The following is a 576,716-nucleotide window of genomic DNA, read 5'->3' on the forward strand; positions in this document are numbered from 1 at the left end:
CAGAGGAAAAGCAGCTGCTACGCTACCTGTAATTGATGTCCATGAATGTTGACCACTTTTCCCTCTCTAGTGTCGATTTCACCACATTGGATAAATTACTGTTTGGAAGCACAGCATTCAGGAGCTGGGTACTTGCTCATTGTAGCAAAAGGATGTACGTTTGACCTTGGCTTTCTCATCCCATAGACGCATCTTATTAAATGATAACGCATTGTCGTACCTGCAAGAGGTACTAACAAATCGTGCCTTCTCCTGTTCTGAGGGTAGATGACATACATTTGGATCAGCCTCTTAATTATTTGATGAGTCTTCACTAACTAGTAAATATAGTATGTGCCCAGCACATACCACCAAGTGACACTACCTGATTGGTTTGATGAGGATTAATTTAAAAATCCTTGCGCAAGTCTATCTGCAGTTAATTTTCACTCAAGATGAATGAAAGGAAAATTTACAACAAATGCTTGCTCCCTCCCTGTCCATATTTTGGTTGGCGCAGCTGGTATGTTCTTGATCCTTAGTGAGACTACCGCCCTAGCGAAGGAGTTCTGTAATAATATTTCCATATTGAATCTTTGGGCCCAACCAATATTCATCCTTACAGCCCTCCTTAGCTACTAAGGGCTAGATGTAATAAGTCTTTTTGCAGTCACAAACAGCCCGATTCGTAGAATTGGGCCGTTTGAGAACGCAAAAATGCATTTTCTAATGTGTCAAGCCCAACTAGCAATTCGGTAACACTTACCGAGTCGCAATATAGGGGTTGCGACTTAATAACGATTTGATATTTAGAAGGGGCGTGTTTATGGCATCCTTTGACTATTCGTTAATGGCTATTATGAATGTACTAAAGTGGAATCTGGCCCTGATTTCCAAATTAGCGATTCTTAGTGAGTCGCAAATAAACCTAACCTCATAAATATATTAATTAGGTAGGTTGCAATTTATGACCCACTAGGACTCGCTACCATCAAATGAATGGTGGCTTGTTGGGATCTACAGACCACCATGTCTGTGATTGCTTTAAATAAAGCAATCTTGAGGTTTTTTTTAAACACATCCCGTTTCCTAAAGGAAAATGAAATGTGTTTCAAAAGAAAGACAAACCATGTCATTTTTATTTCCCTACCGACCACTGCCTGTTCAAAAAAAATATTTTGTCAAATATTTTCAAAGGGGACAGTGTCCCAAGGGGCTCCTTCCCATTTGCAAATAGGTTACCACCAACTTTTAATGGATGGTTAAGTTCAAATGTTTTGTGGCTGCATTTCGGTCACAGAATATTAGAACATTCCATTCAGTCTTATTTGGAAGGGATGCCCTGAACGCACACTTCCAAATAGCAGTTCTGTTTTTGTTCTTAAACCCAAACTGCGATTCGGTTACAAGTTCCCAATTCGCAATTTGGTGTTTGTACATTTCAAAAATAATTTTTGCGGTTGCAAATGTCTCGATTTTGCAAATCGGGCTGTTTGCGACAGCAAAAATGCTTTGTATATGTAGTCCTATGTCCTCAGGGCATGCCCCTCAAGAATGTATATGTATTTCTACAGTTGATGAAGTCAAATGGGGTGAGGACCAATGGCAAGTGAGAAATAACACAGTTACATCATGAGACATTTAAATGTCTAAGAATATGACAGGTTCAGATGTGAAAACTTTAAAAAAAACTTTTTAAATGTTTTTATGCTTCAGGAATATCATGGTAATTGAAAAAATATTTTATGTTCATATTAAAATGTGGTCAAACCAGCGACTATCCTGATTGCAATGGTACTTTGTCATGGTGTTATTCACAAGCAGTATGTATCTTGGACATATGTTTTATTTTATTTTATTTTTATTTGTTTTATTTTGCATATTATTATGCTTGGCATCAACAGAACACTATATATCATAAGGAGAAAATAAAACTGGGCATATACAACATGGCGGTGACCTCTTGTGGAAAAATAATTCTATTAAAAAGTTATGCAAGAAGAGACTGGCGTGCCTTACCCAGCGGCAACGTTGTTGCGGTTCCAGTTGGGGTGCCTAACGATCCTGGAGACGGAGATGTACTGTTCTGTGCCTTCGTGCACCTGAATGTTATGGTCGCCCAGAACCACGCGGAAGTTCATGTTACTGTAGAGAGGCAAAAGCAGGCAACAAGGATCAGAAGTGCTCACTAGTAGTGAATATTGCTACAAGTTCTGACTCTACTGTGGAGGGTGAGGGGGGCTAAAGGTTTCGCTGCACTCTACGTTGTCTTCAGGATCAAGCAGCCCAGGATCAGACTGGCCTATAGGGCAATCAGGCAGTGCCCAAAAGGGTTGGTCTAACAAGTCAGTGTGTGGGCTGTTTTTTGGCTGTTTGAGTTTTTTTTATGGTCTGATGGGCTATTTTTTTAAATATTGATTTCCCCCATATAAAAGAAATATTGCCTGCAGCAATCTCAAATCCATGGAGTCTTTCATACTTTTGAAAACGCTTATAGAGCGTGTCTTTCTAAGTAGGCAAACATGGGCCACTTTTTTACGACTCTAATTCACCAATCAGGGGCTACTTTTATTTTGGGGCCCAGATCTATTTTCTGTCCCAGTCCGATCCTGGAGCAGCTTCTTTTTGTTGGTAGTCGCCCTAACCTTGCCTACTAGTGGAAGAAAGGAGTGGGGGCTGTAATTCCTTACTCTTTGTTACCCAGATGACCCAAGAGTCACCAACGTCGCTATTCATGTCAAATTTGGAAAGCTACAAAAGGGTTCTCCTCTCCACACAGAACGCAACTCTTCACTCTCATGAACCAGCGACTTAACCCAGTGGGCGGGCCCTGGTGAAAGGTAAAATTTTAATGCTGTCAGCGGATTTGAATGGCCACCATATCTGCACTTGGTAAAGTTACAAAAAGTTGGTAATTTACTATTTTTACACAAAAGAAACCCGTTCACGTTGAAAAAACGTGCCACGAAAGTTGGATTTGAAAGCTGATTTTGAGACATATAAATTAAAATACTGCTAACGCAGTTATACCTATTTTGCTTAGTTTCTCTAAGCAAAACCCATTTTTGCGGCTCTGTACTCCCATGAATGTTCATTTTTTTCCTCAAACATCACTAAGGCCCATATTTATGAAGTCTTTGCGTTGTTCTTGCATCATGCGCGGCGCCGAAAGGACAACGCCAAGGCTTCAGTGATATTTACAAAGCCATGCAAGTCCTGATTTGGGTGGTCGTGCATCACTTTGTAAAGAAATATAATGCAAGGCAGCTGCTTGCACTGTTTCGATACATTTTTTACTTGGGAGGCATTCCATGGATGGAGTATGGGCATTCCCATGCACCCACCCAAGGATTTTGTCACGTTTACAGATTTACAAAGATTTGAAAACCTGGGAATGCGTCAAAAGGCTACGACTTCCCAAGTGAGTTGTAACTTTGAGACATATCTTTATTTGAACTCCTTCTTTCTTCTTTCTACGTGTGCTGCAGAATGCAGAAAGACGAAAATGCCTCTAAGGATTGTTTTGTGCAGGAAGGTATCCCTTCCTGCACAAAAACAATCCTACCTTTAACGCAGGAGCCCTTGCACCATGGTGCAAGGGTGCCTGTGTTGGCAGTAGGTGGCACGCAGTGCACCAATGCAAGGGAAATTGCAAAAATGTTCCATATCTTTGTAAATATGGAACATTTCTGTCCTCTCCATTTCACGCAACGCTGTGTAGCAACTTTGCCTGCTGCCCTATGTTGTGTTAAATTTTAGTAAATGTGTCCCTCAGTTTACAAGGTTTGCTAGTTAATGGTGCGGGTGGGGGATGGGTGGAGTGTGTGGGGTGAGTGTGCGCGCGTGTGCGTGTGTGTGTTTTTTTCTCTTACTTGGCCCCCTGGGTGGTGGAATTCTCTGACAATACAAATCAGTCTTGATAATGACTATCTCAAATTCTGATCCCTTCTCAAGGTTTGTCTGCCTATAGAGAGTGGCTGAGCCTTTCTCCCTTCCTATCCTGTCACCATGTGATATGATTTTCCAGCAACAAGAGGCTTTTTAAATGTATTGGTCGCAGTCTAGATGTTCTAAATCAATCAGTCAGCCAGTCATCGGCAGGCTTTGTGGCCATAGACGGAGGGATGTTTGTTTCCTTTAACTCCATTGGTTACCTGTCCACGCAGTGAGCAGCCGTCATCACCCAGTTGTTCCTGATCAGGGTCCCGCCGCAGGTGTGATACCAGCTGCCACCAGAGTTGTACTGGAGGGAAATCTAGGAGAAAAGACCCAAGCAGATATGTGACATGCAGTACAATAAGCAGGCAAAGCTGTAAACTGTTAACAAACATGTGTAGTCAGCCCCAAACCCCCTTTTCTGAAACCATTTTCTGTCTTTTAGCAAATAAAAAGGATGGTAGTACATGGTTTGGCAAACGCCAGCACGGTTAGGCAACCAATCAAAGACACAGCTGTTCACACCTACATAAAGCTATAGTACTTGTCTTGTGAAAATGTAGGCAATGTTTTTTTTCCAGTTGAGGCCATTTTTAGGACTGGCGTTAACCAAGACTTTTTAATGACTTACTTATTGAGGTTTTTGTACTACTCTCTTCATCCACTGGTCTGTTGTTGTGTCCGTCACATTTTTCTTCCACTACAGCATGGGGCAGTCCCCATCAATCATTGGTTAACTTCTTAATGATTGACGGCATTCCCTATTTTTCAAATAGCACATCTATATCCATTTTCATATTGGCTTGGACCCAGCAGCTCCAGCCACATTGTTTTATAAAAACCGTTTCAAAACAAAAGAAACATTACCAAAGCCAGAATGCATCCAAAACCAGCTTGATTGGCTTTGCAAATGCATGTTATCTCAATTTTTTTAAAATTGTGAAATGGCACTCATCTTTATTATAGGCACCCTGTATGGAATGGTGACATTGGTTCGGCGAATTAGGAAGCTTGGAATGCAGGCATTCATTTCTCTTGCTTGCCTGCCTCTACGCTTTGTAATATACCGGGCAGGGACTTAAAGCAAATAGGGAATGAGGGTGAGTTATCTGTCTGTGTTAAGTGTCATTGGGGCGAGCAGTGATAAGTCCTATCAAACACATGCTGTGAGGCATTAGGACTTGATTATTTTCTTTCACCCAAATGGTGCGCCCTTGCACACGGATGGGGCGTACAATTGTAGTTCTGGAAGTCATAAGGAGTTCACCGTTCTCGAGCGTTTAGCCCAACTCTTGAGTTCCCTGCTCAGTTTCAATAACTTAAAAAAGGAGGGTTCTTCTCCCAGAGCTTAGTTCGTCCTAAATCACTCTTGGCTAGTTCATGCAGTCTGGCTTATTCTTTGCATACTCAAAGTGTGTGGTTTTGCATTCCCCATTAAACAGACAGGGATGTAAGACCCACAAAGCACAGAAATGACAGAACTGGGCTCTGAGGTCTTTTTTCCCCAAGAATTCTAGGCAGAACCCCCATCTCGTGTTCCACAGCTTCCCAAAATCTAGTCTGTGGGACCTTGGTTTCTCATTACGCCTTTATGGGCTTCCGGAGTAGCGTGCTTCAACACCCCATCAGGGGTAACAAGCGCTATATAAATACAAACCTTTTTTCCTCCTCTATCCTTCTGCTATCATTCCAAATCCAAATAACTGACTAACCTATACACCACTTAAAATGTACTTGCGTGTTTCACTATACTATTTCAACACTAATCCTCTATGGGTCCCGGAGTAGCGTGCTACTCGCCGAAAAAGAGCGTCGACGCCTCGTCAGGGGTAGTAAGCACTATATAAATGCAATTACAATACAATAAAATTCAATCTGTGTGGCTATTTTGTTGAGTCTCCACCACTTTGGTTTGTGAAATAAATCAATAGGTTATAAAACACACTAAAAACACTAATGCTAATGACTTCCATGTTATGTATTTTTTATGTACACTTTTGTGATTATCGTGAAATATTGAATAAAGTTTTACTACCACCACTAAAAATAGTGCAGAGTAGAATAATCCATTGATAACCCTTGAAAGTTTCACAGAGCCTCGGATGGGCTAAGACTTACTTGGGTCGGCCAGGAGTTCTTCTTGGCCTCGCTGCCTCCTACGACACGTACAGCGACATTGTCCTCAAAGTTGGCTACGAAGCAATGTCCTGCGAAGACAGGAGAAGAATGAGGTGAGTTGGTATTTGAACATTCTAAAAAATGATGGCTACTACTGAGTCAAACAAAAAGTCAATTCATGTACTTCCCCATGCTAAGGCTGACCACAATAAGATTGAAACACCATATTTGCTCGCAATCTTGTGTTCACTAAAACGATCTGCCGCAAGCCACATTTTCAGGAATTCTGCACCATCAAGAGACTACCAGCTGAAAGCCTACATTTTCTGCACAGGCTACCACAGACTGGAATGTTTTTCCTCTGCCTCAGCACCATCTGTTGAATCACCTCGTTGCATGTGCTATGGTCACTGATCTCAATGTTACAAATTTTCAAGTTATCTACAGTTCCTCCAACAGAGTAAAGCACACTTCTTATTGCATCAGAGGAGTTCAAATGGTAGCCAAGGCCACCTAAACAAATTCCTTCCAAGTACAAACACATCATAAACATGAATCCTTCATAAAGTGGGTTTAAAAATGCAGTAAACCCACACTAAAAAGTGCACACCTTTTTAAGCCAGAAATGAAAATGTCTAGAGAACAGATCTGAATCTGGTTAGATCATTTACAAGGCCCATGAACCTAGACTAGAGAGGAAGAAGTACATAGCCAAGAAGTGAGGTTTAAGGGACGCACTCACCTGAGAGGACGAGGGCGGCGAGGGCCAGGAGCCTGAGCATTGTGACTGAGCTGTGGCTGTAGTGCTGTGAAATCTCCAACTTGTGTAGCCCTTTTTATAGCCTGACAGTAATATCAATGTGATTAGTCCCATCCAACCCTGAGGTTTGGTTCGCGTGGGACCCCAGCACCTGCATCTCTGGGAGCGAGCCCAGGTGACACGTAGCGTGCTTGTGCAATGACAGATGTGTGTGCTTTTTTCCCTTTTGGGCAGGCTAATTTTAAATTCAATGATAAACTCAATACAGCGGGGTCAAGGCAGAAAATTAGTCGATCTGTGTGCGATCATGGCTCTGCAAATTTTCGAATGAGTGACAGAATCAAGAAATAAGAATGGCCTACCATAAAAATGAAGAGAATGAAATATATGTGTAATCATCTAAACATTCAGCATCACACTCCATAAAAGTTTCTGGTAAAAATTCTAATACATTGAACACTCACCTTCAACCAAGAGGCGATTAGATTATGCAAATGATTACTGATTGTCTGACGTTATATTAAAATCTATAGAGTGCTTTTTTATTATCTATTGTATTGATTTGCTGTATTTTCCTATAATTACCTTGTGGTGTAGTGGTATGACAAACAATGGGTGTGATATGATTGCAATGCTAAATAATGGATGTCATATAGTGGAGATAACCCGTGATTACAGACTGGAGAGGCTTGCCATAAACTTAATGCGATTAACGAGGAGAATTTGGTGGTTTACCCAAAACGCATTCTATGACTGGTGACAATCTACCCCAGGGATTTGGGCTCGTCCTCTACTCTAGTCTCACCAGTTTGTCAGGACTTTGTTGGTTTATTTTATCAGGATCCGTCATTGAACCCGCAAGCAGACTCAGTGGAGAAAGCTGTTTTGTTTTTTCATCTGCATTCACTTCGTAGACTACATTAGTTTCTAAAAAACATGAAATTGTGTGCACATCTAGCCAAAGGCTGACGGGGCCCTGAATAATACATTAGGTAAATAATCATACAATTGCAATTGTCATTTTATAGAAAGTAGACAGAAAACAAAATTGGATCTAAAATGAAGCCTGCTGTTCTGACATACTGATCTCTGATATTAAGAAAAGGTGGGGAGATCTTCCGTATGTGCTTTTTTACTATCTAGGAATGGTTATAAATGAATTGATGGTACTATAGAATACCCAGGATAACCATTGAACAGTCTTTTTTTTACTTAGCTGGATATAGAAATGAGTGTGCTAGATGAGTTAATCCATATCTGTGATCTGTAGATTGAACCTGAAGGTGTGATTATCTTTCCAGGATCTATCCCAGAGTTTTGAGATGATCTACTTATCTTTGGTATAGCCATGTTTTCAACTCACTCCCGAAGTTTATATGCTCTTTGATTCTTCAGATCTTGGCTGGTAGTTTGCTTCATACCATGGCGGCTCGGACTGAGAAAGCAGTGCCTCCTGTGCATTTCTTATAGCAAGGTGGTATGATGAGTTGTGGTGCCGGCCTTGAATGTGGTGTCTTGTTCTGGGTATACAGTTTGAATTTAACTTGTAGGTATAGTGGGGCATATTATCAAGGGGGTTTATCTCCGCTTTTTTGGCTTTAAAAGCCAAGAAAGCGGAGATAAAATTATCTCCCTATTACCTAGCTGTCGCTAACACCAGTTAGCGACAGCTAGTAGGAGATAGCGACCATCTTGGGCCCCACTTTGCATGTCAGTGATATTTATCACTAATGACATGCAAAGTGGGCGTGCCAAGATGTTAGCGACTGGAAAGAGTCGCTAACATCGCTATCTCCTATTACCAACTTTTGGAGATATTCACGCTAAGCGCGAATATCTCCTAAAGCTAACACCTGCCCTGAGCAGTTCTTAGCCATGTTATCCAATGGGAGGTGGATAACATGGCTAAGAGCATTAGCTCGGTAATGCATGAATATCGCTGACTTTTCAGCGATATTCATGCATTGCGGCCGATTTTTATCGCATTTGCGATAACCCTTGGTAATACCAAGGTTTATCTGCGATAAAAATCGCCGCAGCTCAGCGATAAATTTTTGTCTCTAACCAAGCAATAGCGATAATTATCGCTATTGCTTGGTAATATGCCCCAGTGTTCCCTTTTCTTGGGAGGCTCTGTGGACATCGCAGAGTGAATTGAACATTGCCCTTCTAGTTATATGTACCCAGTGAAGTGACTGGATAATTAGAGCTATTCGTTCTCTTGGGTGAGGGTGGAAAAGTAGTTTTTCAGCAGCATTTTGGATTAGCCGCACTTTACGTATGTTTATTGAAATGCACACCTCTTCCCACCGATACTGTGGCATTAATTTGAAGGTTAACGTTTGTCGGGGTGGAAAAGAATAAAACAGTGGAACGAGCCAGAGAAAACTTTACATATTCCACAGTGCAATGTAAGTAATCCTTGGTTCTCGCAACAATATCCACAGTTTCTATTTGAAAAGTCCAGTTTCAAAAAGAAAAATGAATCTGGTGTCAGTTTATCAGAGAGGACAAGCATATACAGTGCCTGTGGGTCAAAGTGCCATTCAGAGCTCTAATGGCAGCATTTTTGTCCTTGTCATCCATGGTGTTTGGGAGGTTCACAAATGAATAACCTGTATATATCTCCCCAGCAATATGTAGCAATAGAGACTGATTTATCTCGTTGTCGGTTCCACTGTTGTCCCTTAAGTAATTGTTTAGGTTTCCCAGCCAGGTCTTCCATCTCAGGGCTACTATGGCTTGGCCGGAGTACTCACTGAAAGGTGGAAAGGCCCATATGGACAAGCGAGCTTATGTGCCTGGGCATTGCATCAGGTTCATGTAATGCACTTCCTCGTTGCTGTTCATCTGCCATGATGGAATGAGTTGTGGTAGGTCATAGGTTTTCCAGTGTTTGGTGTGCACTGTCTCTGGGGATTGAATTAAAGTCTCTATGTGCCAGTATTTTCGTTATAAATAGCTTGTTTCGTCTTTAGTTTCCTATTGATTGGTCAGGGCGGGCAGTTTTGCTTTTTATTTTGTTTTGGGCCACAGTCTCAGTTTTCAGGTCCTAATTTGAGCTGTGCTAGCAGGCCATGACCACTGCTCACCTTTCTAACTTCCTGTGTTAGCATGTCGCCTCCGTGTTGAACATATGGAGTTTCGGAGTGGCCAGCTTACCCTCTTTCTGCCTGAGCCGGGTGGCGTGGGTCAAACATACTACACACCTTATGCATCTTTGGCAATCATGGTGTGCATGCATCTGAAACTTTCTCTTCCTTATGGTAAAGGATACCAGCACTGGGTTCCTAGTGACTCGGTTGCCTTGGAAGTGAGATACATTGGGGTAAATACCAGGATCCCGTCCTCGTCGCCAATGGGGTGCTCAGCCTCAACTCAGGGCCAGGGCAGGGATCAGCAGCTGGCAAAGGCCACAGACGCAAGGGCTGCTGGATGTGGAGTGGGCCAGGAGTTGTCCCGACTCCTTTTATTTTCCCTACAGCCAGGTAACCTATTAGTTTCTTGTAGACTGCATTGTTAAAATTAGAATGTACTGCATCATTTAGAATAGAATAGTTAGGAAGAATGTGGAATGCCAATCATTTAGTCTGTGTTTGTATTCAAGGCAGCAGTACCCTTTTTGTACTAGCCTGGTACTCTTTTGAATAAAGATCTTCCAGACTTCTTCGTGTGAAAGGCATTACTACAGGTGGTTCTGTGATTTAACATCCACCATGCGGTGGTAAGGGCTGGCTCACAACAGGGGACAGGGGTAGCTGACGGCACCACAGGAATCGGCGACGTGCCGGAGACCAGGTATACAAAGAGTTCCATATCCGTGTTAAATGAGGGGCCTCTTGAAAAGATGGCTGTCAGCTCCCTTCGTAGCAGCAGGCCTCAGAGTGACCCGGTGAAAACAGGGCAGGGAATGCAGCAGGTGTTGGTGAGTTATTTTCAGTGTCCTTGTACTGAAGGATGTTTGCGAAGGAGAACGCTGTTCCCGCCGTATCCAATGAGCCGTGTACAACCTGCTCTGCGCATGCGCGAGGGTAACACGTGCATGCCTGTGTCATGTCTGTTAGGCGTACACTTAACTGTTTGCACAGTCTAGGTTAAACAGAGTCTCTGTGTGCACTTATTCCTTTTTATTGCATACATGCAGGCATGGCTTTTGGCATGGGTGAGCTAGACCCAGGCTGCTGATCTTCCGAGGGGCAGACAGGGCTGTCTGCATTAGAACCATGCAAACAGCAGCACCCCTCTCACACGGGTCCAGTTATTCAGTGTAAAGTACTTTTAATCATTTTTAACATGGTGTATGCGCTGCTTTAACACTCTCAGTCAATTTCATTGCCTTCCCTTCTCCCTCTGAGTGGAGTGGTCTGGCTCACTTGTTAGAGGCGGCAGACCCGAGAGCAGAGAACGGCCCGGGACCAGGGTTCAATTCCCGACGCGGCAGGGTCGTGGACCTGGGTCAGCGTAGTCGTGGACCAGGGTCAGCGGACTCGATAATTCTCGCCTCGGTGCCTACTCTAATCAGGGATCACACTCGGCAACTCTGGGTATTAGCTTGCCTCATCTCTACAACGGCCCCCACATTCGCTGGGGATGCCTGGTTTCATCTTGGAGATACCCAGTAGGGACCATCTCACAGGAATAGCCAGGAAGGGTTCCCCAGCGGTCTACAGCGCCACGACCCCTCAGGGCATCAGTGCGCTTTACAAGATCACATACATTACATTACCTCTCACCTCCTAAAGGCGCATATCACAAATCCTACCTTCCAACAAACAATGTGGCATCACCATGATGGGGGTAATGCAGGTGAGTTGGGGGCAAGGGAGTGAAGGTGTTTATGTTCAGAGACCAGCCACTGTTGTTATTACCACTCAAAAGGAGCTCCATGCTGCTTCATTTTACTCAGGGGCGAGGGCACCACGTATCTGTCTCCTTAGGGGCTATCCGAGCGAGGGCTGGCTCTGCAGCTCTGCATACATGCCAAAGTTTAGACGAGGAAAGTCTTGCCTAAAGGGAAGCTAAAACTTGCACCTTGTGTGCCGGAATTTTACCAGCTCACCCACATGCTGTCCTTTGTGTCTGGCTCCCTCCTGTTTACTGGCCCATGTGTTCGGGTCTTTCCATCATTGGAAGGAAACATCCTTCACTTTTTTGAATACTTAAGTTTGTCGCCGTTTGTTGGACGGTCATGGGAAAGCGTGGGTCCTGTGCACACTGTGTCACTTTGAATTAAGCTTTCTCTAGCTGATGAGCCCAAACTAGGGCGAAACTGGTTATGGGTTGCTTGTGTTTTCATTCAGCGAGGACCTGGCCTGGCAGTTCGGGCTGTACGGTTCCAATTGGAGCAGTGTCAAGACTGATTTGCATGTGACTAGGTCCAAAACGGGGTGGCATGGTGTGCAAAATAACGATGTACTAGGATGCGGCCTGAGTAATTACCAGTGGCTGAGATTAAGTCAAGCATTCCATCCATCACTTTTTTGTATACATCATCGACTGGTGACAGTGCAGTCCACTTGGGGTGATAGAGAATAGTGTCCACAACCCAGGGACCCAGGCATTCTATGGCCAGGCTGGTGGGTATGTGTGGTGTCTGCCTGTACTTTCCCAAGGAGTAAACAGCCCATTTTACTATCAGTGGCATGAGCTATATGAATATCCTTGGCCAGAGTATTCATGAATCTCTTGGCTATGCCATTAGCCTGAGCCCACTGCGCCATGATTTTCCTCTGCTTAGTGTGTCTGGACCGGAGACACTTTGTTACCTCCTGTCCATTAAATGGGGACTATTGGAAGCCCAAAGCTCCTGGATGAGGCCATGTTTGGCCATGATCTTCTCCAGCTCTGGGTTTACCTCATTGGCCGCTGTTGACAACACGATTTCCACCTCCATGTATTTTAAATACTCATCCATGATGACCAACATGTAGCATATTTCGGGTAAACTCCCAAAGTTCTCACTAGCATGGTACCAGGGCACTCAGGGAATCACTTCAGTTATAAGTAAGACAGGAGGCTCACCTACCTGCCACTTGGTGTACTACCTGTTGGGTCAGGCTCTGGGATAGTCTTCCGTAGCAGGCGCATTGTGGTGTGCCCCTCTTCCCCCTCAAAGAGGGCTCTCAGGCAAATTGCAGGCTCTTTAGTATTGCCTCGCCCCTGGTGTGTTGGGAGGGAGCCAGAGCCTGTTACTAGATACACATCGTATCTCCTCGCTTAAAAAAAAAAACACTTACCTGATAACCGCATCTCTCTTCTGTCTCTCCCACATCGTCCCTCCGCTCCGAATGGAAGAAGGAAACACCTAGGTTCCGTTGAGCCTATCACAACACTGCAATGTAGTGTTGTGATTGGTCTGAGCACTGTGGTACGACGCCCAGACGGGGAAAGGGGCCCTGGGCTTGTTCTCCACCCATGCTATAAAGCAGCCTGGGTGGAGAACATGTGAAGTGCGCATGACGATTTGGCCAGCCGAAGATGGCCGACCAAACCATCATGTGCACTTTAGAGTGCAGCAACCACTCCTCCCCCCTCGTCACGGGAGCCTGTCCCGGCCCGCCACACTCGAACCTGTCAGATACTAAAAATAAAATGATAATAACATATTATCACTTTTTGTTTTCTTTTACACTGCTGCGTAAGCAGTGGGCCGACACTCCTCCGCCTCATCGGAGGAGCCACCACTGCCCAAAGGAACAACAGAAATCTGAGACCTGAAGAATCTACCAGAATAAAAAACATTAACATAAATCCATGTTATGATTGTCGTTTGGAGAGTTCTGTACCCACGAGGATTGGCTTCTCATGTTAACCTCTTGAAATTCAATTCTTCTATGGCCAATGTTTGCTTACAGTCATGCATTGCTTCAACAGCACAAAAGACAACAAAATCAGGCGGCTGAGATAAGAGCGCACCCACTCCAGTCTTTAAGTAATTCTACTCAATAGTGTCCAAGAATTAAAATTAACACATGTTGACAAGGCAAGGGCGAATTTACGAAACCTCTGAGAAAAAAAAACTTACTACCACGAGTGCTAGCAGGTCCTGTTTGGTTTCATCAGAACCTTTTCCACCAGAGGGAGATGAGGCGACTCTTCCTCCTCCTCAAGCACTGGACACGTTTTGAGAATTCTTGGACACTATTGAGTGGAAATACTTAAAGACTGGAGTGTGTGCTCTCTTGCCGCCTCATTTTGTTGTCTTTTGTGTATTAAGTTGGGCAGCGGCACCACTCTAACCGTGATTGTTATGGATACTGTGCTTTGCAACAAGGTCGGATATATTGGATCGGAGAAAATAGCGGAGGAACTTTTCAGACACCTGAACGAGGGCATGACACCACCCAATAAGGTTGCTAAAACGGAAGGATGCTGTGTTTTAATGTTTATTTTGTAAAATGTTCTTGATAATGGCACTTCATATGTGGAATATTAGTCTGAATCATTCCCAAGAGTGTGGGCAGCGGGATAACCATAAGACCAGAAGGGTGATGTTTGGGTAAAGCCTTTACTGATGTCAAATGAGTGCATACCCCATATTTTCTCGTATGGCTCATTCTGTCATGTTCGCTGCATTGTCTTGTCTCGTCCCTATAGAGACGTATAGAACTTTGGACTGCTCATTATCATAAAGTTTATTTGGGATGACAAAAGATAGGTCATTATCTCTACATGCATAATGATGCAGATTGAATATGTGTAGAAAACCATGTGATTTTAGTGCACATTATATTTTGCCCTTATTGAGACTCTCTTCAATTGTATATATTGCGTTTAGCTTAATTGTAAGTAGTTCTTTTTTTTTTACATTTCTGTCTGTATTTATTCCTATTTATTTTTGGGTCATTTTGTCTGTATTAATCCACATTTATTTTTGCTGCAGCTAGTATTTTTTCACATTCATTTAAATAGACAATGCACACTGCTATTTATTGTGTAAAGTATTGCTATTGCTTTATCCCCTGTACAATATGTAACATACACATGTGTGTATATGTGTATAGATATACATCATATGCAGAGAACATATTGTGCTACTTATTAGCACTGTGGGGTCCTGGACTCAATAATAATACTTTATTTGATTTAAAACAAATCATAAAAGGGTGGACTTACCACCATGCAAGAGATATTTACATCATAAAAACAACACAGAATAAACTTTGACTTGCGATAAAAATTAATAACATGCTCTGCAAAAGTGGCGGAAAAAAAGATCTAAGAAGAGGAGAAAAAGTATAAAAGAATAATGGTTATTCAAACAAGAGGCTCATTATTATTAACTTATGCTGTGTAAAAACAACCATTGGAAAGAAGGGAGGAAGAGTCTGTGGTCTGCCAAAGCCTGGCCTATTGTCCAGGAACCTCTTTGGATGGTGCTCTTTTTTCCAGCTCTATGGAGGCAAGGTTCAAAAATTTTATGGTTTTGCATGATAGTTCAATCCAAGACCCGCTTAGGCATTTTATCACCGCCGCCCTGCAAGTTCTCACCTGGGCTTCTCTTAAGGGAGATCGAAGGAGCGTTTTTCTTAGATTTTGGAGTGCCGGGCATATACATATGAGGTGCAGTAAGGACTCTGCACCGTTGCCGCATAGGCGGCAATCGGGAGTTGCCCACTGCCGTAGCCATTTGGGAGTGAGGTCTTTGGACGAGAAGCAGCCCAACCTTAGAAGGCTTAGTTTCCTTTTATAGTGGTCCCTGAAGCATTCTTTCAAATAATCCTGTGCTTTTAGGTGGGTATATGACGGCAAGACGATCCAGGTATGGCTTTTGCCAGCCACTGCTGCTTTGTCCATGAATAGTGATGATTGCTTGACTGCTTTCTTGGTTAGCAGTTTAAAGGCAGAATATGTCATGGGCAGATGCCAAGATTCATCTAGTTTTAATGCCTCCAGCGCTTGCCTCAAGATCTTGTATATTGAGTCTGGCTGCCCGGCCTGTTTTTCGACTTCTAACCAGCAAAGGTGGGCCAGGGATTCCTCTTCTGCCTCCCTCATGCGCCAGTAATATTTGACGAGTGCTCCTTGTCTTGCTGGGAGCTGGTTAGTGAGACCGTACTCCAAACGGATTTGGGCTTGCGAAATGTGTCTCGGAATTGAGAAAAGAGTTTTGAACAGCCTAGATTGGGCGAGATTTAACGCTGTAGCGTCTCGGGTTGCCAGTAGTTCGGAACCGTATGTCAGTGATGGCAAAAATTTGGCAGCTACGATGTTGAGAATGTGGCCGGTGGAATGACCTTTTAATTGCTTTTGGACTGTTTTGAAGGCAAATTGGAGCTGCTTTGCTTTGGATTCCCCCTGGTCTTGGTGCAGTTTAAACTTTAATCGGTGGTCTAGTAAGATTCCCAGGTATTTGTAATGATTTACCTGGATTAGAGGGGTAGAATTAGTCCTCCAGACAAAGTTATTTTTTTTTTTCTAGAGCCACAGAAGCATATGATGTTGGTTTTCTTTAGGTTTATAGTCAATTGTGCGTTCACAAGGTACTGCGACAGTTTAGAGATCGAACGTTGTAAACCGATGGGGGTTTTTGAAAGGAGAACAATGTCGTCAGCGTATTGGAGACTTGTTATAGGCGAGTGGGCCAATTTTGGTGGATCCCCCTGGATGGTGCTTATGACACTTTCTAGGTCCGCAGTGTAGATGTTAAAGAGGCTTGGGGCCAGAACGCAGCCTTGCTTTAAACCGTTAGTTGTGTGGAATTTCCTGGTCAGGCGTCGACCATCTCCTTTTTTCACTTGGACCCAGGTATCTGTGTAGAGCTCAATGATTGCTCCCAACGGCTTTGGCGGCACGTCCTAGGCTTTCATTTTTGCCCAAAGACTTGATCTAGGCACTTTATCGAAAGCCGCTTTTAGGTCCAGAAAACAAGTATACAGCGGGGTGGAGTTATGGATAGCTTTGTTAACAAGGAGGGTTAACGCAGATAGATTGGTCAAGGTGCCCAGGCCTGGCCGAAAGCCTGTTTGTGTCCGGAGTAATGATCCCAGTACTGCTCACCCAGGATTCCAGTTCTACCAACAAGTTGGAAGCGTAGATCTTAGCCTCCACGTCAATTAAGGCTATAAGCCTATAGTTGTTGGGGTCTGACCTGGGCCCAGATTTGTAGATTGGATGCAGAATGCTGCCTCTCCATGATTCGGGGATGTTCCCGGTCTGTAGGCTCTGACCAAACAAAGGTGTTAGTTGACTGGCCCAAAACGATGGGTCTTTCTTAAATAAGGCGTTGGGAAGTCCGTTTGGACCGGGCGCTCCATCTGCTCTCAGTGATTTTATGGAGTTTGAGACCTGCTTTAATGAGAACAATTCTGTGTCTCCTGTAGCCTTTAATATCTGTGAATTCCCAGTGATTTTTGGAACTGGCATTTTACTCTGGCTAGACCGGGAAAGCTCCACAAGATGCTCAATGTTATTGTCCACACATGACATGTACGAGGAGTTATATAATTGGTCGATGTGACTACTCCAGAGATTGTCAGTCATGTCTGAGTTAAACTGGCGATGTTTGCCATTTAGCATGAAGTTTATTTTTGCCCAAAAGTCTTTCGAGTTCTGCAATTTGCTTGCGTGAAGTATGGAACATGCTAGTTTTTCCCTGTGCATTCGCTTTGCCAAATTGGTCTCTCTTTTTAGTTCTTTTTTTAGAGATTCGATTGTATTCAGCACGGGTTGTGAGAGCTGGGGATCTTTTGTGCGTTCGACCCGGAGGAAAGCATTTATTTGCCTTTTAAGTTGACGCAGTTTCGGTGTGTACCATTCCCCACCTCCCTTTCTTATGGGTTTGCCTCCTCTGTAGTTGGATTGATGTTTTTTATTGATCTCCATTACAAAGTTTTCCCACGTTTTGACTGTGTCGCTCGATGTTTCTAATAGAAGGAACAGATCGTGGCATGATGCCATTAAGGTAGAGAGATTTCCTTCGTTCCAGTTTAGCCGTTTTAAATTGAAGATTTGTGTATGCAAGGTCAATGGCGCCGCCTTCTCTGACTTTGTGGGTTGAATGGTCAGGGTGAGGGTCTGAGGAAAATGATCGCTTTCTACGCGTTCCTGTATCCGGAAGTCAATTCAATTCAATTCAATAATAACTTTATTCGGTAGTTTTAAGAAAAACACCATAAAAGTTCACAATGAGTAAAATGCAAGTATTACAAAATATAAAATCATTAAGAAATACGTTTGTTAAAAAGTAATTAAAACGAGCAGCAACATCTCAGTTTATGTAAGCTTTTCAGTTTTGAATTTAACCTACTGTTTTCCAGTTAGCTAGCTTTCTTTCAGTTGTGCAAGGCAGCGGTATAGTTTATGCTCAGAGATTTGTACGATGACGTATACAAAACTTGAGAAAAAGTGCAATTGCTTTGGCATAATTTTCGTTTTCAAGGTACTGAAGTGCCAGGTATGCAGGACGACACTGCCGTAGGCCCCAGAATTTCAGGATGGGCAATATCCAACGTTTACGGGGTTCAGTAAAAAACTTACAGAATAACAGTGTGTGGATAGTTGTTTGAGGGGACTGCAGATCACAGGGGCACATAGAAAATGTAGATGACCAGACATTTTGCTTTGGAAATGCAACCATTAAATGAAAGAGATCAAATCTGAAACGGGTGAGCAGCATTTTTTCATATTGTGTTAGTTTGAAGTTCAAATAGGGTTCTGCATTAAACACAGTCTGCGCTAGTAATGAGTGTTGGACAGATGGTTTGTGGATCTCCGATAGTAATCGTACCTGACCCAGATAAAGAAGACATTCCCTTTTTAAGTTCTTTTTTGGGATTTCTTTTATCAATAGTGGATGATCAAAATACTTCCTGTAACCTAAATCTGTTAGTAGCGCTTTGACATAGGACAGCCATTTGATTTTCTTACATTGATCCAGTTTTAGGATGTCTTGGATGATCGCCCTAGTCAATTGACACTGCTCAGTAACCCATATTCTACGCCACAGCATTATTGGCTGTAGTTTTATAATGTCAGTGACGTAGTCAATGCCAAGCTCTGTGTGGCAGGCAAAAGTGGAACAACTTTTTGGTACCGCCAGCAGATATCTCAAAAAAGAGTTCTCAATTTTTTGTATTGAGTCCACATTTGCAAAACCCCATATCCCCGCCCCGTATGTTGCCGTACTTATGCATTTTGAGTTATAAATTTGTAACAGTTCTTTGGGTGGTCGCTGCCCCAGTCTTTGTGAGAAGCTTTTTAGAGATGATGTCTCTCGAAGAAATGACAGTTTCCTTGCGGTGACAGCTGGATTCCAGTTGAATTTTTCCTCAATAACAATCCCTAGGTAGGGATAGGTTGTAGTCCTATCCACATGTTCACCCTGTACATACAGCTTCCTATTTTTTGCGTTTCTTTTCTCCCCTGCATGCATTGTGTAAGTTTTTTTTACGTTTAGCTTCAGATTCAGGCTTGCCATGAAGATGGAGTATCTATTCAAAGCCTGTTGTAGTTCAATTGGCGTTCTTGCTAAAATGACAGCATCATCGGCATATAGGAGCGCTGGTATCTGCCGAAGTGCTATCAAAGGAAGATCTTTGCTGCCTTGGAGCATGGCAGCCTCCAAGCCATTCGTGTAAAGGGTGAATAAAAAGGGGGCCAGTACACACCCCTGCCTGACCCCCTTTTCCACCCTAAAGGTGTCCGTGAGCTCGCCTCTCACCCCGAATCTTACCCTGCCTGTAGTACCTGTGTACAATTCTCGAAGAAAGTCCACTATTGGAGTAGGAGCTCCCATCTTCAAGATGATGCTCCACAGCGTTGAGTGTGCCACGCAATCAAATGCTGCGGAGAGATCTACATATACCATGTGAAGAGTAGAGCCTTTAGCTTCCACATATTTTCCCGCCAATAAAGACAGATTTAGGGCCTGGTCAACGGTTCCTAGCCCCTCCCGGAAACCATATTGTAGGTCTGAAATGATTCTATGGTCAGTGGCCCATTCCTGGAGACGCTCAAGGAGTATTCTTCCTGCCATCTTTCCTAGCGAGTCCAGGAGGGAGATCGGTCTGTAGCATGATGGACTGTTTCGATCTCCTTTTTTGAATATTGGTACCAACGTCGATGTTCTCCAAGAATCTAGAAGGCCCACTTCAGTAGTGGCATTGAGGACGTTGGTTAATAGGGGAGTCCATAAATCTGGAAGGTGTTTGAAAATATCGACGGGAACGCCGTCCGGTCCAGGGGCTTTTGCTGTTTTTGAGGATTTTAAAGCTTTTTGAACCTCTTCATGAGAGAGCTGAAGATTTATTGGGTAAATGATGTGTACCGTAGGTTCAGGTTGGTCTATGTCTTCTATCTGGTCCTTAGAGAAGACTTTTGTAAAGTGTCTCACCCATTCTTGTTCACTTATTGCTACATCAATAGAGGGGGAATTGTCTTTATCTGTTAGAAATGGGGAACGGACTACTTGCCAGAACGTAGTACTGTCTTTTAGTTCTGAGCTTTGGGTAAGGCGGAACCATAGTTCGGCTTTTAATTCTTTTTTCCTATTATTTAGGGCAACCGTGTACTCCTTTCTAAGTCTACTAATTTTGACTTTGTCCCTATGGTCACTATTCAGGGCTTTCTTTAACGATGAAGATGCTTTTGTGCATGCTGTGTTGAACCAGCCTTTCTTTGTGTTAGGGTTTAATTTATACGTCCTGGTTAGTTCCTTTTGTATACTTTTTAGGATTACCAGGAAGCTCTTTATAACTTCCCTTGGTTGTGTAGTGGGGTCCAGGCAGTTTATAATGTCAACTTGATTGTGTGTGACTATTTTTCTGGTTGTTGTTTCCTTATCAATACTACCCCACTTTAGTGTATAGCCGTTCAAGGAGCCTAATGCTAGCTCACGTTGGTTTAAGGCGGTCATGGTATCATATAATTTATTTATTTTTATTTCGGCAAGACCCATAGCTATTGGAAAATGGTCACTCAAAGGATTTTTAAGGACCTCAAATTCTTCTATGGCACGTCCTGCGGATGTTGTGATTAGTATAAAGTCTATAAGGCTTGTTAGACCTCTTCCATTAAATGTGGGCTGGAAAGAGACAGGTGGAGTTTTTATTTCATTAGCGAAGCTGAGATCTAATTCAGCCATGAGTTCAGTCATTATTTCCCCCACATTGGAGTGCGTGAAATGCGTGAGATTTACGTCAGCCTCGTTACTGATCCCACATTTATTGTTATTGCTGTTAGTACATAGGTGAAGATTGAAATCTCCTCCCCAGATTACCGTGAGTGTCTGTTTAATATATTTTGTACGTTGTTCTTGTAGAATTGCCGAAATCTCTGGGAGAAGAGAAATCATGTCTACCTCAGATAGATTATTATAGAAATTGACAATTAGATAAAGTCTTTGTTTAGTGACCTTTATTACTATGATCTGAAAGTTCACATCGAGTCTTAGGGGGAGTACCTCATCCAGAGGAAGGGTGTTTGTAATATAGGTAACCAAACCTCCACTGTTTCTGCCAGAAATTGATTTCTTTGCAGGTGACCAATAAGTTTTAAAGCCCACCATGTGTATTGGAGTTATAGCCCAAGTTTCCTGAAGGCAGATACAACCGCTCAAATTGATCTGTCTCAGGAAATCAGGGTTTGTCTTTTTTGCGGAAAGGCCTGCAATATTCCAAAATATGAGATGGATCTGCACGGTATTTGGTGTGGGGTCAGCAGCATTGCTTATATCAGATGTCAGATCTACAGCCTCCTGGGTAGCGGAGGCCAGTAGCTCCGTTACCAAAGCATCTATCTTATGATGTTTTGTTATTGGACAGTTAGCTATATCAGGAGTTAAAGTAGACTGGGTTGGCTTTTTTTCAGGGATAATACATGTTATAGATGGTAGAGTCATCTCTGTATTAGAGGGTTGTGAGTGTTCTCTGTTCGAATGTGAGTCGGGGAGTCAGTCGTTAATATCTAGCCCAGAGAGAGCATTAAACCTGTTGTAGGTCGGAATATTATAAGGAGTGGCTAGCGGTAAGGCCGCCTGCCTCCATCGGCTGTCTCCATTCTCTCGATAAGAGATTTCAGAGAGATAGGGATGAATAGCGGGAGGTATGAGTGTTTGACTCTGGTGCCACTGTACCGAACCTGTTGGATAAAGAAATTTAGGATTCTGGAATGGAGTGGAAAGAAAAGAATCGGAAGGAAAGGGCTCTTTTGGGAACACATTCATAGGGTTAGGGAAGATGTTATTGTTTGTATTTAGTAAGTGCCTGTAGAAGTAGCCCAATGGGAGAAGAGTTGTATTAAATTCCCATGTAGATGGTGGGGGAGCTTTGGCTGGTGTCTTTTCGGCCCACTGAGGATTTCTAAAAGTAATCGCTACACAGTCCCCCTCGAATTTTTTCCGTAGGGGGCCTATCCAGCCTACTCTTTGAGTGTGGGAGATTTCCCCGGCGCATTCTATTGGAAAGTTACAGTTTAGACTTAACCAATGTATTATTTTGTTTTTCAGGGATGATGTAGTTTCACTCTGTTCTTGTTTGAGTGTTGGTACGTTTACCAATACGATTACGTAGGCTCCACATTCAGGGGGGAGGGTAATGCGTTTAGGGATCTGTCGTGACCTGTATGGTTGTTCATACGGTATCTTTGGCTGTTGAATGTTTGCAGCCATGTGATTAGATTGCGTAGATACCTGTGATCCTTGTTGAGGTGGTACATGGGAATTTGCTAGCTGGTTAGTTGGTTGGATATTCATATTAGGGGTAGCAGACATGCTGTTGGATGTTGGAGATTTATTTGCAGCTATTAAATTATTGCTAGGGGGGTTCTGTTTCGGGACAGTTGCTGAAGTAAGGTTCGGTTTTGGTTGGGAGATATTTGCTTTACTACTATTTGTTTTAGAATTTCGGGGTGCTATAGTGTTTTGAGGCACAGTAGGTACGAGTTTAGTGTTTAGGGATATTAGTTCTCCAATTTGTTTTTCCAGTCGAGCAAGTCTAGTTTCGACTGGTGACAGGTAAATACTGAGAAGGTCCCCTATTCGCTCAATCAGGTGATCGCTGCCTATGGTGGTTTCTTGCTTGTCCCTATGTTCCTCTCCTACATTTATATGTGAGATCCCTGAGGGTTGATGTGTTTGATTGGATGTCTTTTTTCTTTTCTGCTGTCTCCCACGATGATTATTCTTTTGAGGCCCAGGGGCAGCCAGAGTCAGTTGGTTAGTTGATTTCGGAATTGCTCCCCCTTGTGTATGAGTTAAGTCATTTACTTGTGTATCGTCCACAATTTCGGGTGTTAAAGCCACATTAAGCGCTGGGGATCTCTCTAGGTCTGTGCTTAAATCACAATTGGTAGAGGTGTCTGACACAGAAAGATCAACCTCATTTGTCAATATGCAGGGGTTATTTTGAGTTTCCTGGATGGTTACTGAGTTGGTTGTGTTAGGTTTGCCAGGAGTTGTAGCAAATTTGATGTTTCCTAGAGAGGAGCGTTTGGCGATACTCAGATCTTGTGATACTCTTCGCTGTAGAAGTGAGATGCTAAGGTCAATGGCGTCATGTGTTCTGGTTATGAAGCTGTCTATTGGCCCTAGAACAGCCGCTGCTCCCGCAGCTGTCTTACTTCTGCTGCCTCTCGTGGCCATATTGTAAGTTGTTAAGTTGTAACAGTTAGGTATAATTACCTTTGGATCTCAAATGACAGACAGTGAATGTCTACTGATATTCCCAAGATGTACAGTAGGACGAGGTAGGTAATAACGAAAGATATAAAGAAAAATCAATGTCCTACTTGTTTGGATGGCTTAGATGTTAAGGGGTGGGACCCAACCCGACCTCTACGTCCTCGGACGGCCACAGACGGCCCGCCCTTTGTCCGGGCTTCGTCCGGGCGTCCCGCTCGCGTCCCACGTTGCGGGCTTGCCCCCGTTTTGTAGCGCCGCCTGGCGCTTGTAGATGATGCGCTCCTCTGCGCGCTGTCACGGCCCCCTGGGAAGGCGAGTTTCTCTCTACTGCTGCCGCTGATGGATTTGCAGTGCGGCAGCAGGAGGACTCAGCCTGGATGCAGCAGCAGGGCGGACGTTTCAACGAGGGTGCTCTGGTCACTGGGCGGCAAGTCTCTGGGGGCTTTGGGTTTGAAAACTCTCCGTTCCGTTTTTGTTAATGCAAGGTGCCTGGATGGCCGGGCTTGCCCCCGTTTTGTAGCGCCGCCTGGCGCTTGTAGATGATGCGCTCCTCTGCGCGCTGTCACGGCCCCCTGGGAAGGCGAGTTTCTCTCTACTGCTGCCGCTGATGGATTTGCAGTGCGGCAGCAGGAGGACTCAGCCTGGATGCAGCAGCAGGGCGGACGTTTCAACGAGGGTGCTCTGGTCACTGGGCGGCAAGTCTCTGGGGGCTTTGGGTTTGAAAACTCTCCGTTCCGTTTTTGTTAATGCAAGGTGCCTGGATGGCCGGGCTTGCCCCCGTTTTGTAGCGCCGCCTGGCGCTTGTAGATGATGCGCTCCTCTGCGCGCTGTCACGGCCCCCTGGGAAGGCGAGTTTCTCTCTACTGCTGCCGCTGATGGATTTGCAGTGCGGCAGCAGGAGGACTCAGCCTGGATGCAGCAGCAGGGCGGACGTTTCAACGAGGGTGCTCTGGTCACTGGGCGGCAAGTCTCTGGGGGCTTTGGGTTTGAAAACTCTCCGTTCCGTTTTTGTTAATGCAAGGTGCCTGGATGGCCGGGCTTGCCCCCGTTTTGTAGCGCCGCCTGGCGCTTGTAGATGATGCGCTCCTCTGCGCGCTGTCACGGCCCCCTGGGAAGGCGAGTTTCTCTCTACTGCTGCCGCTGATGGATTTGCAGTGCGGCAGCAGGAGGACTCAGCCTGGATGCAGCAGCAGGGCGGACGTTTCAACGAGGGTGCTCTGGTCACTGGGCGGCAAGTCTCTGGGGGCTTTGGGTTTGAAAACTCTCCGTTCCGTTTTTGTTAATGCAAGGTGCCAGTCAATTCGTCTATCACTCTACCTGCTACTTCAAAGTATCCGGAAGTCACTTATGTGGTGGAATAGTTTGGGGTCAGCCAGAGTGTAGTCTAAGGTAGAGCCTGAGTTCTTAGAGACCCTCGTTAGGGCGGCTGGTCTGTCCAGATGGCCTCTCCCATTTAGGGTATACAGGTGGAGAGCTTCCAATTCAGAGGCACATTTCCTTCCCAATGCACTTTGTCTGCATTGATTGCCCTGCTGTGGCTCAATATGAGCGGGGAGGGTTCCCTCCTGTCCGCGAGTTAGGTTCAGATTGAAATCTCCCGTTATTATCATGTTTTCGCTTGGGTAGGTTGATTTCAATATCTTAATTGTAGTGACTAGTTGTTTTATCCTTTTTCCTTTGTGTTTTCCGCTAGGATGCAAGTAGAGGTTCACGATCAGGAGCCCCAAGTTGGGGGAAACTTCCACTTTGATGCATTGCATCCATGTTGAATCCAAGTCGATGCAAGTTGGTGACCAGGTGAAATCAGTTGATATAAAGATGGATAGACCCCCTTTGGCCCTTCCGGGACGTCCCTCCTTCTGGGCTGGGACAAAGAATTCTTTGTATCCTACTAAAGGCGAGTTTTTAGTCTGCCATGTTTCTTGGAACAGTAGTATTTTAAATTGAGTTATGAACTCAATGAAGTCGTCTTCCTCCATCTTTGTGTTCAAGCCATTGATGTTCCATGAGCAGATCCTGCAACCCTGCTTTTCCCGCATCGTTGATCTACTAACAGTTCAAGCTGCGTTCCTATGGGATTGAGCCCGAATAGTGTGTTGAGGTCTTTCGGGCGTATCTGCCTCTTGGTGAGCGAAAGTGATTGCAAATTGTCTAAGTCGCTGCACTTCCGCTTTGGTGCTGCTTCTTGAATCTGGCCTTTTGGCATTTTTTAAAAGGCTTGTTTTTGTGATTTGTTTCCACAGCGGGCTGGGATAGCGTGCAGGCTCCACTTTTTTTAGTTCAATACACCATGCGGTGAAAACCTCCCTGTGAGAGAGGATTTGATCTGTGATGGTATGATTGGTCCAAGTTGTTATCGTCGAGTCTGAGCCTGATTGCAGAGGGTTTGGTTTGAACTCTATTGATTCGAGGTCGCTTGATTTTAAGTGACGTAGGCCTGGAATTTCTTCTAGAAGTCTTAAAATGGCCCCTCTATTCAGGATATCATAGAGCCCTCTTGAACAATATTGTGGAATAAACTCGATTTTGTTACTTGGAGTGGGCCACTTTTGCATTTTTGGTCGAGTGCTCGCATCATTAGATGGGAGGGCCGTTCCTGCCTGGTCAACCACTAGCTCTAATGTGTGTGAGTTTACCATATGTACGCTGTTGGCGAGGTCTTGTCCATTGGGGACTGGAACGTGAAATTCGCCACCCTGTGTGTCACATGAGTCACGTGCGTTGACTCCCTTGATCTTTGCGGCTTTGACTAAAATAACTTGGCTGTTGATGTCTGGGGCTTGGCCAGTTATATTCTTGTCGCTTAATTCCGTCCTTTGATCGATGTTTATGTTGGTTCCAGACTCTTGAGGTGGTTCCTTGCTATCTGGTTTTTGTCCCACCGGTTTAAAGATACTGTACACTTTTAATGCGTTCTGATTTGTCATGGTGTGACCTGTTGTTCCTTTTGAGGTTGAGGGTGCCTTAATGGGTAAGGAATCCCTCGACATGGTCCCTTGCTCTAGCATTGTTTTGGTTTCGAGTGGGGCGCACTCCAAGTGCTGTTCGACTTCCTTGGTCACGGAGTTGTTGATGGAGTTTCCCGGAGAGGTTTGAGGGGCCCTTCGGTTGTGTGCTTTTGCCTTTTTGCCTTTCCTTAGTCGCTTCCGTTCTCTCTTTGGAGCCTGTTTGGTGTGATTAGGGGTTGTCGCGACGTTGGGAGTTGGCTCCTGAATTAACTCGGCTGCCTCTATGCGGTTTACCTGGTTGTTGTCGTCTGGGCTTGCTAGCGACCTGTTTTCCCTTACTGGGGGGATTGTAGAAGATCCTGCGATTCGAGACTCTCTTCACCCCTGCCAGCAATGGTCAGCCTCGTCAGCCTACCGTGGTCCTCGTTTGACTTCTGGTTGCCGGTTAAATCACTTGATGTTGTGGTTGTCTCCGTGGGGGCGGCATTTGACGAATCCTTGACAGCCCCCAGTATTTGGGACATCAGACTGGGAACTGTAGCCAATTTGTCTATTATGTTGGAGCAGTGACAAGTGTAGAACGTCTGATCTTTATTCAATTGAACCTTTGTAATCATGGTGTTTAATTCTTGAAGGTTTGCTTCAATCCCCTGGACGTGAGATGCCAGGAGATGGAGGAGGTCGACTTGAGTGTCCAGTTTGTCCGCGTGGTAGGACATGGCGACTCCTATGGTTTCCATTGTCTTTAATAATTGCGGCCAAATGGAAACCGGTTGACTGTTCGCTGGCGATTCCCCCTGAGAGTGTCTGTAAATGGAGATCGGAGATATTGCAGAGTAGACTAAGTGGTTTGGTTGGATGGGATGTTCACACGGTTGGTCGCACCCTGATCTCTTGTCGGTGCTCTCTTCCATCCCTGGACCTTGATGGTGTAAAGCTGATGACTTACGTGGGCTTCGTTCGAGTTTTTCGGTCTCAAGTGCTGTTAAATTTGGTTGCTGTAGTTTCAATGTCGGACTATCTTTGATAGCGTCTGTGTCTTCAGTGACTCGTCCGATGGAAAGAGAGCGCTGCTTTTTTTTCAAGCATAACATTGGGTGACTGGACATTGGACTGTAAGAGATTGCCTGAGGCGTTGGGCACGGATTTTCAACGCGGGGATACACCTGAAACTGCAGAGGGGGTTCCTCAGTTTTGGTTGTGGACGTGTTCTGAATTAGATGTACGTTCTGCAAACTCGGCTCTTCAAAGACCGAGTCATCAGCTGAGTCATCAGCTGCGTCCGGGGCCCAATGTACTAGGGCGCGCGCCGGCAGTATGTTTGACATATGTGGTGACTGAATGGGTGGTTCCCCCTTGGCTTGCTCTAAGTCCTTAGCTATTTGTTTGATTTTTAAATCGTTTAGCCAAAGAGGGCCGGGCCCCTTGCGCCCAGAATTCGTTCTTGACCTTACGGTTTGGGCTTTGCAGGGTTCGCTGTAACACCTTGGCCGGTATAGTGGTGATACGGACCGTTTGTCTTCCTTATTTGTGCCCTCCATGTGAGCGTTATGTTGTGAGCTGCTGCATTTGGGGCCGGAGTCTTGTGGTGGCAGTACCTTCCCGCTCCCACCCCCGGTGGAAAGTTTTTGACAGACTTTGAGGAAGTCAGTGATCAGGGCTCTTTTACTTGCTTTCAGTGGCGGCTGGTGGAATTTGAAGCTGGTGGGGCGTAGGCATAATGAATTAACGTATGCGAGCATCAGCCCTGGCTGCATCCTCTATCAGACCAGCCCACGCTACGATCCTGCTGTCACCTAGCGCTTCGACTAATCACTTCTAACACGAGTACACACTAACACCAGTACACACTTCAATGCTGCACATTCCCTGGCAGCGAGAGGATGAAATGCTGCATCAGCCCTGCATCCATCAGACCAGCCCCCGCTACGAGCCTGCTGTCACCCAGCACTTTGACTAATCACTTCTAACACCAGTACACAGTGACCTCAGAACATTGTGGAAACACCTAAAGATTCACACAAACGCAAACCTACGCCTAGTGGTCCGCTTACTGTTTCTAATTTCTTGCAACTTCTCCCCTTTCCGTGCACCGTCCCGTGGCTGCCATAGAGCTTGGTAAAAACAAATACATACAAAAAATGGTTTCACGACTGATGTCACTCCTACGCTTCCGTTTGCTCTGGCAGAGGCTTTACAAAACACATCACTCGTCACACTCCAAGCCTGTGCTCTCCCACATCTCTACAGCAAACACCCGGGCCTGCAGGGAGTGCCAGCCCACTCTCCCCTTAGCGCACTGCTTTCCAAAGCAGGCCCTCACCTTCCCTCCTAGCCTGTGCAATCCCACATACCCACGGCAAATACCCGGGCCTGCAAGATGTCCCAGCCCAGGCCATTCTCACCTGCAGGGCACACGCTTTCCTGGGCAGCCCCCCCACCCTCTTTCCTCCTGGCCCCTCACACTTCAAAACCTGTGCTCGCCCACACCTCCACAGCAAACACCTGGGCCTGTAGTGTATGCCAGTCCGTTCTCGTCTGCAGGGCACAGGCGTTTCAGATCAGACCCTCCTCTTTGCCCCTAAACTCCCCAACCTGTTTCGTCCCACCAGGCACCACTCTGGGCAAAGATTTCACCTTGTCAGTATAATACCGAAATACAGCAAACAGCAATTGCCGTGCGTACACGATCTTCATTCAGCATGAGCACCAGCTGAGCCGCAGGAGGTTCGGAACGAAAAGCGCGCGAGTTGAGCATATTTGAATTAAAGTGAATTAAAGGCAGCGGCGGCCGAAATGCTCGAGGGAGGGGAGGGGTGGTTGCGACCCAAATACAAATTCACCGCATTAAAAATTATAAAAGTAAACGTACCTGAGCCTGAGGGCTAGGAACCTAGGAGGATACTACCTCCACTCTGGCCTGTTCCGGTGGGCCCGCGACGATTGTTCCTGCCCTACGCAACGCAAGGAAGCAGCGCCGGCCAATCACGGAGTTCATGGAGCAGGGCTAATAATGCCCATAATGAGACCCGGCTCCCCCGGGTCTCTGCCTGTGTGAGTGCAAGGAGAGGAGGAGGAGGGAGGGGGCTACTGCGTGTGTGCGCATGCGTGGGCAAGTCAAAAAAATGACTTGTCCTAAATGCGCACACACTTCTGCTGCCCCCTGCCCTCCCTGCCACGCTGCTCTGCTGCTATCTGCTAGCCCAGCCTGCCGGCTGCCACTCAATGCCGCAGGCCCGCCCCCCACACACCTTCCGCGATGACGTCACTATAGTTAGTGACTCCGACCGACGGCGACCTCAAGGCTCAATAATAATTATCATGACTCGCCTCGGTAATTAAATTGGTATGTATTTATGCAGCGGAGGTCGTCCATGGCTAGTGGGGCAACGCCCCAACGCCCCCAATGGACGAACCGCCACTGCTTGCTTTTAAGTGCGGGGCCTGTTCACTGTGTGCCGGGAGTGATGTTGCATCTCTCAAATTATTTCCTTCATTATTCACAGCAGGGCTGCTGGTTGTACTGTCCTTGTCCTTGTTCTTATTGGCTCATTCGTCCGAGCTTAGTAGACCAGGAATATCAGATTGATGTTGCGTGCCCTGGGGTTTTTTTGCAGGGTCCGCGGAGTCTGTTGCAGGGGCTCTTGTATTAGAGCCTTGAGCTTCCTGGGCTGTCTTTGCGGGACTCTTACCCCTGCCCATGGCTGCCCCTTCGATTTCCTCCTCCATCTCTTCTGCCACCCCATTGGTGGTCATACATGGGGGACCCCCCTTAGCTTTCTTTGTCTTCCCCTGTGGTAGGAATGCTGCCGCATCCTCGCCTCGTAGTCTCCCCGACCTCATACTGCTGCGTAGGGGGCTGTACAAATTGGCCCTTTGGTTGGCGCTTAGGTTGACAGTGAGGAGGAAAGTATGCAGGCTGCCTTGATAAAGCAATGTTAGCCTTCTTTGTTGCTTGTGTCTCTGTTAGCCGTTTGGCAGCTGGCTTATTAACTCTGTTCGCGTATGTAATGAGTATATAACGAGTTAGAATGAACGGCGTTGTCAATTTGCTGTCAATATATCTGGGTTGATGTCTAATTTACTGCTGGTTTTGTTTAATTTGCCGCTGATGAGTGAGAGTGGTAGGGAATGGCAAATGACGAAAAATGGCAGCAAACGGCAACTGGCGATTTGTCAGAGGTGGGCAAACAAGCGGAGCACACGGGGGGCCACAGGCTGGGAGGACCTAGTCAACCCGCCTCCCTGGGTCCACCCCCGGCTCTTACTTAGCGGCGGTCTCTAATGGCTGCCGCGCTTGCTATTCTTCTTTTCCTTCCTTCCCTCCCTCCAGCCTCGCTTCTCACCTTGCAAGCACCTTGCAGGCACCTGATCTCGCGTTTTCTCACGTTTTCAAAAACGCGGCTGCGACTCCTCCGTTGGCCACCTGGATGATGGAAAGTTTGTCAAGTGGTGGTTGGGTGGGGCACAGACCCACGGGGGTGGCTTGCTGCGGCTCCTGGTTCCCAGCTGCAGCCTCCGCCGGGCCGCTCCCGCTACTCTCACTGTAGCTCGCCGTAGTGCCTCACTCTGTCTTGGGCTTGCCCCCGCCGCTTCCGCCGCCGCCGTTCCCGCCGGCGTTCTCAGCAAGAGCACCTGGTCCTGGACTCATAAGAGTCTATGCCCGGCCCCTTCCTCAACTTTGGCAATAGCAATTGTGGGGTAAAAGGTAAATGGTGTTGGTTACCTGCAACACTCTTTCGCGCTTTTATTCCTCTGATCTAAACTAACATTACTTGATGTCCTAAAACTTCTGGTCTCCCTGAAACCAGCTTCAGTGGTGCTAGCTCGAGGTAACCTGGAAGAAGCAGGGGCCAGATGGGCTACATACCTTACAATGACAGACTCCAAGTCTAAAAAAAAGCAAACCTGCAAGTGTGCAAGATGCCCTCCAAAAATAAACAGGTGAAAACATTTCCCTTTAGGCCAAGAGGGTGCAAAGCACCCTTCTGAAAGTGACCGACTACTCTTTGGGGAGAGCTATTAGGGCACAATGTGCCATAATGTTTTAATGTGCCTTAATTACTCCCATTGTATTCTCTGCTGAACGGGAGAGTGAGGAGGGAGAATTAGGGAACACTCTGGAGGAGCACTGCAGCCTGTACAAAAGTGCTCGAAAACCAAAAGAATTACACGCATTGAACTGGATTTTACACGCGCACAGACTGATACCCTTCACCCAGAGAAAACCTTACTGTTCCTAAAGCTGTGCATGTCACTCTGAGGCCACTCCAACCTGACTCACAGCTCCTCTCCCTGTGAACGAATGGGGAATGGGCGTGTTCCTGCCTCCATGGAAAAATAATGCAGATAGCCCCCATTATCCCACGTTGCTACCCTGTCAATTTCTCACCTTGCAGCATCTCCTGACACTTCTGGACACTCCTCTTCTCCTTTGTTCTTGTGACCTCCACTTGGATACTGTCATTTTATGGACACTGTTATGGGGAAGAGAGCAGACTTCACCATCAAAGCCGATTAGAGAAGACCTGCTCAGATTTGTCAGCATTTTTTTTTCTATTTATAAATACAGAGAAAGGATAAATAGTTTTTCGTCTAAATTTATGTGTAAAAATCCCTTTAAACAGAAAACCGGGAGCCTTACTTGTAACACTAAGGGCCCTATTCCGATTCGGGATAAAAAAACGTCGTACGATTCGTATTCGTAGCCGTCTCCGTACGATTTCAAAAAGACTGTCCGAACTGCGTAGTACGATTTGTATCCCGAAAATACGTCCGAATATCAGCGAACCATAATGGAAGACCCGTACGAAATGGCGTCGTAACCCAAACCGTACGATTTGTAAACATGCCGTACAAACTAACAAGTACGATCCAGACCAGGGACTAAGTACGCGATTTGTACGGGCAAACGTTGTCGCACAAGAATCATGATTCGTACGGAAAACATCGCGTATAAGCGAGCTGCACCAACATATATGACCCGCACACCCTTCAACGAAGCGTACGCGATCCCCCACCCAGAAAACGAACCATAACAGCCAGCCGCACCAGTAAATACGACCCGCACACCCCTCAATGAAGCATACACGAACCCCCACCCCCCAAATGGACCGTAACAGCCAGCCGCACCAGTAAATACGACCCGCACACTCCTCAATGAAGCGTACACAAACCCCCACCCGGAAAACGGACCGTAACAGCCAGCCGCACCAGTAAATACGACCCGCACACTCCTCAATGAAGCGTACACGAACCCCCACCCGGAAAACGGACCGTAACAGCCAGCCGCACCAGTAAATACGACCCCCACAACCCTCAATGAAGCGTACACAGCCCCCCCCAAACGGACCGTAACAGCCTGCCGCACCAGTAAATACGACCGGCACAACCCTCAATTAAGCGTACACGAACTCCCACCCAGAAAACGGACCGTAACAGCCAGCCGCAACAGTAAATACGACCTGCACACCCCTCAATGAAGCGTACACGAACCCCCCCCCAAACGGACCGTAACAGCCAGCCGCACCAACAAATACGACTGGCACACCCCTCAATGAAGCGTACACAAACCCCACCCCACAGACCGTAACAGCCAGCCGCACCAGTAAATACGACACGCACACCCCTCAATGAAGAGTACACGAACCCTCACCAGGAAAACGGACCGTAACAGCCAGCCGCACCATCAAATACGACCCGCACATCCCTCAATGAAGCGTAGACGAACCCCCACCCGGAAAACGGACCATAACATCCAGCCGCACCATCAAATACGATCCGCACACCCCTCAATGAAGCGTACACGAACCCCCACCCGGAAAACGGACCGTAACAGCCAGCCGCACCAGTAAGTACGACCCGCACATCACTAAATAAAGCATACGCGAACACCCCTAAAACGTCCCTTATGAGCCAGCAACAACAACAACAACGAACTGCACACCCCCCACTAATAAAGCGCACACAAACCTCGAAACCAGCACAAGGAGGGTTCAAAGGAGTCGCACAACCCCACAAAACATTTCTCTTGTGCACACACCATAGGAAAACATTGTCCTGGCCACATGCAAACAGAGGGCCCACGTCACACCCACCCCTTATAACACACCCACTAAACATTCCACAAAAGCCACACCCACAAATGGACCAATAAAAGGGCCCACACATACAACCCATCATCCTTTGCAACATACCTATTTGCACAAAGACACTGATAGGACACCAACAACTGCAGCCATACACCTTCACACATACACCCTATCTTATTCACACACCACCCCCTTCACAATCAGACCCACACACCCTCATCTATACATAGCATCAACCCCCAAATCACACACACCCCACACCATGACCACACCAAAGAATCCAAAGTTCACTAACCCGGAGATGGAGATCCTTACAGATGAAATCATCAGAGTTGAGCCACAGCTGTTTGGCGCATTGGTCAGACAGACCAGCATAGCGGACAAAACACGCCAGTGGGTGAGGATAGTTGATAAGGTCAATGCTGTTGCACCCATCAAGAATACCATGCAGGAATGACAGATCAGGTGGTACGATATGAGGAGGATGGTCAAGAAGAAGATGGACCAAGACTACGCCAATGCACACCACACTGAAGGTGGTGCTCCCCTGCAGACCTCCACAATACCATCCCTGAGAGAAGAAAGTCATGGCCCTGCTACCACCGGTGGGAATTGAAGGAGCTGTGGAGCCTGGTGAGTATTGAAACAACTCATGTAACATGTGCGGACTCCCAGCAGTGCCTAACAGTATGGGGGGTGTGTGGGGTGGTGTGACCATGACTCCCAGCAGTGCCTAACAGTATGGGGGGTGGTGTGGGGGTATGTGGCCATGACTCCCAGCAGTGTCTAACAGTATGGGGGTGGTGTAGGGTGGTGTGGCCATGACTCCCAGCAGTGCCTAACAGTATGGGGGTGGTGTGGCCATGACTCCCAGCAGTGCCCAACAGTGTGGGGTTGTGGCCATGACTCCCAGCAGTGCCTAACAGTATGGGGGAGGTGTGTGGGAGTGTGGCCATGACTCCCAGCAGTGCCTAACAGTATGGGGGGTGGGGTGGTATGGCCATGACTCCCATCAGTGCCTAACAATATGAGGGTGGTGTGGGGGTGTGGCCATGACTCCCAGCAGTGCCCAACAGTATGGGGGTGTGGCCATGACTCCCAGCAGTGCCCAATAGTATAGGGGTGGTGTGGGGGGTGTGTCCATGACTCCCAGCAGTGCCTAACAGTATGGGGGTGGGGTGGGGTGGTGTGGCCATGACTCCCAGCAGTGCCTAACAGTATGGGGGTGGTATGGGTGGTGTGGCTTTGACTCCCAGCAGTGCCTAACAGTATGGGCGGTGTGGCCATGACTCCCAGCAGTGCCTAACATAAGAAAGCGAAACATCAGCGTCAATCACTGCAACGACATGTGGTCTGACGGAAACATACACAGACTTTGGTGCTGACAGGCGAGGTTCAAACCTCGTACCATCCACTGATAGCAAGAGCATATATATTTTTTCAGTCAAGTTTACAACTCCTCACAAGTAGGCACATGTGGCTGCTCTATTTGCTTGACCCATTATTTTTCTATATATTCTTTGCCAGCAAGATCCACAGCTTCCATCACCAGAGCGTACATCACATTTCCAACAGCTGCCTGTCCTTTATCGAGGAAGCAAGGGATGCTGTTTTCACATTTCTGAAAGAGACCAGTCGTGGTCAAGGATGCTGCAGTTGTGCGAGTACACCGCCTTGAGCCGGACTACTGTTCAGCTTTCGTTTAGTATCCTGCTAACAGCTGCCTAAACTGTGTTTACCTAAGGTTGGAGTTCAAACTTAATAATGGAAAGGAAGATCTAGATAAAAGAATAAAATGAATGAGATGTGTGAATATAAGTAGCATGACCTGCACTACTTCTAGGCGCTTCTCTCCTGAAGAGGGGTGCCCTGATTGTTAGAATAAACATGCTTTCAGTTCACTTCTGGGTGCTAGGTGGTTTGCCTGAGTGGAGCGCCGCTGTGTTGAAAGGCGGAGTTCGTGAGCATTAAATTGGCATCCACCTTTGGACTTAAATATTCAGGGGGACTTGGAGTAAGTAGTTTTAGACTGGCAGCACTGAAAGTTGTAATGCTATATTGTGTTTTGATATCGATTCATCTGTTCGTGAGCTGGATGAGTAGGTGGCTAGCCACAAATTAACAAGGAGCTAGTTTCCGCAGGGTGGGGGTAACAAAGCCAGGGACAGGAAATTTGGCATTGCAATAGATGCATCACAGATAAAATGAGTTTCCGTAGCAGGGACAGACATTTTTAATATTATCGCATTGTACTGCTGGGGAAGTGACATCAGTGTTGGAAATAATCAACTTTTCTTGAGGGGCGGCTGAGCCAGGAGAGAAAGGCTTCTCGAGTACAACTACAAAAAATCTAGCGTTGTCATGTCGCGCGATGTTATGTCGCCGATGTGACACGCGATCCTGTTTCAAGGCCGCATTTGCGGCGCAACGTCGTGCGATGAGAAAATGGCCGATGTAAGTGCCATTGCGACGTTTTGTCCGCGATGCGAACGCACGCGAGGACGTTGCACGCGATGGATCGTCATACAACCTGGCGAGTACCAGGTCAAACAGGGTTTTTTTTATAATGGGTCACGATTACAACCTTTGGAGTTGAGGGTGAAGGCAGTGCAACATTTTCACAGTGGCTGTCAGCGGGGCTTAAAACTGTTCGGAACACATGCTCGCCCAAACCTTGGCCTCTCTCCAGAGCGCACAGAGCAATAGTTACACATTGCAATTGCAATTCAGTGCGAAAGTGAGTTAAGAAGATACACAGCTGTCAAACTATTGTAATAACTAAAAGGGAAAAAAACAATGCTTACAGGTGAGTGGATGGGTTGTGTATGTGGGGGTAAAGTCTAGGAGAAGAAAGGAAGTACATGCAGGAGAGAATGAAAAGAGGGAGCTGAAGAGGAAAGAGGATGCATGAAATTCGGACTTCAGAAAGCTGTTGGGGAGAAAAAAGTAGCAAGTGTGTAATATAGCGAGAAATAGCAGACAAAAGTGGTGCGAACGGAAGAATGGGAGTGATTGAGACACTTCAAAGATCACCAGCTCTTTTACAGACCATAGCAATGTACAATTTCCAGCCTCATATTTTAAAAATTAAAAAATGTCAATTCTAATTATTCACAACAAAATCACTGTCACTCTTTTATGTGGTACTGCTTATAGAAAATGGCAAAGCCAATAGGTCTGGCTTCTTTTAGGTGCCTGCCCGTTAGCGTGTGATACGTCTGGATGCAATAACAGAAAGCTCTGAGAAGTGAAGGATTTTACGTTTTAAAGTGATAAGCTTCGCCCGGTTTTACGTAGGCCACACTAGGTATTAATTCCTAATCCACGCCCCTTTCCCAGAGACCCCTCCCCTACTTTTTGTATCCCACTTTTAAGCCCTGCCTATGGGCCCCATCTCTAGGGTGTTGCGCGAGAGCTATAAAATATGATCAATCCGATAAGAATAATTCCGCGGAAAGGGAGCCTGCATTGTGCCTGCATTGTATGTAATGGCTACTAGGTGTCGCTCATAAACCAGGAATAGTAAACCGAATTATATGAATGACGTGGCTTAATTTGTAATGGTTATAACTCCACTCTCCTGACCTGTGCCTATGTGTGGCTGTTGCACGCCCCAGAATCCTGCCTATCGTTTATTGACATTCAAGAATGTGTGTTTCTATCTAGTAGTTGTATCGTTTTAAACAGAGTGTTTATTCTTCATCTACATGCGGTTAACTAAACCCCCAAAAACATACTTTCCCGGCAGATGCAGCTGATCGCTTGACCCAGCAGGCATCAAGAAGGACAAAGGCTCTTTACAGCTTTTGCATGTACCACGAAAGTAAAGCACTGAGCAGTTAACACTTTGCAGATCTAAAACTGCACACGCAAACACGCCTAGTTCATTAAGACATTAAGTATGGCCCACGGCAGGGAAACAGGGAAAGGGAAGAAACAAACAAGCATTGCCAAAGCCAATAGGACTCGCCTATGCAAGAGCTATTGACTTTATGTGTTGGCAATGTTGTACACCAGAGAGGCTGGTGTACGGCATGGCTAAAAGATATTAGGGTAAAGGAGAGTGTGGCTGGACTGGAGTGTCGTAAAGTGGAATGAGGTGTTATGGAGTGGTATAGTGTCGTGGAGTGGTGTAGAGCAGAGTGGAGTGGTGCAGAGGGTGTTGCATAGAGTCTTGTCGAGTAGAGTGGACTAGATTGTCAGAGTGGAGTATTGTAGAGTGGAGTAGCATGTCATAGAATTTAGTGGAGTAAAGTGACATAGAGGGAGTTGCATAAAGCATCATAGAGAGCATCTTAAAGTGGAGTAGTGTTGTTGAATGGCACAGAGTGGAGTAGAGTTCTGTGGAGTGGCATAGAGTGGAGTAGAGCATCATAAACTGGGGTATCATGGAGGGGAGTGTCACAGACTGGAGAGTAGTAGAGTGGTCTAGAGTTGAGTGATGTAAACTTCATCGGTGTAGAGAGCCCTGTCGTGGAGTGCAGTGACATAGAGTAGCATAGAGTGCAGTGGCATAGAATAGAGCAGTGCAAAGGAAATTGCACTGGGTACAGTGCAATGGCGTAGAGTGGAATGGGTGGCCCACAGTGGAGTGGAACGGTGAGGGTAGAGTGCAGAGGCATAGAGTGGCGTAGACTGCAGTGGTTTTGAGTAAAGCGGTGTAGAGTGCAGTGGCGCAGAGTAGTGTAGAGTGCAGTGGCAAAGATGAGCGGTGCAGAGTGGATTGTAGTGGTGTAGAGTGCAATTGCTTAGAGTGGAGTGACAGAGTGGTATAGAGTGGCATAAAGTGGAGTGGTGCAGGGTAGAGTGGCGTACAATGAATTGACTTTGTGTAAAGTTGCGTAGAGTGCAGTGTCAGAGTGTAGTGGCAGAGCGTAGGGTAGATTGCAGTGGTGTAGAGTGCAACGGCTTAGAGTGGCAAGGCGTAGAGTGGCAAGGCATAGAGTGGCACAGAGTGGAGTGTCACAGAGTGAAGTGGTGCAGGGTAGAGTGCAGTGGTGAAGAGTGCATTGGTTTTGAGTAAAGTGGTGTAGAGACCATTATTGTAGAGTGCAGTGACTAGGTAAAACGGTGCAGAGTAGATTGCAGTGGTGTAAGGTACAATGGCGTATAGTGGAGTGGTGTAGAGTAGCGCAGAAAGTGGCACAGAGTGGAGTGGTACAGGGTAGAGTGCAGAGGTGTAAAGTGGCATAGAGAGCAGTTGCGTAGAGTGCAGTGGTGTAGGGTGCAGTAGAGTGGCATAGAGTTAAGTGGTGCAGAGTGCAGTCATGCAGAGTAGAGTATTAGAGTGCAGGGTCAGAGTGTTGCAGAGTACAGTGTTGCAAGGAGCAGTGACGTAGAGCACAGTAGAATACAGTGGCTTAGAGAGCAGTGACGTTGCATGCAGTGACTTAGGGTGCAGTGGCATACAGTAGAAAGTTGTAGAGTAATGTGTCGGAAAGTGCTGCAGTGCAACTCAGTTTGCATAGGTGCAGTGGCATAGGGTGCAGTTGTTTTGAGTAAAGTGGTGTAGAGTGCAGTTGTGTGGAGTGCAATGGCACAGAGTATATTGTTTGAGTGGAGTTGTGCAGGGTAGAGTATAGTGGTGCAGGGTAGAGCACAGTGGCAGAGTAGAGTGGCACAGGATAAATTTGAGCGACGTAGAGTGGAGTACAGTGGCATAGAGTAGAATATTTCAGAGTAGATTGAAGTGATGTAGAGTGGAGTGGTATAAAGTAGTTGCGTAAATTGCTTTGACGTAGAGTGCAGTGTTGCAGAGTGGAGTGGCCTAGACTGGAGTGGTGTACCGTGCAGTGTCATAGAGGGCACTGGTGCACAGTAGATTAGAGTGGCATGGAGTTCATTGGCGTAGATTGGTGTAGCGTAGTGCAGTACAGAGGCAGAGTAAAGTAGCTTAGAGTAGAGTGGCATAGAGTTCAGTGGCAGAGAGTTCTGTGCTGCACAGTATAGGGTCTTAGAGTGCAGAGGTGTAGAGTGCATTGATGTAGAGTGCAGTGGCATAGAATGCTGCAGAGTAAAGTGAGAGGGTGCAATGGTGTAGAGTGGCATAGAGCGCAGTGTCATAGTGTATAGTATAGTGGCGCACAGTGCAGTGGTGCTGTGTAGATTGGTATTGAGTGCAGTGGTGTAGAGAGCATTGGTATAGAGTGCAGTGGTATAGAGTGCATTGGTTTGGAGTAAAGTGATGTAGAGTGCATTTTTGTAGAGTGCAGTAATGTAGTGAGCAATTGTCAAGAGTAGAGCGGTGCACAGTAGATTGCACTCTGCTGTCTGGTAGGCTGTGGCCTAAAAAGAAACAATCAGACATGGAGGAATGGGAAGTGGGAGCGAGAGATGTAGAAAGACTGAAGGAGCTAGGGCAAGACGGGAAAGAGACATGGAAAGGAAATAGTGCCAAACATAGAAGGATAGAGAGAGTCAACAGCAGAGGGAGTGATTGACAGGAAGGGAGATACAGACAATGTGAGACATAGAAATTGACAGGTGTAGAGATATACTGACAAGAAAGACAGATAAGTCAAGTCAAGTCAAGTCAAGTCAAAACAAGCTTTATTCGATTACATTTAAAATCATAAAAGCAACAAAACAACATATAATTAAAAAGATTGATTACAATTTTAACAAAGTTCATAAGGTTAAAAAACAATCGAGGGTTCAGATCTGTCAAGGTACCCACTGTACATACATATAAAGATAAGTCAAACACATGGAGAATCATAGGAAAGAAATTGGGAGAGACAAAATTCAAAAGTCAAACAAAGAAAGAAGCATGAGAAGACAATACGATAGGAGGGTATTATGAAGGAGTGATTTAACCGGAGGGATGCAGCGAGATGCATATGGGTTGGAGAGGAGGGGTGAGGACGTGTGATGGGTTCACTGCCGGTATGACAGGAAAACGTTGTTTGCACATAGGCAAATCTATGAGACCTGAGTGATTTATATTACCGTATAATATGAGGTGACTATTATGGGGCCCTTTGAGAATAGTTGGCAGGACAGTACTGCTGGTTGTATATGGGAAAAAGATGCAAAACAACATGTTTTACTTTTACATAACGTGATGTACTGTATATTAATTTTGATTAATTTGTTTAATTGATCTTTCCAGTAACTCCTGACGAAGGGCCCATGGAGGCCTGAAATGCATTGGGTTTTAAATAAACTGCTTCAGATGAAATTGGCTTTTTTACGTATTCTTGAATGAAGAGGCACGGATGGCCCATCGGGAGTATGAGAAGCACAGGAAATTGGCATTTCCTTGCAAGTGGATGAAGAATGATGTAAGAATGAATACATGATAAAATGAGGAATAATAGTGAAAAACATGACAAATAAGGATTCAAATTGAGAAGTGGAACATTGACTTCTGCTTCCACTATAGCTACAGTGCCGTGGCCAGGGGTACTATCTAGTGCCCCTACGTTGCTATGTCTTACCTTCATGTGTCTTTTGGGCTGTGCACGTCACCATTGAGCACGCTTGGTTTAGTGAAGTAATATGGCAATTGAAGTATAAAAAAGGTGTGCAATCTACCCTTACACGAATTTACTATATATCGGCCCTACTAGGTCAGCACCCACTGGAAAATGGATTACGAACTGTCACGTAGAAGGAGCTACGACCCACGTGCAAGGCGGAACATCTAATTTCAAGCCGCAAGTTTATTTTGGAAGTGTCGGCAGCACGCTGGATACGACTTCATTATATATGGGTCTATGTTCACGTTGTTAATTTAAAATGTACTGAAAATGTTTTCAAAAAAACAATCTGGACTTTAAGAACGTACGTGACCTGCCTTTGTAATAGTGTTCCCTGGGAGTTGAAGTGTGGGAGGTAGTCAGTAGTAATCGCATAACGTCAGGTGTGAGTCCTGTTGCGTAAATGGGCGGCACAGACTGGGAACCAGGGGCGGGCCGAGGGTTTAAACACCAGGTGTTTGTATTATCAAGAAAGATTTTCTCTGTTGGAGCGAGAGGAGCGCGTCGGCGTCAGTGGAGCAGGTATGCAATGGAGTTAGCGGGTAGTTAAGTATAGCAGATGGGGCAGCAACAGGGGGTTTCTAGTGGTCCGTTGTTACTGTTATGGGCAGAATGTTTGAGAGAGCTTAGGAAAGCGGTTGCGGAGTTGATTTAATATGAAGCATTGTCTCAAGTGAATCCCGTGTATGACAGCATAAACATGGCGCATCATTGGGAAATCTGTTGCTTAAAACGTGCATTGTAGCTGGGTATTATGAAGGAGTGATTTAACCGGAGGGATGCAGCGAGATGCATATGGGTTGGAGAGGAGGGGTGAGGACGTGTGATGGGTTCACTGCCGGGATGACAGGAAAACGTTGTTTGCGCATAGGCAAATCTATGAGACCTGAGTGATTTTTATTACCGTATATGAGGTGACTATTATGGGGCCCTTTGAGAATAGTTGGTAAGACAGTACTGCTGGTTGTATATGGGAAAAAGATGTTTTACTTTTACATAACGTGATGTACTGTATATTAATTTTGATTAATTTTGTTTAATTGATCTTTCCAGTTACCCCTGACGAAGGGCCCATGGAGGCCTGAAATGCATTGGGTTTTAAATAAACTGCTTCAGATGAAATTGGTGTTTTTACGTATTCTTGAATGAAGAGGCACGGATGGCCCATTGGGAGTATGAGAAGCACAGGAATTTGGCATTTCCTTGCAAGTGGATGAAGAATGATGTAAGAATGAATACATGATAAAATGAGGAATAATAGTGAGAAACATGACAAATAAGGATTCAAATTGAGAAGTGGAACATTGACTTCTGCTTCCACTATAACTACAGTGCCGTGGCCAGGGGTACTATCTAGTGCCCCATCGTTGCTATGTCTTACTTTCACGTGTCTTTTGCGCTGGGCACGTCACCATTGAACACACTTGGTTTAGTGAAGTAATATGACAATTGATGTATAAAAAAGGTGTGCAACCTACCCTTACACGAATTTGGTATACTGTAGGGGCATTTTCAGGAACGTAAACGCAGCAACTAGACCCAATCAATTTACAGACTCCTCCTCTATCTGCAAGGACAATGTCTAGAACCATTCGGTTCTGCAAAGTCATAAGGCGATCCGCCTGAAGTTCAGCTGTCAATTTACTCAATGCTCCAGAAGTTACGTTTATGGTAGGATCGACCACACGAACTAGGCGTCTGATGTTTCTACTATTAACCATTGGACCCCAAAAAGGAATAAACCCTTTCAGAAAATCTCCTCCCTCTTGTCCGGCTGTGTCTTCCGCATCAAAAACCCCTTTACCAAATCTTTTTCTATGGTGATCTGCAGGAGCAGTATATGTCGGAGGAAGAAGAAAGGCTATATAACATGTTCCCGAGAAATATGTGGGAAGCCATGTATAAGCTCTGTCGTGACAGATAAAGTATGTACCTTGAGATGGCACTAACGGTGAAGGAATCAAGGGTGTATAAACGTATGTGTAGGAACAATTACTCTTTTCTTGCTTAATTTTGGTATTCTGGCCATTTAATTTTAAACACAAATTACCTCTTTGGGGTAAAACCCAAATTGGTGCAAATCTCTTCTGTTTAACCTTATCAGTAAGACTAATGATATAACGAGTTACGTTCCATCCATCGTATGCTCTCTTCTCATCCTTGGGAATTTTAACAATATCAGCAATTTTTGCCATAGTTACTATTCCCTTTATCAAAGAACTGTGACTGAAATCCACTCCACCATTATAGGACCCACCAGGAGGATATCGGAGTTGGTTCTGGTATGTATTAGAAAACATAGCCAGATAAGCCCAAGCAGAACCTTCATACGAAAATGGAAGGACTAAATACGGCATCCCTCTCTCTGTATTATGTGGTATGAGCCCACAAACCCAACAATCAGTAGTATTTACTACCAATTGATGCTGATGTAACAATTGGATAAATGAATTGTTGAAATATTCCATTCTTCTCATCTGCTCATGGTCTGGGAGTGAGTAAAATTTGTGCGGAGAAATAGTAGTAGAGGAAATCAAAGAAGTAGAAGTAGGGACAGGTGTCAGCTGCATACTGTGTACGATCCATCCTACACATGCTAATAAACTACATAAACATACTGAAATACATAATGCTATGCCACAACGACTGAATAATAATTTCTTATAATGATTTCTTTTCATTATCTTAATATCATTCTCTTTTCCTGCGCTATTCATTACTCTAAAGGCGTTGCTCACGGTAATCTTCCTTAATCACTTGGCTGTGATTGTTAGCCGTCCTATGACACTGCAAGTCCGGTTGACCTAGTGACTATTCAGGTCACAGCCTAAGACTCCTACCGTGACCCTGCAACTTGATGGATAATGGAAAAGGAATGTTTTTCTTTTTAACAAAGGCAAAATTATAAAACACAGAATTTAATTGTTTTTAGGCAACCTTTTTCTCAGGTTGTACCATGTCTTGCCAGGTATCGTTTGGTCCTTAAACAAAGTCTCTGGATCCAATGTGTTTAGTCGTAGGTGTGGAGGTACAGCTTCCTGCAAAACGTCGTCGTCCTCTTTCTCAGAACTAGTCCAATCCAGGCGTGCACTGCTGAACCGTGTGAAGTAGTGTGGCTCACTGGTTAGAGGCGGCAGACCCGAGAGCAGAGGACGGCCTGGGACCAGGGTTCGATTCCCGGCGCGGCAGGTTTCTGGACCAGGGTCAGCGGACTCGATAATTCTCTCGCCTCGGTGCCCACTCTGATCAGCGATCACACTCGGCAACTCTGGGCATTAGCTTGCCTCATCTTCACTAACGGCCCCACCAGACCGCCGGGGATGCCTGGTCTCACCCTGGAGATACCCATTAAGGGACCATCTCTCAGGGAAGCCAGGAAGGGTTTCGCAGCGGTCGAAGCGCCTTGGGACCCTACGGGTAAGTAGTGTGCGATATAAATGCCTATACATTTACACAACCGTACAAATATTTGTACTTTCTCACATTCACTATCACCAACACCTTCTCGGACCCACTGGTCATAAGGTAAAGGTAATGGTACCCTTTTGCAGTGCACGCCGTGGATCCAGTTTTTCTTTCTGATGACTTTCACTGCTGTACGGGTGGTTAGTAGAACTTGTCTTGGCGGCCCCCAACGAGGTTCCAGATTCTTTTTCCTCTGGAAATTCTTCAGACAAACCCAGTCCCCAGGCTGGATGGAGTGTCCTGGATCTGAGGAGGCCTCCGGCAAAGCGTTTTGGACCTGTTGATGAATAACGCGCAATTTAGTAGTGAGGTCATGCAAATAATCAACCAACAATGGATACGGAATGTCTGAATACTTCTTGGGACGAGGGGCTCCACAGACATTGGCTGGGCATCCAAAAACAATTTCGTATGGGCTAAGCCCCAAACGAGAATGGACAGTCGTTCTTGTTGAGAGAAGTGCTAAAGGCAAGGCATCAGGCCAGGAAAGGCCTGTGCTGGTCTGGATCTTTGCTAACTTAAGTTTGAGAGTGCCATTATAACACTCTACCAAACCCGCTTACTGAGGGTGGTTTGCCGCATGAAATTTCTGTCTAATACCAAGACCCACACACACCTTTTGCATAATTTGACCTACAAATTCACTCCCATTGTCACTTCAGACAATGCGCGGCAAACCAAACCTCGGGAAGAATTCCTTCCGAAGGACTTTGGCAGTAGACAAAGCAGTATTGTCCTTTAGGGGGTAAGCCTCTATCCATCTAGAAAAGGCGCAAACCACCACCAGGACATACTTAAGATTGTTGAAACGTTCCATATGGATGTAATCTATTTGCAGTACCTCAAAAGGATACGTAGGGGGAGCAAAGTGACCTGCTGGAGTTGGAGTTCCCTTTCCTGGATTATGCATCAAGCAAACAATACAATGCTTCACTACATTTTCTGCACATTTAGGAATACTTTCATTCTGCCATACTGGAGCTAGGAGTTTACATATACCCCTTGCATTAATATGGGCTGGTTCATGAGCCATAGTAACTACAGGTAATACATACGCATCTGGTAACAACCATCGCTGATGCTCTGACAATTCCGTCCAACATCCGTCGTATCCAACAATCCCGTACTCTCTTTCCACTTACTCAATTCTTTCTCAGTTGCCTCCTTCTGAATCATTTTCACGCTTTCTACTGTGTCTTCACACATACCAGCATCTGGGACCTAACTTGCCGGTCCTGCAACATACATGCGACTTTCAACATTTTGTGCCATATCTTCATGAAGATATTAGACAAAGGTTTTACTTAAATGAAAATGTTGTATTAACAGATTTATACTGTTGAAAAATCGGATGTTTGTTGAAAACCAGCATAATAATGAAGAAGAATTGCAATGAGCAGACTCAGATGTAAATAGGTATGCAGTACTAACTAGGAATATTCATGACTACTCTACCCTCTCCTGTCGTGTTAATTTGATCACTTGGAATCTTATGGCCTGCCCTGCTTGATTTGATTTTGTTTTCCTGAATTCTTACTTCTAAATAGTCAAACTCACCGTGCCTGCTGCTTCTATAGATAATTTTCACACAACTAAATATGAAAACTACACATGTTCACCCTCTTTTCTGTCTGGTATCAACTTTTTCCCTTGCCTCTTACCTTCAAAGTTTGTCAACACTGCTCTTCCCAACAGTGGTTAAAAAATCAGGAACTTCTAAATGGAAGTGCCACCGCAAATCTTTAAGGAGCACCTCCTTAAAAACCTGCACCCTCCCCCTAATAATCACACCATGCATGAAAGCATCGGATTTAAGAAACTGGAGTCTCTCTCGCTTCACCCTAATCACTTTCCTTTTTTTCTTTCCAACACTCTATTCACTTTTTTTGGGGTCAAAGGTCATTCTTTGGCATTTTATACTAAATATATACATGTAGTTCTGATCTCTTACAGCCTTGAAAAAGCCCTGGCGCGAATCGCCAAAGGGGGCGAAACACGTGTCGGCTGTTCATGTTTTTACCTGAATCAATAAAGCTCTCCTTTCTATATAAAAAAATGGACTTTTGACTCAATCTATATGAGTAAGGATTCAGCCTGATGAAAAGAAGAATTGTTGTAAGCACACACGCCACCCTTTCAAAGACTTTATCTGTCTATGGCTGTCCTAGCAAGTGAGGAAATCAGCATTCTCACTATCTGTGCAATAATCGTCATTGTAATATTGTGCAGACTGAGAATTCCGCTGGTCAAAATAATTTGCAGAGTCCTGGGGGGGAGAGGGACGTCGTTCCTGAGACAACGCACCACGCCCTCTACCTCTGGACACTGACCGAAAATCTCCACGACCCCGTGGTGCTAATGATCCGCCATAACGCTGCAACAAAATCGGACAACTATTCTTAAAATGACCTTCCTCTTTACAACAGGCGCATTGATTAGGACCCAACCGAAATCGCGGAGCTGAAGATTCAGGTTTTTGCAACAGCTTCTGAAACTGTGGGGGCTGTTGAAATTGCGGTTGAGTAGAACGAGGAGAATAAGCCTGTTGAAGAAGAACCATCGTTTTTAATTCTTTAGTTTTCTTCTCTGCTTTTTCCTTATCTTCCTTATCCCTATTCTCTTAATATTGAGCAGTAGCTAAAATCTGGGCAGTTAAAGAAACAGCCCATGCACTCTCAGATTGTTTCAATTTATGCAATAATTCTGGAAGTAAATTAAAAACGAATTTATCTACAAATAATCGCTGTCCACCTTCATTACTCATATCTTGACCACTATGGTCGATGAAAGTCTCTTCGAAACGAGTAAAGAAATCGGAGACGCTTTCATCAATCTTTTGTTTACACGCTGCTAACTTATCCCAGCTAACGCGTACAGCAGGCATCATCATTTTCATAAGATCTATTATTCTACCGGGCATCTCCGTAATCAGATCATCAGGTTTGGCACCACCTATTTGTCCTGCATCTGCGGCTGTAATAGGAGCCCAATTACCACCTAAAGCTTGATCATGGTCTTGTCTACGAATTTTAGCCCACAAAGCTTGTGGGACTACATTTCCCATAAGTATTCTTACGAGGGTCCGGTAAGGACTGCTTAAGTGCCAACACTTCTGATCTTTTCCAAGGATCATGTACCCACATGCGCTGAAAATGAGAGGTAACAGGCGGATGAGCGTTTGGGTCCGCCTCTCTCCATATTGGAGGAACTTCTCGCATAGGATATTGTGCCATTTTACGATGAACCGCAGGATCAGGCTCAAGAGAATTTTGAGATAAAAAGGAAGATCGGAAAGTAACAAGCTTCTGAACAGCAAACTCTACATCAGGACCCACAATAAGTCCCTTATCAAATTGATCCCATATTTTGAATAAATCCTGAGGAGGTGAATCCAAATCCATATCTTCCCACCCTTTGATAAGAGTGTTGCACATAGTATTAAAGTTATACCTCTGCGTAGGCGCGTTCCATTGCAGAAAGGTGTCTAAAATGTCACGTACACTATACTGTAGACTACTCATGATCCAATTACGAGCAAGAGAATCTAACTTAGTCCGTTCTTCCAAATATGGAATCTGGTAACGAGATTGCCTTCGAGATGAAGCAGGAGAAAAGAAAAGAGGTCCAAGAAAAGGTGACAAAAAATGTCAACTAAACGTTTTCGAGCTGTAGGGGAATCTGATACTAGAACAGGAGACAACGTATTCTGTAAAACAGGAGAAGAACCAGTAGCAAAAGAAGGTAAAGGTAAAGGAGATTGAGGCACAGAAGATTGGGATACAGAAGTCGGTGGCAAAGGGGGCGGAGGTGGAATCACAGGAAGAGACAACTGTGCAGGAAGCAGAACAGCTGGATTAGCAACAGGTTGTAATGGAGGTGCATTAGCGCTTAACACATATGGTGGAGGTAACGTCAAGAGATGAGACACAAAAGGATCTTTGTCAGAACCCTTACTCTTTGAGACAGTTGGTAACACAGGATAACATCTGTCTATTGCCATATGATGCTGTCTTTCCGAAACCTCAACCATCTGATCATCTTCATCATTTTTAAACTGTTGAGCAGCCTGCAAAATCGTCATATTCTGCTCTTTCTTATCTTTCTTCATTTGCTTAATTTCTTTCTGTTTGGCTTCTTTACGCCAGAGGCGGAAAGAGTCAAACATTGCGGGCCGGGCTTTTCTCTTAAATAAAATCACTTCCAAATTATCTAGTATAGCAGGCTCAAAGGTGCCATTTTGTGGACACCGTAAGACACCATTTTTTTAGTATATCGAATCCATGTTTCATTCAAAATAATAGGACCTAAACCATGTTTTGAATAAAGCTCGTAAGTGGGAGTTCCAACCGGAGGAATCGGACAAGAATCCTCTAGCCGGGAATCCCTAGTACAACCAAAACAACAAAATTTCTTAAACTTACTAAATCCAGGGATTTCGTAACGAACTGGACTTCTTACAAATGTCAAGGGATTTTAGACAATATAGTCACAGCACAAACGTACTTACCCCTTGGCTTCGGTTAGTGCACTAATCGAATAACAAAAAACAAAAAACAAAAAGTGGGCGCTACCCACGAATACTTAACGAAATGTTTTCTCACACCAACAGATGTCCGTCTAACGTCTCGCAATACTAATCATCAGCAGGGGGGCCAAAGCAGGACGACAGTCAGGGCAGCAGTCGTCAGCAGCCACCGGGAAGGAGTAGCCGCGCTTCAAAAGACCTTCGGTCCACTTCGAAATACAGGGGTCGCTCACGTGGCTCGCGAAATCCTCCGGAATTTTCTTGCGAAGCTCCTCACGACCCTTGGGCAAAACTACTACCACTGAAGTCGCCCCACGTTGGGCGCCAATTGGAGAACCTGACCTTATGGGCCAGGTGGCGCAGGGCACGCCTAAGATATCCGGGTTCACCTGCCTTGGCTGACAGAGACACGTGACACTCTGTTAGGCATAGAAAAGCAGATTTATTAGCTGCAGCGAAGCACAGTTGTCCTGTAAGTACACCAATGGTAGGTTCTCAGGAGACTGCCACTTCATTCCGTGGCGCACAATCTGTTATACTACACAGGTTTACAATGCCAACTCCCAAAACATACAAAACTGACAAATGGGAATAGTTTGAAAACAAGCTATCGAATGTCTAAAACACACCCTCCTTTCAGACCCTGTGTGCTCTCCTCCCCTCAAGTTAATCAACACTAGTGCCCGTAATTTAATTGGCAGGTGGTAGAACATGTTTGAATGCTTCAAAAGACAGTTTATGTAACAAGAGAACACACAAAGAGAATAGCGAAGGTCAGTTAAACAAGATAAAGTCAAGAAGAATGGTGGGACCCAAACAGTGGAGTAAGACATGGATTAATCAGCATAGACATGGATTTACAAACTCGGGTAACCCTGACATCGGTTTCGTAAACATGAGCAGGAGTTACTCTTTAACGAGAGAGACACGTAGCAGCTAAAAAGGCTAAAACATCGCGTTCACCACGTCCGCCGTGCTGCCTGAGTGAGGCAACACAAAATGGTGGTTAAACACAAAATGGCGGCTAGATACGAAACAGAGTCGAAAACCACTTAACCTCACAAGAAGAGTATGTGAAACCAAAAAAAGGATTCATAGTACTTGTTTGACGTCATCACAAAAAATGAAGAGAAACTTCCACAATAAAAACCCAATTTAAGAAGAAGATGGTTGCAGAAATTTTGCCTAAATATGCAACACATATTGGGAACTCTCCTTCAGAACAAGACATGGGCAGTGACTCTGCTAGACAGCGCAGCAGAGATCCCAATAGTTCACCGAATCTTCAAGAGTTTCTGAATGCGAAAGCAACTAACTACTTCAAGTCGAAAGTCCAGATTAGAGCGTCGGGCAACCAGACAGAGGTTATAAATTACACAAACAGATTGAGGGTGACATAATGCAGACCATTAAGGTAATATTCAGGCAAAATTTAACATTTTGGTATGACATTCTCCGGGCAGACGTCGATTGGCCACCGGAGTTTGCAAGAGCAGTCCCACAAATAGAGGAGGTAATTTTACCGTCTTTCTCTGTGCTTGCCCCATAGATATTAAACAAGCATATGTCGCAAATTTGGCTCTTGCAGAAGCCCGAGTATTATACAGCAAACATATAGGCTGGGATAAAGAATCCACTTATCACATTATACCCATATGGCCCAGTCCGCAAGTGCTTCCAAAATATCCAATTATACATGAAGCGAAAGCTCCTGTGAGAAAAATGATCTCACATTAGAGTACAATGGAATAACTGAACCCTGTGTATCTCCTATGAATAATTCCTTATTTCCGGTAGCTAAACCAGATTATTCCTATTGTATAGAGTTAGACTACAGACATTTAAACGTCAGATACTCACTTTGCAATCCAAATTTCAAATCATACGGCTTTAATGAGCAACATAATCTGTAAAAAGATATAAAAATACCTTGTATATTTCCAAAAGTTTTTCTGCCAAAATATAGTGCCTGATAAGCAGAGATTTGACAGTGTTCTCTGTGCTGGGCTTAACACAGTTTCAGTTGGCTTCGTCATGGGTATAAGAACAGTCCTGGATGGTTTGTTGCCCGAGTAATGTCAATTCTGCATGACATTGACCCAGAAACATTGTCCTTTGTTGATGATATATATTTATTGGATGAGGATTTAAACACATATTTAGCCAAAGTAGATAACAGAATCGTCTCTCAGTGTCCTATTTTTAGGATACAAGTTATCAAATGAGGGCAAGAGCCTGGCACCACATTTCTTGGAGAAATGTGCTCTTTTGCAACCTCCAAACACCATTAAAAAACTGTTTTCCTTGTAAGGCTTCTTCAATTTTGGCAGAACATACATACCACATTATGCACAACACATAAAACCATTATACGATTTAATTCACCCTGCCTTTTCCAGTTCACATTGGACATCAGAACATGCACAAAAACTCAGATCACCATTGATAGACATCATTGCATCAAGGCACTTACATACAAGTATCCATAAAATAATTTGGTCATCAGTATAATTGCTGTTACCATTGGCTTTACACACGTCACAGTCAATGAGGGTGACACAGTGCCAATTGCATATAAATCGCATTTACATTCATATGCTGAAATGATAACTGATGATCCACTGAAAAAATACTGACTGCAGTTCAGATGGCTGTCATAAAGGAAGAACCTTTGGCTCAATGAAAATGTGTAATTGTTGTTGCTCCAGTCCAAGCCTTGGAGGCTGTTACAAAGGCCAGCATTCCTAACGTGAACGCCTTACATCCTAGAGTACAATGGGCTACTTCCCTGAAGGCTACTGATGTAGACTATGTCTTTGACCCTACTTTACAAACTCAAGAATTTCTCCAATATGAACATGAATAACCCATGCCAGTAATATATTGCCTCTTGAACTGTATAAATACATTCTATATACTGATGATTCAGCCCAGCCAGCTATAGACTCCAAACACCAATACTCAGTGGCCTGAGCTGCTGTACATGGATGTCATAATGGATAGAAAATTCCATCCTCAAAAACCTTTTGTGCAGTCCCTAGGAGTTTGTACTGCACAGCTGGCTGAATTGAAAGCATTGATTCTGGCACTAGAAAATAAGGATCCTGAATTCCCCAGACTCATAATGTGTGACTTGTATTATTGAGTCCTGTCTTTTGTGAAAATGTACATTACTGGTGCTTGAATAGATTCAGAAACTCAAAAGGGGATGCTCTACAGCATAAGCTGCATAAGCTGCATAAGCTGCATTGGCAGTTTGCCACGAGCTCTTGCCATAAACACATACAGTCATCAGCCTGTTAGAAAACATGTTGTCTGAAATTCATTAGCTGATGAGGCTGCCAAATATGCAGTTACGACTGCTACAGTAGCTGCGATTACTCGTTCTCAAATGAATGTAGATGAAGATATCACGTCTGCTGTCAATGCTTTGTGCAACGGCACCCTTTACCTAAAAAATATCCAGCAAAATGTTCCTATCGCTTAAATGCCCAAAATATTCCTACTGCCACCATCCCTGGGGTGGGTGATTGTGTGATTCCCAACAAAGACCTAAGTCTAGAATTAATATTAGCTGCTCATTAGGGTGTATCATCTGATGTGCTGGCTACAGTTTCTTTGCTACGGATGTGTTCTTGGTGGCATGGTCTGTACAAGCAGGCAAAACATAATTAGAATTAAATTCTTTATTGCGCGATTAATAAAAATCATTGCAATCAAAACATCTTCACAATCACATAATGTATGAAAAAAACAGAAAGCTTCTGTACTGCAAATATTATTAACATTTGTACCAATACACTCATAAATATATCATAAAATCAAACATGGACCAGATCTTTTAATAAATAGTAATTCCATTGAAGAAACAATTTTTTTTTAAAACATCAATAATTACTGTAGCAAGATAATACAGCTATTTAGAGTTGAAATGCCAGCGTGCCATTTAGTAGTTCCATAGTTCAAGGACAATTATAAAGTGCATTAATAAAATCCGTCCCAAGATAGTCTCAATAGGGGCGCTAGAGGGCGCACGGCAAGATGACTGTGCCTTAGTGCAGCTCTGCCAGCTGAACACATTGGCCCACATGCATCAAGCATTTTTGTAGTCGCAAACGGTGCGATTACTTAAAATCGGCCGTTTGCGAATGCAAAAGTGCTTTTTGGGATGCATGAAGCAATTTTAGAATTCGTAACATTGTTGCGAGTTCTAAAATTGTGGGTGCTTTTAAGAAGTCGCAGATGTGCGATTTCTTAAAAGCAATGCATCATTACTTTCACAAGTGCAAAGTCGCAATTAGGGTGCCAAATTTACCGAGTGGTTGAACCACTCGGTAAATTTGGAGAAAGTGTTTAAAATGCTGCAAATGTTTTTTTTTCTACATTCATGTTTCACACACACATGTCCTTAGGACATGTGTGTGTGTGAAACATGATGCGAAAAATACATTTCAGGGGTGCATGGGGGGGTCCTTTGGACCCCCCCCTGCACCCATGAAATTTTCCAAGTGCCACTCGCAATTTGCTGATGCCTTCCCATTGACTCCTATGGGCCTTTTGGCCCATAGGAATCAATAGGAATTGCGAAAATGCACTTAAGAATTCGGTATTCATTTGGGATTCGGTAAAAATTGCGATTTTTACAGAATCCCAAATGAATACCGAAAACAATGATGCGTAGAATTTTGCACTTCTTAATTTGCGATTCCTTATTTTTCGCAAATTAGGAAGTGCAAAATGTAACAATGATGTATGTGGGCCTATATCCGCTCATTATCCTGCCTTCATCTTGACATCTCTCCCCCGCACTCCGGGGTGAAATTGCCACGACACGCGAGTCGAAGCTGGGGCGGCAATTGAGCAACGGGGCAGGAAGACAACCATGATTTGCTGACCCGGCCTGGACGGTCCTGCTTACAACATGGCGGTAGGTGGCTTTACCCGCCAGGGCTGGGAGGCATGAGTGGAGAGGAAAAGCTGCATGGACCTCTGCAACTGCGTTCGGCGTCCGGAGAGACTCTCTGAGAATGGATGAGGTGCTGCAGCACGCATCTGTGTGAGAAGCCTGGCTCTGGAGGCTCCGATAACTGAGTGATGGCCTTGGGCGTGGGAGAGGCCACCCGCTGCAGGTGAGTGCGAGCAGACGCAGTGAACTGTGACCCGGTAAATGCAGTGGAGGTGAACATTGGTATGACTCGCCACCCCCTAAATTAGCTTGCGGAGTGTATCCTACCTTGGAGGACTCCCAGGCAGCCTTCCTGATCTGACTCCTGGGCTGGTGGAGCCACGCCCGGTGAGTCTCTGTCCTGGAGGAGGCCCGCTGCACACGAGGAGACAATCGTGGGTGGTGCTGCTCGATCGGCGGCGCCCTGCCTGGCTGCATTTGGGGAGGAATTGTGGCAGTTGAATATTTGAGTGATCTCCCAGGTGAAAACAAACAGCAAAAGTAATAATATAATAAATGCAACTGCTAATTTGAAAAAAAAGGGAAAACAAAAAACCAAAGAGACAACACAAATGTAAACACATAGATCTCTGGAGGTCTGGAGACTCTTTGAATTTATGCTCACTGCTAGGCTTGGGCTTGGTTTGGAAAGCAGCGCTGCTTTATAGGTCTACCGGTACTCCCTCACAGGCTTGTGAGACTGTGATACGCCTGGAGAGATTGAGAGAGGGGAGGACATTCCTCTGTTGTATCCATGAGTGGCGCGTTGCAGCTGGACAGTCGTGGAGCCTGGGCAGCATACCTCCCACGCCACTCCCGGGACTCCAGTCTAGCAGGGGCAACTGCAAGCTGCAACACTGCCTGGGACAGGAGCGGTACAAAAGGGGGTGGTGATGGACGGAGCATCTGAATCAATCAAACACCCACACCCAGTGAAAGGATCTGGGTTTAATCCATCACCATTCTTTAGCCCACTCTGCCACCCCAGTTCAGACATGGCTATATGCAAATCAGTCTGACCCTGTGCCTCATGGGAACAGTCCAGCCCGAACTGCCAAGCCATGTCTTCCCTGGACCGGAAACAAGCTTCTGAGGACCGGTTTCTGGCATTCCAGCCGTCTTCAGCCTGGCTTGCTTGAATCCAGTGGCAAAGTGAGCAAGGGACTCACGTCTGAGCATACCCTGCCACACTTGTGGCGGCCAAAAGCGGTACAAAAGGGGTTGGTGATGGACGGAGCATCTGAATCAATCAAACACTCAGACCCAGTCAACACAAACGTAAACACATAGATCTCTGGAGGTCTGGAGACTCTTTGAATTTATGCTCACTGCTAGGCTTGGGCTTGGTTTGGAAAGCAGCGCTGCTTTATAGGTCTACCGGTACTCCCTCACAGGCTTGTGAGACTGTGATATGTCTGGAGAGATTGAGATAGGGGAGGACATTCCTCGGTTGTATCCACGAGTGGCGCGTTGCAGCTGGACAGTCGTGGAGCCTGGGCAGCATACCTCCCGCGCCACTCCCGGGACTCCAGTCTAGCAGGGGCAACTGTAAGCTGCAACACTGCCTGGGACAGGAGCGACGGCGTGGCCCGCAACACCTGATCACAGAGGACATTGCTGGGATCCCTAAGGCGGCCTGTGTGGCTCTGGGCACTGGAGGTGAACGAATCCATGCACCCATTGAACTGTGAGTAACGTACTGAACGGCCCGCTAAGGCGCATAATTTATTGTGACCCCCCACTGTAACTACTCAGACACACAATGGGAAAACAGGACAAAACTCAACCCCGCCTCAACTTTGAAGCCCAGAAATTAAGCAAGGCGCAGCTGGGGGCCACGTCTGATTCGGAGCTTGATGCACCCACGGAAAGTGTAACCCTGCTAGAATCTACATTATTAGCTCTGCAGAGCAGCCTACAATCTATAGACTGCAAAATTGATGCCCTTAACCTTAGAATTGATCATATGTTTGCTGAGCTAGATAAACAGGGTGCTAGACTAGGCTAGCTGAAAATAGAATATTGGACGCTGAGAATGGCCTGCAAGCAGTAACACTGGATATGAAAAAGGTGGTGGCTGTAATCCAAGTGAAAAATTAGGATTTGAAAGCTAGGTCTTGCCATAATATTATCAGAATCGGGGCCTTCCGGAATCAACCAACACTGGTTGGATGGAGACATATGTGGAGGATATGTCACGTGACATCTTTGGATCTAAGCACTTATCAGCAATGTTGGTGGTCGAGAGAGCTCACAGGGCCTTGGCTACCCACCCCCTGCCTGGGGCCCCTCTGAGGCCTATAATCGCTTGCCTCCTGAGCTGCCAGGAATTGAACTTGGTCCTGAGAATGTCCCGCAAGAAGGGCGCAATCACATATCAGGGCAACAACCTGTCTTTCTTCCCGGATTTCACGGTGTTGGTCCAAGCCGCCAGGTGGGAATTTCAGGCTGTTAAGAAGCTGCTGATGGCTGAGAAGGTGCTGTATGCCATGCTGTATCCCACCAGGCTGCCTAGGTGCAGAGGATAAGGCCAGAATCCACACTAATCCCAAGTCTGCCATGGAATATGCTCAGACACTAAAGCGATCCCAATGAGAGAAATCCAGCACTCCCCATAATGAAGAGGACTAACAGCATAACCAGCTACGCAACGAACTGCAATGACTGTGATTTGCCAGGTATACTGGGAGGTTGAGTCTGCTCTAGTGACCCACTATGGGTCTACCCCACATCTATTTCTTGCACATGTTTTTGCAATGGGTTATATTTTTCTTCTTAGGGCATGGTTTTGGCATGTTGGGGCTGCTGAAGTGGGTGGGGGATGGGGTTTAATGTTGGGAAATGTTACAATTGCAATATGTGAAGCATGTACTAGATGATTCCAAACTATACAGGGTGATACTCTCAAATGTTTGCTGTAGAGATATTCGATGAATGGCTATAATGTGGAGGCATTGGCTCTATTAAATTATTGACATGGAATGTGCAGGGCCTCAAAAATTCTAAAAAGATACATCACGTGCTAGCGTATTTAGACAGAAAGAAAATCCAGGTGGCTTTTTTGCAGGAGACACATCTCACTAAACACACAGAACACAAGGTGAGCACGCACTGGGCTACGATCAAGGTGGCATCATCATACTTGTCCTACTCCAGGGTGATGTTAAATTTGATTAAACGGGGAACTCCATTTACCCTGACACACATTGAAATTAATGATCAGGGGAAGAGTGCTTCCGATTCAGATCTGCCTAGGTGGCACAAGGCTGCTGTTCATTTATATATACGGCCCTAATATCGACGACCCTGCATTCTATAACGATGTATAGAGACGAATGACCGCATTACCTCCTTCGGCAGTGTTATGGGGTGGGGATATTAATGTCTAGTTGGACCCAGATACGCATGGGTACGCGGACACAGCGTGGCATGTAAAGCTGGCAGCACAAAATATTAGTGAACTACTGGATGTGGAAGGCCTTGTGGATATATGTTGGGTAGGGAATTCTAGTGGCAGGAAGGGTACATTTGAATCTTCTGTACATGGTACGTGGTCGAAATTGGATTATTGGCTGGTGTCTCATGAGGTTGCCACATGGAACACATTTGTCCGACACCTAGCAAGAACACTCTTGGATCATTCCCCTGTGCTGCTTGAGGTCAGAATGCCTGCTTTCCAAAAGCCGGCATTTCAGTGGCACTGCAACCCTCTGAGCTGCTGGATCAAGTATTTCGGGTTCAGATCGGAACGGCAATCACTAACTATTTCTCTGAGAATGAGGGAACGGTCGCGGGGTCAGGCCTACTGTAGGAGGCATTTAAAGTCACTATTCACGGAGAATGCATTGCAGCCCAAGCGGGGGCGTTCAAAGCATTGCAATCCAGGCTAAATACTCTAGAAGACAAGATTAGCGAACTAGAGTGCACATATGCGCGACTGCTGGACTCTGCACTGCTGGCTCAAACTAGGGAACTAATTTCCAAATATAATGAAACAGCTGAACAAGAAACGGGCCATAGATCTATGAGATGGGTCGCAAAACAGTTTGGCGAGGGTAGGAGACCTGTCGTTCATTAGCTTGTAAACCCAGGCCTATAAGTAGCCAGGAACCTATTGTTGAGCTGCTCTATGATAACTCGAACCCTCAATACAATACTTCGAATATCGGCGCAGTGTTTATGAAGTTTTACTCCAAGCTATATGGGCCTACGCCCCTGATTGAGGAAGCAGAGTTCTTGCAATATGTAGCAGATGTTGCACTAGGCTGGCTGTATCATGGACAGCGAGAATATCTTACGCATCCCATCACAGTGGAGGATGTGAAGGAGGCAATTACATCCCTTCCCAACGGTAAAGCGGCTTGACTGGAAGGGCTGCCAAGCGAGTTTTACAAAACATACACAGACTCACTTGCTGGCGGTGTATGCGGAAGCTTGTGTGTCTGATGTCCTATCCCCCTCTCTCCGGGAAGCCCTAATCATAGCATTACTGAAACCTGGCAAAGCGGCAAATATATGCGAGTTATACCGCCCCCTCTTTTGATAAATTGTCAGGAGTCATGTTGTGGCATCCATAGCTGGTCAGGTAGTTTGTAAGCGACCACGATTGAACCTTAAGCTTAGCACAGTGAATGTGTGGTATTACTGTAACTAGTGATACAACCTCTCCTAAGATGGCCGCCAGTAGGAACAGTAACGGGATCTGTTGTCATTCTATGCCACAGAGTGTTTCTTGGGGAGCGCGAGCGCTGTTTGCTGCGCACTTCAACGAACGTTTTTCCTGAGAAGCCAGCTTGAGTTCGTTCCTCCGCTAAATAGTATTAGCGGGAGGGATATTTTCGTGATTACAGTATTGACACTTCTTCTAGTTGGGAAGTCGTAATTCAGCCAAAGACTTCCGAGCTTCATAGTCCTCAGTTTGGGTTACTACGCTCCTTTGAACTGTTGAGTGTGTATTCAACGAGGACTTTTCCAGACAACTACTTCTGCCTCAAATGCCAATGACGAAATTGGTGTGGAGTCAGTCAGAACTTCTTCAGGAGGGAGTTCCGGTGAAGCAGTCACAGTCTCGGAGCCACTTCAACTACGGACCTACAGTAAGGCAATTGTTGTGGCGCGAAGGAACTGTCAAATTGCCTATCTTCTCGTACCCTCCCAGCTTGCGCTTTTCCTATTCTATCCTTTCCTCTGTTCCTTCCCCTATCCTTTTTGCGCGCTTGTGGAGGAGGCAGTTACTTTAGACATTTGTACCATAGTTCCATAAGAAAGTCTTCTTGAAAACTGAGATTGATACACCGCAGCAGAGGGAAGCTCACAGGTAATGAAGGTGAAACTTAGTTAATCCCTCAAGAGTGAACTGCCAGTTAGCTCCGTAGTAATAAGGTCTTTCTTTTACAGACAGGGTTTCCAGTCAAATATTAATACAGAAGAAAGGCGCAGACTCCCACACTAGCTGGTAGGATAAGTGCTAATTATTGAACAGTAATTTGAGTATCTTGGTAGGTGTGTTTTCTTATTTCCCCTTCTTTGTGCATTAGACATCCATGCCAAGATGGTCGGAAGAAACCATTAGAAGATTCCAGACCTTGACCTGGGTGTTGAGCAACAGGAGTGTCTCTTCTCTCTATCCACTTCCCCTTTCCCCTCTCGGCTGGTCTAGGAGCTTAACCGCTGCGACACCTGTCGGCAGGAGATTGGGATTAGCTACGGTCTGCCTCGGCAAAGCATTTGGAGCTTCATGACATAAATATAGACACCAAGATTTTAGCAAAAATCATAGCCAATAGGCTTGAGCCTCTAGTCCCTAATCTGGTATTGCCAGACCAATGTGTGTTTATACCTAAAAGATCTACAACCCACAATTTGCTTACCCTTTTTGCGGGCTTTGAACAGCAGCATCCTGAGCTTCCTGTGGCTGCAGTCCTTCTGGACGCTGCCAAATCCTTTGATTCCCTGAGATCGGATTTCATGTTTGCAGTGCTATACACAGAGGTACTCGGCAGGGATGCCCCTTGTCCCCACTGCTGTTCTGCATGGCGCTGGAACCCTTTGCGCAGGGGCGGCCTTAGGCATGTGCAAGCTGTGCACCTGCACAGGGCCTCCAAACCCCAGGGGCCACCACGCCATTATATATATCCTTAATATAATAATCCTCTGAGGATGGATACATATTTGCGTGGCGGTCACTGGCAGGGATTTGGAGGCCTCCAGCTCTGTTGCACTTCCAAACACCCTGACCCCCCCCTCTTCACTGGCCTCCACGCTCTGCCCCACCCGGACCCCCTCTTCCGGGGCCCCCTACCTACGCTCCCTGCCCAGGGCCACCATGAGCCTAGAGCCGCCCCTGCTTCGCGTGTAAGATCAGGCAGAAACGCGCTGCTGGAGCATTAAGCTTCAGGCAGCGACCATTGGGGATCTCCCTATACGCGAACGATATGCTATTGTACGTTAGGGAACCTGCATTGCACTTGGAGGCTCTTCTTCTGGAATATGTTTGCTTCAAGAGATATACGGGACTTGGCATCAATTGGAACAAGCCCACGGTGCTACCCCTCACTGATTGCACTAAACAGATGGAGCTGGAATTCCAGCTGGAATTGCCTTGGGAGCCAGTGCACTATTTGGGTGTCCGGGTGCATAGAGATCCGAACACTGTGATTAATATGAACTACGGCAGGGTGCTTGCTAAACTAAATGACCAGGTTGCTTAGTGGACCCGCCTCCCCATGTCACTGGCTGACAGAATAGCGGTCACAAAAATGACGATACTACCCAAATTCCTGTACCTTTTTATAAATATCCCTTTAAATCTCAATAGAGCCACCTTCCAGTCCTTACAGACCTGTCTGCTAGGGATGGTGCGGGCTGGGAAACCACCTAGTTGTAGCTGGGAAACGCTAGTGCTGCCGTTTGCCAAGGGCGGCTTTGAAGTTCCAGATATGCGCCTATATTATCTCTGTGCACATGCCCAGTTTGCGCATAATTGATTCTTTCCACAACGCACACCAGACGCCTCTGCCCGCCATGATACTACAATTTAATAAATTGCAGGATATGGCTGACTTCGACACGGTAGCATGCACTGTTAGAGCATGGGGGAAGCTTGTAAAACACGCTGGACTCCCAAACCTGTATGCACCAGATATGCTGATTGCTGCGGGAAACATCATTTACCACAAAGGCATTACCACTACTCACGTTTACCACGTGACACTTACCACGCAGGGTGCCTTCCACGCAGGGTACCTTCCACGACGTCTTTACCACGGGCTAGGGGGGAGACGTGGTATTCCTTCAAGTCGATCTGCGTGGGCATGGGGGGGCGGAGGGGGGGGGCTCGGAGGGGGGCTGGGGGGGTCTCCCCCCCCAAAAAAACAAGCAGGTTACTTTAACAAAAAAACGAACATAAATTTAAAAGAAAGAGGAAAGAGCCTCCCCCAAAGACGTGCATTGTACGTCAAAAAAGCAGTCCTTTTTTTATTTTGGTATACGTGTTTTGACGCTTGTTTCAAAGGAGGATGGAAGTAAGGGCTCGTGGAGAAAGACGTGCAGGTAAGACGTTTCTACGCGTAGTAAAATGCTACGTTGTAAATACCAGCGTGGTAAAGCCACTTGCGAGGTAAAATTCGCGTGGTAAAGCCATGCGTGGTAACTGAAATCGTGGTATAATCATATATTCATTGCTGCACACCCGGATTTCTCTTCCACACATTGGCTCTACTGGCAAACGCGGGTATCACAAGATCGAGGGATATGTATCAATCAGGCATGCTTATAGGACCTGATGGCTTTGGGAGAGGGTCCCAGTGCACCCAGATGCAGCGGTTCATCGACTCCAGGCTGCGGCTGGCCGTCAAAGCATTGGTACCTGAATTTCCAACTGAGCCGAAAACGCTGAAAGCACTGCAGGCGGTGTTGTCACAGAGGGACCCTGCCTGCCTCATTTGCAGGTTTTACAGTGCCTCGCAAAGGTAGACTGAGGTACATGTATCCAAATCCCTAGATAAATGGAATGTGCAATTGGATAGGCCCTCTCATGGGAGGACTGGGTAGAATGATGTGCACTAACTGGTCGTCTCATGGCCAATTGTAACCTCCGTATAATTCACTTCAAATTTCTACATCAATTATACTACACACAGCTGAAGTTAAAACGGTTTGGGTTGCTTGATGATGCCACATGTACTAGGTGTGGGACAGAGGGGGCCGGCATTGTACATCTATCTTGGGCATGTGCACTTATTCACAGATTTTGGCTGGATGTCACATGCACACTGACAGCGATTATAGGTGAGTTTGGAATGTACAGCCGAGATTTGCCTACTGGGTAATGTAAAAAAAACTTAAGCCCTGTAACTGATGTATAGTAGCTGTTACTACGCTGCTGGCCCAACAATTGGTTCCAAAGCAATGGGGTGGAAGATACGCACCCAAACTGTTGCAGTGGCTTAAAGAGATTATATACTGTGAGGTTGATGGTGATATACCCTTTAAGTCCGAACAAGTGCATATTAACCAAGCTTTGAGTTCTATCAATGAAAGTGCAATTGATGTTTATGCGACAGCATGCTCTAGGATACTCTGTAAATACTCTGTCAATCATCAATTGTTTTCATTCTAATTTATTTATTTATTTATTTATTTAATGGTTTTATAAAGCGCGTAGTAACTCAGGGAGCATCCCAGCGCTAACCTGCTTCTCCAGGGGGTTCAGCCGTTTAGACGGGGTTATGTTTGCGGGAAAAGAAGAGTCTTTAAAGTTTTCCTGAACTGGAGGTGGTTCAGTTCTATCCTAAGTCTCCGTGGTAGGTGGTTCCAGTGATTGGCCGTGTGGACCGAGAAACGACGGCCACCGGTCTTGGCCTTTTTGACTCTGGGAACCGATATCAAATTTTCTCCACTAGAACAGAGATCTCTCTCCGCCTTGTAGGGGATTAGGAGTTGTTTAAGAAGGGGGGGGGCGTTGTTATTGAGGGTTTTATGGGCCAAGCAGAGGGCCTTAAAGACGGCCCTTTCTCTGACTGGAAGCCAGTGGAGAGACTTAAGCGCCGGCCTGGCAGAGGATCTTGCCGGTGTGCCCGTAAGAAGGCGGGCAGCAGCGTTTTGGACTTTCTGCAGAGTGTTAAGGGTGGCTTCGGGAGCTCCCAGGTAGATGGCGTTACAGTAGTCCAATCTTGCCAAAATTAGACCCTGAATGAGGAGCCTCCTTGCGGTTTCGGGGAGCAAGGGAAAGATCTTCCTGCAGGCTCTGAGTAGACCAAAGCATATCCCTGCCACCCTTTTTGCCTGAGTTTTGAAGCTCTGTGAAGCTTTGAATGTACTCTGTGTTTCATAAAATCTATAAATAAAAATAAAGAAAGAAAAACAGTCTCAGTAATTACACTGCTTAGATATTACTGTTTTAAAGTGCCAATGTGCCATAATTAGTAGTTCCATAGTTCAGGGACAATAATAAAATGCATCAATTGATATTTGACCCAGGATAGTTCCACTGGGCATCCATCTGTGCAGAGGAGCTCTTAATATCAAGTGATTCATATTTAATACAATCAAACTGGCAACAGCAAGCATTTTTCAGCTGCATGTAAAAGTTCTGTCGGCCGGCATAACAGCAAAATCGACTCACCAGACAGGGACCTAATAAGGACCTGGCGTGCTGATCTAACCCCAATCTTCAAAAACAGTTTTTCTTTAAAAAATCCGCCGAATGGTAATCAATTTAGAATGCACACATACTATATGAACTAATGATTCTTGTGGACATCCGCATAATCTGCAGTTAGTATCCGCCCACTGCTCAACCCAAGGCCAAATACACCCTTTTGTCGGATTTATTCCCATTCGTAAATTTAAAAAGCAATTTTTTATTTTAGCAGAGAAATATGCTGTCAGATAGGGCTGAATACAAAGGACTGGTATGAGTTCATCACGTACCATCCATGCATGATTTTTCAATGCTAATGCGGTTTTATCCAACTTAAGGGATTTAACTTTCATTTGTTTTTTTCAGATCAACTTATAATTGGGTGTTATCAAATCCTGAAGTGCTATTTGCAGACCAATGTCCCTTAGGCATGTTGAAATGTGAGATCTCCATTTAACAGGGTAAGCTGACTTATTTATTTCAATCCAACAGCAGTACCCTAGTGAGACAGGGGCAGAGGAAAACATAGAGAACATACATTTAAAAAAAGTTCCTGCTGACACCAAGCTCTGCCGTTGGAGACCAAACTAAAGTCTTATTCCTGCTAGTCCTACCAATCTGGGGATCCCAAAAGTTGATTTCAAAGCCTTGACCACCAGTTAATCCAGGAGCTTTGCATCTTTCCCCCTGGTAATGGGTGAGCCATACAGAAGAGTTGGTTCTAACTTGGCTTTCATGATGTTAAGGATATAATCATAAGATTGACAATTCAACAATTTTTAAAAACGTTTAAAAGCATGAATTAGGACTACCTGTTTTATCCCTTAGGTCTTTAAAATTAAATTTAAAAGAGACTCTGTTGTTGAACACCACCCCTATCTGTATGTTTTAACAACTTCAATTGGTCCTGCTCTGGCTCTCCAAGAATTAAACTTCTGTTTAGCAGGTCCAATTTTCATAATTTTAGTCTTTTCAACACTCATTCAAGACCTTTTTAAAAAATATATAGTCATCAAAAGCATTTATATGTCGTTGGAGAGAGGCTCAGAAGAATAGTGTCATCAGCATATTGGAGGTAGCTAATTTGCACTGCCCCCGACCTTGGCGTGTGAGCATTTACAGAGTCTAAATGCTGAGCGAGATCTGATCTGATAACAATAGATTAAAAAGGCAAGGGGCAAGAACACACCCTTGCTTTAGGCCGTTATATGTATTAATTTTCTTTGATAAAGAGCTGCAATAACCCAGCCTGACATGGACACAGGTATCTGTATACAGAAGAATAATAGCCCTCAACAATTTCCCTGGGATACCCCAGCCAAGCAATTTTTTCCATAACAGATTTCGAGGCACTGAATCAAAATCTGCCTTTAAATCAATAAAGGCTATAAATAAATATATATATATATATATTTTTTAAGACAGCCCGTTCTGTAAGTAAAGGGAGCGCCAACATGTTGGTAGTGGTAGATTGGCCCTTCCGAAAGCCAGTTTGGTTAAACAGAATGATGTTTTCCTGCACAGCCCAATTTCCCAATTCTCTCAATAGACTTGTGGCAAAAACCTTAGCATCAACATATGTTAGCGATATTGAAAGATAGTTAGCGGGATTGTCAACCTTGCCATGATGCTGGGACAATTTCCAATGTCAGTATTTCATTACACAATTTGTGCAGAATATCCGCTCACATGTCAGCATTAGCACAAATAAAAGCATGAGGCAGCCAATTGGGACCAGGTGCACCATTTGTGCGAAGCCCACGGAACAGAGTTACTAATTGATTACAACTTACACATTCTAAAATAGAATTCAGATCAGGACAGGAATACCCAATTTTCACTGAGGTAATCATCTCCTTGGACATGCCACTCTCCATATTAATTGTTGATGTACTATCTACTCCAAAACCATGGCACATACCTTGTTGATTTGCCCCTTGACCCACCATACCATACAGATTTGTGATAAAAGTTACCCAACCAGTCTCAGATACATTTACACAGAATGCCCTGCTGCCTCCCTTTCATGTTTAATTATTGCCCAAAATCTTTTTGCCATTATTTTGTTTGGAGGCAGATAATACGCTGTTCCAAAGTCCTATTTGATAATTAAGTTTAGCCTTCCAAACTTCTTGTTTGTAGACTTTTCTAAGATCCTTCATATATTCTTTATAAACAGAGTAAGATTCATGGAATCTATGGGCATACACATCCCGAACAGCTCTATTAAGGGATTGTTTGAACCTAAGTAGCTTCGAGGTAAACTATTTGTTTGTACATCTTAATAAATTAATTGGTTTTCTTCACTGTTGGGCAGCAGATTTCTATACCAGGGAAGTAGTTATGAGGTTCTATTGTTGATCATATTGACATCCCCTAGATCACACTGGTCACCTTCCTTTATTAGTATTTTTACTATATTTATTATTTCCTCTTCTTTATCCATGTGCCAAACTAACCTCTTCAGATTATACGAGGAGTGGGCCACGTTGGGAAGTTCTTTATATCTAGGATTGTGCTTCACTCATGAATTGAAAGCCACTATCTGAGGATTGTGGTCACTTTCGAGCCGGGGGATTACTACATATCCAGGCACTTTTCTTCTTAAATTATCTGAGATAAACGTATAGTCGATTATTGATCCTTGCTTTAAGTTTTTGAATGACGGAGTGGGCCTAGATTTTTCTTTTAACAAACAAAAACCCTGCCTGAGACATAATATCAGAGCATTCTTTTGCAGTTCCCCATGTTTTACCTTTAGCTAAGTGAAACTGGATCAGGTGAATGTTTGTTTATTTATTTTTTAAGCTTGTAAAGCGCACAGCTACCCCCAACGGGGATGTCGCGGTGCTAGGACAGACAATAGATGCTGGACCTTATAGAGGGCTAAGAGTTATAGAACAGCCAGGTCTTCAAGTAGTATCAGAAAACAGATTCAGATTTAGCCATACGCAGGGACTGAGGCAGGCTGTTCCAAGCTTTGGCCGTAATCACTGCAAAAGCTCTGCCACACATTCTGGAGCGGCCAAAACGGGGAGTCACCAGGAGGTGAAGATGGTTTGATCTGAGTGAGCGGTTTGACTGAACGTGCTTGAAATCAATAATACCGGCTTCAGAGTGCTTGAATATTAATAAGCTTATAATTTCTCGTACAACATACAGCTGTATAGATTTATGTGTCCTAGCACTTAAGTATACATTGAGTATGATTAGACTAAGTTCAATGTTATATAACACAAGACGTTGTAGCCAGTCCAATTCCAAATCAACCACTTCCACTACTAAGTTTACATCGCTTGCTATAGAGCCAGAGAGCCCACACTTTGCACGGCCCAGTTTGTTGGTTCGTACTGCCTGAAGACTATACTCATTGAACCCAAACAGGGGGTTATTTGTTCACTCCATGGTTTTTGAAGTAATTAGATTTTAAAATAATTTTTAAATGATATTGTTTCAGGGTCAGACAATAGATGAATCAACCTATGGATATTCCAAGAGCAGTCGTAATTGGTTAGCGTTAACATCTGTATAAAAAAACTTTCAATTTCCATCTCCTCGATGCACATTCGCAATGGTAGCTGGTAGCCAAGACCAATCCTCTATTTGCACATTATTTTTTGGCGACCACTCGTAGATTCGGCTCCCTGATTGCAAGTTGGTAATCAGCAAGCCTGTACTGCAAGATTGGTTAGCTGATGGACCTGTCACTCCTCTAAGTAATGGATTTGACTTATTACTCTCCACCTTACTTTTCTCCTTTTCCTCCTTAGGGGCAAATACCTCTTGGATCGGTGGATAATTAAGAGGGATCTAATTCTTAATCTTAATACCACATTCCAGAAAATACAGACTTGAAGCGAAGATTTTATTCACAATTTCATTGGTGGTCCAGGTTGCAATTGTGGACTCACGAGAAGTGTATGGTTGTATTTGTTTAAACTAGAATGACACAAGACTGCTTAGCCTTATTTCAAACTTTCCGCAACCGTTTTCGTGCCCTCTTAGATAGTGGGGGAATATCGCTAAAACTATCTCCAGGCCTTGAACATGGAGGATTAACAACCTGAGTCAACTTGATTTCCATCTTTCTTTGAGGAGTGTGACCTTCATCATTTTGGGTGACTAAGCCCAAACAGACATCCCGTGCCCCAGCTGATTCCTCTGGCTCCCTAGTAATATCATTTCTCACATCTACCTGGGGTTGTTGCTGCTTCATCTTTACACTAGATGCACTCACTCCCAGGTTGTCATGGAAAACTGGGATTTTGTCCGGAAATGTGTTCTCCACTGACTTTTTTCACTTTATTGACAATTGATCATAGGATGATTGGCCACCTTATCTAAAATGTGAGAACGTATGCATCTTATTAATTGATCATATACCTCATTTAGAGCCTTGACCACCAAACTTGTCAGATTCTGCAGTTTTGTATCAATGCCGGCCACATAGATAGCTAAAGTGTTTAAAAGATCTACCTGTATTTCAAGTTTATTAGAATGGAAGTCTAGTGCAGTTGCTATAGCATTCATTGCATTTAACAAACTTTGCCACACACCATTATTATCTGCATTTTTAGGTATAGCAGTACGCTCATCGAATATAGGCAGAATGTCATATTTATCCAGGAATGAGAGATCTACATAGTTTAATGAATTATCCATTAGCTCAATGGTCTGTATACCATGTTGACTATTTATGGCATCACTTTCTTTTTAAGGGTGTTAAAATCGGATGAACATCTGATACCTGTTCCCCATCACAGATCCAGGAGCCAAATGGACTCCATATACCCTTGGTAATTGATGACTCCAACATAGATGAACCTAAACTCCCGCATTTCCTCCTGGCCCCAGTCTAGGGAGGTTGAGATTTCAAAAGGCTTTGATTTACTAGATTTACATGCAATTCACCCAAACTGACAACAGAAGCATCACTGTAATTTAAGAGATTATTACGCTAGGATATATCCAAAAGAGTATCATCCACCTGTTGCACACAGTTCAAACTAGGCTTCAAATTCGATTGGCTAGTCAGCACCTTTACCTGCCCGGTTTTGGGGTTGTTATGAAATTGAGCGGTAACTACTACTGCACTAGGTAAATTTGTTGCCACTGGTACGTTTAATTCTAGAGGCGTACAACCCGCTGGCTGTTTTTCAGTGTCTCTCAGTTCGTCGCAATTTGTTGCTGCAGGAGCAGTTGATTTTAAAGGCGTACAATTTGCTGACTGTTTGCTAGTGCCTCTGAGTTTGTTGCTGTGGAATATGGTGTCATCACAAATTGCCTGGACAATAGATACACATATTTTTCAGGACAGGTGTGGAAAGGGGAAGTTCGGCTTCACAATTGCCATCATGCTGAGCGGCATCTTTCAGTTTAAAGAAGTCCATTATACTTGCCTGGGAAGAATGGGCCACCCTGACTCCCCCCTGGCGGAGGACTGGTTGTAAAATACCCCGCAACACTTGGTTCCCCCCCCCGGGCTTAGTGAAGGCCCATCAGTGACCTGCAAAACTTCAAGGTCGATATTGTGTGCTTGCAAGTTATCTTTATGGGAGCGAGTGGGAGTATCCCTTGCTGCTTAACACTTCTTTTGTAGTTGTACTTGAAATGAGGGTTGCACTTGCCCCCTTGTACGTTCTGACCTCATGGTGTGAACGTAGGTAGCCCAAGTATATACCAGTAACGCAGTGCTACTGAGAGGTAATATCCTAGCAGCAGGCTAAATTAACCACTATTATTTCCAACCCGTTTGGAGGAATCTCTAGTTGAAGTACACATGGGTTCCTTCACTGTCTTCTATATCCCCTGCAGGTTTGGAGCACTATAAACAGGCTTAAACACTCTAAAAGCCTGCCAATATTGAAAAACTGCAGGGCCAGGGGGTTAGCGGGCAGGAGGACATTAGCTCCGGTGCTCCGAGCCTTCCACAGTGCCTCAAGCTGCTTTTATTCTTCCTTGAAGCCTTTATTCCTTTTTTGTTACCCGCCCAACCCAACCTCTCCCCAGCCTTGGGCCCCCGTCCTGTGCTAAGTACTGTGATACCGGGAGGCGTGGGGGGTGGAAGGGTGCAGTGGCTGGCCGGCAGGCACTCATCCACTCTCCAAAGAGGGCTCCCAATGAGGGTATAATATCCACAATGGCCAAGCGGCAAAACAGCCAAGACAGTCAACAGCCAGTGGAAAGACAGACAGCAGTGAGGGTTGCAGGCGGCTATGAACCACACTGTCTTGCAACCCGCATCCGCGAGGACGGGTGGAACCACGGCTCTGGGTACTAACTGTCGCTACCGCACTGACTGCTGTGCCGCCGAGTCGTACCTCTAAGCCGGCCCCAGGCCGGTCCGAGGTGGGGGCAGGGTGATTAAAACAGATTGAGGGTGATGCCACAGATTGCTCTGCAATGTCCGAGCAACCGGCACCGTCCCCAGTCAGCTCCAGTGAGCCCGCACTGCGTCTCTTCACACACACTTCCACTAAGTGATTCTGTGCGGACAAAATAGTAGGCCCTTAGCTGTAACATTTGGCAACAAATTCAAATCTCCACCATTGCATACCCACCCCAAATAGCCCTCTTAGTTTCATATAAACCGCTCCAATGCGTGTACCTCGATCATTGCAGGCCTTTAAATTAGGATGGTGCATTTAAATTAATTATACTTATCATAGATTCTTGTTCCAGATTCCTAAGGGTGGGAACACAATTATCATCTGGTACTCGTCCTGTTATTAAAGATATGCAAGTCTTCATCAAGTCGTATGCAGTAGCTGCATTCCATGCAAACCAGGGCCCTGCTTTTGCCTCGAAGGCTTACATGGATGCTATGGAACCCTGGGTATTGCTGTGCATTGTTCCTCACCATATCATTCAAACAGTAATTTGATTGTAGAGAGGAAAAACAATGACTTAAAGCAATCATTAATAGCTAGAGTATTAGGTTCAGGTAGTTGGATCCATCACTTGTATGTAGTTTGGAGAGCATTAAATAATCTGCCTATATGATCTTTGGGTAGCCAGACTCCATACAAGGTCCTGTTAGGCATTCAAATGTACTTTCCAGATCTCAACAGTCCTGCACAGATTGCAGGCAGCACACCTTTTGACATAAATGAAAGTTTTGCTGTCTTCCAGGAGCTACAAGACAACGGACTGCTTCTGGTTACTTTGTCGATGTGGAAGCCTTTTCCTCTGATTCTTTGCACACTGCACTACATGGTGTATGTGATATTCATCTTTGGCGGAAATACACTTATCGGATCGCTCCATGGCTCTACATTTGAATTGCCATTTCATTACTTTTACTGCTTCGTTGAATTGGATTTGTGGCTGTTTTCTTCTTGCTGATAAATGGACATTATCTCCTAGAATGTTCTTATACAGAACTGGTAATCTAGGTGTTAAAACTTCACTCCTATTCACACAAAGTGTGAAGAGAGCTGTCCCTTGTGAACATTTCTGCTATTTAAGTGCCTGGTGGAAGTGTTTAGGATCCGGTTCCATATGATATTTTTGATCCTACAGAGACACTGCAGATTCCTTATGTTTTTACAATAGCATCGGGTAACGCAATTACCTTGGCTTTACTACGGATTGGGATACAAAAACTGTTACCACAATACTCTCAGAGCTTGAATATTATACTGTTTTTTAAAGTGAAAATCTGTACCTTAATTTTGCTAATTATGGAGAAATGTTTTGTCATCTCTAAGCACATCACTATTTACACAGAGATAGTGTTCTACATACAGTTTTCCATTTTACACAATGTGAACATTGCCTATCCTCCACTGGGTAGTTTCTAAACATATGGACAAATTTACATATTTCTCTAATCGTAATTTGTTAGACCCAGTTTCCTTTTATTTTAAAGTTCCTCCCTCACAAGCAAAAAAACCATGTAGATAAACACAATATTGATGTATTCAGATTCATTCATTTACCATTTCAAGTTTATTAGAAAGGAAGTCTAGTGCTGTTGCTATAGTGTTCATTGCATTTAACACATTTTGCCACACACCATTATTATCTCCATTTTTATGTATAGCAGTACGCTCATCGATTATAGGCAGAATGTCATATTTATCCAGGAATGAGAGATCTACCTAGTTTAATGAATTATCCATTTGCTCAATGGTCTGTATACCATGTTGACTATTCATGGCATCACTTTTTAAGGGCGTTAAAATTGGATGAACATCTGATACCTGTTCCCCATCACAGATCCCTGAGCCAAATGGACTCCATATACCCTTGTTAATTGAGGAATCCAATATAGATGAACCTAAACTCTCGCATTTCCTCCTGGCCCCAGTCTAGGGAGGTTGAGATTTCAAAAGGCTTTGATTTACTAGATTTACATGCAATTCACCCAAACTGACAACAGAAGCATCACTGTCATTTAAGAGATTATTACACTAGGGTATATCCAAAAGAGTATCATCCACCTGTTGCACACAGTTCAAACTAGGCTTAAAATTCGATTGGGTAGTCAGCACCTTTACCTGCCTGGTTTTGGGGTTGTTATGAAATTGAGCGGTAACTACTACAGCACTAGGTAAATTTGTTGCCACTGGTACATTTAATTCTAGAGGCTAACAACCCGCTGGCTGTTTTTCAGTGTCTCTCAGTTCGTCGCAATTTGTTCCCGCAGGAGCAGTTGATCTAAAAGGCGTACAATTTGCTGACTGTTTTCCAGTGCCTCTCAGTTTGTTGCTGCGGAATATGGTGTCATCACAAATTGCCTGGACAATAGATACACATATTTTTCAAGACAGGCGTGGAAAGGGGAAGTTCGGCTTCACAATTGCCATCATGCTGAACGGCATCTTTCGGGTTAAAGAAGTCTAATATACTTGCCTGGGAAGAATGGGCCACCCTGACCCCCCCCCCCCCCGTGGTGGAGGATTGGTTGTAAATTACCCCGCAACACTTGGTGTCCCTCCAACCCCCCGGGCTTAGTGAAGGCCCATCTGTGACCTGCAAATCTTCAAGGTCGATATTGTGTGCTTGCAAGTTATCTTTATGGGAGCGAGTGGGAGTATTCCTTGCTGCTTTACACTTCGTTTGCAGTTGTACTTGAAGCAAGGGTTGCACTTTACCCTTTGTATGGTCTGACCTCATGGTGTGATCATAAGTAGCCCAAGGATATAAAAGGAAATCGCAGTGCTACTGAGAGGTAATATCCTAGCAGCGAGCTCAATTAACCACTAATATTTCCAACCCGTTTGGGGGAATCTCTAATTGAAGCACACATGGGTTCCTTCACTGTCTTCTATATCCCCTTTGGGTTTGGACCACTATAAACAGGCTTAAACACTCCAAAAGCCTGCAATATCGAAAAACTGCAGTACCAGGGGGTTAGCTTGCAGGAGGACTTTAGCTCCGGTGCTCCGAGCCTTCCACACTACCTCCACTCTGCCTCGAGCTGCTTTTATTCTTCCTTGAAGCCTTCATTCCTTTTTTGTTACCCGCCCAAATCAACCTCTCCCCAGCCTTGGGCCCTCGTCCTGTGCTACTGGGAGGCACGGTGGGTTGGAAGGGTGAAGTGGCTGGCCGGCAGGCACTCATCCGCTCTCCAAAGAGGGCTTCCAGTGAGGGTAGAATATCCAAAATGGACAAGCAGAAAAACAGCCAATACAGTCAACAGCCAGTGGATAGCCGGACAGCAGTGAGGGTTGCAGGCAGCTATGAACCACACTGTCTAACACGCTTCATCCGCCTAACACTGGCCACTTCCGCGAGGACGGTGGAACCACTGCTCTGGGTTCTTAATGTCGCTGCCGCACTGACTGCTGTGCCGCCGAGTCGTACCTCTAAACTGCCCCTGGCTGGTCCGAGCTAGGGACAGGGTGATTAAAACAGATTGAGGGTGATGCCACAGATTTCTCTGCAATGTCCGAGCAACCAGCACCGTCCCAAGTCAGCTCCAATGAGCCCGCACTGAGTCTCTTCACACGCACTTCCGCTAAGTGATTCTGTGCAGACAAAATAGTAGGTCCTTAGCTGTAACATTTGGCAACAAATTCAAATCTCCACCATTGCATGCCCACCCCAAATAGCCTCTTAATTTCAAATAAACCGCTTCAATGCGTGTACCTTGATCATTACAGGCCTTTAAATTTGGATGGTGCATATAAATTAATTATACTTATCATAGATTCTTGTTCCAGATTCCTAAGGGTGTGACCACAATGATCATCTGGCACTCGCTCTGTTATTAAAGATATGCAAGTCTTCATCAAGTCGTATGCAGTAGCTCCATTCCATGCACACCGGGGCCCTGCTTTTGCCTCCAAGGCTTACATGGATGCTATGGAACCCTGGGTTTTAATGTGCATTATTCCTCACCATATCATTCAAACAGTAATTGGATTGTAGAGAGGAAAAACAATGACTTAAAGCAATCATTAATAGCTAGAGTATTAGGTTCAGGTAGTTGGATCCATCACTTGTATGTAGTTCAGAGAGCATTAAATAATCTCCCTAGATGATCCTTGCGTAGCCAGACTCCATACAAGGTCCTGTTTGGCATTCAAATTTACGTTCCAGATCTCAACAGTCCTGGCACAGATTGCAGGCAGCACACCTTTTGACATAAATGAAAGTTTCGCTGTCTTCCAGGACTTACAAGACAACTGACTGCTTCTGGTTACTTTGTCGATGTGGAAGCCTTTTCCTCTGATTCTTTTCACACTCCACTACATGGTGTATGTGATATTCTTCTTTGGCGGAAATGCACTTATCTGATCGCTCCATGGCTCTACATTTGAATTGCCATTTCATTACTTTTACTGCTTAGTTGAATTGGATTTGTCGCTGTTTTCTTCTTGCTGATAAATGGACATTGTCTCCTAGAATGTTCTTATACAGAACTGGTAATCTAGGTGTTAAAACCTCACTCCTATTCACACAAAGTGTGAAGAGAGCTGTCCCTTGTGAACATTTCAGCTATTCCAGGGCCTGGTGGAAGTGTTTAGGATCCGGTTCCATATGATATTTTTGATCCTACCGAGACACTGCAGATTCCTTATGTTTTTACAATAGCATTGGGTAACGCAATTACCCCGGCTTTACTACTGATTGGTATACAAAAACAGTTACCACAATTATACTGTTTTTGAAGGAGAGGCAAGATGGCGGCCGCTGCTGTGGCCGGTGAAGTGCTGTGAGTTGCGTTTTGCATGACTCCTCACTAATCCCCCCCGCCAAAATCTTCCCTACACCCCTTTTACCCATCAGACGGCGGCGGCTTACTGAGGGTACCGACATCGTCTTTTGCCCGCGGATTGTGAGGCTTCTCGAGCGGGTGTCCTCCGGGCACGGAGGTGTCGGTTCCGGTCGGCAGTTTGGAGAGGCGGCTGGAGCTCGGGGAAGAGGCGGCCCCTGGAGTTAGCAGGGAGTGTTCGGCCGTTAGCCGGCAGATGCATTGCAGCTATGGTCCCGCGGCCAGTCTTCGGTGTGAGCTCGACAGAGGAGAGCTGTAACACGGCGGCTGGGACGTTATCGCAGTAAAAACCAACTCTGATATTGAAACTTGCACGGAATACGGTGAGCTACGCTGGGGAAAAAACAATTGGTGCTGCACATTGTATTTCGTTATTTAAGGCGTATCGTACCGTATGCACAGAGCTCCAGTGCTCTGTTATAAAGGAGAATTCAGTATAAGCTACAAGTGGGGAAACGCCTGACTGTTTTGAGGTCTGTGAAGAGAGACCCGTACTTATATTCATATTGACATTGGAAACACAAATGGCGAAAGGTAGAGGTGGCACGAGGAATCGGGGTGCGGCAGCTATATCAGCTCCTGTGAGCACGCCAACAGAGGGGGGTGCAGAAGGGAACATTGCAGGTAATTCATCACAACCCTGTATTGTAGATGGAACTTTGGTGACTGTATCTAATGGTGCACATTTGACGGGAACAAGTAATGCGCAACAGGAAGCATTATCAAGCCAAGGCCTACAAGATGGGGCAGTGAGACAGCGAGTCGTCCCGGCAATCTTTAATAAAAAAATAACGAGTCCAAAGTCGACGTTTCCAATTTGGAGCCTCATAGTGATCAAATGATGGCTGGATCCCATTATGACCCGCAGAAAGCTCCGTTATCTGATAACGATCCACCCGTAATAACCCAGCCCGAGCTGACGGAGGAAATTGGAATTGTCAATAGCGAGGAAGCGGTGGATAATATTATAGGTCCAGATACTCATCTGGGGACTGAGAGCGGCAACAGGTCAGAATATGCAGGCTCAGATGGAAAATTTTACTCAATGTCAGATCTGACAACTCCATCAGATAAGGAAAATGAAGGAAATGATGAAGATAGCCTAAGTAGCCTTGGTGATTGGGGTACGATGCCAGATGAGGAAGAACATGATGACTATGAACAAGGCGCAACCTGTGAGACAGTCAGGAAAATGACAGAAGCGGTAGGAAACTCAGACCAGAACCAAGGTACTCCATGTGCCCAGTTTAATTTGGATGAAGAGGAGATTAATGAAGATGCAGTCACTCTAGGGCTTATATACAAAAGAGTAATGGCTCACCGGAATGAGACCAGAGCTGAAGGATTGCGGGCACAAGGAGCCGTGAAAAAGCTCCAGAATACTGTGAGGCACCTAGTGAAAACTTGTACCGAGGTAACCACCAGGGTGACGGAAGTGGAACAGCGAGTTTCCTCAACTGAAGATAGCCTGGGAAAACATCAATCAGCCATTGAGACACTGCAAAAGTCAAAGTCGGACACAGACTGGAAACTTACAGATCTTGACAATCGCGCTAGACGCAATAATTTACATGTCCTGGGCATTCCGGAAGGTAAAGAGGGTTCGGACCCCCGTAGCTTCATCATTCAGGTGTTCAGGGAGGCCTTTCCGGAATTGAAATCCTGGAATTGGGAAATTGAAATTATTCGTGCACATAGGTTCCCTTTTGTGAATCGTCGGCGTGCCAATGGACAGAAAGCATATCCAAGGGCCATTCTGATCTGCTTGAACAATTTTCTTCTAAGAGAGGCTTTGTATGATCTTGCACGTCCAGAGAAAAGGAGGAACGGGGGTGGGTGTGAGTTTTTTGTTCGCCCAGACTTTTGCCCAACAACGGTGAATGAGAGATGGCAAATGCGGAAATTAATTGTACCGTTCCAGGCAAAAGGTGCTCAATGTTTTCTACTCAATCCGGCCAAACTGAAGACTATATTCAAAAGTCAAACTCGATACTTCACTTCTGGGTCGGAGGCTCAGCTATATTTGAATCAAATGGACAAACAGGCGAAAACTTAATTTCAACTTAATTTCAACTACTGAACTCTAAGAAATATGCTATAATTGACACGCTGCACTTTTGAGAGGGCGCTGGATTTGAGTTGTAATCTAAGAGGGTGACTATGGGCGTAAAGGGGTGTAGGAGTTGCAACTTTGTTTTGTTCTTAGACTATGGGCTATAGTACATTATGGGCTTGTTCTCCCCCATCTAATTTTCTTTAAGGTAAATTCAATTCTGGAGTCAGCATTGGAAATTTAGTATAGTAATATTGAGTAGGTAATTGGTGTCCTGGGGTTAAGGGCCTGAATTGCTACAAATATGATGGAATGTTCGACTTAGTCGCAGATAGAGGCCTGATCCCTCTGACTATCTATGCATGAGAGAAATACTATATGCATGATGTAATGCTGATTTGCTGGCTCTTGAAGTAGCATTCATGGGGGACACATTGAAGAGGATACAATATGAGTGTGGAACGATTAAATTTGTGGGGGGAGAAGGGGAGTCATGATACGCAGTGAAGGCACTTCTGCATTGCAGAGGACATGGTCCTTAAGCCTCGTGAAGGGTGGTGGCCAGGGTGGGGTTGGGAGGGGGGGGGAGCCATTCTTCTTCTTGGAAACTGATGCTTCGGCCCTAGTGATCTTGGATCCTGGCTCTTATAATACGAACGCACTGTTGGCACACACCTTCAGCATTGGTTGATGATGTGGACCACGTTTGCGCTTTGAAACTTAACACAGCCATTGCGGAAACATTGTCTGCAGATGCAGAGTCCATCTTGGATTCTTTTGACCCTGAGGCATAGATTACATCTTGGTAGCCTCCTTTAAATGTTAATCTACCCCTTGTTTTTATAAATTGTTTTTACATGTATTCTTTTTATAGCACTTTGTAATCTGCAATATTTTGAATGGCTTATATTAGCTTAGATTGCGAATGGTTTGCCTTTTAGTATAGGTTTTATATAGAAGCCTTAGTCTTTTTACGGCGAAGAGGAGGGTGTTGAGACATTCTTGGCCCAATTTGGTTCTCTATTTTAGTTTTACATTTTACACATTGTGTTGTCATCACTTTAGAACTGTTATTTTATATTCACGCTTGCACAATAATATTCTGAGAAGACACTGGACATGCTGCTTGTTTTTGGAAAGCCTGTCTCGTCATGTAAACTGTACAAGCCGTTCAAGGCTAGGAACACAGAACAAGATATCTTAGTGCTTCTGTTGCCCTTTCGGCGACAGCTGCTTCTAACATCTAGACATATTATTGCATCAGAGCTGTACCTCTAACAGAGTGTGGGTTTTAGTATATAAGCAGGCAGCCAGTGAACTTAAGAGCAGGTCACCAATTTAAGCCCTACCAGTTTCAAAGTAGCTGAGCCTAACGAGAAAGCCTAATTTACCTATGGGCTTTCTGAAGATGTTCTTTTCAAGAAAGTTTTGAAACAGTGAGTCAAATTGTACTTTTTGCAATACAGTTTGCACAAACGTTTGTAAAAAATAAGCTACAGGTTTTACAGACAGCCCTTAAGGGCACTCATCAAAATATTAACTGGTGGACTTCTACAAGTGCTTTAATTTGTACATAGAAATTAAGTGCCGGTGTCGAAATATTTCTAAGAAGGCCACCACAAACTTGCACACGCAATTGCTGCTGGGCCTGACAGACCTATGAACAGCGAGCTGTCTGAGACTGGCCATGGCCCAACAACTACGCTGTGAGCTGATTTACAGCAGTGTTTCAGTGCAGGATTTCCCTCTGCCACCTGCCCTCCTCCCCACTCCTTGGATCCAGTGCCTCGCCTTTGAGGGAGAGGGGGTTTGCACTTCGCGGCCCATGAGCTCAGATCTTCTCCTTTCATAGAGATGAAAGGAAATAATACTTTGTTAATAGCAAGCAACTCAGGACGGACTCCAGTGTAATAATCAAAGCAAGTGACTCGCTCAGTACAAACTCTGGTTTAACAAAGGCTGTCAAAGGATTATGGTTTGTTTCTGTGATTTTTTTTACTGAATTACATTGAATGCAGGATGCAAGTGCCACTGCCTGCAAAAATCCCCATTAGCCGTTTTTTTGCTTACGTATTTCTCTTGCTGTCTTCGAACTTTCGGGACTGTCACTGCTCAGTAAACCTTCTAGGTGACGTCGACACGCCCCTGCAGACACCGGAACTGGAGCTCAAAAAATGACGCTTGCACCGTCCTGTAATTAATGGCAGCGCGGGTATAAGACACCTAGAGTCTGCGCAGTGTGTAATAAACTGCGCAAACTCGATTTCTCAGATTGCTACCTGTCTGCAGCCTCTACCCCACCCTTTCCCAACTCCTCACAGGACGGGACCCACCCCCCTGTGACGAGTTGGGAAAAGGTGGGATGGCCATCCTTTCCACTCCCTGACTGATGTGAAGCCCCTGTGAATCAGGGCTTCAAGCTAAAACGCCTGGGGCAAATTTCATCCCCATGCCATCATTAGGTGGAGATTGGTCGTTAAGGCTATATCTGCAGAGCTGATGACCTCTCAAGCCTCAGGGGCTGTGAGCTCGTCAGCCCGGCAAATACTGTAGCCTATGGACCCACCCACAGGCAGCAGGTTAGTGAACGCATCAGCGTCGCCTACTCCCTGGGAGTGTGTTATCGTGAGAGTAATTTTTGTGTCCTAGCCGATGGGGTTAATCGGCTTGGAGACGCTTTAGTCACGTGACCTTGTTATAATAAAAAGAATCTACGCACGCAGGTACGCCAGTGAGGCGACGGCGAGCCAGACGATCGGAGCAAACTAAGCCTGGCCTCTGTGTCCCTTTATTGTGTGCACTAAGTGCCCCCAACAGTCCCTGACACACGTGTTGTGCAGTCCCGCACAACATAACTGGCGCCGAGAGTGGGATTGCCCTCGCCATGTTTACCGGCATATGCTGCTGTGAGGCGGCCATGAGCCCAGACTCTCGCTCGCGGCGCTCGTGCCCGACTCCCACTGGCGGTGTGCGCCTGCTACGTGCACCGGAGTTTAAGGGTAAAGTTCGCATCGCGGCTGCATTCGGCAGCGCGCGGACACGGTGAGGCGCGTCAGCCCGCGATTAGAAGGGGACATTGTTGGTTCGCGCATCTGCGCATAGGCCTGGCGCTGCACGTGGATGCATGCGTGTGGAGGAGGAGTACCTCGGATCCTGGGAAGAGACCGTGATTACATCGCAAATAAACTCATCGCTTGGCCCTTTCTGCAAACAACACAAAGCGAAGGCACTTGCCCGGGCCACAAACCCCAGCAGGGCGCTGTGTGCGGAAGGAAGGAACACTGAGCCCCACAACCAGCACAGGACATACCACGTGGGGGTAGGCCCAATAAACCCAGGGGCCTTACGCGGAAACAAGCAACACGCTGAGGGTGAAAGGCAACAACGAATGGCGCCGTACTAACCCATTCACAGTGCAACAAACAAACATTGGTTACGCCACAGAACGTCAGGTCGCTCACCTTGCAATAAATAAGTACTGGCAACGCCAAAGAGAGACAGGCCTCTCCAGAGGGGTGGCCAAGCAAGGATCTGTACGGAAGCCCACAGCAAAGAGCAACGCTAGGTTACTGCATTGACTACCGTGCTCCCTGCACCAGCCATGGCCACGATAACCCCCCATTGAACCGTTCGTGGTGGAGGGATCACCGTTGTCGCTAGCCCCTAAATGGAAGGATTGGGTGGACCGGCTGCTAATCTTCTTCGAAGCCACGAAAGTTCACAAGGAACAAAAGAGGGCCATGGTCCTTTATTTGGGAGGCAAGGATATTCACAACATTGCGAAAACCATAGTGTAAGTGACTCCAAAAAATCACCACACCCTCATAAATGCCCTGAACGCGCATTTCGAGCCTATGGCTAACCAAGATTATGAAAGATTAATTTTCAGACAAGCCCGACAGCTCCCAGAGGAGTCGCTAGACACGTATCATGCACGCCTGAAGAACCTTGCGTCGACATGTGGGTTTGCTGACAATACAGAAGAAATATGTGGTCAGATCATACAAGGCTGCGCCTCTGCCAAATTGAGAGAGCGAATCCTAGAAGAGTTGGGCAAGCCACTGGCGGAGATCCTAACGCTGGGATGCACCAAGGAACTCTCCAAGGCCCGTGCCGCACACATGGAAGCAGCACTTCAGGCGCCCATGAAGGCGGAACCAGTCAACAGAGTAACCATAAAATCTCCAACAAAAGGGGCAAAGAAAGGCCCCGGTATATCCCCATCGGGGCAGCCAAAATCGTGTGGCTACTGTGGAGGTCCACCACATCCGGCAGCAGAATGCCCAGCAAAAGGGAAGCGGTGCTCAGGATGTGGGCGCTTCAACCATTTCGAAAAAGTATGTTGTGCAAGGAAATATCGGAAGCCCCGCCAGGTGGTGAACACAGTACCTGAAGGTGACCAGAACCAGAGCGGCATGGATGATGAGGACGAGAAGCGGACGGTGCACAAGGTGCACATGATTAGCACCACCACTAGACAGACCAGACGCCTCCCGCAAGGTGGAATCAAAGTCGGTACCCAAGATGTCATGGCAGTTGTGGACATGGGTGCCACCATCAATCTGATGGCCACAGGCCTCCATCAAACACTGGATCCGGCACCGGTACTGACACCGTCAGCCATCACGGTATTTGCTTATGGGCAAGATACTCCTTTGCGATTAAAAGGAAAGTTCAAAACATTGATCTCACATGGAGACAGATCTATCACCACCAATGTCTTCGTGTCAGAAGATGGGCAAGGCATGCTCTTAGGGTGCAGAGCGGCAGAGGACCTAGGAGACGTATCGTTTGCGTTTGGGGTCCATCAGGAATCCATCCAACAGCTGCTGGTGGAGTTTTCTGAAGTGTTCCAAGGCATTGGAAAGTTCCGCGGGAAAGAGGTGCATCTACACATTGATCATACAGTGCAACCAGCCGCCCTCAGACACCGCCGAGTAGCGTTCCACCTGCGTCCGCTTGTGGAAGAGGAACTCAAGAAACTCGAGAATGCCGGAATAATTGAAGAGGTGACTGGTCCCACCCCCTGGGTTTCGCCAATAGTGGTCACACGGAAGCCCAAACAGCCGGGGGCTGTGAGAATATGCGTGGACATGCGACTCCCCAACGCCGCCATCAAACGGGAACACCACATCACCCCAACCATTGATGACATCATAGGTGAAATGGCGGGAGCAAGTTGTTTCTCTAAGCTAGACTTACGTGCTGGTTACCACCAGTTGGTGTTGGACGAGGACTCTCGCAACATTACCACATTCTCGACACACCTCGGGCTCCGGAGATACACTCACCTGAGCTTTGGGATATCCAGCACGGCGGAAGTATTCCAGAATGTAATACAAGAACTCATCGCCGACGTTCCGGGAGTGATCAACGTCAGTGACGATATCATGATTCATGCCCGGAACATACCAGAGCACAATCACCGCCTAACACTGGTACTCAGGAGATTGAGAGAAGCTGGCCTCACTCTACACCGTGAGCGCAAGATCCAGTTCTTTGGTTACACATTCTCCATTGAAGGGGTGAATCCGGATCCAGAAAAGGTGAAAGACATAAAGTAAGCTGTACCTCCCACCTCTGTCATGGAAGTCCGCAGCTTCCTAGGAATGGTCAACTACTGTGGACGGTTCATAAGAGATTTGGCCAACCTAACAGTACCACTGAGGAAGCTGATCAAGGATTCCACGCCTTGGAAATGGGGCCCAGAACAGGAGAAGGCTTTCCAAAACATCAAGGATGCGCTGTCAGAGGCGACCACCCTGGCTTTCTTTGACCACCGGAAAGGTAGATGCTGGCCGGGTAGGACTAGGGGCGGTGCTGATGCAGCGACATAGAGCAGACGAGGATTGGGCTCCGGTGGCTTTTGCCAGCCGGTCCCTCACGGACACGGAACAAAGGTATTCCCAAATTGAGAAAGAAGAGATAGACATACACTGGGGATGCAGACATTTCCACCTGTACATATATGGGAAACCGTTCGTTGTCGCAACTGACCACAAACTGCTGGTCGTCCTATTTTCTGGCACCTCCAGCAAGCCTCCGCCGAGCATCAAAAAGTGGATGTTGCAGCTTCAAAACTATAACTGCAGAGTCGAGTACCAACCAGGATCTCGCAACCCCGCAGATTATCTATCCCGGCATCCCCGCGCAGCAACCAGGGAGGAGATTGAAGATGCGGCCGACACGGAGGAGTACGTTCGATGTGTCACAGCTCGGTCATTTCCACTGCCACTCTCCATGGAACTCATTGCGGAAGCCACCAAGACTGATGACTGTCTCCAAAGGGCCATAGCTGCAGTACAGAATGGAAACTGGCACAAGGCCAAGGAAGATTGGAAGATTCTGACGCCAGGGGCGCAACGCATCATGGACAGCCTGTACAATCTGAGAGAAGAATTGAATGAGGACAACACAGGATACTTGCTGAGATGACACCGACTGGTGATCCCCTCATCACTCACAGACCAAGTTGTTCAGCTGGCTCATGTGGGCCACCAAGGGATGGTAAAGACTAAATCTCGTCTTCGGACCAAGGTCTGGTTTCCCCTGATGGACGATCTGGTGGAGTTGAGGTGAGATCCTGTGCGGCCTGCCAAACAGGGGAACCTCTCAGACCAGCGTCGATCCTGGCTGAGCCTAGACCCAAGTCTCCGTGGGAGTGCGTCAACCTAGACTTTGGCAGCCTTCCAGATGGCCGACACACCATGGTGGCCATTGACTATCATTCCAAATATCCAGAAGTAGAAATCATAGCCACCACCAGTGCTGCGGAAGTCATTCCTAAATTAGAGAAAATCATGGCGGCGCATGGTCTGATGCAAGTACTAGGGACAAACAATGGCCCTCCGTTTCAAGGTCAAGAACTAGCGGCATACCTGAAAGCGGTGGGTGTCCGGCATCGGCGGATCACTCCAAGATGGCCGCAAGCGAATGGCGAAGCGGAACGGTTCATTCGGACCCTGAAAAAAGTGATTTGCATTGCCCATGAAAAGGGGCAATCTATTGAACTAGCCATCTTCACGTTCCTAAGGAGCTACCGACAGACACCGAACACCACCATGGGTGTCGCGCCCGGGCATCTACTCATGGGGCGCGTGGTTCTGGACTCCATACCTCATCATCCACAATGGCGGCCCGAATCGCCCAATGAAGGGCAGGTTGAATTCAGACGTCGGAGGACTTATGCCCAGATCAGTCGCCGGAGAAGAGCCCAAGTGCCGCAAATAGTCCAAGGGGTCCAGGTGTTGCTAAAGAACCGAGTCACCAGCGGCAAGTTCAGACTTGCGTATGAGCCGGAGCCATGGACAGTGGTTGACGTCAAGGGCACCCGGGTGAGTGCTACTAGAGGAAGGAACATGGTGACGCGCAATGTGTCCCACTTCAAAAGGTATCAGAGCAGATGGACCTATACCTCCACACCCTGCGGGGCAGACAATGCTGGATCCCCGTCCCCGAGTCGAGCTGTTCCTCAGACGGCTAGGGACTGTTCGAGCCCGGTGTCCATGCCGGAATCTTCCACGTGCCTCCCTCTCCAGAGTGATGGAGAGAATCTAAAAGGCGCCAATGGTAACGGAGATGATTGTGACCCCACAGCTGAGCTGACGTCGTCCCCGCCTGAGGTCAGTGGTGGTGAACCAAGCCACATAGGGGGGTCCCAGTACCTGCTACGACGGAATCCGGTGCCCTCCTGCAGTCTACGAGATCACCTAATGTAAGACTGTTCCTCAGTGTATACATATAGAATGTTACCACTCAAGTGAAATTGGTGTGCAGAGACTGCCGCTGATGCGTTTGAGTGACTGTTTTTGTTTTTGTTTTTATTTTGAGTTTTTGTCCTTGTTGGGGAGGAATGTTGTGTCCTAGCCGATGGGGTTAATTGGCTTGGAGACGCTTTAGTCACGTGACCTTGTTATAATAACAAGCACTGGCATTGCCAATAGGTTTCGCATTTGGAAAGTTGGAGCTATTGGTTTTGTAAATGACATTTTATATTTATATATTGTTATTGACAATGCCAATAACGATATATAAATATAAAATGTCATTTACAAAACCAATAGCGCCAACTTTCCAAATGCTATACCTATTGGCAACGCCAGTGCTTGTCTTCATTTTGTTTTTTGCCTTGTCCATGACTAATCCAACCCTTGCCTCTCCCAGCTACCACTATGCCCCATTTTCTTCTTTTCCTGCCGCTCAGCTGCTGTCCTGCCTCTTCCCGGTGGCATTCAGCCTTCCTTTTTGGGACACCTTCCACTTCTACTGTGCTGTGCTGTGCTAATTGCCCTAGATCCTGATCCATGAACTGCCTCTTGCCTATACTATCCTAATACCATGCCATACCAGATGTCAACACTGATTGGTTGAAACCTTTGCATCGCAGAACCATTGTCACTTGTGGCATGCTTATGATCAACTTTATGGCATTGGTGCCCAGCCCTCAACTCTCTGAGCTGGTTTCCAAATGAAGGTAGAACGACGTAAAAGATAGCATGCATCATTGCAAACTCCTGCAACACGATTACACACTACCTAGCCAAGAAACTGTAGCTTTTTGAAGGTCTAGTCATCTCTGGCACTCAAGACCTTCAATAAAGCACACACCGTGTACTAATCCTGTAATGGTCCCTGACTCAAGACCTGGAACTCCTCCATCCGAGCATTCTTGCCACTACCTCTTCACCTACATCTATAAGGAACCTAACCATTTGCTCCTTGAACTATATTTCTTTCCAGTGTCTCATTAGTGATTTGTAGCCTTTCACTCTGGCTCAATCCACCGCCCATGTTACAGAACCAATGGCTATTTTTCATGCCTGCTTCTGAAGCTCCAGGTGACTGGCTCACTCTTTGTGAAAAGGTTGATTCTTGCTCACTGTAGGTGTTATTATTATTATTATTAATGGACATTTATTAAGCGCCTGGTTACGCCACTGGTGTGTCCCCGCGCTATGACAAGTGGAGTGACTGTCCCCCCTCCTCCCAACCAAGCTATCTGCTGAAAAGGTGCGTTTTAAGTTTTTTCCTAAACTGGACTTCGGAGGGCTCAAGCCGAAGTTCCAGCGGAAGAGTATTCCAGCGCTTGGGAGCAAGGTATCTGAAGGATCTACCTTCCATGCGAGCCTTGAATATTCTTGGAACTTTTAACAGCCCGGTCTGCAAGGACCGAAGACTGCGTGCAGGCTCATAATGGGATACTAGGCTCTGGAGCGGAAGAGGTGCTTTGCCGTTCAAGATACGATGACAGGTGGCAAGGGCCTTAAACTCCACTCTCCTCTCAATGGGGAGCCAGTGGAGGGCCCGTAAGGCTGGTTTGGCGGATGATCTCCTAGGAAGTCTAAGGACCAGCCGCGCCGCCGCATTTTGAAGAACCTGCAGGCGGCCGATGACCCTGCCTGTGGCCCCCAAGTAGAGCAGGTTCCCTTAATCAAGTCGGGAGGTGACCAGGGCATGCACCAGTGTCTGACGAGCAGAAATGGGAAGCAGATCTAATACTTTCCTAAGGGCTCTCAGAACACTGAAGCATATCCCTACCACCCGACCGACCTGTGGGCCAAAGGTGAGGTCCTTATCCAGCCACACGCCAAGGTTCCTGGCCTCACGGCAGGGAGTAGGAACTTCTCCCAGACAGGGTGGCCACCACGCCGACGACCACGCAGACGGTACACCCCCCACCACGAGCACCTCGGTCTTGCTCCCGTTCAGCTTTAAACAGTTTGCAGACATCCAGGCAGCAAGGTCTTTCATGCAGTTCCTGAAGATGTCCGCCGCATGTCCGGGCGCGCGCGATAGGGAGATGACCAACTGCGTGTCATCGGCGTAGGACACCAAGCGGAGACCATACCCCTCCACGATAGCCGCCAGGGGGGAGACGTAGATGTTGAATAGAGTTGGGCTCAGGGACGAACCCTGAGGTACGCCCTGGCCCAACTCAATCTCCCTGGAATAGCAGTCACCCAATCTGACTTGAAAGCACCTCTCAGAGAGGAAGGACTTGATCCAGCCAAGCGCAGCTCCTGTCACCCCTCCTCCATTCAGACACTGTAGCAAGGTGGAATGTGCTACAGTGTCGAATGCTGCGCTTATGTCTAATAGGATCAATGCCATCGTTTGGCCCTCATCTACTCCCTGTCTGAGTGCCTCCACCGCCACGAGGAGAGCAGACTCCGTCGAGTGACGGGGGCGGAAGCCAAATTGCGAGTCGTGGAGTAGCGAAGCCGTCTCCACGAACTGCATAAGCTGTAAGTTGGCTATTTTTTCCGCCACCTTTGCCATACAGGGAAGGAGGGAAATAGGACGGAGGTTATCCAGCTTTTCGAAGCTAACGTTGGTCTTCTTTTGCAGAGGAAGTACCACTGCCTGTTTCCAGGCCTTCGGGACCACCTGAGACTCAAAGGAAATGTCCAGTAACTGACGCACATAGGGCTCTAGTACTGGCAGGCTATCCTTTAGCCGACTGGGAGTGGTCGGGTCTCTAGGGGAACCGGATTTTATGGATCCACAAATACAGAGAAGCTCCGTAGTGGAAGGAGTAACAAAAGTAGTTAGCTGATGTTCCCCTTTCATTCTTGGGAATTCCGAGGGGGCAGGACCACTGTCTGTCCTCTGGGGGAAGGAATTGTAAATGTTGGAGACCTTGGTTGCAAAGAACTCAGCAATTAGATTGCAGCCCTCCGTGGTGCAGAGTTTCTTAGGCACTGCGGCGGGTTTTCCTATTGCAATAGATTTATAAATAGAGAAAAGCTCCTTGGTGGACTGCTTTGCTTCCTCTATCTTACTGCAGTAATACAATGATTTGGCCATCCTAATCAGCGTGTGATAGGCACGTCTGCAATCTATGTAAACTGTTTTGGCCTGCGTGGAATAGGCTACCCTCCGTTGCCTTTCGGCGCGTTTACATGTTGCTTTGGCCGGTCGCAAATCCTCATTGTACCAAGGTGCCGATCGTTGCACTCGGCCCCCTGATTTCGCCATACCCAAAGGTGCCACCTGATTCAGGGCTTCCAGAATACGCTGGTCGAGGTTGAAATTAATTTCATCAACCCCATCGCCCCCAGGATGACCTTTCTCGGTGAGTGCCAGATTGAATTTGGCCTGGGAAAACGCTGTCCATCTACCCCTAGGGTGTTTATCAGCAGGAGGGTCATTGGGGCGTGGTCCCTGTATTTCGATGGTAAAGGGGACGAGAAGATGGTCGGACCATGCGATGGGAATCGGGGTTTGGGCATCCACTTGGTTCCAGTTAGCAAAAACTGGGTCCAGAATTGTAAGCTAGCCATCGTGTGGCACAGCTCACTCGCCACCCTGTCCGTGGGGGTATCTAGATGTAAATTAAGATCCCCTAGGACCAGATATTTGTCCGAGCGTAAAGCAGCTTCTGTGACGTCTTCCACTAATTTTTCAACAAAGGCTGCGGTGGAGCCTGGAGGGCGGTAAATTAACAGGCCTTTCAAAGTGAAACAGCCATTAATAGAAATGGAAAAGGCGCCAGCTTCACTGTCGTCAATCACAGTGCGATCTAGCTGACATTGGTAGTCTTGTCGAGCAACAATAGCTATGCCGCCCCATCTCCCCCGTATTCTGTCTAGCCTTTGCAGACAGTAACCTTCTGGAATGGCCTCAATGATCTCCGGCATGGAGTCTTGGTCAAGCCAGGTTTCCCTGAGGAAAAACAGATCCCATTGTTTCCCCGTGAGAAGGTCATGAATGTCGAGGGAGTGTTTTCGTAAGGAGCGTACATTTAGTAGACCACATACCAAAGTATGCTGGCCTGCGGTTAGTGCCTTACCTGTGTTGAAGGTGTAATCACAGTGGCTGCAGCCCGCATAGTTCCCTGCCTCAATGCTGTGAGGGCAAAGCCCGCGCAGCTCTCTGCGGAGGAGAAGTAAATCATCTCGACTCCAGCAGACATGACCGGAGGGAGAGGCAGGGGGTCTGGCCCTGGGCCGCAATCGGCCGCGGACGGGCGCAGACGGGCTTAACTCAGGCGCAACTCCGGCGCGCCTTCGTCGCACCCGCTGCACTCGTCCGCTGCGCTGACAACAGCACATCCGCCTTATATCCCCCCCAGCGTTCCAACAACTAGAGCGCTGCTGTTCCCTACCGGAAGTGCCTGGCTCGGACCCTCCACGCCCTCTGCTCAAACGGCGCTAATCACCGGCGTCAGACCGAGGCGGGAGGGAGGGGCGAGTCCAGCACTCCGTAGTCCGCCTACCGAAGCGCAGCCGAGCCAAATGCTGAGGACACAAACAACACGCTGACAACACGCTGTGCAAGCAGCCTTCCCAGCCAGGTGAGGAGAAGTAATGTGCAGAATTTAAAATAGCATTAAAACGCTCACGCGCCGCTAAGCAGGCGAGCTACACGCAAATGCGCTTAGGTTTAAAAGCGGTAGGGACGCTGCCACAGTCCACTTACCACACAAGGCTCCTGTGTCCAGTGCCTTATATCCCCCCCAGCGTTCCAACAACTAGAGCGCTGCTGTTCCCTACCGGAAGTGCCTGGCTCGGACCCTCCACGCCCTCTGCTCAAACGGCGCTAATCACCGGCGTCAGACCGAGGCGGGAGGGAGGGGCGAGTCCAGCACTCCGTAGTCCGCCTACCGAAGCTCAGCCGAGCCAAATGCTGAGGACACAAACAACACGCTGACAACACGCTGTGCAAGCAGCCTTCCCAGCCAGGTGAGGAGAAGTAATGTGCAGAATTTAAAATAGCATTAAAACGCTCACGCGCCGCTAAGCAGGCGAGCTACACGCAAATGCGCTTAGGTTTAAAAGCGGTAGGGACGCTGCCACAGTCCACTTACCACCCATGTTGTTTGACATACCTAGATTGCAACACCGCTGTTGATTTTCTTTTCGGGATGGTTGTCTCAAAGTACTTCTACCTCACTTGGATCGAGCTAATTATGTTTCCTGTTTGCGTAAATGTGTGGCTTCACGTTCTCCTTTGGGCACACTAATGCACGACCTTCAATAGATATGGATTGTGATGTTCCAGGTTCTTGGCTGTCTTGAATTGTAAAAACCTGTATGTCTTTCTGTTGTACATAGCCTGGTTTATTCGTTTGCTCTTCACGGTATATTTGTCCATCACAATTGTTGTGTAAGGCCTCACATAAGATAACTGTAAAGTGCTCTGTAGCTCTCGGCCGTGAGCGCACCATATGAAAACTACTCTAAATAAATATAATGCACAGCGGTATGAATATGGGAAACCTGAGCAGAAATGCACAACAATCTGAAGACATTCCCTTGTTGAGGATATATTACTGGGTAGGAGATGCAGAGTGAGTTTGCCGGAAATGTTTTTCCTTGTGGAGGGTCGTGTGAACAAGATAGCAAGTTCTATTGCAACGGTCAGGGCAACGCTAAAATATTTACGAGGACCCTGCGGTGGGCGTCACATCCTGCCGGTGCCTAATCTGATCGCAAATGTGTTTTCGTGCTAGATAGCGATCACTGACTCGAAGAGAGTGCGGAAGCCACTCTGGTGGAGTCAGGATGTCTGTGCTTGTTGCAATTTGATGAGATTATCGTCCGTTGAGGGGCCATTTGGGAAGCAAACTGTTCTTTTTTTCTGCATTCAAATGTACTCGCATTAAAACACGCCTGCTGGATTGACTATTGCCATGATTCAATTAGCCCCTTCGCGACAGGCCAACACACCGCAGTAGTGCTCAGAAGCTTCAAGAACAACACGCCGTCAGAGTAGAGTTTTAGGCTGCGCGTGGCATCCTCGAATAGCATGGCATGCGCCTTTAAAATATATATTAAGGTTTAGCCAATATGTAGAGAGATGTATTTATCTGCGTCAATACTTGCTACCACATATTTTCTATTTCACAGCACTGTGAAAAATTAACCTCTGTTTTATCGACCTAAGCAATATATGTCTGGGTTGCACAGCTCGGATTCTAACCTTTGCATGGGTTATGCAGAGCAGGCTAAAAAGCACCACCCACTTCAAGCCGACCTCCAGAAATTGTCTGCTACGTTACGACCCACCCCAGACATCTAAGGGAGAATCTGCCCTATGGGCAATTTCTGCGACTACGGAGGAACTGCACAGAGTTGAGTGAATTCAATCGACAAGCGAAAGACCTAAAAACTAAACTTATGCAAAGGCAGTACCCCACCAGAACCATTGAGAAAGCGATGAAGCGCGCGAAGAATAATCACAGGGAGGCACTCATAGAAGAAAATCTCCAAGAAAAAGAAACAAATAAGAGGCCGATCTGTGTAACAACCTACTCTACCATATCAAACCAGGTATCAAAGGTCATCAACAAGCACTGGGGCATATTGAACTGTGGAGACTTAAGTTTTGAGAAACCGATGCATGCACATCGGAGGGGCAAAAACATAAAGGACATCGTGGTCCATACTAGACCACGGGAAAACCAGACGGCAAGACTTAATGTAACTGGCATACAGGGTCACTTCCCATGCGGGGATTGCAGTTGCTGTCATCAAACCCAGAAAAGCAAAAATTTAACCTTCAGAAATGGCACAACATGGGAACAACGCCAATTTTCCAACTGTAATACGAAGAATGTGATTTACATAATAACTTGCCCATGTGGACTGGAATATGTAGGCATGACCACTCGACCCGTCAAAATAAGGATAGGGGAACACAAAAGCAATATACGCTGCAAGAAAACAACAACCAAGATGGCATCACATTTTTTATCACACCAGCACTGTATCAACGATCTACGCTGGACTGTCATCGAACGATTACCCTCGGAAGCAGGCCTGTTCCAAAAGGAACAACGTTGGGTGTTCCGCCTGGCGACTCATATCACGGGACTCAATGATGACATTCCGTGGAGCCAAATCTCCTGATCACCCCCGGAATACGTGAGAAATAACAAATGTGAACCTGGGAACTCACACTAGTGGCCATCAACGCTAATCATAGGGCCATTACATGTATTACCCTCTGTACAGATAAAATGTGGTTAAAATGCTGAATACATCTGAGTAAAAACTTCCTTCTAACTACCAAGATATGGCACTGAATCCTTGCAAATAAAAAACAGACGTGGTTATTCCAAACTGAAACCAATGCCCTTATCTGTTTAGAAAACTATCTGGCAATCAACGACCGGATGCACCGTGAATGAGGATATATTTTGGTTAAATGGAGACAATGCATCCTCAGTGACTAGCGCCAACTACACAACACCATCGCGCATGCTCGGTCGACATCCGGTTTTCGCGCATGCGCGAAAAAAGTACCGAAGAACCGGCAGTGCACATGCGCGTACAAGAGTCAACCACGCGGCAGCTGCATCGCATGGGCTCTCGATCAGCGCGAGTCACAGCAACAGCCAGTGAATGGCTGAGGAGCGGAAAGCCCATATTTGGACGTACCGAAAACCCGGTAATAAACGAATAACAGAGGGTTACATGTTACATGTGACTAGACCACATGCGTGGAGGGGGCGGCAACACAGGTATTCTCCATACATGGTCATTTGCCATTTCCGCTAATCAACCAATGGAAACACACCCTATCCTCCTTTATATACCGCCTAGCTCATCCGTACTCCATTCACGGCGGAGCAGCACAGGGTGGTAGAAGGAGGCCAATATAGGCGGATTTCGTGAGTATTTGTCAAACAAAGTCCAGCCTCTCTAGGTGTATGACGGAGTTGAAAAGTGAGTAAAAGCAACAACACTGAATCCACTCCTCTATCCTTATAGATTGTGGATCCACCTACCTACCTTGATGCTCAGGACTTGCTCATGAGGCAATAGTCAACTAAGACCATAAGAATGTCGAAAAACAAACAAAAAAACTCTAAATGTGTCTTACATGTTGTTGTGTGTTGTGTGTTTTGTATGTCTGTTTTCCTTTACAGGTTTAATGAACTGTTTGGGGCTCCAGGTGACTGCATCTGTCTGAGCCAACCCTATATGGTAACCAAACCTAATGGTTTTTTCTTTTTTTCAGGACATGTAATTACATGATCCAGAGAACCGCTGTAGGCACATTGTAGCCGTCTTTAATGAGCGTTATCACTTTTTAGAAAAATTAAAACAAAACCTATTTTCCTTAGAAAAACGTGAGTAGGGTTGGGAGTTGTGCCCCGTCCTGAAGAAGGTACACCTGTACCGAAACATGTCGACGCACACCAGAGGTTTTGTCCCTAATTAAGACAAAAAGCCTCGTTCTTTTGCACACTTTTTAACAGCACCAGCCAGGGGTACGAAATAAAGTTTTTTCCATTTTACCCACTAGCCAGGTACTTTTTAATTTCTCACTACACCTCCCACTCACATCTAATTCCCTTCACTTGCACTCAACACACACCACACATAGTCTGATTTGTCAACGCTCCCGCGTAGTCGCAGGTCGAAGCGTGCCGCATCCCCTTAGCGGGGTGCGAAGACCCCGATGATGAAGCATGACACCAAGGGGCCTGTTGGTGTGTGAGGGGTATTTTACACAACACTGTGTGTCCCCCCTTCTTTCCTTTTTCCTTTCACACTGGTAGTAGGATTCTCCTTGTTTATTTGTCTGTGCTTGTTGCCATTTGATGAGATTATCGTCCGTTGAGGGGCCATTTGGGAAGCAAACTGTTCTTTTTTTCTGCATTCAAATGTACTCGCAATAAAACACGCCTGCTGGATTGACTGTTGCCATGATGGGGGCGGGAGAGCCTGGTGGGGGGCAGGAATGCGAGCAAGGGGAGGAGAAGTGTGGCAGGCAGATGCGCGGAGGGAAGCCGGATGGGGGCGGGGGTTTCTGTGTTTTTGAATGAATGCGGTTTGCGGATTAGGGAGATGCGCGTGCTTGTGTGGTCACGTGACCCGCTTTTGTGGTCACGTGACTCGCATGCACTGTGAAGAAACCGCAGTGGTTTGACGAGTGGATCGAGCCCTTGAATTTTCGCCTATTACATTCGCAAGCGAATGATAATAGGCGAAACCTAAAAAGAGTCTACGCACGCACGTACGCCAATGAGGCGACGGCGAGCAATACGATCGGAGCAAACTAAGCCTGGCCTCTGTGTCCCTTTATTGTGTGCACTAAGTGTAGGCCCCAGTGCCCCCAACAGTCCCTGACACACGTGTTGTGCAGTCCCGCACAACATAACAAGTAATCACAGCCCTGGCCCCAAGAACGATGTCTGTATGTTTGTTTTTTAAACAGATTTACAGGTATTGTTTTAAACTTGTTAATGGATGACCCTGGGGTGAAACTAAAGGGGGCTGAGCCCCAGAGCCCTTGCTCAGAAACTGCCCCTGGTGGACAGGCCTTTTACGGGTCAGAGGAGCACTCCGGCAACGACTGTCCTGGAACTAATGCGGTGTTAGATATGCAACTCTGCTGACGCTGATCTTCCATCATGCAGAGAAGGATTGCCAATCCTACTCCTGGCCAATTACCTGGTCAAGTTATCCAGGTATGTGGGTTCAGGCTAACCTAAGAGATCAGGCACAGGGTACACCCACTATGCTCTTCGAGTAGGGGTAGTGATAGGTAGAACTATATGTAAATCAGACTGTTATGGTTGGACTGTTTATTCTTTTCACCATTTTCATAATGCTAGTTACATTGCTTTGTTTTGTCTGCCTAATAATTTCAGCTCACTCTGTATGCAAGACTACGATTGTTTCAATAAATGTATTAAAAACATTATGCATATCTTTCTTGTGTTTACAATGGGCATGCATAAGTAAACAACTAAAGGGGTAAGATCTGTTTCCATGATTCCCTCTGGGAGCAGAGTGTCATGTTCGAGGATGCCAAAATCACCTGCCACACCAGGAATGTTAGGGTTCAGGTTAGGCACTGTGAGCTAGCTAGGAATTGGGCTAATAGTCTCTGATGGTGTAGATGGACTCAGCCCCTACATTCTGAAGTTCTGTTGTCCTAATACTCAGTCCTACCTTTTTTAATGGAAACCATATAACACAATTTGGCTGATTTAAGCAGATAGCGGCAAACTGTAATCAATCAACAAAGACAGTGAGGCTGTGTATTACCGTGGCCTGATACTGGGCTCTATTTTTATCAGGGCTTACCAAGGTGAAAAATGTCACCAACTCCAATGAAGTTCTAAATGTTTTCAAATTTAGCACACTTCAAGACTTTTATGAAGTTTACAAAGTTCAAACATTTTGAAAAGTGGATTTTTTCAGGGTAACAATGCAGCAAAATGTCTTTTAGCAGGAGGTCTGCAACAATATTTGGTCAGCAACAAAAAGAAAAATCAACCCACGGAACCAAACATCAACACAGGCGAAATAGAAAACTTCAACTGTATGAAGTGTGAACGTTCAGACCTTTGCTGGTAAAATTATAAGTTCGTAGCCTCTACTTTTTTCCTCCTCTGTGTATCTGTACCCATGTGCGGCACACAACCTTTATAAAAGTTCAACAAAGAAAATCTGGCAGAGTAAACAGGTGGGTGACAAGTCAGCTTCTGCAGCGTTAAGCACCAAGGTTAAGGGCATTCCACGATGGGGCTGAGGAAAAAGGTTTAGGTGATTAAGTAAAGGCAAAATCTAAGACAAATATTTAATTACGCAGCAAACTTGTGTAGTCCCCATTTTTATTGCAGTTCCCATCTTTTAACAGGCATGTCAACAAAACAATAAAAAGAAGAATTAAGGCCATTCTCAACATGAGAAATTAAGGCCAACGATGAAGGGGCTGCATCAGCAAACCTGGCAAACATTCCCCGATACTTTAAAAAGGCCGAGCCCGCATTTTTCATATATTTTTTCAATTCCGCAGAAATCTGATCTTCGTCCATAGATTGCGTCAGGGCGATGTAATTGCCCCATAAAAATAGATTCAATATCAAAAATGAGTACAAGATTTTGGACACCTCTGAATAACGAAATGTAGTCAAGACTTCTATACACGTTGGGCAACCATGAGAGAATGCGTGTCTTTGGTCAACCAATGGCATCTTCGAAACTAGAGTGACCCCATGCTGGCTTGCAAGGTATCCATACGAGATGAATTTCTATATGATGAATCTAAAGATTTAAATAGCTTGGGTTACACTGAAAATCTGATGGACCTATGTTGGATAACTCCCTCACTGTTCGAGGCATTTGGAACTTAAGGGTTGAAGTCCCCCAAGAGAAAGCTGGACATGGCCAAAATTGTATGAGCACTGCTTTCAATCATTTGAACTAGACCGGAAACTGAGGGACGGGCCTATCCTTCTTGGAGTAAAAACTCAGTAAGTTCATAGGCGTAGAAGTAACTGACACTATGATCTATGTAAACAACGTCAACTAGTTCCAGAAGTATACAGGTTATGCCTTCTTGATTCACGATCTGTTCCCAGCTTTGCTGGGAACATTAATTATTGCCCCCCCCCCCAACCAAGCCCCATAGGCGCTACATGCACACCTGTAGTTATATCACTAGCTTGAGCTTCCCACAGACCACAATCGTACTGTTGCAACCCCCAATCTTCTTTCTCCTTTTTTCTTCTCCCTGGATTTTGTTTGTACAATCTCCTCTCCTATGAGACCACGCCTCCTGCCAACAGCCATCCTGTGCTATCACAATCCTTGTGGCGATACCACACTGATTCCTGCATAAGACCCTCACGTATGAGATGAAAACCTCAGTTACTAAACCCATGCAAAGACTACCCCACTCGGCAAGTATACCCTGCACATACACTCAACCTACTACTTGGCCACAGAAAATATGAGGCCACTCCACACCTCTGACCTTTCACCCACATTTAAGGTTTTCAGAGTAACTACAGTGTTCTATGTCACTAAGGACACCAGTTACCGTACAGGGACTTTCTTTTAGCAGCGTAAAACATAGTGGGGGTGTTGGCTTGCTTCAGTTAAACCAATTTGAGCGTCTCCGTTGCAGGCCTGATTTTTCCCAAATTTCCACACAAGGTTGGTTTACATTTAATGAATCTAAATAGAACTTGTTTGCATAAACAATGTTTGGTTCCATGTGCCATGGACCTGGCCTTCCTGGAACTACATTGGACAAACCAGTACAAAAGTGAGTAGAAAGAGATAACTTCTCTACAATAAAAACAAGATTGTTATCATAAAGGGAATATTCGGCGACATTCTGTATATATGGACACCAGAGATACAACGCCATACTGGACTGGTCATGGTCACGTACTCTTTGCCAGGTTAATCCAAGTAGAAACTTAACCACTGTACTAAAAATCAAGATTCAAGGCTGTGTTCAAAGTTTCTACATACTGTCAAGGATGGTTCATATTTTTTTGAGCAAAACATAACAATTTCAGGTTTTGAAGACAACATTCCAAAATAATGTTACCCGAAGCCTTCGATACTGGGTTGGGGACTTATTTGACAATTCTGCTTTCTACCCCCAAAAGCGAATAGCCTGAAGGAAATAGTTTGCCAGATATGCCGAGTTCAGCTTTATAAAATCTTATTTTAGTGCCGATCTGGAAAATACAAGAATCTATTACAGCTTTTATATACACATTGATTACGCACCCTCCGCCACACCCCCCCCCCCCGAAAAATTGCTTCTTGTAATAATTTAAAGTAGTCCACACAAATCAGTGTGTGCCAAATGGGTTATAGTATCCTTTGCTTTTTCTCTTTTCACACTCTAGAGCCGTCTACAGGCAAATTGTTTTGATCGTGGATAAAGTTCCTTCATTCCGAGAGAGAATAAAATGTACCTACAAACCAAAATCATAATAACACAAACCTATGATCAGCAATCGTTGCCCCTCCACCAATTAGTAAGGAGACGCCAATTGTTTAAACTCCGAAAAAAAGGACCCTTTAAAATATTTCCCTTTCTGAACCTTTCAGATCCCATTAACTTTCACCAACACTTGACTACTTCCACTCCATATGACCAGGTCTTCTGAGGGGCTGTATCAGGAGGGCCCCTGGTGTAAGTACCATCAAGTAATCCATGTCCGCCACTAGAAATTTCATGGACACCACTTAATTGGGAATCTAGAACTAATGTACAGCTACCACTAATCCCAGCATGCACTGCTTCAAAGTTTCAGACTAGTCCACCCCCAAACTAAAAGAATATATATTTATGGCACCCAGGATAAAATGTGTGCACCTGGTATTCGGACTTTGGAAGTACAACAAAAATGAAGAGCCGCCATTAAGCTTCTCACCTTATGTTAAAAGGGGTTGTGTGAAAAGTAAGTGCAGCAGAGAATCCACTAATGCACGCTTACTGAACGCAAACAATTGTAGTGTGTAAAAGGCATATTGGAAAATGCATTACTGGACAACCATATCTCTTGAATTGCAATGCCCCACAAGTGCAGCACAAGTGTCTGGTAGGGTTAATGGAGTCCAAACATTAGACGGGCCTATAAAACCAGACTTTGCCAAGAGCCCCGACACTGGCACACTGTTGAAATCATGCTCCACATACAAAGCTACAACGTTTCTTCAGCTCATCTTTGTAAATGTTCTCTGTCGATGAGAAATTCAAAAGAAAGCCAATTTTATTGCAAAGAACTTTAGAGCAGGCCTCATTGAAAGCCAAGAGTGAGCTTGGAAGCATGTGACCATGTGAGCTGTGTAGCCAATGTTTCAGGTTCTTGACTTTAAATTCTATGAACCATGTGAGTCCTTAGGCCAAACTGCCCAGGCAAGATGACTGATATAAAGATTTATCCGAACATCATCCATGGTGTGCTGAGAATAGTGAACTGCAATAAGCTGTGGGCAAAACTAGCTAACTTTTGATAGCAGTATTTTGATGGACATAAGTTGAACATCCATTGAAGCTCATTAAAATGGTACCGTTTGATTGTGGCTCCCCAAATCCTCGTGCAAAAGGTTCGTTTTCACAGAATAAACTAATGGCACCTGTGTTTTTCATCTCAAGGGAGGAAAATAATATAATGGGAAACTATAGTTAAATGCCTTAAAGGAGAGGTTGTGACTGGTAGTTGGTAGGCACGCATTATTAGGTTAGCTCACATTGGGGTTCCCCAAGGCAAGGGGAGATACCTAGAGAACAGAAAACCTTAGGAAATGAAAAGGAATGAAGCACAAATAGTGACCATTCCATATAGAAGTATTAAAGATTTTTCAATAAATCAACAAGAAATCACTGGAGAATTCTGGATGTGATTGATGCATCAATGGTTCATTAATACCATGAAGTGGTTAAAGCCCAGGGAACCTCCCTGACTCCTTGAGGCTATTATAGAAGAATCAGCATTTCTCTTAAGATCTCATATTAACCATACATTATATCATACCATTCAGTGTACTGACACAGACAGGACTGTTGCTTCTCATGATCATTTAAGAGGGGTACTCATTTTAGGATGGTTTGCTTGGCCATAGGTACACGTAGATGTTTACACTAATAATAGGGGGCTGCCCTAGAACTTGCCCAAATAACCACTCACAGACAGCTTTAAGCATGCAAGGATCAGTACATAACTTCACTCTGACTAAGCTGGAAATTGAGTTCTCGTCACCTAGCAAGAGCAGAGTGGTGGTTTGGAAATGTACTGCAAAACGATTCAATGATATGGTGGGCTCATCTCTTTTCTGCAAGAACTCTTGGTCTGCATGGTAAACGGGGTCAGAAAGTTTTGAAAGTATGATGAAATGCCATGTATGCCCAAAAGGGAAAGAAAACGACACCATTTGCACGGGTTTAGCTATTCCAAAAATAGTGCGTTTTATGATTCGATATCAAGTAGAAAAAGAACAATGGGTTTTGCCTGATCCAACATAGGGAAGCAGCCATTTTCTCCCATAAAAAAGGATATTACTAGGTTTCACATTTGTAGGCACTTTCAAGTCTACTGAGATAAAACGTGGATAATCTCAGCTCTATGAGATGATCTACCACCTGGTCTTGCTCTGACCTTCCCACAAACAGAAGCTTCAGTTTCACTGTGTTGGCCATTAATACACCTTTAACTCTCTCAGGGTTAGGCCAACATTGAATGTTCTCCCTCAAGGCTGGGTTCATATTCAAACTCCTCTCTCGTGGGCTTTGGTCAACATAGATCCCTTCTCAGTCAGAAGTGGGCTAATCTACAATATCTGGTTTCTAAGTGTTTGGCTAACAATCTTACTCTGGTTTGTACTGATAGAAGTACTCTTTTTGAGTTAGTCTGCCAGAAAAACACATTATATCAACATTTCTATATTTAATTTCTTTTTCTTTTGCCTCTGTTCTATACTTAGGATGTCTTCAGCTGTGGCAGCTTGCATATGCATCGCATTAGCCCACGAGTGGCCAGGTTATCGGATACGGTTCCAATGCTTTATGCAGCCAAGTTCATTGGAGAGTATCATGGTAGAGAATATTCCCCATCACTTCCCAGTGCCTCAGGACTCTACAAGCCGAGAGAGACAAACCTAGTGTCCTAGCACTCTTTAACTCTTTTTCAAACATACTCCAGCTGTTGTTTTGCCTCAGCAAAGTGGTAGTATGCTGATGTCCTTTGGATACACGAATTTAAGTTTTTACAGATTGAAATGGTCTTTTTTGAAGGCCATGCCTCATGAAACAAAATCACAGTAGCTCGCACGCCTTTATTGCAGTTACTTCCGTTGCTGCCCGGGCAGTGGAATTCCCTTTTTAGCCTCTCCCACCCCCTTTCAAAAGCTCAGTGTAAGGCACCACTCTGGTAGACTCCACAGTCAAGTCCAAGTGCTTGGAATCCAGGCAGGAACTATTGATTTGGCACAAAGCAAACCCAATTTGACAAAGTCTGGAAGCACCCCAGTCGCAGGAGATGAGGTCATGTAAATGCTCTTCGAGGAGGCAACAATATATTGGCAGATTCCGGAGTCTGGGATGGAAGGAAGAACTGACCTATTCAGATCACCAGAAGACATCAATAATCTCTTCCCAAGCTTGTTCAGATCCAGAATCCCACAGGGCCCATATCTGCCCTTTCATTTCTTGTGTTTTAGAGTATGAGCAGCATTCGGATTTCTTTGCATTCCCTCTGCACCACTTTCATATAAAATTTAAGGCAAATGTGAACAAACATAAAACAGCTTAATAAAGTGTCTATTAGCTTGTTTTTTTTCTTCAAAGGACAAGTCTAACTCAATGCCTTTCCTTCCTGAGTTTTAGTAGGTCCAAAAATGCTCTTCAAGAGCTGCTGATGGGTGTGCAGTATTTGTGCTAGGGAAAGTATCCCCTGTTGCTCCCTTTTCTTCCTTAGATGAAAGACCAGCGCTGGTGTATGTCGCCAGGATTGCAGGGCATCACCGTTGGATGCTCTCCTCTTGCTGACAGGCACATGTCCAGGGCCTCATTTTTTAACAAATGATCCTTAAAAGCAAAACAGAAAAAAAAATGAATGTTAGTAAAATTGAAGAAAATCTATGGAAGAATGCACAGCTGAATGAACTTTCATAAATATGAGGACAGACACTGCAGACCTAACACATCACAGCAATAAATATTGTCTTGAGTTGTCTTCAGTGGACTCTGGGGCACTATGGAAACCTTTGGTTGGGTTTTAAAAAAAATATAAGCATATACAAAAACACAGGGTTTTAGAGAGAGGCGTCCAGAAAGCCTTTATTTAACAACAAATCCCAACCCACAATTTTATTGTCAAATTGAATTTTCTAAACTTTCTGGTCACCTGGTAAGTCAGTGGAAAGAGATCTTAGGACCAGCATGGTATCATGCAGCACTGTGAAATGCCTTAAATTCTTGCCCACTCTGTAAACCAACCCATCAGAAAAATGCAATGAAAGCCCATTTCTCTTAGAGATTGGTACATGCAGGGTTCAGCTTCGGAGCATACTGTGGTGCCTAATCACTGCTAAAAAAGAGGGTTGGACTACCAGGTACATACATTAATTGAGGGGAGTCAGTGCTTTTAAATGGGGAGTCAGATTTTAAGGCTCATGGAAGTGCTGCAATAAGAGTGCTTTGCAGCTGGAAGCAGAAAGTGAACTTCAGTACTAAGGAAGGCTGGCTTACAAGTAATCAGCTTTCAATTCCTTGGATCAAAATATCCCACTATAGCAACTGGAACAACACACAGTCTTAACCTCTTAAGTGCTGCTGACGGCCAACGGTCGTCAGCAGCGCTACCTCCCCAGTGCTGCGCACGTCCATTGGACGTCCATTCAGCACTACTTCCAATGGACAGCGCAGCACTGGGGAGGGATATTTACACGCAGCTAAGGTGTTAAAGTACATTCACTTATTTTTAATGAGACAGGAAAAGATTAAGAGAAAAACTTCCTACTAGACAGTCACAATTACACCTGTAGTGATCTGGAAGGCCCGCCCTCTGGCCTAAATGTTTCTAATGCCAATAGGTCTACATTGGGTCAGCTGTTCCAAGATTGTGGTCCGCGATGTCAACAGTAGGTCTATTGCACCTAGGGTCTGCTGGATGCCCATAGGGAGCCACAGGTTAGGTAGGCTCTTCAAATAAGGTGCAGCACTACATTAGAGGTAAAGCTAAGATTTAACTGGAGCAGAGGTGCTTTCTAGGTCCTGAGTAGTACCAATACACATTGGGTACACTTCTTATAATAAGGACAAGTTGGTGCTACCAGCCAAGTTGCGAGCAGAAAATATCTTGGTGGTGTTTTTGATTAAATCGACTCACCATGCACTCGATCAGTTGTCTAAAACGTGTCCTTGTTGGATAGTTAACATCAGCAAATGCTACTACAAGAAGTTACGTTATCTTAAATTAAAGATAGTGGGTTGAAGTATCTAAATATTTAAAAAATATATATATGGAAGGGCCAAAACAAAGCAATTTAAACTATTAGGGATGATGGAAAGACTGTCACGTAGATGAATTAAAGAAATCAAAGAATTCGTTAGCAGGCGAGAAGTTAATTTCGGAGTTGCATGTATTATTTTGAAAATGCTTCATGATAACTTCCGAAGGTCCCGCAAGTTTACTCAATATGCTCGATGAAAGTGTGAAAAAGCAATGCACTGTACCAGATTTCACAGAGAGAGAAATAGTAAAACGAGAGCAGTAAGCAAGCTAGACCATAAAAGAAAAGAGAAAAATATAAAGTTAGAAAGTTAGGTAGTTCGAGGGAATAAGAGACATAAGTATAAAAAAATTGCTTTAAAAAAATAAGATACAATCTGAAAAGGAAAAAGTTCGATTAAGAAACAAGTGAGAAAGGGATGAAGAGAAAGTTTGAGAAAGAGTGAAAATGAAAAATCGAAAGACTAAAATAAAGTCCAAGAAAAATTAGGGAAAACATTAAGTCAGAGAAAGTAAGGAGGGCTAGAAAGTGTGAGAAAAACAGTGAGTGGAAGTGAAAGAAAAAATGGAGACAGCAAGAGAATGGAAAACAAAAAAATTAATAAAAACAATTACATTGAAAGAGAGAACGAGAAAGATGCAGAGAAAGAAAGTGGTAGCCATATTGATAAAGTGTGAAAAAAACAGAAAAAGACAGATGAGAGAGCAACAAAGACAAAGTGAAAGAAAAAGAGGCAATTAGAAATTGGTAGAGAAAGCAAGAAAGAATTAAAAAGAAAAGTGAGAGCAAAAGAAAGTATAGGTGAGAAAGAAAGCAAGAGAAAGTGAAGTGAGATAAAGTAAAAGGGGAATAGAAGGAGACCGGGAAAGAAAGTGTGAGAGAAGGAAGGTGAGATAAAGTGATAGAGAAACATAAAGATTGTGGGGGAAAGAAAGAGCTAGAGGTACTGAAAGGGAGAAAAAGAGAAAGTTAACCTTTGTGCTTGCAAGAAAGAGAGAACGAGAGAGAACGAGAGAGAAAGAGAGACAGGGCGTTGCTGGACATTCTGACATTACCATTTTGCCGATGGTCTGCTTTCAGAGTAGTATGGGCTGCCATGACACTTTTAACACTAATCTAGATGCGGCCTCTTGCAGAATGGGGCTTACTTAAACATTTTACTGGGGCTGGTTTTGGTGTTCTACCTGGTACTACTGAGCAAAAGCATGTGTGAGAAAGAGCGAGAGAGGTTTAATTACATCGAAATCTTTGGATTTAAAGTAGGAAATAACCTCCCCTTCGCAGATGGTAAAATCTTGACGTGGAACAAGGTTATTGCCTAGAAGGGTGATATAAATTGTGCATCGTCTGCGTTCTACATATTTCTCTTTTCTTTTACGGCTTGCGAGTTTGTTATGCATTCGGACTCCATTTAACCGATTGTCTTCTATTCTGTCGCAGCACTAAGAAACAGTTTTTGGCATTTTTCAACAAGCAATTACAATTCAATGGTCTCGGCATTATTAAAGGTAGAGCTATTGGCATTGCTCATGACTTTTTTTTTAAAATCATAAATAAATGGCATTGTCATTTACATTGCCAATAGCTTAACCATTAAATAAATGGCATTGTCATTTACAATGCCAATAGCGTAATCACTCGCAAATGCAGGACCTATTGCATTTACACTCAAACAGAGCCACACTGTGCGTGGCGCCCGACTTGTATTTTGCTGTTTCCGTCATTGCATCCAAATATGTGATACAAGTCACATCATAAGTACAAGTCAGGACTATTGGCTTTGTCAGTGGTTCTTAGTTGCACAAGATAAATAAACAACAAGTATGGCTTGTATATAATATTGAAAAAGCTTTGTGCTTGATGGAGTCAGAATGCCACCTGGGACCATGAGCCAAAACTGTTACATCGCCGACCATCATAGATTAGAATTGGGCCTCCCAAGCCATCACGTTTGGCGGAGTTATTAGACTCTGGCAAACAAAAAGCGTAGTAACGGGAGGCGATATCATCTACTGCGTTGTAATGCCACTAACCATCTGGGACACAGCAATCACGTGGTAACGGCATGCGATGTAATTGCGTGCTATGTAATTGTTTTTCCGATGTTAAAACTACGTTGTAATACCATGCGTTGTTACGGTTTGTGATGTATCGTCACACATCCGTGAGCCGCCCGACTTGTATTTTGCTGTTTCCATCATTGCATCCAAATATGTGATACACATCATAAACACAAAGTGTGCCGCCCGACTTGTATTTTGCGGTTTCCGTCATTGCATCCAAATATGTGATACAAGTCACATCATAAATACAAAGTGTGGCGCCCGACTTGTATTTTGCGGTTTCCGTCATTGCATCCAAATATGTGATACAAGTCACATCATAAATACAAAGTGTGGCGCCCGACATGTATTTTGCTGTTTCCGTCATTGCATCCAAATATGTGATACAAAGAGAAAGCAAAGAGTAAGCCAGCCTCTGGGGATCGGATGTGGGGAGGAAAAAGACTAGGGCTGGCAAAAGTGGCTTCCCGCTGCGGGACGCCCGAGTGATTTTTATGGCGCTCCGGTGCCTTTCCAAAACGTTGTGGCCGCTCCTCCCAGGCCGGCAGGCAGGAAAAGATGCCCACTGCCACACCAAGAGCAGAGATCCGGGCAGAAGAAGGGTGCAGGCGCCGAGGCTGGGGACATAGAGCTGCGCCAGAGCCAGCGTGCTTGCCGCATCGGAGTCTGAGGAGAGACCGAGGGAGCGGGGTCCAGGAAGCAGCGGGCAACGGAGATGTTAGGGCACCAAGAACGGAGCAGCTGACTGAGCCCGGGCACCATGAGCTCGCCCTTCCCTCTGCCCCGGCCGCTGCGGCGCTCTGTCAGGCTGGCCCCCGCTCGCAGCTCGCACCGTCCGCCTGGTGGTGCTGGGGCAGAGCGCCGTGGGAAACACGGGTAACTCGCCTTCATTGTGTGTGTGTTGAGCCGAGGCAGCATGGCCGCTGGAGAGGGAGGGAGGGGTGCAGCCCAGCGGCGAGGGGGAGGCGGCGAAGGAAAACATCCCGGGCTGCCTGGCGTGTGTGAGATCGCCGGCAACAGAAATTGCTACGTCCATCCTGGCAACAGAGACGCTAGCAATGGCGAAAAACATCCCTGTAAAAAAAAAAAAACATTACAAAGTAAACGCCCAGAATGGCCCACCTCTGAATGGCAAAACAAAGGGGGCGGGGCTTAAAAAAAAGACAGAAACGCCCACGGATCTGCTCCAAGACTGATTGACATCATTCTCTTCCAATGGCTAGCCTCCATTTATGGAGCTAGCCAATGGAAGAGAGAGGCGGGTTCAACCCCAGTACTGAAAAACATAAGATCTTGGCCTGCGCGACACTGCTGCACAGTGTACGCTAGGCCGAGCCCTAAAAAAATGTATGGTAGCCAGGTATGGGATACCAAAAGGACGAACTAACAATCTTTAGTAAGTAATTTATTCGATCAATTTATGATAATTTACTTCACCAAGTAAAAACATACTCTTAAAATACAATTCTAAAAAGAAATATTTTACAGCACCATTAATATAAAAACTATTATACAAAAATAAAAATATATTTTACTACTTATTTGATATAAAAACAACTATATAAAGAAGACACTTGCAGTAGTTTCCAAACTACTTAATAGCCATAGGAAGAGTAGTTCTAGTGGGTAGCTAAAGTTTTAGTCCTAATTCGCCATGCATAAAGCAAGTACCTTGATATGCAACCCTCTGTAGTAAGGGTTCACTACAAATAATCCATAGTAGAGACTTCAATATTCAAGTGAAGGGGAGGAGCTACGCGGGCATCCAAGATGGTCGCGTGAGCAGAGAGCTCCTGAGACCCGCGCCGCCCTTCTTTATCTATCCTGCAGATATCCTGGTCACTTCGACGGGCTTTTGGAGTGCTACTCTCACTGATGCTGTCGATCCTTTTTTGGTCAAAATCGGACCTCGGGGACCATTTTTACATCGTCTCCAACTTTCTGGCCTAACCCCGACGCGACCGGGGTCTCAACTGCCTAGTATGGCCGAGCTGTAATGCAACAACAACGGCTGCCTGGCATCTGGCCCACCGGTGGTGTGCCACTTTCACTTTCGGTTTCCAGCCCTCTCGTCTCTGACTCCTTGGGACCTCCTACTCTGTCTTGGCCTGCCGCTCTCACAGCGACGGCTTTCTTTCTTTGTGCTGGCAAGGAGGCCCGTGGCATCCTCTCGTGAAACTGGACTTTTGAGGTCTGGGACTTGTCACCGTCCCGCTACACCTGGGTGTCCCCGGCCGGCGCTGAATGCAACATGGCGACGAAACCTGAGGCGGAGAAACGCAGGAAGAACATTACTCGCGGGGGGTCGATCCAGTCCAATATGATCGAGCGCTATACCCAACCGAGAGGTTCCCCCGGTGCTACCAGTGTTGGCTTGGAGGACCCGAAGACCGACATGTCGTCTTCCTCAGAAGTGTCCCTTCAGGACCTGTTGGCCGCCATTTCTGGACTCAAGGCCGATATGAGTCAACAATACGAGGCCATCGTGTCCAAGATAGACACGGTGGCAGTGGATGTTACTCTTATTCGAGCCGACTTGGCCAAGACGAATGAGAGGGTCAAGGCATTGGACTTAAAGGCATCGAGTTTGGTGACGGACATGGCGGAGGCGCAATCCGAGATAGGGAATCTGCGTTCCTCACACAACCTTTTGCTCAAACGCATGGAAGACTACGATAATAGGGCCAGGCGGAACAACATACGCTTGGTCGGAGTGCCGGAAGACAATGGTGCCGCCTCGATCGATTAACTGGTCGAGGAACTCATTGTCGCTAAACTCTCTCCAGCAGGTCTCAGCAAGTTCTTTGCGGTTGAGCGTGCCTATCGCTTCCCAGGTGGTCAGGTGAAGCCAGGAGGCCCTCCGAGGCCTATCATCGCTAGGCTGTTTCACTATCGGGACAGAGACGCTATCCTGCAGGCCGCTCGTAAACACGGCCCCAAGTGCAACGACAACGTTCTGGGTTCCTTGGAGTGAAGCGTCGTCTGAGAGATCTGGGACTGAAGTACGTCATGCTGTTTCCAGCTCGCTTGCGGATTGAGTTCAGAGAACGAGCTTATTTCTTCGATCAGCCGGATCGTGCTAGTGACTGGTTGGACTCGTTGCCGAAAGATGAGAGCGAGAGTGGAGGCCCTGGTGGTGCGGAAGGTGGTGCGACGGCCCAGGTTTAACGTGGGCCCCCAGTGGTCCGACTTGAGACTATGAACTTTACAGAGTAATCTTTACTGTATACTTTATGATTATGCCCGTGGTGGTGCGGGTACGGGTGATTTCTCCCTTCCTCCTCGGGGGGTTCTTTGTGTAGATCAGATGGGGCGACAGGCACACTGCAGTTTGGGGTGGCTTTCTAGTCAGCAGGGGTGCAGGGTGGGGGGCGTTGTAACGGGCTCTTGGTTCGGGGGTGGTTTCTGGGGACTTGGTTGTGTTTTATGTTTTCTGTTATTTCTCTTTTTTTTTTTCATGGTATGTTACTGATTGCAAGTATTCTGGATCTGTGGTTATGGGAGGGGGTTGGATCGGGTCGCTTTTCCTGGGATGGGGTGAGATGCAGGTTCTTTCTTGGAACGTCAACGGTCTGGGTGACAGGATTAAACGCGGCATTGTGTTACAATTTATAAGGCGCCATGCCCCTGATGTCGTGTTCCTTCAAGAAACCCACTTGATTGGTAATGCCTGTAAAGCTCTTGACCGTCGGGGCTATCGATTGGCCCCTCACGCTGGTTTCACCTCCGGGTCCCGGAGAGTGGGTATAATGGTGAAATCCTCCCTGGCCCTTGAGATTGATGATGTTATCCTAGATGATCGGGGACGGTATGCTGCTGTCTCTGGGAGATGGGAGGGTAAGCCAATTGTATTAGTGGTTGTGTATATTCCCCCGGGGCTGCAGGCCACCACATACGCTGATCTTGGCAAGACTCTTCTTGGTCTCCCTGATGGTCTGCTGATCATGGGCGGAGACTTTAACTCTGTTATGTCTGGCGAATGTGATCGGCTGCCCCCTAGAGTGTTGCCGCAGTCCCAGATGTGGCTCAATGATATGACTGAGACTTTTGGTCTGGTGGATGTTTGGCGTTCGCTGCACCCCGCCCTGACGCAGTATACCTTCCACTCTGGTGCGCATGGCAGCCTCTCTCGGATAGACTACTTCTTTATGCTGGCTTCTACTCTATCCTTGGTACGGGAGGTTCGTCATCTCCCCCGGGGTATCTCGGACCATTCCCCCTTGATGATCAGGATTTCTGTGGGTGGTCTTTTTGGCAACAGAGTTCCCCCTGTTCCCGCCTGGCACTTCCGGAACCCCCGGCTCCGCTCAGATATGGTGAAGGCTATTGACTGTTACTTTGATGAAAATGTGGGTTCGGTGACCTCTCCTACGGTTCTCTGGGAGGCCTTTAAAACTGTCATTCGGGGATCCGCACTCTCTCTCATTGCTGCTGAGCGGAGGGCTAAGAGGGAGGCCGTTCTGGCCCTCGAGACTGAAATTACAGTGCTTGAAAGTGAGCTGGGTGGGGATGACACGCCTGCGCTGTTACACACTTTGGAACTGAAACAGGCGGATTACAAGGCTTGTGTTACCGATGCTGCTAAGTTGATGCGAGCGAATCAATTGGGCCGGCTGTATGATGTGGGTGACAAGGCCAGCAAACTCCTGGCGTGGCTGGATAAGGCTGAAAGAGCGAGTCGTGTTGTGCCCGTTATTGTTCGCGAGTCTGGTGAAAGTGTGTCTGACCCGGTGAGATTGTTGACTGCTTTGTTGATCACTTCCGGAAGGTTTATACCCCGGTGAGTGATCGTGATGAGGCTGATTCCCGTCTGCTGTTGCGTGATATAGCTCTTCCTTCTGTCTCGGAAGAAGAGGGCCTGGCTCTGGAGGCTCCCTTTACGGTGGATGAGATTGCCCTCGCTATCCGATCTTTGCGCTCAGGTAAGGCGATGGGGCCCAATGGTTTGCCCATCGAACTTTACAAACTTTGTCCGGACAAGATGGCCGCCCATCTGCGCAACATGTTTCTTGACGCGTTCGAGGCAGGAATCCTTCCGCTTGAACAGTGCCTAGCTACAATAGTGGTCATTTATAAGGATGGCAAGCCTCGTGATCGCTGCACCTCCTATCGCCCCATTTCCCTGCTAAACGCGGAACCTAAAATCCTGGCCAAGGTTCTGGCCAATCGGTTGTTGACGGTGATTTGTGACCTGATCCATCCGGATCAATCCGGCTTCATACCGCACAGAAACACGGCCCTTAATCTGCGTAGGCTTCATGGTGTTCTCGCGAGAGCTGCGACTCTCACGGAGCCTGCGGTGGTGGCCTCTCTAGACGCTACGATGGCTTTTGACACCATTGAATGGCCTTATCTTTGGGCGGCCCTCTCCAAGTTTGGCTTTGGCCCTAACTTTATTGCCTGGGTCAAGCTCCTTTATGAACAACCACTGGCTCAGGTTGTGGTAAATGGCAGAAGCTCTGACCCCTTCCCTTTGGGCCGCGACACCCGTCAGGGATGTCCGCTTTCCCCGCTCCTATTCGCGTTGGCACTTGAACCCCTTGCGGCGTGGCTCCGGTGGGAACCCTCGATTAAAGGGATCCGGTGGACGCCAGATCTAGAGGATCGCGTCTCACTGTATGCCGACGACATCCTTCTTTATTTCACTTCCCCTCAAAAGTCCTTGAACGTACTCTTCGACGTTCTTACATCCTTCGGTAAGAACTCTGGATTGGTCATCAACTGGACCAAATCCTGTGTTTATGTCATAGCCGGGGTTCTGCCGCCTTTGCCTCGCAGGTTCCCAATTTTGGTGGCGGCTGACGGCTTCAAGTATTTGGGGATTTATGTCTCTATGGTTTCTGCGGTCCGTTATGAGCGAAATCTGTATGCTCCGCTCCGCCGACTCAAACAAGATGTAAGACGATGGCGTGAGTTGCCCTTGTCTCCATTGGGCCGAGCGGCGCTTTTTAAAATGATGTCGCTCCCCCGATTTCTCTATGCCTTGCAGAATTTCTTCGACCCTGTCCCCACTCGCTACTTTCGCGAGATCGAGAGTCTACAGCGGCAATTGATCTGGGATGGTCGTGCCCGTATTGCGCTGTCTAAGCTCACCCTTTCCTGGTACGATGGTGGTATTGCTTTGCCAGATATCAGACGCTATTACTGGGCCTCGCACTTGAGCGCCATTAATCATGCAACGTACTCATCGGAACCCGCTCCCGCCTTTGCCTTGGATACATTTTTACTGCCCGGTGGCAACTTTAATAGGGCTTTGTACTCGAAGTCGCCAATCCGTCTCCTTACGGGTCCTACGAAGTGTGCAGTGCGGGCCTGGAGGGATGCAACTGTGGCTACGGGCTGGGGTGGCAAGCTGAGGCGTATGAAGCCATTGTATGATTCTGATCGATTGGGCAACCTTTGGAAGATGAAAGGGTTTGACAGGTGGGACATGATTGGGATCAGCAAGGTGGATGATCTTTGGGCCAGGGGCGCTGTGAAGTCCTTTGAAGCCCTGAAACTGGAATACCAGCTTGATGACAGGGAGCACTTTCGGTATATGCAGGTTCGACATGCCTTGTCCTCCGTCTTTCCCCCCGGTACTGATATTCCACAATCCTCCCCCCTGGAGGATCGTATCCTAGACGGCCATGTCCCCAATAGTACGATTTCCTTAATATATAAGAAGCTCATTATCAACAGGGCTGACCAGCTGGGGAAACTTCGTGCTTCCTGGACAGCTGACGGGCTTGAACTAGACGATGAGGACTGGCAGTCAGCTGTTTCCTCCCCTAAGGAGGTGGCTATTCCGGCTCGGCTTCGTTTTGTCCAGCTAAAGATCCTCCACCGTGTGTATGTGACTGGTATGCGTCTGGTGCGAATGGGGTTTGTGACGGATGGACGTTGTAGGCGTGGGTGCGGTATGGATGGTACTTTTCTCCATGTTCTGTGGGAATGTCCGATTGTCTCGGCCTTCTGGTCTAGGGTGCATGATGTGATGGGACGTGTCACTGGAGTCCCCCTCCTTCCTGAGGCACGACGTTGCTTGCTTAATGTGTGGGAGCCTACGGATTGTACTGCTGCTCAGACGTTCTGGGTCACTCTGGGCAACATGGTTGCAAAGAGGGATATAGCTCAGCTCTGGGGCTCCGCCAGACCACCGCTGCTCAGTGCCTGGAAGGATAACATGGACTGTGCATGTTTCGAGAAAAGACGGTGCATGAGGCACGGGGGCGTCCCAAGAAATGGTCCAGGGTTTGGGCTCAGTGGAATTCGTACCGTGGTGATATTTGTTCCCCTCCACTTGACTACGAGGTTCCTCTCCCCTCCTCCCCATGATTGACGTTCCGTTTTCTGTTTTCTATATCTTATGCGTCCTTTCTTCCTTCATGCTCGCTCCCCCTTGCCAGATGCGTTCCTTTATACATTTACTCCTTTTTCCCTTCCCCCCCCTCCTATGACCCTTGCCAGTATGATACCGTGTGTTTGTGTGTTGTTGTTTTTCTTCGACAAAATCATAAAATTAAACCTTTAATATCCTTTTGCTACGGTTCCATGCTCCACACTATAATGTACGCTCAGAGATCGTTTTAACAGTGTAATGTCCTTTTTTATTCTTTCACTATATGTCATAGCGGACGGCCCTGAGGGGTTGTAGGCAGACGCTGTGTAATGTGCATTTCACAAATAAAGGTTTAAAAAAAAAAAAAAATATATTCAAGTGAAGTATTTATTCATAGAAGGACCCACGACAAGTACTTCTCAGAAGAAGTCTTCTCCTTTGAATAACCACATAGATACTACTGACTAACAGAATGTTCTAACACTAAACTCTAGAACATGTATGGAATCACATAACATCAACATTCCTAACAGTGACAGTCTTACCTACATATTACACACCTCCCTCTTTTTTTTTAAATTCAACATAAAATAAATACTAATACGATTATATAAATATCTGCAAAGAATGAAAATAAAAACAACAAAAAAATGTAATAGTACACATACTCTCTGGAATGAGTAGTAGCGGATCTTAATCGTGTACTGCATCTTGTAACATTTTCTCCACTTCCGCCAGCAATATTACTGGAACAAGCAGGTACAGATCTAGAAACTTCTGACTCTGACTCATTCCTGCAACATGAATCACCTCTATCAAAAACATGTTCGACATTTCCCAGATCCAGATGTTCCTGACGCTCTCTGACTTGATTCTGTTAATTTATCAAGATCAAACCAATCCTGTCTATGACAGGGTGTCATTGATTTAACCTTTTGTGGAATAATATTAGCTTGTTCAGATGATACTTTGACCAATGCATTACTGTTCCACCATTCTTTGTTATGTATCAAAACAGATGTTTTGATAATCTTCAAAACTCTTACAGGTTCAGTAAATTTAGATTGTCCTTTACTTACTTTAATGGGTTTTTAACCAACACCCAATCACCCACTCTGAGAACACATTGTATATTTTTTTGCTTCTCCTCAACATGTTCCCTCACCCAACTTTTCCTAACAACCAAGATGGAGTGATTGATGAAATAGGTTTCCTGCCCGTTAATAAAATGAAAGGCGCAACATCAGTAGTACTCTGGGGAGTAATATTATAATTCCAGATCTTGAATTGTAAAGAAACAAGTATTTCATGTAGTTCACAGCAGTTCGATTACTAAATTTCCCAGTAAGTTTCTGAGCTTCTTCCTCAAATTACAAAGCTCTTCCAACTGCTGAATATATCCAAGGTCATAAATCCAAATTTCAAATATGTCGGTGGGTCCAGTGCACAAATCCCGTCGCCAATAAATGTAGTAAGGGTTCACTGCAAATAATCCATAGTAGACACTTCAATATTCAAGTGAAGTATGTATTCATATAAGGACCCACGACCAGTACTTCTCAGAAGAAGTCTTCTCCTTTGAATAACCACATAGATACTACTGACTAACAGAATGTTCTAACACTAAACTCTAGAACATGTATGGAATCACATAACATCAACATTCCTAAAAGTGACAGTCTTACCTACATATTACACTCTCTGAATCCAAATACTTACTAAACTATCCACCACTCAAATTACTTTCATATTTCACTATACTAATCCTTTATGGGTTCCGGAGTAGCGTGCCACTAGCCGGAAAAAGCGATTCAACGCCTCGTCAGGGGTAGTAAGCGCTATATAAATGCAATTACATTACAATAGAAAACCCCACCATACGCAAGTGAAACCACTTCAATGAACAGCACAGAGCTGGGGGGAGGGATGCCATACTCCTCCTGACACCCCTTAAGCTTACCCTCGTTATTTGCCACTCCTCCATTCCGCTTACAGACGTGCCTTTTCCTCGAAACTGGCATTCAGAGAGCTCGACGGGGGCCGTAGAGCGCGGCGCGCGCAGGCACAGCTGCTTGGCAATGTTGTGTCGCAGTTCTTTGTGAGTACTGTACTCGAAGTACTGCAAGAGAGGTGGGAAAAATCTCAGTACAGACCAGTGTATAAGACTGTTTTAGCAATCCCCTTAAACTGCGTGGGATGACTTAGAGGACAGCGGACTAAATCAAGCAATACCGCTCAGCATAGAAATTAGGATTTAAAAAAAATCTGTCTCATTACCACTTTCATTCACCAGATTAAAAAAACACATCCCTTTCAGAGACAGTTCAATGAACATCACAAGAAAGGAGAGGCCCAAACGTTAAGGTCTACTAATTGGGTCACCTTATGTTTTTTTTATGCTGGTTATTTTTCCTGGTACCAAACATTTCACTTCATTGGCATTTCAGAGCGTACACACTTACAAGACGTTTATTGTTATTTGCTATTTGAGGCTTGGTGTACAGTTTTATGTATGTTATCTTAGTCCATGCTCTCGTTGTATCAATAAAAAACAAGTGTAGGGACCTATATAGTTTTCTTAGGCCTCCATCGCTGGTGCTGCTGAATGCTGGGGTTGCCGAATACCAGGACCAGTTAGTCTTGTTTCCACCAATCAGGCTAGAGGGTGGGCCAGGCCCACCCAAACATGAGCCTTGCCCACCCAAACATGAGTCTTGCCCACCCAAACATGAACCTTGGCCCTCGCAGTGACGTCAGGCTGACCCCTTCAGCTGTATATCAGATCCGGCTGTAACACAGAGTTTGAACAGTGCAGGTAAGAGAATGTGTGGCTATTGTTCTGTTTTTTTTTAAATCTGTGAAGGCCCAGCTAGATATATACTTTGTGTATGCTTCGAGGATGTGTGTATATTAGTTAATATTATAAAAGTCTGTGAGAGCCCAGCAAGACACATACTTCGTGTATGCTTTGCATATTTAATTTATATTGTTGTATCGTTATCATGATTGATGTAAGACACAACTACTAAAAAGCAATATTTTATCTGTTCATAATTTTTGAATGCAGATAAACTGTATTTTATGTGGATGTAGATAGCTCAATGGGTTACTTGCAGTACAGAAGTTACAATGCTAAAATAGGACAGTTACCTTTAAACTGACATCAAAGAGCTGCATACAAACCTGAATGGTATACTTAGAACTTTTTTTGTGTGTTTCAATATAGTTAGAAATTTCCCTACTCTCATTACTCTAATGTTGCTATAGTTTGTTTTGACAGATATACATTTTAATCAGTAAAGCCAACCCCGCAAACACTAGGGTATGCTTTCAATCCTGTGTTTGTGCTTCTCCAGACCAAACCCTCTTAAAACATATTGCCCACCAGTATGGATGACATGGGATTCCTACATATTGCAATACTCATTGGCTTATGTGACATTCCCTATAGGCTGATTTACATACATGTATGATTCATTGTCTCTACATAATGTGTGCATGATGTAAAGTACTATGACACCCTACACTATGAGTATCGCTATACAACAAAAGAAATCGAATATGAGAGAGGGTCTACGGAGAGATGAATGACACTGTTGGAGGGTGGCAATCAGGGAATCTGAGGAGGAGGTCATCAGGGGGAGAGGCTATGGAGTGATGAGGGGCACTGTTAGAGGGTGGCAGTGAGGGAAGCCAAAGTGGAGGCCATGGGGAGGGGGGGGGGCTTGGCTACGGAGCGATGAGGGGCACCGGTGAAGGGTGGCAATGAGGGAATCCAAGGAGGAGGTCATGGGGGAGGGGGGGAGAGGCTATTGAGCGATGAGGGGCACTGGTGAAGGGTGGCAGTGAGAGAATCCAAGGAGGAGGCATGGGGGGGCTGGGCTACGAAGCGATGAGGGGCACTGGTGGAGGGTGGCAATGAGGGAATCCAAGGAGGAGGGCCTTTGGGGAGAGGAGGGGTGCTGTTGGAAGGTGGTAGTGAGGGAATCCAAGGATGAAGTCATGAGGGAGAGGGTCTTTGGAGAGATGAAGGGCACTGTTGGAGGGTGGCAGTGAGGGAATCCGAGGAAGAGGTCTTGGGGGGAGGGTGGAAGATACTGAGAGATGGGGGGCACTGGTGGAGGGTGGTAGTGAGGGAGTCTGAGGCGGAGGTCATGAGGGAGAGGGGCTATGAAGAGATGGAGTGCACTATTGGATGGTTGGAGTAAAGGTATCTACAGAGAAAGAGGTCAGTGGTGGGGCCCCAATAAATAACTCTCCACATGTTCTGTATACACACAGAAGCAATCCTTGTATCATAGTGACTTTTGACAAGTAGATATGATGTAATCTATGGCTTGTAGACTACCTCCAGAAGTGACAAATTGGGATGGTAGTGGCCCACCCAAATGTACCCTTGGCCCACCCAAATAAAAATTCCTGGAGCCGGGCCTGCCACCAATGCCTATTTCTTCCACTACCCTACACTTCCTGTCTCTTTATCTAATTCTTCCTTGTATCTTTTCATCCCTGCTTTCCTCCGTTTTTTTTTTTAAATAACACAATTTTATTATTTTCAGAAAAATAAGTAGTGCATCAGACAATAATTTTTCAATATCAGTGCCATATTGCTCAAATAGTATCAATATGTTTAAGCAATTTGCTGCTCTTTCACCAATTTTATGATTTGTCTTTTTCGACAAATTTGTTGTCACTGGTGTTGTTTGGAAAAACACTAGTAAACCGAGTCCCTGGGGTTAGCATTAAGTAGATAACGTCTCTATTCATTTCCCTGCTGAAGTTCTTATAGTGCTGTGGTTATAGGTTTATAGTAGTTGATCTGCAATGCATACTAATCACCGTAAATACCGCCCCAATACTTGCCTATCCCTGTGGCCCTTTCCACGTTTCAGTGGTCTGATCATCTATTACCTGTGTCACTGCCTACAAATCTAGATATTACCATGTCCCACATCTATGCAAAGTCAGGTTTCTTCATCCCCCTCTTGGTTCCACATGTAGAAGATGCTCTCAAAATCCGTCCATCACATCACATCCCGTCACCACTTGCGCAAACGGGGTCCATCTCTTGCTTTCCAGGTCATTGCTATCAGCAGTTTGGCCAATATTAGCCCTGGGTCTATAAATCTTTTAGAGACCTTTTTAGTCTTGGGGCACGAGTAGGCCCAGGAGGCAGATGTCAAGTGTACAGTTAAACGGCCTCTCCCAATATGTTTTCAAGTTAGCCCAGTTCCAGAACATATTCCAGAAGTGTGAGACTTCACACCCACATCTAGAGCATTGTGCTGATATCCCTGACCTGGCGAAACCTAGTGATTCCCTTGAGTGTGATGGATATTCCGTGCAAGCAACTGAAGTGAATCAAAATAATTTGGGTATTTCTGGAACTCCTTGTGGAGTTATTTAGAATATGCACCCAGTCTTCATCACCTAGGTCCTTACCAAGATCTGTGTGACCCATTTCACCAGCAGGCTAACCAATATTTGTTTGTCTTGATCATGGAGTGCTTGATATAATAGACCGCTCTAGTTCTTCCAGTAGTTGTGCAGAGTATATCAAGCCCTTTAATTGTGGGTGGTTCATCAACGCTTGCCCCCAATATCTGTCAGATCATGGCATTTAGCAAACTCTACAGTTGTGTCCAAGTTTGTATCTCTACGTGCCTGGCTAGTCTTGGAATTCCCATATGGCACCTCCTCCATAGAAGTTACTAATACTTGCAAGCCTGTTTTTTTCTCAATTCAGCTAACCCCTCCAATTCACTCTGTTGTAGGACAATTCATCCAATTAGTGGAACTCCAACTGTGTAAAATGCCCATGTGCGTGTCCTTGCAGGCAGCACATCCAGCAATATTTGAGAACTCCCAATTGTCTCAACAGCTGTCCCTCGCTCTTGAGTCTGAAGAGTAAAATCTGTCAATACCAGTAATGTGGGAACATCTGTGGCCCCCCTGACTGTTTCTCTGTTCGCCTGTCCATCCAGCCATTAATGTGTTTGTTCATTGCCGCTACACTCCTAGATGATATAGTTTGTAAGCTGGACTCGGAGTCCTCCATCTGCAGCTGGGAGCCGGAGTTTGGACAAAGCCACCCTGCGCCGTTCAGCAATCCAAATTTAGTGTTTAAATACAGTGTCTAAATCTCTGATGATTTCTAAGGATTCACACATGTAGACCTGCAAAGCAGTACTATAAACGTAGCAGGGCAACCACCTTCGATAGTGTAAACCTCCTTGCTGTTGACCAGGGTAGCATTTTCCAAAATGAAAGCCCATCTCACATTACTTCCATTGTAGGTCTTATATTTTCTGTCTAACAAGTCTCTGTGGATTTGTACCCCAAGATAGAAAAATGTCCTGGCCTCTCATTTCACTCTATGTCAGCCAGGGTAGTAACCTCTTCTTGCTCTGCAATTGACTCTTGTGCACTGTCTGCCTATTTGCTGCTCCCTGCCCAGGCAGCACAAACAGAGCACTTACTCCATCCTCCATTGTAAACAGGATTGCTCGTTTTTTTCTTTGAGAGTTTTTAAAGCTCTGGTTTGTGCCACAGCAAACCAAGCACTTCCATGGGGGTCCCTCATCAATGTTGTTCCTTCAACTTTATCTTTGCTAGACCAAGGCCCATGGATTTTGGGGGATTTGGTACCAAATACAATCTTCTCATTGTTAATACATCACAAATGTGGGCTAGGCCTTCTTTGATGATGCATATCTAGACATTTTGCAGGGTGGCACCAGACAAGTATGCGGCCCAGGATAGATAGACTGCCCAGCCCCGGTCACAGCCATGTCGGACCACATTCCAGCTAACCCAACAAGGATAAACATTTTGTGGCTTTATTGCTCGACCCCACTCACTATTCCCCACATACCTGATTGCCTCCCATTCCATGGCAGGGGTACATGATGAGTGGTTTCCCTCCGTGATTGTTTTCACCAACATCAAGGCAGTTCTGGGTTCCTTCATTTTTAACCTGCAAGAGAAAGAAGCAAACGCCAAAGGGATTAACTGCACATTTCAGCAGAGCCATGTATCCAACATGCATTTGCTAGTGGTGACCAAGTTCCATTTAACTTGGAGGGTAACGTAATGCATAGAGAACAAAATGGCTTCAACTGCCTTATTACCAAAGCAGAATATGTACACGAGACATAGATCTAGGGCAGATTAAGAGAAATGTGGTCATTATAATGAATTGTAGGGGATTAATGTAGGCATATTGACTTCCAGAGTCTGGACCTGGTATAGGTATTCTCCCTCCATCCCTTCCTCCTCAAAGTAGAGCCATTCTTAGGGTACATTTAATAGATTGTGGACAACAAGTAAAGTATGATTTGGAAATTAGTGTTAACTTGCAATCTTTGAGTATTCCAGGTCTCTTCAATGCAAAGTTGACCACACAAACAAGGTTTATTTAGAAAACTCAAGGAAGCAAAGCAATTCAGATCATGGGTGCACAGCTCTTAAACTTCTTACGTTCACAAATGAAGGACCAAAAATGATCAAAAACCTTCAAAACTATCTGAAGGCAAAAATGTCCTCTCTTCTCAACACCGAGACTCCCTCCATCTTACACTGGGCAGCAGTTCACAACAGTGTTTCCCGACCATCAAAGTGCTCCAGCCTGAGGAACTGAGGAAATGTGGTCTCACTCTTACCCCAGACAGATATACAAAAGGCTGATTAATCGCTGCAAACGCACTAGCACTGGTATGTGGCTTTTAGGCACAAAATGGAACACACAAAAACAAACAAGTACTTCAAATGCGTAGGAAGTTTTTTTAAATTTAGTGGGCCAATGTAAGGGCACACCATACAAAAATCTAGAAGACTCTTATTGGATTATAGGGTTTACTTTAATAACCGCAGATGCTCTATTTGTGGTAGTGTGGTCAAGCAGTTTAGGCTTATCAGAGGGGAGTGTTAAGCATTTGTTGCACACAGAGTCAATAAGTGGTACACACTCAAGATGCATTCCAAGACCAATTTATAAAAATAACACATTTTTATATATTTTAGACACCAAGATAATTGGATTCAGGTAAGTCCTCTTGAAGTTATGAATTTTACAAGAAAACAATCAAATACACAAATAACGTTTTTGAGGAATGAGCCTCGAACATGGTAATGTTATCCTATGGGAGGAAAGACATATTGCAAACAATACTTGTATTCGAAGCTTGGGTGTGCTTTTGAAATTAAGGTGCAAGTGGGCTATTGACCAAAGAATCACCAGCAGGTTTACCTGCCCTGGCGTGTCCCGGTGTGGCAGGGCTGGACGGAATGGTAGCCTCGAGCGATACACCGTTGAAGTCAATGGACACCTGGAAACAAAGGCTGCAAGGGGGTGCTTGGGGACAGGTCTGGCAAAAACCAAAGGGGGGCTTGTGTGTGAGGGACTTTGGAGCAAGGGGGCACAGTTGGTTGTTGGGAACCTGATTTGATGGGCTCGGGAGCTGATTTGTTTGGCCAGCTGGCCACTTGTGTTTGAGGCTCTCATAGTTCTCAGTTAGACCATTAGAATGCATGGGGGAAAACAAGAGCGCAGGGTCACTCTTGTAGTAAGCCTCATTGGTCCTTAAGTCCCTCGGCGTGCAGGTCTCTTTGACGGCAGTGGTGTCTGGGCTACACACTCAACAAGACTTGTTTGCTGCAAGTGCTCCGGTAGGCAGGGAATTGGTGCAGGGAGGCTCCTGGAAGGTCTACTATCTTGAAACTTGATGGCGACATAGGGCTGACCTCTTGAAACCATGAAACTGTCTTCCTGGAGTGATGCTCTCTCGGTGGGCCCGGTGACCAGCAAAACAATGTAAAAATCAAGTGTGAGTGGTGTTTGCTGATGCAGGGGGTGGCTGCTTCGTCCAAAGGGAAATGCTAAGTGGTTGCTGATGTAATGGGCAGTCCTCCAAGTGTCTGAGAGGATGCACAGCTTTCAGACGAGTCAGGTCTTTGCAATTGTCAAGGTGCCTGCAGTCAGGCAGGGTTAGTTTGCCAAGTTCGGTGTTGGTCCTCTGTTCTTGTGGTGACTGCCCTTATTTGTCCTTCATTTATTCCCAAGTAGACAAATCGGTCTTTCTAATGTCGGGTAACCCCTAAATACTGAATTAAGGGTTGTTTAGGTGAGTGTATGGCAGTAGCCAATGGGCTACCTATCCATGGGGGGTCTACCCCTATATGACCACTTCCTGCAAGGAGTGGGCAAACTCCTGACCCAGAGTTCCTAGTTTCACCAAAACCAAAGATGATAAAACCCTTCTTTCACTGTCCACTGCAAATGCCCACCCACCCCCTTAGAGGTGTGCCTAGCCTGTAAGTGTGACACGCCTACTGACTATCTAATGTCCAGCCTGCTCTGGTGCCAAATGGGCCTCAGAACAGGGGGGTGGTTTTAACCAGGTCTGGGGGGAAGCCAAGGTTGCAATTCAAAGGTTGGAGAGGCTTTTAAGTATCTGGCCTTGAGATGCTAATTTGCTAGCCATCCTGCTGGACGAGGTGTGAACACCATCCGCCAGAGCAGGCATTGTTTCTGACCTCTGAGAGCAAGGGCTCTGCTTTGCAGGGGGTCAGACCCTAGTCTGTGGTGGCACGCTGTAAGATGCCAGTGAGCCAGAACACTATGTGACTAGTAGGGTTTCAGGGGGCACGTTTTTGGTGCCCTCGAGGTGCTGTCATAATAAATCCAATACTGTTATCAGTATTGAATTATTAAGACAAGGTGTTTGATACCAAACACCATTACTTTCCATGAAGCCATCATGTAGCTGGGTAACTTGCATTGCCCAGTGCCCAGTACATGTCCTGAAGATGACTTCCTGATCACTTTCAATGTCTATAAATGGAACTAGGCATTACAGGGACACATATGCTCATGCAGTTGCACCCTCAAATGTAATATAATGCTCCCCGCCTTAGGGCTCTAAGGTCTGCTGTAAGGGTGACTTAAGTGCAGAACATGCAGTGTACATGGGCATGGCACACAGTTAGGGGTCGTGTTTTCAGAATGGTTTGCACCACTTCACTCATCCTGCAATGGCAGTCTGAATGCAGTCTGTGTGCTGGCTCGGTACAATATATACTTCAGCTCTTAGGGACCCTCTTTAGTACCCATGCCCTTGGTACTATTTACTAGGGACTTACATGGGTTCTAACATCCTTTCAAATTGGGTTACAATTGAACATTTGTTTTGTTTATAGGGAAAGAACACTGGCCTGGTGCCTGGTTATCAAGGACCCAGTGCACTACCAATCAACATCAGTACCAGTGAGCAAAACAGTGGGGGTGACTGTCGAAAAGTGGTCCTTTCCTACAAAATGTACCTAAGAGGCAGATGTGCATGATATTTAAGATTAACTCTGAGACCTGAGTGGACCGATTCTGTGCTGAATGAAATTGGTGTACCCGAAGACCCTTATGTTCAGTTTTGCATCAACAGACATGCCCACCTTTGATATCTGCTGAAAAATGATGGTGATTTACGGGGTAACTAATGTAGGGAGGGGGATAAAAATACCCTAAAAGTACCAACTCTGTGTTGATGTATGTACCCGTTGCTAACCTCCATTACTGAACAGAAAGGAATGGAAGAGATTTATTTAGCAGTTTCATCTGGTTATTACTATATAAAATCAGTCTATCAAGGTGTCGTTTTTGGTAACTAGAGGCCACCTCTTTTTTGCCTGGGGTAAGTCTACATTAAACAAATTCTTTCATTTAACACCATTCCTGGATAAGAATCAACAAGAGTGGCCCTCTTGCCACAGTGACTGCTTACCGCTCCATAGAAGGTTGGTGTCAGGTCTGGGATGAACATCTCTGGATAGATGTTCTGCAGGTACCAGGTGAAATTCTTGCAGTGAAGTCTCTCCTTCATTTGGTACCGCTCAGTGAGATCACCGAAATTGTTCTAGTCAAAAGCACAGAAAGAAGGAAACAAAATTTTTTTAATTCAGCAAACATAGCATAACTCCTTAAAAAAAGAATGAAAAAATTGTTTTAACAGAAACAATCTCCGCTGCAGCGAGGCCTTACTCCAAACCCATTCTGACCGATCCATGTCAACTCCTTTATGTAACGCCTGATATTGTTTGAAAGTTGTTGCGTTTGGGTCAAATGGTACTGGATGCCACAGTCTTGTAGTATTCCTTTTTTAATTCATTTGGTAGCGGTTTCCCTCAATGGGTTTACATAGATGCTTAATGATGGCCAAACATCTAAACTTGAACCAGAATCTTCTCTAACAGTAATCTTACAGGGATGCTTCATGGACTATCGCCTTTAGTCACGTCAAAGCACCAGTCCTCTTCCACCTCTTTCATTTGCAATGCTTTGAAGCTGAGCAACAGATGAGTATCACCAATATTTGACCAACAATCACCACATACAGATCCCTGAACCAGAAACATGGAGACTGCCAACTGGCATGCTTTTTCTAAGCTATGAAACGAACAAAATAAGAACATTCAACACTTTAAAGACTACTACAAGCAGTGATATAAAAGGTAACATGGAAAGTTAGGTACATATTTACAGAGAGGAAATATTATCTAACGGCTAAGTAGCAAACCATTGATCAAGGGGACCTGGATTCTAATCCTGGCTTCGGCACTTGAATTTGTGACTCTGAGCGAACTGTTATCTCCTAATTGCTCAAATTGTAAATTAGAGCAATTTTAAGCCTAAGCGTTCAATGTGCGGTTTACTACTGTTCAAACTATCTTTTTCACCACCTGTTTCTGCAAACTGAATTATCTACCTTTACTCGGAATACTATTTCTGTCTATATGGACAATTCAGAGAAGTAAAAAATTCGTTGGCTATACATAGGATCACAGAAATTCTGCGGCCCTGGAGGTGCAAATTATGTGGCAGAGATGACTAAGCTGTGCAGCATAATTTGGCATGATCTGTGGATATGTTATTTTTCTACATTAGCATCAGTGTAACACCGAAATACATGGCTCAGCAAATGAAACTAATCTTTACAGAGCTTATATCGGTGCGGCACCACATGCTTGGCTTTTATTTATTTAATTTTTTTACTTTTGAAGTGATGGAGCTAGAAACGAATTATTATTTAGACCTGCAAGTTATGGAGCTGGTGGTCGATTATGTGGCAACTGCAGTAAATCCATAATTATCTGTAAAAAAATGTTATCCTGGTTAATGTTGTTGCTTTTCAGTGATAAAGAGAAACAAGCATTTGCAATGCAATAGGTCTCACATTTGCGAGAGTTTGAGCTTTTGGCATTGTAAATGACTATGCCTTTTAGTTATGTGTTTTGATGGCAGTGTTACAGCCCATTGTAAAAGGGGTCACTTGGATAGTGAGAACCCTGCAAATATATACAGTGAAAGACATAGGACTCTATGTAGGACAGTCGATCTGACATCGGTTTCAATTATCCCCATTATTAATTGCAGAGGATTTTCATTTACGTCCCTCGCCTATAGTGGTGGATAAATTGCATGGTGAAAAGCTGGAAGCACACAAAATACTTGGTGATTTTTCCAAAACGTTTGCTGTGGGGGAGGGGCACCACTGTGGTTTAAGTGCCTAATCAAGGCAGGTTTTGTCTGCTTAAATGCCCACTTCATGCGTGATATGCAGTAGCCCACACACACACATATACATATATACATATATTTATGATAGCCATTTCATGCCCAGTAGACTAAATATTTAACCAAGCTGTTCCTTGAAAAGTCCAAGTCTTTTAGAGTGATTGAAATTATTAGGAGCGATCCAAGGGCACACAATTCCACACAAAGGCAAACTGTGATCCCTCTAGAAATTCCCTTCCTCAAACACAGGACAATGAGAATTGGCGATAAGTATATGGTATTAGTGACACAATATCAATCCTTTAATGGATCTGTTATGATGGAGGGAGGCCCAGAGGATTTGTTGAAGTGGTATGAACAGACTATTGCAGAGGTGGTGGATTGCCTGACACCTTTGATTGTGAAGAGTAATGCTTCAACCACCAGGAAGAAAGTCCCACTTCGTAAAAATTGCTTGTCCCTGGCCGTAGTGATAATACAACAGTAATAAGTACTTCACTGTGTAAACCAGGCAAAGTACAGTAGAGTGGGACACTAATTTCCATTAAAGGCTGAAGACCTCTGTTATACCTTAAGCGTACCCGGCCTTTCGGTGTCATGCATCAGTGTGCTGAAACCTGCAATGTTCCAGGCATGACAGTAACGTTCAGACTATACCAATACCATTGTATACACAATCGTATACTTTGTACAAAGATTTTGGACAAACATAACTTTAAAAAAATTTATTCAGAATCTTGACTCATTCTCTAATTTAAAAAACACGTTTTTGAAAAATGGATTTCATCCATGAATTGTCAAAGACAACAATTGTTAACAACAATCTGTAATGCAATGTTTCTAACAGGCACCTATCCATCTGTTTGGAAGAAGGCTATCATCAAGCCACTTTTAAAAAAGCCCACTTTGGACCCTCTTCTTCCTGCCAGCTACAGACCTATTGCCTGTCTCCCTTCCCAGCAAAGATTTTCGAAAAAATCATGAACACGCAACTCTCGAAACTCATCAATGACAACGACCTACTTGACGACACCCAATTTGGGTTCAGACAAGGTCACGGAACGGAGACAGCGCTACTCAAAGCAGCAGATGAGATAAGAACCACAATGGACAAGGGAGGATCTGCGGTTCTAATACTTTTGGATCTCTCCGCTGCTTTTGACACGGTCGATCATGTCACCTTGATCGACCGTGTCTCGGCTTTAGGAATAAGAAGCAAAGCCAAAGAACTCCTTGCCTCGTTCTTGGCCAACCGTCCGCAGACAGTTAAGATGGGCAATTACACCTCCCAGACCTTTTCTCTCCCTTGCGGAGTACCACAGGGCTCCTCGCTAAGTCCGACGCTTTTTAGCATCTATGTTTCGGACTTAGCGAGGGTTATAAAATCCTACGGAATTGCCCTAACTAGGTATGCGGATGACACCCAACTGGTGTTATTGGTATACAACGATGGTACTTCAGTCGCAGCCAACTTTCAAGAGGGAATGAAGGCAATAAGTTCCTGGATGTCATCTAACTGTCTCAAATTAAACTCTGATAAAACAGAGGGTGATGACATTCGGGAACTTGCAGCCTATCTGGTCCCCTCAGTGGTGGCCATCTCAGATGGGAGCGCCCCCCCCAACCGGTAGTCAAGGTACGTAATCTGGGAGTCATATTTGACAACAAGATGACTTTCCTCCAACATGCCAACTCAGTGGTATCCTCATCCTTTTATATTCTAAAAAGGATTAAAAAACTACTTCCATACTTACCGCCGTCTGCGGGCAAAACTCTAATCAGGACCCTGGTGTTCTCGAGAACAGACTACTGCAACGCCCTCCTTCTGAATGCCCAAGAAAAAGTCCTCAACAGATTACAGACGGTGCAAAACGCCGCGGCCAGAATTCTACTAACCATCCCCAAATTCACATCTACATCCCCCTACATTAGAAAGTTGCATTGGCTCCCAGTTAGGAGTCGGATTAAATTTAAGGCTTTATGCATAGCCTATAAAGCCATCAATAATCCAGGCCCACTGTTTCTAAAAAAAGCTCTCTGCCCGCTTGAGCATTCCAGAACCTTACGATCATCAACAGCCCATCTGCTGAAGGTTCCACGCACAAGAAAGACCAATTGGGGAGACAGATGTTTAACCATAGCGACAGCAAAATTGTGGAATACATTACCATTCCATATTAAAACCGCCCCCACGCTTCTAAACTTCAGAAAGAATCTCAAGACATGGCTGTTTTCAGCATAAATTACCTTTTTTTCTCAAGAGAGAGTTCTGTTACGCCAGCGCCGAGACACCGTAAGGGTATTTGCGCACTTTAAAAATCGCATAAAATAAATAAATAAATAAAGACGGTACTAGTATTAGAAACTTGAGTTTCACAGCTCAGCAGCTGCTGCAAGTGAAGACGCCTCTGGTACCTGTCTTTCTGGGGTTAAACAAATTAGGTAATAACTAAGTATGATAAACGTTGTAGAGAAGCCGCTGTTTTCGTAAGATATAATGTCTAGGACTAGGTAAACCAATGAACAAGTCAAAATGTATCAAAACCAACCCAGCAGCAGGGCGTCCAGTCCCCTACGCTCACTTGTGATCCTGCTAAGTAATTTAACTATTTAATAAACTAACAGGGGTGGGGCTCCTGTGTGTCTGCTTGGGTGTGACTGACACCTTCTGGGGCATATGTCACCGCACCATTTGGGGCAGCACGCGCTCAGAGGCTGTGTTTACATTGACGCCTTTGGGCCTGTGTGTGTGTCTAGGGGCAGCAGGGGCATAGCCACAGATATAAAGAGGCCAGCGCAGGCCTGAACGGGTCAGAGCATCCCGGACACACTCGGAGCAGCAGCTACAACAGCACGAGAAGAAACAGATACCACAGCTGGACCAGGCTCGTGCTGAAGCAACAAACGCACCAGGAACTGCAGTACAAGGGACCACGGCATCTGGATTTACAACAGCACCTGGACTGCAGCACAAACCACTGCAGCAGCATGAAGAACCCGAGGCTCGCTTCCCGCCCGGTGCCGGCCCGGAGGGGCCTCTACTGCCAGCAACTCGTGGGACCCACAGCAGCAGCCGACAGGACGCGTGAGTGCCATTAACGTTATGATACCAAGAAACCTCAAAATAACGTCTAGCGATTGCAGCAGTTAACAGGGGCGGGAAAGAGTAGGAGGGGCGAGTATGAGGGAAGGAGAGCATGGTAGAGCGAGGAGCAGGGGGAGCCGGGAAGAGGGCGAGCCTGGAAGGGGGGAGCAAAGAGGGTCGATACCCTGCAGAGGCGGCTCGGATACCCATTGGAGAGAGGGGCCCTCACTCTGGCTGGCCGGGGGGGGGGGTCAGGCCATTCCTAGAAGGAGGGGTCTCAGGACAGCAGTGACACACAGGCCACAGAAGGTGGCCCCTGCACACCGAGGGCAGCAGTGGCACACGCCCTTGGTTAACAGATGGCAAGATGGCACGGCGTGAACGACGCATAACATTTTAAACGAGCTAGATTAAACAGTGAAATATTTGAGTTTAGCACACACTACCTCAAACAAGAAAACACAGAGGGGAGGGAGCGCGGCAGCGAATGTGCGCTGCTGCGCGTGCTAGCCACCATCGGGAATGGGCGTTTCAAAGGCCCAATCGCGTGACGATTTTTTTTTTAAAACACGCGCAAGCCAATGCCAGATGGGGAAAGCAAAACCACACGCACGAGCGTGTGGGTAGCTTTCTAAACCCCGTACAAGAGGTCTCGAAGTGCGCACGCACTGCTGTGCACTGCAACGCTAGGCGCAAGACCTAAAAAGCAATGCTTTAAAAAAGGTAAAATACCAATAGTAACGATATGGCTAATTGTACAAAGAAAGCCACTGCAGACCTCATTAATGGGGACACAAGCTAAGTCCCCTTAAGCTGTTACTTTGCTGCTGGTGTGGACACCATTTACTTAGCAGGACATCTGTTATAATGGAATGTATTTTAACCAGACATGGTTGCTCACCAAATACTAATTTACCAGTAAAGGTCAAGGGAGAAAAATCAGAACATGGTCTTCTTTCTCTTCGGCAATTCACAGGTTAAAATTGAAATGGGACTTAATCTTGAAACTAGAATGGAAAGAATAATAACATTTAGACAGTTGGGTTTAGCAGAGGAGATATAAAGCAGCTTCTGAATCCCCAGAAATGGTTTGGAGCAGATGGAATCTTGTGCAGCACAGGATTGCCTGGAATCGTCCAATCGCTTTTATAAACAAACTGCCCATTTTGGGGAGTCTTCGATTTAGAGTAGGGTAGGAAAGTAGGTGTTCTAGCCGTTACTGACATTCTATAAAGTTGGACACAAGACTTGCCTATTGCGCGGCCTTCACAAAAGGTTTTTGCCTGGATGGTTTGGCCTCCTACTGGTGGAGGGTCAAACGTATTCACATTTTCGAAAGCTCATTATGGAAAGACTGCAAGGAAACACAAAAAGGGTGAAATACTATATGTGGAAAATATGGAGATGGCTGGATCACTGCACTCTTGTTTGTTATTTAAAAAGGCAGACAAATTGGAATCTATTTAACATAGAATAGTAAAAAAAAAAAAATTGTATGTTCCAATTCTCAAATCCACTTCATTCTCAGATCTCTCCCACCGAAGGGCAGGTATCCATTTGGCCCAGGAATTGTACCGCTCACCTCTTTCACCAATTTTGCTGCCTGCTGGTTCCGCCGGTAGAAGATCTCCTTGTACCCGTCCATCCAGACCTCTGCCAGCCGCACTTGGTTTTTGGTGATGACCTGTGTGCCCTTCGGGAAGGAATGGGGACTCTTTGTGCGGAACACGTGTCCTACGACAGAGCAAGGGATGATCTCCAGCTGCCCCCCACACTGCCAGACCTAGAAAACATAAGACATTTGTCACCAGTGATGAACATATCACAGATGGAGCACATCTAAGGAAAAAATCGTGAAAAACATCAAATACCCTAGGCAATATTGTGCACCAGGAAATGTAGCTAGCACAATATCCAGTGACAAGGCCATATTGGTTATTGAGTCTATCATATAAATGATAATTACAGTAATTTGGTTGACTAGTATCTAAACATTTTCAATCCTCCACCCCACTTTGTCAAACCTCACATTTATGACTGCATTCAAATAATAAGAGGACAGTATAAAGACATTTGTTTTTATTGTCGTGATTTCAGCCCCAGGCTTCTGCCACACAGAAGTTCATAGAGCACAGACTCTACCACAATAGTGTCATCTAGTGTTTTGGATAGGGAGTTGAAGTGTCTTACACGCCACCGGCCACACTCTAAATGACACTCTCCCCCTCCCACCACCCTCCCCCCTCCACCGCCCTTCCTGCCTCTGGAACACGTCCTCACTTCGCCATCTGCCCACAGAATGATCCCTCTTCTTTATAACACTATGCAGTGTTCCTCCCCGGTTGTATCCCCTAGGTAATGTGTGGCTTGGGTAAAGTACATCTCTCCGCCCCTCTCGGACGAGCAGTGGTCCTTCTGCTGTGGCCAATTGGAGTTTCTCTCCACCAACTATAGACTTCGGCTCATTCACTTTATATTTTTAAACCACCTAAACCGCACCCCAACAAGACTGTGGAGAAGTGTGGCTCAATGATTAGAGCGGCAGACCCTGATGCAGAGGTCTAGCCCGGGACCCGGGTTCAATTCCCCGCCTCGGTGGGTCTTGGGCTCAAAAATTCCACTGACCTGATAATTTTCGCCTCGGTGCCTATTCCAATCATGGAGTCCCACTCTGCAACTCTGGGCAATAGCTTGCTTAATCTCCACAACGGCCCCCACAACGCTAAGGATGCCTGGCCTCCACCTTGGGGGTGCCCAGGAGTGGACGCCTCACAGGGAAAGCCAGGATGGGTTCCACAGTGGTATTCATACAAGCGCCTTGAGACCCTTGCGGGTGAGTAGTGCGATATACAAGTGTCAATTTACATTTACATTTACACTGTTCAAAATGTGGTTGGCCCTGGACCCTTGCTGTCTGCACTGTAATCGTACCCCTGCTTCCTGTATCCACCTTGCATGGAGTGCATGAAGGTGGCATGCTTCTGGGCGGAGGTTTTTGCCACCATCCACATGATCACTGGGCACTCACTTCCTCTTAACCCTTTTGGTGGGCTATTGTGGTATGCTAAAGATACACCCAGATCCTACCGCTGCCAAACCACCATGTTACTCCTGCTGTCTTGATGCAGGGTCGCCATACACTGGGGTAGGAAGCCCAACCCCTCCTCCAAAGCAGGGTTGAGCGATGTGGCGTATTGCCAGGAATAATTGTCTCACTTTTGGGAACGTATGCCTTTGCGCTACCTACCCCGGGATATCTGGGAACCATTTGCCTCTTTGCTCCACGACAGGGAATCTACTTCACCTGCGAAGGAAGCAGCTGAAGAGGGGGATCAGCCAGTAGGGGACGGGTGAATGTTGATCGCCCTATTGCATTGTTTGTTGAACTGCAATGTGATACTTTTCAGCCGCTAATGCCTCTTGTCCAGTGTTTCCATATGCAATTTCAATACTATTCATACACTCCACTTGTAATCCTTTCAATGTGCCTATAACACTCTAGCTCCGTCACTCCGGGTCGATGATACCAAAAATGCCTTACTGGTCATTTCTGCGGCTTAATATGTACCTCTTCATGTCCTGGATTGTGTGTGCGCCGTGGCTAGTTCCCGGATTAGTCTCCCTGCCCTGTCGCCCTTCTGGCCCCGAACTCACCTTCCTTTATCCTGCTTTCTCCCAGTACTGTCAAGTCAAGTCAAAGTCAAAAAAGTTTTATTTGCTTTGGTACTCAGCTGAGGACCACAAATATAAAACAGTTTACAAAATATATGCATATTCAATACAATTTTAAAAAGGATTTTAAAAATTTATAGAAATTATAGCAAACCCATTCGTCAGTCGGTCGTTTACATAATGCTAGTAAATTATTAACTGTTGTAATATTGCATTTCTGGTATATCGGCTTAAGATATCTTGCGTGTGCTTTAACTACGGTTGCATGAGGACAAACAAATAAAATATGCACAATATCTTGATCACCGCCAAAACAGAGTTTACAGATGGGGGAATCTCCCGGAGACCATTTAGATGTAACAGTGGAGACTGGGAGAATGCCTAGGCGCAACATAGTTATGGACCTTCTTGCTCCATGTGAAAGGGAGAGCCCCAGGTATGGCCGTAATTGCTTATATTCCAACGACTCTATGTAAGTTTTGTACGTGGATAACTTACTACAGTGCATGAGGTCAAGATCATAACTTAGTCTTGGAATAGAGCATTTCAAGAAGAGCTTTAATTGGGGTTTTGTCCATGATGACAGAATATTTTCAGTCAGGTTCGCTATTTTAAATGCTTCAGACATGTTTTTAGAGAAGTTCAGTTGCCGAGAATCTGTTTTAAATATCTCAGTCTTTAACAAAAATCTTAGCGTTCCTTCCTTAGCGTGCAGAATGTTGTACGCCCATCGAATAACGTTTGCCATAGCTGTTGCATATGAGCTTGTCAAAGAAAATTCCAATCTCAGAGCTTGTACAGATGTAGATGTAGAAACCTTTAGTAGTCTTTTCAAGATCTTTCCTTCAGTAATGTCCATAAAGGACCATTGTTTTGTAGGTAAATGTTCAGTTGCATAAGACAGGACCGAGGGTATTTTTACTTTATACACCTTGAGTAGTGAGGAGAAGTGCCTACTTCCTGTGGCAGTATACATTCTAGAGATTGCCCCGGCATGGATTTCAGATTTTTTCTTTAAATTGTTTATGTGTTTAAAATTTTGTAAGTTCTTAGTGAAGATCCTGCCAAGGTAAGTGTACTCATCTACTTCCTCTACTCTTTTCCCGTCAAGGTTCCAATGATATTTAGCGCTTTTTTTCCGGCCAGAAAACGCCACTACTTTTGTTTTTGTTAGGTTAGGGATTAAAAAATGATCCTTCGAATAAATATTTAAAGAATCCAGTAAATTTTGGAGACCAAAAGGAGTGAGGTCTAACAGAACTATGTTGTCTGCATAGAGTAGCGCGTGTATGCTCTGAAGGGCAATCTTTGGTGGCAGGCTCGAGCATTTTTGTAAATATGATGGTAGGTCGCTCAGATACAGTGAGAAAAGAATTGGTGCAAGAAGACATCCTTGTTTAAGGCCATTCGACGTATTAATTGATTGCGTCAGACCTTTTTCACTTCCCATTTGTACCTGGGACCAGGTATTCGTATGTAATTGGATTATGATTTGCAACAAATTTTCAGAGATCCCCAGTCTTCTCAGTTTTTTCCACAGCGTTGGTCTATCCACGCGATCAAACGCTGTGGAATAATCTATAAAGGCAGCATACACTGATTGTGATTTATTCCCAACGTATTTATCGAGGATAGTCTGAAGTACGGAGATGTTGTCTGTTACCGAGTGATTAGGACGAAAGCCAGACTGATACTTCGGTATTATTTCATTCGAGAAGCACCAGGCTTTTAATCTGTCCAGTACCTCTGCTGCAAATATTTTACCTGCTGCATCCATTAATGCGATCTGGCGATAATTACTAGCAACATTTCGATTCCCTTTTTTGTATATAGGGATTATTGTACTTCCTTGCCACGATTTAGGAATTCTCCTAGTACAAAAGATAAGGTTAAAAAGTGATGTTAACATCTGACTCCATTCCTTAGGATTAGACTGTAGAACTTTAATCGGTATCAGGTCAGGGCCTGACGCTGAAGTGCTCCTGGCATTTCTGATATGAATTTCAATAGAATGTGCTGTACTTTTTTCTATTAAGTTGCTTTCCAGATAAGTTTCAGCAACATTACTGTCGGTCTCAGTTGGGTTCGCTTTATAAAGATCAGTTAAATAGTCTTTCCACTCTTGGGGTGGTACTGGAATGGCAGATAGTTTCTTTTTACTTCCAGTTATTTTGGCTATCAAAGACCAGTATTTTCTTTGATTGTACTGTTTCGCCGCCTCTTGAATGTCCACCCAATTTTTGTCTTGTTGCATTCTTTTTTTGCTTATTTTCTCCCTTCTGAGTTGATTTTTTAACTTGTTTATCTCTTGCTGTATAACAGGTGAGTAATCTAGAAATTGCCCTCGTATAAGTTTATTTAATTTCCTCCTGTGTATGTTCTCATTAGAGTTATTATAAACTTTGTTTTTGCGTGGTTTCTCCCCATTAAGAAGAAGTCTTTTAAGGATTGTCATAATACATTTGAAGTTTATTATTTGATCTTCAGAGTGTATTTTAGTTAGAATGTTATTTTGTAGAATCTTTCCATTTATGTAGTCTAGTGTCCCTGAGTTCCAAAAGATTCGTCTCTGCTTTTTATCAATTTCAATTTTTCCCTTAAGGTACATAATTGGGTTAGACGGAGCTGCTTTTAGTGACCAACCAGTGTTTAGGCATAAGAGCGCATGGTCGCTTTCTTCTGTAAAATTTACTTTCAGGCAATGGAATGTGTCCGATATCTCTATGCTACATATTAGGTAGTCGATGATAGAAGAGGATCCATTTCCCCGCCTTGTGTCAGATGCTGGTCTGTCGCCTTCTACGTTACCATTCAGGATTAATCCGTTTATATTTGGAAGTGAAGCTAATAACATTTTCCCTCTTTTATCGGCAACTTTTCCTTTCGGGAATATTGGAATAGGTAAATCAATTAGCTCATCTTCATACATTTTTGCCCATTTGCCAATTTCAGTATTGGAAAGTTTCCCGTTCACATCACCCACAATTAAGTACGGAGTATTTGCTCGTTCTTCGATTATTTTGGATATTAGATCTATGGTTTCTATAAAAGATGCATCTTGTGATGTGCCTGGAGGGTTGTACATATTGAAAAACAAGAAGGCTTTTTTTTGATCAGAAGTATTTGTTTTTGTTATGATCTTGATACATTGAAATTTGTTAGATTTGGAATCGATTATTTCTTGAGACCATTGATGTTCTTCGCTTAAAAGAATAGCCAAGCCTCCCTTGGCGTGACCTCTGCTAGTTGTTATAGCTGGGATATCGTAAACAAAGTAACCCTTCTGTTTAAATGGATTTATTGCCCATGTTTCCTGGATGGCTAGAATGTCAGGGTTATCTTTCAGCGCTATAGTCATTTTATTGGGTAACTTTCCAGCCATATTCCACGAGGTAATCTTTAAGCTACTGTTAAACAGTGCATTGCAATCGTTGTTCTTGTTTGTTGCTGTTTAAGGCCTCTGATATCCAGGCCCAAGATTCTGTTGTTTTTCTGGCCTCTTTTGCTTCAAGATTTTGGGTCCATACATTTCTTTGACCATTATTTACCTGAATTTTCAGAATATCCTTCCTAGAGCTAATTCGCTCCAGTTCAGCAAGATCAGTGATGTTTGTAGTCCAATTGTTTGTGTGGGTGTTGGTAATAATATTTTGAGGACCAGTTGATTTGAATATGGAGTTCTTAGATGGGAATATTTCGATAACATCGTATCCATATTTATGCAATGTTTCTTTTTCTCTTACAATGATCCTGGGAATAACAGTTGACCAGAAGGCTACTTTCGCGATTTTTTGATTTTCTTTTTCAGGAAATGTAACTAAATCTATTTCTTTACTGGTGATGGATTGTAGTGTGTGAATTTGTTGCAACAGATTGATTACCCTTTCTCGATTTAACGATAAATCATCCGTGGGAAAAAGTTCTTCAAATTGTAGATATTTCGTCAGTGGTTGATCATCACCGTGGGGTTGTAACTTATTAGTTGTGCTTTCTCTATTTGTTTGATCAATGCTATTTCTAAGGGGTACATATTCAGGTGCTTTATGATTCAGATGCTTTGTGGGCACTATGTTTATGATTACATTTTCCTCCTCTACCATAGATTGTTTAGTTGTTACCTTTTCCAGAGAACCCTCCTCATTATTCTGGTCAGTGTTTGCATTTTCAAATCTGATCTTTTTGTTTTTCTTTTTATGGATTCTTCTTAGTGGCCTCCTATTGCTCATTTTTCTTTTTGATCTTTTGTTACTTTCCTTTTGATAGGATTTTTCATTTCCAGTCTCATCTGATACAGATACTAAGGTAGTTATTTCATTCCCTTCAGCGGTATCTTATCATTTTGGTATTCTTAATCGAGAAGATCGGAAACTCTTTGGTTGGCAAAGAAGGTTCCTCTCTAAACAGTTTCTTCAGAGAGTATATTTGATCCCCGTTGGAATTTTTCTGGGTAGATTTTTGCTCGGTGGTTTGAGTACTGTTATCACATTTGTCTTGAGATTCAGGAGTTGGAGTTTTTGTAGAAAGGAGCAATTCAGAGAGATCTTTTCTTTCCTCTTGAGACTGTATACTTTGTGTTATTTCAATATGTTCTTTTTTCCTCTTTTCTTCTACCAGAAATTTCAGAATGCCAATTTGGACATCCAAGGTTTGATCTGAATTTTCTAAGATGTTACCTAAGAAGGAAAGGACAGATTCTAGTATTTCCTGTAAGGTATGTAAAGATTTTGAGACAGGTGTCGCCATGTTAGTAGAGTTCATGTTATTTGGCAGAAATGTGTCCAATGATATATCCATGTCTGTTTTGTGATCAAGTATTTGATGATGAGATTCAATTTGCAGATCGACTGAGTTAAGTAATATCTCAGAAATGTTTTCTGTCGGTTTCTTACCGTTTGGGTTAAGATCCTCGGTGTCAGAAGAGTGATTTATTTGTTTCACCGGTGTGATGGTAGTTAATTTTGGAGAGTCAAATATGGATGTTGATGTTTGAGACTCCTGTGTTGAACAGGATGGTTGAGGTTTAAGTTGGGAACCTTGATCACTTGAGATTGAGGTAGTGTGAGCATCCGTAGTAGGCAGTTCAGATGCCTCTTGAGGTGGATTTTTTCCCAACATTATAGACGGTTCACGATCAGGTAGACAGGATTCGTTTTTGGGAGTAGCTAAGAAGTAATTACTAATGGCTGGCGTGCCAGTTAACCGGCCCCGTTTTACTGCTTTTATGGAACTTTGTCTTACTGCTTCCTCTGTACCCATTCTCTTCATGAAAATGGTACGCGATCTTAGTTTTTTATATGCCATATATAATTGTCACTGTAAATAAAGAATATTATGGAAAGTTACCGTGTTATTATCAGATGTTTTGTTTATCGGCGTCAGTGGGCAGCGACAAGTACTTTGCTCAGAAGAAGAAGCTTTTCCACGTTTTCGCAGATTTCTCTTTTAATCCGTATATTGTTTTCACAGCGGTGAATACGTAGTTGAAAGAGGGGTGGCCCGTCCCGTCCTTGTGCGACCTTGGACGGCCTTAGACGGCCCGCCCTTTGCCCGGGCTTCGCCCGGCGCCCTCCCGCGCGCTCCCGCGCAGCGGGACTCTGTAGTTGATAATATACTATCAAGGAAGGAAGAGGAGGAGCCTGCAGGGAGAGCGTCCCAGCTGCTGATGATTGGGAGTTGTGGGGGCTCCTGGGACTTTGAGTCCTGCGCCCACAACACGCTCGCAGCCCTGCAGGTCTCGATGCCCAAGTTCTTGATCCAGGTGGTAGCGCTATATTCCAGGCGATAGCGCTATTGCAGAGTGCCCTCTGGCGACGCGGGACCCGCGCAGCGGGTACCGCTAGCTGTAATCACGAAGGTGAAGGCAAAGTCTCAGAGCCACAGTGCAGAGTCAGCGATTGAACGCAGCAACAGAGTGAGTGGAACAGGAATCCACTGACACAGGTGAGAGGGCGGATTTTACCGCGTTTGGTCAGCCAGAGGAGGAGCCTGCAGGGAGAGCGTCCCAGCTGCTGATGATTGGGAGTTGTGGGGGCTCCTGGGACTTTGAGTCCTGCGCCCACAACACGCTCGCAGCCCTGCAGGTCTCGATGCCCAAGTTCTTGATCCAGGTGGTAGCGCTATATTCCAGGCGATAGCGCTATTGCAGAGTGCCCTCTGGCGACGCGGGACCCGCGCAGCGGGTACCGCTAGCTGTAATCACGAAGGTGAAGGCAAAGTCTCAGAGCCACAGTGCAGAGTCAGTGATTGAACGCAGCAACAGAGTGAGTGGAACAGGAATCCCAGTACTGTCGTATTGTTATGTTGACAAATGCCAATAAAAACAATTTTTTTTAAAAAGAAGTGTCTTTCTAGCATAATTGCTTCCGGTTCCAATAAGGCGGCACGTGACAATAAGCACTGGCAAAGACAATAAAATGGCCATTGCAAGATTACGGTTTATTTTTGTTTTGCAAAACATATTCAATGAGCAATATAAGCGTACAAGTATCAAAAAAATGCTGCCTTCTAAAAGTGATGTGCATATGCTGAAATAAAGAAATAAGGGAAACATTATTAGAAAAAAATAAATGTAAAAAGCCATAAATGAAAGCAGAGAAAGATTAGCATACCAACCCAGACACTAAAGTGGACTAACTTGTAGCAGATGTTCACAAGCAAAATACCATCACTCACAGTGAAGCGAGCGGACCCATTACCCCATGCAGTGGTGGGTGGAAGCAAAATGTGAATGACACTAGACTAAACCAATCTATGAAGATGGATGGATGAAAGCCCACTTATATTACAATTTTTGGTAGTGCAGCTTTGTACAGGAATTTTGTAGGTCTCTTAATTACAAATACCGAATCTGCATATGCAACAAATGCAAACATTCTACTCCTTGCTCCTAAACTGTCCATTGACACTTGTGCTAAATAGGTCTAAAAACAGATCAGGCAATAAGACGGTTGATGCAACTTGGTGGGGGAAAACTGGGCGGTGGCCCTGGGGCCACAAGGCTCTTAATGAACTCGCAATGCTTTCTCCGGAATACTGGCGCGACATTATGAGGGCCCGTGACAGAGACAGGGGAGTAATGCTAGCGAGAGACAGAAGATGGTGCTGGAGATGAAGTCAAGTCTACGTTCTTCCTTGCAGGTAGAGCGATGGATCATCGACATCGGTGGCAGTCGTTGCCCTTCGAGAAATAAATGCTGAAGTTTTCCGCTACCATTCATCCCTCATTTGAAACTAAGTACTGTGGCAGTTTTATTATTTTTAAATCCAATCTTAATTTTTTTTCAAGTAATAGTTCAAGTTGGAGTCTGCACTTTCTTTACGGCCACAAACAACTCTTCTTTCCTGCGATATTTAGGAGAAGCGCTGTAGCCATCTTTGACCAGGTCAACACATGACTGTTTTCATCAGCATCCTGGAAGAGTGTCAGGGGCGTAAGGAAAAGGGACATGCAGATTACATAGAAATCTTGTGTTATATTCTTGATATAGGTATTATCCCTTGAAGTGGAGTCATGCTTTGTATGGAAGGTTCTTGCTTAGTTCTGTTGCCCCATCTACTACTAAAATGCTTGCTTTTAAGTGTGGCAGATGGGCAGTTTCCTTTACGAGCTGCACTGTGCTTGCATGCATATAATAAATCTGTTTATCTTCATGTTCGAAGAATTGTCAATATAACAGCTGTGCAGCAGCTCACTCATAGTAGAGTCTTAAGCATGCAGAGCACGTTTGTCTTCCTGCTGTGTTCTTTCTCTTCTCATTATTGCTGTGTTTGTCTCCGGGTTTGTTACTCATTTCACGTGTTTGTCCCATTTTTAAGCATTTTCTCTTGTAATCTCTCCCTCCCTGTTTTTCGATCTTTCTGCTGATTTCTCTTATCAATATTCTGCTTTACTTTTGCATTGCTCCTGCATTTTCAATCAACTTTCGAGAGGTTTTCTCAACTTTTACACGTTTTGCAGTTTTCTTCCGGTGTTGCTTTTTTTCTCGCCTCTTTTTTTAGTTCAATCCATGTTCTCTTTTTGTTTCCTCTCTTACTGTATATTTCTCTTTACTTCGTGCTGTTTTGCTCTACTTTTCTTCTCATTACAATAGTATTTTCTCACATGCACTGCCAGGAGAAGTGACAAATTCAGTTCCCAATCCGAATAGTCCCACCTGTACGCACTTTTATGCTCATGTAGCAGGTCGTTCTGACTCCACAACGATCACTGTACAATCCAAACATGCAGGAAAGCTCAAGGCGCAGAGGGTCATGAGTCAGAGCTACAATAGTCATGATGGTTGGATAGTGGACAGCCTTGTCCCTGTGTTAAATCTATCCATGTAGGGGCGGCCAAATTTGTCACTGGAGGAATTAACTACGACCAGCACTGGTATTTGGAGTTAAAAAGACATTTTCAGCCAGAGGACAAAGCCCAAAGAGACATCCTAGAGAGAAGGAAGCCAGCAACTACATTTAGCCGGGGCTGGTCTCCAGCCAGTGTATGATGAAAAAAGAAACAGGAGGAAAGAAGAGACGTCCTGGCGCAGTAGGAAAAAGTGACATCCAAACAGAGCATATATCCAAATGAAATATCCATTAAGAGAAGGGCAAAAAACACATCCTTCCTGCGTAGGAGCAATGAGAGTACAGCCAGCTAGAATAGGGAGGCAAAAAAGAAATCTAGCCAGAATAGGAGGCCGGAAAACACATCCATCCAGAGTCAGAGGGAAAAAAAAAGACATCTAGCTCAAGTTCAGGGAAGGAGGAGGCATCAAGCCATAACAGGAGTCCAGAAATGGTGCTAATTCAGATTGGGATCACTGAAGAGACAAAGCCAGAATAGAAGACAAGAAGACACATCAAGCCGGAGTAGAAAGCCAGAAGGGAAAGCGACATTGTCACCGTAGGAAGAAATAAAAGACATTAAGTCAGTGCAAAGGACAGATGAAACATCTAGTCAAAGTAAGATGCCAGAACAGATGTCCAACCAAAGTAGGAGGTAAGATTAGACTTTCAACCATAGTAGGAAGCCAGAAGAAACATACAGCCAATTTAGGATACCAGAAACCCGATCTAGCCAGAGTAGGCAATAAGATACAGAGAATGAGATAGAGGAATACAGCGAGCATAAGATGGAAGCAAAGTTCTATGAATAGATCAGAATGCTGGAAGAAACATCAGTTGGGAGTATGTGACCAGAAGACATGTCCATCTAGAGCAGAAGTCTTCAATCAGGTGGGGCGTGACCCCCAGGGGGGCCATAGAGTCTTGGGAAGAGGTCGCGCATTCCCAGTCCTCACTTTTGCCTAGAATCCAAAAGTGTGCTCTAGGTTTTGGAGAATGACTACGGTTTGGGACGCTTCATTCCTATTGTTAAAATGCTTTAGCTGAAGTTAATTGAGTCTCCTGTGCGGTCACATGAAGAGGTCGGGCAGACAATCCTTTGTGCCAGGGTGCCTGCTTGCTTGAACTAAATGCAAATGTGCGCTATAAGTTAATCTACATATTTAAAGGGTGCTTGGGAGCAGTTCTGGCTTGAATTGCCCGAATCACTCCAAGCATTGTGATGGCAAAGATTTTTTTTTGTTGTGGTAGTATGAAGTTAACTGGGTTGTAAAGTGCATGCTTTGAATCGTAATTCGGTTTACACAGTTCTTAGCCCCCTGAGGAGGTGTTGAAGGGACAGTTATGTATAGACTTATGGCCTGGTATTACTAAAATCTAAATTTTGGTAGCTCCTAAAAAACTAGCAAAATATTTTGGGGCCGATATAGGAGTGTCTTGCACTGCTGTAGCATAATTGTTTATGAAGCTCCGGCGGCACAAGCGTCTCAATCATATCTATGAGGTGGGTCAAAGTCACCCTGCGTAGCTTTGCATGGCCTCATAGATATGGAGTAAGACAAAGCAGTGCAACTCGCTGCGTTGCCTTACTCTATGTCGAGTAGGTGTTCCATGGGCATTGCGATGGGTGTTCTCAAGCAACACTCGTGGATTTTGATGCTGCCCCAGATTTAAAAAAACATGTAGACCTGGGGAAGCGCCAAAACCATATGCCTCCCCACAGCAGGCGTAATGAAAAGAACGGTTTTCATTTCTCCTAGTCTTTTCATGTGTGCTGCATTCTGCAGCACACATGGAAAGAGGAAAATGCCTCTCTGGATTGTTTTTGTGCAGGAAGGTTCTCTCCTCAGTGGCGGCTGGTGACATTTTGAAAGTGGTAGGGGGTAACATTATTGTCGTACTGCACTGTGTACTGGGGGTTGGGGGGGGGGGGGTTATCCCCCCTAGAAATTTTTGAAAAGAGTGGACAAACTGTGCATTTTTTAGCAAATTTGAGGAAGCAAGAAAATTATTATTATTATCATTATAACTATTGTTAGCTAGCCTTAGAGTTAGTGGACCTCCCTGAAAACATACGTTTTCATTCATTTGTTGTTCTTACAAGTTTCAGCAGCAAAAAGCCCCTGGGGATATTCAGCATCAAAAAGCAGAACATCTATCCTGCTTTCTAGCGAGCGATTCACTCGTATTTGTGCATTTAGTGGGGCAGAGTAAGAAAACAAGTTACTTACCTGTAACTTTAGTTCTCCAGTATTGGTATCTTTCATAGATTCACATGCCTGAATCATTCCCCGTCGTCGAGACGGGAGTCTCCGGTATATAAAAAAGCAGTGCTTAGTAGTATAGCAAACTGAAAAGAGGCCTAGGCCCATTTCCCTTTTGCAACCCATAGCCTTTGTTATGTAAAAAGGCCCAAACGTTTCCCTGAACCAATCAGAGCTCCTCACCTTCTAGAACACTCCTGAGAGAACCTTCTGCCCCTCAGATTTTTCGCGCACTTGTGCATATAACACATCTTGTGCTAAATCCGAGGTGAGCCTCTCAGGGGAGGAGGGTGGGTGCATGTGAATCTATGAAAGATACCAATACTGGAGAACTAAAGTTACAGGTAAGTAACTTGTTTTCTTACTCCAGTATTGGATCTTTCATAGATTCACATGCCTGAATCAGAATAGCGAGCAGTGAAAAAACAAAGCACATTTTCCTGATACATTACATAATCATGCAATACCATTAGAAAATGAGGCATAATCTCATATACACATACATACTTATATAAAATGTGACTTTGTAAACAAGAGATTATGGATGGAGGGATGTAAGAAAGGCTCACCGTTACTGGATGGTATTCCGCAGTACCACCTCTCCCACCGCCGCATCCGATTCTGCGGCTGCCTCCAAGCAGTAGCGCCTGGTGAAGGTGTGCGTAGATGCCCAGGTTGCTGCTCTGCAGATATCCTGGATTGGCACTCCTCCAAACAGTGCAGAGGATGTGGCCACCGCCCTCGTGGAATGGGCACGGACTTGTGCATTTAAAGGCTTTCTAGCATCGTGATGACAGTAGACAATCTCACTGGAAATCCATCTGGCAATTCCCCTCTTTGACAGAGGGAAACCTTTCATGGATGCGCTGAAGGCGACGAATAACTGGGAAGACTTGCGGAACGCCTTAGTTTCTTTCAGGTTAAATTTCATACATCTCTAAACGTCCAGCGAGTGCAATACTCGTTCTGCCACTGTCGATGGATGAGGAAAGAAACGTTTCAACACCAATGGTTCGTTCAAATGAAAATGAGTTGGCACCTTCGGAATGAACTTCGGGTTTGTCCTGAGAATCATTCTATCCTCCTGAAACTGTAAGAAAGGCTCCTGAATCGTGAGCGCTTGTAGTTCACCTACTCTTCTCGCTGAAGTCAATGCACTGATAAGAGCAACTTTCCAGGACAAGAACTTCAGGTCTGCCCTGTGTATCGGTTCAAACGGTGGTCTCATCAATTGAGAAAGTATAACACTCAGATTCCATAATGGTGGTGGGGAGGCTTTACTGAAGGAAAGACTCTAAATATCCCCTTCATAAATTGTTTGATAGTCCTTGAGGACCATAAAGATGGGCCTGATGATGACCTCCTGTAGCGGGATAACGCAGCCAAATGCCCCTTATGGAGGCATGTGCTAATCGTGACTTTGCTAACAGCAGAATGTAAGGTATAATTTGATGAGGTGCAGCAGTAAGATTATGAACATCATGTCTCTTACACCACTGACAAAACCTCTTCCATATCATCCTGTAGGTTTTGTTCGTACTCTCCTCTCTGGCCTTGGACAGGATCTCCCTACATTCGTGTGAGATGTTCAGATGGCTAAACTCATAGTGTTCAGGAGAAAGGCTGCTAATCGCAAGGATTTCGGGTCCGGATGGAGCACTTGCCCCTTGGACCTTGTTAGAAGCGATGGAATAAGGCGCAACCGAATTGGACGGTCCTCTGACAGCAGCAGTTCCGTGAACCAGTGTTGTCCGGGCCACCACGGGGCTACTAGGATCAGCCTGCACGACTCTTTCTTGATCTTCACCAGTACGCGGGTGGGAAGAGGAATTGGAGGAAAACCATAGGCCAAGATGCCGGACCATGCCATGGAAAACGCATTCCCTCAAGATCCCTTCTGGGTAAGCCAGCTTGCGAAGTACTGGCATTTTCTGTTTTCCCTTGTAGCGAAGAGGTCTACTATCGGTGTTCCCCATCTTCGAAAGACGCTGTCCAGGATCCCCTGGTATAGCTCCCATTCGTGGCAGGACAATGTTAGCCTGCTGAGAGTATCCACTTTGACGTTTTGATCCCCCGGGAGGTGATCTGCTGCCAATGATATTCCTTGCTGAAGAGCCCATTCCCATATCTCCTGGGCTTCCTGAGACCGGGAGAGAGATCTCGTTCCCCCTTGCTTGTTCACATAATGTATTGCCGTAGTGTTGTCTGTTCTTACCAACACCGGCGAACCTCTTATCCTTGGCAGAAAAGCCAGTAATGCCAAGCGGATCATTCTGAGCTCCAGCAGATTTATGTGTAACTGCAGCTCCTGTGCCTTCCAACGACCGCTGACTTGAAGGTCCTGAAGGAAAACTCCCCATCCTTCCAAAGACACATCCGTCGTTACCACTAGCGGAGCCGCTCTTGCCAGAAACGTCAGTCCGAGACACATTAGCTTTTTGTGTCTACCACTTTGCTGCCTGTATCATCACTGGTGCCACCCGTATTGCATCGTCGAAGGATCCCTCCGCCTGATGCCATTGAAGATCGATCTGTTTCTGCCATGGTCTCATCCTTAGCCTGTAGCAAGGTACCAGGGGAATACAAGAGGATATCGTGCCCAGCAAGGATTTGTACCTGCAGACTGAAAGAGACTTTCTTTTTACCAACTCTTGGAAGAGGGACACAATCCTCAGTTGTCTTTCCTCGGAGGGAAACGCTTTGTTGCATTCCGTGTCCAATATTGCCCCCAGAAATGTCGCTGGAGTCAGACACTATATAAAAATTAATGGTCCTCCGGCTACTGCCAATCGAAGATACAGTTTAAAGGAAGGATGAAGGGGATGTGAAAAATAAGCATCCTGTAAGTCTAGAGTGGTAATATGATCCCTTGGGTTTAAGAGTAGCCGAATGTCTAGGGACAGCATTTAGAAAAAATTGCTTCTTATGGTAAGTATTCAGAACTCTCAGGCCTAGAATAGGGCGCTATTGCAGGGCATTCTTCCGAACTGGGAAGAAACACAGGAGTAAAAAACCTTTTTGTTTTTGGAAGATCGGCACCGGTTCTATTGCTCCCTTTCGGAGCATTGTCCGAATCTCCAAACGCATCTGAGTTAGATGTTTTTAGTCTCTTGACTTGTCTGCAGTGTTGGAAGGAGGGAATTGAAGAAAACTGAAGAGTGTGTGAATTTTAGGATATTGAAGCCCATCTGTCTGCTATCTTCAGTCCACAATATAGATGGGAAGCAACTCTCCCACCCATGGAACTCGTGGAGAGGAAAAGCAACATGCAGCCAGATCCCGGAGGTTGTCATTGTCTTTAACCAATGTTATTTATTTATTTATTTTTCCCCCTGAAGAACTCCTAGTCCTCTAGGAGCAGACTTTGTATAGTTCCTTGTTTGTTGTAACTCCTATTGTTGACAATATGGTTGTGATGATGAGGAATAACAGGGGTAATCTTCCCTTGTTGATAACTACCCTTGTAGGATGATTGGCCTCCTTTCCAGTCGCCTCGGAAAGGCACCTAACGGTATCATAGTGTACCCAGGGTATTTGTATTCCCTTTAATACCTTGAAATGACTCATCCACTTGTTTCCCAATAAATCTTCTCCATCGAAAAGGAGATTCAGGATCCTAATTTTGGACTTCTGGTCTTAAGGCAGTCAACCGTAACCACGTCTGACTCGTTAGCACCGTCGCTCGCCTCATGTCTAATGTTCTCTAGGAAGAGATCCAGGTTAGGCGCCATATTGCACCATATATGCTTGTATTAACAGCCCAGAATAGCAAGGGCATCATCTGCTTTGCCTAAGAGAACAGACATGGATGAGAATCTCTGTCTTGCGTTGTCCAAGCATCTCCCCTCCCTGTTCGGAGGTGTTGATATAGGTGCAGAGGGATTCTTAGATTCCTGTTGCGCTATTGCTAATACACGAAATGAGATTTTGGATGGTTTTGAATGGCTACATGAAATCGTATAAGAAGCAATCCGTTCGTATTGTCGACATAGGAAGCTAGAATCCCTCGCAGCTGTTTCCATTATATTATGGAATCTGCGGAGAATCCACCCGTCCTGGTGAGGGAGATGCTGGAGATGGATTCAAGCAATCATCCCATTTTTTGTTGGGATCTGTTATTTCTCCCTCTTCCTGGTCATCCTCATCTGTGGTGACCGGATTCTGGTGGTGTATTATTCGAGGAGTTGCCAGCCTACCTTCTTGTTGTGGCGCCCTGTTTCTAACTGGAGTTGTAGGGATGGGATTTCCTGAGCAGCTGGTGCCGGCGGAAACCTCTTTCCATAGTCTGCCAGCATAAACTGCAGATCTATCATCATGAAGCATGGCATTCCAACCATTCCTTCCTGGCACTCATGGCGATAGTGCTGTTGGTGTGGTACTCCCATATCACTCCTCACAGTCCTTCTTCTCATACTTCACATGTAATTGTGAGGGACTAATAGCGTATCCCAAAAGGTTCTTTTCCTATGAATCCTGCTCTTGAAGCAGTTGCTGATGATTTCTAATCTTGGAATTTTCCTCGACGAGCCCGTTGAGGAGATTGTCATCGTCGACACCAGGTATAAAGAGCTATCCGTCGTCGACGACAGTCACCGTTGCTGGTGACCTCGTCCTCGACAGTCGTCGTCGCTGCTATCTCGTAGACGACCACCGTCGTCGACTGCCATCGTAGACAGCCATCGTAGACGACCACCGTCGTAGACAGCCATCGTAGACGACCACCGTCGTCGACGACCCTCGTAGACGACCACCGTCGACGGCCATCGTAGACGACCACAGTCGACGGCCATCGTAGACAGCCATCGTAGACGACCACCGCCGTCGACGGCCATCGTAGACGACCACCGTCGTCGACGGCCATCGTAGACGGCCACCGTCGTCGACGGCCATTGTAGACGACCACCGTCGTCGACCATCGTAGACGACCACCGTCGTCGACGGCCATTGTAGACGACCACCGTCGTCGACGACCATCGTAGACGACCACCGTCGTCGACGACCATCGTAGACGACCACCGTCGTCGACGGCCATCGTAGACGACCACCGTCGTCGACGGCCATCGTAGACGACCGTCGTCGACGGCCATTGTAGACGACACCCTCGTCGACGGCCATTGTAGATGACACCGTCGTAGACGACCACTGTCGTCGACGACCCTCGTCGACGACGGCCATCGTAGACAGCCATCGTAGACGACCACTGTCGTCGACGACTATCGTAGACGACCACCGTCGTAGACGACCACCGTCGTAGACGATGCCATCGTAGACGATGCCGCCGTTGACGGAGAGGCTGCCTTAGTCTTTACCTCAGAGGTATAAAAGACTGCTTCATGAAGGGTTCTTTGACCAGAGGAAGTGATTGACGGCTCAGAAGTCGTCTTTTTAACATGATCTTACCCCAAAAGCATGTCCTTTCTTCTCCTTTTCCACAGAGTGAGGAGATTTTGAAGGACTGCGCCCATAAGACCCATGAGTGGTCTTTTTGAGGGCCTTCTCAGGACGTTCCCCTGAGGAATGAGTTTGAGGAGATTTTTATCTCTTATGAGATCTCCTACATGTTGAGGACGCCGCCTCATCACTGTCACTGGGGAAAACCTCCTTTCTGGCCTTAGCGTTTTAAACCCTATTAAAAGGCGCCCTCCACGACCTTCCAGAACTTACTTGAGAAAATGCGATATATCTTGCGGTCTGTGGCCTGCGGGTATAGACAGTAAATTTAGTCAGTGTGAGGTTCATCAGTGTAGTGCAACCTCTTGGAACAAGTTGTACAGGCTCTAAATGATCCTTTCTTCTCCTTTCCAGACATTCCTTAAAGAATATATTTGAAGATAATCCATAGAACAGAATCCAGAAGAATTCCTAAGAACAAAGTTCTTTAAAGAAGTTAAAAAACACTGAGTTTGAGCAGAGCTCAAAGGAGACTCCCTAGCACAACGTGCGGTAGAAAAATCTGAGGGGCAGAAGGTTCTCTCAGGAGTGTTCTAGAAGGTGAGGAGCTCTGATTGGTTCAGGGAAACGTTTGGGCCTTTTTACATAACAAAGGCTATGGGTTGCAAAAGGGAAATGGGCCTAGGCCTCTTTTCAGTTTGCTATACTACTAAGCACTGCTTTTTTATATACCGGAGACTCCCGTCTCGACGACGGGGAATGATTCAGGCATGTGAATCTATGAAAGATCCAATACTGGAGTAACAGCGTGTGTTGTATATCCGAGTGTGGTTTTCGTTTTGGTCTACCTGCCGTAGGTGCTCACCCAGGACTTGAACATCCATTAATGAATTACTAGTTGTAAAGGATAGAGTAACAAATAGGCGCAAGGTCAGGCCTTGGGAACATCTTTTCTCAGCCCCCTCTGGCCAACACAGCAAGACTTATGGGAAGACAGACACTAAGGACAGACATACTTCACCTGCACAGACACACACAGGCGTGCCGATTCTCAAATCCGCAAAGCTCTAATTCACCTCAGCCTTAACCCACAACGCCTGCTGCTATTACATGTGGGGCTGCACTAAGATGCCACAGACAACTCTGTAAAAGCATCTCTGATCTGCGCCACCCCCTGCTGTTCAGAGGCCGTAATACAGTTCTAACAATTCACCTAATTGCTCACCTAGAGCACTAGGCTATTGCAGTAAGATTTTACACCCAACACAGTCATAGTAATGACCCCTCACCCCTACACGCTATGGCAGTATGCTCTAATTCAGACCTTCAAGTTTCCTGTGTACACCACGAAAATGTATTACGATGCAAGAGCATACCGGCCTCCAACCAGAGCAGACACGGCTCGCTCAGAAACAAGTTTGTTTTCTATTGGCTGGCTATGTAACTCATCCATGAACTCAGTGGGCAAAATGCTCTGTGGGCAGGGGGCGGGGGGGTGGTGGGGCACCTTGCAAAGCATCTCAGACTTGCAACTTAGCAGCGGTTTTAACGAAATGCCAGGGTAAGGTCTCCCCATGAACTATTGCAGGCAATAGAGAGGTTTTCATACTGACACCCTAAAAAAGTGGAGGGGAGACAAAACTCGCAGGATGAAACTTGTATGGGAGGCATCCAACACTGCACTCTACACGTGTGTGCAGTTTCCTCGTTTAAAAACAAGCGCTCAAGTATGGTTCCAACTTCCTGGTGAATCTAGAAGGATAAGTGGGCCCTACACTCAGCACTGCCACACTCCTCGTGCCCCCGCTTGCCCGCCGCCCGCGATCACCATTCACCAATGTCTCTCTTCTTGGCAATGCATCGACACATCAGTGTCTGTGAGTCCTGGCACTGTTGTGTTGTGTCGCCGCGCCGCCGCCGGAGACAGTAAAGTTTACTCGGGGTATTCATGGTGTCACTGACTCTCGGCGAGTCCCCGCCGGTCTCTGGGCTACCACAGGCAGTGGCAACAGGGGTAATTTGCGGCGCTGCGCACGGAGCCTGCCACAGGATACTTCCTCTTCTGGATTGACACTTGACAGGTCCTAATTGTATTCGTGTCCCTAATGACATGTAACTATCCCCCACACCCGGGAACTCAACAAAAGTCAACCCCATATATTTATTATCAGTCACTGATCATCACATTAAGTATACAATACGAGGGCCGGCCAAAGGGTGCGCCGATGCCGGATCACACAGAGGGGGCCCTAGCCCGTTTCTTACTTGTTTCCAATGGTCGATGGATTCACAGCAGCAGATTTAGCCAAGAGCAGTAGACTTCACTGTAGTAGACACTACAGACAGTTAGACACCGGCGCGACTCACGAGGACTGCTGCATGCGCGGCGAGGACACAACAGCGAGAAATGGCCAATCACTACTGCCTGGCTTTCCCATAAGCCACTGTGATTGGCCATATAAGTGCGGCAGTACCACCACACACACAAGGCACCCATACAGCGAAGCCTGCTCTCAGGCTCAGGCTACGCGGGGTCTTAGCTAATCCTGGCGCTGTATTAGAAGGGCCACTGTGCCACAGCGCCAGGATTGGCTAAGAGTAGGGTTACTCCCTGTCCATTACGAGACCCGGGGGCTGCGGTCTGAAGCAGCACCCTCTGGTCTCTCGCAGGCTCGCACTTGACTCGCTGCCTATAAAGGGGTTTAGGGGGCAGTACTACTGTGCGCATGTTCGGGCTGGCCATTAAATTGACCAGCCCGAAAAAACACATGCGCACTGCTGTGCAGTAGTGTCTGCTGCGCTATAGTGCCGCCTGCGCTCACTCAAGCAAGCTGCCGTAGCCCCGCCCCGCCGTCAGATAGATTGAGTCGGGCATGTCCTGGTAGCAGGTAGACAGACGGAACTGCTAGAGAAGATTACTTGATATTGTAAAACGTTTTACTTTCAGAGGGTATTATTACGCCAGTCAACTTCAATGGCTCTCCTATTGGGTGGCCGGTAGGAATCTCCACGAGATCGAATTCACGCCGGAGAGACTGGCACGAGGAGAGTTACACTCCCTGCTGTTGCCGAAAGGCAGGATCCCCCCGGACAGTCACCCACTTCTCCACACGGCCTTGCTATGCTGGAGAAGAGCACTGGCATACACCTCATCGACAAAGCCATATGCGACGAACAGTCCTTTACTGGGTATTCCGACACCGCAAGGCAGGACCACAGGACATGTACTGCGCCCATGGATAGAGAATGGGCTCGAGGAAGTGGGTGCATTCTTTGGGGACGGGACCCTGCTGGACCACGAGTCTTTTCAACAGATCACAGGCACCCCCCAGATTGTATTTATTGCATGCCGCAATATCTCACTATATCCGGAACACTTGGGCGCCACAGCGACTCCAGCCCACATAACACAAGTTAGTTCACTTATTAGATTATATGGGAGCAGGGGGACACTTGGTAAGATGGTTGTATACAGGGTTAATGGAACATGCAGCCATCCCACTCAACACACTCAGACATACGTGGGCTCGGGCTACAGACGAAGCACTGAATGATAAGGCCTGGCAGATTATCATTGAGCACCCCAGGAGAGTGTCACGGAATGTTAAATTTAGATTCATACAAGCAATGGTGCTGCACAGGGCATATCTGACCCCGAAGAGACTGCATAGGATGTTCCTGAACTCCCCACACACATGCCCACGTTGCGGGGAAGAAGAGGCCGGATTCCTCCACATGCTCTGGGCCTGTGCACGCCTGCGGGGATACTGGACGAGGCTATGTCAGATACTGGGGACGGTTACTCAGATGTTGGTACCGGTGGAAGCCCTATACTGCTTAGTGGGGTTTCGTAAAAGACCCAAACAGCTGAAGGCCAAATTGAAATTCTTAGATCTGGCACTCTTATTAGCGGTCAGGGCATTGACAATAAGTTGGAAATCCCCCCGGACACCCCAAACGCCCGTGTGGCAGACGGACCTAGTGAAATGGGGCCGAGCGGAGGGGTCAGCCCTGAGGAGAGAGGAAGAGAAAGGACTGAGGAAATATCCCATAGCACAAGACTGGGAGGTAATGCTGATGGATCTGGAGGGGATGGACCTTATACTGTCACAAGGAGATAGGGTGTGATACTTACAAAGGGTCTAGAGTTGGTGGGACAAGTTATTCTGACACCCAGGGTAGCGTACAGGACACTAGTATACCTACGTTAGGATCTGCATGGTTCCGTGAAGAATCAGAAGGCACTACACTATAGCTGTTTAACTGTAACCAGGAGACGAGGGTGGGACTGGGTGAGACTGTTGGGGAGGGAAGGGAGGGAGATACGGGCTGTTTTTTTTTCCTTGATATGTTTAGCCGAGCTGCAAGACTAATGCAGACAGTACCCATAGTGTCAGCACTGTACACGAACATGAGAATGTTGGACTTTATCATTGGTGGTGTTGTGGGGAAGAAGGTCAACACGGTAGCTGCAGTTAAGATGATTGACTCTTCAGCTTTTGGGAGGGGTGAAAAGATAAAAATGGGACTGATGGAAGATTCATGTGGTCATATTCAAAAATGTCACCTTGATGCAATCAGTCTTGAATAAAGAGTTTTTAAATATATATATTATATATATATATATATATATATATATATATATATATATTGTAAAATGTTTTACTTTACTAATACTTAATGTAATTTTAGCGTGACGGTCGTCCATGTGACTTAGTGGGGCAACGCCCCCAATGGACGCACCGCCACTGATTTTCCATCCTGCACAAACAGTCCTGTCAACATTGGCGCAGGCAGAAATTTGTGCGCCAATGCATGGAGAAAGGGAAGGAATGTACCATATTTCATAAATACAGTGATTCCTGCCCTTTCACGTTGGTGTAGGCCAGCACAGCAAGAAGACTTCTATCAGAATTCCTGATAGATGAGGCCCTTTGATTTCAGCCACACCTTTGACCATGCCCTCACATTCACGGACCTTTGGTTTGCTAAACACGGTCTAATATTTCCGGACTGCAAAATGATTTGCTGTTGGAATTGTGGTTCTTAATAGTGGTCAACGATGAGGAGCACCAAGTTCTAGAAATTTCTTTCAGGGGGGTCCTTACGGCTAAAAAATTTTGACTGGGTGTCTCAGCATCAAAAGGTTTGAAGACCTCTGATCTAGTAGGGTGACCACCTCTCTCCAGGTCTTTCCTGGCACCATTTCCAGACCAGGACTTTTGTGTGATAGCCTAATGCATTCTGCATGCTTTAGTCTTATTTTACTTCCATTTAATTAGCCTAACACACTTGAAATCAGTATTTTAGTGAAATGCTCACAACTGGAAATGGTGCCCACAATGACCTGGTGTGAAGAGATCACCCTGAGCCAGAGTTACTTCAAAAATAGGGATAAAAGAGTCCTCCCTCCATCAATGAAGTAGGAAGCAAGCATCAGGCCAAGGTACAACAAGCATGTCCTCATCATCGCTGCAAACAACATAGTATCCACATTTATGCAGTACACATATAAACACACAATGCAAAAACTCACCCGGAATGACATCTCCACATTCTCTCCTCCCCAGATCTCCATCTGATCATCATATGAACCGATATGATAGAAATACTCCTTGGAGATGGAGAAAAGACCACCGGCAAATGTGGGAGACCTGAATTGGAAGACAGAAGCACATCACTGTAACATGCTGTGGTTTCGCTTTTTCTCCTCAATGGCCTGTACACCCAATAAACGTATTCCCGTGCACATGCAGTGTTCACCAAGGTTCCCCATAGTCCATTTTTTACTTTTTATTATTTTATAAGCAGAAAACAACAGCAAAAACATTTATTGACAACATATTAAAGCAGATGGGGCCAATTGGATTCAAATTATATAAACAATTTTCTTGCGTGCCTCATTACAATGTCATAAAACAAACACAAGGAGATGATGGACGGAGCGCTGAAACTTTTCAGACACACGCCCCCTGTCACAGATCTGGATTAAATCAATCATCGTTCTTTAGCTCACTTAGCCACCCCAGTTCAGACCCAGCCATATGCAAATCAGTATCGACCTTGTTCCTCATAGGAACAGTCCAGCCCGAACTACCCAGCCAGGTCTTACCTAAACCGGAAACAAGCATCCTGGGATGGGATTTGGGGCAACAACCCTCATCAGCCAGGCTAGCCAGAATCCGGTGGGGAAGTGAGCAAGGGACCCACGTCTGGGCATACCCTGCCAACTCAGAGCGAACAAAGCAAACACAAAGAGATGATGGACGGAGCGCTGAAATGTCACAGCACCGCATGCCTACCCAGGGTATACATCTTGGAAATGGTTTCACAACCTCCACCAGATTTTCTTATTTTGCCTAGAGCAGTCCTCATTCTTATACTGTACCCTCTAGCAAAGCACAATAATCCATACACTGCAGCTATTCTGCCGCAATGGGCATGCGTCAATATTAGGTAATATCACTCTCTGCCCTCAAATACCCAATGTGCAGCAACTTAATTACTTCTGGTAAGTCCCAGTCCAGTGATACCCCTAACAAATGCGTTCTAGGATCCCACATGAGGGGAACCCTGATCACAGTCTGCAAGATTGCATGAATCTGGGACCAGTATGCATGAATCATAGGACACTCCCAGATCATGTGAAGAAAGGAGCCTGCTTCTACCCCACAACTCTTACAATTTAGGTTGGATGTCTTCTCCATTTTAGAATATAATACATGTTATGGAAGTATTTAAACTGGACAGAGCAGAGATTGACTACTCTCTTGCAGCGATTTTGGCCTCCTGCCAGTAGTGTCTTCAAGGGACTCAAATCTACAGTCCACCTCTTCCTCAACTGCAAAAGAGAGCCCAATATATTGTGGATATCCACTTGTTTTTAGTATTTTGCATAGTCAGTTCAGGTTCCATCAGGCTAAAATCAGGTAGTTGGATTAGGTAATTTTAATAATTTTCCAGGACATTCCCGAGTTGCAGAAATTAGAAAAAGGGAGACCTATACATCCCATTTTCCTTGCTGAGTTCTGCATTTCATTTGATGTGTGTTGATATCCACAGACGGATATCTCCGACGTGAGAGATGCAGACATTGCCCCAAGGGCCAAATCTCTCCAACCTCCTGCATTTTAACATTTGTAGGTCATTGATTCATGCAGGAGCTGCTGCCCATTTGATGCTAAAATGTTAGGAAGGTCAGATACCACAAATTCTAGTGGATTGACACAGCTCTTCAATCTTATGAGGTCAAAAACAGAGAGGTGAAAGCAATGTGTTTTTATTTCCATTGTACAAACCTGGCCAACGGTCATTACAGCACTTTACAACAGAATAGGAGTATGCTACACATTTGATTTCCTTTTTCGATACAGTGAGAGTAAGTGATTTGACTGAGAATCAATCACAGGAAACTGCGCCAAGGCCAGACTCGAACAGGAAACCCCATGTTCGAAAGATGGTAGCTCTAGCCACTGGGCCCTATCTCCTATACATTCATCATTACAGGTGCAATTTTAGCCTCTGGCAAAGTCAATTTCCATAAAAGCTATTTTTTTCTGTAGCAAGTCATATTACAATTATGGTTATGAAGAGCTACATCATCCCCATGCAGTTTTGTTCTGGGGTGAAATCTCCTGGTACAATGCTATATCCGGAGGTGTCAAACTCGCTCTGATTATCAGGGAGAAATACGCCTCATCTCTAGGGCTGTGAGAAATGTGCTCTATGTAATCATGTGAAAATTCTGTAAAAAATTACACAAAATGCCACCATTTAGGATGTGAGGACACTTCGCACACAAAAAAAGTACAAAATAAACAAGCACTGCCAACAGCTTGCTTTCTGATCATGCACACTGTTCCTTTGCACTTGTGAAAATGTTTTCCAGAGAACGGAATGACATTACATTACGTGGCATGATAGAATATTTTGGGAATTTCGCTTTACAAACGTAATGCAAAATTACTGGAATTAAACAAGTTTACGCCCGAATAACAAAGTTTTCAAGGGCCAGTCACCTTCTGAACATCATGAGCGTCTTCTTTAGCATCAACCTAGCCAAGGCAACTTTAATCTCAAATGACATCAACATCATCACATTGGCAAGCCCCAATCAATTCGAAAAGCATGTAATTATTCCATATCTTTCAGAGGTGGTCATCATCAGATGACACTGGGAATGCTGGAATGGCCATTATCGGTACAAAAGGGGGTGGTGATGGACGGAGCATCTGAATCAATCAAACACTCACACCCAGTCAAAAGATCTGGGTTTAATCCATCACCGTTCTTTAGCCCACTCTGCCACCCCAGTTCAGACATGGCTATATGCAAATCAGTCTGACCATGTACCTCATGGGAACAGTCCAGCCCGAACTGCCAAGCCATGCCTTCCCTGGACCGGAAACAAGCTTCCGAGGACCGGTTTCTGGCATTCCAGCCGTCTTCAGCTCAACTTGCTTGAATCCAGTGGCAAAGTGAGCAAGGGACTCACGTCTGAGCATACCCTGCCACACTTATGACGGCCAAAAGCGGTACAAAAGGGGGTGGTAATGGACGGAGCATCTGAACCAATCAAACACTCAGACCCAGTCAAAAGATCTGGGTTTAATTCATCACCGTTCTTTAGCCCACTCTGCCACCCAGTTCAGACATGGCTATATGCAAATCAGTCTGACCCTGTGCCTCATGGGAACAGTCCAGCCCGAACTGCCAGTTGGTCCATCACCACCCTCTTTTGTACCGTTTTTGGCCGCCATAAGTGTGGCAGGGTATGCTCAGACGTGAGTCCCTTGCTCACTTTGCCACTGGATTCAAGCAAGCCAGGCTGAAGACGGCTGGAATGCCAGAAACCGGTCCTCGGAAGCTTGTTTCCGGTCCAGGGAAGGCATGGCTTGGCAGTACGGGCAGAACTGTTCCCATGAGGCACATGGTCAGACTGATTTCCATATAGCCATGTCTGAACTGGGGTGGCAGAGTGGGCTAAAGAACGGTGATGGATTAAACCCAGATCTTTTGACTGGGTGTGAGTGTTTGATTGGTTCAGATGCTCCGTCCATTACCACCCCCTTTTGTACCGGAATAGCCATTATGGCTTTTTGTGATTGGTCACAATCTAGGAGATAGCTGCTGATAAGGCTCAGTGGCTGCCACAGTTCAGCAGGGGAAACTAGTCAATTTATTTGAAATATATATATTTTTTCATTTTCATCATTTGGACAAATTCACCAGAGAGCTACAGGCTCAGTGGTAAACTTACTCACATATTGCAATTTGGGGAAGTTATTGTTTTTTAAAATATTTTTTTGCGATGGCTAGTTTTGGCGCATCCCTCCACTCGGTCTCACTTACAGGAAATCCACCTCCTTGGACTCATCATCACCCTCCAAACAGGCAAAACGTCTTCATAGACCGGAAGATCACCCTCCCTATAAACCTTTCTTACCGTCCGTCCCAAAAAAATCTATTCTTTATTAATTTCAATTGGATCACCTTCCAAAACCATTCACCCTCACCCTCCATGGGAGCCTCCAAACGCTGAAGGGTTATAAAGGAGCCCATTACGGCCATCGCGTTTAAAGGGGTGTTACTTTTCTAGCAGACAATTTCTAAGGGTTTGAAGGGATGTTAAGTAGGGTTTCTTGTTGACACGGTCATGCTCGAGTCCAGCTTCGAAAGGAAGGCATTGGACCTTCCCAAGACTTCCAGCCCACGGTTACGTACGTGACGTTGACGCTCTCTTCTATGGCACGCACACAAACGCAATCACCTCAGCGGTGAGCGCTCCAGCTGCGCGTTTCCGCTGTAAAGCAGCAGGCCCTGGCATGCACTCTAGACGGAGTCCCACCAGCTGGATTTCGGAGATAAAAGTTGAAAGTAGGCGGCTATTGGGACTAATGAGAGGCTGCGGCGGAGACCAAGGCTGAGGGCACGGGGTTTGTGAGTCAGTCGTGTACTGCAGACATCCTTCCAAGACTCATAATCCAGGTGTTTGCAACTCGGAAACCGCCGAGTGAGCCGTAGAACTGGGTACAATCAATAAAGAAAGTAAAATGTCAAGAGCTCGCCCAAACCAGTGCCATGAATGCCTGCCTACAAGAAAGGAGAAGCACCGGCAAAGCCAACAGGTCTCGCTATTGGGATTTATTGGCTTTGTCAATGGTCTTAAGTGATACCGAAAACTAAAAAAGAAAAAAAAGCGCATGACGCAGCTTTTTTTTTAAATTGTATTTACCGTTAAGACTTCAATCGGTAAGTAATACTCAATAAATAAAGCAATGCATTGCTTGGTGAGTTTTGAGTACTTCCACTTCTCTCAACCGTCATAAGCCTACGAAACAAATCTTGGACCATCACACTAAACATTGCCTCTAAAAGAATGGACAGAAGCGATGGCAGCCTCTCTGTGAAATTGCAAAAATACGAAGGGGGAACAATTGAAATAACCAACCCCTTGGCTGTCTCCTTCCTGATTATATAATACTGTCCCTACGCACAAATGACAAGAGGTAATGAACAGCAACATAGGTTGGAATGAGCGAAAAAAACTGAGCAACTTTGTGAAATTAAATACTGCACGTTTTAAAAGACACCATAACTGGCTCAACAAGGTAAAATTCATCCTCTTTGGAAAGTTCATTAAAAAAATTACATAGTGAAAAGAGTAATGGGCCATGGGTGTAAAAGGCTTCAGTTTGCTACACCGCTGTAATTAACTCTATCCGTGCTGACGGAACCGCTCAGTCATCAGCTGCGGTGGCGCTGTGCTGATGACGGAGCGGTTCCGTCATGGCCCTGCCGTGATTTTGCGCCTGCGCGGCGCGTTCTATTGAGCGGGCGGGGCCATGACGGAACCGCTCCGTCATGAGCACAGCTCAACCGCGGCTGGTGACGGAGCGGTTCCGTCACCAGCACGGCCCCGCCGCGCGGCCGCCCTGCCCCCTTAGCACTGCGGCGGAATAGCCGCCGCAGTGAAGGGGTTAAAGGACATATCCATTGACCCCCTGATCCCTTCCCCTCGTGTTGGGCTATTGATTCGAATAGTTAAGGTATATTCATCTGCTACGTTTCCTTTTTATCATCACCATATGTAAACTGACAGACTTCGTTGAAGTCATTTATACATCGCTGTTTTAGAGAGAGAGAGAGAGAGAGAGAAAGCGTGCCCCTTAGGAATGAGCATGCTGCATTTCATTCATGGTATAAGCTCTACGCTGTCTCAGTGTCCGGCCTCCCAAAAGAGATTCGACTTTCAAGCTTCTCAACAGTGGTGGCTCCTTCGCTAAGGCGGAGAAGAGTCGCCCCACTGCTTTCCAGCAGTGAAAAATGAAAAATAAAATGATAATAACAAAGGTTATTTTATTTTTTCTCGCTCACTTCCTGCTACCAATCTGAGGGCGGGAAGTCCATTCTGACACGACACAGCTGCAGGAAGGAGTAGTGGTGGAACTGCTTCAAGTGCACATGACAGTTTGACCAGCCATCTGATGCCGGGCAAACCGTCAAGCGCACTTTGATCTCTCCACCGGAGCCGTGCTGTACAGCCGGGTGGAGAGCAAGCACAGGGTCTTAGTGAGCGCCTAACTGGGGCGCTCACACTAATCACTGTGCTGCTCTCATGCTGGGTAATACCAGCATGAGATTAGCATAGGGGAGCCTGTTGCTTGCCGGGAGTCGAGGACCTGTAGCCAGAAGATCACAGACACTGCAGATGGAAGGTAGGCATTTTAAAAATTCTTTTCCCCACGCTGCCCACCCACTGAGCTGCCTTCCCTGCACTGCCTCACCACTTTTAATGCACCAGCAGCCACCACTGCTCAGTGGCAGCTGGCATTGCTTTACAGTCGGGATGGTACCCCTACTTCACAGCCCCTGCTAAGTAGCATAAAGGCACTCTAAATAAGCAGGAACAGCTGAGAAATATTCAGGATTGTGTACATGTGAGGGAAGAATTCAGGAAAATGGTGAGTGTGATACAGATATGGAGAATAGATCTTACTCCAAGACTAAGTGATATGGTGGCATGGGTGGGGTGCTCTGCATTTGAGCTGGGCTCTCTGCATCATCAGCTGGTTTCTCAACACTGAATGCATGCAGCAACCAGGCTTCCCAGAAAGCTGACAACTTTCAGAACAGCTCGAGATGCTATCCTTCTTCCTGCCCTGCTGACCCTGTGGACTGGAGCTGGCCGATGCCCTGCGAGCAGTGTCCCACAGAAGTGCCAGCACACGGTCATGTAGGCAGCAAGGCAACAGCCTCCCACAAATACCCATACCAGCAGCAATACTGTACTAGCAACTCTCTGAAATGGTACTGAGCATTAGCAAAGTCAATGGATCTAGCGTATGTGAGCCCTATTAGTTTGGTCAATGTCTTAGTTATGTTGTAAAGCAGCATGGCTGCTGTGGTATTTTTTTTTAAAAGCGATGTGACGCAAGGAGCTAAAAAAAAAAAGTGAGTTGGCGCGGCCAAGCTTGGCCACATGATACCACTTATGGTAGGGGGCCACACAGATAATGGGAAGGTGATGTGGTGAGAGGGAAGAGGCTATATGGACAATGGGGGTTGGTTGGAAGAAGAAAAACAATAGGAGGAAGAAAAAAAGAAAAAAGGTCCCTGTAAAGTGGTGGGACCCTAGGTCCCCATATACTAACAATGATGACACAGACACCGTAATGTAGTTACTGGAACTGACCCAGAGCACGTGCGTCTGGCCCCTTTTATTAGCAGGTCACACGTCCTGGGACGCCTGTGTTGGATGGGTGTTGAGTGAAGTGAAAGCCAGCCCTTGGGGACTGGCTGGTACAACAAACAATAGAACAGTGACCAGCCGGTCACTACATCCCTTCCAAACTTTATTAAAACTGGAACAACAAGTACAACATGTAGGAGAGAATAAAACAACAACAGAAACTCCACAGTCTCTTTGAATACTTTCAGAACAGGATGATAGGACAACTGCAGCTAGGATCACCAGTTCTAATTGGCACAGTTCAGCAGTGTACTGCAGATCCTGTATTCTTTGGACTCGGTGCGTGGACTTTTACAACAAAGGTCTATATGTGAATGTAGAGTGATTGTGAAAACGTAAAGCCACAGTCTTCACTAAGACATCCTGGCTCCATGAACATCAAGCCTCCTACGACGGATGACATCCTATTTATTGTTGCAGAGTCTTTCACAGATGCAGCAGTGCTTCCAGCTGCTGATGGGACAGTGTTTTCCGACATCCTTCTCTCACCAGAACTTCTCTCTCCTACTAGGATTCCCCTCTCATGGGATTCCCTCAAGGTCCTCTTCACCAGACTTCCACGGGACTGGGTGTACTTGGCCGTGTCACTCCAATGCCATACTCTAGGCACGTGGAGGAAGCGCTTCGAGTCCCACCTTCAAGTCACTCTGGCTAGTTCTTTCCAGCTCAAATTACTCCTGCCCAGGGCCGGCCTGGGAGCCAAAACCGGCCCTGGCAAAGTCCTCGGCCGGCTTTACACCCCCCAACCCCGAGCTCTTTGCCGCACAGATGGGGGCCTGTAACAAAACCGGCCCCCACCTGTGCGGCGCACTGGGGATTGCACAGTGCCCACTATGGCCAGTCCGGGCCTGCTCCTGCAATCCAGACTGTGGTGCAACAGCATTGACAGGATAGCCTTTGGAGGAACCACCTTATGACAAGAGATCTTTGTCTTCCTTGGACCTGCGGGGTGAGCTGCTGTAGACTGATTTCTCGTGTCAGGATCTCGCATTCACTGTAATCCCTGAGGCTCTTGCCCCTGGACCGCAACGGTCTGAAGTTGTTGGATCCTCTTTAGATCCCACGTCGAAGGCCACTCAGGACATCCGAGCAGGACCACAATCCAGTCTCCCGTGTGACCCCAGAGGTGGATGGTATAAATGGTCCAGCTTGCTCTCATCTGCAGGCGCCAGGTTTGTTTGGTTTAACCGAAGACTTTTGAAATAGCCAGCCTCTCATGGTGCCATCAATGTTACATAGGTACTGTGCTTCACTCCCGATGTCCAACACTCCTAAGATGTTTTTGCACTCAGTCATCTTCTGTACCTTGCGGTGTGCCAAATGTCTATCACACACTCCTATCTTCTTTCTTTCGACTCATCATACAGTCGCTTTGAGCCACATTATTTCCTTTTCCTTTTCTTTCACTTCATGATGCAGTCTATTCCCATCTTGTCTTACTCTTCTTTTCTGACCTAGCCTCTCCATGTGACGCGCACTTCACACGGGTCTCCCTGGTCATGTCCTACCCCTAGGACAATGCTTTCTCCTCGTCCAAAGCCCAGACCTCTCATCGTGACCTTCATTTCATGACCTCTCCTAGGTCTTCTTCCTTTGACTTCAGGTAAATTTATTTTGACCTCTCGCAGGTCATCTTCTCAGACCTCTCGCAGGCCTCTTCTTCTCAGACCTCTCGCAGGCCTCTTCTTCTCAGACCTCTCGCAGGCCTCTTCTTCTCAGACCTCTCGATGGCCTCTTCTTCTCAGACCTCTCGATGGCCTCTTCTTCTCAGACCTCTCGATGGCCTCTTCTTCTCAGACCTCTTGATGGCCTCTTCTTCTCAGACCTCTCGATGGCCTCTTCTTCTCAGACCTCTCGATGGCCTCTTCTTCTCAGACCTCTCGATGGCCTCTTCTTCTCAGACCTCTTGCACGTCATCTTCTCAGACCTCCCATAGGTCTCCTCTTCGACCACTTGCAGGTCTCTTCTCTTGAGAATGCACTCCTGCCACCTCAATACCACACCAATGTGACTCTCTCTGCAGCCTCAACTCGGGCTTGCTTCACATGATCCGTCACCCCCTGTGACAACATTGGGCCTCTTCCTTGCTGGGCTCTCACTCTCGGGCTCCAGCCTGGACAATCAGCTTCTCTGATACAGTCTTTGGCACGCTTCTGACTGTGCGCCCTCCATCCTTCACTGGAGGGTACTCCTACTTCTGGTGCCTTGCGCACTCGGTACCTCCTCCTGCGGTGCAGTCCTTTCATCACTGGACGCATCTCCATGCACTTTCTTCAGTCTTGCATGGACTTGCTGCCTGGGGTGGTTGCCCTTTACACCACATGCCATCCGGGTGCAGTAACCACCGGTGACCTTACTGCTGCAGTGACCACCGATGGCCACTCGGTGTCACTCCAAATCTCCTCACAAGCCATGGCAGGCTATCTCCTCAAGGTTCCCTTCGTGCCAGTGTCCTTCTCACTTGAAATGGCGGGTTGCAGCAGCCTTTTCTGTGCTGCAGTCCACTTCTCTATATGCTGTCCTTCATTGATCTTGGTCCTCAGCAGCAGCCCCTATGCTGCAGTCCCTTTTCACTGGGCACTGTACATATTCTCATTCCGGCCGCCGAGTTCACTACTCCCCCGGCCGCTTGGTGGCACTGCAGCTCTATTCCCAGCATGGGCCTCAGCAGCTTTCCTCCAGCTTTGGTCCTCGTGTTGTAATCAGTGAGGATACATAGCCCTCACTAGCCACCATGGAACTCTCACTTGTAAGAGTCCAGGGTACCTCCAGCCACTCACTGTTCCACCCTATTATAAGTCAGGGCTTTGTTATGCACTGGTGTATCTGTTTTTCTTCTAGAGAGGCACAGCTTTAGCTGCCTCTTCCCTGGCGCTGATCGTAGGCCACATTAGTCAGTATTCCACATGCTACAGGCCTGTCAATGATAGCCACTGCCTTTATTTAAAATGCGGTACCGCAAAATGGCCACTAGGTGGCTCTGCAGGGCTCATCATTGCGGTCCGCAGCGGTTTTAATTCCTGGAACCTCAATGGGTTCCCTGGTGCCTCCAATCAGCTTGCCCACACGGGTGTCGTTGGGGCAGAGGCAGGGAGGGCAACTCGTGACGAGTGCTGCCTCTTTCTTCATAGCCCAAGGCCCACAGAGCTGCACACACACCTCTCACACTTCAACCTCCCCGGGCCTCAGTGCAGTGCAACAGCTGTCCTTGTGGCTCCACAGCCACTCTGCGCATGCCGCAGTAGCTGCTCTAGCAGGCAGTCTCTGGCGGTGTCACCACAAACAGACAATGCTCTCCTTTTACTCACAGGTAAGGACTCGCGTTGCCGGCATATTCCCAGAGGATGCCACAGCTTCTTGCCCTCACATTCTTTTTCTTTGGGGACTCCGACTGGCAGCTCAAATCGAGAAGAGCCAGTGCAGGGCTACCCGGAATGGTGATGCAGCGCTTTACTCGCTTGTAGGCGGTGTCCTCCCTACAGTCAGCTGGGTCAGGCTCCTCCTCATTCAGATCGCTTCTCCAGGATCAAGACAGTACGCCGCAGGAAACCTCTCGATCTTTCTCTTTCCTGCCTGCCATACCGTTGCCTCACATCTGACGCAGTTTGCTACCATCACTGGGGCTCACCTTACGCCGGACGACTCAGCAGGCACTGCAGATGCGGGGTGGGCTCCCGCTCCGCTCCATCTTTTATTACACTGGGGAACCGGCACAACTCCTCATCCATGCCTCAATGCTCCACTCATGCCCTGCATGCATCTATGCGCTACTTAAGACTGCTGGAGGGGAGGCCCTCATCATGGGCCAAACTTCCCCCCCGCTTTTCCCCACCGCACAGCGGCTGCACATGCGGGTACACCCGCTCTTTGCCAATGTAAAGTAGTGGGTTCCTAGGTCCTCATATACTGGCAATGATGACAGACACTAATGTAGTTACTGCGTGCGTCCGGCCCCTTTCATTAGCAGGGTCACATGTCCTGCGATGCCTGTGTTGGATGGGTGTAGGGTGAAGTGTAAGCCAGCCCTCGGGAGTGGCTGGCACTACAAACAATACACTAGAACCGTGACCAGCTGGTCACTACAGTCCCCTCAGGGGAAGCACAGAACTAAGATTACAATAATGAAAGTCAAATAATCTTTGTAAAGAAAGCAAGAATATAACTAAGACAAAGAAAACAACAGAGAAAGATAAATATAGCACAGTACTTTGCACCACCCCATTGTTTATAAAATGCGAATAAATGAGATCTAAAATACTGTGGGTGAAGCGCCGGGTTCGAAACGCTTACTACACTTTGAAAACATTTATATTAGTAACTCCCATAAGCAGCTTGAGTAGTAGAAGGACACTAATCAAGAAGAAGCAATCAGTACTTGGTCATGTTTCACACAAAAGAGGAGGCAGTGACGGTGGCACGTGCTAGCCAAATACTAGGCAGCAAGTAAGAGTGACAATGAAGCCAATGAATGCTAAGCAGTGGGGAGTCAACAATCCCCTTTGAGAATACAATCTCTTTTGCAAGTGAATGCTCTAGCACATGTGCTGTCGAGGACAATGATGGAGAAAAGGGATTTGAAGGCAACACCTACACCCACAGAAAGGAAAAGGTGACATGGTAGCTGGAGTGCTTTGTGGGAGATACAGAGTGGGTGTAGGAGGAATCAACTGGAGGGCCGGGGGAGACCCACCCACAACACCGAAGTTGCAGGTGGGGAGGCAGTAGCACTGGATTCAGAGTAAAACAAATAGACAAAAGAAAGCAACATGGAGCTGGGGGAGAAGCAAAAAGTGAGAAAGCAACATGGGGTGTGTGAGAGAAGCACACAAGGAGACCTATTGCTACTTATTATTTAAAATATACAAATATCAGGGTTTGGCTCCACACAAAGGAGAATTTCTCTCTTACCCCATGCTATTGCAGTACGCACATATGGAATGCTTGTATTGCAATGCATGAAGGGCTATTTTACATCTCAAAAGTACACTGATTCGCCATACATTAAAATTCTTTACCTTGTAGATGTTATATATACATAAATACTTTTTTGTATACATTTTTGACTGCAGCTGGCATTTTAAATGTTTTAGTTAGTTCTCAAAGTGCAAGCCAGACCGTGGTCTTTACAGTGCTTGTTAAGGTTGGTTGCACAGGAACAGTCAACGTTATTAGCAAAAAAAGGCACTTAAGTATGTATAAATATACCCAACACAGGAGCCAAATGTGCAGATAATTTGAACTTTGCTGAAAAAATGCATTTTCATAGCCCCCTGAAGCAGTGGAGTCCAACATTGGTTCACGACGCTGCATCCATTTAAGATTTTCAATATTCCCAGTGACAAGGTCTATAATTGACATTTAGATTCATTTTATGTAAATGTATCTCATGTGGATGTCCTCAAAAGAAGGCTGTAATGAAGCCCCCGTGGATCAACGTGAGACACCACTGCCTTGGAGGATGACATTAATACAGGAGTGTCTAAAGTAAGTCCAGGAGGGCTGGATCCCCGTCATATTTACAGGATTCAAAATCTTCATTGAATTACTCTAAACAGAACTCCAACATAATTAATGGAAATCCTAAATACCTGCCCCTTCTAGACCTATGTCTAATACCCTTGGTTTAAATTAATACACGAACAGTGGTTTAGAACACCAAAAGGAGGGATATGTAAGCTTAGCCTGAAAATCTGGAATCTGGGGAAGATCATCTTTCTGGATGATTGCCATGAAATTTAAAGGTATTGTCTTCTAGGAAAAGTCAGACCAAGTAATCACGATGAAAGCAGGTGGAAATCATTTAGAAATTCACATTTTAGGTCACAGAGAACGCTATAAAAAACAGCTTTCAGATAGCAATCCTGGTCTATGTTCACGCATCATCAACAGGCAAATGGCATGCCAACTCGAGTTTACAAAGTACCTGTAGGCTACAACATGACTTGACAGACAAGAAGACTGGACTCACTGTTTAGTTGCTCTATCGAACTGTTGGGGAGTAGGCTGATTTTTTAATTGCCATTCTGGAATGGGGTTCACCAGTTTGAAAAGTTGTGGAGTACATTTGCCCAAAATGGAACACCAGTAAATGAGGTATTAACCATAGTCCATTCTTCAGTTTTCAATAGTTTAAAAAAGTGCCTGCAGTGTCAGACTGGGACAGGAAATAGGCCCAGGCATCAAAACACAAGTGACCCCACCCCCAATAGTGAATGAGATATCTCATTAATGGCCCATATTTGCAAAAAGGGGCTGTATAAGTGTTTTGCACAGCATGTAATACTGCATGGATTAGAGCTTGCTGCAAGCAATTTTTACTTTAACATCAGGGAAATAAACAGGAAAAACTGGTCCAGCAAACCATAAACATTCCCACAAACAGCAAAAAAAAATGCCCCACACCCTAACCTGTCAGACCAGCCCATCAGGCACTGTCTGATTGCCGTATTGGTCAGTCTGACGCTAGATGCCACAGTTTTTCTTAGGAGCCAGCCACCTGCGCTCTCGAGTATCAAGAAAGCCTCATGTTGATGGAGCACCTTTCTTCTTTGTCCACCATCTTGTGCTTCTTGTCTCTTTATTAGGCCAGGGCGGAGTTCACAGAGTTTTGCTACGCGGAACTTTGTGAAGTGACAGAAAAAAATTCAGCAGAGTTCTGCAAGCGACAGAGCGAGGCGTGAACTGCCGTTCCTGCTGATCTTCCTGCCACTAGGGTAAAAATTCTACAGAGTGGCAGCGTGCGCTCACCAACTTACCTTCGGAGCAGAGTTTTCTGTGCTCGGTGGAGTGCAGAAAACTCTGCGACCGGAGCGGAGTTAATCACCCAGGCCTACTCTTTATTTCGCTTCTGCAGGCTCTGTTTTTTTTCAAAAGCTGCTTTCTCCCTTAGGCACAGCTTGCCTAGATTTCTCTTCCTGCTTCTTTCTCCCTTTTCTCCGTCTCTCTTTTTTGGTCTGGGTCAAAGTCTGATGATGAAAATTAAAATGAAGTCTAAGTTCTCAAAAATGAGTGGTGGTGGTTCATACCACAAAGATCGGCATAAATTAAGCACTGGTCATAGTGTAGATAAACAAAGTAGTCAGCAAGGCCTCAAGACTCCCACAAGTGAAGCAGTTGCGCTTTACAAATCCCGTTTAATTGAGAGATCGATCGGTCTTAGGGTCTGGTACATAATGGTCTCTCTTGAGCCAGTGGCCTACTCTGGTAATTCATCTTCTCATGCTTATGAAGGCTGGTACCCCACAAAGACTGGGGCTGTCGGGTCGCACTTGACCGGGGCAAATCCGAAATTTCAGTCCAACCACGATGGAGCGAAGGCCAGATATAGGAGACCTGATGACAGTACCATGGATTCATTAAAGCTCGGGGACAATGCGTTGAGCATAGGAGGTTCTGCGTCACTGTTGAAGGTGATGCATTGCTTCCGAAGTCAGGCAACGTCATTCAGGCGTTGATGTCAGTAGTGCTGTGTGTTGGGACAATGTGTCAATGTCGACCTGTTGGGCTGTAGACAATGCTGATGGAGTGAAACCATGCAGGGCCAGAATGCATCAGAGGTGGAGACAGTGCATCATAGACGTCAGCATTGCAGTGTCGGAGGCTCGTGCATCAGTGGTGATGACAGGTTGCTGCTTCGGCAAAGTCAGGGCTGCATTGTAAGTTGAGGTCTTTGCGCCACGCAGTTGCTAAGCGGCGCCCACAGCTTCGGTGCAGGAAGCGTCAATGCGTCAATATCTCAGAGAAATGCACCAGTTACGATCGATGCTTTGGTAACGATGCGTTGGTTTCTTGAGTTGCAGAACCAAACGCTCAGTTACAAAGGCCCAGAACTGGAATCCGCATTACTTGTAGAGCAGGACTCTCAGAAGAGGAGCCATGGTGCTGGTAGCAAGATGTAAGTGAAGTCTTTAATATACCGGAGACTTCAGAAACAGGAGGCAAGCTCAACAAGCCCTTTGAGAAGCTTTAGAGATGCAGATTGTAGAGAGGCAAGTCCAGTCCTCTCACTACCAGGCAAGAAGCAGCAGGCAAACACAGCAAAGCAAGCAGCAAAGTTGCGTCCTTCTGGCAGCACAAGCTCTCTCCTTTCTGGTAGACTAATCTCAGTTCCAGAATTTCTCAGTAGATGGTGTCAGAGGTCCAGTACTTATACCCATTTTAGCCTTTGAAATAGGGAGACTTCAAAGAAAGGTGTTTGTAGTTCACAAGACCTTGCCCTATCCTGCCCTGTTTGCAGACACGCTACGTGGGTGTATGCAACTCTTTGTGTGGGGACAGTCACAGCCCAATTCAGGTGCAAGTTTCAGCATCTCCCTCTCACTTTAGCTCAGGAAGACCCATCACCCTGGTGATGGGCCATCAGGATATGCAGGGCACACTTCAGCGCGCTTTATGTGTGATTGTCTAGAGGGAATGCACACAGACCAGCTGTCAACCGAACCCAGTTATGTATCCAGAGATAGGCATAGAATGGTTAAACTAAGAACAGGCTGTCTAAAAGGGTCCTTTTCAGATCTGTAACATAAAACCAACTTCGCTAAAAAAATTGTTTTTAAAATGAAGGGAACCCAAATGTATTTTTCCCAACTGGAATTTACACTTGTAAAGCGTTACAAGGCAGCTCAATGCGAACCCATGGGAGAGATAGTCCTTGCTGTAGTAAAAAACAAATGTAGCAGATTTTCACTACTTGGACATGCAAACCTCAAAAGTACATGTCCTACCTTCTAAATACACGGCACCCTGTCCAGGGGACCACCTTAGGGGTGACCCTTATGTAATGAAAGGGAAGGTTTGGGCCTGGCAAGCAGATCGAAATGGCAGTTGAAAACTGTGCACACAGGCTCTGCAGTGGCAGGTCGAAACATGTTTGGAGGGCTACTCATGTGGGTGGCACAATGAGGGCTGCAGGCCCACTAGTAGCATTTAATTTACAGGCCCTGGGCACATATAGTGCACTATATAAGGGGCTTCTCAGTCAATCAAGAAGAAAAGAAACGTCATTACATTTTAGACACAGAGCACATGCACTTTAGCACTGGTCAGCAGTGAAAAAGTGCAGATTCCAAAAGCCAGAAAATTCGGGGTTCAGCACACAGTCAAATCAGGAGGTCAGAAAGCAAAAAGTCAGGGGAAACCACGCCAAAAGAGGCCAGTTCTAACAGTAGCAAAGTAAAGTGTAATGTGTAAAATGTTGGTAAAGTGTTGCCTGAATCGGTTAACCTTTCAACTGGTGGGCATCCTTCAAATATCCAAATACAAGTGTTGAGGGTGTGATCAGCAATAACATCTGATATGGGTCAAATTTCAAACTCCACGAACAATGGAATGATCACAGTCTCAACCTCAAGCATTAACAATGCTCTTAGAAAGCTGTTCTCTACTGCTTGTAACAATTTGCAGTTGCTGGGTCTCTGAAGTTCAATGCCATATATTGCAGTTGCCACCATTTTCTGTTCATAAACTTGTAAAATTATACTCAAAGAACTACTTCCGACTTTATTTTTTAGCCAAAAGATGGTGTTTGATGTGTTTTTTAGAAAAGCAGCAACCATGTCGATTCGATCTTTTCAATTCAATTTATGGTTGAAATGGATGCTCACTAAGGTCACTAAATTAACCTCAACTTCACTCTGAATTTAGAGCAATATTTGTGCAGTCCAAAAACTATACTAAATTTGAAATGCAAAACAATAATAGTCCCAAACTGAATTAGAGAAGTACAGTGAAACTCAATTAAAAGAATGGATAACGAAATGATAAAAGTCCAATAAGGGGTATCGGAGAGAGAATTTTTTTAAGTTTTAAGCAGGAGTAGCATCAAGAAGTATTAAGCACCAATGATAGTCAATGGTTGCAGTAAAGTGGAACCTAGGCGCAATTTGATGCGGACCACGATGAAGTGCAGGATGGATGCACAAATCCGGTTCACCCTGCTCAAAGATTTTACTCTCGGACTGAAGTCCTCAAGCACCAAGCCACCAAAGGCGTACTCTTCGAAAACTCTCCAGGACGGCACTTCGAGACTCACAGCGTATCAGGCAAAGGCCAAACAGCATGGTTCAGTCAAGGTCCAGTTGCCTCTGGGTAGCTGTGAATATGCAGGAAAAGGCCTTTTGTTTGTGATCTCCCAATAGCTATAACAGGATGTCAGCCTTATGGACCTTGAAACACACTTATTTGTCTTAGTTACAAGAGAGAGAAGGTTTAGTCCTCCGGGGCAATTCTCAGGTTACACAAAGTAGGTCCAGTTCTCTTTTGATCTTTCTCAGGACGAGAAGTGTTCTCAGGTGGATGCTTTGAGATGCCACTATTATGCTTGGCACAAGATAGTGGATGGGAATGACTACAAGATATGCCCTAACCAATGAAGTAAGTTTTCCGGGGGCCAACCCTAATCACTTTGGGCGTTTTCAAGACACCAGAAGTCTTTTGCCCTGCTAAACTTGGATTCTGAGAGCCGGAGGGGTGTGTGTGGGGAGTATATTATGGTAATCCTAGTGTCATCCCACTTCTAACATTAAAATACAGTCTGGGTCAGCCACTGTACCCCCCAAAAAACCTCAGATAGAAATATGGTAGAATCCAGCAGGGCTTTCCAGCATACACACAAATTGTTTTAACATTCTGTTCTTGCACCTGTGTACTGTGGCCCAAATGTTTTATGTAAATTACCAGCAGACATGTCAAACAGGTTTTCAAACTCTAGCAAGATTTGACACAGTAATGTAAAAAAAACAGGCCCTTTGTGATTTGTGTGGGGGAACAAACAAGGCTCCTGCCCATGTGCCGCCTACCTAGTGCCTGGGAACAGCCCACTGGCCATTGTGTCAAGTGAACATCTCCTCACACTCAATCCTTAGTTCTCAGCTGTGGAATCAGATTTCACTCCTCTTCAAATGCTAATTACAAGCTGGCAGAAGTAGGTTAAAAATACAAAAAGGCCTTCAGAGGCTTTAGGTAGGGAAAATGTAGCTTTCTAAAAGTACCCTTTCCTTCATAATGATCAAAAATCCAAATTCACAGTTGAATAAGATTTTAATAACTATTAAAGATAGTTGTTTAATTATTTTTCTGGCTGTTTCCTATCCAAAATTAATATTATTAAATGTAATAATGTAACCCAGTGTTTTCCTATAGGGTAGCTTGCCTTGCTAAAGTGAAACTAGCATTTGGGGCTTTTTCACTAAAGGGACATGTTTAACATTAAATTCCTACATGTCCAACTTTTAAGTACCACGCACCCTGCCTTAAGGGCAATGAGCTAAATAGGGGTAACGTATCAACATTTAAAAGGAAGGTTTGGACCTGTCAAAAAGAGTTTATTTTGACAGGCTGAATTTGCAGTTTAAAGCTGCAAAAGACAGGCTACAGCTGGTAGGCCTGCAGTCATGTATGCACAGTCACTGAAGAGAGTGGCACAATGGGTGCTTCAGTCCACTAGTGACATTTAACTTACAGCCTTTGGGTACCCTTTGTACTCTGTATTAGAGACTTACAGTGAAGGTAAACATGCCAATGAGTGGCATGCCAATTTCACCATGTTGAAAGGTAGAACACATCCACTTTATCACTCCTTAGCAGGGGTAAAGTGCACAGAGGTCTAAATGGGCTGCAGCTAAAGGTGTAAAATCTGGGCCGATCCGGAAAAAAAGGCAAAGATCATACAGTACTGGAGATTGTTGTTCCTCATCAGTGCAGAAAGTCAGCAAAAGCTTCACTTCATGTACAAACTGTGTTCATAGCTTCACTTCATGTACAAGTAGTGTTACTAAGAGTTAGAATGTAAATGGGGTAGCAAAGGTCCAGGGATTTCAAGGCTTGAACAACACTTGAATAAGTAGTGTTGATGGGTGGGTGGAGACACACTCGAAGCTCTGGACCTCTTGGGCTTCAAGTAAAGAGACAGTTTTGAAAAGTGGTAAGTGTGTTCTCCACAGAAATTAACATCAGTTTTTCAAGATTAATATCCATTCTTTCCAGATCGTGGTATGGAGGACAGAGACATTTTAGTTGCAGTGAAGTTTCTTTATTTTTATTCATAGGACAAGGACAGCCGACACGTGTTTCGCCCCCTCTTGGCGATTTGCGCCGGGGCTTTCTCAAGGCTAGTTTAGCTTATTGACATAAATGGTTGTGGTTTCCATATAGTTACAGTGTCCCAAATGCGAAAATACAATTCTTCAGAAATAATACATTTTTTTTTTTTTTAGGCTGATGCCCCTGCTCCTAAAGTCCTTCCGACATGGTGGTTCTTGGGTTGAATCCCAGCAGGATTCAACCCAAGAACCACCATGTCGGAAGGACTTTAGGCTAAAAAAAAAAAAATGTTTTATTTCTGAAGAATTATATTTTCGCATTTGGGACACTGTAACTATATGGAAACCACAACCATTTATGTCAATAAGCTAAACTAGCCTTGAGAAAGCCCCGGCGCAAATCGCCAAGAGGGGGCGAAACACGTGTCGGCTGTCCTTGTCCTATGAATAAAAATAAAGAAACTTCACTGCAACTAAAATGTCTCTGTCCTCCATACCACGATCTGGAAAGAATGGATATTAATCTTGAAAAACTGATGTTAATTTCTGTGGAGAACACACTTACCACTTTTCAAAACTTACTAAGAGTTAGAGTTGTTTCCTGGCTGTGATCAGGTACTGGAGGTCAGACTGATCACATCCAAGACCTTAGACCTTGCCACCACACTAGGCACCCCATTAAGGGGTATATAGATAAACTCAGCATGCCACTTCAGAAGTAGTCAAGAGATAATGGCAACTTTAAAGACTATTATGTTTTCTCAAACTCTTCTGTACGAAAGTCAGCTGAACATCTCATTACACTAACTGACATTGCACAGTGCAAACTGAATTGCACTTTGGCCCTTAATAAACGTATTTATTCGTACCCTCTGGAAACAGTTGCATCGACTTTAGAATAACAAGAAATTGAGATCACATCTGCAAGGATTCAAGCGGATGCCTTGCTGGTTAGGAAATGCTGTTGTACAGTGACTTTAAAAGCAGGTTACACACAAATCTCTCCAACAATGTATATTAACTAACTAAACTAGGTTACATTGCAGTACATTTACTCCATGCATTCGTTTCTGAGGATTATGTGCTGTGATCAGAAATGACGTAAATCTAAACAAAAAAAGCCAGACAAAGATCTCTCCAGCAGGTGCTTTCGACTGCCCCGTCCCCCAGTTATATTTTAATGAGACATGTTAGTTACATAAGCCAGAACAGTATGACTAACCTTTTCCTTGTTGTAAATTTCTTTAGGACAGAATTTGTAGAAAAATAATGTATTTCTACTGCCCATCCAAAGGATGACGTGCATTGATCCTGCTCATGATTAAATACTTCGCTTTGGTCTGACTGTCCTGCCCTCAACGCACTGCAGCCGCTTTCTTAAACCACCCTTCCCAATTTGCTGGATCCAGAATTATATTTCATTTTCACATCCAGACCTAGATGAGATAATTATGGACTGAGCAGATCTGAAAATCATTGTATTCTTGGATTTACATCTCTTCTGACAGGACATGTGCTTAGGCAAATACATCAGTTTAAACATTTACCAAAACAGAAACATTTTGACCAGCTTTAAAGCAACATGAATTGGACCAAAACCTACTTGATGGGATAAGTCTCGTCTTTCCGACGGTTCTTCTCGTGCTGTGGGATGGCCTCCCATCCGAAGCTCAGGCTCCAGTCGAAGTTTCCACGGCTGTGCTGCTTTCCCTGCTGGATCGGCTTGGCGAACTCAAACGAGTTTAGGTCGATGGTAGTGATGTCCGGGCTGACCACGGCTGTCGGCTCCTCTGCGATCCGGGCTAAGAGAGGTTCAAGCCAGCCGTGGAAACACTCGCCTTAAGACAGAGGTAAAAGGGGAGGGACATCTTAAAAGGTCGTCTTGTTCTGATTTTTACACCCTATTGCAACTGAACCACATGGGTTGAACAATTCAAACAGCGTTAAAAGTGAAGCCTTGTCCGAGAGAATGGCTGACCGTCTTGGGAAATGTTCAGGCAGTCCAGTAGTTCTGAACAGCCAGTGGAACTGGCATAGATCCAATCGTGACACAGACAGTGACCCCAACCCCTAGGAACTCAATGCTTGCAAAGGGACGTTCAGCATGAAGAAAACGCCATGGTTGCAGTGACAGCCACAGAGCTCTCTGTATGAAACATATGTGCTTTCATTGCGCTTTCTGGGACCGCAGTCCTGGATTTGTAGTACTTGCATTGAGGGTAGCATGTTTATTAACGTCACTGTGCGAAGGTAGGCTTCTCAATCACTAGCCTAACAGACCTCAATCTATACCACAATTCATTACGTGACTGTAGCCTGGTGGTGCTTCTCGAGCTCTGCCAGGGGAACTTGGCGCGTGCCAGCTGGCTGCTGTAAATGTGCATCAATCCAGATCCACAGCAACCCCTTGCTGTTTGTCAAACGAACCTCACCCTGATTCCCTGAAAATAGCTTCCACAATGCATCCCAGCTTAAAGAAACACCCGCTCTTGTGCTCCAGTACTGGGGCTCAGACACAGCTCACCAGTGTATGTAAACACTGGCCCACTTTGAAACAGCTGCTTTCATGCCAGCTTTGCTGAGGACTGTCTTCAGTCACCTAATCTACTTATCCTTCCAATGGGGAAGGCGGGAAGAGGGCACATCTCTGTGCACGCTATCCACAATCTAGCATTGAATTGCTTCTCCATTACCGGAGAGGTGGGTTGGCCTCTCCAATCCACCTAATCCATCGTTCAGCCTCTCCCTGCACTCAGGACCCTCACCCGTGCTGTCAATGCGCATCAATCCTACCAAGTATCCCCACTTTGCAAGCGCTGGGTTTCAGGATCACACCCTCAATGGACCCCAGTCTATCCACCTCTCTGCTCTAGTACCAGCACCACACTAGAGCTGCCGGTGTGCCTTCACTGTCGTCCTTCAACCATTTCACTGTACTAATACCAGGAAGCAATATTAGCTGTTGAGTACTGCACTTCTGACCCTCGTCTGATTGCATTTCATTTCACCCTCGCAGACTCATCGTCAACTCAGTTTTCAGCAACTAGGCGCTACTTGAACATCTCAGTGCTACATGCAGTCCTATCACTTAATTTGTGCCAATGACTGCAGGTGGTGAGTACCTGCACTTATTTTTGGGAACCAGAGCTTCTTTTTTAAACATCAGATTTCAATAAAGAAGGGCAGACAAGAGAGAAAGAAGAAACTAGGGAAAATAGAAAAACAATGCCTAAGGGAGAAATCTGGGATGAAGAAGCACCTGCAAGGTTGAGATAGAGACAGGTGGTGAAGGCAAGAGGCAGGGGTGGGATTAAAACTAGGGAGATTTGGTATTCTGAAACCTCCACAGTGGGCTCATAAGAGATCCCATCACTTCATTGATTACAAATTAAGGCATAGATGCATCAAGCTAAAAACTGCTCGCAAAGGGGCAGATTCTCAAAATCTGCCCCTTTGCGACTAGTATTTTTGCATTTGGGATGCATCATCCCAAATGCAAAAATTGCAATTAAAGAAATCGCAAAAATTGCGATTACTTAAATTGCTCTTGCATTTAACCCTTTGAATGCTCATGAGGAGCTGAGCTCGTCATGAGCCACGGCGCTCCGGTGCTCATGACGAGCTCAGCTCGTCATGAGCCGTGGAACGCTCGCATGCGGGGATAATTCCCCTGCTGTGCTGAGCGTTCCACGGGAACGGGTGTGGCCGTGACGAGCTGAGCTCGTCATGAGCACAGGAGCGCCGTGCCTCATGACGAGCTCAGCTCGTCATGAGCATGTGAGCGCTGCGCGCGCCCCCCTCCCCCCCAGCACAGCGGGGGAATATACCCCAGCACAGCGGGGGAATATCCCCCACATCGAAGGGGCTCCGGAATCTCAAATTGAGATTCCTTAAATGCAGTGCATTAAAGTAAAAAAAAATAGCGATTTCGCTAATAGGGGGAGCAAATTACCATGAAGTTGAACTTCATGGTAATTTGCAAAAACTTTGAAAAATGCACTAAAGTGCATTTTTCAAAGTTCCATTTTACACACAAACATGCCCTTAGGGCATGTGTGTGAGCAAGATGTATCCATATGCAGATTTCAGGGGTGCAACAGGGTGTCCTTTAGACACCCTTGAAATTGCAATCTCAATTTGCGTTTCTTTAATTGAGAATCACAAATTGAGATTGTCTTCCCATTCATTCCTATGGCCCTCTAGGCCCATAGGAATGAATGGGGAGGTAGTCCTTAATTGCGACTCGCAATTTGCGACTCGCAATTAAGGAATTTTAAGAAATCGCTATTTTGTAGGTGAGTTCTTCATGCATAGCGTTTTGCTATTCCTTATTAGCAAATCCTTATTTTTCGCTAATAAGGAATCGCAAAATGGATGCTTGATGCATCTGGGGGTAAGCACTTTGCAGCATTCATTTAGATTGGCATCGACCTTAGAGCATATCAGAGCTCCGAGAATGCAATGATCCTGGAAGGGCTGACCTGCTATGCCTTCCGCCACCCCCCCCCCCCCTGCACATCTGCCATGCGAAGAACAATATTTACCACATTGTTTCATCTCACATTTAGGTGGATGACAACACTTGATTGGAGCCAGAAGCCACAACCTTCTTGAAATATATCACAGTAAATATAACATTTTGCAGGATTAGTGACACCAATAAGAACAACAGCAGAGACTGTCTCTGGAGGCGCACTGCCAAGAACAGCTAAGCTAGTATCATTATCATTAAAAGAGCAGGGAAATCGATACACGAAATCGAAATGGATATGAACACTTAGGGCCTCATTTAGTAGACAGATAGGCATTCCAGTGCCTTCAATGGAGTGGCCTCAGCAGCAGCTGCATTCAAGGCAGTGGTCCTTTGGGTAGAGGGACCATGATTGATGCGCCCACCCTGCAAACTATTTTGTTCTGCAACAACAACCCTACCCAGGACTACCATGTCTGACGTGGGAGCTCTGGGTAGGAAAAACAAGTGACTGTCGTGAGTATTAAAAACTGCAGGATGACTGCTGCGGTCCTGTAGTGGCTGGACCACGGGTCAAGGGTTTCTGCTTTCAGAATGAGGCTGTGGATCCCTGCACGAACAAACGCCTGTGGCAGGACTGTAGATGGCAGATACAATGTCCTCAACTCTCAATGGCCCCCTCAATTCTATCCCTCTCCCAAATGCTGCACAGGTTGACTACATAAGGTGTGAGCTGTCACTGAACCCTATTTGGATACTCCTGTGAGGAGGATGCAAAGCAGGTACTGCTGCAGCAAAAATAGTACAAAGCCAGCTAGCAGCTGCAAAATCCTGGGGTTTGCCATCGCAAAAAAGGCTTTTCTTATGGTACAAAAGTACTTTTAAGAGGCGGGAAATTCTTCAAGCCTTGTCTTTTCGATTCTTTCTGAATCCCAAATAGGAGGGGGCATGAAAGCGGTTTCATGATTTGGAAAAGATTATATCAATGAGTTGTGACTTCACTGCGGTCTCAAACTACTGATGAGTTACTGACTCCCCAAGGAGGTGAGTTAACTGATGTGCAAACGAGGCAGTGTCCCATTGGACTACCTGCTCCCTTCCAATGTCTTCCCAAAGGAAAAAGACAAAAAAGAAATCAAACGAAAACAAAAAAAACACACCTTTCCCATTTGGGAAGCAAGTGCCAGGACAGAGGTCTCCTATCCCTTGCAGGCCCCCATCCGGCATTGGTACCTAATCAAAAGGAGAAGGAGGTTGCAAATTACGACTGACTAATTAATATTCATTGGGCAGGTTGTTTTATGCTCTCCTGCCCCTTATGTGAATTGAAAATTTGCGGTGCAACCTATTAGTACATAGGTTGCAGCTCAAATTTCATTCACAAAACAGTCTGTATGAAAACCGTACATCTCTGGTTTGTGATTGGGAGGGATACATCTGCCCTTAATTCTCCAGCCCGCCACATGTGCAGGTAAATTGAGCAGGGTGGGCTGCTTAGAAGCCTTATTGTAGCGATGAATGCAACTTTCGTGCTATCATCAGTGCCTAATTTGAGCAGGTGGTTTCCGTGCTGGGTACCAGCACCTAATTAGCAACACCGGCAATGACTGGAGTCTGCCACGTGGTGGCATTGTTTGTTTTATTTAGAGATGAGCCCAACTACAGTTGTTTATTAATTCAATATACAAACTGACTAATACCTGCCATACAAGCCATTCTTATAGCTTTGGGGGCCTGGAATAGTCTGAAGTGCCACATTTGCTGCAGTGGGATGTTCATATGTGTGTTTGTACGGTCATCAGCAGCACTGGCTAGGGCAACAGATGGTGTAAGCTGCTCCTGACAACAGCCCTGACACTTATTTTCTTACAAATTAAGCACTAGCCATCATACTGTGCCATCGCATGGTGGCTGCCATTTTGGCTTGTGCACATGGCTCAAGAGTACGGGATACAGCCCATATGCTGTCCCCCTCAGCCACCCTCCAATCACCGAGGCTATAGCCTCTGCTTGGGGTGGCAGTCTATCATCAGTGTCTCAGATTAGGGGTTTTACAGAGCGGATGGGCCAGCTGTAGTGTTTACACCAAGCAAATGCCAAGCTCCAAAGTTCTAGAGCTGACCCTGGCCCTAGAGAGCTGGCCCTGCTCTAGAAAGCTGGCCCAGGCTCTAGAGAGCTGGCCCTGGCTCTAGAGAGCTGGCCCTGGCTCTAGAGAGCTGGCCCTGGCTCTAGAGAGCTGGCCCTGGCTCTAGAGAGCTGGCCCTGGCTCTAGAGAGCTGGCCCTGGCTCTAGAGAGCTGGCTCTGGCTCTAGCGAGCTGGCCCTGGCTCTAGAGAGCTGGCCCTGGCTCTAGAGAGCTGGGCCTGGCTCTAGAGAGCTGGGCCTGGCTCTAGAGAGCTGCCCCTGGCCCTAGAAAGCTTGCCCTGGCCCTAGAAAGCTGGCCTTGGCCCTAGAGAGCTGAGCCTGGCTCTAGAGAGCTGGCTCTGGATAAAGAAAGCTGGCACTGGCCCTAGAAAGCTGGCACTGGCCCTAGAAAGCTGGCCTTGGCCCTAGAGAGCTGGGCCTGGCTCTAGAAAGCTGGCTCTGGATAAAGAAAGCTGGCCCTGGCCCTAGAAAGCTGGCCTTGGCCCTAGAAAGCTGGCCTTGGCCCTAGAAAGCTGGCCTTGGCCCTAGAGAGCTGGGCCTGGCTCTAGAGAGTTGGCTCTGGATAAAGAAGGCTGGCCCTGGTTACAGCATAAACCAGGAAATCAAGAGCAGGAGAGCTACTGCAAGAGACAAGGGAACAAAACTCAGACCCTATGGAAGGACAGGATCTTGCAGGTTTTACTTACAATGAGCATCGAGAAACGTCAGCACCTCTCCAGACGCCACACTGGCTCCCAGCAGGCGGGCGGTGATTAACCCCTTCCTCTCCGCCTGCCGCACCACTCTCACAATCCCGAACTGCTTCACGTAGGAGTCCAACATGTCTTTCAAGTACACTGCAGCATAGAGAGAAAAAAAAAACAGGGTATGAGGGAAGAAAAATGTGCAAGGAGTATTACAGTTGAGGGCATCAGAGCAATAGTACGCGCTACATTTAGTTACAATTACAATACATTGTGGCGCGCAGTGAATCTGTTTATGGTCCAAGGATTGTGCCATCGTCTGCTGGTTCATCAAATGGGATGGAAAGACTAAGTGAGGGGCTCAGAATTAATGGGAATAACGGAGGCCCCATTTCCATAACTTATTGGCTTTTTTCTATTATAAATGGGGTCTTTAGTGAAGTTAAATTAACTTATAGACTTTACCCCTCGCCACAAGAAAATTGTGTGAAATTCTGCCTCAGTAAGACTGGCCAGTGATGTGAACCTTGGGTTTCTGGGGGAAAATGCGGAAGAAGTCCTTGTCTTGATGTAGATTCTCCACATAGAGTATTCATAGAGGACATGAAGTATGAAGGAAATGAACAGTTAATGCTTGAAATCGCTCACAACTGCATGACTTCAAAGGTTCCAGGCATTGATGCAATACTGAATAAAACGCATTTGTTGGTAAGGTCCTAGCCGAGGAGGAGGCAGTGACAGCTTTTTTTTTGTTTACAAGTGATCTAAGTAATAACAGTGGCAGTAAATGTGTGGAATTAAATCATTCCAAAGCAAAAAATGACTCTTTACACACTGATTGGAGTGGGGTAGATTAGGTGAATTTGTAGTCTCTTTATTGTAGCATTTATTAAATGTCATCTTGTACTATTTAGTGCCGCTTGGTGTGGTGGGTGGGGGCAACGATTACAAGGAGTTAGATCCAAAACTTGGTTTTCACATTCAAACTCCAATAAGAGTATATGAGTACTATCTCCAAGCCCCGTTCGAATTTGAACAACATGTGGCATTCAGGAAAGGGGAAAATCTTTTAGTGTAAATCGGTTCTGCAATTTCTGAAATAGTCAAAACAGAATGTTAAAAGAAGATGCTGTGCTGATTGGCTCAACAGGTGGCGAGAATGCGGCCTGCCCTTGGATCGCCCGTAAGTTAACCCACCATCATTACATATGTTGTATGTAATAAACCTGCAGCATTTTTTCCCAAACTTAACACTTGTGTCTGTGTGTTATTTGCGGGTTTGGGCATCACGGGGGCGGGGGGTTCTGTGGCCCTGATGTGACTATGAGAAGCTGAAAGCAGATGCGGAATGGTTGAGACGCGCTGAATATTTTAGCTTCAATTACCTTTGTCATGGATCTTGTGAAAAAAAGCAGGGCCTGGTGGGGAATGTTGGTTGCACACCCCTGTGAGAAGGCTGGACAATGTTCAGTTAGAGGAGGCAGACCTGGAAGCAGAGGTCAGCCCGGGACCAGGGTTCAATTCCCGGCTCAGCGGGGTCTTGAGTCCTAAAATGTCCATGGACTCGACAATTCTCGCTCCGGTGCCTACTCGATTCACGGGTTCACACTCTGCAACTCTGGGCAATAGCTTGCTTAATCTCCACAACGGCCCCTCGCGGCGGGATGCCTGGCTTTCACCTTGCGGATACCCTGCCGGGGTTATCTCACAGGGGAATACCAGGACGGGTTCCCTAAGCAAGCGCTTAGAAACCGCTCGGTGATTTGCGCTATATAAATTCCTGTACATTGGAACAAATACTGGTTTACATTTGCCAAGTGTCTATGAAATCCATTTTAGGTTCACAAACCAATACGGAAATATTTTCCTTTCCTGACAGATGTAGGGTGTTGTGACAGTGCATACATCCTGTTACCCTCCCACCACCCCCATCTGAAAAGTCTGCCCAAGGCTTTCAGTAAAACATATCTGTACCAATATGTGATCTGGGAAAGTGGGGCATACATTGGTCAACAGGAAGGAATTACAGGGGTAGGAATCCACAAGACTATATTTACCATTAAAATTCCTACTAGAAAGTCTTGAAGCGCGACACAAAGCAGATCCCTAAAGAGCAGGTAAATCAGATGCTGTGCAAGGATACCATAGTGCTTGGAAGCATGGTGGGAGCTATTTTTACAAAAGGCTATTGTATCGTTTAGAATTGAGTAGGTTCTTGGTGACTGTTGGGGAAAAAAATCCTCTCATGGTAGGAGAAATAAACCCCTCCCCCAAGTGCTCAAACTATTTTGATATCTGGATCCTTGGTAACAATTTCTGGTCATGAATGAACATGTTCATGTGTGTCTGCCTTGGCTTAGGCCGGTCATATGGACTGCCATCTGGTTAGATTGGGAGGGGGGTACCACTCGCTGCTCTCGTGGTGATGAAGGACTACCGCCCTCACCGGGAGCAGAGGAGCACAAGCACGGTTACGGTAGACAGAGCAATTAAGTATAATGGCCAGGCCTGCAGACAGGGCTGGATTGGCCGTACCAGGCATTGGGTTTTTCCCCAGGAGGCTGGAAGGGTGGGGGCTGTTTTTTTCCACAATGGGGGCCGGTTAAGTTACTGGGAGTTGGTTTTGCAATGGTGGTGCAGTATTGGCCCCCTGTATTAAAAGCAGCAGTGCTTGACACTTGATGATGAGTTTATACAATGTATCTAGTTACCAAGTTTAAAGGACGCTGCTCGAAGCTCTTTCGTTAGAAAACCTTGACAATCTGTCAATTATGCAAACAGATCATGTTGTTTTAACCTAATTGGACAGCTTTTGTGAGAACAATGTGTAGGTATGTGAAAAGTTAGAATTGTGCTTTTAACATAGTGCAGAACTGAACAGACGCTGATTACTTTAGACTTGTGACCGAGGTAGAACAGGCTTTAGTCTTTTCCTTTGAGGCATCCTTATACTGGAGTGTCCTCTAATCTAGAATGCTTTAATGACTTGGATTTGCAGATCAACTGCCAATACATTTAGGCAGACTCATTCTGGATACCATTAGCTATTAACTGGATTGATTTTTGGCTTCTGCAAATCATTAACTTCTAACAGAGCTTCATGGTTCGAAACTGAACATTATCTGTCATTTTTGTGGAGACTAATTTGCTTTTCATATTATCAAATGTATTTTAAATTTTTGACCATGCTTAGTCTTGTAAATTTGATCCATCAGAGTAGCGCTTTATCATCCCTGAAATATTGCACAAAGTTAAGTATTAACAAGTGGACACTTTGAAGCGGGCAACTAAACCTCAAAAACAGACAGTAAATTACATCTGTGTCTGGAAATGGATTATAAAGATCAGAGTTTGAGACTCCCAAGTTGTCAAACTGAAGTTGTACATCAGCACGGAGAAGATCAGCACAAGTTCTGCCATATTTGACCAGGACTGGGGACTGAGGGTCTGCCAGTCTCCCATACTGGATATGGAGACATCACCCAGGGAAATCAAGGACACTTGCCTGGACCCTCGCGCACCCGCTTTTGCCAAATTTGAGAACAGATAACCCTATGAGAACAAGGAGATTGCCTGGAGGGAGTGGGGTCCAGTTGTCATTCCGCCGAGTGGATCCTGGGAGAGGATTGTGAGCTTCTGGTTGATGAGTAATTTGGCACGGATTAGGTTGCACTTGCATGTGTGTAATGCGACCCCTGTAAGTCAGGTTGGGGCTCCATGAATCTAAAGGGCCATCGCCCTGGTGCAGCACTGTGTTGAAGATAGTGCTGTCGCCCTTTGGAGTGTCGTGCCCCAAAGAAGGACACCACCTTGAGTGCATGGTGCATGACCTCCGTATGCTAGGTCAGGCGCATGGGAATCTTAAGGGCTGTTGCCCTGAAGGAGTGCAGTGATTCTACTTACCGACCACCCACCTCGCGAACACCTTTTTTGAAAGCCCTTAATCTTTTGTTAGAACCAATAGCCGCCAATACAGAATACACAATACTGGGTGATTTTAACTTTCATTTAGAAAATCATGCAGACAAAGATTCTACTAGGATTATCTCTGATTTTCTGGCTGCCGGCTTAGAACAACGAGTCTTCTTAGCCACTCATCAAGCTGGTCACACCTTGGACGGTCTATTTACAAACAATTCATTCATGAATCAACCCACTGTGATCCCACTCTCCTGGACTGACCACTCGGCAGTAAAATTCTCTATATTAGTTAGGAACCATAAAAACTCTATGCCCACTATACGCTCTCAGATCAAATGTCGTGATTGGAAAAATATTGACTACCCTGTTTTCAATAACATTCTTAAATCCACAAAACCCAAAGACTCAGATGACCCATATGAAGCATCTAATAACTATGGGCGCTGGCTGAATAATGCACTGGACTGTGTAGCACCTGTCAAAAAACTGCAGCCTAACCGTAATAAACCTTCTGCTCCTTGGTTCTCAGAACTATTAAGGCTCGAGAGACAACAATGCCGAAACCTAGAGAGGCGTTGGAGCAGGAATTACGACAACAATGATAGAGAGAGATACAAGATAGCTCTGCATAGCTACAAAAAACTCATCATTAAGGAAAAATGTAATTTTTTCACTACACAAATAGAATCAGCTCAAAACTCGAGCAAACAGCTATTTCAGGTGGTAAAAAAATTATCTAACCCTCCGGTTCCCGATTCCATAGAACCATCTCAAATTTTTTGCAATGAAGTTGCAGAATTCTTTAAAGGAAAGGTTACAGATATTTTTGATAATTTCACTAAAAAAACCTCTGCTGCCACAGCTGGTCCAGATAATCCCCATATATCCACAAGGCCAATTCTGGAAGCTTTCTCCTCACTCTCTCAGGCCTCCAAGGAGGAAATCATGAACACTGATAAATCAGGATCACCCATGGACCCATGCCCCCCGCTCATTCTTAAATTAGTCTCTAATCAGATAGCCCCGGTGCTCACTAATATCTGTAACGCTATGTTCCTGACAGGTGACTACCCTATAATCTGGAAGAAAGTCATTGTGAAACCCCTCCTAAAAAAAACGACACTAAATCCAGCAGAGTTAAAAAGCTATCGACCTATTGCCTCGCTCCCCTATCCATCTAAGGTTTTCGAGAAGGCAATTAACTTACAACTATCAAGCTTCATTGACAAGAACGAGCTGTTAGATGATACCCAATTTGGGTTTAGAAAGGGCCATGGGACCGAGACTGCTTTGATAAAAGCTGCAGAAGAGGTCAGGATAATCATGGACCAGGGCGGTACAGCGGTCCTAATACTTCTAGATCTGTCTGCAGCTTTCGACACGGTCGATCACAACATCTTGATCGACCGTGTCGCTGCCATTGGCATTCAGGGCAAAGCTAAGGCTCTCCTGGCATCCTTTTTATCGGACAGAGAGCAGTCTGTGAAAATGGGGAGTTACTACTCGCCTGATTTCACCTTGCCTTGTGGAGTTCCCCAGGGCTCCTCGCTAAGTCCGACGCTTTTTAACATCTATGTGTCGGAATTAGCGAGGGTGATTAAGTCATTTGGCATTGGATTAACATCATACGCCGATGACACTCAGTTAGTCCTGGCTATCCACAAAAACGGAGCAGCAGTGGCCGCTAACTTCCAGGAAGGTATGAGAGCGATTAGCACCTGGATGGACCAGAACTGCTTAAAACTAAACTCCGACAAGACGGAGGTCATGCTATTTGGTGAACTGACCCCGTCCTGGTCCCCAGTCTGGTGGCCATCAGAGCTAGGAGCTCCTCCCCTACCGGTATCAAAAGTCAGGAATCTTGGAGTCCTATTTGACAATAGGCTAACTTTTGTCAGCCATGCCAACGCAGTGGTCTCAGCGTCCTTCTACACCTTGAGAATGGTAAAGAAATTACTCCCTTTCCTACCCCCAAACGCAGGTAAATCCTTAATGTCCACTCTGGTCCTGTCAAAGGTTGATTATTGCAACGGCCTATTGTTGAATGCACAGGAGCAAGTCCTGAACAAGTTACAGCTTGTGCAAAACGCCGCTGCAAGGATCCTAACCAGCACATCTACATTTTCATCCATATCTCCCATCATTCGCCAACTACACTGGTTGCCGATCAGATGTCGCACAAAGTTCAAGGCCTTGTGCATCATTTACAAAACACTGAATAATACTGGACCAGACTTCTTAAAAAAAATCTATCAGTGTCTACAAACCCAACCGATCCTTACGTTCTTCGGCATCTCAGCTGCTTATCATCCCACGCACTATGAAAGCAACATGGGGAGACAAACGCTTCGTAGTTGCGGCTTCGAAACTGTGGAACAAGCTTCCCCCTCATATTAAATCAAGTTCTTCCTTATTAATATTTCGGAAACACCTCAAAACTTGGCTTTTTGACCAGTTAATTTAGCAGGAACCCTTTGCAATCTTAGTGAACTCCAGCGCCGAGACACTGGAAGGTATTTGTGCGCTCTAGAAATTTTATAAACAAATAAATAAATTCATCGAGGGCCGCTGGCTTAAGTGTGTGGCTCACAACCCCCTTATGCCAGGTTGGGCTGCGGTGAATCTTAAGGGCCATCACCCTAGTAGAGTGCTGTGACAAAGATAAGGCTGTCACTCTGCAGTGTTGTGATCTGAAAACGAACGTTGCTTTGAGTGAGCAGAGAGCAACCCCATGTGCCAGGTGGGGTGGCTGTGAAGGAAGCAGAGGGTGGTTGCCCATGAACAGCATGCAATTGTGAACTCAGAGCTGCTACAATGTCATAAGAACTCACATCGAGGAACCCCAGGTCTGCAATTCAAGAAAGACCATGACAACGGAGGAACGCCTTGGAGGATTGTAAGGCTAAGATCTGTAGCCTTACAATGTGCTGAAACGAAATGTATTGCCTGCATGTTTAAATGCTGCCGCCATTATTGACAATATGTCATGACATCTGGTTGTGGCCATTGGTACTTCAGTTAGCCATTTTCATTTACTGGCTGTGAGGATATATGTTACATGTGAGTGGTGGAAATGCCTCTGCCTTTGCCTTTTACATAAACTCTGTGGACATATAGTGGCCAGCTATGGTTGTTTTATATGCGAGGCCACGATAGTGTAAGTTATGTATGTAAATAAGCCTAGACAATTCCTGTGATTTATTGGTTTTGGGATAGAACCATGATGCTGCTTCAAAGTAGTTTTTTTTTTAATGGAATATACACATACAATATTTGAATGAACCAGACACAAGTGGCGAAAGTAGTGGTTTTGGGAACAAGAATAGTGGGTGATATGCGGAAAGGTGACCCGAGATGCAAGTTGCAATTTCACCTTTCACTTTGAGTGAGTTGCCCAAGAAAAAGCAATTTGATCCAGATCCAGACTCCTAGTAGAAGGATTTTGTAATGTTTCAATTTCGAGTCATCATAGACAAGCACGCCTGCTACGTCTGACACTGTAAAGGCAGACATTCCATTTTTACCTACTCATCCAACATTAACAAGAAATTGTGAGGAATGCAACTCCAGTGACCTAATTTTCTGTCATTAGTAATGTTTTTAGGTCGAAGCCTACCAGACAGTGCAATTGTCTGGTTTGCTAATGGCAACTTGGGGACATTCAGAAAGCTGACCTAGGAATGCATTCTGCCCGTTGCTTACCATTGGCTTTGAGGTTTGTAGTTCACACTTTCTGGCTTTCTATTTGCTGGCTTGATTTGCTTTGGGCTGGCCAGCTTGAGTTCGGCCCTTCCGTTGCCCAAACCTTATTTAATGCATTTTTCCTCAAACTAGATTTCTGTAAACAGGCCTTTAAATCTTGTTCTTATCTTGTCACATTTGCTGTGCATTCAAAGACAGGGGTCAAACATCAAGCTCTCTTCAGAGGGAGCTTGGTGTTTACTTTTCTTTTATGTGACAATCCTACTGGGCATCCATGTAAGAGGAGAGGGTTTAAGATTTTTTCCCAGTGAATACAAATAAATGAACTATGCTGATGTTTCAGAATACATCAGAATCAGTACAAATGAAACACTTTATTTTTTAATTCTGAATAAATATTTGAAATAAATAGTAGAAACAAATATTTGAATACGATCAAAACACATCAATACACTAGGTGATGACATTAGCCCACATTATCTTGTTTGCAGTAAAACAATATTTTGGTGCAAATGTAATGGTCATTTAAATTATTAATGTGTGGTCTGTAATAGCAGTGCACTACCACACCATGCATACTCCACACTACACAACTTCACTTAATTCCTTTACACTTCACTTCATGCCACACCACTCCATTCCATTCTACAACACTCCATTCTGTGCCACTCCATTGTACGATACTCAATTACATGACCTACCACTCCACAGCCCTCCACTCTAAGACACACCAAACCACGCCACTCCAATCTACTCCACGACAACACTCCCTCCCCTCCACTTCACTTACCCCACTCCACTCTACCCCAATCTACATCACCCAACTCCGCTTTGCTACAATCTACACCAATCTACTCCACTCCACTTTACCCCACTCTAACCCAATCAACACCATTCCTATCTACCCCAATTTAGCCCGCTCCACTGTAACATAATCCACTCCAATCTACCCCACTCCACTCTACCCCTCTACTGTTCCATAATCCACCCTAATACACCTCACTCCATTCCAATCTGCACGACTACAATCCTGCTCCAATCCACCCCGTTCCAAACCACCCCACCCAACTCCAATCCATTCTACCCCACTCCAATCAAATCTACCCACTGCAATACAATGCACTCCAATGTGCCATAATCTGCTCCAATCTACCCTGCTCTGCTCCAATCCACACCACCGGCTCCAATCCACCCCACCCTGCTCCAATCCACCCCACCCTGCTCCAATCCACCCCACCCTGCTTCAACCCAATCTACCCTACTCTACTGTGCCCTTATTCGCTTCACTCCACCCCACTCTTCCTCGGTCTACCCCACTCCACCCTAACCTACCTCAATTCAATCTACCCTACTCCAATGTACCCTACCTGGCTCCAATCTACCTTACTCCGCGCCAACCTACCCTACTTCAATCTACTTTACCATAATCCACTCCAATCTACCAGACTCCATTCTACCCCATCCACTGTACCATAATCCACCCCACTCCGCTCCAATCTGCCCGGCTCCAATCCCGCTCAATCCACCCTGCTCCAAACCACCCTATTCCAATCCACCCCACCCCGATCCACCCCACCCCAACCACTCCGCTCCCCTCCAATCCGCTCCACCCCACCCCAATACAATCCACCCCAATCCTCCCCACCCCAATCTACCAAACTCCAATCTAATCTGCCTCACTACAATCAAATCTACTCTGCTCCACTGTACCATAATCTGTGCCAATCCACCCCACTCTCCTCTGCTCCAATCTACCCCACTTTGCTCCAATCCACATCACTGTGCTCCAGTCGACCACACCCCACCCTGCTCCAGTACGCCCGACCTCACTCCAACCCAATCTACCCCACTTCACTGTACCACAATCCGCTCCAATCCACCCCACTCCACCACACTCTTCCCCGGGTTACCCCACTCCACCCTAGCCTACCTCAATTCAATCTACCCCACTCCAATCTACCCTATCCAGCGCCAATCCACGCTACTCCGTGCCAATCCACCCCGCTTACCACCAATCCACCCTGCTACCCGCCAATCAACCTCACTCCGCGTTAATCCACCCCACCACAATTTAATCTACCCCACCCCAATCCAGTCTACCTCACCCCAATCGAGTCTACCCCACTGCAACACTGCCTACCTCAATTCAGTCTACCCCACTCCAATCTACTGTGCTAATCTACCCAACTGCCCTAGCTCAATCTACCCCACTCCAATCTACCCTACTCTATCCCCACTCCACTCCACTCCAACCTACCCCACTACAATCTATCCCAATCTACCCCACTCCAGTCCACTCCTCTCCAGCCTATCTCACTCAACTCTTTCCCTATCTATCTACCCCACCCCACCCCAATTTACCTCAGTTCAATCTACTCCACTCCAATATACCAAGCTAATCTACCCAACTGCCCTACTCCAATCTACCCCACTCCATTCCACCCTACTCTATCCCCACTCCACACCAATCTACCCCACTACACTCTATCCCAGTTTACCCCATTCCACTCTACCTCAATATACGCCACTCCAATCTACCCCACCCCACTAACTTTGTTGCCATGCTTAATAGCAGCCTCACTGTTGAACACAATGGCTAAACTAAAAGACATTGCCAAAGCCAATAGCTCTTGCATAGGAGAGACCCGTTGGCTTTTCCAAGGCTTGTTAAAGGTTGGGAAAAGTGTGAATTCTCCCAAAATGTTCTCTGACTGGTTAAGCGGGATTCCGGAGCTCAGCCTCCCTCGCACAACTGGCTATTATTAGTACAGCCCAAGGCGTTTCCTGAACAGAGGAATGCGTCAGAGGTGATTTTCAAACACAAAGGTACGAGTCATTCTAAATACATCGCTTTGAGAGTCCAGGCTCCCAAATGGGATACGATTTCACAATTCAGAACCTGATGGGGCAGATCACTTTCGAAGGTGGGGATACCTGTATCTGCAGCTTTGCCAATGACTGTCACTGTTAGCCACGTCTACCCCAGGAACTTCTGAGATTGCAGGCCAAGTCTGGAGGGCATCGAGAAAGAAGGAAACATTAAAGGCAGTATCTTCTGGCCAGATCGGCCTGCCTGCGATTCCTTAAATTTGAAAAATGTTGCTAGCATGGATAGAACTGTGCACTGAAGCTCAACCTTTGCTAGAAAACTGGATGTCCATGCAGTTTCGCACGAGGTCGAAGGCCTTTTGCTCCTTGTATAAGGACCCATATTCGTAGTTATTAGCATATAGTGCCACACAATTTCTTTCTATCAAACCTCATCCAGTTAGAAGATGACTGCACGACAAACCATGCTCTCTCCCTCTCATCACATTCAGTCCCTGAACTCCTTTGTCCCCGGGCGGCCAATGTCAACGCAAGAAAATTGACGTTTTGTCATGTATTCTATTTCTTAGGTCCAAAGCCACAGGACCTGTGCGATACTCTGGAAGTGGATTTTTCCACACAACTATAGATTTAAATCGTTTGCGCAGTTTCTATCAGTGGACATAAATTTGCAGATTTCAACCAAGCAAATTGTTTTCTAGGTGTAATAGATTAAACGTTACTAAAAACGACGTGCCAGACACAGTGTGGCTCAGCGGTAAACTCTTTTCAACAGTCAACTGATCACCCTTCAGTTGCTGATTGCTGCAATCCAATACAAAATTTGAAGTAAGGGAGGAAACCACTTGCACAGACAGTATTCATATATCCTTAGGGCCCATGTAGCAGGCTCTACTGGCCCGCTCCAGCGTTTAAGGTCTGAGCTGAAGGCTTGGGCCTTTAACAAGGGAGCAGGCCTTTAATGGCCGGTAGAGTCAGCTACGGGGGGCTCTAATTCTACTAGGACATTCAGCCCCTAGAGGGCAGAATGTTCTTATTTGTAAAACAAAGGCCTTACGGAGTCTGAGAGGGTTGAAATCCCCTTGGGCTCTTTAAGGCCTTTGTTCACAGCTGTTGCTGTGAACTAACAATGGAATGTTGATGCTCCGGGCTCCTACAGACCATTAGAAACCCGAGAACTCCATTGTTTTCAACGGAGCACTCAACATTCCAATGAATATTAAAAGAAAAAAAAGAGGTAAATAACACTGTATGGCAATGTTGCACATTATAATGAACAATTTATTGAGCCCTGCCATATAACTTCTTCTAAGGTGCATAATTTTACTGGCCCTACTGGTCATAATGTCTCTATTATTCCCACAAATCAGATTTTCTCCTCACTACTTATAAAATGTATCCACAGAGGAATCAAAAATTCTAGAAACAGGAGGTAATCACTCAAACTGAAAAATGTAAAGCCCTATTGTAAGAAATTCGATTATTATTTTGTTGAGTGACACAAGCCTCAAGGAATAATCACAACCCTTGTCAGGGTGAACCCTCAAAGTCACTAAATTAACCTGCGCCCAGCCTCTTGGTAGCTAGGGCACACAGCAGAAGGTTTAACTTATGGCAATATGTAAAGTATTTATGTAGTGCCAAAACAAAGTTGAAATGCAAAACAAAAATCCCAAGTCGACTTATAAAAATAGAGTACCATTTAATAAACAAAATGACAAAAAATGAGCAGATCCAGAGATATCAAGCTCAAGTTTATTTTATTTGCATAGTTACTTAAAACCATTGCAATAATAAAACCAGCAATAAAACATTGAGTACATGCATAATACCATGTTACACATGTTAAGATAAAATCTTTCTCATATGTTAGGATAAAAACTTTCTAATATTGAAACCAGTTAAAATTGATTAAGAGTATTGTAATAATTGTGCTAAAATAAAACCATACTATTACAGTATTAAAAGATGTTTTGCAAGTGCAACAAGTAGAAATCTTTCGTGTTGTCTGAGTGCCAATGAGAGAGTGCAGGAAGTGTCGAGTGAGTGAGTGAGGGAAAGGGAGTAAGTACAAAAGTGCGGGAGCAGAAAGTGCCATATGCAAAAGCAGAGACTGAAAGTCAGGGGGACCTGGTTGGAGGCAGCTTCACATGAGATGGGAACCAGAAATCCTTACCCGACTTGAGTTTTAATACCGATGTGCAACAAGTGCAGGAGATCAGAAAGTGCTATGTGCAAAAACCCTGTATTGGGAATTAGGCAGGTCTTAATCAGGGGATGTTTCATCTGGAGTGGTAGCCGAAGACCCCTGCCCAACGTCCCAGCTCCGAGCCCAAGTGCAGAAGGTGCTGAGTGCTAAAAGCTGCAGTAGTTCGTAGGTACAAGGCACGAAGTGAGAGAATATTGTATCCTTTTGCGATTTCCTGAGCACCAATGCGAGGAATTTTACCAGTTAACAGTTCAGCTGTGTGGTTATCAGGAGCAGACCTCTTTGGTTAAATGGAGCTTTCATCATTTGTCTTTATTCCTCCAGCAGTTCTTAACAGGCGCATAGCAAGTGTTGTATATCCTCAGTGTCAGTGCCACACAAACAGCAGATCTTGGTTATGGATTCTCTCAGTCAAAGGGGAAAATGGGGATATTCATGGTAGGAGACCTAGGCAGTATTTCAAAAAGTGCTCGTTGATGGATCTAGGAAGGCCTAGGCTGTAGTATTTATGGGGTGCTAGTGGGTGTAGGTGTTTAATGACATCCAGGTGTGTGCTCTGCCTGAGAATGCCGCCTTGTCTTCTACCAAAGAGAGGATTTGATTTCCATACTGATTTGTTGAACACAGAGTGGGTGGTTAAGGTTTCCCATAACTAGATAAACCCGGTCCTGGCCAGGGACTCCTTCAGATATGCTCTGGAAGGCGAGGCGTCCCTCTGTTGGAGCTCCTGCCATAAGTGGTGGTTAAGAGTGCTGGGAGCCACTTTCCTGATTTTTCCCCAGAGGTTCATCAAAGCTCCTCGCCAGGGACTGCTTTTATAGTTAGACCAAACACCAGCCTGATTTCTGCTGCTGAGGTGTGCTTAGTGAAGCTGAAGATGGACCTGTCTACTTTCACTTGTGTTCTGTCTAGTATTTTGGCATCCCTGCCTCTTTGGAGCTCGCTGCCGCATGTTATTGTTAGCTGCCGTTTGGCGTGCACTACCTGGAGAGGAGGGGAGAACGATGGCTCATTTAATTTAAATTTTAGACTCTTTACTGACAGTGCTAGTGCCAGGCCTTTCCTTTTTAACCGCATCGCTGCGGCGGTTATTTTTCCGCTGTGCAGCTTTTTTCTAAAAGCCGCATTAGATGACGAGCTCAGCTCGTCATCCGCACACGACCACCGTGGCTGATGACGAGCTGAGCTCGTCATCAGCAGCGAAGGGGTTAAGGTGTCCCTTTGTTGCACAAAGTTGCCTGGGTATCTGAAGTCTGTACTGACTCAATTTGTGTCTTTACCCAAAACTGTGGGTTTGTCCTGTTGTTGCCAATCGTCATAGTATGTGTTTTGTTGAAATTGAAGGTCTGTCTGTTTTTAAACTGAATATTCCTATGCTGTCTTGAGAAGGCACTGTAAGCCTACCTTAGTCTGACTGACAAGTACAACATCATTGGCATACATGAGGCTCGACAGCGCTAAGTCTCCCAGCCTCGGGGACTGGGAGTTGCAGGTGCTGAGTGCCAGCATCAGGTTGGCTAAGAACAGATTGAACATAGTGGGAGCCAAGACGCAACCCTGCTTTAACCCTTTGTTGGAATTCACCTGGAGTGGTGTGTTCCTTCTCCCAGCTTCACCTGCATCCATGTGTCCGTGTGAAGAGCAATTAGCAAGTCCAGCAGAGTACGGGATGCCCCAGCGCGCCAATTTGGTTCATAGCCTGGTCCTACCCACGTGATCAAACACTGCCTTGCAATCGAAGCTTAGATTAAGTGGCTGTTTTGAGGTCAGGAGACAGGAAATTTTAAAATTTTAAGTAGGAATAGCATCAAGAAGCATGAAGAACCAATGGTAATCGTAATCAATGGTCAGGGTGGTTCAGGACCTAGGGTTGGACACACACACACCATGTTCGTTCTAGGAAAAGATTTAACCTTCTAACTTTAGTCCTTTAAGTCACAATCCACAACAGGAGGGGACTTCTAAAGCCCCGATGCCCACAGGGGAGGCACGGAGAGACTCAAAGGGTGTCAGGCAGAGGTCAAACAGCATGGTCCAGTCCAGGTCCAGTTGCTACTGAACAGCATCAGAAAAAGGCATCTTGTAAACTGTTGTGTTCCTATAGCTTTAACAGGGAGTCAGCCATTGTGACCCTTGGACTTCACTTCCCTGCCCTGGGTACAAGCGAGAGCGGGACCAATCCTTCAGGGATCTTCTTAGGTTACAGACAGCAGGTCCTGTCCTCTTCTGATGTTCCTCAGGTCTTGGAGCATTCTTCTGATTTTCCACAGATCCTTGAATTGTTCTGAAGTAGGGGCCTGGAGATGCAACATATATGCCTGACAAGTGGATGGGAATAACTCCCTAATCAATGGGGTAAATGTTCCTTGGGTCAACACTACCCACTGTGGGCATTTTCAAGATGGCAGAAGAATTGTCCACACAAAACCTGGGCTCTAGGGGCTGGGGGGTGTTTGGGGAGTGTACTGTGGTAATCCTAGTATCCTCCCACTAAAATCCAGTTTGAATCAGCCAGTATACGCCCAGAAAAACCAGATGCAGAAGTCTGGTAGGACCAAGCTGAGTTTTCGAGCAATCAGACTGTCGATTCACAAGAACTATTTTGGCATCCTGTTTCCCTTCCTTTTAAATGTGTCCCCAGTATTATATGTAATTACCCATCAGACCCATCAAGCAGGTTTAGGCACTATTATGTCAAAAAGGGTGCCCACAGCCCCACCCTGCATATATTCTCAGGTTCAGAAGAGTCATCTCTGTCCTTTCAGGTCACCCTATTGGTTGCTCCTGGGAAGCACTTTGCACCTTTGTCACACCTATTCAAATGCACATTAATGGCTGGCAGAAGTGGGAGAGTGAATGCAATTTTAGCCTCCAGGAATTTCAGGCAAGGAAAATAACTTTCTAAAATTACCTTTCCATATTATTAATTAAAAATCTAACCACCATTGAATTGTTTTTTACTATTAAAATATTTGTTTAATTATTTTCCTGACAAGGCCCGTTCCAGAGATACAGTATTAGGATTTCACTCTGTACGCTTCTTTATTACATAGGACAATTGGCCTGCCACTGTGAAAATGGCTTTTAGGTTCTAGTCACTGTAAGGGCATGTTACCATTATATTCCTTAATCTGTCACTCTTTAATACCATGCACCCTGCCTTGTGGGCTACAAGGCCTACATAGGGGTGACTATTAATATTTAAAGGAGAGGTGCTGATCTCTCAAAAGGGTTTATTTTGTCAGGTTGATCTGCAGTGTTTAACTACCACAATCAGGCTACAATGGTAGGCCTAAAGCCATGCTTTACACTGTCAGTGTAGTGGATGAGAGACTAGGTGCTGCAATCACACTAATGACTTAACTTACGAATACTGGGTATGTTTTAGGCCATATATTAGGTATTTATAGTGAAGTTAAATATACAATTTAGAAGTATACCCATTTCATCATGTTGAAAGGAGGAGCACAGGCACTATACGGGGGTAAAGTGCACTGAGCTCTAGAGCCAGCAAACATGTAGGGCCCAGCAAAAGGTAGAAAATACGCAGAAAGGGGGATTTCATACACCTATATTCGACTTGTAGATGGCAGTGCTCATAACTACACCAGGAGAAATTGTATGTCAATCTGAAAAATTAAAGCTTTCTGCTGTCAAACCTCCCAGACTGTGTGGATCAGGGAAGGTAAACTAGAGTCTAACTAGAGTCTAACGGAACCAGTTCTTGGAACCCCATCAGGAAATTAAATTGATCTACATAACAAGATTGGTTCGATCAGCACAGTCAACAAATATACTCATCAAATGCACAAGGCTCAAGCAGGAGAAATGTATGCCCTCTAGTAGGCATCGCCGAAACTTGCTTCAGAAACCGCTTTCTCAAGATAAGACATTCACCAAGAGAAACAAGTAGAAGAACTGAGGTCATTCCCCACAGAACTCCCATGCACAGAGATCCCTATAACACCACATCAAATCTTTTGTGTGTGTAGTAGCAAAGTGAACGCTTAGCAGTCATTTTAGAGACCAGGCTATGGGAAGCCATTTTAAGCAATTTTCTTGAACTGAACCCAAAGGCTTGTGCCTAACAAATTCTACTGGCAGGGGCTTCAGCATGTGGATAGACAATGTTGAAGCAAAGAGAAGATGTGGTAATGCACATGGAGGCACAGGCCAGGATTCAACCAATTGCTAGAAGGGCAACCCACACAGCAGGACAACAGACTTACTCTTCATCCACAAGGTAAGGTAGGTCAACTCACAGTTCTATCCCGTGACAGACGACTCACTCACCAGGTTCCCGCAAACAAGGTCCACTTAACACCCCACTTCCCGACCCAGATTAGATAAGACGAGAAAACATTTAAAAACACATGCATAGTGGTTTAAAAAAGTGGCAAACCTCATTAAATAACTAGAAGAGTGCAGATAGCAAGATGCATCTCTAGAAATATGTAAAGGGTTGTATAAAAAAAGGTTTCTCATTAGAAGGGATCCAGAAAGCAGAACATTGCCCCTCCTGTCAAAACCAGTGCATAGCTAGCTGCTGTGGCGGTCCCTGCATTTGCTGCCTGGCGGCTGTATGTTAACAGCGGGGGGTGCTGGCGATTCCAGTGACCACCGCCCGACATGGCCGTAGGTAAGGGGTGGGGGCCGCCCCAAAACTCCAGACACCTGGGGAGGAAACCCACCTTGCTAGGCCACTGAAAAAAACATTGAATAAAAGTGACTAACGATCGTTCAGTGAGGCACAGGCTCTTAGGACAAGGATCGTAAGGAAGTTGAAACGGACAGGGCAAATATCCCACAAGGATGCAGATACGATCTGATGCAAACAATGCAGGAAGATGCCCTACAGAGCGGTTAAAGAAAAAGAACACTGCGTGCGTCATGGTAAGTGCTTGACTTTGTAACACCTTCCAAGAGCTAACCAAGCCAGAATGCGCGATAAACGACATTGTGAAACCTATTTTTGAATGTAAAATAACACACAAAAACAAAATCGAGATAATATAGCACCCCAGAAGAATTCCCACCTGTCACTTTCTGCACCGCCCTTGGATGCCACCTTCAAGCCTTTACAAACAGTGGAGGTAAGAAAACTGACAGACGAAAGCAAAGCCTCACACCCACCTCAGAGTCTTGGCCATCATCGCACGTCAAAAATGTAATCAAGCACTTCTCCTTCACATCACAGACCAATTAAATGCTTCACCAGATAAGACAACAGCACCTGAAAGTTTTGAGCAGGGAACAGTTACTCCCCTCTTAAAAGAAACCATTGCTGATCCTGAATTCCTAGTCAATTGAAGAATACCATCAAATCTCCCATGCCCAATAAAATAGGAGATCTAAGGACAGCTTCACAAATCTGCTGAACAGAAGCCACTCTATGGCAGCGGTCAGACCCATCAGGCGAGCCAATACTGCGGTAACTGACATTACAGGACACATTCTTATTGGCCTAGAAGAGGATCATCAGGCAGCAGTAATCCACTTAGGTCCACTTGTAAGTTATGGTGTACAGCGCTTCCTCATACATAACAGACAGTGGCCTTTAGACCCCGGCAGGTACCCTATCAGCCCATCTGGTAGCCTCGGCTTTCCTGGCAGCGCACAGCCAGCAAAATTTGGAAATCACGGCCCAGCAGGTGAGGATTTTTGTGGCTTCAGTGGAGTTTCAAGTGCGGTGGCTCTACCGAAGATGCTGGACATTCCTGAGTGGCCACAATGTTTTTTAAAAAACAGAGGGTGAGTTTGAGGGCGTTTACTTCCTGTGGCTCAGGTTCATTGTATGATCTCCCTATCCTGCCCGCCATGGCTTGTACAATAGTCCCTGGCAGAAAAATCTCGGGACTGTAACCTAGCTCTAAATAGAGTGGCGTGAATGTCACTATGACGTCAGACCAGAGCTTTTATTTCCATTCACTTTCTAAGTTGTAAAGAGATGTTTATTTTACCGAAAGAAATTAAAAAAATTGTCTAACCTTATGGATGTCAAGGTCATTGTAAAAGATGGTTTGAAATCTATAGTAGTAGTCCTAAAAAACAATGGTGCGTGCTACCTGAAGATCTGCTCTCGCCCCTAATAGACGCCAGCATCAAATGATATGTCCATTGTACTCCACAGAAAGCTACGGAAGAAGGGCTTGGTAGCTGGGTGTAGTACAAGGCGGCAGCATGTCAGCATTGCAGCACATGATCTTTAGCGCCATTGGTGAGGTCAGCTTGGAATGGGAGGACAGAAGTTTGTGGTTTAAATGTACAGTTGTTTGAATGATCACTGTGGGACAGCGAGGGAGCACCTGGTTGTTCTTGCCCCATTGCTGAAAAGTAGGGGGTTCCTGCCAGATTCGGTTTCCTACAGCTTTTCAAGCCGGATCCTTGATTGGGCAGGATTGGCCCGGGATCCCCTGCAGGGATCCGCCCAACCCAGGGAAACATATTGAATTTGTCCGGGTGTCATTTTCCAACACTGGGAATTAATTGAGCAGTGCCCGCATGTTGTCTGCAATCCATTCGAAGCAGGCAACCTGTAAGAGGCGAGGGGGATTTCGTATTTCCACATCCAGCCTGACTCAAACAAAGGCCTGATTTAAAGGGCCATAAGCCCTTCTTTTGCTCAAGCATCATTCTGTCTGGGAGCCATCTGAAGCCCAACATCTAGACGCGAATGCAATGGAAGAAAACAAAGGTCAACAGCTCGTTACAACTTCACTGGTACGTAAGAGAAACTATCTAAACCAGGTTTTTAAATTGAACTCCTTATGTAACAAAATGTGCTTGCACTGTAAGAATGCTAGATATTTCCTTCTGTGTGAGTAACTACACAAATATTGATTTAAAAAACACCTAAGTTTAATTTCTTTCTTTTATAGCTCTACTCATCCCAGTGTGGGTTGGCTGAGCGCATTACCTCACACACAGGCACAATAAATCACACAAATATATAAATCAATGTACAGGAAATGTTACATGAGACAATGAGGGCTATCACTTATCACCAGTACTTCTAGAAATGTTTAGAATGAATGGTCTAGGGAAACACAACCTCTGGAAATAAAAAATATTCCAGTGATTCTGGTTGACTGTACTACCTATACGTTATTACTTCCCAAAGGCACCCTTCTTTGTAATCTTTGAATAACAACAGATTGAGAAAAACACAATAAGGATCTAAACCCTTGACTTTTAGTTTGCATGCCGCGTATTGATGTCAATAGATTGCTTTGCTATTTTTGAAGGCTTGCAACTTATTAACTGAAAGTAACACAATTATTTCTGTGTTAAAAGAAGTAGCCTTCTCTCGTAACATGATGTGCAGGCACATTAACCCTCTATGCTACTTGAGGAGTCAAAATTGTGACTAAACAAGACTCAGAACTCTCCAAGAACTGTTTTAACAACTAGAGTTATCTTATCACTATTGTAATTCCTTAAAAATTGCCTGGCACACAAAGATCTCTGTAGCAGGTGTCTTAACCATATACAATATTTTAAAATGCAGCCTTTTCTGAACCAATGAAGTAATCTTGAACAGATTTTCTGCCACATTCGTACTTGTTTCAAATTTTTTTGCAGCATATTTTTTCAACTAAATGCGCACGTTGATTGTCAGACGCTGCGTTTAAAGCTCTGCCCCTCATGACTTCACCCCCTTTCCTCTGCCACACCTTAACCCACAATTTATGGATTCCAGGAGTATTTGTGTCCTTAAATTCAGCCCTGCCTGCGCTGTACATTGTCGTTATGTATCCGGAATAACTTTTCTCTGTGATATAGACAGGATCCTTAGCCATTCTAAAGATAATGCTAGATAATCACCTCTTTAAATCTCCTCTTCTCACTCTCTCTCTTTTTTATACTTTACCTTCTTATTTCTTGTATTTCTTTCCACCAGTCTGTTGAAATATGATAATACTCTTTCCTAACTGAGCCAGCTGTTCAGCAGCACTTGTACCATCTAGTACACTATGTAACAATGCATTATGTACTGAATGCACTCAGCTCTCATCTGTATGCTAACAGTTTCTTTTGTGTATTTAAAATCTTTAATAAAAATCTCTGAAATATTTTTTTTTATCCAGAATAAATATTTATAAAATGAGGTCTGTGTGCCCATCGACTTTGTAACAAAGAACACAGGCTTCAGCAGAAATTAGCACCTGGCTACATGCCCATCAGTAATCCTGTTTTAGTTAGTCAATATACAGGGGCCACCTGCCCTTGAAAGCTTGGATGAAACAGTGTCAGGTCCTTGAGAGCTCTTCACCCAACCTTCAGAAAAGTCCTCCCATACACTCACATCCTCCACCAGCACCCCAATGCAAGGGGACGATACAAAAGGATTTCCCTTAAACAGGTCATTTTTGAACATTCTAATATTATGATGGGAGGCATGGCTTGGCAATGACCGGGATGGCCGCCTTTCACAGAGCTCCGTGACAGTCGCAACGGAGAGACAAACCACATTCCTCTGATAGCAGACGCTTTCATGCGGTCTTATCAGGCCTCGACAAGGGAAACCTAGAATCAGCAGGTTCATCAGCAACCTTCATCTCTGCCCCTTTCGTGTGCATTTTACATAATATGCGGCGGGTGTCCGGAGAAGTGAGTTGCACCCGCCATTTTCTTTTTTCTTCTGAAGCTCGCAACGCTGCACTCTATGCATAATCACCTCAAAAGTTTCCAGCTTATGAAAAAACGGCAATGGGGTATTCAATACCAGCTCTGTTAATTAGTCCTCCATTTCTTATTTTTTTCTCAGATTTTGGCTTTAAATAAAGAGATTTTATTGATATTTATTTTTCTCATCTGTCTACCACCTGCTTTTAACTGCCATGCCCTTTCCCCCTCACTTCACTTTCATATGGGCAGAACCACGAACCAGCAACTGAACTCTTGGAGTACTAAGACTATTGCTAAAATTGTTTCTTTCAGCCCTTTTTCTGTACTGGAAAATGTAGGAGAGTCTAGGGGTGCTTGTCAGAATTCTCCTACTAATATGACAAAAGATCACCCAAACTCTACGAATAAGCTACCCTCCAAGCTGCCTACAGCGTCTAATGCATCAACCCATAAAAGAGTTTACATTTTGTTTTTAAACTCCCCCATAAAATCCACTACTGCGGTGTCAATGGAGCTACTACTGGAAGAAACTCAGGCACTTAATACCTACCTGGAAGACACCAATAGGAAATGATAAACTCTAATGAAAATGGTCTTTTGTCGATGATAGAGTTACTCAGATGGAACGAAGGGTTGAGGTGCTTGAAGATACTGAGGTAACAGTACAGTCATTGCATTCTGAAATCTTGTATTTGAAAAAGCATGCAGAAGACATAAAAAATTGAAACGAGGGAACAATTTGGGTATTTATGGACTTCCTGAAGGAATGGACAACCCAATCCCACATATTTTTTCTAAACCTTTCTTCCTAAAGTCTTGGACTTACCTATCTCCCACCCTTTGAACATTCAATGGGCAAACGGTCATTCTACTCGGACTGCGTCAACTTAACAGAAACCTGGAGGAGTAATCCTTTACTTTTTTAAATATTTGGATCTTCTTAAAGTCATCAAGGTGGTGAAAGCCAACGTTCATATTTTATTGTCCAGTTCCAACTTATTTTCTGCCCAGGATTTTGCCATAGTCACAGCAGACAGAAAGAACATTTTCTTGATGTTAGCAGCCCTCAATTCTCTCAATGACAGATTTGGTTTATTTCATCCATGTTTATTAAAAGTAACATACAATAACAAGATTACTACTGGTTAGGAACCCTCCCTACTATAAAAATGTATTGCCAACTGCAGAGGAGAGACAAAGGACACATCCAAATTTAATGTCACTTGATTTATGGTTTATGTTGCTTTGCTAATATTTTCTTAAATATCAGTTTTTTACTTACAATATATATAGAAGTTAATATGTTCTCACATCTTATTTATTCTAATTAGCTTTTCTTATGGTTGTATCCTTTCTTTAAGGCATATTCCATGTATCGTCGGGATTCCACAGCTAAGTCTTTTATGTGGTTCACTCTCCATTTGTCGACCGTTTTTTCCCTTTTTGCTGATTATTCTTTGCTTCTTTTTTATTTGTTGCAACATTTATATATAATTTTATATATGATTGCCTTTTTTTTGCTGTTCTTACAGTTTCAAGGTTATAATGTTTCGCTACCTTTTAAATGGCCATAAGAATTATTAAATGAAACTTTAAAAGTTTAGGCTCGCTTATAAAGCGCCAGAGGGTATTACCTCATAATTCGAAGTTAAGGGCTGTTATTGTTTTATTGCAAGAAACACATGTATATAACAAAGACATTTTTAAGATTGAAAAACAGTAGTTTAGCCAAATGTTTGCTTTTCCGGGTACAGGAAAACACAATGGAGTGGCTATTCTATTCCATAAGTACGTAGAAATTCAAATTCTATCCCAGGACACCGATTCTGTGGGTAGGTTGGTTACAGAATCAATGACTACAAACAAAATACCTGTTACAGTTTTTCATATTTATGCATTCACTACCTCAGATAAGATTTCCTGGCCTGAGGTGGTAACTAAACTGATATCTCTAAATGATGAATATTTCATTGTTGGTGGTGATTCTAGTATGGCTATGGACCCATTTACTCATCAAAACTCCAAATCCAAATGTATCCTATCACACATGCATTTAAAATTTACATTCACCTTAGAACAAAGATCACTTATTGATGCTTGGAGGATCACCAATCTTACCATCCAAGAACACACTGTTTTCTCCACAGCACATTCTTCTCAATCTCAAATTGACTACTTTTTTGTTTCAGTCTCTTGCACAACACATTATAGGTTCAGATATCAGCTCCATCTAGATCTCTGACCATGCCCCTGTTACACTAGATTTAGATCTTCCCATTACTCTTGGTACTAAACATTGGAGATTTAATAATTGTTCTTTTGGACCTAAATTTCACACACACTTTCGAAATATTTGCTACAACCTTCTCTCTTGAATATTAAAATTCAGTTATCTCCCCTCAGAGTATCTGGAACACCATTAAGGCTGTTTCTAGAGTGTCATTTCCTTTGTAGTCCACAAGAAAAAGGCTTTCTCCAAGAAATTATATTTAATTATAATCTGTAGTAAATGTTTAGAACATTTATCACCAATCTAATTCAAATACTTGTCTGGATGAATAAATAAAGACTAAATTGGCATTTAATAAGACACAGAGAATGCCACCTCATACCGTCTAAAACCTAGGGACAAAGATTATGGTGGACAAAATATGGTAGGGAAATGCCTTGCTAATTACCTCAACAACAAAAAAAAACTCTTTTAACATCCACTAATAGCAGAGTCCATAAAAACGAAGCTATAATATTAAAATGTACATTTTTCTTCCAGATTTCCCATGCTAACAGGAATGATATTCATTGATATTTATATATATCCTCTATCAAATCATCCTATGATCCTAATATAGATTTTTCCTCATTAGATGACAATATTTGCATGGATCACATTCTCACTGCTATGCATTCTATCAAACGGGGAAGCCCCCAGTACCGGTGGGTTTCACTATAGAATTTTACTCACATTTCTCCAAACTTTTTGCACCCAAGCTACATCAGCTCTTACCCATTTCATATCCCATAACTTCAGCTGTGTAAGCCCTAAAGAAAATAATGATGCAAAAATCTGCCCTTCGTCAGTCCCCTTACTACCTAATTTATTAGAAAGAGAAGTCCGGATTTATTTAAAGTAGACAGCTTTCAGACAACACCAGATTCTTTTTTAATGTTTCATGTAAGTCCAAATCATATAAAATTATTTAGCAGCTTTTTTTTAGGATGCCGAAAAGGCATTGGACCAAGTTAGCTGGCTTGTTCTTTTTTGTACTCTTTTTGGGTTTGGTTTCAGTGCTAAATTGATATATTTATCCCCCAAAGCATTCATCATAGTCAACGGCCTTATCTCTCCATCGTGGGCACTTCATCCAGGTATTTGGCGGGGATGCTCTCTTTCTCACTTATCTTTTGTACTTGCCCTGGAACTCTCTTCATCTAAAATTCATTTAAATTTGGAATTAAAGGGTTTCCAGTATGAGGACTAACAGCTAAAATTTCAGTTTTTGCAGATGACATTCTGCTCTCCATTTCACAACTGCTGACCTCTTTGCCAGCCTTCCTGAATGAAGTCACACATTTTGCATCCTTTTCAGGATACAAACTAAACGCTGATAAGTGTGAAGTTCTCCCTTTGAATAATCTATGCTTTCAGGCAGATTCCTCGGCTTCTTCCTTTCAATTGAATACAGAAAAAATCAAACATCTTGGTCTGTAGTTTAATGCTTCAATAAAAGACACTGTGTCCACAATCTGGAAGAGGCCCATGCACCACTAGCATCTCTTACGTCTAGATGCAACCCTTTGTTCTTATCTTGGTGGGATGCCTAGATATGATAAATATGATGATGGTTCCATTAATTAGGTTTTATCTTTCTAATATTCCTAAAAAATATATACTCAGTATTTACTTTAAAAAACGATACTCTTTTGTGTCCAAATTCTTATGGAACAATAAGAAAGCGTGCATGTCCCTTCAAAAACCTAAATGACCCAAACTTATGGAGGTGTGATGGGGGGAGTTAACTTTCCCTTATCACTCTTACCAGATCGCATTGTTGCTCAAACAAGCTTCCCTTTCACTAACTGAAGATGGCTCCATTAGAAAGTATTTCAGAGGACTGGTCTTCCCACTCGGATAACATTCATGTGCTTGACTTACTATGTACAGTTACATTTCAGCAGATTACCAAGGCATGGAATGGCTCTGCTAATATATCTTTTCAGGCTTGGTGGTATGGGGTCTGCTATAATCACAGACTTGACAGGTCATACGTCAATCCAATTGATCTTGCCATCAAAAGACATTTTCTTTAGTTACCGGTGATGGATTTGCTGGACTTTGCTGCAAAGAAAGCCTGCTTGCATAACGTTTGGATTGAAGAGGTACCTTAACCTCCATGGCTCTTTTACTGTCAATATAGTTAATTGATTTAACTGCGTGCTGGAACCCAACTTGGACAGAGACCCTTCTCGATGCTGAACCAAACCACAGATGACAAAGAAATCTGGGAAGTGATGAGGGATCTGGGCCTACAGGATGCCTGGGGCACTCAACCCAGAAGCTTTTCACATGTTATTCACCCACAGAGAACACACAAACTGGACAGGGTGTTGGTGATGGGGACGCCCACTTTTCCAGAGTCTATGGTGACTCATTTGGACCAATTCCTGTCGGATCATGCCCTGGTGAGATGTGTGGTACAATGGAACGCCCCTGTTCATGGGCCTCGAATGTGGAGAATTCCCTCAGACATACTAGAAAACCAGGTGGGACAAAGGCCCTGTCTCAAGCACTAACAGAACATATGAATTTCAATTGGGAGGGGACATACAGTAGAGCCACGGAGTGGGGGGCGAGGAAGACGGTTTTGCGGGGTGTATGCATGGGATTGATGTGTAGGGTCAGCTGCCAACTACAATGGGAATGAAGGGGAGGATGCCCTAGTGGATGCTTAGGCAGGGGATTGGACTCACCCGTCCGTGGGCAACCGTGAGCTGGCGCTGCGCATACAAATTAGTGATGTATGGGATAGGTTGGATAAATACACACTCCGCCGGTACCACCAATGGCTCCATGTAGAGGGGAAGAAATCTGGGCATCTTCTGGCCTAGATTTTATGGACGGAGCAGACATCAAGCCCAACGACCTGCTTGCACAAATCTGTAGGTGGCAGGGCACATACCAGAGGGGAAATTTCGGAAGTGTTCAAGCAGTTCTAACAGGAAGTATACACAGTGGATCCGGCTGTCCTGGTGGACCGCTATATACCGTTCTTATGGGGGTTGTCACTGGCGCCCCTCGCTGTCGGGGTTGAAGGAGCTGGATGCACAGGTGACAGTGGAGGAGGTCCGCGAGGCATTGCGGGTGCTACCTGGGGCCAAGGGACCAGAGGGGACTGATTTCAGTCTGAATTTTAGCATGCATACTCGTCAGTGAAGGAACAGGCCCTTCTACAAGTGTACTAGGAGGCGTATGAGTGGGAACCTTTGCCCCAAACCATGCGGGAGGGGGAGATATGTATGCTTTTAAAACTGGAAGGAGACAGCCTGGACCCGGCTGCCTTTCGCCCCTCACAATTATTAACTCGGACGTAAAAATATTGTGCAATGTGCTGGCGAAACATTTGGCACCACATATGCCCCACTTTATCCATGAGGACCAATACCCAGTCGTAACACTGGTATGAATATAAGGCGGTTAATTCACGTCATACACGAGGTAAAGCCCAGGGATGAAGAATTTGCCTTGGTGTCCATAGACCTCGAGAAAGCCTTTGATACCGTTGATTGGGGATACCTACAGGCAGTACTGAGGGTGGCAGGATTTGGTCCATGGTTATGCCGCTGGGTCAAACTCCTATATACCGTGCCGTGTGCCTGGGTCCGCGTGGGCCAGAGTCGTTCCAAGATGTAGTTGCTGAAGCGGGGTACATACCAGGGTTGCTTCCTGTTACCGCTGCTTTTTTGCGCTAGCTATTGAGCCGCTGGAGGTTTGGGTGTGGAGGGACCTTGAGCAGTGGGGATCCAGAAAGGAGGGACACCACATGCGATATCATTATACGCAGAGGACACCCTCTTCTATATTGCCTCACCCCGAGTGGAGATACCTAAGCTGCTGCAGCTCCTGGAGGGCTTCATAGTTATTCTGGATTTCGCCTCAATAGGAATAATTCCCTGCTCTTCCCACTAGTCCACTTGGCTGCCCTGCCCTTGGAATGTCATCCTTGTCTTGGGTTGCGCTGGGAGCCGGGACACTTCCGATAACTGGGTGTGCAGGTGGCGCTCAAGGATTCTCAATTATTACACCTCATTATGAACGGGGTGGTCAAAACACTGTGGCGGTCGGTGCCTTCTAGAACATACTGCCTCTCTCACTGATGGGCAGACTGGCAGTGTCCAAGATGGTGGTGCTATTGCATTGCCTGTAAATGCTTCAAAATGTGCTGTGTCCTATCCCCGGATGGGTATTTAAAAAGTTGAACTCTGTACTGGTGTCACTATTTTGGGCAGAACCTTGCAGTAGTGTTGCTTTGGACATTCTGAACCGGCGGTATGAGGGGGTGGGGGGGGGGGGGGGGGACATGGGGGACTGGAACCACTAGGTTGGATTTATACTACTATGTGACTCATTCACAACACATGGCCCGGTGGCTGGATGAAGGGGGCAACTGGGAGAAAAGACTGCTGGAGGGGCGGGTCCAGTCAGACAGGCTTCCGATGCCATTGATAGAGTGCGCAGCAGTTCCAGATGACATGCCCTATATAGTCAGACAGACTGTGAGCATCTGGCAGCAGTTTGTGGAACGAATCCTGGGACATGCACCATTTAATAGGGAACTTTATGTGTGGGTTCTTGCTCCGGTGCGGAAAATGTGGACATGTCATTCCAGGTGTGGAGAGAGGGGGATATGAAATATTAGCAGCCTGATTCCTAGGCGAAACATTCATCTCCTAGGAGTAGACTTATAAGGACTTTGGGCTGTGACAAGGCTACTATCTACATTACGCTGGAATCTCGGACCTGGTAAAGTGACCTGGTACACATATCCCTTCGTACCGCAGACAACACAAACGCTGGACATAATGCCCACTTGTTGTGCTGGTCGCAGACTCATCTCTCTCCTATATAACGCAATGAGGGTAGACAACAGGCGCCCCACTCATGGCACAGGCGGCATGGGATGCGGACATTACAGAGCCCCTAAGTGAAAGGATATGGAAAGAAATAAGTGCGCTCACACAAACGGTATCCTGCAATGCACTCTTCAAATTGATACAATACACCTACCTACACCACACATACATGACATCAGTGAAGTTGCAACGCATTGCCCCGGACCGCTCAGATGCTTGTCCTAGGTGCGGCAATGGTGGAGCTGGATTTCCTGCATTTAGCATGAGGGCGTTCTGGTGTAAATCAGTTCTGAGCTCAGGTGGTGGAGATAGTGCAGAGGGGAACAGGCCTTCGGGTGGAGATGTCACCACTGCATTGTTTACTGGGACACATCAAGAAACCCAAAAAGGGAAAGATAGCTTACAAACTCGGTGACGTAGCGGGGGGGGTGGGGGGGGGGGGGTCTGCCCCGTGTGGCACGAGTTCTGGGGAAGTTACCCCCTCTTACCTACAGCTGAACGCAGGAATCGCCAGCACACCCTGTTCTTAATGGCAGGCACCGCTGCTGGGCGGCAAAAGCAGTTACCACCACGTGTGGCAAAAAGTCTAGCTTTGCCACTGCAACTCTTGCAACTACTTCTAGTGGTGGGCAAGGCGTAGGCTTGCAATAACGAGGATTAGGAAGTGTACCCCTGATCTGGAATGTGCATGAGTGGACACTGGCGGAAGAAACCCATATGAAAGCCAGTCGAAGGGATGAAAAACTGGAAGAGGACCTCAGGATGTGGAGGGAACTGTGCGACGCGTACTTAAACTCTGTATGGAATGCGAGTGATCAGTATGAGTCAAACATAAGTGGGGGCACGACCGAGGGGGAGACAAAATGATATACCTGATAATATACTGACAGACTCTGATATATGATCATTTGTTTTGCCATAAGTTGGTATGTCCTGCTCGTATCTTTGTACTCTGCTGTAAATTACACCTGTCTGCTCCTGTTGTAACTGTACACCTGCTGAGACTTTGTTAAAAAGATAAGTAAAAGTTTATAAAAAATATATAGTTCATTAACCCGTTTGCTGCTTCGAACGTTCCGCGCCAGTGTGGCGCGTTCTATTAAGCGGGCAGGCCGCGTCGGCCAACGGGCGTGCGCAGCACTACCGAGGTAGTGCTTGCGACGGCCATTGGTCGACACCCGCAGTGAACCGGTTAATATAATCTGTTTTTGTCACATTTTGTTTCAACAATGATATGATATATTTGAACTTCTTCCGGATAACATATGGTTATGTTAGTTTTCTCATTTTTCTTTCTATCCTATCTTTCTATCCTATAACTGTTTTTAGAGCTTAATAAGATTTGGCATACTCAGCATATTGTGTTTATTGGCTTGTATTTTCTCTTAGTGTGCTAACTCAATCACTAAATACATTTCCTCTTTTAAACTTCTAATATAATGTTATGATAGACTTACAGTGGAGACGCGAGAGGCGTGTGCACTGGGTGGCTAGTTCAAATGTGTTCACCAATGATGGCAATTTAATTTACCTTCCCATAAATTAATAATAACTGACAAGAGTATCAGAAAGAAAACAGATTCCATAATATACTGGTCAAAACATGTCAAAGGCATGGGGTCACTGTACCTTAAGTTTGCACAGTTGCACATAATGGCGTAAATGCTATTTTGCATCATGAGTTGCTGCTTTGTCTCAGAGAATACCTAGCCCTGCACTTGGGAAAACACGTTTTCTGCGTTTAAATCAAAAAGGAAATTTAACTCAGTTTGGGACAAAACTCGTTTCCTTCATTTTGTCTTACAAAATCACTATAAGTCGTGCATAATAAATTCGTTGCATTTATTTCAATAAAAGCTATTCACAGGATGTACTTCTTTGTTAAAGGGTATAATGCACAGTCAATAAATGTTTAATTAATTAGCGGTTTCCCCGTCAACAAACTAACAATCATGAGGCCATGACACTGACAGAAGTATGCTAGAAAGTAACAACCACACATCTGTTACCGGCATTTATTTTCTGTTCGGGAGAAAACATCTGTTTACACAAGTGCACAATTAGCAATACATGATCAATGATGTTTATAGGTTCAGCTGTCTAACAGCCTGCCCACTGACGTCATGGCAAAGTCACTGCGTCAAATGCACAGTCTTGTAGGAATTTTTCAAATACAACAAGCTAAAGTGGCTGCATAAAATGGCGCTTGGAAGCATGCCAAATGTGGCATGTGAAAGTCGTGGCGCTAAATAAGACAGTCCGGTTAAAAGATGACATGCTGAGATCAAGATTGTGAATGCAGGCTGTTCACAGCCCGCCAAAAATTCCACGTGAAAGTCAATTGCTTTAGACTTATAGATAAGCTAGTCGAGAGGCTGCCAATGGGAAAGGGCAAAGTCTTTGTACTAAATGGACAAACTAGGAGAACGTCTGCCCAGACACATCCACAGTCACGTGCTAAATAGACAATCTAACATTGAAGTAAATCTGTCAATGTGACATGTAAATTCATTTCAGTAAATAAACAGTCGTGTACTAAGTCTTGTAATAAGGCTAAATAGCCATTTAATATGACAGGAAGGCTGCCAATGTGCCATGTCACAGTGAAAGTGATAAGTATCTTATTAATTGATATAAAGCGTAAGTGCCAGGGCGCTCCTCAGGAGGCCACTGCTGCTTGCACCACATATTGCCTCTGCTAGCGCTGCCAATGGCAGCACCAACACAATTACTAATCTTCATACTCTTACAAGTGTGACAATTCAGCCTACTCTAGGACCCCAAAGCTATAAGAATGGCTTGGACAGCAGTCAATATTCGTTTTTAGCAGCGCCACCATGTGGCAGAGAGGTACAAGCTGCGGGGTTGACAATTAAGTGCCGATGCGGAGTACCAGAAATCACCGGCTCAAATTAAGCATTGGTTGCATGGAGGCTCAGGCGTGCCTTGGCACATTGGCCCGAATTATTACCCGATTTCATTACCAAAATGTGATAGGAGGACCAGTTTTCTTTGCGTCCTTAAGGGCAATTGGCACCCTTACCATGCCACTGCAGGCTCCTAAATGGACAGCCTTGTTGCATGGCTCTCAAATGTCATGCCAGACAAATCAACTAATGGGTGCTTAGACTGGTTTCCTTTTCCAACCCTCAGTACTGGCTTCAGCACCGAAGTGTCGTTTGAAAGCAGCACCTCCGCTATACTGTGAGCAGAGTCTAGCTCTAGGAGATGTCCTCATCCTCTTATGCCAGGCTAAAAGAGTAATGCCCCGACAGGTGGAGCCCAATGCTTCAAACACTTGTAGGCACAGCGACATGTGCATAGCAAGTGGCATCACAACACTGTCCCCCATCGATGTCCCTAGTTTCACTTCATGTCCCACAACTCACCACCTCGCTACGTAGCAGCGAAGGGGAAATGGCACAGGTGGAAACTCCAGAAGGTAAAGAGAGCCTGTAGTGCCCAGCTTGCTGTCTGCTCTTGCTGCAACCTTCATGATCCACAAGACCGGGAAGAATATGACACATACAGCCCCATTATCTATAAACTGGAGATTTAAGAATAAGGAAAAAGCTTTTTTATTACATTGCTATGACTTTTTAAGATGTTTTAAAGAAAGGTCACATAAAGAATCATAAGTTTTTACTGTGTAATTTGTGTATACAAAGTTATGTGTATTTATTCATTTTTATATCAGAATTAAAATTACCTTTTTGATATCATTTCAGTTCATTGCACTAATTTTATCACTAATGTTTACATAATATGTTTTCCTTAAATAGCCAGCTTCTTGTACTGTAAGTCTGCCTGGTTATATACCTTCACATAAGAATATGCGCAGCACCAGGAGGGTACAATAGGCAAGGCCAGAAAAACAGTCACTTTTACAGGCTACCCTTAACTGACAGGGCCGTCTTAACAGCATTATAGGCCCCCGGGCAAAGCAATACATTGGGCCCGGCCTACACAACCACTCACAGGAATAAAAATGTTTAACGGAAAATTCGTGTTAAATTCTGCTCTGCATGGGGCCCCTTTGCTTGTGAGGCCCCTGGGCAACTGCCCAGCGTGCTCTTGTGTTAAGACAGCACTGCTAACTGATGCCCATGTGCAGTGGCTTTAATATACAAGCGGATCTTTAAGAGTAGGTGGGTGTAGGTTGTTCAGCTGCCACGTACTCAAGAGCAACCACTCTCATAAGACACAAAAGGCGGTCTTCCTTCTCCCACGTTAAATGCAGACACAACGAGGGTCATCAAGGGACAGCGGAGGCAATGGAGAGCATTTTTCAGGCACAAGCCGGTAGGTTGAGAGGACGGCTTGAATAAGGCCCCTTTCTCACAGGCTCACTGTTCTGCGGAAACTAGATATCTCTAATCTGGCCAAAATGAGTTGGAGCTGCAGCAGGCAAACGCTGCCAAAAAGCCTCAAAGGTAGCTGTGTTCGAGGAAGAGCGGCCGGCTCCAGCTGCGCCTGCAGAGAAGAGAAGTTCAGAAGGGAGCTGGAGGGCTAGAGCTTCAAATAATGTTGGAGCATCCACTCAACCCGGTCTCGCAGAACATATAGCTCAATGGCATCTAGTTGTATCAGGGATCTTCGATGACCTGTGTGAATCAGACTGGGAGGAGGGATGGCAGGCTCTCGACTGATCAGAACATGCTCCACCAGAAATGTTCAAGCGTCCCTCCCTTGTCTTTGGATTCAAACATATTTTGACCTCACAGAGTACCAATCCCCGCACAATAATTGCTTTCTAACTTAATTCAGCTTAATATAAAGGGGCTCAGTGTCATGAGTTGCTCCTGCATCAAGCGAACACCAACTGGAAAAGTTGATACCCCGGGAGGACGCCCCATGGGGCATGGTCATGGGCTCCTGCAACAGACTGGGATCTACTGATGAAATCTGGAGACAGGCTTTTGGCAAATGCCAAGATTGGAGGTAAAGTTGTGTTGGGAGGTAAAAGAAGGCCCCCTGGCTCCTACACGTTGGATTCATATACAAGTAATTTGGTGAGCCCTATGCGTTGGGCCAATCACTAGAGTGAAGACCAATCACTATAGCAAGTTGGCAAGGTAATGACCGACATTCTCCGCAGTGGTTTTTCCAGGGTTTCTTCTCCTTAAAATGTTTCCAGTTAAGGTCAAGCTGTTTGTTAATTACTGAACCTTTGTAACTTTCAGGTGCAACTATATACATTCTGCAGCATGTCCTTCTGCCCGCCCCCCACCTCCCCCCCATAACTCGGTTTACACGGAAATCTGTTGGACTGGTGGTTCGCACAACAGGGACTTATAAATATATTTTCACTTTTAGTGATGCGAATAAGGAGAGAAGTGGACACTGATTGGTTGCCCTAAACCAGCAGGCGAAGGCGGGCAACCAAGCGTCAGCCTGCTTTGCGGAATGGCGAGCCCATGCTGCACGAGGAGGAGGCAGGTGGAGGGGCGAGGAGGAGGCAGGGAGGGGCGAGCGGAGGAAGGCATGGGCCGAATTTAAGCAACGCAGGCGTGATAGGCATCATTTTGGGAGTTTCATTTCATGCAAAATTCCCAAAATGATACCATTATGTCATGCCATGTAATTATGCCATTTCACGTAATTACACCCCAGTTCATGGTAAAATTATAGAGCAGGAGCATGGAAACAACCGTAACACGAGCGGTTATTTTTCTTCCCCCTCACATCACTTGTGTTTTTCATGCTATGTTTTAGCGTGAAATGCATCCTCGTGTCACACATTTCACATAATTATATGTAATCTGCCCAAAAGTTCATGCAACTATGTGAAAACGAATTATGCGACATTTGAACATCCCCTTGTGGGTTCCAGCAGTTGAGTCTGCCCAAAGCATAAAGGTTGTTGGTTCTGTGTGCTAGGACCAGTGCTTTAAATGGGCCGGTACTCACCGGTACGGAGTATCAGCACTTCTTATTTTAAACCCTTCAAGTACCGGCACGTCTCCCCCCCCCCCCCCCCCCTCCCCTCCCCCCCCCCACCCCCGCCAAGGAGAGTAGAGGTACTATAGTCTGATGCATTGCTCATTGCTAATTCTGTGGAGGCAGGGTGGCGCCTGCCTCTGATATTCTGACAGCCAAAGTGCCTCTGTAGCCCTGTGCTGAGCCGCTGCGGAACTGAAACCGTTCATCAGCAGCTCAGTTAGTTGCATTATGTCTTTGACTTGTAGGTGTCCATAATTTCACCTTCAAGCGGAGCTTGACAGAGCAGTGTTCATACCATTCAGACACTGCTCTGTCAATCACATTTACACTTTGATGTGCATTGTGCGCACCCTGGAATCCATGTGACCCACTGAGAGCGGCAATTAAGGAAGCCACGGGAGGTAAGGAGGTAAAAGTGTCCTTTATCCCGTGAGCCCTTTGTGCGAGTGTGTGACGGATTGTTAGTGTTTTTTACGGCTTGTGTGTGCCTTTAGGTGTAAGGGAAAGAGGAAGATATAGAATCTGGGTAGTCCAAGAAGGTGTTTTAAAGAATGTGTGCAACTGCTTTGTACATGCATGTGTGCTCAGGCCTGTGTGAGTGTGTGCTCGGGCCTGTGTGAGTGTATCTGCACACGAGAATTTGAGTACTAAGCACAATGCAAATAAATAATAATAATCAGAGCCACTGTAATTATGCAACAGGGTTGGTTCATTTATGCAGCAAGAATAGACAACTTATGCAGCCTAATGCAGAATAGTTCCTGATTGTAGTACCTCCTTATTTTGTAATTTGTATACTTGTTAACACTGTCTGGGCATAGGCTGAACGTCAGTTTAAACATTGCAATAAGCAACAGAAAGGTGAGAAGGTAACTTTTGGAAAGGGCCTTCCACTGCGCAGAAGCACGTGTTAGTACGAATTTACTAACTTTTGAACTGTTAGTGGTAGATGATGTGGCAAATGCGGTAGAACCATAATTTATGTGAAAAGGAATCGCATAATCCCACTTTCCTGACAATGACAGTGTGGCATCAAGAAGCTGCACTAGATAAACAAGTATTGGCAAATCCATTAGCCGTGGTCTTGGTAACGTTGGTGCAATTGTTAAGTCAAAAAAGATTGTTGCACTAATATGCCACAAAAAAAAGAAAACATGCCTCCTATATGTGGTGAGCTTAAGCATCCAAAAATATATTTAAATAAAAAATGATTCACCATTGCATATAATCTAACAGTATCAGTGTGCCCCATCAGGCATGTGACTTAGAATTGTTTTTTGATTAGGGCAGGGAGTTTTATACAACGCAAACTAGGCTCCAGGGTATTAGAGCACTTTACATGAGCACCAGTTGCTTAACAGATGGACACATTAATTCTTCTGCAAGGCACAGGGATATTGATTGATTTGCCCAGAATCACAGGATGTTGAGCATCCTTGTCGAGACTTGAACCCGGATCTCCAGCTTCAAGGTCAACTGCTCTAGTTTTTCGGCAACATCCTCTCCTCAACTGGTTTAGAACCCCTTTTTAGTTTTAATAAACATCACATGGAAGTATGATTCTTAATGGTGCAAAGAAAACTACATTGGACCTTAATTACTGTGACCTGGAGACCTATTTTAAACAAACACAATGACTAAAAATTGATAAAAACGGGAAAGAAAAAAAAAAAAAAAAAAGAATTGCCAAACTAAAGTACTGGCCCACCAGCCTGGCAGTGAAGTGCACTTTTTAAGGCAAATTTGGCAATGTGATCAGGAAAAATGTCGTCACTCACAGTGCAAGGTGATTAGTTGCCTTCATGGGCTGCCGCTGTACCCCCCCTGCTCTTTGCTGTGGTGAGTGGAAGCAGAATGTGAATGATAGCTGAACAGGCCCAGGGATGAAGACGACTGAGTGAAATTCCCCTCTACAAGTGTATTTTTTATTTATGGAAATTAATTTCATAAGGCTGATGAGACAGCTAAAGCTGTCTCTGACCAAACCTTAAAATGAAAAGGGGGTTAGCCGGGCTTCATTTTCCTGCAGGATCTGAAAAAGGACAGATCTGTGATGTTCTTTTGCGGCATTTATTGTTTTCTATTGTCCAGAGTTAAGATGAGAGAGGACTAGGGGCGTATGTGTGTGCATGTGTGTGCGGGATGGTGGGTAGGGGACAGCAATTAATAGAATCTGGCATGGCTGCATAAAACGCATTAAAAGGGTTCAGTAGGTTGTAGGAGAAGGATGATCGTCTGCTCTATATTATAATTGTACCAATCTTTAAGATGAGGAATGGATGAATTGGGTATCATTCCAAGACATGTCCTGCAAGTAGCAAGACTTGCAGAATCCGTCCGTTGTACTTAGTTAGTTCTTTTAGGCTGTCCTTTCACTGTAGGCAACACACCCTTTTTAAATCCCCGTTCTGAAAAGGAAATGTAGGTTGTGAGCTTAGATTCCTTCTGATCCAGAAGACACCACAAGCCAGTCAGACTTGATTATCTGAGGCCTCAAACATATTTCCATGTGTTACGTAGGATAAGTAGAACCAGGACCCTAGACATTCCTAGATGCTCGTTGTCTTCAAGCAGAGGGTGGCAGATGCTAAGTATTCTAAAGTGTGGTGGCTGCAATGCAGGAATAGTAATACTGTTCAAAGAATGTAATGTCATCTTTAGGGATCACTGAGCTAAAATAATGAGATGTGCATAGTGTTACAAGGAATGTACCCCGGATTATTTATCTACTCACCTTCTGATACCAACTAACAACGATGTAAGAAGACCAGGTGTGAGGGAGACACGATTGCACATCTGCCTTCATGCTTGGCTGTGCCAAGCCTGGGCTGGGGGATTCACGACTCATAAAGAGAAATGGTTGAGATGTTTGACATCACCCTTCCAGACGCTAAAAATGTTTGTCATCGATTTGTTTCCATAGCGCTTAAAAACCAGGAACTAACACAGATCCCACCCATCATTGCCTCTACTCTGCTCCAAACACCTGCTGCAGACCCAGTATGACAGTGCCAAATTAACATACTAAAGTAACAACATCCAGTATCCCACATTGCTGAGATCTCCTTGCATATAAGAGGAAATGAAGATGAGCCCTTTAAAAGAGGATCTCTTGAAAACTATGGTGCTAAAGGAGGGACAATGCCCAGGACTGTACAAATACAGTTTGGTGTTACCTAGCTTAAAACAAAAAAATGGTAAAGCAGTACTCTAGGAGTGTGCATTCTAATGCTGCTGTGCCAGGGGTTTTCCTCTGCAATCCCCTTTCATGTATTAAAGATAGGCGGAAGGATCCTGGCCGCTTACATTGCAGACCATCAATGTACACATGTCAACCTATTGGGAAAACCTAATAGTTATTAGAGAGATACATTTCAATGTTATTTTCGGTTAGCTTTTTTGAGAATGAAAGAAAAAGGATGAGAAAGTTAAATTATAATTTAAAGCTAAAAGTCTCCCTTGTTTCACAGGTTTTTTCATGCATGCCATTATGAACTAAGTGCTATTCTTTGTCAGCTCATCCTGATCTTTTCGAGGTCTGTGTTCTCTGTGAAAAACAAGGTACCGAGCAAAGATCTGAAAGTTCAGAGGCAAGGTCTGATAGGGCTGAACCAGGACCCCACATCACTGGCACAAGATGGTACAGTGGTGGCCCAACATCACTCAGTGCTCGCCTAAATCACAGCAATGGCTCATGACCACACAAGGAAGGTTTAAAAATCACAGTGTGAAAACATTTCTGGCCAAAGACCACACAGAATATGTGAAGAATACTTTAAGTGCAATGGGCTGCATACTTATTTTAGTGGGTCATAACAGCAAAATGGCTATTACTTACTAAGCATGTATTATGTCATATGTGCAGAGGGAATCTGTACATATGGGGAATTTAAGATTACTATCAAGGACAATGCAAGTACAAAATGAATACACAACAGATGGAAGTGCCAGTGTATCATATCCCATCCCCTAACCCCGCCCACTAGCCACATACCTAACTCAATTTGATGAGTACCTGCACTTATTTTTTTCCATTTAAATCACTGGCTAGGACCTGAAACCTTTGTCGTAAAAGCCTCTCTCTTTTAATCGGAAAGGTACAGGCCGATACTAGGGACTTCTGCAACCTGAGGTTGTCTGCCAGACCTACTGAAAGATGTCATAAAGGGACAGAAATGTCACAATAATTCAGAATTCACATGAATCCCTTGTTACCCGACCTGAAAGATGCCCTTACGCTACTCGAGGCCTCCCAAGGCATGGGCAGAGTCATGCATGCCCTCAGGGATGGACACACAAAGGGCAACGTTTTTTAAGCGGGTCCCCCATCCCAACAGACCTCTGGATTTTTATCAAGTCCGATTGTGATCCAAAAACAGAATCTGAAAAAATTTCTTGAATTTCTTCCATTTGTATTTTATGTTGTTTTGTTTTCTTTGAGTTGGCGCTTTGCATTCGTCTTGTGGAGGCTGTTTCTGTATTTTTGTTCTGTTCCTTTGAACATTGTAATTTTCTCGGTGCTAAACCTATGCAATAAATATTACACAATAAAAAAAAAGTCTTTTTACTTCATATCACACTACTCCCATTTCTAAATTCTTTGAATAAACGTTGTTACCCAAATAAATGATGCATATATTTTACCGACCAATGTATGTATGATAGAGGACTGAGTTGATGGTGCAAGGATCGTGGCTTCTGGGTGTTACCGGGTGACAGAAGCTAGCATTTAACTCAGTCTGCCATCTTGGTGGCATAGCCCAAGATGTGCGCCATTTATTGCACAACTAACTGGAAACAATTACAACATGTTACCTGGGGAGAAAAACAGTATAAACACTCACACAAAAAAAACACGCAAAAAAAACCAAGCACTTGCAATTAAATAGGTCTTGCATTTACAAAGGTTTGAGCTATTGGCAATGCAATATCTTAAACTCTTGCAAATGCAAGACCTATTGCATTGCAAAGATTTGTTTGTTTACTAGCGTCCATGCGGCACTTTCACATTCATGGAGGCTGCGCCCCTTTCTTTAGACAAAGCAAACCCAAAGGGGATGATGGACAGAGTGTTGAACATTGCAAGCACTCACCGCCAGTCAACTGATCTGGGTTTAATCCATCACCATTCTTTAGCTCACTCCGCCACCCCAGTTCAGACATGGCCATATGCAAATCAGTCTGACCCTGTGCCTCATGGGTACAGTCCAGCCCGCACTGCCAGTTTAACTGTCAATTTGTTGTTTTTGCATTTGTCACCCCGAATGGGACGGGTATGCTCAGACGCGAGTTCCGTGCTCTCCATGCCACTGGAGTCAAGCTATCCTGGCTGATGAGCTGAAAGCCCGAAACCGGTCCTAAGATGCTTGTTTCCAGTCCAGGGAGGACCTGGCTTGGCAGTTCAGGCTGGACTGTTCCCATGGGGCACAGGGTCAAGAATGATGTGCATATGGCTGGGTCCAAACTGGAATGGCGAGCAAAAAAAAGATGGATTTAGGCCCAGATCTCTGTACTGGGGTGAATGCATGACATTGTTCTGCATTCTGTCCATAAATTGTTGTTTTTGCACCTTTCTTTAGACAAGCCACGTCTAAAGAAAGGGGTGTTGCCGACATTAAAGTGAAACTGCGGCATGGGGCGATTTGACAAAAAAGTGCATCTGTTTGTTAAGTTGACAAACAGATTATTTTTTGTAAAAGTGCCCATGCCCTGCTTTCACTTTAATAGCGGCAGCGCATATTTCTTTAGATGCGGCTTGTCTAAAGAAAGGGGTACGGCCTCCATGAATGTGAAAGTGCTGCATGGGTGATCGTAAACAAAAAAAATGTAAATAAATACGCACCGCCGCTAGACTTAAAGCGGACCAGTCTGCTAAAATAAATAAATAAATAAACACGGCTGCTATAGTTAAAGCGGACCGCCATTAGTAAATAAAATAAAAGCGCAACGTAGTGGGTGGAATAGGAGCAAACAATTAAACAAAATATTGCTCACAGCCAAGAGAAAGCTGACCATGTAACAAGACAAGTAAAAGGTCCAATTATTATGGGAGGTAGCAAATGTAGACAAGGCAGTACCAAGAAGGGACTAACAAGCGTAATAATGAATCGGAAGCCAGCGTTTATGAACGACAGTGACTCAAGTTAATTAAAAATATGGGTGGAGAGTGGGCGGGGCTTCAAGTCCATACTTCAATACAGCATGCCTCGCAGCAGCGCATGTGCTGCCCAGGCTCCACCTAAAAAACACACAAACACTCCCCCCTCCCCCCCCCACCCCCACTCCCCCACCCAAGTTGACGTTCTTGGAAAGCATCCAACAGTGATGCGACATTTACAACTTTGCCCAGCCAGTTCCTTACAGTTCCCTGCTACTGGAAATGGAAGGACCCAGCTTAAATCCTACAATCTAAGCTCTTGGGAAGTACCTCCTCCAAAATGCGCGCTTTCAAGTGTGGCACACAGAAGTGCAGCAACTTCTTGCCTGCGTTTTAGTCATCATAACTGGCGTTCAGCAAACCGATAGAAAGAGGTTAGCGATTGATCAATACTAGGGGTTGCAGGCTTTGGGTAGAGCAGGGCGGAGCAACATAGTTTGCTTTTGAAAATTAGCCTCCTATATGGTTTTCCCTCCAATGAAACGCATCACATGTAAATTCACCTCGCAAATATTAATTTGGGATATTTAGGTAACCTGCACATAAGGTATACCTGCAGTGAAAACACCTGCACACATTCTCCAACTTAGCTCAGTTTAGCTAATATTAAAATGGTCTCACGATGCGGTGAGGAGTATTTTGCAAAGCAGAAAAAAACGCTGCGAAGGTTAACTGGAAAACTTCACGAAGGGCAAAACTTCGCTGGTGGAAAAAAGGCTTTGCACAGACTTGCTTTTAAAACTGGTTGGCAGGCATGTCTTGATGGCACGAGTAGGACTGGTGGTAAGTGCCATCTGGCATGCGCGCTGAGCTTGGTATCACTTATGAATAGGCCTGTTAGCCCCTCAAGTCAGATGACTGGATCCAGCCAGATCTTTCGGTTCATCGAGATTTACCATGGAACTAGAGCTTATACAAAGTTTCTAGGTTGTCTTAACATGGCTCAAATGGCTTCATAGAGGCTTTAAATAAGTTGTATAAGTATGTATTTAGAGCTCTTACCTAGCGCTCTAGGACTCCTTGTGGTTAATTCTGCGCAGAAAGATACAAAAAAACTAAAGAAAAGAATCGTAAAAAAGAAAAGGGGGCAATTAAAGCACAATTGGAAAAGGAGAGTCCCAGCCCCAAATTTACCAACCACTGCCTCAAGAGACAGGAGTTTTAATTGTGAGCACAAAGCAACAACTTGTTTTTCAGGTCTTTCCTGAAGCGGGTGTAGATTGGTTCCACCGTTAGGCTTTAGTTCCAGGCTAGGTCCCTCGACTCCCAGGGATCTCGCTCCATGGTTATTTCATCTGCAGGCTCGTTGAGCTGAGCTGGGTCATCACCGGGCACAGTTTTCTGTAGAGGACGGCCGGCTTTCCCCAGATTTACCAGGATTGTGTCCATTGCACAAAACTCCTTGGGTCAAAGAAATGTGCACTTTATAATTGCAGCCACTGGGGCACAACAGTGTGCCCCTAAGGCAACTTTCATGTAGTTACGCCATCTCAGGTTCAGACTAGGTGGGGAAGAAATGAATAAATATTTCCTCAGTGAAAAATGTCAAATTCTGTGAAATTCCTTTGGCTGGTAGGTATTGAGAAGACTGTACCCTAGGGCATACCTCAAAAATCATGCTAGATCCTGGAAGGTGACTCACTAGAGGATAAAATATATTGCACAGATCATCATTTTACATTCTTCCCCTTATTCAGAGGAATATTATTAAACAAAAATGAATAAACAAAATAATGATGCAATGTGCTTGAAACCCTGTATTCGGAAATTATATTAGTTCATATTTGCTTAATAACGATTTGGCCAAGGCCTAATTCAGACCTATTCTAGCCACTTGGCTCTTGAGACCATGAAGTCTATCTATGATCTTCTGGAGGAGCCCGGTGTAAACGACGTCACAGTTTTACCGGGCCATCACAAGCACTCGTCAACCATACTTAGTGGTTGGTATTGAGAAGTAGAAGGATTCGCCAGAGAGCTGACAATTGATTACTGCACTGGCCCATGGACAGAACTAAGGAGAGTTCCAAGTTGGATCAAGCTCCCTGGATTTCAACTTTCAATAAAGAAGAAAGGATGTGCCCAGACACTGGCAAGCCACCAAAAGAGCAGAGAAGTGGCATAATGGCATCCCATAATCATTATTCCAGATTGGGCTGCGATTAGTGTAAGGAAACTTCATTCATCCAGAACAATAAATGGTTCAAGACCAGTGAAGCGGATGAGCCGGTTTGTTCGCCCATTTTCTCACTGAAAGTTGATTGGAGTGCCTTAAGTGCATGAGTAGTGGTGCACCTGCACTGCTCCGGAAAATGCAGCATGGAAGGGACGGCAGCTGGGACCTCTCGGTGATGCCTTCTGAGACTACAAATCACTCCTCACAAGTTAGACCTGTGGGATAAAATTAGGAATTAAAGACCAAATCCACTCAAAGGTGGAGCCAGAGATTCTTCCTCAAACTTTGAGTCCGATGAGTAGTATTTATTGGTCCCCTGTGTCATGGGCCGAGGAATACGAGGGCTGAGTTCTTGTTTTCATCCGTGATGTCCACAGCTCTTCTTTGTCTTTAACCAGTGTGGAGTTGATGCCTCTTGCCTATTTGGCTCCAGATTGGCCATCATGAGATTTTGATTGATGTACTGACTCCCAGGTGTCACACCGCTCCCAGTCCCTATTCATTAACACCCCTTCATTCAGTAATCCTGCCCCCCCCCCACCCACCCAACTGAAAATGGTAGCCTCTAGGATGCGGTGAAGCGGTGCCTGTTAAATAAAAAGAGATACGTTTGGGGATGTTAGATAAATTGCAGTTCACAGAAGCAGTAAAGCGAGCCTCTGTCCAAAGGGGAATAGTACAAGTAAAAAGCTGCACGAGACTGCAAAAAGCTGAAGTAGCCAACAAGAGTATTACACGGGATTGGAGGAAAATGGGTTTCACTTACAGAAGGAACGTTTGTGTGCAATAGCTTGAGGAATCGTGTAAAGTGGAGAACCCTACAGCCAAATCAATTGGGAGCACTGGTTAAAGAGGCTATATGGTGAATGATGTCACTACAGATCTCAAAACCCCAGCGGACATCAAAAAGTTCTATAATATTTATTGTTAGAGATACATGAAGAGTCAAACAACTGTGTTTTTATACACTGGATGGGCCCTTTAAAGTGAGGAGGGCCTTGAGTGAGAAAAGAGACCTGTGACTATGGTCATTATTAAAAGGCACAGAGATGACTGTGCTACTCACCATCAATACTAGCGTCATCCACCAAAATGATTTCCTTCAGCAGGATGGCCGGAGTGGAGTGCAGCACGCTGTACACGGTCCGCAGGAGCGTGGACCAGGCCTCGTTGTGGAACACAATGATGACGCTGGTGGTCTGGAGAGCGGGGCAGCGCTTGAATTTCTGCTCAATGCACCTGCAACAGGACGAAGTTCACATCACTGACGGAGCGGCGGCATTTCTGTAGATCAGTTCCCTGCTATTTTCAATCATTAGAGCAAATATTTCTTGTCTACGAACCATTTTTAAACCAATTTTGGTATATAAAGCCATTGAGGTGGTGGAGCAGAAGGACTAGGACAATTTAATTGGGTCAGTTTCACTGATGAGACAGATGACCTAGCGATTTCTGCTCCCCGATTACTTCTTCAATCATGATCCACCACTCTACACTGCACATGCAAACACCAAATGGAAAAGACAAAAATTCAAGTCTGGTAGATCACTGAACAAAGGCATCCCACTGCAAGAATCAATTTGATCTCATGATCACAAGTTCAAATCCCAACGGGGCCTCTGAGCCTTTTGACCTTCCAAGGTCAATAAAATCAATACCATTGAGTTGATTTCCAAACGTTTGTTCAGCTCCAAGTTGTCCATGGAGGTGATCTTATACCTTTCAAATACACCCTGTTCTATCCCCATTTTCCAGCCTGTTGGCCTCTGATCCCTCCTAAAACCTATGCAGAGGCGACAGGGCCTGCAGTTTGTAGCAGATAAAGAATCACGAGACGAGCCCAGAAGGCCTGATAAATGAATGGCATACCACCCCACAGAATGCAATTTAACTGAACGTATCCCCCCACACCTTTTGCATAAGGTTTTGGCCTCATGACCCTATTTTTTGCGCATCGGAACCTTGCCTCTAAAGCACTCCTCCATCCTGAAGAAAAATTAACGTGTGACATAGAACAAGTTTATGAAAACGAAGCAATAACGTTCCAGTAGCAGCCGCTACTTAAAAGACGGTACAAAAGGGGGTGGTGATGGACGGAGCATCTTAATCAATCAAACACTCACACCCAGTCAAAAGATCTGGGTTTAATCCATCACTGTTCTTGCGCTTTTGGCCGCCATAAGTGTGGCAGGGTATGCTCAGACGTGAGTCCCTTGCTCACTTTGCCACTGGATTCAAGCAAGCCGGGCTGAAGACGGCTGGAATGCCAGAAACCGGTCCTCGGAAGCTTGTTTCCGGTCCAGGGTAGACATGGCTTGGCAGTTCGGGCTGGACTGTTCCCATGAGGCACAGGGTCAGACTGATTTGCATATAGCCATGTCTGAACTGGGGTGGCAGAGTGGGCTAAAGAACGGTGATGGATTAAACCCAGATATTTTGACTGGGTGTGAGTGTTTGATTGAGTCAGATGCTCTGTCCATCACCACCCCCTTTTGTACCGCTACTTTAAAGACGATCATGAATGGAGAGCAAATTCAAAATTAAACCTTCAACTTTAGCCCCCCCATCGAGTCTGCCTCACCGCCAGTATGCAGTAGTAGGTGATGAGGAATTGATCCGACTCTTTAGAAACAGCAACATTTTGTTAACGCACCTTTTACCCCGCCTAACAGAACCATTCAATAATCCCTCAAGTGACTGCCTTCTGCAGCTTGTCCATCACGCCTGCTGAGTCCTCCTCTCCTCGAAGAGCTTTGATCTGAAAATGGCCAACATTATATTTGTGTAGCTTCCCCACCTCAGGCTAACCTCCCCATTGTTCCTTAGAGTTGTTGCTAGCAAGTCCACGCTGTGCCCTTTTAATTCTATAGAGGTACCGCCCTGTGGCAGTTTACTACCAGCAACAGAACTCAGACTGTAGGCCTGACTGGAATCCAACCCCCCTCCCTGGAACACCCCCTCTCCCGCCATTCCATGCTGCTGAATGCCTTTGAGACACCACAGAAAGAACCTGTCAGACTTCACCCATACCTTTAGGGGTCTGGCATGCCAAAGGTTAACCAAACACTTAAGAATAGGGATCGTGATTGACATTGAAGGGAGATTTCGGACCCAGCTCTGCACGGTCACACCTGTAAAACTTGAAGAGCAAGTTCGCCTTTCAAGCATTATGCAAAAGCTTTGATTCCAGCCAGCGGGGTGTAGAGTCGGCTTTCATCCAAATGAGCTGGAGTGAGATCCACCACTCTGGTTTCATTGCCTCTTCCACTATTTGCAAATGACAGCATTGGACCAGGTCACCCAAAGCTCCCAGAGGTGGGTCTTCTGTTTGAGCAGAGAAGCTTCGCCCCACTGAAATGCCCCCAGAGACGAAAAATAAAATGGTTCTGAAGTTATATAAAACTATCAATAAATAAATAAATAAATAAATAATTACCATTTTATTTTTCGTCACCCAGTCCCGAACAGAGTGTCAAGAGGGGGCGGGGGCTGCTGAATGGCAGGAGCAGAGAGCAGGGCACTTTCAGTTTGAGGTGCACATGTCTTTTTGCCAGCTGTCTTGCGATGGCCAGCCACACAGGCGCACTTTAAACCTCTCTAAACCGGCGGTCTTAAGACAGCTGGGTTAGTAATAGCAAAAGCCTCTAGTGCTCCTCTGAGCAGAGACCGCTACCACCAATCATGCAGCTGCTCTCATGACAGTGAGAGCAGTTCGAGGATTGGCTTGGAAGTTTGAAGCCTGCGTGCCTCGAGGAGAGAAGACCATCAATTAGGACGTCACACTCGCAGATAAGTGCATTTAATTTTTTTATATTTTTTATGTGCCCACTCAACTCTAGGGACATGCCAGCCGCTACCGATAGCTCCTGTCTTTCAGTACTCTGCTACTTTGACTTTCATAAGCCTAGGCTTCACTGACAGTACAGATTTGGGGCACCCAAAGTTTGGCGCTCTTGAAGTCTGTGTCCAGGGTGAGCCACAAAAAGGAAAATTAGGACTTAATGGAATGCTAGTTTTGCACCATGGTTAGCTGTCACACATTTAAGTCTTTGAACTGAACCCGACTCCAATTGACGGGACTGCAAGGCCCCAGTCAACAGAAAGATTGTGCTATGAAAATAGTTGGTTCACATTAGTTAGGGGTTATATTTGTTTAAAAAACAAAAAAGTAAAAAAACGTAACCATCACAACTCCTACCACCTCTTTCTAATTTGCTTTGACAATAAAGAGAGGAAGGGCCAGAGATGGTCCTTTCAGAGGAAGAAGTGAGGTTGTGAGGCATGTAGGAAGTTGTAAGTGAAGAAAAGCATTCATAGCTGGCAGTACAACTACTCCAAACAGATAAATGGACATTTTTCCCTATGGCTGCAACGTAACTGGAAGCACACAAAATCACGTTTTTAAATAGCTGTTAACAACAGAACCCTCTTCTGTTCTGGGGTGGTGCAGTTTGAAGAGATGGAAGATAAATCGTTCTTTGCCTGGGAGAGAACACAGGAGGACAATTCATTCCTCCAAGTACCACAGTTTTATTTTAAGGATATGCAGGGCCCTGGGGAAGGAATGTTTTAGGACACCCTGTTCAGAACAAATTAGAATTAGATTACCCATTTTCTGCTAATTTAAGCCCACATGATGCCAAACAGAATTGAATTATACCTTAACCTTCACACAAACAGCTGAGCGTCTTTCTTAGGATCCCAGAATTCCTTAAAATGACACTGGGTAGTGAAGTCAGACGTAGAGAGCTAAGCAGAATGAGTTCTTTTAAGACAGAGTTGAAGAAAGATCACTGCACCAGGGGGCCCCTTTGAAAGTTGTGGCTTTGGGCAATTGCTTACTTTGTCAAAGTCTTAAGAGGTCTATGATTAGTTTCACAGTAAAGAAACTGCAAAACGGACTTGTTCCACAGCAGACCTTAGCCATGTCTACTCTCCACAGGATCTAAGGCGAAGCACAGTTTATTACTCCCTAATGGTAAAATATGAAAAGAGAACACAAGCAATCTTGATCTCAAACCTTCAGACATGCGAATAATGAAACTAGCATATTGCAACAGCAAAGTTCAATGTTGAACACCTTCTGAAGACAGGCATCCTGGACAGCCGTGTCCCGTGCAGGTAAGAGCGTTGGGGCCGGGTTGGGGGGGGGGGGGGGATTCGACAAATAATTAATTTTCCCTCGTTATCGAAATTGCCCCTCACCTGGCCCCACCGCTCTTACCTGCAGGGGCCGCAGCGGATTCTGGAGGATGCTTCTCTCTTCATGCCCAAAACCATCAATGATATTGTACAGGGGTTTTTAGATCATCTTCTTTCTAAATCAATTTCCACCTTTCAAAGTTCACTCGACTCTTCGAGTGGTTTCATAAAATAAAAACTCACCTGTAACTAAATGAGGTCATTGTTAGAATCTAGGACGTGCGTGATATCAACAACAGAGTAGGGTGGGCATCCTAGCTACCTTAGTGCTCAGACAGTCACGTCATCAGTATTATTCGTACAAGCAAAGTGATCAATTTAAGTTAAAGATATCAAAACATCCTTCCATTTGATTGCAATTTAATTGATTTATTTCATCTTAGCACTTCAAGTCACCAGGGAAGATAACTCCCTGCCTATTAAATCTGTACTTCTTGGTACATTTGGGGAGGAGCAACTTTCAATAATAAAGGAATGCGATAGATGGTAATTTGGCAGTAATGGTTGGTATGTACTGATCCTCACAGATACCATAGGCCAGGTCCATCCTTACATAGGGATGAGCTGAGCCTGTGCATTTAAGTCAACCAATGAGCGGAGTAGGTGGGAACTTGGGTGAGGGGGACAGAGCTCGAGGCTGCCATTGTTGCCTGCTCGGGTTTCTTCCTTCACTTTTCCTATGTCTCCTTTCTCCATAATCATATTGTTGCAAGGTGAAAGCAGTATGTGGTATGGCAGGGGATGCCTTACTATGTAATACTAGCACAAAACACAAATATGGACCCCGGGTGCTCTCTTAGGACTTCTTCTCTTAGTTCTGGTAGAGTGGCAAAGAGCGGACAGGCTACATAGAGAAACATGTGTTAAGGATTTCACATCACCAACATAGACGATAAGTAATTGACATGACTCAAGAGAAATCTGACATCAATTTAAAAAAATTGGCTCAGATTTTTATATATGCTTTGACACCAAAATGAAATCGATACAAACAGGATAACTGGAGTTATCAATTTGTAAGCATTAAATAAATCAGTACTTCGCTGTGTAAAACTTTAACATTGCAGTAAAGTGGAAAAACACATATGCAATCGGTTACTTAGAGAGGGAATTCAACTGAACCCACTCTGGGTTAAGGTCTTTTGAGTCCCTAGACCAGTTCACAACAGCTAGCACCATTTTACCTGGTTCAGGAGTGTGGGGTGCAGAGGTGAACTTTAGATGTCAAAAGGAGCGGTCAATACAGACTTGATACCTTAGCCAAAAGGTACTTGAAAGTCGAGCTGAGTAAACAACTTTGGAACTCAAGCAAGGAGCTGGCCCAGGACCAGGGGTCTCCAGTCAGATCGACTCTCCCTGGCTCAGGGAATGTGGGCGCAGGGGTGCTTTTGGCTATTTGTGGTGTTGAATAGATCCGCAGTCAGAGGTGCTGTCAGGCATGCCAAGAGACGGTGAAAACAAATGGAGGATCTTTACGATGGAGCCACTGGGGTGGTTGGTCATTTGTGCAGATGGAACTCTCCTCTTAGAGTGTCAAGGAAAGCAGGTAGTAGTAGGACTGACCACCAACAAGCTTTTGTACCTGCAAGTACTGCAGTTGAGAAAAATATCTTCCAGAGCGCCAGGGGAGCGGTGTAGAAAGTAGAGCCTCACTGAGGGTTGGGTCTACAATTCCCCAGAAGCCACCTGCCCAGTGACTTTGAGCGGCCACAGCGGAAGGCTCTGCGGAAAATACTTCAAGGTTGTGGATTTAGCAGTTTGTGCCTGTCGACTGCAGGGGAATTGTTCCTTTATTACAATGCAGTTCTTGTGAAGTCTGGAGATTGCAGAGGGGTTCACTTTCCTTTTGGAACTGGCCTCATGCCTTGGTCGAGTCGAAGTCCATTAGGTGCCGGGTGGCTGCAACAGGTGCAAAGCTTAGCACTTCTCTTTGTGGAGTCCTGCCTTGTTGTGTAAACGGGTCTCTTCTTGGTATCACGTCGAATCTATCGTACAGGTTTTGGGTGCCCTTAAGTCCTGGATTTAGGGGGTGTTAGTGGGTCTGAGGACTAGTAGCCAACAGGCACTTAGTCCTGTGGCTACTCCACCCCAGTAGTGACCATATCCAGTAGTGACCATATCCAGTGGCGGTATGTCACTAAAGCTAGTCAAAACCTGCTTTTTAGGATAAATTCAAGATGGTCCAAACCATCCTCAGTCGTACATCTCAGCTGCAACAGCCTAGAGATGTGGTCAGCCTTGTCGAGGTGTATGTCTCCTGCAAAGCTAACTTTCCTGCCTGCCCACAAAAAAAAGTGCCTGGGGCAGGGGAAGCCTTTGTCCTGGAGAGGGAGCCAAGTTTCTTTGTCCAACAGTGCGGATGAAGCCTTTGAGGCACGCCGCTGTGGTGGTCCATTCACTAACCATCCTGTGTGGCGGAGGGTCACCTCCTGCATACACAGGTCTTTGTCTCTGGGAGTGGCACACACTTCCCAGCATGAGGTCAGACTTCTGTTTTGGCGGTAATCCCTTGGAAAAGCCCGCCAAGGCAGGAGAAAAATGGGTTAACTTGGTGGGCACTCTCTAAAGTGCCACCTAGGTACATACTTGTTAATCCTCGATACCACCATTGTGTCAGGGGTTAAAAAGCACAGTGCTGGATACCAAACATGAAGAAAATCGACCGTCCCATATTGGAGCTGCACATTTGGGGTTGTCCAGTTCATGTTATCCTACGGCTGGTCGGTCACTTGTGGTATAATTACATTTGGAATACTACCACAGGACAATATATGCTTGCTCATATATTTCCACACATTTAATATAATGCACCATGTCTCCTGGGCTATAGGAAGTATACCTCAGGGTGTGGCTGACATATTAAAGCAGTGAGGTGACCCTTTCACACATGGTGTGTGCAGGGTTGCATTCTAGCAGGAAAGCTGCATGTGCAGGGCTGACTTGGGAGACCTGCAGCCTTTGGTCTCACTCGGATGACTCAGGGTGGCACAATAAGTGCTGCAGCCCTGGTGCCCCATTTACAGCCCTGCCCTGGGTACCACTGGTATCCTACACTAGGGCCTTACAGGGGTATAAAAGTATTTGGCAATTGGGTGTACCAATTAACATTTACAGTTTTAGGTAAAGAGCACTGTTAATGGGGCCTGGGTATCAGGACCCAGCACACTTTCATATCAACTACCACAGCCTCTAGCAGCAAAAAGTGTGTTTGGGGGTGGGGTAAATTGACCACCCAAAGGGCACATTACAACACATATGTTCAGTTTTCTCTTTTATTGCAGAGGACCCCGGAGATCCATGGTCTCAATGGTCCCATTACCTCCTTCCCTACGGTCGGTGCTTCACTTCTTCAGGGCTCTGGGACAGAGGTCTGCAATTCCAGTCTTGTGAGCCCTGCTGAGGCCAAGCACCACATGGCTCCTCCTGCAGGGCTTCTAGCTTCGTCCCGCTGCCTCTCATGGCTGTAACAGAGGTCAGCATTGTGCTAAAATCTTGCACATTGGGATAGATGTGGAGCTGCCTAGACTGAATTCCCTGCTTCTGCGCAGGCGTAAAGGGAGGGATTTATGGTGTTATGGCCAACTCAACTATGCCGGGGGGCCTGGTTGAAGGAGTGCTTGCGGGTAGTGTGGGGACCCTCTGCTGTTGAGAGCATTACTCCGATGGTCACTGTTACAGTAGCCTTGGCCCTGTATTCCAGAGGCATTGTACAGTTGTGCACCTACTTTTGTATCTGGATTCAACTGATCTTGTTCGAGAGCTGGTCTCATTTAGAAGGGGTTGCATAAGAATGAGAAGAATTCAAAATGGAGAGGCCAAGGGAACGGGCCATGTGGGAAATGAAAAAAATAGGAAGATAAACGAACCAATGAAAGCTGAGATGGGGGTTGAAAGGGACAGGAGACAAAGGGGTGAAAAGGTAAATGGGCTAAAGATGAAGACACAAATTGAAGGGGTAAATAATGGTGCCAGGAAAGGAGGAAAAAAGAGGACTACAGCAAGGCAAGGAAAAATGGGACACCGAGGGGTGACAATAAAAAAAATGGGAGGATGAATGGACAGAGTAAATGAACCAAGGGAGGGTGGGGTGAAATGGAAGAAATGATGAATGAACCACTGAAAGCATGGAGAGAACAATGGAATGGGAGAAGGACTGTGCCAGGGAAGAGACTGTGTAGAGGCCTAGCGGTACAAACCCCCTTTTGTACCGCTTTGTCCGCCATACGTTGGCAGGGTATGCTCGGACGTGAGTCTCTTGCTCATTTTTCCACTGGAGTCAAGCTATCCTGGCTGAAGACGGCTGATAGCCAGAAACCGGTCCTAGGAAGCTTGAGTCCGGTCCAGGAAAGGCATGGCTTGGCAGTTCGGGCTGGACTGTTCCCATGAGGCAAACGGTCAGACTGATTTGCATATGGCCACATCTGAACTGGTGTGGCAGAGTGAGCTAAAGAACGGTGATGGATCAAACCCAGATCTGTTGACTGGGTGTGAGTGTTTGATTGGTTCAGATCCTCCGTCCATCACCACCCCCTTTTGTACCGCTGTGCAGAGGCCTAGGGATGGGAAGATAGAGGGACCATGGGATAGGTTAGAGGACCTACATGAAGGGCCCAGCAAACATAACCAGCTCAGGGTCTTGCAAATGCTAGGGGTATCCACGCCAGTGACCCATTTGTCAGTACCAAGGTGGGTGCAGTAGGAACTGGGAGCAGAGGAGGTTAGGTGCATCAGGGTGCTACACACGCATCATGTTTTTGCACTGTCACAGAAAGACGGCTTCTTCAGCCATGGACGATCTAATGATTCTCAAAGGGGAAAACATTTTGGATTCTACATTCTTGATTTAATAAAATGTATGATGAAACGACTGGGGTCAAGCACTTCAATAAGTTAAAGGTTCTCGTAGATCCTGGACTCTCATAACATCAAAAGCTGTTCATGCGCACAACGAGAAGCAAATTCGACTTTACCAGACCAGTATACACCAACTAAAAAAAGGGGCAAGTTAGTAAGATATTTCTGGCAAGAAGTGCCAAGATTTATTTCCTCTGTTCTGCTAGAGTCCCCGGGGTCCTCAAACCGGTCCTGGAGGGCCGGATCCATGCCGGATTTTTAAAATTACTACATGTATCTCAATGGGGATATCCAAAAAATCTGGCATGGATCCGGCCCTCCAGGACCGGTTTGGAGACCCCTGTGCTAGACTGAGAAGGACTGAACTGGTAGGAAAAACACCACTATCCTAGGATAGAATCAGCTTGGAAATGCAACTTACATCTTTAGGGGAAAGGTAAAAACTAAATAGGAACAAAATACAATTGGTCCACAGCAACAATGGGTTAGTTCTGGAATTTTATTTCAAAATGTAACCGGGCTAATTGAAATCTCTTGAGCACTCGATGTTTTGCATTTCAATTAGGACGTGAAGCCATGTTCAGATATTAAAACTCTTAATATGTTGAAGTAGTTAACAGATGAGCAAGGCAGAAAGATTTGACTCTACATCTAGCAGGGCAAGTTTAGTATTTCTAAGGCACCAATGCCCACATACTTGATTGGACTCTTATGGAACAGGAGGAGAGGCAACCGACTCTACCTGTTGTGCAGATTATAAATCAATATAAAGTGATTTGCACAATGTCTCTCTTTAAAAAATCTAGCCAAACTGTTGTTACAGTGGCCACCAAAGAACCGAAGAGTCAAGTTGTAAAGTTGATAGAATAATACATCCACTCCTCTCCGTCCCAACATATTGCAGATCCCAGTATAATAACCTACGAACATTCTATCATTACATAAAGATGAATTGACCTACGAACATTCTATCATTACATAAAGATAAATTTACCTATGAACATTCTATTATTACACAGTGAAGATTCTAACTTACCCACAAGAATCAAAGCACACCAATGCATATGCAACACAATTCTTGGTATTTGAAACCAAAGTTTGTTCCCGGCCCACCTGATTCACCCATTTCCTTGTCCACTGCATTACTACAAATGAAACTACAAATCTACTTTTGTTGGTACCCTATGATCACTCTCTTGTCCCTGTTCAAGATATTTGCTGACCTCCCATGGGCTTGAAAAAAGAACAACGGTAAGCTACTTCTGTCCTTTTTTTCCAAAACTTTATTTCCACTGTACTATTGTCATCTGTTCTGATTTTGTGTCCAAAAGGTAATTTGACCTCTCCATTATCTCCCCACTGTATTCTGGTTCTTGGAGATATGAATTCCAGCATCTCTGGTTATAAAATGTCTGGTAAAGAACTAGCCAGTGTTTTATGCTGCTGAGAGATGTGTCCTTCAAAAGGGGGCAGAGGTTGAGCCCACTAAGTAAACAATGTGTACTCGTAGATATAGCACTGGTGGCCAGCTTAGAAGTAAGTGGCTGATGGATTTTATTGTATTACGGTGCCTCCAACTTATCTGTACATTTACCCATGGATGGGGTTTTGATTTTTTTCACAAGGGCACGTTTTATTAAGCCTAAAGATTGTGCGAACTGAACACGATCGCCTCCTTCGTAAGACCTTCAAATGGATCCCCCTCGAACACCGAAAGACAGTCACTGACGCCCTGGTCACCAGCAGACTCGACTACGGCAACGCACTCTACGCTGGAATAAACAAAAACCTCATCCGCAAGCTACAAAACATCCAGAACGCCGCCGCAAGACTGGTCCTCAACCTGCCAAACCACTGCCACATCTCCCAGCACCTGCGCACACTCCACTGGCTCCCCGTCGAGGCGAGAATCACCTTTAAGATGCTCACCCACGCACACAAGGCCCTCCACGGCACCGGACCAGCATACCTGAACAGCCGGCTCAAATTCCACGCACCCCAAAGGACCCTACGATCAGCCCAGCTCTCCTACGCCGAGGTCCCCCGCACCAGAAAGACCAGATCGGGAGGCCGCTCCTTCTCCTTCCTCGCGGCCAAAGCATGGAACGCCCTTCCGCTCCACCTCAGACAGACAACATCGCTCCCCATCTTCGCAAGAAACCTCAAAACCTGGCTCTTCGACAGACACCCTCCTTGATGGAATGGAACCTGCACCCCCAACCCCTAGCGCCTTGAGACCCTTACGGGTGAGTAGTTGCGCATTAACAAACTCCTGATTGATTGATTGAAAGAACAGATGTGTTGAGCTGCAAGTGTAGTAGCCATTCCAAATGTAAACTAGGGATGGTTGTCCAGGCGATCTATCCAACCTGGATTTGGAAATAACTGGAGTAGAACTATTTGGCATTCAGCTTTTGTAATTCTTTGGATGATCATAAATATGACATGTTTTGGATACCCTCAATTTTCTGATCCTGCAATTCTGATTAATTTAACATAGCAGTTATGTTGGAAGGTTCTAATTAAAGGCATTTTGATGGAAGGGTGGATGGTGGGGGAGGGGGGAGGGGGGGGGGGGGGTTCAAAGCATTAAAATGGGCTGGGAATAGAATGGGTTAACCTCATAAGTGCTGCGCCTAGTCCAACGGCCGACGGCACCACTACCTCAGGAGTGCTGCCGTCGGCCGTTGGACTTTCGAACCTCACCTGCGCAATGGAACGTTCAGCACTGGAGCTGGACGTTCCATAGCTGCTAAGGTGCTAAGGTCCCCTACTGAAGCCATAAGATTACTGCTACCACTCGTGTATATTTTGTGTAAAGCTTGAATTCAGGTTTCTGTGTTCGGGCGCGCATAAGACTCCCACAATCTACCAACTGCAGACTAAGAGAGGGCGACTTGCTGATCCACGTGTCACATAGACAACTATTTGCCTAAAATATTTTAGAACAAAATTTAATACAGTAACCAAACCACTCCAATAGCACTCTGGGTAAAAACTGTAGCAATAGCTGGCTTCAGATTTGGTGGCAGATTAACTGGAGTCAGGGGTGACCATATAACGAACCCCGGCAACATGTAGGCAATAGTCTATGATGCATGGTCTACTTTTAGGGATCTCTCAGTGGGAAGTAACATCTTTAAGGAGACCCAATCATTCAGAAGTCTGGATGGCCTTAACAGACATAAGCAAGCAAATTTAGGAATTGAAAATACTTACTCGGGTGGTCTGCTGTCTGGCCCCAAGGACCTTTGGAGAGAGATCTGCTCACTGGCAAATGCGTTGAAACAATGCTTATCATAGCCCCGCTCTTTCTCCTTGGTCTCCTCTGTCGTCCACACGTCCTTCTTGAAAGCTTTGCCATCGGCGCCCGGACTGTTGGGGTCCTGCGGCGGCCGCTCCATGAAGGGCTTGAGTTCGGCTGGGGTGTAGTAGCCGGGCAAGCACACGTTGATGTTGGGCTCCTGGACTTCCTGCTGCGCCGGGGCATTGATCTGAAGCTTAGGCATGGAGTCCCGAAGATTGATCACAGCCCCCCTCATCATGTCCAACACTTGATCCTTCCTCTCGACGATGTTCCTTAGCCAAGGGTCCTCCTGATTCCCCGTCGCCACGTCCCGGTGCATGAAGAAGAGGAAGACGACAAACACAATGCCCACCGCTGCCAGTTTCAAAGGTCCATGTCTCCGTAGCAACCTCATCTTCTCAGATATTTCCAGAATATTCGAAAAAAATGAAGATCTTTCTCCACAGCAAATAAATTCTAGAACTAGTCAGTCTTCTCCCATCCTCGCTTTCGAATACTGAAAAAGAGATAAACATCCTATCAGTCAATATCACACAGACAAAAGACAATTACATGTGTACAACATTACATATAAATGGAAACTTTACTCATCTACTCCCATCACAGGCTTCTGCGAGATGTACAGCTACACTGTGATGTAACAGACTGAAGAGAGGAGGTGTTGATTCTTGATTGGCTGATGCATCTTGCATCACGATTCTAAGTTCTAGAACACTAGCACGATAAAAAAAAAGCAAAGCCTAGGTTCAGACTGTAAGAATTCTTCAAACGCCCATTTCCTTTAGTCACTTTTTTTTCTACGAAGCAGATGCATTCACAAAACATACACTTCTCTCATTTTTACATACTGGGTAGCACTTTCTGGCGTTTGAGAGTTCTTAGTGCCATAGTCGGGCAGAATTGTCCATCTGGCCAGTACTGCTGTTGTTAGATGGCAGCCAAATGAATACAATTTGTACTACACGTACATTTCAATAATTATTCCGAGTTTCAACACTTAGAGCGGCCAGGTTGGACTACTGGCTTCTGAATCATTCATTTACTCATCTCCCGTCCAGTTTTCTGCCTCCTACCTCTGCACCAGGGGAAGCCAAGTAATAAAGCCAGAACCATTCACACAGCTTCGCATTAGAGAATCGTGTAATTTAAGAGGGGTTTGAAATTAAAGGACATGTACGTAGTGTCGTAGAAGAAATGTACTACTTTGTATATTTGAGTGTCGGAGATGAAATGTGCTCCTTTGAATATGTGTATTCTAGCTCCACGTTTATGACCCCCTCCCCCCCCCCCCCCCCTCCAACCCCTCCACCCCATTTATCCCCAGAGTAAGTCTTTAAGTTCCAGGCAAAATTATATATTGCTGTTTAGTGCTCCCTCTCTCCCTTTTGGTAAACGGCCATGTATTGAAACCTGGCACCACTGCGCAGCCCATTGACCGGGTTACTGAAGCACTTGCCCTGCTCCTATTCGCAACAATTGTTTAACACCACTGATTTTAGGACCATATTGCACTTTTCATATGATGTAGTAAGGAGAGAAAACATTTTGAGTTGTACATTGACGTCTTTGCCTAAAGTTCACCATATTTTGAAGAACACCTAAAAGAGCACATATATGGTTATCCGTGAAGTTTGATGAACATCCGTCATGAAATTCATACCTTGAAACGGGTTTTTAGCATCCATTTTTTGAGCACTTCTTAACGTGGGCTGCTGCAGACACAACACTGAAGGACACATTGCCAAAATCTGCCCTCAACAACTTTTGCGATGCACTCAGAACTTAATCGGGCGCTTTGAAAAATGATGGCAAATGTTGCAGTGTTATTATAAATAACTTTAAAAACTACATCTCAATGTATCTATGGTCAGTTATGCGCAGACCGATCTACTTTAAACCCAGAGTCTATCTCTGACACACGATCAGATGCACTCTGGGAAGCCATTGCTGATCCATGTTCAGGCAGTACTAGGCCAAGAGGGAATGTGCACTGAAGAAACCGGTACAGGGTCTATGTAACTATATAAGGTGCGTGCAACTGAGCCACAGCGAATGTATATGAATATCAACAGACGTGCATGCCACCAGTAGATATGCATTCATACAGTATCCGTAAACTACACCCTATTCAAAGGAGGAAAAAAATGCAGTAAGTCAGCACGCCATGGAAAAAACAAGCATAGGGAAAGCCAAGAGGTCTTGCATATTGGCTTTTTTTTAAAGTATATGTTGCACAGCTACTAAGCAGCATGGCTGAAAGTAAAAAAAAAAAAAAAAAAAAAAAAAAAAAAAAAAATCAAATTTTTTTTTAATGTTGGCCGGAGGTTGAGGGGACTCTGTTGCACGTCCTCCCTCAGATATGCCTCTTGCACCACCTTCGCCAGTATTGAAACAAATATATTTAAAAAAATGCTCTGACATGGCCAGATGCTGCACATGTTACAGAGCTTTTTTTTTTTTTTTTTTAACTTTCAGCCATGCTACACAGCAGCAGTACTGAAGTATAATATGACTAAATCTTTGATTAAGCAAACAGCTAGCATAGGCGGGAACTATTGCTTTTACCAATGCTTGTGAAACTTGTCAGTTGAACGTTTTGCTCCTAAAGAGCACTGGGCCAGTTTAAGGTTGTTTTCTGGATTGTTTGTCTCTGGTGTAAGCTGGGTTCCCTTCCTCTCCAAGTTTAGGACTGGCAGCTAGACCTGGGGTCTCAGGTGACAGGGGCGGCCTTAGGCATGTGCAAGCTGTGCACCTGCACAGGGCCACCAAACCCCAGGGGCCACCACGCCAATATATATTCTTAATATAATAATCCTTTGAGGATGGATACATATTTGCCTGGCGGCCCCTGGCAGGGATTTGGCTATGTTTCAATTCCAAACACCCTGAACCCCAGTCCCCCCACTCTTCACTCGCCTCCGCGCTCCTCGGGGGGCCCCCTACCTACGCTCCCTGCTCAGGGCCGCCATGAGCCTAGAGCCGCCCCTGCAGGTGAGGTGGGTATTCAGGTCAATTATGGTCATGTGTACAGTGCTGTACAGGGAGATGAGGCGCTTTTGTTGCCTGCGGACTTTTAGTTGTGTGTGTGCATGATTGATAACATAGGCTTAAATCCCACTTCTGTCACTGCAATGTAAAGATTTCAATTTAGGTGCGCGTTTCCAAAGAAAAGCAAGCGATGTAACTCCCTCATTTATGAGCATCTTTTGAAAGTAAATCATGTGAACTCAGAATTAAAAGTAACATCGCAGCAGAGCAATAAGCTATACATGGATTCAACATAGTGCGTTTATTTATACTCTAATTTGCCCGTGCAACATTCCTTTTAATTCCTTGTGAGCATGATTTACTTGCAAACCATGCACTTAATTGCTTTACATCCCTTGGTTTTCTATTTAAACACACACCTAAATAAACACTTTACATGGCAACAGCCGCAGCACGTCATTAAAGGCGCCACCTTTTTCCGACCAGAAAGAGTATCTGTGAAGCAGAGCAAAAGTCAGCCTGACAGACACTCTTCATGGTCGGGTCAGCCGGGCGCTGTACATGCGCAGGTGCCTGGCTGCCGAAGAGGACATTTGTTGGACTGAAGGTTTCACAACCTGGTGGGCACGACCTCCTCAGCCCAGCAAAGTCGTATGTTAACCTCATGACAAAGGGGAGCGTCACTGATAGACACTCGGCCCGGGGCACGTCAGGGGTTAAAACTGGAGTGCCCAGGAACGAGCCTATCAGTGTTGCTTGTAACAGGGGGGGGGGGGGGGGGGGGGGGGTGTAAGTATGATTTTTTTGTGTTTGTGCACGCATGCATGCTGTGAATGGGTATGTGTATGTGTATGTGTTGGGTGTATGTGTGTGTGTGTGTGGAGGGGGAGGGGTGGTGAGTGTTATGGGGGTGTGTGTGTGTATGTCCGTCTCACCCACACACCCCTTACTGCCCAATTACAGGCTGCCATTTCTTTACAGGGATAGAAGTGTGATTTTCTATCACTACCATTCAAAGAGTTTATTTAGTTGCGCGTTTATAAATAAAATTGTGTATTTTGAAAGAAAATCACACTCCCTGAGAATTAAGAACACGCACCTGAATAGACTCTTTACATTGCAGTGACACAAGCTTGATATAAGTGTGTGTTATGAATCTACTATAGAAAATTACAACGGACCAAAACCTTATGCCCAATAATAGAACCACGAAACAATATAACAAGCATTTGCCAGTAGCTCTGCCACTTGCAAGTGCTTGTGTAGTGTATTTTAAAACTAGCAAGATAGTGTTTTCAGACACTTGGTGAATACTACAGGGACATGCTGTGCACAGTGGAACATTCAGGACACAGTAGTATTGTTCGGTCTATACATCGTACTTTATTAAAGGAATGATACTCTATACATCCAAGAGCGACAGAGCTGTGTGGTCTGGACCTACATATGGGTTATGGCACATGGAGAGAAACAAGGAGGTCCCACTGGTAACCCTCAAAGGTGGTTAGAGTTATACTACAGGTGCCCAGAATCTTGCTTTTTAGCAATACCAATCGCACAATAATGTATTACCAAACGTCCTGCACAACTTATTCAGCTAGACATAGGCCAACCATTGTAAAAAAGCTATCAAATACCATAATATCTATAAGGCACAAATATTACAAGTCTTTGGTCAGAATTAGAAAAACAAGAAAATTGTTTTTAGAAAAATATAACATTTGTGTGTTTATTTCAGAATTACAAGATCATCACAGTGATAACAGTTAATTAAAAAAATCATACAATATCACAATTAAAAACATGTAGGATCATAGCTATAAGCAAAAAGCAAACAATTTATACATTATAAGGTTAAAATGTTCACAAGAACAGGGGTCGACGCGGCATTTCGGTTTTGGAGAAACAATTAAAACCTTATGGCACATGGACCCACTGCTAGCCTGGACTCTGGGTGGCCCTACTATTATTTTTGGTATATCGCCAATCACTTGACAGGACTTGTAAACGCACCCTAACAAACTAAACATCTACTAGGAATAGACGAGCTAATCATGGAGGACCGATGTGTAAACAGATTATTGAGAGATCTTGTTCTGATGCACTCACCCTCCTAGATCCTCTGCTCCCAGGAAGAGACCTTCAGGGGTCTTGCGTTTATTCATCATGAGGCTCCAAAACATTTGGAGGTTCGGGACACAAACTACAGTTCGTTTGAGCACAAGATGGTCTAAAGTCTTCATTAACCACTATCTTAATGGAGCGTAAAACAGTATTTTTAATGCTCTTCCCCATTGAAATCTCCAATTTGACTATCTATTAAAGTCTTATCAAAGAAGGTCCTACTCTTGGGTGATCTCAGTCTCTGGATAGACCTCTCAAACAGCAAACGGACCCCTGAAGTTGTTCAAAAGCAAGAGTTGCTCAGTTTCTTCCAGCAATCTCCTCCCCAGGCATTTGAATAATTCTCTTGTACTGATCTTTACCTGCAATATCCATGGTTCTCTTTTCCATGACGCCCTGAGTGATCAAAGCCGTCACAGACAGAAGCAAATCGAAAGCAGCCTAAAAAGAAGCCGACTAATGTGTCCCCCTTCAGACTCTCGATTTCCCACTGGAGGGCTTCACTGACCCGATTCCCTAAACTTTATCACACTGATGATGGATCATCCCATTAACTAGCGCCAATCCTTGGGTTCTCCTAGTTCTTCTCCATCTTAAAACCTCTGGAATTCCAAATGCTCTGGCCCCAGTTCAACCTAAAGCTCAAATAAGTAAAGAAGTCTCTAATAAGGCATTGAAGTCAGACTTGGTTGACACCAAAAGAATGGGGCAGGAACCAGAACAAATATAAAGAAAACGGCAAGAACCAATCGACAGATATTGGCAGAGCTCACATGACAGAATATCATAGAAGGGTCCAAAAGGAAAAGAAAGCTCATGCCATTGCAAGTAATCCGGCCACACACAAAACAAGGGTTTTTTTTTTTAACTATTAGGGGGAAGTTATAAATCCACTGTATTATGCAACGAAAAAACAACCTTGCAGAGAAGAGGCCAAGCTTTCAGAAAAATCACAGATTCCAGCTTGTCACCCAATTGTCAGACGTAAATCCATATGATGTTTGGAAATGTAAAATTCTATATAAGTAAACATGTAAACAGAAAGCCTCAAATATACGGGTTGGACTTTAGCTTTCTACCACAATAAAAGCCAATTTCCTAAGATAGACTCAAATGTTTGCCTTGCTACAAAAAGGTACAGTCCGTAACGAACTAAAACATGTAGTGAGCACACCACAGTTAAACGAAGCATTGACTGACCTGCACAAACAAGCAGATTAATGGCCCATCTCAAATCTTGCTTTTATTAGCAAGCCCATTCGACTGTCTGATCATTCATCAATTGGAACTGTTTGCAGAGGAAGAACAGTATTCTTCATAGCAGACAATTATGTTTAAGACCAGGAAGTGGGAAGGAACCAATAATGGAAGACACCTACAAAGCACACACAGCACACGTTGACAGTCCATTTATTTCGCTTGAAGGTGAGATTGAGTTTTAAGAAGAAACATTTAGTTGCATCCTCTTTAATAACGCTCTTTAAAACTTTTGAGTTCCTAAAATTTCACACCCCGATAGCTCTAGAAACTACTGAAACCTTGATTTTTTTTAATGCACCTTTTTTTTTTTTAAACAAAAATGAACAAAAACTAAAACAAACAAAGCAGAGGGGCCCTTTGATAAATTAGTTTTTTTTAATTGTAAAATGGACATGGTAGGACCAGGGAGGGCTTTGGACAGGGTTAATGAGTCAAGCGACAGACACTATGCAGCAGTGTGGGTGTAACTGCAAGTCTGTGGCCAAGGCATACAAAGCAATGAATTTGCTGCAATTCCCATCATGAAATGCATATCCCGACCCTTCTAAAAAAACATTTTTTAAATCTCGTGTAGCATTTGGGTGCAAAAAAGTGAAGCAGCAAAGCAAGGATCAGTAATATCTTTCCACTGCAGTGCAGTTGTCAACCGCCCTACTGGAAAGCAGTTTTCTGGAATGTCTCATGCCGAAGCATCCAGCAGGCAGTCGGTCATTAATACGTCCCTGGACAGGATTCAAGCTGGCTGCCAACAGAGCGCAGACACTGGGCAGAGCAGCCCTGACAGAATATTAGCAGTAATAAACCCCGATCTGAACATAATGTGCCACCCTGCATGGTAACTTTGAGATTATATATATATATTTATTACAACAGCGTGGGCGAGTGGCTACTGCCGCCATAGACTGGACTATGGTATTGGCCCTAGCAATTTCGCAAAAGGATTGTCAGGGCAACGTGGAGTTAAAAGAACTTGGCAGAAAAATCACCCACTGAAGTGAATATCGTTGTTGGCTGTGAAGCGACTACAGGCACCAGGATGCTCATTGGTGAAGTAACGCCCATTGGAGGGTTGGACTAATTAAATATTGAAGCACCGATATGGCCCTGTGAGTCAAAGCGCTGCCCGACGTTGTGTGCCTGCTCATCCTCTGAAGAAGACCGAAGCAAATGGTCGAAATGCATTAGGAAGAAAACGGAGCCTTGAAATGCAATAACCCATGCAATAAATTAACTGGAATCAACCACGTTGTGTGTGCGACTCATTTCTCCTTGGAGAGTGATTTGTATATATATATATATTACCTACTGGCTATCGCCAGTAGGTATATATAGTTAGAATTTTTTCCCTATGGGACTTTTGAAAATTCTATGTCTAATAACTTTGGCGTTTGTGGACGGAATCGGCTGAAATTTTCAGGAAAATGGCACATTTTGTTTCTGAGCAGCCCCTGAAAATTTGGTGGGGTTTCGTCAAGGGGGGGCTGAGAAAAAAGGGGGGTCCCAAAACGCGTTTTTCCCATTCATTTTTCCATAGGGCGGTTGGACTCACTTTTAGCTCGAACGGCTGAATGGATTTGCACGAAACTTGGCAAAATTGTAGGGACTGTTAGCCCGATGTGCCTTTGCTAGGTCTCAATATATGTGCTCCAGTAGTTTTTGAGAAATTAACGTTCAAACCAAGATATATATCTGTAACAGCGCTCTGGGCAGCGATCCGGTCCGCTTACTTTTCGCTTATCGGAACTTTGCGCGCAGAAAGCTGATTGGCTCTCCGGTGTCTGTCAACATTCTAAACAGTCCGGAGCGGACGCCATCTTGTCTCTCGGTAGGATCGAGAGAGAAGAAGAGGTGGAAAACGAAGGGGGAATTTAATGAAAGGGGGCAAGGTATCCCCCTCTTGACCCCCTAGGAATGTTGTTGGGGTTATTAAAGGGTCCCGTGGGGAAAATAAAAAAAAAATGATTTTTCACGGTAGAAGCGCGGCCGCGAACTGGTAGCGAAACGGGAATTCGCCATTTTGTGCTTCGTAAATTAAATTACTAGTTATAAGTGGGTGCGGGAGACGTATCCTAATCCCCTATGTTTCCTGAGGGTGGGTGAGGAGGCTGATATATGTTGATACATCTCTTCCAGCGGCTGTGCGTGAGCTTTTTTTTTTTTTTTGCTGCGTGACAGTCCGGAGCGGCCGCCATCTTGTCTCTCGGTAGGATCGAGAGAGAAGAAAAGGTGAAAAACTAAGGGGGAATTTAATGAAAGGGGGCAAGGTATCCCCCTCTTGACCCCCTAGGAATGTTGTTGGGGTTATTAAAGGGTCCCGTGGGGAAAATAAAAAAAAAAAGATTTTTCACGGTAGAAGCGCTTCACGGGCCGCGAACTGGGCCGCAAACTGGTAGCGAAACGGGAATTCGCCATTTTGTGCTTCGTTAATTAAAGTACTAGGTATAAGGGGGTGCGGGAGACATATCCTAATCCCCTATGTTTCCTGAGGGTGGCTGAGGAGGCTGATATATGTTGATATATCTCTTCCAGCGGCTGCGCCATCTTGCCTTTTTTCGAATGCCACAATTTTGTCGTGCACGGCAGCCATTTTAGATGCCAGGCTGGTCCCAGGCTATCACCTACCCCTGCGGATGTAGTTTATGGCCCCAGCTGTAGAGAATTCAGACATGCCAATCCTCCTGATTCAGGCGTGTGAGTACTGATTTCAGTGCTAGTCTCCCGCCTCCCGATTTCTGCAAGCAAAAACCCGGGGGCATATTACGAACAACTAGCGATAATTTTTGTCTATAACTTGTTTAGAGACAAAAATTATCGCCGCACATCGGCGATTTTTATCGCAGATAAACCTTGCTATTATCGCAGAAAAGTCAGCGATATTCATGTATTATCGACCTAATGCTCTTAGCCATGTTATCCACCTCCCATTGGATAACATGGCTAAGAACTGCTCAGGGCAGGTGTTAGATTTTGGAGATATTCGCGCTTAGCGCGAATATCTCCAAAAGTTGGTAATAGAAGGTAGCGATGTTAGGGACTGTTTCCAGTCGCTAACATCTTGGCACGCCACTTTGCATGTCATTAGTGATAAGTATCACTGACATGCAAAGCCGGGCCCAAGATGGTCGCTATCTCCTTTTAGGTGTCACTAACTGGTGTTAGCGACAGCTTGATAATAGGGAAATAATTTTATCTCCGCTTTCATGGTTTTTAAAGCCAAAAAAGCGGAGATAAACCCCCTTGATAATATGCCCCACGATTCCTTGGGGGTTTCAGCTGACAGGGCTTGGTATTGTGTTACATGGTAATTTTTCCATGAAACGTCAGAGGGTCGATGTAGGGGTTCTAGAAGAGGTGATAAACCATTTAAGCCTCATGAACAAGCGCATGGTCTTTTAAAGATTTGTGAAGTACTCGGGGCGGCGGTGTGTGTGTGCCCTCTTTCAGGAGCGGGCGGGGGGGCACTGCCAGCAACTTGCCAGGTCAGGTAGTGTTCAACACGTGCATCACCCTTTCTCTGCCTGCTATTGCGCTCCATGCTTCGGAAAGGTAAGAAAAAGAACGTGCATTTGAGTTTGAAATGTCCGATCCTGCAGCAGCACACTTCCAAAGCCCACACATGACAATAACCCGATTCAAGGCCCCATTCACCCGTTTTTCAAAAAATAGATAACACTCCAACAAATTAAGGTTATAAAACTTTATTAACTTTTAACGATAATGAACAGAACAAAAACTAAAAACATTTAAACATTTATTAACACAAAAAGCAACAATGGTTAGAAGCTGTCTTTTGTGCGAATAGTCCCAAGGCAGCACAACGTGCAGAGTTCTGGACGGCACCCAGGTGATGTCGCCTGGGTGCCGCACTGGTTTAGGGATCCTACAATGCTGCTCCGAAAATTGGCGTGGGGCGTCCCGGGTGGGGCGGGGGGAGGCCTCGTCAGTAGCGGTCTGTTGTGCGAATAGTCCCAAGGCAGCACAACGTGCAGAGTTCTGGACGGCACCCAGGTGATGTCGCCTGGGTGCCGCACTGGTTTAGGGATCCTACAATGCAGCACAGAAAAACAGCGTGGGGCGTCCCGGGTGGTGCGGGGGGAGGCCTCGTCAGTAGCGGTCTGTGTCCAGTGTCACATGGCTGACACAACATGTACGACAGGCACCCAGGTGATGTCCAGTAAACTGCCGCACTGGTTTTGGTATCCTACAATGCTGCTCCGAAAATTGGCGTGCGGCGGCCCGGGGGGGGGGGGGGGAGGCGGCGTGAACGGGCCTCCCCAGGTGGCGGCCATCTAGCTGAGTTGCGCTCGCTCTTGCGGCCACAGCGTCTCGCTCACCATGTTGTGGAGTTGCTCCCACTCTTGCAGTGCAGCGATAGGCGGCTGCCACATGGCTGTCAAAATGGCGGACGGCTCTTCGGTTTTGGGCCTGGTCCACTGAAATGGCCCTGGGACACCTTGGAAGTCGGACGCTTGCCTGCTAGGGCTTGGGCTCCATTCTCGAAAAGCGTCCCCTCAGCCGTGAAGATTGTATAAAAGTCTTGGGGGCCCCCGACTCCCGCAGGCTTCCGGTGGGGAGCGGCTGACATGATTGCTCGCGGAATGACCACGACGGAGCCAAGAGATGGTGGTGCTCTCATGCTGACGCCAGCTTCAGTCTGAATGATCCAGAAACAAGGTGGGGCTTTCATCGTTTGGGAAAAAAAAATGTTCTAAACCAATGAAAAGTGTTATTTTTAGGTCATATGACCAAGCCTTCCATCTTTAGGAAACCAAAAGTAAAATGAACCAATGAAAAGTTTTATAAACAAGTCACATGACCTGTTATGCGACATAGGGCTACAAAAAGCGTAGAAAATCCGTTGGCACGTGAGGCGGCGTCAGTAGCGGACCGATGTGCGAATAGGCCGAAGGCAGCACAACGCGCCGAGATCCGGATGGCACCGAGGTGGTGTCCAGCAAATTGCCGCACTGGTGTGGCCATCCTACAATGCTGCGCCGAAAGACGGCGTGTCCAGCTGAATTGCGGTCACTGTTGCGGTACAGTGACTCGAACGCGCCGAGATCCGGATGGCGCCGAGGTGGTGTCCAGCAAATTGCCGTACTGGTGTGGCCATCCTACAATGCTGCGCCGAAAGACGGCGTGTTCAGCTGAGTTCCGGTCACTCTTCCGGCACAGTGACTCGAACGCGCTGAGATCCGGATGGCACCGAGGTGGTGTCCAGCAAGTGGCTGCACTGGTGTGGCCATCCTACAATGCTGCGCCGGAAGTCGGCGTGGGGTGCCCCGTTGGCTTATGAGGTGATGTCAGTAGTGGACTGATGTGTGAATAGGTCGGAACCAGCACAAGGCGCCAAGATCCGAATGGCAAGTCCTGGATGTTGAGTGCCTCAGTTGAGATTTCTGAGCAGTGCTTGTAGAACTGTCTGAAGCTTATTTGCACCTGCTGCAGCTTCACTAGGTCCGGCGGAACTTGTTGCCTTTTCCTTTCTGTTTCTTTTCCTACAATGCGTTTCTTCTGAAGACACGACCAGGTCCCTGAATGTGTGCAGGGGGACGCTATTGAATGAATGAACGCGCCGAGATCTGGATGGCACCGAGGTGGTGTCCAGCAAATTGCCGCACTGGTGTGGCCATCCTACAATGCTGCGCCGAAAGTCGGCGTGGGGTGCCCCGTTGGTTTATGAGGTGATGTCAGTAGCGGACCGATGTGTGAATAGGTCGGAACCAGCACAAGGCGCCCTGCACTGTTGAGCCTTTTTCAATGTCTGTTTTTTGTTCTTTCCCCTCCATCAAAAACAAAACAAAAATACAAGGCGCCAAGATCCGAATGGCAAGTCCTGGATGTTGAGTGCCTCAGTTGAGAGTTCTGAGCAGTGCTTGTAAGACTGTCTGAAGCTTATTTGCACCTGCTGCAGCTTCACTAGGTCCGGCGGAACTTTTTTCCTTTTCCTTTCTGCTTCTTTTCCTACAATGCGTTTCATCTGAAGACACGACCAGGTCCCTGAATGTGTGCAGGGGGACGCTATTGATTGAATGAAAATGGCGGCTTGACACAAAGCTGACTCAAGCGTTACTGTTGGTGCTATACAGACAAAAATTGGTTTTCAGTTTGTACATTCTTCAGGTTTTTTTTTTCCATCCAAGTCTGATTGAGAGTTTGTAGAAAAATGTCTTCAGATTTTCCACATACTACTCTTCAACATTCTTCCTAAATGTAACAATGTGAAACTCACTAGGAGAACGGCTGTTTCTGTTTCCTTTCAAAATGCTGCCACCAATATTTTCTGAATGGAAGACACCATCTTGTAGCATAAAGGGCCGAAAGGGGTTCTGGTCTGGCCGATGGTTGGTGGAGACATTTTGACTATATCTTGGACCTGCCCGGCCTCGCCCAAAATGGCGCCGGTATAAATGGGACTCGTAACTCTTTGCCCGCAAATGTATATCTAGAAAATGTTATTGTAAGTGGCCCTGTCGTATTTTAATTACAAAATGTACGTCCACCGATTCCGCAACTGTTAGACACCTTTGTTCTTGTCACCTAATGGCCCGCTCGTTACGTTCTTCTACAGTGTAAATGTCTCCTCATCATATACGATTTCAGTTTGCTCCGTGGCCGGCCCACGTGGTTATAGGCCCGTATTTGTATACTGACATTTTCACAATAAAGGTTTTTAAAACAAAACACGGTAGTAGTATTTTCATTTGTAAAGTTTTTACTTTTAGTGACTGTTTTCGAATCAGTAAAAGGCAAGTGAAATAAAGCAGTCCAATTACATGACGGATAAAAGGTATAATATGTAGGAACGCAGTAAAGATAAATGGTCAAGGGCAGTTGTGTTTTTCATGTCTGCAACATAAAGTGATCGATAAGAATCTGATAATCAGGCGTATCGGCGACTAAGACAGCAGGCCGAATCTCTTTTACTCAACGGCTCCGTCATGGAAGGAAGAAACGCCCTTTTTCTCGAAAAAGGAATATATTTTACTTGCAAGACAGTTGTAAATTTTCCGGGAAAGTACTTTAGCCTGGAATATTATAACATATGTTTGAAAAAAAAATATTGTTCGAAAATAATAAAAAGCGTAATTTTTAGGTCATATGACCAAGCTTTTCATCATTAAATTAACAAAAGTAAAATGAACCAATGAAAAGTTTTATTAACAAGTCACATGACCTGTTATGCTTACATTACGCGCTGCGCGCCGCGCCTCGGATCACTTCCGGGTGCGCTAACGCGGCGTGTCATAAAACGCATTACGCGACAACGTAGGTCAAGAATATAGTCTAAATGTCTCCACCAACCAGCGTTCAGAACACAACCCCTTTCAGCAGTCCAAAAAGTTCTGTTAAATGACAACAGAGGGGACAGGCAACAAGAACCATCAGTCAAAGAGGGGAGGGCAAGTTCTTCTCTTCCGGGTCATGTTGGGGCGCTACCGGAACTGATCGAATTGGTAGTCTACAGTGTTTCTGGATGTTTCAGACTAAAGCTGGCGTCAGCATGAGACCACTACCATCTCGTAGCTCCGTCGTGGCCATTCCACGAGCAATCATGGCAGCCGCTCCCCACCAGAAGCCTGCGGGAGTCGGAGGCCCCCAAGACTTTTGTAGAATCTTCACGGCTGAGGGGACGCTTTTCGAGAATGGGACCCAAGCCCTAGCAGACAAGCGTCCGAGTTCCAAGGTGTCCCAGGGCCATTTTAGTGGACCAGGCCCAAAACCGAAGAGCCGGCCGCCATTTTGAGAGTCCTGTGGCAGCCGCCTATCGCTGCACCGCAAGAGCGGGCGCATCTCAACTACATGGTGAGCGAGACGCTGTAGTCGCAAGAGCGGGCGGAAAACAGCTGAATGGCGGAAGAGGCACAGTGTAGCAAAAGCGGGCGGAATGGCAACTAAAACGATAAAGGGGCGCCTCACTACAGCTTGTCTTCAGGTCAAACGGATTGTGGGACAAGGTCCAGAATTGAAGAGTCATCAAAAGGCAAAAAGTACCGCCGGACCCCGGGAGCCGGCCGCCTATGTCGGGGCGATCTCAGGCTACACCAGTGCTATAAGACTTGGGGAGGGTGTCGGAGCCAAGCGTCTTCTCCGAGTCCATGGCCATCACAGCGCCCCTCAGGGGCCTCCGTCAAGCTGTTTAGGAAGGTAACATATCACATTGTTTTCTAATGCAGTCAGGTCCACAAACGACACTCACTTACTTTGAGAATAGTGAAGCTGCAGTAGGTGGAAATAAGCTTCAGACAGTGTTACAAGCGCTGCTCAGAACTCTTAACTATGGCACCCAACATCTAGAACTTATGCTATTTGAGAATGGTAGTGACATCGAAGCATCTCAGGGACCAAAACCATTAACGTACTTTCACGTATGAAAATCTTACTTGGGGAGGGGGCAGGAGCGAAGCGCCCCCTCCCAGTCAGCGCCACCACACCGTATGTTGAAAATCTGAAGCCATCGTTCTACAAAGTCAACCAAACTTGGATTGAAAAATCTAGAAAAATGTACAAACTGAAAACCAGTTTTGGTCTGCATAGCATCAGTAACAACGCTTGAGTCAGCTTTGTGTCAAGCCGCCATTTTGATTCAACAAAGCACAGGCATTGAAAAAGGCTGAAATTCAGAACTCTAAACTATGGCACCCAACATCCAGGAGCTTGCTATCCGGATCTTGGAGCCTTGTGCTGTTTTCGATCTATTCACACATCGGTCCACTACTGACATCATCTTATAAACCAACGTTATGTAAATAGTTTTTTAATAAAATGTTTTACCCTGTTTCTTTGCTGGTGTGTTGTCTATATTTTTAATATTTGCATAGGGTTTGTCATTATTTTGTGCGGGATGGGTGATGGAGCCGAGCTGTCTTGCAGCCCTCATGGTGTGGAGCTCAGTTCATCTCACTATTTTCGTATTTCTCAAGAAGGGTTGTTCCTAATATTTCTATTTTAGCGAGGTCAAAAAGAGATCCAATTAGTGGCCTACTGATTTTGCTCGATTACTTTTATTTTTTTACACGATTTTTCACTATCTGCAAAGACTAAACAGAGTATTGCGACTTTGTGCTTGTTTGTAAATAGAGAATGATCCAAAGAGAACCAATTCTAAAACAGTAAATGCTTGGACAACAATCAATCAAATGGAGAGACAAGGAGGTACGACGGATTACAACGGGGGTAAAGGCCTGCGTTAACTACCCTTCTGTATCTGCAAAGAGAGAGTACTACTAAGGCAAAAGAGGGGAGGGGGGGGGGCAGCGTTCAAAGCACATCAGCGTGCATAAATACGAAAATGTTTTTATCTATCACGTACTTGACATTTTAAAGCTTTTCATATTTGCTATTAAAAAACCAATGAAATTCACAGAAAAAACCATAGGTTATAGTGGATATATAGTTAGGAATTTGCATTTACAAAACCTTGAAAATTCAATGAAAAAACCATAGGTTATAGGCCATATATAGTTAGGAATTAGCATTTACAAAACCTTATTTTACTCGCATAAAACCATTGAAATTCCATATATAGTTAGCTAACTATAAGCGCTAACTATATATCGCGCACCCGCAATCCACTGCTGATGATGTCACATATTACATCATTCATGACATGGTCAGTGACATCACTGATGACATCACTGATGACATCTCAAATGACATCACTGATGACAACTCAAATGATATCAATGATGACATCTCAAATGACATCACTGATGACATCACTGATGACAACTCAAATGACATCACTGATGACATCTCATTTGTCATCACTGATCACATCACTCATGTGATAATACAATGAACCTCTTCAGACTCTAATATAACCTTACATACACTCAGTATAAACAGACACTCACAGACTGTCACTCATCCATGGAGTTACTCACACACCTAGTCAGTCATGCAAAGAATCAATCACACCTCCATTTCCTCAACTATACAGTTATACACATCTTACTTATTCAAACATATAATAACACATATTTACTCTCTTATATAATCCCTGATACAAGCTCACAGTGATCGATACAGCCACTCACACATTCACTGGGTCTTATGTTCAGTTATTTATATATCTCAACTCTCACATGTATTGTGTTTTACATACGTACTTACTTGCACATGTAGCAATGAGAAATCCATTCACTCACCAACACACCCATGCACAGTCAACCGCCCATATAGCTGTTTCCACATGCACTCTTGAACTCATACTCCTAGTGAATCAACTGCTTACACATCTATGCACAGAGTCACGCACCTCCCAGCCACCCACACACACACTCAGCCTCCCATTCAAATATTTGGGCAACCAATCAATAACCCATATGGCCACTCTTATAGCTACTGATCAACACATGCAGCAGCTTACACAACAACAAACATACTGATGCACGAATTAAGACAGTTTAGTCACTAACCCATGTACTCAGTGAGACACATTTAATCACTCACTCATACAGTCAGTCATGCACCTACTAAATTCTTCATCCAGACACTTATACATCCACTCATTCTTCAATATGTGAAACATATTTAAACTTTACAGACACATACAATCACTGGTTGTTTTGATCAGTGATGTCATCAGTGATGTCACTGACCATGTCATGAATGATGTAATATGTGACATCATCAGCAGTGGATTGCGGGTGCGCGATATATAGTTAGCGCTTATAGTTAGCTAACTATATATGGAATTTCAATGGTTTTATGCGAGTAAAATAAGGTTTTGTAAATGCTAATTCCTAACTATATATGGCCTATAACCTATGGTTTTTTCATTGAATTTTCAAGGTTTTGTAAATGCAAATTCCTAACTATATATCCACTATAACCTATGGTTTTTTCTGTGAATATATATATATATATATATATATATATATATATAGATATATATATATATATATATATTACAACAGCGTGGGCGAGTGGCTACTGTCAGGAGCAGCTCATCATTGAGAGGAGGTGGGATCACTAAAATCCATGCTTTCAGCCCTACCCGACATTGGTGTACTCAGGCAGAGGGTTGGGGACCTGAGGAGGTACTGGACAATCAATAAAATGCAACCAACATTCACATTATCCCCTCGCTTTTGCCAGGTATTACAGCGCCCACCAAGCAATAACTTCGCCCATGCACTTACCACTCAGGTACATGATGGGAGTTGTGGTCCTCAGCACTCTGAACACAGCTGCCAGGGATTTGGCGTGGTCAGCTGACTTTCCCTTGCTTAGGGGAGGACCTCAGGAGGACAAAAGGAGGAGTTTGGTAGCGTTTCCTGTTTGCTACAGCGTCTGAAGAAGGCTTGAAATGCCGAAATGCATTACGCTTTGCATCCTGTTATTAAAGTTTCCTCCAACAGTTCCCCGCAGTGGCCTCTGATCTCTTACAATTAAGCGGTCCATTGGAAACAATTTTATGCGCTTGTCGGCAGCGCAAAGGGGCCCCACTCTCCAAGTGTGCTGTGGTTTCTGCTGACACGAGTGGCAACGCTTTTTGATAAAACCCCCGAGGTATCGGATGACCGCAGGACAGCCGTTTACAACAGCGTGGGCGAGTGGCTACTGCCAGGAGCAGCTCATCATTGAGAGAAGGTGGGATCACTAAAATCCATGCTTTCAGCCCTACCCGACATTGGTGTACTCAGGCAGAGTGTTGGGGACCTGAGGAGTAAGCATGGGCGAATTTTGCGGATCTCGCGTTCGCGGATTTGTGAACTCGCAATCCGCAAAATCCGCGAATTCTCGCGAATTTGCGTTTTTTTTTTTTTTAATGTTCGCACGGGTTTCTGCAAGTTCGCAAGGGTTTTGTACAATTTCGCAAATTGCGAAATTGTACAAAACGCGTGCGAACTTGCAGCAACCCGTGCGAACACAATAATATGAAGAGAAAGAAGCTCCTGGTCACAGGAACAGCACGGGGATTGCGCTCATGAAAGTCAAGGATGCAAAGGCCTCTACCCAGCATCACAGCTGACTTTCCACAGTAGATTTGGGAAGAGGCACACCTGTCCAGCCTCTAAGACGCTCATGATTGTTTTTGGGCTAATGAATGAGTCACTGAATTTGAGCATCAACTAGTTCGAGCGACCATGTGTGTGTTACTATGCAATCGCCCCCGAAGGGCGCAGGGGTCCCTTGAGTGAGCTGCCCATCATAGTGGGTGAATGGCGGGAAGACGGTGCAAACCGCGAGTGTGTGCGCGGGGCCAAACGTGCGGGGCTTCCATGCGAGTTCACATGCCTCTTGTGTGCATAAAAGGTCAGAGAAAAATCAGTTCAGCAGATGAAGAGAAAAAGCTCCACAGGAAGGGTCACAGGAAGGGCATTTGTAAATATTTTAGGATGGCGCCGGCAAGCTGCCAGCGCCATCCTAAAATACTTACTAAATTAGCTTCAACAGGAAGCTCTAATAGATAAAAAGAAGCAGTTGCGAGCACCTGCTTTATTTTATCTATTAGAGCTTCCTGTTGAAGCTAACTTAGTAACTATTTTAGGATGGCGCTGGCAGCTTGCCGGCGCCATCCTAAAATAGTTACAACAGGGCAGGCTTGAACTTTTGCCCCCGGAAAAATCCGCCGCTCGCGGATTTGCGGATTTTCGGTAAATTCGCGGGAGTTTGCGGATTGCGAATTTACCGAAAATCCGCAAAATCCGCGAGCGGAACGGATTTTCCGCCCATGCTTACTGAGGAGGTACTGGACAATCAATAAAACGCAACCAACATTCACATTATCCCCTCGCTTTTGCCAGGTATTACAGCGCGCACCAAGCAATAACTTCGCCATGCACTTACCACTCAGGTACATGATGGGAGTTGTGGTCCTCAGCACTCTGACCACAGCTGCCAGGGATTTGGCGTGGTCAGCTGACTTTCCCTTGCTTAAGGGAGGACCTCAGGAGGACAAAAGGAGGAGTTTGGTAGCGTTTCCTGTTTGCTACAGCGTCTGAAGAAGGCTTGAAATGCCGAAAGGCATTATGCTTTGCATCCTGTTATTAAAGTTTCCTCCAACAGTTCCCCGCAGTGGCCTCTGATCTTACAATTAGACGGTCCATTGGAAATATATATATATATCAAAATCAAAGTTTGCCTGCTGTGGAGAGACCACACAAGGAGGTAAGTTTCTGCTTTTTAATAACTGAAGATTGCCGCTTTACATCAGTTCAAGGCACCTGCTCAAAGTTCTTTGCACCACCCGACGCGTTTCATGCTCTCATAGCACTTCATCATGGGCTGAAGGTGATTTGGATAAACGGCACAGCAGTTTTAGAAGCTACCCTTTCATAATCAATGTCTCCGCCTCTGTGGGCGTGGCTAAACTCAAACGTGAAGCCTCTTGGAACTTGCGGTGCTTCTTTATCTTTCCCAAGTGGGTTCCGTGCCATTTCCCAAATTAAATTAAATTGTTTTATCCCCAGTGGGTCGCACTGTGCGCAGGAGCTGTTGTAGTGCATCCGTTCATTTACTTCAGTAGCGTCCTTGTCCATACGCCACCTCGCCTTTTGGACGTTGTAGCTGGGCTGCACTCACGTGTAGCGGGTCTCACCTGCGACTCAGGCGGGGCCGCTAACATCAAAATCAAAGTTTGCCTGCTGTGGAGAGACCACACAAGGTGGTAAGTTTCTGCTTTTTAATAACTGAAGATTGCGCTTTACATCAGTTCAAGGCACCTGCTCAAAGTTCTTTGCACCACCTGACGCGTTTCGTGCTCTCATAGCACTTCATCATGGGCTGAAGGTGATTTGGATAAACGGCACAGCAGTTTTAGAAGCTACCCTTTCATAATCAATGTCTCCGCCTCTGTGGGCGTGGCTAAACGCAAACGTGAAGCCTCTTGGAACTTGCGGTGCTTCTTTATCTTTCCCAAGTGGGTTCCGTGCCATTTCCCAAATTAAATTAAATTGTTTTATCCCCAGTGGGTCGCACTGTGCGCAGGAGCTGTTGTAGTGCATCCGTTCATTTACTTAAGTAGCGTCCTTGTCCATACGCCACCTCGCCTTTTGGACGTTGTAACTGGGCTGCACTCACGTGTAGCGGGTCTCACCTGCGACTCAGGCGGGGCCGCTAACATCAAAATCAAAGTTTGCCTGCTGTGGAGAGACCACACAAGGAGGTAAGTTTCTGCTTTTTAATAACTGAAGATTGCCGCTTTACATCAGTTCAAGGCACCTGCTCAAAGTTCATTGCACCACCAGACGCGTGTCGTGCTCTCATAGCACTTCATCATGGGCTGAAGGTGATTTGGATAAACGGCACAGCAGTTTTAGAAGCTACCCTTTCATAATCAATGTCTCCGCCTCTGTGGGCGTGGCTAAACGCAAACGTGAAGCCTCTTGGAACTTGCGGTGCTTCTTTATCTTTCCCAAGTGGGTTCCGTGCCATTTCCCAAATTAAATTAAATTGTTTTATCCCCAGTGGGTCGCACTGTGCGCAGGAGCTTTTGTAGTGCATCCGTTCATTTACTTAAGTAGCGTCCTTGTCCATACGCCACCTCGCCTTTTGGACGTTGTAACTGGGCTGCACTCACGTGTAGCGGGTCTCACCTGCGACTCAGGCGGGGCCGCTAACATCAAAATCAAAGTTTGCCTGCTGTGGAGAGACCACACAAGGAGGTAAGTTTCTGCTTTTTAATAACTGAAGATTGCCGCTTTACATCAGTTCAAGGCACCTGCTCAAAGTTCATTGCACCACCAGACGCGTGTCGTGCTCTCATAGCACTTCATCATGGGCTGAAGGTGATTTGGATAAACGGCACAGCAGTTTTAGAAGCTACCCTTTCATAATCAATGTCTCCGCCTCTGTGGGCGTGGCTAAACTCAAACGTGAAGCCTCTTGGAACTTGCGGTGCTTCTTTATCTTTCCCAAGTGGGTTCCGTGCCATTTCCCAAATTAAATTAATGTGGTCTCTCCACAGCAGGCAAACTTTGATTTTGATATATATTTTCCACACAGGTTGCTGCACCAAAGAACAACAGGGAACAACAGCAGTCTGCAAGCAGGTAGGTGACTTTATTAGGTCCTTGGCATGACACGTTTCAGCATTTTGCCTTCATCAGATGACGAACAAGAAATTACTGGCGCTGTTTTGTAGTCCCTCTTATGAATGCTGCTTGCATTCCCCCATTGTTGGAGGCCCGATGGCCCGTAGGAACTGCAAGTCCCAGCATCCCCCATCTTGGGACACTAAGGATAGCTGCCAACAACGGAGTCAGTGTGTTTGAGACTCCGCGATCCCCACCTGCTGCGACCAACGTCTTCTGCAGCCTGCCGATGCAGATCTGTTTAGGAGTTGCCGGTAAATACTCAGCGCCTTGCCATGTAGTCATGGCCCCACGCTTGCCAAACAGTCCTCTCGTAGCCGCAGCGTTTCCAGAAGAAATTCGATCCCTCGAAGAAAGTACAGGTGTGCCACTAATTTCTGGAAACGTTAGGACGGGTTCCCTCAGCGCGCAGTGGCTGCATGCAAAATATCCACACAAGTTGATGCACCAAAGAACAACAGGGAACAGCGGTCTGCAAGCAGGTAGGTGACTTTATTAGGTCCTTGGCATGACGCGTTTCAGCATTTTGCCTTCATCAGATGCCGAACAAGAAATTACTGGCGCTGTTTTGTAGTCCCTCTTTTGAATGCTGCCTGTTTTCCCCCCATCGGTGGAGGCCTGATGGCCCGTAGGAACTGTGTTGGACAGGCCACGTGCAGGGCTTGCTCCCTCCCCGCACGACCAGGCCCGAACCGGGCTCTTCAGGTGTCACCCACAACCACCACCCGTTTCCAGTCTCACATGGGACCCCTGCCCCTGGACATCTCCCCGTCACCGGCCCTCTCGCCCGGCCTGGGCGCCATCTTGGACACAGCACCACGAGGCCGCGTGGCCTCCGATCGACCCTAACCCTGGGCCTAGCCCGGCCCCGACATCCCGGCACCACCATCCACCCAGGAGGTGAGCGGACTACTTGGCAGGTCAATGGGAGAAAGAGGTGTCGATGGCTCTCCCCCGCCAGGTGCCGATCACCCCAGCTCCCCGAGGCGCTGGCTCCACCCCCCTGCTGGGTGTCTGGACTCCCTCATCCTGGTCCTCCCGACCTCCAAGTGCGAGGGTCCGGACATCAAAGGGGGCCAGACCTATAACTGGGGCAGCTCCAGAGCAGGAAGGCAGTTGTATCCTGGAGTCGAGAGACGCAGTGAAGAACTCATCCTTGACGGACTACTGGCGCTGCCGTAGCCCTGCCTTGTGAACTATCAACCTGCCTGCTGGCGCTGCCGCAACCTTCTGAAACCTTCATCGTCGTCGGGACCTGTTGGCGTGGCCGCGGACCGTTTGTAACCACCTCCTTCATCGGGACCTGCTGGCTCCGCCGCGGACCGTCGCTACCTTCAACCATCGGGACCAGCTGGCTCCGCCGCGGCCCGATCATCTAGAACGCCGAGCTCGAGGATTGTGAGCGATTTCATCTACCAGTTTGGTAACGAGACTGTCCTGCTACCCTTTTCCCAACCAAAGAGACTAACCTAGAGGGGACCCCTGAGTCCAGACCTCCTTGTACCATTTCACCGTACTTAAAGAATTGCTTATAAAGTAACGTTGAACCTTATCCTTGTGTGGCGTACATCTGTGAGGGGGAAGTTACTTGTCTGTACGATCGCTGGAGACGGCTCTCCCCAGAGGCCTCTCCCCTTGTCCTCGGCCGACCCTCCCGGTCCGTCTAACATTGGTGGCCAGCGGCGCGATCCGAATCAACGCGTAATCGTACAGAGAGTAGCTCACCCCACGACAAAACCACAATGCCAACCAAAGACAGCGGATCCACCGAGAAATTCCAGATGGAGAAATTGGAAGAATACAACCATCGTGAGCTGAAACAATTCTGCATTGAACTAGGTATCGCTACCACCGGTCTGAGTACTAAAGACGATTTCAAGCACGCCATTGAATCATGGGCAGAAACCGGGGACGTCAGACCCCCGGACCAAAATGTCGCAGCAGCAGAGAAAAACACCGCGGCTCCCGAGGAGCAAAGAACGGGTCTCTCGCAAGAGGAGATCCAAGAACGAGAAAGAAACCGACTACACGAGCTAGAAATGGCCCGGCTCAAAATGGATGGCGAACTCAAATTAGCCGAACAAAAACTGAACCTGGAACACCTGCGACTCCGAGAAGAACGGGAAGAGAAACAGAGACAAAGAGAGCTCGAAGAGAAGAGACTGGCGTATGAACACGAGCGCAAGCTAGCTGAAATAGACTTACGCAAGCAGAACAAAGAACTAGGGGTGCCCGAGCAACCGCGCATCCCGGGGGCAACAGAAAAAAAGGTACACATCCCCAAGGATGTCGTTCGAGAATATTTCCGAGATGACGACATACAGCAGTGGTTCAAGGCCTATGAGATCGCTATGACCTCCCACTGGATCGATCGCAGCGACTGGGGAGCCGGTCTATGGGGGAGGTTCGTCAATGAAGGCCGCGATGCCCTGCTGCAGCTTCCCGACCATCTGATGACCTCCTATGACCACATGAAAGCTACCCTCCTCACCCGCTATGGGCTCACACCCGAAATGTACCGCCAGAGGTTCCGAGACTGCACCCAGATCCCGGGTACAACTTGGGTGGAATACGTGAACTATTTCAGCCGAGCCTTCGAGGGTTGGATCAAGGGAAGCAACGTGACTACCTACGAGCAACTATTCAATCTCATGGTATGGGAGCACTTATCAAACAACTGCTTCGTCGAGCTCAGGCAGCACCTCCTCGACAGTAAATTGACGGATCCGCGGCAGCTCGCCGCCGAGGCTGACCGGTGGGAAATTACCCGAGTGGGCCGAATTGGGTCACATGAACAGATCCGGAACAACCACGGTCAGCACCGTCCCCGAGGAGGAGGAGGGGGCCAGGGACGAGGAAGAGACAACGCCCCGGCCGCTCCCGCTACCAGCACCCCACCCCCGGTCAACCGGGGCAACACCCCGGCGCGGCCGGGATACAGAGCCAATGTCACATGTCACCGATGCCAGCGAGTCGGCCACTACGCAAACGACCCGAATTGTCCACAGAGCCAGACTCCGAGACCCCGCCAGATGGCTGCCGCCGCCCTGGGGGAAGAACAAATCTCCGAAGAACACGAGGAATGTGAGCAAGAACACCAAGAATGGGAACCAGCCGCCATGGTTCTAGCATGCCTAGGGGGAAAAGACATGGTCCCGCGGGTCCCCCTACCCGCCAACACCCGGAAGTACAGTCAGTGGGTGAACATTAATGGGAGGAGTCTCCGGCATGTTGAGAGTGACGGTCCGAGATGATGCCCCCGTAGACCGTCTCCTGGGAAATGATCTGGAGAGTTCCCCGTGGGCCGCCGTAGAAAGGAGAGAGCACCTGGGGATGTTGGGCATCCCGGACTGGGCGTGCGTAACCACCCGGTCCATGGCTGCCCGTACCACCCCCCATCCCGAAGAACCTGAATGGCCGGCACCTCCGCCCCCGGTCGCTCCAGTAGAAGACGCCGACCGTGCCGTCCCCCCAGAGCAAGGTCCCGAGGGGCTCATCGATCCTGAGGACCTTCCCGGCCTGGCTCAGTGGCGTCAGGAGGGGGGGCCCACCCAGGAACAGTTTCGCCACGAGCAGAAGACCTGTCCCTCCCTCGAGGGACTCCGCCAGCAAGCCCTCGCCCAGAGTGCAGGGGATACTTCCGGAACCCATTGGGTCTATTGGGACAATGACCTGTTGTACAGCGAACAGAGAATCGCAGAGTTAGGGGCCAGTCGAGTGCTAGTGGTGCCCCTACGCTTTAGAGACTTCTTGCTAAACCTGGCCCACGATGTCCCCCTGGCTGGCCACCTGGGCCAGGACAAAACCTACAGCCGCCTGGTGACCCATTTTTTTTGGCCCAAGATGAGGAACGACGTACTCCAGCACTGCCGGTCTTGCCCCACGTGCCAGGCCAGCGGGAAGAGCGGCCGCAAGCTTAAAGCCCCTCTGCAACCTTTCCCGGTGGTCACCACCCCGTTCGAGAGGGTGGGGATAGACATTGTGGGGCCCCTGGACCCCCGCACAGCACAAGGGCATCGGTTCATCCTGGTACTGGTGGACCACGCCACTCGCTACCCCGAGGCTGTTCCCCTACGAACTGTGACCGCCCCGGTAGTCGGCCGGGCCTTGATGGGGATCTTCTCCCGGGTGGGCTTCCCCCGAGAAGTCGTCAGCGACCGAGGCACAAACTTCATTTCAAAATACATGAAGTCCCTCTGGCAACAGTGTGGGGTCACCTACAGATTCACGACCCCCTATCACCCGCAAGGAAATGGACTGGTTGAGCGGTTCAACCGCACGCTCAAAGCGATGATTGGGGGGTTGGAAGAGCCCCTCCGTCGCCAGTGGGATGTGCTACTGCCGTGCCTCCTCTTTGCCTACCGAGAAGTGCCCCAGAAATCCCTCGGCTTCAGCCCTTTCGAACTCTTGTATGGACACCCTGTGCGCGGGCCGCTCAGCCTAGTCAAAGAAGGCTGGGAGATGCCCCCTCTAAATAACCCTCCAGATGTTTTCAAGTATCTCCTAACCCTCCGCAACCAGACCAGACGGTTCCGAGAGATGGCAAAAGCAAACTTGGAGGCCAGTCAGGAAGACATGAAACGTTGGTACGATCAAAATGCCTCCTCCATCGAATTTGAACCCGGCCAACAAGTGTGGGTAATGTCTCCCACCGAACCATGCGCCCTGCAAGACAAATGGGCAGGGCCCTTCAAAGTAGTCGAGCGCAAGAGCCCTGTCACCTATCTCATCGATATGGAATCTTCACGGAACCCTCTCCGGGTCCTCCACGCCAATAGACTGAAACCCCACTTTGTGCGCTCAGAGCTCAGCCTCCTGATGGCAACAGACAGCGGGGCCGAGGAGGACTCCGAACCCCTTCCTGACCTCCTACGGAATCGAGAGAAGGATGGCTCCGTAGACGGGGTCCGACTCTCGGAGGCCCTCACCCCGGAACAGCGCCAAGGCTGCCGAGACCTCCTGCTGCAGTTCGCCACCCTGTTTTCCCTCACCCCAGGGGTCACCCCCTGGTGCTTACACGACGTGGACACTGGAGAGAGTCCCCCTGTCCGCCACCGGGCCTACCGCGTACCAGATCGGGTACGGGCCTGCATCCAAGAGGAGGTGGGCAAGATGCTCACACTCGGGGTCATCGAGCCCTCAGACAGCCCCTGGGCCAGCCCAGTGGTACTGGTCCCCAAAGCGGCCGCCCCCGGCACCACGCCTGAGCTCCGGTTCTGCGTCGACTACCGGGGCCTGAATGCGGTCACCAGAACAGACGCACACCCCATTCCCCGAGCAGATGAACTAATCGACCGCCTAGGGGCTGCCCGCTACCTCAGCATCTTCGACCTGACAGCGGGCTACTGGCAGATCGGTCTCACACCCCGGGCCCAAGAACGATCTGCCTTCTCCACCCCTGATGGACACTACCACTTCAAGGTCATGCCCTTCGGCATGAAGAATGCCCCAGCAACATTCCAGCGGCTCGTAAACCAGGTCCTGGCGGGACTCGAAGAATTCAGCGCCGCCTACCTGGACGATATCGCTGTGTACAGCCGCCACTGGTCCGACCACCTCCACCACCTCCGAAAGGTGCTACAGGCCCCCCAGCAGGCTGGCCTCACGATCAAGGCCAGCAAATGCCAAATTGGTCAGGGGTCCGTGACCTATCTCGGGCACCAGGTGGGAAGCGGTCTGGTGGCCCCTCTGCAACTCAAGATCGCTGCCATCCAGTCTTGGCAGCCCCCCATCACCCAGACCGAGGTCCGCGCCTTCTTGGGACTTACAGGCTACTACCGGCGGTTCGTGAGGGACTATGGCAGCATAGTGGGGCCCCTAACAGAACTCACCTCTAAAAACCAGCCAAAGGAGGTCAACTGGACCCCCGACTGTCAAACCGCCTTCGAGAAGCTGAAGGCCGCCATGTGCTCCGCCCCTGTGCTCCAGGCCCCCGACTACAGCCAGGAATTCATCGTTCAAACGGACGCCTCCGACCATGGCATTGGGGCAGTCCTGTCCCAGCTGAACCCCGAAGGACTTGACCAGCCGGTGGCTTTCATCAGCAGACGGCTCCTGGCCCGAGAACAACGCTGGAGCACCATCGAGAGGGAGGCCTTCGCCGTGGTGTGGGCCCTCAAAAAGCTCCGGCCCTATCTCTTCAGCACCCACTTCCGGGTACAGACCGATCATCGGCCCCTGCAGTGGCTAATGCAGATGCGGGGGGGAAACCCGAAACTCTTGCGCTGGTCCATTTCCCTGCAGGGGATGGATTTCACTGTGGAACATCGACCCGGGCAAGACCACGCCAACGCAGATGGCCTGTCCCGCTTTTTCCGCCTCGACGAAGAGAGTCCCCAAGAGGATGGGTGACTCTCCCCGCCTTCAGCTGGGGGGGACGCATGTTGGACAGGCCACGTGCAGGGCTTGCTCCCTCCCCGCACGACCAGGCCCGAACCGGGCTCTTCAGGTGTCACCCACAACCACCACCCGTTTCCAGTCTCACATGGGACCCCTGCCCCTGGACATCTCCCCGTCACCGGCCCTCTCGCCCGGCCTGGGTGCCATCTTGGACACAGCACCACGAGGCCGCGTGGCCTCCGATCGACCCTAACCCTGGGCCTAGCCCGGCCCCGACATCCCGGCACCACCATCCACCCAGGAGGTGAGCGGACTACTTGGCAGGTCAATGGGAGAAAGAGGTGTCGATGGCTCTCCCCCGCCAGGTGCCGATCACCCCAGCTCCCCGAGGCGCTGGCTCCACCCCCCTGCTGGGTGTCTGGACTCCCTCATCCTGGTCCTCCCGACCTCCAAGTGCGAGGGTCCGGACATCAAAGGGGGCCAGACCTATAACTGGGGCAGCTCCAGAGCAGGAAGGCAGTTGTATCCTGGAGTCGAGAGACGCAGTGAAGAACTCATCCTTGACGGACTACTGGCGCTGCCGTAGCCCTGCCTTGTGAACTATCAACCTGCCTGCTGGCGCTGCCGCAACCTTCTGAAACCTTCATCGTCGTCGGGACCTGCTGGCGTGGCCGCGGACCGTTTGTAACCACCTCCTTCATCGGGACCTGCTGGCTCCGCCGCGGCCCGATCATCTAGAACGCCGAGCTCGAGGATTGTGAGCTATTTCATCTACCAGTTTGGTAACGAGACTGTCCTGCTACCCTTTTCCCAACCAAAGAGACTAACCTAGAGGGGACCCCTGAGTCCAGACCTCCTTGTACCATTTCACCGTACTTAAAGAATTGCTTATAAAGTAACGTTGAACCTTATCCTTGTGTGGCGTACATCTGTGGGGGGGAAGTTACTTGTCTGTACGATCGCTGGAGACGGCTCTCCCCAGAGGCCTCTCCCCTTGTCCTCGGACGACCCTCCCGGTCCGTCTAACAAACTGCAAGTCCCAGCATCCCCCATCTTGGGACACTAAGGATAGCTGCCAGACAATGGAGTCAGTGTGTTTGAGACTCTGTGATCCCCACCTGCTGCGACCTACGTCTATATATATATTTATATATATATAACGCACAGCAATCTTCTTCAAAGAAGGACTCGCGCTCAAAATGAAACCAGATTTTATTAAGGAAGGTTACGCATTTCGACAGCAAGCTGTGTGATCAAGACAGCTTGCTGTTGAAAGGGGTAACCTTCCTTAACAAACTCTGGTTTCATTCTGAGCGAGAGTCCTTCTTTGAAGAAGATTGCTGTGCGTTATAAAATTTGCCGGGAGACCTGCCCGGCGTGATCCGCCACCTGTCTATGGGCCACGGACTTTGGTAACCTTGGATGGATGGATAGATAGATAGATAGATAGATAGATAGATAGATAGATAGATAGATAGATAGATAGATGGACAGATAGATAGATAGACAGGGTGGTAGCAATGGAAAAACCACTTGAACTAATTTGGGTCTGCACTTGCCTTCTTCGCATGTCAAGAGGATTGAGTGGCGAGCGTGTAAAAAAGATTATATATATATATATATATATATATATATATATATATATATATATATATATACACACACACACACACACACACACACATTGAAAAAAACTAAAGGTTAGAGAGACTTTATATTTAGGCTCACGTTTTACTTGTACAAAACCAGTGAAATTCAACAGCTACAGTCAGGCCCGGACTGATCGTTGCGGGCACCGGGCAATCCCCTGGTGCGCCGCAAGGGTGGGGGCCGGTTTTGGGCTCAGGGGGCAGTTTTTGTTACAGGGCCGTTTTTGCAGCATAGCTGCAAAAGCGGCCCTGTAACAAAATCGGCCAAAAACCGGCCCTGACAAAGAGCTCGGTCGCACCCCCAGGGGGGGGGGGCGGCCGAGCACTTTGCCAGGGCCGGTTTTGGTTCTCAGTCCGGCCCTGGCTACAGTTAGCTGAGCTAGATAGAACTTGCACCCCTGCAATGCGCTGCTTATGACCTCACATATTACATCACTCATGACATGATCAGTGACATCACTGTGGGGCTGATTGGGGGGTCCAGCACCCCCCCTTTCAATAATACATAAAACCCTGGGAAGGTGGCGGTCCCAAGGGCGCAGGGCACCGCATGAGCACCCTCTGCATATTTTTATAATCATGCCCCCCGGATGGGGCTTCTTCCAAAAGATGCGCAGAGCAGGCAAGTCTTTTTTACAATTTTGCCTGCATTTGAATTTGTAGCAAAATTGACTGAAAAAATGCTTTTGATGCCTTGCGGGGTCCTTCAGGGTCCCCAAATGCATTCCTAAGGGGTCAGGGTATTCCTACCCTGCCACATTTCTTTTTATTTTTACATTTTGTCTGGGACTCCGCTTCAAGCACAGTCCCAAGATGGCTGTCAACACTTCCTGGTTTGAAGTGTTGGCAGACCAATCAGATCTCAGCATGAGATCGGGAAGGGTCATGGATCCTCCAGATTCCTAAATATATTTATCTAGAAATTTCTTTAAATAACTCCAAAACTACTGAACAGATTTACACCAAATAACAAAAAGGTACACCCCTGAACTAACATTTACCTTCCTGCCAAAGTTGATGTAATTCCGTTCAGCACTTCTGGCTGTAGCCATGTCTAAAGGTCCTATGGGAATTATTAGGAAAAACGCACTTTTAATCACCCCCTGGTTCTCGACCCCTGCTTGACGGATCACCCCAAAACTTTCAAGATAGCAGCTGAAGTGAGCTTTGTATCAGTTTTGTCAATTTCATGAAGATTCGCCAAACTATGCCAAAGTTATTGGCAAAAATAAAGCGCTCTTTCTATGGTAACTACATTCTAACTATAACTATCTACTGGCAACTGCCAGTAGGTAATATATGATATATATATATTCCACTCCAATTGATGCTCAATTAGCCGTTCTACCTGCCATATGGTGCTGCCGTCAGAACATATGAAACAAGTTCAATTCTGATCATAAACTAAAGGATGCGGCACACCGGAGGATAGCACAGTCACCAATTATGCAAACTATGCATTTCAGGGAAAAGCCTTTGTCAAGCTTGACAAAGGCTTTTCGCCGAAGAGCGTCTTTTGCACAATAAATGACTGTGCTATCATGCGGTGTGCCGCATTCTTTATTTCCTGATTGGAATTGGATTTGTTTCGTATATACATTAATGAAATCGCCTTTATAGGGGATACTGCTGCTGCACAAAAATCACAAGAATGGCTCAGTTCACAATCCACAGGCACTTAGTTTGCAGAGACCTTGTGGTGCCTTCTCTTACGCTTCCCAAATCGGCCTGAAAACTCTTCTCAACTAAGGAGTCACTGCGGGTAATAGGCAACTATTTTCTAGTTGACATTGTAGACCGGTAAACTAGTAAATATTAATTTTCGTTCTGGCTCCTTATTCATATAGTTTTCCCCAGGTCTCCTCTGGTTCTGACCAGTAAACAAACTCCTGTGGAACAGCCAGACCTGCACCAATGGTGTCCTGCCTCCTGATGAAGCTGTAGTTTTATAGTCCTTTAGCTGAATTTGAAGAACACAACAGAGACATTATACATGTAAAAACTGGCACCGTCATCCACAGCACCTGTGTTATGATAAAGAACGGGAAGTGCTTCAAAAGACTTGGTCCACTCAATTATGCGGGGAGGTACATGTACCTTTTTGTGCATGGTCTCTGATCACCCTGTGAATAAAAGGTCTTTCGGACATTCACAAGAACACAATGGCGTCTCTAGTGTTATAAACTGGCCAGCATAGTCGACATTCTATTTACAGTAGAAGCTCGCAAAACAAAGCATAAAAAGTAGTCACAGGTTGGCTTGTGACGGACCATGCAATCATTCCACACACAGGCAAACAAAGCTCTTGTTCTTAAAATCTGGGCGAAAATCCAAAGGTTGGCAGGACCTATGTTCTGTCAGAGCTGCCCGTTACACGGTATTCACAGCATGTTTACTGAGAAATGATAGTTTGGAAACTTGAAGAGGAGCCTGCCAAACCTAGGTTTCGATAGAAAAGTCATCCACCCCTGACGTTTCAATCCAGACTGAACCGTGCTCTAAACCACGAGGCATGACTATGCAGGTCACTGGATTAATGCGAAAGCAAGTAGCAAGTGATGAGGCTGTAAATTGCGTAGTCTTAAGAGTACCAAAGCCTGAGCATTTTGATCTTATTGATTAAATCAATGCTAGGCTACTGCAAATTGAAAAAGACCAGGAGAGTTTAAGAGGCCTTCATCAGGAAGCTACCAGCAGTGAGGAAAACTGTCCCAGGCACCGACTACATATCATGATTTCTGCCTCAGCCATATAGGGGACTAAAGTCACCAAGAATGCCTATTACACTCCTCTAGCTCATTTCTAATGTTGTCATGTTGTATGGCTACGGCTTCTCTCAGGACAATCCTGGAAACCCAAAATGTTTCAAAACTTCACAGGCGGAACCGACAGTGCTTAATTTGTTAAAAAAAGAAGAAGAGGTGGAGTCCTCCTGGTTGTAGTTTATAGTTAGAAACCTTGGTGTTTTAACTGTGAGAATGTACAAGCAATTTGCAAAATACAGGGTTGTCCAAGGAGTGTTGAGTGCATGACAACAAGTAAATGTTGACACGTGTCACGCTACTAGAGCAGAAGCACATTATTCCTTTGAAACAAGCACATCGATCCTCTACAATCTAACCAACACCAACCTCACACAATAGTTCTTTAATTACATTGAACGTCAAAGGTTATGCTACTATGCTACGCAGCCAACGTATCTGTAGTAGTTAGGTCCATGCTGATTGTGATATTTCAGGAGGATTTATTCAGGTTGGTTACAGCATAGTAGTACAGTAGTTATTAACCCCACCAGGGGCACCCAGCTAGGCGGTCAGCCCTTCTCAAACTGTGAGTTCCCACTCCCAACATTCCATCTTACATCATTCAAGCAGGATTACACTGGTACAGCATGAATAATAGCAACCCAGGATACAACCGTATCATATTTTTAATTCATAACGTAGGTGCATTAGCAATAGAGGGCCAAAGCACTCAGGCTGGACTCGCCCTCATACTTGATTCCAAAAGTACCATGGCGTAAGATGATACTGGCTTTCCTACTGAGTGTGCAGCGCAGTAGGAAAATTAGGCACAGTAGTTCTAAATTGCCCAAAACTCTGTGCTGCAAGCCAGGTGCAGCAGTAGCTTTACTTGACACGGAGGGTCACCTTCAACCAACTTTTATCAAGCATTAACTTCATTCCATAGACACAATGCATGGTTCCCAATCCCACCACTCTGGTCCTCGCTATATCCATAGACCAGGCCCATGTGTTTTTTTGCATCCACACCCATTCGGGAGCGTGAATACAAATGTTGGATAGTGGATACATCGGTCTCTAGCTACCAGCTCTACTTTTTTTCATAGCTCCTATCCTAGCTACAAAACGTAAGACCCCCACCTTAAAGTTGTCAACATATTTCAACCATCTCTTAAATGTATGTTTAATCAGAACACATTTTTCCTTTTGTACGCATTACACTTTGTACTTCTCTTGATTTATTGCTGTGATACCAACCTACCTACTGATCAATGCCTTGACCACTTAGATCTCTATTTTAATGTCAAAGCCCACCAGACAAAGCAGCTGTCTGGTTTGCTAACATCTTGGGGACATTTGGAAAGCTACCCTGAGAATGCATTCAGCCCATTGCTTGCCATTGGCTTTGTGGTTTGTAACTGACATTTGCTTGAGTTTTATTTGCTGGCTCTACTTGTTCTAGGCTGTCCAGATTAAGTTTGTTACTTTCATTACCTAAACTCTATTTACTGTATTCTTCTACCAGTGCTCCATTTCAGTAGACAGGCCTCATGTTCTTATCTTGTCACATCTGTTGTGCAGGTCAAATGCCAGGCTCTGGCTACTTTCTAGGACTTCAAAGTGAGAGGATTTATGTGACAATTAAGCTGGCTACTGCATGTTTTTTCGAGGAAGGCTGTAAGATGTTATTTTTTTTATCTACCACACAAAAAGTAAATGTCTGTAAATAAACTGTGCAGATATTTCAGACTATATCAGAATTACAAAAGCACAAATGAAGCACATTTCTGGTAATTCTGAAGTGCGGTGGAAACAAATATTTGAATACATTGGCTTAGGAAATTTCCATACATTAAAACTGTATGCATGTGCAAATGTAATGGCCATTTCAACTGAAGATGTGTTGTCTGTAATGGTAGTGCGCTACCACACCTTGCATACTTCACTTTACCCTATTCCACTCTGCACCACTCCACACTGCACTCTACTCTGCACCACTCCATGCCTCTCTATACCACTCTACGTCAATGCACTCTACCTCACACTACTCTACAATGCACCACTGCAACATTCGCCTCTCCACTCTGCCATTCTGCAACACTGCACTCTACGCCAGCGCACTCTATGCCAATCCACTCTGCACTATATGTCACTGTACTCTACTGTGTACCACCCCACTCAAACAATCTACTCTACCCCACTGCACTCGGTGCCTCTGTAATAGACACCACTCCACTCTACTCTACCTCTGCACTCTATGCCAATGCACTCTAAATCACTTTACTCAAAACCAATGCACTCTACGCCACTCTACTCAATTCTGCACCACTCTACACCACTGCACTCTATGCCAACTACTCTGCACCTCTGCATTTCACACCACAATACTCTACAATACTTAGTTACTGCACACACCACACCACTCTATTCATTCTATGAACCACTGTACTCTACACCACCGCTCTCCACTGTACTCCACCCTGCACCACTTCACTCTACTGTGAAACAATCTACTCCACACCCGTTGCAATCTACCCTGCACCACTCTATGCACTGAACTCTACACCACTTTACTCAAATATAATACACTCTCCACCAATCTACTCTGCCCCACTGTACTTTTCGCCACATCATCCAAGGCCACTCTACTCCACTCTATGACACTCCACTCTAGGATGCTGTACTCCATTAAACTCTATGCCCCTCCACTCAACAACACTACTCCATCCACTCGGACACTGTACGTAACTCCCTCTGTGCCATTCCATGCCACTTTACTCTACCCTATTCTTTGACACACTAGTCACTTCACGACGCTCCACAACACTCTACACCACTCCAGAAGGCTCTACTCTACTTTATACCCCTCTTTTACACCAGAAACTTTCAGCCACGCTGGTGTAAAACACATTGGCAAAGCCAATATCTCTTGCACAGGCGAGAACTACTGCCTTTTCCAAAGCGTGTTTACTTCTTAATGTATCAGAGATGCACTTGATTTGCCTGGCAGGTCCGGATACTTTATGGTACTCTCCGTCATTTTCCTCTTTTTCACCGTGTACAGTACATCAAAGCCGGTGCTTGTTGTTTCATTACAATAGCACATATTAAAGTCAGAGCACGTGTCCCTTCTCCAAAGAATATGTCAATAGAATGAGGATTTAAAAAATGTAGCACATAGCTGCCGTCCTGATCAAACTGAGCTCCTGATCAAACCCAGTGAGGAAGGAAGACACCCTTTTATTTTACTGCATCCAGGTCATATCAGCCCACAGTATATATTCTCAACTGCATCTTACATCCCGAATAATGCCAACTTTCAATATTATCCGTGCATGCCGAGGGTGGGAGTAAAAAAAGGGGAGAAATTGGTTTACTTAATATAAGTTGTCGTCTGGGAACTATGGAATTGTTCGCGATAAGAGGGTCTTTGCTGAGCTTTTACTACACATGGCCGGTGACGATGTATTTAATAAAATCTTATATGTAAGTAACAATAAACGTATTTAATTTAAAAACATTTTACTTTCGGTCATGAAACGGTGCATTAGTTAAATAGAAGCTGTGGTTCCAGGATCCTTTTATTTAGCTTCCTGGCCAGATATTGTGCAATTCCGGTCAAATCACTTTTTTTTCTCCTCTCGTCTCGGTTCCCCTTTGTGTCAAAGCAAACGTATGAAAAAGTGGACATTTACAGAGAAGGTAATTTTGCAATATTTGCATGCAATCACGTCTATCACACCTCCCTAAAAATCAAAAGCTCTTTTCCTACAATTGCACCTTCTTGCTTTCTCCCCCCACACTCCGACTGCACCGGATTTTCAACCCCCCTCCGCCACACACTCGCACACACGTCAGGTGGAAAGCAACAAAGGACATTCTTTGCTCAACAGGGAGTGGAATCGGACACCGCCCATTAGCTCCGGGATCGCCGTAAGGTTATCTTCCGCTTTGTGGGCTTTTTCCTAGGCCTCTGCCCCGAAAGAAAAGAACTACTTGGCCCGATCTCAAAGCGAAGGCAAACCCAATCTTTCTCCCACAAGACCCCGGGGTCGCGTCTTTTATAGTGGCGAGATGCCATGGTTGATTGGAACCGCTTGACAAAGCACAGCCAACCAGCTCAGGAGCCTCCCCCACCCTCGCTGAAAGTGCGGCTGCCGCGAGGCCACTTGCCTTGGGACTGCTAATTGTGAGGCGGTCAGTGCCCCGGAAGCTGTGATCTAAAAGTGTGGCTACACACTGTGGGTGCCATATACCCACCTCACACAGAATAATGCTTGGATTAGCGCCTGCTGGTATACTGCACAGAAAACCTACATTTCTGTTAGGAATCTGGAAATGGGTGTGAGATGCTGGCTTGGTGTATGGTGCTCACTTATTTAAGTGTAGCAGCCTGCACCAATCCAGACAACCCTTATGGGGATTTTAGTGGTCTTAGACAACCTTAGAAAGATCTCCAAGTGGTGGCTGTGGAGAGCAGCCATCAGGCTTAGTCCAGAAGGAGTGCAAGGCAGCTTGTTTTACCAGAGCATAATCTTATTGGTATAGAGATTAAGTGAAACAGAACCAAACCGTGTATATATGAAAATATGTATTTATTATATAACACTAACTAACACATACAGATATCGCCTACCCGGATATATACACAATGCACACAATACTTGGCGATAAAAACAGATCAGTAGCACAGATACACAGTGATTGCGGGGGGGGGCACACCAAACCATATACTAAATAGTGGTATGCGAACCGCGACTCAAGTGCTGGGGAAGCAAGGAACCACCCAGGATAAGTAACCAGGAACCCCACAGAGGCAGTGTACAGAGTGGGAACACGACCGCTGGCTAAGACAAGTCAATGGTTAAGTCGCGGTTGCAGTTTTAGAGAAGGAGGACCTTTCCCAATGAACCCTGAACAAACCCAGTGAAAGACAAAAGTTTGGAGAGCCACCCCACCCGTGGATACCCTATGAACCATGATACCTACACCAGGGAAGCCGGGTGCATAGGTGTGAAGTGGCGTCGGAAACCGCTGTCGAACGTAATGGGGGACTTCAGGAAGATGCCGCTGCTGGAGAAGGTGATAGTGTCCGGAGGGATCCAAAGGTGGATTCAAGATGAGAAGTACCTGCAAGCAGAGGGGACAGAGTCTATGCCACTCAGGAGTGACCAGGAGGCACAAAATCGAATGCCACGATGTTGACTGTTGCAGGAGAGAGGACGATAACCTTGGAGCTGCAGCTGTGCGGTCCAGGCGACGCTGAGGAAAACCAGGAGCCGTTCACAAGCTGTCCCATGTCGGATGTCGAGAGATGAGGGGTTGGTGTCCACCGGAACGCCAACAAGCCTTGGCAACTGCAAACGACGTGGAAAGCGTAGAAGGTGCAATGTCGAGACCCGCAAGGTTTAGGTGACACACCACAAGCAGGGGAGTCAGGACAGGCCAGAGCGATCAGGGGAGCCTGCTGAAATCAAAGAAGACCCTCAATAGGACCCACAGGCCGGAGCCACTGGAGTCGTAAAAGGACCTCGAGCAGCTCACCAAAGATGCAGGCCTCCGGTGCAAGTGACGCAGTGAGGGTGACAATCTTAGTCATAGGAGATGCTTGAGGTTGGGGCTACTTGGAGCCCAAAAATCTTGGAGGATGGAAGCCAACAAGCCTTTGCAACAGCATGCAAACGCAGTGCACAGGGGTTCAGTTCCTGTGGCTCAGACTAAGGATATTGGCCTCAAACTTAGTGAGAGGACAGGGCAGGCCTCAAGGGATATGAAGAACCATAACCAGTGTTGCTGAACCTTTTGGAGTCCGGGGGAGCCCAGGATCAGCAGACCGGCCAGCTTCGTTAAAAGGCCTGCAGATGCAGGGAAGTGACTCCCTCACTTCAAGAAAGATTCCTTCAGGCGTCTTGGATGCCCACAGGCCTTGAAAGGTTCCTGTATGGAGAACAGGAACAGAAGTTACAGCAGACAAGCAGGGCAACAAGACCAGGAGCAGCAGGAGTCTTCCTAGTTGCAGTCTTGGTGCCCAGAGTGGTCCAGTGAAGTCCAGAGTGCTCGGGTGGTCAAAGAAGAAGTGGTGTCTTGAAATGAATCTTGTCCCACGACGAATCCTGAGGCCCCCTCTGAGGTAAGCCCTTAAGTACCATAAGGAAAGGGTTGGGACGATTCAGGGTTACCTCCCAGGGAAGGTTCGACAGTGGGGAGGGTACTCCACGTCCTTTGTCCAGTTTGGCGCCAGAGAGGGAGCAAACGGTTCCCCGAGATGGTTTGAACTGGAGTATGCAAGGCAGGCACCAAATGTTCCCTTCAAGCAGACAGAGTAGCACTGGCAAGCAATTCCACCCGACGCCAATACACTAAACCCTGTCTAGGAGGTGGTCACACCTCCCTGTGACCAGGGCAGGACTGGCCATACAGAGCACCAGCATTTCCCTGATTGGCCGCCACGGTGGGGGACTGTTTTTGTTACAGGACCGTCTTTGCAGCATAGCTGCAATACTGGCCCCTGTAACAAAATCGGCCGAAACTGGCCCTGGCAAACAGCTCGGCCACACCCCAAACCCACAGGGGGACGGCTGAGCACTTTGCAAGGGCCAGTTTTGGTTCCAAGTCCTGCCCTGCCTGTGACAGGATACCTATTGTTCTGCCTTCCCCTGTTCGAGCTTGGCTCAGCAGCAGGAGGGCGGAATCATGACTCTGGTCGGTAGCAGCCATGTTGTGTTGTCCACGTCTAGAAGACTAGTTCAGGGAGCACTGAGGTCCTCCCGGGGGAGTTTTACAGTGCATAGAATCATACCTCTCACACCTTTTTACAGTGTGGGGGTATGATTCCAACATGTTTGATACCAAACAGGATTATGGTACGTTACCGCCAGTTTCGAGATGGTCCTCGTGTAATGACCTGGTGCCCCTCTATATGTTTTATGGATGTCTCACAACCCGGGAGAATGGCCTCTGTATGCTATAGGGGTGTCCTGCTTATGCAGGGGCACCCTCACACTTAAAACCAAGCACCCTAACTTCAGGATTGAAAGGCATGCTTTAGGGGTAACATAGGTTTGAAGTCCAGTGACCTTAGATATAGGGAAACCTGTATCTTTCGTAAGTGATGCTAGCACCACCTTACACAGGCTGCAATGGCAGGCCTGTAGTTGCAGCTTGGGTGGTCTTCCATGGGTGGGTACTCCTGGGGTACCTATGCCCTGGGTACCTCAGCACCATATACTAGGGACTTACAAGGGTACACCAATATCCAATCTGGGAGGTACCCAAGTACTTACAATAACCAATTTAGGGGCGAAAGTACAGAGACTGGGGTCCTGCTTAGCAGGATCCCAATCAGACTAGTCAGAAACAGCATAGCAGCATACAAAAAGTGGGGCTAACCATACAAAACAGATCCTACTTTCCTACAATGGGCAGTGCTTTAAATGGGCCAGTACTCACTGGTACTTTTCAAGTTTATCTTCTTGAGTACCGGAGCTGCTATCTAGTCAGGGAGAGTACCGGTACTCACAGGGGCCAAACAGCAGTGCAGACGTTGGCTCCTGTTTTTTTGCCATTTTATACAGCATGAAGGCGAGCTGAAGGTATTGGAGCTCTTTACATGAGCAACAGTTACATTACACAAGGAAATTCTTTTTTTAATTTTTATTAAGGCACAGGGAGATTAAGTGGTTTGCCCAGAATCACAGACTGGAACAGAGACTGGAACCTAGTTCCCCAGCTCCACAGTTGACGGTGGTGGCAGTTACACACATTCTCTTTCATGCCACCTGAACTTTGTAGTAGCTGGCTTGTGTGCCCAGGGTGCACACAAGCGGCCACAGGTCTGCTGGCTCAGGCTCGGACCAGGGTTGGGGCATTTTTTGTTACTGGGGCCCAGTTATGCAGCACTGCTGCAAAATCGGCCCCTTGCAGCAGACCAGCAGCAGCGTTCCCGTAAGCCCCCTTCCTGCCAGTCAGATGTAATTACCAAGGCTGGTTTGCGATCCCAGCCCGGCCCTGGCTCGGATCCCCTGATCTCCTCAGCTGCAGGACCACCAGGCCCTTCTAAACTGATGTGAGGAAGCCGGTCATTTACATGTGCACAATCTTTCACAGGCTTACCCATGTTGCAGCCTAAGCCTTCCCAGAGATCAGCCCATCTACTTTCCAATCCAGCTGTCAGATCTTGACAGATTCCGACACTGATTGGTGACATGGTGGCAGACCTATGGACTGCTCCACTATCTTGAGTATGTTACCTCCCATGGATTGTTCTCGCGAGTTAGAATCCTTCACAGATATGAAACAGACGAGACCACAAGAGAGAAGCCTCCAGGTAAGTACTCCTAGAACTGTGTGCTGCCATCATTGATGCAGCTGGTGCCACTGCAACTGCTGCACCACTGATAGCTCTGCCTATGCCACAGATTGGGCAAATAAAATGATCATATCTTTTTGTGTGTGGAAACATTGTGATCATTTGTGAGCATAACCATCGTTGAGTTTGAGTACCTGTGTTATCATCTGCATGTTTGTGTATTTTGCTTGCATACCTCTTTGTGAATATCTGGGAGTTTGGGTTTGTGTGTCTTTTTGAGCTAAGGATATTTCTCCCTTAGAGATCAGATAGAATATTTAAATAAAGAAGTATTTACACGGTTTGTCCAAAGTCCTGGCCTTACACTGGTCATCAGCGGACATAAAAATATACGTGCATAGAAATATTTGTGCAATTATGTGACTTTAACACATGCATAGACAAAAACAATACTCTACAGATTGCAGAACTGTTTCCGTATTATCGTCAAAAGTTTAACACCAAGAAAATCTTAAATTAAATGTTGGTCTTCTAACCACACCCCCTTAGCCTGCCCCCCCTTAAATTTGATGAGTACTTGCACTTATTTTCTAATTAAAGCACGGATGTAAGGGATATAAATTGCATGCATTTAACCTACTTAAGGGTGTGTCAGGTAGCCTGTGCTCACTAGTCAAACAGAACATGCTTCCAGGAAACAAAGCCAAAATCCAAAGGAGGAGTCACATCATAGGCCAGCAAGATTCAGGATAGCATAGGTCCTTAAATAAGCATGGGTAGGCCACTTAGATGAAAGAGGTTGCCTAGCGTTTGCCAAATGTCAGAGCCAGTGGTGGCTGGCATCTACGGGGAGCGAGTGTGCGTAAGAAAATATAAAAAAATATAGCTTACTTGAACCGACGTCCTCCGCTCCAGACATCTTCCGATGAACTGCATGCCGCTGTGTGGGAACCAATCCGGCTGCGAGCGTCGTCAGATTGGTAACGTGGGCATTCGGGCAATGCCCGAGGGGACGATGTCCGAAATCCTGCTGTGGGCTGCTTATTTGAGCAGTCTGGGGTACCGATTTGGTCGGTGTCTCTATTGTTCGAACAGCCAGCGGCCCAGTGGGTGTCTGAGTGGTCTTTCTAGGGGCAGAGGGGCGCTCATTACCTCCTGTTTAGCAACAGGCAGAGGTATCACTCCCTTTGTCTAGCTGGCCGGGCCATTAACGTGTGCACATATTGAGCGGGGTCAGGGGCCCGAGTAGAAGTGGCCTCACTTGTTTCCAGGTGTGTTTCAGCAGTGTAAACTAACGTGTGCTTTTTATTTAAACCCCCCTGCTTTTTTTTTTATAAGATTACGCCGAAGCAGTCAGTTGAGGAATGGCATTATGCAAATGTGGGCCGATTTTTTTTTTTGCATGCCGGCCCGATTTTCATTCCCAATCCAACCCTGGCTGCGAGAGGAGTGCCCTGATTGGAGGGAGCAGCCTCACTCGGCACTCCCCAGTGCCCTGGAGGCCTATACTTACTCTAATCCAGAGTTAGGGGTTTCAAATTGTGCATGTATGGCTGGCCGCCGCAAGATGGCCGACCAAAGAAACATGCACACTTTGAAAAGTGCACAAACAGCCCATCCTCCTGGCTGCTGCTGTCATTCTGCAGTGGCCCGCCCACGTCCTGACGCTCGGTTCAGGATGGGAGGGTGAAAAATAAAATGGTTATGTATTACCATTTTATTTTTCATCTTTGGGGGTAGGTAATTTAAGTGGGGCGACGCTCCTCTGCTTCAACGGAGGAACCTCCCCTAGTCAGAGCTGGCTCTGTACATGCTGGGTGGTCTTGCAAGGGGATGGGCCATATACTCTACCAACTGCATGGTTTTACTTGGTATTTTCGGGTTATGTAACAATCAGGGCACAAGTCCCAAAAAAAGAAGTGGGGGTGACGCTCAAAGTTAGGTGGTCACCGGAAGTGAGGTCATGACAGGAAGTGAGGTCACGAAAGGTAGTCCCCTCTCATTACCGGGAGTCCTTCACTTTGACCCTCCGTCACACTGAGCCAGCCCGGCTGCCCTTTGTGACTTCTTAGTTTCACGCATTTCAACAGCGGCAGGCACCTCTCTGCTCTATCCTATGGGTTAAAAATTGCTTAGGCTTTTAAACCACAATTAGCACGTGCAGCCTTATAACTCTTGTATAATTACAGGTCGCAATCTCACCAACTGTGGCATGGTCGCATTTGTTGGTGTCTCTCCATCTCACGGGTTGTCCCAGAAGAGCTCCGGAGCCTCAGGCATCCAGCTCTTCTTCCAGGAAAGAACAGTGAGGCAGGGGGGGACGGCGTCCAGCCGGTAAAATAAGTGGGGGGGGACGCCGTTCTCTCCCCTTACCCTCCTCTCCTGGGCCAAGCTCCAGGGAAAGTAATAAGGGGAATAATTTCCATATTCAATTCAAACAATGGTGTCGCAGACATCACAATGTGTGTTATTAAATCCTAATGATTTATTCCCCACTTAGAACTGAACTAGTCTATTTAACAAAAATAACAATTTTGCATAATCACAACAACATCTTAAATGAAAACATTGAATTTGTTTTACATTTTGTGAATCATAAGTAGGCTTTACACGTAGTAGTTGGTAGTATACCTCAGAAATAACTGCAAGGGACACTGTTTCTGTACAGAAGCGTGGAACTTGGTATTACACTTTCAAACTGCGTTTAGAGAGTAAACCAGAGGTGCCAAGTGTTCCTAAGGAGGTAAAAATAGTGGGAGGACTCCCACACCGCCGACTTGTGTCCCACCCTCCTCTCGGGCTCCACCTTGCCATCCTCTCAGTGTGTCAACCTCCTCTAACTCGCCCTTTTATTTTTCAACTCACCCTTCCTTCTCTCGCCGATCTGCCCTACTCTCGCTGACTCACCCTCCTGTCTTTCCAACCCTTTTCCTGTCCACCTTACTGTTCTCAATTTCTCTACCTCCCGATCATCAAACACTGCCCCTTGCACCTGCCTTTTCCCATAACTTTCCCATCACCCTCCCCAAAACCTCTATCATTCACCTCTCTCCACCGTACCCTCTTCCCTCTCCCCACCTCACCCCTTTCTGTCAGCTTCACCTTCCTGCTGGTGGATATAGGGTAACGAGTTTCTGGATGTAAATTGTAAAGGAAACGTAAACTGCTACTGTACAAGGGAGCTGGAGTGTTCTTGTATGGGGGCACAAGTGTGTATGATTGAACCTTGCACTCCTGTTGACCTATACACAGAGCCACTGACATTATGTGGCAGGGGAGAACCAAATTATGCAGCAGGGATGCCTAAATTATGCAGCAACAAAAGGCAAATTACGTGGTGTAATGTGGCACATTTAGAGGCCGTTTTACAACTTTAACTTTTTCATGACATTTGATGCTCGACTTACATACTTTCTGGATCGGCTCGTACTTTTCCTCTTAGACTCGAGCCAGACACCCGGCTCCGTTCTCCCCTAAAGCCACCTGCCCCCCTCTTCCCCACTCAATAGAAATGTAATAAATTTATTTATTTATTGCATTTTTAAATAGCGCAGACTTTACCCAAAGGTGTCAGAGCTCTTCACAATAGCACCAAGTAAGTGTGTGTGTGTGTGTGTGTATAAACTGAGTACTGTCCGAAATCTTTCCCATTGCTAGGGGCACCCGTCAGGGCTGCCCCCACTCGCCCTTATTGTTCGCTTTGGCGATGGAACCCCTGGGGCTCTTGGTGCGGGCGGACAACCGCATTAGGGGATGGGATTGGCCAAGGACCAAGACGGACAAGATCCCGCTATACGCGGATGATGTCCTGCTTTTTCTGGCTGAGCCCGCCTCCTCGGGGCCACACTGTCTCCGTTTGCTGCAGGCATCAGGTCTGCGACTGAACCCCTGGAAATCAGTTTTGGTCCCACTTCATCTGTCAAGGGACTGTTACGACTGGCAGTCTAATACTCCGCTTCGGCGCAATTCCTTTAAGGACTTGGGAATATGGATTACCCTGCTCCCAGAGTTGGGTTGGTCCCTTAACATGACCCCAATGGTCAAAAAGGCCAAAGAAGACCTTCAAAAATGTAAGACACTACCCTTGAACCCTCTGGGTCGGGTTTCTCTTTTTAAAATGTTGATCCTTCCCAGGTTCCTATATGTCCTCCAGAACACCCAGTTTTGTTTCCCCTAGGTCCTGGTTTAAGGAACTGGACGGCTTAGCTACCAAATTTTTATGGGGTGGCGGGAGGTCTCGACTGGCCCTTTCCACGTGTCGGATCCCCCCCTTTGACAGCGGCATGAGAATGACGCATCTTTACCTATACTTTTTAGCCACACGTCTACTGGTGGTCCATGATTGGTTTAATGGGGGATGGTCCGACCCGGCCTATCGGCTGGAATTGTGCGAGCTGGGCTTCCCTAAGGTTCAGGCCATAATGTATGGGGGACCCATCCCGTCCCAACTTCCAGAAACAACACTTTCCGTACTACTGGCTTGGTGGGCATCGCTGCGCCACACCAGCTGGTCTGGTAAACTGACCCAATGCACACCCCTCTGGCATGGGGCTTGGCTCTGGGAAGTAGGTGGCCTACAGGGGTTCAGAACCTGGGAGCTAATCGGCATTACACAACTTGGGGACGTTTGGGTTGGAGGTCATATGCTCTCCTTCCAGGATATGGGAACCTGTTACTCCCTACACCCCTCCCAATTGTATAAATATTTGCAATTGCGACATGCCCTCCATGCACACATTAGCGACAACACTCTGCTCCCGGGATACAGCCCCACGGAGGCCCAAACTCTGTTGGGGGATTTGTGCAGGGGGGCATCTCCCGTATATACCGCACCCTCATTAACAACACTCCCACTTCACATGACAAATTGAGGGACCAATGGGTAGCATGGGTGGGCCCTCTGGACAAGGTGGACTGGTGTGATGCGCTCATGGCACCCAAGACATTCACTGCCTCTGCCAAACTTAGGCTAGTCCAATTATAATATTTACACGCCGCTTATCTCACTCCATTGTGCCTTCACAGAGCAGGCTTGCGCTCTGATGCATCCTGTGCAAGGTGCGGCCAAGATCCAGCAGATTTTTTTCATGTGGTCTGATCCTGTCCCCGGCTGATGAGTTTTTGGGGGCCATTGAAGAGGAGCTTACAGAGGTCCTAGGGTGGACAGTTCCTCACGATCCTCGTCATTCGCTATTGGGGATAACGGACAGGCTAGATGGGTCCCGGAATGACAAGTCCTTCTTCAACACAGCCATGACTGTAGGTAAGAGCGACATAGCGGTGGCATGGCTATGTCCCGATCCACCAGCCCTGGGAAAGTGGCGCAAGGGAACAGACTGGTGCGCGACACAAGAAAAAGTTCTATACACGGCATGCAGATGCCCCAAGAAATATCAGTGTTTCTGGTAAATGGCTGGGCACTGTTGGGGACATTGAATGAGTTGCTAAACCTTCTTGCTGACATGCACTCCTTGGGGTGTGGAATTAAGGGTTGTATTGATATTGACGCTGTAAATGACCATTCGCCATCCATGATTTTGCTGATTTGTTTGTACATTTTAAAACCAATAAAATGTTAATATAAAAAAAAATACTAACAATTTATTCAGCCTGGATGTATTCCTTCCTTAGTAGAGAGCAACAATTTGTTGTGAGGGTGCTAGAAATGCTGCCAAAGGTAGTCTCAGGTCTCTGTACAACTCACTGGGCGCAGGTGCATCAAAACAAGCTTGTCCGCTCTGTAGCTCAAGGGAGCCTTTTGAAACAGAAGGGTGGGAGCGCACTACCTCACATCCCAGCCATAGTATTTTGCTGGGATGTGAGGCAGTGTGCTTCCATCCTCCTTTTGTAATTAAATATTACTTTGTTTTTTTAAAAACTAGAAATTCACTGAAAAAAATAATAATAAAGTAACATTATGGTTAAGCGTGATAAAAAATATATGTTTGCATAAAAAATAGAAAATTCACTGAAAAATACAATGCTTAAAGTTACGTAGTTAGTTGAATAGATCAGTGACTACATTAACGTTTTGATGTAAATGAAAAACCTTTAAAAAAAATTAAATTTACCATCTATAGCTTGCACCCCGCCGTGCACTGCTTATGACCTCACATATAACATCACTCATGATGTGTTCTATGATATCACTGATGACCTCATCCAAGTTTCTTTTGTACACATTACTCTATAAACAAGTATGGCATTACAGGCCTTAAAGTAAAAAATAGCTCAGAATAATATAAAGTATAATTAATGTCATCAGAAGACAGAACTACCTTAGATGTAGCAAGCATGTGTGGTGTGCAACATTGACCCTATACTATACACTTCACAGATAGCCTAGTTCACTTTAACAATCAACCACAGATACATGGGAAACCCTCATTGCATCCTGTATTCAATATGTAACAACTGTTCAGAAAAAGCCAATGTTACTCAAGTTACTAAACGTATGTTCCAAAGTTACTGCCCTACTATGCTTTGAGACAGAGACGCAACTAGAGCCACATTTCGGGGGGGGGCTAAGAAAACATTTCGGGGGGGGCTGAACTTTAATCAGTAGGCAGAGTGGAGCGCAGAGTGGAGCTGCAGGGGCTCTTACAAGGGCTGAAACAATAACAATGCCTAATTAACATTCAAATGGTCTTTAAACGACCTGTAAAATGTGTGCCCGGGATCTGTCTCATCCCGGGCTGTCACACACGACAGGGGGGGGGGGGGGGGGGGGGCGGGGCTGAAGCCCGGTGAGTTCAATGGGTGTTACGCGCCTGCTTTGAGACATTAAGTTGATATGTGTGGAAAAGTGGCTACTCTAAACAGTGTTTACTCTGTGGAGAGTTTACTCTGTCCCACACTGTTTGCAGATAATGAAACGCTCATGAGAAATACAGCACAGAGCATTAAAAAGTATCTACTAAGAACAGTGTGCACTCTATGCGACACTTGTCAAAAAAGACACTATTTGCTTAAAATAATCAAGGTCTGAAGGTGTTAAAGATTATACTACCTGCAGTCTTCATACTGTGGGGAAAACTTTACAAATAGCTCATCTTTTAAAGTAAAAGAAGCACATGTACACTGGTTAGTACCTGGTGCACACAGTCTACTATTTTATATAGAAATTATCATGCAGTGAGGAATCGGTCTAATAACTCAAGGCTGCTTACAATACTTAGTATGTAGAATGTAAACTTGCGTGGAACATGCTGAACACAAGTCATCAACTGTCATCTGCAGACAGAGTTACTCTTGAATACAAAGATTTATAACTTTTTCAATACCACTATACACCTATGATGCATTAAAAGAAGCACATGCGTTTTGTAAACATACCCATCAGCTGAAAACAGGCTGTATAAAATGAGGTAGAAACTAATATGGTAGCTAATCACCACTATAAAAACTGTAAAACAAACTTGCACACTCATTGGATGAGGTCATCAGGGATGTCATCTGAGAGGTCATCATGACATAAATCCATGATTGATGTCATGGAACATATAATCAGCAATGAAATAAGCAGTGCATGGCAGGGCTTAAGTTATAGTTCACCCTGCTAACTACAAGTGGTGAATTTCCATGTTTATTTTTGTTCAAAACGTTAATGTTGTCACTGACATGTTCACGGAACTATAAAGTTTTAGACCTGCCAATTCACACGGTACCACACAATGTCAGCCCCTTCCACACCGTTACCCACTGAGGAGCATATATCTCATGGTGGTAGGAAATATATTAGCTTAAATCCACTAGACAGAAGGTGTTCCAGCTCTTGTGTGGAGGCTCTGGGCAGCCAATGTCCATGAAGGGGTGTACAAACACCCCAGGACATTGGCTGCAGCCTCAGCAAGCTTTTCATTTATTTGTGGAACGGGGCTGGTGGGAGGAAGAGGGCAGAGTGCTACTGAGGTAGTTCTGGCACCAGGCCCTGTCCCTTCACGGCCCCACCCGTACTTATAGGGCAAATGTATTTTTCAAGTTGGCAGGTGTGATATTTAGATATATATAGTGAAAATGTGCATTCAATCTAAATATACATATATGATGAGACATGCGTGTATTCATACACACACACATCTTGAGTGCAGACTAACTTTTCTTGGAATGACAAAATCCGATCAGATTGTTTGTCTTTGAAGACCTGTGTGAAGGGAGGTTACAGTCTCTTTTGATGAAGTGGGAGTGTCACTGGTATACCTGCTGTTCACAAATGCATAACAGCCATCGATCCCACTGACTTCACACCTGCTACGGCTCCTTGAAGCAGCCCAAGGCATTAGTGTTATTTATGAACGCTAAACAATTAAGCTGAGAAAGCGTGATAGAGGCCTGCATGAATGAAACAACATCCTGCATGAAAGGAACAAAAGATGTTTTTCAGATTGTAATGAGCCTGGATAGGGCCATGTGGCTACATTGGGAGGACCTGGCCCACCTGGCTCTCCCCCATAGAACTGGGCCTTTAGCCCGGAGAGAAAAGCTGGTGAAAATGTGTTGGTCACTCGTGAGAATTCTGGCATAACGAGAATTCCATGTGCGTTCAATGGGTAGCATAGGGTAACACACAGTGCAACAGGAGAGTGCATCTTGGGATGTTTGGATCAACAGTGTATGGTGTGAGTCCGCGTGTGGGGACACACTGGGGTTCTGTAAGATGCCGATTTGGGGCTGCCCTATCAGGCGGGCAGTTTTTGCCTCTCAACTACAAAGTGACGTTTTTATGTTGTATTCTGCTTCAGTGTTCACAAAAGATCAAGAGAAATATGTTGGGGCCCTTACAAACTCGTTAGCAAAAAAACAACTGACACAGCCACAGAAGGAGGGGATTGATGGTAGACCCAAAAGGTCTGTCTTCTTGGATCAATCGCTGGTTTGTCAGCTCTGGCCCCAAAAACACAAATGCTAGGCAATTCTAGAAGCAATATTGAGCACTTTTGTGAAGGCCTTGGTCCAGATTTGCAAAAGGAGATGGAGCTACACACCACATTGACTTTGGAATGTTTACTAATTTTGCATCATATGGTACATTCAGAAAAATCAGGCTAAAGCAAAATCAGTAGATATGGCTAGGAGGCATTTGAGTCGTCTTCCATTTGAGTGCCATTCTCCAGAAGCGTAAAGCTTTGCGTGGTGATGTGAACGGTGCTGGGTGGATATCAGGCCATGTACTAACTAATTATACAAAGGGTCTGACTACTCTGAACTTAGCTACCCAAACCAGTCCAAAGAGATAGCACAGACTGGCAATCTGCAAAGCCAGGAAAGAACCATGATAAAGAGCACCTCTAAAAGCAGGGATCAAAAATTAGGGCTGCTGGTTTGACCCCATGACTGAATGATTGCACTTGCAGTATGTTCACTACCTGGAAAGGGTGTTTTGATGTACATTCAAGCGATATCTGAAGACACCTTTCGAGCCAGCGAAATGATTCCATGTTGAGGATGGTTTCCAACACACCTGAAGAGGCATGCCTTTCCACAGATCCCTGGCGAAGCTTCGCCTCCTCCAGTCCTGGAAACCTCGTCACCAGAATAGAGATTAACAGACCGGATATAGTGTTCCACCTTGGGGCAATATACGTGCTGTAAATCGGAGCAATAATGTTGAAGGGGCAGGATAGGTTGAGGAATACTGGAGATGGACATCTGACTGAACGTTGGGGTTTGGAATAACAGACGTCTGCGCACATAAACGCGTGACGCGTTTCCTGCCAGCACCCTGGGCTTGCACTGTTCCCTAGAAGCAGGCCCCAGGTGCAAGGGCTCGCGGTGACTCAAGGGTGTTGCATTACTCGCTTGTGTTTCACACCTGCGCCCGAATGCTCCGCCTGAGATTACGACTATCCCTCACACCCTTGGGGGGAGCACTCCGGCCTACAACAACAGCATGAATATCCAAGAGGCACCGACAATTAAAGTCCTCTCTCGATATATTTTTTAAAATACAAGCTATCCAGTCTTTGCAGACACAGTAAACTGCCCAAATCGAAATAAAAAAAGACTGGATAATTAATATCCGTGCACCTTGGGGAATCGTAAAACGCGAAGCAAACTTCCAGGTCTGGTAGGCAAGCACAAGGTTCCCTAAGGGCTGTTGACTCACAACGGAAGTAAATAGATGCGGCGTTGTTCCTTCGCCAGGTAGTCACCGCGAGCAGGTAAACATACCCCAACGGAGCGAGTGAGAGAAGCAAGCGAACAGGCTCGGCATCCTGATGACACGTCCGCCCCGTCACTGGTTCCACGTTGGCGCGTGCCCTGCCGGCGCGCGCGGCAGTACTTTCCACGAGCCGTTGTAGCGCCTTAATGACCGCTGACTGGCAGCGAAGGCGCAGGAACGTTACTTGTGGCGACGTGTCTGCAGACGCTGCATCCGAGCAGACGCCGCGCGGAGAAGGGCTCCTAGACACACGGACGTCAAGTACCTTTCTACACACCAAATTGGCTTTTCAGCATGCGCCACACACACACACACACACACACGGGTAGCGGGAATACCGTTTTTATTTTTTGGGCAATATTCGCAGGTGCTTTTCCTTTACAAATGTATTCAAATGATGAGCACGATAAAAAATTTTAGAGCACTCTGACGTAAAAGGTGCAAGCAGAGTTCGAGCCACAACATTGCCCAGTCTCCTGCACAGCCAGCATTTCAAATGTCCACCAAGTGGTAGTGTAACGCAACATGATGGGGCCCTCTGCAGAACGTGATGAGGGGCCACTGAATCTCCCAGATACAATTGAACTTACGCTGAATGGGGCCCCCTTGAAGGCTTGGTGGCCCCAAGGAGGGTCGCCCTCCCCAACTCCTTAGCATGGACTACTGGGGCCTGCTTTACGCCCATGTCAGTATTGGTGGGCGAGCCACTGAAAGCTCGAGCCAGGCTCAAATCTGAAGCCTGCCTCTGAATCAGGCTCAGCTCGAAGTCCTGTTGGAACCTCAAGCTCCTACCCACCTGAGCTTTCATGTGGCTGTCCCTCCTCCTACCTAGGATGTGGGGTTATGGCCAAAACTGCCAACGAAGGAACCAGGTTCAAGTCTTGGCATCAGTTCAACATCCTGTGAATCTAAGCAAATCATTGAATATCCCCATGCATTTAAAATATAAATGTGACTTTGTGTAATGTGATGTATTAATGTCAAAGCTTTCAAACATCAATACACTTTTATGAAGTTTGAAGAGATTGTTGTATTTTAGGTGATGTTTGGTGTATGATTTACAAAGCAAACTTTTTCAGGGATCGGCTCGTGCTCCATGATCAGAGCAGGAACCTTGGCTTAGCTCTGGCTTTGCCCTCCCTGTTCATTTATAGGTACATCCAGCTGAACCTGCCAATGGCAGTTCATTTGCAGATGAGGCAGACACTGTACTACACCTCAATGCATGTCAATTCAGATTCAAAGGAACTCAGTCATGGCGCCCAAACCAACTCTACAACATGCTTGCATTCCATAAAATGGATGAAGAGGAATGACACAAATGCATTATTTGTTGAGGGGGTGAGAACCCAACTCAAATAATTTTAATTGTAATTGAATTCATGTAGCACTTATGGGCCCTTTCAAGGCATGAAGGTGCTTTTTTGGCTAAGTCCACGCTACTCAGGAACTCAAGATTAGTAGTGAGTACCTTAGTAAAATACTTGTGCATTAGTTGGGTTAGGTTTGTACTCTTGATTTCATGTTTCATAGAGTTTGACAATCCCTGCCAGGGTGAACCACAAAAGTAACTAAATAAACTTGTGTTTAACTCTGTGGTAGTTTGGCACAAAGCAGACAGGCTTATCTTAGAGGCAGTGTGAAGTTTTTATGCTGTACTCAAATAGCAATAAAGTGAAACGAGAAAAATCCCAAACCAATTTATAAAAATAGAGTACATTTTAATAAATAAAATGACATAAAAAAAACAAAAATCCAATAACTATAAATGGGGATATGAATTTTAAAATTGGAATTAAAATTAGTGCCAAACGTGGTTATGCTGTTGCGGTAGACCAGATCAGAGTTAAAAATTCAGGGTGACTGTGATGGAGCAGGAGTCTGTTACAGGAACCAGGTTCGTACCAGTGGAATGTTTACCTTCGGACTTAGAAAATTTTCTGGAAGCCAGATTTCCTTCAGCGGGGGAAACCAGCAAGCGGAGACTAATGAATAATTCAGCGTGGACTGCTGTAACTTCGATAATGGTCCGGGACTCTCCTGGTTTTCCTTGGCAAAAAAAAATTGACATCTCTGCTTTAGCAATTTGAACAGGAGGAGTACACTCTAACACCAGTTTAGGGCATAGGAGGCACCACTTTGCGGTTAGCCCTCAGTTCCGCAGAGGCCAGCAACAGGGACCAGAGTAGGTCCAATTGTAACTGGTTAGCTGGGCAGTTGCAGGGAAAGAGGCCTTGTTGTGTCCCTGTATCTCAAACAGGATTTAAGCCAAAGGGCCCTTGGAGTCACTGCAAGAGAGAGGAGGCGGAGATGGAGGTGGTAGGTGGGTACAGCAGGGTGAACACATGCTCATAACTCAAAATACATGCAATAGTAACAATAAATGACTGTCCAGTCAAAGGCATGTTTTTATGAAAAAAAAAAGTATTTGCATACCTACACAAAGCAAAAAATGGCAAACACAAGCAATGCTCACAGCTCTCTGAGGCTGGGCCTCTAATATTCAACTGACCATTCCCTATTCCCTGTCACTACTGTACTGGTTATTACCCATTAACGTCAGGCAACATTCAGTTTAGCCTGCACTAGTAGTCGGAGTCTCAGGAGTCCCCTTTGACTCTTTTAAAACTCATAAGTGTTCCATCGCCCGAAGCACCACATGGCAGATCGAGTTCTGCGGGGGCCTTTTGGCCCTATGATCAGTTTTACCGGCCCATGCAGGGGAATGCGTGACCTGAATCTCCAGAGAGTTGCAACAGTTGCTGTTGGTGAGTCATATTCGCAGCTCTGCAGGGGCAGCAAATGGACATCCACAGCGCTTCCTCCAGTGAGACGGTAAGTTCCTCTGATCCTTAGCACGAATGGAAGGGAGGGGGATGGGTGTTGAGGGATATCTTCTGCTCTGGTTAACAGTCCGGGCCTTAGGTCTACATAGGTAACCTAAGTGGCCTCTCCTTGACAACAGCTTGTACCAGACAAAAGTACTGGTCCTGTCCAGTGGCCCCCTCTGGCATAGAGGCTCACCAACCTTGTTTCATACATGGACGATGATCCATCAGCACAGTAACGACTTCCTCTTTACGGCGCCCCCTCTGGCATACAGAGATGCCGACCTCACTCCGCATACTGGCAACAGCCAGATTGCCACAGCAATAATCCTCACAGTGGCCCCCTCTGGCATACAGGGTTCACCGACTTGACCCTGCACATGGGCAGCAACTTGATTGGTGCAGCAGCTGTCTCCTCACACTGCACTACAAGAATCCAGTCACCGGATCACCCGCTGGACCTCTCTCTGTCGAGCACTCTCCTCTCACTCATTGGGCGCACTGGGTTTGGTAAGAAGGTAGGCTTTAGTTCTCCAGCCTCAGGTGGTCTTGTATTTCCCTGGGTGATGCCAACTCATCCAGCTGGGAGACTGGCTAGCTTTAGCCCCCAGCCCAGGTCACAAGCTGATGTCTTGCAGAGTTTTCCCTCCTCCCACAGCCAGCATGGCTGCTTTATCGTTGACAATTTTAGGAGCCTCATCCCCTTCTTATAGACTTTTTCCAGACACCAAATCTGATTTAGTGTCTTTGAAGTTTATGCCGTGGCTCTTTGAGGTGCTCGATCCTCTGCCTTGCCCTTCCTCCAGAAAGCAGACTGTCACAGCAGGAGAGAATACAAATCGGATAGCCCCACAACACAGGTCAATAGAGTGACTAGTGACTAGAGTTTCACACATGGATATCAACTAGTGATATGTGCTTCACAAGGTAACCCAGGGCAACAGCCCTGGTCTTTATGAATATCTGATCAGCCCCATCTCTTTCCTGAGATGTGCTGAGGCCCCTTTCCATTAACCTCTTCCAGAATCCAAGAACACACATCGAAATGTACTGAAAAGCCTGGCTCTTCTTTCTCCAGTATGCTTATCCCACCAAGCTCACAGGAATGCAGTCTGGGGAGATTCTTGTACCTCCACATGCTCATCCAGTCAGCCCTGGGTCACCCAAAATAGAACATAGAATCTTCCATGTATTGTACTGTAATAAATTGAGTTGTTGTCTGACTGGGGTGCGAGTTCTGGTCAAGCTGCAACCAAAATCCTTGTCAGGGTGAGGCACAAGCCAACTCTATATTAACCTGTGCTCAGCCCCCTTGTAGCTTGGCAGTCAGGCTTAACTTAGAGGCAGTGTGTAAAGTATTTGTGCAACACTTCAAACAGTAATAAAGTGAAAAGCACCACACTAAATGATCCCACGCCAAGATAGAAAAGTTTATTTTTAATAAATAAAACAAAGACTAAAGTGACAAATATCCAATCAGTAGAACCATAAATATTCAGGTACAAAGATTTGAGTAAAAAGCACAAAGTGCCAACTGTGGATATCTGGTCGCAACAGACTGGGACAAAGTACAGGCGGACCACAGGGACCCAGTTAAGCCTGCTGAACAAAGTGCCTTAGGTCCTGGTTGCGAAGCGTTGAGAGGCTTTGCTCCGAGGATGCATTGCACAGCCTAAACAAAGTGTTGGCTCCAAGGTGCTGCAGAGCTGCGATGCAAGGTCCTGCGTCATCGTCAAGGACCAGATATGTTTGCACACAATGTTCCGACTACCAACGTCCTGGAAGTTACAGTGCTTTTCAGTTAAAAGGCAGAGTTTCAGATGTAGAAAAACATAATGTTTATGTACTAGGATCATTACAAAATCAGGATCATCTAAGGCAAACGCATAGATAGCAGGCTAAAACTGGAATGGGAGACTATAAAAAGATGCATAGGGACGGTGGAACAGGTCCCCAATACAATAAAATCAAAGACAATTATATGAGTGGCAAATTTAAGGGCAGATAGATTGATTAGGAGGGTAGCATGCATCGATAACAGATTCCATAATTATAATGAATGGCAAGAGCGAATATATGGAAAAGAATGAGCAAACTGAAAATGAGATTTATAGAAGTAATGTAGTTCAGGAAAACATAGAGGTGTTACCAGAGAAAAAGACTGGTTGTGCCAGATAAGACAGAAGGGCAAAGAGAAAATATGGGAAAACAGGGCGAGGTTGAAAGCAAGCGAGAAATAGTTAAAAATGAAGGAAGGAGTAAGCCCAGAGAGCAGTAGAAGAAAGCAGGAACCAGAAAGGCAGTTGGGTAAATTGAATTTGAACGAGTCCATCTAAAAAGAAGCAGTTTAAGTTCCCTTTTCCTAGATTACAATAGCAGTCGGGGTGTAAAGAGCAGGAAGGGAGAAGCTCCAGGCTCTGGTTGTTCAGCCAGAGGACGAATGAGCCGTAGTGAGGTCTGTTTTTTGATGGCCGGGGACTCCAGAGAATCAGGGCTTTAAATTGGCAGGTACTGTCCGGTACTCCGTGCTTGCACTTCTTTAATTTTAAAGGGAGAAGGGCTGCACTTTTCTACGCCACTGCAGTGCATTTAAAAAGAGAGATTACCACTACTTTGCAGCAGTAAACAGGTATTGTGGGTACCACTACTTCTAGATTTCTATTTAAAGCACTGAGAAGAAAAGTTTAACCACTGCTTGGAGGAAGTTGGCCTCCAGAAATGTTCAGCTTTTAGGCACGTGTAGTATTCCCTGGTGGGTTTGGTGTGCGATTCTTGCCTTGAATAGTTGTAAAAAGAAAGGCTAAAGCTGGAAAGAAACCAAGCAAGGGAATGAGAACTGATTGGGGAGGGGGGAGGGGGGGGGGGCTGAATATATAGAAAATGCAGGCTGGCATGAAAAAAGTTCATAGACCATAACGAGGAAAGAGGACAAGTCTCCTCTTCTGTCCTAGCCTATCTCACCAGCTCATTTATTTATAAATGTCATTGCTTTGTAGAGTGCCAAGAGTCACCTTGCGGTCACTTCAGAATGCTAGCCCTCCATGCGGATGTTGAGCAGACAGTAGGCGGCCTGCATGAAAGGCTTTCGCAGATTGTTGGAGTCCAGTGCCTCGCGGGGTGCAGGAGGCGGTTGATCCCTTTACAGTTAGAACAGGTCTCTGTTCTCCTATCTACAAAAGTTGAAAGTACACAGGAGCAGATTGCTGTACCTATATTAGGTGCTCTACGAAACAAATCAACTTCCTGTTTTCAGCCGGCAGAGAAGCTATGTTCCTTCCCAAGGCCTACATCATATTTGTTTTGGCTCATGGCAAAGGAATCTAGGCGGGGATGAGCAATTCTTCTAGGCCTGAACTGTTCAGAGTGGACTTTGCAGCCTTTTAAGAAGGAGCATTCTGCCACGCCCCAGCAGTCTGCACCTTCTTCAGGAGTGCAGTTAGCCACGCCGGCCGATCTGAAACTTCATATGGAGGAACATTCATCACAACTGCCTTCACACAAGAGCTCCAGTTACAAGCAAGCTAAAACTTTCTCAATACCTACGAACAATGAGACTTTAGTAACTCAAGGTTACTGAAGACTTGGTGTGGGGTAGATCATTGCTACCTCATTGAGCGTAATCGTCTCTACTGTTTTCCCTCCAGTTCCACCAACAGTAGCCTGTTTACACAGATATGAGGACAACTTTAAGTCGACTGAATGCCTCTGCTCTTTGTTCATATCACCATGATTGGTAAAGCGCCTAGCAACATAATTTGAAGACCCAGCGAGGCGGACCAGATTTTTGAAATTCCAAACCAGGACATGCCATCATGAACGTCAATTCACCAAAATACCAAGGGTCGCGGAAGTGACATCACACCCCCTTTGACCTTCAATTTCACTCATACACACATATTCACACTTACACACTCATGTAAACACACCCTCAGCCGCAAACTCAAACGCAACATACATTTCAAAGCATTCTGTTTTACTTACCTCAGCTGGAAAGTCCTTTTCTAGCTAATTGTACACCATTTTTATTACACTAATAGTGAATAATGGAAAATGATTCACTATTAGCTTAATAAAAGTATTGAGAGCAAACAGAGTGGAGCCCAAACTGACATCCAAAAGGATGAGCTGCCACTGATTTTGCCACGTTGAGGCAAAGAGTTGCAAAGCTAAGGCCAGCGGTCTCTAGCGGCAAGTCAGGGATCGCGGCTGCACCCGCTGGCAACCCTTAAATGACATCCATGCATGCCCTAGACAGGGCTGAAATTTAGCTGCGACCATCGAGTACAGAAAGGCTCAAACGACCGCATTGACAACTTGCTTACAAGAGTTGCTAGTCTTCTAGAAGGGTGCCGTGCCGGAACTTGGAAATTGCCTGGACACCACAAAGCAACAGACCTGCTGCAGTAAAAGCATCTGGGTAAGAAGGGGACAGTGCAGCAGCTGTGTTCTTAAGGAGGTACCAACCTTCCTAGCCTGTGGATAGAGATAGAGAGCATTAGAGAGAATAAGGGAGAGCGAGAAAGTGCGATATCCTACAATTGAAATGCTTCCCTGGCCCGCGTTAAAATCATTTACAGACAGTTGTCAGCAAAGTGGGGAACTTGTAAAAAAAAAACCCTGGGCTGTCTCAGTCAGTTGTGGGATGTGTGGCCTTCCCACCCCCAGCGCTGGTGGAGCTATGACACGCAAGTGAGCTCAAAGGATGCCATGTAACCTAAAGGGCAACCAAAGTCGGACTAAGTCTGAAAATAGGCCACGGCACTAAAATACATTTGGCCCCTATTGGTGATTAGATAGCTAAAAAAGTGGCTCATGTTTTTAAATTTGAGCAGTTTTGAACTTGTAAAGTCACCTTGTGTTTTCAAGATATTGAATACTGTATGGATTGGACCTTTCTGCGGTGCAGTGTTTGTTTTAATATTATGGTAAAGTGGGTAAAAAACAGCCAAGATACCACAAAACAGGCCCCCACAACTGCCCAAAAAATCCCACTCACTAACCTATTATACCAGCCCAGCAGACACTGCCTGATAGCCCTATAGGTTAGTCCGACTCTGAGGAAACCTGTTCTTGAGGGTCCCATCAGAATTTTCTCCTTTAGAAATCACCAAAATTGGTGCCTTTAAGGGATAGCATCACCATTTTGTTTAGCAACAGCAAAAGACTATATAATTGGATTATGGTGACTGCAAGACTACATATGTGTCAGACACACACAGAGGGCAAGCAGGGGCTACTGAGCCACAGCAGTGTGAGCTGGGGTAATTTGCCTCTACTGTCCTGAGTACTGTCCTACTAAAAATGTGCAAATTGGGTGAAGTACAACCCTTTCAGCCGTTGACTCGGTGGTCGCAAGGGCTAGCCGCCACAGGCTTCTCAAAGAGGTCTGTGCAGGGTTACTAGACCTCAGTAATTAACACCACCTCAGCATTGCAATAAGTTAAATGTCCAACCCAGTGTTCCTCTCTATAAAAGAGAAGTACTTTACACAGAAAGAGTTCCTCACCTCTGGGACGTTCGGTTGTCAGACACCAGTCCTTGGTCGCACAGTGGTCCTCTGAGTACTCAGGAAGTACCTGCTCCTTAGTTGGAAAACCTATAACCGGAACAACAAGTGGATCTTACTTTTATATAGAGATCGCACACAGCACATGTGGATTCACAGTCTGCACTGATTCCCTCTTCAGATTCCCTTCTTAGGCTGTCTTTCAGACTCCACCTCTGTCTTGAGTAATGCTCCTCACAGCAGGGTTGTCTCCAGGCTGGAGTACCAACAACCAAGGCTTAAAGAGGTGTGAGCAGTCTGCACAGACTATCAACAGCCACACCTGACAGTGATCAGGAAGAGAGACAAAGGGCTGCTCACACCCTGGAAAAAGATACGGTAGGCCAACCCTTCAGCCCAGTCATCCATCAAATGGTAGTATCAGAAAGATTGATGAGCAGCCCCCTCTGTCAGAAAGGATCTCATAATATGTTTAAGAGGAAGCCTGTCTGCTCTTTCCCAACTGTAGTGTCTGGATTCCCTCTCTCCAGTTTCAGGAATATAAGCAATACACTTCTACTGCCTGTGAATGCAACCTCACCTCCATCTTGTGCGCAAGAAGAGGGCAGAATCTTCCAACATGAAACCCACGGGCACGTATCACTCTGGTTCACTCAGGCACTCATGTACTGCATATCAAGTTTTCTAGTGTATAGGATGACAGCACTAGGATTGCGGGTTCACCATGAACAGCAGAACCTTTGGCTGAATGAGACAGTGGCACTCCATTCACTTGGCAGTGGTAAAAAGGCCTGGAACAGTAGTCCTGCGGTCACAATGGGAGGTGGGATGGTGGTTGAGGTTATCAAATGGTGCACCCTCTAGGTTCAGGAGAAGTTCACTGGATTAACAGGAGGCTGGGACCAAAATTCTAAACCAGATAAAGAGATACTAGCAGCTCAGGTACACCAGGCAGAGAACACAACTGTGCACGATGCAGGGCACATTCTGATCTCAACTTTAAAAACAAGATCTGTATTTTACACAGTAGCAGCCACCACTGTGCACTAGGAGTTAAGTCAGTCAGAGTTTCTCTACCAAGAGCTTTTTTTGTTTCTCTAATAACGGTGGTGCAGTCTGACAAATCTTCATGAAACTTGCCACCAAAAAGTTCATCCACTTAAGGTCCTTCCTGGAAAGTTGTGGTGATCTATCGAGTAGGGGCCATGGAAAAGGGATGGATCCAAAACATAAAAAATGTTGGCAACTTATACAAAAAAAAACAGCAGAAAGGAACTACAGTAAATTTGTCAGAAAGTTAAAAGTTTACTTGGAAAGCATTCTTTCTGTCACTTGGTGTGAATATGTTCAGTCGTTTGAGAAATTAGCATTCAATGGAGGTGCTTGGTGTGATCATGAAAGGGTTAAGAATAGGTATATCTGAACTGTTGATGTCCAAACATGCTCCGATCAGCCACTTCAAATTGGACTTGTCAATTCTGGATGTCTTTTCACAACCTGAACAATATGTTGTGGCAGCCATTACATGACTCGGGAACATGGTCCCTGCATTCTGAAAATGAATTTTTAAAAGTGTACAAGTTCAGGGTGAACTCACCCTGACCCCCAGGGCGTGGCGGGAGATTGACTGGCCACATGTCGTGACAGCTATTACAGGACTCTGGGTCCCGGTCCCCGCTGAAATACACTTTTATAAATGGTAGGTTTTGAGGGTGAGAAAATGGTGCACATATAGATTTTAGTCAAAATATAAATAATTTGTAGGCAAAAGCATACTAAACTTTGAAATATTATTGGGACCTATGGTGATTTTATCCAGAGAAAAATGCCGATCCTCTGCTGAGATTGGATGACCCCATTTAAGAGAAAACTGTTTTTCTTAATATTTTTTTTCACAGAGAATATGGAAGATGGCTCACAAGCTGAAAAGAAAGCACGTTTTCTACAAATGTACACTATCTTCCTCAGCTATGTGAGAATCAAGTCCGACATTCGGAGTAAAACATGCACTTACAGCAGCAGTCATCTGTTAAATGATTCTCCAGTGTTTTATTGCAGCCTCTCAGTGTTCAAACGAAAAACTAGAGCATTAACAATCTGCATTTATGGCAGAGGTGTGATACACCTGAAGCGATCTTGTTGGATTTGAAGCTGTAAAACGGAACGCATTTACTTTAAAAATGAACAAAACAAGGGTGTTAGTTTAGTCATTGAAATTATGGTTAGTGCTCTCAAAAGCTAAAATTAGGACACATTTTCTATAAATTCTCACATATCTTCCAATATAAGTGCCTCAAAATAAAGAGGACCTTCAGTGCACTGCCATTATAACATCTGATTCCATAAGTAACCAGATGTGAGAGAGTTGAGGCACTGCACCAAAAATGGTGAAATAAATGCCAAGGGGGAGTGAAGATGAATTGTTGCTTCACACCGGAAAAAACATTCCATGAAAAAAGTGTGCACCGCAGAAAGAAAATGGTATATAACGCCATATCTTTTCTGAGAAGTTTTGGTGCTGCTCCATGCCTACAAATTATTCACAAGTAATTGTAAAACCTGCATGTAATACATTCCTAATACGCATGAAATCAATAAAAACAGTCCCATATATAACAGAGACAAGCAGATAAGTACCATGTTGCCAGGAGACACCCTATTCTAGTCGGGTTTTTTTTCATCTGGAAATCATTGTAACCTTCATCTTCATTTCAATTGGTTCAATTATAGTTAACTGGTACTACAATTTGTAGAATGCATGGGGTAGTTTAATAAATGGCGAGGAGTGCACATAGTGCCAAAGTAGACATGGAGGAAATTGGTAAACTTAAATGGGCACAAGGGCTGAAAACGTGAATTCAATTTCATATATGTATATATCCTAAAAAATGCCAATCCATATATGTGACTTAGCGTGTGCCGTTAAACTTTATTATTCAGTTGTCGGTTTGCTTTTGTCCTTGCCTAAAGCTCACTAAAGCATTAGAATGATTGCACACATTTTTTAAATGAGTGTATTTTGGTATCCATCTTGGCAAAGCAATTCTAGTAAATATAGCCTCTTTGTGAAGCTGGTACACTGAAACGAGGATTTTAGAAAGTGGTAAAGCCAGCTTTTGATCGAGACATATGTATCGCCTTCCTGCACCCTTCCCACAATAAGAGTCTGGCACCTGCTCATTACCGCCTATATGTTTATTTTTTTTATATCATGTTCCCGCTTCCATTCACTTGCACTGAGACAAAATATATAAATATAGCACCAAAATGGATAGATTATAGCCTTACCGGCTTCAGCCGATGAAAGGTGAAGCTCTGGTCTACTGATAAGGCACCTGCATCACTTATTTTTTAAAGTTTGTTGTCTATTTTTGCTATAAATGCACGTTAGTATTCTATGTGCTATCCCAAATGTCTGTTTTTGTTTACAGGCATTATTGAGTTAATGGAGGAGAAATAATGGAGGGCAGGCCAGTTCCCACAGAATATATGCAGATTGGTGATACTTTCGTTTTGATGTGCGATCTTCATTATAAAGTAGGGGAAAGAAAGCAAGCGTAACCCCACTAGGTACAGAATCCCAGACTGCATCCAGGTTAGCACCACTCCCCCTTTTGAGGATGCACACACCTGGACCTCTATGTGCTAGCTAGACAGTGCCACACCTCATTGCCAGGGGCGTAGCTCCAGAGGGGTTGTTTGGGGAGTTACATCCCACAAACAAATTATTTTGTGGAAAATAGTTGGGTACAAATATTTACAGTCTAGTAACGTTAAGAGTCTTTTGGGTTTCACCTGGGACTTTTACATGCTCACAATAACAAAAACACACACGCTATCTCTCTTCCATGTTTTGAGTACATTGTGTACCCCTAACAATGTGCAATCCCCTCTCTCTTTCCACTGCCTCTTAAGCCCCTCCCCCCCCCCCAAGTCCTGGTACTCAATGTGTTAACAAGATGTCCCAGCGTGATTGGTGGGAAATCTGAAGCTCGCACCCCACCAATCATAGCGACGAAGCTACGCCCCTGCTCATGGCACTCCTCCGCCACGCCAGGTGAGCTCGGTGGTTCAACCGTTGGACGATCTTCCCAGTACTTCAGATTATGCTGTGTTGACCAATCGTCACTGAGAACATGCTGATGGGTTTTCACAGGAGTAATGCTGTCGGTGGCCTACGGTGGACTCAAGGATATCGTGTACAGGATCTGAGCGACTTTAGTCATGCCTTTCATACTGATCGTTGCATCACACTTAGGAACAATCTGTACACCTTAAGATGGAAGCAAAGTTTTTGAAGCCTTAAGATCTGGTTGAGTGCAAGGAAGCCAAGGATGTCATATAATGAAGTTTATTCTGAGGGAAGCATAGTGAGCGAGAATTGGTATTTGTGCTTGCTATCGGCTTTTCAGTTTTTTAATGAATTTAAATTCGTATATAGCGCAGCATAACCAAGATTGTGTCAGTGTATTTTAGAGGTAAGCATGCAGTTGCAATAGGTCTCTTACACTGAACAAGATGCTATAATAAGGATTAACAGAACGAGTGAAAACTGGAATAGATATTCACAATGAATTCTTACTTAAGGAACGTGAGGAGCATAAACTTGGAGACTGCAAAGAGCATTGGGAGAGGAGGGCTGTGAACAATGAGGTGAGGTTAGATGGGGGACCACCAGGACATTTCAGCACAGATTATCTGAAACCAGGTAGGCTGTGCACGTAGTTACAACTTGGCAATGCGTAGGCAACACAGAGGTGACTGATAACAAAGCTTCCAACAGTCTGAACCACTGGCATTTAGTTTGGGCAGCTTCCTTTTGCAGCTGTTCTCTGCCATTACCGACAAGGACAAAGCATATACAAATCAAGTTTTGCCCCTCTCAGTTGTCACTGCACTTTGTACAGTAGCAATAGCGACTTGACCGCACATATGCCAGGTGGAAATGCTTCAATCAATCCAAGCCGTGTCAATATCTCTGAAAGTTATTACATCACATGTGGTTTTTTTAAGTCCTCTATGCCCCCAGAAGTAAAGAAAAGCTGTGTGCAGATGACTTGTGGTCCTGTGCCAAAAGGGAGACTCCTGTCAGACTGCTGAGGCACATCCCATCTGAACTGGAATATCAGAAACCCACGCTACTGTGGGGTCACCTTACATGTGCCTTCCAGACTCAGACATACAAACTGCAACAAGAAGAGAATTCAAACCGCAGCTTTTGGGTAAAGGACAGGTAACATGGAAAATAGCCAACGCCATCAAAATTAAAATATTCATTAAAAATGCATGCGGCCGGTTTCCAACAACTCAACAAAATGTCCGTTTCTCACTGGAGACCCCCCCCCCTCCTTTTAGTCCATCGACCCAAAAATTAATATAAAAGGAGGACACATTACCTTAAATATTCCAGAACAGGTTGAACATTACACCAACTATCCAGCCTGGAGCAGAGCTGTCCCCGGTAGAGCAGGTGCAGTTCACCAGATGCTCAGAGAAGCGAAGGACCCGCTAGAGACAAATTACAGCTGGACTTTGCTACTCGATTTCACTTTTCCTACGCAACTCTATCCAGCACATCAATAACTCTACCCTAGGTCTCCTTTGCATAGGAAATTATATTAAAATAAAAAGCTACAATTTCGTGACAGATCTGTGGTGTCACAGTACTAATAATAATAATGGAATTTCTACTTTCCCGAAATTATGTCTTCCAAACTTAGATTATTTGTAAACGACGGCTCCTAGGGAGATTTCTCAGAAGCAGAGACTCATATTTGAGGATCTGCCCGTGTACACAAGGGTGGGAACGGGAGCAGAGACATTTCTAAGTAAGCAGAGTGGGAGTTGGTCGTCATGCACTGCGGTCTGTTCCGCAAACTGCACTCCGACACCGCCACAGCACGCTGGATTAGCAAACAGGAGTCAGAGCAAAGAGACTAGAACACGGCGGGTTAGTACGCTTTTCCAAACAGAAAAAGAAGAAATACATCAAGGTATCGCTGTAAACGTAGGGATTTAGAAGTCAGGAAAATCCTATCCTTTTTTGGCAGGATGGGGTATTTTGGGGGAACACCAATTTTAAATGTAAATTATTTTTAAAGTGAGAGAAATTCCCCACAAAAAGGCTTCGTGGAACTTGGCAAAGGTTAACAAAAAAAAAAAAACACGACTAGACATATGGGCTCAATCTTTCGTTTTTGCTTATGAGTAAGTGCTGCATTTGTCCTGAACTTCAGAAGTAAGCCAGGAGTACTCCAGGAAGAGTCAGAGCAACATCTTTGTGAATCAGTTTCACGAAGGCCATTTCCAAAGGTGGAAACAGACATGACACAGGCCCTTTGCCACAGTCCCGCTGCCCACCACTTGTTTAGTTGGGCAAGTGTTATTCTGACCCCATCACTTTTTTATGTTAGTATTTTTTGTTTCTAGGCACCAGTAATGAGAAACTGGACTCATTGACAGCTCTATCATTCACCAAGACCACAGAGGCAGTGAGTGAAAAATCTCACCAGACCCGCTTTTGCCCTTCATGAATATGATACGCAATTAGGTCACGTAAGCTTTGACCCAATAGAGGAGTACTGTTGATTTCTTTGAAAGAATTATGTTACAACAATTATGTGACAGCAGCATGTTCATGAACAGTGCTGTAAAAAATAGAGTAGAAGTACAAAGTCTGCCATGAGTGGACACAACAGACAACAATGCAGACATCGATTTTCAATGAGTCTCTTTGAAAAGGCAACACTCTCCCGTCTTCATTTGTTTTCTTGATAAAGTGTTAGTCCGTCCACATGTCTTCTTCTTTGGGCATTTAAACGTACTTGACTCATAGGTTATGGCCACTTTTCATCAAGATCGCAAAGGCAGTGAAAGCAAAGTCACTGAAATGACATCAGAACATTTGACCCATGAGAACGACTACCTTTAACGATGACTTTAAATGTTTATTGGACTGCAGAATATTCCCAAACAGTGATATGTAATTGGTCCAAAAAACCATCTTCTAAAACAGTCAAAAGTGAAGGCTAATCTAACTTTTAAAAACCCAGTACTTAAACTGGGAGTTTCAAGCAACAGTCTAGGGACAAAAATATCTAACCCTACAGCTGTAGCTACCCCAGGAAGATGCCCTTCCTAATTGACGTCAAGTTCTTCTAGTCAAGACTTCCGGTCTTAGGCCAGAAGACCTGCCCTCCTCCTTCCTGTTTCAGTACCTCATACAAGAAATCTCTAGAAGAGAATGAACCAGGTCTCTCTAGTCACTGGTGCCAGTACCATCTTCCAAAGACCACACTTTAAAAGGCTTGTTCAGTGTGCGTGGCTAGGGCAGAGACCAGGCAAGACACGTCTCCCCCAAGCTCCACAGCGGCTCGGGGGTGGGGGTGGGGGGGAGTGCAGGTCCTGATACAAACCCCCAAAACCCCCAGAGCTTAAGAGGTCATTGAGGTGGGGACCCGAAAACAGTAGTTTGAGCTCAACAGAGGTGAGGACGAAGCGAGGCTCGACGGGAACCAGGTGCCATCTTTCCCCGAGCCCACACTAGGCCCTGAATTCAACAGCGGTGGTTCCACAGTGCCCCCCCCTACAACAGAGGCAGGGGATGCCTGGTGGAAAGGAAGAGCCAGAGGTGGTGGGCCTCCCTGGTGGGCTCACGAGGAGGAGCAGGGCTCCCGTGCTGAGCTGCACCCACCAAGGCGTTGCTGGCGGGCCCGATGAGCAGTGTGCCCGGCACAGTAGGTAGGCAGTGGAGGGCAGCCTGGAGGACAGAGGTGAGGTTGGACCTCAAAAGGTAGAGGGGCCCCTTGAAGTGGCAGTGGAGGGCCCAGTGCCTGCAGTGCCTGTGTGGGCCCGCTTTGACGGGAGGTCTGCCTGTTGAAGGAGGTCCACCTGGGGTATACCCCCAACTTGAGGTGAATGCGGCAGCTGGATCCTTACCTAGGACCCCCCTAAAGTGAATGAGGCAGGGCCCCGTGGTGCTGGTGACTGGTGGTCCTGTAGGGAGACCCGAGGGGACTCCCCACCCCTCCCCCTCGCCCGACTGGTGCAGTGTGGGTGGCCGGCGGCTGGCATTGGTTGGCCCCTGCAGGAGCTGCCAGTGATCAATGGGCTGATAGTGGACCGTTACCCAATGGAGGACGTTGGGCCCTGGATCTCCGGGGGGGGGGGGGGGGGGGGAACTGTGCCGAAGCCTTCCCTGACATGAGACACACCTGAGAGCACCAATGAAGGCTAACCAAGTGAAGACCCCTTGCTCCTCATTGATCAAAGACATGCTACAGTGGCCCGAAGCCCAGAGCTCTCAGATGGACACTGCGCAGGTGTCACAGGTGAACCCCAAGAAGATCCCCAGGCCCCATCAACCAGAGAAGACATCCAGTAAAGGGTTTTGGAATTTCGCAAGACATCTTTTCTCTCTGGCAGGACTTCAATTAAGCTTTTTCCAACCTCGGCCAGTCCCTGCATCAAACAGACGCCTCCCAACAGCAGGTTGAATCAATAGTGAGGAATAGTTCACAACAATATAAATCACACAGTCCGCATTGAAAAATTGGAACGTGACCAGGTAGTGCTCCTGGATAAGCTTGTTGATCTTGAAAATCGCTCCAGACAGAACAATATACAAATATACAAATCAGGGGTATTGCATCCACAATTACCACAGAACACAAAGCTCATGTCGAGGCTCTTTTTGCTCACATCCTTCAACTAGCCAGTCTTCCATGACGGTCCACATAGCGTGTACGCGGCGGCTCATCAACAAAGGAATCTCTCCACCTCCCCCCCCGCCCCCCCAGACACCCTCACCAGGGTCCACTACTTCCACATCAAGGAAAAGATCATGCAAGCCACCAGGCAGTAAGAACTGAGAAAGGTCAGAGGTGAAACCATCTCCCTTTTCCAGGATGTCTCCGCCCAAACATTTGCAGAAAGGAGGGAATTCAAAGTGATCACTCACAACCTCCAAAAGCGTAAAATCCAGTAGAGCTGGGGCTTCCTCTTCAAATTGAACTACACATTCATGGAGAAAATGGTTGCAGTCTGCATGATTCAGGTAGCCCAGTAGATGCTGGGCATGCCACCTCCCTCAGAGGAGGAACAGCCTCAGGGGTCTGAAGGCTTCGCGCCAGTGGACCAATGTTCCACCTGCAAGAAAGAATGCAAGCTGTACCATCAGGGCAGACGGTTCCATGGACCGCCCACATCTGAAGAGGACACGTTAGTATGATCCCCTACTGGGGGGATGCCAGACCGGATTGAGTTGCCCGTGAGAATGCTCAATGACATATCCTCTGGTCCTCGCCAACAGTTGCCCCTCTTACCAATAGATTAACTAAGGGGAAGAGGGGGGGGGGGTTCTTCTGTTCACTACAGGAGCTTGCCACTCTTCTACTGGAAAAATCCTATACCTCTTCTTATATTCTTTTACTTGCCCTGGATGATGATCTCCTGGAACCAGGGCCTCGGCCAAATGATGGCAATCCACAATTGTTAATTTCCCAGTCATGTATTGTCTCCAGTTGTTATTCTGCTATTTTGCATCCTTGTTGACACACACATTAGATGCTATAGGCGGCGAGTCTCTGGTCTATTTTCCTGTACATGTCCCAGACGCAGATGGCAACACCCCACATAGCCTGTCAGGGCCATCCTACACATAGTATCACTTAATGTCCAGAGGACAAACTCTTTTATTAAGTGGCAGAACTTATTGCAATGGCTAAGGCAGAAGGAAATGGATGTGGCACTATTCCAAGAGACCCATCTCCTTCAGACAGACACCAAATTCCTCCATTCATATTGGTACCAGACACAATTCCACTCTTCATTTCCTCGCAAATTCAGAGGTGTGGCAGTACTCCTCTATAGAGATCCATCTTTTAAGCTAGAGGGCACAAACAAGGATCCGGAGGTGTGGCTGGTGAGTATCCGACGCAATCTAGGTGCTACTCGATGACTATTCGCTCTATATGTATCCCCAATGAAAGCAGGGAGGTGTTCTACACAGATCTATTTCCGAGACAAAATCCCACTTCACCGCTGGTGATAATAGCCTGAGGGCCGACCTTAACACCCCTTTGAACAAGCTATTAGATCACTTGCACCATAGACAGGGTGATCCCTGCCCCACCACCTCATCCGCCCCGGTGCAGGAGTTGTTCAACCTCACGCTGGTGGACATTTGGCTCCATCATCATCCCCAAAACCGGACTGCATCTTTTATTCCAATGTTCACAAAACTGACCTCAGCTTAGACTACCTCTTAGTCTTGCAATCCCTGTTGCTTAGGACTTTGACATTGATTTTGGAATCTGGTAGCCTATCTGATCATGCCCTAATGTGGCAATGGTGGGACCTAAGAACCCACAGAGACCATGGGTGGTGAACGAGATGGCTCTTCGAGACCCGACCCTGCTCCCCTGCATTTAGACACGATAGAAACTACCTTGCCCAGAATTATACTGGTGTAGTGTCCCTTGCAACCTTTTGGGATGCAGCCAAGGTGGTTTTCCGAGAGGAACTTATCTCCCACTCTGCAACTTTTGAGAGTGCGGCTAAACATCGCAAACATGAACTCGAGGCCCAGACTTCAGCAGCTGAGATGCATCACAAGGGCGGTTGCCACAGGTCACTGTGGGAGCTTCACATACTCCGGGGAGAGCCTGAATAGGTCCTGATGAAGGAGGAAGCCAAGATGTTATTATATGTTACCCAAACTTACTATGAGTAAAGCGACACAACTGACAGGGTCCTGGCCAATAAGCTGTGAGTACTAAATATACACAGCATATCAGGGAGATTAGAGACAAGGTCGGCCAGCTGCACCAGCAGACAGAGATTCTTGCAGTTTTTCAGCAATACTACTCCACCTTGTTTTGAGCCCAAGCCTTACATGGCCAGCTTCAAGACACATATTTGAGCAACTTCATTCCCCCAGACCGGACCACTGAATTGCACTTGCTTGAGTAGGTTGGCACACCAGACGAGGTCCGGTCTACTATAAACAACCTTCCCTCCCAGAAGACTCCGGGGCACGATGGGTTCCCGGCCACCTTTTGCAAAGCATATGCATCTTTACTGGTGGAACTCATAGCGAAGGACTTAAAAGTCCTATGGTGTCTGTAGTGGTGAGGGATACAATGGTAGAGTCCAACCTTACCTTTCTTTTGAAGCCTAACAAGCCCCCTCAATCTGTTCATCTTAAAGGCCAATCAAGTTGAATTGCGACGTCAAAATCTTTACATCAATTCTTGTGTCCTGGCTCCAGTCTATTTGGCCTGCTCTAATTGCTCCTCAGCAATCAGGCTTCATCCGCCATAGGCAAGCAAATGAGAACACAAACCTGGCAGTGTCACTCATGGGAGTGGCGGCGCGTCGCTGCCAATCATAGGACCTACTCTTCCTGGATGCAGAGATGGTTTTCAGTAGGGTGGACTGGGCATACCTGTCGAAGGCCTGGGCCCCATAATTAAGGCCTCTATCCGTGTCAACTACTAAAAAACATCCACCAAGCTTAACATTAACGGTGCATTCATGTCAGACATTCCTCCGATGAGGGAAACGAGACACAGATGCCCCTTGTACCTTCATGTCTTCGTCTTGGCCATGGAGACATTGGTAGTTAAGATTCAGAACAATCCTGCCATCCGTGGTGTCGTAGTAGAGGGCAGGGAGAACAAACTAGCCCTTTTTGCTGATAACATACTCTGTTTCATAACTGAGCCTGCCACAAGAATTTAGGCATTGCTGAAGGAGTTGCCCTGCTTTGGCAGAGTGTCAGGTTTTAACATCAATTACTCCAAGTCCCAGGGCCGGTTGACCCTCGGGGTACCCTTTGCGATTCCATCCAGCAAGGGGGGCTTTACATGGGCAGTGTCTACTATCCCATACCTGGGGAATTTACCTGCCGGCTTTAACAAGCACCTTCACGACTGCAATATCCCTCTATTGCTCACTACCTTGTTCAAAAACATCTACCGCTGGGGCAATTTAGATTTATCTTGGGTGGACCATTTATATAGCCTCAATATGAATTTCATGCCTCGACTCTTGTACATCTCACAAACCCTCCCTCTTCTAATCTCTAAACCAACCCGATCTCTGTTCCATAGCCAAACGATTCATTTTGTCTGGGAGGGTATGTCCTAGAGGGTGGGCAGGTCTTTTTTGCCCCAAGGGGTCTGGGTTTCCCAGCAATCGCAACGTAAATTCTGCTGGCTCAGATACACCCTTCCTTTGACTGGAACCCCGATCCAGAAGGTAAACCTTGGGTACAGGGGGAACTAGCTTTCTCGCCGGTCCCCCATGGCGACCTTCTGTGGCTCCCTGCTATGGCCTGGACATGCCCCCCTCCCGACACTGCCACTGACGGGCAAACTGTTGTCACACTGGTGCATCATCTGATGTAGGCATGCATTAGTAACTTACCAATTCCATCTGACTTCCCTGGCTAACAACCCTTGCTTCCCTCTGGGCGAATTGGTCCCTGGTTCCATTTGTTGGGACCTGCTTTGAAAGACTTCTACAATGACGGGGACCCATGGACAAGCGAGGATCTCACGGAGAAGTTTTCACTGACCCGGCGAGACAATTATAGGGTTATGCAGGCATTAATCTGGCGCAGAGGAATCTGGCCCATAGAGGGACAAAACACCAACAGAAACCCTGTATACCAATAATATTTAACATAGAGGAATTTCCTGGCTGTAGCACTATATTTTAGATCTCACCCCCATCAAGAAACATGTGTATGTGGCGCAGTGGAAGGGAACTGGCTAGAGACATTACAGAGGAAACCGGCAAGCTATCTGGCAGCAGGCTTCCAAATCCTCCATTTGTCTATGCTATGTAGAAAATGCTTACAAAATATTGGTTCGCTGGCACCTCACCACTGGGCGCCTTCACAGTATGTTTGAGGGTTCAGAGTTGTGCTGAAGGACTGCAGGGATAGGGGCACCATTTCTTCATAAATGGTGGTAATAACCAAGAATTGAAACGTTTTGTAACAAAGTCCTCCTCACAGTAGGCTCTGTTACTAAAGTCTCATTGCACTCCTAGTCCTCCTGCGGGACCCGGGAGAACTCCGGCTATACCCCACGACCACCCCTATGGATATGCTCTACTGGCCGCCCCTCTTCGTGTAGCCCAAGTGCGGAAACGAACCACAGGTACCTTCCCTTAATATGTGGTGGGGCAGTTGTGGTCAATTTATGCAAAGGAAAAATCTCACCGCTATTGTCCCCAATAGAGTTGCAAAGCTTGACGCTACCGGTCGCCCCTTTACTATGTGTATGAAGAGACACCAAGGCTCAGGCGGGTTACCTATCGTAATGTCCAAGAGTCTGCAAGTGTCAGGGGTGTGCAAGATGACTTCCTTGGCGGCAGAGAGCCAGTCACTGAAAGGATAATTGGACAATGGGTTAACGTGTCATTATGTTGGACGCTTCTCGTTTTGTTCCAATGGGGGAAGGGTGGTTGCCCTGGATGGCGAGTAGGATTTGCTTGTGGGTGAAGCCGTCTATATGTACAGTACATTTAACTCTTGAAATATTCACCGCTGAAACTTAACATTTAACGTACATTTTTAAAAGTCAAAATGTGTGCCTTTAATTCCTCAAAACTTAAAATAAAAGTGTTAAAAAAATAAAATAAAATAAAAAGGCGTGTGCGGGTGCTGGAGCACTGCTAGTGTAGCAAAGAAATCTCTTTGATTATTTTACAATAAAGAGGCTGGTTTTCAAGTCAAAACTGAAATGAAGAATATTAAATGAATCAACATATGTAGTTGAACACCCCCAGTGGAGATAAGCCTTCATCTGCTGTATTTTCTATTTAAAAGATTATTTTACAATTTCTAAAAACTGTCTGGCACCTTTTCGGAACAAGGCCAATTCTTTTGAAAATATCACCCAAATACAACCTCATTCAAACTCTAAACCTGGACCCAGGAGTGTATTATGTGACACCGTGGGAAATAGTTCAAACAATGCCTCCTGACCGGGCCTATAACACTAAAATCATGGCAGATATCTGCCCTGTACCTTTCTAAAAATAGGTGACGTGTATAATGTGGTTCAAAATATCAAATTACTTTTAAAAAGAGAAGTTACAAAATGAGAATGAATCCAGATTTTTCTGCTAAAGTATACTTGATGTGTACAAGCTTGTTAAGTACACATCGGATAATGTTTAATACATTTGAAGTATAAATTTGAACCATCAAATTACATGCAAAGCTCAAATGGAAATGCGAGTGATAGAAATAATCAAACAATTTAGTGTGTAAAACTAATGTACACTTTATTGTTAACTAAAGCAACTATTACGGAAGTGCAAAGAAAAGTTTGAAAACACCCAAAAATGAATAAATAAAACCCACAACACAAGAGGCAATCCTGTTTCTAACATTTGATTAAGTTCAGGTGGGTTAGTGGTGGGAGGAAAAAAGCATTTAACGCAGAAAGCACACTTAAAAAGAAAATTACACAGGACTGTTCTTGACGTTATAACTCACCAGAAAAAAAAATACTTCATCTATACTAATATAATAAAGAGAGAGCCCAAACCTTTGAGGCGGGTAATCTCAGGAACCACAGCAACAGTCACAACACCCAATACTGCGTTGGAAAGGGCAGTTGCAGCAGGACATAGGCTATGCAGACACCGACCATATACATTTAAAAGGTAAAAGAACTGTGCCAGCAAAGTAGTCCCTTGTGGACGTGTCTGCGTTATGCTGTGGGCGTGTGCTGGGGGCATGTGGTACGTTCCGCCCTTCATGCCATGTCTCATATCGTGTGCTGTGGGCTTGTGCTGGGGGTGTGTGCGGGGCGCGGGATTACGGAGAAAAAAAGCGAGCGTTGTGCCCAATATTTCATTGTTTTTTCTTCCCAGGTTCTGTACATTCCAGCTACGGGTGTCCACCCTGCTCCCTTTAAATAACCCTGCACCCCATAATCATAACCTACCCTTACTCCTTAAAATACCCCAACACCTTTAACCGCATCGCTGCGGCGGCTTTTCCTGCTGTGTGCTGCATTTTTTTAAATTACCACGTTACCTGACGAGCTCAGCTCGTCATCAGCACACGGCAGGTAAGCCTGATGACGAGCTGAGCTCGTCATCAGCATCGTAGTGGTTAAACGAACCCATCTTAACCCTATAAATATACCCTGTACCCTAAAACCCAAACCTATCCCTAAACCCTAAAAATACTCCTGTACCCCAAAACCCAAACCTACCCCTGAGCCCTATAAATACCCCTGTACCTCAAAACCCAAACCTACCCCTTAACCCTAAAAATACCCCTGTACCCTAAAACCCAAACCTAGCCCTGAACCCTAAAAATACCCCTGTACCCCAAAACCCAAACCTACCCCTGAACCCTAAAATACCCATGTACCCCAAAACCCAAACCTAGCCCTGAACCCTAAAAATACCCCTGTACCCCAAAACCCAAACCTACCTCTGAACCCTAAATATACCCCTGTACCCCAATACCCAAACCTAGCCCTGAACCCTTAAAATACCCCTGTACGCGAAAACACAAACCTACCCCTGAACCCTAATACCCCTATACCCCAAAACCCAAACCTAGCCCTGAACCCTAAATATACCCCTGTACCCCAAAACCCATACCTATCCCTAAACCCTAAAACTACCCCTGTGCCCCATAACCCCAAACTATATCTGAACTCTTAAAATACCCAAATACCCCAAAACATATACCCCTATACCCATACTTACCTTATCCAAACATGAAAAAAAACACATGCTTTTACCATTCATGCGTTTACAACGAATTTCGTTGTAAATGTATGCGTGGTAAAGCATATAAAATGTAATGCCATGCGTTATGATGGCATTGCGGAGTCATGGTACTTTCGTAATGAAAGTATGAAGAGTGATGGTATGCGGAAAGAAAGTTGCGTAATAATGGGTGTTTACCCTCCCCCGGTAAGTACATTGGTGGCACGGCGGCCCACATCCCCAGCAACATACTCATTTTTTCACCACCGATTTGAAAAATGCACAGGTCTCTCTCATTGATGAAATTAGTTAAACAACAATGAGGGAGTTAGACCTATGAGTAAGTCCCAGCCTCAGTAGAGGGAGGGTAAGATGCGTTTAAACACAACCCAAGAAAGGATATCCTTTGTCCTTAAGAAGACTCCTCACTGACCAACCTAGTTGGGTGACATTCTTCATCATCGGGGTCCCACCTGGATAGTCGAGTGCCATCCAGGTGTTCTGCGACACCCGATTACAGTGGAGCTGGTTTTCTTTTTATATGTGCAGAATAGGTAATCGTGTATTTAAAAAGCACCCGATCCTACACACTCAAAGAATTTATTCTGGAGCGTCTTGTATTCTGTTAAAATGTGGGACACCAGTTGCCCTATTAGGTGGGCTGTGGGTGTATAAAACAGAGTAGTATAGTGAATTAAAAAGAGGTCTACATGTTTCAACCTATGTGTTAATTATTAGGTTTTCATCAGGACCAATGTGGTACCAACGGGACGGTATGCGCACGCTAAGGCGCACCCTATCCACGTCGGTATTTGCAGTGGGGTCTCAAAATGAGACTCAATTTAAAAAGTGTTTTTCTCCCGTGTTCCCGGGAAAAAAACCTGTAGAAGGAAAATAGGAAAAGGGTTGTGGGTAACAAACATACACGTACCACATATAACACTAACATGTCACTCCGTGATGAGTGCACCTCATGTTATCCGGGCTACCCCAGTGAAAATAGTGTGGTGCCGAACCCGTGTGCTGGTGGCCCATGGGTTATGGCCCTTAAAACACAGAATTTGCGTGCTGGTGGGTGAAAAAAAACAGCGCATCACTGTGCAGATCAAACCACTGTATCTAAGATACCATGTCCGCCTCCACCCGGTGGTAGGTCCACAATCGTGAGAGGGGCCATACCACAAGGTAGTAGGCACTCTGGCGGTTGTACCTCGTGGTCGAGGTTAAAGCATGGTTACCGTGCTCATGGTAGTGGTCCATGCGTGATTATAAATGCGAACGTCACTGTATCTAATCATGTCGCACTATCCAGTGAAAATAATGAGCGAAAGCACAAAGTCTGCATAGCATGCAAGGAAAGCGTCGTAAAAATCGACCGATCTTACTAGGAGCGCTGCAATTAAGGCTCAATGAGCACCCCCGGACCGGCAAAATCCTTGCTACGATCTATAGGGTGGAAAAACTGGTCAGAGTGGATTATTCAAGAATCGCGGATCGGGGGGCATTGGCTGCCCCAAAGCAACAGTCTTACTTGTGAAGTCTTTCGTGCCTATGCCGTCCTGGTGGGGGCTCCGTAGTGTTACTGAACAGACCATTGGTCTCAGTAATAAGGAGTGTGTCATTTCCGGGTAGGGCGTGGCTTCCTAGCGGTGTCAACGGTAGTTGGTGACCAATAGGAAGGCAGAGATGCAGGGGCTCATCTGTGAGCTCCACCGCGTCATCTGTTGTCCGATTCACAGTGCACTGCTGATGCAGTGAAGTAGTGTGGCTCGCTGGTTAGAGGCGGCAGACCCGAGAGCAGAGGACGGCCCGGGACCAGGGTTCGATTCCCGGCGCGGCAGGTTTCTGGACCAGGGTCAGCGGACTCGATAATTCTCTCGCCTCGGTGCCCACTCTGATCAGCGATCACACTCGGCAACTCTGGGCATTAGCTTGCCTCATCTTCACTAACGGCCCCACCAGACCGCCGGGGATGCCTGGTCTCACCCTGGAGATACCCATTAAGGGACCATCTCTCAGGGAAGCCAGAAAGGGTTTCGCAGCGGTCGAAGCGCCTTGGGACCCTACGGGTAAGTAGTGCGCTATATAAATGCCTATACATTTACATACATACATACATTTACACTTAAGAGTGCGCGTTCAGTAGTGTTGAACTCTAGTTTCCCTACTTTATTTTTCCTTGCAATATTATATAGAGCAAACTCGACAACATGGCATGAGCACAATTTACATTACAGAAGAACACATTCATTTGTGGTAGGCAAGGGGGGGGACAAAGCGATTTGCCTGGAATCACAGGATGTTGAGCGGATGTGAGACTCGAACATAGCTCCCCAGCTCTAAAGTTCGCAATTCTAGAACTTGTGGCGGGAGGTGTGTCTAAAAGTGTATGTCGGTACTGGCCATCAATGAAGGAGACCTGTGCATTTTTCAAATGGGTGGTGATAAAATATGAGTATGTTGCTGGAGATGTGGATGAAGAACAGCCGCTTGAAACTGAACTCAGACAAGACGGAAGTCCTCATCCTTGGGCCATCACCCACCGCCTGGGATGACTCCTGGTGGCCCCCAGCCCTGGGCACCGCCCCGAAGCCGACAGACCACGCACGCAACCTGGGCTTCATCCTGGACTCCTCCCTCTCGATGACCAGACAAGTCAACGCCGTCTCCTCTTCATGCTTTCACACCCTCCGCATGATCTTCCGATGGATCCCGATAGAGACCAGGAAGACGGTCACCCAGGCCCTCGTCACCAGCCGGCTGAACTACAGAAACACCCTCTACGCCGGAACCACAGCCAAGCTACAGAAAAGACTACAACGCATCCAGAACGCCTCCGCCCGACTCATCCTAGACATCCCTCGATGCAGCCACATCTCCGGCCAACTGAGGAACCTGCACTGGCTCCCCGTCAACAAGAGGATCACGTTCAGGCTTCTCACCCACGCACACAAGTCTCTCCACAACCTGGGCCCCAAGTACCTCAACGACCGCCTGACCTTCCACACGCCCACCCGCCAGCTACGCTCCGCTAGCCTCGCCCTCGCCGCCGTACCACGCATCCGAAGAGCCACCGCCGGAGGCAGTTCCTTCTCCTACCTGGCGGCCAAGACATGGAACTCCCTCCCCATCCACTTTCGGCTGACCCAGGACCACCTCGCCTTCAGAAGACAACTCAAGACCTGTTAATGTATTGCGACTTATATAGCGCACGTATCACCCGAAGGCATCAAGGCGCTTGCCTTGGGGACCCGTCCTGACTTTTCCCTGTGAGATAACCCCTACTGGGCATCCCCAAGGGGAAAGCCAGGCATCCCGCAGCGGGTGGGCCGCCGTAGTGGAGTTAAGCAAGCTATTGCCCAGAGTTGCAGCGTGGGTCCCCATGATTAGAATAGGCACCGAGGCGAGAATTATCGAGTCCGTGGACATTTTTGGGCTCAGGACCCTGCCGCGTCGGGAATTGAACCCTGGTCCCGGGCCAGACCTCTGCATCAGGGTCTGCCGCTCTAATCAGTGAGCCACACTCCTCCACTCCAAGACCTGGCTGTTCGAGCAGTAGCGGCCCCCCCTCACCCTAGCGCCTTGAGACCCTTCCGGGTGAGTAGCGCGCTTTATAAGTGTTATGATTGATTGATTGATGTGGGCCGCCATGCCACCAATGTACTTACCGGGGGAGGGTAAACACCCATTATTCCGCAACTTTCTTTCCGCATACCATCACTCTGCATACTTTCATTATGAAAGTACCATGACTCCGCAATGCCATTATAACGCATGGCATTACATTTTATATGCTTTTACCATGCATACATTTACAACGAAATTCGTTGTAAATGCATGAATGGTAAAAACATGTATTTTTTTAAAATGTTTGGATAAGGCAAGTATGGGTATAGGGGTATATGTTTTGGGGTACTGAGATATATGTTTTGGGGTGTTTGGGTGTTTTAAGGGTTCAGATATAGTTTTGGGTTATGGGGTACAGGGGTAGTTTTAGGGTTGAGGGATAGGTATGGGTTTTGGGGTACAGGGGTATTTTAGGGTTCAGGGTTAGGTTTGGGTTTTGGGGTACAGGGGTATTTTTAGGGTTCAGGGGTAGGTTTGAGTTTTGGGGTACAGGGGTATTAAGGATTGTTCAGGGCTAGGTTTGCGTTTTGGGGTATTAAGGGTTCAGGGCTAGGTTTGGGTTTTGGGGTACAGGGATATTTTTAGGGTTTAGGGATAGGTTTGGGTTTTGGGGGACAGGGTATATTTATAGGGTTAAGAAGGGTTAGTGTTTAAGGGTGTTGGGGTATTTTAAGGAGTAAGGGTGGGTTATGATTATGGGGTGCAGGGGTATTTAAAGGGAGCAGGGTGGGATTACCACACGATATGAGACATGGCATTAAGGGCAGAACGTACCACACGCCCCCAGCGTTTGTCACGCCCCCAGCACAACGCAGACACGCCCACAAGGGACTACTTTGCTGGCACGGTTCTTTTAACTTTTAAATGTATATGGTGGGCGTCTGCATAGCCTATGTCCTTCTGCTGCAACTGCCCTTTCCAACGCTGTATTGGGTGTTGTGATTGGTGCTGTGGTTCCTGAGATTACCCGCCTCAAAGGTTTGGGCTCTCTATTATATTAGTATAGATATGCATGATCGGAGTATAGCATAGGATTTCATTAGAATTATGTCAGGCTTCAGAAGATCACATGTCCAGGCTCTATATATCCATGGTACTAAATCATAACCCTGAGTTTAAATCCCATGAAATAGTCTTGCTTCTGAAATGAGGACTGAAATGCAACCCACACTTGGAAAATTGCTTGATGGAGAAACTCAAATGAGGCAAATATACAAAGCACAAAATGTGAGTTTCCATGACGGATGGTGAGCGCATTTTACTAGAAATTCTGTGCAATGTGGAAGGATCATGAAATATATTTTGGTAGGGAACGTTTAGTCTTAGCATAACAAAACAAAAACATAACGTTGTTGCAGAAGGCCGAAACAGAACTCAAAGCCTTTTTTTTTTTTAGACAAGAGCAATGCATGTGTGCTTAAATACTACGGTCCATTGTTGCAGTCATACTAGGCTCTGTTATATTGACACCAGCGGGGCCCCTCAGAGCAGAGCGGCGCTGTCCCACCCCCTTGCCACCACCCACACATAAAACCTGTTTTATTTATTACAAGACTCCTGGGGCGGTGGATTCAGGGGATGATACTGTGGTGGGGGAGCGGTATTGCACTCCCTATTCCCTTCTCTGCGCATGAGGGTTTGGCCGGCAGTTTCCGGCTGGCTAAACCCTCATGTATAGTGAAGCTTTCTCCCGCACCAGCTGTGTTGCTGGGGCTGGAGAAAGCAGGCACAGGCTCCCAGTCTGCCTAGGAGCGCAAAGTCCCAGCAATCAGGCCAATCCTGATGCTGCTTTCATGCAGCAGGTTTGCATGTTTGGCCGCAGTGCAGGCTATGAGCCGACCCCAGAAGCAGGAAGAGCTGATGGAGCAGACGGAGGCAATAAGGTAAGTTTTTTATTTTATTTTTATGTTTCTTCCAATTATTTCCCTGTTCACTCCCTTCCTTTCTGTTGGTCAAGTACCTAAAGGCTGCTACCAGAAAGCACTGTGACTCGGATTAGATACCCTTGACTTGAGAAAGGCCTCTCCCTCTACAAAGGTCTTCCCTTAATCATGTTGTCTTGTCTCATTTCCTTTCTCCTGGTCCCTCTTTTCTATCTTTCCTCGCCATTCACCGGCCCTCACTGCTTCGAGGTTAGCTTATGGTGGTTTAAAGTGCTTCATAAAGAAGCAACCAAGTTAACATTCTGTTTACTCCAAAATACTACTGGGTCTCCTGCTCTCTCTCTCCCTGGGCGCATCTCTCGTTCTCCTGATCTTACAATCCTCTCTTGGTGATATGGTCTGAGGTCGATCATATACATTCAGTGGCGGCTGTGATATTTGAAAGTGGTAAGGCGTAAAAGTTATGGCTGAGTGCACTGTGGCGAGCGCACCGGACTGGCATAAAAGAAGTTCAGTGGGGTCTCCCCCCAAAAAAGTTTTGAAAAAAAGAGTTGGCAAATGGTGCATTTTCAAGCAAATTTGAGAAACCAAGGTCAATATGGCAATTATGAAAGTGTAGTTAGGACATCAATAAAGAGATTTCATATGGTAACGTAGGTAGCTGCTTATTCAGTCTAACCACAGAACTTCATAACAGACTTTGAGATAACAATGCCGAGTACCTAACAAAGTTGTTCATAGCAGTCAGTATCAGTTATTAGTGCCAAACTGAAGGATACTCATTTATCAACTATACGAAAGAAAGGCTAAGGCGACCTCACCTGAAAACAACACACAAATGTCAAAAAAGAAACAATACATGCATTCAATGCATCACAACAGATGTCATTATAATCCATCTTGCCTTTGACTGCTATTTGGAAAGATTTACACATTTTCTGTGAGCGGTGCCTACCCAAGAAGGCGAGTTGCTTAGCCAGCCTCGACAACAGGATTGCCTATTTATGTTGTTTAATTTCTTTAATGCATTTCGGAATGACAACAGCAAGACATAATGTAAGTAGCAATATTTGATGTACTCATCCGTGCTTGGAGTCCAAGCACAGATTAGTTCATCAAATACTGCTACTTTGGAAATGTTATGACTTGTGCAAACCCTCTTTGGCACCCAGCGTTTGGACCGTGTATCGTGGATAGATTTCTTGCATCTTGAGGCTATTTATTTGGACTTTGCCCTATTAGGCATGCCACTATCTCACTGGATTAACACATTTCTTACGTAGCGTGCTTTGCAACTTGATTTCTTCAGTGACATTCAATCTTCTTCTGCAAAAAACTATTTGAACGAATCATGTTTCTACTTCCTCTCTTGTCTCATATTTAACAACAGAATTGAACGTGCCTTTGTCATCAGATTATTTGGACTATATGCCCTGTCTTGTTGGTGATTATTTCTTAGCATTTCAACTACTTCAGATTATGAATGCCCCACATGGTTGCGTGTTTTTCTCTGCTCCCTATTATACTAATTCCTACACCATGACATTCTATTTCCTGCATGCTCTAGGCAATCACGTGTCTCCATGCAATCATATGCACCCTTTTGTTGCTTACTGTTGCCCATTATACAATTGCATGTACATATGCCCTGGCCACCAACTCTTGCCGCTTGTAGCACTGAAAACCTCAATTAACGATGGCAATGGCCGACATACATTTTACAATTATGCCATCTGAATGTCTTACGTTGTCATTTAGTCTTGCATGTTCTCAATTGGCCCAGAACGTAATTTCATGATGGCCATGGTCCGACTTACAATTTACAATTGTGCTGCCTGAATGCATCACATTTTCATTGAGTCCTGCACGCTCTCAATAGCTCCATGCCCCGTTTGCATATGCCACTGGCTTCTGACTGGACTTTCACTTTTAAACTGAGAAACCAAACCCTGTGGCCTGTGTCCATTCCACTTCCCTGGATCTCCACAGCTCGAGCTTGCCTTTGCCACAGCAGTATGAGATAAGGGTGTGGTCCGACTATCTCTCCCCCCTCTCAGAGAGCAAGACGGTAACAGGCTGGCTGATCAGCCCTGCCCAGCAATGGCATAAAAGGCCAATCACTGCATGGCTTCACAATAATCCAATGCAATGACTAGTCATGCTCTGTGGGCAAAGCCTCCCATCCCCAGGGACAGGGGGCCATGTGCACAAACTCTGCACCTGATCATAGGCTTACACTAGGCCTCGCAACCGTGTTCCTCAAACCATCCAGCCACTGCTCCCTTGCTGCAATGCTGCAATCCCTGGCTTATGCAGGCCAATGCACAACTCATTAGGTAACTGGGGTCTGCCGTTGAGCAAACCCCACTCACTAATAAGCAGTACTGAGAAGCCTCTATTGCACGTCGGGCTGGCGGAGAAAGGCAGCCATCCAACCCGGCATGCGCACTTTGTTGCGTAGCTGCCATGCGCTCGTTGCCACCCACCAGTATGTCTGTTACGCATTGAAGCCCCACCCCCTTCAGAGCAGCTGCCAGGGCTGAATGGAATGCAGACTTGTGGTCACGCTGTCCGGACGGATTTAAGTAATTTAAAGTTTCTCTGTTTAAGTGAACAACACAGAACATGGTTATATTCACGTTATAAGGGGGCAAAATAATGAGTGGGAGAATGCCCCCACAACCTAAGGCAGAAACCGCTGCTATATACATTTTCAAATAAGAGTGGCAAACCTTTAAACAGAAAGGGTATTTAGTCACTGAATTTCAAGAACATTAACCAACAATAACTGCAAAATAGCACCACTAAAGAAAATGTGGAAAGTAAACCTCCCAAATGGTTTGAAATTTGGTGGGAATGGCTGGTTTTATCGCACACTAGGGCTACTACATTACTAGTTAAAACTTAGTATGATATAAATAACTTTTGCTTCCTACAAGTAATAGAGGATTTATACAAGTGTGACCTAAATTCAGTAGAGGAATCTTCATGATGCACACAGCCTATCTCTATTTACCAACGTAATCAATCATCAATCCCCAATGAACTCCTAAACTCCACATATAGCCACTAGTGCCACTGTGAACCGAATTAGTCAGCACACCAGCAGGTACTTTACCATGAATCCACACCCAGACTATACAACACGGAGTAAAATACCCTCCTCCAATGACCCAGATCATCCTGCCAGGGCAATGGATGGTCTATCTGACAATGATTTACATGACCTTCTCATCTCATGCACAAGTCATAATGACAGCAGCAAGTCTCTAGATGGCACCATCCAATCCATCCGACCCAACCCCTACAGAGAACCCACTCACAACTACAGATCCATAATTAGGGAAAACCTCCCAAAAGTTAATATAATACAATCTACCCTCACTCACCCGACTAGCAAATTAAAGTGTGCACTAATCAATTGCAGATCAGCTAACAAACATGCTATGGTCATTTATGATCTAATTCTCTCAAATGATCTGGACATCATCATCCTCACCGAGACATGGCTAAAGAGTTCCTCAGCTCTCATCCTTGACCTACTGGTCCCCCCTAGTCATGATATATTTCGCATGGAAAGAACTGAGAAACCCGGAGGGGGGTTAGCCTGCATCTATCGAAACACAATCACAGTTAATCAAGCAGACTATCTCCTTATCCTCCTGTGAATATCTCTGCACCAACATTTCGGACAACAAGGGTATCGTCTGCCAACTTCCCATAATATAACTAAGCATGGGCGGAAAATCCGTTCCGCTCGCGGATTTTGCGGATTTTCGGTAAATTCGCAATCCGTGAGATTCGCGAATTTCCCGCAAAATCCGCAAATCCGCGAGCAGCGGATTTTATGGCTTGCTCGCACTGTTCGCGTGAGTTCGCGGCTTCCCAGTTCAACTTCGCGTCCCGCGAATAAGCGCTAAATTGCAGAAATACGATTTTAGCAAAACTGAAACTACTTACCAGGTTCAAAAGTTCAAGCTCATCATTAGTAGCCATTTCCTGTAGTGCTTCCTGAGGGGCCCCTCCAGAGTTCAGTTGCCTACTTGCAACTATTATGTGACCCTGCTCTGACCCTCAGAATAGTTACACATATGCCACAAAGGTCCTGAATTACAGCTAAGGGAGACAAGCAGGAGCCAGGCTGGAAGTTCAAATCCAGTGACACATTAATCAGCCCCTAATTCATTATTGTCAGTTGGGGCAGGGCAGGTGTTGTAACTAATTTTGCAACAATGAAAGCACTTAGCAAGTGCAAAAGATCACTAATCAGGAAGCACTAAGGAAGCAGGTGCCAGCTAAAAAAATATTCTGTGACACATTAATCAGCCCCAAATTAATTCAGGTCACTTGAGGCAGGGAAGGTGTGCTTTGCCACAATAATGTACACTGGACAACCAGAGGGTGCTGTGATGAAACAGAGGGTGGCATGGGTGGGCCAGAGGGTGGCATGAGCAGTCAGAGAGTGGCAGTGGTGACAGAGAGTGGCAGTGATGAAGAAGAGTGTCCCAAACAGGCTGGACACGTAGAAACAACAAGTTCGCAAAACTTGCGACCCGACAGGTAAGTTCGCGTTTGCGAAATTGTACAAAACCCTCGCGAACTGGCAGAAACCCGCGAGAACACACAAAAAAAATCCGCAAATTCGCGAGAATTCGCGGATTGCGAGTTCGCAAATCCGCAAAATTCGCGAACGCGAGATTCGCAAAATTTGCCCATGCTTAAATATAACAACCCGCTGGGTGACAATCTGAAGTTGGTTATGACCAACTCCAACTCACAAGTGTCACAGATTTTTCTGGGAGACTTCAATCTCCATTGGAACAATACCGGCGATCGTGATGTAAGCGGGCTCAAATCCTTTCTGGCAGACGAGGAACTGTCCCAATTCTGTGACAGCCCAACCAATAACAAGGGGGAGACATTAGACCTCATCATAGCAAAAAGAAACACTATATCTCTAGAACCCATCTCCCCATGTGACTGGACTGATCATTACAGCATCTTCTTCTCCATCAACAGTGAGGTAACTAACATGAAACCAACCTACAAAAACAAAGCAATGGAAAAGGAATATCCAGAATATCAATCACAACGCCTTGATGTCCCAATGCAATTCCACCCTGACCCCATCAGCAGACATGGTTGACGTCCATGATCTTACGGACTTCTACAATGCCACTATGCTTGAAATCCTTGATACCACAGCACCCCTTCAAGACAAAATTGTCTCCACCAAAATCTCCAAACCATGGTTCAATGAGAATCTTAACTCTGACTGGCGCAAGTTAAGACTAGCTGAGCGAGCATGGAAATCAGCACCCTCCACTGATCATCTATACCAACTAAGGGCACTGAGAAACACTTACAACTGAAAAAACTTAAAAGCTAAAGCAGACTTCTCCAGAACACAGCTAAACCAAGCCATTAACCGTCCCAAAAAGCTATCCTAAATCGTAAAACAACAATCGCATAACTCTACAAAACGTAGTGAAGCTAAGCAACCCGGCTACACCTAACTGCGACGAGTTTGCCAAATTCTTCCTAGAAAAGACTAGAACCGTTGAAAATGACATTCAATCCAAGAAAGAACCCCATCTATCTACTAACCTAGAAAAAACTCTTTACTCACAGATCAAGGTCCTTTTCAGCTTGCCGATCGAAGTTCCAAACAACAATGTCAACTGGCACTCCTTCTCACCCATCCCTGAACACGAAATCTATAGCACCATGCTAGCGATCAACCCTGCCAATCATTTCTCCGATTCCCTACCCCATCTGTATTCAAAATGATAAAGACCTTTATTCTACCAATATGGGCAAAAATTGATAATGCCTCTCTGAGGCAAGGTTCCATACCGGATTGCCTTAAAATAGGACAGGCCCACCTAGACTAAAGAAAGCCAACACCCTCTCCACAGATCTCAACAACTATCGCCCTATATCCAGCATTCCCCACTCTGGCAAAGTTACTGGGAAAATGTGTAGAAATTCAACTTTGCAATCACATCGAGAACTTCAACCTCCTAGATACACACCAATCCGGCTTCCGTCAAGGTCACAGTACCGAATCAGCACTCACCCATATAATGGATGACATTTTAAAAATGTTAGATCATAATGAATCGTGCTGATTGATACTTCTTGACTTATCTTCCGCTTTCGATACGGTTTAACACAACAATCTGCTGTCCCTACTTGAAAGAAGGATGGGCCTAACCGGTCCAGTGTTAAAATGGTTTACCTCCTTCCAAAGCAACAGAGCCCAAAGAATCAAAATGAAGCAATCATTCTCTCAACCATCCAGGGTCACACTAGGAGTTCCACAGGGATCAGCACTATCACCTATCCTTTTTAATCTACTCCTGGAACCCCTTGCTAATGCGCTTAGTTCTGCAAACATTCTATATCACCTATACGCGGACGACACTCAACTATATATGAAAATCTCCACACCAGATGACTTCATCTCCCTCAACTCCATTCTTCATAATAACCCCAGTTGGCTCAATGGCAACCGCCTCATGATCAATACCAAGAAAAAGAGGTTCCTCCTCATCTCCCCTCCCAATCACACACCCAAGATAGACTTATGGCTGAAGCATCTTACTTCCTTGGATTGCGCCTCACACATCATTGACTCCGCAAAATCCCTAGGAGTTACCCTTGACAAGCATTTAAATATGCAGGAACAAATCTACAATGCCACCAAGGGAGCCAACTTTCAGTTGAGTATCTTAACGAAACTTAAACCCTTCCTCCCACAGACTGATCTAAAAATGGTGGTTCAAGCTCTAGTACTACCAAGACTGGACTATGGAAGCACCACTCTATGCAGTCTTCCAAAACACAAGCTAGCACAGATCAGGGCATCGCTTAATGCTGCGACCAGGCTGGTCTCTGGATTAAAAAGAAGTAACCACATCACCCCGGCCCTGAAGGCTTTGAACTGGCTACCATACGAGTTGAGAATACAATTAAAGATCGCCTGCATGACACATAAAGCCAAACATAGCAACACCCCCAGCTATTTTGCACAAAAGCTAGAGCGGTCGGGAGGTTGTAGACATTCGCGAAGCGCGAGCTCACTACTACTAAAACCTCAATCCTTCCACAAAAAGAGAACTGGGTGCAGAACCTTCTCAGGCATCGCACCGAAGATTTGGAGCAACCTTCCCCCAGACGTACGCAGAATCTCTTCTTTTACTGCCTTCAAAAAAGAAGCGAAAATGTTTCTAAAGAACAAATTAACATCCTAAACCAACTCTCTGATGCCTACTTGCCACCGATTTTATCCAAACAGCAAAGTCTACCGCTTTTGTATTATATGTGACTCCCGATTGTATGTATAATATGTGATAATTATGTACTGTAAAGCTCTCCGATACCCCCGTGGGTCATGTTTGCGCTATATAAAACTTTATAAATAAATGTCTTTCTTCCTTCACCGTCTCACCTATGCTCCTCCTTCTCTTAATTGTCCTTCTATATTCTTTGCCCACGCCCATCAGAACAGAACATTGAATTGCTTTTCAGTACAAAAACATAACTTGGAATAAAAGAGGCGTTATTCAGAATGGAGATAAACTTGACAAACATACATGGGCCAGGAAACTCTTCAAGATCCTGTACAATGCTACAAACCCTGACTCAGCCCTTGGTATCCGGAGTACCATAGATAACTGTGAGAACTTCTTCAAAGATAAAATAATTTAAAAAAAAGATCAAATCTTTTTTCGCCATCTCAAATTCGGTCACCACTTCAAGAGGCCCAATCCTTCAAATCTGCTAAGAAATGCTCATCCTTAAGATGACAAGTCAATGACGACGAGTGAAAAATAAAAGAAAAACCACTTACCTGCGCTCGCTGCATCGAGAGCGTAAGGTAAGTGGTTTTCTTTTTTTCATTTATTTTTGCTCATCTGTTGACTCTACAGCAGCAGCAGGCCATATTAAGAATATATGGCTTTCCTCTGCCCTCTCCTCCCTGTGCAGCAAAGACCAGCATCTTTGCTTCTGCTCTGTGTACTTCAATATTCTGCACCATGCCCATAAGATGATCCTATTTGGAAAGGTCTCTTTTAGCCCATTGGGCAATTTGAGCCTGGGAGGGACTCATCATGACATAACTTTGAGGTTTAATATGCAAACTGCAAAACATTGCCTGTAACAAGGTCACATATTTTGATTTTATATGGAGACATCCGTGGGATACTGCTTTTCTCAGTTGTAATCTGCATTTCGAAAGCTACAGTCCTAGTTATATATCACAGCGAGTTGTAAGTTGACATAAAGGGGGCTATATTCAAACTGCAAGGCATAACTTTAAAGCCTTCTTTTTTTCCCCTCTTAATCTTTGGTTACTCTAAGGTTGCTAAAATGTGTTCCTTTCATTTTTAAGAAAGCCTTACTATAAAGTAAGTAATAAACTTACTGAAGTAGTGTGGCTCACTGGTTAGAGGCGGCAGACCCGAGAGCAGAGGACGGCCCGGGACCAGGGTTCGATTCCCGGCGCGGCAGGTTTCTGGACCAGGGTCAGCGGACTCGATAATTCTCTCGCCTCGGTGCCCACTCTGATCAGCGACCACACTCGGCAACTCTGGCCATTAGCTTGCCTCATCTTCACTAACGGCCCCACCAGACCGCCGGGGATGCCTGGTCTCACCCTGGAGATACCCATTAAGGGACCATCTCTCAGGGAAGCCAGGAAGGGTTTCGCAGCGGTCGAAGCGCCTTGGGACCCTCCGGGTAAGTAGTGCGCTATATAAATGCCTATACATTACATTACATTACATAAAACAGAAAACGCCAGTCACTGTATGTTTGTAGACCCCCACACACGTTTGAAATACTGGCCGTTTCTCCAGACTAAACGTTGCTAACATGCAATAGCCAGTAAGGACAAAACTTGACTCCTATGACTGGTGATCATGGACATCGAATCACCAAAATGCCATGGGGAGTGTAAGCTACTTCATATACCCTCTGGACCTTAATAAGGTCACAGGAGGTGAAATCATATGACCTTTGACCCTGCATCATCCCAAGACATCACATAACCTTAATCCTGACGACATCCCAATAATTAACATTGCTGAAGTTACATAAATACAAACTTAATATTATATATTCTTCTAGGGGAGAACTAAGGGTGAGAGAGTTTCTCCTCCCTAAGAAAATGGGTTTTACTAGATTATATTAATGCATAATTTTCGAATACATTAGAGCGTAGGCTCTAAAAAAAACACCTCACTCTATATTCAATTCCTTTCATGGTGTACCAAGCTACTGAAATCTGACAGTCCTCATGTGGTTCACCCAATTATGTTTTTAAAATGTTCTGTGGGTGCCCCCTTATGTCAAAACTTACGTCCACTGCTAGGACCAGCATTTTGGCATGGTGGGCCCTTTTATCCAAACATTACATACAATATGCCAGTGCCAGATTTTTTTAATACTGCTTGTCTTGCACTTTGGCGGTCCCTTAGGTCAAAGGTGACATCTAATATGTTGAGGGCATCATTTTATCATGGATGACCAAATGACCTTGCCACAGTTGTTTTGCCATATGCCAGGAATTTCCTCCAATGTGCCATCATCCCAAGCAATTTGCCACAGGTACCAACTATGCCAAGAATTTCTTCCAGGAGGCCATAGCTGGCACTTTTTCATGGGTGCTCCATGCCAAAATGTACACACAGAGTGCCAAAAGTAGCATTTTACTGAGGGTATCCCATATGCAAGTATTGCCTCCAGTATTCCAATGCCAACATTTAGTCATGGGTGCTGCTATAAAAGTCAAGAAGCATGCAAGGTCTAACAGCAGATCAGCAAGCATAACACCACATGCTCACTTACGACAAAAAAGCACACTGGAGGCGTGGGCCAGAAAAGGCACACTGGTGTGTTAGTGGTTCCAATTTCGGCTCGTAGGCGTGGACCTGATAGGCACTTTGAGCGGGAAGCCAGAATGATGAAGATAAGACTGGAAACAACACACCACCTTTGTGACAGAAATGCCATCTTACGGAGAATGATATCATAAAGAAAGGAACAAATACTAATGACAATTGAAAAAGAGTATTTGACAACCCTGATGAAGTCCCATGTGGGACGAAACGCATTGGCTGGGCTGTATGGATCGCGTCTGTCAAATTGCATTATTCGAATGAAATCGGATGACAAGACTCCTGAATTTTTACTTTGAATGGGATCCTGACAGTTGGGTGAAGTGTGATACTTTCAGCTTAATCAGGACTATTGGATGGAGTGTTGGAGAAGAATATAATCCCTGGAATCATTGAAAGGACATTGATTTATTGAAATTGAACGCTCTTTTTGCTGTATTGTTTTCACATGCTCACTTACATTCACTGATTCACACTCATTCTATAATTAGCACTGACTTGCACTCATTCATTTTCACCTACTCTTGTGCACTCACTCTAACCCTGAATCACTCATTTGCACTCTCACTCACTTATACTTACTCCCTCATTTGGCCCACATACACAATTTCATATACAAACATACCTGCTTACACGTCTACATGCTCGCTCACCCAAACTCACTCTCACTCACATGGATACACACACACCATACATTAAAACCACTTTATTTGTCTTATTTAAGACATCAGTGAAGGTTCAGGTCTTGCTGTTCCACTTTTTATTACACTAATAGTGATTAATAAACTATTATTCACTATCATTATAAAAAAAATATGCAGAAAACAAAGTTAGAGCCTGACTCTGCTAATGCGCGACATCCCTGAGTTCTTTGCACTAATTTTGCCACCTCTGCTGCCAGGGGGTGCCAGGCCTAGCAAGGGGTTGGTTGATGAGGGGCGATACCCCAAAGACTGTCCCAGGATGCTTGTTTATGATATAAGGAGGACCTCGCCTTGCACTTCGGGCTGGCCGGTTCCCATGGCGAGCAGGGTCAAGACTGATTTGCATATGGCTGGGCCCAAATTGGGGTGGCGTCGTTAGCGAAAAACGATGGCTTTAACCAAGATCTGTGACTGGAGGTAAATGCTTAACAATGTTCCGGGGGAGGAGCCAAGCTCGCGACCGTGATGGCCGCACTGTAGCTCGGCTCCGTCAACCTTCCTGCCTGAACCGTAAATCCTGTACTTTATCCTGCCCCAAGGAGACACATTCGACGGAATATGGGAATATGAAAGGCTGCTTGCACTCACCGTTTGTCCCGGGAGCTCCTGGGTGCCGCGGATCTTGAGCTGTGCCCTTGCTTGCTCCGGAGCCTCCGTGGTGTGCAGGCCGGGGACTCGCCTGCGACGGTCGGCCGGAGCGGGGTATAGACGCCGACCCCTGGTTGAGGAGAGGAGTCGGCTGAAGAAGCCATTGTGCGGTTGGACCGGTGGAGACTGACCGGACCCGGTCTGGTGGCCCGGGGGCCCAGCTGCGAGGCGCGGCCTCCCTCGGGCGGGGGTTGACCGTACGGGAGGCTTGTCCCCCCTTTGTTGTCCTGTCCGGCCATCTTGAAGCCCTTAGCCCGGAATCGGCGGGCGGCGCCCATGAGACGGTGGCGCCGGCTACCCCCTGTGTCTTGGCGACCCATCTTTCTGCACCAAGATTGCCATTAGCGGGACCCGGCGAGCCTCCGCTGGGCCTTGTTCGACGGCCCGGACCAGGGTTGAGGACCAGAGCGGCCTTGTTGCGCCGCCAAAATGGCGGTCGGCGCCCTGGGTCTCGGACCTGTTGAGGGCGGCGAAACTGGTCTGTCGAACTGCACGTTGGCTGAAGAGTGTGGGAGTGAGCCCACGATTGGCGATGTCTTCGCCGCCCTGTGTTCCCGGCGCGCGACCATGGCCTTTGCCGCAACTGTGCAAGATAACGGTTCCGCCGCTGGGCCTGTTGGGCCGCCCCCCATGTATGCGGCCCGACCGAGGGAGTGTGCTGATTTGTCTCTCCCGGCTGTTGAAGGGAATGCGACCGCCGTTCATCTGGGAGTTCATATGTCTGTTGCCTCGAGTCTCCAAGAGGTTTTACTTGAGGTGGACGTGGGAGAGGGCCCCACGCCGGGGTCCGTCCAGGTCAGTTTTGCTGGGGTACCCGGCGGCTTTTTGACTCAAATTGCTTTGAGGGGGTCCCATGGTTGTTCCGTGGGTGACACCTCCCCCCTTTGGTCGGCGGGACTGCACCCACGCTGCCTGCTGCTCTGGACGTTGCTCTTTGCCAGTTTGGTCCGCGGCCGCCATTGTTTGTATTGCTGCTCAAGACTTGGATCCCCTGTTTTGCACCCTTGGCCTGCCTTGTTCCGATCCTATGTACACTCCGTGCCTAACTGCTTGCCGTATTCTCCTTTACTGTGTACTAAAGTAATGATCAGGAGAGGACAGGGGTGAGATGGACTCGCCTCGGCGGACTGCTAATTAATGTGTGGAGATGAGGACTGCTCGCAGCTGTAACAGTATGACCAATTCCTCTTCATGTTCCTGATGTTTGAGTTCGTGTCGATCTCATCTCGATGTGGGCTCTAATTGTGTTAAGGCGGGGGGTGGGAGCTGACGGTTCGACTGCATATCTCCTTTCCCACTGGTTTTTTTTTCTTCCCCCTTTCTTTCCTATTTTTGTCTGTAATGTTCTTTCCTTACTTTCTGATTCTTCTGTATTTCGGGTTCTACTTAGGGCGACAGGCACGCTGCCGGGGGGGTAGGCCGTAGCCTTCTGCAGGGGTGCAGGGTGGTGTGGGTGGGATGGGGTCTGTATATTGTTCGTTTTTTCTTAGTTCTATGGCTCTTTTGTATCCCTTTATCGGGACGCTGTGTCCGCACGCATACTCCATGGGGTGTTCGCTGGCAGTGTAGGACATGGCTTCTTCGCGTTAATGATAATGATAGCACACTTACACGTCCTACTTGCCTCGACCCTGATTGTGGGTCTTGAGTATTGTTTGCCTTTTTCGCCATGGGGCGCGTACTGCGGCGCTGCGTTCTTTCTTCATTGTTTTTCACATTCCTTCTTCTACCCTGCCTCTCCTTTTCCCCTTCTTTGGGTTAGTATAGTGGATGGCTAACTTTGTGTTGCTGTTCTGACTCCTTTGATTGGTACCAGCACATATTCAAGTGGTGACGGGTGGACGGTGGGCAGCGGTGGGAACTGATTTGAACGGGGGAACTATGCGTTGCCTTTGCCAATTGTTGCTATTATTTCTGATTTTCACTGCTCCTTTGTACTGCTGCTTCACCAACTGCCCGCCATAGGAATTCGGAAATTAACAGTTGCAATGGTTCTTGCTATACTTCCTACTATATTATATAATTAACCTTCTCTTATCCTGCTCCTAGTGGTTATATTGGGCCTTTTAATGTTTACTGATTGTTCATAGAATGCTGAGGAACTGCTGGAGAATTTCTATCCTGATTTTGTGCGCCCGTAATGTGTTGTGGCCGGCCTGATTGGTTGTAGGCCTGTATTTGTACGCTTATGATTGCACAATAAAGGTTTTATATAAAAAAAAAAAATGTTCCGCACTTCGTCCATAATATTTTTGTGTTGTTATAGTCCACCAAGGTAAGCCGGCCAGCAAACAAACACTACAGTAGCAAATAAAAACCGTGCAATAAATTGACACGGGCTGGAGTTACATCACAAATTAAAAAAGTAAAGTAAAAGTTAAATATTTACCCACTTAAGGTGCATTGTGGGAGCATTCACATTGATAACTACCGGAAAAATGGCAAATTTAAAACCATTTATAATTTCAAAGAAACAAGGAAAACTGAAAATATGATTTGCTTAACATCTGAAACTGACAGATTCTTGGAAGGCCAGAGAAAGTTAATATCAGAATACTCAGGTCAATGTTTCACTGGGCCCCAAGTGCTGTTTCTCCCATGTTTCACTGGGCCCAATGTGCTGTTCCTTCCATGTTTAACTGAACCCTATGTGCCCTTCCTCCCATGTTGCACTGGGCCCTGTGTGCCCTTCCTCCCATGTTTCACTGGATCCTGTGCGCCGTTCCTCCCATGTTTCACTGGGCCCTAAGTGCCGTTTATCCCATTTTTCACTGGGCACTATGTGCGGTTTATCCCATGTTTCACTGGGCCCTATGTGCCTATTTTCCCATGTTTCACTGGGCCCTATGTGCTGTTTATCCCATGTTTCACTGAGCCCTATGTGCCTTTTCTCCTGTGTTTCACCAGGCCACATGTGCCTTTTCTCCCGTGTTTCACCGGGCCACATGTGCCTTTTCTTCCATATTTCACCAGGGCCTACGTGCTTTTTCTCCCATGTTTCAACAAGCCCTATGTACTGTTTCTCCCATGTTTCACTGGGCCCTTTGGGCTGTTTCTCCCATGTTTCACTGGGCTCTACGTGCTGTTTATCCCATGTTTCACTGGCACCTATGTGCCTATTCACCCATGTTTAACTGGGCCCTATGTGCTTTTTTTCTCATGTTTCACTGGGCCCGGGTGCTGTTTCTTCCATGTTTCATCGGGCGCTAGTACTGTTTCTCCCATGTTTCACTGGGCCTCTGTGCCTTTTCTCCCATTTTTCACTGGGCCCTATGTTCCTTGTCTCCCATGTTTCATCTGGTCCTATGTGCCTTTTCTCCCGTGTTTCACTGGGCCCTGTTTCTCCCAAGTTTTACTGGGCCCTCTGTGCTGTTTCTCCAATGTTTCACTGCGCCCTATGTGCCTTTTCTCTCATGTTTCACTGGGCCCTATGTGCCTTTTCCCCCATGTTTCACTGGGCCTATGTGCTTTTTCTCCCATGTTTCACTGGGCCCTGTGTGCCTTTTCTCCCATGTTTCACTGGTCCCGGTGTGCTTCTCCCATGTTTCACTGCGCCCTATGTGCTGTTTCTCCCTTTTTCACTACGCCCTATGTGCTGTTTCTCCCATGTTTCATTGGGCACTACGTGCCTTTTCTCCCATGTTTCACTGGGCCCTATGTACCTTTTCTCCCATGTTTCATTGGGCCATTTTGTGTCGTTTCTCCCATGTTTCACTGGGCCCTATGTGCCTTTTCTCCCATGTTTCATTGTGCCATTTTTTGTCGTTTCTCCCATGTTTCACTGGGCCCTATGTGCCTTTTCTCTCATGTTTCACTGGGCCCTATGTGCCTTTTCCCCCATGTTTCACTGGGCCCTATGTGCCTTTTCCCCCATGTTTCACTGGGCCCTATGTGCTTTTTCTCCCATGTTTCACTGGGCCCTGTGTGCCTTTTCTCCCATGTTTCACTGGTCCCGGTGTGCTTCTCCCATGTTTCACTGCACCCTATGTGCTGTTTCTCCCTTTTTTCACTACGCCCTATGTGCCTTTTCTCCCATGTTTCACTGGGCCCTATGTGCTGTTTAGCCCATGTTTCACTGGGCCCCATGTGCTGTTTAGCCCATGTTTCACTAGGCCCTATGTGCCGTTTCTCCCACGTTTCACCTGGCCCTCTGTGCCTTTTTTCCCATGTTTCACTGCGTCGGGTGCTGTTTCTCCCATGTTTCACTGAGCTCTCTTTACTTTTTCTCCCATGTTTCTCTGGGCCTTGTGTTTTTTCTCCCATTTTTCACCGGTCCTTATGTGCCTTTTCTCCCATGTTTCACCGGACCCTCTGTGCCTTTTCTCCCATGTTTCACTGGTTCGGGATCTGTTTCTCCCATGTTTCACTGGGCCCTATGTGCCGTTTCTCCCATGTTTCACGGGGCCCTATGAGCCGTTTCTCCGGGTTGGGTGCTGTTTCTCCCATTTTTCACTGGGTTGGGTGCTGTTTCTCCCATGTTTCATCAAGCCCTCTGTACCTTTTCTCCCATGTTTCTCCGGGTACTATGTGCCTTTTCTCCCATGTTTCACTGCGCCCCATGTGCTGTTTCTCCCATGTTTTACTAGGCCCCATGTGCCGTTTCTCCCATTTTTCATCGGGCCCTCTGTGCCTTTTCTCCCATGTTTCACCGGGCCCTCTGTGCCTTTTCTCCCATGTTTTACCGGGCTCTATGTGCCTTTTCTCCCATGTTTCACTGGTTCGGTGCTGTTTCTCCCATGTTTCCCTGAGCCCTCTGTGCCATTTCACCCATGTTTCACTAGGCCCTATGTGCATTTCTCTCATGTTTCACCAGGCCCTATGTGCCGTTTCACCGGGCCCTATGTGCCTTTTCTCCCATGTTTCACTGGGCCCTCTGTGCCTTTTCTACCATGTTTCACTGGTTCGGTGCTGTTTCTCCCATGTTTCACTGAGCACTCTGTACCTTTTCTCTCATGTTTCTCTGGGACCTAGGTTTCTTTTCTCTCATGTTTTTTCTGGGCCCTCTGTGCCTTTTCTCCCATGTGTCTCTGGGCCCTATGTGTCTTTTCTCCCCATGTTTCTTTGGGCCCTATGTGTCTTTCCTCCCATGTTTTTTTCTGGGCCCTCTGTGCCTTTTCTCCCATGTGTCTCTGGGCCATATGTGTCTTTTCTCCCATGTTTTTTTGGGTCCTCTTTACCTTTTCTCCCATGTTTCACCAGGCCCTATGTGTCTTTTCTTCCATGTTTCTCTGGGCCCTATGTCCCTTTTCTCCCATGTTTCACCGGGTCCTCTGTGCCTTTTCTCCCATGTATCTCTGGTACCTCTGTACATTTTCTCCCATGTTCCTCTGTGCCCTATGTACCTTTTCTCCCATGTTTCACCGGGCCCTCTGTGCCTTTTTCCCCATGTTTCACCGGACCCTCTGTGCTTTTTCTCCCATGTTTCACTCAGCCCGGGTGCTGTTTCGCCCGTATCACGAGTAAACCTCAATGCTTGACCCATTCCTAAGAGATTAAGAATGGGTCAAGACTCAGTTGGAGCTACCCGTGAAAAAGGGTAGGCATAGACGTTCCATGATCGTAATATATCAAAATCTTCCAAGAACCAGTCCACTTTGTTACTACGACCCCCATCCGAGAAGACCCTGGTGCTGTCATACAGTGATGAATATGTAACACTGTTGCTGGTGGTAAGTATTTATTTATTTTAAAAATTTATAAAGCGCAGCATATACCCGTGGGTGTCTTGGCGCTGTGACTCTGCTAAAGATCTCTGATTGAGCATTTATCAACCTTAGGAGGTGTTACCCTGACCAATTATTGGTCAAACAGCCACGTTTTCAGCAGTTTCCTAAACTGAAGTAGCGAGGGTGCAGATTTAATTTCCTTTGGGAGAGTATTCCAAAGTCTGGCTGCGGAGATAGTGAAGCATCTATCACCCCATGTGACCGTCCTGGTACGCGGCACTGCCAGTAGATGTCTCTGTTCAGATCTTAAGGATCTTTTAGGTAGATAATGGAAAAGCTTCTGTTTGAGAAACGCCGGGCCCTGACCGTTAAGAGCTTTGAAGGTGAGGCACAAGGTCTTGAATCTGATGCGATTTCTCACTGTTAACCAGTGGTAGTTCCTGATTACTTGCTTGATAGACTGAAATTTGGGAATGCCAGATAGTAGCCTTGCTGCAGCGTTTTGAATGAGTTGCAGTTTGGCCACCACCCGTGCCTGTGCATTTGCAAATAATCCATTGCAATAGTCTAGAGATGAGAGTACCAAGGAGCTCACCACTGTTTTCCTTGTGTTCTCAGGAAGATAGGGCAGGATTTTTTTGATGATCTTAAGCTTGTAAAAGGCCGATGAAGCTACCTGATTAGCATGGCTGGAAAAGTTAAGTTTGTCATCGAAAATAATTCCTAAATTCCTAACCTTCTGCACAGGTTCTGGGGGGGTTCCAAGTGGAGTCGGCCACCACGTGGTAGACCACTGTGGAGATAATTTTCCAAAAATCATTACCTCAGTTTTATCTGAGTTAAGACGTAGACAGTTCTCGGCCATCCATTCCTTGATTGCCAACATGCCTTCCTGAAACCGGGTGGATACTTCCTCGCCATCGTTCTTAATGGCAATCACCAACTGGGTGTCATCGGTGTATGAGGTCAGGCTCATCCGATAGTTCTTAATCACCCTAGCTAAGTCCAACACATAGATGTTAAAAAGTGTCGGACTTAGGGATGAGCCTTGCGAAACGCCACATGGGAGGGCGAGATCAGTAGATTGAAATGAGCCCAAGGTCACTGCTTGTGTTCTGTTGGACAGAAACGAGGACAGAAGATCCTTGGCCCTTGAGTGTATGCCCATTTCTTCGACACGGTCAATCAGGATGGAGTGATTGACCGTGTCGAAGGCCGCAGAGAGATCCAGCAGGACCAGTATCGCTGTTCCTCCCTGGTCTCTGATGGTCCTAATATCATCAGCAGCCTTTATGAGGGCAGTCTCCGTTCCATGTAGTTTCCGGAACCCAAACTGAGACTCGTCCAGGAGGTTGTTTCGTTCGATGTATTCAGCTAATTGTCTATTCATAGCTTTCTCCACTACTTTGGCTAGGAAAGGCAAGCTGGTAATAGGTCTGTAATTTTGTAGGTCTGTAAAGTAGCGCCGCTCATTTTGGGGGGACGGAAACTTTGTGCTTTTGATGAAAGAGATAGAGGAAAACCTTGAGGAAGGGAGGACGGGAGAAAAGAGGGATGAGAAAGAATTATAAATAGGTAGAAGTGCAAGGTGGGGAGGTATGGTCATAAGAAAATCCTTGGCCAGAATTTGTATTTAATTTTACATAACCGGGCATTGGTGACGTAGTCTAACGTGTCAGGCTGAGTTTTTCACTAAATATGAAAGCAGAAGTCCCAAGTTCAAATCCTGGCGCGCCCATCTTCTTTCCTGGACCACAATCAGTGTTTGAGGCCTCCAAGTTGTAAAAGTCGGGCGTGCCTAGGAATAGGGCTAACTGTTGGTATTACTCTATTAAAAATGTGCCGTGAGGGCAAGGACACACGTGAACGCTGCGAGAAAAGGATTCTCTGCTCATCGAAAGCACTTTTAAAAAAATTAAATTAATGGCGAGCAGGTGGAAGGCGAGATAAGCTCTTGTGAACACGGAAATTTCATTTGAAAGGTGAGACCTTCCTAGCAGGATTTCAGTTTATTTAGACTTATAAACTTAATATTGGTTCAGCGGCTCGCTGAGTGTAAATAAAAGGTAAGATGAGGAGCCAGCGCGCGGTAAGCCCCGGTGACAGGCCCTGTCACCCGAGCTCCGCCACCACCGTCCCCTGCGTGATCTTAGCGCACCTACCGCGAGACCTGGCGGCCTCAGCCTGTCCCTCTCCGGCTCGGTGAACCCCGAGGATCTGCCACCTTTACACCTGGCACGACACAAAGGAGCGGCTGTGGTGGCACCGCCAAGCCTCTCAGAGGAGCTGGGGCCCGCTCAGCGCACAAAGAAAGATGCCATTATCCCGCTCGCAGGTGAAAGGGTGGGGGGGGGGCGGGGATCAAATGCCCACCCCGACGACTCGTTACCACAGGTGGGGTACACACTGCTTTCCTGTCGGGCCTTTGGCTGTGCATAAGAAAGAGGGGCTTAGATGGTGACACGCTCGGGTGCCACTGTGGCCTGTATGCAGCGCCCCTGGCCTATGGGCCGAATTTGGGTAGAGGGCTGGCGAAATTATGAGGCAAAAAAAGGAATATAGGGGCATATTAGCAAGACAGGCGATAAAATTATCTCCGCTTTAGCGGCAGAAAATTGCCGCTAAAACGGCGATAATGGGCTTGATAATATGCTCTATGGTATTCCAATTGAATCTCAGGTTAGATGTCCTTCACATCTAACATGGGCTTTAATTGGAATTCCATAGAGCATATTAGTAACCCACTTGAAAGAAGGCCACCAAAACACTGCTTGTGGGCAACCCACTATACCGCGAACTGCACTGGGTCAGAGCAGAGGTGACCCTTCAGATGCTTTGTGACTCCATGTATCCCCCCCCCCCCCCCTCCGCCCCCCCTCATTAGCTTTATTTCGCTACAAAACCAGGGAGTAGATGCATCAATTTTCCCGGCATGCATCAGGACGTTGGCATCTTGGCTACCTCGTGGCACATTAGACATGGACCCGCAGTGCAGGTAAGTTCCTTGAAGCAGAGTCCAGTAAACCTTCATTTGACCTCAGTGGAAAGTACGCCAAAGCTAAGAAGTGACCATTTTCTACTGGAAGTTGGAGGGCCTGGTGCCTGTAACACAGAGCCTGCCGCGAGCTCGGCGTCGCCAGCACCTGAAGACGTACATAGCTGCCTCCCGGGCGTGACACGTTTCCCAGGCCACGTCACCACAGTTACTTCCGGGTGTTTAGTGTCAGCCTCCGTGGTTACGGAGGTGACACTTCTCAGAACTCTCCAGTCAATCACCAGGCCCCGCCTTCCTAACAGAGGCCACCCGAGTTGGCCCAAAGGTATCTGGCCTCAAAAAGCAGCGGTTGGCGTTTGAAAAGTGCCCTTCTCAAGTGTCACAATGGATTTTATATAATAGCACATGTGTCTGCTTGCCTGCGGTGCTCTAAGGGTGAGTTTCAGCCAGTTCTGCCTTTTCAGCACCGAGCATGCCGTGAAGTGACCCGTAGTCTCATATTTATGGTTGTAAAGGTTAGTCTGCAAGTCCCACCATGCTCAGTAATTACCGCACATCAAATATTGTATTCACAGAAGCCCTCATTAATCAGTTCAACGGTATTCGTTCATTAACGCTAGAAGGAGGAGTGAATGGGGCTCCAGCACTCGGATTTAAACCTGTGAAGAGCAACTTACTCAGGCGCATTGATCTACTGAGCTAAGTTTCCAGTGACATTGTACGAAACCTAAAAGCTGGCAAGAATCCATAGACGGGAACACCTGTCGTGTTAAACATATTTAAGTTGATAACTTGATCGGGGTTCTTAAAGCTCAGAATATTCATGCTTTTTGTCTCACACCTCACCCATGGAGAGTGATAAAAAGTTTTCCCCGTGGTCGGCCAGGTTTTAATGTTGATTTCTCTGATGCTACCACGAACATTGCCTGCAGCACGTACATATGCATGCAGTTTTCCTTACCTTGCAAAACAAGTCTACAGCTGGTCTTTACAAGTTGAGAACTGCACCGATTTATAAGTGGACAACTTTTTAATGCAATTCCATAACTGTGACTTTTTTCGAATAATTAAGGATTTGCCTCATATTCATCTGGTGCATTATCAGCATATTCGAACAAACAAAACAAGTTGTTCCTCCCCTCGAACTGATCAAAAGTTACTAAACACGTTGCAACATGTGCTTTGTGCACAGTGGAAGCCCTTACAAGGATTAAATGGTCATCTTTCTTTTGCCTATTTCGGTATTTCATTATTAAACTGGTACTAATGATGACATTTTTGCCCAGCCAGTACTCCTATGTGAAAAAAATGTTAAAATAATTAAGTAATACTATAAAAAAAAGTGTTGCATTAAGCAGCGTAATTTGCCTTTTCTTGCCCCATAATTTAGTCAACCCTGCCGCATAATTTCAGTGGCCCTGGTGTAAGGAAAATGGCAGTGGAAAGACAGAAACCGATCTGAGTTCATTGGGTTGAAGTAATCATGGAACCAGACAGGCTCTAGAATCCACATTTGCTGTCAACCGAGATACATTCGTGCCAGGTTCAGCTGGAAACCCTTGAGAGCCTGTGCAATTGAAGGATATATTGGAAGAGTGGTTGGTTGTGGCGGTCTTAAGCCGTCATGAATCACATTTATGGGTCACACACTACCTCAAGGAGGTCTATTAGCACCGGATATATATACGGTACATTTTTAATGCTGCCTTAAAGCTGGACAAAGTAATTTCATGAGCTGCACTGGAAACTCAATCCATTCATCGACTAAGCATCACTATCCATGCGTGAATAAACCATTGTAAGCAACAGTAGAGCGGGAGACCAAGGGGCGGGAGAGACTGTAAGTAGGTGATAGGGTGCGAGAGAGCAGGATGGGAGTCCCAGGCTGCCCTCATCACCCACATATGACTGACAAATAGTAGTGAGTAAACAAGAGGGAAGCTGGAGACCATGTGGAGGATTGATAGATAGGCAGACATTGAGATAGATAGATAGATAGATAGATAGATAGACAGACAGACAGAGATGTGAAGTGGGTATACCGGTGGGGCCTGGAGGTTTCAATCTGGCGACACTACTCATGTATAAATGAATATTAAAATGTCACCTAGGGTAAACCTGGAGACCGTGTAGAGTCTGTATTTACAGAGGAGCCTGGCGATTAGTCGACTGGTTGGGCTGATCAGTCTCAAGGCTGACTTCCTGGTCCTTGAATTGCCAATAATGTCAGTACGAGTAAAGCTGGAGACCACACAGAGTCTTTGTATTGAGAGCAGCAGGGAAGGGCATGTCCTGGTCTGACAGTCTTTCTCGCCTGTTGCTGTCGCTAAATAACTGAGCAGGGATCTCTCTTCAAGCTTCCAGCCGGGTGCCCAACACCTTGGGCTTTTTGATTTGTGCTGACAATGCCATAGTTAACAGGGCCTCACTCCTGGCCAGCTAAGCCCAGGAACTTGCCAGCCAGCATCAACACGCCCTCGCTCTCTCCTCCATGGCAGAATAATTTCCCCCGCGGTACCCGGTGACCACCTTCAGACAACAAGGCCCAGCCCAGCCTGGTGAGTGTATCTTTCCATGGCATAAGGCACACCTCAGACAGACTCCTGTCTCCAAAAACACAGAGTCATTACATTTATAAAGAAACCTCTCGAGTTAGGACTTCACTCCTGGGTGCTAATATCACCCTCTACAAATGAAATAACTTGACCTGCAGCATATTAGCAAAGCCCTGCAGCAGGCGCCTGCTTACTTAGCTATCTCAGAAGGGTGGCTAGGGACAAAGACCAAAAGAATGAATTACATTGTGGTGCTTGTGGTCCTGTGTGTATAATAGGGTAAACAAACTTACAAGCCCCACAGAGCCAAGTGAAAGAAGGCATATGAAAAAAACATGATATGGATGAAATTCGGCGGCCTGTCATTGGGCAACCTGAGATCACCATATTACACACAAACCCAGCATACTCAAGAGTGGCTGCAAGGGGGCAGGATGGCATCACACTTGACTTAACCCAAAAAGTAGATACATCGAATTCCCTCTGTAGTTTGATGGCTACTTATTTCTGTGTTAAAAACTTAGTTAAGTGCCTAGAGATCTTGGCTAGGGTATATCTAGCACTGTATTATCGTCACGACCAATCAGAAAACGTCACTTGGTATCTAGCCAGTTATTGGACACACATCTGTGGTCATAAACGTTTCAAAGCACAGTAAACCGGACCTTTTGTTCAAGTGACGTAAGACTACAATATCCAGCATACATTCCGTTGTTAAAGGAAACTCTAGAACTGCAGTCAAGACAAACAACAACATGAGAGGCTTCGCCCCACAATGAATCCAAAATGAACATATTTACTTAGCATTTCTCCTAAAAACCCTATGTGGATCTAGCCCTCCTGGACCTACGCTGGACACCATTGTAAATAATGCGGACAGAAGGGCTGCTCTTCTGGCTCGGATCCTCTACAGAAGCAAGGAACCCGCCCCCGAAAGCAGATCTCGTATTGCCCGAGGCCGAGTTTCTAGCACTCACAGGAGTGTTTGGTGATTGTAGTTGTACATGTAGCAGAATGCACAGAAGAAGTATATGATCTTCTCGCACCTGCCTGGCATGTGACAACTTGAAACCTCCTGAGAGCCCAGTTTCAGTATCACATAAGAAGAGCGAAGGAGCCGAGGCCAACGCGCAAACTGAAACAGATGTATAATAAAACAAGACACAGTACCTTTTATTCTGAAGCCGGGCTTCTTGGAGCTTTAAACCCTATGGCACCTGGTCTCAGTGACGTTTAAAACCCCCCGCAGTGTATGTTTTAAAAGCCGGCTGACAGAGAGGAGCGGGCGGGCAGCAGACAGGGAAGTGTCCTCTGAGGGAGCAGCAGAAAGTCCCGCCCGGGCCCACGGGGTCTCTACAGGGCGGCGGTGGCGGCTTCTCCCCATCAGCAGCGGAGTCAGGAAATGCTCAGATCTCGCTTGCTGCTCGGAGATAGTGCGGGGGCAGGCCCAGGGCGTGGGAGGAGCTGGGGTGAGAGGGAGTGCCAGACCTACCTGCAGCCCGGCGGGGCCAGGTGAGGAGGCAAGGAGGGAGGGGAGGGACACACTTGGAACAGGTGCACCTGGACCCGAGGGAGGGGGAGTGGCTCCCTCCTGCCTCAAGAGCCCTGCGCCCTGAGGGGAGGGGGCCAGCCCTTGACATCTTCCTCATCATACCGCATACTGTCAAAGTCTCATTTCATGTGTGACTCTTTCGACCACCCTGGCTGTTTTTTTCTTCAAAGCCATGGCGCTTTGCATTCTGGGGTTTGTAGGCAAGTAGAAAAGGGGAACTTCAAGCCCTAGAATGCAAAGTTCCCTTGACTGAAAAGTCAAGACTCATTCAAGGGTCAGACATGATATATTATAGCCACTGCGCATCGTCCCTCCCAATGACAGGTAACTAACTGTCAGAGCGCTCAAAGTTTCCCAGCTCCGCCTGTATCTAGTTCATCCACTCCGTGTCTTTCTTTCCATCCTGGCACGAGCCGAGAATGCAAAATCTACCCTCCTAGGAAACCTAAGCACTCTTGATCCCCAGAGCAATCTCTCTCCTTGAAACAAATGTTTCACTTTTCTGCACACTTCCGTAGCGTCCCTGCAAACTGATACTTAGCCATGGTGAGGCTGCTTGGAATTGACTGTGGAAATGAGAAACAGTATTCAATAGTAGTTTTTTTTCTAACCTCGTGCGGGTGTAAATAATGTTCAAAGAAGTCAAATCCGTCTAAATAACTAGAAGACTGTGTATTCAGTTTTAATTCAATCAATCAATCAATCATATACTTTATTCGGCATTTAAAAAATACCATAAAAGTGCATAATAATACAAGTGCATAGATATTTAAAAAAGTTTTCACAATCAATTACAAATAGTTGAGCTTTTCTCATACAAACATTTGAAAGCCTATAAAAACATAAAACCTATTTCATCAGATCCCTCTCTTTTTCCTTAATTTAAGTGCTAGCTTCAAAAAGTTTACAATACAAAAAAACGTCCTAGGGTCATTTGCCATTTGCAAGAATAATAAGGCAACCCTGGCCTGCCTAAACTTGACATGTTTTAAAATGCTTAATAAAAAGCGGCACCTTGGCAATGAATAAAATGGGCACAATAATACAAAATGAAGGGTATCCTGAGGGGACCGATAGTCGCAACCACAGGGACCCTTCTGCTCAACAGCTAAGATAAAACTTGGCAGATCTGCCAGTAAATGATGAAAAAGGTTGAGCCTAAAACGCATGATTAAAAATCTATCCTGCGCATTTGACATAAGGGCTAAGTAGGGTTCCATAACCTCACAGGTCTTCAACAGGCTATGAGCGCGAACAGTTTTTGCCCCCTTCCCGTACTTCTCTTCGAGAGACTACGTAATTACCAAATATCCTCTTCACTCTGTTCTTGTCCTGGCTAGTAATTGCCCTTGGATTTAGAAAGAGTTCCTTACACCCAGTTCCCTTTAAAGAAGACTTCAAATACTTCAACCATGGAATGCTCATCCCTTTATCCCTACTGAGGCAATCCATAATTATTTGTCTATTCAGTTTAGCCTCCGGATTAACCCAAATCTTAAACCAGGCCGTAATTGGTTTGACCTGAACCAAGTCCTCGATGTAAACCATGCCCAATTCCTCATGAGTGATATAGGGAGATGTACATTGTGGGATTTCTGAGCAATTTTCTCAAATATTTACTCTCCTCTATCTGTAGCTGGTGAACATCGCTATAGCCCCAAACTTCAGCCCTGTATAACACTTTAGAGCAACAGATCGAGCTATACAAGTTAACCACTTGCTCGGGTGACCACCGGCCCAGCCTGCGACCATAATTTATAATTGAACCTGTAGAGGACACTAACTTACTACACCGCTCCTCAATTAGTGTCTTAAAATTTAAAAGCCCATCAAATAAAATGCCTAGGTATGAAAAAGTCTGCACCTTCCCTTTGCTATGGTCACCTATTTTATAAATAAACTTCTTGCAAGGTTTGTTCCCTACCTCCATGACATAGGACTTAGTCAAGTTGGCCGATAAATCTAACGAGTCCATAAACCTGACAAACCCGTCTATCAGACGCTGGAGTCCCTTCGGGGTACGTGCTAAAAGCACTGCATCGTCTGCGTAAAGCAGCACGGGGACAGCTCTTGTTCGAACTCTCGGCGCGTCCACCTTCAGTTTGTTAAAGCCTGATCTAGTCCATTAATGTACAGGGAGAACAGAAAAGGGGCCACGATACATCCCTGTCTAACCCCGCTAGTACAAGGGAAAGATGTCGTGGACCCCCCTCCCGATTATATCTAACTATTGCGGAGGTGTTACAATGTAATCCTCTTAAAATGTTTATTATGCCCCGTTCAACCCCCAGTGTACTCATGAGAGCCCACAACTTCTCTCTGTTAACGTGATAAAATGCTGCGGTTAGATCCATAAAACCTAAAAATACTGCCTCCTTACTAGCTATGGTGTATTTGGCCACCAATAAATATAAATTTAAACATTGATCCGTCGTTGATTTCCCCGGCCTAAACCCGTACTGGATGTCTGTGATGATCTGATGTTCCTCCGCCCAATCCATTAAACTTGTTAAAATAACGCGTCCCAAGGCTTTGGCGTTACATCAATTAACAAAATAGGGCAATAACACTGCGGGTTGTCCCTGTTCCCCTTTTTAAATATGGGAACTATAGTTGCTGTTGACCAGGAACGAGGGAGGCCGGAAACTACAGCAGCATTAATCACCCTCGTAAGAATTGGTGCCCACAACTCCACATTACTTAAAAAAAGATCCGGAGGAATGCCATCCGGCCCAGGTGCTTTGTTTCGTGTTAGACCCTGGATACTCACTACAATTTCCTCCATTGTAAAAACTATAGATGAGGTCCACCTTATACCGCCTTCAACGTCCTGTGCACTATTCTCTGCATGATTATACAGTCCTTTAAAATGATCTTACCATTGTTCAGGCAATATATTAGTGCAAATTTCGGGTATATTAGCATCCTGGGAGCATGGATTATTTATTATCTTCCAGAATGCATTCATATCCTTCCTTTCAGCTGCCTCCCTTAAATCTCCCCAAGCTTGTGCTTGAAGGTTAGTCTTCCTGCATTTAACCGCCTGTTTATATGCTAGCATGCACTCTGCAACTTTTAGCTTGTCCCTCGGGATTATTTTTAAGCTAGCTTTCAATTATTTTTGTGCACGGGAACAATCTTTATTGAACCACCTGGGATTATCATTTACTTCCCCATGTGTGGTAGTAAGAAATCTTATCTACTAATCGGGCCACTGCCTCAAAAGACCTCACCAAAGGGGGTCCCTCCACCGAGAGGTCCAAACACTCTTCTATGAGATCTTTCCATTCATTTATTGAACGTTTTGTAAAAGGCCTCTCCATCCACCTTGGACCATCTTAATCTTCTACCCTGGTCCGTCGCCCTTTCAATAATTCCACCCTCTGCCCCTCTCCGGGCCTTTCTAGAGGATAGTCCTGTGACCAGGAGTGTTAAGGGGTTATGATCACTAAATATGCTTAGCTCAATTGAAGCCCCTCTTATCCATTCTTTAAACAATTCGGACACCACTATATAGTCAATAAAAGAGCTGCACCCCTCCCCTTAAAGGTGGGGTTAACAACTCTATCCCTCCCTGTGGCTACCAGATCCATGGTGTGTTCTAGGGCGTGTTTTTTCAAGACCGTACCTAACTCCTTGCCCTCCCTAGTATGCTCAAAGTGCGGTCCCTCACATATCGTACATAAGGACCAATCTCCTCTAACGGGTATTAGGTTAGGGCACAGGTGACAATTAAAGTCACCTGCTATTAGCAGCAACGGTGCCACAGCCCCCTTCTTCTGCCCTACTCCTGAGCTAAGCATCGCGTCCAGCTCCTCAACTCTAGACCTATTCACATATGGTAGTGGGGCATTATAAAAGTTTACCAGTATTAAATTGAGGCCATTGTTGTTCAACCTAAGAGCAAACATATGGTCCGAGGTCCAATTTAAATCACTTCATGCACCCTCCAACTGAAGGTCCACAAATGTTATTAAACCTCCCATTACCCTCCCTGAAGGTGACTTCCTTGCGGGCACCGAAAAACACTTATACCCCGCAAGATGGAAGGTACTACAGTCTACCACCCACTTTTCCTGCAGACAGATTATTTGGAACCCTGTAGTAAATTGTCTCCATTCCTGGTTCTTACATTTTGCTAAAAGACCCGCTATATTCCAGGATACTAATTTCAACCTCCCGTAATTTTGTTCCAGAGGTGAATGAGAGGGGTGAGAGGCAGAACAAAAAACTTGAGACGTCCTAATGGGGCTTGGCCCGACTTCTATGGCTTCTATAGCCAAGCCAGTCCCTTCTGAGCAGGCCTTATGGAGAAGTATTTCAGGTGCCACCTCATGACCCACTAAATCACCTACTACTACCCTGGGTCTTTCCTGCACTCTGCTCAGAGAACCCTTCGGGATCTCCCCACCCCCCAGTCAGTCCACCTCATTGAGGTTTCTTCCACTAGGCAATGGGGTGTACCTATTGTATAAAGGGAATACCCTCCCCTCGCCTTCCCTGTGTGGTCCTACCAAGGGTCCCTCTAGTTCTTCACCGGTTGATGCATTAGTACCTGTCTATAGAAAAACCCCAGTGGCAATATTCCAATTAAGGAGCGTTCCTCCCAGGGCTGACCCCTAAAGGAATAAAGGGCCTCCTGTACCAATCTATGAAATCTAAAATGTACTACTTTAAAGTCCCCCTTGAATGTTTTCTTTGCCTTCCCTAACCAAGCCACTCTTCTGGCCGTTAAGATGTGTCTGTGATCTTCCATCCTAAACCCTACATTCTTACTTAGCCAATGAGCGGTTTTGTTAATTAGCATCTGCGGGGTTTCGACCGTATTTCCATTTGCAGCAGGCACACCAACTAAAACTGCTGTATACGGACTAGAGGCAAGCGGGAGGTCCAAACGTACCAAACCTAGAGACCCCGCACACCTACTGAGGAGCCCGCCCAGCTCAACCGCACTCCTTAATGGGTCAGTCCTTTTATCCTTCGGGTTGGGGGAAACAGGGGGTGGGCCCGATTATCTGCCACTACCTCACGTGTTTCTAGCCTTTGGCCTTGTTTTTCATTATTGCTAGGTGCTTGCTTGGCCCACTGTCTACCTTGTACGCCCGCCCTCTCTTGTGCCTTGGTTTGTGACCCCACATTATCCCTACTTCCATACTGTGTGTTGTCTGTACCATCTGCGATTTGATCCCCCACTGCGGGTTTGACATTGTCCTTATACAAACCCGCAAGTTAGACCAATTTGTCCATCACAGGTTTAAGTGCCAGGCCCAGTGCCCACTGTACCTTGGCCCAGACATCACTCTCGCTCTCCATTCCAATATCATCTAACTCCAAATTGATGCAGGGATCCCCTGAAAGAATGGGCTCGGGGCTACCCTCAGTACTCCTGCCAGCATTCTTAGACATTGACTTACAAGGCTTGCAAGTGAGAACCATCTTCCACCTATACTTGGACTCTTTGGGCTGTTTGGCCTTATTACCAACCCCCCTCCCCTTGTATGTGGAGATGCAACATTCCCTATTGGCTTCTCACTACCTTTCATGCTCGACAACTTTTTAGACCGTGTAATAACCGTCCCAGAACTCAAAATCACACTGGGGACCACTGGAGGCTGATCATGCTCACTACCCCTCTTATCTATCTTTGTCTGACCAGTAATGAGCCCCCGTCTACCCTCATTGCATATGTTTATGTCGTTTTGTCCATCTTGGTCCCACAAGACCCCACTCCCTTGATCGGGCGTTGCAGGGACCCTACCCGGGTCACAGTGCATCTCCTGCGTGAATGTTGCCGGGCACTGCATCAGTTCCTTGGAGCTCCCATCTGCCCCTTCCACTACCTCAGACTGACTTGACGTGGTAAGGGGCCCGAGCGAGGAGCACCTCTGTGAGTGAGCCAGCTCCAGGGATAACCTTTTTTCAGTCAACTGGATTTGATGCAAGACCAGTGACTCAGCTCTTAAAATAAATGCATTGAACGTCGCTGTGATTTCACCTCCTCCCACGCGTGCTGGGGTCTTGTGTTTATTCATACTTTCTACTTCTCCACAGATTCTGGCTACAAAAACCAGAGTACACAGTTGCCAACCCCTAATGCTCCCCTCTGTTTTTACTCACGACCAGCTGGTAGTTTTATAGCACTGCGAGGTGTCCGATGTCAGGGGGGTGGCCCTGCCCTGCCTCTTCCGGCCCCTGATGGGCACAGGATGGCCCGGGCAGCGCCCGGGCACGCCCGCACGCGTCCCGCGCTGTGGGAGGCGCGCAGCTGTTTTAAGCACCTCCGGGCGCTTTACGATGACGTGGGCGGTATGCGCCACTTGTGGGTGCTGGTAGTTGTGGTCCTCGGGGGCCCTGGAGCAGCCGTCTCGCGCTGCGAGAAAGCCCCGAGAAAGTCCACCCATAGATTTTGTAGCAAAAAGGTCGGCTCCCCCATGAGAACAGGTACTGCAAATCTTCGTCTTGGCTCTCTCCCGGCCACCTTAACGTCCGCTCCTGGAAGCAACACCTTGCTTGAGCCCAAAACTTCAAACCGGGCTTTTCCTGTAGTACCAAGAGGTATGGCCCAGCCTCTTCCGGGCTACGACGGGCGCAGAGTTTTAAATCAAATCCGCCCACAGTGAAACGCATATCTCAGACGTCTTTCATAGCTATAACCAGTGCTTTAAATGGAAAAAATAAGTGCAGGTACTCCCCAAATTGAGATGTGGGCTAGGGCGGGGTTGGGGGGGGGCAGGATTATGGCGATGGATCAATAGGGGCGGGGCTACGGACTGTGCTAAGGCACCGGGCTAGAGGCACTCATTTAATTTGATTGAGATTTAATTGGTGTGCAGATATGCACACCGCAGACAACACTCACTCATACAAGAACATACACAGGGACATAGAAGCACTTGTGCATGCAGATAGGGTATTTAGTTCATGTTCACCCACAATAAACTGTGCTAAAAGCAACAATTACATGGAATGAGCGGATGAACCTGGAGGGTTGGCCATTAATTAAAATCATTGATAAAACCTCATGACCGAATGCAACTCTTCATTTAAGATTTAGTTTAATTGGCGCTTTTCTAAGGCACTAAGAAAAAAGTTCACTAACATTTATTTTCTGTCATAAATATTTTACTTTTACTTGAATGTAAACCCCTTCTTAAAATGTTTCCAGTGTAATAGCACCGTGGGCCTCACAGCATTGGGGAAGTGCAATAGAAATCAAACATACGAAACACAATATCACTAACTTTCTTGTTCAATTACATTTGAAAGGAAAAGTATGTATATTATTTCTCCTTTTGATAAGCTAAGCTCTGACAAGGTAGTGCTGCAGTGTGTTTATTAGTAGGGAGAGGGGCGAGATGCAAATTGGGCCTTTCTTCTGTCCCCACCAAGTCTTTTACGCCTTGCAAATGGGTTGAAGAGAGGTCGACTTCAGGGGGTACAAGAAGAAACTTAAAAATAAAAACAGAGCTTTCTCCACTTGAAGGTGTTTGGATGGCCAACAGAGCACAATAGCCCAGCGTGCAGGTCTGCTGAAAGAATCCTGTGTGTGTCCAGGAGGCTGCAGCAGCCCGGGCTAGAGAGCAGGACAGGGTAGGGGGGATGGTAAAGGGAGATTAGTACTCCAGTGCTTCACAAAAACGGACAGACTCCTCAGCTGAGTGTCACGCTTCTTTTTTGTAATACCAAATTGCACTGAGTTGGCTTGCTGCCCCATGAGTACGGGTACTCTCTTTGGACAAGAAGAAGTTCTGGTACTCAAGCGCAGAAAATGTAGTAGTGCTGGTTCTCAGTACCGGTGAGTACCGGCCCATTTAAAGCACTGGCTACAACAGACAGTTTTGTGCGTTAAATTATAGCAGCAACTTTCAAGGCGAGGTAATGTTATTAAGATGATTCTGGCAGCGACATTGCTACAGTACTGGGCCTTGTTAGTTCTTAATGAGGCTAATGGGTAGTTAAATAACACCAAATGAATGTCACAAATCCGTTTCACAATATGTAGCACAGTGGTAGATGTATGATTTCATGGGGAGCACCAGCAGGGAACTCCAGGCCACAGTGGAAATTATGTTTTTTTAAAGTACAGGGTTTACCTCTTCCAAATCCTTGCTTTGGGTATGTTAGTGACAGTGCAAACACAAGGATATGATTGACGGAGCGCTGAAACTTTTCTGACACTCACCCCCAGTCACAGATCTGGGTTGAATCTATCATCATTCATTAGCTCACTCTGCCACCTCAGTTCAGACACAGCTAGATGCAAATCAGTCTTGACCCTGTGCCTCATGGGAGCAGTCCAGCCCGAACTGCCAAGCAAGGTCTTCCCTGAACCGGAAACAAGCATCCTGTGACCAGTTTCTGGGTAACACCCTTCATCAGCCAGGCTACCTTGAATCCAGTGGCAAAGTGAGCAAGGAACCCACCTCTGGGTATACCCTACCAACTTAGCGCAAACAAAGCAAACACAAGTAGATGATGGACGAAGCGCCAAAACTTTTCAGACACTCACCCCCAGTCACAGATATGGGTTGAATCTATCATCGTTGTTTTGCTCACTTTGCCACTTCAGTGCAGACCCAGTCATATGCAAATCAGTCTTGACCCTGTGCCTCATGGGAACTTAATGACCAGCTAGGAGCATAAATCCAAGATTGTTACAGCGGTTCATCGAAGATTGTAGAGGTTGTAGAAATTTATATTGACTGAAATATGTGTGTAGAAATCTGTCATCCGACCCAAAGCACCCTCTGACAGCAGCCCTTTAGGGGTCATCCCTGCACCATCCCCACTGGTACTCCCCCATCCCTGTGAAGCTCTTGTCTATGTATATTCTGTGTAATATCGCTTTTTGAACAAGCTCACCTGTGATGATGCAAACTGCGCCTGGAGTCTCCACAAGGGCACCTTGTGGGGACCACAGGGAAGGGGCTTGGGGTGCCCGGGCCTTTTCTCCTAATGTGCTAGTCTGAAAGCCAGGGCCGTTTCTAGGTGTTTTGCCGCCCTAGGCGAGAATTGAAAAATGCTGCCCCCTCCCTTTTACTACCATCACTCTCGCCCCCGCCATCCAGGCTAGAAGAATTAATGCATCAGATATAAAAGAAGTTTTAGTCAAACATATGTTGCACCAAGCTATCCAGGGGACTGACAACACTGTCACCAAAACATTAAGCCACTCTACGGTTGTTTGTGCTATGGATTGTGGTCACATCTCCAGACCAGCCACCAGCCCTGCCTCTGTGTACTTATCTGTTCTATGGCCTGTGGTCAGAACACCAGGACAGCCACTGTATGCTCATTTGTGCTGTGGTCACAACAGTAGACTGGATAAAAGCAAGAAAACCCCTCATACCAAGAGGACCAGTTGTATATACAAACAGGTACAAATTCCCCAGGGCTCAAATTAAAACTGCAAACATTCAAAATACTTACACCCATTCAAAACAATCACTGCTAAATACCACAGCAATTTGAAAAATACCACAGAATACGCAATGATTTTCAATATCATTAATTAAAAATTATAATTTAGAATCAAACATATATATAAATGCCTAGGGCAGTGCAGACTTCTACTTTCCCTGCCTGGGGGAAGGGAAGAGCCCAGCAGGTGACGGGTACCATTTCTTCTTCATTTTGTAATTTGGTGAAGCAAATGATAGCCTAAGACTTTTGAATAACATGCTTTTGCCGTTCACATATAAGTAAACAGAATTCGCTGTGTTCCACAGAAGACCAGAGGGTGTCTCTTGAAGAAGGATGAATATTTTTGGCACTTCATCCACTGAAGGCCCTGCTTCCTGTTTCAGCTAAGAAGAATTAGAATGAGTTCTGATGGAAATAGGTTAAATTAACATTAAAAGCTATATTCAGAGGCAGCAAGTCACAGAGATCATACGAATTAAGACTTTTTATCCGGGGGGATCATTCTTTAAAAATGTTTTCTGATCTACCAAAATAGTATTTGTGAAATATCAAAATAATGTCTTTTTTATTGTTTATTCCTATTTCAAGAACGCACCACAATGGGGCATGGATCATGATGAACGGGCTCAAATTGAGGTCTATCCATAGTCCTAATTATCCTACATAATCCTCCTAAATCTTTTAACTTTTACCACGGGAGGGCTGGCTGTGGTGAAATGCTGTGGCAATGGCGCTCCGCGCTCTTGACACCAGGCCCAGACAGTTCCACGCACTGCTGGACTGCGCTTAGCTCAAGGAAAGAGGGGGCCTCAGACTTTAAGGCAGTGAAAGGCACAGACTCTTCTCGGCCTTCCTTGACTCCCTCTCCTGTATCCTGACCTCCACCCAGCCTCACTGTTGGACAGGCCACATGAAAGGCCGCTCTCCCCCGGCCCGACCAGGCCTGAGCCCGGTCACGCAGGTACTACACACCACCCTTGCACGTCCTCCGTCCCCTCAGGGACCCCTGCCCTCGAGCATGTCAACCTCGTGGGTCCGATCCACTGCCAGCCTACGCGCCCATCCTGGGGCGCCATCTTGGACACTCCCCCACGTGGCCGCCTGGCCCCCGGCCGACCTCAACCCTGGGCCTGGCCAGGCCTCAGACTTCCCGGCACCACCATCCACCCAGGAGGTGAGCGGGCTACTTGGCAAGTCAATGGGAGAAGGAGGTGTCGATGGCTCTCCACCACCAAGTGCCGCTCGCCCTTCGCCTCCCCGGGCGTTGGCTCCACCCCCCTGCTGGGTGTCTGGACTCCCTCATCCCGGACCTCCCGACCTCCAAGTGCGAGGGTCCGGACATCAAAGCACACCAGCCCTATAACTGGGGCAGCTCCAGAGCAGGAAGGCAGTTGTATCTTGGAGTCGAGAGACGTAAAGAGGAACTTGCTCTTTACTGGCGCTGCCGTAGCTCTGTCTTGTGCATCACCGTCCTGCCTGTTGGCGCTGCCACAGCCTTCGCAACCTTCATCTCCTTCATCGTCGTCGGGACCTGCTGGCGTGGCCGCGGACCGTTGTAACCGTCATCTTCACCGGGACCTGCAGGCTCCGCCGCGGACCGTCGTTTTTCCTTCGTCCATCTCGGGACCTGCTGGCTCCGCCGCGGCCCGATCACCTAGAACGCCGAGCTCGAGGATTGAGAGCTATTTTCCACTCATTGGTAACAAGACTGTCCCGCTACCCCTTTTCCTACACCAGAGACCAGAACCGAGGGGACCCCTGAGTCCAGACCTCCTTGTATCATATCATCGTAACCTAAGAATTGCATATAAAATCTCGTTAAACTTCAACCTTGTGTGGTGTCCGTCTGTGGGGGGGAAGTTACTTATCTGTACAGTCGTTGGAGACGGCTCTCCCCGGAGACCTCTCCCCGTAGTCTCGGCCGACCCTCCCGGTCCGTCTAACATTGGTGGCCAGCGGCGCGATCCGAATCACCGCATAACGTACAGAGAGGAACTCACCCCACGACGAAATCACAATGACAACTAAAGAAAGCGGATCAACCGAGAAGTTCCAAATGGAGAAATTGGAGGAGTACAGCCATCGTGAACTAAAACAATTCTGCATCGAACTGGGTATCGCTACCACCGGACTAAGCACCAAAGACGATTTTAAGCATGCCCTAGAATCTTGGGCAGAGACCGGGGCTGCCGGAACCCCCGATCAAAGCACCGCAGAAAAAACCACCACGGCCCCTGAAGGGCAAAGAACGGGTCTCTCGCAAGACGAGATCCAGGAAAGAGAAAGAACCCGACTACACGAGCTAGAAATGGCCCGGCTCAAAATGGACGTTGAACTTAAGTTGGCCGAACAAAAAATCAACTTAGAGCACCTGCGTCTCCGAGAAGAAAGAGAGGAGAAACAGAGACAAAGGGAGCTCGAGGAAAAGAAACTGGCGTACGAACACGAACGGAACCTAGCCGAGATCAACCTGCGCAAGCAAAATAAAGAAGTAGGGGTGCCCGAGCGACCCCACACCTCAGGGGCCACAGAGAAAAAGGTACACATCCCCAAGGATGTTGTCCGAGAGTATTTCCGAGAGGACGACATCCAGCAATGGTTTAAGGCCTATGAAATCGCTATGACTGCACACCGGATCGATAGAAGCGATTGGGGAGCCGGTCTATGGGGGAGATTCCTCAATGAGGGCCGCGATACCCTGCTACAGCTCCCGGACCACCAGATGACCTCCTATGACCATATGAAAGCGGCACTCCTCACCCGCTATGGCCTCGCACCCGAGATGTACCGTCAGAGGTTCCGAGACTGCACCCGCATCCCGGGTACAACTTGGGTGGACTATGTAACCTACTTTAGCCGAGCCTTCGAGGGCTGGATCAGAGGAAGCAACGTCACGACCTACGAACAACTGTTCAATCTGATGGTATGGGAGCATCTGTCGAACAATTGCTTCATTGAACTCCGCCAGCACCTCCTCGACAGCAAGTTAACGGATCCCCGGCAGCTCGCAGCCGAAGCTGACCGGTGGGAGATCACCAGAGTGGGCCGGAATGGGTCCTACGAACAGAACCGGAACAACAATGGTCAGCACCGACCCAGAGGAGGAGGAGGGGGCCAAGGACGAGGAAGAGACAACGCTCCGGTCGCCCCCGCTACCAGCACCACCCCCCCGGCCAACCGGGGCAGCACCCCGGCGCGACCGGGGTACAGAGCCAATGTCACGTGTCACCGATGCCAACGGGTCGGCCACTATGCAAACGACCCAAATTGCCCGCAGTACCAGAGCCCAAGACCCCGCCAAGTGGCCGCTGCGGCCCTTGGGGAAGAACAGATCTCCGAGGAGCAGGAAGAATACGAACAAGAGCATCAAGAGTGGGAGCCAGCCGCCATGGCTCTAGCATGCTTAGGGGGGAAAGACATGGTCCCGCGGGTCCCCCTACCCGCTAACACCCAGAAGTACAGCCAATGGGTGAGCATCAATGGACGCCGGGCCGAAGCCCTTCGTGACACCGGGGCCAGTGTAACAGCCGTCCGCTGTCACCTGGTGACCCCAGAACAGTATTTACCGAACATTCTCTGCCCTGTACGATCAGCCGATAACTCGGAAAGTCTGTGTCGGATGGCCTGCGTCCCTTTCGAATGGGGAGGGGTCTCCGGCATGTTGAAAGTAACGGTCCGAGACGATGCCCCCGTAGACTGCCTCCTGGGAAATGACCTTGAAAGCTCTCCGTGGGCAGCCGTGGAGCGAAGAGAACACCTGGGGATGTTAGGCGTCCCGGACTGGGCGTGCGTCACCACCCGGTCCATGGCCGCCCGTGCCAACCACCGCCCAGAAGAACCCGAATGGCCGGCACCACCGCCCCCGGTCGCCCCAGCCGAAACCACCGACCGTGACATTCCCCCCGAACCAGCTCAACCTTCCGACCTCGCTAACCTCGACCAGTGGCCTCAAGAGGGGGGGCCCACGCAAGAACAATTTCGCCAAGAACAGAAGACCTGTCCCTCCCTCGAGGGACTCCGCCAGCAAGCGCTCGCCCAAAGCGCAGGAGATACCTCCGGTACTCATTGGGTCTACTGGGACAATGATCTGCTGTATAGCGAGCAAAGAATCGCCGAGCTGGGGGCCAACCGAGTATTAGTGGTGCCCCTCCGTTTTAGAGACTTTCTGCTCAACCTGGCCCACGATGTCCCCCTGGCAGGACACCTGGGACAAGATAAAACCTACAGTCGCCTAGTGACCCACTTCTTCTGGCCTAAAATGAGGAACGATGTGCACCAGCATTGCCGATCTTGCCCCACGTGCCAAGCCAGTGGAAAGAGCGGCCGCAAACTAAAGGCTCCCCTGCAACCTTTTCCTGTGGTCACTACCCCGTTTGAGAGGGTCGGAATAGACATTGTGGGGCCCCTGGACCCGCGCACAAAACAAGGCCATCGATTCATCTTGGTGCTAGTGGACCACGCCACCCGCTACCCTGAGGCTGTCCCTCTGCGGACTGTGACAGCCCCGGTAGTCGGCCGGGCTCTGATGGGGATCTTCTCCCGTGTGGGCTTCCCCCGAGAAGTCGTCAGCGACAGAGGCACGAACTTTATTTCTAAATACATGAAATCCCTCTGGCAACAGTGCGGGGTCACCTACCGATTCACGACCCCCTATCACCCTCAAGGGAACGGACTCGTTGAGCGGTTCAACCGCACGCTAAAGGGGATGATCGGGGGGTTGGAAGAGCCCCTCCGTCGCCAGTGGGATGTGCTGCTGCCGTGCCTCCTCTTCGCTTATCGAGAGGTCCCCCAGAAATCCCTGGGCTTCAGCCCATTTGAACTGCTATATGGACACCCAGTGCGGGGGCCGCTCAGCCTAGTCAAAGAAGGCTGGGAGATGCCTCCGTTAAAGAACCCTCCAGATGTCTTCCGGTATCTCTTAACCCTCCGCAACCAGACCCGGCGGTTCCGGGAACTGGCAAAAACCAACCTAGAGGCCAGTCAAGAGGACATGAAAAAGTGGTATGACCGGAATGCCTCATCCATTGAATTTGAACCTGGCCAACAGGTATGGGTGATGTCCCCCACCGAACCATGCGCCCTACAAGACAAATGGACGGGGCCCTTCAAAGTAATCGAGCGCAAGGGCCCTGCCACCTATCTCATCGACATGGAATCCTCCCGGAACCCACTCCGGGTCCTCCACGCTAACAGACTAAAGCCCCACTTTGTGCGTACAGAACTCAGCCTCCTGATGGCCACAGACACTGGGGCTGAAGAAGACTCCGAGCCCCTCCCTGACCTCCTACGGACTCGGGAGCAAGACGGCTCCGTGGATGGGGTCCGACTCTCGGAGGCCCTCACTAGAGAGCAACGCCAGGAATGTCAAGCCCTCCTATCACAGTTCGCCAGCCTGTTCTCCCTCACCCCAGGTGTCACTTCCTGGTGTGTGCACGATGTGGACACGGGGGACAGCCCCCCTATCCGCCACCGGGCCTACCGCGTGCCAGGTCGGGTACGGGCCTGCATCCAAGAAGAAGTAGCCAAGATGCTCACACTCGGGGTCATCGAGGCCTCAGACAGCCCCTGGGCCAGCCCTGTAGTACTGGTCCCCAAAGCAGCTGCCCCCGGCACCACACCAGAACTCCGGTTCTGCGTCGACTACCGGGGCTTGAATGCGATCACCCGAACAGACGCACATCCCATCCCCCGGGCAGATGAACTGATCGACCGCATGGGAGCTGCCCGCTACCTCAGTATCTTCGACCTGACGGCGGGCTACTGGCAGATCGGCCTCACACCCCGGGCGCAAGAACGTTCTGCCTTTTCCACACCCGATGGCCATTACCATTTCACCGTCATGCCCTTCGGCAGGAAGAACGCCCCAGCGACATTCCAACGGCTCGTCAATCAGGTCCTGGCGGGGCTCGAAGGATTCAGCGCCGCCTACCTAGACGACATCGCTGTGTACAGCCACCATTGGTCCGAGCACCTCCACCACCTCCGAGCAGTGCTGCAAGCCCTACAGCGGGCTGGCCTCACGATCAAGGCCAGCAAATGTCAAATTGGGCAAGGGTCTGTAACCTACCTCGGGCACCAAGTGGGAAGCGGCCTGGTGGCCCCTCTGCAGCTAAAAATCGCCGCCATCCAGTCCTGGCAGTCCCCCATCACCCAGACCGAGGTACGAGCCTTCCTGGGCCTCACAGGCTACTACCGAAGGTTCGTGAAAGACTATGGGACTATAGTGGGGCCCCTCACAGAACTCACGTCGAAAAACCAGCCCAAGAAAGTCAACTGGACCCCAGAGTGTCAAGCTGCCTTTGAACAATTGAAAGCCGCCATGTGTTCCGCCCCTGTGCTCCAGGCCCCCGACTACAGCCGGGAGTTCGTCGTTCAGACGGATGCCTCCGACCATGGCATTGGGGCAGTCCTGTCTCAAGTGAACACCGACGGCCTTGATCAACCGGTGGCCTTCATTAGCCGGCGACTCCTACCACGGGAACAGCGCTGGAGCACCATAGAGAGGGAGGCCTTCGCTGTGGTATGGGCCCTCAAGAAGCTCCGGCCCTACCTTTTTGGCACACACTTTCGGGTACAGACCGACCACCGACCCCTGCAATGGCTGATGCAGATGCGGGGGGAAAACCCGAAGTTACTACGCTGGTCCATCTCCCTACAAGGTATGGACTTCACAGTCGAACACCGGCCTGGGCCATATCACGCCAACGCGGATGGCCTGTCCCGGTTCTTCCGCCTCGACGAGGAGAGTCCCCAAGAGGATGGGTAACTCTCCCCGCCTTCAGCTGGGGGGGACGCATGTTGGACAGGCCACATGAAAGGCCGCTCTCCCCCGGCCCGACCAGGCCTGAGCCCGGTCACGCAGGTACTACACACCACCCTTGCACGTCCTCCGTCCCCTCAGGGACCCCTGCCCTCGAGCATGTCAACCTCGTGGGTCCGATCCACTGCCAGCCTACGCGCCCATCCTGGGGCGCCATCTTGGACACTCCCCCACGTGGCCGCCTGGCCCCCGGCCGACCTCAACCCTGGGCCTGGCCAGGCCTCAGACTTCCCGGCACCACCATCCACCCAGGAGGTGAGCGGGCTACTTGGCAAGTCAATGGGAGAAGGAGGTGTCGATGGCTCTCCACCACCAAGTGCCGCTCGCCCATCGCCTCCCCGGGCGTTGGCTCCACCCCCCTGCTGGGTGTCTGGACTCCCTCATCCCGGACCTCCCGACCTCCAAGTGCGAGGGTCCGGACATCAAAGCACACCAGCCCTATAACTGGGGCAGCTCCAGAGCAGGAAGGCAGTTGTATCTTGGAGTCGAGAGACGTAAAGAGGAACTCATCCTAGGCGGACTACTGGCGCTGCCGTAGCTCTGTCTTGTGCATCACCGTCCTGCCTGTTGGCGCTGCCACAGCCTTCGCAACCTTCATCTCCTTCATCGTCGTCGGGACCTGCTGGCGTGGCCGCGGACCGTTGTAACCGTCATCTTCACCGGGACCTGCAGGCTCCGCCGCGGACCGTCGTTTTTCCTTCGTCCATCTCGGGACCTGCTGGCTCCGCCGCGGCCCGATCACCTAGAACGCCGAGCTCGAGGATTGAGAGCTATTTTCCACTCATTGGTAACAAGACTGTCCCGCTACCCCTTTTCCTACACCAGAGACCAGAACCGAGGGGACCCCTGAGTCCAGACCTCCTTGTATCATATCATCGTAACCTAAGAATTGCATATAAAATCTCGTTAAACTTCAACCTTGTGTGGTGTCCGTCTGTGGGGGGGAAGTTACTTATCTGTACAGTCGTTGGAGACGGCTCTCCCCGGAGACCTCTCCCCGTAGTCTCGGCCGACCCTCCCGGTCCGTCTAACACTCACCCATATGCACATAGGTGCGGGATTCTATCACCTCACCGACTGGAGGCCTGCCGCATGGACATGGAGCCGCGGCTATAGAAACATATACTGAACAGCCTACCACTCTACACTTAGTAGGTCCGAGCCCCCAGTCTCAGCGAGAGGCCTGAGAAATGTTCAGTGCAGGTTTAAAAGGTTTTACCTACTGTGACTGCAGCTGAGCTTAAGGAAGGCTTTTGGTGTTGAAAGGGGGCCATGGATTGCCCACCAACCAAGTATAAGCGGAGACACTGTATGTGTGTGTGTGTGTGTGAGGGGTAGAGACGGAGAGAGAGAGAGCGAGAGAGAGAGCGCTCCAAACAGGGTGGCATGAGAGCCAGCAAGATACAGAGATGGAGAGAGAATGTGTCAGAGAGACTGTAAGGGGGGATTCACAGAGAGTTAGAGTTTCACTTGAGCAGCCACCGGTCTTTGAGGGGTCTGAACACAAATTCCCTCCTGACTTAGAGTGCTTCGCAGAGTGTTAGTGGACCCATAGACATCCAAGCGGAGACTGCACCATTTACAGGATTCTCTGAAGCCAGGTGCCAAGCACAGTCTGGCGATCACTACCACTACAATCCCACCTCAACTTCTGCCACCACGTGTTATTGAAATAAAAAATAAATAGTAATAAATACCGTGATATCTGTCGCCTATCCTCTCTTTAACCTCATTCATACCGTAAAAGACAGACACTGAGAAACATCATTGCATCAAATCAGTACCTTGGTGCAAAAAAGGGCATGCTGAATTTATTTCCCAAAAATATGGATCCTTCATTATAGACAGTAATGCAGAGATAATAATACAGTACTGTTGAAGTAACACAGGAGTGAGTCCTTGGATGATGATTGGCAGGTGATGGAGTACCCCAAGAACCCACCCTCCACCATTGCTGCCTGATCATAAAGGTGCATCTTTCAATGCCCGCCATCTTATGATCTTTGGATTAGGGCCTGCTGCTGCAGCAAACAAACGAAACCCACGCCAACATCCATTTCCCTCACAGGTGTGCGCCCGTCTCTGGGGAAGTGAGGACCGAGACGAGTTCACAGAGACTCAGACACATAGGCTTCTTTTACAATACAAGTAACTCAACTGTAAGTACATAACAAATATTTTGCACGTTTGCAGCAGGCCTACAGGATGATGTTCATAATAGCTTCGCTGAGACTGCGAGGTAACTTACTCACCTGTGCTTGAGTGAAACAAGGTCACATCCACGCGCTCCGCTCTAGCGGAACAGACCCCAGAATCGGATGTGCAGTTTGCAGGCTCCGAGGCTCGTGCACTGCTGGCCTTGGTCAGATGCTCCGCCCCGGCACTTCTACTGTGACACTCTCTCTGGGGCCTCAAGCGGGAGCCGAGGACTCGGAGTAGACTACCACCGGCCGGGACAGTTCTGTGTTGCTGTGGGGCACTGTCAGCAGTCAACAGGTCAGCAGTCAATTCGCCATTATCGAAACAGCTCCACCCACAGAGTCCGGCCGTCCCCTGCGCACTGAGAGCGAGAGGGGGGTGCGTGTCACGCTGTCACCGTCAGTGGCTGCTGAAGCACCGCTCTGGGATTGGCCGAAAATTATGATGCCAGGGCCGGTAATGGTAGCGCTATCCCGCGCTACAAGATTGATGGCCCTGGGGAGGGACCCGCACATACACTGGTAGTGTTTACCGCCGGCCCGCTCCGCTCCACACACACCACTATCAACCAGTAAGCTAGGGTGCGCTCAGCGCTCCGCAGCAATGTACAAGAATTAAACAGGTGCGCTTTCACTCCACTTACAGGTACTGCTGCCCACATGTTTTTTGCCGCCCTCCACAATTTGCCGCCCTAGGCGGCCGCCTAGTCTTGCCTAATGGCAGAAACGGCATCTGTTTGCTTGTGATTTTTCCTTGCCTTTCTTGCGCACTCTTCTAACTGTAAGACTCACTCTTCCCTGGACATGGCCAGCCTCATTCTAAAGCCATGGTGTTAAATCACTTTGCCCCATGTTTCTCTCTGCTTTTCTTTCGCACATGCATTCTGACTTCCTTTCTCCCCTGCTGTCTGCCTTCCCTTTTCCTATGCATTCAGTCTTCCTATCTCCCTTCCCCATTTTGAGCACAGATAAGTAGTCATTCTAGGAAGCATATTTCAAAAGTTTGTCACTGACATACCATATATTACCACTACACAACTTCACACCACACTACACAATTCCACGCCAGACAATTCCACAACAAACAACTCCAAACAAACACTTCACTTCCACCAACCATATCAACTCTCCCCTACACATGCACTGCCCCTCTCATCTCTCCCTCACACTCCTACTACCCCTCTCATCCCTACCTCACGCTCCCTAACTCCTCTCTTTGCTGCCTGCTCACACACACAAAGCACAGTTTATTTCCCCGTACCTTTTCCAGGTTTCCATCCATCAACCCCACGCTTTCCTCCTCTTCTTAGGGTGTCTTGTGCATTCACAAGCACTCCCTCCTTATGCCTCTGTGGCTGCTCTCCCCTTCTTTCTCTTTTTCTCACAATCTTTCTGCTCATCTGTCTTAAGTTCATTCACCACTTCTTGCACAACCTACTTATCTCCCTCTAGATTCCTTTCTATGTATTCTGTGCAGCTCTCAACCCTATCTATTCACCATGCCACATAATTCCACTACACAAATACACTCCACACCACACAATTTCACAACCAACAAAACCCACATAAATCCACTCCAAACCCCATACATCCACTCCAAACCAAAACACATGGGTGAAAGACATTGTCATTTACAACGCCAATACCTCTAACTCTCCAAATGCGAGACCAATTGCATTACAAATACTTGTTTTTGTCTGCGACTCTTTTCATCCAGCCTGATACACTTGGGGAGTGGCGGGCTGCAGCTACTTTCTACCCTAACTTACCTGGCTGCTAGGGCTGATGTTTCTAAGCTGTATCTAAAGAGATTTTTTCAAGCATAAGTAAGTACGCCATGCACTAGCAGTTTTTTGTAGGTGGAGTCTAGCGGCAGCGCACATGCACTTCACGCTCTGCGAGGCATGCTGTAATAGAGTAAGCAGTGGAAGCCCCAACCACTCTCCAGCCATATTTTTAATTGGCTGGTGTAATTTTCCATCGTAAAAGCTGAATTCCAATTGATTATGAGGTTTGTTAGTCCCTCCTGGGTACCGCCTTGTCTTCATTTGTTACCTTCCATAACAACTGGACCTTTTACTTGGCTCGTTACGCAGTCTGCGTTATTTAGTGGGTGAACGCTATTTTCTTTAATGGTCTTTCCTTTTTCCAGCAAGGTCCGCTTTTACTTTATGGGCCGCGCTGCTTTATTTAATTAATTTGCAGCGCGGTCCGCATCAGTTTAGTGTAGCACAGGCAAACAAGCATTTGCAATGCAAAAGGGCTCGCATTTGGGTGAGTTTGAGCTATTGGCATTGTAAACGATAATGCCTTTTATTTATGTATTTGTTTTTGAAACATAAATAAAACGTACTGTCATTTACACAATGCCAGTAGCTTAAACTTGCGTAAATGCGAGACCTATTGCATTGCAAATGCTTGTTTTCTGAGCGACACAGCGCTTCTGATGAGATCATTAGGACCACTAGTCCCAGAATTAAAGAAAGAGTCTGGATTGGGTGAGTTGCTCGTGAGAGCTCTGTTCAGGTGAGCAGGTAAAGGGTAGCCCGAGATGAGGATGAAGTGCAGTTGGCGAGGTACATATTTCTTTCTGGACCTTTCTTCAGCGATCATTACATGGGGAAGGCTGGTTTGTATGATGGGAGTCTTGTGTGGCCTAAGTGTAAGGGCACGCACAGCCTTCTTGCTCATGTGTAGGGTAGACTTGTAGGCCTGCCATAATATTGGGTATACTATTAGGAAACTACAAGCCCCAGCATGCATTGTGCTGGTGAGTGAAAAACCAAGACTGGCCAAAAGTCATCCTCGCTACACGTGCGAGATGACAGGCGTGCATGCCCCAAGATAGTTTCACCGACAGCCTTCCATCTCACACGAATATCTCCCCGAGTCAGGGCGTCTCCTCCGGGAAGGCTCGTGAGAGCAAGAGGCGTTGCTGTTCGTGAGAATGACGTTGTTCTCGCGGGCAGTAATACGTGGCGCCTATGCAAAATATTACATTGTGCCGAAATGCAAAATTATCCAGCATTGATGCACTGTAGGAAGTGACACCCTTTTGCATCTCAATGCGCGCTTTAGGTTTACGTGGTTTCCAAACTCGAGTGATATATCCAGGGCGGCCATAGATTAATGCCTTTTAAACTCTTGTCTTATGTTGGACGCAGTGATTAGCCAGGAGTTGGGCAAGGGCAGGATAGAACAAAAGGGGTCTTTTTGAAATGAATTACAGCACCAAAGTCCCTGCGGATACAACGCAGGCCAGAGGCCGGGGCTGGCTTCCTTTCGAGGCCTCGCTTCTCTGGCACCGGTGCCTGGCGCGGTGCCGTGCCCTGTGCCGGCTCGCGGTCGGTGACAGGAAGCAGTTCGTGGGGGCATCTGTAACGTCTGACAGAGGTCTGGGTGGGGGATTGTGGGGCGGGTCTGTGCGTGCTTTGCACTCTCCCTCGTGCTTGTTCTGCGTGTGTGTTTGTGTGTGAGACAGAAGCTTGCACTGCAGTGCCCATACTACATCTGAGCATGTGCTGCTGTTCATGCTACATCTGGTGTGTGTGATAGAAGCTTGCGCCACAGCCTAAGCTACGACTGATTTGTATGAGATGGAGGCTTGCGCTGCTGTTCATGCTACTGCTGAGGTGAGGGAGATAGAAGCTTGTGCTCCTTCCCATGCTACATCTGATGTGTGTGATAGAAGCTTGTGCTGCTGCCCATGCTACATCTGATGTGTGTGATAGAAGCTTGTGCTGCTGCCCATGCTACATCTGATGTGTGTGATAGAAGCTTGTGCTGCTGCCCATGCTACATCTGATGTGTGTGATAGAAGCTTGTGCTGCAGCCTTTGCTACAACTGATTTGTGTGAGATGGAGGCATGCAGTGCTGCCCATGCTACATCTGATGTGTGTGATAGAAGCTTGTGCTGCTGCCCATGCTACATCTGATGTGTGTGATAGAAGCTTGCGCCGCAGCCTTTGCTACGACTGATTTGTGTGAGATGGAGGCATGCAGTGCTGCTCATGCTACTGCTGAGGTGTGGGAGATAGAAGCTTTTGCTACATCTGGTGTGTGTGATAGAAGCTTGCGCCGCAGCCTTTGCTACGACTGATTTGTGTGAGATGGAGGCATGCAGTGCTGCTCATGCTACTGCTGAGGTGTGGGAGATAGAAGCTTTTGCTACATCTGGTGTGTGTGATAGAAGCTTGCGCCGCAGCCTTTGCTACGACTGATTTGTGTGAGATGGAGGCATGCAGTGCTGCTCATGCTACTGCTGAGGTGTGGGAGATAGAAGCTTTTGCTACATCTGGTGTGTGTGATAGAAGCTTGCGCCGCAGCCTTTGCTACGACTGATTTGTGTGAGATGGAGACTTGCGCTGCTCTTCATGCTACTGCGGAGGTGTGAGAGATAGAAGCTTGTGCTGCTGCCCATGCTACATCTGATGTGTGTGATAGAAGCTTGCGCCGCAGCCTTTGCTACGACTGATTTGTGTGAGATGGAGGCATGCAGTGCTGCTCATGCTACTGCTGAGGTGTGGGAGATAGAAGCTTGTGCTGCTGCCCATGCTACATCTGGTGTGTGTGATAGAAGCTTGTGCTGCAGCCTTTGCTACAACTGATTTGTGTGAGATGGAGGCATGCAGTGCTGCCCATGCTACTGCTGAGGTGTGAGAGATAGAAGCTTGTGCTGCTGCCCATGCTACATCTGATGTGTGTGATAGAAGCTTGCGCCGCAGCCTTTGCTACGACTGATTTGTGTGAGATGGAGACTTGCGCTGCTGTTCATGCTACTGCGGAGGTGTGAGAGATAGAAGCTTGTGCTGCTGCCCATGCTACATCTGGTGTGTGTGATAGAAGCTTGCGCCACAGCCTAAGCTACGACTGATTTGTATGAGATGGAGGCTTGCAGTGCTACCCATGCTACTGCTGAGGTGTGAGAGATAGAAGCTTGTGCTGCTGCCCATGCTACATCTGATGTGTGTGATAGAAGCTTGCGCCGCAGCCTTTGCTACGACTGATTTGTGTGAGATGGAGGCATGCAGTGCTGCCCATGCTACTGCTGAGGTGCGAGAGATAGAAGCTTGTGCTGCAGCCTTTGCTACAACTGATTTGTGTGAGATGGAGACTTGCGCTGCTCTTCATGCTACTGCGGAGGTGTGAGAGATAGAAGCTTGTGCTGCTGCCCATGCTACATCTGGTGTTTGTGATAGAAGCTTGCGCCATAGCCTAAGCTATGACTGATTTGTGTGAGATGGAGGCTTGCAGTGCTACCCATGCTACTGCTGAGTTGTGGGAGATAGAAGCTTGTGCTGCTGCCCATGCTACATCTGATGTGTGTGATAGAAGCTTGCGCCGCAGCCTTTGCTACGACTGATTTGTGTGAGATGGAGGCTTGCAGTGCTGTTCATGCTACTGCTGAGGTGTGAGAGATAGAAGCTTTTGCTACATCTGGTGTGTGTGATAGAAGCTTGCGCCGCAGCCTTTGCTACGACTGATTTGTGTGAGATGGAAGCGTGCGGTGCGGTTCATGCTACTGCTGAGGTGTGAGAGATAGAAGCTTTTGCTACATCTGGTGTGTGTGATAGAAGCTTGCGCCGCAGCCTTTGCTACGACTGATTTGTGTGAGATGGAGGCTTGCAGTGCTGTTCATGCTACTGCTGAGGTGTGAGAGATAGAAGCTTTTGCTACATCTGGTGTGTGTGATAGAAGCTTGCGCCACAGCCTTTGCTACAACTGATTTGGGTAAGATGGACCTTTGTGCTGCTGTCCATGCTACAGCTGGTGTGTAATAGAAGCTTGCGCTGCTGCCATTAGTGTCACAATAGCCCCTGCCGTGTGGGGTCCCCAAGGTCGAGGGGGCCCCCTCACCATAAATACAAACTACCTCTGAGTCTGAGTTGAGGGCAATACTGGGTTAGGGGCGACGCTGACCGGCGGGGCGGCGGACAATTGTTTTAATTAGCAGCAGCAGTATCACTCGGTGACAAGATAACTGTCTGAATCTCAGCCTCCGTGCACAGTCGCTGTGCCGCATTTTAATTGCATGCCGCGAAGTGAAGCAGCGCAGCCTGCAATGCAATTGGTACTTCTACACCGGCACCTCACCCACCAAGGTGCAGGCGTGCAGTATATTTTCAGTCACCTCACCCTGCTGTCACTACTAAGACACATTGAATGGTGCTGGTGGTGGTTCAGGTAATCTGGGAAGTGTACCGGGCCAGCAACAGTATTATTGATGCCTCCTTCTCCGCCCCTCCGGCCTCTCCTATTAATGTCATGAAAACATAGCGGCACATGGCAGACTACTTTTCCTGTGCAGGGCAAAAATGTGCTGCCGGAAGAGGGCAAGTCTGCCTTTCAGTCTCATTCAGAGACGTTGTAAGGCAAGGGTACAGGGGGCTCCAGCCCAAGGCCCCAGTCTTCCAGGGACCCCCTGATAGAGCCTACTGTGTTCTCCATAGTCACAGAGTCCTGGCCTGATGTCATTGGGTCATAATCAGAGAGTTTTAAATACTGTGTTCCTGGGATTTCTTCTTAGAGTGGGTTATGTGTAAGAGTCTCATACATGCATTTTGCAGAGATATGTCTTTATGTTTGACCTCTCACGTCAAAATATTTGCTCCTTCAAAAAAGGAATTGTTTGTTTACACTGGTTTGACTTTTATGCTGCTGAACGTGCTGTTTGTTTCACCAGTCAACTAAAAATGTTTGCACCTTCAAAAAGGGAATTGTTTGTTTGAACTCGTTTGATTTTTATGCTGCTGAACTTGTTGTTTCATTAGTCGCTTTGAGATATTTGTGCCTTCAAAAAGGTAATTGTTTGCTTAAACTGGTTTGATTTTTTTATGCAGCTGAACTTGTTATTATTTCACAAGTTACTTTGAAATATTTTTGCCTTACAAAAAGGGAATTGTTTGCGTAATGGTTTGATTTTTATGCTGCTGAACTTGTTATTTTGTTGCCAGTCACTTTGAAATATTTGCACCTTCATGCACAAACCAAAGGGGCATAGGTTGACTAAACAAGATTTATTTTTGTATGCTGCTGCCTGCTATACTTGTTATTGTTTTAACAGTCACTTTGAAATATTTGCGTCTTCATGCACAAACCAATGGGGGGATTGTTTGCCCAACTTTGCTTCATTTTTTGCATACTGCTGGACTTGTTGTTATCATGCACGCTGAAAGTATTTCACCTTGATGCAAGAAGAAAAAGGGATTCTTTTGCAAAATACACTTGATTTTTGTATATTGCTGGACTGGGAACAGTTTTATTATGAACTTCGCAAGTATTTGCGATTTTTTTCCATTCCTTCACCAACTACAATTAGTATAGAGTCTGCGTTTAGGTACTTGCTAATATGGTTTGTTTTTATTCTACATGATGTGTTATTTACGGTGTTGTTTGCACTTGTCTGTAATATGTGTGCCTTAAATATTGTAATTAGCAATATTTACACTACAGACATGAGAAATACAAACAGGCAAACATCTGCATCAATGTTCTGAAGCATCCAAGCATTTTTTATCCCCAGCCTTTTTTGCCTGCATGTTTTTGTCTTGCTTAGTAAAGAAGTCATGATGGTAGAAATTAAAATTGCTTAATTAGTTCATTTTACAGACTATAGATTGGTTATTATCCTGCACAACTCCTGAAAATTGTATGGCATGCAGATAATTCACACCAGTTTATTTCTCTTGGATTTCACAGGATACTGAGTTTTATATTATGTACTCCTTGCGTACGTTCTCAGTCGAGTCTGTGAAATAGCAGGTTTGGGTTTGTCTTTCAAATATTCAAGTTATTTTCCATCAATGTCAATACTAATTCAGGCCCAATGCAGTTTCTGAAACAATAATCCAGCTCCTTGGCATTGTTTTAATTGCTGTTTTAGTTAAATAATCTGCTCCTGACAATAATATCACAAAGGCGCAGCTTATATGTTAAGAATGTTTCCCACTTTCTTATTAGAACTTTGAGCAAGACAGTATAGAGACATTTCATTAAATGTTGGAGGTTTCAAGACAAAATATGCCAATTATTTTTTGTGGTGGGGCAAAGTGATAGGTGGGTGCCAGGTAGAGGGCCCCCCACCATGTACTTGACAGGGCTCCCTACTCATGTTTCATTACTCCACTGGCTGCTGCCTCCGCTATGACTGATTGTGTGAGATAGAAGCATGCCGTGTTGCCCATGTTACAACTGATGTGTGTGAGACAGAAGCTGGCACTCCTATCCATGCTACAGCTGATGTGTGTGAGATGGAAGCTTGCAATGCTGCCCATGCTACAGTTGATATGTGTGAGATGGCAGCTTGCACTTCTGCCCATGCTGCAGCTGGTGTGTGTGTGACAGAAGCTGGCGCTCCTACCCATGCTACAGCTGTGTGTGTGAGACAGAAGCTGGTGCTGCTGCCCATGCTGCAGCTGATGTGTGTGAGACGGAAGCTGGTGCTGCTGCCCATGCTGCAGCTGATGTGTGTGAGACGGAAGCTGGTGCTGCTGCCCATGCTGCAGCTGATGTGTGTGAGACGGATGCTGGCACTCCTACCCATGCTACAGCTGTGTGTATGAGACTGAAGCTAATGCTGCTGCCCATGCTGCAGCTGATGTGTGTGAGATGGAAGCTGGCACTCCTACCCATGCTACAGCTGTGTGTGTGAGACTGAAGCTAGTGCTGCTGCCCATGCTGCAGCGTATGTGTGTGAGACGCAAGCTTGCAGTGATGGCCATGCCACAACTGGTGTGCGAGACGGAAGCTTGCACTTTTGCCCATGCTACAACTGATGTGTGTGAGACGGAAGCTGGTGCTGCTGCCCATGCTGCAGTTGATGTGTGTGAGACGGAAGCTGGTGCTGCTGCCCAAGCTGCAGCTGATGTGTGTGAGACGGAAGCTGGCACTCCTACCCATGCTACAGCTGTGTGTATGAGACTGAAGCTAATGCTGCTGCCCATGCTGCAGCTGATGTATGTGAGACGGAAGCTGGCACTCCTACCCATGCTACAGCTGTGTGTGTGAGACTGAGCTAGTGCTGCTGCCCATGCTGCAGCTGATGTGTGTGAGACGTAAGCTTGCAGTGCTGCCCATGCTACAGCTGAGGTGTCTGAGGCAGAAACTGTCGATCCTGCCCATGCTACAGCTGATGTGTGTGAGATGGAAGCTTGCATCTGCCCATGCTACAGCTGATGTGCGTGAGACAGAAGCTGGCGCTCCTGTCCATGCTATGGCTGATGTGTGTGAGATATAAGCTTGCACTCCTGCTGCCCATGCTATAGCAGATGTGTTTGAGATGGAAGCTTTCGATGTTGCCCATGCTGCAGCTGATGTGTGTGAGATATAAGCTTGCACTGCTGCCCATGCTGCGGATGATGAGGGTGAGACAGAAGCTGGCGCCCCAGTCCATGCTACAGCTGTGTGTGAGATAAAATTTTGCTCTGCTGCTGCCCATGCTATAGCAGATGTGTGTGAGATGAAAGCTTGCACTGCTGCCCATGCTACAGCTGATGTGTGTGAGATTCAATCTGGCGCTCCTACCCATGCTACATCTAGTGTGTGAGACCGAAGCTTACTCTGCTGCCCATGCTACAGTTGATGTGTGTGAGATGGAAGCTTGTCCTGCTGCCCATGCTGCAGCTGATGTGTGTGAGGCAGAAGCTGGTGCTCTCGCCCATGCTACAGCTGAGGTGTATGTGCTAGAGGCTTGCACTGCTGCCTGTGCTACAGCCGATGTGTTTGAGACAGAAACCAGCACTCCTGTCCATGCTACATTTGGTTTATTTCGACAGAAGCTAGCAATGCTGCACATGAAACAGCTGATGTGTGGACAGAAGCTTGCTCTCCTGCCTATGCTATAGCTGATGTGTGTGAGATGGAAGCTTGCACTCCTGCCCATGCTACAGCTGATGTGAGAAATAGAAGCTTGCTCTCCTATCCATGCTATAGCTGATGTGTGTGAGATGGAAGCTTGCAGTCCTGTCCATGCTACAGCTGATGTGAGAAATAGAAGCTTGCTCTCCTATCCATGCTATAGCTGATGTGTGTGTGAGATGGACACTTGTCCTGCTGCCCATGCTACACTGTGTGTGAGATAGAAACTTGCTGTGCTGCCCATGCTGTAGCTGTTGAGTGTGAGATAGTGGCTTGCACTGCTGCCCATGCTACAGCTGATGTGAGAAATAGAAGCTTCCTCTCCTATCCATGCTACAGCTGATGTGTGTGAGATGGATGCTTGCACTGCAGCCCATGCTACAGTTTGTATGTGTAAGAGAGAAGATTACGCTTCTGGCCATGTTACAGCTGATGTGTGTGAGATGGAAGCTTGCCCTGCTGCCCATGCTACAGCTTGTATGTGTAAGACAGAAGATGACACTTCTGCCCATGCTACAGCTGATGTGTGTGAGATAAAAGCTTGCCCTGCTGCCCATGCTACAGCTTGTATGTGTAAGACAGAAGATTATTCTTCTGCCCATGCTACATCTGGTGTGTGTGAAATAGAAGCTTGCAGTGCAGTCAATAATACAACTGGTGTGTGAGACAGCAGCTTGCAGTGCTGACCATGCTACAGCTGATGTGTTAGAGACAGAAGCTTGCAGTGCTGCCCATGGTACAGCTGGTGTGTGGAGATGGAAGCTTGCTGTGCTGCCCATGCTACAGCTGGTGTGAGTGAGACGGAAGCTTGCTGTGCTGCCCATGCTACAGCTGATGTGAGTGAGATGGAAGCTTGCTGTGCTGCCCATGCTACAGCTTATGTGTGTGAGACAGAAACTGGTGCTCCTGCTCATTCACATACCACAAAACTTTAAGTAGGGTCAGAGGCAATGTGTAAAGACCTGCTGGGATATCTTGCCCCAAAATAGCAAACTAAACAACCCAAAATATCCCAGAGTCTAGGAGATAATAGTGAACATTAGATACTTCTCTTGACAAGCACTACCGCAATATATAGATAACCGAAAACAAATATTCATTAAAATTCCGGATTCCCATCACTCACCAACATGGTGACATGCTTCATCATCTGGGTCTCCTCTGAAAGTCAACCTAGTGACTTTGAGGGCTACAACTCCATCATAGTGGTGGAGGAGCCCGATAATGTTATTATCTCAAAGGGAAGATACCTGTCTAATTTACCAGATGTGAGCAGTGGAGTATATGAGAAATGTGTCAGGCTCCGTCTTCCTGATATCTTCGGGACTGTGCCGATGCTATATGGGCTCCACCTCTCGACGGCCCCAGAGTCTGAAGTAGTAATACACAGACTGCCGGGATAGTCAAGCGAGGGAAGGAAAGGATGGGGACAGCAGGGAGGGAAATCTGTAAAGACAGCAAAAGACACCAGGGACACACTATAAGTATTCATGTACAACAGGATTATCTTTGTCCCTCCCTCATGGTATGCACATTCATTATCCCACTCCCCTACCTGTAAAGAAAAATACTGTTGCCTCAAAACACAGGAAGAGAATAAGGTGATACCAGGTGTCTACCAACTGTAATAGGAAACAAAAAAACACATTGGAAATTTCTGACTCTGTACCTATTATTTCACTCTAAGAACTAAGGGCCAGATGTAGGTAAAATAGATTTACCGAATCTTAATTACCGAAAATTACTGAATTTTACCGATTCGGTAATTAAGAATCGGTAAATCTGAGGGGTGGATATGTAGGTATTCTAGATGTGCTGGAATAACGAATCGGAAAAATTCGGTATTTACCGATTCGGTAAATACCGAATCGGTAATGCCCATTCATTCCTATGGGCTTAGAAGCCCATAGGATGAATGGGCATTACCGATTCGGTATTTACCGAATCAGTAAATACCGATTTTCACAGGGTGCAGGGGGTGTCACTTTGACACCCTCTGGCACCCCCAAAACAGGCTCGGGTGCCATGTGGCAGGCATACATGCCCTAAGGGCAGGTCTGCCTGTCACATGGCATAGGTGTGCATGCACACCGGAATCGGTATTTTACCATCAAATTGGATTTGATGGTAAAATACTGATTCGGTAAGGCCTCTGGGACTCAGAAGAGTCCCACCTACATCTGGGCGCCTCAGATTCGGTAAATTTACCGAATTTTTATTTTACCGATTCGGTAACATTACCGAATCGGTAATTTTACTGAATCGGTAAAAAAATGCCCCCTACATACCTGTCACCCATTTACTGATCGGTAACGGCCAAAATCGGCCGTTACCGGTCGGTAAATGGCCTGAAACGGCCACCTACATCTGGTCCTAAGTTCCAAAACATACTCAACACCATCTATGTTAAGTCCTTGATCAGTAAGTTCCCACCAATATTTCACCCTTATCTCGCTCTCTTTCCTGTGATAGGATAAATGCAAAGGATTGTGGAGAGAAATCAAACATAAACGGCAGACAAGATCAATGCCTCTTAACGATGTCTGCGCCACTTTAAAGTTATTGTTGTCTGAAATGTTCCCAGCAACTGCAGGGATGGCCTAGACACCAAGTGCTCAGAGTTACATCCAATAGACAAATATGAGCCCAAGTTTTGCCTTTTGTTAGATAGCACAAAGAACACAAATTCCTCCCAAGAAAACTGGAAATCAATGTCTCCTTCAAACAGAGGAATAAAGCAATAGCGTAATCTTTCCCCGCAATAAGACGGCGTAAATGCCGGTCTCTTCCAACGGGGAAAGATAAGCTCACTCCGCTGAGAGAGCTTCTGATGCCAAAGTTGCTTTAAACACATAGAAGCAAGCTGGTCCGGCACTCGCGTCTCAATCCAGAACAAGACTACAAACAGTACCGCATACCCCAAGGAACAAGGTACGGCAAGAATTTGGCCACAAAATCAACGGGGTTGCTTACCGCCTTTCCTTATACCAACCGCTCAGAGTTTCAGGCCAGGAATAATCGGCCGCAATGTTTCCTGTTGCTGCGTAACCGCGTCGTACGCACGAGGTCATTCCCAAGCCTGCTGGGAATTGTAGTTTTTAGATTGCGAACCTCAGAGTGAAGCAGGTCAGCCCTTACCAGGGTTCGAATCCTGAGAAAATGTATGCAGTTCAACAGTGAAATGTGAGATTAAAATTGAACCACGGTAGACCCAATATTTATTTTTGTCCACCATAACCCAAACTAAAAACAGTGCAAAAGACAGTTTCAACAAATAGCTGTCTATAATAATTAAGTGGTCAACATGTTTCAGCAATACGGACAACAATCTGCCCTGTGCCTTCGTCAGGACCCATCAAGTCAAATTATTTTGCTACTGCATCAAGTGAAGATAAAAAGTGTTCAAGTACACTTAAAACGGTTGGAAACAATACAACTGGGTCACCTGATTTGTGGCGTGTACAATTTTTCCTCAACGATACTCGTGTATCTTGAGATATCTCGAGTATTTGAGGGGACTACCTCACCCCACCTGCAACAGCTCAGGGTAAAGGAGGCACCGCTCTGTCCGTCGGTACCTCTAGTCGGTCGTCCGAGCTCCTTCTCATTCTACAGCTGGTGTGTGTGATAGCTGCTTGCAGTTCTGCCCATGCTACAGCTGATGTGTGTGAGATGGAAGATGGCTCTCCTGCCCATGCTACAGCTGATGTGTGTAAGACAGAAGCTTGCACTGCTGCCCATGGTACATCTGGTGCACGTGTGCACGAGTGTGTGTGTGTGTGTGTGTGCGATAGAAGCTTCGGCTGTACTACCTATGCTACACATGTTTTGTGGGCCCGTTTGAGGCTTGTTTGCGTTTTAGGGAACCTTACATTGTTGCATATTCTGTACATGACAGTTGTGCGTCCTAGTGGTATCAACCTCTGATGGGAAAGTTGGTTAACTCTAGCTAACCATTCTCTACCTGGTTTTGGTGTAAGAAAAAGCTTTCTATAGTATTATGGATGTGGTACATGTTGTTCTTTTTCGGAAGGAAGCTTGAACATCTCTTATCTTTTATATAACTGGGGCTGGTTGTGTGGTTGTGTCAGGAAGAAGCTCGGACGGCTAATACCTTTGAATTTCCTGGTGCGAAGGAAGCTTGCGCTGCTGCTAAACGTGCTGTCCATGCTCTGCATGTAAAGCAGGCATTGTTTCTCCAGCTTATTTGAAGACAGTTTGCACTGCTCCTGCACATGCTATACCTGTTTTGGAGGAAGCTTTTGCTGTTACTGCCTGAGCAGGTATTGCTCAGTACACAAGATGTCCCTGCCTGTGCTCTACGTGTAAGGAGCTCATCGAGGCCGGGATTTTTCTTTGACTTGTGGGACTTGTAGACCTTATTTTTAATAGGATAGACTTTACTACAAATTCCAGAATATAATTTTGTATGTATATTTGCTTTCTCATACCATTTTGGATTATGTAGAGCTGGCACTTTCAACTCTATGAACTGCTACAAATCTATGCAAGATCAAAGTTGCTAATAGCATATAAAAGGGTTCCTTTACAAGGGACAGATCCATAACTGACTTTCCAGGAGATCCCCATGAGATATATTGCCATACAATGTATCTGAATGACAAACTTATAGTTAGCGATTGTCTCAAAATTACGGAATGGAAGCTGTAGTTCTTGACCAACATTTGACAATGCATGTAATTTGTGAAGTGTTATTGAGAAGCCAACAAGTCACATGTTTGAAGTGGCCCTAGTCTCTTTTTTGCTATTACTATCTTACTATTTGGCCAATAAAGAAAGTATAAGAATCCAACACGCAGACCTGAAATGTTTATGCACTCCATGCTTGACTAACCTTTCAAGTCCAGGTTTTTCTGGGCATTCTGGCAATTGACATTTTGATTATCACATTATAAAACCAGTAAGACAAGTCCCAGAAATAAAAAATACATGCATGTGTGCATCACAAGCTGAATCAGACTCTTGTCAGTGGTAGAAAAACCCTGGGCTCCAGGGAAAGCCACAACTTCCAAAAGAACCCCGAATCACACCATTGGCCAAGACAGATAGATGTAAAATAACATATTCAGATTTCTGTCTGTGCCTTTTTTTTATAAATCTTTTTTATTAAACATACATCGGTTTAGGAAACATTACAGAGGATTCAAATCATCCAAGTACTACAGTGATACTGAAGGAATCATGGTACATCATTACATGGAAGGAAAATGTCATGAGGTAAGCGTGTCATCATGTTCAATACAGCAAGGAGGCGAACATGTTTCTCCCCTGTATGTATTCGACGGGCCCCAGACACGGGGCCACTTTTTGGGGCAGCCCCTGGCCAGGTGTACCGTTTTCTCCCGGTACATACACCTGTCGAGATCTTTTTCCCAAGCTCCTATTGTGGGTGGGTGTGTTGCGCCCCATAGCTGTGCAATCTTTCGTTTTGCAAGCATGACCCCTAATGTGGCCCACTGTGTTTGATGAGTGTTCAGGTCAGTTGGTTCCCAAATGTTTAACAAACATCTTCTCGCCTCTGGGAGGAGATTAACAGAAAGCACCGAATTAATGATATCATGTACCCTACTCCAGAAAGAGCTTATAGAAGCACACTCCCAGATTATGTGCATAAAGGTTCCCAAGGGTCCACAACGCCTCCTGCACTCTCCTCTGTCTGCCCTCCCCATGTGTATAAGACGTGGGCCTGTAATATACACCCTATGAAGGATTTTGAGTTGCACTAGTCTAAGTCGTGCAGGGATGGCGACTACTCTGGGGGAGGACACTGCCTCTCGCCCGCCCTCATCGTCCAACTAAATCCCATCTCTTATCCATTTCTCCCGTAATGGTTGTAGGGGGTCCTTCTTGTTGTTTATTAGCTTTTTATATGTTGGGGAGATAGCTTTCTCTGGTAGGTGACCGTCCAATATTCTGTCCTCCAGAGGTGAGGAATCAGGAGAATCAGAGCCCTGTGGTATGTGAGAATGAAGTGCGTGAAGTACCTGAGCATATCTAAAATATTCAGTCCCTGCCAACTCATACTCTCTCTGCAACTCATCAAATGGCCTGACTTCACCCTTCCCCCAAACATCTTTGATGCGTGAAATACCAATGAGGTCCCACCTATCAAATCCTTTTAACCTCCATAGACTGCCAAGTATCTCAGAGTCTAGCAGTGGGGTTGCTAATATAACCTGATACCCCACCCAAGTGCGTTAGTTGGGTCATGCCAAATCTCGATGGAGTGTTTTTTGGGGCCAGATTATAACATTTAGGTCGTGCATATAGTGCCCTACCACAGATCCCCCCAGGTAGAAGCCAGCTATCCATGGCATAGCCGGGATGCTCGGGCGACCATAGGTGCCATGGTTGATGTCTGCTAGGTGAGCAGACCGATAATATTTTTTGATATCAGGAAGGCTAATGCCCCCATCGTACCAGTTCAGTGTCAGCTTGTTGAGTGCTACGCGCGGCCTCCCTTCCCACACAGTGCTCGCTGAAGGCCCTCTACCTCTATCCATCTGGCAATGTCCTTCCTGAGCCTTTGCAAGGGTGGGAGAAGATTATGAGTATAGCGGAGGGAGGGGTCAAGGGAGTCATAGATCCCCAAATATTTGAAGCCAACAGTAGTGACCTGTATTGGGCAGTTCCCTGGTGGAATGGGTGGGTCCCCTTTAAGGACGTATAGAAGGGATTTGCTCCAATTGACGGTAAAGCCAGAAAATCTGCCAAAGATAGCCAGGATGTCTACAACCACTATCAGGGATCTCCTAAGGGAGGCCAAGTAGAGCAATATGTCATCCGCATAGAGTGAGATGCGATCTTTCCAATCGAGGGACATCTCAGCCCTCTGGGCTGAGGAGGTCTCCGGATTGGGAAGATCGCATCTCTCTGGGTTTCTGCGGATCCAGGCCACAAGGGGTTTCAGGGCAAGGGCAAAGAGAAGTGGCGAGAGTGGGCATCCCTGACGAGTCCCCTGGCTAAGTTGAAACTTGGCGTAAAGCTTATTATTAACCAAAACCTGCGCCAGAGGTAAGCTATATAAAAGACGGACCCACTGGATGTATTTTGGCCTGAATCCCAGCTTAGTCAATACTGCCCAGAGATAGGGCCATTCTATGGTATCAAACGCCATGGTGGCGTGTAGGGATACGATTACCGCTGGCTCTTGGATTGTAGGCACCCTACCCATCACGCCATGCACTCTGCGCAAATTCAGAGCTGTATTTCTGTGCGGCATAAAGTCTGATTGATCCGGGTGGACTAGGGTATCAACCACTTTTACCAGGCGAGTAGCCAAAAGTTTGGCCAGTATTTTGGGCTCGGCGTTTAGGAGGAAAATAGGCCTGTATGAGGTGCAGTCAGTCCTAGGTTTACCTTCTTTATGTATTGTGACTACAGTGGAGATCCTCTGCTCTCTGGGAAACATCCCACTCTCCCTGGATTCTTCAAACATAGATTTCAGATATGGTGCCAATTTATCCAGACAAAGTTTGTATAGCTCAATGGGGAGTCCATTGGGCCCGAGGGCCCTCCCGGATTTTAGGGATCGGATTGCATGCGCTATCTCATCTGTTGTCAGATCACTATCCATGTATGTGCGGTCCTCTAGTGTGAGTTGGGGGAGCCTGATGTTGCACAATAAGCCTTGAGATTCCTCTTTGGTGTGTGGGGGAGACAGTTGTGTAGACGTGTGATAATGGGAGAAGTGTGGCTCACCGGTTAGAGCAGGCAGACCCTGAAGCAGAGGTCAGACCCGGGACCAGGGTTCAATTCCCGACGCGGCAGGGTCTTGAGCTCAAATGTCCATGGACTCGATAATTCTCGCTTCGGTGCCTGACCTAATCATGGGTTCACACTCTGCAACTCTGGGCATTAAGCTTGCTTAATCTCCACAACGCCCCCCCCCGCGGCGGGATGCCTGGCTTTCACCTTGGGGATGCCCTGTAGGGGCTATCTCACAGGGAAAAGCCAGGACGGGTTCCCAAGGCAAGCACGGAGATACCCCTTCGGGGGTCGATTCTGGCACTATATAAGAAACATAATAATAATGATTGGCGAAGCTATCCAATATTTTTTGCGGCTCTGTAATTGAGTCGCCTCCATCGCCCCTAAGCTCTGACACCAACCTGCTTGCCCATTCCTTTTCGTCAAGCCACGCTATTAGTTTCCCTGCCTTATCCCCCAGGTCATAGATTCTACCCAATCGCTCCCTGCCCAATGCCATGGCTCTATCCATCACTAAGGCCTTGTATTCATGCTGTTTCAGGTTTAGCCGGTAGAGCTTCTCTGGCATTTCTTCTCTGTCTGCGCCTTTTAACACATCAAGAGTTTGAAATGTGGAGACCAGTTGCAGGGTAGGGGGGTAATTTTAAGCACAAAGGTTGCAGTCTTAGGGAAGCTTTTCTGAACGTTTTTGTTGAGATACATCCTAGGACATCTGTTGTAGGTTCATGACGGTTGGATCCATCTTAGAGTTTTAGGATATCTCCTAAAATAGATTGTATACACAAGGAATCTAAATTGAACTCCTTTGCATAGAGAGTGGTTACGCCTGTTGTGCATGTGGTTTATGTAGACGAACACTGATTTGCATTTATTGTCCAGTCACAGTACAGCCGACAATCGGGTATCCGGAATGGCCACCCATCTGATGTTTTTCCAGAAACAACAGTGATGTAAAGGTGAACCACCAGGTGCCTTGAAACCCCTGGATAAGCACAGTTCCTCTGGTATTTCAAATTCCAGACCCCTTTAATTCACTGGTGTTACTGTAGTTTGCCTCTGAAATTGCCCTCAGTGTTTAAAACCAAGTAACCTGGTAAACTATCTCTTACTATGCAGAAATGTTGTCCAACAGGCGTCATGCTGTGTGGGCCTTGTGGGTAAAGCTGATATGATTCATCCTGGTGTTAGCCTCTTGTTTTGCTAAGAGGTCAACCAGCAGTACATTTCTCATCTGGAATGTATTGACAACAATATCTGATTTGCAGGTGAATGAGAGACTAAGAAATTTACTGGTAATTTGCTTTGCATCCTAATGAGTGTTTTTCCATAAAGACCAATGGTGGCTTTTATTTTATGCTATTGTCATTTCTCTAGTACACAGTCTGCCACTGGTTTGGCTTCATAGCCACTTCAGCAGTCTGGCAACTTTCCACTGGTTCCAGGGTCATCATTGCAGACCGCAGTCTGATCCAGTTTGTGATGTGTTGTGGGTAATGTGGGTGGTCCTTTAGTCACCTGGGTGGCTGTGTCTTATTTATGTAACTGTGGATATGTGGCTTTGATTTTTAATGATGATGACCGGAGAGCTTTTCCAATTTATTTACGTAGTTGATGAGGTGAGGGGGTGGTATGCTGGCTGCATGAGTGTGTATTAGTTACATCTTGTTGGATATTATTCAGTACAATGGTTGTTGGATGTATGTCCAGTTTTCTGTCATGTGGTTCCTGATTGACATTAGTGTGTGATGTTTATTGGTAGGAGATGCCATCTTCCTCTCACGATGTGTGGAACCTTCTGTCATCAGTAATGAAGTTAATGGTACTTTATGACGGACACGTAGATTTGATATTTGGAAGTGAGGAGATGACTCTCACATTATTACCCGTTACAAAGATATTCTTTGGATAAATTGATTAACTTGCATCCAGGTAAGAACATGGACTGTCCTAAACTTTACTGTCTTGCAATCCCAGCCAATGCGCGGTATAGTTGCCTCTGTTGTGGCGACCAAGTAACCATACACAATACACATATTGCAACGTGCGTCCGCTCCCCTAGCCTGCATACTAACAATCTCCTCCAAGGAACACCTTACTCTGTGTGTTGCTTAATGCCAGATTACTAATTAAGCATAGTTCAGAATTTTATCTATTTATGGACACTCACAGACCAGCCCTGGCCTTCATCACGTAAACGTGGGCCTGCTCCTCCCCCACTCCTATCTGTTGTCCCCAGGTTTTACCATTACTAGACAAGATAGGCCATACGAGGTAGTGGCTTGGCGATTGTCCATAATACCAAACTAAAAATCAGCCTTAATCCGTCTCCCTCACAATATTACGAAATGCTTTCTTTTAAAATTGCACTAATGAATACCCATACTTTCACTGGTATGCCCTTACATCGATGTCTTGATTCCAGACAGATTTTCCCACAGGAAATCATTGATCTCCTGGAGGGGCATGTCCTGTCCACTGACTTCACCATTCTAGGTTACTTTAATTTTCTCCTAGAAATACACCATGATACCGATACATCGGCTTTCCTTCACACCATTTCTAGTCTTGTCATCCCTCAAATTCTAGATGGTCCTACACATCAGGCAGACCATATCTTAGATGGAATCTTTACAAATAATACCTCTCTAACTATTACTAACACTCTTCCTTGAGCAAGGTCTGGCCATAGTGCTATTTCTTTGAGTCTTACATACAACCCCCCAATTTATAGGGTTAGAACCAGATCAGGTACCTTCACCTCCCAAGCCTGGCATAATATCCATCCCGATCTTTTTCCTGAAAAACTATATATTTCGCTTCCTACTCTCTCCAATAATATTGATATAGCGGCCTCTCAATACACAACCTGTGTTGATAACGTGGCCCTCCTGCTGGCACCACCCAATTGGAGTAATCCTAAATGGAACAATCTATCAGCCCCCTGGTTTACAGCTCAGCTGATGGCACAAACACCATGCCACCACAGACAGGAGAAAATATGGAGGTAAAACTGCAACGAGGGGGAGAAAACTAATTACAAGCTTTGCTTAGCTTCCAATTCTCTCATTTTTAGAGAGAAGACCTCTTATTTCACTAGAAAGATAGAAGAAACAAACAATTCCACAAAATAACTTTTTTAAATAGCGAGCAAGCTAACTACAGACTCCTCAAATAAGATCAGCTCCAGCAGTCAATTTTTTTACAACATCTTGGCCAATTTCTTTTTGCATAAAGTGGAAGCAGTCTATAATTTATTCGGCTCCTCCATCCCTCACTTGGACAACACTAGTGTCCCCACCATCTCAGGTTAAAACATGCCAATCCTCAGTGAGTTCACACAGCCCACTCTAGAACAGATCACCACCATACTGAAAGCCACATCGTCGGAATCCCTCCACGACCCTTGCCAACCAAAGGTAGCCAAACTAGTGCCGGAAACTATTGCCTCCTCAGCTTACAGACATATTATTTTTTTTAAACTCTTTTTATTAACTTCGCTCCGAAGATCATACAATTCAAGAAATACATATGCATTTAAATCTTTAACATGAGTCATCTCATTTTTTTTCTTGGGAGAGGTATCGAGGATCCAGCCTCTCTGGAAACCCAAGTGGAACTGAATCTACACTCCCCCCAACCTCCGGCCCTGGGTGCAAGCGTATATGGGAGCCCCAACTTAGTTTTCGTATTGGTTGAAGTCACTGCATCTGCTCGGAACCCTTCGTCGACACTCTGTATTTGCACCAGGGTGCCATATCTTCTCCCACTTCATGACACATCTCCTACTTTTGTACACAGTCTCCTCGGCTCGCTGACACCAGTCTAGGTATTTTTCCCTTTCCTTCAAAGTTGGTGGCTGGGGAGCCCCCCATTTCTGTGCAATGATTCTCTTTGCGATCCCTGCGTCAAGGGCTAACCAGAGACTGACATATTTGAGACTGTCTGTTTCTCCCTTAATCATCAGAAGGAGCCATTTAGCGTCTACTAGAACGTCCACTCCTGACACCCTGGACATTACCATTGTGACCCTCTGCCAGAACTGGGCGATCTCAGGGCACTCCCATATAATGTGGAAGAAGGAGCCCTCCCGCTGGCACCCTCTAACGCAGAGGGCTGTATGTGTCCTACCCCATTTGTGTAAAAGTGTGCGGGGATAGTAGGAGCAATGCAGTATCATGAGCTGAACTAACCTGAATCTTGTATGGATTGCAATTTCTCTAGGGGTCTGCAGTGCCTCAAGCCATTTTTCACCTTCAATGTTCCCTAGGTCATCGACCCATGCAGCTCTTAGGGTCGCCAGGGGGTCTGGTATATTCTTTATTAGTTTGCGGTATACTGTGGAGGTCGCCTTCTCCGCGATTGGATCAATTAACAAACTATCTTCTAAAGGGGAGTGGTCAGGGATGGGTGTGCCCTGCTGTGTGTGTCTCTGATGGTGTGTGTCAGCCTCAAATAATGATACCTTTGTGTCAAGGAAAGGCTATATTCCTGCTGTAGATCTTCAAAAGGTAAAGGGGCCCTGTTTCTCCACACATCTCCTAGTCATTCAATGCCAATTGTCTGCCAACCTCTGAAACCATTTAAAGAGGCTACCTCCCTCAGTAAGTCCCCTGTCCACAGGGGCCTCCGACTGGTTAGCCTCCCCTGACAACCCAGACACCTATTTGTATCCCGCCAACACGCCACCACTGTTGTGGTCTGTGTAGGCCACTTTGAGCAAGACTTGCGGGCGTACAGGAGCGTCTCGCAGTCACCTCTCAGCTTGGCAGTCCTGTCCACTCTATAGGCCGGCTCATTGCTGTCAGCGTAGACCCAATCATTTATGACTAGTATCTGGGAAGCCCAATAGTATAACTTGATATCAGGCACCGCAAGGGCGCCATTGTATACTCCTCTTTGTAATTTATGGAGTGCTATTCTGGGTGGGCCCCCCTGCCACAACAGCATTCGGACCTCTTGGACCACGCGCTTAAAGATTGTCAGAGGGATTGGGAAAGGCGTGTTTTGCAGAACATATAGGAGGCGCGACAGGGCCATCATTTTAAATAAGGCGGCTCTGCCCATAAGGGACAGCGGCAGGGTGCGTCAATAAAGTGCATCTGCCCTGAGCTGGTCCAACTGAGGAGCAAGATTCCTCTTCAGGAACATCTGATGATCTCGGGTGATATCAATTCACAAATACTTAAACCCCTCCGCCAGGACCGGCGCAACACACCTCGCTGGTAGTCTCGGCAAAGGGCCGGACAGCGGGAAAACCTCAGACTTATACCAATTATTAGTATATGTGGAGTAGCTCCCAAACAGTTAAAAAAATTGAAGTACCCTTGCTATGGAGTATAACAGCCTTGCAAGAAATAGGAGTATGTCATCCGCATGAAGTGAAATTCGCTCCTCCCCCCCCCCCCTCCCCCGATGCCTCTATGCACCAGATCATCAGGTTGATTCTAATCCAGTGTGCTAGGGGCTCCAGCACCAGGGCAGATAGCAATCGCGAGAGGGGGCAGCCCTCTCTAGGGCCCCTTTGCAACTGGAAGGAAGGGTCTCGACAGTGCCCCATTGACTCTCACCCTAGCCCGAGGGTCTTGGTAGAGCAGACCTACCCAACTGCAAAAATTAGGGCCAAAGCCCAACCTATTAAGCACTGTGAAAAAAATAAAGCCACTTTATGCTATATAAGGCCCTCGATGCATCTAGTGAGACTAATGCCGTCTGCTGGACTGCGGGGTCACTCGTCAAGCGGAACACTCGTATAATCTTCACAGGTTGTGGCGAGTGGTCTTGGAGGGCATAAAGCCGGATTGATCTATGTAGACCACTGCGGCGATGGCAGACATTAGTCTATTGGCCAAGACTTTTGCCAACACCTTTACTTCGACGTTGAGCAAGAACATCGGCCGATAGGAACCACACTGGTCCAGGGGCTTCTCCGCCTTATGTATAACCACAATGGTGGCCTTGGGTTGGTCGGCTGGCTGCGGCCCCCTCTCTTGAGCCACCAATAGCATCTTTAATATTGGTGCTGTTACTGTGGAGGACTGGCATTTATACAGGAATGGTGCTCTACTGATGGATGGAACCCGAATGGTAAACCCCACGGGGGAGTGGTCTGAGATGCCCCCGGCCATGTGTACTAGGGATGTCAATTCCCCCACTTTGTCATTTCTGCGTATAGAGATAATCATTTCTAATGAAGGAATCATGCCGTGCTGAGTAATATGTGAATTGCTGTGTCGTAGGGTTGTGCGCCCTCCAAAGGTCTGTTATGCCCATGGCTATCAAAAAGTTCGACAAGTTCTGCTCCCCTTTCTGGCCCGCCCGTGCTCAGGACCGGTCCAGCTCAGGGTCTATTACTGCGTTTGCATCGCCTCCCACCAAAAAAGTGCCTGGGGACAGTCCTATGAGGATCGCCCTAATTTTTCTTTGGGAGAGTGTAGCTTGAAGCCTGGGGGGTATGTTGAATGAGCACAGAGCTACTGATCGCCCTTCCCACCTGCCTGCCACTGCAATGCAGCAGCCAGCATCGTTGGTCCTTGTGCCATATATAACCAGGGGTATTGTATTGCGGATTAGGATTCCCACACACGGGCGTCCATCGAATTCCCGGGGTATGCCACCAGTCTATAACCAAATCTGTCTAAGCACTACAGCAGCTCTTCTAAAGGTGGGATTCTTGTATCATCTGGGGAGTGTCGTTTAATGTCCTGAAGAACAAGTGTCCACTTGATTTTATTCCCCAGTCTGTTTACATTCGAGGACCACATGCGTATATCAGCCAACGCTCCCATGATCCTGGTCTAAATAAATACACATTGCAGAGCTACTCCCCTCCCTGGATGATCCCTTGTCGACATACATGGCAATACGGCTGTAGCGGTCTTGAGCAACAATACAACCATACATTTTAAAATTAAACATCTTACCCAACTCCTCCCTGCCTGCAGCCCTGCTAGGTGAGTAACAAACCTTCCCCCTCCCCAACATGCAGAGTGCCTGTCGCCTTAACTGTGTAGTAATAACCCTTGGTGAGGGGTGGCGAGCCAGCCTCCAGCAGTAAGATGGTTAATTCTGCTGTTGAATAATACAAAACCCCAAGACATGTCCATGAGAGTCATCTTGTCTATCAGCTCCCAGACAGAAGCTGCGTAGAGGGCAGCAAATATCTCCTCTTTATAAGTGTCTGTCCGATGCCAGTGTCAATTTAGTCCAGACTTTTTCACTCTTTCACCCCTGAGCCACCGCCCGACCTTCCTGATCCATGCAGTAGGAAGGAGACATCACCGGCATTTGAAGGCCCCCTTCTGTTCACTTATCTGTTCTTTGTCTCTGAGCTGTCGGACTCATGGTTCACATCGCGCCTTTCTGGGTTCTGCTCTTTCAAGATCGGCGTGCGAGTTCTGCCCCCTTTCCGCCCAACAGTGCACCAGCCTTCCAGCCAGTTGTTTGCCTTGGCTGGCGAATTTAAGAAATACGATTTCCCATCATCGATAATTTTCTGTTTCACTGGAAACAGCATCATGTATTTCACATTGTGCTAGTGGAGGGCCCTTTTTACCAATTAGAAGGTATGTCTCTGGCGCTAGACCTGGAGCATGAGGTCCGGGAAAAATCGAATGGTGGTGTTTCCATGTAGCAGGTCGCCGTGCTGGCGCGCCGCCTGTAGAATGGCATCTCTGTTTCTGAAGCTGAGTATACATGCTATAATCTTGCGGGGCCCGGACAAGGCTGCACTCCCAGGGCCCGGTGTGATCTCTCTACTGAAAAGCAGGCAGACAGGCGTCTAGGCTTAAGTTTGTTCAGGATTAAATCTTCCAAAAAGAGGTCCATCGAGGGTCCCTCCATTTCTTCCTGCACTCCTACCACCCGGATGTTGTTCCTTCGGTCCCTGCTCTCCTGATCCTCAAGCCTCTCCAGGATTTCAGTTTGGTTTTTTGTCAATACCGACACATGCTCCAGGTGGTTTGTTTTGGACTGTAGACCACTTCCGCGTGGACATTTTTTGGACATTTTCCAGATGTCCTCACTGAGTAGGGTAACTTCTTCTGCTACCGAGTCTAATTTCGGTTCCAGGATCCCCCTCAAGTCTCTAATAGCCAACAGGATGTCTCTTAAGGTGGGGTCAATGGTCTGGCCATCTAACCCGGCTGGCGGTGTCCTTTCTGCCGCCTCTTCCACGCGGCCATTGCCACTGTGTACTTGTGGATGTGGTTGGCCTGGTTCGATCCTGTATCTTTGGCCCGATGCATGGTTGTTTTGTAAATACTTGGCAGCGTTCGCACAGGCGAGCCCAGACTCCGCTTTTAGACAATTGTATTGGAGGAAGCAGGTAGCTCCAGCGCCGCCAGCTGTGCTTGCCCTTGAAGACTTCGCCCTCTGGCCAGGTCTATATAAGGCCGCAAGTGTGTCCCACCATTATGCACGTTCCCAATGGCCAGGCCCCTCGTTCACCGCTTCCAGGCGATACCTGTAGGAGTGGGGGCATTCGTTGTACCCTCGCTGGGCCACCTTTGCGTGTTACCTAAACCTGAGTCCCGAGGTTCTTTCGTTGTTAGCTTCTTGCGCCCACCTTCTGTCCAACTGCCCAGGAGCCGGGCCCTATCCTGCCAAGTACATTCGCTGGCTCCCGGTGGTAAGACCACTTAATCCTGCTCGCAAAGGCCCCCGCAGTCTCTGCTGTTCCTGGCGAGGAGCATGGGGATCCCATGCCGGATCAGGGCGGGCACTGCTGCACCGCTGTTCTCAGGGAGCTCCCTCACACCACCTGGGCCACTAGCGAGTGCCAAACACTCTGACTGCCTTCTATGTTCTAGGGGGCATCACCTTTGACCTTGCTGCACGTCTCCTTTTGTGTGATGCGTCTGCTCAGCCCCACACATGCCAAGGTCACGGGGGTGAAGCAGATCGGTGCGGTGTCTCTTTTTTCACCCACTGCCTCTCGCTCTGCTCCAGCATGCTCTTCTCAATCTGTGTTCGAGTACGAGCACTCAACGCCGACACGGCCTACTCCGCTGAGCAGTTCTGGCCTTGTGGGGGGTGGGGGGCACCCAGAGTTCACCTATACTGGCCCTCCCGATACCACAGTAACCACCTCCTCGGATCTTCTGCTGATGCTCCGAGCCTCCATCACATTCCGAGCTGCACAGACGCTGCCATCTTGCTCTACACATTTACCTCAGCTGTGCACTGTTGTGGGGATCTTTCTCGATCGTCCAGACGGCTGCTATGTCTTCTTCCGTTGGATAATGACGGATTTCTGGGATTTAATGCTGGCGACAAGCGCAGCGCAATCAGATTGCGGCCATCCTTGCTGGCTGCTAGCCATGCCCCTGCTTACAGACATTTTCCGGCCCATGTTTTCGACTGGTGGTTTCCCTTCCATTTTGAAGACAGCTTCCATACTTCCACTATTAAAAAAAAGCAACACGTGAGCCCAATGATCCCAGTAGCTATTGCCCCATTTCCTGCCTCCCCCTACCATCAAAGATCATTGAAACAAATCATGAATATCCAGCTGGTAGATCATATTCAATCAAATGATTACATAGATACCACTCAGTGTGATTTCTGCAGTGGCAACAGCATGGAAACAGCTCTGATAAAGGCTACCGAGGAGATCAGGCAGGCGCTCGATCAGGGCAGCCCTCATCCTGCATGATCTCTTGGCAGCTTTTGATAGAGTAAATCATGGGTTGCTGTTGGAATGTCTGACAGCAATCAGGGTCACAGGTATGGCCTAAGACTTAAATTCTTCCTTTCTGACAGACAGCAGTCAGTCCGGCTGTATGAGTTCACTTCTCATCCATTCTCTTTCCCATGCAAGGTACCTCATGGGTCCCTGCTCAATCCTACTTTATTTAGTGTCTACATTACACCTTTGGCCTGTGTAATCAAAGGTTTTGGCTTCTCCTTGACTTCTTACGTGGATGACACCCTAATCGTCATCTCACTGGCCAAGGAGGATACAAGCGTAAGCGCCAGATTTTGCGATTGTGTGCAGGCAGTCAGCACGTGGCTGAGCAGGAATCACGTCATTGGTCTGTCCTCTTCTGCTTCCTTCACTCCGAGAATGCTAAAAAAGCCTCTCCCGTTTATTCCTGTTCACCTCCAGAAAACTCTCATTGCATCATTAGTAATGACTAAAATGGATTATTGTAATGGTCTACTTCTCACTGCACACCAATATATCCTTAACAAACTGCAAACACTGCAAAATGCTGCTCGACCTCTCTTAAACATTCCAAAACCTCACTCAGCAGCCACAGCCATCATGAACTTGCACTGGCTCCCTGTCAGACAGAGGATTACCTTCAAGGCATGTTGTATCGCCTACAAGGCACTCCATGGCTTAGGCCCTGAATTTTTGCCAACAAAGTTTTAACTGGTATACCCCAGGCAGAACCTTACATTCAGCCACGGCCAAACATATCGCTGTCCCCAGATTCAGCCTATCCACCTGCGGCGGCAGGAGCTTCTTTCTGGATATGTCAAAAACCTGGAATGCTTAACCACTGCACATCAAGAGTGTTCCTAATCTCATGGCCTTTAGGAAGCTTTTAAAGACCTGGCTTTTCAACACCTGCTGGATCTTTGCCCCATTCCCGTGCTCTCTTCTTTTGTCTTAAAGCCAGCGACAAGAGACTGGAAGGTAATTGAGCGCTGTAGAAAAACAATTAACATAACATTTGTCCTTTTTAAACGATCGTTAAAGATATTTGGCAGTGAGGATATGACTCTCACGTTATTACACAGTGACATTACAAAGATATCACGTAACGAATTGATTAACTTGCATCCTGGTAAGAACATGGACTGTCCTAAACTTGAAGGCAAAGTTGCCTCAGTTGTGGCGACCAACTATTCATACACAACACAGCTAGTGCAACGCGCGCCCACTCCCCTAGCCCGCATACTAACAACACTCCTCCCAAGATCACCATAGTCTGTGCATTGCTTAATCCCAGATCCCTAATTGAGCATAGTTCAGAATTGTATCTATTTATGGACACTCCAGACCAGCCCTGGCCCCCATCACAGAAACGTGGGCCTGCCCCTCAAGCACTCCTGATCTGTTTGCGGTGCTACCCCCAGGCTTTACCATTTCTAGACAAGACAGCCATACACGCAAGGTGGCCTACCCTGTCCGTAATGTTAATGCTGTGTGGGATACAATAGCGCAAGGCGGCTGGAATTATGTGTAGATTTCTATGGCCAAGATATGTGGCATGGTTGAATGAATGAATTCTGCTGAAATATTTCAATTGTTGTGACACTGTGCAAGGCAAACTATACAGCACATTCTATGGCAACAGTAGTGTCTAGCTTTAATTGCACTTTTGATCTTAGGTTTTGGTGGAAAGTGCACCCCACTCTTTCAGAAAATACAGAAGCATGTTAAGAAAAGTACACACTTTCAGCAGATAGGATTGAAAATCGTTTTCCATTCCATTCCAATAAACTTTATTTCGGTCGAAATAGACCATAAAATATAGGTGATACAAACAGTAACAGAAAAAAACACATAACAAGACCAATACTTAAGAATAAAGTACCAACAAAGCTTGATTATAGACAACTCGTTTTCATTAAACATTCAATTATTTGTTTTCATAAAATGATTGAAGAATTATTGCACGGTAAGATGACCGTGCAGGTCACAGGTTTAGTAAAATGTGCAATTTAGTGTACTCCAAGACACAAACCTACAAATGCAAAAACATAAAATAATAACTATTTCATTTTGTACATCCCAGGTATGTTTTAAAGCAAGTTCTTAGAATCCATTTCAGGTTTATTTTTCTCTGACACTTGGAGGCAGACCTTTCTAACACGAAGCAGCTATGCAGAACAGTTTATAACTTATAATTTGTTATGTACGCGTTTCAGTGAGAAAGACTAAGATTCTACATGGCAAATTACAAAAACTGAGGTAAGACATATGGGAATAGTAGCCATTCTGAATGCCCCCTTGAAGTAGATGCTGCTTTCGAAAACTGTGTGGTATTCCTCAATTTGCATCAACTATGAAACAAAACATGTTCACAAAAAAGGAATATTTCATTTTCCCATGTTTGAAGTACATTTACATTTGAGGTGGTTCGATTAGTATTATTCAGTTAGTTGTATCAGCATAAATCACTCCTCATTAATGGAGACGGCGTGTTCTCTTTTGTTTATTCTTTCCACCTGCAATTCTTTAGTGCTTTATGTATCTTCAACCTTCAGCTTTCGTAGTTGACCTTTGGAGTCTTTTGGGCAGTCTTCCCCCCCTGAGATGACTAATGCTACAATAAGTTATTTTTGTAATGTCAAAGAGTAGGAGAGACAACTAATCATCGTCATGAGTTTGAAGCATTGACACCTGCATTTTGATCACATTTTGTACTATCCTGTGAGAGATTGTAGTCGGGCCTCTTCCTTTTGGTGAGTTTTCCAGGCGTGGCAGTTGTTTACTTCACTCAGATTTCTTTCCATGATGAAGTACATTTGTTTGTCCACTGTTCTGACAGAGAACCATGTTCCAATCCGCCCTCAAATTTAGACTTCACCAGTTAAGGTTAATGAATCCCTGCTAGCGGGTTCCCAGTAATTAATCATGTGACCAAATAAGGTGGACATATCTGATGTCCTTCTGGATCATGGATTTTACGCGTTTGTCTTATGCAGCTCGAGCATCACCCGCACCAGTTGTTAAACATGTATATACAGGGACATCTTAAAGATTTTGGGGGCCCTGTGCCAAACTTACTTTGGGGCCTCCTGTTCGGAACAGCTTTGCATTTATGATCCAGTTTCTGCTGTTTCATGCCCTCTTTGGCCAGCTCAATGACGGTGCCCAGGCACACTTGTGCAAATTAGAAGGTGTTTAGATCGAATATTCAGGGATAGTGACGTGTGTTTTCAATACTGTAACACAGCACAGCTCACTAATATTACTGCAAATAATCTCTGTGACACCCTCCCATGTATCATATGTAAGGTCCTGTTTTGATCTAAAAGAATCCATTTTTATAGATGTTGCCTGGAACATAAACACCTTTCTCTCTGCAGGAGGTCTGTAATAGACTCTCACCCATCAAGCACATTAAAAATAAATAAAAGAAAACGGCATTTAAAACAATCTATTTAAGAATAGTTAAAGGCTACAACAGCACGAGACTCAGCAGAACAGAGCTGGTCTATCATTGGGCCCCTGAAAGGCTGGGGCCCTGGGCTAGAGCACACTTTGCCCATGTCTTAAAACGCCTCTGGGCGTATAGAGGGTTTGCTGTCTTCATCATCATCATCCTATTGCTTTATTTCAGCTTAACAGTCATAAACGTACATTACAGCAACATTAACCATGCAACTGACAGCACAGTTAAAACAATCAACTAAATACGACTTCTCATAAAAAATAAAAATTTAAGGTACAATGTCAGCATCTAAAATATTGGATGTAAAGAAGACAGGTTAAAAGTACAATAGGCTGGAATATAGCTCAACCAGCGAAGTGACATAAAACATATGATATCCATAGGACAGATTGCACATTCAGGTTAACCAGGACATAACTGCTAGTCAATTGCAAACGCTACCGCGTAAGCCTTGGGCTGGAATATAAGTAGACAAGCAAAAGAGCATATACTTGATATAAAACATTTGATAAACCATAGGACAGAGTACATATTTGAGTTTACCTGAAAATAGCTGCTAATCAGTTGTAAACATTGACTCATGAGCCTTGGCATGTGAGCACTCACCTCAGGGCCAAGGCTTTAATTCACCTGCACGAAAGGATCAGTCCCACTTTAAATATCTGGTACGGGCAAACACAATGACTTCAGTCATGTCAGTTTTCATTATGTGTAAGGCTACCTCGCATTGATTAACTTCCAAAGTTTTACCAAAGAGGAAGATCAACTTGGCCCTAGAACAATAAAAAGTGAACCTTAGATTCAACAGCGTTCGGGAAGAATGGGCAGCTCTCGAATCCTTGTCCGTGACATTCCTACTTTACATTAAAGGACCTCAGTGGCAGCGTGCCAATTCCAAAGCATATGTACAAGGATTTAGCCTCATGGGGGGTAACCCAATCAAGGAGTGTTTCAAAGTGCAGAATAGGCTTGTTGCTCAAGAATTTGCCTACCAGCCCTTCAGACCTTGTATCACGATTCCACCCTTTCTAGGATATAGTCCCAGAAGCACCCATTTATCTGTCTCGCTGAGTTCCTGTCAAGCATGGAAGTGTCCTCTAAGAAGTCACGCTGCAGCTCTTGATGACAGAAGATTGTGGGGACACTGTTTGTGGGCATCAATAGTCTTTTAATGAATGTGTTTTCCATAACTTGTAGCTGACGGCTGTCTTGGTATCCCCACACTCCTGCTGCATATGTTGCAACAGGCACACATTTGGTTTTATAAAGTGTAACCAATTCAGTCACTGGCTTACGGCCCAGCTTTCTGGCAAAGCGGAAAAGCCCCTCAACTACCCTGCCGCATGCTGCACCCTTGCAGTAATGAGCGGATCCCAACTCAAGCTATTATTAAAAATATTCCCTAAATAATTCAAATTGTTCAGTTGATCAATTCTCTTATCTCCCTCCACGTATTTCCTTGTTTTTTTTCATTTTAGGGCCACACACCATGATATATGATTTTATTACATTAACTTTTAGATCAAGAGCCAACATAAAATCTGTGAATGTGTTGTAATCTGCTCTTTTCTCAGCCCTCCCCATCCACTGCTTTGTTCCTACTCCCTTCCTTTGCCACCCCCGTTCCTTTCACCCTCTTGGAATGTTCCTACTGTCCTTGCGCTGAACTGACAGTTGTTATGTCAGTTACAGCTGTAAGCTCTTGTGGCAGGAGGTTGTATACATATTGGTAATAAAGAAGTTTATATAATCTACCTGCTCTTCTTGATATTGGTGACAAGTATGGGATAAACTTGGTTTAGATATTATTGGTCCTCTAAAAACTCTTTGTGGCAAGGCAAATTCATGTTAGTATTGGTAGATTACCATTCGCATTGGATACTGACAAAAGTCTGTTCTAAAACACGTTGTCTTTGATTGAATTTCTTTCCAATAGCTTTATGACTGAAGGAGTTTCCAGTACCATAATAACAGACAATCGAGTCCAATTTACTTAGGACGAAATGCATGATTTCCTGTCTATTTGCCATTTGAAAACCGCTTTGTACTGTCCAAGGGCAAATGGTCTTGTGGAACGTGTAAATCGTATGATAAAATAATGCATTCAAATGGCCCAAATCCCAGGTAAACCTGTAGATACAGCACTTAAAAACATGCTGTGGCCCTATCATACTACACCTAATTCTGTGACGAATATTTCTCCATTTCTGGCACTCAAGGATAGGTTGCTGGGAACCAAAATGATCCCTAACTGATTGGGAGGAGGAGAACCCAGATGGGTAAACAGAGAGGAGATGGAAGGTCATGTTAAACAACATCAACAAGGGTACACTAAAAGGTATGACTTGAAACATGCAGTGAAAGCTCCTGATTGGAAAGTTGGGGCCAGTGTAGTAGTTAAACTTCCAGTTGCCCGTCGTCCCTGTGACAGCAAGTTCTCCAAACCCATGAGAATAGTAGAGGTCAAAAAGAATGTCGTTCCTCTGGATGATGGTAGGACCTGGAGCATGGATAGAATTTCACATGACAATGCTAGCCACAGTAAGAGCAGTCATCTTCCAGACTGATCCCACACAAGGTACTATGATGTAAATTCTGAGGCTTCTCATGGGGACCTTATGACTAATGGGGAACCTTCCTGTTCTCGTTCACGTAGAGCTCCTTTGTGGCTTAAAGATTATGATATTCATTGATAATTATCTTGTTTCAGAACATCTATGTTTCCTTTAATGTAACCTGTGTTAATGATAAAAATTGCATCATTATATTGCCCTTTACCCCTGTTCATCCCCTCATCATTTTACTGTTGTGTTGTGGAAGGGAGAAGTGTTGTAATCTGCTCTTTTCTCAGCCCTCCCCATCCACTGCTTTGATCCTACTCCGTTCCCGTGCCACCCCCGTTCATTTCACCCTCTTGGAATGTTCCTACTGTCCTTGCACTGAACTGACAGTTGTTATGTAAGTTACAGCTGTAAGCTCTTGTGGCAGGAGGTCGTATACATATTGTTAATAAAGAAGTTTGTATAATCTACTTGATCTTCTTAATAGAATGCTTTAAGCATTTTTTTAGGCCGATTGCTGTCAGGGCTATTAACACAGTGTCATCCGCATAGGAGAGTAGCGGGACCGGTGTACCACCAATGCGCGGACAATCAATTTTTTGTATCTATTAAAAAGGCTTCTAATTATTGGTGTAAATTAAAAAAAGAAAGGGGGCTAAGATACATCCCTGCCGGACACCTTCCCTGGAGGCTATGGGCCTAGTTTTTTCCCCTTGGGGGCCATATCTTATAACGACAGAGGTCACTGCATGGAGCCTACAAAGAAGAGAAATCAGAGCCTCCTCCACTTCCATGTTCCCCATAAGAGCCCACAACTTCTCCCGATTTACAGCGTCAAAAGCACTGGATAAGTCCATGAAAGCCAGGTAGATAGAACCCTTCCTGGCCTTCATGAACTTGCCCATAATCAGTTACAAGCTAAGGCACTGTTCAATGGTGCCCATCCCTCTCCCGAAACCATACTGCATTCTTCCCATCACTCGAGTATCTGTCAGCCAGGTTTCAAGTCGGGCATGGACGACCCTCCCCAGCAGCTTTGCTGTGTCATCAATAAAGGAGATTGGCCTGTTGCAGGCAGGGTCACTTTGATTACCTTTCTTGAATACAGGGACAACAACAGCCTCTCTCCAGGATAATGGGACAGGGCCAGTCACCACTGCTTTAAAAACATTGGTCAACAAAAGAGCCCATAGCTGGGGATTACTTTTTATAAGATCTAAAGGGAATCCATCCGGACCTGGCGCTTTCATGCAAACTCCTTTAGCTAAGGCTTCCTCAGCCACTGAGATAGATGTGCTTAGCTTGAAATCCAAGGTTAAATTTAAGGGAAAATCCCCATTTAAAACCTCAAGATGGGGGCCATAAGGATTGAGTATAGCTGAGAAATGAATTTCCCAAATATCCCCTAGGATCAAGGAATATATCTTCCTCACCTCTTCAGTGAAAAAGGGTGATTTATAACATCCCAGAAGCTATTGGAGCCTTTGAGGGAACTGTCTCTCTCTGAATCGCCCGAGGCTAATGAACTTAGTTCTTCCTTCCTCTGCTTAACTATGGTTTTATAAATCTTCCTAACATTTTTAATTTGTGCCCAGTCAGGTGGGTTAGCGTGGAGAGCCAATTTTAGTGTTTTTTGAGCTTTTGAGCAAGCGGTATTAAACCACCTTGTCTCCGAGAGATTCCTCACCTTGGTCGATTTGGTCAGGTTTTTTGCTATATCTGAACATATCAATTCAAAGTCACGTATGATCTCAGCTGGGGACGAACCATGATGTTAACACCTCATGATTAAGTCATAACTGGCTATGACAGGTTTTGCCTCAAATTCAGATGGGTTTACTTTATTCCAGTTGACTCTTACCCCTTTATTATGATTAATATGAATCGGGCAGTCATCAACTTTCCCAGGCTGAGCTATTATAATAAAAGTTGCTATGAGAGGATTATGATCGCTGGCAATATTTGGCTCCACCTCGAAGTCTTCAACAAGCGGTAAGAACTAAAATCATTGAAGCTTTCCCTATCCCCTCCAACAAAAGTGTGGCACTGCATTAGGCAATTACTAGCTAACTCATTAATGAGGCCCAAATCGTTCTCCATAATAATAGAGTTTAGGGCCACACCCTGGGGAGTATGGATAAAGTGCGGAGGGGCTGCCCCCTGTGTTTAGCAACCCACAAGCATGGTTAGAGCTATGTGGGCAGGACGAACAATTAAAATCATGTACCCAAAGAATACATAATGGTTGCCATTTCTCAGAGGTTTTGTTAATTTCTGCCTGCAAAGCCTCAATACCCTGACAGCTGTTTTGGTTTAAAATATTGTAATATCAGTTCAGAATCAATAGCTTGACCTGTAACATATTAACAATCAGAATCAATTGGAACCATGGAGATGTAACAGTGGTGATTTTTATGGCCTCGTATTTAACTGAAATCAACAGAACCAACCCTCCTTTTGCTCTCTCTGCTGGGGAAGGTGTTGCGTGGATCGTGTTAGAACAATAAACATTCAGCACAATATCTTCCTTGTACCACATCTCCTGCAGGCAGATAACATCAAAGCCTCTAATTTAATTTAGCCATACCTCATCAGTCAGTTTGGAACAAATTCCTGCTATGTTCCATGAAATAAATTTTAGTGGAGCTTTTATGTGACCCTGGTTTACCAATCCATCAGGTTAGTCATCCGTAGTTTGCTCAACTACAGTGGGAGACAGGCAAACCTCCTGAGTAGTAGTAGTGACATTTGGAGCCTTTATGTGACCCTGGTTTACCAATCCCACAGGTTCGTCGTCCGTAGTTTGTTCAACTATGGTAGGAGACAGATGCTGCTCCTGGCTAGTAGTAGTGACATTTGAAGGTAGGTTATTATGTGGTGAATAGACTACGGGTTTATCTCGGCTCTCCCTACAAGTATTTAATCTAGAGGACGGGAATTCAAGTGATTCCACCGAGCCCTTGTTACTTTGTTCGTCTATATAAGTTTCTCTCCCTTGAGCATTTACAGTGCAAACCCAATCCAATCACTGCAACTGATTGGCTAGAACACCCAGGTAGTCAGTCAATTTCAGACAACCTGGAAAGGACATCAAACTGGTTAGGGTGAAGGAATGAGGATGGCTGTATAAAGAGATGTGAATTTGAGTCCAGCCATACGGACTGTTTTCTTGCAGTAAATTCATGATATAGAGGTGTGATCCGACCCCCTCACCTGCCCCGTGTTATCCGCATGACCCTGGTCCTCGCCATTCCCCGAGTACAGACTCTGAAGCGTCCGTGGTAACCAGAACCCTGCCCCCCTGTCCTCTGTCTTTCCAGGAGCCAATCCCCTTTGGAGAAACCCCGGAAGTGCCCCAGACCGACCCCGGAAGTCTATCCCTCCAAGAGCAGGAAGTCACAAGCACGAAGACGAAAGGACTGCAGGAGGAGTGAAGGAGTGGCAGGAGATCCAGAGCGAAGGAGCGGTGGACGAGAGGCGGAGAAGGATGAGGGAGAGGAGGAGTGGAGCGAGGAGTGGTGGTGTCCAAAGAAGGTGGCTGGGGAGCGGCCGCAGCTCAGGAGAGCTGCGGTGGAGTCGGTGAGTACCTACTACCCCGGGGCAGGCACTGAAACACAGTAAAAGGGAGGTGAGCGCGGCACTGTATATAATAGACCCCACTGACAGAGTTCCACGTTGCACTATACTTGATGTACAGCACATCCTCAAAGTCTCACTACCCTTGCCTTTACCCAACCTTCACGCTCTGTAATGAAACTCCCGAGCACTGTTACCCACACACGAGCAGTCAGCCCCTTTTCTTCTTCCTTCCCATTCTATCGTTCTTTTCTATCCCCCCCCCGCTTCCTCATCGTCTCTCTTGTAAATCTGACACTACCCTGGTTTCGGTGAACGGTACTCCGTTTGTATATTCCGACCGGACTAACGACTCCTTTCTTTGTTTTGTTCCCCACACGCCCTCCGCGGACTACCTGACGAAATTACCCAGAAGGAGATGTGGACGAACCAAGCGTGGCCAGAACATACCCCTGTGAAGAAGATCCGGAATTTCGTCCCTTCAGAGCCCCATTTACTTTTTCCTTCCCCCCTTTTCTGTACTGTCTTAATAAACATTGACAACATTGCACATATTATACGGTCTCCACGCCTGTTTTTCCGGCTCGCACTCCCCCCACGCTCACAGGTGGTGTCAGAAGTGGGATCAGCCGGAAGCATGGAGGCCGCGTTTGCAAAGATGGCGGACACACAGGAACAACTGGGGAGAATGATAGAAAGGTTCCTTAAAGTGGCGGAAGATGACTGGGGACAACTACAGGAAGTTATTAAAGGCCAAGGGGAGGCACATGATCTGGCGCTCGATAAACTCTCTGATGTCATGGGACAACACAGACCAGTTGCTTCCCTTCCCTCGGTCGTATTGCAAAAATACGTACCTGGAGAGGACCCAGACTATGTTTTTACTAATTTGGAGCGGATGGCTCAGGCCGCCTCCTGGCCTGTGGAACACTGGAGCCAGTACCTGTGCCCGCTATTGACGGCAATCTCCAGTCCGCCTATCAGCAAGCAAACGTGCAAGGGACCACCCCTTATGAGGACATCAAACGCTGCATCCTCGAGCGTTTAGGCATTGATGATGAAACGTACAGGATGAGGCTACGGCAACGAAAGAAGGGCTCCAAGAGACACCTAGGGCGTTATCTTTTCGCATCAAGGATTTGACAGACCGATGGCTCCGTCCTGCCACGTCCACAAAGGAGGATATTTTATCGAAAATCTACCTGGAGCAGTTCCTGGCCTCCCTACACCCTCCCACACAGAGGTGGGTAAGGCAACATGCCCACCTCACGTTAGATAGTGCTGTTGACATCGCCAGTGCGTTCAGTCGAGCCCAAGAACTCCAGAGAGGGAGAGAGGAAGATACCAACGGACCTGGTACCCCAACCGGTCCTAGACCCCATCGTGGCCCCATTCCCCGGAAACCAGAGCCTGTGCCTCTTTTGCCAGCACCTATTGTTGTCAGACCACCTAATCCTGGACCTCAGTGTTACAGCTGTGGGGTGTACGGACACATAGCCAGGATGTACCCTCAAAGAGAAGAGCCAATGGAGGTGGGCCTAGCACGGAACTATGTTTGTGTGACCCCAAATACATTCCCCCCACCATACCGTTGTGAAGTGACCGTTGACGGACAGGCGGTGTTAACCCTAGCTGACACGGGGTGTCGACAGAGCTTTCTCCGGCCCCAGGACTCAGGTATACTGGTCGGTCCCCTCACCGGTACCATCGCTATACCGTGCGTCCATGGCGACACAAAACAGTACCCGACCACTGAAGTGCGTATCCAACATCCAACGGACCCAGGAACTGATTTGACGGTAGGCCTTGTCCCCAAGCTACCAGAGCAGGTTATCCTGGGAATCGACTATCCCGGCCTCCCTAACCTCCTGAAAGACTCCACCAATGCTCTATCCCGCTGGTGGACTGAGGCTCCCTTTTCCCAGGATACAAATCCCAAGGGCTCCACGTCCAAAGAACGGAAGACCCGTAACCAAAGGAGAAAAGAGAAAAGACGATATGTCACGGTCTGCGCGGTCAGGACAGAATAACACCCCTGGGAAACAGACCGAGAATTCAGAGCGTCCCTGAGGGAAGATCCCGTATTGAAAGAAGCATGGGGGAAAGCCCTAGACAACGAAGATCCCTTACAAGTAGGTCCCTATTTTTATAAGAAAAATGGCTTGCTATACCGAAAAGGCGGACCCAACCAACAGTCCCAATTATTGATTGCTGGCCCCTTTCGTGATAAGATCTTGTTTCTAGCTCACAGCCACCTACTAGGAGGACACTTTAGCAATGAAAAAACCAAAGAGGCCATATTAGATACGTTTTATTGGCCTGGCGTTTACCAACAGGTATGGACCTATTGCCGTGAATGCCCTGTCTGCCAGCGAAACAGCAGATACCGACCCCCGAAAGTACCCCTCCAGCCCCTGCCTGTCATTGATGTTCCTTTTAGCAGGGTGGGAATGGATATAGTCGTCCCCCTACTCCTCTCCCAGAGCGGGTGTCGATATGCTTTAGTATTGGTCAATTATGCCACCCGCTTTCCGGAGGCCGTAGCCCTACGCCACCTCACCACTCAAAACATAGCCAAAGCAATGATCTCAATATTTGCACGAGTGGGGTTCCCTAGGGAGATCTTAACAGATCAGGGGAATCCCTTCGTTTCAGCCTTCATGCGGCAAGTATGTTCTCAACTGGGGATCAAACAGATCCGTACGTCCCCCTACCACTCGCGAATCGACGGGTTGGTAGAGCGCTATAACGCTACTCTAAAAACGACCCTGAAAAAGTTGCTGGCCCTGGAGTCCAAGAGGTGGGAGGAGATGTTACCCCTAGCCCTCTCTGCTATACGATATAAGGTACAGAGTAGCACAGATTACTCCCCATTTGAGCTCCTATATGCACACACCCCAAACCCTACTAGACATGGCCAAAGAATCATGAGAGGCGGAGTCGGACCGGACTCGAACACTCCCTGAGTATGTAGATAACCTCAAAACACATTTGGGTCAAATAAGGGATATTGTGTGGCAGAACATGGAGACCGCCCAAGCCTCCCAAAAGAGCCAGTATGACAGAGGCACCAAACCAAGGAGTTTCTCGGTAGGAGATCTAGTGCTCTAAAGATGCCCTCCTCTGACCAAAAGCTTTTTGGTCCCTCTGACCAAAAGCTTTTTGGTCAATGGCAAGGGCCATATACCATACTCCTGAAATTAACTCCGGTTACCTATAAACTAGAACGGGATCGTAACCCAAATATACCACATAAACCACCTCAAAAGGTGGGAAGGACCATGTCCAGTATATCTGGGGGAGTCCCTACCTCCTGCCCCACATTTCGACCCATGTTTTGATACAGAACTGACTGAATCACAGAAGCATGTTCTCCGAGACGTCCTCGTTCCCCACCATGGTTCAAGGTAAGGAATGGCTACAAGGGATTTTATTCATAAACTTAGTACATATGGTTTAACGCATATCATTCAAGGGTTGATTAAGTAATTGAACCCTATCATATCCACAGGATAACTAAATCATTATTGTGTTGTTCCTAGACATTCAATGAAAATAAACTGGAAAGAAGAAAAGAGAACAATGAAGTGAGCACACAGCAAGTTAATTTTATCTGAAAATTTGTATTATTGAATTGATCAAAGAGTACAAATCATGGGGATAAAAAGAAACAAATCCAATATTGGCAGTTACGAATGGATGTACATAAAAATCAACAAATCGATTCATAACAGATCAACAAGTCCATAGATAAAAGAAGAAGACCAAGTTCATTGGCATACAGAGGCATCCTTCAAGCATTAATGCTTTGGAGATGGTGATTAGGTCGACGTTTCGGTCTTGCTTGTAGGCATCAATAAGACCATCATCAGGACTAATTTGTTGTGAAAAGCCCCCTATGCAAAAAGCAATTATGTACAATTACTTCCATGCTTCAATCAATCTATGAAAACAACAATAAGCTGCTAAACTAGCTTGTATCAGAAACTGTGTGCTTCACATCCTAATGATGTGACTTAAAAATCTACGTAGGTGCAATAATAATTTACAAAGCAATTGACTTCTCTTCTTAAAAAACACGAAACAAACATTAATGAGACTCAGAGAGATAATCATGTTGTGTTCCCAAATGGAGACCAAAATCGATAAACTCACTTTGGAGGAATAGGTCGGAATTAAAACCTGGTTGCCACCTTCAGTATATTTCAACTGGAAGATCTGAAACAATATGTATGTAACGATTACAATGTTCCTCTGCTGTTCTAGACTAGTCTACATTGCAAGGGTGTTTTAATGGAGCATACCTGCAGTGACTAACGATGTCAGCTGTAACTGCGGATAAGATGTTTCTGCTAGAAGTCTTGTCTGGATGGACAGATATATCGTGGTATCTACAAAAAATTTGCATTATGTAATTCAATTCGTATTACTACTATGAGCATAATATAATGCAGGAGACTCAATCTTAGTGCTTCCCTATATATTTGTTTCTTTAAACCTTTGGCGAATACGTTCAGCTATATTTCCTCGATACTTAGGAAAAGTATACTAGAGTTGGATCAGACCCCCACTTGATCTAAGTTTCCTCAATTAAAAAATATTGCCATTAGTGGTGCGGCTGGTGCTATCTAGCCGCGTGTTATGGGGACAAGTTGTCTTAATGTGTAACAGTCATGGTAATTGACTGCAATAGAAGATGAGACGATTGCTTATAGTACATTGATTTTGGCAGGGATTTAAAAGTACAGCTTACACGTGTTCAGTACAAAACATCATGTCATTTAAAATCCGTAATGAAAGTATCATTTATGGAACAAAATGCCGACTTAGTAATAACTTCTCTGAAGTGAGAACAACTGCGTTTGAAACAACAAGAATCCATTTGGAGCAGTGGGTTTTTAACCTCTACGAGGCATGTGTCAAAGGTAGTAAGTACTGCCGATGGCGCGCAACAAAAAGGTGCCCAAGGCCGTCAATGTATGGGCCGTAAATATATGGGCCGAACCCCCACAGAGTGGTGCAATGAAATAGCGCGGTTCGAGAAAAGTGCAATCTTTATGGGCTAGATTATAATGCGTGCAAAGATGGCAATACAAGTGTAACAGGAGAGACAGGAATGGTCATGAATTTAAATATCTTGACCGGGAAATGAAATGGCCTGTGGCTCAACTCGTTTGGTAAGTGGAGCTGCTTCAAACAAAGCGGCCATTCATGACCATTCCTGTCTCTCTTGTTTCACTCGTACCCGTTACAGTGAAAGTTTCAAGAGCAGGAGATCCATGTTCGTGCGATTAGTAAATATAAGATGCTACGCTGTTTTTATCTCGGTGCACATGCCATGTTGGTTTTACATCCTCGTGCACCCGCTATAGTAGTATTGCCGTCTTTGCACGCATTGCCCAAGCCTACAAGGGTTTATTGGGTCACCCAAAATCTCCTTACGTTCCCCACCATGGGCATGTGTTAAAAGATTGCTCCCCAGTACCCCTCCGAGACCCAGTGCATTCTGAGGCCTACCTCATAGATAGAAAATCATATGTCTATGTCATCTCCCACTGCATAGCTGGGTATCAGGTTTTGAGGTACGCAGACTCTAACCACTATATGAGACCCTGCATGAATGCTGCCACCATTATTTTTTTTTGTGAAAACCTTTATTTCGATAGAAGAGATACATTTGCAGGCCTACAACCACAGGGGCCGGCCGTCGCTAAAACGAAACGGAAACTCAAAATTGCACTGTTACACAGCTCTTCAGCCGACAGCCCGGGGGCCCGGCAGCGATTCAGCATATTATTCTTAAGAGTCCTGTCGTGGTAAGCAGGATGAATTCAAGGTTTCACATTTTAAATATATATAAATAAACAATAAAAAAATAAACTGAAAAAACAAGCGAGGCAAAAAGAGACTATACGGTGAATGTCCGTCCTAGGGGGGGAGAGCCGTATCAGAAAATGATATATGCAATGTAGGTAGATGAGATCGTGGGAAGGGGGGGCCCGAGAGCGAGTGATCACAGCATCAACAAGATTATACACTAGACAAGGAATGTTCGGCTACGGGGACAGCGGTATTTCCGGGATATCTACAAGAGGAGGAGTACAAACCTCCCCGCGGTATAGATTCCATTGATTCCATATCCTCCCCCACTTCTTGGGTCTACCACGTGCAACATATACGGTTTTCTACCTAAACATGCACTAATCCATGTTTTCTTTCCAAGCTGAAATCGTAGGCGCCCTTTGGGACCCCCATAGTTGTGCTATGTCTCTTTTAGCTACCATGTTCCCAAGGGTGGCCCATTGCCTCTGTGCCACATTATAATCGTTTGGTTCCCACACATTCAGTAAACAGCGACGGGCCTCCAGCAACAACGAAACTCCTGTAACCTCTTCCATGACAGCATGCACACGATTCCAAAACACCACCACATCAGGGCACTCCCATATGATATGGAGGAAGGTAGCCATCAAACCACACCCACGCTTGCAGAACCCATCCACAGAATAACCCATACGCAGCAGCCGGGGACCTGTTATATAGATACGATATAGGATTTTTAATTGCACCAGCCGGAGACGGGACGGAATCGCGACCTCTTTAGGAGAAGATATCGCAGCCTGCCAATCTTCATCATCCAACTCCAGTCCATCGCCGGTCTAAGCACCCCGGAGCTGCAAAAGTAAATCCGATCGATCGTTAATAATTTTTTTGTATATTAGGGAAATAGTGCTATCCGGTACATGTCCGTCAAGCACTCTATCCTCGAGAGGAGAAGATTCCGGGATCACGGTCCCGGCCGGGAAAACCGAACCAAGTGCGTGGCGGATCTGCATATAACTGAAATGATCCTTATCACTGAGCGCATATTCCAACTTGAGCTCATCAAAAGTCTTGACCCTGTTGTTGACACAGAGATCCCCGACCCTACTAATACCAATGAGGTCCCACTTCTCAAAGCCCTTCGTAGTCCAGAGACTACCCAATCTTTCCGCAGCGTAAAGCGGGGTCGCTCTAGTCAATCTGTCCGACTACCCCATAGCTGCGTTTGCGCTACACCACACCACTGCCACTATTATTGATGGACTCCACTTGCTTGACTCTGATGTCCAGTTTCCTCAGGCTTCTCTCATAACCCACTTTATTTCCCCCCAGAGCCAGCTTCTTACCCATTTTAAGAATGGCTAGCTGCAACCTGAACTCCCTTTCACCCTTCCTATCTGCAAACCAGGCGCAGTGCGTCCATTAGGGCGTGGGGGCGTAGCCCCCCCTGCCCGCAGCTCCCTCGGTGTCTAGTAAGCACATGATGGCAAACCGCCCACCCCCTTCAGAGACTGAAGGGGGTAGGCGGTCTGGCGGCATGTTGACGGACATGCATTGTGACGTGGGGCAGCAGGCAGCAGCACAACACAACTGCGCATGAGTGGGGACGGAAGGCGAATTTTTGCACCGTGCCCACTCATGCGCACTTGTGTTTTCTCTTAATTGCGCACTTGTGTTTTCTCTTAATTGCGCATGCCCATTAGGAGCCCTTCAGCCTCCTAATGGGCATGCTGCGGGCGAAGATTAACCATGCCCTTAAGCCACGCCTGGCGCTGCAGCGCCAGAAGGATTGGCTGAGAGAGGCTGTCAGTCAGAGAGGTAGCAGTGGTGGCGGGGACCGTCCGGCTGTAAGGTAGGTTTTTTTCTATTTACTTCCCTGGCAAACAGCCCCCGTGCGACCCCCCACACCCCGCGAGTCGCCCCCACACACACAACCCCCCTGCGAGCCGCGACTGAGAACCATTCACTCCTAGGCAGAGCTCGTCTTTGTATAGTTGCAGAAAACACATTGTTTGGTCGAAACCGAGCCTGCCTTTGAATAAAAGGAGTGCGCTTTTAATTCTGACACATTTACAACTTTTACATTCTGAGACTAGGTATTCCGTGCCTCCAGGCGGTCTCCTTATCTGTGTTTCAATCAGGTATTTTAGGGACAGGACAGTGCAGAACGGAGGTGCGCAACACACAGCACAGGTCGCTTTTGTTAAAATCTTCAATTAATCTGTCATGGTCTGTTGTGAGTCACTACGTTCTGCATGATGTGAGCCAAGCCACTGAGGCCAGGAATAATAATGCTCACTGCATTACCCCCGAATAGGTGCATATTTTACTGGTGCTTAATTTATACATGAATGTGAACAGTGCCCAAAGTATTTCACAGAAGTGCAGCATAGCCATTGTGGAATGCAACGGTTGCCGTATCTCTATGGTGTCTAATAATCCAATGACCCTCCCAACCCCCCAAAAAAAGAATGTCCGTCTGCCCCAAATGCAACTACCGGCTCAAATTAAACACTCATCACCCAACTCATGGGTACATTTTAGGAGTTTGTTTCTTGTTCTAAACTGCATTATATTTGCATCTATAAAGCACCACACATACTATCCATGATGAGGCTACGAACACATTTGTGAGTTAAATCGGGGTAAGGGAAGGTGATTTTCAAAGGTGGTCTCGTTCCGATTTCTAAAACTCTAAATGTGGCATTAATATCAATTTATGAAAAAAAGGCAGGGCGCCTGGGTAGCCTGTGAAAATATAACTTACAGTCTGGACAAACAAATAAACCAGACACTAACTCACTAATCACTTCCTTCACATGTTAATCTTAGAGGATCTACTACTGACATATTCTCAGCTCGAATTTTCTATAGCTGTAGTATGTTATGTCGAAGTCAGCTTTCGCTGACCCAAGAACTGCTCGCCATCTTTGTAACCAATATGTGGTTTTACAGGAAGAAATTCTGTGGCATGAAAAGGGCTCATTATGCAGTTTTGCGAGTAAAGGCAGTTTATGCTGCATTTTGAATGTCATCTTTACGTGTTTGGATGTTGATGCAGGCCAGTCCAATCACGCTGAACTTTTACGCCTCACCACTTTCAATTGTCACCAGCCACCACTGCTGCCAACTACTCTGGGAACAGGTTATGCGAGAACACACCGGTCCGTGCTTTGGCAGGGTGCTGCTCTCCTGTAGGCAAGTTGTCCTCCTCTTCCTCAGGAAGCTGTAGCTCAGGGCATATGGCGAAAGTCTCCCACTGCTTCTCTCAGTCCACTTACTAATCCTCATCATTGTCATCCTGTGGCTCCTCTTGGGTGGATTGTATTCTCTTGACCTCATAGTCACAGAGGGCTATCTGGTGGTCCAGCTTTGTGGCCTTCTTTACTGCATTCAGCCCCTTCTCCTTGCAGTGCCTCTGAAGGTCAGCCTTGCTAACGTCATCAGTCTTGAACAGCTTTATCTCCATTGCAGCAAAACAACGATTAAGTAAATTTAAATTTTGGAAAAAGGAGATAAAGATAACCAATCAAAAATCAGGGAGAATTTAAAATGAGGTCAAATCTGGTGTCAAATTATTAATCTGGGATTTTAGTATTGCAGTAATCACTGTATGGTACTGTGCAAACACAAGTACTGGATCCCACTACTGAGCACCAGTTTGAGAAATTGTGTTATTGGTTGGGGATGGTGAATCCCTTATCAAGCAATGACAATCCTCGTCAGGTTGAATCATAAAAAGTCACTAAATTAACCTGTGCTTTACCCTCTGATAGCGCGGCACAAAAACAGTCCAACTGAATTTAGAAGAAATGTGTAAAGTATTTATGCAGCACTCAAGCAGTAATAAAGTGAAAACACAATACAAGAAAAATCCCACATCAATTAGAAAGATAGAGTAAAAGTTAATAAATAATATGACACCTAAATGACAAAAGTCTCATTAGTAGAACTGGAAAAAATGAATTGGGGAAACGGCACTATGAAGCAAATAGCAGCAGTTATATTTATCTGGTTGTGCTGGACGGGGACCAAGGCACAAGTTCAGGTTGAACGCAATTGAGTACAGGCAGGGAACAGGACCGAGTTTGGTCCGCTGAGACAGTCCTTAGTGACCTTGGAATCAAAATGCGAAGTCTGCGTTGGCCTGTGCTGTACTACATCGAGGAGCCATTGAACTGGAGCTGCCATGTATGGTCCTGCATTGAGATGCATGAAGCTGGGTCGATGCCGTTGAAGCCACTGATAAGAAGCTGTGAGGCGGTGGTTGGGATGCGGCTCACTGCGTCTGATCCTTTAAGCCACTTTGGCTGCGTTGCAGGGACTTGCATCGAGATGCATCACACTGCGTCGGTACTGGTGTTGCTGCTATGTAAGGTCCACCATCCAGAGGCAACACGCTGCATGGGATCTAGTTAAACCACATGGCTGGAGCCGGAAATGCAAGGACTTGTGCCAAGATGCATTGAACCTGTTTTAATGACGCCACTGGGCTGAAGCTGGAGATGCGTTGCATTGACTTGCGTCAGGATGTTCATTCTGTGTTAGTTCTAATTAAGCTGCCAGTCAGCTGCCTGCTGTGTCCCTGTCGCCCAGAACAGGTCAGTTAACTGACCCTTGGAGGCACTCTGGTAGTCCTAGGTTCTAGCAGCAAGGAAGGCCTCAAGCAGCTGGGCAGTCCTTCATCTGTAGAATCTGTAGGCCCAGGAGTGTTCTAAAGAGTTGGTCTGATGGTCCAATATTTATATGTGGTGTCAGCTTCCAAGTGGCAGATACATCTAGACTGCCCTTCCCTCCGCACATCTGCTTCTGGAATTTCCATCCTTGCCCTGCACTGGCTCCAAGGGGTCTGGGGAGACAATACATTAGTGTGAAGTCCCTTGTGAGTGTGTTGAGGCAGCCACTTTGAAGTGAAAGTGGGGTAGGTGACAACTCCCCCATCCCATCCTGGCATGTGACCCAAGGATACAGGCTGCATTTGAAATGTTAAAGTACAAGTCCAACTATTTAACTACTCTGTGGCCTACCTTAAGGGCTGCCTATGGCTTACCCTATGGGTGATTTATTAAAAAGTATGGTTTAGGCCTGGCAAACGTTATGCTTTGCCAGTTCGAATTGGCAGTTTAAAACCATACATAGGCTGCAATGGCAAGCCTGAGACATGTTTAAAAAGGTTACTTAAGTGGGAGGTGCAAAATAACTGCTGTCAGCTCACTAGTAGCATTTATTTTGCAGGCCCTAAGTACATGCACTACCACTTTACTAGGGACTTACAGGTAAATATTAAATGTGCTTCTTGGGTGTAAGCCAATATTGGCAAGTTTAAAGGAGAGAGCACAAGCACTCTAGCGCTGGTTAGCAGTGGTTAAGTGCACAGAGCCCTAAAAGCCATCAAAAATGGGTTCAGAAAGTAGGAGGACTGAAGGCAAAAAGTTTGGGGGTGACCCTGCAGAGAGGGCCTAGTGAAAAACCTACACAGTATGCAAAGGCAGACTCACAACCACAACACATGCACATGTACTAAAGGAGTTGGGGATGCCACCAGATTTAATCTCCCTCATTGTCCGCCTCCACAGGAATAAATTCGCCCAAATCCAATGGGGGTGCAGGGAAACTAGACAGATCCTTTCCCTGTACGAAAGGACGTCCGTCAAGGATGTGTGTTAGCTCCTACATTGTTTTCTCTCTTTATTAACCGAGTCGCAAATTTCCTTCTGCTACCCACACTGATGCACCGGTTCTAGCTGGTAGTAAGATCCTGATTTTATTGTTCGCAAATGACACGCTGATTATTTCTAAAACCCCAAGTGGATTACAGCATGCACTGCGACAATATGAAGAATTTTGTCTTTTACGAGGCTTAAAAATTAATGCTGATCAGACAAAGCTCATGGCCTTCAATCAACATAGATCCTTTAAGGGCAGAATAACAATGGATGACCTTCCCCTTGAGCAGGTTGATGCATTTATTTATTTGGACATCAAACTGCAGAAGGATATGAGATGGAAGCCACACATTTACGCCATGACATTAAATTATCGGCAGGTAGCTGGTGTCCTAAGAAAGGAACTTAAAACCTCCTTGACAAAACCACTCAGCCCGGTACTCTAAATTTATAATACCAAAGTGGTAAGCTCGGCCCTTTATGGTGCTGAGTTGTGGGGCCTAGACAATTTGTCACAGCTAACTATCGCTGAAAACACGTGCTTGCGAGCGATAACCAGTCTCTCACAAAGTCACCCACCCTTCCTTTAAGGAGTGAGTTGGGCAGGAAAGCTATGGTGGATCATGCCAGGTTACGGCCTATCCTATATTGGCGCAGATTATGGTGTACACTGGAACTGGCCGTATATGTCGAGGGTTTGAGGGACACCATTGATACAGACTGATTCCATAAAATCATCTGGCTGCGAAATCTGAGGAGCCTCCTTATTAGAATGAGCATATCACATTTGTGAATAGTCCCTCTATCTCACTCAAGGACACATACTGGGAGATGACTGCATACGAAGAGACTAGGCGCCATGACTGCACTTCACTCTCAGGGATTTAGCTACAGAGTAAACCACGCTGGAGCCTTGAGATCTACTGGGATGCCTACATCTAGTATAATGGGGTAACATAGTGCCCTTCAGAACCTGGGTATGGAGATTAGAAGAAATGTTGGTTCTGTCAGGTGTAAAATTGCTTTTTTTCTTATTAAATTAGATACATAAGTGAACAGAAACAATTATTCAAACATTTGTGTCGTTTGCAGATAATACAAAAATTAGGGAAGAAAACAGCCAAGAGACACACCAATCATGAATAAATCCAAGGGTTTATATTGAAGAAAAATAAGAACCACTTTTTTACATTGTGTACACGACACTAAGGGGCTGTCACAAGTAATAAACAAAACGGCGCAGGTGCTGAAGTGACACAGTGAAATAAAGTGCTGGTTGTGAACAAGATATATAGAGTGCAGTATTGCTGGTTAAAAGGGTTATTCAGGTGTCATACATCTCTAGATACATGAATCTCTGATCCGCTGGGGAGTTGAATTTCCTTTAGGTGTGGAGCAGAGAGAATAGGGTCAGGAACTTGACTAGCATGTAGACGTTTTGACCCCAAGCTTGTGCAAAATGCTGAAAGTCACAGGGGATCTTCCTCGGGATGAAAGGAACACAAGGACAGCTTTCGGGGATGATTAATTCAGAGTTCGACTGAATTTAGAAAATGATCCAATGTGAGTCAGATTCATAGGGGATGAATCATAAGGGGTCCTGGTGATGATGATTCGAAGCTAGGAAGGAGTTAAGAGTGTGAAGAATCACATCAAAAGTGGGCACGGTGGGCAAGCTCTCTCGTCGCTGATTGACAACTGAATCTGACTCACATTGGATCATTTTCCCCCATTACACGGCCCCACGGCCCCAACTCTGTTACCCACACAGACCGCAGCCGTGGGTGACAGGATTAAATGTCTGTAGCCGTGTACAAAGCAGAGCTTAAACCTCCAGCACCCGGACTATTTTTACCTCGCCAACTACCACATTCAGTTAGCGAGTGTGAGCGAGAATTGGCATCCCCTAAGTTATTTTCGGGCGCTAGGACAGCAACCAGTGAGATTTTCTCAATACAGGCAGTCGTGACCAGTTGTGACCGTTAACGGTGAGAAAGTTGCCGCTCATGGTAAGAATGCTGCTACTCAAGTAGGAAATCTACTCGAGTGCAAGCAAAGAAGTAGCGCCCTCTGTTGTTTCGCGTAGTGCCGTTTAAGTTGATTTTACAGTGCGGGACAGGCTCCCGGTGCTAAAAATCAGTGCGGCGTGCCGATTCCACCAGCTCGCTGGACTCTGCGGAATCTCGCAGTTCTTTTATGTAACTCTACTGAAAGTTCCGCCCACCCTTACTCATTCCACATTCAGTGGTTGTTGGACCTGGCATCCTTGGCATATTTTCCCCTTACCTTTTGCTTCCTGACCTCCTGTTTTGCTGACTTCATTTTTGCTTGCTTTAGGTTTCTGGGCACTTCACCACCGTTATCCAGTGCTGAAGTGCATATGCTATGTACTACAAATATGGTATCATTGACTTATCCACAATTGGCCTATTTAATTTCTTGTAAGTCCCATGTAAAGTGCACTATGTGTGCCAAGGGCATGTAAATTAAATGCTACTAGAGGGCCTGCAGCACAGATTGACATCCACTCAGTAGCTCTTTAAGACATTGCTCAGGCCTGCCATTTCAAATCCTGTGTGTGCAGTTTTATATTGACATTTCGACTTGGCAAGGTAACCTACTTGCCAGGCCCAAGCCTTCCCTTTTATTACATGTAAGTCACCCCTGAGCAGGATCCAGGCAGTCCCAAGGGAAGGCCTGCCTGCTCTGCGCCAAGCTACCAGAGGGTGAGCAACGGTTATCTTTGGTGTGTATCTGACTGACCCTGACTAGAGTGGTAGGTTCTGCCTGACTTAGGGCGTACCCTAGCCAACCAGAAAACCTCCTTTCTAACAGTGGTTTTGCTGAAAATCAGACATGCGCTTGGCCCTCCTTTGCGAGCATCTGCCACCTTTTTCATCTCCTTCTGAGAACAGCACTCTACATTGTTGCATCTATCCTTGGCAGACCTCTCGGTAGGGATCAGAAAACTATTTTGACTGGTAAATGTCATTGGTAAATCAAACTGCAAATACGTTTTACCACTATATTATGAAATCGGATTTCTGAAGGTGGTATTGTGTGAAAATAATGTTTCTACACATAGGTTCTGTCACAGTTTGTTGTGATCATGATGCTGTTGGAGGTCATGACTGTACTCTGATGGAAAGTATAATGTTTGGCCTGTCTCCTGGAAGCACCACCCTGAAGACCAGGGTCCTAAAAAAGAAGTGGGGGGACGCTGTCACCGGAGGTGACTTCACGACAGGAAGTGATGTCATGGAAGGTGGCTTGCACCATCGGGCTAATTGCCTCCCCTTGCTCACCCCTTAGATGCGATTGCATCTGAGAAATCAGCGCGTAAGCAAGGTGCTGTGAGCTCTGGGCTCCTCGTCCCAGAGAGGCCAAAGAGTGAAGTACAGCTGTTTGGCAGGGGGGACGGCGTCCACCCGGTAAAATAAGTGGGGGGACTCCGTCCACCTGCGTGGTACCCCGACTCGAGCCCTGCTGAAGACGGTTTGTTGTGAGATGGTGAGCTGTCTGGGGGTGCTGTGCTTATGAGGTTAGGAGATGTGTGTGTCATGGTGGGGCATCCCATAACTGTATTTTGTTGGAAAGGGGCATGTTTGTATTATACTGAGGGGTGCACCTGTGCACGTGTTACTGATATACACATTTTTTAGCTCGAACTGATGCTGTGAGATCGTAATGAGTCTATTAAACTGGAATGAAGTGCTGTGTATGTGGTGGCACTTAAACAGTACAAACCTAGCGTAGGAGTAATGGCGTGCTCTACATTGTGGGATGGGCTGGGGTCCCCATTAATTACGGACGAGGTGGCCTTTGAAGAAAGAAGTTTCAGCTCTTTTATGAACTGGCGGAATAATAGGGCTAGCTGGATGGGGTAGGACAATTCTAGATTCAGGCCCCACAATCAAAACAGGTTGTCCTCGGGCGTTTTTCGGTGAAGCCCTGGCATGTTCAATTAAGTTTTTCTACAAGATAGGTTTGGGTACTTATGTGCGGAAAGCACAATATCAGGTGTGGATTGAAGGGGTTCTGAGTGGGTGTGTTGACAAGGACCGTGATTGTTGTGTTAGTGGCAACAGGTAGGTGTGAGCCCAGTCTGAGGGTACAGAAGTTGCTGCGACACAGGGAAGGCTCAAGTGAACAACCACATTGAGGGTATAGCGGATAGGGTGGCAATGGAGGATCTCACTTGGGTCTCCACTTTGAGAGTACAATAGTTGGAGTGGCGCTGTGAAGCCTCACACGTCTGTGGATTAAAGTACAGATTGGAGTGTTTGAACTGAAGATGTGCTAGAGGTACTACTGAGGAAGGTACAATAGTAGGTGAGGTACAGAAGGATGGAAAAAGCTTGAGGAGTTAGAAAGTGTACACGTTTGTTGTGGCACTGAACAGGTTCAAGCTTATGCCTCGTGTGAATTTGTAATTGAGGGTGCCGTAGTGCGATACATGTATGTCTGAGGATTTTTAATGTACCATGGTTGGTGTGGTAATGAGGGTGGTCATGGGTGTATCTTGCTTTCAAAGATACAATGGTTAATGTGATATGGGTGAGGAAATCGGGGGTTCCATTGGACGGCACATTCTTAGTTGTGGTGTCTTTGTTGGTCTGTTGTGAAAATTTTGGGTTGACTTGGAATGTTCAGGGAATGTGTGATCATGGAAAACTCACATGTCTCCTCACTTTGAAGTGACCATAGTTGATGTGGTATTAGAAGTTGCCAAGTGGAGTTAGAAAGGCACAATTCCTTGTGGCATTAGGAGAGGTAATTTGTGAGAGTGTGCAGAACTTTATGCAGTGGTTGCTGTGGTATGAGTGAGATTGCGTGTGATGAGGTGGAAGGTGCTAATTATTCTTTGATAGGTATGAAATGGTGGGTGAAGAGTTAGAAGTTACAGTGCTGGGTGTGATATGTGTGAGGTTGGGTGCTGCATTTCTAGTTACAAATCTCTGTGTGGTATGCTGGAGTTGTGTGTACTGCATTGAAAAGTAAAATGCCTCTAGTGGTACTGCTAGCGTTCAAGCACGTGTCCACTTAAAAGGCACAGTAGTTGGTCCGCTACTCAAAGGAGACATGTGGTAGAGGAGCCATATAATGGCGGGGCTGGCTAGATGGCGTCCTGTTCGATGACTTGTTAGGATGCCCATGTGTGTGCTGGATTGAAAAGTACCGTGGCTGGTGTAGTATACATGATGTTGCAAGTGAACATCTGAAAGGTACTTTTGCTGGTTTGGAATACGCAGGGGTTACTCAGGGCAGAAGAAGGGAATGTGTGGGATGGGCGGGCACTGCCCAGGTCCTAGCCAGATCTTCTCATCTGTGGAGATTCACAATTCTGCGTGTGAAGTAGGCCAAGAATGGTTACTTGTCCCTAGAGCCTGTGTTAACTCTCAGCATCTCAGCTGAGCTGTTGGTGTCAGTCTACAAGTTGTTGGCTGGCTCTTCCATTGTGCTGGTTTGGTGTTCAAGGGTACCATGTGTCTGTTGAGAATGCTGTGCTTGAGCCATGTTCGGTGTGGCTATTTATGCTTAAAGGTGTAGGACATAACGTCGACAGCAAACTACAAATGATGGCAGTTTGCAGAGAGTTTTCTGGGGTCATGCTCTCTAAGTGGACTGGGACGCAATGATTCAGTAGAAAACAAACAAAAGATGGAACTTGCTTGCCCAGAAACTTGTTTGTGGAGCTACAAAAAGGAAGGCAAGCCTGCAAGTTCATGTTATAAGGTTGGTCCATGTAATCCGTAAAAAATAGTACAGATTCTAGCCCAGGGGCTGTAACGCAAAGCAAGCACTCAGATTGCTAATATAAAACACGGTTTCTGCCACAATTTTCAGGTAACTGGTGTCTTAAATAGTTGAAGAGATAGCGCAGCTCTACTTTACCATCTTTGAAAGAAGTAAATAGTTGCTTATCACAGGAACTTTGAAAGCCTCTGCTGAATGTGGCTTGCAATTAAGCTACATTTGTTGAGATATCTAAAGTAAACAATAAAATAGAGTGCAATAACATACACAAAGCAACAGAGCCCAATGAAAAAATAACGATGCACAACACAAAATACCAAAACACAGAACACAACCACCATATCACAACATTATATTGTGATATCTGCACAAAAATACAGTAGCACAAAAAACGACATCATAACCACAACAAACTGGCCGCAACACAACCCACACATCACAAATATAATTATATATATATATATATATATATATATATATATATATATATATATATATATATATATACTATCAGCCCGTCTCGACCTTGTCCGGGAGCAACAGGCTTCCCCGACCCCTGCCCGCCCCGACATTGTCCAGCAGCCGGGCCCCCGTCCGGCCCGTCCCCGCCTGCCCCGACCTCCGCCTGCCCTGACCCCCGCCTGCCCCGACCCCGCCTTCCCCGACATGGGTCCCCTTACCTCAGCTGCCGCTCCTCCCGCCTGTCCGCTGCTCGCACCGTCGCTGGCCTGTCCGCTGCTCCTCACGTCATCGTTCCTCCCCCGCGCCATGTCCGCCGCTCCCTTACCTCAGCCGCCGCTCCTCCAGCCTGTCTGCTGCTCGCACCGCCGCTGGCCTGTCCGCTGCTCCTCACGTCACAGCTCCTCTCCCGCTCCATGTCCGCCGCTCCTCGTCGCGCTCCTGGACCCCGCTCCTCCCCGCGCTCCTGACGTGAGCACGCACGTCGCGGCCGGCGCAACTTCGGAGGGACGACTTTTTTTTTACTGTAAATGTTTTTTTGTTTTTTTTTAACGTCTTTATTTCGAAATTTTCTTCATAAAAGACACACATATAAACATACATAAAATACAATTAATATAACAAAGTCATGAACATTTATAAACAAACTAAACAGAAATAACGAAAATAGTTAAAAAAACTCAATTAAATATACATATAAAGACGTCAAAGGGAAATTATTAAAAACATTTAAATATAAAAAAGGCAGATCATCAATACTGGTCAAAATCAAGATGTTTGGGTTATTCAGGTCGAGGTGCTACGAACTGACTTGATCCTTATTAACCAGGCCCACCCAAGGAATTTGGCCAATCCAATGGATAGCCATTCAGAAGTATTAGTTCTCAAAATGTACAATGCTTCACTACTCACTCGGGTGTTTAATCTAGTACATATAGGTTTTAGCCACTTATAACGTGGTTCACGGTAGGCAGTGCATACAAATAGAAAGTGACCTAATGTTTCTTTACAATCGGTACAACAAGGACAGAGAGATGACTCTGACTTCTGCCAGCCACTAGTAAAAGCCCTTAGTGGCAGTGTACCTACACGAAACTGGTGGTATAGTTTCCTGTCTAAAGTTTTAAGGATGACATCCCAATAGGTCTCTGTGTGAGGGACTGCTTTATGGAGCAAAAACTGGCCTGTCAAGTTCGGTTTCTCTGAAAGAACAACGTGTTCTTCTTTTACCGTGGACCAAAAGAGAAGTTTAAAATCTTTCTTTGAAGGAAAGGTATGAGAGCCCGGCTCGGACCAAAGCAGGGGAAGACCCATTTCAATAAGAGTGTGCCTAATTAGCTTAAACCATGGTATATCACCTGCCCCCTGTTGCATTCTCACATCCTGTAATTCTTGAGCAAACATGGCAAGTTCCGGGGTAGACCATATGCGTCTCCATAACGCCACCATCCTGTAGAGGGCTTGATGTTTAATGGAATAAAAGCCCATGTCCATCAAAGGTGGTAGGGCTGGTGTTGAGGGAGGGAGACTGACTAAATTTCGAAAAAATGTATTCTGAATCCTATCTAGGACAGCCAGGTCCACACAACCCCATATGTCAGCCCCGTATAATATGGCTGAGCTAATTTTAGCACTATAAATTTTGAGTGCGGGCAGTACTCTTTTGGTCAAGGAACACCGCTGCTCCTTCACTAAGCAACCGGACAAGCGAGTACATTTCAGACTAAGCGCCGCTATTTGCTCTTTCCAGCGTAACCTATAATCCATTGTAACACCAAGATATGTCATTACTTCAACCTGCTCCAGTCTAGACCCATTCATTGAAACATGGCCCCTCAATGGTTTGTTCTTTGTCAGGACCATGAACTTGGTCTTATTAATGTTAATTTCTAGATCATTCTCATTACAGAAGTCCACAAATTTGTTTATAGCTACCTGTAGGCCCTTCTGAGTTTTAGCCAGTATGAGAGTATCATCTGCAAAAATTAAAAGGGGAAATTTGGTCCCACCCAGTGATGGAGCATCGGTAGGGGTATCTGAGAGGAACTTGACCACCTGATTAATGAAGAGTATGAATAGGGTGGGGGCCAGGACACATCCCTGCCTCGCTCCACGAGTCACGGGGAAGGATTCTGTGACCTGGCCCTGACAACCCCATCTGACTCTAGCAAAATTTCCCTCGTGCATCCTGATGGTAAGTTCTAGGAGTGCAGTTGGAACACCCATCCTTCTCAAAGCTGCCCACATCTTCCCTCTGGGGACCAAATCAAACGCTGATTTGAGATCCACAAATGCAGCGAATATCGTGCCACCTCTCAAGAACACAGTTTTCCAATAGATCATAACAAATCTTAATATCTGATCAACTGTGCTAATGTATGCCCTAAAACCCGCCTGCAATGGAGATAGAATATCAACTTCTATCATCCATGAGTGGATTTTCCCTAGCAGCATTCTGGCTATTACCTTTTGTAGGGCATCAATAAGACTGATGGGTCGATAGTTTCCTGCATCAGTTCTATCCCCTTTTTTATGCACGGGCAAAATCTCAGCCCCTTTCCACGAGTTGGGGATCCTAGTCCCTCTAGCTATCGCATTCGCTAAGATAGTTATGTACGGGACCCAGTGCGCTTGGTCATACTTAAAGAGGTCCGCAGGGATACAGTCCATGCCGGGGGCTTTGCCATTCTGTACTTGTTTAAGAGCAGAGATAGCTTCAGTTTCAGTAAAAACAATGTGATCAAGTGAGGGCACCGCAGACTGTACACTGGCATCTTCCCTAATAGTAAGGGAGATCCGTTCCGTGATACTGAACTGCGCCTCATAATGCTTGACCCATTGCTCTGCAGAGACATGGTTAACAGGAACATGCAGATCCCCTGTCCCTCCCCATTTCACAACCTCCCAGAATTTTTGTTGGTTAGATGCGGTACTTGCCTGATATAAGTCTAACCAGCGCTGTTCATCCCAGTTGGTTTTTGCCACTTTAAGTACTTTCCTGTAATTAACCCTTGCTAACCTTATGTCCATAGCTGACTTGGATTTAATAGCAGCTATCAGGGAGCTATGGGCAATACGACAAGTTTTGTCATACCATTTAGTCCTAGTTTGTGCTGGACCATTATTTCTTCCTTTTACGGGTTCGATAAAAAAAGATTTGATCTTATTAAAAAGAGACTCATGGATCATCCCAATTTGATCAAGTGAGGTTCCTTCATCAAGTATGGATACCATCAAGTTTGTGGCAGCTAAGACCTCAGTAGCAACCTTATTGATAGTAGTGGGGTTGTCTAAGAACCTAGCCCATCGTACCCTTCTGCAATCGTTCGTGAGAACTGCATCTGCTGTAACGATGTTGGTTGCAGAATCCATAAGAAAACCCTCATTCATTAATAGTTTTATTACCAGAGGATTGTGATCACTTTCTGGTCTTGTGACTACTTCCATGTCCTCCAATATTTTCCAGAACTCTAACCTTATTAAAAAATAATCAATACGGCTCGAATGCTGGGAATTGTCAAATGCGGCCTTTCCCATCAAATCTGATTTAGTCCTACCATTCGCTGCATGTAGATCCCATTCGAGACAAAGACCTAACCACTGCATAGCAGCCTCAGTGACTTTTTTTAACTGGAGGGATAGATAAATGGGGAATGTTCCAAATCTGATCAATTTCCCCATATCCCCCATTGTCAAGATTGGGAAACGGTTCAAAAGAACAGTTAAAATCTCCTGCCACCATAACACATTTGTCTCTGCTAATGTTGTTCAATAGGGAATCTAATTTGTCTGCCGCTCTCGCGGGCTTCCCACCTGGTTGCCCTCTTGCATATATATTAATCAGGAAGAAGTCCTGGTTATTTTTACCGGATAGTTTCAAGGCTAGAATGTCATTGCTTAAAGTGGGAAGGTCTGTAATTATAAAAGCTAAAGATTGTCTTATCCAAATAACCAGACCTCCCGAAGGACGTCCTTTAGGACCTTTACAGGCTGGTTTATAATAATTGAGGTAACCAACCCGATAGATAGCATCAGTTGACCAACTTTCCTGTAAAATAATTACATCATGAGAATCCATGAACGAACCCCAATCATCCTCTGACATTTTCCCCTTTAATCCCGCTATATTCCATGACAAGACTGTGAGGGTGTGAGTAGATTTCTCTTCCGGGTTAACAGCTAAATTCACAGTCTCCTCAAAGATCATAGGTCTAGGGGTACAGTTTAAGAATGTTTCCTTTACTATCTCCCCCTGTATTATTTCACTAGACCCTGAAACAGTCTCTTCCCTGAGGGATGTCAAGTTATTTGGGGAGCAGTTCACTACAGCTCCAGACAGCCTAGAAGCTGAGGGTTCTTTGTCAAGTCAATCCACACCTTCCAGACCGGATAGGGGGGCAAACTGGTTCGTAAGGTGGGGATAAAACATTGGGTAAATCGGAGTATCAAAATGAAATCTCCCTCTGGGCCTGTCCCTTCTAGAGTGATGGAACGGAGTTTGGGGTCTATTTACATATAAAGCGGGATAAAAATAATGCAACGATAGCGTTTGCACATCCCCAACTCTTCCGAATCTTGGTTCCCTACTGATAAATTCAGCCACCCATGGCTCTCTAAAGCTAATTACCACGCAATCTCCCTCAAGATCTTTCTTACCAAAACCTACCCAGTCCACCCTCCTTACATTAAGGATTTCAGGATTTAGGTTAGGAGGGAGCGGGCGATTTTTATTAAGCCAGAATGTAACCTTATTATAAAGATCCTTGTGTGTTTCCCTCTTACCATCTCCAAGGGGAGCCACGCCAGTTAAGATGATAGTATAAGGCACTGACTCTGGAGGGAGGTTCACACATTGTTTCTTTGGGATAGGTTTGGTGTTGGGCCGACAGCTTAGGTCGTGACTGCTAGTGGGAATGGGGTTTTTCTTAACCTGGGGATGTTTTGCAGTCTTGGGCCTTGATGTACTCTCCGTGATAGTTGCTTTCTTAGGAACAGGTACAGTTATTTGCTGCGGGACTTTGGATATAGGAGGTCCCGCTTTAGAGCTGTTACCCCCTGCTTTAATAAACATGGTAGTAGTCTTCGGAATGATCGGGACAGAGGGGGTCAATCCTTTAGATGCTAAGCTGGCAAGGATTCTATTGGAAGTCGCTATATTATCTTTCACCAGCATATCTAAGGAGTCCATTTTTGTATTTAATAATCTTGTCCTTTCAAATAGCGGTAAAAGTAAAGATTTAATTAGCAGCTCTATCTTAGCCAGGAGTATTCCTTCTGTAATGCTAATTGTGGTGTTATGTTCCTCTGACTGGACAACCGCATTAGTGTTAGGTAGCTGTGTGGGGGATATAATAGGATTTCCCAGACCCTCAGTTTGTTCCTCTAGGTCAGGTGAATCTATCTTTTTACGTTTCCCAGGGTTATGAGTAGGCGGATGTTGTGAATGGGAAGGGGAAATCATTTGTTCAGTGCTAATATTAAGATTTGGTGAGTCAGAAAGACCCGATTTCTCACTAGACTGATCTAGGTAAATGGTCCCACCATTTGGCAAATTATCATGCGCAGTATTATATGCACTTTCTTGGTTTGTCCCCACTGGCTCCACAGTGTGAATCTCAGGAGCAGTTGCCAACACTGACTCTGCATTAACATCATGGCTATCTGTGATCAACAAAGAAAGTGGGACAGGGGAGACGGCCTCATTAAGTTTGCCAAGAGAAGATCGCTTGCCTGTAATAATGTCAAGCTAAAGGCGTTTTTCAACTAGAGCGATCTCCTTCTCCAATATAGCAGTTGAGCGTTTAAAAAATTGATCGATTGTTCCAGTAAAAGTACCATTGGAGGTGGAGACCTGAACTTGCCTTTCTTTGCCTGACCTTAAAGTCATTTTTAAAAGTACAAGAAACGAGATTAGCACCAACCTCAATGTTCAAACAACAATGAGCCAAATTTGTTCTTCCAAAGATGAAGACTCAACCGTGACTAAAGTCTAGTGCAGTGATTTATAAGCGCACAAAGGAAACAACAAATGATTGATACCATGTGAAAGTATTAAAATAGGAAGAAAACGTTAGAAAGGTGGCCCAGCCCGGCCTCCTTAGGCCCCGGACGGCCACAGACGGTCCCGCCCTTGTCCCGGGCTTCTCCCGGGACGCTCCCGCACGCTCCCGCTAGCGGGTACTGTCCTTCCCTTATGTGGATAGACCGTTGATTTGAAGGTGGGGCGTGGTGGACAGGGAGAGCGGCCAGGTGTCGGTGGGCGTGGTGTGCAGAGGCTTCTGGTCCTAGAAGTCCTGCTCCGAACGCTCGCAGCCCTGGTCCAATCCACACTGCACAGTCCTGCTCCCTGGTGACACTGGAGCGCAGCGGGACCCGCGTAGCGGGTTCCGCAAGTTGTTTATGCTAAATAGGGGTCCAGAAATGCCCTCGATCCTCGGCAGCAAACAGTCTCAGGTCAAAGGTGTCCCACGTCGGTTTCTCCACTCGGACCTTTTGTAGAGTTGCAGGCGGGGCGTGGTGGACAGAGAGAGCGGCCAGGTGTCGGTGGGCGCGGTGTGCAGAGGCTTCTGGTCCTAGAAGTCCTGCTCCGCACGCTCGCAGCCCTGGTCCAATCCACGCTGTACAGTCCTGCTCCCTGGTGACACTGGAGCGCAGCGGGACCCGCGAAGCGGGTTCTGCAAGTTGGTTATGCTAAATAGGGGTCCAGAAATGCCCTCGATCCTCGGCAGCAAACAGTCTCAGGTCAAAGGTGCCCTGGGCGCGATTATTTCTCATTGCATTGCTGTGACTGTGATTACTCATTCTGAGTCTGATAATCTATCTGCAATTTTCAATTGAAATTGTGGATTATTATATTAGACATAACCTTGGTATGCAATTTTAAAATGTTAAAATGTTATTTAACTTACTTGTATGCATACTTTTAAGGAGCATTGTAGGCCGTTCCAAGATGGCGGCCATGCATGAATCTGTTTGCACAGTCCTACCTTGCTTTTCTTCATGTTGCATGACGCCTTTTTAAACAGACGGGCGCCTCGGCTCTCTGCACAATTTGACGAAGCCCTAAGGCGAAACGCGTCGTTGCTGTTTGGTTCTTGCAATAAAATCTTTGTGGAACCACCCCCTGTGTGTGCTACTTTCCTGAAGGACCGACGATCCTGGGATGTTTTGAAGCGTAATTTGAATTTAACGGGTACACCCCCGTTGTGTGTGCACCCACTCGCGTGTGCAGCCGGTTGGTGTCTGGAAGCTGTTTATATATATATATATATATACATATATATATATATATATATATATATATATATATATATATATATATATATATATATATATATATATATATATATATGTATATATATATATAATAAATATAGCCTCAACAAAGGATCCGCGGTTCTAATTTAAAAACATTTCTTTTAAAAGGTCACCCTGCCCCGTGGCCATTTTTTATTAAATGGGGCGAGGGGTGTGTAGCCTTAGTCCCCAAGCCTTTTTCAAGCCCCAGGGACCCCTTCCCATGGGGCTTATTTTTATTATGTTGGGAGGGATCCCTGCAAAGAATACAAAAATACATACCACTCATCTCTTTACCTGGCCATGGATCTCCTCCGCTTCTCTGCAGCCCCGCAGCATTGTGATTGGTCTAATAGTAACAACGTTATCATTTTATTTTCCCTGCTCTGCTCTGAGAGCAGTGGGGCGACGGTCCTCCTCCTTAGCAGAGGTGCCGCACCTGGCAGCTTAGTGGTCTAGCAGTATCAGGTGGTCTGGGTCCTCTACAACTGTGGTTAGGATATAGTCTATGATATGAAGAGAGTGGTCTTTTTGCTGCAGCGTGATCTGAAGCCAGATTGGTAGTCATACAGGAGATGGGTTGCATTAATATGATCTTGGAGTTGACCATAGAAAGTGGTTTTTAATGATCTTACCAATAAAGGATAGGTCAGTAATGGCACCTTAGTTGGCAAGATTGTCAGGGTCCAGTGACGGTTTCTTTAGGAGTGGGTAGATCTGGCCTGTCTTGAGGGATTCTAGGAAGATGCATTGAGTAAGATAGACATTGACAATGGTGAGTAGGAATGAGAGAACATCCTGAAAGAGAGCTTTCATGAAGGCCAAGGGTATTACATTATCTTCATAAGAAGTGACTTGGAGGAAGCAAAGTATGTTGGCGAGATCGTCAAGAGGTAGGGCTTTGTAGGAGGGCCATTGCTGAATTCTACTGGTAGGAGTAGGCATAGGTGATGAAGCAGGCTTGGTGGTGTTCATGTGCTGTCGTATTTTCTTTATTTTACTCTGAAGAAGAGGTTGATGCATTGCACTTTTCTGTGGAGTGACACATAAAGTGGGTCCAGAAGGGAGTTTATGCCGTGCTTTTTTGTCATTGAAATGTGTTGTGCTTTTGTTGGTCACTTCATCATTGATGTTTTTGATAATATGCTTAGCTTTGGCTGATGTGATGACCTGTCTGTGTGTTGAGCAGTGTAACTTCAGTATCATGAGGTCTTCAGAAGTTCTGTTTTTCTTCCATCTCCTGTCTGTTGATGGATTGTTCATTGTCAGCACATTTTAACTAAAGCATGGATGTTCACATAGTTTTCCAAAAAGTTGTTGGTGCCTGATGTCAAGCATTATGTTGTCTATTGAGATGCCTTTAAAGGATCTGGAGTTTTGGTCTTCTTTTTTGGCTGATCTTGGTTTGGTGGTTTTATGCTAAGCAAGGAGATGGGGATGGCAAAGTCGTTAGTCCAGTCCAAAGTATTGGTGATTTACATTGAATTGCTGGTGATATTTTGAAGACAAGGATGTAGCCTTTTTTGATAGTAGCGTGCCATGCTGTCCCACGTTGTGTGCTGATGTGGTTAAAGAGGGTGTTTCTTGTATTCTTTGATCTTGTATTATGTAGGAGATTGCAACCACCCCAGAGGAAGATGTGGACATGTCAAAATGATGAGGTGATGAGATCTGAGAATTGATCAGTGAAGTCCCTGTTCAGCCTGGTAGGCCAGTAGATGAGATGGAAGGTGGCAGTGTGAGTTGTAGAGAGTAGGAAATTACATGTTAGTAGCTCCACGGATTTGAGTGTTACTTGCTTTCCTAAGTTGCAGCACCAGGAGGACTTACGGATGACTACGAGTCCTCCTCCCTTCTCCTGTGTTCAGATCACATGATGGGTGCTGTAGCCTGAAGGAAGAACATGTAGAAAATGCCATGATATAGTGGGGAGCCGTGTTTCTATGATGAAAAGAGTGTCAAGCATGTGATAGATGATGAAGCCTGCAATGTCTGGTGCATGATCTACTGTAGAGTGAGTGTTAATGAGCCTGAGTGAAATTTTGTGTTCTGTAGTTTGAGGGTGTGTGGTAGTTAGTAGTTTGTGTACAAGGCTGGGTCAGTGTGTTAATTGACTTCTATGTGAGTGTTTGGATTGTCTAGGTCTCGGGTGATTGTGAAGAGTATTGGGTGCAGGGTGAGCCACATGGTTATATCTTAGCTTGTAAGTTTCAGTGGAACAGGGGTTCTGACCCAGGGCATTTCCTGCTCCTCATAGGTTCAAACAAGTGATACCTTTGTCTGTGTCTACTCTTAGCAGTCACAAACAGATAATACCCTTTTCTGTGTCCATCCTCTGGTGGGGTGTCCAAGCGATCGGACACTCTGAAGAATTGATTGAAGGAGATGGTTGTCAGGAAGTGATGTTTCTTCCTCTGGAGATGGATGATGTGGACTAAGGTCCTCCTGCCTGTCTTTATCTTTTAAAGTTGATTTAGGAAAGAAAGCACTAATATGACTTCACATTGTAAATTGTCACTATTGCAAGCATTTCTTTCATTTGTGAAGTCATCTGATACATCAAGGATCAGACCATGAACCATGCATTTGGTATCAGTGGTAAGGTTTGCATAGCAGGTGTAGAAGCTATGGGTAGTTGAGGTAACCCATAACAATGTTTTTTTTCTTTAGCTTAGCCACAATTAAACTATAAACACATCTTTCATATAAGCACCCATATACTATGGTGATGCCTAACACCTGGCGGATCTACTAATGGGCAGTACCCAAGACATGTTTTACTAACATGTGTCGAGTCAACTAAACAAGTCCTGTTAAACAATTGGGCGTTCATATTTCACAGGAGATCAGATCACCTCGACTGCTGGATATGAAGGAATTAGTTTCAAACTTTTCCTCAGGGGATAAACAAAATGTACTTGTATTAAAATAAGCATACAAAGTTTTAAAATTGCAGAACCCCAGCACTGCTGTACTAGTTGTTGCCACTGTTCCAATTGAAATTGAAAGGAAATATCTGCAGAGTTGTTGAGCGTAACTCATGAATGGATCTTAAGAGTGCAGTGATCATACTGTATCTAAAATCACTTTTATTGGTTCTTCAGACTAGGTAAAACAGGCCTATCAACTTTTTAAAAACCATTCTGTCACTTTCTAGGGTGATTCAAATCTGTACATTTGAATAGGCATAACATATAACAGTCACAAACGTGAAACATGTCACATTTGTTCCAGATGTTCACGATCCGGTTTGAAAAGCCGCATTTCTGTCTTGGGGAAAAGAGGCTAAGCCAAGGAAGTGCCCAGAGACATATTTTTTTTACCAAAAAATACACAAAATTCATTATGCGAGAATGACAGCCTCTTTTTAGCTTGTCAATTTCACAAGACCCTACCATAGATAGTCATAGCCATTATTGAGGGCCCTAATCTGACTTGGTTCTATGAATGTAATTCAAACCAGAACTACAGTTCTTTGGTCCACAGAGACCCTTATACATGATATAGTTTGTGATGGTTTCCGTTGCAGTCACCAAATGATGCTTACATTCCTACACTCTCTCAATCTCATTCTTAAAGCCTCCATGGCTATTTTTTAAATGGTTAATCAGCCAAGAGCTTGTCTTGTCCATGCTTTTGAAAGTCTCTTCTGCGTCTATGCTAGATAACGATGTGTTTCCCTAATGGGGGACCGGGGCAATCTGACTGAATCCTCTAGAAATATTCAGGCATATGTACTAGATTGGTTGGGTAGATATTGGCAGATGTTGAACTCATAGGGATGGTGATTGGACACAGAGATCATTTTTGGGCCAAGGCCCTTTGGCATGCATATCCTACACCAAGTAAATATACATGAAATTGTGGCTTTATGATAGATTGTATCTTGCCTCACAGGTAATAGCATACAAGATAACAACAATAGTTTTGGTTTTTCAAAATGGATTATTGGCAGTTTTGATATTCTTAATGATATCGACTTTCTGAAATAGCTACAAGTCTTTCAGAACGCTGCAGCTCGCCTAGCTGTTGGAGACCTGAACATTGATCATTTTCTCATCTCATTTGAGCCTTTCCCTAGATTCTCCTCAAGCAGACTCTATCATTTAGAATGTTCTTCTTCACTTATAAGACTATATATGGCATGACTCACACTGTAGTGTAGTTCCTATATTCCCAATAGGCTCTGCGCATTGGAATAATATACACTATAGATTTGACATAGGACTGAGGTCAGTATGTCTCTATCGAGTACATTAAACTTAACTCTGTGTGTGGCAACTAACTCAGAGGTCACTAGAAACTTTCTCGAATAAACAAGAAGGGATTACTTTCTGACAACCACATAAACATGACAACTTTGTTTCCCCTAGAATCGGAACAATATCTTCAGAGTCGTGGAAACAATAGATAATTATTTCACTCAGTCAATCGTGCATGCTTCGTTTCTATAGAGTTGCATAGAAATAGAGAGACAGGCGTTTCAATAAAAGGGATTTATGGATCAGTCTTATTTGTCATGCAAGAGATATGAACTGCTACAATCGTTAGACAGAATACAAAGTATAATGCGTACAGCGTAAACAGTAATATAAAATAATATTGTAATAGCATTGTCTGTTGCTTTGACAAATATAAAAATACATACATAAATAACACAGGCTAAAATACTCAACTGGTGCTTCTAAAATAAGCCTACCCCAGTGTACCTAAGCTAGGTTTAGTACGGGGGAAGAAGTAGGTGCTGTCTTTAGCATAAGTTTAGTTTTGCCAAGAATTGTCAAAGGTTTCTCTAGGTTCTGATCAGCTCCATACCTTTAGAATGAGAGAGGTTGGTATCTCTTTCACGGGACTCGATTTCCCAACACCCCGCAAGGGGAGTCAGAAACACTGGAGCTGGATTCTCAGCAGGAGGATGAGAGATTCTGGTCAGTGCGTTTTCTGGAGACTTGGCTTCCTTCAACACGTCGTGTGAGCTGCGTCGTGCAAGTAGGTAGTCGAACTGCACCGAACCACACCGTGCTTTGCATTAGTAAGTGAAGGTATATATATATACCTTGAAGGTGTTTAGGAATGCCAGTATTGATGTAAAAGTCGGGCATATGAACGTCATGGATGAACCCCTAAGGAATAGATGTTCATGCATAATAATGAGTTTCTTGGAGAAATCAATATCCAGGCTTGGGAAAGTCACTTCTGCTTAAGAGTCTGGTTTTCCAAGAAATCTTTGTGACGTACATGAATGGATGGAAGTAGCCATGCCTGTATTTGGGTAGCATGGGCTATGCCTAAATAAGGACTGGTGTTCTATGCCTGTATAAGGGCAATGTGAATTGTACATATATAAGGGCATGAATTGGGAAAATTCATTCGGTATCTAAATCGACAAACAACAACACCTTTTTAAAATGAGAATCATGAAGTCTATGATAGGCACCCAGTTTGGATGTGTGTTCCGCTTGGTGGATACCACTGACCATTCCTTGAAATAAACACTAATGAAGAGGAAAGGTTTGATTCTTGGTATTGGCCCTAGTTTGGTAAATCTTCTTACCTTAATGTCTTTGTAAGAGCAAATCATTACTCCTTCAGAAAAATGTGAAAATCTATCTGTTCCAGTCTAATTCTGTTGGCATGTTGTCATGCTTCCTGTTTCTTAATTCCCCAGGATGTCTGTGTGCTTAATTAAGAAGCTGCTGTCGATAGATAACACTTCCCTGGCGTTCAGCTTTATTCTAGCGGCTGCGTCATTCCACTACGAATTGTACAATCTCACTGCAAATTCATACCTGAAAACAGTTCTATCCAGAGCAAATTATAGGACCAGCGTGACTGAATGAAGAAGGTTAAAGAATTTATTCAGATAAGAGGCAAGGCTGAATGGCAAGAGAAAATTATGTTGCAAACCCTCATAATGGAATTCCCTCAACAACCATCCACAAAGTTTTTCCTGTCATTTGGGCTCTCTGAAATCTATGCGCTTTTCTTTCTTTGCCACTTTTACTGAATGACAGTCTGTTTTACTTGAAATCGGGCAGTGATTAGAGTTACTTCTATTAAAATAACCAAATGACTGCTATTTGCTCAGCCTGCTTTTAAGTTTCCCAATGTATTTAAGTTACCTTAGTTGGTGAAGCTAGGTTTGAGTGACTGTTGTTAGGTTCATTCTAATCCATTACAGTATTGGCCTCATTACAAGCTAAGGTGTCATTTATTATGCATGATCAATAACGATACCACGGGGTACGTTATTTATTGGGTGCAATAAATAACATCTATTACGAGTTCATTAGGAATAAAATGCAGATACTTGTGTTTAACGCACCAAAACCTGCATGATGCAGTAAAAAAAAAAAATCTCCCGGGTGGCTAAAGACTTAGCAGTTATCATGCCATGACCTTTGAATTGCATTCTTATGCACAGTATTCTTTTGATCAACCCATAATTACTCAACATCAGACTTTGTCAAAGTTTTTTTAATATGTTTGATCGAAACAAGAATTCTCTTTCCCAAACACAAGTTTAACGAGACCATTATCAATTGTGTATGCTGCAAATATTGCAGAGTTATTGTCTCTTGATGAAGTGACGTGTGTCATGAAAAACATTATGGTCTATGTTGGTCCCTTTGTTTTGAAAAATAAAACACCTTGAATTTTCCGAATACTTGCTTGTGAATACTCATTGAATCATTAAGAGAACTTAAAACCCAGACTTTTTTCTTGTATCTACATGCGGGATTTAAGAGTTTTCACCGCAATAACCTTTGAGGTCAGTGTGTCAAACCTTTTAACAGCCTCTTTATCCCTCTATTTTCAATATGTTTTCCTCAGTTAAATTTCAGCAGGTTTGATGTACCGAAATTTAATAAAGGTTGAGTTATTTAACACATCCGATGATTATCAGATGCGTTAAGTTCCTCCAAACTCATTATTCCAACACATGCGTAAACAGAAGTTTACATATGAGGCGGAATATTATGAGAAATCCGTAATCAGGCCCTAAGCATCTCTAAAGTGCACAAGAAATCGACAGAGAAGGCAAATTTACATAGCGTGCTCCTTGACTAAACGCTGCCCTTTCATTTATTGGACACTCAGCAATCAAATACAGGAAGCTTGGGGATTGTAGACTTGCCATGGCACCAGAAAAGCGATTTTACAAAGTTACACTAAAATAGTCAAGTGAGGGTTTGGCGTGGGACACCATGCTATCAGTAAATGCCATCATCATCATCATCAAAGACCCTTTATTCGGTTTCATAACCATCAAAGGTACAAAATATCCATTTAATAAATACAACAGATTTTGCTTCATTGAGTTTCCTTAATCCCTTCCGCGTGAAGCTAATTCCCCGCGGGCGGGAGGAGGGGCCGTGTGCGGCGCCTCGGTGCTCGTGACGAGCCCAGCTCGTCATGCTGCACAGTGTTGCTGTGCTCATGACGAGCTGAGCTCGTCACGACTCCACCCACTCCCATGGAACGCCCGCACAGGCGGGGAATTAGCCCTGCGTGGGCCCTCTGTGGCCGTTATGACGAGCTCAGCTCGTCATGAGCACAGCTCCACTGTGCCTCATGACGGGCTCAGCTCGTCATAAGCATGCAAGGGGTTAAAACGTACATATACTGTAATAAAACATTAAAATGAAATCATAAAACTTAATCCTAGCAGACCCCATGCAGTGCAGTTTCATTACAGTTATTTTAGTCAGAATATCAAGATAAAGCCTCAAATTAATAGTCATATCTCTGCAATGTCTAGATTAGTAATTAAAATGAATCCCAGCTTTCAGAGATGTATAAAATTCATGATGTTTTAAAAAGTGCAATGTTGTGAAAAGTGCTTTAAAATTGGGCCGGCCAATAAGTATTACTATATAAAACACAATTATATACCTAAGACATAAATACTTAAAATTGTTTCCACAGGACAACCTGTGTACTAAAATTCAAAAAATGTACAATGATTTTAGAAATTTCTCCTGCTTTATCCAGATATTGAACAAGAAAGAACAACTGGGCCAGTTCTTTCAGTTGTCAAGATTTGTTTCACCTCTCCAAAATGTAGTACCTACCTCGGGACATGGTCAAGATGGCGGATGGATGACGCATCTTTGGGTCTCCCCACCGACCGGCCCATTCGCCTAGAGCTGTGCTGTCCGGGAGCCCTCCGGATAAAGATGGTAGCCTCGGCTTGCCGTTCCTGACCCCCTTGGGCGGCTGAGCGGTGCTGGGAGCACTATGGCCTGCACACCGACAGACCGGGAAAGGGTGCGCACCCAGCTCCCTGCGTGTGTAGGCCCGAGAAGTCGGGCAGGAATGCCATTGCCCAAGTCCAGGCCACCCTTCATTGACGTCCGGGTCTGGCTGTAACAGCACTGCACCGGTGGCGTAACCTGAAGCCTGACCGGAGGAGGACTGAGTGCCCACATGAGCAGAGACTGCAGACGGAGGCCGGAGACAATACAGCGGTCCTGAGACGGAGCAGCAACCACAGGAATGGAGGAGAACACCCCTGAAAGGAGGCAGACTACCAGTGTGGTGGTAGGCACAACCCAGGTGGGAGGCTGAGAATACTCCTGGCCTCTTAGCCTACAGGGCTCCAGGGGAGCGTCCTGACCCCCAGTGGAGGAGGGGGCCACCTGACAGCCTTAGGGTGTGGCACCTTCAAAGCAGGAGCCTGCCCAAGAAACATTGCACGCAAGGACCCCGGGTAGGGGCGCACAGTCACTTTCCCCTGCCCGACCAATTGGGTCCAGGAACGGAGCAGCTGCGTGCTTGCCAGCCCCCTGCCAGGACGCAACGCAACCTGTCGGTGGAACCGACCCTCAGGCACCACCTTGGGTCCATAACTGTGCGCATGGACGGCCACACTCCCTCAGAGGCTCTGGCCCAATTCAGAACAAAGCTCACTGCAGAACCCGAGCAAGAGAGGACTTCACAGGCCTAGCACCCACTGGGACTTTCTGCGGGCTGCGGTGCAGGCCCATCGACCTATTGAACCTGGGGAGGAGCTGCCTGGGTGGGCAACCCCGCTCCAACGCTAGGGATTAGGAAGGCCTAGCCTGGCCATAAAGAACAAATCTGGACACACTGGGGATATCAGGTCCACCTGAGGAGAGCCTGTTCTACCTCCTGACAACCTCCTATCCGGCCCACTCCCCGGGCATTAACCACCTATAAACATGGCAGCCGGGAGTGGAAAGAAAGATCTTACTCTAAAGGACAAGGACATGCTACTAAAACCCCTTGGAGGTCAGGTGGGCAACGCAATGCCTGCTGCACCCTTGGACAGGTCCCCCAGTTTTGGCGCCTCGAAAGAACCCATCACTCCCCCAATCCTTCAAAAAAGAGCACACACTCAAACTGAAAGACATCCAACACAAAATGGACAGGCTGGGGTATAGAGTTTCCACTCTGGAGGACCATGAGTCAAGCAGAGAGGAGGAAATAGAACAACTCCAACAAGAAATACTCTGCCTCAGAGATCAACACCCGGAACTCCAAGCTCACACCAAATATTTAGAGAACAGATCATGCCGGAATAACATCCCTATTAGAGGCGTCCCATCCAGGGCAGAGGGATCAGATAACTCCTCTTTCATGATGGAACTCTTTAGATCAATACTAGAAACCCCTCCAGAAATGGACATTAAGCTGGACCGAACGCACAGAGTTGGCCCCAAGCGTTCGCCAGCCGTCCCTCCACCCGACATTCTAACATGTGTACATGACTTTCCCCCGAAGGAGCACATCCTCCAGCGAGCGAGAAACAAACATCCACTACAATATCGAGGACGTCACCCAGGCCTTTAGCAAGACCTCACAGTCATGACCCTCCAGAAACGCAAAGCCTTTTGCCTAATCACCACTGATCGTCGAGGAGCAGGGGTACAGTAGTCATGCTGTCATCCCTTTTGCCTAATTTTCTGCCATGAGGGGAAACTACATCAAATCCGATCGTTGTAGGAGGCCTGTCACATTCTGGACCTGAAAGAAAGCTCACCAGAGCCCATGCAAGACGAGGACCAGGACACCAACAGACGTACAGTTCTAGGACGGAAAGCCGCAAGATCTACTCTGATCGAACTTCATCCAAACCCAGAAACCATAGCCAAGGAGACGCAAGTCGTTATAGATTCTTTAACCGGAGACGCTTCCAGACTAGCAACACCCTGAATCTACACAGACTAGCTCCCTCTCTGCGGCTCCCACCTCTTCTTCTCTGTGCTTCTTCCCTTCTCTTCCTCACCTCGCACTTCTAATACTGCTACTTTTCTGCTCTGGGCGCCGGTGGGTCCAGGCGGGGTGGCGGGAGACCGCATCCACATATACATTATCTCACGAATACACTGTGGAACTGTGGGACATGGACTCTGACATATATCATGTTTGTTTTGGGTTATTGCCTTTTTCTGCCAATTGGTTAGGCGATTTACTATTTTCTTTTGTTGGACCCGGGGGCTACTTGAATGAGCTTTCAATGATGTTGCCCTTAAACATGGAATTCCTATCCTTTTCTGCCCATCCACCTGCTCAGTGACCCGGGGGAGGCCCTTAAAGTGGACCACATAACACTATCCAGTGTCGGATCAGTTAGTGGTCCCCCCCCCCTGAATGTTAAGGGTCTCAACCACTCTTTGAAAAGAAGCTCTATTCTTTCAGACCTGGATCAATCAGAGGCACCTATCAGTCTATTACAAGAAACACACCTTCTTCCCTGAGGCGAACACAGGCTCCACTCCAAAACCTTCCCTCGCCTTAATTTTCATCCCTTCTGAAAAAAACAGCAGGAGTGGCCATTCTGGTCTCTTGACATTTCCAGGGTAAGGTGGGACCCAAGGAGGCAGATTAAAGGGTAGGATGCTAGCTTACTCACTACAACTAGGTTCAAGCTCAATTATGGAAGCCACTCTGTAATCCCCTAACGAGGGGCAGGAGCCTTTCCTCCAGAAGGCGGTGACAGAGATTCTGGGGACTCAGAACCGCCTGGTCTTAGGGAGGGGGGACTTAAACCTCATATTAGACAGCAAATTAGACAAATCTGGACAAAGACATGGCCAGACAGGAGCACCTTCCACTTGGTGGGGGGGCGAAGTGGCTGAAAGACATGTGCATAGCTGACATCTCGAGAACCCTCCACACACAGTCCCGAGATTACAGGTACTATTCAATCGCACACAAAACCTATGCCAGACTGGACCACTTCCTGGGATTGTCTGACCTCACCTCCCTAGTATAGGGAATCACTATTGCACCCCGGTCTCTGTCGGAAAGCGCAGCTGTGGTGGTTACAATAGAGCCCCATGAAGTAGCCCCTTCTCCAGAACCTGGTGCCTACGGAAAAGTCTCCTGCAACGACCAGAAAACATAGACCAAATCTCCAGAGCCATCAACGACAACCCTGACACAGCCATTTTAACCCTGTGGGACAAACTATAGGCAGTGATCAGGGGGAGATGATTGCCATATGAGCTTCTGAAAACAAAGTCCGCCAGGAAAAAAGGCATATCTTCAGGAGGCGCACACCACCACCCTAACCCCAGAGCAAAGGGCTGACTTAGACCGCACCATTCAAATCGAGGTCATCTCCTGTATTGCCCACCAGAAGCCATCCAAATCTCCTGGTCCAGGTGGCTTTCCTGCCATCTTCTACAAGATTTTCAGCGAGACCCAGGCCCTCCTGCTCAAAAGACTCTTCAATGAGCTGGGGAACTCTTCAGCTCTTCCTCCATCTATGACAATAGCATCCATTATGGTGATCTCCAAACCAGGAAAGGACAAAACACAATTCTCCTCGTACAGGCCAATTTCTCTCCTAAACCTCGACCTTAAAATCTTTACTGGTATCTTAGCAGCTTACCTCAACTCCCTGCTCCCGGGCCTCATAGACCCGAGCCAAGCTGGATTTGTCCCACAGCGACAATGCAGCGGAAACACAAGGAGGGTTCCCCACCTTATCGACAAGAGTCCACTGGCGCTATCTCAGGGCCACCTTAAAATACTTCGGCCTTTGGAGACCGATTCTGGGGATGGATCTTTAGCACCTATGACCGCCCCACAGCAGTAATATGGGTCAACGGCTATTCTTTCACCACATTCCCAATAAACATGGGCACCAGGAAAGGGTGTCCTTTGTCGCCCCTGCTCTTTGCCTTCTATATGGAGCCCATGGCATACCGGGTCCGGACCAACGCTGTGATAAAAGGGATCAAGTTTTACGGTGACCATCACGCAATCAGCTTATACTTGGATGATGTCCTGGCGATCCTAGAGACTCCATCCATGTCCCTACTGGCGTTTTTCAACAAGTTGACAGCATTCGGCCAGGCAGCTGGATTAAAATGAGCATCCATAAATCGCAGGCCCTCAATCTGACCTTACAGCAACACATGCTAGATACCCTCCGGCAAACCTTTCCTCTTCAATGGGCCCGACATCTCTTCCCTATTTAGGACTCCATATCGCTGCTATGATCCCCGCGACAGTAGTCATCAATTACCACACCCTGACTCGCCAAGTAAGTTCTGACCTCAGTCGCTGGAGGCCGTACACTCTCTCCTGGCTTGGGAGGATAAAAATGTCAATCCTATCCCAGATTTTGTATCTATTCCAGGTCCTCCCAGCTAACCCTCCCCCCGGGAACACTTTGTTCTTTTCAGGATTAGCTTAATCGCTTCATCTGGGCAGACAAAAGACCTTGTCTCCACAGAGACCTTGCCTATCAGCTCCTTCTCGAAGGTGGCCAGGGAATCTCAGACCTATCCTGATACTATCAAGCTACTCAACTACGAATCTTTTCAGAGTAGTTCTGCTCTGAGTCTGAAAAGCATTGGCTTTTCATGGACAAGGCTCTAGCAGGACAACCTCTGTGAAAAATTCCCTTTCTTCCCAAAAGCGCCTGGATCCAAAACCTATACCTTTCTTTGATCACCAAACCTGCATTAGCGGTATGGGACAGATTGGCGACTCGGAGAGGCCCTACCTCCTTTCCCTCCCGTCTGACTCTTATAGTGGGGAGCCCTGACTTCACACCGGTCTTGACCGACCCAGCGTTTCACTGCTAAAACAGAGTGGGTTGCAGATCCGTGGGACACTTTTTCGATACAGAGGGACCAATCCCCTTTGAGACCTTCCGCACAGAGCACGGTCTGCCTGAAGGCGAACATTGGCGTTATACCCAGATACGTCCCTGGGTGGCGCATCCCTCTGTTCGCCCAGGAACCCAATGTCACCTCACTCCATTTGAGCGCTGGCTGCTCTCAAACTCGGCTAATACACCAGTACCGACTCATAAGCCCTATGATCACACCATCTAAATTCACTTACCAAAAACACTGGGAGCTGGAATTTGGGTGGGAACTGACCTTGAAAGAATGAGAGGGAAGTCACTACTCTGCTCGACATACCGCCCACAGCATTCCAGGGATCGAGACAGTAACAAAGATTGTAACATTTTGGTATCACCCCCCACTAGATTGCACCAATATAAATCATCCAGATCCCCTGAGTGCTGGTGCTAGTGTGGGTCCCCTGGTACACTTCTACACATTTTATGGGAATGCCCGAGGTTAGCACCTTATTAGGCACAGATCTTTAGTGACATAGACACACATCTCAAAACAGAACTCACAGATTTCCTGCTTACATTCTCCTAGGACTTCCTAATGCACTTACCTTCCCAAAAAAAGCCTGCAAAGGCAGACAGATTGGGCTAGCACTAATAGTGGACCTGTAGAATATATTGTCACATTGAGGCATAAGGCGTATCCCCACACATCTAGGAGGGCTGCATAGATTGTGGTACATAATGTGGATGGAGCGAATTACCCTAACATTGACAAATCAGGACTCAGTATTCCCTAGGCTTTGGAGCCCATGTTTAAAATTACTGATGTTAATTTTTTTCAATTCAAAAATACTTTATTCGGATTTCAACAAATCCATAAAAGCAACACATTTAAAAATACATTTAAAAGAATTACAAAACTTTCACAAGTAATTAAAGACTACAAAAAAGAGCATGCAAACATTGATGTAAACAGTCAGTGTAATCCAATTACTAGAGTGCAATCCAATTACTAAAGTGCAAAGACATTGGGAGCTGTGCAGCGCATAAACGTTTCAGGGAGATTCCATCGATTTGCGTGTAAGAGAAATAACTTTCAGAAATGAACTTACACGGAAAATCAATTCACCATTTTCTAGTTTTAAAAGCATAGAGTAGGATTGAGTCAGGGAAACTGGTCTGTGTTTTTTAAAATATGGGGCTAAAAACCATTTGATAAATTTCAAATAAAATTTACAGTTAAAAAGGAATGTAATTCATTTTGTCTACTAAATCCATCGCAGGGACAGGGGCATGGCATATTTCCAGAATTCATCATACTGTGGCCCATAGGAAAGCAAAGTGAGTATTTTATAATCCCAGCTCTCAAGCGAAATAGTAACGATCTTTCCCAATTAGTCAATGGAAGTCTTAAGTATAAAGGAATTTGTTGTGGAGTTGGGTCATTGTTTACGTTATTCACATATGACTTGACAGTTTGTTTTTGAAGTTCTTCCTCCAACCTCTTTTCCCTAAAAAGGGCATAGAGTTCAAATTGTACATCCTTTTTATCCGTACTCTTAATCTGGGAGGGATCGTTGAAAAGATGGATTTTGCCTATACTGTTTAGGCTTTCCTGTGTCGCCCGAAGCCACGGAATGCTCATACCTTTATCGCAGGCTAGACACTCCTTCACAATTTCCTGTGTTAAGGTAGCGCGATCATTGGCCCAAATAGCCAGCCAGAATAATGCAGGCCTTGTAGCGATGAAGTCAGTTATATAGGGCAAGTTGAGTTCAGCATGGCAAATGTACCCGGATGAGGAAATTGGGGCTCCCAGTAGTTTCCTGCATAACCTATTCTCTTCTGTCTGCAGACTGATGTCAGAATTCCGCGAACTCACCTGCCCCAAATACTTACGCATTCTCGCCTGTTTGGGACTCTACAGCTACCACCTAGGAGACCCCGACTCAGGACATAGCCGGCAGCAACATCTCCTTACCTTTTTCTTGGATGTGAACCAGGTCCAGGTTGGGGAGGGAGGTAGAAGTTTGGGGGTAATTACACATTCATACGCAATGTATTCTGTGGTCCACAGGCCACTATGCTGCCATTTTACGCTGCGACTGAATAATAACAATAATGAAATTTAAACCATAAAATGTAGGACCTCCAAGGACAAACAGGTTGGGTTCAAAACATTTCTGCGCAACCCGCGGTATTCAGGACAGACAAATTTAATATGGTCAAGAGTCTCAGAATTCATGCCACAAGCTGGACATGAATCAGGCGAGAAATGTATATTCCAGTTTTTACTAAATGATCAAGGGGCAAACTGCCAGCTCCAAATCTAATAAACAAGCTCTTGGCCAACAGTGGTGTTATGTTGTCCACGTAGCTTTCAAAAACAGGAGTAGGTTTAAATGCCAAGAGCTGCTCAGTAAGTTGGTCCATAGTGCCCCGTTGTTATTTCTTGCCACACTAGTAACCCGTAGGTTGTTATTAAAGTCTGATTGTTCGCCTTACAAAGTCATTCAGACAAGTATCTCACTCTGCTCAAACACAATTTTTTGCACCAGTGCTAGCAAATGTTAACCCGGGTATCTCAATGGCAGGGTCCATATTCTTGACATCACTCAGGAAATCTCTATAATCTCTATATTCAGCTAATTCTGGGGTAGTCCAGATACAGATACAGAATAGTAGTGGCTTTAAGTGCACAAGATCATTTTCTCTCTGCATCCCTGTGTCAGAATAGTGTGAGACCAAGGTGGCACTTACGGGGCCCGAGAGCAGTGATCTAACAAATGTGTTCTCCATTACTGCGAGCCTCGTCTTATCAGTGTAACCCCAAACTTCTGCGCCACACAATGCGGCGATTTGGGCTTTCGCTCGATAGGCTTCCAAGGCTGAGGATATGGAACACGGGTATGTATTCTTCCCAAAACGTAAAATGGCCTTAGATCTATTTGATATCATAAGGGCTCCTTTATTCACTTGGTAAATCCACCTAAATTTGTCTGACAGGGTCACCCCAAAATAATCAAAACTAAAGACCCTTTCCAAACGGTCCTTCCCAGCCATACTAGACAGCTCTTATTAGCAATCTTACCAAGAACCATAAATTTGGTTTTTCTTAATTCAATTCCAAACCCTTGTGATTGCAGAACTCCAGAAATGTATTTAGCAGATTTTGTAAACCCATCAGTAACTTGGAGAATAATAATGAATCCTCTTCAAACAGAAGTATAGTTGTTTTAGCCCCACACAGAGTGGCATAAGCATTAACACACTTTGGCCACATCATATATTGACATTATGTTTATGTACTCAAGTAAACGTTGATTGCCTTTGGTCTTACTGCAGATGTATCCCAAATGCTAAAATTCATATGGATTATTTTGTAAATATGTGGATCACTTCCCTTTGTAATTTTTTTGGGGTGGATCAAGGGAGGAGGGGAGAGAAGAAACATATACATTACAAAGTAGGAAGAAATAAATTATTAGGGAACAGTTATACATATGTTAAAAAATGAATACATCCTTATTCATTGACCATACTGATTATTAGTAGTTCATCAATGGAAGGATATTTTCAGGTAATGAAATAAATCCTCAGCTTTTCCCATTTTTGTTGAACCTTACAATGGACCCTCTTATTTCGGCTATTTTATATTCCAGTTCATATGCACCATTTACTTTTTCCACCATTCATCATAAAATGATATTTTGTTTGTTTTTTATTACTTTGCAATCAGCGATCTTACAGTTGGTAATGTATATATAAAAAATCATCTACCTTATTTCCAAGTAAAACAGAGCGGAGTGTCAGTTCAGTTGTAAAAATCACATTGCTTTGATTCTTAGAGAGATGATGGTCCAGAATTGTCACAAGCTTGAACAACTGATGAACGTGTGGGTAACCTCAGCAGACATGCAAGAGCCTCATGGGCAGCAGTGGACTTGATTATAACACTAGGTGAGTTTGGACGGGGTAATATGGAAATCATGTATGGTGTGATATGTTTAACTTCTCATCCTAGTTGAAATGATAATTCTAGAATTTCGAACAAAAATGTTGTTATTGAGATTTTTTTTTAATTGCTTCTTCCAGCTAGTTACACCACTTCTTAGCACATAGTAATGTATTATTAGGTTTTGATTTAATCAGGCAAGCATATCGTTCATAAATTGTAGGCTTGTTCGAATCAAATCTCATCCTCAGAATATTATGTTGACCTAGAGGTATCACACGCCCATTTTTCTCTTCCAAAAAGGAAAATCTAATTTATAAATATTTTTTTTAAATCATGGTGCTGAAAATCAAGTTTGGTCCGTAAGTGTAGGAATAATTTTAAAGAGCAGTTATCAAATAAATACATGTATCTAGTAATTCCGGATTTGTGCAAGATATATAAACAATAACTTGCAAAGCATTCAGGTAGTAAATGGTCATCTGGCATAGAGGTATATGCATGAAAATCGGGAGTGTTTAAAAATGGCATGCTGGATATAATCTCTTCTATTGTGAATTCCATCTTTAACACAGCATTCCCATTTTCGTCTAATTTGTGTAAGTATGTTTAATTCAAACAGTCATGATTTTAGGAATGGTCTTACTTTTTATGATATAAATTAACATAGTATCGTTCTGATACAGACAAACTCTTGCAGTGATGTGTAGCATAGCCAGCCTCGAATCTAATTTTAGTTATAGTTTTCACCATGCCTACTCATAATGGTGATTTCCCCGACTTCTCTCCTGTGTTGCATGTTTGGATTTGGGATTGATTTATTTGTTCTGACAGGTTGCATTGCTAAGATTTGTCCACGTGAGGCCACTATTTGACATTACCAGACTTTTCTGCCATTTTAATTTCTTCCTGTTGTGGCTGAACCGTGGATGTTGAGCAGATTGTAGCTTCCAGATATTGATGCACTAGTTCAGTCTTTTGCCCCACAGTAATCTGTCTCCTGGGGGATCTTTACCCCACCTCATCAAGCATCTCTGTTTTTTCACCACTGTCCACCCTGAGTCTGTGGCTTGAGTTTCAGCATTCCCCAAGTTCTCCAAGCCCAAGTTCGCCCCCACATGGTTTGATGCAACCACAAGCCCTCCTGTCGTTGTTCTCTGCTCACACTAACAGCGGTCTTCGGTGAGGGTTGATCCATGAACAATGCACCCAGATCTTCTAGAATCAGGCCCTGCAAAGGGAAGAGAAGAAAGGAGCAGAGTTTAGTGTTTTATAGACCTAATATTCTGCCCTACCCTCTTGCAGCTGCATCAACCAGGGGTCAATTTACTGTTCTATGCCTTGCAAAGACATGATCTGTACACTGAATTCCTCGTGATCTGAGCACATCTGGCACAGAACTATTAGAACCTCTCTTTGGGCCTGATAACACCTACCCTGCATATCCTAAATTGACCGCTAACTCCAGGCTGCGACCACATTGCACGGTACAAGTGCACACTGGAGATTTTGCCCATATGATTCTGCCAGGTTCAAACTGGGATCATTTTGCATGGTTAAAGTCCAGCCACATCTGTCAATGGGAATGAAGACTCAGTACTACTGCATTGTGACCATTCTGATGCCCAAAACTCAGAATGGTGTGGTGACTTTGCACCCAATAAAGATGAATGTGTGACATTGATCCACATTCTGTCCATCACCTGTTTTGTTTGCAATTGCCGCCATAAGTGCGCTGGGGATGCTCAGACGTGGGTCCCAGGCACTCCACACCACTGGAGTCAAGCTAGCCGGGCTGATGAGAGGTGTTACCTCGAAACCGGTCCGGTCCTCGGATGCTTGATTCCATTCTGGGAAGGACATGGCTTTTGTAGTTCGGACTGGACTGTTCCCATGGGGCACAGGGTCAGAGCTGATTTGCATATCGCCATTGTCTAACCCAGGGTGGTGTGGAGTGCAAAAAAACGATGGATTTGGGCCCAGATCTTTGGACTGGGGTGAATGTGTGACATTGATCCACATTCTGTCCATCACCTGTTTTGTTTGCAATTGCCGCCCCAGTAAAGACGTCACCTGGCTACATCCAGTGCCATCTTTACGCATGGGCAAGTGGGCAGTTGCCAGGGGCCCCACGTGCATAGGGGCCCCATGGAGACCAGAATTAAACACTATTTTTCAATTCAACATTTTTATTCCTCCTGTGAATGATTGTGTAGGCAGGCAGGGCCCAGTTCGGTGCTTTGCCCTGGGGCCTTAAATGCTGTTAAGACGGCCCTGACTGCATCTCTATGTGATGGGTAAGCAGTTACCGTCCTGATTGTGCAGGCAGGCGCGGCTGGGTGCAGGTAAGATCTGTGAGGCTTGGGTGTGGGGGGGGGGGGGGGGGGGAGTCGACGTATGACGGTATAGGGAAAATAAAATAAATAAATAACCCCATTTACCTCGTGCTGGGCTTATCGCCGACTCGCTAAGGTAAGTGGTTTTATTTATTCCTTTAATTTATTTCCCCTATCTCATCCTATGTCAACTTCCCCCGCCCGGCCCACCACTCTTTCCTGTACTGGCCGCGCTTGTTTGGGGAGCCTCTGGTCTACCTCGCACATACCAACCCTGTGGGGCCAACCTGAGGAAAGCCTTGGATTGAAAGTCACTGTCGAGCCAATCGTCATAGAGGATTCATGGGCAGCGCCCTCGCTCATCTATAAAACAGAACGAATATTCACCCACAACTCATTGAAACTGACACATTCACCTAACACGAGAACATATACACCGTCCGAGAGCTTATTCACACAGATCGATTGGATGCCCTTGGAACTATGAAAGGGCCGCGGAACTGCACCAATGGCAGATTGTTAGCTATAAAATGCCCGAAAATCCACTCAATTCCATCCCATAATAATACGACGGGGCAGAAGCCGAGGCAATTAAATTGTTCACTAAACGAATTGCTACTTTGCCATAACCCCCTTCATGCAAAAGTGAAGAAAAATGCCTCATCGGAACGACAGCTTCTCCTTAATGCGTCTTTGTCACACACATGACATTACTCAACGTTGTACAACGATCATAGACACATTAACATCACATGTCTGTGCTTCCTTTGTGGTGTAACTGACTTTTGAGATTAATGAAGCTGGAGGGCAATACCCAGAAATCTAGGTATAGTGTAACGTCACAATTCTGTTTCGAGAGGCGATTTCCCCGTCTTGGGCCGCGAGGTATGTTTGTTTCATGTAACTGCCGCCTTTGTATTTCCTGTCAGTTGCAGTATCTGTTTTCTGAGGTCAGCCCTTAAAGGTATATTCCACTTCGACACAAGAAAGAAGTCTTTCTTTTGTTCCAGAGACACTGGTCTGCTAAAACAGACCTGCGGAATTAAAGCAAGCGGAAGTTTAGAAACGGAGACTGTCTGCGGTGGTAAGACAAGCCCGAGCGGGCATTGCACTCTATCTGCCATCATATTCAGTGGCTGGATGGATGTGTGGGTGGATGCATGACATTTACATTGATTTTACGCTGTTCTCAGCAGGCAGCCCCGAGCATCCACAGTATTGCTACTGGTTTCCCGCAAGTCTACACAAATGGCGTGCTTCGGTTTCTTGCTACACACCAGACATCTTTTTTCACATTTTCGTGTTGTCATAGTGAGTCATTCAATTTGCATGCCTTTATATAGTTTTGAGGACACTTTGATGGCCAATTTCGTCCTACTAAATCTACTCTGAGACTTGACATTGTAGGGCACATTGGGTGCTGTTCTACACACTGATTTTTACTTATTGTTACTGTTAGAAACAGGGGGCCTCATTTATGAAAAGTGACGCATCGCTGCGTGACTTTTTATTGCGCCCTCCTTGCGACATGCTGGATGCGTCATATTTATAATATGACGCATCATGTTGCAAGGAGTTACAGATACGTCAGTATTTCTGACGTATCTGTATGGCGCAAAAGTGACGCATTGCTGGAAAGTGTCTCAAAAGTGACGCAACTCCAGCAATGTGTCCTTTCACATGGGACAAGCCCCATGTGAAAGGGCCTGCGTCAGTCTTACGCCTGCTGTGAGGCAGGCGTAAGAAATTGACGCATTTGCGTCCTAGAAGTGACGCAGTGAAATCTTATAGATTTCACTGCGTCACTTCTATGACCTTTTCTTGCGTCAGAACGCCCCCATGCATACATTATACCTGGCGCAGGTATAATGTAGCGCAGGGATTTACAAAGTGACGCATCTACCTAGATGCGTCACTTTGTAAATATGGTGCAACAAGGCACATTTTTTACGCTGCTGGTGCGTCACAAAAAGTGACGCACCAGCAGCGTAAAAGTGACGCACGGCCTCATAGATGAGGCCCAGGGTCTTTAGTTGGCAGTGGTTTGCACCCATTCCAACAGTGGCGGCTCCTCTAGGGAGTGCTGCGGGGCGGTAGGGCGGGGGTTAGTAAACTCTGGCATATGGCCGAACGGAGTTAAGTAAATAAATAAACTTTGCACCCAGCCTGGGTGGAGAACATGCCCAGGTTCCCATTCCCCATCTGAGCACTGAACCACGGCGCTCAGACCAATCACAACGCAATGGCTTAGGGGAGCCTATCCTGCTTCCTGTTCAAACAGAAGCCAGGAAGAGGACGGAGAGGACGAAAAAGAGGCATCGGCCAGCCAGTAGGCTGGCCGGCAGGTAAGGGATCTTTTTTTACTTATTTTTCTCCCCTCCCCCTTCTCCGCCGCACTACTGCTAGCAAAAGCAGGTGATGTATTGGTTCCTTACTGCTGTGCAGGGTCAGTGGTATGTTGGTGCTCAAGGACGGTGCCTTGCGCAACGGAGGTGAGGCATTGGTTCCTGGAGGCAGTGCAGGGTTTTTTGATTCGCTAAAGCCCAGGGATGATGCAAGGCACAGGGAAGGTGATGCGTCGGTTGCAGGTGCGATACTTCTGTTCCTTACTGCTGTGCGGCATCGATGACGAAGTTGGTGGTAAAGCCGCAAGGTCTCAGTTTTGTGGCGTCGAGGTCTAATCACAGGCCACAGTTGCGTTGTCGGAGTCAGACTGGTGCATCACTGACGTCAGTGGCGCTGTGCTCGGGACTTCCACAGTGTCGATTCTTCAGAGGCGTGCAACGTCATCAGAGCCTGCATTGTAAGTCACGTTCATTGCATTGAGTGGGGACCACACCTTCGGTGCAGGCAGTGGCACAGCAGCAGAATTGCAGGCAGGCGCTGGTTCTCGAGTTGCTTGGTGTAATTTCTTCATGTAGCACAAAAACTCACTTACAAGGGCCCTGGAATTGGCACCACTTGGCAAGTAGGGCTGTTAGGGGCATCAGTGTCGGAGTAGGTATGGTGCGCCACGGACATCGGTGGCACAGTGCTTGGGACTCCTTCAGTGGAGATTATTCAGAGACACTGCAGAGTCATCGGAGCCTGCGTTGTAAGTGATGGTTGTTACGTTGAGCAGGGACCATGACCTTGGTGCAGGCAGAGGCACTCTTCATAATTGCAGACAGGCCGTGGTTCCAGAGTTGCTTGGCAACAGTTTCTTCTTGTAGCACGGAAGCTCACTTCCAAGAGCCCAGAAACTGGAATCGGCCCCACTTGGCGAGTATGGCTGTCAGCAGATGAGCCCAGCTACTACAAGCGAAGTCTTTGATGATCTTAAGTCTTCCAACAAGAGGCAAGCTCAACTCAAGCCCTTGGAGAAACTTTAGAAGGCAAGAAGTCGAGAGCAAGTTCAGGCCTCTCAATCCCAGGGACAGAAGCAGCAGGCAGCAGGCCAACACAGCAAAGCAAACAGCAAAGTGGCAGTCCCTCCTGACAGCCCACCAACTCTCCTTCGTGGCCGAATATCCTCATTCCCGAAGTGTTCCTTATATATGGTGTCAGAGGTCCAGTACTTATACCCATTCTAAACTTTGTAGTAGGGAGACTTCAAAGAAAGGTCTTTGTGGTGCACAAGACCATGCCCTTCCTGGCCCTGGCTCCAGAAACACTATGGAAGATGGAAGCTTTTGTGTGTGGGAACAGGCACAGCCCTATTCAGGTGTGAGTGTCAGCTCCTTCCACCACTCTAGCTCAGGAAGGCTCATCAGCCGGTTGATGGTCCATCAGGATATGCAGGGCACACCGCAGCTCCCTCTGTTTATGACTGTCTAGAGTGAATTCACAGAGCCCAACTATCATCCAACCCAGATGTATATTCTAAGGAGAAGCAGAGGCACATAATGGTTAAGTAAGAAAGTGCTTCATTTGGCTTGTGACTTTGGACCAGAGACTGTGGGGGATTAGCAGGGCTGTGAGCGCCAGGTGAGAGACAGGGACTCCATTGCCCAGGAGTCCCTGCGTTGTTATCACCTGCACCTGGATGCTCTCCCTGTCTGACCCGCCCCCCGAACACCTCTCTCCTATAACAGGAGTTGTTATCCCCGCTGCGTGGGAGCGTCCCGGGAGAAGCCCGGGACAAGGGCGGGACCGTCTGTGGCCGTCAGGGGCCGAGGGAGGCCGGGCTGGGCCCCCCCCTCTGTCATCTTGTATTTATGGCATTCAGTTATTTCCTTTGTGAGCTGGTGTTCAAAACGATTGTAGGTATTGTCATCTGTAGAACTTAGTACTCTCTTTAAATACTTAGGTTACCAAATATGACATCACCTACCACCTCCACCATTGGCATCCAATCTCAGGCCGAGGTGGGGCCAGCAATCTCCGGCTCTTTGGATAAATAATTTTTCTCGGGTAGCCAACGATATCGACAAAGAGATTGCACTGGCGGTGAGACGCGCTGAGCGTAGGCAGTCAATTGAACTCCTTAAAATACCCTTGGAAAAAAGACAACCGCAGGTTTTCCCGGCATTGATTCCCCCTCGGTCTTCCTTAACTCTGCCACCGGTAGTTGAAACTTCTTATGCCTTCCCCCCTACGATTGAGTTGTTGACCGACTCGCAAGTGGACTCTGACATTCGCTCTCCCCTTGGAAGTACACCTCCCTTACCCACTGATCCATCAATAGGGCAGCCGAATTCGGCCCAACGGAGTGTGTTAAACCAAGCGGTTAGAGCAAAGTCATGTTCCAAAAGGAAGAGATGTCCTGCCCCAAAGAAGTGCTACTTGTCTAAACCCCCCAAAAAATAAGGAAAGTTGTAGCATGTTCTCGCTCTTCCCAGGAACCTATTGAGGTTGGTCCCAACGGGGAAAAAACATGTGAGGTGGGGGCAGTTCCTGAGGTGGTTAGTTCTGGCGTGAATAGCACTGATGTACTATCTATGGGGTTGCCAGAGCTTCCTCCTGTAGTTCTCCCCCTGTCTCTCGAGGGGGGCAAAGTGCCAGTTAGTCCCAGCTCCAAGACCAATGATCTCCCAGAAATGGGAGTGGTTGAGTCCTTAAACGTCACCCCTACCCTGCTACTCGAGATGGAGAAGCTAATGAGGTCTCTTTTGACTCCGCTCGAGGAACGAGTAAAAAAACTAGCAGATAGGTTAGACCACTTTGAGCAGGCAACCTTGGACAATTATTTCACTACTAAATCATTAATAAAGTCCCACATAAGGATAGGGGAATGTAGTAATCCTCACCAACTTAGTGGGCAGGAGAAAGGTGTGTCGGCTGTTGTACCCCCCCCCCCCCCACCTGTGGATGGCACCCCAAGTGGGCTCCAGGGTAAAGGGGAAAATAAAAAGACCAATTTGGAGCCAAAAAACAACCCAAGTAGTAAGATCAACAAAGTAGCTAAGCCTCCTGTCACAGTTGTTACGGGTACAAACAATTGTTCTAGGTCTGTTGCCCCCCATCCAACGCCCCTCAAGTCCCATTGAACAACCCAACACCCTGTAATGGTACTGCAGCCAGCAGTAGCAAAAACATCTCTGGGAACAAAAATATTCTATCAAACAGTTCCCAACCACCACACGACACCTCTTCTTCCGGATCCGTGGTTCCTGCCAATAGTCTACCTAAACCACCCCTATCGAAGGCACCGCGCAGGATGCCTTACATGAATCTTACCCCAGATTCTTTTCCCTACGTGGCTGTCCTTATAAATGTACCACCACTATTGGTTGGGCAAAGGGAATCCTTCCAAATGCTAAACAAGCATTGGAAATGCAATAGGTCTCGCACCATTAGAGTTAGTGCTTTTAGAATTGTTTATGGGTTTTTTTTGTAAATGTTTAGCATTTTTGTTTCCTGTAGCCAATGCTAAAGTATTACAAATAAAAAAAGCCATAAACATTTCTAAAAGCTCTAACTGAAATGGTCTGAGAACTATTGCACTGTGTGAGGGTGAGTGTGAGTGAGGGTGAGGGTGAGTGTGAGTGAGGGTGAGTGAGGGTGAGGGGTTGAGGGTGAGGTGTTGAGGGTGAGTGAGGGTGAGGGTGAGTGAGGGTGAGTGAGGTGTTGAGGGTGAGTGAGGGTGAGGGTGAGTGAGGGGTTTTGGGTGAGTGAGGGTGAGGGGGAGTAGTTGAGGCTGAGTGAGAGTGAGGGTGAGTGAGGGGTTGAGGGTGAGGGGTTGAGGGTGAGTGAGTGAGGGTGAGGGGTTGAGGGTGAGTGAGGGTGAGGGTGAGTGAGGGTGAGGGGTTGAGGGTGAGTGAGGATGAGTGAGAGTGAGGGTGAGTGAGGGGTTGAGGGTGAGGCGTTGAGGGTGAGTGAGGGGTTGAGGGTGAGTGAGGGTGAGTGAGGGTGAGGGTGAGGGGTTGAGGGGGAGGGGTCGAGGGGGAGGGGTTGAGGGTGAGTGAGGGTGAGTGAGTGAGAGTGAGGGGTTGAGGGTGAGTGAGTGAGGGTGAGGGGTTGAGGGTGGGTGAGTGAGGGTGAGGGTTTGAGGGTGAGGGGTTGAGGGTGAGTGAGTGAGGGTGAGGGGTTGAGGGTGAGGGGTTGGCGATTCTAAGGTGGCCCCTTACTGCAAAACTGGTTGCGGAAATCCTGGTGCATGAGCTGGACTGCTGCTGGGGCGCATTGGTGCTGTTACAAGGGTGTAAGTGCAGCAAAATCACCCGATTGAGCGCTGGGCGCTGCGCATCTAAAATGACGGCAGCGCACTGAGGGGGAGACTTCCACCGGCTGCGGCAACGGGAGATGTGCACTCTGTTTGTGAGCGGCTGGGAGGCGATTTGGCGTGCAGACTCACAGCGGAAAACTGCGGAGGCGGCAGTCCTGGGGGAGAAGTCTGGAGGGCGAGATCGCCTTAACCTTCCTGTGGTGCACTACGCTCCCAAGATGGCAGTTATGGGATGCGGGCGGAGGCCTGATGCCGGCGAAGGTGAGAGGCAGACCGAGGCGGTGAGGCGAGGAGGTGCTGAATGCTGGAGTGGCCGCTGGGACACGCACCTTGCGCCCTGACCTACAGCATTGAGAGGTGAGGTGTCAGCGCTGTACCGATCCTGCTACGCAGCAACAATGGTGTGGAGGCACCGAGGACGGAGGCTGACTGGTGGCTGTGAGCACTGTGTGAGGGTGAGTGTGAGTGAGGGTGAGTGAGGGTGAGGGTGAGGGGTTGAGGGTGAGTGAGGGTGAGTGAGGGTGAGTGAGGGTGAGTGAGGGTGAGTGAGGGTGAGTGAGGGTGAGGGGTTGAGGGTGAGGTGTTGAGGGTGAGTGAGGGTGAGGGTGAGTGAGGGTGAGTGAGGTGTTGAGGGTGAGTGAGGGTGAGGGTGAGTGAGGGGTTTTGGGTGAGTGAGGGTGAGGGGGAGTAGTTGAGGCTGAGTGAGAGTGAGGGTGAGTGAGGGGTTGAGGGTGAGGGGTTGAGGGTGAGTGAGGCAGACCGAGGCGGTGAGGCGAGGAGGTGCTGAATGCTGGAGTGGCCGCTGGGACACGCACCTTGCGCCCTGACCTACAGCATTGAGAGGTGAGGTGGCAGCGCTGTACCGATCCTGCTACGCAGCAACAATGGTGTGGAGGCACCGAGGACGGAGGCTGACTGGTGGCTGTGAGCACTGTGTGAGGGTGAGGGTGAGTGTGAGTGAGGGTGAGTGAGGGTGAGGGTGAGGGGTTGAGGGTGAGTGAGGGTGAGTGAGGGTGAGTGAGGGTGAGTGAGGGTGAGGGGTTGAGGGTGAGGTGTTGAGGGTGAGTGAGGGTGAGGGTGAGTGAGGGTGAGTGAGGTGTTGAGGGTGAGTGAGGGTGAGGGTGAGTGAGGGGTTTTGGGTGAGTGAGGGTGAGGGGGAGTAGTTGAGGCTGAGTGAGAGTGAGGGTGAGTGAGGGGTTGAGGGTGAGGGGTTGAGGGTGAGTGAGTGAGGGTGAGGGGTTGAGGGTGAGTGAGGGTGAGGGTGAGTGAGGGTGAGGGGTTGAGGGTGAGTGAGGATGAGTGAGAGTGAGGGTGAGTGAGGGGTTGAGGGTGAGGCGTTGAGGGTGAGTGAGGGGTTGAGGGTGAGTGAGGGTGAGTGAGGGTGAGGGTGAGGGGTTGAGGGGGAGGGGTCGAGGGGGAGGGGTTGAGGGTGAGTGAGGGTGAGTGAGTGAGAGTGAGGGGTTGAGGGTGAGTGAGTGAGGGTGAGGGGTTGAGGGTGGGTGAGTGAGGGTGAGGGTTTGAGGGTGAGGGGTTGAGGGTGAGTGAGTGAGGGTGAGGGGTTGAGGGTGAGGGGTTGGCGATTCTAAGGTGGCCCCTTACTGCAAAACTGGTTGCGGAAATCCTGGTGCATGAGCTGGACTGCTGCTGGGGCGCATTGGTGCTGTTACAAGGGTGTAAGTGCAGCAAAATCACCCGATTGAGCGCTGGGCGCTGCGCATCTAAAATGACGGCAGCGCACTGAGGGGGAGACTTCCACCGGCTGCGGCAACGGGAGATGTGCACTCTGTTTGTGAGCGGCTGGGAGGCGATTCGGCGTGCAGACTCACAGCGGAAAACTGCGGAGGCGGCAGTCCTGGGGGAGAAGTCTGGAGGGCGAGATCGCCTTAACCTTCCTGTGGTGCACTACGCTCCCAAGATGGCAGTTATGGGATGCGGGCGGAGGCCTGATGCCGGCGAAGGTGAGAGGCAGACCGAGGCGGTGAGGCGAGGAGGTGCTGAATGCTGGAGTGGCCGCTGGGACACGCACCTTGCGCCCTGACCTACAGCATTGAGAGGTGAGGTGGCAGCGCTGTACCGATCCTGCTACGCAGCAACAATGGTGTGGAGGCACCGAGGACGGAGGCTGACTGGTGGCTGTGAGGCGTGAGACTGCTGACCGGTGCTGGGTGCTGGTTGAGGAAATCGCAGGCGGCGCAAGATTAACTGAGACACGCCGTCTGACTCTCTGAGGCTCCTTACTGCAGAGCAATACTTGTGGGAAAATAGAAGTGTTTCCCTTTCATAACGGACTTGCTGGGGCTGTATGGCAGAGGGGGAGAGACCACGAAGGCTATGGCGGAGGGAAGAGAGGGGAGGGGGGAGGAGAAATGCGACACGGCGGGAAGGGGAGGGGGCGGAGCGGGTAAAATAAACAACCAAACAAGACGGAGGGAAGAGAGGGGAGGGGGGAGGAGAAATGCGACACGGCGGGAAGGGGAGGGACAACCAAACAAGACGGAGGGAAGAGAGGGGAGGGGGGAGGAGAAATGCGACACGGCGGGAAGGGGAGGGACAACCAAACAAGACGGAGGGAAGAGAGGGGAGGGGGGAGGAGAAATGCGACACGGCGGGAAGGGGAGGGGGCGGAGCGGGTAAACCAAGACGGACGTGCACGCGCTTTTAAGCTCAATGCGCATGCGCATTGAGCTTAAAAGTCACGGGCACTGCAAGGAATCGCCACGATTCCTTGCAAGTTGGGGAAAGAGTGGATAAGTCCCAATACTCTCGCTTGCTCGATGCGCATGCGCATCGACAGGCGAGACCTAAAAACAAGGTAATGCATTGGTTAAGGGTAAATAGACCACTCCCTGGGGAAGTAGATGGTTTGATTGTTGGAGTAAGAAGGACGGAGTGGATGGGTTGTACCTCTAAGAAAGTGGGGGGTGATTGTATAGTTGTCAATTTTCAAGATCCTAGGGTGGCAAGTTTGATAACGAAGCATGATGGGGGTACAACTTGTGGGGGAATTGGTGTTGTTGATCTTACTTTCTTTTACCCGAGACCAGCGGGTGTGGTATCTGTCATGACAACTTACCCAAGATCCTTAACCAATGTCCCGTTTCTAGGGTCTGTCCCCTTTACCGTACCATTTCAACGGTATAGTTATCATGGTGGCATAAATACTAATTGTTTTGGAGCACTGAGGGAGCCGGGGTGGGGGTATTGACAGATGCTTGACAATTGTATGAATAACGCAAAGGTTATGACTAGCCGGAACCCATGTGGGAATTTTGTTAAACTTCTCAAGAACCAAAATGTGGAACCTAATGGAATATATACTGGCTTGGGGTTTGTGACTTTGGAGAAATCATGGGATGAATGTAACCAAATATCTGGGGGTGAGGATCCAATTATTTCAGGTATCCTAAGCAACCAAGGGAGGGGGTTGAGCATAATAATACAGACATAATAAGGCATAGGGCGGGAGCTGATGTAACCCCGATAAATCTGCCAATGAGGTCTCCTGTAGGACCAGTGCCCAGGGACGGCCCAAGTATAGGGAAGTTTTTCTCATGGAATATCGCTGGGCTGGCCAGCAAACTGATGTCCCAGGATTGGATAGACTTTGTTAATGGTTTTGAAGTCTGTCTATTCCAGGAGACATGGGCATGTGACCCTATCTTTTTCCCTGGATATCTAAACTTCTCAATCCCGGCAAGTAAAGGTCCTATGGGTTGACCAATGGGTGGCCTCACAGCTTGGGTGAAACAAAACCTACAAATAGAAGTAAAAGTGGTCGATCTGGGCTGTAGGGACATCCAAATGCTAAGATTGGCTTCGGAAAAGGGAGGAGTGATAGATATTTATAATATCTATGCTAGGGGTACCAACTCAGGAAGCTCCCCCAATCTAGAGGCCCTGTTCACCTCATTAGAATCACAGTCATTGGGGAATAAAATCATAGTAGCGGGTGACCTGAACAGGACCTTTGAGCCACTAGATAGTATAGATGATCCTCTGGGGCAGGACGATGACACACAATGGGGTGTCCCGATCCTAAACCTGGCTCCTGTCAAACGATGGACTAAAGATATCTTGTTAATGAATGCCATCTGCCTGGAATATGGGTTGAGAGCTCTCAATGGGAGAACGAAAGGTGACAGTGAAGGGGCTTGTACCTTTGACAATGGTCTTAGCCGTAGTAGGATAGACTATGTTATTTGCAGCCTTAGTCTATGGCAGTGGGTATGGGACATGAAAGTAGAGGGTAGATTGGAAAGTGACCACAATCCCCTCTGTGTGGACCACACTTGGTGGTCAATCATGCCAGATAGTCAGCAATTGAATGAAGATCAAATCTCCATAAAGACAAACGATATGCGTAGACTTAATTGGCCAAGTGTCTTGGCGAATGCGGATTCAATGGACTTTATAAGTTCCGAGTTGGATGCTGCAATCGCTGCAATGGAGTCTGAAAATTCTGTTAACCCAGGGTCTAGGGAAATAACGGATATACATAATAAGCTCTTCTCCCACATAAGACCACATTTCATGAGAGCACGTAAGAAAAACATGAAACAATCACCTAAACCAGCTAGGTGGTTTAACCACCAGTGCAGGGAAGCCAGGTTAGCCTTAGGTAGCGCTATTAGGAATAGGAATAGGGAAGCTATTAGCAAGGCTAGGAAGCACTACAAGGCTAGTATATTTCTAGTGAAAAAAACATGGGATGAAGAGTATTGGGCAGAGTTAAAGGAAGCGTCAGAGGTCAAGGACTCCAGGTTGTTTTGGAGATTATTAAAGTGGGGTAGAGGTGGTACTCCGAACAAGCCCGATAACAACGTCGCTGAGGGTGCCTGGGTGGAATACTTTAAACTCCAATATGCAGAGTCCAAGGAGGTTGGGTTTGTGAAAACGATTCCAGTGGTCTTTGCAACTGGAAATCTGTTTTCTTTTAAAGAAACTGAAACTGCAATATGTGCTGCCCAAGGGGGAAGGGCCCCAGGTCTTGACGGGATACCCTCTGACGTCTTTAAAAATGATATGGGTCGGTGGGCCAAGTATGTTTCCCTCCTGGGAAATTCTATTGCAAAAGGAGCTGAAGTCCCAGAAGTATGGAAGGGGGCGATCATTGTACCCATTTACAAAAAGGGGGATAGGTCCCTCCCGGCTAACTATAGGCCAATAAGCTTGATTGCCACCATTCAGAAAGTGGTAGGGAGAATGGAGGTAAATAAGCTAATGGATTGGGTTGAAGAGAATAGTGCATTGTCTCCTTACCAGGCCGGTTTTAGGCGGGCCACAAGTACGGTTGACCAGGTGTTTCGGTTTGCCTTACTTCAATGGGGGACGGTGGTGCTTGGCGAAGGCAGCCTGTATGTCGCCTTTGTCGACTTGCGGGCTGCCTTCGACCTGGTCCCAAGGGGAAAGCTTTGGGCAGTCCTGAGTGAAATCGGTCTCCTAGCCGAGTTACTTACCCTAATTATGAGGCTGCACGAGGCTGATTTTGCCAGGGTTCAGTTGGGCACGAACGGTGAATCTTCCGCCGACTTTCCCGTCGAGCGTGGTGTTCGCCAGGGATGTGCAATGGCACCCTTGCTCTTTTCGTTATTTATTAACGGAATTGTGGCTCGGATGTTGGATGCCTGTGTTGATGCACCCTCGTTGGCGGGTATCAGGGTCCCGATCCTGATGTTCGCCGACGACACATTGATCTTGTCCAAGACACCGGGTGGCCTGCAGCGTGCCCTACATATCGTTGACCACTTTTGCGGGGAACACGGCTTGGAAGTGAATGTGGGCAAGACCAAGCTGATGACTTTCTCGCCTAGGCGTAGAGCTCGCCCAAAAATACTTTTGAATAACTGCGAGTTAGAGGTGGTTAGTGTATTTACTTACCACGGGGATCAGATCACTAACAATTTAAAGTGGTCCTATCATATAGAAAAGGCGGTCCTGAAAAACCAACAGGTCGCGGGAGCATTAAGGGTTGAACAAAAAAAATCAAAATCTAAACCTATCAAAGCAGTTCTGGCAGTTTACGATGCCAAGGTCATTGGGTCTGCCCTGTACGGGGTGGAACTATGGGGCTTTGACAAGGTTCTTCCCTTGCAGACATCAGAGAATAGGTTTATTAGGTGTATAACGGGACTCCCCCAGAGTACCCCACTAATCCAGCTTGGTCTTGATCTGGGGAGAAGATCAGTCAGTGACCGAGTAAGATTACGTCCAATCCTCTATTGGCGACGCCTCTGGACCACCCCAGAGATACAGCACTATGCCGATGGATTCCTTGCAATAATTAAAGCAGATGTTTTCCATAAAATAACATGGCTCAAACACCTTAGGGCTGCTTTAGGAGAACTCGGCCTCTCTGAACTTTGGGATAATCCCTCTGGGGAAGTTTTTCCTAGTAAAAATACCATCAAAAGTTTATATTGGGATAGGGTTGATGGCAGACTCTGGAGCAGAACGAGATCTGACACGATGGGGGGGCGCTTCTTGGAAATTAAAGTGTCCATTATTAGAACTATACTGGGACAGTATCACCGTCCCAGGAGACAGGAAGCTAATGTTCCAGCTAAGAGCTGGATGGATCAAGCCCTGATCTCTTGACTGGGTAGGAGTATTCTGCATCATTCAGAAACTCTGTCCATCACCTTTTCCAAAATTGATTTTATCCACACTAAGTGTGGGAGGGTATACTCAGACGTGAGTCCCTAGCTCATTGCACCATCAGGATTCAAGCAAGCCGGGCCGACGACGGCTGAAATGCCAGAAACCGGTCCCCGGAAGCTTGTCTCCTTCCCAGTATAAGAATTGGCTTGGTAGTTTGGTTTGCCCTGTTTCCATCATGCACTGGGACAGGAACAGACTAATTTGCATATAGCCAGGTTCTGAGCTGGGATGGTGCAGTGAGCTAAAACACGGTGATGGATCAAGCCCTGATCTCTTGACTGGGTAGGAGTATTCTGCATCATTCAGAAACTCTGTCCATCACCTTTTCCAAAATTGATTTTATCCACACTAAGTGTGGGAGGGTATACTCAGACGTGAGTCCCTAGCTCATTGCACCATCAGGATTCAAGCAAGCCGGGCCGACGACGGCTGAAATGTCAGAAACCGGTCCCCGGAAGCTTGTCTCCTTCCCAGTATAAGAATTGGCTTGGTAGTTTGGTTTGCCCTGTTTCCATCATGCAGTGGGACAGGAACAGACTAATTTGCATATAGCCAGGTTCTGAGCTGGGATGGTGCAGAGAGCTAAAAAACGGTGATGGATCAAGCCCTGATCTCTTGACTGGGTAGGAGTATTCTGCATCATTCAGAAACTCTGTCCATCACCTTTTCCAAAATTGATTTTATCCACACTAAGTGTGGGAGGGTATACTCAGACGTGAGTCCCTAGCTCATTGCACCATCAGGATTCAAGCAAGCCGGGCCGACGACGGCTGAAATGCCAGAAACCGGTCCCCGGAAGCTTGTCTCCTTCCCAGTATAAAAATTGGCTTGGTAGTTTGGTTTGCCCTGTTTCCATCATGCACTGGGACAGGAACAGACTAATTTGCATATAGCCAGGTTCTGAGCTGGGATGGTGCAGTGAGCTAAAAAACGGTGATGGATCAAGCCCTGATCTCTTGACTGGGTAGGAGTATTCTGCATCATTCAGAAACTCTGTCCATCACCTTTTCCAAAATTGATTTTATCCACACTAAGTGTGGGAGGGTATACTCAGACGTGAGTCCCTAGCTCATTGCACCATCAGGATTCAAGCAAGCCGGGCCGACGACGGCTGAAATGCCAGAAACCGGTCCCCGGAAGCTTGTCTCCTTCCCAGTATAAGAATTGGCTTGGTAGTTTGGTTTGCCCTGTTTCCATCATGCACTGGGACAGGAACAGACTAATTTGCATATAGCCAGGTTCTGAGCTGGGATGGTGCAGTGAGCTAAAAAACGGTGATGGATCAAGCCCTGATCTCTTGACTGGGTAGGATTATTCTGCATCATTCAGAAACTCTGTCCATCACCTTTTCCAAAATTGATTTTATCCACACTAAGTGTGGGAGGGTATACTCCGACGTGAGTCCCTAGCTCATTGCACCATCAGGATTCAAGCAAGCCGGGCCGACGACGGCTGAAATGCCAGAAACCGGTCCCCGGAAGCTTGTCTCCTTCGCAGTATAAGAATTGGCTTGGTAGTTTGGTTTGCCCTGTTTCCATCATGCACTGGGACAGGAACAGACTAATTTGCATATAGCCAGGTTCTGAGCTGGGATGGTGCAGTGAGCTAAAAAACGGTGATGGATCAAGCCCTGATCTCTTGACTGGGTAGGATTATTCTGCATCATTCAGAAACTCTGTCCATCACCTTTTCCAAAATTGATTTTATCCATACTAAGTGTGGGAGGGTATACTCAGACGTGAGTCCCTAGCTCATTGCACCATCAGGATTCAAGCAAGCCGGGCCGACGACGGCTGAAATGCCAGAAACCGGTCCCCAGAAGCTTGTCTCCTTCGCAGTATAAGAATTGGCTTGGTAGTTTGGTTTGCCCTGTTTCCATCATGCACTGGGACAGGAACAGACTAATTTGCATATAGCCAGGTTCTGAGCTGGGATGGTGCAGTGAGCTAAAAAACGGTGATGGATCAAGCCCTGATCTCTTGACTGGGTAGGAGTATTCTGCATCATTCAGAAACTCTGTCAATCACCTTTTCCAAAATTGTATAACGGGACTCCCCCAGAGTACCCCACTAATCCAGCTTGGTCTTGATCTGGGGAGAAGATCAGTCAGTGACCGAGTAAGATTACGTCCAATCCTCTATTGGCGACGCCTCTGGACCACCCCAGAGATACAGCACTATGCCGATGGATTCCTTGCAATAATTAAAGCAGATGTTTTCCATAAAAACATGGCTCAAACACCTTAGGGCTGCTTTAGGAGAACTCGGCCTCTCCGAACTTTGGGATAATCCCTCTGGGGAGTTTTTTCCTAGTAAAAATACCATCAAAAGTTTATATTGGGATAGGGTTGATGGCAGACTCTGGAGCAGAACGAGATCTGACACGATGGGGGGGCGCTTCTTGGAAATTAAACAGTGTCCATTATTAGAACTATACTGGGACAGTATCACCGTCCCAGGAGACAGGAAGCTAATGTTCCAGCTAAGAGCTGGTTCCCTCCCCCTGAGATCTTTGACGGGCAGGTGGAGGAGTACGACCAACTCGTGCTGCCCAGTGTGTGGTGCAGCCAAGGAAAGCATAGGCCACTTCTTATTCCTTTGTGAGGCATACGCAACCCCTCGAAGAGTATGGCTGGTTCACGTTTGTAGGTAAGCATGGGCGAATTTTGCGAATCTCGCGTTCGCGAATTTTGCGGATTTGCGAACTCGCAATCCGCAAAATCCGCGAATTCCCGCGAATTTGCGGATTTTTTTTTTTTGTGTGTTCGCCCGTGTTTCTGCCAGTTCGCGAGGGTTTTTACAATTTCGCAATTTGCGAACTTACCTGTCGGGTCGCAAGTTTTGCGAACTTGTTGTTTCTACGTGTCCAGCCTGTTTGGGACACTCTTCTTCATCACTGCCACTCTCTGTCACCACTGCCACTCTCTGACTACTCATGCCACCCTCTGGCCCACCCATGCCACCCTCTGTTTCATCACCACACCCTCTGGTTGTCCAGTGTACATTATTTTCGGCAAAGCAAAGCACACCTTCCCTGCCTCAAGTGACCTGAATTAATTTGGGGCTGATTAATGTGTCACAGAATATTTTTTTAGCTGGCACCTGCTTCCTTAGTGCGCCCTGATTAGTGATCTTTTGCACTTGCTAAGTGCTTTCATTGTTGCAAAATTAGTTACAACACCTGCCCTGCCCCAACTGACAATAATGAATTAGGGGCTGATTAATGGATTTTAACTTCCAGCCTGGCTCCTGCTTGTCTCCCTTAGCTGTAATTCAGGACCTTTGTGGCATATGTGTAACTATTCTGAGGTTCAGAGCAGGGTCACATAATAGTTGCAACTGCCAACTGAACTCTGGAGGGGCCCCTCAGGAAGCACTACAGGAAATGGCTACTAATGATGAGCCTGAACTTTTGAACCTGGTAAGTAGTTTCAGTTTTGCTAAGATCGTATTTCTGCAATTTAGCACTTATTCGCGGGGCGCAAAGTTGTACTGGGAAGCCGCGAACTCACGCAAACAGTGCGAGCAGTGCGAGCAAAATCCGCTGCTCGCGGATTTTGCGGGAGATTCGCGAATCTCGCGGATTGCGAATTTCCCGAAAATCCGCAAAATCCGTGAGCGAAACGGATTTTCCACCCATACCTATTTGTAGGAACTTAGGGATATCTAGTGGTGTTGAGGCGCTAAGAATTATTTGTACTTCCACTGATTTGCCAATTGTTTTGGGAACAGCAAAATACCTGGGGTGGGCATGGTCCATTAGACGGAGGGCTATCTCCTCTAACTTACATTGATTTTTGAGTAAATGTGTTTTTAAATGTTTTTATCTCCTTCTTGTCAAAGCTTGCACAACGGTTCTTATCATTGAATGTATAAGATGGTTAATTTCATGTCTTGTATTTTTTAAACGTATTTTTTAAATGTATGTTGTGCTTTTATGAGTATATTGCTCGAATAAAGCTTTGAAACCGTAAGAAAATGCCAACTTTCTGAAAGTTTCATTTTCAGACCTGCAATTAAAAAAATCACCTTCACTGGGTGAATTTTGGCGCCGTGCGGGCGTTTTAATGAGTGGGCGGAGTTTGGACGGCCCCCGGCTTTCCTCCGCACATGCCCACGTGACGTTGAACGGCTGGAATCTGTCTGAAGCACACAAGGGGTTAAAATTGTGAGTGTAGAGAAACCAAACTCCAATTTTCTATCTATTCCCAATTGGAAGGTACACTGGTACACTGGTACAATGTTATAAGGGAGCTCCAATGCTAACCTATGGAAGAGACAGACCTTGCTGTAGTAAAAACAGAGTTTAGCAGTTTTTCACTACTAGGACATGCAAAACGACCTCTTAAATACACTGCATCCTGCCCATAGGGCTAATGAAGGCCTACCTTTGGGTTGCCTTACATGTAATACAAAGGAAAGTTCCGCCTGGCAAGTGGGTGCGCTTGCCAGGTCGAAATGGCAGTTTAAAAGAGCACACAAAGGCACTGCGATGGAAGGCCTGAGACAGGTTTTCGAGGTTACTCATGTGGGTGGCACAATCAGTGGTGCCGGTCCAGTAGTACAAGACAAGGTAGTCACAGTGGTAATGCACTAATCATTCGAAAAAACACATCACCTGTAGTGGTTCAATTGTACATTTAATTATATTCAGAACGTATTAACCATATTTCATTTCGAGCGCGGAGATCGAATTAGGATTAATTCCATTTTGAATGCTCAAGAACCATTGATTCTTTCCTTTTATCAACCACAGGACTCTAATAACCGACGTGTAAATGATACCGCAGCCCACGTGTCCGCCTCTTCAAAATTGGAGCCCACAGGCCCTTTTCCATTGGTACTCACCAGACTTCCTCTAGGTGTCCTAAAAGGTGCCACCATATGTCCTGATGAAGACCCCTATTTAAGTTAAAGATCTAACTTCCCTTCAAACACTATTGGGGTTGAAACGTCGACGGCCTCGCTTGTTACCACATGTAGACAACAGCAATTAATTTACTGTGCTACTGTAACACTATGTGGTTTTACACCGATGTAGCCCTTAGCATGGCTGGACATTGCCTTTCCCTTCCTGACAAGCCTCCACCTGAGCACATCCCGGGGCTTTTCTTCCTTCTCGGCACCTGAGCATGACTATGTAAATGCATGTGCTAAACGAAATATGGGTATTATGTTCTGAATATAATTAAATGTACAATTGAACCATTACAGGTGATGTGTTTTTTCGAATGATTACTGGATTACCACTGTGACCACCTTTTCTTGTACTGTAAAGGACCAGGTCCAGTGGCTTTTGGGATTCCCTATTGCTCTGTTACCCCCCGCAGGCCCAGTAGTAGCATTCAAGTTACTGCCCCCCAGGGGCACAGATGGTGCCCTGTACTAGAGACTTACAAGTAAACCAAATACGCCAATCATGGAGATACCAATTACCATCAGGTTTTAGACATGGAGCACTTGCACTTGAACATGATCAGTAGTGGTCAAGTGCCAGAGTCCTAAAGACAACAAAAACAAAAGTCAGCACACAGTCAAAAACAAGAGGTCAGAAGGTAAAAGACAGAGGAAGTCATGCCAAAAGATGCAGTTTAGCACATGTCCCCCCCCCAGCTGAAAGTGGGGAGAGCTACCTAGCCTCCTGGGAGTTCTCTTCACTGAGTTGGAAGAACCTGGAAAGACCATCACCATTGGTGTGTCCTGCTCCAGGGCAGTGCTCTACCGTAAAGTCCATTCCCTGTAGCGAAACGAATCACCTTAACAGTTTAGAATTCTCAGTCATCATCTGCATTAATCATCTGTGAGGCTTGAGGTCTGTCTGAACCTGGAATTAGGGTTGTAGCTTCTTCTGCGCCCAGACCACAGCAAAAGCTTCAGTTTCTATTGTTCTCCACCTCTGTTCCATGGAAAATAACCTGTTACTAAGGAAGGCTACAGGTTGATTTAGGCCCTCTTTGTTTCGCTGTGACAGCACGACTCCCGCACCATGCTCTGTGGCATCAGGCTGCACCATGAATTCCTTGGAGACGTGAGGAGCCATGAGCACACAGCCTCCTTCACAGTGTCTAAAGCTGTCTGCCATGCCTCTGTCCAGATCACCTGATGGGTCTGCTTCTTGGAAGTCAGCTCTTTCAAGGGGGCAACAAGGGTGCCATCTCCCTTGACAAATCTCCTGTAGTAATCAGTGAGACCTAATAAGGCTTTCATTTCCGTCTATGTCTTGGGGAGTTCCCAAGCCAGAATGATGTCAATCTTTGGCTGTAGGAGTTGCACCTTGTCGCTCCCTATGTGATGTCCCAATTTCATCACAGATCCCTGCCCTATCAGGCACTACTGGCCTTGATAGTGAGGCCTGAAGTCTGCAGTGCCTTCAACACCTCCTGAAGGTGGTACAAATAGTCTCCCAACTGGAGCTGAAGATAGCATTGTTATCAAGGTAGGCGGCACCGAAGTTCTCCAACCCAGCTAGGGCTTGGTTGGCCAGCCTCTGGAATATGGCAGGGTGTTCTTCAACCCAAAAGGCATGCCCGGAACTGGCAGTGCCCTTCTGGTGTTGAGAACGCTGACCTCTCTTGTGCTTCCTCGGCCAAGGCAATCTGTCAGTACCCAGACGTTAGATCAAATGTGTTGAGGAATTTGGCAGCTCCAAGCTGATCAATGAGCTTCATCAGCTTGGGGGATGGGGTGTGCTTCAGTCTTGGTAATCAGTACCAAAGGGGGTGGTGATGGACAGAGCATCCGAATCAATCAAACACTCACACCCAGTCAAAAGATCTGGGTTTAATCCATCACCGTTCTTTAGCCCACTCTGCCACCCCAGTTCAGACATGGCTATATGCAAATCAGTCTGACCCTGTGCCTCATGGGAACAGTGAAGCCCGAACTGCCAAGCCATGTCTTCCCTGGACCGGAAACAAGCTTCCGAGGACCGGTTTCTGGCATTCCAGCCGTCTTCAGCCCGGCTTGCTTGAATCCAGTGGCAAAGTGAGAAAGGGACTCACGTCTGAGCGTACCCTGCCACACTTATGGCGGCCAAAAGCAGTAGAAAAGGGGGTGGTGATGGACGGGGCATCCTAATCAATCAAACACTCACACCCAGTCAAAAGATCTAGGTTTAATCCATCACTGTTCTTTAGCCCACTCTGCCACCCCAGTTCAGACATGGCTATATGCAAATCAGTCTGACCCTGTGCCTCATGGGAACAGTCCAGCCCGAACTGCTAAGCCATGTCTTCCCTGGACCAGAAACAAGCTTCCGAGGACCGGTTTCTGGCATTCTAGCCGTCTTCAGCCCGGCTTGCTTGAATCCAGTGGCAACGTGAGCAAGGGACTCACGTCTGAGCATATACTGCCACACTTATGGCGGCCAAAAGAGGTACAAAGGGGGTTGTGATGGACGGAGCATCCGAATCAATCAAACACTCACACCCAGTCAAAAGATCTGGGTTTAATCCATCACCGTTCTTTAGCCCACTCTGCCACCCCAGTTCAGACATGGATATATGCAAATCAGTCTAACCCTGTGCCTCATGGGAACAGTCCAGCCCGAACTGCCAAGCCATGTCTTCCCTGGACCGGAAACAAGCTTCCGAGGACCGGTTTCTGGCATTCCAGCCGTCTTCAGCCCGGTTTGCTTGAATCCAGTGGCAAAGTGAGCAAGGGACTCACGTCTGAGCATACCCTGCCACACTTATGGCGGCCAAAAGCGGTACAAAAGGGGGTGGTGATGGACGGAGCATCCGAATCAATCAAACACTCACACCCAGTCAAAAGATCTGGGTTTTTATCCATCACCGTTCTTCAGCCCACTCTGCCACTGTAGCAAGTGAGGCGACAGTTCCTGAAGGCGGTGCAGGGTCGCTTAGCCGCTAATGACCGGAAACGATGTTAATCGCAGGGGAGAAGATGCGTCGGTTGCAGGTGCGATACCTCGATTCCTTACTGCTGTGTGGTGTCGATAATGAAGTTGGTGGTCAAGCCGAGAGATCTAGGTTTCGTCGCATTGAGGTCGAACAACTGGGCCAAAGCTGGGGCTTCAGTGTCGGAGTCCAAACAGTATGCCGCGTACTTCAGTGGTGCAATGCTCAGGACTTCCGCAGTGGAGATTCTTTAAAGGCTCTGCGGCGTCATCGGAGCCTGCATTGTAAGTCATGGTTGTTGTGTTGAGCGGGGACCATGGCTTTGGTGCAGGCAGCGGCACGCTTCATATTTGCAGACAGGTGCTGGTTCTAGATATGTTCAGTTTTGGTTTCTTTTTGTAGCACGGAAACTCACTTCCAAGAGCCCAGGAACTGAAATCTGCACCACTTGACAAGTAGGGGTGTCTGCAGATGAGCCCAGGTACTACAGGTAAAGTCTTTGATGGCCCTGAGACTTCTAACAGGAGGCAAGCTCAACTCAAGCCCATTGAGAAACTTTAGAAAACAAAATGTAGAGAGCAAAGTCCAGTCCTCTCACTCCCAGGACAGAAGCAGCAAGCATCAAGCCAGCTCAGTAAAGCAAACAACAAAGTGGCAGAACCTCCTGGCAGCCCAACAGCTCTTCCTGGCAGATTGTCCTCAGTCCTGTAGTGTTCCTTCAATATGGTGTCATAGGCCCAGTACGCATACCCACTCTAACCTTTGAAGTATGAAGATTTCAAAGAAAGTTCTCTGTAGTGCCCAAAACCCTGCCCTTCCTGGCCCTGGCTCCAGACACACTATGGGGGATGGAAACATCTTTGTGTCGGGACAGGCACAGCCCTGTTCAACTGATTGTCAGCAACTCCCACCAGTCTCGCTCAAGAAATCCCCTGCGCTCCCTCTGTGTGTGACTGTCTAGAGTGAATTCATAAAGCCCATCTGTCATCCAATCCAGGTGTGCATTCTAAAGACAGGCAGAGACCCGGAATGGTTAAGTAAGAAAATGCCAACTTTCTGAAAGTGCCATTTTCAGACCTGCAATTCAAAAACACCTCCACTAAAATATATAGAGTCGAGAAACACCAAACTCCAATTTTCCATCTATTCCCAATTGGAAGGTACACTGGTACGATGTTACGAGGCAGCTCCAATGCTAACCTATGGGAGAGAAAGACCTTGCTGTAGAGAAAACCTAATTTAGCCGTTTTTCAGTACCAGGACATGTAAAACTCACAAGTGCATGTCCTACCTCTTAAATACACTGCACCCTGCCCATGGGACTACAGAGGGCCTACACTAGGAGTACCTTACATGCAATAAAATGAAGGCTTAGGCCTGGCAAGTGGGTGCAGTTGCCAGGTCGAAATGACAGTTTAAAACTGCACACACAGGCGCTGTGATGGCAGACCCAAGACAGGTTTGCGAGGCTACTCATGTGGATGGCACAATCAGTGCTGCAGGCCTATTAGTAGCATTCGAGTTACCGACCTCGACACTCACATGATGCACTGTACAGGGACTTATTAGTAAATCAAATGTGCCAATCATGGAGAAACCAATTATTTCCGTCTAGATTTATTGTATGTAAATGTGCCGAATCTAAGAGCCTAGTAATTTTTAACAGATCCAGACTTGCTGGACTACGTTTGACAGCCCCATTCAAGTCAGTGTGTTAAACAAAGTAAGACATACTCGGAAAGTAAGCTCTCAAACCAGACATGTATCCCAGCTTCAAAAGCTATTGATCTCTGGTTAACAAGAGTGTATTCAAGTTAATCTTTAACATTTTCTTTCTGGTTGGTTTGATTACATTCGCACAAGAAATCATTGTCCACACCTTCTTTTAGGAGCAAGAAAGGCCACTTTATTTTAGGACAGGTGCATCATAAATTTCATGAACACATTCATTATTTATTTATTTACATAATTCAACTCTACAGTGAGCCTACGAAACCTAAATCCCAAAACCCCGAACAAACTCCTGCCTACTACCCCTAGCCTACCCAACGCTACCCTTCAGGATGGCCAACCCGCTCCAGGCTGCCCACCCCCACTACCAAAAACCCGCCTCCAAAAGAACAAAGGCACCCATCCTAACAGTGGCAAGCCTACAGAAACGAAACAGCGCCTAGAGCACCGCAAAATAAAAAACCCATAAATAAATAAAAAAGAGGGAGGGTGGGTGGGGCAAAACAAACCTCCCTTCTCGCCTCCCGCCACGCAGTTCCTAACCGCCAGCCTGTCTCCCCTTTTATCCCTTCCGCTAATCAGCCCCACCTGGTTCATGATCCTCGCGCGAACCTACCCAGGAAGAGACCGGCTCGCGCCTGGCTCTCCCTGGGTCCCCCCTCGCGCAAGAAATCATTGTCCACACCTTCTTTTAGGAGCAAGAAAGGCCACTTTATTTTAGGACAGGTGCATCATAAATTTCATGAACACATTCATTATTTATTTACATAATTCAACTCTACAGTGAGCCTACGAAACCTAAATCCCAAAACCCCGAACAAACTCCTGCCTACTACCCCTAGCCTACCCAACGCTACCCTTCAGGATGGCCAACCCGCTCCAGGCTGCCCACCCCCACTACCAAAAACCCGCCACCCAGGAAAACCTTTAGCGTTTTCCTGCCCCACCTAAAGGAAAGGAAGGAGCACACCACAACTGTACCTGAAGAACCTTGCTAATCAAATCCCTGAGTACAAGAAGGTAAAAAGAGATGCCCAAAGCTGAGAGATGCACACCGTCCTCACAAAATAAATGATGTTCAGAGACTTTTAAATGATAATGATCCAAACTGTAGATACCCCAATGTTGACAAAAAGGTCGCATTGTCCTGTTCACTTTCCTTCTAGCCTTTTCCAGGGCGGAATGGTTCCTCGCCCCACGCCATTGCAAATGAGGCACAAACTCAGTCCATATGAGCATGGTGCTCACCCATGTGGTTCTGATGAGTTCAAGGTCCTGCTTCATTAGTTTCAACAAAGTCAACCCAGAGAGAGAAACCAAGTCATTCTCTCCCAAATGTAGCACCAGGAGATCCGGAGGGCCCCCCAAACACTGTGAAACCAAAGCAGCCAAGGCGGGAAAAAGCCCACCCCAGCGCATTCCCCCTGTTCCATGCCAGGAGACTTCGTGTGTCATACTGTTCAGACCAAGTGATCTCCCACAGAGCTGACTGGCAGCGGCTAAAGCTGCTCGTTTAACAAAAGAGTGCCCCAGTATCCACACCCTCCGTTTGCATCCGGCGACTGATGGCCAAGGACCTAGGAGAAAAAGAAATGTTAGACAAGCCAAAATGCACTATTTCCTCACATACTTTTCACAGCACTTGGAACGCCAACGACCAATGCGTCGGATCTGGGACCAGTCCCACCCCAACCGAGCGGCCTCCGTCGCCGCACCAATTCTGAAGGAATGGGTACCAAATTGAACAGGATCCTTCCCCAAGCGCAACAAAACCTTGCGTAATACAGCCAACAATTGAGATGCAACTATGGGACTACCATCCGCATGACAAAATATGGACCCCTGGAGAAAATGCGGAGAGGGCACAAACACTTCCCATTCCCCAACCGGGCAACATGCAGAGACACCACTCCTACCAAGGAACACCCACTTACCCCTCCCCATCTGGTCGGTTTTGGATGCCCGCAGCCACAGTCGCACCCTGTCACTTTCCAACACCACCTCACTGCTGGTCATACCTACCCTGCCCCGCAACCCCAGCAACTCTGATGCCCGAAATGCCCCAAAGAACAACCAAACAAAACACAAACGAAATTTGGCACACTCAAAAGCATCATGACAACACACCTCCAATTCCGGCAACAGCAACTGGAGCAACTCAAAAGTCACTGGCTGCCGGAGCTGCTGACCACCAGCCCGGAGCCTGGCCAAACCTTTCAACAATTTACGAACCAACACCCCCCCAACCGGATCCCTCCCCCACCAAAGCTGCCCATAAAAAGAAACCCCAGCCAATTTGCCAGAAATGGTAGTGGGCGATAGGCCTTTGTCCGCCAAATGTAAAACAAACTGCAAGATGCATTGTTCATCAGACCAACCAGCCCTGGTCGGCCCCATCGAAACCTTACCAAACTGCAGAAACTCATTCCAGGCTTTCACATAACCCCGCCTGGTGGATTCCGCCACTGAATTTTCTACCAAGTGGTGAACCCTCAATCCCCCAGGTCCCATACGTACTGTGGGATCGCTGTTGGTTCCAGGTCCGCCCCAGGAGCTAACTTGCGGAACTCGGACCACTGAAAGCGAGACAAAGAGTCAGCGATGCAATTAGAAGTACCAGGAACATGCCGTGCTTTAAAGACAATATTTAATTGCAGACACCGCAGCATGAATGCGCGCAGGAGCCGCAAAACCCGCAAATCGCGAGCCTTTTGGTGATTGACAAGGTGTACTACTGCCAAATTGTCCACGTGAAACAAGACTGAGCGATTCTGAAACTCATCCCCCCATAGGTGCAAAGCAACCAGCAGCGGGAAGAGCTCCAGAAACGCTATGCTGCGACCCTGATCCTTCCAATGCGCCGGCCAGCCGGCCGCGCACCATCGACCTTCCCAAAATATTCCGAAGCCGTGAGCCCCTGACGCATCAGTGAACAACTGTACTTGCCACACCATGTCCTCATCCGCAAAAAACAAGGACACGCCATTAAACTCCTGTAGAAAACGAAGCCAGACAGTCAAATCGGCACGCACAGCGGTGGTAATGCGCACCCTATGATGGGGAAGGCTTGCTCCGGACATGGACAGACCCAGACGTCTGCAGAACGTCCTGCCCGCCCGAACAACCCGGCAAGCAAAGTTGAGGTAACCCAACAACTTCTGAACAGTTTTCAAAACAACTTTCCGCTCCCCCAACACCAGATGTATGAAAGCAGACATTTCCTTCACTTTAGCCACAGGCAATCTCGCCACCATAGACAGAGTATCAATTTCAATCCCCAAGAAAGTCAGGGACGTACAGGGACCCTCTGTCTTGTCCGGCGCCAAGGGGACACCCAATTCCTCCGCTAGACCCTGAAAGATGTTCAAAGCCGACTGACACTGCCCAGAGCGACCTTCCCCAATGAAAAGAAAATCATCAAGGTAATGACAGACCAATACGTGGCCACTAACAAAAGTGAATCGCCACTGCAGGAAGGTACTTAAAGTTTCAAAAAGGGAGCATGACACTGAACAGCCCATGGGCAACACCCGATCCACGTAGAAACTACCATCAAAATGCATTCCCAACAGACTGAAATCCCAAGGATGAATGGGCAATAGCCGGAAAGCCGACTGAATGTCGCTCTTCGCCAGCAAAGCCCCAACACCAGCCGTGCGCACGAGCCGTAAGGCATCGTCCACCGAAGCATAATTGACAGTTGAGTCAGCTGGATCAATAAAGTCATTAATTGATGAACCCTCGGGCCAGGACAGGTGATGGATAAGACGAAACTCCCCTTCCGCCTTCTTGGGCACCACGCCCAGGGGTGATACAATCAAGTCAGGCAGAGGACAATTCACAAAAGGACCAGCAATCCTACCAGCCGCAAGCTCGGCATCCAGTTTCTTCCTCACAACATGGGGACTCTCTTTCGCAGACTTCAAATTGTCCGACCACCTGCCCACCCTGGGTCCCTGATACCCAATCCGAAACCCAATTTTGAAACCCCAAGACAAAATCTTAGCGGCCTCAAAATCTGGATAATCCACCAGCCAGAGATCGAGAACCTCCTGCCTAATAGGAGTAGGAGCCCTTGTAAACAGACTGTTGTTGCTGCCCCCTACCCCCTGAACCTCTTCCCTGATCACCCAATCGCTGGCCGGGAAAACACTGGGTGAGGGCATGCTTCCCTCCACACTGCGAACACTCATGTTTGTACCTGCAAGCAGGTCTGTTACAGGAACCCCTGTTAAAATGCCAGCATGTGCCAGAGACGGCTGATTGACCTCTGCCCCAAACCCCCGCCCCAGACTGAGCGGGGCGAGCTGAAAAGGGCCGATAATACACGGGCTGCCCGCTAGCTGTGTGGGTCGTAGCAGGTGGGTTTGCCGATGCCATCCATTGCAACCATAACTCGGAATCAACCTCACCCCACGAACGCTCAGGGAAAGCACTCATGCGCGCCCTGAATTCGTCATCGTAGGACAACCAAGCAAAGCCGCCAAAATAACTGTGAGCCTTGCGGATGACATCTGCATATTTAAACATGTCTATTGCTTTCTCAGGATGACGTTGACAATAAACGCTGGCATAAATAAGAAAGGCCGAAGTCCAGTTCTCTATGGACTTCGGAACACGAGGCCTCCGAGCCAATTCTAATTCCTCCTCCTTCGACCCTTCTTTTGCCTGGACATCCCTATGGAGAAGTCGAAAAACATCCACAAATGCCCCAGACCATATCAGATTCTTTGTTTTTTCGGACAAATGGGACCCCAAAGGCATCCCCACCCCAGAATAAGGCAACTTTTTCGGTAGGATACTATCCTCCGTGACCCGTGTGGCAGCCACCCCGCCATCCCCTATTGTAGAAACTTCTTTTGCAACTTGCACAGTAGAAACATTCGAAATTACAGGCCGCTCAAGCCTCGGTGCCAGAGCGACTCGCTCAACCACAACCCCATCCCCCGTACCAATAGATCTTGTACTCTTAACAGGGAGACTCTCCCTAGGTTGCCACACAGACCACCACCCATCCTTACCTCTCGGCAACTGCTCCGACTGCGGTGCGACAGCCCCACGATCCCTCTGAGAAGGTCCAGACCTCCCTGCCCCTCGTACACCTGCATGGTCCGCTCGAGACTCCTGCAAAACACGAGAAACAGTAGGTTGCCCCACCCCGCTCCCCTGGGCCCGTGCTGCCAAAAGCCCAACATCTTTGTCTCTCAATTCCCCTTCTTCCAAATCATCATCATGAAAACTCCCACAGAAAGCTTCATCAGAAAATACCACTTGATCACTACCACTGGGCATAGCCCCATCACCAATACCCCCATCATAAAACTGCCAGTCAATGTTGTGAAAGCTGTGTGCACTGAAAGCTGTAGAAGAGCCATCCGCTCCAGACAGCCCCCCTATTGCCAACCCGCCCGTGCCCGGAGCCCGCCGGCCCAAGGAACGCCCCCGCCTCCCCCCGGGCGCCCCTCGTGCACCAGCATCGAAAAACGGTAACTCACATACCTGCTGGAGGGCGCCCGGGTCAAACGGCGGGGGTTCTGCATCCACGGCGGGCAAAACAAGCCCAGGCCCGTCTGCCGGCATGGCCGCCTCGCCGTCTTCCTCGTCCTCTGGGCCCGGCGATAAACACGCCTCCACAGCCCTGGAGACGCCCTCCGAAGCCTTGCGAGGGGGGCGGGCCATGCCGACCCATGCTTCCGCCGGAACACCTGGCAAGTCCTCACGCCCTGCCGCACAAAGGATTTGTACAGCCCTCCGGACCTCCGCAGCTTCCTCCATGACCCAGGACAAGGTGAGAACACGAGCGCCGCAAAACAAACCTCCCTTCTCGCCTCCCGCCACGCAGTTCCTAACCGCCAGCCTGTCTCCCCTTTTATCCCTTCCGCTAATCAGCCCCACCTGGTTCATGATCCTCGCGCGAACCTACCCAGGAAAAGACCGGCTCGCGCCTGGCTCTCCCTGGGTCCCCCCTTGTCACTGACAATACAATAAGGCAGCTCAGTGGGCTAAAGCCCTTACTGCAGAAATCAATGTAATATGTATGATGCGCCGGTCTGGGAGAAAAAGCTGCCCGGGAAATGTTTTCACGGCAGCCCCACGTTGTTACCAGCAAGCAAATCTGCCTTTCTCTATAAAGCCAATTCACCTATGACTTTTTTAAACGGTATCAAATGATTCATTGTACATGACATTTTCCAAAGTTGTTGGCTAAAAAAAATATGTTTTTCAGGTAGTTATTCAGAGTAGTTTATAAGTATTTCAATGCTTTTCTGATTGGCGCAGCACACAGGAACTTTATATATTAATTACAATTACAATCTCTGTAGCACTAAATCGTGTTAGTTCTTATTGGAAAATGATGTGTCATTCCCTCAGGTCTGCTGCAGGGTGAAAAGTCCTGTACACCATAGAGCTCAGAGAGTAGCTCCCTGTGACGCAGCTAACCAGGGGTCTGGTAGCACTGTCCTGTCATAGGGCCGGCTTTAGCACTGGTGGTGCCCAGTGCGACAATGTTTTTTGGTGCCCCCCCCCCAGTGACCACCTCTGCAACGGATTCCACCACTACCACCCTTCAACAGTCTCCATAACCACTCTCCCACAAATGCATTTAATTAGTTTATAGGGTCACTAATAAAAGTGACGAGTGTCAGTGCACTTTACACTGCACACACTTTACAGAGAAAATCAATCATATGTGTGTAAATCAATGTATAGGAAACGTTACATAAGACAGGGGACTACAAGGGGTAGGATTTATATGTCATCCATACCGGTAGGCAGTATAGTTTAGGGGGCTTGGTCTGGAAAAGCACAAACTCAGAATTTAAAACGTAAACACCATGGTTGGGGATTCTCTTTAATAATCAGAATTGATTTCTACCCAAATGAACTCTTTGTGCAACATTAGGATAATGAAAGTCTGGGGAAAAAATCAATACGCTCTAATCTATACTTGAAGGCTGCATTTCAGTTCTTTGATAACAGTTAATAACTCACTGTTAGGAGTCTAACTTATAAACTGCAAGTACCAAAACAAAGTTTCTGTCGAAAGCAGTAACCCACTTACCTATTTATGCTATATTCACTTTGTGATTTGCATGGTACACATTCTTTGCAGCAGGCATATTAACCTTCTGCACTACCTTATGATGAATCAAAACTACCCTCAGTCAAAATTCCACTAGACAAAACTACGTCTCTCCAGGAAGAACATTAATCACCTGAGTTCACTTGACATTTTTATTGTTTGCTGAAAGTTGCTGGAGGCCAGGAACGCAGCAGCGGGTGCGTTAAAAAACAATGTAAACTAGCAAAGAGTTGCCCCCACGCGAAGTCAGCACCCGGTGCGGTGGCACCGGTTGCACTGCCCGAGAGACGGCCCTGGTCACAGGTACAGGTCCCAATGCTCGCAGAAACCGCTTTGATGTTCATTGCCACCAATAGCTTGCAGATTAGTCCATATTTGCGGGGAAAAGTGAAACTGCAAGCCCTATTACTGCTCCAATGGCAAGAAATCCGAGGCTGGCTGCAATCCATGGCACAGGGCCAGTTAAGAGTCAGTTTCAATAGAAATGTTGAGATCTGTATCCAGATGCAGCCCATAGATGATTCCATGATGCTTAAATGGATACTGAGGAGAGAAGGAGGAGCTGCCCTCTATTGAGGGCGCTAGGTCACTCCATGTAGGGTGACCAGACGTCCCGGTTTTTGGAGCAGTGTCCCGACACTTTGCTCCAAATTAATGTCCCGGTTTTTGCGTAGTTCCTGAGTTAAACAGATAAAGGTCCTGTTTTTTTAAATAGTGTCTTGGTGCGCCTGCCTTACTTCTCTCAGCCTAAGATGGGTCTCTATTGGCTCTCCATTTTTGCCCTCAGGAAAAAAAAAAGTTTACTGCTACAGCAGTACCACCCTCCCTGCTTTCAAAGAGAGCCGTTATATTTCTTTCACAGTCTCTTCATTCCAGAACTGAGGCATTTTCATTGATATATATGGCGAAGCCAAAGTTGTTGCTTATTTCTCTTATGTACCTAAGAACCATTGACAAAGCCAATAGTCCAGGCTTGTTCTTGGTGTGACGTTACTCGTTATTATTTATCTGGATACAATGACAGAAGCAGCACATTTTTCGGGCGGGACGCTAAGTACAAGTTTTTTACGCTTATGCGTTTTAAGCCACATCCTTAATTACATCGGCCATGGCCCTTGAGAGACAACCCCCCTTCCCCCGTTTTTCCATCCCACTAAAAGTACTTCTGTCAGTCCTACTTCTACGTCTATGACACAGGGATGTCAGGTCACCTAGGGTAGCCTGGCCTAGGGTAAGACATAAACACTAGAGGCACAAGTGTGAAGGTTGCAAACCACCCAGCAGTAAATCCACGCAATAACACACAAAAATGACACTACACCAAAGTATAGAAAAATATGAGCTGTTTTATAAAAATAATATACTCTGCTTTATACCTCTGGAAATCATAACTCAGTGCATACAGATGTCATATAAAAGTAATATTGTCACTTTCAGAAGTATCCTCTTATCACATTAATCAGTATTAACAGTACATTCCATTAAACTCTGCTATTTTGACTTTCTATAACTTTCATCACAACATTACTTTAGAAGAGGCAGTGTCAGCACTTTATATTTAGTCAGGCAAGCAATAACCATTTCATTGTTAACCTTACACTGCCCCTGCTTAGCTTGTCACCTCCCCATCAAAGAACAAGAGTTTCCCTGCAGAAAAGCCTATACTCCTCTAGGGAAGGTTACACTTTTCTTTCCCATTCCCTACTGACCACAGAAGTTCTGGGTATAACAGATTAAACCAGCATTCAATGAAGCCCTGTCAGGGATTCCTCAAGGACACTGTACTCCTGGGGACAGATTCTCTGTTAATTCACTTGTTAGGTCTCAATCTCTGGCACCAGTTTTACTCTTGTGGAAGTCACTTCCCCCTCGTATTTATCTCCTTACTTGTGATTACAACAATGCTGGAACCTTCCTGCGCCAGAAGCAATGGGGAATTCACAGCCGATACGGCCAAGGAACCGAGTGTGGGAAAGGCTCTCTCGCCTCTGAAGGCTCCTCAGCTCTCCCTCCCCACTCGGGCCAGCTCCTCTGCGTGGCGCTCAAGTGGAAGGAAAAGGCCGTTATAACAATGCCCCCAGGCCGCTACCGGGCCCCTCAGCTCTCCCTCCCTGCTCGGGCCAGGTCCTCTGTGTGGCGCGCGAGCAGGGGGAAAAGGCGGGACACTCACTCTGGCTGCTGTGGCACCCGGCGCTCCTCCTCAGCGTCGATCGGCGGGGCCACTACCCTAGCTGTCATGCGCGGTAGCGCTCGCGTTGGTGCCGCCTCCCACTGCGCCCGCTCCCAGGAAGGACGCTTCACTCCCAGGCCTGCTCGATCCTAGGCCCCTCCTGTGCCAGCCACGGCTCAGCTGGGATCATGCGCTGTAGCGCTCGAAAGCCAGTCAATACACCGACTCCTCTCACTCCTGGGGAGGCGCTGCCATGGAGCGCAATCGGTGCCCCAGGGGTCCCGCTCCCAATTCAATGAAGAGTTCCTAGCCCCTCACTTTCCACCTAACAGGCTGAAAGGCTTGCCACACACCACAGGACCAGCCAGTAGTAAGGAAATCTTGTTGTTATACCGAGGAAGTGCTTCCTTTCCACACTATAGAGAGGAGGGGGGTAAAAGGGGGGTTCCTTCAGAGTAGAGCCACAGAGCTCTTCTTCAGCACTAATCCCCTATCCCTCCTTACTGGACAGACTTAGGGGCACAGGGGAACTCTTACTTCAGATCCCAGGGCAGGGTACTTCTCAGCTCCAAAGACTACTGGAATTAACCCCTTCACCTAACTGTCCAGGGTCAGCAGGATGAACTAACTTGGCTAGGACAACAGGAAATGGGAGGTGGAAAAGCCTTGACAGAGGGCTACCCTTGTAGAGCAATCCACCCTTCAGGATCCTACCCCTACCAGACCTCAGCCTTCACTCTAGCTGCTCCTCACTGACAGACAAAATGGCTGTCCAGCATTCCGCCTTTTATAGGCTGACCCTCCGGAGTCCAGAAGGGACCAGAAGGTTCTGGAACGCCCTATACTAGTCTATGGGCAAGTTCTGGGTTTGTCAGTTAGGGCAGTTGGTAGCCACCATTTTGTGGTTCCAACTATCTTCCTGTCAGAACAGGCCTCTGGGCCTGAGGTGAAAAACTATGAGGGGGAAAAAGAACACCTATCCCCTTGACCAACACCTAGAAAAAGTTAGTGGACAAAAATTATTAAAGGTATGAGGGGCAAAAAGGGGACAAAATAAATAATAAATTGGAGGGACTACGCAAGAAGCCAGACAGGTCTAACACACATGTCCCGTTTTTTAGGTCTCGCGACCTATCAATGCGCGCAAGCGCATTGAGCGGAGCGAGAATTCATGTTGGCAAAATCCTCCTCAAACCAAGGGCTTTCAGCCGCGGTTTTCATGAAGTTCACGTGAATCACGTGAGCAAACAAGCACGCGCATCGGCAGCATTTCTCCTGCACAAGGCTCGCAAAAGGCTCTCCTCCCTCCCCACATCAAAGGCATCAATCACCCTCCCACAGGCTTCCCCAGCGCTGCCCCGCCCCCTGCTTCACGGCCAGGCCATCTGTTCCCTGCCTGACCTCTCACACCTCCGTCACAGCATGCCTGTGCTCCTTGATTTATTATTTAGTAACAGTGCTGCTTCCAGACACCTCCCACCTCTGACACAACATGCCCATAGGCCTTTATTAAATAACAGCGCCGCTTTTACTTTGTGCTCATCTGCTTGGTGTGTTGCTTGTTTTATCCTACCCCCTCTCCACTATCTTCTCTGCCTGCCTCTTTATGTGCTTGTTTTAAATGTTTTACATTCATCTTTGTAACGCTTCACACGCAGCTATTCTGTTCATCTCCCTAACCGCCCCCACACCCCTCTCCACTATCTTCTCTGCCTGCCTCTTTATGTGCTTGTTTTAAATGTTTTACATTCATCTTTGTGAATCCGTCTTATTTTTAGGTCTCGCCTTCTCTTCTCTCTGCTCTCCCCTCAGGCGCCGTGACATACTTCAAAGGCTTATCACTTCACACTGCCGCAGGCCGTGCAAAGAGCACTTCAGTTGGTGCGCAGCCCCCCTCCCAGCACTGCCTTGTTACTCTCGGCAGCCGTGACTCCCTAAACACTTTTTATATTTAATTAGCAGCAGCAGCATTTCTCCTGCGCCAGGCCACATCAAAGGCTCTGCTCCCCGCCCCCCCCCCCCCCCCACAGTCACTTATTCACGGACGCAGGCCGTGACTCCCTAAACACTTTGTTATATTTAATTAGTAGGCTCGAGTTCCCCTGCTGTCACTAATATATAATGTGTTTCCAGCCTGAGATATTCGTCGCTTTTTGATCCTCGCGCCTTTTCCCGTTCAGTTTGAAGGCTCGAGGTCTCCTTCACGCTTCACTACTCACAGCGTATTTATTTTACATTAGAGACTCGTGCTGCTCTTCGTGCTGCTCTTCGCGCTCCACTGCACGCAGAATATTTACATTTGGTTGGCAGGCTCGTGTTTGTTGGCAAGTTCGTGTGTCTGTCAGCGCCATGCCTTTTAGCTGATGCATTTTCACACGAAATGGCTTGTATGTCATGGGACACGCGCCTTTTGATTCCCATTTTTTTTCTACCATGAGCCCAGAGGAGGTTAAAATATTCCCCTTTCCCTCTCTGTGTGCTGCCTTAATACACTGTGGCAAGAGAGGGTCCGGATTTTACATGCGGCTTTCTTTGTAATGCGATCCGAATACATTATGCTTTGTTTCATTTGCAACATGCACTGGCGAGCCATGGGCATGCTGCAGCTCTCGATTTATGTAACTGCTGCTTTCAAGCTTGTGAACAGAAGCAGCTCGGTTGCAAGGTAAATAATAATTCAACTCCCCACACACACACCCCCCAACACACACAACCCCCGACAAACACAACCCCCCCACACACCCAACCCCCCCCACACACGCAACCCCACACACACGCAACACCACACACACGCAACACCACTCACCCAAGCAACACCACTCACTTACGCAACGCCACTCACATCCACGCAGTGCCACTTTCACCCACACAGCACCACTTTCAGACACGCAACGCCGCTCACACCCACGCAAGCCCACTATCACCCACGCAACACCACACTCACCCACGCAACGCCACTCACCCAAGCAACACCACTCACACACGCAACACAACTCACTCACGCAACACCACTCACATGCAACGCCACTCATCCACGCAACGCCACTCATCCACGCAACGCCACTCATCCACGCAACGCCACTCACACATGCAACGCCACTCACCAACGCAACACCACTCACACATGCAACGCCACTCACCCACGCAACGCCACTCACTCACTCACTCAGGCAAAGCCACTCACACCCACGCAGTGCCACTTTCACCCACACAGCACCACTTTCAGACACGCAACACCACTCACACCCACGCAAGCCCACTATCACCCACGCAATGCCACACTCACCCACGCAACGCCACTCACCCAAGCAACACCACTCACACACGCAACACAACTCACCCACACAACCCCAATCACACGCAACGCCACTCATCCAAGCAACGCCACTTATCCACGCAATGCCACTCACACATGCAACGCCGCTCACACATGCAACGCCACTCACACATGCAACACCACTCACCAATGCAACACCACTCACACATGCAACGCCACTCACCCACGCAACGCCACTCACTCACGCAAATCCACTCACACCCACGCAGTGCCACTTTTACCCACACAGCACCACTTTCAGACACACAACGCCACTCACACCCACGCAAGCCCACTCTCACACACGCAACGCCACACTCACCCATGCAATGCCACTCACACACGCATCGCAACTCACAAACGCAACACCACTCACCCACGCAACACCACTCACCCACGCAACGCCACTCACCCATGCAACAACACTCACACATGCAACGCCACTCACCCACGCAACGCCACTCACTCAAAGCTACTCACACCCACGCAGTGCCACTTTCACCCACACTGTGCAGTGCACAATAGGTCTCGCAGTAGGAAAGTTGGAGCTATTGGTTTTGTAAATGACAAAGCCCTTTATGTTTTTAAAATGAAAACAAAAATAAAAGGCATTGTTATTTGCAATTGTAATAGCTCCAACGTTCCTACTGCGAGACCTATTGGCAACGCCAGTGCTTGTTTTGTTTTGAGAATCTGGTCACCCTAAATTCATGTCATTGCTGCCGCCATGTTTCAAGACCTGGGCTTCCCTTCTACAAACCATTGTAGCAGGGGTCTCAAGTTTCCTGGTTCCATGTGTCCTTAAATCATCTAGGTGAGGCTCCCTTTTAATATTTAGTTATTTGCACTCATGAAATTATAAAAGAGATATACCAGAATGCAAAAAATCCTGAAGCAGAGGAGGTACTCACGCATAGAATTGGGAAACCGGAGAGCTCTGTTGTGATCAGGAATTTTGTGTGCACCTGGTTCCTGAGGTCATCAACGAGAGCAGCTCAAACAATCCAATCTGTAGGAAAATAAAAGACCAGGGGCCAGATGTACGACCATTTTTAGTGGTCGCAAACAGAGAATCGGGCCTCTAAAATAGCTTTTTCAATGTACTAACCCTATTTAGCGAGTCTGTAACCTATCACAGACTGGAAAACAGGGGTTGCAAGTCGCTAGTAGGAATGTAGGAATATAGGAACCTGTCCGCCGCAATCGTAACGGTCAACCATGATATTCTTCTCTCAAGGCTGGAAACCCTAGGTGTGACAGGTGTGGCACTGAGCTGGATGCGCTCCTACATATCTGATAGATGGCAAGCAGTAGCCCTCCCTGTATCAATTGGAGTTTGTAAAAAATGAACGTGGGGTACCGCAGGGGTCCTCAATCAGCCCCATTCTGTTTAATGTATATATGCGACTATTGTTGGGGATTATTAAAGCACAGAACATCATCGTGATGAACTACGCTGATGACCTGGAGATGGCGAAATGGCTGAAGGGGAACTCGCTTCAATTTAATAGCGAGAAAACAGAGATCCTACAATGTAAGGTGGGGCGGGGGATCTCCCTAGGACTGCCACTTGATATCTGGCCTATAACCTCAGATGGCTCGTTGACATCAGTGAGCACTGTACGCAATATGGGGGTTAGCTTCAATGAGAAACTGAATCTGGAGTCCGATGTCAGCAAATTGGTGGGAGGTTGTTATACTCTCATTCGAGGACTTCAGAAAGTGCTACCACTGTTGCCAGTTCAGGCAAGAGCCATGGTAGTCAGGAGTATCATACTGAGCCGTCTGGATTATTGTATTGCCTTGCTTATGGAATCTCCGGAATATCTGATTGCTAGATTCCAGAGCATCCAAGCGTCAGCAGCTAAGCTAGCTCTGACCCGAGCACGCCGCTCCTCGACAACACTAGCACTGGCGGAGCTGCACTGGCTCCCAGTAGTTCAAAGGATTTTGTTTAAATCCCTGTGTATAGAGTTCAAAGCACTTCATTGACAAGGACCCAAGTTGCTCAAAGACAGGTTCCAATAGTATGAACCTACACGTAGCCATTGTTCATCTTCTGCTAGCCTTGCAAGGATTCCCAGGATAAAGAAAGTAACCCTGGGGAGGAAGAGCTTTTAGTGTGGCAGCTGCCCGCCTCTGGAACGTCTACCCCTGGAAATCAGGAGTATACAGAATCTGACGTTGTTCCGTAAGAGAGTTAGGACTTGGCTCTTTCCTAAACTTTGAAAGTCTTGATCTCTACCTAGTGATACGACTCCCCACTCTAGATGCCTCTTTTACATTTAGCGGCTTCTCTTACCGGTTCTTCACTATGTCTTAGTGCCAGGATGCCCGCAGGGTTGCAGTGCGCTCTACAAATATCAAAATAATAATATTAATGGGCGGTTCAAGGGTGTCCATACCCAATAGCGAGCTACAGTGGCATGTATGAATGTTTTGCGACCCGAATGCAGTTGCAAAACATTCATTATTTTGCCAGCTATGTGAAGAAGGTGGTAACTCAATCACAAACGGAAAGAGGTCCGCAAGGGACCCTTTACCCTTCGTGAATGTGTGCCCTAGCATTTTTTAAGAGAAGACAGTGGTCCCACGGACCACTGCCTACCCTAAAAAAATGAAAAGGAAACTTTTCACTTTTCTTTATTAAATCCATCTCGTTTTCCTTTCAGGAAAGCGGATGCATTTCAGGAAAAAAAATGCCTTTATTCAAAGAGCAATCACAGACATGGTGGACTGCTGACACCAGCAGGCCACCACCCATGGGCCCGGTTCACAAAAGTAATCTGTGACAAAATCCTAACTTTACGACTTTTGGTATTCACAAAGGGCATTTAGTAGTAGTAAGTTAGGATTCCTAACTTTACTACTACTAAACTGAGACAAAATCCTAAATTTGCGACTTTGGGTATTCAAAAAAGGCGTTTAGTAGTAGTAAAGTTAGGATTCCTAACTTTACTACTACTAAACTGAGACAAAATACTAACTTTACAACTTTGTGTATTTACAAAAGACATTTAGTAGTAGTAAAGTTAGGATTCATAACTTTACTACTACTAAATGCCTTTTGTGAATACCCAAAGTCGTAAAGTTAGGATTTTGTCTCAGATTACTTATGTGAATTGGGCCCCCTGTGATTACAGGCCATCCCCAATGGGTCGCTAATTGCGACCTACCGCCTGAATAATAATGAGGTAGGTAATTTGCAACCCCATTTGGAATCGCTAAATGTGCCGGAGACACATTAGTACATTTAATTTTGCAACTCGCTATTTGCGAGTCACCAAAATTACAATTTGCGAGTCACAAAATGAAATGGTCATACATCTGGCCACTGGATCTAGATTAGCATAGCTCTCTCATGGCCCTGGATTGCGTCTTAATTGAGATGGACCGCGTCCATAAGTCCATTTAAAAAAAAAACCAACAGATTTTGTTTGTCAAATAACACATATAGAGCGGAGCTCTCTACCCCAGAGACTTCCGCAGCATCAACATACACCATTTTGACTTAAGACTTTTTTCATGTAAATACAGGAAAAAATGAAAAGCAATAGAAATGAAACTGAACAAAAGGACTGTAACCCCCCCAACCCCCCCCCATTCCACTAAACAGCAATAAAGCAAGCAAAGACTTTAAGCATATATTTACAATGTGTCATCACCCAGGAGGCAGCTTTCCCACCACACACACATGGAAGGGAACACAAGAAGAGAAGGGAGAGGTTAAGCCGGGTTGAGGCGCTGGGTCGGCGGGGCAGGCTCTAGCTCCAGGCCATGATAGTCCGCCCAGCGCTTCAAAATTTTGAAGTGCTTACATGGGCACCCCCTTGCCACAAAGATAGGAGCCTCCAAGCCCATGCAGAAATCCAGGCCATTTTTCCACGCAGAGACGGAGGGTGCCACCGTTGCCTTCCAGGCCCTGGCAAATTTCTTTTTGGCTAGGTTAAATCCCAGAAGCATGATCTGGCCTTTATAAATATTGCCCCTAATTCCATCCATACCGTGTAGAAGCACCAATTTCGGTGACCAGAGATGGTCCCAACCCAAAACTTCAGAGAGGCAGGCCAGTACACCCCTCCAGAACTGTGCCAGTGCAGAACAGTGCCATACAGCATGTAGCATGGTACCCTCCTCATGTGCACATCGAATACACACAGGGGAAGCCACCAAACTCGTCCTCCACAGCCAGACCCTGGTATAGCATACCCAATGGAGGTATTTGAACTGGATAAGCCGAAGGCTCATCGCAATAGCTGCCCCACGCCAGAGCCTCTGTCCAATCTTCCTGCTCCATCTGTCCTACATCTCCCTCCAAGGTCTCCCTAAGATGTTGCAGCAAAGAAAGCTACCTGTGACCAGGGACTGGTAGATCTTGGAGAGATCTTGTTATGCTGGAGATCCCCCATAAATACCTTTGCCTCCACCGGACTGAACTCGACCAGTGCCTCCAACCTCTCCAAGCTAGGAGAAATGGCATGTCTCAACTGCAAATATTTTAAAAAAATTGGGTTTTTGGCATTAGGAAATCTTTTTGTATATCTTGGAAGGATGTCAACACTATCCCCCGCATAACATCCCCTAAAGTAGAGATCCGGATAGTGTCCCAGTCGTGAAATCCAGGCAGAGACGCCAGCTGCGGCAGGCGCCCATTGTGCCATAGAGGGGTCTCCCGAGTCAACCTATTCCACAAACCTATCCTCCGTGGCGCCTGCCTCCAGATCTGGAGAACAGTCCTTGTGGCAGACGGCAGGGAGCATCTCAACGGTGCAGAGTAAAGAATCGTGTGTAGCGTGTGGTCCCTCATGCACCTCCGTTCGACAGCATATGCGGGATCAGTCCTATCCCCATACCACCATTTGTTAAGGACCAGTAAATGTGAGGCCATGTAGTACGAAGAATATCAGAGGTTGCCAATCCCCCGACAGTGCGTGGGCAGAAAGCAGGTCGGTAGGGTCAACCTAGCTACTCCACCACCCCAGAGAAACTGACCCAGGGCCGCATTAACCTGACTGAACCTCCTAGGTGATATCGGATAAGATGGTTTAGCAGCTGGTACAATAAGCGTGGGAGTGATACCATCTTGAAAATGGCCGACCGACCATAAATAGACAGGGGCATATGTAAGTAAGTAAAAAGTTTATTGTTTCTGATTAATTAAAACCATTACAAAAAGATATATTTGAGTGTACTTGTCATCAATTAAAAGTTTTAAGATTAAAAAGAGAGAGAGTCTGATTATTAATAGTTATACTAATAAAAACAGTGGGGTTTGGGAAGTGACCATGGTTCATTAAATCTTGTGTGGAGCATAGTTCATTAAATCTTGTCCGGATCGACCTCTTGGGTTGTTAATTTCAGCTTTGCTAGTTTTAGGAATTTCACCAACTTCCCATTTAGTGACGGGCGTCCTGGATCAAAACAAGCAAGGACTGCTTGTCTACGTGTGCATATTCTGCGTATTCTGAGTTCATTAAAAGACATTTTTAGCAGGGCTGCTCTTTCCTCTTTCAACCTCAAGCAGGTACATAGCAAGTGTTCAATATCTTTATTCCCTGTGCCACATAGCCTACATTTTGTCCCGTAGTTCCTTCTCAACCATGGTTGTAAATGTGGTATCGCTGGTAGGATCCCTAGCCTATGTTTTAAAAAGGCTTCTTTTATTTTCCTGCAGTACCCCAGTCCAAAATGCGCTTGTAACCCAGGTGATTTGTATGTACACAGAGTCATCCAAGCGTGACGCCGGTTGGAAAAAGTAGCTTTGTCCTCTACATGCGAGAGTCTCTTTATACTCTTATTTACTACACGTTTGAATTGCGCATGCGGTAGTGGGGTTCCCATAGTTCTTTCAGTCATGTAACAATAAAGGACTCCTCCAAATATTTTTTTGCCGGCATATTGGAACAGCTGGACAGATCTAGCCAGAGCTGGTGGTTCAGTGTATTCTCTGGTGAGTTCTTTATTTTGTACTTCTGGAAAAAGAACAATTTTGCACCGGGTTACGTGCATCTATTCATCAGCACAAGTTAGACGTTGTGAATTGAGTCACAGACTACTTGATGTTTATATATTCTTTCTATTTATTTATTATATAAAAATTATTTTTTGGCATGTATTTTTATCTTTGTTTTTTTAAAAAGGACCGATTGGTTTGACAAATTATATATTTATACATAGTACATCATGTTGTCAGTAATTATATATACATGTTTGTCAATTGCAATTACATATACATCACAACAAATTCATCGATCTTATCATACAATACAGAACCAATTCTTTCTTCAACGCGTTTCGGCGATTAGCCTTCCTCAGGAATTCTGTATTTTCAAATGCACAGCGTTGATACAAAACGTTGATACTATTATAAATAGAGAAAATGATTTTCTTTTTAGTTAACAGTCTTACAAATTTGATCTAGAATCACAACGACTAACTTTATTTGCTTTAATTTCTATAAACAACTTATTTCACAATGATTTATGTACAAGGGACTATCTGTGCTTTGCTAGGTCCATATCTGGTTGAACTAGCCAATTCTACATTTTTGTTACAAAACCTCACAATATCTAACGGCTATTTACATATTATTTACACATATCACTAGGGAGATCCTATACATATCTACATTATATACATTATAAACAAAACATGGCATTTCATAGTTCACATACCAGTGGTTATATATTTAATATGAATAGCTTATCTGCGGATAGGGATATATTAAACCCACTTGCTTGAATTATCTATAATGGTGAGATACCATAAAGACTCTATTCTACACAGTATCTGAATGATTAATGAACCGACCTGTCTAGTGGGGAGGTAAGCCTTCAAGGAGATCCATGAAGCTTGTCTCTAACGTTGTGTTCTGGGCAGCACAAATCGCATGGTTTCTAGAACAGCTATAAGGTAAGAGGCATATAGCATATAGTCATAAGTACCTGTGTCTCTAATTGGAGTAAGCAGCAGATAAGAGTGCGTGTGTAAGATATACCTGGAAAATACTGGTGAGGTTGTTTGTTCAAATCCCGAGTTTAAATTTTTCAAATAATTATATAGGCTCTTGCTTTTGGCTTGTTTTTCTGAAAAATTAAAGATAAAGAGAAAAAACTTGTTTTCTATCTAGAACCAACTTTACTTAGCTTGTGCTAGTTCTAATTAGATTGGTAGGTTGGTTATAATGAACATAGACATACCTGAAACTACGCAGACCACTTCGATGTAGGTATTTTTAAGTGTTGTCCACTGATGATCGGACCGCAGCTGCACGCCAACTTTGCTTCCTGCTGAGCTTCATGGACAACACTTAAAAATACCTACATCGAAGTGGTCTGCGTAGTAGCAGGTATGTCTATATTCATTACGTTAGAGACAAGCTTCATTGATCTCCTTGAAGGCTTACCTCCCCACTAGACAGGTCGGTTCACTAATCATTCAGATACTGTGTAGAATAGAGTCTTTATGGTATCTCACCATTATAGATACTTCAAGCAAGTGGGTTTAATATATCCCTATCCGCAGATAAGCTATTCATATTAGATATATAACCACTGGTATGTGAACTATGAAATGCCATGTTTTGTTTATAATGTATATAATGTAGATATGTATAGGATCTCCCTAGTGATATGTGTAAATAATATGTAAATAGCTGTTAGATATTGTGAGGTTTTGTAACAAAAATGTAGAATTGGCTAGTTCAACCAGATATGGACCTAGCAAAGCACAGATAGTCCCTTGTACATAAATCATTGTGAAATAAGTTGTTTATAGAAATTAAAGCAAATAAAGTTAGTCGTTGTGATTCTAGATCAAATTTGTAAGACTGTTAACTAAAAAGAAAATCATTTTCTCTATTTATAATAGTATCAACGTTTTGTATCAACGCTGTGCATTTGAAAATACAGAATTCCTGAGGAAGGCTAATCGCCGAAACGCGTTGAAGAAGGAATTGGTTCTGTATTGTATGATAAGATTGATGAATTTGTTGTGATGTATATGTAATTGCAATTGACAAACATGTATATATAATTACTGACAACATGATGTACTATGTATAAATATATAATTTGTCAAACCAATCGGTCCTTTTTAAAAAAACAAAGATAAAAATACATGCCAAAAAATAATTTTTATATAATAAATAAATAGAAAGAATATATAAACATCAAGTAGTCTGTGACTCAATTCACAACGTCTAACTTGTGCTGATGAATAGATGCACGTAACCCGGTGTAAAATTGTTCTTTTTCCAGAAGTTTAATTTCCTTGCCAGGGTTTATCCTATAAGGTAGGGGCCCCCTTTTTCCACGAGTTCTTTATTTTGTGCCAGCACTTAATATAAGATCCTCTCCTTGCAAGCATTTGGCTGATTAGTCCAAATTCTAACGGATCTGGGCTTGTGAGGTATAAGATGGCAAATTTAAGAGAAGTCTGTATGCTTTTGAGATGATTGTGTCCAGCAGTTTCGCTTCTGTGCCTCCTAATGCCTCGCTGCCATAGGTGATAGATGACTGTATTTTTACTTGATCAATGGTAGAAGAGTGGGACCGGTCAGCTTAGTTTTTAGCTCTTTGAGTGTTGTCGCAATCAGCATACCTTTTCTCTTTGTGGCCTCAAGATGATTTGAGAAGCGACCTCCTTTGTCAACTAAGATTCCAAGGTATTTATATTCGGAGCAGTTTGTAACTACCTGTGTTCCAAGGACCCAAGTGTGCGGCTTTTTGTTCCCAGTTATTGACAGCACTTTGGTTTTGTCAATATTTACTTCAAGTAAATTCTCCTCGGCGTATCCATGCAGCGTGTTGATAAGATTCTGCAGTCCTACTTTGGTATGAGTAACCAGGACCACATCATCTGCGTGGGATATGCTGGGCAGGGCTTTGCGCCCCAGTTGGGGTGCATGCGAATTGCAGGCTTCAAAGGCAGGTGGCAGGTCGGCTGTAAATAAATTAAAAATGGTAGGCGCTAGGACGCACCCTTGCTTGAGGCCTTTTGTGGTCAAAATACGCCTAGTCGGGTGCATGCCATTCCCAAGCTTTACCTGAACCCACGTGTTAGAGTGCAATTCGATCAAGAGATTTAGTAGAGGAGCAGGGATCCCCCAGGAGGCTAGTTTTCTCCAAAGGTTGGCTCGATTGACATTGTTGAAAGCCGCCTTGAAGTCCACAAAGCAAAAGTGAAGAGTTTGTTTAGTCAGTTTTGCTTTGTCAATAAGCAACGATAGTGCCAGGAGGTTTGTTGTAGTTCCCGTTTCTCTACAAAATCCATTTTGACCAGATGGAATTATGCTGCACTTAGTTGCCCATTCGCACAGCTGAAACAATAAGAGCCCTGCGAAGTATTTTGCCTCAATGTCCAGAAGGGCTATCAGACAATAGTTCTTTGGTAACGTTCTGCCCCCCGCCTTATATATCGGTGAGATAACTGAACCCTTCCGTGATGCAGGAAGACACCCAGAGTGACTGACAGACATAAAAAGGGGGGGGGGTCAAGGATTTTGCCCAGTATTCCGGATCAAGTTTAAAGAGGGCTGGAGGAATAACATTTGGCCCAGCATTAATTTATATTTTAGCTTTTTCATGTAGTTTTATTGTTTGTCAGGGATGGCCCTCCTGGGCAACCTGGGGCTTGTTTGTTACCGCGGCCTGTTGATTGAAATGAGTGTCTAAGAAGGATTCCCATGAGCTTTTGGTTATGTATGATGTTATTCCACCATGTTTTGGGTTTAAAAATTTGTTTAGCGTAGACCAAAATCGGGCGCTGTTATTTCCCTTAGAGTCATAGTGAAGTTTAGCCCATAAATCTTCTTCATTAGTTCTTTTGTCCAACCATTTCAGTTTTTTGAGGTCTGCCCAGTGTTTGTGAAGCTGTTCGAGAAGATCCCTTTCGCCCGGGCTTTTTCTCAATATTCTTAGGGATTTAATAATCGCTTTTTTGTGATCTTTTAAGGCTAGTTTCTGGGTGCTTGAAATCTTCCATGTGACCTTGAAACCAAAAGATGGGAAGTGCCATACTGTTGTGGAGTATGTGTTTTCAAATTCGGCCGTAAAGATTTCCCATACGGTTACTGGGTTGCCCATAGGATAATTTAAACTGTTTAATTGTAGTTTTGCTACTTGAAGTACCTCCATCGTGTTTGCGACCGAGGTTTTGATTTGTTTAAGATTTATGGTGTGACAGGCATGTGGTCCTGTTGGATTGGGGAGAATTGAGTCCGGAAAGGCAAGAAAAGAGACTTCTTGGGGGTGGTGGTCGCTGTCTCCCTTGTCTCCTAGGTTAAAGCCCAGTATATGATGAAAAAGTGGGAGGGAGACTAGCGTGTAGTCTATTGTAGAGGTCGCATTGCCTGAGTTGAATGAGGCCACAGATGGAGAGTCCTCAGGGAATCTTCCATTTAGGACCCTCAGGCCAATGTGCTCCAGGTCTTCCAGCAGCTCCTTCCCTGGCTTGGAGGTTTTATCTTGGCTGCTAAAGGACTGAGTTGGAATGTTCCAGTAGTAGGACTGAGCCTGAAATGTCACTATTTGAGGATGAGCATAAAAGGGATTGGTTGAAGTCTCCAGAAAGAATTGAATTGGGTGAAGTTTGCAGATTCATTAAGTGGTATAAGTGGTCCATTAGAAATTTCGACTATTGTTTCTTCTTTTTTGGGTTGATGTAGGTGTTGATCAGCAGCACCTCTTCTTTTTCCCCCTAAGATTTAATGTAATCCAAACTGTGTTTATGGCAGGAGAGTTGGTGGTAAATTTCTGCGCACTGCCGACGTTTGAGATTTTGATGTAAGTTGCTAAGCTGCCCGCCAGCCGGACGAATTTACTTTTTCTTATGGCTGGGAAGTGATAGCAGGTGTAGCCTTCTATGTGTGCTGGATCCTCCAGCCATGTTTCCTGAAGGAGGATAATATCAAATAATTTCACATATTGTAGGAATTCAATGTCTGTTGCCTTATCGTTAAGCCCATGTAGATTCCATGAGCATAGTTTCAGAAGTGATGTGGAGAAAAGCGAGCCTGGCTCTGTTGGATTCCCTTGTCATTGTGGTTTACTTGGTGTGTTCCTTATTCTAAATAGCCGATGATCATCTGGATTGTCCGGGTTATAGACCATCGAGTGAATGTTGCTTGTATTTTTGTAGGGGATCGACCCAATGCGCCCCTAAGCACTGACGTTGTCTTCGAGTTTTTTAAAGGTGGTCCATACCGAGGTCTCTCGAGCAGCGGAAGCGGATATCCAACATTATGATGTAGGGCAGATTTAATCCCCCAGGCTTTGAGAATATTTTGCTCATCTAGGATTTTATTTACAATTTCGGACGAAATGCAGGTCGCTTTTGTCGCTTCCTTATCCTGTGTTCTTTCAATATTTATGAATTCTACAGATAGAAGGTCAGCTGAGCATAAACCATTTAAAGATGGTATAGTGCTAAGGAGACAAAGTAGATTACCTCTATTCAGAATGTCGAATGGACCCTTTGATTCGTACTCTGGGGTAAAAAGGATAATAGAAGGATTCCTGTTTTGGTCATCCGACTGAGCTGTTGGGGGGTTGCTACGCACTTGGATCCCACTATTATTAGTGTCGGAGTGTGGTAAAGTTTCTGTGAGGGTGTCACCAGAGGAGAATTTATGGGATTCAGAAGCAGAGGGAACTATGAGGTCACCCACTATAGAGGAGTATAACTGGGTTTGGGTGCGCAAGGGCCCTGTTTTCATTGGTTCTTGAGCCCGGGATCTTTCATAGTGAGCGATGGTCATAGCTTCTCATGCCGAATCTGGACCGTGCTTTGGAGGGGCCCCCCTTAGTTCGAATGTTGGTAGCGATATGGCGGGGCTAGCATCCTTCCCTTTTCCAGAGCCACGATTTACCGTAATGCTTGAAATGCCGGTTTCGCAGCTGGACAGGGCATTACCTGCCTCCTGTGTAGGTGCCTCTATGATTACTGCCACGTATTCCCCTTTTGAGGAAACACTATGCGTTGTGGAAGTTTGTTCTGTACTTGCGTTGTTTACTGTGATTGGGACCAGATCTTGCGGCTCCTGTCTGGTTTCAGACCTAAAAAGTGGGCAAACTTCTGCTGTGCTTGAAATTGTTAATTTGTTACGACCTTTCCTTCTTTGCTGACGCCGCCCCTTAGCATTTTGGTTTGGCACATGGACCTTGGGAAGTGAAGAGGAGCATGATGACCCGCTGGTGGTACCAGTACAGCCTTGTCTGTAATGCTAGTTAATGCGAGTTTTTTAAAGGTGGTCCATACCGAGGTCTCTCGAGCAGCGGAAGCGGATATCCAACATTATGATGTAGGGCAGATTTAATCCCCCAGGCTTTGAGAATATTTTGCTCATCTAGGATTTTAGATGGATAAGTGTGGCTCACTGGTTAGAGGAGGCAGACCTGGAAGCAGAGGTCAGCCCGGGACCAGGGTTCAATTCCCAGCTCGGCAGGGTCTTGAGTCCTAAAATGTCCATGGACTCGACAATTCTCGCTCCGGTACCTACTCGATTCACGGGTTCACACTCTGCGACTCTGGGCAAAAGCTTGCTTAATCTCCACAACGGCCCCTCCCGGCGGGATGCCTGGCTTTCACCTTGCGGATACCCTGCCGGGGTTATCTCACAGGGGAATACCAGGACGGGTTCCCTAAGCAAGGGCTTAGAAACCGCTTGGTGATTTGCACTATATAAATTCCTGTACATTTACATTTACATTTACATTTGTAATGGACTCTTCTATTGTGGGTTCGGGAGTGGCTGTTTCACGGGGATTGATGTACTGGTCCCTTGCGTGAGGCCCTTTTGGCAGGCCTTCTATCAAAGTAGATACTATTTCTGGGAGTGCTGCTAATTTTTCGATGATCGGACCGCAGCTACACGCCAACTTTGCTTCCTGCTGGGCTCTGACGATTAAAGAATTTAGTTGGCCAAGTTTCTCGTCAATCCGCCCCACATAGACTGCCAATGTGTCAAGTAGAGTCAACTGTAAGTCCATTTTATCAGATTGAAAGTGGAGAGTGTCTACAGTTTGTTGCATAGTGTTTAAAAGAATGTCCCAGGTGTTTGACACGTTTGGTGCTTGAGTCCTAGGTTTGGGCCTTTTTTGGGTTGAAGATTTATTGGGTGTTGAGGAAAGAGAAAAGTTTTGTGAAATTATTGAATTCAAGAGTATAGCCTCCTGGTCGGGAGCCCGTTTGGTCGACTGGGTTTTGTTGTTTAATTCATCTGTGGGCAGAGATAGTTTAACAGATGTAGCTGGAATGTAGGAAGCAACTAGGTCAGCCCACTCCTGTGAACCCAGATAGGTTAGGTTGACGGGCCCGTCACCCCCAGAGTTTGGTATGTTTTCCACGGCCTCCTTCCGGTGTTCATCAGAACTCTGCTCTTCTGCATTTTCTTCAGTGGGCTGTTGGCAGAATTTTAAGCCGTCCAGTTGGTGCGGGAGGATATTAGCCGTCTTTGACGGGTTATTTGGGTTAAAGCTGCTTAGGTCTTCTTGCCATTGGTTAGAGTCCTTACCACTGCAGGTCGTGAGGTTGCACAAAGAATGCCTTACCTTCTGACTAGTTGAAGGTAAAGGTGAAGTGGTTGAGGTAGGTGAAGAGTTAGTATGCTTGGGAGAGGGCGATAAGCGTGAGCCCGGCCTGGCCCCCCTGTCGCCTGACCGCAGGGCAAGTGGGCTACGAATGGCCCTGTTCGTGAGTTCCCCTTCCCCCTCTCCCGCTGGCCCTGTTTTACCATGAGCTGGTAGACCATGTGTAGGTAAGCCGTCTGTTACGAGAGGAGTGTTATTAATGTCCCCTGCTTGACCCGGGGGTTGATCTTTTTTCAGTTCAAGAGGGGATAGTGGAAGTAGGGAGTCCTGGAGCCCCAAGATTTTCCCACTGGACGAAAAGATGGTGGAGAGTGGGCCTTCAAAAATTGAAATTTTGATGTAATTTTTGGTTGACGAAGATTGGGGTGAGAAATCACAGCCTGGAGGGCTTGATCATTACATGCCCCGACTTCGTCTAGAGATGAGTCCCGGCTCCCACTGACTTGGTTTGTGTTGTCCTTTTGTTTGGCTGTTGACATGGCCTTCGACTTTGACTTGGATTTGGGCTTAGTCTCGAGCTGGGCCCTTTTCTTGCCTGACCTCATACTTGGATAGGGCCCAAGAAGGGAAGTTAGAGAAATGTAGTAGGGGTGGTGGGGGTGGTGGTGGGTCAGTGGGTCAGTCGGGCTTTGCCCCCTGCCCTCTTCGCAGTGCCTGGTGTCGCAAGCCCCCGTAAGGTACAGGGGAGAGCAGCACGGTCTCGCAGTCTCACAGTCTCACCCCCCACTGTCCTCTGGCCTCTGGCCTCTGACCTCTCCCTCTTCTAGTCCTCTGATCTGTTCTATTGGGACAGCAGGGCAGCAGCGCAGAGCCGCTGAAAGGATTTGGGAGGGTTTTGGGAACCACAAAAGACTCGCAGGCGTAGAAGACTCACAGAAGACTCACAGACTCACAGACTCACGGTGTGTGTGCTGTTCTTAGTTCATCTTCGTGCGTTTCCCCTTTCCACCGCCTCGACTCGCTCCTCTCTGCTCGTGGCTCTGCTGCGCCCTTCTTCTCACTTCTCTGCTCTCTGCTTTCAGCCTGCTTGCCGCCTGCCCGCCAGCAGGATCAGCAGGACCAGGCAGGGCCAGGCAGGACCCGCTGACTCGACCCGCCGAGAGTTTTGTTCCGATTTACAAAAGGGGGTGGTGATGAACAGAGTGTCTGAATTGAGCAGACCACTCTTACCCAGTCCAAAGATCAGGGCTTGATCCATCACCGTTATTTATCTCACTGCCCCATCCCAGCTCAGAACATGGCTATATGCAAATCAGTCTGTCCCTGGCCCAGTGCATCATGGGAACAGGGCAGACTAAACTACCAAGCCAATTCTTTACCAGAAAGGAGACAAGCTACCGGGGACCGGTTTCTGGCATTTCAGCCTCTTCGGCCCGGCTTGCTTGAATCCTGATGGAGCAGTGAGAAAGGGACTCATGTCTGAGTATACCCTGCCACACCTATAGTGGCCAAAATCGATTTACAAAAGGGGGTGGTGATGAACAGAGTGTCTGAATTGAGCAGACCACTCTTACCCAGTCCAAAGATCAGGGCTTGATCCATCACCGTTATTTATCTCACTGCCCCATCCCAGCTCAGAACATGGCTATATGCAAATCAGTCTGTCCCTGGCCCAGTGCATCATGGGAACAGGGCAGACTAAACTACCAAGCCAATTCTTTACCAGAAAGGAGACAAGCTACCGGGGACCGGTTTCTGGCATTTCAGCCTCTTCGGCCCGGCTTGCTTGAATCCTGATGGAGCAGTGAGAAAGGGACTCATGTCTGAGTATACCCTGCCACACCTATAGTGGCCAAAATCGATTTACAAAAGGGGGTGGTGATGAACAGAGTGTCTGAATTGAGCAGACCACTCTTACCCAGTCCAAAGATCAGGGCTTGATCCATCACCGTTATTTATCTCACTGCCCCATCCCAGCTCAGAACATGGCTATATGCAAATCAGTCTGTCCCTGGCCCAGTGCATCATGGGAACAGGGCAGACTAAACTACCAAGCCAATTCTTTACCAGAAAGGAGACAAGCTACCGGGGACCGGTTTCTGGCATTTCAGCCTCTTCGGCCCGGCTTGCTTGAATCCTGATGGAGCAGTGAGAAAGGGACTCATGTCTGAGTATACCCTGCCACACCTATAGTGGCCAAAATCGATTTACAAAAGGGGGTGGTGATGAACAGAGTGTCTGAATTGAGCAGACCACTCTTACCCAGTCCAAAGATCAGGGCTTGATCCATCACCGTTATTTATCTCACTGCCCCATCCCAGCTCAGAACATGGCTATATGCAAATCAGTCTGTCCCTGGCCCAGTGCATCATGGGAACAGGGCAGACTAAACTACCAAGCCAATTCTTTACCAGAATTGAGACAAGCTACCGGGGACCGGTTTCTGGCATTTCAGCCTCTTCGGCCCGGCTTGCTTGAATCCTGATGGAGCAGTGAGAAAGGGACTCATGTCTGAGTATACCCTGCCACACCTATAGTGGCCAAAATCGATTTACAAAAGGGGGTGGTGATGAACAGAGTGTCTGAATTGAGCAGACCACTCTTACCCAGTCCAAAGATCAGGGCTTGATCCATCACCGTTATTTATCTCACTGCCCCATCCCAGCTCAGAACATGGCTATATGCAAATCAGTCTGTCCCTGGCCCAGTGCATCATGGGAACAGGGCAGACTAAACTACCAAGCCAATTCTTTACCAGAAAGGAGACAAGCTACCGGGGACCGGTTTCTGGCATTTCAGCCTCTTCGGCCCGGCTTGCTTGAATCCTGATGGAGCAGTGAGAAAGGGACTCATGTCTGAGTATACCCTGCCACACCTATAGTGGCCAAAATCGATTTACAAAAGGGGGTGGTGATGAACAGAGTGTCTGAATTGAGCAGACCACTCTTACCCAGTCCAAAGATCAGGGCTTGATCCATCACCGTTATTTATCTCACTGCCCCATCCCAGCTCAGAACATGGCTATATGCAAATCAGTCTGTCCCTGGCCCAGTGCATCATGGGAACAGGGCAGACTAAACTACCAAGCCAATTCTTTACCAGAAAGGAGACAAGCTACCGGGGACCGGTTTCTGGCATTTCAGCCTCTTCGGCCCGGCTTGCTTGAATCCTGATGGAGCAGTGAGAAAGGGACTCATGTCTGAGTATACCCTGCCACACCTATAGTGGCCAAAATCGATTTACAAAAGGGGGTGGTGATGAACAGAGTGTCTGAATTGAGCAGACCACTCTTACCCAGTCCAAAGATCAGGGCTTGATCCATCACCGTTATTTATCTCACTGCCCCATCCCAGCTCAGAACATGGCTATATGCAAATCAGTCTGTCCCTGGCCCAGTGCATCATGGGAACAGGGCAGACTAAACTACCAAGCCAATTCTTTACCAGAAAGGAGACAAGCTACCGGGGACCGGTTTCTGGCATTTCAGCCTCTTCGGCCCGGCTTGCTTGAATCCTGATGGAGCAGTGAGAAAGGGACTCATGTCTGAGTATACCCTGCCACACCTATAGTGGCCAAAATCGATTTACAAAAGGGGGTGGTGATGAACAGAGTGTCTGAATTGAGCAGACCACTCTTACCCAGTCCAAAGATCAGGGCTTGATCCATCACCGTTATTTATCTCACTGCCCCATCCCAGCTCAGAACATGGCTATATGCAAATCAGTCTGTCCCTGGCCCAGTGCATCATGGGAACAGGGCAGACTAAACTACCAAGCCAATTCTTTACCAGAAAGGAGACAAGCTACCGGGGACCGGTTTCTGGCATTTCAGCCTCTTCGGCCCGGCTTGCTTGAATCCTGATGGAGCAGTGAGAAAGGGACTCATGTCTGAGTATACCCTGCCACACCTATAGTGGCCAAAATCGATTTACAAAAGGGGGTGGTGATGAACAGAGTGTCTGAATTGAGCAGACCACTCTTACCCAGTCCAAAGATCAGGGCTTGATCCATCACCGTTATTTATCTCACTGCCCCATCCCAGCTCAGAACATGGCTATATGCAAATCAGTCTGTCCCTGGCCCAGTGCATCATGGGAACAGGGCAGACTAAACTACCAAGCCAATTCTTTACCAGAAAGGAGACAAGCTACCGGGGACCGGTTTCTGGCATTTCAGCCTCTTCGGCCCGGCTTGCTTGAATCCTGATGGAGCAGTGAGAAAGGGACTCATGTCTGAGTATACCCTGCCACACCTATAGTGGCCAAAATCGATTTACAAAAGGGGGTGGTGATGAACAGAGTGTCTGAATTGAGCAGACCACTCTTACCCAGTCCAAAGATCAGGGCTTGATCCATCACCGTTATTTATCTCACTGCCCCATCCCAGCTCAGAACATGGCTATATGCAAATCAGTCTGTCCCTGGCCCAGTGCATCATGGGAACAGGGCAGACTAAACTGCCAAGCCAATTCTTTACCAGAAAGGAGACAAGCTACCGGGGACCGGTTTCTGGCATTTCAGCCTCTTCGGCCCGGCTTGCTTGAATCCTGATGGAGCAGTGAGAAAGGGACTCATGTCTGAGTATACCCTGCCACACCTATAGTGGCCAAAATCGATTTACAAAAGGGGGTGGTGATGAACAGAGTGTCTGAATTGAGCAGACCACTCTTACCCAGTCCAAAGATCAGGGCTTGATCCATCACCGTTATTTATCTCACTGCCCCATCCCAGCTCAGAACATGGCTATATGCAAATCAGTCTGTCCCTGGCCCAGTGCATCATGGGAACAGGGCAGACTAAACTACCAAGCCAATTCTTTACCAGAAAGGAGACAAGCTACCGGGGACCGGTTTCTGGCATTTCAGCCTCTTCGGCCCGGCTTGCTTGAATCCTGATGGAGCAGTGAGAAAGGGACTCATGTCTGAGTATACCCTGCCACACCTATAGTGGCCAAAATCGATTTACAAAAGGGGGTGGTGATGAACAGAGTGTCTGAATTGAGCAGACCACTCTTACCCAGTCCAAAGATCAGGGCTTGATCCATCACCGTTATTTATCTCACTGCCCCATCCCAGCTCAGAACATGGCTATATGCAAATCAGTCTGTCCCTGGCCCAGTGCATCATGGGAACAGGGCAGACTAAACTACCAAGCCAATTCTTTACCAGAAAGGAGACAAGCTACCGGGGACCGGTTTCTGGCATTTCAGCCTCTTCGGCCCGGCTTGCTTGAATCCTGATGGAGCAGTGAGAAAGGGACTCATGTCTGAGTATACCCTGCCACACCTATAGTGGCCAAAATCGATTTACAAAAGGGGGTGGTGATGAACAGAGTGTCTGAATTGAGCAGACCACTCTTACCCAGTCCAAAGATCAGGGCTTGATCCATCACCGTTATTTATCTCACTGCCCCATCCCAGCTCAGAACATGGCTATATGCAAATCAGTCTGTCCCTGGCCCAGTGCATCATGGGAACAGGGCAGACTAAACTACCAAGCCAATTCTTTACCAGAAAGGAGACAAGCTACCGGGGACCGGTTTCTGGCATTTCAGCCTCTTCGGCCCGGCTTGCTTGAATCCTGATGGAGCAGTGAGAAAGGGACTCATGTCTGAGTATACCCTGCCACACCTATAGTGGCCAAAATCGATTTACAAAAGGGGGTGGTGATGAACAGAGTGTCTGAATTGAGCAGACCACTCTTACCCAGTCCAAAGATCAGGGCTTGATCCATCACCGTTATTTATCTCACTGCCCCATCCCAGCTCAGAACATGGCTATATGCAAATCAGTCTGTCCCTGGCCCAGTGCATCATGGGAACAGGGCAGACTAAACTACCAAGCCAATTCTTTACCAGAAAGGAGACAAGCTACCGGGGACCGGTTTCTGGCATTTCAGCCTCTTCGGCCCGGCTTGCTTGAATCCTGATGGAGCAGTGAGAAAGGGACTCATGTCTGAGTATACCCTGCCACACCTATAGTGGCCAAAATCGATTTACAAAAGGGGGTGGTGATGAACAGAGTGTCTGAATTGAGCAGACCACTCTTACCCAGTCCAAAGATCAGGGCTTGATCCATCACCGTTATTTATCTCACTGCCCCATCCCAGCTCAGAACATGGCTATATGCAAATCAGTCTGTCCCTGGCCCAGTGCATCATGGGAACAGGGCAGACTAAACTACCAAGCCAATTCTTTACCAGAAAGGAGACAAGCTACCGGGGACCGGTTTCTGGCATTTCAGCCTCTTCGGCCGGCTTGCTTGAATCCTGATGGAGCAGTGAGAAAGGGACTCATGTCTGAGTATACCCTGCCACACCTATAGTGGCCAAAATCGATTTACAAAAGGGGGTGGTGATGAACAGAGTGTCTGAATTGAGCAGACCACTCTTACCCAGTCCAAAGATCAGGGCTTGATCCATCACCGTTATTTATCTCACTGCCCCATCCCAGCTCAGAACATGGCTATATGCAAATCAGTCTGTCCCTGGCCCAGTGCATCATGGGAACAGGGCAGACTAAACTACCAAGCCAATTCTTTACCAGAAAGGAGACAAGCTACCGGGGACCGGTTTCTGGCATTTCAGCCTCTTCGGCCCGGCTTGCTTGAATCCTGATGGAGCAGTGAGAAAGGGACTCATGTCTGAGTATACCCTGCCACACCTATAGTGGCCAAAATCGATTTACAAAAGGGGGTGGTGATGAACAGAGTGTCTGAATTGAGCAGACCACTCTTACCCAGTCCAAAGATCAGGGCTTGATCCATCACCGTTATTTATCTCACTGCCCCATCCCAGCTCAGAACATGGCTATATGCAAATCAGTCTGTCCCTGGCCCAGTGCATCATGGGAACAGGGCAGACTAAACTACCAAGCCAATTCTTTACCAGAAAGGAGACAAGCTACCGGGGACCGGTTTCTGGCATTTCAGCCTCTTCGGCCCGGCTTGCTTGAATCCTGATGGAGCAGTGAGAAAGGGACTCATGTCTGAGTATACCCTGCCACACCTATAGTGGCCAAAATCGATTTACAAAAGGGGGTGGTGATGAACAGAGTGTCTGAATTGAGCAGACCACTCTTACCCAGTCCAAAGATCAGGGCTTGATCCATCACCGTTATTTATCTCACTGCCCCATCCCAGCTCAGAACATGGCTATATGCAAATCAGTCTGTCCCTGGCCCAGTGCATCATGGGAACAGGGCAGACTAAACTACCAAGCCAATTCTTTACCAGAAAGGAGACAAGCTACCGGGGACCGGTTTCTGGCATTTCAGCCTCTTCGGCCCGGCTTGCTTGAATCCTGATGGAGCAGTGAGAAAGGGACTCATGTCTGAGTATACCCTGCCACACCTATAGTGGCCAAAATCGATTTACAAAAGGGGGTGGTGATGAACAGAGTGTCTGAATTGAGCAGACCACTCTTACCCAGTCCAAAGATCAGGGCTTGATCCATCACCGTTATTTATCTCACTGCCCCATCCCAGCTCAGAACATGGCTATATGCAAATCAGTCTGTCCCTGGCCCAGTGCATCATGGGAACAGGGCAGACTAAACTACCAAGCCAATTCTTTACCAGAAAGGAGACAAGCTACCGGGGACCGGTTTCTGGCATTTCAGCCTCTTCGGCCCGGCTTGCTTGAATCCTGATGGAGCAGTGAGAAAGGGACTCATGTCTGAGTATACCCTGCCACACCTATAGTGGCCAAAATCGATTTACAAAAGGGGGTGGTGATGAACAGAGTGTCTGAATTGAGCAGACCACTCTTACCCAGTCCAAAGATCAGGGCTTGATCCATCACCGTTATTTATCTCACTGCCCCATCCCAGCTCAGAACATGGCTATATGCAAATCAGTCTGTCCCTGGCCCAGTGCATCATGGGAACAGGGCAGACTAAACTACCAAGCCAATTCTTTACCAGAAAGGAGACAAGCTACCGGGGACCGGTTTCTGGCATTTCAGCCTCTTCGGCCCGGCTTGCTTGAATCCTGATGGAGCAGTGAGAAAGGGACTCATGTCTGAGTATACCCTGCCACACCTATAGTGGCCAAAATCGATTTACAAAAGGGGGTGGTGATGAACAGAGTGTCTGAATTGAGCAGACCACTCTTACCCAGTCCAAAGATCAGGGCTTGATCCATCACCGTTATTTATCTCACTGCCCCATCCCAGCTCAGAACATGGCTATATGCAAATCAGTCTGTCCCTGGCCCAGTGCATCATGGGAACAGGGCAGACTAAACTACCAAGCCAATTCTTTACCAGAAAGGAGACAAGCTACCGGGGACCGGTTTCTGGCATTTCAGCCTCTTCGGCCCGGCTTGCTTGAATCCTGATGGAGCAGTGAGAAAGGGACTCATGTCTGAGTATACCCTGCCACACCTATAGTGGCCAAAATCGATTTACAAAAGGGGGTGGTGATGAACAGAGTGTCTGAATTGAGCAGACCACTCTTACCCAGTCCAAAGATCAGGGCTTGATCCATCACCGTTATTTATCTCACTGCCCCATCCCAGCTCAGAACATGGCTATATGCAAATCAGTCTGTCCCTGGCCCAGTGCATCATGGGAACAGGGCAGACTAAACTACCAAGCCAATTCTTTACCAGAAAGGAGACAAGCTACCGGGGACCGGTTTCTGGCATTTCAGCCTCTTCGGCCCGGCTTGCTTGAATCCTGATGGAGCAGTGAGAAAGGGACTCATGTCTGAGTATACCCTGCCACACCTATAGTGGCCAAAATCGATTTACAAAAGGGGGTGGTGATGAACAGAGTGTCTGAATTGAGCAGACCACTCTTACCCAGTCCAAAGATCAGGGCTTGATCCATCACCGTTATTTATCTCACTGCCCCATCCCAGCTCAGAACATGGCTATATGCAAATCAGTCTGTCCCTGGCCCAGTGCATCATGGGAACAGGGCAGACTAAACTACCAAGCCAATTCTTTACCAGAAAGGAGACAAGCTACCGGGGACCGGTTTCTGGCATTTCAGCCTCTTCGGCCCGGCTTGCTTGAATCCTGATGGAGCAGTGAGAAAGGGACTCATGTCTGAGTATACCCTGCCACACCTATAGTGGCCAAAATCGATTTACAAAAGGGGGTGGTGATGAACAGAGTGTCTGAATTGAGCAGACCACTCTTACCCAGTCCAAAGATCAGGGCTTGATCCATCACCGTTATTTATCTCACTGCCCCATCCCAGCTCAGAACATGGCTATATGCAAATCAGTCTGTCCCTGGCCCAGTGCATCATGGGAACAGGGCAGACTAAACTACCAAGCCAATTCTTTACCAGAAAGGAGACAAGCTACCGGGGACCGGTTTCTGGCATTTCAGCCTCTTCGGCCCGGCTTGCTTGAATCCTGATGGAGCAGTGAGAAAGGGACTCATGTCTGAGTATACCCTGCCACACCTATAGTGGCCAAAATCGATTTACAAAAGGGGGTGGTGATGAACAGAGTGTCTGAATTGAGCAGACCACTCTTACCCAGTCCAAAGATCAGGGCTTGATCCATCACCGTTATTTATCTCACTGCCCCATCCCAGCTCAGAACATGGCTATATGCAAATCAGTCTGTCCCTGGCCCAGTGCATCATGGGAACAGGGCAGACTAAACTGCCAAGCCAATTCTTTACCAGAAAGGAGACAAGCTACCGGGGACCGGTTTCTGGCATTTCAGCCTCTTCGGCCCGGCTTGCTTGAATCCTGATGGAGCAGTGAGAAAGGGACTCATGTCTGAGTATACCCTGCCACACCTATAGTGGCCAAAATCGATTTACAAAAGGGGGTGGTGATGAACAGAGTGTCTGAATTGAGCAGACCACTCTTACCCAGTCCAAAGATCAGGGCTTGATCCATCACCGTTATTTATCTCACTGCCCCATCCCAGCTCAGAACATGGCTATATGCAAATCAGTCTGTCCCTGGCCCAGTGCATCATGGGAACAGGGCAGACTAAACTACCAAGCCAATTCTTTACCAGAAAGGAGACAAGCTACCGGGGACCGGTTTCTGGCATTTCAGCCTCTTCGGCCCGGCTTGCTTGAATCCTGATGGAGCAGTGAGAAAGGGACTCATGTCTGAGTATACCCTGCCACACCTATAGTGGCCAAAATCGATTTACAAAAGGGGGTGGTGATGAACAGAGTGTCTGAATTGAGCAGACCACTCTTACCCAGTCCAAAGATCAGGGCTTGATCCATCACCGTTATTTATCTCACTGCCCCATCCCAGCTCAGAACATGGCTATATGCAAATCAGTCTGTCCCTGGCCCAGTGCATCATGGGAACAGGGCAGACTAAACTACCAAGCCAATTCTTTACCAGAAAGGAGACAAGCTACCGGGGACCGGTTTCTGGCATTTCAGCCTCTTCGGCCCGGCTTGCTTGAATCCTGATGGAGCAGTGAGAAAGGGAATCATGTCTGAGTATACCCTGCCACACCTATAGTGGCCAAAATCGATTTACAAAAGGGGGTGGTGATGAACAGAGTGTCTGAATTGAGCAGACCACTCTTACCCAGTCCAAAGATCAGGGCTTGATCCATCACCGTTATTTATCTCACTGCCCCATCCCAGCTCAGAACATGGCTATATGCAAATCAGTCTGTCCCTGGCCCAGTGCATCATGGGAACAGGGCAGACTAAACTACCAAGCCAATTCTTTACCAGAAAGGAGACAAGCTACCGGGGACCGGTTTCTGGCATTTCAGCCTCTTCGGCCCGGCTTGCTTGAATCCTGATGGAGCAGTGAGAAAGGGACTCATGTCTGAGTATACCCTGCCACACCTATAGTGGCCAAAATCGATTTACAAAAGGGGGTGGTGATGAACAGAGTGTCTGAATTGAGCAGACCACTCTTACCCAGTCCAAAGATCAGGGCTTGATCCATCACCGTTATTTATCTCACTGCCCCATCCCAGCTCAGAACATGGCTATATGCAAATCAGTCTGTCCCTGGCCCAGTGCATCATGGGAACAGGGCAGACTAAACTACCAAGCCAATTCTTTACCAGAAAGGAGACAAGCTACCGGGGACCGGTTTCTGGCATTTCAGCCTCTTCGGCCCGGCTTGCTTGAATCCTGATGGAGCAGTGAGAAAGGGACTTATGTCTGAGTATACCCTGCCACACCTATAGTGGCCAAAATCGATTTACAAAAGGGGGTGGTGATGAACAGAGTGTCTGAATTGAGCAGACCACTCTTACCCAGTCCAAAGATCAGGGCTTGATCCATCACCGTTATTTATCTCACTGCCCCATCCCAGCTCAGAACATGGCTATATGCAAATCAGTCTGTCCCTGGCCCAGTGCATCATGGGAACAGGGCAGACTAAACTACCAAGCCAATTCTTTACCAGAAAGGAGACAAGCTACCGGGGACCGGTTTCTGGCATTTCAGCCTCTTCGGCCCGGCTTGCTTGAATCCTGATGGAGCAGTGAGAAAGGGACTCATGTCTGAGTATACCCTGCCACACCTATAGTGGCCAAAATCGATTTACAAAAGGGGGTGGTGATGAACAGAGTGTCTGAATTGAGCAGACCACTCTTACCCAGTCCAAAGATCAGGGCTTGATCCATCACCGTTATTTATCTCACTGCCCCATCCCAGCTCAGAACATGGCTATATGCAAATCAGTCTGTCCCTGGCCCAGTGCATCATGGGAACAGGGCAGACTAAACTACCAAGCCAATTCTTTACCAGAAAGGAGACAAGCTACCGGGGACCGGTTTCTGGCATTTCAGCCTCTTCGGCCCGGCTTGCTTGAATCCTGATGGAGCAGTGAGAAAGGGACTCATGTCTGAGTATACCCTGCCACACCTATAGTGGCCAAAATCGATTTACAAAAGGGGGTGGTGATGAACAGAGTGTCTGAATTGAGCAGACCACTCTTACCCAGTCCAAAGATCAGGGCTTGATCCATCACCGTTATTTATCTCACTGCCCCATCCCAGCTCAGAACATGGCTATATGCAAATCAGTCTGTCCCTGGCCCAGTGCATCATGGGAACAGGGCAGACTAAACTACCAAGCCAATTCTTTACCAGAAAGGAGACAAGCTACCGGGGACCGGTTTCTGGCATTTCAGCCTCTTCGGCCCGGCTTGCTTGAATCCTGATGGAGCAGTGAGAAAGGGACTCATGTCTGAGTATACCCTGCCACACCTATAGTGGCCAAAATCGATTTACAAAAGGGGGTGGTGATGAACAGAGTGTCTGAATTGAGCAGACCACTCTTACCCAGTCCAAAGATCAGGGCTTGATCCATCACCGTTATTTATCTCACTGCCCCATCCCAGCTCAGAACATGGCTATATGCAAATCAGTCTGTCCCTGGCCCAGTGCATCATGGGAACAGGGCAGACTAAACTACCAAGCCAATTCTTTACCAGAAAGGAGACAAGCTACCGGGGACCGGTTTCTGGCATTTCAGCCTCTTCGGCCCGGCTTGCTTGAATCCTGATGGAGCAGTGAGAAAGGGACTCATGTCTGAGTATACCCTGCCACACCTATAGTGGCCAAAATCGATTTACAAAAGGGGGTGGTGATGAACCAGCCGCCCTCGAGCCTCAAGCTGGCCGTCCACTCTGCTGCCGAGGCGCAGCAGGCAAATTAATTTCGGCGGCAGTAACAGTAACAGTCCAGCGGACACTGGACACGGAAACGATGATGCGGTGACGGCGGTGATGGTGGTAGCTCCCAGCGCTCAGACTGTGCAATCCGCGGTCCACCAGCGTGTACTTGCTGACGTTTGTTAACGTTTTTAGCGTTTGGTGGTAAGAAACACGCCAGCTCACACCTGGCCCCCCACTCAAGTCAGCTCTTCTTTGCTCTCCTTTGCTCCTTCACTCCGCTACCACTGCCGCTCTGCTCCGTGCTCTGCTCTGTGGTTCAGTTCAATTCACGCTCGCGGCAGCACCCCTCACTGCTGCCGCTCAGCTCTCTGCTCCGTACTCCGCTCAGCCCCTCTCACGTGATCAATGTGCAGCAGATCCGTTCTGCTCGGGCGCCTGCGATGGCACGTCCTGATGTGCACCGGTTGTCCGGAAGCAGGAGTCAGGACTGTCGGGCGGTCAGGGAGGTCAGTATCTGTGTAATTGCTGCTGCTGTTACGGGGGTGTTTAGTACAGCGCCTCCTAACCTTATGCACACGGCTCACGGCTCCACAGCTCCTCAGTTCCGGGCACCTGGCTCGTTCCCGTTCTCCATCACTGCGTCCCCTGCGGCTCGGGCTGCTCCAGGCCCCAGGCTACACCGGCAGATTGAAGGTCCCCAGAGGTCCGCAGGAACAAGGTCGAAGAGCCCGCAAAAAGCCTGCAAGGTGCATGGGTCGCGGAAGACCGCGGAAAGCCTCAGCGGGGCTCAATGGAGCTCACCGGTTCCTTAAGGGGTTCAGCAGGGTAAAAGGGTAAAAGCAGGATGAATCAGCAAGGAGCGGCGCAGCGCCCTCCACCTCCTCGCGCTTGCTCTCACTCGCTCTTACAGCGTCTTGGCTGTAATCGCAAAACCTGGACTGGATTCGGTCAGGGGCATATGGGACCAGGTTCTAATGTCCTCACGTACACGATCCCATACAGGTGCCAAATTTGTATCCCAAGTCGTAGTTGGCGAATCCGATAGGAACTCGCCCAGATATTTCACCTCCCCATACACCGCTTGCACTGCGGATGCCCTGGAAACAAGGTCTCCCTCACCACTCAGGACCCAAAGGATAGACTTCCGCGGGTTCATGTTTAGGCTGGAAGTCTCCCCGAAAACCTGCATGATGTGTAACAGCCACGGGCCTGTCCTATCCAGATTAGTTAGGAAGAACAACACATCATCGGCATAAAGGGCAATACGATCCGACAAGCCGTCCACTCATACGAGACCGGTCACTTGAACCTCAATCCACACCCAGGCAGTAAGGGGCTCCATCGCTAATGCGAACAAATAGGTAGACAATGAACACCCCTGTCTGGTGCCCCATCCTATGGAAAACGTAGATGAGACAGAACCCGCCACACGCACAGACGCTGTTAGGCCTATATATAGTAGGGTTAGATAGGACAAGAAACGAGGCCCTATGTTCAGTCTGGGTAGAAGTGCAAATAGGTACACCCAGCTCAGAGAATCAAATGCCCTATCCATATCCACCAGCAGAAGCGCTGCCCGCTCCCCCATGCCCCTAACGGTCGCAACAGCAACATGCGCCCGGCGAATATTGTGACGGAAGGAGGAAATCCACGAAAGGAGGAAATATGTGGCCGGAGGCGGTTGGCCAACACCTTGGCCAAAACCTTTGCCTCAACGTTTAAGAGGGATATAGGGCGATACGACGCATGTTGATCAGGAGGTCTACCGGGTTTATGGAACACTTCCGCGTGCCTCCAGTCACTAGGCAAGCAACCCCGTTCCCTAGCCTCTTCCACCACTTTGCGATAGTGAGGACCCAGCTGCAAGAAAAAACGTTAAAAAGATTTGTTCGGGAAATCGTTCGGCAAGTCCCCCAGGGCGGCACCCAATTTGTCCTCTGTGAACAGGCAATCTAACTCCACACGCACTTCATCTGAAAGGGCCTTAGGTGGGAGGTCATCTAAGAAGTGTCCTATCACCTCTGTCGATAAGCATTCCTTAAGGACTTAGAGATCTGCATAGTATGTAGCCAAGCTCTCTTCAATATCCGAGGGGTCTAAAATAGGTGAGCTGTCCATTCCCACAATACCCAGAATAGCCTGGGGGCTAAGTGACCCCTGACACAGTCTGTGCAGCAGCTTGCTAGATTCATCCCCCACTGATAGATCCTGCTCCGAGTCGCTAACCAAGCCTGGTGGGCCTCGTCTAGCAGGAGATATGAATAGCCCTGTTGCATGAGCAGCAATTGGCAGCGGACCAGCCGCCCCCCATCCTCCATACTTGGCGCCTCCAGGCCAAGAATTTCAGCTTCCGCTCGTATGAGAGATTCTCTGCGCGTTCTATGGGCTGCCGCACATAAGAAATGTCCACCCCACGAAGTGTGGGCTTCATTGCCTCCCAAAGAGGTGTGGCTCCCTTTACCGAACCGATATTAAACAACAAATATTGATCAATGGCCTCTTCCATGCATTCTCTGTAGTACTCTTTCTGGAGATTCCAGGCCGAGAGGCGCCACCTAAAGGGCCCAAGCACCATCCCTGCACATAGAGTGATGGCCACCAGCGAATTGGCCAAGAGCCCACTCAGAAGAATATCGGCTTCCACCTCCCGGCTATCCACTGCCCGGGAAACAAATATGTTGTTGATGCGGGAAAATGAGTCATGTACCACCAAAAGGTAGGTGTATCCCTGTGTTGTGCCATGTAATCTATGCCAGGGGTCCACCCAGTCTAAGCCCATCACAAGGGAATGAAGTTTTGTTGGGTGTCGGGCCTCTGATGGACCCCCGGGCCTCCACTGATCTCTGACCACATCCATAACATCATTCCAGTCCCCACCCACCACTGCCAGGCCATCTGGTAGAACGGCCCACAGGGTCACAAGTCTCTCCACCAAACACAAGGACAGTGGCAGGGGGCGTTTACACTCCCCAGTACCACAGATTTGCCACCCACTGTACCCTGCAAGAATAGATACCTGCCCTGAGTGTCCCTCAATGTCTGTATGAAACCCGACGATGAATCAGAACTGCAACTCCCGAGACCCCCTCACAAATCCAGAGTGGAAAACATGTACATAACCAAAGTGTTGAAAGCACAGCACCTTCGTCCCCATGAGGTGTGTCTCCTGCAGCATTAGTATGTCTCCGTAGCCACGCTTAGCCTGTTTAAGGATGGCTCCGCGTTTAACCTTGTCAAGCGCCCCTCTGATGTTCCAGCTGATTATCCGAAGGGACCCTGGGGGATCTGGTGAACTACCCAACATATCCGCCATTGGGGGACTGCTTAGAGGCTAAAGACACAGATGACATCACAGAGAAAGCACAAGCTGGCACTTAAATAGTACAAGACAGTGCGATCAAGGAACAGAAACTCCCCAAAGTAACCCAACAAGTCCCCCCCACCCTATACCTCAATAACAGTGAAGTACCTGTTGCAGCAGGCAGAGCAGGCTGACCCCAACGGAAGGTCCCACCCCTCACCCGCCAATGGATCCCCAACTTACAGCCCTTTGTCTGCTGGCCCTTTCTCGGTTCGGTAGGGTCCCACAGAGATACCGGCCTTCTTTTGTTCTTCTCCCGCCAATGCAGTATACCTGAGTCCCTGAGACCAAAGTCCCATCTATCAGCTAGTCCGCTGACACATGTTGTGATGAGGCCGACCCTGCCCGAGAGGAGGCACCGAGGGATCGAGATTGCCGTCTGGACCGAGAGTGCCTAGAGCCTCTCCCCTTCACTTTGGGCTGATTCCAGGCCACCCCAATCGAGGAAGAATCGGAGTCCCTCCTAGGTGGCGAATGGGGACGCAGCTGCACGCTCTCATCAGTCCACTGGAACACCTCCTCCGGTGGGCCAAAGAAGTGAGGGCAAGATCGATACCCTACTCGCAGTCTGCCTGTGTAAAGAAGAGCATAAGGAAGTTTGAGCTCTCGGAGGTGGGCTTTGGCCACCAGGAAGGACTGCCTCTGCTGCAGAACTAATTTGGTGTAGTCTGGAAAGATCAAAATGCGGGCATTGTCATAAAACAGCGGTTCCTTGACTCTAGCCTGCTTCAGGATAGCGTCCTGATCATGATAATTGAGTAGCTTTGCAATAATGTGCTGCGGGCGAGCTCCCGGCGGTTGTTTTTGCATTAAGGCCCTGTGGGCGCGCTCCACAACAAAACATTTGGATATGAACTCCGGGGGAAGCCAGCTCTCCAACAACTGAGTAAGGAACCGCTTCATGTCTTCATTCTCACATCCCTCCAGAAATCCAACAAAGCGTAGATTGTTGCACCGTGCCCTCCCCCGGCGTCCTCCACCCTCGATACTAGACCCAGTTGGGCGGTCTCTAAAGAAGTCACCCGCTGTTGCATGGTGGTAACTACATCTTCTTCTCCCGAGATTCTTGTTTCGGTCTTGGTGATGCGTGCAACCGCATTCCGTAAGTCCTGTGCAACAGCATGACGTCAGAACCTACGCCCCAATCTTGGTATCAAGGATGTCTCTGGACTGTGTGAAGGCAGCCATGAGCGGCGTTGTAGGGCATGTCTCCATGCGTTCCCACCCCCCCCCGGTGCCACCGTGGAGGCCCCCAGGCACTTGACTTTATCAATCGTGCTCTGCCGATCCTCCCCCTGGCTTATCTCTTGTCATGGCTGGGCAGTGCGCCTCTCCTTGCCCCGGATAACGTACTGTTCGTAGCCGGCATTTCGCCGTCCAGATAGGGGAGTCTGCCTTGTCAGATCAGAGGCTGCACAAGTATAGGACCACTGCTCCAGTGGCCCGACCCGACCGCCAACCACAACAATATGGAGAGGGGCACGGAATCCAGGACCACCACAGGTGCCCCAAGGAGTGCAGCAATCCAGGCCCTCCGCCAGGTGTCTCAGGAGGCACTAACGCGGCCCGACGACTGCCGATACAGGCTCTGTACAGCAGGAGGGAGGGAGCACTGTGCAGGCCACTCACTAGGCAGCAAGATGTGTGAGCGGGCACGCCCACTCCCATGCCCAGACCTCACAACGCCCGTCGTCACCCCACAGCACCTTCAGGTGGCACCCCCCTCCGCGGCCTGACAAGACCGCCGAACCCCCGGTTCAACCCATGCAGGGGGGTGAGGGGAGGCGGAGGCGTCTGAAGAGCAGAGGGGGTGCCTGTGGAGAAGAGGCCCTGATCTCCGAGGGCCCCAGTGGTTTCTCGCGCAGCTCGACAAGCCGCCGACGTGAGGATGTTGTGGGGCAGGAGGGAAAGGGAGCACAGCCCAAGCCTGCAGTGAGGCACACAACTCTTTGGGCTGCTGATGTTAGCACTCCATGGAGAGGGAGGAGGGAAGCATGACTCTGGCCTCGTGTGCGCCCCATACAGGACCTCCAAGCGGCACCCCGGCGGCCTGACAAGGCTGCTGAACACCTGGATCGATCTATGCAGGGGGGAGGGCGGATGGACCTAAATAGCAAGATGGGCGCCAGTCCGTATGAGGCCCCGATCCCCAAGGGCCCCGGATGTTGCTTGTGGGACTCACCAGGCCGCCGATGGAAGGATGCCGCCGGGCGGAGGGGGGCAGGCACACGCTGGTATCAAGAGGGGCATCTGGCACCAACACGGCTAGAGACCCAGCGATTTCCCAGTCTCGCACCCTCAGCACCTCTCCCTCGCGACCCGACATGACCGCCGATCGAGGGAGACCTGTCTTGCAGCTCACCAGAGTTGGGGATGCAGCTAATCCCCAGTAGGAGACACCCGGCTGAGAGGCACCCTCCAGAAATCGGCCCATCTCAGCTACTCAGTGCGCCAGTCCAGCCACCGCAGTTCCACCCCCCACCGGGGAACCCTGGCAGCACTGTACTCAAGGTCCCGGCTCCCATGCCACCTGTAGGCCCTGTCCGCGGCCGTCTCCGCCCTGCCGCCCTAGGCCACGTCGCGGGTCGGGACTCGGCTCAAATATGCAGCGTCAGGTTGCGTCACCCCGGGGTAGCCTTGTAGCGTCGAGGCGGGCCGGGGAAGCAGGATATGAGCAGAATAAAGATCGAGGCTGGATGGAGCTCACTTAGCACATGTCCGCCATGATGTCTCGCTAAGCCACGCCCAGTCCATAAGTTCATTTTGCCCAAAAATGTGCTCTTGTCAACACATGCACTACCTTTGTACTCCGTGTTTGAAACACCACCCCTACCCCCATGGAGGGGTGTTCATGGGATCCCAGAACTCTCTGTGCCTCTTCTCAAAGGCCTTCTCTAGGGTGGGTATTGCTAATGAGTGCCAACTCTAAGGCTGCCCACAGTCGGTACAGGTCTCAGAGGAGCTCCTTACCCATGCGCCTGAGTTGGCAGTGTGTTTCAGGAGCATGGGTTAGGTTTTACCTCATTTACACAGGGTTATGACCACACGCAAATTAGTGAAAGCGCCCTACATGTTGCATGGGCATGGAATGTGCTTGTGCACAATGTATTACAGCAAGGGCAGCGCAAGTACCTGTTGTCTGACCCTGCTTTTCGACACGAAAGAGTACAACAAACGACATAGAGAGCTAATTTGGCAGGAGCCCTTTTTAGGTTTCGCTGGGGAACGGAGCTGTAAGCTCCGCCTCCAGAGAAATCTGTAGTTTCTAGTATGGGTGCCTTGAATCCCGCCCTCTGTTTCATTGGCTAGCTCCATAAATGGAGGCTAGCCATTGGAACAGAGAGGCGTCCGTCATGGCCGGACCAGATTCGGGGGCGTTCCAGAGAATTTTTGGCTTTTGGCTACGTCACGCGACGTCAGCCAAAAGCCGGGAACGCCCCCGAATCTGTTCCGGCATTGCCGGCACCCACCTTCCTGCTCCGGCCGTCTTCTGCGTCTCTCCTCCCCCTTTCCCGCCCCCTCCCGCTTGTTTCCTGATGCTGGTCCTCGCGTGTGTGTCCGTGTGAGTGAAATCATCCCAACACCCTCGCACCCTTCCTTTTTTAGGTCGAGGTAATGTGTACGGAATGTAAAACGGTCTTCCATGGTCCCTGCAAGGTCCGAGTACCATCCTGCCCTCAGTGTGTGCGGAGAAGAAAGTACTACGAGTCGAAGCATTCTGCTGCCTTATAACACTGCAGGGATATGTTTACAAAAGGACACGTTCAAGATGATGCACATCTGCCAGCCGATAAGAACTCTCCAGAGATGGAAATGGTGGAACGTCACACGCAATGTCCCCCCCCCCTTCCCGGCTGTCCTGTGCCCGTTCCCGCCCCCCCCCCTCCCGGCTGTGCGTTCCCTCTGTGTAGTCATGCGGCGGTGGGCGGAGTTGTTTTTGGTTTTTTCGGCGTCATGATGCTCTCATTCTGCGGCCGACCGACGTTGGAGGAAGTCCAGGTGGGTGAGTGCTTGTTTTTCCTTTTCCTTGCCTTCCCGCCCCCCTCCCGCTGACTGTGTGCTGTTCCCGCCCCCCCCCCCCCTCGCTGTCCTGTGCCCCGTTCCCGCCCCCCCCGCTGTCCGTTCCGCCCCCCTCCCCGTGTGTCCGTTCCGCCCCCCTCCCCGTGTGTCCGTTCCGCCCCCCTCCCCTTTCACTCTCCATTGCTTGTTTCTTCTTTTTTTCGGGGATTTTGGCTCTTAAGAGAGGGGCTGTTGTGCTGAAGGCCAGACTGGTGTGTCCCCGAAGGCCCGGGGAGTGGACGCAGTGTCTGATTCCCTTTGCCGAGGACTAACTGGATTGCCGGTGTTTGCCGAGTGGATGGCCCCACTGGCTGTCCAAACAGAGCTGTGTTTGCCAACTGTGAGCATATTGCCGCCTCTGTGAGTCACCCCGTCGCGGCGTGAAAGCAGCACTCTCTTGTTTAGAGGCTGATAATAGCAGCACTCTCTTGTTTAGAGGCTGGGATGAACAATGTCACCTAACGGCACCAGGGAGCATCGTCTGATCATCTCGAGGCAGGGGTCCCCTGTACCCTGGGTTAGAGGCTGGCGCTGGGCGTACCCTTGCATAGGTAATTATATAGCGCTTTCCATACCACGAGAGTGACCTAAAGCGCTTATGCAGAAGCAGAGCATTAGTACCAAACTCATTCATAAGCCAGGACTGACTAGGACCCTGTGCTAGTGAGACAGGGCGAGCAGCTCTCGGCTGGGGAGGTGCTGTCTGAGGTGAGCTCCACAGCACAGAGGCACAAGGGAGACCCTCTCAACAGGAGTGTCAAGAAGAGGTCAGCAACGTTGTGAACTAGTCAGCTAGAGCGACAGCGCCCTCAAAGAGGGACAGACACCAGCGACAGCACCCTGAAAGAGGGGCAGACGCCAGCGACAGCACCCTGAAAGAGGGGCAGACACCAGGGACAGCACCCTGAAAGAGGGGCAGACACCAGGGACAGCACCCTGAAAGAGGGGCAGACACCAGCGACAGCACCCTGAAAGCACCAGCGACAGCACCCTGAAAGAGGGGCAGACACCAGGGACAGCACCCTCAAAGAGGGGCAGGCAGCAGGGACAGCACCCTCAAAGAGGGGCAGGCAGCAGGGACAGCAGCCAGACGAAGAGTTGACCACCCTTTTAAACGGGGTCAGAACCGCAGTGGCCCGGAGCAGAGAGACGTATGCGGGGACAGGAAGCGGGAGTAAGCATGAGCACCCACGTGGCCTGGAAGAAGAGGTAAGCAGCACCGAGGACTGGAAGCGAGGGGGGGCAGCACAATTTGTGACGGAGCAAACAGCGGAGCGTCTCGGTCTCAGAGTCTAAGAAATACACTAGAACCTTAGCTCCCATCCACGCGGGACTTTTTAAGAAATATTATCTAAAGCGAGAAAGAGGGTCGAAAGGTCGAAGGGATTATATGGGATAGTTACAATAAATCTATTTTCAAAAGCTGAACAATGTGCGAGGCCTCGAACAGTGCCAGACATTGATTCCAGCTCGCATTTGTTGGAGCTGTCTTCTTAAGTCGCTTTTTTTTATTTTGTAATCGATGCACTTTCTGCTTAAAATATTTTATATTGAAAGATTTAAGCAGACACGTTTTACTTTGTACTTTTCCCCTGTTTGTAACGAGTGCCTCCGGGGGCCTCTTCTTGGAGTGTCACGTGTGGGCAAACACCTGTGCCCTCACCTCACGTGCCAGTACGTTTGGGGGCAGAGCTGCTGAGAGAAGCGCCCCGCCATCTCCTTTCAATCTGCCTCGGAACGCCACTGCCTGCCTGTTTATTTTTGTCAATCATGTGGCTTTAAATTATGCTTTCCTAAAAGGAAACATATGCCAGCAACAAACACGAGGGGGCACGCGGCCATTCCGGACTTCCAGGGCATAAATAGCGCCCAGATGGGGAGGACGGAGGCCATGTTCACCTCTGGCCCGGACTGTTTATCGTTTAATAATCTGCAGTCGGAGCCATAAAACAGGCGTGTGCCTCGCGCCCTGGCACCGGGCACCTCTAGAATGCCCTTCTGCTCCAATAAGCAGCATTCATGAATACGTAATATCGAGTGAAGTCTGCCGAAGCGCCGCCTCGTATTTTCTGCATAGATTAATTACAATGATATGCAGCTACGAGTGAAGCATACAAAAAAAAACGTGTCTGTGCATATATATATATATATATATATATATATATATATATATATATATATATCTTGTGATGCAATAAACAGCCGTGGGTGTCTCTTACAGATCTGTCTATTGCTTTGCCTTTTGCCCCACAAACTTTACTAGATTTTTCGGCTGAACGCTACAAGTGGTGTTTATATTTATATATATATATATATATATATATATATATATATATATATATATATATATATATATATATATATATATATATATATATACACACTGACAAATATACATATATACACATACGTGTAGCGTTGAGCCGCAAGATCTAGGAAAGTTGTGGGGCAAAGCAATAGACAGATCTGTAGGAGACACACAAGGCTGTTTATTGCAGCACAAGATACGTTTCTGTAAATTATGTAGTATTATGACAATTCCGTGGCTGCTGTCGAACCTTCTGCAGGCAGAATACAGAAATGTATTGTGGGATTTTGAAGTTAGTAGGTTGCTGTACGCACATACTGCGAACTTGCGCTCTGGCGAGATTTTGCCTGAATTACGGGGTTGGTGGCCCCCGTTTATTTCCCCGTTCACTCCGGGCGTAGCTGAGGAGAGGGGAAAACATTTCCCCTAACGCAGGTGCCAGATTTGCTAGTCGTGTTTAGGGAAGTGATTGGAGTGGGCGATGGGAGTGTAGGCTTGGAGTGCAGGCGCGGGGGGGAAGTGAAAGAGAAAGTGGTTCTGCGCAGACAGACACTCACCGCCCGGCCGGACTTGGTGATCACCATCTCGGTGCCCCGCTTGTGGAACTGCTCTCAGAGACTTTAGTGGCAACTGGAGTGAAAGACACTGAACTTCTATTACATGTAAAACACAGTAATAGTGAGCTGTTACATAAGTAGAGCACTTCTGCCACTTCAAAGCACTGTAATTTGCAGACACTGGTATTACCCAGATCTAGAAGCACTCAGTTTATCGACTTTGGAAGGATGGAAACTGAGTCACCCTGTGTTTGGGGTGAGTCTGAACCATCCCGTGTGGGCTGTAATTGGCTCTGAGAGTCACAGACACCTTCCTCGCCAGACATAGCAGGGAGATAGTCAGAGGTCCGTTCATCCTAGGGGTGATGGGGAACAGAAAGGAAACAAGCTAGAGAGAAGGGTCATGGTGGTAGAGGTCGGAGCCCCCATGTAGTAGGGTCCCAGTAGGGTCACGCATAAGAACCAATGCACAGTTCTAGAACTGGAGTAGGGTAAACCAGTCCCCATGGGTAATGTATACAAACCAGCCGAGTAATGTAGCAAACAAGCAAGTCAGAGGACTTTCCCTCAGAGGACTTTTCCACCCAAGGTTGTGTATTTTTTTGGAAATTAATTAAATTAATCTACACTATTAATTTTATAAATCGTGCTTCTAAGTATTTTGGGCCGCTGCATAGAGCCCTAATTAATGTGCGTCTATGCAAAAACGTGCGAGCCTTATTTATGTCCTCCTCTGTGATAAGGCACTGCACGTCTTATTTGTCACTGAAACATGACTTTCTGGCACTTCTAAGCCAGTGACTGAAATGGCGATCCCTTTGGGATATAAAATATGTAATCCGGTTTGCCTTAATGAGAGGGGTGGTGGCATCGCAACTGTAAACTAACAGGACTACAATTTACTAACCATCATAAAGGCAACATCATGTACAGTCAGATATTACAAAGGGCTCCAGGAGAACGTTGCCATCTATTTATGAGACCCGCTCAGTAAAGGCAGGCGGATGCAGTGTGAGAAGATTCAGTGCAAATAACACCTTTAATCATGGCAGCTGTAACGTGAAGGATGGTTGTATGCAGCCTGTCAGTTGGACTTTCCTCCCAGGAGCTGGAACCAAGCTCCAGCCTGACCACGTATGCTGGAGATAGGGAGCGCACATTCTAAGGCTTGTCAACAAGAAGTCTTTGGTTTGATCAGGTGAAGCACCTTCACAAACACCAATGCACTGGAGTTAATTTGAGAAAGAGTAACAGCTCACGCCATAAAAACAGTGACAACAAAGGCAACTCTGTTCTCAGGAGTGCCCCTCCTGAAACATTGTAGAGCGGCAAAATAGCGAATTAATCTCTACAGATTTTTCTGAAGTAGTAGTATGGGTAATTAACGTCCTAGAAACTCTGTATAAACTCTGAATAATTATTTGTTGACAAAACCACAAAGCAGGTCTCTTCCTCCTTGTTTCGAATAGTCTATGCACCGAAAGGGTTATTGGTGTGCTTACAGAGCTAAACATCGAAGAAACAAATTTAAAAATAAATAACCATTAATCGGTGTAACAATTTAAAGAACATGATCAAGTGACCTGACATTTTAAATCGAGATCTTCCATCACACCATACTCTCTCATCTAATCTTGGGTTTTCGCCATATGGATGCTCCGAGTGTCAGGTGCATCCGTGAGACCCCCGCTGCATCCCGTCTGTTATTCAGCTCCAGCCCCTGCCGAGCCTCAGCCAGGCTCCCTTCCAACCCTCTCATCCTATCCTTCTCACATCTCCTTCACTTCGTCCCTCCTTCTCTCCACTACCCGGTTTCACTCAGCCATTCTTCCCTCTGCAGCCAGCTTGTCCGGCCCCCTTCCTTCAGCTCTCCTGACGTTTCTTCTCTTCATCTCCTCCCTCGTCTCCCCCTTCCATTCCGGCCCCTTCCCTTCGTACCCACTTCCTACGACCCTCCCTATCCCTACACCCAATAACTCTATCACTCCTCGTCCTTGTATACCACGTCCACCATCCGTCCTTGGCGCCCCACCCCCCTCCCTACGACCCCCTCGTCCCTCCTTCACCTCATCTCTTTTTGCCCGCCATCCCCCATTCACAGCATAATCTGAAAAAAGTGTTGGCAGAAGGTGAGGTGGGGAGCAAGAAGGGGGAAGGAAGGGAGAGAATCGGGTGCTAGAAAAGTTTACGCTATATAAAACTGCATTAAGTAAAATAAATACTTGCACCCATTCACAGCATTATCTGAAAAGGTGTGGGCAGAAGGTGAGGTGGGGAGCTAGAAGGGGGAAGGAAGGGAGAGAATCGGGTGCTAGAAAAACTCGAGGAAGATTACTTCATATCATTTTTTACACCTCGTTTTATTTTATTCTAATTGTAACAGATCTTTGTGTATAGTGCAGAGTAGTGAGTGTGCAGAGTAGTGAGTGTGCAGAGTAGTGAGTGCTAGAGAGTGCAGAGTGACTAGGGAGTGCTAGAGAGTGCAGAGTGACTAGGGAGTGCTAGAGAGTGCAGAGTGACTAGGGAGTGCAGAGTGACTAGGGAGTGCAGAGTGACTAGGGAGTGCAGAGTGACTAGGGAGTGCTAGGGAGTGCAGAGTGACTAGCTAGGGAGTGCAGAGGGAGTGCAGAGTGACTAGCTAGGGAGTGCAGAGGGAGTGCAGAGTGACTAGCTAGGGAGTGCAGAGTGACTAGGGAGTGCAGAGTGACTAGGGAGTGCAGAGTGACTAGGGAGTGCAGAGGGAGTGCAGAGTGACTAGGAGTGCAGAGGGAGTGCAGAGTGACTAGGAGTGCAGAGGGAGTGCAGAGTGACTAGGAGTGCAGAGGGAGTGCAGAGTGACTAGGAGTGCAGAGGGAGTGCAGAGTGACTAGGGAGTGCAGAGGGAGTGCAGAGTGACTAGGGAGTGCAGAGGGAGTGCAGAGTGACTAGGGAGTGCAGAGGGAGTGCAGAGTGACTAGGGAGTGCAGAGTGACTAGGGAGTGCTAGAGAGTGCAGAGTGACTAGGGAGTGCTAGAGAGTGCAGAGTGACTAGGGAGTGCTAGAGAGTGCAGAGTGACTAGGGAGTGCAGAGTGACTAGGGAGTGACTAGGGAGTGCAGAGTGACTAGGGAGTGCAGAGTGACTAGGGAGTGCAGAGTGACTAGGGAGTGCTAGGGAGTGCAGAGTGACTAGCTAGGGAGTGCAGAGGGAGTGCAGAGTGACTAGCTAGGGAGTGCAGAGGGAGTGCATAGTGACTAGCTAGGGAGTGCAGAGTGACTAGGGAGTGCAGAGTGACTAGGGAGTGCAGAGTGACTAGGGAGTGCAGAGGGAGTGCAGAGTGACTAGGAGTGCAGAGGGAGTGCAGAGTGACTAGGAGTGCAGAGGGAGTGCAGAGTGACTAGGGAGTGCAGAGGGAGTGCAGAGTGACTAGGGAGTGCAGAGGGAGTGCAGAGTGACTAGGGAGTGCAGAGGGAGTGCAGAGTGACTAGGGAGTGCAGAGTGACTAGGGAGTGCTAGAGAGTGCAGAGTGACTAGGGAGTGCTAGAGAGTGCAGAGTGACTAGGGAGTGCTAGAGAGTGCAGAGTGACTAGGGAGTGCAGAGTGACTAGGGAGTGACTAGGGAGTGCAGAGTGACTAGGGAGTGCAGAGTGACTAGGGAGTGCAGAGTGACTAGCTAGGGAGTGCAGAGGGAGTGCAGAGTGACTAGCTAGGGAGTGCAGAGGGAGTGCAGAGTGACTGGGGAGTGCAGAGTGACTAGGGAGTGCAGAGGGAGTGCAGAGTGACTAGGGAGTGCAGAGGGAGTGCAGAGTGACTAGGGAGTGCAGAGTGACTAGGGAGTGCAGAGTGACTAGGGAGTGCAGAGTGACTAGGGAGTGCAGAGGGAGTGCAGAGTGACTAGCTAGGGAGTGCAGAGTGACTAGCTAGGGAGTGCAGAGTGACTGCCGAGATTAAGCTAATGGCAATGTAAATGACAATGCCATTCATTTATCTGTTTTCAAAACCAACACATAAATACAAATGTTGTCATTTACAATGCCAATAGCTCTAACTTTTCCAAAGGCGAAACCATTGCATTGTAAATGCTTGTTTGATAATCTGAACAGAAAACTGGAAGCAGGGAGTCTCTTGGGCTAGAGCTGAGCTCTCAAGTTTCCCAGGTCCATGTATGAAAAAGCTTATCCATTCCAGGTTTTTGCTTGCATTCTGGGGCTACTGCCACTGATTTTTCACAGGAAGTAACAGGACCACAAATCCCAGGATGCAAAGAAAAATCTTGCTTTCATGAGGTATTATTACATGGAGTAGGAACATTTGAAAGATCTTCAGAGTTGTCAGGTAATCCTAAGCATGTCATTGGCGTCCCTGCTCTGCCGGTGTCAACTGGGTCTCACGTGCTAAAACTCTTTCTCTAAACATCCTTTGCTAAAAAAAATCCTAAACATCTTTTATAATAACCTCAATTTTCCATGACATCTTATTGCAATTGTTATTGTTGCATTAATGACAGAAACACAAAATATTGCCATAAGATCTTTTTTTCTTATTCCTCACCAGAAAAAACCTTTGTAAAGATACTTTAAATCGTTTTAGTACCTGTAACAGAGTTTTTTTTACATTTTAAAACCGAATAGTAAATACAAAGTTATTCAAAATAACTCAGGAATGTCTTCAGTGGAAATACGTTGTAAATCTGTTGGTTAGAAAATATATGCATTTTAATGACTGCATTAGGCATTATAGAAGTACAGCTAAGGGAATGGGGTTAGGGGAGAGTTTTCTGCGTAAATATGTGTATGCGGGGAAAAAAGGGCCTGGAGGTAGGCAGTGGTGTGGCCCTTCTTCATTTAGGAATAGATATTTTGGAAAACAATTTTAAGAAATGGACAGTCCACTACCCCAAGCCATGAGGGTCACCTTCAGCCAGTTGTATTTTTAGGTAAGAGCACACTATGGATCTTATTCCAAGTTTGTCGGAATCCAGCCGCGTTTTATCACACCAGATAAGGATAAGCGGGGCATGTATTTATGGTGCGATAAATAGCACCCATTATATGTTTCTGGGGAATAACATGCGGCTGCATGAGAAGGTAAATATCATACACTTTACCCTGTTAAATTCTGACAGGTTTGATCTACCACTTTTTTGCAAAGGGTGAGATATTTAACGTACCCAGTCATTACTGGATGCGTTAAATACCACGGAACTCATAATTCCTAGCTCTGGGCAAGCAAGGGTTTACGCAGAGGTCGTAAAACACCAGTCAGGGGTGGCCTTAGGCATATGCAAACGGCGCACCTGCACAGAGCCGCCAAACCCCAGGGGCCACCACGCCAATATATATCCTTAATATAATAATCCTCTGAGGATGGATACATATTTGCGTGTTGGCTCCTGGCAGGGATTTGGCGGCTTCCGGCTCTGTTCCACTCCCAAACACCCTGACTCCCCCCTCTTCACTGACCTCTGCGCCTGCATTCCTCCTGGTTCCTGATTTGCATCTTTTTTTCCCTACCCACTGCTGTATCGTTCTGAGACGAATTCGGAAGGGTAGAATCAGCCGCAGGTACTGGTCATCTAATGCCTTTTCTGGACATTTTATTAAAACACCTTCCTGAGCTCTGGGGGCTTCACCCCGCCAGGACCCCCTCTTCCGGGGCCCCCTACCTACGCTCTCTACCCAGGGCCGCCATGAGCCTAGAGCCACCCCTGCACCAGTGCACTCATAATCAGGGCCTTTGTATTGTCTCTTGCAGGCCCAAAAGTCTTAATTTGAGAACCAAAGCTACATTTTCCAGAATCCAAAGTTGTGTTGCCTAAAAGCCAGAACAGGACTAATGTAACCCGTACAACATTGGGGAAAGTTTTGGACTGTAGGGTGTAAATACTCTCTCTAACCCGTCATTCTTGAGGGAGTCAATTATGTTCTTGGAATGTGAAGATTAAAATGAATCAGCTCGCGTAAGAATCCCCCTTTAAGACTAAGGTGACATATGACCCTCAAGTGACTGAAACACTACTTTCTGCTCATTCACTTTCATTTAACAAAGCGGTTAATTCGGGGTTTTGTAGTCTGGGCTCTCATCGTTTGTGCCAGTTTTATAAGCGCACCTGACAATAAATTGTAAGAGGAAAGTACTTTGTAATGACGGGGTGGCACCCTAAACAGTGAGGTCATGTTAATAATGCAAAAGAATGGTAAGTGGATGCCCAGAGCCGGCACACTGCGTTCTTGGTGACATGGAGTCACCTGGTAACCTTACCTAAAGGATGCCACAGCTCTCCGCTTCCTCAGTTCTATGCATTAGTAGTTCTGCTTTCCCATAGAATGTGCTTATGAGCTTTTCTGGGACGAGAAGTGCTATAGAAATGAAACTAAAATAAAATACAGTACACTGCAATCTAGGCTGGTTCGTTCTTTGCATTCCAGTACATATCCTAAAGTGCCATAATGCAAAGATAAATACCTGGACTGGATGAACTGCTCATTCATGGACCTAGGGCAATAGGTTACTCAATCCTGTCCAAACACACACTTGTGGATGGGAATACAGTCATGCGTCATTCGGGAATTGCCCTACCTTCATTTGTCGCACAACATTTTGGCTTAAGGAGAAAAGAGCTGGTGAATTTTCAAGCTGACCAATTACAAATAGTTTCTATTCTATCTAAAGCTCTTGAATGGCATTAGGTCCTGTGTGACAACATTTACCATACCCAAGCTGTGGCCTAAAGCAAACTGCAGTCTGGGACTTGTATTTTCACTTTATACATTGGGAGTATGGATTCAACAAACCTAACTTATAAAGTCCTGTTGACTAAAGAGCCAAGACTGCTGGGGATGTATTATGTGACATGTGACAGATAGGTATTTTTTTTATTTGACTTGCAGATCAAATCTTACAATTACAATTATACTAAATAACAATGCATAAAATACATGTAATATATACAGATAAGAGAAAATACTTAAATCAAGAGAAAACGTGGCCTCTAAAGTGCAGTGTAGATAAAGAGCTTAAATTGATTAAACGTTTCATGAAAAACTCCCCCATTGGCTGTCTAATAGGCATGAGGGAGCAGCCGCTGGCTACTCAAGACCTGGCTGTTCGAGCAGTAGCAGCACCCCCCCCCCCCCCCAAGCACCTTGAGACCCTCACGGGTGAGTAGCCCGCTTTACAAATGTATTGATTGATGTAAAGTTAGCAGCTGACTCCATGTCAGTGCTCTATAGCTAAGTTTTTTTTATCGAAGACCAAGTCGATTTAGTAGCTTAGTCTGATTGTACTCCAGAATAGGCATCCAGACGATAACAACCTGAATGAATGCAGTGGTTCAGCGGAGAAGTGTGGCTCACTGGTTAGAGGAGGCAGACCTGGAAGCAGAGGTTAGCCCGGGACCAGGGTTCAATTCCCGGCTCGGCGGGTCTTGAGTCCTAAAAAATGTCCACGGACTCGACAATTCTCGCTCCGGTGCCTACTCGATTCACGGGTTCACACTCTGCGACTCTGGGCAATAGCTTGCTTAATCTCCACAACGGCCCCTCGCGGTGGGATGCCTGGCTTTCACCTTGTGGATACCCTGCTGGGGTTATCTCACAGGGGAATACCAGGACGGGTTCCCTAAGCAAGCGCTTAGATACCGGGTCGGTGATTTACGCTATATAAATACATGTACATTTACATTCAGTAAAGGCCCAGGACTGGAGCACTGCATCCTTGATGACATGGAGTCTTCTGGTACCCGTGGGCATGAGGGATTTGTATAGCTCCAAGAGATCTCATGCCCATGTGCTACCCCTTCAAAAACAGATACTATAATTCCCACTATGCACAGTGCTCTTCACTATGAAGCCTACATGTGCTGCAACTGCTATTCATGGATAAGGGCTAGATAGCGGCGATGGTATTTTTAGAATAACAAGCGGCACTCAATGGACAACACTACAGTTGAATACAGGTGTGTTATGGAACTGGTTATTGCTCTTCAATTCAGTTAACCAGTTGCATCTCCCCTGGTTTCCCCCAGCCCATGCATCACACAATGTCCAAAACCAATATTCCTCAACTGGCCACAGTTGGGACCTTTTGGTCAGCCGGAGTTTCCAGCAGAGAAGCCTGGCCATGCGGAAAATCAAAAAATCTCACTGAGACACTGCACACCAAGAGGCTTTCTCGCAATATGACCAAGATTCGGGAATCACCTCCCTTTGCACCTCAGGCTTGCTTCTTCCCTGGTTCAGTTCAGAAATGGTCTCACACAATCTCCTCATAAACTTCCTTCCACCCTAAAAAAGAGAAACAAAAATAGTAAATTAGGAGCAGAGAGGGCTCTTGGATTTCCAGCAGGAACAAGGCTGGTGGGGTCAAGGGGGTGGGGGGTTAGTGTTTGGGACGAGCTACATTCCCAATCATTTCCTCGTTGGGTCATGGCCTGGCAGTGTCAGTCAGATCGACTGTCTGCAGCAACAGTGACATTAATGGCTGCAGACTGGGGGAGTTGGGGGAACCAACAAAGTAATGGGGGGGAACAGGGCCGGAACTGAGCTAAGGGTCAGGTTTCGCTCTAAGCGCCCATGAACCAGATCCACCTTGAAAATATTTGGCATGCAAATCATGCAACAAACATCATATAAAATCAAATTATGAAAAAACTTCTTTCTTTAAAATGCTGAATTGTTTCACCATAATATTTCAGATTATATCACTGCCTTGTTGAGGTAGTTATCAAAAGGGATAGTTTTAAAACATAAACATAGAGACATTTATGTCCCTTCTCTAATGCCAATGCCACTAGTGAACCCAGAGGCAATCAGTTGTTCTGCACTCCCAATATATGGCCTAGATTCTTATTATAGATGGAGCAACATTATAGTCTGTTAAATCAAATCCATGTTTTTGTACAGAGCTCTTCCTGAACTCGTGCATGTGATGGTTATTGCACATGTGAGAATGATGAGAAAAGAGGCTCTGTGAAATAAAATATTTGCCTAGGATCAGACAATTTGATCAAGAGAGGAAGCTGGTTTGACCCCAGATTTTCTGGTTTCACGTGGTTGTGCTGTTCAACCACTAGAAGGGTATCTATTTCTCTTGCCCGTTTTATATCAAAGGCCACTGCCTTGTCGTTAATTCTTGGCATGTAAGGTTAGAATATGGGGACAGACAGAAGCCTTGAGGATACAAGAAGACCTTAAGACGAGACAGAGCCAAGCATTTGACTCCAGCCTGGCTTGATCTTTCAGTGGCTGCATAATGACCTTCAAATATGTTTGTGATGTACAGGCCAGGCAGAGGGCGTTGATCTGATTAGCACCCTGCATGTACTCACGCCACATCAGTGTGATGCCTGCATGTCATTTAGTGCATGCCAAGCCTCTGATACAGCAGTAAATAAAAAGTTTGAAATGGGTCCCTATTGTTACTAAAAGCATGTCCTTTATAGGTGAAAATGACAAATTCCCAACGACCATACAAATCCTTAAGGCAATCCATAACAGCGATTCAGTCCCTGTTTACATTTCAGTTTAACTTCATCTTGTATTCCTTGAGAATTTTTTTTATTCATGCGTTGTGTTTCCGTGATTTGTTCATGACATATGACTTCATGTGAAATTAGTTGCCATTAGACGTCTGCGTGAGTTCCAGATGTGGTGATTGTCAATGGCAGGCACGAGTGACCGCTCTGTAGATGAGTCTGAATGTAATGTGAATTTCACACTTTGGTAGCCAGTGGTTCATAAAGGCGTTTCGACTTCATGCACATGCAATCATTGGCCTCTCTGCAGAGCGAACAGACTGGTGGTCACATATGCGGCAATTGAAATTGTGATTTTATAGGAACGTGTGAGATGAAGGTATTCTGCTGTCAAAATATTGACTGCACTATTCAATTTAAAGTGATGGCTGCTTTAGATGACGACCTGACTGATCCAACAGCACACCGCCTTGGAGCTTCACGCACCTCTCAGGCTGTGGGTGGGGTTCTTGGACCCTTGGGGCCCAGTGCTTCAGCAACTGACGCTAGCTCTTATATTGTGTGCTCCCTGCTGCAGCATTGGGTTTCCTTTATCTGAGTCCCCTGTGTATATGAGAAGTATGTGGCGGCTGGTGACATTTGAAAGAGGTGGGGCATAAACTTTCTGTCAGAGTGCACTGTGGCGAGCGAGCGAGGCTGAACATCTTAAGAGAGGGTTCGGGGGGCTTTTGAAAAAAGAGTGGGTAAATGGTGCATTTTCAAGAAAATTTGAGAAGCACAGAGACTAGAGCTGCAAAGACACATAGAGCAAGTGGCAGCACTGACTAGGACTTGTGCCACACACACAACCAGCTGCAGTACAGAGACTAGAGCAGTAGATAAGTGTAAGAAATAGAAACAAATAGAAGTGCCACACATACACTAAACAGAAAACGCTTTCAAATAACAGACACCCCAAACAAAGGATGCTCCATACACAGGTTATACATCGCTTTTAGCTTTAAAAAGAAAGTCACAAAGCTAAAACCTAACACAGGAACTGGCAACACACAAGCACAGTAGCTGAGTGCCATTTTGCATGAAAATATGTTTAGAAACAAAGTCTTTCATCATTAAAGTGATTTCTTTTCTGTAGCCCTGTTACTAAGTTTAAGTAACTATAAGTAACTATATAAGGATGAGCTGAGATAGGCGAACAATGCTAAACTCTTTATGCACCATGACTTAGCCTTTTTACACACCAAAATACAGTGCTTAAATTTACTTGATCTACAGAGCTGGATTCAAAGCACAGACAAAGCATAAAATAGCATAAATAATGCACCCAGTACAGAGTGGGAGTGTAAACGTACGAGTTTAAAAAACACAAACCAAACCTTTCTGTTAAATAATTTTCAGAAGTTAGTGTAGTGTAGCACTGCATAAGTCACTCAGTCACCGGCCGGGGAGGTCCCAGAATCTGATCTCAGCCTCAGGGACCCTAATAGTGCAGGTTGTCTAATAATGTACATTCATTACGTTCTCCTCCTGCTTCCTGCTCTCGGCTGGCAGGTGCACCCGCCGTGGGCCTCCTGGAGGTGTGTACGTTAAGAGCCTCTGACGGCGGTTTTGCAAGTTGTAATCTTTCCAGTTCGCGGAGGGGAAGGGGGTGTTCTAAACGTTGTAAAGGTGTGTGGACCATTTTTTAAATAAAAACGCAGCACAATGGCTCGAGCCCGTATGTTAACGTTTTTTCGAAGGTCATCTTACTCGAAAGCGGCATAAATAGAAATTGCACAGAGCAAAAATAAATGTTGCTTACTGCATTTGTTGTTTGATAGTTACCCTGCTACAACATTTAATTATTTTGGATTCTTGATCCCGGGGCTCCTTCCATTCTTCACGGGCGTCTTTAAAAAACAATGTCTAGAAAGTATGAAGTGACCCCTCGCGCCCGCCCCCCAGCCACCTGCTGGCCCCCGGATTGAGTGCGGGAGTCTCCTGGTTCAATACTCTTTGAGCCCTGGGTGAAGTAATGTCTCGAGTCGAGAGAGGGACACACAGCAGCTCCTGCTCCTCGCCCCTAGTGCCAGGAACCCCCATGCCTTCCTAAGTGTACAGTACTTGAATAAAATAAAGTACTTACGTGCTGTGCTGCCTTTCATCAGAACTACTGACTGTCTGACGACACAGACTCTCACACTTCGTCAGACGAGTCACGTCACGACGAGGTCTGCCCTGACGAGGTCTGCGCGCTCACCTCACTCTCCCGAGACCACCATCCTCGTGCGCGGTAATTTAAGTCACCCAATCCTGGCGCAGCATTAACATCGCCACTGCGCCAGGATTGGCAAAAGAGCAGGGCTTATACTGCCCATAATGAGACCCGGCTCCCCCGGGTCTCTGCCTCTTTGGGTGCTAGGGGAGGAGGAGGAGGGAGGGGGCTACTGCATGTGTGCGCATGCGTGGGCAAGTCATAAAATCGACTTGTCCTAAATGCGCACACAGCTGCTGCCCTCCCTGCCAGTGCCACGCTGACGCTGCTGCTATCTGCCAGCCTGCCACTCACTGCCGCAGGCCCGCCCCCCACCAGTCCTTCCGCGATGACGTCCGTCCGTCCCGACCGACCTCAAAATGCATTTGCATTATTAATGACTGTACTGTCGTAGGCACGACAGTGTCGGTAATGGGTATAATGCGCAGTGTCAGACAGTGACAGTGTGACACAGTCAGTTGAGGTTCCGTGACAATTGTAAGTGGTGTTTTCGACTCACACGAATATGGTCGAGTCTAGTATCTATGAACCGCAAATGACGAGTTTAGCAAGTGTGCGCAGTTTCGCTGTGCTAAATTAAACCGTTCGTTTGTTATGTGGGTTTGTCATCTGTACCCACGGGTTCCATCTTAGATACGGCATCCATTTTGTCTCTTGCCCTCAAGTAGCCAGCGAACGGACGCTGTCCGCTTCGCGACCCTGGGACTCCCAAGATATTTGCGGAAGACACATGTTCTTTGAAAGTGTCTTTATGATGAGGGGGATGCTACTGTAAGGCAGATGGCGCCGCTCGAGGCTCATCTTGCCGCACGGGCTTATTGTCTCAGCCGTGCATCTCATTAGGCACGTCCCTTTGATGCCTGTATCTCGTGCTTCTCGACACTCCCCTTTTACACCCTTTCCGATCTCCCCACTGTTTCCGTCTTCCTCTGCACCTGTCTTCGTTCCTGTTTCGATCTACTTTACTGCTGATTGGAATTTGCTAATGGTGGGAAGATGGGTTTTTACAGTTGGGAACCGCCAAATGTTTCCGCACTTATGTTCCGGATCTTGTGTGTTTCAAAGTGATCTAAGCGACCCCTCTGAGAGCGACTTGTGGGAACCAGGTTGTAAACTATTGTGTATCATGTTATCCTATGGGTAGAAACTGTATAAAAGGAGCGATCCACAAATACAATTTGAAGCAGTCTCCCCGAACTACACTCGATGTACTTCCTGTGACTTCTGTGTTCCCTGCAGTAAATAAACCTTGACTCTTTGACGCCGAAGGAAGTGTCCCGTGTCTCTGTGACTTGTACGCCGGAGCAGGTTACCCACGAAGGTTTCAGGTGTTGTGCCCTGGCACCGCTGGGTCCAAAGAACCCAGTCCTTCAGTTGGCGCCCAACGTGGGGCTGCATCAGTGGTACCGGTCCAAGCCTGACGATCGTGAGGAACTTCGTGTGAAATCTCCGAGGGAAGGTGCACCCCGCTTCATCGATCCTGTTGTCGAAATAAGTGGCCCGAAGACTTTTCCCGCGAAGATTCCCGCCTCCTAACGGCTGCGACGGACTGCTACCCTGACTGTAGACCTGTTTTGGCGCCTGGCGTAGACCTTGGTATAGCGAGACGATTGACGGGCCTTCCTGAGGACGCCATTGATCTTTGAGTTAAGTATTTGTGGGTCGCTCCCAGAGTTCTTGGTTGTAGACACTTTAGCGAGTGTCTTTGTTGTAAACACTTTAGCGAGTGTTTTTGTTGTAGACACTTTAGCGGGTGTCTTTGTTGTACACGCTGTGTGAGTGTTTTTGTCGGTGACACTTTGCTAGCGTACTTTGTTGTTGTTGTATTTGTTTGACGACTGCAGCCGCCAAAGACCGAGGGTTTAGTTCTTGCTGGGACTTGGTAAATCCCGAAATCCCGTAACCCTTGAAGTTTGTGAAACTCGGCTAGTGTGCAAGATGCCTGGTCGCAGTACTTTGTTCAGTTGCTTTAGACCTTGTGGTGCGGATTCCCTGCTGGAGGACTCGTGTCCGATACCTCCGGTTGGAACTCCTACATATGACTTATATAGCAAACATGGGCTAGGCCCGATTGCTTTTAACGATTATTGGATCAAATATACAAAGAAAGACGGCGATCTTCGTTGGCCACCTCACGGTAGCTTCGAAGCGTCGATCTTAGATAATTTGGAAATAAAGTTGTTCGAACGTAAATCAAGGCCGGCCATGTTTGATGCCTTTCGGTTCTGGCGCAAAGAAGCCCGACAGAAAGAGATCAGACAAAATAAACGTAGTCAGCGAGATACTGTTGCTACTATAGTGAAGAAAGCTGAGCAGTTTCAGCGTGATAAGGAGGATAAGGATAAGGAAGTGTTTGAGAGATTACAGCGTATGTCCATAGACAAATGCTATCCTGTTTTGTCTACGGAGTCGGATAAGAAGGAAGAGGCAGTTGAGGATTCTTTAATGTCCTATCTTATGAAGTCGCCACCTCCGTACGTACAGGGTACCGCAGTTCCTGTGGTCCCTGCCGTACCTGCTCTCCCACTTGTTATTCCTCCGCCAGTTCCTCAACCTGCACCCGCTCTTCCGACTGTTCCTGCTCCTTTGCCTGTTTCTATTCCTACTGCTCCTCCGCTTCCACATACTCCTACTCCCACTACTGCTCCTGTGTTGTTAACCCCTGTTGCTGCTAACGTCTCTACTCCTTCTCTTGTTAGTCCTGTGTCTTACTCTTCTCCCTCTACTCGTAATCGTGATTCTCCCCTTGCGACAAACTTCTTTCAGTCGCTCGGACCTGTTTTTGGGTCTGCTGGTTCTGATGGTCCACAGAGACGTAGCCAGCTTCCTGGTAATAGAGAACGTGTTGCGCTATACAATATGGCGATGGGTTGGATGATAAACCCTGTTAGAAATCCACCTCGTGTTGTCCTCGAAACGTTTGATCAATTCAACATACCTACTCAGAGATATGTGTTTGATGAAATGTGCAAGTTCTTACATGATCAGATAGCGGCTGTTGCGCCTGACGAGGTGCTGACCGCCCTGTCTAATCTTCGGCTTCAGTTCGCAACTGGACTGATAGTCGACACTAATGTCCGACGTGCTATTGAACGGTTGCTATCTCTTCGTCCCGCTCCTATTCCTCATGCATTGTTCGTTGAGGACATTGAACAACGAGATGGGTCTGGCCAATATCCTATGCGAGAAGTTCCGCCAGTTTGGGTACCCGCTGATAATACTAATGCTAATGCTCCAATACCAGCACATTTCCAGAGAGTGTGGATACACCTCCCTTGGAAACGATCGGAAGTGCTTCAGGTGAAACAAACTTTGCCTGATCCTCGCAAAAATCCTGCGGGGTATTACAAAGAATTATCGCAGCTCGTAGACGCTACGATAATGAATCTGGCCGATATCGACATGTTGTTTGGCAATGTCGTGCCGCAACCGGTATGGGCCAAGATTCGTCACCAAGATCACGCGAATGAATTAGGTGGTGATTGGGCTGCCATTACAGCGGCAGACGCTGGACAAGTGGCTGCTACTAAACCCGATCAGTTGATTGAACTTCTTCCCCAGCGAATCATTACGTTAATGAAAACGCTTATGCCAGCTATGAGGGTAAATTGGGACAAGTTGTCAGCCTGTAAGCAGAAGAAAGATGAGAGTGTTTCAGACTTCTTTACGAGGTTCGAGGAAACATTCGTCGATCATAGTGGGCAGGATATGGGTACTGAGGGTGGCCAGAGGTTGTTTGTGGATAAATTTGTATCGAACTTATTGCCCGACTTGTGCAATAAATTGAAGAATTCAGAAAGTGCGTGGGCCGTTTCTACCTCAGCTCAGATATTGGCTACGGCACAATATTACGAAAATAGAGAAAAAGAGGAAAATGACCGGGCCGATAAAAAGACGAAAGAGCTGAAAACTAAAGTGTTGTTACAACAAGCATATCCGCCGCGTTCTAATCAGAATGCGCCTCAGCAGAATAGATCGCAGTCGCAATCAAATCGATCGCAGCCGCGTAATGATTCATCTTTTCAGAGATCTTCGTTGGGGTACAACCAATGTGCTTATTGTAGACAGGAGGGACACATTAAATTCAATTGTCCTGCTTTAAATGACCGTAGTGGTGGTAATTCGTCTAGAGGAGGTCGTGGTGGTTCACAGAACGCATCACGTGGTAGAGGTCGTGGTGCTCAGAACGACCGTTCTGATAACTCGTCAAATTCTAATAATTGTTTCGACCAACGTGGATCATCGCAAGGACGATCTGCGCAGTACAATGTAGACGATTATTACGTCGATCAGGGAACTGACGATAGTAATTACTAGGACAGCCGAAGACAAGGAGAGGGAGTGGTATCAGTTCCGGTTGATCAGAGAGGGCCTTACGTCGCAGTTGCTACATCGGGCGTCGTTGAGCCTTTTCTGTTGGACACTGGTGCAGCGAAAAGTTCTATCATGCATTCGAAACTCCCTGGCGCACCTTTGTCTGGCTTAACAAATGTATCTGTTGGATTCTCTGGCGCCCCCGTTAGCAATCCAGTTTCGCGCCCTTTGCCCCTTAAAATTGGGCCACGTGAGCTCGAAGCTCCATTGATTTTAACCACTGGTTGTGGTGAAAATCTTTTGGGTTTGGATTTGCTTAAACGCTTGTATGCGACCTTGTATTGTTCTCCTGCGGGTATAAAGCTTACGTTCGGAGAGAAAGTAGTCTCTCCCATGTATTTGTCCCTCGATAAGCTTCCACCGGAATTGGATTCTCTTCCTGCATCTTTGTGGGCGACGGGTCCAAACGACGTGGGCCTACTTGATATCTCCCCTTATGTTGTTCAGTTGAAATCGAATGTGCGATTGCCACGTATTCCCCAATATCGTATCTCCTTGGATGGTGAACGAGCTTTGTTAGCGATCATCTATGATTTGATCGAGAAAGATGTCATTGAAGAAACTCGGGGAAACGTGTGCAATAGTCCTGTACTGCCCATTCTTAAACGTACTGATCCTACCAAACCGCCTGTTTATCGTTTTGTTATTGATTTACGGGAGGTGAATAAAATTGTGGTTCCTCAATTCCCTGTTGTGCCTGACATTACGGCGCTACTGACTCTGATTCCAGCTACGGCTTCATGGTTTTCGGTGATTGATTTGAAAAATGCGTTTTTCAGCATCCCGATCGCCGAAGAGAGCAGGGACCTTTTCGGTTTCTCTCTTGGTGGACGTAGCTTCCGGTTCAAACGCGCTCCTCAGGGCTACTGTGAAAGTCCATCGATTTACAGTCAAGCTTTGAAGGGTCAACTAGATGCGTTTAGGTTGCCGGTTGGTGCGGCTTTAATCCAATACGTCGACGACTTATTGGTGGCTGCTGATACTCAGGACATTTGCAAAATTGCTACAGTGTCGTTGCTGCAACATCTCTGTGAGTTAAATCACAAGGTGTCACCTTCTAAACTCCAATATTGTTGTCAAGAAGTAACCTATCTAGGTCACTTATTGTCAAAGGAGGGAAGGAGATTGACCCCAGAGAGAATTGCAGCGATTGCGCGCATGGCTGTGCCACAAACCCAAAGAGATGTGCGTGCCTTTCTAGGTATCACATCGTACTGCAGGCAGTGGATTCCTAATTTTTCATTGCTAGCGAAACCATTGGTGGCTCTTACGTGCAAGGATGTTTCGACTCCTTTACCATGGACGGAAGAATGTCAGAAACGTTTTTCTGAATTACGTGATTCATTGTGTTCGGCCCCTGTGTTAGGTACCCCTGATTACAGCAAGCCGTTCACGTTATATGTTCACGAGAGGGAAGGTTGTGCTTTAAGCGTCTTAACGCAACCTTTTGGTGGTAAGCAACGTCCATGTGCATATTTTTCCTCGACCTTAGACCCAGTAGCTAGAGCATTGCCGAGTTGTTTGAGAGCAACTGCGGCAGCTGCGGTCTCCATCCGACAATCAGCAGGATTGGTCATGGATAATATGCTTACGGTGATGGTTCCGCATGCAGTCGATACTCTTTTGAACCGTACGAAAACTCAGCACTTGACGAGTGCGAGGTTATCTGGGTACGAATTGACGCTCTTGGCAAGCCACATTCAGATAAAACGTTGTAATGTCCTAAATCCGGCAACTTTGTTACCAATTAGTGCAGAGTCAGATGCAGTAACAGAACATGACTGTTACTTGCGTACAGAGGAGGAAACAAAAGGTCGTGTGGACCTTAAAAACACCCCATTGGAAGACCCGGATGGCATCCTGTATGTGGATGGGTCATGTTTTAAATTGCCGAATGGTGATGTGACTACTGCTTATGCTGTGGTGACATTGAATACTGTTGTTGAGACTGCGAGATTGAATCAGAATTCTGCCCAAGCTGCAGAGCTGATCGCTCTTACTAGAGCATGTGTATTAGCAAAAGGTAAACGTGTGAATGTGTACACCGATAGTCAGTATGCTTTCGGTGTAGCGCATAGTTTCGGACGATTGTGGCGAGAACGTGGTTTCTTGACGTCACATGGCACGAAAATACAGCATGGCCAGCTTGTGAACGATCTTTTGGATGCATTGACTTTGCCTGCTCAAGTTGCAATTGTTAAATGTAGTGCGCATCGTAAGGTGACGGATGATGTTGGTCGTGGTAATGCGTTTGCAGATGAGATTGCTAAGGAGACTGCCCGGAACCTTAGCACTCGAATGTATGTGACGAATTCGGTTAGGTGGCCTACAGAATCAAGTATGTGTGAGAATACTATAGAGAGTGTGAAAGCAATTCAGAATGAGGCCACCGACACTGAAAAGATGAAGTGGAAAGAAAGTACGGGAAGGTTGGATGTGAATGGTTGCTGGATTGATTTGTCAGATCAGAAAAGATGGATGTTGCCTGATGCGTATGTACTGGCCGTTGTGCAAATGGCACATGGGTTAGCACATATTAGCGCGAAAGGTATTTGCAAGTTGTTGGCTGATGTGTGGAAGAATGATGGAATTACTAAGTGTGCTGAACGTTTGGTGAAGAATTGTATGGTGTGTATAATGTACAATCCTGGCAAAGGAACCCCAACTCCCCCTGGCAGTTTTGCTCCTCCTTCGTATCCCTTTGAGGTGATCCAATTGGACTTCATCCATATGGAGCGATGCAATAACCTGAAATACGTTTTGGTTGTGGTTTGCGCATTCTCCCGATGGATCGAGGCCTATCCCCTCAAAGATAATACTGCTTTGTCTACTGCGAAAATCCTACTGAAGGAATATTTTCCTCGGTATGGAATGCCTAGAGTCGTGTGGTCAGATAACGGAAGTGAGTTTGTTGGAAGTGTGATGAAGAGTGTGTGTAAGGGCCTTGGAATTAATCAGAAATTCCACAGCGCCAATCATCCCCAGTCAGCTGGATTGGTTGAAGGGTACAATGGCACCCTTAAACTAAAATTAGCGAAGATCCAGGCTACGACTGGACTTTCGTGGCCTGACGCTTTGCCTCTAGCATTACTGTCAACTAGGGCGACTGTACACTCCCGAATAGGGCTTAGTCCCTATGAAATAGTGTTCGGCCGTCCTGCGAATGTATGGGGGGTTCCTAGGCCAGGTATATTCGTTGATCTTGAGTACCCGATGTTGATTGACTACTTACATGACTTGACTGCTAAACTGAGGTTAATTCATCAACAGGTTTACGACGCCTTGCCGACGCAGACGGAGGGTCCAGGCCACCAGCTCCAGCCTGGTGATTGGGTTGTCACCCGAAATTTTTCGCGCAAGAAGAATCTGGACCCCCGCTTTGTTGGACCTCACCAGGTGCTTTTGGCCACGAGGACTGCCGTTCGTCTTGAGGGACGGAAGAACTGGGTACATGCTACCCATTGTAAGCGAGTCCCTATTCCTTTGCCGGCAGACCCGTGGGTGAGGAAAGGCATTGCGTCAACAGAAGCAGCGACATTGCCGGCGTTTGTACCTTTCAGTGACGCACAACTTGTTGGTGAACACTCAGCGCAGCAGAAAGCCATTGTTGGAACATTGTCAGCAAAAGACTCAAGACCAGACCAACGAACTGATCAGCAGGACGCTGTCTCTTCGACAGATCCTTTGTTCGACGAGCAGACACGTCCTGGGAAACATCGATATTCTTTGCGTTCTCATACTAAGGACAAATAAATTTTTTTCTTGCTTTGCTGAAACTGATAACTGCAATATCTTCGTTTCCCCTGATCAACTGTGAACAATTCGTATCACTGAAAATTGTTTTTGTACATATATCAAGATTTTTTCTTGTATCTTTTTCCTTCCACAGCTGAATTATTGTGCTAAATAAATACATATTGTGTATTGAGGGCCGTAGGGCCGCGCGCGTACTTCCTTCTGGACAGTAGGTCTTGACGCTAGGTTAAAGGCCGTCGGTTCCTAGGAACTCCTGGGAATTGACTATTGCTGCACAGAACGAAGTGCGTCAAGAAACGTTGCGGACGGTCGTAGGGAAATGGCATTTTCAAAGCTGAACGATTTGGAAGGAGCTCAGGCGTATAGAGTCAAGCTGCAGAAACTTAGTCGTACTAAATGTTTTGTATTCCAATTGTTTGTATTGTTTTTAACTGCTTCCGCATTTTTGGCGGGTGGGGTGTATTACACTATGTCTTACTTCTTACTTCCTACCCCTACTCCTACTCCTTACCCTAACATTACTTCTACTGCTTCTCCTCATTCCTTTCATATGTTACCAGAACACGAACAGGCTAGACGTGTAGAATTCCGCAACAATTCCTTTATCCAGCTCCTCCATCAGCATCAGTTAGTGGTTAATACTACTAATTGTTGGGTGTGTGGGTTGATGCCACATACTACGGGTAAGGGAATTCCATATCTGGTGTTACCGTATAGTTCCCAAGGGTCAGCTCGAGCATACCAAACAATGCTTCGAAGCGCACTAGGTTTCCACCCCTCTCCAGAACGTTCCCCCAAACCGGGTCCTACCTCATGGCAGTGGGTGGTATCGATGATAATACAGGATTTGGAAGATGAGATCCATGATGCTTATCTCATCCCTAAGGCAGAGGTACAAGCCTATAGGGCACCGAATAAAGGGGAATATAGTACGTTCACTAATGAAAAGCAGCTTAAAGGCTCGTCTCCAATATGGGTCGTACCCCACACTGGTAATTTTTGTCTTGTGGGTCGTGGCTCGCAAGCCTCACTTGGAGTAAGTGCTTGCACTGAAAGTTACGTTCTGTCAATGTCCCCGATCCCTGTGCTTCTGGCTGCCAAGGGTACGTACTTCATCTGTCATGATCGTGCATACACATGGTTGCCCGCAGACTTCATGGGCTCATGTTTTGTTGCAAATCTGTTGCCTCCGACGTTTACTGTAGATGCCGATTATCATAAGACTAGAGTTGTACGAGGCGTAATTAGTGAAGAGGATACTGCCGGTCAAGAGGCAGGAGACTTTTTCAAGGGTTTCCTCCCGTTTTGGGGACCTATGGTTAATAGTAGGAACCTGAGACATTTGACTCGAGTGGTAGAATCGACAGCTAACATTACTGCCAGTGCCCTTGGTAATATCACCACAGAACTTCAGGCGGAGAGACTTATGACATTACAAAACCGTATGGTTTTAGATGTTGTCTTAGCAGATCGCGGTGGGGTATGTAAAGTGATCCATTCGAGCTGTTGCATTTTCATTCCAGATAATGCTCCTACTGTCTATCAAGCCATCTCGAAGTTGCACAAGATCTCCGAATCCATACACGTGGATGTAGGGGATTGGACGCTACTTGGTTGGTTTTGGGGCCTGGTGTCGACTTGGGGTTGGAAGATTCTGACGATCATCGGGGTTGTGGTAGTGTTCCTGTTCACGTGTTGCCTTTGTGTGCAGTGTGGTCCTGCCTTATGTGGCCTCTGTGCTACAACGTGTATGAGACAACCATCTGTTACCAAGGGGACTCGGTTGGACAGAGCTATGCTACAACGACATCTTGATGGTCTGATGAATATCGAGTATGATTCCGACTAGTGCTTGCCTACATGAGGGCAAAAGGAGCGTCTGAGGTTCCGTGACAATTGTAAGTGGTGTTTTCGACTCACACGAATATGGTCGAGTCTAGTATCTATGAACCGCAAATGACGAGTTTAGCAAGTGTGCGCAGTTTCGCTGTGCTAAATTAAACCGTTCGTTTGTTATGTGGGTTTGTCATCTGTACCCACGGGTTCCATCTTAGATACGGCATCCATTTTGTCTCTTGCCCTCAAGTAGCCAGCGAACGGACGCTGTCCGCTTCGCGACCCTGGGACTCCCAAGATATTTGCGGAAGACACATGTTCTTTGAAAGTGTCTTTATGATGAGGGGGATGCTACTGTAAGGCAGATGGCGCCGCTCGAGGCTCATCTTGCCGCACGGGCTTATTGTCTCAGCCGTGCATCTCATTAGGCACGTCCCTTTGATGCCTGTATCTCGTGCTTCTCGACACTCCCCTTTTACACCCTTTCCGATCTCCCCACTGTTTCCGTCTTCCTCTGCACCTGTCTTCGTTCCTGTTTCGATCTACTTTACTGCTGATTGGAATTTGCTAATGGTGGGAAGATGGGTTTTTACAGTTGGGAACCGCCAAATGTTTCCGCACTTATGTTCCGGATCTTGTGTGTTTCAAAGTGATCTAAGCGACCCCTCTGAGAGCGACTTGTGGGAACCAGGTTGTAAACTATTGTGTATCATGTTATCCTATGGGTAGAAACTGTATAAAAGGAGCGATCCACAAATACAATTTGAAGCAGTCTCCCCGAACTACACTCGATGTACTTCCTGTGACTTCTGTGTTCCCTGCAGTAAATAAACCTTGACTCTTTGACGCCGAAGGAAGTGTCCCGTGTCTCTGTGACTTGTACGCCGGAGCAGGTTACCCACGAAGGTTTCAGGTGTTGTGCCCTGGCACCGCTGGGTCCAAAGAACCCAGTCCTTCACAGTGACGGTCGTCCATGGCTAGTGGGGCAACGCCCCAACGCCCTCAGGTCTTCCACGCCCCCCCCCCCCCCCGTAATGCACCACCTGTTTCCCATAGGCTGTTTGTGGACTGTTACCCATCATGGTCACGGGGCCTGTGTTTGTGGTGGTTCCTTATCTACTCTAAGAATAACAGCACACATGGGTACTTTTATTGGCAGTTCAATCGCACCCTAATAATTATTTCTTATGACACTTCATGCTGCGCTGTGGTCAAGTGCTGTAAATAATTAATGTTCTTACACAATAATGATAAAATAGCTGGAGTCACAGTTGCATGTGTGAGCCTAGAAATGTAATGTACACGTCAATAACGTTAAACATCATTATGAGATGCCTTACTGCTATTCTTTCTGCTACGAGCTTTTCTTACGGCCAGCAGCGGCCAAGTCAGAGTGTCATATCAAATACATCATGTTTGTCATTGTAGAATCTTCTTTTATTGGGGTATAATTCCTAGGTGCATATACAACAACACCTAGTGACTGTGCTGTGGCAGGGTTCTAGGTGAGATTCGGTAACAGTGCTTTCCCATCACAGAGGTTTATTGTGCTTCGTTGCTCAGCAGGTAGATGTACATAACCCTCAAAGTCAGCAGTCTCTTCGTACAGCTCAACCTGTGCCCAAGGGGAGCATCTCTAAGCGCACCAGTACAACATATATACACACAAACGTGCACTGCTGATGGTGTGCTGTACTTCTTCTGTGAGGAGGAGAAGCTTGTGCTGAATCTGCACTTCTCATGCTTTGGAAGCATTATTCATCCCCACTGTTGTGTGCCTGTCTGTTGGTGCCATGGGGGTGCACCTGGCTGTGGATTCTAACCAGGACTGTGAGCATTCAGTGGGTGTCTCCATCTTCGTTGTCACTCTCCTCGTTTCGGAAGGCCTGGAGATGGTACTTAAATTGCAGTCTGTGTAAAACCTTGGGTATTATTTACCTTTACCACAGCAATTCTACCCCTTTTTCAAAAAAAATATTTAGGTACAGTCTAGACAGCTCTAAAATATTTTTGATTTGTTTTCATCTTGTTGCATATATATATATTAGTGTGAACAAGAGTACGCCAGTACTCGAAACGTTGCATTTTGAAGGCTTGTGAATAAAATTAACTTGCCTAGATATCGTGGGTTCCGCCTCTTCTTTCGCCGCGCAAGTGGAGGTTTGAAGATTTCTTGTGATATATATATATATATATATCCCAACAAGAAGTTGAGCCCTCAGTGGAAGAGCCACTCGATCGACAAAATTGCATCCATTTCATTTTAAGGAGCAGTTGCAGCGGAAGACGCAGAGGGAACAGTCATCTTCCTTTCCATAGCCAAACCGGTTTCGGGAATCTTTTCCCTTTCTCAATGGCATCTGCATACGTTGAATGTTCGTCATGCACTCAAATATAAAGGTCCTGCCCTTATGGGCGTGTCCGCAGCGCGGCATCCTGGATCCTGTAGTGCATGAAAGTTTACCTTTAGTGAGTTCTTCAATGTAGCAGTAAATTAAAACATTAATAAACCCATGTGGGCTGATGCACTGTTATGCTGGGTGTCCTGATGCACTACAGGGTCCAGGATGCCGCGCTGCGGACACGCCCATAAGGGCAGGACCTTTATATTTGAGTGCATGACGAACATTCAACGTATGCAGATGCCATTGAGAAAGGGAAAAGATTCCCGAAACCGGTTTGGCTATGGAAAGGAAGATGACTGTTCCCTCTGCGTCTTCCGCTGCAACTGCTCCTTAAAATGAAATGGATGCAATTTTGCCGATCGAGTGGCTCTTCCACTGAGGGCTCAACTTCTTGTTGGGATAATTTGCGGCACGAGCCCAGCCGCAGGAAGCAAGCCAGCCGCTTCAGTGCGGACCCGTGATGGTGCCTCATGGCGCTATCTCCATACGGGAGACCGGTGTCCTAGGAGCAGCTGAATAAAGACAACAGGACACCCAGCATAACAGTGCATCAGCCCACATGGGTTTATTAATGTTTTAATTTACTGCTACATTGAAGAACTCACTAAAGGTAAACTTTCATGCACTACAGGATCCAGGATGCCGCGCTGCGGACACGCCCATAAGGGCAGGACCTTTATATTTGAGTGCATGACGAACATTGAACGTATGCAGATGCCATTGAGAAAGGGAAAAGATTCCCGAAACCGGTTTGGCTATGGAAAGGAAGATGACTGTTCCCTCTGCGTCTTCCGCTGCAACTGCTCCTTAAAATGAAATGGATGCAATTTTGCCGATCGAGTGGCTCTTCCACTGAGGGCTCAACTTCTTGTTGGGATATATATATATATATATATATATATATATATATATATATCACCAATAGAGTCGCAGAGTCGCAGGCCTCTCTGCAGCTTTAGTGACAGCAGGCTTAAGTGAGGTCGCAAACCTCAAATACTCATCTCCAAAACTTTCATCCATTCACAGAAAGTTAAACTTGAGCCCAAATTCTTCGACCGTGAAAATATTTCTTTACATGAACATGAAGCAAGCAAAACGCCTGACGCGTTTCGGTGCAGCCGCACATTGGTCACGAGGCCACGCTTGAAGAATTTGGGCTCAAGTTTAACTTTCTGTGAATTGGATTGTGCTGATTTTCGTATTTTTATTTTTTATCTACATTGGATCGCAAATACTGGCCAGACCGATGGCCACAGTTTCAATCCTCTTAAAGTAACTTGGGTGGTAAATGTGCTAGCAGTACAGCATTCCATGTAATGTTAGACCTAACATTTGAGGTTTAATTAAGATAGCTTAGGGTTTAAAGCTTTATTACAGATATCCTTGTGGAAACTTTGCCCGCCCCCTGCTTCTTTCATTATGCATCTACCTGACGGCCTCTCATCATCTGCTGTGCATGGGGTGGTGGTGGAGGTCTGACTTTGACTCAGCGTCTCTCATCCTTTTCCTGCATCAGCGTGGTTCTATAAATACTTTCTATCTTTATCTCCCTTAAAGTCATGGCATCATGGTATCCTCTCACATGCCAGTGGGTGCGGAGACCAGTCCTTGTCAATCAATCAGCTAAAGGCCATCCACATGAGTCAACGTTTACTACGTCAGTAGTGCATGCAGCTCAAGTCACACTTACACATATTACTACAACAGTACAAGTCACCAATCCTGCCACCATTATGTGCACAATACGGATCAAATACATGCACTTCTCTGTTTGCTCCCTCAGTGGCACATCCTTTCAAGATATACTGACAAATAATATCATATCTTCAATCTACATATCCACTGTAAAAAAAGATTACATTAAACCTACTACATGCACAAACACTTAGAATGGCATTGAAGCAATATGTTTCGAAAGGTGGCTGAAAAGGTAACAACCACTTGAAGCAGAGCAATGGATAACTGTATGTCCCAGAAGAACAAAAGACATTCCGCAGCATTGTTATGCCTTCTAGCAGCTTTGACATTTCTTGCTCTACCAGGTTCCCTCTCTTCCTCCAAGCGACGACTGCTGCTGGGCCTGGGCTCCTAAAAGGCCAGCTCCCCCTTCGCACCCAGAACCTGGTCTGTTCATCTTGGTTGCAGTCTGATGTTAGCATTGCTGTCCTTGGTCATTCTGTGATACATTGCTGTGAGGAGGAACTGGACTAGAATGGACAAGAGAGTCCAGACTATCTCACTTAGGCCTTACGCTGAATGGCCTTACCTTTCCAAATAACTGAAAATGAATGCAACTGACTATGCCCATTACCAACGTCCACTGCCCCCAGCCTGCCCTCTTCTTTTTAATTGGGTAAGCATTGTGGCTTGTTGAGAAACCTCACATTCACGCCTGAGCGACGCCTCTGGATTCCAGGCAGGAGTCAACGGGTAAGGCCGGGCAGAGTCCCTCACATGTCGGTAGTTTACAGTCCTGACAGGACGTCTTGATTCCCAGGTGTCAGTTGAGTTCAGCCTCCTGAGCGCACAGCTGAAACGATAAGTGCATGGGTGGAGCACGCGCACACTGTGCATTAGAACCCGGCAGGAGCAACCGCCAGACATTCCATGAGTGATTGCGCACCTGTGGGCGTGGCGCCATCCCCGCCCCCAGGCAGCACCAGATATACCTGCAGAACAAGTTGCACTCCCACATGCCCAGCCCTGGCTTTCAGCTGCTTGGCAGTTGCCTTTGCCTGGAGTCTGAACTTTGCACCTGCTGCCGTGTCATTGAACCCTTTCAGTCTTTATGACTGGAAAGCTGCCACACATCTCAAGTTGTCCCAGTCAGGTGTAAGGTTGTGAGACTTTCTAGGCAGGGATTGATTTCATTTACCTGCTGCATTCTGGGAGGTGTAGTCTTCTTGGTCCATATTAATAGCGCTTTGCTTGCAAAAGTAACACATTGCACTGGTTTGTGAAACAAAAAGATTGCGTTGGTGCAGTTTAATTGGGGCATTGTACCCCTAGGGTCTATTTGGCCACCCTAGCCTCGTTGTTAATTTGCATTCTAGGACGTTTAGCTCCGAGGTTTTAGAGGGGAGTTTAACATACGAGGCTGGAATGAGCTGTAAAATAAATCTCCGAAGCAGGCTGTTATGAAGAAAATGAGCATCTTCTAACCACCGAGGTGAGTGGCTCAAGCGGTCCTGTTATTTACTTTGTATCCATACATAGGTCGTTGGAGGTATGCGTGAGCTTGCCACACGTTAGAGACAGTGCCTGGAAGAAGCCCAAGGCTTAACCAAAAAAAAAACACAAGTGAAAATTCACAGGGTTCACTACTTGCACCTGTCAGGGTGACGGGACGCCTTTACTTCTCTGAAAGCCCAAAAACGTATCTACTTGCCTCAGAGTTTCCACGCTAAGCTCTTAAAACGTGCACAGACGGGTTTGTACTGGCATAGCCTGGTGAAATCTGTGGTCGAAGAGGGGAGGGGGGGGGGGGGGGGAATAGGGGAACTGTGGGCGGAAAATCAGAGGGCGGTAATAACCCAAGGATTGGATCAGTGTGCGGAGTCAGAGGTTGGCTAGAATTCTCAAAAAATTTCTTTGGCATTTCATTGCCCAGTTAGTTTATTATGCTATGTAATTCAACCAATGCATACACATGATTATTTAAGGTTATTATGAGTTATGGACATTAAAATATATTCACAAAGTAGGATATGTTTCCAATCACAGAATGTCCCAAATACTCTTAAAAGTGGAAGCACAAGCCATTTGTCTCCGAGCCATGGAGTTTCTATCATCAGCACTTCTCCTCCCTTTTTTAGGTCTCGCCCTGGAATTCGCATCCGAAGGATGCGTCCAGGGTTGGAGACTTATAGTTATCTGACACGGGGGAATGAGGACAAGAAATTGTTACGAGCTTTTGAAGGCAGATTTGGGTGCGCGAACGCGCACGTTCCGTCCCGCGCCGTGCACATGCTTGCGCATATACACAAACAGCAGACAGACACTCACTCACACACACACCCTCTCCCCCCCACAGTCACACACACAGACTCCAAGACACACACACACACGCACGCACGCTCACACACATACACAGCCCCCCACCGATGCACGCGCACACACACATGCCCCCCGCCCTCGCAGCTCAGGCGCGCATATACACAAACAGACAGACACTCGCTCACACACACCCCCTCTCCCCCCCAGTCACACACACAGACTCCAAGACACATACACACACGCACGCACCCACGCTCACACACATACACAGCCCGCCACCGCCGCACGCGCACACACACATGCCCCCGCCTTCGCAGATCATCAACAAGGCGAAGCCACACTCACCGGCTTCCTTGGTGCGGCGGCGACTCCTCTCATCGTCAGCTGCAGGGCCTCCCTCCTTCGGCACCGGGGCGTAGGGTATGCTCCTGCCTGCTCTGGTGCTCCAAACAGCTGCGGCTCTTCCGTGGGAGGCGGCGTAGGCTCCCGCCCTCCTACTTCCTGTTTCCGGTTGTCCCGCCCGGCCTGCCTGACTTCCTGGTCGCAGGCCGGCGGCGCGAGCTCTGAACTTGTGCAAACGAAAAGTGCATAGAGATGCAGTGCTTGCCAGCCCTCATTAACTACATGGTTATGACGTGGAAAGCGCTGCTCTATTCACTCAGCCTTATTTTTAATGAAATCTCGCCCGTGTACTGCATCCATGTCGGAGAAAACAAAGCAAGTACCAGAGCTTTACAGCACTGCTCGTCCGGAAGAAGTGCAGCTTAAAACAGCTCTCAACAAATGTGATAACTACTGAGAGCCTTAAAGGCAGTTGTGGAGATGTTATGCAAGGTCTGCCCAATTATTAATTTTTTTTATGTGAACACTGTGCTTTTTGTCTTTAACTCAAAATGTTACAGCTGAGAGAGTAAGTTCAGTCATGCCCACTATACTTATGGAGACCAATCTCATGGTATGTATATACTGGAGCCACTGAAACTGAATTGCATAACAAAATGAATACATGAACGCACAAGACTAGTGCACACTTCATTCCACAAAGATTTCTCTTGCAGGGGCAGGTTAGGAATTTTCCCTTGCATTCTGGCAGATGTTTTGTTTTTCCCACTAAATAAAAGTAACACTGCCACTACCAGCATGTAAACAAAAGCAGGACTGGATGGCCTAGTCTGGAGTCGATCGGTAGGGTTACTGCACAGCCTGACAGAGCAGGATTTCATAATGCTACAAGAAGGGCAGTGCAGCCGTGACATATTCTTGTCAATAATAGCAGTTTAAACAGGAGTGGCAAAATATCATAGTTTGCAAATGTTTTCTATATAATTGTGTCTCTGACATATCTGCCACATAATACAAGATCTGCTGCATAATCTGACAATTTTAACCAATAAATTATTTGTGGCTTAGACGGATCAAAAGTTACAAAAGAATGTGACTTGTGTTGCTAGGAAGTGGACGGTCCCTTGCAAAGGTTGATTGATCACCTTTCTTACTGCTTCATTTGTATGCTGGACTGGTCCTTAAAAGGCAAAATCTTTCCAGAGCATGTGTACAAATGTCAAAATAATAAAATATTAGAAAATATACTGCATTGCCCTGCAGCCTTTTTTAGCCACATAATTTAGTCAACACTGGGGCATAATTTTGTCCTTTTTTGATGCATAATTCCATTGCCCCCAAAGCAGTCAACAAATGTTAAAAGTGATTGTTAATGAAGCAGAGAGACTGTGAAGTTTGCGAACTTAGTTTGGAGTGTGCACACATCATGCATTGCCTATCCTTGGTGAGTTGCTTCTACTACTGCTGCAACAAAGCCAATGGGTGAGAAGGACTGGCCTCAAGGACAGGGCCGGCTTTAGCGCTGGTGGCACCCAGTGCAACAGTATTTGTTAGTGCCTCCCAATGACCACCTACGCCATGGATTCCCTCACTACCACCCTTTAACAGTACCTTTCGAGTATCCATAACCACTCTCTCTCTCAGATACATTTAGTTTGATTAACAGTGCCACTCATACCATTGTACGGTGTCAGAGCACTTTACATCACACAGAGACAATAATGAAACCTGTGTAAATCACTGTACAGAAAATGTTACATAAGACTAAGGACTACAAAGTGTAGGAGTCACATGACAACCATACTAGTAGGCCATATAGTTTAATAGTTATTGGTCTGGAGAAACACTAACTCTGAATTTAAAGCTTAATACCATGGTTGGGGGTTTTCATTAATAATCAGAATTGATTTCTATACAAATGAACCCTTCTTTTTGAAACATTAGGATAATCAAAGACTAGGGAAAAAACACAACTATCTAATTTATACCTTTCAGTTTGAGTGCATCTCTTAGATGACAGTTAAACCTCACTGCTCTATATTAGGATTTTAACTTGTAAAATGCAAGTAATAAAAGGATATCTCTGACAAACGCAGTAACCCACTGACCTATTTACGTTATGTGCACTTTGTGATCTGCATGGAACATGTTCTTTGCAGCAGGCACATTAACCCTCTGTAAAAATGTAAAAGGAGGACCCCTCACAGGTTTGTTAAGGACCAGGGGGAATGAGTAGGAAAAGACAAAAGCGTCCTACTTAGGTGGATACTCTAAGGTTATCCTACATGTGTAGTGTAAATAGTGGTGTGTGTCACAGACAGGCTGTCTTGCAGCGGGAGAGGCAAAGTTACAAAAAGTCCGTGCGTAGTACTGGCAACAACATAAACTTCTTTAAATTAAATCAGTGCACAGAACATGAAGCATACGTATGAGGTTTTAGCACTACTGACATTTTTAGCTATTGAGGCTCATGACAAAACGTAATATGGTAAAAAATGTACAATTTTTATTCTCTTATTAAGTATACAAAAGTTCATACGGCAATTAAAAACACATGAAAAAATTCATTACCATAACAATTTATAAAAAACATATAAAACAATTTGAATTAAAACAAAGAATCTTAAAGTAGTCGACCCTGCGTTTCGGCTTGTTTTGTGGTACACCTTCCTCAGGACTGATTCTTTTATGTGTAGGTATTTTTTCGTGAAGAAAAAACTCTGTTGGGTGGTTCATCAATTTTCAGGGGGGGGGGGGGGGGGGGTTTAACTATAAAATAAGCTGGTCCTTCCGGTCTCGGCAGTCTTTCGGGAGAGTGGGATAAATTAATTCTCTTCCGTATTCAATGCCCTTTATAAGAAATCAGCGACTGCTTTTGCCTGAAAAGTTAAGTACATGACTACTGGGCGTGGGATGGACCCATTTCAATGTCCATTGCTTATATCCTTACAAAACGTAAGCAGTATGGTAAAAATACCACATCCCTGAACATAGAGCCGCAGTACACATTTTGTTGTCCAATCCACGCACTGCAGTACCTCCAGGATTGGTGCACTAGTTCCCCACCAGGGGAAAACAATACTGTTGAAAGAAAGACAAGAAAACAAAAGTAGCGCTTTACTGGCAAACTCGGTAAAGTGGTGCTAATGTGTTAGGGTGTGAATAAAATCAATCAGGCCACTTTGCTACCACTCTGTCTTGGATTATTTATTTATTTATTTTTCATATTTTAACCTTATTCCGGAGGCTGCACTTTGGAATAGACAAATTTCAGCAAAAAAGACGACATTTCCAGCAAAAGTGTTTTTCTTTTTTGGATCCATTTCACAGGGTGAGAACCATTTTTTGAAGTCACTGTTTTCAGTAAGTGGGGAGGAGCTGCTTGACAGAGAAAGGGAATAAGAGGAAGAAAGAAAGGAGGCAGCTGCCAGTGACAGAGCAGAAGTTAACACTGTTATTGTATTCTCTGGTCAAGAAGGAAAAGCCAGAGTCCTTTTCCTTCTCTGCCCACCCGCCTGTCCCCGAACGGCCAGGAATGCTGAGCCTTATCTATAGGCCTTGGCTATTTCTGCGATCCTGGGACGCATGTTCAAAATAAAACAAGTAGGGGTACGGAATCTATGGAATTAAAGACGTAGTGGCAGGCTGTGCCCTCCGATCCACTTCGACCAGGTCAGCTTTCTGAACGTCCCCAAGATGTCTTTAGCAAACCAGACAGCACAGCTGTGACCTGAAAACTACTAAGTTATTAAATAACACTGTCACAAAGTGTGCCGCATTTCATCACAGAATTTGCCCTTACTTGCTGCACAATTTAGTCCATTCTGACACATATTTTGGTCCTCCCTTGCCAAATATTCAAGTGGACCTACTTTTCCCTCCTCGTTTCAAATGGAGTAAGAGGCTGGATTTCAGATCATGTAATTTGGTTGGAAAACAAGTGATAAACTTATACTTGGCTTGACTTCATAAGAGAGTGGGGGGGTGCTCTGCCTTTTGGTGCAGACTGATCTAGCAGGACCATTGTTATAGGCTAGGAGAAGGGTTTTAGAATTCAGGGCCCTACTTCGATTTAATATTATTCGCTTGGGCTTTCAGACATTTTGTGGCATCATTCACCGATGGCCCCTGTAAGAAGGCACATTCTGGCTGGCATCAGTCACCAGTGCTCAAAATGTCCAGACAGGTGGCAGGAGGAGCGCCCATTGCAAGGGAGAGGCGAGATGACCTAAGCTGGCGGAGTGTGAACGTGTCTGTGTTTCTGGCTGAGTCAGTGTCTGTCAGCGCTGCAAACAGCAGCTATTCCTCACTTCCTGCCCCACGCTCATTTCCTAAATGTTCATTTTTGTCCATATTTCCTCATTGATGTTTTCCATACTGACAGTAACAGAAAATTCCGAAGTCTACATAATGTTAACAAATAATGCCAGTCTCAAGAAGGCCTTTGACAATTAGAAGGGTGTTAGAATATAGTTCTGCTAACGAATTTTTGTGACAACAAACTCCATACTACCTTCTCGAGGTTGCAGGTTTGACACTTCCAAAACATTGATTGCATCTGTAAGAAAAGCAAAAAGTAAGTTCATTACATTTGACCTGTAAACAGTCTTTCAGCATTCTACCGCAAAAAATAATGTGCTGTTTTTTATTTCTCCTGCAAAAGGCAGCTCTACACCTCAGTTTTCACCTGGATCTTTTTAAAATTCGTCAACTTCATAAAGGCTGGAAAAGTCCAATTTTGCAGATAAAAATAATACCAGTCTTCAGATGTCCCAAAGCAATGCTTAATTTGTGCCCGTCGTACCGGCAATCGTCTTTGGAAATCAGGGCTTATTTTTATTATCAAACTTTTATCCACAGAGAAAGAAAGGAAAAAAGGAATATAGAAAAAACGTGATAAAGGGAGAAAGCAGGGTTGACAAACCACCTGCAAGAGTGAGATAAAGAGGCAGGAAGTACATGATGGCCGAAGGAAGAGGCATGAGCTGAAATCAAGAGTAGGAAGCTTCAGTGTTTTTTTAACCCCTGCAAATATTTTGGGCCAATGCACTACCTTTTATTTGTAATACAAATTAACACTACCAACATTTGCTTGTGGAGAGCAAGAGGTGACCGTGCTAGCAGGGTGGATGGGAGGGCCCTGGGTCTAAGATCAGTGTAACCCAAGACAGGACTGGAGCCTTGAAGAGCAGTAAAAGGACTAGATCCTGATCTGCTCGCTCAAATAAAAGGGGCAGATCTATTTTAAAAGCCCATGCCGCACATGTGATTTAAGATGTTAACCATGTGCCGGTATTCTGGGCAAGTCCTGGGGCCATTGCGCGGGACTGGGATACCAGTCAGATGTGTATGATACAACCAGGGCCGGACTGGCCGTAGCGGGCACCGGGCATTTCCCCGGTGGGCCGCTAGGGTGGGGGCAGGTTTTGGGCCCCTGGGGGGACGTCTTTGTTACCGGGGGTTGGCAATATCGGCCCCCTGTAACAAAATCGACCAAAACCGGCCCTCGCAAACTGCTCGGCTGCATGCCCCTTACCCCAGGGGGTTCCGGCCGAACAGTTTGCCAGGGCCGGTTCCCAGTCCGGCCCTGGATACAACGTTGTCATCTTTCCTGTGCTTTGCATTACATAAGACAACATGTATTATGATACTTGTGCAATTCTGAAATAAAATCAAGTTGGGCAAAAAAAACATGCCGCTTGGCTGACATTTTGGCATAGTTCTAGGCTCCAGTTGCTAGGATGTTGGTATGGCGTCCTTCTGTTGCTGAGAGCTCCACTACTTACTGATCACAATAGAAAGCTGGGTTGCTTGTTTTGAATGTGGCAAAACGTACGTTCCTATTTGTAGCCGCCCAATGCTGTATAACCTGAGGGGTCTTCTCAGGGTGGAACAAATAATTTGTTGGCCAAGTAGGATGGGTGACTTCCGTGTAAGGTCTTGTGTGTAGTAGATGTTGGTATTAAAAGTGTGCCAGTCATGAGTGGTAATCATTAGTGTTTCTGCAAACTTGTTACACGGTCTTTTTGTCTTACTTAAATAAATAATTTATTTTGTATCATTCCGATTTGTTGTCAAAAGTAACTTCTCTGAGTCATCAGTCAAGGAAGAGAGCTGTTTTTAGCTGAATTTCTTAGTATTCAAGCACATCCGTAGCATGGCTGCCTCCTCCATTGTTAATCCTGCTGAGTTTCACACACCTGTCAGGGACCGGAGATGTGAACATATCTGATGTGCACATATCCTTCCTGGATTACTAAGCCATGCATTAGGTTGCTTTCTTTAGGTTGTGAAGCCTTTTCGTTTGGGGTCCAATATGCTGGAATTCGCTTGTATTATATACGTATATCCTTAAGAAAAAATGTGAAGACCCACTTATTGAAAATGTGGAAAGCCAGGGGTTCTGGTTGGCTAGGGTATGCACCTAAGCCAGGCAGAACCCACCACTCTAGTCAGGGTAAGGGAGTTACCCACAGAAGATAACCACTGCTCACCTCCTTGATAGCTTGGCAGAGCAGTCAGGCTTATGTTGCAAGTTACACATGTGAAAATGTTACAGTGCAACCCCAATGATAAGCCTATGAGACAGATAGCCTTTCCATAGTGAAAAATGAAATACACAGTATTTCACTATCTGGACATGTCACACACACCAGTACGTGTCCTACCTTTCACATACACTGCACCCTGTCCATGGGGGTATCTTGGGGCTACTTTATGGGTGCCTTACGTTTAAGGAAAGGGAAGGTTTGGACCTGGCAAGTGGGTGCACTTGCCAATACTACATGGCAGTTTACAACTGCTCACACTAACACTATAGTGGTAGGTCTGAGACACATTTACAGGGCTACTCATGAGAGTGGCACAACCAGTGCTGCAAGCCCACTAGTAGCATTTGATTTACAGGCCCTGGACACAATGTGTACCTTACTAGGGACTCAACAGTAAACCAAATATGCCAATCACAGATAACCAATCATAGTCACAATTTATAGAGAGAACATATGCACTTTAGCACTGATCAGCAGTGGTAAAGTGCACAGAATCATATAGCCAAAAAAAAACAGGTTCCAAAAAAGAGGAGGCATACAGTTTGGCGATAACCCTGTCAAAAGGGCCAGATCTAACAGTCCCCTTCCGGGTACTGTGCATGTTAAAAATGTAGTCAGTCAGACAGAAATATAATGGAACAGCCTCATGTTCTGTCCTTCGGGCCGTAGGCTAGTGAAAGATCAGTCATTCAGGATGTTCCATGCTAAATATCAGCAGGACAGGGACCTTGTGCAATATTGAGGTCAAAATATTGGCCCAGCACTTTCAGAGCAGGGAGGTGGGTGGTGGTCCTTGTGTGGCGTAATTGTGAATACAGGGTCCTCTTGGATAGGTTGAAATTCTGTGTACTTTTGTAGGGATCAAGGCTGGGCAGCTCCCCACGTCCAAACCAATCAATCAACATTTAGAAAGCGTAGCACTGTCCCCCCTGGAGGTGTCTTGGCGCTGTGTCTCTTTCAAAGAGCCAGGTCTTGAGTCTCTTTCTGAAGGCTGCCAGCGCAGAGGTTGTGAGGAGCTGGAGGGGCAGGTCTTTCCAGGTCTTGGCAACTCCAAAGTGTTTCAAAGATTCATTCCTTAATCTTATGAATATTTCTCTGTCTGTTTCTCTTGTTTATGTTGGCTGGCTTGTCTTATGTTGCTAGACCTGAGGTTCCAGACGAGAGTATAGTAGGTTCAGTTCACCACAGTGGTTCTCCTCATGACAGCAGTCGCACTCTTATAAATTTGATCCTGTGGCTTACCCAGAGCTGCAGGAGTACCTTGCTAAGTACCATGCAGTGGAAGTTGTTGTTTTTACTAACATCTGATGTGATTTGCAGGATGAAGGACAGCTGTGGGTCAAACTAGACATAAATAAATGTTACTATGCAGACTGGTGTAGGTGGCTGCTTCACACTCAAACACACAGATGAAAGATATGGTGTTCTCTAGAGTGTGTCCTTTTATCTGTACCCTGTCTATGACGATCAGGACATATAAAGTTCTTCCTCGTACAGAAGTGGCTATGCTTTAAGCACCAAAACACACAAGATGATGGACGGAATGTTGCACAATGGCAAAACATTCACCCACAGTCACAGATCTGGGTTTAATCCATCGTTATTTTGCTCACCAAGCCACCCCAGTTCAGACATGGCCATATGCAAATCAGTCTTGACCCTGTGCCTCATGGGAACAGTCCAGCCTGAACTGCCAAGCCATGTCTTTCCTGGACGGAATCAAGCATCCTAGGACCGGTTTCCGGCTATCAGCCGTCTTCAGCCAGGATAGGATGACTCCAGTGGCTTAGTGAGTACGGGACCCACATCTGGGCATACACTTCCCACATAGGGTGAACAGCGAAGCATTCTGTCCATCACCTGTTGTTTTTGCATTTGTCACCCCGAGTGGGACGGGTATGCTCAGACGTGAGTCCTGTGCTCTCCATGCCACTGGAATCAAGCTATCCAGGATGATGAGGGCTGAAAGCCCGAAACCAGTCCTTGAATGCTTGTTTCCAGTCCAGGGAGGACCTGGCTTGGCAGTTCGGGCTGGAATGTTCCCATGGGGCACAGGGTCAAGACTGATTCGCATATGGCTGGGTTCAAACTGGAATGGCAGGGTGAGCAAAAAAACGATGGATTTAGGCCCAGATCTCTGTACTGGGGTGAATGTATGACATTGTTCTGCATTCTGTCCATCACTTGTTGTTTTTGCATTTGTCACCCCGAGTGGGACGGGTATGCTCAGACGTGAGTCCCGTGCTCTCCATGCCACTGGAATCAAGCTATCCAGACTGATGAGGGCTGAAAGCCCGAAACCGGGCCTTGGATGCTTGTTTCCAGTCCAGGGAGGACCTGGCTTGGCAGTTCGGGCTGGACTGTTCCCATGGGGCACAGGGTCAAGACTGATTTGCATAGGGCTGGGTTCAAACTAGAATGGCATGGTGAGCAAAAAAACAATGGATTTAGGCCCAGATCTCTGTACTGGGGTGAATTTATGACATTGTTCTGCATTCTGTCCATCACCTGTTGTTTTTGCATATGCTTTAAGCACCAGCAGAACTTGGGTGATGCTCTGGGTAATTCACTCAGATGTGAATCTACACAATGTAGTGTATGTTTGTATGCATAGTCGATGCTCCGCAGCACTCGTAGAGACTAAGCTGAGCCTTGTAGGATGAGGTGGTTTGATGGACAATTCCAACTTGTTGACTTAGGTGTGTCAGGGAGGACTCAACCAACTTTTAAACTGGGCTTCTGATCTGAAGGCCTGTTATTAGAAGCACAAGAGGCTCTCCTTCTACTGTACCGTGCACACTTTACAGGTAAAGCAGAAAATTAAAACATCGGTAGAGTAGGTCTCCACTGATGAAAGGAGATCCACCCTAATGTTGACCAACTTGGAATCCACACCCCTGCATTGTCTAAAACCAGACTAAATGCTGTTATGAGTATTTCAATGAGTTCCAAAGTTGTTGCATCATCCCAGCTTTCAGAATCTTCCTTGGGAACTAGTAGTTGGCTGGGTCTTTAGGCTTCAGTTGTCTGTTCTCCTAGCAGTATAGTAACTGATGCATACTCTTAGGTCTTCTGGATTACGTCTTGCTGAATTCTAGACTTAAAAAAGTTTTTTTTAAATTCTTTTTATTAGCATTCCATTTAAAAGACTTAAACAATAAACGTAATATTGCAGTTACATCATATGGCTATTATGACTTCTGGCAACCTAGGGAGACAAACCATTCACAGTATAACATTTGAGTTTATCCACATTTCAAGAGATAGAATGCAGTCCAGTGGTACGCTCCCCATCAATTGGACATACAGGTCCTATCATCGTCGCATTTCCGCCCCATCAGCCCGAGCAACATGCCTCTACCCTGTGCGGACCTAAGGCCTGTCTCCAGTGCAGACAGTGTCAGGGTTCATCCGCAGCGCAGAACCCAGCCAACTTGTAAATGGGGCCCAGATGTCTTTGGGACGGGATTGTGTCTGTAGTAATTCCCAATAGCAGGTCAATGGTCACTACAGTATGTGACGTCTTTTATCCACTCTCTCAAGGTCGGGGGGAAGTGACACCCCGGTGCATGGCCACTTGTCTCTTTGCCAGCATCAGTAGCATTGCTGTGAGCTGCCTTGACTATGGTGGAACATCTTGGACAACCCCCAGCAGCACCACCAGTGGTGTGCTAGGCAACTCCTGCCCAGTTATATTCTTAATATGATGCAGTGTTGTCACCAAAAGTTGGCTATTGGCCTGTACTGCCAAGTTAGGTGGATGAAGGTCGTTTCATGGGCCCCGCACCGTCAGCATTATTGTCTGGCCGCAGCCTCATGCGATGTAGCTGTGTCGGAGTACAGTAAAGGCGGTGTATATATTCAAAGTGGATGAGCCTTAGGCGATAGTTGGGAGACAATTGTTCCAACTGTCTACAACAGAAATCCCACTGCTCGTCTGTTATGTCCTCCCCTATGTCCTCCTCCCATGCTCTGCGTGATGTTGGAACAACTATGGGAAAATCTCTCTGTGTGATGGTGAAGATGCGAGACACTAGTTTTCGGCCTGATGCCACCGTTATCATGTTTTCTAGCGCCAGCAGCGACGGAGGTGGGTATGGAAATGTGCTGAAACTTCCCCGTCACAATGCACGTGATTGGTAATATAATAGCGCGTCCAGCACTGATTGAGGTGCAAAGCCGCACGTTTGTTGTAGCGTTAAGAAATTATCCCCTGGGTATATGTCCTTGCCGGTGTGAATGTTGTTTGAGTGCGCGTGTGCCTGCGCCTTATCATCCATGAGTGGTGGGAACAGTGGGTTATTCGCCAGCGGTATTGAAGGAGCATATAATATGTCAGTGTTTGCCCGTTTGCAGAGTCCGTATCAGGCGCAACGCAAGGTTTCAGTGGTGTCGATTTCATGGCTCGGGCGTTTATATTTTTGGTATAGTGCCGTGCTTAAGGGAGGTGGTGCCACCCTGTCTATTACGACAGCCTCATGTGGCTGAAATGGTATAGGGTGTAACCAAATGTGTAAAAATTGTGCCTGGGAAATGTACGCATAGAGTGCAAAGTCCCTTTCCCCACAGTGACAGCGGCAGAGTGAGTATCTCTCAGGATATCCTAGGTGGCCCCCCGCCCACACCAGCTCAATCATGAGTGACCTGATTCATTTGAAAAAGTGTACAGTGATTGGTACAGGAATGTTAACAAATAGATACAGTAGTTTTGGCAGGATGATCATTTTCGTTATGGCAATGTGACCCGCTAGAGAAAGGGGCAATGACTTTCATCCCTTTACTCGGTCTTCTATCCAGTCCACTACCCTACCGTAGTTGGCTGTCCAAATTTCCTGTAGGTTGCTACTGATCCAGACGCCCGAGTACCGCATTGGGCCATCCACCCATGCTATCTGGTATTCAGTGTTAAAAGCCTGAGTTCTTAATGTCAGTGAGATAATGAAGGATTTACTCCAATTGACCACCACCCATTAGATGCCTCCATAGTGCACAAGCTCTCTTGTTATTGGTGCGAAATTTTCCCTTGGGTTTGTCATCTATAAAGCAATATAATCTGCGTAATTGACACGGTTAGCCCTCTTGTTGTGAACCCAATGCCCGATTTGCATGGTGTTGCCTTATCCTGGCTGCCAGTGGCTCTGTCGCTATCACAAACAATAAAGGTGACAGAGGACATCCTACCAGATTCCTCTGGTAATGGTTATGGGCTCAGAGATCAAGCCATTTACCTTATGTCTTACCATGGGCAAAGTGTATAGAAGCCTGATGTGCTGAATGAATAGGGGGCTTAATCCCAACCTGTGGAGAAGAGAAAACAAGAACCTCCACTCCAAAGAGTCAAAGGCCTTTGTGGCATCTAATAGTGCCGCTATCGCCGAGACTTGAGGAGTAAGATAGTGTAGTAAAGAAATATCATTCTTGGATTATATGAGGTAGACCTACCCGGCACGAATCCGGATTGGTCCGTCCTGACAATGAATGGGAGTAAAGGCTGGAGCTTATAGGCCAGTAGTTTGGTAAAGATCTTGGCATCTAAGTTGATCAGTGAGAGCGGACGATACAAGTAGCACTTTGAGGGATCTTTGTCAGGCTTTAGCAATGTTATAATGATGGTCTCGCGCATGGACTTGGGCAGGACTCCCTCTAATGCGACTTCTTGGTAGACTGCTAGGAGGTGGGGGGGCGAGTATCTCTGAATATTCCTTATAAAATTTTGCTGTAAGGCTGTTCACCCTTGGGGCCTTATCCGCTGGCAGGCTATTTATAACACTCTGCACATCCTCAACTGTTAATGGAACATCCTAATATTCGCTATGTGCCCTACTAAGCCACAAGAGTTCTATTGAGTCAAAATACTCTTGTAGAACAGAATCTGGCGGGTCGGACTGGGAGGTATATAACTGAATATAGAAGTTTCTCATTGTGTCTAAAATTGCTGGTGGCGTACGTGCCATCTGGTAGTCAGGTGTGGAGAGTGCTGTGATGTATTTGGAGCCTCTAGGTGCTTTAGGAGGTTTGCTAACATCCTCCCAGGCCAGTCCCCTTCCCCATATTGGCGTGCAGGTGCATATTTATGTAAGAATTTTGTTTCCCTTATCACCTCTTCCTGAAAGGCTGTGAGTTTGCTACGCATGTGCCCTAATAACGCGGACGATGGGGAGTGAAAATATTGAACTTCTAATGCTTGGATCTCCTTTTCCATCCTACTCAGACCACCCCTGATGTGCCTTAGCACCCCCGATTGAAGAGCTATACAAGATCCCCTAATCACCACCTTAAAGGCCTCCCACAGCGTCCCAGCAGAGTCAACGGTCCCGTATTATGTTCAAAGTATTCCGTTATGTGTGTCCTGATCTCCTCCCTGAATACGGCATCCAGCAACGCATTGGGGGGGGGGGGGGGGGCGCAAATGGCTATATATAGGGCTTCGATACTAAGAGCTTTAGCATAACAGAGGTATGATCTGAAAGCATGCAGGTGTGGTGTGTAACATCAGTGGTCCAGTAGTCCTTAGATGTTAGCCAGAAGTCGAGTCTGGACCAAGTGTGGTGTTGTTGCGTCACACATGTACCTTCTCGGGCAGTGGGGTGGAATATGTGCCAGGAGTCCAATAAATGGTGATCTGACATGTGTCCTTTTAGGGTAACAGCTGCTGCGGGTGGTGCATGCGCAAGGATCCTGCTCTGTCTGCCGCAAGCGACAGTATTACATTAAAGTCGCCTCCCCACAGTATTGCAGCATCGCCCAAAGACTGAACTTTGTGCCAAACATGATAAAAAAAAATCAGGATCGTCAGTGTTAGGGCCATATGTGTTAGTGATTATGACCTGATGATCGAAAAGTGTACCCCGTATTATTATGTAGCGCACCTCAGGGTTCTTGACCTCTTGCTGAATTTGCCAGGGTATACTCCGCCTTATCAGGATCGCCACCCCTCGGAATAGATTGAGTAGTTAGTCATAAATGCCTCACTCTAATCTAGAGTGGGACGCATCTTTCAGATGCGTTTCCTGCAGGAGGTATATATCTGCCTCATGTCTGGTAAGATATAACTGTTCCAGTCTGGACTTCCTATGGTCATTCAAACCGCGTACATTTAAGGTGATGCATTTAAGTGTTGACATTTATTCACATTGGGCTTCGGCATATGTACCTGAATGAGTGAATTTGACACGTTGCACCTCAGCATCTAGTTTTGGTCGCGCCTCGGCAGCAGAAGCCCCCACGTAGCTCTTGATAAAGGTGTGTGAATTGTATAAACATCTCCCCAGGTCTAAGAATAGCGTGGTCTTCAGAAATGCAAACAGCAGTAGACAATAATAAACATTAACATTCCCTACCCTCCCTCCACCCACAACAACCCCCCAAACAGGTTGTGATTCCCCATTTAACAACCCCATCATCAACATACACCCTGGTGCCTTAGGGTGAGTAGGAATTATCCCGGGGGGAACGTGGGGTTGCCGGCATTCTGCCCTGTCGCAAAGCAGCAGGGTGACCGGGCACTCGTTTGTCTACCAATTACACATATCATGGAACAATGGTTGGCGTGAGAGAGAGCACAGTTAAACCTACCTCAGCTCAAGGCTTGTAATATTACATATTGGCATACTAGGTTTTAACAACCGCTGCGCTCTCCGGCAGACCGTACTGGCCCGCCCTTGATCCGGTTACCTCTGGGGTAGATGTTGACACCCTCAGTCCGCAACGTTAGGTCCTTCATGTTTAGTCATTGTCACGCAGCTGGCCAGGCGGTGATGTGTCGTTCTCGCCCTCCTGGATATACTTTTTTCCGTCTGGCCTGTTTGGCGAACTTTACCGCGGCACGTGCGTCCGTGAATATCATAGGCCTGCTACCAGTCTGCACCAAGAGCTTGGCAGGGTAGAGCATTGCGTATTTAGTACTTGCTTTCTGGAACAGTTTTTTAGCCGAAATGAACTCCCTCAGCGCCGCCTGAACTGCCTGGGTGAAATCCGGAAATAAAGCGATGGTCTTGCCTTGATATTGAAGTGATCCTTGCTCGTGGGCCATCCTTAGAACAGTGTCTCTGTCTCTGTAATTTAGGAAGCGAGGTAGTATCCGGCGAGGCTGAGCGCCACGAGGAGGCTTGGGGCCCAGCATGCGATGGGCACATTTTACCAAGAACATTGCAGACAAACCTCTTCTGAATAAGTCTTTTAGTAGCCATTCTATGTATTTTTCCATTTTCGTGAAGTTTGTGGTCTCTTGAATTCCTGGTATGCGTACATTATTTTTTCTCTGTGATCTTCCTTCAAGGTCTTCATTTTTTGCCCTTATTACGTTGAGGACCTTGTCCATGTGGAGAAGTTGTTCCTGCATCGCGGCTTGGCGGTCGTCAGAGTCTGAGAGTCTGGTTTCAAGTGGGTCGATCCTGGTTTCGTGCGATACATGATCCATTTGTGCAGCGAGAGAGTCCAGTTTTGAGTCTATCGCTCGCAGACTGACCTTAACCACGTGCAGCATGGCCCTGATATCGTCTTCTTGGTCAGAGTCCATTTGAGTTTCTGGCATTAACGTTGGAGGCATCGGATCAGTGTCCTGTTGTCTTGTGGAGCGTTTGTAAAAGCACAGCTTGGCCTGCTTGTTGTCTGACTTCCACACGGTTGGCACCTCTCTGGTGTTGCGTTGCTCCAGCACACGTACTATGAGGCCCAATTACAGCTGACACACCTGGGATTTACTTGAAGAATGCTGGGTATTCTCTGCTGTACCAAGCTCCGGTATGGCGGCCTTTTAACTCCCGGAAGTGTCCACAGGCGGCAGCTATAATGTCCACTGGGGTTTTCAACTCTGCCTCTGCACTCACTCTTGCGTGATCTTTCAGCTAGCAAGCTGACCCCCCCCCAGCCTCGAAGGCCCCGTATCTACAAGATAGAGCATGCACTTATTCCTGTATTTATGGGCCCCCGCACACAGCAGGCAACGCGTCTGCACTATTCTGCGCCCACCGATTACACATAGGCAGACCACAGGATCTAGGCTGCCAAAGGACGCCGCTCCAGTTGGCCTGTTTCCCCTGAATGCCGCTGGATACATGCTGCCTGACTCTGAAAACTCCTAGGGGGATGCTGTCCGCTTCAATCTTGTCCGCGCCGGGGGCCGCAGTAGAGGCCGCACCCACTCCACGTGATACCACCAGCTCTGCCCACGGCAGTCGCTTTAGCCTCCCAGTATCTAGCCGCGGGCTCAGCAGCAGGCACCCCACTCACCAGACCGCTTGGCGGCAGGGCCCACCGGAAGGTCGCGGCTCTTCGTGCGCTCCCGCAGGCGCCACAGATTGGTGTCTGTGCAGGTTTCTGCTGCCCCCTCCGGTCTCAGCGCACTTTCCAGGCAGCACCGAAGCAACTCCAATCAAGCTCGACAGGAACCACGGGTGAGCCACGATGTCAGTCACGCTGTTAGTTCACTGCAGGAGCGCGCTCCCCCGGCCGAGATGAGGCCGCAGGACCACGAGGCTGGTTGCTTCATCTATCTTCGGCTCTACGCTGATCAAAGTGCATCAGTGGGTGCCCCCAATGTAGCAGCACACTCTCTCCTCCGTTTCAGGCTTGGATTGTTGGTGAAACGCTGGATACATGACGGATATTGAGCTCGGCCCGCAGATCCCCTTTACCAAGCGGCCATTTTGCAGCTAGGCTCGGCCACGCCCGACTTCAAAAAGTTTTCAATGTCTGCAGTCAGGGGATCTAAGCTATTGTTTATACTCGGCAAGATTCTGCTTTGATCGAAATCTTTGATTCTTTCCGTTGCTGAATGGACCCGTGGGCTTTGGTGTGAATAGGATGACCAGCTCCCTCTAGATCATTGCGGAAACCATTTCCTGTCCTGGACTTTTGTGTGTGATAGCGTAATGTATTCTGAATGTTGTAATCCTGCAAGCTAATTAGAGTAACACGCTTAAAATCAATGATTTATAGGTGAAAAATTCAGGACTGTAAGAGTGAGACGAGCTAAGCAGCAGGACAAGGGAGCCATATCTCCTGTGCCCACGAGGTGCCCGCTCTTTTCTCTGATGGGACAAATGCCCCTTCCTTACCAGAAGCCTCCAGGAACCACCAAGGCCTTTCTACTTCTCCACCTGATATCACTGCCGCGGCCAGTAAGTGTTTGACGGTTAGTTGCGTGAGTGTATGTATGTGTATTTGCATGTGTGCTTTGAATGATGGTATGCATGTGAATGTGCGTGTGAATGAGGGTGCATGTGAGTGCGCTTGCAAATGGATGGGTGTAAGTGAGTGTGCATGTGGATTTACATAGAAACAGGCAGTTGCAACAACCTATAACATTGGTCTTGCTAGATCAATCTGCACCAAAAATGTCTCAAAAATTCTTAAGGCAGAGCAGCCCCCACTCTCCTACAAAGTCAAGCCAAGTTAAAGTTTATAATTTGGTTTCCAACCAAATGACAACATCTGAATTCCAGTCTAGTACTCCATTTGAAATGAGAAGGTTAAAAGTAGGTCCACTTGAATATGTGTCAGAGTGGACTAAATTGTGCAGCAAGAACATGCCAATTCTGCGGTGAAATGCAACATATTTTGTGACACTACTATTTCATAATTTAGTAGTTTTTAGGTCAAAGCCTACCAGACAGCACAGCTGTCTGGTTTGCTAAAGACATCTTGGGGACATTAAAGCTTTGCTTACCATTGACTTTGTAGTTTGTGACTCTCAGTTTCTGGATTTCTATTTGCTGACTTTATTTGTTTTAGGCTGTCCAGCGTAAGTTTGTCCTTCCCAAGCAGCAAAGACATCTCACATTAACTCTCCTTAAATTCTAGCATTAGAGCTCTGTAAACAGGCCTGTAACTCGTGTTCTGACCTTGTCACATTTGCTGTCACTGCATTTTTAGTAACTTTTGATCCATCTCTAAAACAAATTTCGTCAGGGGCGTGGCCCAGGGCAGTGGTGTACTAAGTCTGGGGGCGTAATACAAGTTATGCGTATAGGTCAACAAATTAATGCGCTCAGGAATCGCAAGCCTCTTTCGGGGAGATATGGCACGCGTATTCTAACCCTTAGAGAATCTAAATGGATGACAATCATGGATACTATTCATAATGGGTTAAATGAAGCTGAAAGCAGTCATGCTCAATTGGCTAGCTTCGGCCGGTGAAATGTTCCATACAGCGATCTTCACCCTCATGTTTGAAAGGTGCATCTGCTTAATGTTTCTCCCCTTTAATCCACTGATGTAATTGCTATTGAAATGTGCTGTCAAATGACTATTGTTTGAAATGTATTATGCTGTATTATAAATTTGCTTTTGACCCTCATGTGTGAGAGGTCCTTGGTAAATAGATTTTGCAAACATACTTACACTCATGGAGCAACGAGATACCCGATACCACGTTGCAATGTGCCTGAAAGTTTCCCAAAATGTAGTAAGCACCCCGAAAGAGGCTTGCGATTCCAGAGTGCATTAATTTGTTGACCTATACGCATAACTTGTATTACGCCCCCAGACTTAGTACACCACTGCCCTGGGCCACGACCCTGACGAAATTTGTTTTAGAGATACATCTGCTACATGTGTTTTTTCTCCTAAAATTAACCGATGTAATTGCCATTGAAATTAGCCCTAAAATAACTTTTAGTTTACAATGTATTATGCTGTATTATAATTTTGCCTTTGACCCTCGTGTGTGAGAGGTCCGAGGCAACTTATAATTATTGAGCAACGATGTACCCATTACTACATCCTAATGTGTCTTAAAGTCTTTTTACTTGAAACGTAGTAATGCGCCCAGAAAGAGACTAACGATGCCAGAGCGTCTTCTTTACTTATGTGTCTAACCGGAAACGCCCCTAGACTTAGTATACTGTTGCCTTGAGCAACGACCCGGAAGACATTTGAGTCCTTTCACTATTTCTATGTTCAGCCCAAATGCCCTTCTGGCGAGAGGCAGATACGAGACGGCGGGACTCATACGCCTACCTCTTCTAATTGTGGGTAAGGAATGCCCGAGATATGCAGGCTTTTAAAACACATTATCTAGGGAGCAGGATATTAATTAATCCCATTACCGCCCACAGAAGCGGAGACTCGGTCCGACGCACGGTTGGGATTCATTTTGACGGCTCATCCATTCATTTCGGGCGACCTCAGTGGAGCTTTTGATTGAGTCGGAAATAACACCGACTTCTAGGTAAGACCGGGTCCAAGGTTAGCGTTTCCTTTTGACTCCCCAATTATCTCGCTTGTGATATCTGATAGCCGCATTTGTTGTCTACAGATTCGACGGTTTAAGAATACGTAATTAATTGACACGTACCCAGTTTCCTTGCCAGCAGGTATGTGGGCGGTTAGTCTTATTGATAATTAACCGTATGCTGAATTATGCTCGTTTCTTCTTACGACTTGTACATTTTTGGACCTTTTCAGAATGCCTTAGAATCTTAGGACCTATACATATTGAATCATCACAGTTTTCGTCGCTTTTGGTGACAGGTAAGCCCTTGAAGATTACTATATTAAAAGCTCTAAATGATCTAGGTGTAGCCAGAATTTTTATGATTAGATTAAGGTCCCTCTTGTTCATGAATAGGCCCATGCCTTAATTGCGTTTTAGCCCAATTTTTGTACTTGCCATTTCTAGTGCAATGCCATTAGTTCAAACTTGCTCAAGGATACTATCCTGGTTTATGACACTGATTTGGTTCCTTCTGGTTGAGTCAGGATTGCTTGTGTTTTTGTTTGTTGGTTTTTAACATAGTTGAGTTAGGTACCATTCACTGGTCCCCAGTAATTTCTTTCAAGTATTAAATACGTGTGAAAAAACATGATTTTCTCTCTGATAAATGTATCAATGAATTTAAGATCTACATTGCTTTAAGTAAATTTCTTTTTAGCACCATGGTAATATCCTAAATGGTTTGTTTACCGCTCACTACGGTAACTTGACATTCACAGTCTGTTTCCTTATATTTATACTATATTGTTTACATTTTTACAGAAATTGTAGTGCACCCTGTATATACTCTGTCCTGATGAAGACCCCGATGTAAGGCAACAAACATACCTACAACTGTAGCGTGGGGTCGAAACGTCGACGGCTACCTCTTTTTTCGTTTTTCAGTTGACACCGCCCGCAGTAATTTGGATTCTCCTGTGTCAATATAGACTTTTCAGAGTACTATGGGATATGTGATGATCCCCTATTCTGGCTCAGTGTTCTGAAGCCTCTAAAATATCCACTGTATTTCGAATGAAATTTGATATTTAATCAATGTCACAAATTCTACCCTTCACTTTTCTTTCTCTTCACAGCATCACGCTACCTCACTTCCTTCCTTTGGGGCACTGTTATTTACCAAGTATATTGTCTAACCCATTGTGATTAATTTACAGTGTGTGGATGTTTTTTACATTCTCTTTAAATAAAAACAAACAATGATATAGTGTTTCACAGTGACCCTTCTTTATACACCAGTTAGCACCCAGGTCCCATGTGCATTTCATTGGGTAAAACCCCCCTTTTTGATACCAGCGATTATGACTAGTGACTGGTGGTTCACGATGTCCTGGCTAATTGGTTCAGCTAAAATAAGAATTACTTCAATTCTGCCAGTAATGACTGATTCGAAGCCGTTGTGTTTGCTCTGTTATGAGAAGAAGGCATCTAGGTAAAATGGAGGACCCAACAAAACCATTTGAAAGAAAGCCACAGATAAGGCATTGGACTCGCCTATGAGCTAAAACGTGTTTACTTCCAATAGGAAGTGCAGTCCGTTTTGAGAAATCAATCAATCTGTGTTTAAGAGCAACTACTCACCCGTGAGTGTCTCTAAGCGTGCAGGTCTGGAGAGGTGCCGAGGTTCAGTCGAAGAGCCAGGTCTTGATATCCTTCCTGAATTGGGTCAGCGACGGGGATAGCCTGAGGTGGAGAGGCACGGTGTTCCAGGTTTGGGAGACGAGAAATAAGCTCTGTGAATGTTTGCTCTGCTAAGGATATTCTCATGGCGGTTTAAAGCAGCCAGCAGGCTTTGCTCGCACAGGGTTTAAAGCGAAGAGTAATACCTTGTGCAAACAGAAGAGGCCATCAATGAAGTGGGAGATAAAAGACAGAACACCAGAGGCGTGGAGGCATGCCAACCCGTGGTTTACTGCTAGTAAAACTGGACAGTAAGATTATTCCAACACGAAAGTTGAACGGGATAATGGAGCTGCTGCATCTATATATGCTTTGCCTACAGATTCGAGTTCTGTGAAGGCTGACTCAGCCTATTCGCTATCAACACCGCAAGAGTTTTATAGGATTCTGATGATGTTCCAGAGCCTCTGTATTACCCTTGTGTGAGATGTCAATGAAACATAACATCTCCCTACACGTCATATAGTAAACCCAGGGATAGGAGTAGGGAAAGCAGACGTAGCGATTCTTTGGACTGACCTCGGGATCACCGCCTGGTCATTAGACAACTTTTTATTCTTTTTTTTTAGAGTTTTATATAGTGCGAACTAGACCCGGGACATCGGGTATCAGAGCGCTTTACATGAGCACCCGTTTTGTTACAAATTAACACATTCATTTTTGTTAGACACAGGGATATTAAGTGATTTGCCTATAATCACAGGATGTTGAGCGTCGTTGCTGAGACTCGAACCCGGTTCCCAGGTCCGAGGTCGACCGCTCTAGCCGTAAGGCTACATCCTCTCCCCAAGGACTACTTGCCATCTCAATAAATTGTAACCACTGTTGGAAGGTATGGAGAGCAAGTAGTATATTTGTGACGTGCAACAAGTGTATGAAATGTGTAAATGATTATAGCACTCAATCATACTCACTATCCCGAATGGGGAAATGAAGCAATGAATGTTTCCAATTGGAAGTCAAGGATACTTACTAAGCAGCTAGTCAGCAGATTGCTGGTGTACAATGTGAGGAACGCGATAGTCAATGAAAAACTCTCAGGGGAAGAGCTCTCGAGGATTGAGGAGGTAGAGACGTGAAGAGGGGATTGCAAGATAAAAACAAACGTGGAGATGAAGGGAAGGACTTGGTGGTAACATAAGTCAGCAAGCAGAAACGAACCACAACTAAGGACCTGGTTAGTGACATTTAGTCTAATTTACATTTCTTTGTGGTCCTTATGGCAGTCAAACAAAAAATTGGGCAGAGGGTGGGGGGTGGAGTGGTTGGAACCCTGGATGCTTTTTTAAACAGAGTTGAATCCGTTTTGCAGCACAAAATAATATTAACATAAAAAAGACTTTCTCTGGGCATACCTATGGGGCATAAAAGGTCATCCTTAAACATAGGCCAGTATCGGGGAACAAGGGTCAAGATTACCGGTCTAAAAAGAAAGTTAACCCTCCTCCGTGGAATACTAAGACTAAGAAAACTGGGGGAGCAGCACAAATGAATAAATCAAATTGTGAGATACAGACCAAAATAGTGCTAAGAAAATCAGTGAGTACACAAACCGAGTCTGATTATGCATCACACGCCCCCTGGTTGGAAAAAACAATTGGGAAGTTAGAGAATAAGATAAATCTCTCCTTGGAAGTTGTGATCAAGGATAGAATGGACAAAGTAGAAGATTGTATGAGAGCAAGCCTTTGTCAGCTGGACAACAAGATAGAGCAGTTGTGTAAACTAATGGGGAATGTTGGAAGGGGTAATGTTCCTACTTGCTTAACCTCCCATGTGGGCGGGGGTTTTGCTCTACCCCAAATAAAATTGTATGGGGATGCCGGCACTCTCCCTGATAAAGACATAAGGGAAAGGATAGATACTGGGCAGAGAGACGAACGTTTGATAAGATCTAATAACACCATACAGCAGGTAGAAGGGTATATTGAGGGTGGGCAACAGGATACTCATGTCACTGAGGGGAGTCTTGCTAGAAGATCGCAAAAATAGCCCCCGAAAGATCAAACACACACCCTGATAGGACAGCACTTCATAGTCCAAAGGGAACTGACTTAATACCTAATACTGACATTCTACAGCTTCCACCAGCATCTTCCCTATATGTGGTAGTATTAACTGGAGTCCCGACCTTAAAAAGTGAACAAAAGGAAACTTGGTCTAACTTACGAAATAAAACAGTGGATTGGCTTACAAAATTTAAACGATTCCATCCAGCAAATATTGGCGATATATTGATGGTTCGTAGAGTTGGGTGGTTGGGTGATTCTACAAAGAATATTAGAGGAGACTGTGTGGTGATAAATTTTAGACGCCCGCAGCTTGCTAGGAGAATATTAGAACTTCGGGAAGAGACCCTCCCCCAGAGTACGTGCATCATTACTCTTCCACTGGGCTATTTCTACAAGCCAGTTCCTGGAGGTAACTGTAGTAGGCTGGTTTCACATGTCCCACTGGCAAATAGATTTGATGGTCTATCGTCATTGGAAGATTTAGACTGACTAAGTATTACAAGTGTTTCTGCATCTTCCATTGGTAATTATTGTAAGGTATTACACCACTCCCAAAATGTGCAGATAACATCTATTCAAATGAACCAGCAAGAGGGTGGGGTTTAGAAGCTGATTGCCTCCACAAACACGTAGCCCAGAATTACAAATAGGACATACGGCAGTTACTGATGTATCAATAAGTTCGTATGTGCATGTGGATTCTGAAATAATTGGAATAAGTAGGAATCTGGAAGTGAAGCTTACCTCCTGGAATATAGCAGGTCCCAAAAAGAACTTACTGGATACAATATGATTATATAGATCAGAGTGATATAATCCTCCTACAAGAGACCTGGTCATTGAAAATCCCTCACAGATTGGGTTTTAAAACATTCAGTGTGAATGCTAACCCCTCTGTTAGAGGGAGACCATCAGGGGGTTTGGTAATGTGGATAAGGATTACCCTTGAAATCGATATTATTCCACTGTATATCCGGTCCCAGGATCTGCTGGGCGCAAACATTGTTACACATGATAATAAGGACTTATATTTAATTAATGTCTATAATAGGCCAAGTGCATCCAACAAAGAATCTTTGACAATAGATCAACTTGACTCTTTCTTAGACACAATAGAGCCCATGTCACGGATAATTGTTGGAGGCGATTTTAATTGCAAGTTCGAACCAATAGTAGGTTTCGATAATCTATTTGCAGAGCAAGATATGGCAAATAATATTCCGGCCTTAGACAGTAGCAGGGAGGTAAAGTGTACTGTCGCAGCGGCACAAATCCTACAGTTTACTGTAGGACATGATTTGAGGGCATGTAATGGGCGTCTGGCGTCAGATAGACCTACGGCATTTACATTTTGTAGAGGTAGCGCTCAGAGCCAGATAGATTTTATATTGGTTTCAATAAGTTTGTGGCATATTGATTTTAAAATTTACCCCAGAATGGAGAGCAATCATTTTCCCTTACAATTGACATTAGAATCCCAGCTTTTTAAGGTTACTACAGCTGGGAATGATGGGAATGATACAGCTACCTGTGATCTCCTAATAAACAATAATAGACAAGCCCTAAAATGGCCTTATATCCTAACTAAAGATGCAGTGATGATAAATATTTATAATACCTTTGCTGACATTGTAACACCACTCCAAGATCTCCTAATAGGGGAACGTCGTGTACTGGATATGCATCATAATTTGATGGATGCACTGACCCCGCTTTTAAGTAACATCTATAAAGAGAAAAATGGAGGATGGAACAACCAAGGTGAAGTAGGAAACCCCTGGTATAACAAAGATTGCAGATTAGCTAAAACCACCCTAATCCAGGCAATTAAAAGCAAGAATATACTAGAAATAAGGGAGCGAAGGCATAACTGTAATAGAACGCTTGTGGAAACAAAAAAAGCCTAGGACGATGAGATTTGGACTGACTTAATTATTGCAACCGAGTCCAAATTTCCAGGCTGTCTTCTGGAGCCTAATATCGAGGGGAAATAAGACAGGAAGGACTGCCAAAGACCTTTTTCTAGACGAAAATACTTGGGTGGAACACTTTTCTCGGCTGTATTCTGATAATACTGGGGAACCGCCTACATTAGAAAAGGAATTGGAAATTGAAGCAAAGGCTGTTGATATGCACTTTAGTCTAGAAGAAACCATAAAAGCGATTCAGGCCATCAAACCAGGGAAAGCCCCAGGGCCTGACAAAATTCCAGGAGATTTATTGAAGCATGATATTGAAGTCTGGGGGCCGTATATACATTTTTTGTGTAATTCAATAGTAGCAGGTACACCAATTCCTGATACATGGAAAGGGGCAGAGATTGTGACAATTTTTTAAAAAGGTAATCGCTATGATCCGGCAAATTATCGCCCAATTAGTTTAATTGACCTTTTACAGAAAGTTTTTGCAAGACACATTTTAAATAGACTTTCAGAATGGATGGAAGAGGCAGATATATTATCAAAGTATCAAGCGAAGTTTAGAATCAAAACAAGCACTACTGATCAAGTGTGCCACATGTATTTGTTGGAAATATATTACATTAAGGAAGGGCAGTTTATATATTGCCTTCGTAGATTTAAGGGCAGCCTTCGATCTAGTTCCCCAGGTCCTACTGTGGGACTCGTTAAAACATACCCGGGTGCCAGAAGAATTACTTGTGCAATTGATCAGGCTCCACGTAGGAAATTATGCAAGAGTAAGATGGGGGCCGAGGGGGAATTATCCAAGGCAATACCAGTGAGAAGGGGTGTACGACAGGGATGCGTGTTAGCTCCCACACTCTTCTCACTGTATGTAAATGACATCCCTAAATATCTAGAAAATTGCAAACATGATTATCCGCATCTTGGGGGCGAAGTTATCTCAGCATTATTATTTGCTGACGATACAATTTTAATTTCTCAACCCCCTAAGGGATTACAATGCCTAGTGGATTCTTTTAATAATTATTGCACTATGAAGGGACTTGAAATCAATTCAAGTAAGACTAAATACATGTCAATAAACCCACACAAATCTTTTAAGAAGAATTTAGTTTTAAACAACCAAAACCTGGAATATGTGGAAAGCTTTAACTATTTAGGAATCACCTTGGATAGTAAATTGTCTTGGAAGGGGCAACTAGAAAAGAACAGGATAATGTTGCTCCAAAATTCACTGCCAATATTGAAAAAACATAGGGCTAGTTCTTCAAAGGCTGTTTCTCCTGCCTTGGAGGCTTTCAAGTTTAAAGCCCAATCAGCCGTGCTCTAGGGGGCTGAGATTTGGGATCCATACTGTAAAAAGAACTTTGAAAGGGAAGAAAATAATTTCTTTCGGAAATTATTAAAACTCCCAACCAGAACGCCCTTAATCCCAGTACTTCTGGACCTTGACATTAAACGTATTGATCATCATGCAGTGTTAAGACCATTACTATTCTGGGTTAGGATTTGATCGACTCCTGAGCTTTCCCATTATAGAGAAGGCCTTGAGGAGATCATGAAGATAGACCGAAGTAAGGATATTCCCTGGCTAAAACATGTTTTATCATGGACAAAGAAGTTAGGCCTATCCCATTATTGGGAGGATCCATTACAGCTGACGTCATCTTGTAAGCGACTTTTAAAGTCTACTTTTTGGACCTACATGAATAACAGTATCCTACATAGTTCATCTGTTGGGTCCTTAACTTTGAAATGTATAGCCTTTAAAGATGTTGTTCATTTTCAACCTTTTTTGGATGAGGTAGGCCCCCCGCTAGTAAAATCCCTATTTCTGCAGTTTAGATATGGGGTTTTACAAATAAATGCAAATACGTCTAGATGGGGTGGAACCAAGGTGGACAGTAGATATGATTTGTGTCTCCTATGTACAAAAGAGGTCAAAGAAAATAATTAGGAAGAAAGCTGGGTTAAAATTTTAGAGTCAAAAGTTTACATTCCCATATTAAATATTAAGTAAAAGAGCTATTGCACCTGCACTTTTCAATATTGGTTATGTTTATTGTGATTAATGTCTCGTCCCTCCTTGAGACTATTTTTTAAACCTTTTTGATGGTATAGATTTTTATATGATGTAGAATTGTCGGAATTTGACGGTGATCGGGTTAGCGTTAAGCTTTGCTACACGCATTTCCCCTTAACTTGACTATGGTGTTCGGAAGCCATTTTGAACACACTGGCGGCCATTTTATATGAATGCGTTGCCTCGTGGCCAGCATACCCTTTGTCCTTTCTCTGTACCACTGACCACTCGAATTTGCCCAGCAACAGGCTATTTTTAGTATTGGTCAAGCTTGCACATGCGCAGTTAAATCCTCTGTACTAGTGGACAGTCATCGCTTAGGAATGTTCCTTAAACTGACCAGTGGTGTTGTAACCCCTCCCATGAGTTGGCTGTGTTCCAAAAACGACCTTATATGTACCTAAACTGAGTAAATGGGTTCCGCCTACTTTTTATTACTGTAAACCTGTATAAAAGAGGTCTCGCACCGATGTTCGGTGTGATACTTCTTGCATTGCCGAAGGGTGTTGTAGGAATGTACCACCACCCCATGGGGTCTTAATAAACTTGTCTTTTGCATTTTCCAGTTTCCGTGCCAATATCTGTTTTATGGTGTAGCGGGTTTTGCGGAGTATGTAGGCCTGGAGAACCCAATACCACAAATTGGCGACCACGAAGGGACTCATCGGTGACTCGGATGCCCGAAGGAGAGGTCGTGACGAAGGATTGGAAACTCGCCATGGACGTGTACGCTGCCACTGAGTGACCCGAGTCTTGGCACCCATGGTGTTTTCTTCCTTTCCTTCTGATCTGACCTTCCAGGTGGCGCCGGTCCTCGACTGAGATCCTGCTCGTTCGAGTTGTCGTACAGTGCCGGTTTGGCTGATTCGATTAAAGAACTTGGCAGTTGGAACCTGGATATTTGGGAATTTGGTAAGCTTGTGATTGGTAAGATTGTCTACGGATGCTTACTGTGGCTCTTTGAATATGTTTTGAGTTAGCTAACATTTGGTTCTATGATTTGAATTATATGTGTAGTGCACTTCACATAGGCGGGCATGTAGAGATATTTCTTTAACTTTGTCTTTGTTTGAGCGGCACACCTTGTGTGAAGTCTATTAAGTGCCATTTTTCTGATATCGCGTTTTGTGATATTTTGACATGCCTGTTTTAAGCACACTCCAAGGGATGTGCTGTCTTGGAAAAGGTACCAATTATCGATTAAATGAATCTCAGCCGGCTCCCCCAGAGGGGACTCCTAATCGCGAAATGTTCGTCAAATTTGGCATTCCCCCTATTCTATATAGTACATTGTGGCACAAGTACACAAAAGCTGATTCTGAATTGCAATGACCACTACATGGGTCGTTTGATTTACGAAAGGTTCAGTATGTGGAGCAATGTTTGTTTCAGCGCAGGTCTAGACAAGATATGTTTGATTGCGTACGTATGTGGGAGAAAGCGGTGCGTGAACGAATGAAGCGTGAACTAGCCTTGGCGGACAAAGAGCAGCGGAGGGATAAGGCTTTACAGCTGGAGGAGAAAGAGTTGCAGGAAAAGAAAGAGAGGCAGGCACGGGAACGTAATTTGCAAACGAATGGTCAATTCCCTATTCAACGTCCTCTTTATCCTGTCCTTACTAATGAAGTTGATGATTTTTCATTATTATATCGTTGCCCGCCTCCGTATGTTCTACCTACGGCCCCAGATGAGGATTCGGACGGAGACGATCGAGGGAGTAGTCGCGTGAGGTTAAGTGCCAGTGAGACTGCGGAATTGCGCAGTTTTGCCCGTAAACTTAATTTGAATAAAATAACTATGTCGGAGATTAATGACCAAATGAGTAGGTGGTCCGAACGAGAACGGTTGTATTTTTTGGATCAGTTTGGAGATGAAGTTGTAGAACGATTCAGGAAAAATTCAAATGAGCTAGAGCCTAAGGATATATCAGTTAGTCGTGAGAACATGCGTAAAGGTCTTTTTGTTATTGCAGATGCGGATGGGTTTTTCCAACGGTTGGTCCAGCTACGGGATGAGGCGTCAAGATTACGAGAAGCGAGGAAAGCATCAGAGGCGCCTGCGCCGGGATCGACGGAACAATCCAAAGAGTGTTCTATCTTTGGAGCAGATAAGCGTTCTACAGTTCATGTTATGCCTATGCGTGAAGCTGCACCTTTGTATCTCCCTCCTAAAGGGCAAGGTACAAGTGACGACAAATTGTCCGGGGATGCAAAGAGTTATTTTGTATATAATTGGTTTTATACACCTTGGAATAGAGCAGATGTTATGGCACTGAAAAATGCTTTGCCTGACCCCCGTAAGAATCCGGCAGCTTTCTTTGAAGGAGTGGAAGGGGCTATTTCTTCGTGTGTTATGACGTTAGTTGATATTGACCTTTTCTTTGGGTTAATATTGCCTCCTGATATGTGGAGAGCAATTCGTAAGTTCGATGATGGAGCGGTCCTCGGGGCGGATTGGAAAACTTTATCCCAAGCTGATTTAGACAGGGAGCCTGCATGTAAGCCATGTCAATTAATTTGAAACCTCCCGACAGCTATTTTGAATAAATTAAAAACGCTCGTTCCCCCTAAAAAGATTGATTGGACCATGCTAGCTTCTTGTAAACAGATGGCGGATGAGTCGGTGTCTGATTTCTTCTCACGTTTTGAAGAAGCATTTCATGATTATAGTGGGCAGTTACTAACAGATGATACGGGTAGGCATTTGTTCGTTGACAAGTATGTAGCGAATCTCCTACCAGAGATTGCAAAACGTTCAAAGACTAGTGAAAGTTCCTGGACCACGGCGACCCCTGCTTCTTTGCTGACTATGGCTCAGTATTATGAGCAACAGGAATTGGAGGCTAAAGAAAGTACTGATAAGAAAGCAAAGGAATTAAAAACAAAAGTGATGTTGGCTCAGGTTTATGCTACACAGCCGAGAGGGAATGATAGAGGTAGGCGTGGTTCGTATGGTGCGTCTTCTGGTCGTACCGACATTGCTGAGGATCAGTGTGCTTACTGTAAAGAGTTTGGACATTGGGCCTCAGATTTTCCGGTGCTTCGTGAACAACGTAATCAGCGTGGTCGAGGAGGTGGAAGGACTCGGAATAGTTATTCAGGATCGAGGGGTGGAGCAAGCGATCGTGGCAGGTTTGAAGCGAGGGCCCGTGGTCAGGCTGGTAATAATACTTTTGATCGACGGAATCAGTATCAAATATCGGAGGGTAAGAATGTGGAGTCTCAGGATTATGTACATGCATAGGATTGCGTAGGATGGGGTGTGGAATCGGTTGAGGTACCAGTAGATCAAAGAGGTCCATATGTATCAGCGGGTGTTTTGGGTTCTACTGATCAGTTCCTGGTTGATACAGGAGCTCCTCGTAGTGCTCTGTCTAAAACCTTGGTTCCAAGGGCTCCCCTGTCTGGCAAAATGATTACATCCATAGGGTTCGATGGAACACCCTCTCTTAGCCCATTGTCACAACCCCTTACATTTTACATTGACAGGTTTTTTGGTCCGTGCCCGTTCTTATTGTCACCAAACACTCCAGACAATATTATGGGAATAGATTTGCTTAAATACTTCCGAGCAACAATACGCTGCGCTCCTGAAGGAGTGCGGGTTATTTTGAATGACAATTACCCAGATGTAGAGAGATTGTGCATTATGCAAGAAATTGAAGCGCTGGCCTCTCTCCCAAAAACGCTATGGGCTACTTCAGACACGGATGTGGGACAGATGCTTATTCCCCCAATTCGAATAACTGTCAAGGAGGGAGTGCCTCTGCCTCGTGTACCGCAGTACAAAATTTCCAGGGAAGGTGAAGTTGCCCTAACTCATATTGTACACGATTTGATTATTGCAGGCGTTGTGGAGGAAGTTCCCTATAATGTTTGTAACAGTCCCATTCTTCCGATTTTAAAGAAAGATACTGATGATAAAATCTATCGATTTATTATTGACTTGAGAGAAATTAACAAGATAGTAGTGCCCCAGTACCCGGTGGTGTCTGATATTACCACCTTACTTACTCTGATTCTGCCCACTGCCACTATGTTTACCGTGATTGACCTAAAAAATGCCTTCTTTTCCATTCCCATCCATCCCGATAGCAGATATCTATTTGGCTTCACATTAAATAATAAATCGTGTAGATTTTGTCGAGTTCCTCAAGGCTATACAGAAAGTCCTAGCATTTATAGCCAGGCTTTAAAAAGGCAGCTTGATTCTTTTGATTTACAGTCTGGAGTGGCTCTAATCCAGTGTGTTGATGACATTCTACTTGCAGCAGATACGCAAGAACAGTGTGAGGAGAGTACTCTTGCTTTGCTCTCCTTTCTTGCTCAGAATAATCACAAGGTTTCGAGGAAAAAACTCCAATATTGTAGACCAATGGTGACCTACCTCGGTCATCTTTTGTCTAAGGAGGGACGTGCATTAACATCTGATTGAATCCAAGCGATTTTAGATACACCAGTTCCCCGTACTCAGAAAGATGTGCGTGCTTTTATAGGCTTAATGTCTTTTTGTAGGCAGTGGATAATGGGGTTTTCACACATTATAAAACCTTTGTTAGCATTATTGTCCAAATCTACACCAATGCCCCTTGAATGGACAGATGAATGCCAGAATGCTTTTGAACAATTGAGACAAATGTAAATGTAAATGTATTGGCATTTATATAGCGCACTACTTACCCGTAGGGTCCCAAGGCGCTTCGACCGCTGCGAAACCCTTCCTGGCTTCCCTGAGAGATGGTCCCTTAATGGGTATCTCCATGGTGAGACCAGGCATCCCCGGCGGTCTGGTGGGGCCGTTAGTGAAGATGAGGCAAGCTAATGCCCAGAGTTGCCGAGTGTGATCGCTGATCAGAGTGGGCACCGAGGCGAGAGAATTATCGAGTCCGCTGACCCTGGTCCAGAAACCTGCCGCGCCGGGAATCGAACCCTGGTCCCGGGCCGTCCTCTGCTCTCGGGTCTGCCGCCTCTAACCAGTGAGCCACACTACACAAGCCCTTTGTTCGGCACCAGTGTTAGGTACACCAGATTATACAAAGGTTTTCACATTGTATGTACACGAGAAGGATGGGTGTGCATTGTCAGTCCTAGCGCAGACACGCGGGGATAAACAGAGACCTTGCGCGTATTTTTCGGCAATACTTGACCCCGTAGCACGAGGATTACCTGGGTGTTTTCGAGCAGTTGCAGCAACAGCAGTGGCCATACGACAGAGTGAGGGAATAGTTTTGTCGCACAAATTGTTGGTGTTAGTTCCCCATGCAGTAGACGCTTTGTTAAACCTAACAAAAACCCAGTACCTCACGAGTGCACGTTTAACAGGATATGAGCTAACACTGTTGGCGCCGCATATCACATTAAAGAGATGTGCTACTCTGAACCCTGCTACTTTATTGCTGTATCCAGTTGCTGAGGGCCAGGAGGAAGAACACCATGATTGTGTTTTCCTGACTGAAGAACAAACAAAGGGTCGTGTTGACTTACAGGATACGCCACTTCCAGATGTGGATGGGGAACTGTGGGTTGATGGATCGTGTTTGAGGCTGCCAGATGGTACAACTTCCCCAGCATATGCGATCACGACACTTAAGACAGTGGTAGAAGCAGCACGAATACCACAGAATTCGGCCCAAGCGGCGGAATTGATAGCCCTAACAAGAGCATGTGAATTAAGCGCTGGTTTATGTGTGAACATTTACACTGATAGCCGGTTCGCCTTTGGGGTAGCGCATGATTTTGGCCTACTCTGGAGAGAGCGAGGGTTTTTGACTTCACACGGAGTGCACATCATGCACGGAGAATTCGTGCGTGATCTTCTGAATGCGCTACTTTGTCCAAAGAAAGTGGCAATAATCAAGTGCAGTGCACACAAGAAAGTGACAGACAAAGTAGGACAAGGAAATGCCTTTGCAGATTGCTTAGCGAGGGAAACTGCTATGTTACGAAAGGCTTCGCCAATGTATGTAGTGAAATCGCAGGCTGAGCGATGGCATGATGCTAGAGAGGAGATACTAGACATTCAGAAATCAGCGTCTGAAACAGAACTCGCAACCTGGGTGGCGGAGGGAGTGCTAGATGATGAGGGTTGTTGGAGAAGCAAAGATATGGAGAGATGGAAATTGCCTGCAGCTTACTTGCAAGCAATGGTCCAAATGACACATGGATTGGCACATGATGGAGCTCTCGCAATTACTAGATTGCTTACGCGAGTCTGGGAGCATCCTGAGATTGCCAATACGGCCAAAAGAGTAGTGCAGACCTGTCTGATATGCTTGCAGCACAATCCTGCAAAAGGGACGTATACTCCGAAAGGAGGGTTTGTTCCACCTACTGCACCATTCGAAGTGCTACAAATGGATTACATCCAGCTTGAGCGTTGTAATAACCTTAAGTATGTCTTAGTAGTGGTGTGTGCTTTCAGTAAATGGATTGAGGCCTTCCCCACGAAGGATAATACAGCGCTGACAACAGCTAAGGTTTTGCTCAAGGAGTACTTCCCACGCTATGGTGTTTGTAAATTCTTGTGGAGCGATAATGGTCCTCATTTTGTTGGGAAAGTTGTGGAATACGTGATGAAAGGATTGGGAATTCAGTAGAAATGTCATGCTGTCTTCCATCCGCAGTCTGCAGGTCTTGTGGAAAGGTATAATGCACCTCTGAAATTGAAGCTAGCAAAGATCGTGGCATCCACGTCTTTGAAATGGCCGGATGCTCTACCCCTGGCATTGCTATCTATCAGATCAGTGCCCCATTCCCGAACTGGCCTCACACCTTATGAAGTGGTCTTTGGAAGGCCTATGAATATATGGGGCGTGCCTAAGCCTCGATTGTTACATGATGTGCCTTGTATAATGATGAACGATTATTTGGCACGATTAACAAATGATTTACTTTCCATTCATCAACAGGTTCGAGAAGCGCTCCCCGACAATTCCATTGGAGAAACTCACAATCTTCGTCCTGGTGACTTTGTTATGGTCAGATCCTTTGAGAGAACAAGCAGCTTGGAGCCGAGGTGGCGTGGACCCGAGCAAGTGCTACTGGCGACTCGTACGGCTGTGCGAGTTACGAACAAGAAACGGTGGGTGCATTCCACTCATTGTTGCCGCGTCTCTCCGGATCTGGTGAATCCAACTGTGCTGTCTGATTATCGAGACATCTTGGACGAGGAGAAGAGCCCAGCTGTTGCGTCTACTGAATCGGAGGGAGCCTTCCCGGACCACACCGTCTCTGGTAGAGAGATAAAATCTACGACCAAGAGAAGCAGTTGTTTTGTGCGAGACTGGTTGAGTTACCGCTCCAGGTTTGTGAAACGGAAGCCGGGAATATCAAGGGGGGGGGGGGGGGGATCTGTTCTGCCAAGTATAGCGACACCCGTCTTGAATCTCGGAGAAGAAACCAACGGCTACCTCGGAGCTCAGCACTCACATTTTTATTTTTTAGTTGTTCTTTTTTGAGACACTTTGAACTTTGAACTATGGCATCTTCTACAATACGAAATAAGAGAATTTTTGGTGCAGTACTCTTCGTTATGACAATTGTGGTGATAGCAGTAATAGCTTGGGTAGTAGAACTACTGGTGCCGGCAAGAGAACATTTATTGCCAACTACCCCAATTCCATCTGAACATTTTCATTTTACTCTGCCTTATCATGAAGAACGACACAGACAGACTTATTTGAATAATAGTTTCATCCAGATTCTGCATCACACCCATAATATGACGAACACTTCGAACTGTTGGGTATGTGGGATGTTGCCTGGACATCAAAAGAAAGGAGGCACTCCGCTTATCCCACTCCCATTCTTTCACAATGGTTCTTGTAATGCTTGGTACACCCTTTTATTCACTTTGCGATGGCCGACAAAGGGTGGACTACTTTTCCGACTCAACAAAGTCTGCTTTAATGACCAAGATGGTTATCCTCAAGCTGAAGGAACTAAATTTGAATGGGAAGAATATCGACCCGATAATGTATCCTCGCCTGGAATTTATAGTAACCAATGAAATGTCAATATGTCCAGTCTGCATGTAATAACAGTAATTGATACGAAAGCTGACTTGTGTGTACGAAATAAAGGTACAATCCCAGTAGGAAGAAGTGAATGTAACACTACTCTCACCTGTGACACTCCAAATGGAATCACCTTTGTGGCTTCACGAAACACTTACTTTATCTGTGGAAATAAAGGCTATCACCGTCTCCCTATAGGATGGTTAGGAACATGCTATATATCCTTTGTATTACCCCCCGTGTTCATTGCCCCACCTATGTACCATAATGACTTTATCCTGTATCACGATTTTATACTGAATAGAGTGAAGAGAGCATTAGCTCTCGATGAAATAGATCAAACCGACACTTCTTTGCAGCAGTATGTTGATTTTAATTTAGGTCTTTTCTCATTTGTTGGGGCCGCTATGAATAGCCGAAAAATAAGACGACTGACACGTGTTGTAGAAGCTGTTGCTAATGAGACAGTTTTTGCTTTAGGAAATTTGACTGAAGAACTTCAGATTACTAGAATCGTAACGCTCCAGAACCGAATGGTTCTAGATGTAGTATTAGCTGACCGTGGGGGTGCATGTCGCATTATCGGAAGTAGTTGCTGTGTGTACGTCCCAGATAATTCGCCCTCTGTATATGATGCAATTTCTAAGTTACATAAGATAGCTGCTGAGATACATCCTGATAATGGCACTTGGACACTTTCGGGGTGGTTTTGGACGTTACTTAGTACTTGGGGTTGGAAGTTGCTGACAATCCTATGTGTAATAATTGGAATACTGTTCTTTCTATGTCTCTGCATTCAATGTGGCCCTATGTTATGTTCCATGTGCCTTTCTGCTTGTATCCCGTCCAAACGAGCTATTGTTAAGAATGAACAAATGATTCATAGAGAGATAGCAAATATTATGTCCATTTATATTGATGATGAATACCCTGATTATGTCCACTATGAGGTAGCTTCAGCTAAATGCTAAAAGGGTCGTCTGTCGTAATTTGACGGTGATCGGGTTAGCGTTAAGCTTTGCTACACGCATTTCCCCTCAACTTGACTATGGTGTTCGGAAGCCATTTTGAACACACTGGCGGCCATTTTATATGAATGCGTTGCCTCATGGCCAGCATACCCTTTGTCCTTTCTCTGTACCACTGACCACTCAAATTTGCCCAGCAACAGGCTATTTTTAGTATTGGTCAAGCTCGCACATGCGCAGTTAAATCCTCTGTACTAGTGGACAGTCATCGCTTAGGAATGTTCCTTAAACTGACCAGTGGTGTTGTAACCCCTCCCATGAGTTGGCTGTGTTCCAAAAATGACCTTATATGTACCTAAACTGAGTAAATGTGTTCCGCCTACTTTTTATTACTGTAAACCTGTATAAAAGAGGTCTCGCACCGATGTTCGGTGTGATACTTCTTGCATTGCCGAAGGGTGTTGTAGGAATGTACCACCACCCCATGGGGTCTTAATAAACTTGTCTTTTGCATTTTCCAGTTTCCGTGCCAATATCTGTTTTATGGTGTAGCGGGTTTTGCGGAGTATGTAGGCCTGGAGAACCCAATACCACAGAATGCTTAGTTTTTAAATGTGTCTTTGTAAATGTATTTATGACAATAGGTAGGTTTTATGGCATATTTGAAACAGATCATAAAAATTCTATATCAATTATTGCCCTTTTCCTTTTTTGTACCTCAACTGTTGGAATAATTGGTATTGTAAAATTGTATTTGTAATGTATCTTTTATGGTTATAATTGACGGAAATAAAGATTAATGAATGAATTAATGTTTGTCCCAGCAGGCGTAAGTATCAACGCACCATTCAACCCTTTGAGCCTCACATTAACTTGCATGGTGGCTTTTTTTGAGCAGTTACGCCAGAAGACAATCAGGCTTATCCCCTTACCAATACAGTCCGTGTTCAGTTGGTATCTCTATCTAATATGTCACAGTTGTCACCCAGTTCTATGTTAATGCTTCAATTTCCATCCATTTTCATTTATTATGGCTCCTTCGGTTTCAGTCATTAGAGGTCTGCCTCCAGCATGTCAAGGTCCCTCTCTAGTTACCTCCTGGTGCTGTGAAGTTCATCCATGCTATCTCCTCGTAGTCCCACCTAAAACACCTACCGTTCGCTGGCCCTAGTGGAGCCGTGCTCCAGTTATTTACACAAGTTCTACTCAATTGTGTCCTTGTTGTGCTTTTTAAATGTTTCATCCTACAGCAACTCTGACTGCAGCTACCAGGTAGGCATCCCGGCACCACTTCTCCAGTCGATCAGTGCCAACTGTGATGGGGAGTGATCAGAAAGGCCCTTACATCTCACACACACACACAATTCATATGTATGATACTTAGCATGCAACACCTGTATAAGGAAACCTGAACTGGAACGGGTCTATGAAAAATTGCTTATCATAAGCATTATGAGCAAAGGCGTTAGCAATGCATTTTTACTTGAGATGTGACAACCCCAAAAACAGTACATGTCACCTGCAGTGGCACACCAGTTGCCACCCACACTGCCACCACTCTTTCTAATGTTGAGGAAACCATTGAATACGTTCAGGGCTGGCTTTAGTGCTGGTGGCGCTCAGTGCAACCATTTTTTTTACATCCAACAACAATTACCTCTTCCTCCAGCAATGCCCCTCATATCTCCATTGCCTCTCTCTCACATTCATTTAATCTGTTTAATAGCACTACTCATACAAGTGTAGGGTGTCAGAGCACGTTACATCACACAT

At 46.4% G+C, this 576,716-nt stretch overlaps 2 protein-coding genes across 2 annotated transcripts in view; both read right to left on the minus strand.

Annotated features, from left to right (window-relative positions):
• LOC147749079 (chymotrypsin-like elastase family member 1) overlaps positions 1-6,945 on the minus strand; it is a 17,855-nt gene extending 10,910 nt beyond the window's left edge. Inside the window, exons 1-4 of the mRNA XM_086965911.1 lie at positions 6,776-6,945; positions 6,034-6,122; positions 4,134-4,234; positions 1,999-2,124 (exon numbers count right to left, since the gene is read on the minus strand). Of these exons, the coding sequence (XP_086822037.1) occupies positions 1,999-2,124; positions 4,134-4,234; positions 6,034-6,122; positions 6,776-6,815 (356 nt within the window). The 5' untranslated portion in view covers positions 6,816-6,945. The remainder of the gene's footprint in view (positions 1-1,998; positions 2,125-4,133; positions 4,235-6,033; positions 6,123-6,775) is intronic.
• Positions 6,946-95,343: 88,398 nt separating this feature from the next.
• GALNT6 (polypeptide N-acetylgalactosaminyltransferase 6) lies at positions 95,344-339,458 on the minus strand. Its single transcript, XM_086965922.1, has 11 exons — positions 339,192-339,458; positions 235,249-235,832; positions 223,040-223,212; positions 179,284-179,433; positions 173,586-173,820; positions 152,730-152,847; positions 129,124-129,324; positions 122,667-122,798; positions 118,766-118,867; positions 113,852-114,010; positions 95,344-101,080 (listed from the first exon to the last, which is right to left on the minus strand). The coding sequence occupies exons 2-11, from the start codon at positions 235,728-235,730 to the stop codon at positions 100,967-100,969; spliced, it is 1,866 nt and encodes a 621-aa protein (XP_086822048.1). The 5' UTR covers positions 235,731-235,832; positions 339,192-339,458; the 3' UTR covers positions 95,344-100,966.
• Positions 339,459-576,716: the final 237,258 nt, after the last annotated feature.

Source organism: Lissotriton vulgaris, chromosome 1_1, assembly GCF_964263255.1.
Source record: "Lissotriton vulgaris chromosome 1_1, aLisVul1.2, whole genome shotgun sequence".
Classification (NCBI taxonomy): Eukaryota; Metazoa; Chordata; class Amphibia; order Caudata; family Salamandridae; genus Lissotriton; species Lissotriton vulgaris.

Excerpts from the sequence above, each read along its gene's own strand:
- GALNT6 (XM_086965922.1), bottom strand. The coding sequence starts at position 235,730 with ATGAGGTTGCTACGGAGACATGGACCTTTGAAACTGGCAGCGGTGGGC. Across the intron at positions 152,848-173,585 it reads GACGAGACTTATCCCATCAA|GTCTCCCACATTTGCCGGTG; the intron begins GTAGGTTTTGGT and ends CTTCCAATTCAG. Across the intron at positions 101,081-113,851 it reads AGGAGTGGCAAATAACGAGG|GATCATTTGTTAAAAAATGA; the intron begins GTAAGCTTAAGG and ends TTTGCTTTTAAG.